This window comes from Panthera onca, chromosome B2 (genome assembly GCF_046562875.1).
Source record: "Panthera onca isolate mPanOnc1 chromosome B2, mPanOnc1 haplotype 2, whole genome shotgun sequence".
In the NCBI taxonomy this organism is placed as follows: domain Eukaryota; kingdom Metazoa; phylum Chordata; class Mammalia; order Carnivora; family Felidae; genus Panthera; species Panthera onca.
Window position 1 is genome coordinate 89,980,353 of NC_138343.1, and position 576,716 is coordinate 90,557,068.

General features: G+C 36.1%; 2 protein-coding genes, 1 long non-coding RNA gene and 2 other non-coding genes across 7 annotated transcripts; 1 reads left to right on the forward strand and 4 right to left on the reverse strand.

Moving 5' to 3' along the window:
- Positions 1-1,348: 1,348 nt before the first annotated feature.
- Positions 1,349-71,178, reverse strand: SIM1 (SIM bHLH transcription factor 1). Its single transcript, XM_078447167.2, has 11 exons — positions 70,578-71,178; positions 61,098-61,180; positions 57,564-57,653; positions 56,948-57,056; positions 56,718-56,803; positions 55,835-56,034; positions 55,532-55,638; positions 54,717-54,864; positions 31,537-31,705; positions 9,610-10,012; positions 1,349-7,142 (listed from the first exon to the last, which is right to left on the reverse strand). Exons 1-11 carry the CDS (start codon positions 70,750-70,752, stop codon positions 6,412-6,414), a joined length of 2,301 nt encoding a protein of 766 aa, XP_078303293.1. The 5' UTR covers positions 70,753-71,178; the 3' UTR covers positions 1,349-6,411.
- Positions 34,233-34,336, reverse strand: LOC132668078 (U6 spliceosomal RNA). Its single transcript, XR_009605448.1, has one exon. It is a non-coding gene; the product is annotated as a U6 spliceosomal RNA (small nuclear RNA).
- A 33,773-nt stretch (positions 71,179-104,951) lies between the features above and the next one.
- ASCC3 (activating signal cointegrator 1 complex subunit 3) lies at positions 104,952-461,958 on the reverse strand. Of its 3 annotated transcripts, none has more exons than XM_060616263.3 (43): positions 461,694-461,958; positions 442,488-442,612; positions 439,642-439,792; positions 423,871-424,430; positions 395,995-396,115; positions 391,615-391,819; positions 390,751-390,892; positions 389,820-389,945; positions 363,594-363,794; positions 363,000-363,140; positions 323,967-324,131; positions 313,236-313,412; positions 310,361-310,432; positions 272,171-272,305; positions 250,889-251,080; positions 250,363-250,587; positions 243,982-244,101; positions 240,923-241,087; positions 238,926-239,012; positions 237,888-238,064; positions 234,086-234,311; positions 232,674-232,828; positions 230,171-230,269; positions 228,175-228,343; positions 225,242-225,462; positions 223,675-223,760; positions 222,080-222,246; positions 221,826-221,971; positions 221,582-221,702; positions 218,762-218,904; positions 205,196-205,333; positions 204,998-205,118; positions 203,892-204,024; positions 200,821-200,946; positions 189,613-189,724; positions 189,282-189,416; positions 137,415-137,639; positions 116,787-116,938; positions 116,384-116,419; positions 114,948-115,095; positions 110,758-110,967; positions 108,621-108,796; positions 104,952-108,539 (listed from the first exon to the last, which is right to left on the reverse strand). In XM_060616263.3, exons 2-43 carry the CDS (start codon positions 442,575-442,577, stop codon positions 108,392-108,394), a joined length of 6,645 nt encoding a protein of 2,214 aa, XP_060472246.3. In that variant the 5' UTR covers positions 442,578-442,612; positions 461,694-461,958; the 3' UTR covers positions 104,952-108,391. The 3 variants fall into 3 exon arrangements, with proteins under 3 accessions (XP_060472246.3, XP_060472245.3, XP_060472247.3); XM_060616262.3 differs by having other exon boundaries at positions 442,488-442,618; XM_060616264.3 differs by lacking the exon at positions 116,384-116,419 and having other exon boundaries at positions 442,488-442,618.
- On the reverse strand, positions 137,095-137,202 carry LOC132668061 (U6 spliceosomal RNA). The gene has a single exon (XR_009605433.1). It is a non-coding gene; the product is annotated as a U6 spliceosomal RNA (small nuclear RNA).
- LOC132667427 (uncharacterized) lies at positions 427,502-460,101 on the forward strand. Its single transcript, XR_009605149.3, has 3 exons — positions 427,502-427,717; positions 431,460-431,505; positions 459,843-460,101. It is a non-coding gene; the product is annotated as an uncharacterized LOC132667427 (long non-coding RNA).
- Positions 461,959-576,716: the final 114,758 nt, after the last annotated feature.

Sequence of the window (576,716 nt, forward strand, 5' to 3'; positions counted from 1 at the left end):
TTTTCATCTCCATCACTTATTGCTTGTGCCACTGAGTTACTTAACCTCTCTGAGTCTCACTCTCCTCATTAATGAAGTGAAGCATATTGATATTTCCTTCAGTGATGGTCTCTCTTCAGACTTCAGTGATAATCTGAGCTTGGTTCAGTGTCTGTTACATGGTGATTCAATAAATGCTTGTCATTTTTATGATTATGTAAAGAATTTACAGTTTCAAAGCACAAAAGGAAAATCAAGAAGCCTCTATATGTGCTTTGCTATAATGCTGTACAATGAGGAAGATTCTTGGTGTCTATCCCATTTGAGGCATATACTAGTATCCCATAAATGTAGATTAAATTCAAATAAAGTAGGTAAAAACAATTTTACTTTTAGAAAAAAAAAACGTTAAAACAATTATTTACAAAATCATGTTGGAAAATATCTGATAAATGCTATAATATTAATGGTGATAATACTTGGGACAACTTTGTCAAAAAAAGTTTTTTGAAATACAAACATTTCTATTGAATTAATAATATATTGTGCAAGTTTGTCAAATTGGCTAAGGTTGACAATTTCTAGAATACACCAAAGTATATCAAAAATCCCTGAAAGAAAAAAAAAAACATGTCAGGTGCTGTGAACTACCTGGAAATTTATTTCTGTTTGACCTAAATTACTAATTATAGATTTAAAAAGTACTTTGGATTCCAAAATCAAATTATTCAAGATATGTTTTTTATATGTTTTTAAGTGACAGAAAACTAAAAAATCTATTTGGGTTTTCTTTTCCCTTGAACATTAAAAATGTAATCTGTACTTTTTGGGATGCCTGGGTGGCTCAGTAGGTTAAGCTCAGGTCATGATCTCTCGGTCCATGGGTTCAAGCCCCACATCAGGCTCTGTGCCTGTCCAGCTCAGAACCTGGAACCTGCTTCAGATTCTGTCTCTCCCTCACTCTCTCTGCCCCTCCCCTGCTCACACTCTGTCTCCTCTCTCAAAAATAGACATTAAAAAAATGTAATCTGTACTTTTAAATTTCTTGCTTTATTTTAACAAAGTGGAGACCAAAGAAGTCCTTCTTAAGATGTTCTAAATTGAGAAATCATTTTCTAGTATCTAGTGAAAATCAGACCCATTACTTGTTAGTGTGTATATATGTAAGCTTCTATTGCCAGGGTCCTAAAGTGTGTGTATGTGTGTGTTATCTGTTCCAACAGAATCTAGAGCTCAAATGGTTCTTATTTCTTTACAGTTCCATCTTCTAGTTGACAGTCTGTTTTATCCTATGGACTTATCATGCAATGAATAATCCAGACTCAAACTGCATATTGGTAACTATATTTTAAACCAAAAAAATTCCTCACATAATAAATACATTTTATGCACATTAACTTCGAATTTACTTCAGAAAGCTATTTACAATATAAATAATTATAAATGGGAACACTTTGCAAGATATCATTAACATAGCTAATATTTTCTACTTTACATTCCAAAGCAAAAGTTCAAATTACAGATTTATACTACGATGTCACTAAAAACTATACATTGCAAGATGGTACTTGAAATATCGGCAATCAGTATCTTCTTTCACAAATATAAGCCTTTTTATAGCATGTCAGTCAAAAAACAAACATAAAATATTTTATCTTTTTTTGAAGTGCCTACTCGTACATTTCATTTTTCTTTTTGAAATAATTCCCTTTGGAAAAAAACGGAAAAAAGTTACAGTACTTCTAAAACTTTTTCCACGCCAATTTCATTTCTTTTGAAATGTAAACACATCAGGGTTGTTGGGTGTAAATTCAACTGTGATTAAATGTGTTCCAGATCAGCAAACTAGGACAAACTCTCCACTATGTAGGTGTATGAAAGCAAAGTCCCATGCAGCAAAATTGCAATAAATAAAATTATAAGTGTTTGGTTTGAAATTATTAGGATTTCTCATGTGAACCATCAGTTTTTAAGGAGCACAGTAGAACAGAATCTTGTTACTTGCTTTACAATTGTGTGTGTATGTATGTGCGTGTGTACACACACATACATACACACATACATACTCACACGTATGGCCTTTCTGCATACAGTGCTAGAGAAGGAACTCTGAACAAATCCCCATTTGAATATGAGCACAGTATCACGTTTTAAGTTGAGCGCTACCCGTACAACTTTTATGCACAAGAAATGAGCACCACATGGAAATTTCCCCCAAGAGTATTTTCTATGTAACATACCCTTTACATGTGTCCATAGTTGTTCTGTTGTTCATTTAAAGTTTAGAACGATAATTTATCTGCAATGCATGTCCCAATGAGAACAAACCAATAGATTTGCTGTCTTAGAGTCAAATTCCTACTCACAAAAACACATTTACATTAAAATTGAATCACTTATTTGGAGAGCCATAGGATTCACATTCTTTGTTAAATCATTCAGAAAATAGAATGTATATCTATGCTCTATGCTTTGAGTTGAACTGGGGAACCAAATCTGGACATTCAAACTTTTTAAATCAAAGAAAGTATATTAAAGTGTAGCTATTCCACTGGGAAAACTAAGTGACCCCCCCAAATAGCCAAATCCTCAATTTTCCAAATATCAGCATTCACTCTGTCACATCCAAATACTACTAGTACTAATAGAATTGCACTGACTATCTTAGTAATGTCCTACTCTTGAAAGAGAGAGAGCTATAAAATAACATATCTGTATTCAGAATGTCTCTTCAGCTGTAGTGTCTTCTATCAAACTTATTTGGTCTAGGTCTTGGGGGGTAAAAAGCCTTTCATTTTATTTTAAAATAGCTATGCATATTTTCCAAATGACCTTTTATTGAATAGATCCTTATCCCTCATTTAAAAAAGAAAAGAAAATGGAGCATATTATCCTTTTCTGGACGATCCCATTAAAGCTCATTTTAAGTGGGATTCTCTGCCCAAAGGCAGCATGTGGCAGCAGGGTGTAGAGAGAATTAAGAATAGTACCCGATGGAAGTATTCTAGCCCTATAAAATATAATCAAGAGAGAATAAGTGGGTTTTCTGTATAAACACTGAAGGCAAGCAAATCATTTATTGCATCCTGTCTCATTTTGAATGTCACATCAGCACTGTGTCATATTATCCTGGATCAGACAATTACAGCTTAGAAAAGCTAGCCCATTATATTCAGCACAGTATGTCACAAGACTTGTGAAACTGAAGTATGCTGAATTGTCCGAACTGTAGTGATTATAACATTAATATCATGCATCTAAAAATAACACATCACATCTGTATATTCTCAAAGGTTTTAATGGAATTTTCTCAAGAAACATTGGGAAAATATTTATTTGTTTCTTTGGTCATCCAAATTTTCAAATTGGGTATGACAGGTACGTAAAATGGGCAATAAAGATATTCTTACTACTCCTAGAAAGCAAGAACTTTGTATCCTCTAATGGAATTGCTACATATGATACTAATAATTGGATATAGCACATTTTTATGAATCCCAAAGGTGGTATAAAAATCAGACTTCTCTGTTTCAATCTAGTATCATGATTCTCAACATTTAGCAAAGTTATGGAAATCAAGGATTGAAACTAAAGCCAATTTAACTTTAAGTTATTGGGAACATATGCATTTTACATCCCATATCTTAAGAAGACACAGATGCCATCTTCATTATGAGGAAATATGTTATTGGACAGAACAAGATAATGTAGATTATAAATAAATTTTAACACATTTTTGTGTATATTAAAAAGGTACTTTGTCATAAACTGTCTCATCTTATTTTGAGGTCATTTTGTAATAATTATGCCACATTGCAAAAAAGGTAAGCTATATAATATTATGGGCCTATAAGGCATTATATGTAATGTAATAAATCTGCTACTATAAAGTTATTGACCTGTAAACTAAATAAATGCTTTGTATTTAAAACTGGGCCAAATTTTTTAATTAAGATCTAATGTAGTTAATTTTGTCTTCACTTAAAAATATGGGTCATATCATTTTAAAGAGCGTTATTCCTTCTGATTACCCCCATTTGTAAAGTTCATAATTTATTTTTCATCACTTAACTATATCATTTTAAAATTTAAGTGAAATCTCTTTAATGACATTCTTTCACATCAGTTCATTTCCCTTGATTCTTAAGGTTCTATTTATTTTATAACATCTGTCTCTGACATTTTTGGTAGAATGTATATCCATCAATAAAACCCATGTGTATAGATTTCCTTTCCAAAATACACCATATTCTTCAGATACCTGTGTCTTTGAACCATTTACCCATCTACAGAATTCTCCAAACACGTTAGCATTCCTACTTCATGCTTCAAATTGAACAAAAATGTATTTTATGTAATCCAGGGTTTTTTCATAAATATTTGTCTCAAAATCACTGAACACTTTTGCTTCTATGGCCCAAAATGTCATTTTTATTGTTCTTTGAAGTTTTTTTTTTTTGACAGTATATATGATAACCACTAACTTTCTCACTTGTGAGAAACTTTTTCCATTTAGAAGACAAATGTTGCTATGTCATACCCAAGAAATACTTACTCAATTTCATGTAGACTCTTTTCTTCTATACAAACATCCTGGTCTTCTTCTCTCCAATTATCATCATTCAGATTGTCACCTACCCATAAACTGTCAAATAACTGTATTAAATGATGAACATAGAGTACTAATCCCTGAGTGGTCAATGTCATGTTCTGCCTTCAAAATTATAAGTCAGTTTCTTCCAATACATTCCCCTCCTTGCATATGGCAAGAGTTTGAGACATGGGACGCCCAGGAGATACTACCTATGAAATTTCTCTAATCACTTGTGTCACTTTGCTTTGATTCCTAGAGAACAGCGCATTAAATAAATCTTACTTTTTTTCTGCTCCCTCATCAGTTTCTACCGTCTACATTTTGGCTGAACCAGAAAGTTGATCACAGCTATACATGCTTAAAAGAGCCCCTGTACCTGCTGAAGTTACAAAGCACCTAGACCTCTGTATGAGGGCAGAAAAGCCAGAGTGATCAGTCTTGACAACTGACAGCACAGAGTTAACTGGTTAACAAGTATACTTCTGCTGCACCAACGATCCACAAAACCATGAAACATCAGAATAGCCATACAGACAAAGAAAGTAGGGCCCAGGCATCAATATTCCCCAAATGGGTTACAGGCAGTGTCAGAACTGGAACCCAGAGATCTTGCATTCCAGTCTGCTGGTCTTTCTACCGTATCACACGAACTTAACACCAAGCTTGTTGTTTTTGCCATTTACAAACAATAAGGAAAATGAGCGCTTTGCATGTTCTTTCAATCGAAGTATACTCGTGCACTTTTAACCACTTGTCTATCAGCCCATGCTTTTATCTGAGGCTCTTTCCTGAGGCTCTCCACATGTTGTCACATTTGCACATCTGTGCTTTGAAATGTTTTTCAAACACTTACACCGCTGCTATGTAGCACTTCACTGGCTTCCCTTACTTATTTTCTGTAGTGATCAACCTTTTTTTTCTTGGTGAATTGGTTTGAGGATTTTATTCGGTTGGTTTCATAAGCCTCAAATATGTTGATTACATATTCTGAGCCTTAAATTGTTGTGTTGAGATATCATTTCATTTCTTATGCCTCTGGCCTTTCCATCTTTAGTAAACTATTTCCAGTTAGGCACACTAGGTTTTTGAAGTGTGTCCCAACATCTCGGTGCTTTTACTTAGAAAACCCTCACTGCTATGTCAGTGTGATCCTGTTCCTTGTCTAACTCAAAAGTAAGGTGAAAAATCACCACTTCCTGATTGCTTATAATGGATACCAGGTGGAAACTCATTCTTGTACCATATCCAGAACCATTTCCCTAATTTATGCCTGAACCAAATGAGCTGGCTGGTCAAAACCACAATTAAGAAACCGGTTTACAAGATGTATCTCTCTCTTTCTCAGTTATTTTAGGAAGGAAAATTTCTTGAATACACTTAATGTGCTAAGGTTAAGAAAACTTACCCGTTTGGGTTGTATTTAAGGTGTATAGTCTATATTTCTGCATGCAAAGTGTGCACAGCAGTCTGTGGATCGTGATTGGTCTGTGTGTATGAGGTTTACTGGATCCTCACTATGCCATGCTGTCCTCCACCAGTCTTTCATGTGGTGTATATGCTCACTTAATCTACAAGAGTACTTTTCAATTCAAAATTTATGTATTCTGGCTCCCATATAATTAGAGGGGCAATTTATGTATTCACTTTAGCTCCATTATCTGTGTGTAACCCTGAACGCAAGTGCTCTTTTCTTTGATTTCACAGGAACACATGTCAAATACCCAGTAACTTAAATTATCCTCTCTAACCATCTGTGGCATAGTAAATGCTAGTAATGGGGTATTAAACTATAAATATGTTTCAGAGATCCTTAAAGAACAAAATATTTTAGAAAAACATCAGCTTCCATTGGTTATTATAACAGATGTTCCCTTGTGTCCTTGTGCTGGGTCTGGCTGCATCCTTAGATGGGAAGTTACATCAAAGTGTGAGCCATTACAGCCCAAGGAATAGTTTCTAATGGTTTCAGTGTCATATAAGTGCTCCAGGGCATATCCAGTTAATGTGTAAGCATGCTTATCGAAATACTGCCGGTGAGAACCAAAGCAGTTTGGAGAGACGGCGGGATGGTCTCCCGCGGTCTGATGTGGAGACATTTCCGAATGTAGATAGTCTTTAGCTAGGATCAAACTGGATTTTGAAATGCGATCCGAATTGGGACTACTTATTCGAGACAGTGCAGTGGGACTGTTGTCATAGTCATTTTCGTGGGGGCTCAGCATCTTTCCCTCTCTCTGCTGGATGTGGTCACATGGTGAAGTGTTGGCAAGAGCAGAGCCGTGGCAGACTTCCCCTGTTGGTGGGGGCTGTTGATAGTTTGCAAAACAGAGGGAGTGTTTTTTCCCAGCTCCATTAATGGAGGCCAGTTGGTCTGGGGGGGCTTTCCTTAGCTGCAATCTGTTCTCTTCTTCTTTAATCATTTGCTGGGTGGCTCTTATCAGAGTTTCAATTTTGCTAGGTTCATGTGGGCTACTTTGATACTGCTCAGTGCGATATCGGTCACCTGATTCGCTGGCAGATCCAGGGTCTGGAGAACTCACCACACTATCTTCATCCCAGTGACCTCGCCCTAGAAATTAGAAAAAGTAAAAAGTGGTCTCAAAATTCACCCCCCAAAATGCAAGGGCATTTTCTTTTTTCTATTAAAAGAATCCTTCATCTTTCATTTTAACTATATGCACCAATATTTGAAACAGACACAGGCTTTCATGACAAACAAAGCGTCAATCAATCGTCCTGGCATTCATAGTTTTCAGCGGCTTTTAAGTGGAGAGGAAGTTTATCACAAGTTTTTTTAGAAGGTGAACCTTGTTCATGGGTTGTGGATGTCAATTAGCAAAATGGTAGCGTGTTTATACTTCTCCATGTATGCATATCATTGGACCTGCCTGACTGTAAAAAATAAAATTAAAACGCATAGCATTTGGTTTATGTTATTTTCTAAAGAAATGTTATGTTAAACTGATACTTAGAAAACGCTTTCCATTGGATTTGAGGAAGACAATGATATAGACTGGACTACTTTCCCAATTCTAAATAAATCATCTAAAATGTTAAAATTATTAAGTGTATCATAAGTAGAGTTACAATAAAGCTCTAATGCTAGTTTTATAACTATTTGAGGGTTAAATACATATATTCATATGTGTATGTATGGAGATATATGTGTGTGTGTGTATATATATATATATATACACACACACACATATATCTTGTCCCAATCAAAAACATAAATATTTTTTTTCTCAAATCTAGAGGTATATATCTTAGCTTCACATATACTCATACAGTAACTCTGGTATCTTAGATTGTTTCTGAAATAAGGTGAAGAATAAATGCTAAGCAAAATAAGTCAGTCAGAGAAAGACAAGTATCATACGATTTCACTCATATGTGGAATTTAAGAAACAAAACAAAGCAGAGGAACATAGGGAAAGAGAAGAAAAAAAAGATAAAAACAGAGAGGGAGACAAACCATAAGGGACTCTTAATACAGAGAACAAACCGAGTGTTGCTGGCAGGGTGTTGGGTGGGGACATGGGCTAAATGGGTGACGGGCAACAAGAAGGGCACTTGTTGGGATGAGCACTGGGTGTTAGATGGAAGTGATGAATCACTGGGTTCTACTCCTGAAACTAATACTACACTGTCTGTTAACTAACTTGAATTTAAATAAATAAATCTTTTTTAAAAAATAAACAAACAAATAAATGTTTTAAATGTTAATAACAATCTGTTCTGAACCAAGGAGAGAGATCTAATACAGAGAAATAATGCATCCAAAATATATTCCATAAATTCCACTAGTCTCAAAGCATTCTGAAGTCAATATAAAAAGAGAGAAGAAAATCAGGAAGGGGCATACGAAAGCTGTAAACTGCTTAATGCAGCAGAGAAGCCCTGGATCACACTATTCATTGCTTTCCTTTTCCTTTTTCTTCTTATTTTATTTCTAATATTTTCTTCCAGACCATGTAGGTTAAGCCAGGATTTTCACTTCACTCCATTCTTTGGCAAGCAATTGCCCTTTGCCCTGGGTTTCCATTACCGGTCTACCATACTAGAGATACTCAAAGCAAGAGCAGAAAAATAAAAAAACAAAAACGGAAACAAATTAAGATCCTTCACAGAAGACAGTCAGTGCCTGGGTGGTATCTGACAGGAGACTATAGGTGAGTACAACATTGTCTAACACATTTCTCATCCTAAAGACCCAGCAAGAAGAGTAACATCATCGTGTCAGGTCAGTCTAAAGGACACTGACTTGTAATGAAATAGGGAGGGTGTAAGAGACCTGCTTGGACCCACACTTGGAATGGACAGAAAGGGCTTTTCTTCACCAGTGAACTTTGAAATGAACAAAGAAGAGCATTACTGCCACTGAAGACTTCAACCATAGTGTCCATTTCTGTGTGCTCGTAAAACTGTGTCATAATCCCAAGGGGAAATTTTCCATGGGTTCTCTCTATCACTTCATCCTCTACTCATAGGGACCAATGGGTTGTCCTAATAATGGGGGAAAGGGGTGGTTATCAGTATTTAATGCCCAGAGGGCCAGGAAGGGTAAATCACCTGTGAAGTGAGTGACAGGCCATGAAGCAAAGCCTGGCCTCCCCAACAGTGGTGTCCTTATTGAGAAGCACTACTACACAAGCCCCAAAACTACCGAGGTCCACATCTGAAGCATCAGAGTACAGAAGAAACTAACATGCAAGAAATTTAAGTGCATACCAATTTCAAGTTCAACAGACTTCCTTAAAAATTGGCCTTAATTTCTACACTTTCTATGATACTTAAAATGGGAATCATTTTTACTCACCTGTCAAAAATAAATGCATTTGGCAAACATTACCAAAAATTAATACACTTCAAATGAGTGGCTCTGGTTTGTAAAACCCCCCTAGTGTGAGTTGCTGGTGTGTAATTTCAAAGGAGAAGACCACTGGGTGAGTCACTCCAGTGTCAAACCTAGAATATTAGAAACCTGCCCAGGGGCTCAAAGCTGCCGGCTCAGGAGTCACTTCAACTACCCTTACCGTGGATCCTGTGCACTGAAGCGATGTGAGGCATGCTGTTTTCATAGGCTTCTCTGCTTTCTGGGGAGGACTTGGTCAGGGGCAAGGCTGCACGAGAGCCCCACCAGGGCTCCCTCCCGGCCTGCGGCGTTCCCAGGAAGTACCTGCCTGCCTCACACCGGCCTCCCTCGCAGGCTTGGGTGTGGAAATGCCTCTCCTCCACCAGCCTGGAATGGTCCAGTGCAAAGCCATAGCAGAGAGAGCTGCGGTCAGAGAATTGTCTGTAGGCGCACGACGCGTCATGCTGAGATCCTGGCCTCTCCCCGGGGTCCAGGAGCTGCGGAGAGGCTGTGTCTGTCAGGGGACTTCCACCCCACTGGCTGTCGTGATCAGATTCAGATCTTTCCGTGTGAAATCCCGAATACTGAAATAAAAAGAGTGAGGAAAGTACATTTCAAAAAAAAAAAAAAATAGCCTTTTTACTCTGCAAGCACCACTAAGGTCACATTGGGCTTAAGGCACCAGGTTAAGCTCTATAAACTCTAGCACCACACTGGGCACCTCTGACTTGGAATCAGTTAAAGAGCCATAGTGCCTCAAAAGAAAATCCTTTTGGCTGCTGAAAGGAGGAGATGAAAATAATAATAACAAACAGGGGGGAACTAAATACCACCCACTGCTGGAAGTACTTCCTGTGAGTGACTTCACCTCGTTTTTTTAATATTAACCCTTTCATGAAGATATTGGTAACCCATTGCATGAATAGAGAAACTAAGGCCCAAAGAGAAAATGATTTGTTCAGGCCCAGGTTAGTGGATGGCAGTCAAGATTGAAACCCAAGCTCTTCATCACTACTCAAATGGGAGTGCCAAAGGGAGAGTCCAAGAAAGCTCTATATTCTATTTCAATTTACTGTTCAGAATTTTTTTCTTAATTAAAAGACAAAATGAAAATAAGGTTTAAGTTCCAAAGTGCTGCACCCTCTTCACTCTTCATGCCAGACTTAGTGCTCTGAGGGCCATGCTTGATACACAATAGGATAGTTAATAAAGGCCTAACTAATTCAATGGCAAACATACTTTTAAAAAGCCTTGCCCATACAGACTGAGTCTATTCACTAGGATGTGTTTCTTGCTTCCTAAAGTAAACTTTCAAATATGCATAGGATCGTCAGGGCAAAACAGCCGCAGGCAACACTGTGCTGGGATCACACTGCTCACCTGTTGCCAGAGTGTGTGATCTGGTGTTGAAAGAAAACGTAAATGGTGTGACAGACCTCCCTGGGAGGTATGCTCAATTTGAAGTTCCTCATGAGCCACTAAAGAGTAATACGATTTCTACCAGTTTTTGCTTACTTATGCCAAACACAAATCTAGGTGCCGTGTAGAGATTACCTGCCAAGATCATAATAGATGCCATTTATTGAGAACGTACAGTGTGCCTGGCAATTGCTAACCATAGTACATACATTATATCATTGAATCCTCACAGCCTCCTGGACAGTAACATATCTCCATTTCCTTGATGGGGAAACTGCGTCACTGGGGAGTTTTAATAAGATGGTATGGCCACCCCACAGTCTATCTGGTCTCAAAGCCTGCACTCCAAACTACGATTTTACCCTTGAGAGAGGACACTGTCAAGGAGAGAAAAAAGGATCCAATGTTAGATTTCCAGAAAAGTGGCAGGAACCAAAATACAGTCTCAGGAACTAAAATATGAGTCCACTTACATGTTATTTCTTACCCCAGAAGAAAGAGGGATGGATGTGTGGTGCTGTGGGGGAGCCTAGGAGAAATTCAGGCAGCTCTGCTTGGGGCTCTTAGAGCCAGGGAGATGAGGTACAGAGGTTCCCCTGGGGGAAATCCAAAGTATGCTAATAACATAGCAAGTTCAGGAAAGAGTGCTACACAAATTCTAAGCTCAAGATTTTTCTATTACCATATCTAATTATTATTTTAATTATTTTCCAAAGGTACACGTGGACTATCAGCATATTCCACCAAGAAAAAAAAATGTAAATGCAACTTCTCTCCCTGTAGAACCATAAGATGAGCACAACAAGGGATCCTGAGCGCCATTTCCCTACATCACACCTCCACCTGCCATCAGTCTTTTCTCCCCATGAATGCCAGCCTCTCTTTTTCTAAGACACCACATTCACTTTCAGCAAGTGAGGGTTGGCACACATCTCCTTACCGAGGGGGGATGAGAGTGCTCGACATTTGCCCTTTGGTAACACCATTTGTGCACTTACCTAGGAAAATTTCAGATCATCAGTGCTCTTCCAAGCCAGGAATTGCCCAGACGCTGCTTGTTTTGATAAAAGTATAAACCAGGTCTATTTCTGAAGTACTCCAGTCAAGACTTTTGAGCCTTGTTGAGAGGGGAAAAAGCTTTCCCTGAGTGCATATGGGGAAGTGCTATTGGCGCAGCAGAGAAGAACATTCTGTCCTTCTCTCACAAAGAAAATTCAACACAAGGCAACCCCGGCATACATGAGGTATACATTTCACGAGCACCCAAAGACGAATGTGATGGATAAGCCTCTTGTCAATAGTGAGGAAACCATGACAGCAGGCGCACTGCCCTTGAAGCAGGCAAAAGTTGGGTGGTTGAGTTAGACCAAGATCTCACACTGCTTTAGAGGCACAGAGGAAAAGCCTAACTGCAAACCTTTGTTTCTCAAGACCTGTATACTTGCACCTGTGTGCACCATCAAATCTCTGAGCCACATTCATCCCATTAAAATGAACTGCGGTAGGTGTCAACTCTGTGGAGAACACTACAGACCCATAAATTGATCTGAAAAATTTCAGGTGTTCATCAAGTCTTAGGGGAAAGAGAGAGAGCAGAAAGGAAGGAAGGCAGCCAATACGTGTGGAGCATGCTGTACAATCAGTGAACGCTGCATAAGAAGGCGAGAAGCCTCTGGGTCTATCCTCACACCTACTTCTGCTGCTTACTACATGTACAATCTCAGGCAAGTGATTTAATTTCTTCTGTTGCAACAGGAAAAGGGTCATGGTGATACTTAACCTACCAAAGACCAAACCAGAATAGAGGCCATTTAATGGAAGAGGAAATAGGGACAGGGAGCCAGGAGAACCTGGTTCCCGGTCCACCCTGCTAGTAACTCTCAGAGTAACCTTAGGCAAATTGTCTTTCTTAACCTCACCTGAAGAATGATACATTGGATTAGATTAGATGCTAATTTTTCTTTCAGCTTTAAAATTCTATATGATATAATCATCATTTGGTATCCTTTCTAGTGTTAAAATGTAGGATTCCTATGCCCGTCCATATATTTCACTTATTTAAAGAATATAAATTATTTAGAACTATAATCCAAGTCCAAGAATTTTTATTGTCATGGTTATAAAAAGAAAGTTGTTATGTAAGTTTTATTTTACTATTATGTCAATTTTCCCCCAAGTATCCCCTTGTGGCACAAGTTTTATAGGGACCACATGATGCCTTTTGGTCAATAAATTATTATATTCTAGAGTCTTCTGAGTATGAATGAGCATATGTCAGCCATCTGAATATGTACCCCTTTGCCCATTCTACCCCCATACTTACATGGTCAACAAAGAGCACAAACTGAATCACCCATGACCCATCCTATTGGCATTACAAGGAGGCAGAGAATATGCTAAATGTCAAACTATTTATTAAAAAATAAGAATAAAAAGTCAAACAGCAGCTGCTATGAACCTGCAGGTGCAGAGAGTATGGTAAGGGCAGGTGTAAGAGACTCCAAGAAACACAGAGAAAGAGAGAGAGAAAGAGAAGGTTAGGACATTGGGAAAACAGACAAAAATCATCTGCAGAAAGAGAACAGTTACCACAAGTAAGTGCCAAAATAAGAACAGAAGTCAGTAGCTGGTAGTTCACAGCACTGGCCACAGGAAAGGGGCTCAAAATCAAGCAAAATCTAAGGTAGCAGCTCAAGACAAGTGTCGTTTTCATAGGAGAAGAATATAAATTGAGAATGGGTCATGTCCATAAAACAGATAGCAGTGAAAGGAAAGGAGGACACGGAGGAAATCATGGATCCAGAAGACAGGAAAGAAGAACAGTAACAGGTGAATCCCATCTTCCTCTGTACCCTCTCTACCAGCATCGTCATCCATTTACACAATTGTATTTGACAAAACTGACAAGACAGAGTGCTTTTTAATTAGTAACCCAACTCATGAAATGCTAAGGAGTAGGGGGAAAAAATTAAACTCCCTATAAAACTCCTGTAGGAAAAAAACATGAAATGGAAATAACCATCTCATCTGATAAAAATTCTCATCAAATAACCAACTATGCCATAAGGGAAAGTTGTAAGACAACACACCAAACTGAAATAAGTACGTCCAAAAGACACACGGATGTGCACACACCCAGAATCAGAAATTTTGAAACTAAGAAATGGGCCCCAAACTCCACCCAACAACAACAACATCAAAACGGGGGAAAATGCAATGAAAACTGACCAAATTCAAATAAATCGAATAAGTGAAGAATAAGTTACAAGCTGTGAAAAGGAGAATAGATTTGAATAAAACTTTAATGAGGGAGATTGAAGAAAAGCTGGAAAACATGCAAGGAAACAAAATTGGAAAGAGCAAATTAAAAGGTCAGAGAAAGTGACTGAAAGAAGACAGAAAAGTTTCAATAAATGCAGAGTGTTTATGTAAAAGGCAAAGGAACTAGAATTGTTAGAACAATTTGAAAAAGAAGAGTAAGGTGTGAGAGAGAATCTGTCTACCCAACTTTGAGACTCACCACATAGCTATAGTTATCATAACTGTGTGCTATTGTTGGAAAAATACATGCACGGATATATAAAACAGAATCCAGAATCCAGAAAGGAACCCCATACAAATATGCCCAACTGCATTTTTATGAATATGCAAAAACAATACAACAAAGCAAAGACAGATTTCTCAACAAACAGCACTGAAGTACTTGGACATCTACAGGCAAAAATAAAATGAACCTCAACCTAAGTCCCATACCTTATATAAAAATTAACTCAGATGAATCATAGACTTAAATATAAAAGGTAAAATTGTAAAACTATTAGAAAATGACAACAAAAAAAGAAAATAAGATCTGGGGTTAGGTAAAGATTTCTTAGACTTGATACCAAAAACACAAAGCATAGAAGAAAAAATTGACAAATTGGACTTGATCAAAATTAAAAACTTTCACTCTACAAAAGACTCTGTTAAGAGGATGAAAGGACAAGCTGTAAACTGGGTGAAAATATTTCAAAGCCACATATCCAACAAAGGACTAGAATACAGAATCTATAAAGAACTTCCAAAACTCAATAATAAAAAAACACATGGGCAGAGGACATGAAGAGACATTTCACCAAATAGATATGCAGGTGATGAATAATCACATGAAAAGATTTTCCATATCATTAGCTATTAGGGAGATACAAATTAAAACCACAATGAAATATCACCACATACCTATTAGACTGGCTAAAATTAAAAATAGTGACAACAGCAAATGCTGACAGGAAAACTGGGTCACCTATATATTGTGGGTGGGAAAACGGTACAGCTACTCTGGGAAACAGTCTGGCAGTTTCTAAAAAAAAAAAAAAATACTGAACGTACAACTACCATATGTAATCCTGCACATTTTTCCAGATAAATGAAAATTATATTCATACAAAGACCTATATACAAATGTCTAGAGCAGTATTTTTTTTCCACTTTCTGGTCCTTTTTAATTGTTATTGTGCTCTTCCTTTTTTTAAATTATTTTTAACTGTGGTAAAATGCACGTAAAATTTTCGATCTTACCAATTTTAAGTGTACATTTCAGTGTCACTGAGAACATTCACATTCCTGCGCAACCATTAACACCATCCGTCTCCAGAACTCTTTATTCTGCAAAACTGAAACTCTATGCCCATTAAACAATAACTCCCTATTCTCCCCTCCCTGGAGCCCCTGGACACCACCACTCTCACTTTCTTTCTGACACAGGAAAAACAAATGAACCCCAGGAGCCCCCAACATCGGCTAGCATTGGGTATTCCCAGAACCCAGCTATCTCAGAGACCTTTGTGAAACACTTATCTAATCACACCACTGTCTTGTTTAAAACCATTTTTTATGTCTTTCTGTCTACGCATCAATTAACACAGCAATACCACCTATATAAAGAAAAAACTATAGAAGATACAAGGAGAAATAGGAGACTAAGAAACCACTCTCAGTATAGGACAAGTAGATTTATAAAAAATTTTTTTTAATGTTTATTTATTTTTGAGACAGAGACAGATGGAGTGCAAGCAGGGGAGGGAGAGAGAGAGAGAGTGACACAGAATCTGAAACAGGCTCCAGGCTCTGAGCTGTCAGCACAGAGCCTGACGCGGGGCTCAAACTCACGAACTATGAGATCGTGACCTGAGCCAAAGTCGGACGCTCAACCGACTGAGCCACCCAGGCGTCCCTAGATTTTTTCTTAAAGACCACAGAAGACTTAAAAAGAATAATTAGTTAACTTTTAGGGCTATCTATTGAAACTTACACACTGATAATAAAGAATAAACCTTGGTGTACATGACTAATCATCAAAATTGATCAAATAGTAGTTCACAAAGAAAGTCTTGGTTAATTTCACAAAGTATAAATATTACAGACAACACTGAAAACGATGAATAAAAAATAAATTTTTTATAAAGCTCTTTCACCTAAAAAAAAATATTCAGTAACTCTTGGGGGAAATAGGCAAAAATACAAAAATAAATTACAGAATTTCTGGGAAAAAATAATGAAGATATTATATATCATATATATTCATATATATGATATATATCATATATATTATGTATAATAATATATATGATGTATTTATATATTATTATATATCATTATATATATTATTATATATCATATATTCATATATATTATATATCTTCATTTATGGGATACACAGCTTTAGACACCTAAATTCATAAAAATGAGAGAATCAAAACAAATTCAATTTCTCAATTCAAAAGCTAGAAAGAGAAAAAAGCACAATGAAAAATGATCAAAAGCTATGAATGGACTACTCATGAAAAATATAAAAATAACTCTTAGACATATGAAAAGATAGTTAACTTCTTTTTTTTTTATCTTTTTTTTTTTAACGTTTATTTATTTTTGAGACAGAGAGAGACAGAGCATGAACGGGGGAGGGTCAGAGAGAGGGAGACACAGAATCTGAAACAGGCTCCAGGCTCTGAGCTGTCAGCACAGAGCCCGACGCGGGGCTCGAACTCATGGACCATGAGATCATGACCTGAGCCGAAGTCGGCCGCTTAACCGACTGAGCCACCCAGGCGCCCCTATAGTTAACTTCTTAATAAAATAAATGCAAATTAAAACAGCACTGAAAGGGCACCTGGGTGGCTCAGTAAAACTCTTGGTTTCACCTCAGGTCGTGATCTCACGGTTTGTGGGACTGAGCCTGAGGTGAGGGTCACTGCTGTCAGTGCAGAACCTGCTTGGGATTTTCTCTTTCCCTCTCTCTCTCTGCCCATCTCTCTCTCTCTCTCTCTCTCTATCTCTCTCTCTCTCTCTCATAAACAAACAAACAAACATTTAAAAAAACAGCACTGAAATACCACTTCTCAGCCATCAGATTAGCAAAACTTCAGAAGCTTGACCATACGTTGCCTGGCAGAGTGCGGGGATGCAGGCATTCCACATATTGCTGGTAAGAATGGCAACTGTTACAACCTCTAAGGAGGGGAATTTGGCAATTCTAACAAAAACTGCAATTTCCTACTTCTAAAGAATCACTATACCAAGTAATACACATTGAAGTGTTAAGGTTTAAGTAAACAGGCATCATATATGGAACCTACTATGAAAGGATTCAGAGAAAACAAATGAGGGAAGATAGAGAAGAAAAGAGAGAATGAAAATAATAAAGCAAAAAAGCAAAATGTTAAGTACTGGTGAGCCTAGGTTTAGCACACAAAAATAATTCCTAGTCTTGCAACTTTTCCTTATGTATGAAATAATTTCAAAATAAATATTTTAAAATAAAAAAGCCCTATATAGCACATTGATGCCTCATTATAAAATAGACACAAAACCATTAAATGAAATTTTTTTCTGAAGAAAAGGAAACTTGACCCACAAAGCTGTAACTTAATTTTATAAACATCTTTGTTGTTATTGCTGACTATTAATATTTTATGCATTAAAACGTAATTTAAAATTATCAACTATGGAGTGCAGTAGAAACAACATTGGACTCAGATATGGAAGGACCCTGATCTACTATCATGTGACTATGTAGCAGTATACCTATGCACTACTGTGTGGCTTGTAGAAAAGATCACTTTCCTTGGGTCTTGATTGTCCCATCTGTAGAATAGCACAGACTATCTACATTATGGGATTGCAACAAGGATCAAATAATATATATCAAAGCACTCTTAAAATGCAAACATGTTATATATGTATCATGTAAATGTCTTTAATTAATAACTTTCATTTGGGTAAACAAGAATGTTTATCACATCACCATCTTATAAAAACGATTTTTCCCCCGAGACTGCATTATCTACAGGTCATATCTTTCAGTACCACCCTACAGTTATGTAAGAGATAAAATATATATGTTAAAGGATAAAGAAATCAACCTCCCAAATGCAAAAAGAAATCAGGCCACTGGCCAATCACCGAAACACTAGAGCCTTTTCTTCCAAATACTCTGATTTTCAAAGCTGAAGTACATTTTGGTACCACTGGTTTGTTTGTTTGTTTAAGTTTATTTATTTATGAGAGAGAGAGAGTACAAGTGGGGGCGGGGAGGGGCAATGAGAGGGAAGGAGAGAGAATCTCAAGCAGGCTCCATGCTGTCAGCGCAGAGTTCAATGCAGGGCTCGATCCCACGAAGTGTGAGATCATGACCTGAGCTGAAAGCAAGAGTCAGACATTTAACCAATTGAGCCACCCACCTGCCCCACAACTGGTTATTTTTTTTCTTTTCAGTTTACTTATTTGAGAGGGACAGAGCACAAGTGGGGGCGGGGCAGAGAGGGAGGGAGAGAGAGAATCCTAGCAGTCTCTGCACTGTCAGCACAGAGCCCAGTGTGGGGCTGGATCTCACAAAGATCGTGACCTCAGCCAAAACCAACAGTCGGAGGCTCAACCGCTCAACCGACTGGCCCACCCAGGCACCCCAGTACCACTGGTTCTTATTGCTCAAGCTTTGATTAAAAGCCCAAAGTTGTGCTTTAAGGGTGGAGAGATAATGGGATCATGATGGATGGGAATACATGCAAATCCTGTAGATGATTCTTCCAGCGATTGTTGGTACCTACACTATCTTCAAGTAAAACAAAATAATGTTTTAGGAGCTACAGAATATCTGCTATTCTTCCTTTGAAAAAGTAACGGCACTCTTTCCTATATTTAATGCTAAGAAGGTGACTGATTTAATTCCCTATTAAATCAGTCAAATGAAGAAAGTTTACTGAAAGTTAATTTTTGGTTAATTTTACTGAAATCTCTGTTTCTCTTTTTTAAGAAAATCTGTCATCATTCTGAATACTCTGCACCTTAATTTATCCCTATTTCTTATTTAAAATTTAATTTTCAAAACAGGCATTGATGTTGGCAAACTTAAAAATGAGTCAAATGAAAGATGCCCTTGTTCTCATGAAACATGAAGCCAAATGCCACCCACCAAAGGTGGGCTAAAGCTGGCAGGCAAAGAGCTTGGACGACTGCCAGAAATGGATGTCAAAGGACAGCCATATCCCCCAGCTCCCCTTTGGGATTCAGCTCATGAAAGAATCATCCCTTCCAGAAGAGACTGATACCTCATCTGGTTAAAGGTCTAAGCCATCAGCTGGGACTTAACGTGCATCCAATGGGAACTTCTTGCAATAATTCATCCTGTGATCCATTCTATATTTATTGAGTGCCTACTATTCGCAAAGCAGTATGCATGATGATATGAGAAATACAGCCCCACCCTTATACTAGTGAATAGAACATACATAGTGCACAGAACACAACTTTAATGCAAGTTAGATAATGACCCAGGCCTGAATGGAAAGAAAAATGATATAGCTTAAGAGTTCAGAGAGCCATTATGCTCTCTCTATTAATACTGTAATTGCTTAGGAAGGGGAAATGAACTGTGACTGATTAAGAGGCAATTGACTATGTGATTGGCATTTGCTAACTAATACCCATAACAATGATAGCTACTATTACTAAATACTTGCTATGTGCCAGTCACTATGCTGAGATCCCACAGACACTATCTTATTAAATGCTAACATCTTAAAAGTAGTATTAATCCAGGGGCGCCTGGGTGGTTCAGTCAGTTAAGCACCCAACTCTTGATTTCAGCTCAGGTCATGATCTCACGGTTCATGAATTTGCGTCTTGAATTGGCTTCTGTCAATGCAGAGCCTGCTTGGGTTTCTCGCTCTCCTTCTCTCTCTGCACCTACCTCATTCCCTCTCTCTGTCTCTTCTCTCTCTTCTCTCTCAAAATAAATAAATAAATAAACTTTAAAAAAGTAGTATTAATCCATTTACAGATGCAGCAAATGAAGCTAAAAAAAAAATTTGCCCAAGGTCACATGACTATGAAGTTTAAGAGGAGAGATGCAATTCCAGAGCCCTTGCTCCTTCCAGTTCCCCAGACTCATCGAGACGTGTGTATTTAGCTACCAAGACAACAGTGTCCTACCCTCTAAGCAGTAATGGATGCCCAGGTCCCCAAGCATGTTTTCACAAAGGAGGCTGTCTTCAAACTCTACAGTAAACTATCTCCACACACCCTTGGGTGATGTCTTCTGATCACAGAGACATTCTTCCACCACAATCACACCAACAGATAGTCTCCCTTTAATGTCATGAGATTCATTCCTGCCTCAACAGGATGTTCCAGACAGGTGCTCTGCATTCATCTGGATGTGGCAGCGATGACCCAACTCAGGAAAGATACCAGATGTTCCAATAATAGATGTTACAGTTATCTATTTTTATTCTGGCAGGTCATTGAGGTTTTTATCATTTTTAGCTGTAAAATATAGAGAGAGACCCTCTTATGGTAAAGTCCTGTTTTCTATGAAAAACTTTCACTCTATCAGGCATGAGCAGCTTTCCTCTTGATTTGTGTCCGAACCAGGACAAAAAACATCACAGATGCAGACTGCATTGTACTAAGAACATATGCATGCTTTTAAATCACTTTTATCTTACTTTTTACTAATGTAACCCTGAAACATAAAATATGTTCTTTTTTTCATTCACTGTTATGGGAAGAACAGATGGTAAAAGGGTTAGATTAAAGTAATACAGCATGTCCATTAAAAGAACCCCCACTGCTGGGGATGCTTCCCTCAAACAGGAGTTGTGTTTACTATAAAGAATGACTTTGGCTTACACAAATTGGAGATTGTCAGGGGTTTTCTCAAAGATAAACACAAGGGTAAGAGAAAAACTAACATCAAAATCAAATGCATTTTAAAACTACAATTATGCAGGTTATTTTGCTAATCTGAGAAGCTGACTGAAAACACGTGCCTGTAATAATGTAACAGAACAGCAGGGAAATAATAGAATCCGTTTTTAACTTGCAAAATTTTACCACCCAGAAGTCATAACTAACTGCAAACAGGATGTCAAGTAGGCATTACTTTCTACATTCCTGCATTCCTACAAGTGGTAGGTAGAAATTTCTTGTTCCACCTTTTCTAATCGATTGTCATATTAATCAACAGTAAGAATAATTTCTGTATTGACTACATATCAAGAAAGGCTAAGTATAACATAATTTGTACACAAGTAGCAAAATATTTAGCATTGGAAAAGAATCTTCATGATTTTTCCTTATGATATCCAGCTTAACTGCATATAGCTCTTAAAGAGTTAAGCTTTAAAAAACTTCCTTGAGAAAAATTAGAGAATGCATTAAAAAAATATATATCAATGGAGTCACATCCCAGAGTCAAGAATGGTCTTACTAGAAGAACCGAGCAATAAATATTTCTATTCATACCATAAACAATTAGAAAGCAAGCACTGACTCAAAATGCAATTTTAGCAATTTTAAATATTTTGGCCATTTCTTCCTTCATTTAGAAAATAATATAAATTGTCAGCTTCTCAAAATCAATGTTTTAAAAATGTGTTCACAAGATTTTCTCTCATTATTTTTATGATTTGTTCCACTTATAACTATTACTTATTGTGATATTACTTTTAACTTCAATCCACATTTTAGTTGTTTTTAGCTCAAAGAATATTCTGGTGAGAAATATTTCGTACCTGTAAATTCCCTTATATATTTCATTAAGTAGAAACATGGGAAGTTTTTAAATGTGTCTCAAGTATGGTTTGAAACGTCATAGGCCTTCTCTTAATCCACCCCCCACAGTTATAAAAATGTTTCTGGGATCTGGCTCACTCGTTTTTCTCACAGAAAAGTAACCATAGTTGACATCTCATTAGCTGTCAGGCTGATGTGCAGCTGGAAAGGAATCAGCACCCTGGACCGGAGGCCAGGTTTCCTCCAGTGTAATTCTATAAGGAATCTCCTATAGGGTTCCATATGGACAGAGCTGTTCCCAGACCATCAAATCCACAATCCACATCCTTTTGGAAATCCAAAGGTAAAGTCCTAAAATTTTGCAGGCATTTTCATTGCACTGAAGTTTTTTTTTAATGTTTATTTATTTTTGAGAGAGACAGAGACAGAGACAGAGAGCAGGGGAGGGGCAGAGTGAGGAAACACAGAATGTGAAGCCGACTCCAGGCTCCGAGCTGTCAAGCACAGAGACTGATGCAGGGCTCGAACTCATAAACCCCGAGATCATGACCTGAGCTGAATTCAGACGCTCAACCAACTGAGCCACCCAGGCACTCCTGCACTGAAGATTTTCAAGAGGTAATAAACATAGAAGAAACATTTGATTAAGCCCTTTATGTCATGGCATATGTAGCTGTAAATGATCAAGAATATCCCAATTTGCAGGGGCACCTGGGTGGCTCAGTTGGTTAAGTGTCCGACTTCAACTCAGGTCATGATTTCACGGTTCGTGGGTTTGAGCCCCGCATTGGGCTCTGTGCTGACAGCTCAGAGCCCGGAGCCTGTTTCAGATTCTGTGTCTCCCTCTTTCTCTGACCCTCCCCCACTCGCGCTCTGTCTCCCTCTGTCTCAAAACTAAATAAACATTATAAAAATTAAAAAAAAAAAAAGAATATCCCAACTTGCACAGACAATACAGAAATAGTTCTAGCCCAATGGGTAAATTCTGGGTTTCCAGGGCCAGTAACATTAGTTTTAATGGTGATATTCCTCCATGGTGGACTTCGGACATGAGCCAGAATGACTTCCATCCCCATGCTCTCCCTCACCCTCTGATTTTTCACCTAGAGCTGGCAGATTAGATGGGCATGAATTAGATGGGTCCAGGTGGTGCCACCTGCTCCAATCCCTTACTGCAGCACTGTTGGGTCTTCTGTGGGTTTGCTCTGGGTCTGGACAAAGGACTGGCTGCCCAAGCTATTCTTGGCAGTGTCACAGAACTGAGCCAACAGATTGGCAGCCATATTACCTACTTTCTGCTCCCTATAATAAAAAAATGCAAATTGATTATTAAAGGAAGAATGAGAGTGATGTAGGAAGTATCCACTGATCGTGGGGACTGAGCCCTAGAACTAGGGCTGACTCTGTAAAGAAAGGTCTCTGAGATGAGAGACATCCCAAAGGCATTCTATGTGCAGACACAATGTCAATGAAATTATTTTGTAAAACACACACACACACAAGCAAATATCAGCTGTCACATATCTTCATTGTTGCATTGAAGATGACAGTGGGGACATGGAGACTAGAAAGTCAGTTTGAAATGTGGATGGTTCTCTGCTCCTGGAGTGAGAGCCAGAAAATGCTTATTCAAAGTGTTAGTCTTGCAACGCATCTAATTTACTCTCCTACATCTAATTCTTCCTCAGCACCTAAGTGTCTGATTTGTGCTGCAGGATTTTGCATCTGTGAAACTATACTTAGGCTGTTTTCATGTGTATCTTTTTTCTCTTTACGTAGGTTATAAATTCCTTAGTAGCAGAATGTTTTCCCTCCTTGGAGTTTTTATACCTCTACAGGCAACCAACAAGGTAGCCCCACACTTTTTAATGTAATCATTCATTCATTCATTCATTCCATTAACATTTAGTGAGTAAATATGTGGAAGACACATACTAGAAGCTGGGGTGGGGGTGGAGTAGACATGAGAAGATACAATATATCTAGAAAGGCAGTAAAAGATAAATTATTCTAAAAAGAGATCCAGAGGAGAAATATAATCCAGTTAAATTTCATGAAAGAGGTAGCATTCAACCTAGGCCTTGGAAGATAGGAAGAATTTTGAAAAACAGAGGCAATGCAGGCAGAAATAAATACACAAGCACAAGCATGGAGGCAGGAAAGGACAAGGGGTCCAGCAAATAGTGAGCAGACTGATCTGGCTGCATCACAGGGTTCAGGTAATTTAGGACCCAATTACAGGTGACCTTAAGTAATAGCTAGGGCTTTGGCAGGTCTCCAAGCACTGACGTGATTGGTGGTCTTTTAAGGTCAATCTGGGAAGCAGGGCAGACTGTAGAGGAAAATGTCCCAAAGTCGGGGGTGGGTGTGGGAGTGGGAATTAAGATACCACTGTAATCCTCCAGAGAGAGGGAACTCCTAGGACACAGGCAACGCAAGAAGAAGGGTAAATGCATGAGAGGATAGAGAAGCACAGCTGGGAGATCAAGCATGGGTCTGGTCCTTGAGGGAGCACCCATGAGGTAAAAAAGGCTTTATTAACTGTCATCCCATAGCCCCACTGCAAACCTTGCAAACAAGGAAACATTTGCACCTGCTGATAACTCCTCATGACACATGAGGTCTCTAGGCCTAGAGGCCATTGGTTCTCTCACTGGCAGCCCCCAACACCCACCTCCAGTCCACTGCTGGAAAAGCAGGTCAGACCCCAGTGCACATCACATGCCATTTTATACTACACCAGGTTTAAAATACCTTTTTACATTTTTATCTCCCCCAATCAATCTGTAAGCCCTCTGGGGCAAGGACTGTATCCCCAGAACTTGATACATCTCATCACTGCCCTATTGTTTTCTCTACCTACTCTGTTACCATCATGGGCTCATCCACCCATTAATCATGGACACCACCGTGCTCTTGTCTCAACCATGTGCCAAGGGAATAAAAAGGCAGAAGCTGTGGCTGTAGGGTCCCATAGCTGACAATTCTTCTCTAAAATGTTGCCTTGCCTCCCCAGCAAGACCATGCACATGTTCCTTAAGGACCCACCTTTAGCATTTTAGTGTACATAATAGTTACTTAACTAAATGTAAGAGTTAGTAAAAACCAAAGAACAAATCTGTAACACAGAGGTCTCACCTTCCTGAGCAGAATTTTTTCTAAAATAATACTCAGAGTTTCATTTATGAAGAGGGTCTAAAAATACCAAAAAGGTCCACTCTAATACTCTCCTGATATTGCTATAAGAGAGGGAGACTAATCTCAAGTTTATACATGGCCAGAAAATGTAAATGAGAATTTCTAGGAAGATAACCTCATTTATTTGAAAGATGCATTGAAAGCTTTTTGCTGTTCATGGTCAAGGATAACATGTTTTCATGCTACCTATAAAACATGAAATGAAGGGATGTCTATCCTGGTAGTCATAAAAGTACTATACTTGAGAAACCTTTGGTCCTTCTTTTCTCTGGAACTGAAAAAAAAGTCAGGTTCTTGGCATAACAGTCACTGGTGCATTTTTGAAGCAAGAAAGAACCTTTGCAGAGAGAGAGTTTTTACCTTTACCAAAAGGAAGCCAGATTGCTGGCAGTGAAAATTAAGAGGATTCTGTGGGATTATTTAAGGTAACAGATGTGGAGTAAAACCTGCAAGTGTTACAGTGTATCTGTAGCAAGCCATTAAATACTTTCAGCTTTCAGAAGCACACGTAGACTTACGCATGCCCTGTTATTACAGAATTATATAGTGTATTGGTTATTACTGACTAGGGAAAAAGCAAGAGGAGGGCAGGATGATGCAATAAAACAAGAGGGCACACACTGTCTATAATAAACATAACAACTATAAACATGCCATAATGAGAAGTTTAAAAGGAAACTGGAATCAGGAGGTTGGATGGGGGATGCGGTGTAGGGACTAAGGAGACAATTTATTCATGATTGACATGATTAAACCATGGCAAGGGAACGTCCAACTATATTAGAGTAGCCATGACTCATTCCATAAAAACAGGTGAAAAATATTGTAGCAATCGCTAACAGATAAGGTCTGAAAAAAAAATTCCATAAACTCTACATTTCTAATTCAACAGAACCATAAAAACAAGTTGTTATTTTCATGAATATAAACCCAATACCAATAAAATACAACTGTCACAATGTATCCCCAGGACTTAACAGAGTTGTCGCTATACAGAAGCGCAGTAGCTCTGTGCAGAATCTTTGGAAATTAACTATAACATTGCCTACAACAATTTTTCCAAAACCATTCAAAACAATTCTGTTTTGACCTTTCTTGTCCTGAGTAATACATAGAGGTACAAAGGTGATTGAGTCATTCATTAAGCGACTATAATATAATCAGGTCTAAAATCATTCCCAAGAGCATCTCATACCGGGAGGGTACTGAAGGTTCATCTATTACTGCAAACTGGGTGGTGACAGTGAATCACAATTTATGCATGTCTCACATGTTCAAAGAAGGTGCCTGCATAATTCCAAAAAGCAGTGTTACTGATTGACGTTCATCAGACATCTTTGAGAAATTTCTAGATATGCCTAGTACATAAGAGAGCAAAGAGCCTAATAGAGAACATTGATAGAATCATTAAATCACCATTTACATAACTAATAAGAGGAGCAAGACATTACCCTGTGAGCTCAGCTTTCCTCTGGAAACTGCCTCTTGAAAATTCTAATGAGAATCTGCATGCTAAAAATATATGAACATGGAAATAACATTTTATTTTTGAGAAAAGGGGAAGAAGTATTTAAAATTAAACACAGAAGCTTGATCATTTAGGAACTGAAAATGCATTTATTACGGCTCTGTTAACCCATGAAGGAAAATTCAGTATAAGTGTGTCACTAACTGCAAGAAATAAGCTTTAAAACACAATTTCAAGATAAATCTTTAATGATCAAAATATCTCTACAAGGAGCAGAGGTACAAGCAGCCAAGGATACAAAGAATTTCATCCATTCTTCCTCTATAATGCCTTTTACTTCCATAGAGAACTTTAGTTCAGACCTTCACAGATGTGCGTCAGGATTATTTAAATGAGGAGTGTGCCTTGTTTCAGCCACCTTAATGCTCTCATTTCCTGTTCAAAAACCTTTACTTACCAAACTCAACACCCCAAAAAACAAATAATCCAGTGAAGAAATGGGCAGAAGACATGAATAGATACTTTTCCAAAGAAGACATCCAGATGGCCAACAGACACATGAAAAGAGCCTTAACATCACTCATCATCAAGGAAATATAAATCAAAACCACACTGAGATACCACCCCATTCCAGTCAGAGTGGCTAAAATGAACAACTCAGGAAACAACAGATGCTGGCAAGGATGTGGAGAAATGGGAACCCTCTTGTACTGTTGGTGGGAATGCAAACTGGTGCAGCACTCTTGAAAACAGTGCGGAGGTTCCTCAAAAATTTAAAAATAGAACTACCCTACGACCCAGTTATAGCACTTCTAGGAATCTATCCAAAAGATAAAGGAGTGCTGATACATAGGGGCAAATGTACCGCAATTTTTATAGCAGTGCTTTCAACAAGAGCCAAATTATGGAAAGAACCTAAATGTCCATCAACTGATGAATGGATAAAGATGTGGTTTATATGTACAATGGAATACTACTTAGCAATGAGAAATAATGAAATAATGCCATTTGCAGCAATGTGGATGGAACTGGAAGGTATTGCACTGAGTGAAATAAGTCAGTCAGAGAAAGACAGATACTGTATGTTTTCACCCATATGTGGATCTTGAGAAACTCAACAGAAGACCATGTGCGAAGGGAAGGGGGGGGGGGAATAGTTACAGAGAGGGAGGGAGGCAAACCATAAGAGACTTAAATACAGAGAACAAACTGAGGGTTGATGGGGGCATGGGGGAGAGGGGAAAATGGGTGATGGGCACTGAGGAGGGCACCTGTTGGGATGAGCACTGGGTGTTGTATGGAAACGACGAACCACAGGAATCTACCCCAAAAACCAAGCGCACACTTTACACTCTGTGTGTTAGCCAATTTGACAATAAATTATATTAAAAATTTTTTATTTCTGTCACTTAAAAAAATAAAGTGTGTATAAATTGGTTAAAATCAAAAAAAACCTTTACTGGTTCTCCCCAAAACAAACTAAATTCCTTGGTTTGGCAGATATTTGGCACCAATCAGTGCTTCCAAGCGTCCTCATCCACAGGGACAAATTCTTCCCCACTTCACCTCCAGTCCCAATCACAACACCTTTCTGTATTTCTTCATAATGTTGGTCTTTCTGAAGTGTCCTCTCCTTTCCCTTATTCCTGTCTACCTGAATCCTACTCTCAAAGCCAGGTCAGGCACAATGCATTCCCCCATCATCCAGGCTATAGTCCACGCAGCTGACATCATTCATAAAGCCCTTTGTGTACACCATCTCTTTCTTATACGCTACTTATTCTCATGTGTTATTTCTGCTGTACTGCAAAACATAACGACATTTCTTACACCACTTATTTATATTCTAGCACCTTTCACCCACCTGCTACCCTCGTTCACCACAATGGCCAGCATAGCATCCTTCAGTGCTCAGCTAACATCTACTGAGCCAAAGACACATATTAGCAATGATGCATGAAAATTAAAAGCTACGTATCCCTTTATTATATAAGAATAATTTGAAACAAATGAGACTTTTGAGTAGCTAATCTTTTTTCTTTAACATTCCTGAGGATTTGGAATCCAAGATGATACTACCAAGTTGCTTTCTTCCAGCAGAAACAGTGATGAGTTTGCCCTGGATTTCATGCTTTGCTGATGTGCCCCCGGGAGACCCTCTGCTCATCCCCATGACAATTCACTGCAAATGTCTGTTCCTTCATCTGTCTATAGAAGTGGCTCCTAGAGCATAAACTGTGAGTTCCATTTCTGATCTCTACATATTAGTAGCCCATACAGTAGGAACTCAGTCAGTGATTGACCTAGCACCATGACTATCTAAAGTAAACACAATTAAAGAATAACCTTTACTAGGCACATAAATGGTAAGTAAACTTAATTCATGACTGTGATTTCAAATGAGACATATGGCCAAAATTACAAGGACTACATATATGTAAGTATTAACCACAAAAATGAACACACAACATAAAGAGAAATCCTATACGGACATAATGTGTGTGCATTTGCATGATTTTTATACATCACATAATACTTCTAGAAGAAAGTGCATTTTTAGAGAGGGAAAATGAGGCAAGAGAAGTGTTTTTTCTATTTTCAACTCTCCTGTATTACTTTTAAACTAGGGAACATGTATAACTTTCTCATTTTTTGAAAGAGAGAGAGAGAGAGAGAGAGAGCAGGAGAAGGGCAGAGAGAGGGGGAGAAAGAATCTTAAGCAGGCTCCATGCCCAACGTCAAGCCTGATGCAGAGTCCAATGTGGGGCTCGATCTCATGACTGTGAGATTATGACCTAAGCTAAATTCGAGAGTCACTTGACTGAATCACCCAGGCACTTTCAAATTAATTCCTCCCTGACCACACATGCAAAGAGAAGTCTATTGACAGTTACAAGATTTAAAAAAAAAATGAGTAGTCTACCATTAGAGTAAACTAATAGATATTTTAGACGTTAGAGCTGTGCATGCAAGAAAACTGAATTCAGGGGCACCTGGGTGGCTCAGCTGGTTAAGTGTCTGACTTCAGCTTAGGTCATGATCTCACAGTTCATGAGTTTGAGCCCCGCATCAGACTCTGGGCTGACCGCTCAGAGCCTGGATCCTGCTTTGGATTCTCTGTCTCCCTCTCTCTCCACCCCTCCCTTGCTCATGCTCTCTCTTTCTTTCTCTCTCAAAAATAAAGTAAACATTAAAAAAAATTTTAAAAAGGAAAACAGAATTCATGAGTTTTTGGAAGTCCAATGGGGGGACTTTGTTTTTGCACCTTAATTACTGTGTAAAAATGGATAAATTCCTTCTTAACTTAGCATTTCCTAATTTAAATTTCTCTTTCCTCTGTGTGTTCAGCACTCCTGTATATTTAAGGATGGAATTACCCGAAGGCATAATCCATTCTTCCAAGTAGTAAAAAGAGACAGTGAAACTTTTTTCCCCAAGGTACAAGATTGTAATAAGAAAACCTTCTGAGATGTTTGATAAAAAGAAGCAACTCCTCCTCCACAGTGACTTTAACTAAAACGTACTTTTTACATAAAGTGCTCAGTCCTCATAATAGAGGGTGCACACTGAAAACTGTCTGGGCATCACATACCTACTTTCTCCCTTTTGTCAGAGTGAAGAGATCTGGCTTCTGTGAGAGATTTTAAACTGTGTGACATAAGTCTCTTGGGGCTCATGATCTTCTCATCTTTATATACCAAGCTGCTAAAATAATCTAGCAAATAGTAGCTTCTTAGTGAGCATTAGTTCAATGAATGACATTTTCTCAAATAGTATATGTATTTGTAGAAATCAACAGAATAATAGAGCTTTGATAAGTAAGGAAATAACAGTTTCTGTAACCACTAGTCATTTTTTGCTTAAAAAATACATTTAAAACATAAATGATAAAGACCACTTTGACAAAATGACTCAAAATCCAGTTTAGCTTTATATAAGCCCAGCAATTATCTCCTGAGTTACTCCAGCGATGTGGCACCACAAAGAAAAGGAAAGAGGTAAGTGGCGCCTGGGTGACTCAGTTGGTTAAACGTCTGACTTCACTCAGGTCATGATCTCATGGTTCATGAGTTTGAGTGCCATGTCAGGCTCTGAACTGACAGCACAGAGCCTGGAGCCTGCTTAAGATTCTCTGTTTCCCCTCTCACTGACCCTCCCCTGCTTGTTCTCTCTCTCTCTCTCTCTCTCTCTCTCTCTCTCAAAAATAAATAAATAAACATAAAAAAAAAAACACAAAAGGACAGAGGAGGTGAGATGGTCACAGGATCCTGGCAGTAGGGGATCCCCAGTTCTGTCCTACTTCTTTCAGGCCAGAAGAGAGTTGTGCATATATCTTGAGACTGTCTAGTTTCTATATCTCAGTGACTGATCAGAAAAATAATTTTTTCCTTCCAAGAATACAGACACATCTTTGTACCTTGCATTGTTTCTGGAATACCTCCTCTGGGTCTTATCTGCTCATCACCTTGTACAGATGAGAGGAGAGTTTCTTTTCCTATCCTTACCCCCATCTGGTAGACTATTTCCCAAAATAGTTCTCCTGTGCTCAAATCTCATGGTGAAATGCATCCTTGATTCTTTGCCTCCACCTCTTAATTTCCTTCTACTTCAGTCCCTGTCCTAAAAATTGATTTGACTATGTCAAGCTCTAGTTTTCCATATTTTGCTTGAGGGGAAATTTTTAGGATAAATCTCCTTGAAATAACAGTTATGGTTCCGACTACAACTGAGTCTCTCATGATCTTCATATAAAACCAGTTAATCACCAGATCATTTCAAATTTTTACTAGCATACCTATTTTAAAGGAAGAAGAGAAGGAAGAAGATAGTTTTAGAAAGTTTTCCAGATATATAAAGTTTTAAATTTATTACAACCAGATAATTAATTCCAAACCATTTTAATACTTCCCCAACTTCAAGACCAAACCAAGTTACAAAAAAAAGAAAGTTGCAAAATGGCAGTGCACCGACCTGAGGATATGGGGAAGTCCTGGATTTTGACTTTGAGCCGGAGAGCCTGGACTTGACCCCCTTCCTGTTGTCAGTCACGGTAGGAGTGGAGCTGCTGGTGTAGGAGAAGGCTGGTTTAGAGGCTGAGATCTGATCCAGGGAGAGCTGCAAACCTTTGTATTCCGTGTCCCTGCAGGGTGAGAGGACACAGCCCTTAATCTGCCACCACTGGAAATGGATACATGTGTTCTCTCACCAGGAATGGCAGTAATCCATATTTGAAAAGGGAAGCAAGCAAAAGTTAGCCATATAACTGGTTGCCACAAACACCTTGATTATTTTAGAAATGCCTAACATTTAACTAACGGGTAGGGATGTAGCTGCCCCACGTACCACAGCCAAGTGATACAATATGCTCATGAAATTGTCTTGATTTTAAAATACATTTTGGATTATGTTTATAAGTAGGAAATAAATCTGTAATTCAACTTCTCTGAGCTTTTGTGTCCTCATCGGTGAGGTACAGATTATAAACTCTACTCTCAACATTTTCTGTGTAGGGTGAACTCAGCAGATAACTGAGTTGTCTGGTAAACTGATCCTATCTGATTACTGGCAAGAAGAACATCAGCTGTTTCAAGATTAATCATTCTGGTAAACATTCCTAATATTTTTATAGCTAGCAAACCAGTGAGACCAGGCTTGTAAGTAGTTAAAAATCTCTTTTAAGCACCAGTTCTTTCCACTCCATCCTCAATATATATCTACGAAGCTCTTAATATATGCCAGGTTTTGTGCTATGTGGAAATGAAAGATAAATAAGATGCCTAGAGTCCCTGCCCTTCTGCAGATTACAAGCTATTTGGAAGAAGAAACATTAAACAAATATTAAACATAATAACTGAAGGCTGTGATATGAAGGGGATAAAGAGTATATCTTGGAGAGTTCATTATAAAGGTATTGCTTGAGGTAATTAGGGGCTGAAGATGACAGCTTGGCCCTGCCCAGCTACCATCTCAGCCTGCTTCCAGGCAGCAGAGAATGTTGTCTGACTCCTCCATTTTCATAAGAGGGTATCAACCCTTCCCACTGGCAGCCAAAAAGAAAAATGTTTCATAGTCTTCTTTATGAGGACTCGTGGGAGAATTTTCTCTCAGGTTCCAGAACTAGCTGGGCTGCTCCTGGGTAATTGATTTCTTTTTATCTCACAAACACCGTGAATCATCTAACTCACTATGTTTCCCTCTTTCCACTGCAAGTCAAAGAGCTCTGAGTCCCAAATCCGATTTGTAACCACCTCTAACAACTGTACCAGTCCTCGTGGCAGGTGTTCTGTGCAGCAAACACCACTGGCTTCCTTTATTTTTCTTATTTTATTTTTCCTTTTCTCTAATGGGTTCACCTTTTTAAAAAATTTACATGTATTTTTAATACCCTTTGGATTAAGATATGTATATTAAATGTAATAAACTAATAAAGTTAGATATGTTAAAGTGATTGGTAGATTTCCATAGATCAGCAACCATTCATTTATCTTCTCTTCCTTTTCCCTGTTTGTTCTTCTACAAAGAGATCAGGCAAAGGCAAAAGGATAATTCAGGCAAGGAGTCCCTCAAGTGACAGGGGATAGAAATCAGCTAAAACAGGTTCAATAATATCATGGCCACAAACTACAGTGTAGTGGTATATGTCAGCAAATTACAATGACTTCATATCAAATAGTCCATCAACTCAGTGCAAGTAAAAAAAAAAAAAACAAAACATTATCCTGCATAAGCAGCAAAAATTTAGAAGATGGGCATGTAATTTGCCTTCCAAGCTTGGGAAGTTGAATCATACTGATGGTCTACTTTCCTACTCTAATCACCCCCTAAGGAAAACACACAACACAGATTCTGGGCACTGCTTGGACAGAAATTCAATGCTCTCCAACATGTGCCTCCCACCTATTTTTCTGACAGTATCTGAAAATTTTCCTTCAATGGCCCTTCACTTCACTCAAAATAGTTCTCCCCAAACTGACCTTATACTTTCCTCCCCTGCTCTTTCAACACATACCTATAGAACTCCTCTTAAAAAGAACTATCTTAAATCCTACTCGCCTCTAACCTCATCCATTCCTTCAATACTGAGTGTCTCTGTGGAGGCCCTGGGGAGACATCAATGAACAGAAGGACTAAGTTGTTGTGCTCATGAAGAAGACACCAGGGCCACTTCCTGAGGGAAACAGGGAGGGGACCAGAAACTCTTTTTTTCTTCTTCCAACCTTATTTTTCAAGTGACAGTGTCTAGTCTTTCCTAGGGGTTCTAAGTTCCTAGAGGGCAAGAGTCAAGAGATATTCTGTTATATTCCAATGGCGATTTGCACAATATTTCACACATTTGGAAGAGGAAGAAGACAAAGACACAAATCAGAAAGGACTGTTTTCCTCAATGACTGCTAATAACCAGCAGCCTAGAAGTATTTCTCTGATGGCAAAGACCCCTTTAGGCCGTGAGTCCCCTGACCCACCTGCCCTGAAATCATGTGCATGTGACAGTGTGCAAGGTGGGCTCTAACAGCCTCCATCCTTGGGTATCTCCTGTGTCAAATGGGCACTTGGTAGCAGAATAGCCATTCAGCCCCTGCCCAACAGGACTTACTTAGACTTACTTTAGACAAAAACATTGCACCCCTGAAAATATGGCCAAATAATTTTTAAAACTCATTCTTTTTTTAAATATGGAATGCTTCACGAATTTGTGTGTCATCCTTGCACAGGGAACATGCTGATCTCTGTATCCTTCCTATTTTAGTATATGTGCTGCCGAAGCAAGCACTAAAACTCATTTTGAATGCAACATTTCAGCACAGGGACTTCATGTCAAGAAGCAGAGAGCAAACCAGGATTCCTCCATTTTTCTCTTGTATACCATCAGACTCCCAAAGTATGCATCTCAACTACTGAAGAAGCCTTTCCAAAATTCTTGCATAGTTCCCAATGATAGAAATACTCCAAAGAGGCTTAAATAAAGATTTAAAACCAACAAATGATTTGAATTTCTACATATTCACATGAAAATGCTAACAAATATAAAAAGAGTTATACTCTTGATAAAAAAATATTAATATTTTGATGCACATCTAAAAATATCACAAAGAATCCACCAGAACTTAGCAAAAGATCATGAGGTCAGGTAGATCACAATTTGAGCCACTTGCTGTGTAACAACCCATCGAGACCTCTTTTTCCTCTTTATAACTCCTGTGGATGTGCTAAGGTTCAGAAAAATATTATGTGAGAAATTCATAGCACAGTGCCTAGAACCTGGTAAATGTTCAATTAATACTAAGTATTATTTCTTCACCTCCACAGTTTGTGGCACTTTTTTGGCACCTGATTTCTCCAAGACAGTAGTTTCACTTTGGTAGCAACTGTAATACATTCCATTACAAACATTTCCTTATGTTGTATTTCTTTCCTTTCTACCTCTAACTCATTTTAATGCACTCTGTTGCTTCTTAGTCTCTAAACTCTAATGCAGTGTGGCCAAAATGCTTATTAAGATGAGCTCTTCATTGCTAAGTAAGCAAATAGAGACCTTGGAACAGTACAGACCCGACACTCTGAGAGGAGCTCAGCCTTGCTATTCCTCTAACAACTTGAAAGATGGGTTAAGATGAAAAGCACAATAAAAAAAAATACCCACTTAAAGACATTTCAAGTACAGTTGATGTGGTGCCAAGAGCAGCTATGAATGGCAGATTCACTAAGAACAAAGCATTTGTTTTACTTTTAGAATTCTATTATACTATTTCATTTGTATAGATTAAAGGTCTAGATGCTGATGGGAATCACATTATGAGTTCCATTTCCCTCCTCCAAACCCAGACATGCCCTCCCTTCCCCCGAAGTGAGGCACATTCTGGTATCACACACACACACCCATCCTCTAAAGTTAGGTATATGGCTAGTAAAGCTGTTTGATGTTTGCCTGTGGAGAGGGACAAAATGAAATACTTGGGTGCCCAGCACTTAGACTCTGAATGAGTACAGTGAGGAATTGGACTTAGCTGACTTTAGTAAAGGAGGGACAGGACACAGCCCTGCTCTACTTCTAAAGCTTTCCTGAAAAGTGCCACACAGACCACGTTCAGGACTCCACAGGTTACCCTCACTAGGGCAGCTCACTCTGTTCTCCCAGATACGACTGGCATATCAAAAAGAGGAACTGTGGCATATGCCCTTTGGCATATTTTTCAAAATGGCTATTGATATCAATTTACATTTGTTTGGATTTTTCCCCCCTTGAATGACTTGTACTAGAACTGCAGACATCCTCAGGTACCTCGGCTCTGAAAGCAATGTGAAATAGGTAATTTGCAATCACTAGGACTTGCAGCTTGTCAATCTCACTCGTATTTGCACAGACCAAAGTAATCCTCTTATTCCATTATGGACAGTCAGAAATCATTCAATTTGCAGAATTAACCATCTGAGTCTACTCTAAACTTTATAATAGTCATGTACATATTTGGAGTTACTCAAATTCCAATAGAATAAAAGGGGCCATTTTTGCACCATTGGCCTTCTCAGCCTTTCCTTCAGCAATATGCCATGATCACTCATGAGGTAAATGCCAACTTGCCATATGGGAAGCTCAGGGTGATGCCCTTGCAAAACAAATAAAAGGTATTTATATCACTAACAGGTGCTTTTAGCTTCAGAGAAATGCATTAATATGATTTCTATCATTTTGACTGGAAGACTGGTGTCCTCACGATGCCAACAGCAGCACAACCATACATACAACCTTCAGGTGAGTTGGAATAATTATACAGATAAACAATCAACAGTATTTTATCACTTGATGTTGAGTCAAGATTCTCTGCAAGAACTTTTCTTCTTCGACTCTGCCATATCCTATTGCACTTCTATTTTAGACAACTGAAGTTTTGCTTCTGTCATGTCAGTTTTTTAAACTGGTCATTCTGAAGTTTCTCTATTGGTTTTATGTTATGTGGCAATTCTTAAAAGATATTGCCAGATTTCCCAATTGAGGTTTAAAAAAAAAAAAAAAAACAGCTGTAGGTGATCAAATTACCAAAGAAAACGTGGAAACAAAGACATGCAATTGATTTGGCTCCAAAGGCGCTGACTGCAATAAGCAGAGGATTGCATTAAACTGTGATCGGATTAAGTAGGAACGACTGCGTCTTATACTAAACTTTTTAATTGGATTCTAGAATCACTGTCACACGAAGTGCATGACCTTCTTTATATTCTGGCAGAGTTACCACCAGGCCACTAGGTAAACCTCTGCAGCAGAGAGACCTAGTTTATGTTTCATTTTCAGGCTCCCATGGAGCCCAGCAGAGATAGCTGATAAGGAGGATTCCATACTGTGAGAGGCTCACAAACTAAGACATCTGCTGGGAAATTAGGCTAAGGCACCCTTGGAAATATAATAGTCTCATACTAATAAGTGGATTTGTGTTTGCTCCTTGTGGTTTTCTCCATTTGCTTTGGTGATTTTAGTAGTTCCCAAAAAGTCTTTGGTTTTACATAAACACTGCCTCTGCCTAGAAATATCTTTCTCCTCTATTTTGTAGGTCTCATCCAACATGCTATGGAGTGTATGGCACCACAAGGGTAAGGGATGGCTTAGGCACAAAGTTTACCATCACATTGTGATTTCAAGAAGCAAAGACGAAGGTCTAAACAATAGGCAAACAACCAAAAACAATAGGCAAACAATAACCAACCAAACAAAAAAAACGAATACAGTAAAAAACTGTAATATTTTGGTAAGATGCAGCAAAGTCAACCATCTGCACGATAGGGATTGTGAAATACCTGTCTACAAACCCATGACACATGTTGAAATATAGCTAAGTCCAGACCTGCCACAACATGCATCTGACTTTGCTTCTTTACCCACCCAGGCCACAGTGATTTCCTGCTCCCTCCTCTCGGTTCCTACACTGTCCACTGCCTCTAACATTCATGTAACACACCTAAGTTCCTGTCACACAGTGTGAATGGTGTATTTGACAACAATCTCCTAAATACTTTCTCTTTTGATAGTCTCTACTTACTGTCTAGCACCATATCTTATAGAGAATAGATTCTCACTTGCAAGTGATTAACAAAACAATTCTCACTGCAATAAATTTTTATTCATCTCAAATACAAATGACCAAAAATTCAAAAAACTAGCAAACCTTTCTACATAAATAAGAAAAAAATACCTACTAAGTATGCAAGTTTATGGGAGGGATTCTTAAATTCCCAGATTATAATTAATAATGATCATTCTGATATTCTGTGAGATCCTAAATTAAAGAAACAAATCATGTTATTGTTTTAGTGTTATATTAATATGTTATTGTTTTAGTGTTATGTATATTAATAAAATGCACTTATTTTTTGTAAAGTTACAATTCAGGCATGGCATATGTGATTCTTAAACAAACTGGAATACTAAATTAATTTTATCCTCAACCATTTATTTGAAACTGTTGCAACTGTATTGAAAGAGCGAGGAGGAATAGTGCTTTAAACCCCCAGAGAAAGAACTTCTACAAAGCGATAATAAATACAGTATCTCTGAAATAGAAAAATATAAAAAGGATGTAAACAATGCACAAATTGCTGAGAAACAATTTTTAAAGGTTTAGCCTCACTAGTAATAACCTATGCGAATTAAGGTTTCTATCAGATTCTTTTTGTCACTTTTGTCTTTCAAATCAACAAAGATTTTATTTTAATGACAAAAAAAATCTCAATGAAGACAAGTTGAAATAAATGGGCATTCTTACATACCAATGATAAGAGAGTAAACTAGCAGTGTTTATCAAGAGTCTTAAGAATGTTCATTCCTTAAATCCAGTAATTCCACTTCTAGGAATAGATCTAATGAAAATAATCAGAGATAAGTATCAAAAGTCTATACACAAGGGTACTTAGCATAATTTCTTACATTTAATTGTAAGTAAGCAAATAAAAACCAACAATAGAACCATTACTTAATTATGGTGTACCCATGTGATAAAATATTAGGTAATCATTAACTTTTTTTACTCTAGTGATGTGAAAAACACTATTGATAAAATGAAAATTATCTCTTTAAATTAATATGTACTGTATATGCATATACATGTAGTGGGAGGCAAAAAATTAAAATGTCAATAGTGAATATCTGGAAAATAGATTAAACATGTTCTTTATCGTCTCTTTATACCTCTGTATATTGTTAATTTTTTCTATAATAAACATGTATGACTTTTATAATCAGAAAAATATTTCTTGAAAAAGAAACTCTAATTGGAGCAAAATTCAGGTATTCTCACCTCCAACTGAAATGGCTCCCAGTTTCTCTGCCTTGTGTTTTCAGGGTGTCTTCTCTATGAATATTATTAAATTACAGAAGAGAGAACACCACTAAACTTCTTTTCCCATAGGTTCAACTTCTCATGAACACCATTTATAATTTTTAAATGTCCAAATGTCCATATGCTCTCTTGGTGCCTATACATTTCACTTACTTTCTAATCTATTTTCCACCCTTCCTACCTTACAGAATTATCTGTCTCTGAAGGCTTTCATGTGAACTATATGACTTTGTTTCCTTCTTTGAATAATATAACTTAAATTATTACTTACAATTGAAAAAAAAGAGTCTTGCCATGTAGTTTCTAACAACGGCTTAGTTTCCTGCGAGTTATAGATGACATATTTGTCACTGTTTAAATGGAGTAACCCTACTTTGGGGACTACATCTTTTGTTCTGAAAAACTTAACTTCTTATGCTCCAAAATTCATTCTATGTCTACAGCTACTAAATTTTAGGTGTATTTGTAAATCCCACAGATCTAGGGTCCAAATGCTACTGATCTTATAGCTTTTTTGTTTCTTATTTTCTTGAGGTTGGTGGGGTGGGGGGTGGTTAGGGAGGTGTCGGTCTTTAAAAGTTAGATCTGAACAAATCAATGCAGAATGTGCTGCCTCTTTCACCAAAGGCATAAATTTTTAAAATGCCAGTCTCCTTTTCCACAGTCAAGACTGCTAATTTAATGCACTTCTAGGGGGGAAAAAAGAGGCAAATAGAAAATAAAATTCATACATGCTATTCTGGCCCCTCTTTTCCTTCTCACCTCCCCACCCTCTGTGTCCATTCCCCTAATCTTCACTGTCATTTTATTAAACTGCTGTTTTTCAAATATATGTTCCCCTTAGAATTCTTTGAATACCTAAGGCAGATAAGTAATGGGGGAACCCATTATTTAACACCTTATATTTGGTTAAGGTTCTGTTCTCACAGGAATAGCTTTCTCACTCAGTTCTTTAGACCCATACAAAACTGATTCCTAAACCCTAAAACTAGCCACTGGCAGAGAAGGTAAGAAGAACACACCTCCTATTCTCAACTGCATACAAACTCCTGGAACAGAAAAAATACTTGTCATCACAAAGAAATAATCTCCCCACAACACTGGGAAATTTGCATTCTGTACTCAAGACCAAAGTGTCCCCAAACCTCTCCCACATACAGTGGGGAGACCCCACAAGGCCACACCTCATGGCACCTTTGAGAGCTCTGCCCTTTTCTACACAACACAAAGGCACTGGCATTCCTGCAAATAGAAAAGTAGAACCTCAGGCTTTGAACTCTCTAGGAAAAAACACAGCAAAAATGATGGCATGGCACGATGTTTTCAAAGGCACAAATCTCCATTTGTTTAACTTAAATATTTTAAAATACGTCCTATAGCATTTATTCTTGATTAAACCTCTTCTAGATAGTTAATCATTAACGGTTTCTTTACAGTTACTGTGCAAACAGTTCATTCATACCTATGACATATCAAATCTCACAGACGTGTTCTTTAATTGGATTCATTTATTTCTAATCTCCCTAAGCCCTTACTACTGTAATGCCTGACTAAATATACATTAAACTCCATTATTTAAATGGCTAAAATAAATTTGAGATGTATTTTATGAATAAAAATTCACAACTCAACAGATATTCTATTATTATTATTATTATTATTATTATTATTATTTGTTTTGCTATTGAGGCATTATTTAAAATTGTCTGGTAGATAAGTTGTGTTTCAACAACTTTAAACATTTTAAAATAAGTTGTGATTTATCATTAGAGATTTTGGATTGCCCACCAAAATGCCAAAATTTTAATTGCCTTCATATTTGGAGTCAGAGAGCTTGTATAATACTACACAGAATATATAGTTATCAGTAGAGTTCATTACCAAAGATACAATAGGCAGCTGCCTGAATTTATGACTTGTGGCTTGAGAGGTTTCCTTGGTCCCCACAAAGATGTCTCAAGAATAGTCTACTGGTTTATGCTTAAAATCTACTGTTAGATATTTATTTCTTAGGCTTTAGCCAGATGGCTCAGAAAAAGTTAACGGAGTAAACCTCATCCTTATTTTTCATTGATTCAGTTTTTTCAGCTCCTTTCCCTAGAGCATGGTTCTCAAACTTCAACGTGTCTCAGAAGCCCCTGAAGAGTTTGTTAAAATGCAGCTTGCTGGGCCCCACCCCTTAGAAGTTCTCATTTGTAGTTCTAGGGTACAGACCACAATCTGCATTTTTAACAAGCTCCTGGGGGTTGCTGCTGCTACCAGTCAAGGGGCCATACTTTGAAAACCAGATCAGTTGTCATTCTGGATAAGAAAAACTAAAAGTATCAGGTGAAAGGGTAACATGGACAAGATGGATTGCTATTGAAAAGGGAGGGGATGTTCCAAAGACAAACTTCACACTTTCCCCAGGGTACAGCCTTACTGCATATCTCACCAAACTACTCGCATGCTGATCCCTGTTCACTTCCTTTCAGCCTCTTTGGGGACACTGCCTGTTCCTGCAGATCCCATAACACTGGAGAGCTACAGGGCTTAGTCTACAGGCTGCATCTCAGTTATTGCTCACTCTCAAGGGATCTCATGCACTCTGCTGGCTTTAAATTCCATATTGATGACCCCCAATCTCCAGCCCAGACTTCCCCACTCCATGACACCCAGATTTAATTACCTGCCTGACATTTCCACTCAAATGAATGACAGGCATCTCAAACTAAATATCCCTCCACACAACCCTTGATTGTTGCTCCTGCCTATGAATCTGCTCCTTCCCACCATTCACCCAAATTACTCAGGCTAAAAACTCAGATGCTGTCCTTGACTCCTCATGTTTTCACAGCTCATATCCAATCCATCTGCAAACTCCAGCTGTCTACCCTCAAAACATCCTGAATCTGACCCTTCATCCCTACCTCTGTCTTTAAGCCATCATCTTCCCTCACCTAGGCTATTGTAATCATTTTCTAACTGGTCTCCCTGCCTCTACCCTCTACCCTTCCCAAAGCCTATTTTCCACCCCATCCAGATGACCATTTCATAGCTTAAAGCAGTTCATGCCATGCCTCTGCTCAAAACTCCAGTGACTTCCCAAAGCCTTCAAGACCCAGCATGGTCTGACCCTGCCTATTCTAGCATCAGCTTCTTGTGCTCTCCCTCACCCCTTCTCTCTGCTGCAGTGACAGTGACCTTCTTGTTCATCAACTTACTTACCAAGCTGGTTTCTACCTCGGGGCTTTTGCATTTGCTCCCCACTGCTGAGAATGCTCTTCTTGTAGGTCTCAGCATGGCTACCTCCCTTCCTTCATTCAGGAGACTTCAGAAAGGCCTTCCCTGACCACTCCCATCTCTTTGTCCTGCTTGATTTCTTCCTTTCAGTTCCTGACATTGTATGACATATTTATTTGTTTATAAGTAATGTCTATTTCCTCGCACTAAAATTTACCCTCCATGAGAGTAGGGACCTTGTCTGTCTTGGTAACACCATTAACCCTCCTATAGACCCTGGCACCCAGTAGGCACTGGGGAAATACTCGCTGGGTGAATGCAAAAACCATCCCATTTGCTGAAGAGAGGACTACACTCTACAACATCTCTTACTATCCTCTTAAGTATAGCAACAGAAATTAAGCTAATTCTAATGATAGAGATTTGTTTATAATGGAGGTCCTATTGAGTCCATTGCGAAGAGACACAAATAGAAAAGAGATTATAATGTAAAACACCATGTAGCGTATCTAAATATCCCCCCCCCCCGATTTTCAATTATCCCTCACAATAAAATGCTACCCTGCATTTTGTTATTTCTTTAACTACTCTAATTGGAGGAATGAAACGGACATGCACTCTGCCCTCTGCTTTGTGGGCTTCATCCTTCCAGCATTCCTGAGCTGGGACCCTGCAGGATTCCATTACCCAAATCCAGTACAACACATGCTTCACTTTGCCAGGCCTACAGTAAGATTTCAACAGCTAATAGAAATGCTATGACTTTCAACACTATTAGTCTCTTAACAGCTTATAAAAATTAAAATGAAAAACCCTGTGTTGCATTTGGTTAGTTTTTTTGGGGGAAAAAAAGCTGCTCTTTTCCCATCGTATATTTGGACACCAATGTCAATTAATGGGAGTGTTGAAAGAAGTACATCTCATGGGTTCTTACCTTCAGCCACCAGAACACATTATAGTCATCACAAGTGCAAAGAGTAAAATGAATGACTGAGGAGCAGCAGCAAGCCATAACCCCTAAAAATGCTCGGAACCAGGGATTCTATTTTCGTAATGGTTCTCAGTGGGAGGAGGCAAGAGACAGCACGTTCTCAGATTGCATTACCAGAGAATGTTGCTATTCTCAGAGAGATGTAAAAAAGTGGCAAGGGACTTGGGTTTAAAAGTACAAACATAGAGAGAATCCCACCTTAATGGGTACCATTATGACATCCAGTTCAATATAATGAGGCTATTTCCACGGTCTGGCCAGCAGCCCATGTTAGCACGGCTTTACTGATGTGGATACAACAAATTCTGTTTGAACAAGAAATCCCCAGGAAAAAGAGAGAGAGTGAGAGAGAGAGAGAGAGAGATCCTTTCACAAGCTCTAGCCATTTAGCAATCAATCAAAGGAGAAATACCCTTCCAGTAAAGACAGCAATGTCCATTTGAATCCTGGTAATATATTAGATGTTCCAAATAAAATAGTGTTCCATGGGTAATACTTACGGATTGCTGTTTTGCGAAAATATCATAACTGTTGATGCTGAAACTGGTGAGGGGGACACAGTGTTGGGCCCAAGGGTTAAGCATGTTGCATGGCAGCTGACTGGGTTCTGAGCACACCCAAACTGTGAAGCAATTGGGTCACTTTGTGGAGACTCCATATTGAAGTCTTGTAGTAAACTATCCATAGACTTTTGCAAAATCTCTTCAAAATGTCCCATTACTTCCCAAATATTAGGTGGAATCATAGGAAATCACCACTATCGAACTGCTTTAATGCACAGAAATGGCAATTACATACGACTCACCCTAGTACAATGTTACCAACTTACAGACAGCAGGCCAAAGAGGAAATCAGGTGGGCTCGGGAGTCCTGTCTCTGGTTTGGCATGACTACTCATTAGCTGTGCTATATTGGCTAAATGACTTGGCTTCTCTGAGCCTCTGGCACAAAATAGCAGTCTCTCAAATGTGAGTGAATCTTACTCCCTGACCTTTCTAAATATGGCAGCAAACAGAGCACCTTCCCACCCCACCCCCTTCACTTGCAGCTGACAGTCACCTCCCCATCTCTCCAGGGCAGGGCAAAAGCCGTGAGATTACCCTTTACAAGAGAAAAGTTTAAAATATTACAAAAACCTAAAAATCACTAGAAACATTTTTTTAAAGATAATAAATGTACAAAGACTATTTGACTCTAGTGTGATTCTTCCATTTAAAACTCACTAAGATTCCAAATCCTATTAGAAGTCAACCCCACAGGGGCGCCTGGGTGGCTTGGTCGGTTAAGCGTCTGACTTCAGCTCAGGTCATGATCTCACAGTCTGTGAGTTCGTGCCCCGAGTCGGGCTCTGTGCTGACAGCTCAGAGCCTGGAGCCTGTTTCAGATTCTGTGTCTCCCTCTCTCTCTGCTCCTCCCCTGTTCATGCCCTGTCTCTCTCTGTCTCAAAAATAAATAAACGTTAAAAAAAAAAAATTTAAAAAAAGAAGTCAACCCCACAAAATATTTAAAAACTCCATTCAAAGCAGAGCAAAACGCAGCTCAATATCATTCCAACAGGACAAAAATCACCTTGGCACACACAGCTGCTCTCTCTGGCTGACCTAATGGGATGCAGAGGCTCCACCCAGGGAAACAGCGATTTTGTAAGAGTTAAGATGGACTCCTTGGCCTGCAGCCAGTTTCTCTGCTGCCAGTCTGGATCCCCCTCACCACCCCCCCCCACCCGAGAGAGAGAGAGAGAGAGAGAGAGAGAGAGAGAGAGAGAGACATGCTCGCACAGCCCTCCCCAGCAGCTCTGCTCCTCTTACTGTCTCCACTCCCTCCCCACCATCTAACCACAGGGAATCTGAGCACACCTGCAAGCTTTTTCCCCAGGGTTGACCTGAACAGTGCCAAGGCACTCTGGGCCTGCTTCTTTCTAGTTGTGAATGGAAACACTCCCCTCCAGGAAGGAACCTGTCATCAGCAAGCCCATAGGGAGGTCAAGCCGGGGTAGAGGTTGTCCTTGCGCTTATTTCCTTTTCCTGCAGACGCTGTCTCATTCATTCTGATATCCCCAGAACCTGGCACAGTGCCTGACACCTAATAGGTGCTCAAGAAAACTTTTATGACTGCCTCAAGGCTTACTAGTCCTAATCATTGGAAGTAGGATCTAACAATCCTTTCCAGATGTACCAGAATGATTGCTGATTTCTCATTCTTGGGCATCCCTCTGCCTTCCTAAGACTCATGCTTTCCCTCCTTCAGCCTCACAGACATTTATTTTGTGTTTATTGGAAATTAAATAAGAAATTATTTTATCTAATTTCACTGCAATAATTTCACCCTAATAATTCACATTTACTTGGTGTTACTTTGTGTCAGGCACAGGGCCAAGAATCTATTTCATTTAATGCTTACAACAACTCTATGAAATAGATATTATTATTACACATTACACATTTTACAGATTAAAAAACAGTGAGGCAACAAAGTTAAGCAATTTATCCATAGCCACAGAGATAGCCAGTAGCAGCCCAGGAATCTGAATAGGCAATATACCCATAGCCCAGGTTCTTAACTAATATGCTATGATGCATAATAAAGTAGTGATATTTCATTTCATATCTCATTTTACAAGTACCTTGTAATGCATTCCTCTGGTTATCAGGGTTTGAAACATCTAGCTAAAAAGTCTAGGGATTAGACTGCATCATATTCTAAGAGCAGTAGGATAATGATATCAAACACAGCACTGAGGAGGCCTTCTGGCCCTGCAAACCTAGAACCTAAGAGCCAGGTTCTTTGCACCCCCATCTCCTCCAATCTGCTGATGTTCCTTATGTGTACCTTAAATTTGCTTTCTAAAAACCATTTTGAAATACAACCATTATACATGTGGCAACACTGTGTATTCATTTCAATAACATTCTACATTCCATTCAGAATACTGACATCCTCAAAACTTTAAAAACTGTGTTCTATGCTTAGATGCTAATATATGTGTATATGTACATGTATATATTATATATGTATATATTATATGTACATATATGTAATATATGTGTATATGTATATATTATATATGTATACAAGTGTGTATGTATATATAAATATATATAAACATACATATAGTCATATATATAAACATATATATAAACATATATATATAAACATATATATATATATCTAAAACTAAGGCTAGGTGAACACGTTCAAAATAAATATATACCAGTACTAATCTGAGAAAGGTAAGAGGCTTAGAGAAAATAGTTTCCAATCATGATGAAACACATTCAGTTCCAACAAAAAAGTTCAGGGTATAAAGGTAAAAGAAGGAAAGAAAACCCAGCTCATATGAGAACAGTGAGACAAGCACTGCTGAATCTAATTTGAAGAGGAAACTAATTGTGTTATGTTATTTTCTCATGAAGAAAACAATGAGACAAATGAGTATATGTCACGGTTCCATCTCAAAAGACCTTACTTCTGCTTCCAACCCTTAAATTCTCCCCCTTCCCTGGTAGCTCCACCATTCAAGCTTCTTTGAATTCTGTGCTCTCAACAAATAGCCCAAGTGCACCATATCAGTTTGAACTGAGCTAATCTGAGTTCTTAAATATTTAGTTCCAACTAAATTGTAAACAACTCGAGAGATGCCAAGACCTCTGCTTCATGTATTCATGCAATAAATAACTGCAGTTTGCCATACTCTCTGAAACACTGTTGATTCAGCCACACCTAGTGCACACAGAGTAAAGGGGAATATACTGCACACCATCAAAAATGTCAGTGTTGCATGTTTTATTCACTTTAAGTTATAATTACTGACATTGGTAAAGTTGACAAACCACTGGTTCCAACTAAATTAACTTTAGAAATTGGATAAAAGCTTGGTTTCTTAGAACTTTCTTTTTCCCTTGGGGCGCCTGGGTGGCTCAGTCGGTTAAGCGTCCGACTTCGGCTCAGGTCATGATCTCACGGTCCGTGAGTTCAAGCCCTGCGTCGGGCTCTGTGCTGACAGCTCAGAGCCTGGAGCCTGCTTCAGATTCTGTGTCTCCCTCTCTCTCTGACCCTCCCCCGTTCATGCTCTGTCTCTCTCTGTCTCAAAAATAAACATTAAAAAATTAAAAAAAAAAAAAAAAAGAACTTTCTTTTTCCCTGTAAAGCACCATGTACAGCACCTTCCATTTTGCCTGGGACAAATAAGGTACTCAATAAGTATTGGCTTCCCTTCCTCCAAGCACAAAGCACAGCTACCTGTAGGGTACACAGTGAGAGCAGTGAAAAACAGGGCGACTTAACCAAACTATAGAAACCGCCACCCACAAAGAGCACAATGCTTGGAGAAATGTGTGGAACTGGAGGGGGGAGAAGGTAAATACTTAAACTTGTGGATTTGAAGATTTAGCAATTCAAGTTAAAAATGGAACCACTCCTCTCTTTTCAAAGCATTTCGGGTGACATCACATAATTATCAAGAGCTAATAACAACAGTTATTTTGAGTATCTGCTGTCTGCCACGCTCTGTGCTATATATACATTATCTCATATAATCCTCCTCAGTCCTTAAAAGGTGGGTTCAAATATCTTGATTGCACAGATGGGAAAACAGAGGCTCACAGGAATACAGCTATGCTCAAAATCCCATAGCTATTACGCAATAAAACATATTCAGACCCAGAGTTCTCTAACGCCAAAGCCCATACCTTGCCCCTTCAGGTTGCTTCAAATGATACTGTGGGTTTTCATAAAAACAAAATCACAATCCTACTTCAATATAGCCTCTCAGAGTAAAAGTCACAGATGGTACACAGATGGCCCAGACTCAACCAGGCCCTATAAAAGTAAGTTCCCTTCTCATCCCCCTTAGCCCTGCCATCACCATAGACCACCTTTCTCACCCTTGCCAGCTCCCTGGACCTCAGAAGGCCTGAGGCAGGGGAAAGGAACTGGGGAAGTTATTCCTTCAGACAAGACAGAATGTGAAATTCCTCTGACAGGTACTCAGGCATTTCCAGGTGTCACCTAAACTCCAACCAATCCTTTTTGCCTGACAGCTTAGGCACAGACACAGCCCTTCAACCCAGATGAAATTTCTATCACTACCTGCTCATCTGGAGAGATGTCACAAGCCAGTGGGAACAGAGAACAGAGAAGGAAGCCCTGGATAAGTGCAGTCTTTTACTAAATTATCAAGATATGCATAATCCTCCCCATCCACACACATATCCACACCTTGAACCAAACCTAGCAGTGCTCACAATGCAAATAGATGAAGTCAGAAGATGAAAACATATTTTTCTGAAGTTCAAGTAAAGCTTCATTTGAATTTGTCCATTCACAGTAACATGTATATCCCCACCTCCAATGAGGTAATGATCACGTTTTTCTATGAAATGACTCAAAGATCAGAACTCTTTCCCTCGCAACAGCCAAAGAAGAGTGGTCAGGATCATCACTGAGCACATACCATGTGGTCTCCACCTAAGAACATTTTAAAAAAGAGGTTCTGTGACTCAGTTGCCCTCAGCACAACAACAAAGAAAGGTGCAGAGGCCAGAGAGGCCTGGGGAGATGGAAGCAGCCAGGTAGCAGGATTGTCAAAGGGCCAGAGGATGACACACCTGACCAGAGCATGCTGGGAGGCCCTTCATCCCTACCATCCCCCACCAACAGAATCCCCAGTGGACAACCTTTCCTGCCATTGTCCCTCAAACACAGAATACCATCTAGGAAATAGCCCACTGCCATGAGAGGTAATTTGTGGCCCAGCTGATAAAAAGGATGACCTAGCTTGCCAACCCATTGTAGGGTACACAATGAGAGCAGAAATTTGTTTTAACACATCTGTTCAACAAAAACATAAAATATTAAATCTGGTTGCAGAAATGAAATAATTAGTAATAGCAATAATGTATGTATGTAATCTAAAGGTAAGCAACTCAGGGAAAACTAAAATGTTTGCAGGCCACATTTTTTCTTACAAAATGAAAATGTTCTTAGTGAGACTTAAGGAAAAAAAAAGATATATTCTTAATTGAATGTTCTTGAGAAGACAGCGTTGCTAGTTTTAAACCACCAAATGGTCAATATCTGTTTTGTGAAGATATTTGTGAAGCAGCAACACAGAGGCAGCTTTTTAATCTTCCATAATGAGACCAGACGAAAGCCTATCCAGAAGTTGGGTGGGCTGAACACTACAGGCCTTACCCATTTAAATCCATTCCTCTTTCTCTGACTCACACCCCAATACAGAGGAACCTAGGATACAGTAGGAGTCAAGACCCCAGGCTTTAATCCTGGCTTCCCCACTTACTTAGCATATCTGATGTCAGTTTCCTCACCTGGAAAATCCCTGCCCGAACCCTGTACAGAGCTGTCAAAGGAGCAAACTATGTAATGAAAGTGACAGCACTTTGAAAAAAATATTTAGCATTTGTAATGATGCTGTATTTAGCATTTGTAATAGTAAAACAAAATTTGAACATAAACAATGAATTCAAAACTAAATACAGAATATCTTGATTAAAAAATTACAATAAGCAAAAAGGATATGAAATCCTTTTATATGTGTTACATAAGCAAGTACTAGTATTACTATGTACTACACAACAGACTAAATACCCCAGATCTTTCTTTTAATAAAGTGTTTTGGTAGTTGTAAAATCACTATTAATTACTATTAATAGTTTCAGTTTTTATAAATTGCCATTCATACAAATGTGTCTTCAATTCATCTCTATAATGATTCAGTTACTTAAAAGATCACTTGAAAAGGACAATTGGGGCTTCAACGTTCAATATTATTATAATAAAGATTAAACACAATTAAGGATCAAATCTAATTTACGGGTATACATTAGCACATGATTATTATTTTTAATGATCAAAAAATTAAATCTGTGCAACAAGTGCTACACAGATCCAAGGCATGAGAATAAAATCATTTTATATTTTGCCATAGCTTGCTAAGTCAAAAGGCACTTCATTTGACATCATTTATAATATGAAAGAATGCTTTTGCTAACCAGAAAAATAAAACCTATTTTTATAACTACACATATAATTGGTCAAGTTTTTAAAAAGCATTTTCTAAAATTTCCTGGTAGTACTAACAATAATATCACTGGGGCTTTAAATTAATAAAAAAAATACTTTTAAATTTAAATGTCAAATTAACTCAGCACTATTAATATACTTGAAAGAGCATGCTAATATGAGCATATTTTAATGTTTGCTGCTATGTGATAAGGGTACATCTGACTTTACATTCATAGAATATGTTAAGACTTAAAAACTCTTTTTAATTGCAGGAAATACAATGGTTTCATACAAAGAAAAACAAAAATTATAGGACCTGCAATAATTATAATACAAAGACCCCTTTATTTTCTTTCACACGAAGGAAGTATGTCTCCTTTGGCATTTGGCCCAAACTTTCAAATTCAAAGGATTATTTAGTAGATAGTAAGTGTTACATAAACCACTAATGTAAATTGTCTCTTTTTTGTTCTGCTCTTTGTAACACAGACATAGAAATTTTAATGTAGAGAATCCCTTCTATGTGTTCAGTGAATCACTCTCAAACAGCATGTGAGATTTTGCACCAAAAGAATGTTCCATCCTAAACTTGGGAAATAAGCAGAGAAGCCATCTTTACTAACAAAAAAATGGTTGAAGATATTAAATCTGTCTGATTCCAAAGTTACCAAATCACTCTCAAGATCTCTCTTTTACTTTCCAGAAAAAAATACCAGAATTTTATTAGCTTACAATTCTCATTAGAAGTCTAGGTTAAAATACGCTAACTTTTACAACTATATCCCACAGAAGTCCCCTCACAAATATCATCTATCAGTCAACCTAACTAAGGTCATATATCAGTGAGCTCTTGATGAATGTCGGTGACAGATTGTTTTTAATGGTATCAGTAAACTAGATCTCATGTATACTTTTGCAACCTTCTACACACAATAATTCTGAACCCTTTAAATGTGCCATCATAAATATGCAGTGGCTACATAGGAGAATGTTATTTAGGGTGAAGTATGATGATGTCTGTAGCTTACTCTGAAATAATTCAGTGGAGAAAAACATGCACATACAAATACATACCCTTTCTACATACCTACATACCTACATACATGTAGGTAGAAAGAGACAAAACAAATATGGCTTCTATTATAGATGATGTGTACACAGATATTCATTGTAGTATTCTTTCAGCCTTCTATATATTTGAAAAATTAATGTTTTTAAATATTTTAAAATGAGATGTTTATACTTCATTGGTTTATCCTTAAAAGTAGATTTTATAAGTTTTATTTATATAACATACTAAGTTTAAAAACATAAAAAGAATCAAGACTCTTTTCTAGAAATTACTTTTCGTAGTTTATTGGGTGTTCCACATTTTCAATTTTCCTCACGTTAAGTACTAATGTTTTCCATCTGAACTGGCTATGAATAATTAATACTACTAGTTAAACAAACTCAAGAAAATATGATTTCAAGACAATTACTCAGTTTTGACACAGTATTCCTTGTACTGTCCATACTTTTCTGGAATTTCCCCCAACATTCACTGTTACCAGACACTGCCTCCATCCATCTATACTCCTGAAAATAATCAGGGAGCAGGGCCTGCCGTACTTAACAAATATTTCGAAGCCTGTGGGCACTCAAGATTTGTAAGAATGTTTTTTTTTTGTTTTTTTTGTTTTTTTTTTTTTTTTTTTAATGTGGAACGTAAAGCTAACAGGTTATGTCTTACAGAAAATCATGAACTGGTTAGTCCTGGTATGAAAGGAGTTTTTTTTGTTTGTTTGGGTTTTGTTTTTATATTTTTGAGTTTTCATGAAAAGCTATATAAGCGTTGGGAACCTCAAGCACCCAGAGAAAAGGTAAGAGAATTTCGAAAATTTAATCATAGCCTCTTCTTCTCCTCTCTAGATTTTTTCGAATGCCAACATTTTGTATGATGGTCATACAAAGGCTGGTAAAAGAACCACCCGCCTCTAAATCCTTATATTTGCAGTGGTAGCTGCTTATTAGAATAAGGTTACCGAAGATTTATATTCATCATCGCTTTTGTCAGAAAATGATGACCAGTATTTCTAGGCATATTTTAACTTCAACAATAAATTTATCATCAGGAAATTTGAAAAATGATTCTTACAAATGTAGCTTCCATCAATATACCTTCATTTAACCAACGCTTATTTAAAATTCTCTCTGCTTCCATGATATGAAAATCTTTTCAAAATGTATGCTATTAAAATGTCTAAAGTTGGAAAACATCTGGCCTGTCAAATTATTTGGGGGGCTTGTGGTTTTAAGTACATTGTTTGAGGTGGCATATTTGGAAAGAATTCACTTATCATTCTCAGGCTTCATAGAGAACTAGCCTTGAAAACAAATGTATGTGGTAGTTCACTGCTACCATAGAGAATCAATAGCCATCTATTTAATTTGCTAAGACAATGTAAATTAGTAACTTCCAGCCAGATGTGTGATATACACATCAAACAAACTGCAACCTGTTCATTATGAAAATCCTGTCAACACACACAGAGCCACTTGATGGCATTTCATCTAAGGCAGTTTCCACATTTGCAGCTATAAAAATCGTCCTAAGAATTTTTATACAAAGAATTGGAGTTGAGACTCATAAAAGGGTAATCAATTTCAGCTTTTTGTCTTGTGTACTTCTGTTTGTTTATTTCTATTTTCATTCAGAGGTATAAAACATTTAGAAAAATATGAGCCATGCTATTTTTCCTTCTGTAAATCACTTATCCTCATTACATCTTTTTAATCTTATGTAAAGTTGGTAGCCTAATCCTGCAGCTCTAAAGAAGTGTGTGAAGTGAAGAAGGACATGGCCAACAGCAGAAGAAAAGTACACTTATCCACCGGAAAACAAAACAGAATATTCCAAAATGACTCCAAACATAAATTAAGCTTACCCATTGGGAGGTCTAACTTGCATTCTGATCATTTGTATGGGTCTGTGTGACTATATACCCTGCTGTTTGATAAAAAATGATTACTAACCACAGGCACCCACCAGAGAACAGAGTGTATGTATAATGCCTGTGATGTCTCAGACATACAAAGCGCCTTCTTAAAGAATGTCCGTTTCCTTTCCATGGTAAGCAGACATAATTTTTCACTCTTTAATACTTCTGCTTCACAGAGTGGCTTATTTTATGAATTATGTTTTGCCATTTTCTCTTACGTTTATTTTAATAATATAAAAAATTGCATTCATAAAATGGTTTTGTTTCATGATACCCAAAATACTTGTATCTTTTCTGCTCTGTATTAAAATCCACAGCTTTCTTGCTATTACAAAAACCTAATAGTGTTTATTTTAATACCATTTATTGAATGAAAGGAATAAAAAAGATTCTTCTTAATAACCAGCTATTATTCTTGAATATTGAATCCTCATCTAAACCAAATTCATTTTTCCAAGTCTATTGAATTAAATTTTCTTATTAAACAGGGCACAGAGTAAATAGTCTTATTGCCAAGCATAATATTTTCAAGCACTACATTTTTAATTTGGCAATTTAAAACAACGTGGAATGAATCTAGTCCTCATGGCCTGTAGGATAGTCTGATTCCAAATAGTACCCCCTTAACCAAGTTCCTAATGTGAAAATAGCATTTCTACTAAGTGCCGGGCGTGTCAATGCTTCCAAAGTAAATAACCCCTGAGGTCCCCTAAAATCACAAGAATTTCAGCGACTACCAAAAAAAAAAAAAAAAAAAAAGAAAAAAAAAAAAGGCAACCGTGCACACAAAAGAGTTCTTCATAAAGGCTTCAAACCAGGGCAATTCAAACATTATACAGAAGGCGCTTTCTTCACCAGCCGCACACCAGGCCACGTGATCAGCCTGCAGTGCCACACCGAGGGCCACTGACGATTATTGTTTCTAGAAATAAAGCTCAAACGCGGCCGCTGCGGCCGCCCGGTCGGCTGTAGGTGACACTGCCAGGCCGGCTCCTCCCTCGCGACGCGGTCACACAACGCGCAGGGCCTGGGCGCCGACGAAGCCTTGCAGCCTTGGGTCGGGTCCCTTGGCTTTCTGGAGGTTACAGTCAAACCCTCCTGGTCACTTAAACCCTCTTTGTGGTTCAGCGTAAGAACCACTCTCTCAGAACTCTTAACTTTGATTGGAGACTCTGGTTAAAATTAAGAACTTCAAACCCAGATTTGAAAAAGTGAAACAGATGTCCTTTTTGTTAACCATAAATGGCTCCGCACGTCCTACCCTTTCCTCTTTCTCTCTCTTTCTCTCTCTCTCTCTTTTCTTTCTGCCACATTAAGTTTTATTTAATGCAGAGTTCGCTTAAAAGGTTAAAAGAGAGAGCAGAAAGCAAATGTAGACTGTGGGTGGAAAAACTCCTAAATCTTTTCCTAGAATGTAACGAGGGAAGCCTCTTCATAAAGATGAAAGTGCTCAAGCTGCAGTCTCCCAGCACAGAGTGCACTGGGGGGGGGAGCAGAAGCGGTATCCCAGGGGGCCCCAGCCTCGCCTAACCAGCAGTGCCCACCGCCCGCGCCCTCTCGGAGACCAGGGTTGCCTAGTGTGGGCGAAGGTCCCAGACTTGCACTCACGTGAGGACATAGTTGACGCTGACGATACAGTGTGGCCTGGACGAGCGGCTGTTGTGGACGATGGTCGCATAGCTCTGCACCCATACCCAGCCACCGTGCTTTGCCAGGAACCTGTAGTACTTGGTGGTCACCTGCCCCTTCACCAGCACTGATGGAAAGACAGAAGGCAGCGGGTGGTGAAGGAGCCGGCTCCTGAGCCCGCCCAAACACAAACCCTGGCGGTGGGAGTGCAGGTCCCCCATGGGCCCTAATGACTGCCCCCAGGCAGGAGGGAGAGACGAACGGTAGGTTCCCAAATGGATTGTCTCTCCCCTGAATTTGCATCGAGTTCTCCAGCCCCTGGAGATTAGCAAAGGGGTGGGGGACACTTAAAATTGGATTCCTCCATTCAATTTTCTAAGGAAGGTACCGTCTGGGCAGCTGAACTCCGAGGCTCATATTCCCTGTTTCTGGAAATTAAGCTAAAAAAAAAAAAAAAAAAAAAAGCTGAAGCAGGTCTGTGCATATGAGCCAAATGGCTGGCCTAGCCTCAGTTTTTGTTCCCATGTTCGGTGAGGCTTGCAGAGGGTGGGAGGTGGGGAGCATAAAACCCCTCCTAGGGGAATTTCCCCAGAAACTCAGAAACTCTCCCTGCGGATATTAAGGAAACAAGGTGGGGCTCAGTGTTGGAGCAGCCACTGGGAAAGGCGTCACCTACCACCACCACCCGGCTACCAGGGCTCCTCCCCGACCGCTTACTGTGGACGTAAATCACGCCCTTTCCCCTCCCCAGGCCGCGCGGGGGACGTCCTGTGCCGGGAAGAGTGGCGCCTTACGCAGGTGGTGGGCGCAGCGCAGGTGGAAGGTGTCACAGCCGTGCACGTGGTGGTACAACGTCTTCTCAATTAGGTCCTGAGGTTCGTACCCCGTCAGCTCCGCCACTCTGGGGAGAGCAATCCTCGAGGGATGAGCGCAGGATGCGGGGATGCCCCCCACCCCACACGGTCCTCTCAGGCCTGGGTGCCCGCCCTCACTTCACCTCATCTGCAAAATGGTCTCAGAAGGTCGAGGAAGAGCTCTCGGTCACGGAGCAGAGCCATCCTCCTGCTAGGGTGATCCTTTCCCACCTGACCACCCACCTGGAGTCCAGGAAGATGAGCTTCATGTCCAGGCTGGCGCGGAACATGAACATGTTGCTGTGCAGCTTGATCTCCGTGACTGCACTGGGAGGCAGCGAGTGGCCCACAGCCACCAGGCCCACGTTCTGGTAGCAGCCATCGAAGGGGGACATGTCCAAGCTGTATTGGCGGATCTTCAGGTAGCCGCTGCAGTGAATGACCTGCAGAGGAGGATGAAGGGGTGAGACTCAGCCACCGCCAGGAAACATCCCAAAAAGGTGGGTAAGGGATTGAAACATTTTGTGACTCCCTTGAGCCACAAACCGCCATGCGGGCCACGCCCCTGCACTGAGTTGTCCAAAGTTATTGGTGTTCCAAAGTGTCTCAAGGAATGTCTATCCTGCCACACTGAACTCACCTGGGAGCTTGTAAAAATACAGAGGCATGGGCCTTGCCATCATTAACTCATCAAAATTGCCCATGGGGCCCTGGAACCTGAATTGGAGCTAAAGCTCTGGTTCTTAACCCCTCTTCCAACCCTGATGCCCCCCACCCCAAGATGGAATCTGATGCTGTGAGTAAACTCTAAGAATCTGCCAAAATTACCGACCATTTCAGACATTTTACACAGCCCTAAGGTCCATTATGAGCCCCAGATTAAGAGTCCCTGCAGCCCAGCAGTATCCCAGACAGTGAAACCAAGTCTTAAAACTTAGTAGTCCCCAAGTGTTCAGGAAGTTCAACAACTCTTGAGGTGCTCCCAGGCAGACAGAGCTTTGATGCCTGCGGAGGACGCCCTCGGGGCAGTCAGGGACTCAGAAATGTCCCTCCCACGCCCTCGAGTTCCTCTGGTTCTGCTACTTTCCCCCACACGCTGCTAGGATCATCCCTCTCAGCCACACACCTTGTAGCCACCGCAGGTGAGGCCCGCGTTCCTCTTGGCCAAGACGCACTTCATTCTGAGGAAGAAGGAGCGCTCGATCTCGTATTCTGGGAGAGAGGGGAGGAGGGAGGCGAAGGATGTGAGACAGCTGGTGTGACTACAGGTCCCACCTTGGCTAATTGGGGAAAAGCCAGAAGCAAATGGCGGTGGCAGGGAGGGACCCAAGTAGTGCAGGCGAGCAACTGCCTTACCCTGGACGAAGTGAGAGTGGTAGGGCTGATGAGCTGTAAGCACCGCGGTCATCTCGTCGTGGTCGGCTGGGTGGATGTATTCATAAATGCTGTTCCCAGTCAGCTCTACCTGTAAAGAGGGGGGTATCACCTTCTCCAACCCTTGTGGGGCTGGAAGATTGGACCAGGGTGTCTACAGGCCTGTGAGGACAGGAGCCAGAACTTTAGAGTCAGCCCTGAGTATTAATTCCAGTTCTGCTGCTGGCTACTTACTGCAGTCTAAGCTAGGTTTCCTCATCTATGAGAGGAAATAATAATATAATAGTAATTATAATGGTAGTAGGAACAGTCGTAGTTTCCTGGCAATGTTCTGGTGAAAACATCAGGCATTGGTATGTAACTACCATCCATGGTGTTTGACTTATGATAGACTCCAAAAGATAGCATTGTTTGGGCTCAGGGTGGAAGCCAAAGGATAAGGAAGTAGAGGAAAAGAGAGAAGCAGACCTGCCAGCTGAGATATTTCCAGTCCCAGAAATGCACATACAAAAGCTTTGGGGAAACACCACCCCCTTACCTCTGGCCTCCAGCTCTGGCTGTAAGCATTGAAGGCTGGAGGTGTGGACCACTCACCTACCTGAGAAAGACCCAGGTGGACTGAGGCTGTCTCTGAGATGTACATGATCTTCCCATCTGGGGCCACCACAAAGATGAAGCCATCCAGGGTCTGGGGAGATAGAAACAGAGTTGAATGGAGAGCCCTCTGTGGGGAGAAACTGGGGTAGGGGGCAGAAGTCAGAGATGTTCAGCCAGAAGAACAGAGACATGGAGTAGAGAGAAGCAGACAGGAAATAGGGCATAGAAAATATGCCACAAGAGCCCCTCTTTTGTTCATTCCAAATATGTAAGCATCTGGGACATGCAGCACACTGGGAGACACCCAGAGAAAGTGGTGGGCAAGGGTACTGCCCTCCAAGACTCATGACCCACTGAAATGGACAATACAGACATATATCTGTAGCATACACGCACAAATATAGGGGGCAGAGGATCACAGCCCATTATAAGAGGTAGGTTAAGTTCTTGGGGTGATGGTCACTGAAAAAAAGAATAGTTTCCTGAGTCAGTCTTGGAGGACTCCATAGTGGTGGCATCCTATAATGGAAAGAGTACCTGCAGGGTTTAGGAAAGGGGCACTGAGCCATATGGAAGTATTGGTAGTCTGAAAAGTTTGTAGACAGAAGGCAGCTGGCCAGTAGCTCCAGAAAGAATCTGGGAGAGGCAGGGTTAGGAAATGAAAATTTTCCAGGTAGCAAGTCCACAGAGTAGTTCCATAGTGTGTAGATGTGTGTGTTTCACTGATGCATCAAACTGACAGGCTTTCCATGAAAGAAAATCTTAGACTTTCACTGTCCCTTTATCTCTATGAATGAGGCTTCAGTCCAGGCAGTGGAGACATAAGGATGAGTCAGATCCTGCTCTCAAGTTGCTGGAAGTCCAGCGGCAGAGACTGGCTAAAGACAGATATAATGACCGCAGAGCTGAGTGGACAGTGCTGCGGGGGCCCAGAGGCCTGGGGGAGAATCAGAGAGGCCTCAGAGGACCAGTTTGAGCAGAACATTGAAGAGGAAGCTTGAACTGGAGATGGGAGGAAAGGAATCCTAGGCAGAAGGAATGCCGTGGCAAAGGCAGGGACTGGTGGGGGGTAGGGTACATCTGGTGTACTCAGGCTCAACGAATTTGGTGTGCCAAAGATAGGCTGAGAAAGTACACTGATGCTGGGTTTTTGGAGAGTTTGAGATGTCAATCAGAAGAATTCGGAGATGCTCCTATAGGCATCAGGGTTCCAGCAGTTTCTAAGCAAAGAAATATCATGTTTAAATGTGTGTGTGTCTGTGTGTGTGTGTTGTTTTTTGTTTTGTTTTGTTTTGTTTTGTTTTTCAGTGGTAGAATGTGAACAATGACCTACAGGAGGAAAAAGTGGGATGAAGAGATCAGAGATGGTTGAGCCTAAACTTGGGTGGTCACAGGGTGATGAGGAAGAGGGAGAGTTTAAGTCAAAGATGGTTCTAGCTGTGGAGTTTATGGTGGCAGAGAGAGAAGCTGAACTCGAGTGACTTCAAGGTCATTGAGTAGAGGGTAAGAGCATTAGCCAAGACTGAAAATTTACGGAAGCGTTGTGAGTTTTTGTAGGAGTGGAAGTCTGGAGGAGGGAGGTAATTAATTCTTGTCTTGGAGATGCTAAACTTCAGGTATATGCAGATTTCCAGTTGGCAGTAGGAAATAAGTCTGAAGCTTCAGAAGGGTGTCTAGACTGGAGAAACCAGCTGGAGTCATGCAAATGTAGGAAAGCAGTTGAGGTTGTGGTGTTGGCCCAGATCACCCATGAGGCCCTGAAGCTGTGAGAGGAGAAACAGAGGTGGAACCTTGGAGGAATACCAACATTTACAGCCAGACAGCAGTAGGCAAAACAGAGGAGCAAGTAGAGAAGGAGAAGAATCCAGGAAGCTGTGCTACTTTAGAAACTGAAGGAGAGAGGGTGAATGTCAAGTAAATAGTGCCACCCCTGTCAGGTATTTACCCAAATGTCACCTTCTCAGTGAAGTCCTCTGCAATGTCCCCATTTTAAGTGGCACTACTCAAACACAGTCCCCACCCTCCCCCTTCTTATTTGTCTCCATAGCACCTACACCACCTGTTATACTATGTAATGTACCTATGTGGGTTTGCAAGGCTGCTCTCCTTAGAATGTGAACTCCATGGGGGCAAGGCTTTCTGTCTGGCACACAGTTGGCCCTACTATATTTGTGCAATGAACAAAGTCAGGTAGAATAAGAGATGCACATCTTATGCTGGATATCAAAATGTGGTGGAGCCTGTGCAGAGCACAACAGTTAGGAGAGATGCCAGACAGCAGTGGTGTGGAAGTGAGGGCAGCAGGGTGAATGATGGAAATTGAGAGGGTAATGAAATTCTTCCAGAAGTTTGGGATGAAGAAGAGGAAGAAGACTGGGCAAGAGCTAGAAGGAGAGAAAGATTGTTTGGGTTTTGTTCTCTTGTTTATATGGATGAGGAAAGTCAGCTGGGAGTATGGAAAGATTGGGGGCAGGGAGAGCATTGCTGAGAGACAACTGATGAAAAGTGTCCCTGAGAAAGGAGAGTGATGATGCCTTTCTATTTGAATTCAGATGTATGAAGACCAGGCCTATGAGGGAATGCTTACACAGGCCTTTCTTTGCTCTGTGACACTAAAATCTCTTTGGCTTCAGGCACTGAGGGAGGGACAAGGTAGCCATGGGACAGGGAAGGCCACAGCACTTCTGCCATAGGATGCTGGTCCCGTCTGGCCCAGGAGGAAGAATTAACTCAGATTCCCCCGCCATGCTGCTTAGGTTTGAGGCTGCCACAAGAGGATCTTGGGGGGGGGGGGGGGGAGGGTGTCGGACAAGGATAATAATAAGGGGGTGGAGGGTGGGAGACAAGTGTCAAGCCTAAAAATGCCACCGGGAGTTGTGCTATTTTAAATATTTGCTATGCGACTTAAGCGGGCAACGGGCAATTTAAAACGGTGCGTACTGCAAACAACGCGGTAATGGGTGCCTCCGCACTGGGTAAACTCATTACCTGGGGAGGTGTTACGTGTGTACGCGAGGGTCTGTACACGCGCTGGGCTGGGCTGGCCTGGGGTGAGAGCTCATAGAGACAGGGGAGAGCCCGCGAACTACAGGGAGAAGATGAAAAGTGCTGCACACGCAGCTGGCTCTGGAATGTGTGCGCTTAAAGCACTGATGGGCATTTCTACTAGATTCCCGTTATTCCTGTGTAAATCCTTCATTTCTGGCTGTTTTGCAGCCGGGCCCGGCGCGCTTCGGTTCTCTCAACTGAATGGTGTCAAATGGCGCCCCCTCCCTCGAGACGGCCGTCCTGACTTGGGGCCTTGCCGGACTCTCCTCTAAAGCCAACGTGCCAATTCACCTTGCCTCCCTCTCCGCCTCGAGAGGCGCCATCTGCACCCAACGAGGTTAAGAGCTCAGCGTTTTAATTTCCAAGGGGCTGTAGGGGCTGCGAGAAGGCTACGTCTGGGCCTGATCCTATTTTCCTAAGAAACAAGAAGCCCAGCGCGGGGCCAGGCACCTGAGCCCTCGAAGCTTATGTGCCGCCGCGCGGGTACCTGGAGCAGATGGGAGCCCAGTTCTCTGCCTACGTTGTCCAGGGGGCTGGTGCGACTCGAGTGGCCCCACGCCTCGCCGAGCCCTGTGGAGACACAGAGACACCCTTTAGCGATGGGACTCCGACCTGGCTAGCAGTTTGAGACTAGTGCCCCGGTTATGGCACGCACGCAAGTTCGCGCGCACCACTGGATACCGTCGGAGTTCCGGGCACCACTACTGCCTAGGATGCGAGCCTGTGAATTTCGGCCCCTCCCTCTCTGCTTTTAAAAGGACTGCGTAGAGGTCAGACTCCCTCTCGGGGGGCGGGTGAGAGCTTCTCAGGGAGGGCAGAGCCCTGGCTGAGCACCCCTCTTGGCGGTACCTCAAGTGGCGGGGTTTGAGGACCGCCTGTGTGTGCCTTGCAAGGGCCGAATGCACCCGAACGGTAACTCTTGCGAAAGTTCACCACTGTGCTTAGAGGGGGGAGGGACTATTTCTCCCCCAAAGCTTCATTATCTGCCTTATCACGAGGCCGAGGATGTCCACGCCTCCAGCGAATGCCGCGGCGAATACCTGAGGCTGTGAACTGAGTCCAGCTGGTCCTTGGGCTTTCTTTCTCTTTGGCTGCGGGGCTCTCCAGCCAGTTACCTCCCCTAGGCCTCTGCCTTTAATCCCCTTCGGAGAAATCCGTTTGCTTGTGGATGGCTTCCAGCACCAACATCCCTGAGCAATGCTTATTCCCCTGCTTCCTCCCCACTACCCCTAGTCTTACACATCCTACCTAACCTCGCCCCTCAAAACAAGACAAAACGAAACAAAAACAAAACAGTGTAGGATTTTTTTTTTGAAGTTTACTTTCAGGTGCGAACACCATCTTAGCAATATTTTCGTTTCCTTTTGGATATAGAGAACCGTTCAGTTTCTCTACTCTCCACGTATCTTCTATTAACAAAAGTATCATCTATTAACAAAGACAGCCCCTTCCTCTCCTCGGTGTTACCACGTTAAGATCTTTCCAGGCTTTGCCAGAAATTTCTCCTAGTGATGCCTAAAAAAGAAAATTCTCTGGGAAAAAAAAAAAAAAACCTTTTAAAATAATATTCTCTGGACACCCGTAGCTGATTAAAAAAAAAAAAAAAAAAACCTAAAAGGGAGTCTGCTATACTACATGTTTGCAGAAAGAAAAAAAATAAGGCAGAAGAAACTTGAGGAAGAGGTTGTACTACCCATAACTACTTACAGGTAATATTTTTTAACAGTGTTGCTGCTGAAATTAATTTAACTAGGTAAACTCTTTTGCACCATTAAACAAGGTTTAACATGACAAAGGGGGTGTGATTTACTGATTTACTACTTTAAAGTACGAATCACTATGAAGTACACAAACACGCTCGCATTGTAATATGGGGGTGAGGGCGGATCTTTCAGAATAAAACATGGAGTTGGACTCTTAAAATGTGTTGGCCAGGAGCTGCTTCCAAAGCAAGCGATCAAAACCCTGGTAACGAGTAACCATGAGCGCCCCTTAAGCTCGAATCGGGTCTTTCTGGATGTTTGCACATCTAAATAAATCTAACGATTTCCCCACCGCTCTGCAAACACTGATGCTCCCCGCCCGCGGCTGCACTCCTCTCCCTCCCTCGCCTCTAGTCAATCCCCCCTGCCTCTTTTAGCCCGCCCTAGCCTCCCTCCCTGGAGTGACTCCACTGCCCTAATCGCTTTGGTCCTTCTGGATTGTTCGGGAGGGCCTCCGACACAGCCACCTGTACACACCCCTTCGCCTTGTCACCTTCCCTTCGCTCCTCGGGTCTCGGCCAAGCTATCCTCCTTCCGGGTTTCGGGCACCGCGCGGTCGGTCATTTTTTCATTGCAGCTCACACATACCCACCCAGAAGTGGCGGGGGTGGGGGGATTGGTTTGGTTGGGGAGAGCCAAACCGGGGAAGGGGAATAGGATCCTGCTGGGAGAGCTAGGGACGCGGGTGGCGCTGGCCCGTGGACACCCGGCCCGGCCAAGGCCTGAAAGGGCCAAGCTTTGCGGGGGCGGAGGGCCGGGGCTCTCCCGCCCGCTGGGAGCTGGCCGAGGCCTCCTTGCGTCTGGAATCTTGTCTTCCGGAAGGGTGCGAAGCCTGCGCTTGGGGCCAACAAATGCCCTTATTCTAAAATTATGAAGTCCTCCAAATCGGCTGGAAACAGCCCGGGAACGGCCTTCCGACCCGAATCATCTGAAAGTCCCCGAGCTGGGCTCGGGGTTAAGTACTGGTTCCGAACCCCCAGCGCCAGCCTCGGCTGTTTGTTGTCTCAGGTTGCGGCCTCATTAGTATGCGCCTACCGGGGAAAAATAAGACTTCCCAGCAGGTTAATAAACAGCCGGCCTGGCGCAGGTTACTAAGGGCCGCCCTCGCCCTCTCCTGCCCCCACCCCCACACCTTTTAAGGAACCTTTTGCTTTCACGGAGCATTGCCTTCTCTACGTTCTCGGTTGAAATCTCCGTCACACGGTTTCGTCTGGGTTAATGTTTTATAAGGCACTGGCTGCCTTCGTCTACCTGCCAGGCTTTCCTGACCTAATCCTAGGGCTGAGCTCGCCCTTCAGCCTGTCCAGGACACCTTCTGTAGCCCCGGTCAAGGGTTCCGCCTCCCGAAAATCCTGGAGTGGGCCAGAGACCCCTCTCCCCGGAACCGTCACCTCCGGCCTGCGGTGACGCGCTCCCGCGCCCAATTTCAGTTGGCGAGGGGGGTAAGCTGAGATTTCGTTTCTGCACTTGACCTACCGCAGAAAATTCACAAATCCTTTGATTGTCTGTTTAAAATGAGGAGGAAACCAGCTCCCTTTGCGGCAGGATTACAGTGGGAACAAGATCTAAAGATTCTCTTGTAATTCGGTGAGGCCGAGGGAACGGGGTTTTGCAAAGGAGAAAAGGAGCTCTGTGAGGGAGGCGATAACTAAATCGGGTTTTAGACAAAAGGATTTTCCCCAGCTAAAGTGGCCGAAGACAAAGGAAAACATAATCTATTTTGGAAGATTTCCAAGATATGCCACATTAACCTTAGCAGATAAATTTTGCTTCTCCCCGCCCCCCCTTCCCTTAAAGTCTGGTTTATCATATTTACATAAGTAGTATTAGAAGGGATGTATCTATTATGGATCTAAAGGGCTAGCTCACATTTCATGTGAAAACCCAGGCGAAGTTTCACTCTTACCCTCAGTGCGCGGTTGAGCCATTTCCATTTAAATACCCCCTGACCCAAGGATTACCTCAATGGACTGACTGCACGGGTTTTGTAATTTCCTGAAAATGAGATTTCGATTTATAAAACAAGAAACCAATTAGTAACCAAATGAGGCGAAGTAGATCCACTAAAATTGACCTAATCCCACAGGCACAATTTAGGCCCGTTCTTGGCGAATGAATGATGAGCCCCAGTCTAGCGTGAGCTCAAAGCATCATCCAGCTGTGTTATTACAAGCAGCAAAAATAAATTGATCGAGCATTTCCTTCGGAATGAGTTTCATACCCTTGACAAAATATAGATTACAGACCTGGCATCATCGCCTCTTTCAGTCAGACAGGAAGAGGAGGAAGAGAAGGGGTTGTTCCACTGTTCTTCCCCCCCCCCCTTTAATAAATAAACACTCTATCTCAATAGAAATGTGTCCCCCTTGTAGTAGTCCCCAGAAAGGTTCGTCCGACTGACAGATTGCAATATACCTTTTAGGCAATATGAGGGTGGGTGGGAATGGGGCTGGAAGAGCAGTCCCGGGATCTGACCACAACTTGGTGACTGAGGTGGGAAAAGCCCTCTTCGGGTCCCAGAGGGACTTGTTCAGTCGCTTGGGTTTTCCGCAAGGCCAGCGGGTCCTCGCTGAGGGCATGTTGTCCAAACCTCCCCCTGTCCAGCAACCGCACCTGTCCAGCAACCTAACAGCCTTCGTGTTAGGGGCCTGGCAGCCTCAGAGGCTCTGAGGAAGAGAGGGACGGAGATTGGTCGCCCTTAGACTAGACAGCGCGCCTGGACCGGTCCCTGAGTAGGAGGCTGCTTCTCGCGTCGACTGTGGGCGCTGTGGCCCTCCCCGCTCAAGGCCCTCTCCAGCCACCTAGCGGGTGCGGCGGCCCTCGTGACGGTGTCGATAGCTGCGCGGGACCTAGCTTTGTCCCGCGCAGCAGCCCAGACCCCTGCACTCCCGTGTGTCTGCACTCCACAGTGGCAGTGTGGGCTCTTCTCAACCCTGTGTGCCCCTGGCCGCACCCGGGAAATCCACTAATGTTAGTACTAAATCTGGGGTGGAGAATGATGGTCACAACACTGACTCTGCACCCTCGCTGTGCTTTGGCGCTGGAGCTAGGCTTCCAGGTCGGGAGCGAGCAGGCCAGCCAAGCTGTCGGCGTCTGGCCTGCAGCGAAAAGAACAGGAACAGCAGTAACGAGGAACAGGTGTGTTCCAGCCTGGTCCCAACTAAACCGTGGGACGAAAATGGACGCGGGTTTGACAGCAGTGCCTTGCATGACGCTGAAAAACGTCAAGCGGTGTCGCCCCAGGGATCCAGGTCTTCAAAAGTGGCCGGGAGGGGCAATGCCAGAGCCCAAAGGCAGGCGCAGGTGGATGGACGCGAATACCCCGCTGCGCAGGGATCTGCCGCCTGCGTTCTATTTGGCTGCGGGCTCGGGCAGGATCTCGGCTTCAGGTTTAAACAACGGCCGGTCCTTGGAGCAGTGGCCCAGGTAGCACTAATGACGGAGGGCACACGCCCGCACCGGCCCAGCTTCTGCTTGGGGTAGGCTCGCTGAGACGTCCTTGAACCTTGGGAGAGCAGAGACCTGGTCTGGACCATGCGGAGACCTCGAACTGGCGCACCCTCAGCTAAAGCCACCCGCGGCTGGGACAGAATGAGCCGCACCGCGCGGGCTTGGCCTGCGGGCAGCATGATAACGTGCTTCTCCCCGCTGCATGCTTTGGTGCGTACCAGAAGCGCGGTGGTCTTCTGTAAGGTTTCGGTCTCTGCTCCCGCGCGCACCACCGAGGTAGAGCGACTCCGCGCAGGACCCGCCTCCAGGATGGGACTACCCGAAGAAAGTTTGTCCCGCACTTCTCTAACACTGTTTTAGTACTAATTAGCAGGCCCATTGCTAAATCCTTGAGGGTTCCCTTCCCCCACGCAAAATTTAAAACTCCATAAATCCGAGACTGGCAATGGGTAGAGAGCTAAAAGCATAAGGTGTTAGTTGGGTCTAAACCTCATTCTCTTGAGAAATATCTGTGCCGATATAGAGAGGTGCGGCAATCATCCATGGGTTCGAATTGTGTCCACTTTTGTGTCAGCAAAAGCTCCAAGGTGCCAGGATTTCCCCAGGATTGAAAAATAACTCTTCTAGAAAATACGTTTGTCCTCTGGAAATTTAACCCGATTTTAACTTAAAGTATGTGATTGTACCCTGCTTAAAAGCATCCTGCTATAGCTTACGGGATTGTTTTGCTGTATTGTTTTTATTAGTGATCGTTCCCTTTAAAGAAAAAAAAAGTGTTTTTTCATTGATCTGATCTACAATTTCTAGCACATAAATCTGCCTTGCAAATGCTCTGTGCAGAGTTTAGTTCTGCACTCTACATTTTAAGTCAACATCAAAACTGGAATTAAACAGAGAAAACCAGCGTGGAGGGTAAACTGGGCTTAAAGGCTTTTAAATGAGAAAAACTTCTGTAGGAAAATAAACATGGAAACCTAATGCTCAATCATTTCCCCGAGCAGCAAGAAAAACAGCCTTAAATCACCCATCCACGTGGGAAATGGGGCCTCTTTTTCTCTTTCAGTTCCCGGCCTCAAAAAAATATAAGGCGATTAAGGATTTCAGTCTTGAGGTGAATATTATAGAAAGGGTCTGTGGAGGTTTGTTTAATCATCCTTGTCCTTCCAGCCTTTGTAGAGACTCTTTCTTGCACAGTTACTAATTTCAATTCTGTGATTATTTTTATTTTCCCAAGACATCTTGACAATGATATGGCAGTGTGATGTTACCAAGATTCTGAATGGTTATAGACTTGAAAACATGTCTGATCCTTTCAAAGGTTATTCAGCAAGCCACTACACCCTTAGCCAAAACTGTATTCTATCTGGATAGCAAATATATATTACTTTGTAGTTGAGTTTGTCCAATATTGCACATGAAGTCACACTGTCTTTTTTTTTTTTTTAATCCTGCCTGTCTGGCTTTGGTAACACCAAAGACTTACACATTTCTAGATGCCTCAAGTTTTTTCTTTGCAAGGCTATTTTAGAATAGGATATGTTGCCAATGGAAGATACACAGTTTTAACGATTTCACAGTAATCTTCCTTTTTTTTTTTTAGTATGAAGTCTCCAATCTAATGCTTTATTTTTAATTATTTCAGGTACCCATATTCCATTCCTCTGTTTTCCCCCCTCTTTCATCTTTCTTTCAACAGCTCAATTTTATCTACTCAGATAAGTAAAAACTGAAGTTTACCCAAAGAATCTACCAGAACCCGGGGGATAAACTATATGTAGTGATGGAGAATTAGCTATATTTTAAGAATATTTTGTAAATTTTTTCAAATATAAGTATGGAAAGATTTCTCTTTGTTGATTAAGCCTCTTGATATTAAAGGGTATTGTAGATGAAATGTAATCTGAGCTGAAACAGTGGGGTTTTATAGTCAATGTTGTGCCTATAACTAAGATGTCACCAGATTTATAATTATTTTAGATTATATACATTGCAAAAATCCATGTTACATGTGACAGAAAGCTTACCATGATGAAAGAGCTGTCTTTACTCCATCCTTAGGACAAAATTTAAGACCTACTATGTGCTGGAATGGCATCTAGATAGGTGTAACAATGGACTACATCTGCAAACAAATTCTTTCCATTTCTCATCACTAAAAAGATAACCTTTACATAAAATGCTCACTTTCCCCCCACTGCCATGGACCCAATCTTGTCTACTCTCCTCCTTCAGTCCACAGCTGAACCCAAATTTGGCACCCTCTGCAGGTTGTGCCTGGTTTTGCCATTTGTGATTATATCACTCCTTTGAAAGATGTTGGGTTGTGTGTGTGTGTGTGTGTGTGTGTTGTTGTTGTTGTTGTTGTTGTTGTTGTTTTATATTTTAAAGGGCTGTGTCTGGGTTTTGGATTTTTTAAGCTAATCTATCCTCACTAAAACCTCATCTCTAGGAGCCAGCTGTTCGGATGACCCTGTCTAACTCACCGGGTGGAGGCTGCCGGTGAGTTATGAGCTCAACAGTAGCTGGAGAAATAAATGATGTGGCCAGAGTTCACACATCGTCCATCCCCTCCTCCTCATAAACTCACACTAGCCTCTGAGGAAGGGAGAAGAGGGAGGGGCCTGGGGCTCGGGAGGAAGGTGAACGGGGGCTGCAGAAAGCACAGTCGCGGTTAAAGTAGCCACAGGGGATCAGCCCAGCCACCAAGGGGACTCCAGGGGGAGTCTTCGCCAGTGCTCTCTTTACAAATGAGAAGTTGGCTGAGTTTACTTTCTGTTCCTCTTATTTATCACGCGATTTATAATTTGTGGAGTTCGCACTCAAGTAAACAAGAAAGCTTGCTCTCTTAGAAAACAAAATCAAAACAACCAAAACCAGCCCAATACACTGCGGCCGCGCCTGCCCGGGTCTGCACGACAAAGACGGGCGCCCCTGGCCCGGCGACTCCCCGGGCGCTCCTATCCCTCTCCCGGCGCCCGCCCTGAACGCCGACCCGCTATTCTCCTCCTCCCGCGATTACTCGAAGCCCCACAAGCAACACCATATGCTTCTTCTGATCAAACAGCGAGCGACTTCGGCACCGATAATTGACGAGACCCGTTAGAAATCACGCAGAAAGGGAGCCCACTGAGACCGCAGGGGCTGACAAATCACTGCTAATAATCCTGTTAGGAACAGCGCGGCCAGCCGAGTTCGCAATAGCTTTATTTTTATAAAGTAGGCGCTGACAGTATAAAAGACAACGAGATCTCTCTCTTTTTTTTTTTTTTAAACAGAAGGCAGTGTGGCATAATAGTAGTTTTCCCACTAGCAATTCTCAGCACAGTTTGAATGGGAAATATGGTTTTTAGTATATAAATTCCCCCTCCTTTCTTTTTCTTTAACTTTTCAGGAACTTTAGGTTTTGATTCTTCTCCTCCTGTGGTTTCCACGGTCAACTGAGATTGTTCAACAACTATAACACTATTTGTAGTTTTGGGGTAAAACTGAACTATGATTTGAAAGTTTTCCTTTACTGCTCCTGACTAATTTGTCAGCATGATTTGCAAGATTTTGATTCAGATAATAACTTCTAGTCAAAATCAAACAAAGTGAAACTCCAAGCCCAATAATGACTATTTCCTTCCCCCTATTTCCTTAAAAGAAAACAACAAACCCCAAGGACCCCAAATCAACAATAACATAAACCTCTGTGGGTCAAATAAGACATTCCGATTTGTAAATAAACAGGGTTCTTTCTCTTGGAATTTTTTGTTTGTTTAGGATTCTCTCCTTTGTATTTCCCAATCTCTCTCCTCTGACAAAGACACATCTAAATTTTTGTTTAAATTTGTTCATATTATTTGAATGTGGGTAAAGGAAAGGATGGGGAAATGGAAGAGGGAAGTGTCCTTTTCCTCGTGAGTATAAATGGACAGTGTTCTTTGGAGGCTACTCTGTCCTCACACAGTGAATCTTTATAATCTAAATACTTGTTTTAAATCATGACCAGCTCAGCTGTTCTTCCTTCTGGGCCTTATAATACAGTTTTCCCAGGATCAGTTTTGCCAAGCTTCCACCTAGAAGATATTTTCTAAGTGGGCTAGTCTTCTTAATTCAACCTTATGTGTTTGGGTCCTAGCCTATTATCTCAGAGATAATATCAAGCTCAGAGTTGGAAATCACCAAGCCCCAGAGTTAGTTTCAGAATCTGCGAATATCTCAAAACCCAGACTAAATTTGCTATAAGCAATCAAGAGACTGGGTAAATTCAGGACATAGTTGTTCACAAATATGCCTGGTGCTCAAATGCATAATTGTAAACACATAGAGAAATTATTGTCTGGCTTAGCTCCATGTATGTGGGTCTATCTATATGTAGCAAAAATACAAGAATTTGGCAATGTTCCTGCTTTCTGCTAGATACAATTCTAACAAGAGGAATAAAAAAAGAAAGTCATGTTTGGATTAGTTGTACTTTCAATCGAGCTCAGTATCTGAAGTGTTGACAAAAGCACTGTTGGGCTGCTTCCCAACCAAACATATCCGATGGACTAGAGAGAAAGTATTAATGGGGAAGTAGAAAGAGCCACAAAAAGGGAACAGGAATTCTAAGTTCAGAGAGGTCCACAGTCAAGCAGCCATGCTAAACTTCCCTTTGCAGAGAGTATGTATGCATGTGTGACCGCACTTCTCTGTTCAGTGGTGTAGGCTCACTCACTGGAAAATCTCTACTCCTTCTGCCTTTGAAATTTCATCTGGGCAAAGTCACTTACCTTCTGGGAACACTACTCTCATTTTGAGATAGCTGGTCGTGAGTCTGATTATGGATGCTTTGTCCAGCTGCGAGGTGATAGCCGAGGGCAAAGGCAGTAATTTTGCCAGTTCATAAAATTCACTGTTTTCCTTCTCCCTCCTAGTCCGGGCAGCATTTTTGGACTTCTCTTTCATTGTGTCTCGTTCCCCCTTTCTTCTTACAACATGAGCTCCACAGATGCATCCAAAAGCAAAAATAAACTTTCAATTAGATATCATATTTGACAAAAATATAAGGCATGCTTTGAATGAAGAGGCTGAAATCTTTGCTTCAGGGTATTGATGGCAGTAAAAGACCAACGCAGCGAACAGAAAATAATTTTCTTTAAAAATACGGGACGAGAGTGTAGGAAAGTTGCTGATCCACGCAATCGGGGCAATCCTAGGAGTCTCTGGATATCAAATGCCGGCGGGACCCCTGAGGAGCCAAGCTTTTCTTCTGTTCCGCGCGACGGAGCCCGGGCCCCGGAAAATCGACATAATAATCCCCGACGTTTGCTCTTCAGTCCCGCGGCATTTGAGGCGGCTCCCAGCCCCTTTGGGAAGAACGGGAATGCCGGACAACTCTTTCAGGCCACTGTGAAGACAACAGCATCAGAGCGTAAGAGATCTGCAGCTCCGCAATCACTCATGCACTCGCCTGAATTCCGAAAAACGGCCGGGTAGGCGCCTGTCCAGGCTGGGTGTGTTTGTTTGTTTGCTTGTTTGTTTGTTTTATAAGAAATGGAGGAATCAATAGCGAGACTGAGCCTCCTGCGAATAATGCTCGCATCCTCTCATCCAAGCCAGCCACATTCTCCAGCCCCCCTGGGAAGTTACCCAAACAACAAAATGCATATTTCTGAAGACCCTGAGAAGACCCTCAGTCGCTGGTCCCCGTGCCCGCGCCCAGGCCAGGCGCACGTCCCAGGAAAGCAGGTTTCCGCAAATCAGAATTCCTCCACAGCGCTGGGGCCGCCTTTCAGTCCCCCCGCTTTGGCAGATCTGGAATTTGGCTACCTTTCTAACTTGGGTCTCGAGTCTCAAGGATTCCTCAAAAAGTGGCGCTTACACATCAAGTCCCTCGGGACTCCCAAGGCGACCCGGGGCTCTCCCTGCCCAGTGGGGGCGGCAACACGCCGGGCACGGCAGCGCCAGGTTAACAGGTGGCACATTCACGACAGCCCCTCGCAGGCACGGAGAGGGGGGCGGTGGGAGGCGTCCCGGCCTCTCCCCCACCGCCGTAGAGCTGCGGGTGCCTCTGGGCGGGCGCAAGGTGTCTTCCGCTTCACCTACCTTCAGTCCCCGCTGACTGCAAAGGGTGCAGAGGCGTCCACCTCTTAATTGTACTCATGCCTACCGTCCAACTCCGCCGGCCTCTCGGCTTCCCACCGGCAGAGAGGAGCAGAGCGCGCCCCGGCTCCCTTTTCTTTTCTCGGTCATGAATTGGGGGAGGGGTGCGTGAGAAAAGGAGGGGAATGCGGTCTTTGGGACGGGTGAGGTGGTTTTAGAATCCTCCTCCTCGGTAGTTGCTACGAAGCCAGTATTATTCCTAATTGGAAGCCGAAAACGCCCCCCTGTAACTTCTTTATAGCTCACGGGGTTTAGCTTCAACTTCACTCCCGGGCTCCCTCTCGCCCGCCCACCCTTAATGCCACTCACAAACTTCCTCGCCTCCGATTGGCTCGGCGTGCCGCGGGGCGACGCGCTCATTGGCCGGCCGGGCTGAGTGACGCGAGCACACCCCGCATCACCCCCTGCGCGCGGCTGCTCCCGGCTCGCCTCTCAGCTCCCCGCGTGGCTGCAGCGCTCCTGACAAGCCCGGCCGCCGCTGCTCCCGGCCTCCAGGGGCCTCGCGCGTGTTGCGCAGGACCCTCGCCCCCTGCTCTCCCAGGGGTGGCGTGGTTGCGCACTCAGCCCAGAGCGCGGGGCCCACTGTGACCCGCGCGTCCGAGAGCGGCGGGCTTCGGCCTGAGGCCGCAGAGGTCGGGCCAGGGGGCTGGGGCTCCCGGCGACAAGGCTGGAGTCGCCCAGACTGCGGGCGCGGGTGGCCCGGAGGCCGACCTGGCGGCCGCGCCGTTCCGTGGGCAAGTGGCAGGGCCCACTGCTTGCGCGGGGCCGGTGTTCACGTTTCTCTGAAACCACAGCGACCCCGAATTCGTCGCCAGAGAAGATAATATACACCTGTCTTTAATCCCAAAGAGTCTTTTCCGAAATGGCTCGGGTTTGGGGGCTGATTTGTTCACCGTGGAAAGCTTAGCCGTGGAGTTGTCCTATGGGACGCAGATAGGGGACTCTGGGGGGAAAGAGGTTACATTTCAGGCCAAGATAGGATCAGACAGAGTGGTTGATACAGAGATAGATATCTCAAATGAGAGCGAAGCCTTCTTTGTTGGGTTTTGTTTCAGGAAGCAAAATTGGATAAATGAATGTTCCTTGCATGAATAAATCTACAACATTCACAATTCCCCCAACAGGACCCGTTTAAACAAACGCTTGTAAGTATTACTGCTGACACATTATATTTAAGAGACCCTCTAATTTGAATCGCCCTTTTCTCTGTCATCTGAGGAAAGACAACACCTAGAAACGGGGGAAAGTTTATTTGCTCCCCCCTCCCCAAATAATGACTTCTGTTTGGAATCACTCCCTACACATGCGATTCCCCGCTTTTTTTTTTTTTTTTTTTGGTGCTGATGGTGACCACGGTTCTTCTCCCGTGGGTACACTTGGGGGCAGTTGTTTCATCGGTGACAAAAGACAGTAAGAACACCAATAATGTTGCATTCGTCCTCTCGTTTGTGGCAATAATTGCCGCCGAGAAAACACATACTCTGAAGAAGGGTAGGTGCCATTTTTTCTGATATTCGGAACAACTTTAAGAGTGTTTGTTCAGAAATGCAGACATCTGCCACCTCCTTGCCGCCCGATGGCAGTAAGCTCGCAGGACGACAACGGGAGCTTTCTGGAGATATTTACACATCTGGGAAACACCTGGCTAGAAGAGGTGAATGGATAGAAAGAATAGGGAAATACTAAACATACAGATTTTATAGGTGTTTCGAAACTGGAATCTAGTTAATGGGCTCTAATTTAGAAGGAGTTATTTCTTCGGAGGCTGTAGCCACTTAGAGACCTGGCCCTGCGAGGGTTCCCTCTACCTAGTGATAAGCTCGTAGCAAGAGAGGAGGAAGACTACAGAGAGAGGTACTGTGGCTCTCTTATACACGACATTCCAGAAAGACAAGATAAAATGAAGTTAACCACTGCATGTAAATAGAAAAGGTGCGTGTTTGCGGAGGATGAAAAAACCCCTTCCGCGACCCTTCTACCCCCCGACCCTCAATCTGGACAGATCTTACTGGTAAGATGGAGCGGCCAGGCGCAGCCATGGCACTTTAAGGGTAAGAAGCAGTTCCTATTCCGACTGTATTCTGGAGACAATTTCGGTTAAGTTACTGGTTCCTGTAAACCCTACCCGCCCTTCAAACAGTGTGCAGGTGTGTTAGTGCTTCATAAGGGTCTGAAACCCTTGCGCACGGCAGAGAAGCGCGGGGGAGTCAGGAGGTGCCGGCTTCCTATACACAGCGCGTTTCACCGGAAGAAAGGCAGTATTTTGCCTTTAGAAGCAAAATGGGTAAAATGAGTGTGCAAGTTTTCACACCAAACATAACATCCTGGGGGGCCAAGCGGGCTGTCTCAGGGTCCCAGAGAAGCTCAGAAGTCGATGAACCGAGTAATGTTTAATAAACGAAGTGAATGCACGGCCATGTGGTGCTGGCCCCCTCGCTAAGTCCTCCGCACACAACAGTCTGAGCCGCGTTTACCGAGTGAGTGAATTAGCATGGCGACGTAACACCTGTTTTTCTAATCTTTGAACCTAGGCTGAAGCCGGAATGCGGCTCCTGCTCGCCCTCCCCTGCCAGGGCGCAGGGACCCGGCCTCACACCCTCCCGGCGACCCCTCCCGCCGGCCCTGCAAGAGCCTCAGGCCAGCGAGGGGCGTGAACTGGAACTGCAGGTGCCTCCCACGTGTTCTTGAAAATTTGCGTTCGCTTCTAGCGTGAGAAATTTTAAATTAATTTCTTGAGTGTAAAAAGTTAGCCCTACCCACCTCTTTGCCAAGGTAAGGGGGAAAGCCCCAGAAAAGAAAGAGATGGGCTCATGCCCACCAACACCAAACAAATCTTAAGAGGTCTAGGCCTCTGCCTTCTTGTGCGGATATCTCAAATTGTAGCCCTATGGCCCTGGGGCACTGTCTAGCAACCCCGGAACATAATCCTAATACAGGAAGAAACCAGAGCAGATCTATAAACAAACATCATCCTCCTACCCTCGACCAAGGAAGGCAAACTACCTAGCGTAACCGCGACCTTGTACCCCTGGGAGTCTCTTCTGCCTCTGGGTCGACTCCGGATGCTGCCCGCTTGGAGCCCTCCCTTAGCCCGTTCCGACGCCAAGACAGGCACCGCCCAAGGCTCTAGACTAGGGGGCAAGGCGTGCCCGCGGTGGCTGATTTGAGAACCAACGCGCCTGTGCGTGCGGAGTCCCGAGCGCTGCGCGCTCCCGGAGCCACAAGGAGGGGGCCTCCGAGGGCCGCGGGACCCTCCCAACATCGGGCAAAGTCCAAACTAGAGAAACTGAACCTTTGGGTTGGAAAGAACCAGAAGGTCCAGCGGAATTCCGGTGCAAACTGTGGAGCTGGGTTTCAGTGTAGCGGCTCCCGCCCGGGCGCATTGTGACGCTGACCTTGCTCGGGCACAGACTTCTATCCTGCCTTTTGGTAACTCTTCTGGGAGCCCAGCTGCTCGAGTATCTTAGCAAAACTAGAGTGATTTCTGTCGCCCCTTCTTCATTTCCGTAACACACTTTTTTCTGTTTTGTTTTGTTTTTACAGACTGCTAGGAACGCATACATGCACTTTTACAGGCTTCCACAGGCTACCACATATACACAATGGTACAAAGCGCACAGGCACGGATTTTGCTCATTGGCCAAGGTCAAGATGAATGCTATACTTACAATCAAGATGCAAAATCTGAAGATGGTCACTTGAGTATCTCAGTATATTATATCCAGATGTTCACTCTCTATCACTGAGAAGGAGAATTTAGGGAAATACTAACATTTTATTCCATGTATGTAAGTAAACCCTGCTCTAGTTCCATTTTATTGTCACATTTAGGCATTTTGATGTTGAGGCACAAAAAAGGGCCCCTTATAACTTCGACTGGATGGGACAAGTGGGCTAGGAGACAAAGAATAGAAGGAACCTCAAAAAAAAAAAAAGCCATGTTTAATGTTTTTAAAATTTACAGTATAATTCACTTGTTTGATCAGGAAGTTTTGGAAAGTAGAAGATATTTTATGTAAAACAAAGCAGGCTTTTTCCTAGATACTGCTTCTCAGGCACTTAACTGAATTGACCATTGAAATGTTTAAAAAAATAGCTTCAATGGTTAAATATTTAAGAAGAAAGAAAGACAAGGAAAGGAAAAGAAAAGAAAAAAGGAAAGAAAAGGAAAGTAAAAAGAAAAAGTCACCAACCTGAAAAATGAAAGTGATGGATATTAGGTAGTTTCTCTAAGTATTCTGGATAATGTTTTCCACCCAGATTTTGAAACCACAGTCTAATAGCACCTTGAGTTGATCATTGCAAAACAAGAGTACTTCTTAAGCTGTGCACACTTTCTTATAAAAGATTTTATTTTTTTCAACTAATCTCTACACCCAACGTGGGGCTCCAGCTCACATCCTGGGGATGGACCTCCAGCTCCACCGACTGAGTCAGCCAGGTGCCCGATGCTGCACACTTGAAAAGAAACGAATTATTCAAACATTAACAGTAGCTGGAAAACTCTGATGCGCATTCTGAGGACAGGAGCCGGTGGCTGCCTGCAGTCAAGGAAGCGCGTTGTTTTTTCACTTCTTTTTTCCGGAAATTGAGCTGGGGGTGCTGTGTGTGTGTGTGTGTGTGTGTGTGTGTGTGTGTGTGTGTGTGTGTCTGTGTGTGTGTGTATTTCAGCACAGCTGGGCACAGGAGCGCTGCCAAAAATGTTCAAGAACTGAAGACGAACTTTGGTTTGTGACTTTGGGTTGAAAGACATTTTGATTCCTCAAAGTTTCTGGATTTCAGGACAAAACATGCTCTCTTGCACTTCAGGAGCTCAAGCCAGCCTGGGGCTGGAGACCTGGTGGCCAATGTGGGGGGCGGGGGGGGGGGGGGGAGAGGGGGTTTGGGTGGTGAGGCAGGACCGCTGAAAGAGAGCTGACGGGAGTCAGTGGCCTCGAAAAGGATGAGTGGCATCAGAATTGGGTGGATTCAGAGGGCATGTGTTCACCCTCCTCTGGCTTTGAGAGCCACCCGGATAGGCTTCTGCAGAGTTTCCCCTTCTCTGAGCCCCAACTTTGCGTTTATTCCCTGGCACCTATGAACCCCGGGACTATGCCTGGAGTGCTTGAAGAGGAACCCCTAGCCCTGCACTCTCTAGTGGGTAAGGCATTCTCGAGAGGGCGCTCCCGTTAATCCGTAACAAATGACCGGCTTCCAGACCTGGCCAAGCCTCAGGGCCACCTGGGGTGGGAGGTGGTGACGGAATGTGGCTTTAAAAATATGGACTTTCAGGCGCCACTCCGATTTAGAAATTGGAAATCCCTGTTGGACTCTGCAGTTGGCATTCTGTAAATTGTGGGAGGGGAGGGGTGGCCCAAGGAGGAGACAGCTCTGAGAGTTGCAGGAGCAGGGATGATGAGAATGTGCTCAGAGCGAGGAGCTGAGGCACCACCTCCCACAGAGACTTGAGGGTTGAAGGACCCGTTCGGAGATGCCTGGGCTTAACTTTGCCCAACAGAAATCACTGCAGCTCACCTCTGGGCCCCGGGGACCTCGAATCTGCCCTTGAAAATCTGGGCACTCTTGCTCCTAACTGGGAGGTTTTGGAACTTGAGCTTGCATGGGAATTGCCTGGAGGGCCTGTTAAAACACAGGTTGTTGGTCCTCAGTCAGAAGAGCTGGGCTGGGACCCAAAAATTTGGTTTTCTGAGAAGTTCCCAGGTGAGAACCATTGCTTTAGTCTGCTTTTTCTCAGCTTGTCTTTGGAGAAGACTGTCTGGGAGAGAAAGATTTGAAGTGATAAATTTCTGGGAGAGAAAGATTTGAAGTCTTGTGCCAAGTAGGACCTTGGACATATGGTATAAAATGATGTGACTGGTTGAGGGTACAGGGGTCAGGCTCACAGCTGTGATAGGGTGGGGTCGCTGAAGATAGGTTATTAGGACGCCTCCTTAGGGAAGAGAATGATGGCCTCAGGATGAAGGAAAAGAGGTCCGGGAACCCAGCCAGGCCACTCTTCAGTGGAGAATTTGTCCTCAGAAGGGCAGGGAAATGCTCAGGGCATCTCCAGATGGATCCAGGGTTTCAGGGTTCTAACTGGGCTACAGAGAAGTCCAAAGAGTTTGGGTCCATCAACCAGTTTGGACATATTGGAAAAAAAGCAGATAAGCTTTGGTTCTCCTTTTGGCCCAGAAACTTCTGCCCCCTAATTTTGCCAGAGTACTTAGACATTAAGGGCCCAAGATGTGTGCAGTGTTAGTGCAGAGCAACTGTCCCTGGAGGAAGAGGCCCTGCCTGTACCCATTGGGTCTATGTGGTCTAGGCCTCCCCTCAAGTAGCAAGTGCTCCGTCCGGTGCAGGGCCCCATTAGGACATTAAGACTTTGCCAGTCTTTGGTCCCATCTGTCATGTTTTTATGGGTCCTTTCCTCCACAAAAAATTGAAGATTATATTTTACAACTGTGTTGGTATAAAGATGAATGTCATTCAGGCTGAATTCACTATCCTGTATTCATTATTCTTATATCTATCTTTTTCTTCTGATTGTAAAAGAAATGAAAATTAAAACATTCCATGGGCCTCTGAAACTACCATGGGCCCTATGCGCTGTGCCCACTGTGAGAAATGGATATGCAGTGCGTGCCTTTTCCCTGCTATGGCTCTTACGCCTCTCTGGGAAACCTAGAGAGAGGTTTGGTACAAGGATATGTACCTGTGAGTCACAGCTCTACTCCTGGTATAAAACTGGTTGGCTCATCAGTATCTCCACTGCAGAGTCCCTCCACCCTGCTTTAGCTATGTCTGAGGTAGTACCCTAAAAAGGGGTGGAAGATCCAAACAGGTTATCAGCGCCATTTCTTAACATCTGGCCGGCTTCACTTTTGTGCTTACTTGGATGTCAGATTATGAGGTGAAATCCAATTTTAAAATGCTATGAAGACCAAGTGAATGCATCTTTGGGCTACCAGTTAGTGTCCACTGATGTACAACCATTTAATTTCTTATTATCTTCTAGAGTTGCTTATGCATTTTCAAGCAAAAATTAAGACTGGTATTTTATACGTTGTTCACCTTGATATTTTCACTTTCTATGACAGCTTCCTTATGTTCTCTTTCTTAAACATCTGTATAGCATTCCATTTTGAGAACATACGACTATAATTTATTTAACCTGTCACTCATTGAGGGTAGTTAGGTTGTTTCCCATCATTGCTATCGAAAACAATGAGTAATGGATAACACTGCACAGGTGCCATTTACCTGTGGACAACTGTAGCAACAGGACAGAGTCCCAAAAGCCCAGTTGCTAGGTCAAGGGTACATGAATTGGCACTCCTAATAGATATTAACTAATTGCCCTCCACAAGAGTTGTGCCAATTAACACTCTTGCCAGCAGTGTGTGAGGGTCATTGTTTCCCATAGCCTTGCAATGAAGCACATTATAACTTCTTCTTTCTTTCTTTTCTCCTTTTCTTTCCTTCCCTCCCTCCCTCCCTCCATCCCTCCCTCCCTCCCTCCCTCCCTCCCTCCCTCCTTCCTTCCTTCCTTCGTTCCTTCCTTCCTTCCTTCCTTCCCTCCTTCCTTCCAATCTGATAGGTGAAAAAAAATCAATCTATTTTTGTTTTTTTTTTTTCTAATTAGAGAGGTTGAACATCTTTTCATACCTTAAAGGGCCTTTTGAATTTCTCTCCTGTGAATTAACCTTCCAGAAACATTTGAAAGTGGGACCTTCTTGGCTCTGCAGTGAGTTAAGTTCCCTGGACAGGAAGAAAAGCTGGGACTTGGCTTTTAATGGAGATGAGGCTTTCTTGCACCCCTGGTGGAGAAATACAGGGTCAGGGTTATAGCATCATCTACCAACATTTTTTTCCTCATATGAAATATTTAATACTCTTTAATGAAAACATAGAAGATAAATATGCAAATATAATTTTAATGTGTCTTCATCTAACAGATCTCTCAACTAATTATAATCAATTATATTGTACATATGTTAAAAATAGTGGTTAATTTATGGATTCTGTATGTTTTGTAATTCAGCTGTCCCAAGTTGATATTTGATCAACCTGTTTTTGTGTTTTACCTACAAACACATGGGGACTTTACCACAAAAACAGCTCAAGCATTAACATATGGCAGCCAATCACTTCTCATGATTTAAACAAATAACTTGGAGGAAACGGGATAGATTCACCCTGGCAGTAGTTTCACAGGAGGAAAAGCTGTAATGGTCTGGTTAAAAATCTAAACGGAATGATACATAGGACAAAACAGAGGAAAACAAGTGCACTGCAAATGTGCAGCCTGTGGTGGTTTAGATCTACTTTGATATTTATTTTCACTCCTGGAGATTTGATAACTTGTTTGTGAAGATGAATGTCATATGACAAGCCATCATGTTTTCTCCCTGAATAATCAGAAACCACAGAAAAGAAACCATGATGGCAATGTGATTTTTCACTCTAAACCAGATAGCAGTATAAATGTGTGTTAAAGCTGATATTAAGTCTCCTTAAAATTTTTAATTTCTTATTCATTTTAGGGCGTGAGTGCATTAGAATTATAACACCTAGTTTTATATCAGATGGCTCTCTCTCCCTTTCTGTCTCCCTGTGCCCCTCTCCCTACCATAAGACATGATAATCAGAAACTATTCCAGCAGGAGGAGCTGGTTTAGAAACAAATGGATTCCATGGCAACTCCTGACTCCACATGACTTCTAATAACCGGCATTTCAGTTGGAAATTGTCTGTGTGATATTCTGTCCAACACTGGTGGTTTATGTGGGGTTTTCCCTAGTTTACATCTCAGAAACTGTCTTAACCTCCAGTTTCATGAATAAGCAGCAGCAGCAATGTCACCACCTGTAACCATGATGTGGCCAGTGATTTGACAAATGTTCCTGGTTTCAATTTTCAGACTATCTGACAGAGATGAACACTGAATGAGAACTGTCCAGAGCTGGTATCACATACTGTAGGAAATCTGGGAAGTGTGTCCCATGGCAAATTGGACACAGAGAGTCAAATGTTCTCATTCAACTCAAGAGAATGTGTGCCTCGGGCCCCCGACAGCAGGTCGGGAGCCCTGGGCTGTGAGTCACAGACCCCTGCACTGGAAGAGGAAGACTAAAGGGGGACAAAGATAGCCAGCATTCCCCGTTCCTCATTAAAGAAAACCAAAACAGTCTGAGCTTGTCCTAGAGGTGAGTGATCTGCTGGCCTCCCAAAGAGTATTGGCATCACTGTCATGGTGACAAAAACAAAAAAACAAAAAAAACCAAAAAAACAAAAAAACAAAAAAAAAAAAACAAGGAAGAAAGAAAGAGAAAAAGAAAGAAAGGAAGAAACTTGGAACAGGATGGGTTTGTAAAACCTCTTATCTATGTTTTATAATTTTTGCTGTGACCCAGGGAAAAATGTGTCACAAAAGCATAAAGAGACTGCTTTTAGAAACACTGAAAGTCAATGATGGAGTCAATGCAAAGGTGAAGACGAGCTGAGCTTATGTTCCTTATGTTCAAGAGCTCCTGGGTCCATCTAGGGAGGTTGTGCCATACCTAGGCAGGCCAACCCTGAAATCTAGCCATGACTCAGTCCTGTGTCCCACCCAGAGAGGGTACCTTTTTATAACTTTCACCAAATCGGGGCACCTGGGTGGCTCAGTTAAGCATCCAACTTCGGCTCAGGTTATGATCTCACGGTTCGTGAGTTTGAGCCCCAGGTTGGGCTCTGTGCTGACCCCTCAAAGCCTGGAGCCTGCTTCAGATCCTGTGTCTCCCACTCTCTGCCCCTCTCTCTCTCTCTCTCTCTCTCTCTCTCTCTCTCAAAATAAATAAACATTAAAAAATTAAAAAAAAAAAAAAACTTTCACCAAAGCACTATATGGTGTAGTGCTTGCCCTGCCAACTCTACCCTCCATATTGATTCTAGGCTTGTGTGACAAACGTCAAGGAATGTTTACCATGATGCATTGGAAATAATCATTTAGGGGCTTCAGTGGTTAATGAGTGACCAGCAAATCATGCTTTATTTCCGGGGACTGTAAGACTGGAAATGACACAGCAAATTTGCTTAGTGAGAGAGTGTTCTAGAGGAAGTGGGAGAGTGAAAAAAGAATGTTACTGTGATTAAAAAAACAAAAAACAAAAAACAAAGAGAGAGAGAGAGCATATGCAGATGGGAGGCATTGAAGGGAGAGTTTTACAAAAAAGTTGACATCAACATGCTCAAAGTAGTTTGAAAATCTATTGACCAAATTCACGGGAAAATACTGTAATATATTTATTTTAAAACTGTATTTACTAATCAATTAGTTTATACATTTTTTTAAAAGTAACTTTTGAAAAATCACACTTGCTTTGACTAATTGGAAATTTGAGGGAGACTGTAAACCCACTAGACCCATAATATCTAATAGTATTATTAGCTACCAGTGATCCGATGGCCAGTAATGTTGTAGCTGATAGAGGACCTTCACATCTTTCTAGAATGAGCTGAAACCTAACCAATGAGACAGGGTTGGAATCACCTGTGCTGTGAATAGAATGTAGAAGGCACTCAGTGGAGGGGAGGCTCACCCAATTGTCACTTGCTCTATGATTTCAGCATGGAAGGAGTTCATTGGAATTTCTGTGGATTTGGCATCCTCAGAATTCTTATGAGGAGGGAGACAGGTGACATTTCTCCACGTTTCCAAAGGGAAGGCTGAAGAACAGAGAGTTGAGTATCTTCCCCAGAATTGCATAGGGATAACGTTTACCCAATTGTTTCCAGACTTTCCCTTGAAGAAGTGATTCTTTTAGAAAAAGACCAATAAAAATGTGTATTGAAAATAAAAAGAAAATATGAAAGAATGTACCAAGGGGCAGACATCTCCATGAAATCAAGGAGGCAGAAACATCTCTGGGCTGAAAGAAGAGGTGCTTACTAGCAGGCCTGGATTTCTTCTTGAAACTTAACTGTTCATTTTGAAGTAATTGTGGACTTACAAGAAGTTGCAAAGAAATGCACAGGGAAGTGTGGTGCACTTGTCACACAGCCTGCTCTAATGTTAATATCTTGTATAATTGTCTTACAATGCCAGGAAATTAACAGTGGTACAATCCACAAAACTTAATGCAGCCTTCTCCAGTTGTACACACACATATGTGTGCACACATGTAACCATCACCATAATTAAGATACGGAGCTATAAATCACAGCAAGTCTTCCCTTACAGCCACACATGTCCCTTATTCCCTGCACCCTTCCCTAAATCCTGACAACTACTAACCTTTCTGTCTCTACAATTTTATTTCAAGATTATCTACATAGAATCATATAATATATAACCTTTGTGACTGGCACTTTTACTGTATAATATCCTTGAAGTTCATCCAAGTGTTTACATACCTCACCAGTTCATTCCTTTTTATTGTTGAGTAATATTGTAATATTCTGTAGTATGGAGGTAACATAGTTTATTTAGCCATTCACTACCCACTGAAGCGCATTTTGGTGGCTTCCAGTTTTTTGATATATGTATAAAGCCACCATGAACATTTGCATACAAATTTTTGTATAACTATGTGTTTTTATCTCTCAGGGATAGATGCTCAAGGGTACAACGGCTGAGTTCTGTGAGAAGTCCACTTTTAAGCTTTAAAAGCAACTGCCAAACTGTTTTCTAGAGTGAGTGTACCATTTACGTTCCCGCCAACAATGTTTGAGTGATACAGTTTCTCCATATCCTTGTCGGCATTGGGTGTTATCATTACGTTCTACTTTAGCCATTATAATAGGGCTGATGTCTTTATGCTGTTAATTCGCATCTCCCTAATGTTTAATGATGATGAACATCTTATTATGTGCTTATTTGCCATCTCTCTATCCTTTTGATGAAATATCTGTTCATGTCCTTTGTGCATTTCCCAACTGGATTCTGTTGTTGTTGTTGTTGTTGTTGTTGTTGTCATTGTTGTTATTGTTACTGTGGTGTTTTGAGAGTTTTTTTTTATGTATTCTATATATGAAAGTCCTTTGTTGGATATATTACTTTAAATATGTTTTCTTCCAAAGTTATCTTTTCATCTCCTTTCCAGGGTTTTTCTCGTAGTAAAGGTTTTAAAATTTGATGATGTCCAATTTTTCCATTTTTCCTATTTGAACCTTATTTTCAAAAAGCCATAAGGACAACGTCATCCACAAGGGAATGTTTCCATGGGAAAATCACAGTTCCGTGAAGATGTTTCATAATTGCAACAGGGTGAGGAATGGCAATTGCAATTCCACTGACATTTATTAAGCATCTATTGTGTACCAGATACTGCTCTGTGTACTCAGCAAAGGGGCAGTTCACATAGAGCACCTTCAGATGAGGAGAGATAATGAACGTAACAAAAAAGTTACATAGTAGGTAAGAGGGTTCTCAGGGCTGTGGGAAGAAAAAAAGGAGCAAAGGGTGCAGCGTGCTGGGGGGGTTGGGGAATGTGTGCAGTGTGAAGAGTCCCGGAGGCTTGGGGTGTCTGGATGGCTCAGTTGGTTAAGCATCTGACTCTTGGTTTCTGCTCAGGTCACGATCGAGCTCTGCATGGGCTGTATGCAGCAGGGAGCCTGCTTGGGATTCTTTCTCTCCCTGTCTCTCTGTCCCGCCCCCACTTGTGCTGTCTCTGTCTCTCTCAAAATAAATAAATAAACTTAAAAAAAAAAAAAAAAAAGAGTGCAGGAGGCTTTGCTGCAAAGGTGCAACTTAAGCCGACCTGACGGAGAAGGAGTTGATCAAGCGGATGTCTGGATGGAGGGGACTGAGGGAGCAAAAAGACCCTGAGGTGGGGGCACCTGGAGTGCTCATGGAATAGTAAGAAGGTTGGTGTTTGGAGCAGAGCAGAGTGGGAAGAGGGAGAAGAGGGGTGAGGGGCAGATCATGCAGGGCTTAGAGGCCATTGGGAGGACTTCACTCTGAGTGCAGAAGCTGTGGCGGGGTGTGGAGCAGTGGGGTGCAAAGACCTGACTTGATTTAACAGGATCTCTGCTTGCTGTGCTGAGAACAGTTGGAAGGAGGCAAGAGCAGAACCAGGGAGAAGTGTAGGAGGTGACCGCAGGGATCCAGGACAGAGCTGATGGTGGCTTCCAGCAGGTGACAGCAGGAGAGACAGTAAGAAGTGGTGGGGCTTTGGACATATTTGAAGGCAAATCCAATGGCACTTTCTGATGAATTGGATGTGAAAGAACGAGGGAGAAGGAAGGTTCTTCAAGGTTCAAGTTAGAATATCAGATAAATGTGACCCAGAATATAGGATGAGAACAGAAAGTTAATGAGAGAGAAAGAGAAAAGAAGACGGAAAGAGTCAACAAAAAATGTCAGGTCGGCCTTTGTGGTGGGGTGGGGGGTGAGGGAGCAATTTGATGCTGTTCATAAAAAATTTTAAATGTATAAATGCTTTGTTCCAAAGATTTTTCATTTTTAGGAATTTATCCTTCAGAGAAACTTGCTCATTCATGTGCACCATCATGGGTAAAGGGATTTCACCCCAGATCTGTAATAGTGAAAGGCTGAAACAACCCAAATACCTGCCTGTAGGGGAATGGATTATATACCACAGTCCATCCAAACTGTAACTTCTACAGTAAACCAAGGGACATACCTACATAAAGCTGTCCAAGGTCTATTGTTAAATGAAAAAAAAAAAAAAAGCAAGTGGCAGAATGATATATGAAGCGGAAAAAGAAAATGCTCTATATGCACACTTATATATCTGCATATATGTAAATACACAGGAATAGGTCTGGAATAGTATGTAGGAAACTTTTGAAAGGAGCAATGAGTGAGTTTGTTCTCTTTATATGTTTAATTAGACATTTAATATTCTAATTAAACACAGTTAAAAAGATTGAATTTTAGGGGCACCTGGGTGGCTCAGTCAGTTAAGTGTCCGACTTTAGCTCAGGTCATGATCTCATGGCTTGTGAGTTCGAGCCCCACATTGGGCTCTGTGCTGAGCCTGGAGCCTGCTTCAGATTCTGTGTCTCCTTCTCTTTCTGCCCTACCCTGCTCGTGTGCTCTCTCTCTCAAAAAATGAATAAACATTAAAAAAAATTTTTTTTAAAGATATTTAAAAAAAAGATTGAATTTTATACAATGATTTTTTTTTTTTTAAAGTAGAACAGAAGGATTTATTTCTTGTTAATAAATTAGATTCTTTACTATCTTCCTTGAAGGTCTCAGGAAACCCAGGCCCACAATCTGGGAAACACCTCTCTATCCTCTGTGGTTAGGGAATGAGTTGGGTTTAGCCAGAACAAGGGCCAGGCTCTGGGGCAGCTGAGATCACTCTATTGTAAAAGGCTCTAGAAGGGACCAGCTGTCGTTCATTTTGAGAGAGAAACCCAAACAGAATTAGTCTTATCCCCAAATCCTGGATCATTTTGTCACCTTCTGCCTTATGATGGGGGCAGCATAAAGTGGCAGAAAGAGAACAGACTTGGAATCCAAGGAGCTGGGCTCCAGTCTCAGCTACCACTTGCCCCGTGTCTCTGAGCTTGTTTCCTTGTCTGTGAAACCAGGGACAAGAGCTCTGGGTAAATGAGAGCTGTTGCTGGAAGTGTTTTGCGTGTAAAAGGCCACGAGGCTATCAGGGCTCTCAAGGGAGAAATGTGTGTCTGTTCCACTCCACGCTAGGGTGTGCTATGTTATTAGCAACTCTGGAAATATATTTTGAATACATGTAGTTGGTGCAATTCCATGAGGTGTTTTTTGCAGATGAATCCGACTGTTTTGTGAAATTATGTGGGTTTTTTAAATTGTAAGTTTATGTGAGAATGTTATTGCTGAATCCATTTAGGTTTCTTGTTTTCTTGCTATGAATTTCACTTCATCCCCAGTGACTTTTGTTTGCAAGGACGCTCAAGGACAGAATGCTAGCAGTATAAGTTTGCCACCTATAGGTGGACATTTTCATTACAAGTATTTTCCCGTGACATAGATAATGGTCTTAAAACAAAAACAAAAACAAAAAACCGTGATGCACAAAACACTTCCATGACTTCTACTTCATGTGTTCTCTCCGTATATTTGCTTTCATCATTCCCATAAGCATTGGTATTAATTAGAATCACCAGCAATGATTTTTGTGACTACAAACCAGTCTAACTTGTGCTTTATGAAAATTTGTCTTAGGGGCACCTGAGTGGCTCACTTGGTTAAGCATCGGACTATTGGTTCTGGCTCAGGTCATGATCTCACAGTTTGTGAGTTTGAGCCCCGTGCTGGACTCCATGCTGATGGTCTAGAGCCTGCTTGGGATTCTCTCTCTCTCTGCCCCTCCCCAGCTCTCTCTCTCTCTCAAAATAAATCCATAAACTTAAAATTTTTTTAAATAATAAAAAAAGAAAATTTGTCTTAAATATTTCATTGTATTTTTTCCCATCTGATCAACATAGTTTGGATTTTTTAATATAAATGTTGTGTTTCTTTAGACCATTAAAATGGATTTAGATCACTCTGCCCCACTGCTTGTAATACAGGTAAAAGCATGGGTCTTTACAGTTATAAACCATCATACACAGATGTGAACAATGCTGGGCAGTAAAGGAAAGAATACAGGCCTTGTTTTGTGATATCTGAGCTCCACCTGATCATGGCCTGATCTCTGATCGTCAATTTCTACATCAATGAATGAAGTGATTGGACCAGATTTTCTATGCAGCTTCTTCTAGTCTAATAAGCTAGATTTTATGAGCTAAATGTAGTCATAACAGCAATATTGAACATTTATGAAGGCCTATATGACCTGTCAGGCCCAGGGCTACAGCACTATCTCATTTGACCTGCGTGACAAACCTATGAAATAGATGCCACTATTACAAGTCAGAAAACAGATACTTGGAAAAATTAAATGACTTGCCCCAAAGTACAAGGAAGTTAGTGCTACTAACATGGACAACCTGACTTCCTAAGCCCACCGTGCCTTTAGCCACTGTAATATATACCCAATAAAGTGTCCCCTTCCATGGAGCCCCTTTGGAAGTCTACCCATACATTCCAATAATGCCACCACTACTGTGTTTGGAGTACTGTTTTAGAAATAACAAACTATTCCAACAAACTGGTTGGGCTAATTTGGATCAGACAAGAAAAGTTGGCCTTGTTGATGTTTGGCCACCTTCAAAACAAGCAAGTGATTGAATCAACATTTCTTAGATCCATCCCCATCTGACATATTTGGAGCATCTAATTCTCCATATGGGATGGAGACAAGAGACACAAGCCCTGTAAGACAGCATGTGCTGTGTGGTAGAGATGGGGGAACCATCAGCGGGGGAGAAAGTGAGCTATCAACCAAGTCAAAGCATTGGCAGAGGAGGAGTGGAGCATGGGCAAGACAGGGTGCAGAATGTGGGAAAGGAGAAAGAGCTGGGGAACTGCAGGCCAATTTAACCAGAGAGGCTGGTTTGTCTCTGGAGTCAGTGAGAAGGAATGTTGAAGTGTGTGGGGCCTAGTGGAGAAGGGCATTTTGTACAATAAGTAGGCAGGAGCTGCTCAGTGCAAGGCCTGAGCAGCTTGGAAGGCCTTGCCTGTCTCACCTTTGACCAGCAACCTCTCTAGTTGATACCTTTTGCTCCCAAGGCATCAGCTACTACCCCATTCCCATGGCTATCAACATTTCTTTCTGGACTTGAGACCTCCAGATACTCCAGATCTGTATCCACATTGTGTACAGACACATACACCTAGTGGTTGTTTACTTTAGGGGCCTCAGACTTGGCATGTGCCCACAAAATGTATCGGTCCCTCCTGGGTTTCCCACTTAAGTTCATGGCCTCAACATGTTTGAAGCCAACTGGGTCAACCTCTAAAGGACATAATCAGATCTCCCCTCTTCTTCCTTTGCTGGATACCACCAGTCACCTCTCACAGGTGCGTCTTCCCCAAGTAGAGTAAACAGGAGTTAGGGGTCAGAAACGCTTGAGTCCAAATCCTGACTCTATTATTATCAGCTGTGAGGCCTTGACCAAGACCCATAATCTAACTGATCCTCATTTTCAACATGTGTAAAATGGGTAAATGAGATAATGTATGTAAGAGAAACTCAGGGTCTGATGTGAATCAGAAGAATTACTAGGTTAATGTGCATCTTTGATGGTCAATAAATGTCCATTGGGTTGAAGGTTTCTGAACAATCTCATGGTAGCTGAATGCTTGGTTATTTTCTATTTGCAAATAGATCCCTCCCACAGATCCATTCTCTGACCTTTGAATTCTGCTCTGTGCCCAGGTACTGAATCTCTACAGAGTGCTCTAGGAGGAAGCTGGGCTCCCTCCAGTGTCTGGTTGAGTTCGACCAGCAGACAGTACTTGGGGAATGGAGAGAGAATGATTAGACTGTTTATGGTCTTTTCCTCATCCTGGCATGGCTTCTAAGTGGTCAGATTTCTCTATGCCCCCGCTCTGGGGGGGTGGGGGGGAGAGCAGCCCCTCTTCTAAATCTGTAGCTTTTATGAGATTAGAGACCATCTCTCTCTCTCCCTTTGCCCTTGCAGATCTGAAGGTGGTAAGGGCTTCTTATTCTTGTTAGTTGCAAAGTGCTTCATCATGTTTTGGTGGTCCCTATAACCCTGTTCTAATTCTGCACATTCCCTTCGTTAAATTCTTGTCAGCAAACCTGAGCGTGCCCATCTGTTTCTGTAAGAGTCTGCCTGAGTCAAGGTGTACATGGCCTTTTGGAACAAACAATCTGGCACTGGCCCTCAGGGTGGATAGAGAGATGGAATCCCTCCGAAGAGAAAATATAGTTGAGAAACTGGGCTGGAAGAGACAGTGAAGGAAAGGTGGGAAGGAATGGCAGGTGGAAATATACTCTCCTCTTCTGTGAGGAGTGCCTACCTGTTCTACTGGCTATATTGTGGAAATGACGTGTATGTTCATTGTCTGCTTCAGAAGCCAATGCCACTTTTAGAATTGGGGAATTGAAAATAAATCTGAGGAACTGAGCATCTAATGGGAAACCTAGAGCCAATGAAGCCCTAATCCTGTATTGTCTGCTCTGGCTCTGCCTCAGGTCTAGTTGCAGTTGATGCTGTATTTAATTGGGACTACATAAGTTTTCGTTTCTCTCCCAACAAAATCAAATACATACCCTCCATATTCCCATAGCAGTTCATAGACACCCAAATTTAGGACTGACTGTGTTGACTCTGAGGGCAGCTGAGTTTGGTTTTAATCCCCCAGTCTCCAATTCAGAGCCTGCTCACCCTGCCCTGTTGGGTGCCTGGGTTGGGGAGTTGCCTGTGATGGGTGTGGGTGAAAGTAAAGGATAATGAATTCTAAGCTGTGGCAGGGCTCCTGTCCCTGACCAGGGGCAGGGACCAGAGATGGCTTTGAAGTGAATGGTTTGTGGGGGTGGGGGAGGAGGAGCTATAGAAGGAAGTGGTAAATGGTGTAGCTGGGCGTGCACCTCCCAGTGCACCTGGGAGGAGGGCAAGACTAGCTTTCTTACCCAAACTGCTCTATGCTTCTTAGTCCTTCACATAATCCTGGTTCTGTAGGGGTAAACAATAAGTGTTACATTGGTAAATACAGGACATATTCATGCTATCGGATTGGCCAATATTTTCAAAGAGAGACATTGGAATATTTTATTCATCTAAACACAGATGTACAGTTTTGAGTTTTGTCTTCTTGTCTCTTTTAGGGATCGTTAAGGATAATTGACAGCATACACTTTGAGTTGGGCAGGATCTATGATGAGTTTCACACTGAGTTTCCATAGGGCCTAAAGCACAGTAGGTACAAAATTCTTGTGAAGTGGCTTGATCTGGGCAGCCTGGAAAATTAGACGAGTCTGTCAATGCCTAGAACTCTCCACGTCCCACCAAAGATGCCACCCTATACCAGTCACCTTTCCGATCACAAATTTGAGATTTGGTTTAAATGAGACTTTCCTAAGTGAAGCATGCTTTGCAGTCTGTTCCCTTTTCTCTGGCTTCACTTTGCCTTCATCCTCCCCTGCGTCACCATGGCAGGAGCAGAGCTGTCCCTGGAATACGTGCAGGCAGAGGGGGAGCTGCAGGTCTGGCCATGGATTTTCTCCTTTGTGTTTGCTCTGGCTCTCCACTCTGCATTTCAGGACTAGGAAATGCATTGTAAAGACTACCCTAATCGATTCCTGGATTAAAAAGGATGGCCTGAGAATGCTGTGATAATCACAAGAGGAGGGAAAGACCCTGCCCCAAGTAAAGGCTTTCCTTTTTGTTTTTCATGCTTGATCTTATGATCTTTGACTAGGCTCCTTTGAAAACAATGGCAGCCTCTTCAAAGGGGAGTATCAATCCCTTTGAATGGGCTAATTCTGCTCCAGGTTCCCGCCATCTATCCGCCCTTGACTAGCTCCAGGAGAAGTCAACAGGTGGTTGTCCAAATATAAATGAAAAGGCTTAACTCTAAAACATCACTGTCTGAGGGGATTTTTAAAAGACTTTACTCTGTGGTTTTGGCAGTGACCGTGGGTTTCTTTGCCAGTATACAGAGAAATTTGACCTGTGTCACTCAGGAGTTAGAGATTTTCATCACTACTGTCTCCACCTAAGATCTACTCACCCCTACTCTTCCCCAACAAACCAGCAAACTCAAATATAAAAAGTGAAGAGGATACAGGGAGACTGAGACAGAGAGAGACAGAGATAGAGAGACAGAGATAGACAGGGACAGAGGGGCTAAGAGAAGAAAGGAAAAGGAAGGACACAACAGTGCTTGGTAGGTCTATATTTTATTACCCGATTGAAGTCCCATTTCTATGTGTCAAAAACAAGGTATTTTGATGTGTGGGCGGAGTGGGAGGAGAGGTGTTTTACAAGCAGCTTTCTTTCAATAAAATTTGCTCTGTGCTGACAATACTGTGACAAATTATTAGAGTTATCTATACAAACAACGTCTATTTCAGCTAGTGCCAGCTTCTCAAGTGAGGATTGAGAAATAAAGCAACAGCGGGCAGAGGAGGGAAGGACCATAGGGTGTAACCTTCTAGTTTATCCTTGATTTTCCTTGGTACTTTCTCTTTCTTTACTTCTTAGGCAGCCAACCACCAGAGACAGGCCACATGATCCTGCAGGAAAATACTCCCAGCAAACCTGTTTTCCAAAGCAGATTCTGTGCGTTTCAGAATGGCAGCAAATTTGTCAGTAGAATGACCATACAGAAACATTATTTTGAACTTAGGAATTCAATTTAGAATGTAACTTTGTATCCTTCATCTTCCTGAGCAAATGATTCACTTGATACTAGTTAGAAGAATAAACTGTCTACACTTTCCATATTGATACACTATCCTGGGTGATGAGTAATTCCAAACAACCACTTAAAGGGGATAAATATGATGCCTTTTTCTAATCTAGAGGCACAAAACTTTGATCATATAAGTAAAAGAATATATACATCAGAGCTCACTTTACATATACGACATTAATAACTAAGTTATGAATCAAATAAAAATCCCCAGGTAAACATCAACAGCGAAGGTAAGTACTCACATTAATAGTAGACCAGTGTGGAGTGCTTCATCCTACTTCTTGTCCAGGGGAGAGAAAACCTGGACAACCCCGACCACATCCCAAAATATCAGGCTGGGTCAGTGAGTGGAACACCCACCATCAGGAGCTGCCATCTGAAAGACTCTTTGTGGGCCGTCTCTGTGCCTCTTAGAGTTTTCTAAGATGCCTGAGGCTCCTCCTCCAAGCACTTTCCTCCGATATGGCCCGAGGGAACACACACCCTGTTCCAGCCTGATGCCAACTTTAGATGGGCTTGTGACAGCTGACCTCTGTAGAGCAGGCACCCCGGTAGCCTGGGTGACTCCACTGTGTTCCCAAACACCAGGATCCCATCTCAGCCTGCTGTGGCTGGAGTCTGGGTGTTCTATGGAACAGGAAAGATGCCCACCTGCTTTCTTTTTTAGTTGGATGAAAGGGGCAGCGTGGACCACAGCGGGGGTACAGATGCCACACATGAATTTACGGAGGTCAATGTTTCTCTTCCCATAGGCACCAATGATTAGCTTTTTCCAGCATATGGACAAAGCGCCATAGGAACAGAGCAAAAGGCATTTACAAACACTGTGGTTGTAGAAAGATTTTGTTCCTCAGCGCTTGCGATGGGGTGGCACAGATTAGCACTCGATAACCTTGATGGGCGTGCACTTTTGAAACAGGTAAATGTCTCCCAATGAACTTTTACATTAGAGAGGAGAGAAGGCCTGGCTAGTTCCCACGTGCTACTGACATCAGAAACGTGGTAAAGCTGCAACTTAGCACTAAACCTTAACAGTCTATGAATGCCAGAAAACGTTGAGAATGAAAGAATAAGTCTATCGAGAAAATCCTCAGTGGCCTTTCTACTAGCTAATTAGTTGTGTGGGTTCTAAGAGGACAATTTTCTACATCAGAAATTAAAAAAAATGACTGATCGCTGGTGGAAGGGGAAATAGGATCCTCAAGTTGTAAATGTCTAATTAAAATGTGGGGTGAAAACCTATGATATCTGTCTTTCTCTATGTGGAACTTGAGAAACTTAACAGAAGACCATGGGGGAAGGGAAGGGGAAAAATAGTTTCAGAGAGGGAGGCAAACCATAGAGACTCTTAAATACAGAGAACAAACTGAGGGTTGATGGGAGTTGGAGGGAGAGGGGGAAATGGGTGATGAGCACTGAGGAGGGCACTTGTTGGATGAGCACTGGGTGTTGTATATAAGCGATGAATCATGGGAATCTACCCCCAAAGCCAAGAGCACACTGTATACACTGTATGTTAGCTAACTTGACAATAAATTATAATAAATAAATAAATAAATAAATAAATAAATAAATAAATAAATAAAATATGGGGTCGCTTGGATGGCTCAGTCTGTAGAGCATGCAACTCTTGATCTTGGGGTTGTGAGTTCGAGCCCCACAATGGGTGTAGAGATTCTTTAAACAATAAAGTCTTAAAAAGTATACTTTGTGAAAAGCAGCTAGCAAAAACTGAATACTGCAATTTAGGTTCGAAAAGGAAAAAGAATGACTTTCATATAGCTGAGTGAATATCCATCTTGGGAAGGCAAACTCCTATTCCAACAGGCTACTATCACGTAAAACAGCTTTCAAATGACTCTTTGGGAACTGGTTTCAAAGTCATTACTCTTGAATCATAATCTCATCTTTTTTTTTTTTTTTTTTTTTTTTGAACAAAGCTGTCTTTACCTAGACTGATTGGGTTAATTTTTGGTCATTTCCAAAAATCAAATTCTCTCTCAAAGAACAAATGTTTGCCACCACTGAGGAGAAAGTTACCTCATGTTCTGAAGGGAATTCTGAAAGGGTGTTTCAAAAACTTGTGGGCAATAATACTGCATTGTTGAAATAAGCACAGTCTACCGAGATGATTACTTTGAAGGAACTAATATCTATTCAAGTGCTATTTTGGGTATTAGCTAAACTTCAGATTGCTCTATACCCAGTCCTTGCAAATTTGAGTATTTATATAACCAAATTCATGAAAGACATTTTTAACCAAAGAAAGGTTGTTGAATTTTTTTTACAATTTCTTGTAAGATGTAAGAAGAGAAGACAAATTTTTTCTCTTCCCCTTTAAAACACACTGGTGTATTAAAGACTGTTTTTATGTTCTTAGTGTTTTTGAAAAGACCCTTACATCACCTGCCATCTCTGTAAATACTGGCTAAGAAAACCCATTCATGTTTTTCATTCTTTCTATTTCCCAATTATCCACAACCTATTGCAATCTTTGCTCTCTAAATTTTAGAGATTTTAACTGATTTTAATTTTCCTGAGATTCCTTTCTTTCTTGGGTGGTAGTTCTGAAGCAGCCAGGACACTGTGGCCCATTTAGGGCCAAAAAAAAAAAAAAAAAAAAAAAAAGATAACAAACCCTAAAGGAATTTAAGGCAAGTCTGAAGTCCTATGAGATTCTATTAATTCTATTTTCAAGATATCTTCTGCTAAAATTTCCCAGATACCTATTAGCTATAATAATATGAAAGCATAAGTGGCCTAAGCTCAAAATCATTCTTTCCTCTTCCTCTCCCTACACTTCCCCCCGTTGTCTTGTGTCTGAAAGTCACATTGACATCTCTGGAACCATTGGAAAATTTTCAAAGCCCCAAAGTTTTCCAAAGTGCTGACTTAGGAAGCTGGATTGCTTGGTGTGCATTTATAGAACTTTTCCACAGGTTTCCTATTCATGTGATGAAGCAATCAATATGGATAAAGTTATTGTATAAACTCTGATCCTTGCCTCATTATGAAATCGCCACCTCAGCTACACACAGATCAAGCACACCTGGGACCTCACAGGGTATTTGGAGGGGAGGAGGTGGGGTGGAATGGGAGGTGAGTGGTGGTGGTTTCATTGAAATAAAGAGCTTTCATCTCTCAAGGGCTTTACACAATCTCTTTAGAAGCCACTGGGGAAACAAAGCTATCCTCCTTGACAGGGCGGTGATTTGATAGGATTCGAGTCAGAGAGGAGATTTCTGCCCAGGGTCGTCTTGGTTGCCCTATCCTCTACCCCAGACTCACTCTCTGAGCCCCAAAGCACAGAAGACATGGACAGCCACTGTATTTAGTGCCAGCCAGCATTTTCCAGGGTCCACATTCCAAATGGGAGCTTGAAGCAGCCAATCTTCAAGGTCAGTGTGCTTGGGTGGATAGTATGGCTGAGTTGGATGCTTTGGGGTCAGAGGTTCAAATCTTGCCCTCACCATATATTGGTTGCTTCTGACAACTTAGCTTCTTTGGGTGTTTTAACTGGCAGAATGGGGAGGAATGTCAAGTTGCTGACACTACTCGAAACAGAAGGGAAATAACCTGTGTGAGCACTCGCTTTATATCAATACACCCCCTGACATTGAATCCTCATGACATCTCTGAAATCATCATGCAGCTGGGAACCAAGATTCATTTAAGCCACACAGGTATTAAACAAGTACTGAAGACGTGGTTCGCTACCAGGCCAAGTCCTGTGCCTTTTCTGCTACCCCACAGTACTCAGTAAATGTTAATTTCTCTTCAAGAAGATTCCTTAAAGCTAGAGGAAATGGCAGGGCAATGGGAGAGCAGGAGGCTGGGGGATGGAGACAGACTCAGTAATGGTCTTTGGAAGGCACTGGTGCTTTGTAGGGACGTGCTGGCAAAGGAAAGATGTGTTTTCAAACCCATGTCCTTAATACCAGCCAAGGTCAACCTGAGAACAATTTGCAGTGGAAAATTACACCCGGCAAATTCAGCAGCCTGATCCTAATTAGGAGCTAACCTCTCTTATTAGGTGAACTTTTTCTTTATTCCTTCACTGTGGAGAATGGACTGTAATTTGTTAATGAAATAGCATGCTAATGTATGTCATCTTATAATTTGTGGATGATCAAGAGAAAATGTTCTTTCATTAGAAAAATAAGGCTTTTATTTCCCACTTTTCTTTTTTTATTCCTTCAAAATCATTAGTCCTTTAAGCATGTTCTTTTGGTCTTATAATAAAGGATTGGGGGAATGAGACCACCTACTTCTTCCAGAAACTTCTTTCACATCTACCCATTTGTTCAGTCTCATGGTTTTACAATTTCAATTCAGCTATTGTTTATTCAGATCCCAGAGGACACTGAATGACACTGTCTGAAGTGGAGGTTACAGCCTCAAAGAAACTTACGACCAAATGCAACCAAGGCAGATGCCCATGTAGACAAATGAGAGATAATAGGAGTAAAATTACCCTGGACAGTGCAGATTTATAACCCAGGCCAGATGCCATTCCTGGGGTCCCATTTGTTGCTCTGGGTTCTTTTATCTCATGGGGCTCTGAGCAGGGCTGAATAAAAGTTACAGAAGTGCAGACCAGATGCCCTCCTTTCTCCTTCTCATGATGTCTCTCCTTGCTAGTCTACCACAGGCTGCTTATATTCTGGGTGTTGGCTCTTATTTTGGAGGTGGTTGGAATGATGCGCTTCTCCTGACAGTGTTCTACCAATTGTACTAAGAGGCTAGTCCAGCCCAGGAAAACTCATGGACTTGCGTCAGGCACAGTAGCAGACTCGGGAGTAAAAGATGAAGAGGACATGGTGTCTGCCCTGGAGGTAGTGATTCTCCACTGGGCTGGATGGATCCACAGACACTTTCAGCATCACGGGCAGGCACAGCAACAGAGTGGAGCAGGGTGTGGACGGGGAAACGGAGGGGAAGGGGCACCCCTTTGCCAGCTCAAGGGGATGCCTCCTGGCTGAGACATTAAGAAGGAGGGAGAGGGGCGCCTGGGTGGCGCAGTCGGTTAAGCGTCCGACTTCAGCCAGGTCACGATCTCGCGGTCCGTGAGTTCGAGCCCCGCGTCAGGCTCTGGGCTGATGGCTCGGAGCCTGGAGCCTGCTTCCGATTCTGTGTCTCCCTCTCTCTCTGCCCCTCCCCCGTTCATGCTCTGTCTCTCTCTGTCCCAAAAATAAATTAAAAACGTTGAAAAAAAAATTAAAAAAAATATATATATATATAAAAAAAAGAAGGAGGGAGAGGTCTTCCAGCATGGAGATCAGCTGAGCCAGGGTGTGGAGGTGAGGGCAGCATGAGGCAAAATGCAAGCATCGGATTTGAGGCAAGAGGCCACAGGCAATGAGATCTGGCAGTGGGTGCTGAGGGTCTGTAAACCCAGAGGGTACAGGGGAAGGTTTGTATAGTTTCCTAGGGCTGCCCTAACAAAGTACCAAGAGCTAGGTGATGTAGAGCAGAAGTCTCTTGCCTCACAGTTCCATTGGCTAGAAGTCTGGAATCCAGTTGTCCACAGGGCCATGCTCCCTCTGAAACCTATAGGGGAATGATCCTTTCTTGCTTCTCCCAGCTTCTGGAAGCCTCACATGTTCCTTGACTCCATTCTCTGCCTCCTTCTATGTATGGCATCCCTCCTGTGTCTCTTCATATTGTCTTCCCCCCGTATATGTCTATCTTTGTGTTCAAATTTCCATTTTAATGAGGACAACAGTCAAAATGATGTAGTTGATTTAACTTGATTACCTCTGTAAGGGCTCTATTTCCAAACATGGTTACATTCTAAGGTATTGAGGATTAGGACTTCAACATCTTTTGGGGGGAACACAATTCAGCCTATAATAGAAATGCAAGGAAAGAAATCACTTTGAGTTTTTTTTGAAGTACAAAAAGCACAAAAATAAAACCCCTACGCAGAAAATTCCTAAGTAAATCCCTAATTTCCAACCTAACTAAAATCCTGACTCTGCCCTTGTTCTAATCATCCATTAAGAAAGAATCATCCTTGGAGCGCCTGGGTGACTCAGTCAGTTAGGCGCCCGACTTAGGCTCGGGTCATGATCTAGCAATTCGTGAGTTTGAGTCTTGCATCGGGTTCTGTGCTGACAGCTCAGAGCCCAGAGCCTGCTTAGGATTCTGGGTCTCCCTCTCTCTCTGCCCCTCCCCCATTCATGCTCTGTCTCTTTGTTTCTCAAAAATAAATAAAAACATTAAAAAATATATTTAAAAAAAAGTAAGAATCATCCTTGTGATCATCCACTCAGGCTCATGGTTCTTTGTAGAAGAGTTGAGGGTCCCCGCTGTGCCATTTCTGCCTATTACAAATATTGCAGAGAACTGGTGCTGCCTTTTGAGGAGGGTTTCTTCACAGGCATGGATGGGAAATCACCCTGTTTCTCTCAAAGTTGTCCTTGACAGAGAGGTTTTTCCTTAACCCTCCATGAAACCCCTGTCTCCTCAGACACAAAGCTATTGAATCCGTTTGTAAAGGAAATACCAAGTGCAATCTTTGGGGTTTGTTTGTTTGAAGCAGGTTATAATTTTGAGTTCTCTTCCTTTATCAAACATTTTAAACCAACTATTTTCAATGGAAAAATACTGTGTAAGCACAAGGAAAAACAAAACAAAAAAACAATCAAATAGTATCAAGTACTAAACATTAAGCCACTCCTTCAGTCCCTTCCTCAGAAGTCACTACTCATAAATTCCTCGTGTAGCCTTCCAGAATTATTCTATGGAGAGCACTGAGTTTTTTTAGACAATACACATTTAGTCGGGGACATGTTGTTAAATAAACAACAGCCTAGGGTGGAGGCTGGGACATATTCTCTGGCAGGGTCTGTTAGATGTCAGGGACTTTTACCACTGAACCCACTGCCTGAAAAATACCTTTTATTTCCTAGATTTTGTTCTTACTTTGCTCTCTTTCAGATCATCTTTCCCACCACAGGAAGGCATTTGTCTGCCTAATGAACTGCAGGCAGGAAGCATATTCTGTAACCTCAATTTGTTCTGCTGACCTTCATTGGAGACGCCTCAACCGATCTCTTTAAGATGGTACAATGACCATACACAGATGGGTGCTCAAGAAGGCTCTATTAAGTTCACTTTCTTCTGTTAGTGTCATTGTCTATATCATATAGTTCTTTAATCTTTTTCTTTTTTTAATTTTTTTTTTTAACGTTTATTTATTTTTGAGACAGGGAGAGACAGCATGAATGGGGGAGGGTCAGAGAGAGAGGGAAACACAGAATCTGAAACAGGCTCCTGGCTCTGAGCTGTCAGCACAGAGCCTGACGCGGGGCTCGAACTCACGGACCACGAGATCATGACCTGAGCTGGAGTCAGATGCTTAACTGACTGAGCCACCCAGGCGCCCCAGTTCCTTAATCTTTTAATAAATTTTTAAAACATTTATTTATTCATTCTGAGAGAGAGCAGGGGAGAAGGGGCGGGGAGAGGGGTGGGGCAGAGAGAGAGATGGGGAGAGAGCAGGCTCCGTGCTGTGCTGCCAGCGCAGAACCTGACACAGGAGCCCAAACCCACAAACCATGAGATCATGACCTGAGCTGAAATTAAGAGTCAGACACTTAACCGACTGAACCACCCAGGTGCCCATACTGTATTATTTAAAGTTTGTATTTGTTCCACAGATATTTCTCAAGCACCTCTTATTATGAGGCTACCTGCTGTGCAGGTGAGGGTTCAAGGTGAACTAATGCCCCTGGAGAGAGGCTGATGAACTGGGGGTTAGGGAAACGAGGGAGGAGGCATCATTTAAGGCTGGATGGAAGAGACACAGGACTAGAACGCCACGAAAACCATCAGTGGCTGAGTTTTGTTGCCTCTTGTGTTCTGAAGCATCTGCATAGCTTGACTGTGGTTGAAGGTTTTGTTTAGCATGTCTTCTTCCGTTGATGCACACAAGATAAAATATATATATTCTGAGAGAGATACAGATTGCTTCTGAAATGACTCCAATAATGAAGGAATTTTATATGTGACCTTTTTTGAGTTTTTCTTGAATAAACCTTAAGTTGTGGTGAAACAGTAGCTCAAGCTTTTTGAAAAGTGTGGCATCCCTATATATAGATCACCCATTCAGTGTGCATTAAACAACAGCCACTCAAGGCAGTCCATCAGGGGGTGTTACTATATTTGCATCCCTCATCACATCTGGCTCTTCTCTACCTAGTGCTTTTAAGTCTTAATGGGGGAGTCTTAATACCTGCCCCCCCAACACAGTATGTTCCTATGGCTATAGCTAAAACTGGGAAGTAATAGTCTGCATGATTCTTTCATATCAGTATGTGATAAGAAATATAAATATGTTTAATACAAATAACCAAACCTGACTTAAAAAAGTGATACATTTGACCAAATATGCTGTAGGGGAGAAATAATTTTTAACGTCAGCTTTAAAAGTCTGAAAATCAAAAATAGAAGGGAATCTTTTAAGACTTTTGTCACACCATGAAGCATGCAGGCATGCTTGTTAATTCACGATGACATTTTAACCAGTCCTATTTTGGCAGGAGAGATAATGACAGGGCATATTCTCATTTCTTAGGAGGGTTACTACTTCAGCTTAACCCCTGAGGTGTAGGAAGAGTTACCTCTGGCCTGGCAGCTCCACCCAGAAGCCTCGGGTCAGAGCCCACTCTAACCAGGCTCAGCAGAGCAGTGAAAACGGGCTCCGCTTCATGAGTTTTTTCTTCAGGTGTCTCCTAGAGCATCCACCTGTGAAGAGGTCTCCCACTGAGGCACAAAAGAAGCATCCACTGGGAAATGCTGCAGTTACATCTAAGTGTAAAGAAAAGCAGAAAAGAAAAAAGCATGCTAACTTAGCTACTTTTGTACATAATCAGGAAATCATGAGATTCTGCTGTCCGTGTTCTTCAGTCTTGGCCTGGAATATGGTTTTGTGGCTGCCTTTGTTCCACAATTTCAACATTACCTACCTAGATATGTTTCTGTGGAGAAATCCATAGTTTCACCTTGGCAGATCAAATTTTGCCCTATGAATACACAAACGTGTCATGTTAGTCTAGGCAAATCATACATTCTTTGTGCCTAAGTTCTTTTGGTTCTTGAACTAAAATCTTTAATTTGAATATAATTTAGCTATGTGCATGTTTATGACACTAAAGATAATCCAATGAGAATTAGGAAAAATATTTGTTGCAGCAGTTATTTGCAGTAGCACATATTAAGAATATAAAATCCCATCAACTTAAAAATCAATCAGTAAACTGTGACATATTCATACTGTATAATAAACTATGTCAACCTGGATAACTCGCAAAAACAACATAGAGTCTTTTTATCACTTAATCTTGGTAGTGATATCCCATCACTTATGCCATAAGCTGTTCATCAGAAATTAATCTTCAAGTCTGGTCAACATTCAAGGGGAGGCAATTGCCCAGAGTGTGAATACCAGGAGGCAGGGATTATTGGGGGCCATCTTGGAGGCTCCCTACAACAGCTGCTATATATTTTTAGGTATATGTGAAAATCACGTAAAAGCATGAACAAAATTATGTGGTTATATCAGTAATAGTATAAAAACATGTACAGGAAAGGTAATAACTAACTCTGGGATATAAGGGAAAAATAGGCTTGGGAAAAGGTGTACCAGGACATCAACTATACCTTTAGTTTTATTTCTTTTAAAAGGCATGGAAAATGTTATAACTCAAAAAATTCAAGTAACAGTGCAAGGATATCCATTATGTTAGTTTCTACATTTTTGATATCTAGAAACAAAGATTTCCAGATCCAGCATTTAATAGGTGTTTCAAATTTATGTTCCGTAGAATAAATTGGTAAAATGATCTGATAAATTTTCTATTTAGAATGTTTACTTTTGGCAATACAGTATTCTGACTGCATAGTGCATTGTCCTGAGCTTTTAGTAAACATTTTAAGTGTCATTTGGTTTTGTTGTAATTCTTCATCTTTGCTCCAAAATATTTGACTTTGTAAAAATAATACCCTTTTTAAATTGTGGTAAAAAAACACAACACATAAATTTACCATCTTAACCATTTTTAAGCATACAGTTCAGGGGTATTAAATACATTCATACAGTTATGCAACCATCACCCCCATCCATCTCCTAAGTTTGTTTTATTTTATAAAACTGAAACTCTATACCTATTAACTCCTCACTACCCCGTTTCCCCAGCCCCTGGCTCTCACCCCTGTGCTTTCTGTCTCTATAAATTTGACTACTCTAGGTACCTCATATAAGTGGATTCATACAGTATTTGTGTTTTGTGACTGTCTTATTTAATTTTGTATTATGTCCTCAAAGTTCATCCCTGTTGTAACAGATGTCAGAATTTTCTCCCTTTTTAAGGCTGAATAATATTTTGTTATATGTACATAACACATTTTGCTTATCCATTCATCTGTTCATGGACATATGGGTTGCTCATGTTTTAGCTGTGAATGATGCTGCTGTGGACATGGGCGCACAAATATTTCTTGGAGACCCTACTTTCAATTCTTTTGGGTATACACCCAGAAGTGGAATTCCTGGATCAAATGGTAATTCTATTTTTTATTATTTTGAGGTGCTTCCATACCATTTTCCCACTATTTTACATTCCCACAAATACTGCATTAGGTCCCAATTTCTCCACATCCTCACCAACATTTGTTATTTTCTGTTATTTTCTTCTAATTGGTGTGAGGTGGTATCTCGTGGTTTTGATTTGCATTTCTCTAGTGATTAGTGATGTGGAGTATCTTTTCATGTGTTTATTGGCTACTTGTATATCTCTTTGGAGAAATGTTTGTTCCTTTGCCCACTTTTTGGATCAGGGTTTTGTTTTGTTTTGGTTGTTTTAGGAGTTCTCTACATTTTGTAGATATTGATCCCTTGCCAGATATATGGTTTGTAAATATTTTCTACCATCCTGTGGGTTGCCTTTTTATTCTGTTAATAGTGTCTTTTGATGCACAAGAATTTTTACTTTTCATGAAGTCCAATTTGTCTATTTTTTGTTTTGTTGCCTCTGCCTTTGGTGTCATATCCAAGAAATCATTGCCACATCCAATGCAAGACATTTGACTTTTAATTACAGTTGCCACTTCTCTTTCCCTCACTGTTCACCAGGGTGGAACAGATCTCATTTTTCTGTCTACTGAACTTATAAAACATGTATGTAATTACAGCTTGGGTGTACTTTCCATTTCCATTTTTCATTTTAACACCTCATCATTGTTACATTATCTTTATCTGATTTTATTAAAAACATTTCTGTTCTGAAGAATTTTCCCAGGTATTTTATTGCTGTAATTGGTATCATCTTCCTGAATCTCTTTTTAGCTGTTCTGTAGCATATTAAAGGGATGTATTTCTGTTCTGATTGCTGATTCATGGATTTGTTGGAATGCACAAGCAGATTGCATCTCTGTGAACAGTTAGTTATTTTAAATATGTCAGAATTGTCCCTAGAAGATTTCCTAAATAAAAGCTGATTCCAATCAATTTACTTAAATTCATTCTGAATTACCTCAGACTCTGTCTTTAACACATTCAATATTTATGCAATGCATCCTCATGAGTGTTTCAAATATATTGTTTGGGGATAGGATGAAGCATCCAAAAATAATTAACACAGTGGCAAAGATAACGAAATGACAAAACTGGAATAGAAGATGCAAATGTACAACCATTTTTAGCACGAAAAGCAACAATCGAGAGTAAATCTTTTTGGGCTGAAGAGCTGCATACAGCAGCAGGACCAATGCTTATGAGATGCAGCATTTTGTTAGATGGACAGGAGCCAGGATCATCACTGTGGTACATTATATGATCTGGGTACCGTTATGTTTCTATAATTGATTGGAATTGTCCACGGAGAATGTTCTTTGCTGCAATCCAAGGATTTCTTCAATGTTTCAGTTTCTCCAAAGGCCACTTGAAGGGTAATGTGTTTTTAGAGGAATGCATTTTTCTAAAGTATCAGAAAATAAGATTGAGGTTTTACTAAGATGTCCATATTATTCTGATGGCTCCTGCTACAAACAGCACTATTGGAAGCCAGTGGCATATTTTTTTCCTCTTATTTTTGGCTAGAATTAGGTTTCAGAAGTTGGATAAAATGGTGTAAAAACAGTTACTTCTGAAAGAAGAACCAAATATTTGCTTTTAAAGGGAAAGGGTTTAGGTTTTTACTGAATACACTCAAATTGATTTTCACGCTTTTACAAGCATGGGAGCAACACAACTCCCAGGGAAACTGGACAGAGTAGGTATTGCTTTGCAATGTTAGGAAAAGTACACAGATGCTATTAAGGGAGTTTTAAAACTTGCTTTAAAATGTCTTTCATTCTGGGTGCCACATACCTTGCACCCAAATACTTGGTGAAAGTGTGAGGAGCTCCCACACCATTGTTCTCAAAACCTGTTCTATTTCCAGAATAGTCCCTGTTTCTGCTGACTTGGACATCGGAAATGGCCCTTGGGAAGACTATGAAAGGGTGATGTTTATCCTCAGAAACCAGAAGGGGTAGAAATGAGGCAGTCGGACCTCTCTTCCATTCGGTGGGGCCTCCATGTACCATTCACTACCCCACCAAAGCACGTCCCCAGAAACTATTTTCAGAAAAGGCCCACTGTAGGAATCCTCATTCCCATGTACGCTGAGCTACAGCTGAAATTGCTCATGCATTTGTATTTGTGGAGGTGGAAATACTGTAGCACAAAGGAATGAAACACAAGTGAATCCCTCTCTGAGCACAAAGATTTTATTGTTTTTGGTGGGGTAATAGCAATGGTGGGGTGGGCTCTTAGTCATAAAATTTATCCTGAGGATGAGTTTGTTTACAATTTATCACCTTAGGCTTTCATTTACCTTTTATTTACTCTTGACAGCTGTTTATCATTTTCTAAGCATTTTCATGTAAAAGATTAAATGAAATTGACAAAACACTTGCTGTACCAGACACTGTGTATACAACAATGAATGAAGCTCACTGCCCTTATCACAATGGAGCCAAATACTATGAGAGGAAGTGCAGGCAGGTATCATCTCTGTTTTGTAGGTGACAAATGGAAACAGAAGAGTTGATGGAATACATTGTCCTAAATCTTCTAATATATGCTTGGATCACCAAACACAACACAGGGGCAAGGTAGTATTACAGAAACATAATTAAAACAACAACAACAACAACAACAACAACAACAAAAAACTCAAAACCAAAAACCAAAAAACCCAAACCACTTCTCTTGATACTGCAAGCCTAGCTTTTCTTTCCACTCCATACCTATTCCTTCTAGACCCTTGGTAAAACTGTGCTGTAATGGGAAATAGAGCCTATTTTCTGATAATAGCCAGCTGAAGTAACACATGTAAAGATGCACATTCCTGATAGACCACCTATTTGTTTTGGTATTGTAACTGACAAGCTTATTTAAAAGCTTAATTGAAGTCACTGGCTTTCTTCGTTAGAATGACTGTTAGACACCCTTTGTAGTATCAATTTCAGATTTTTGAAGAGGTATGCAATGATTTGTTTCCAGTGTGATCTGGAGTTTGGTGGAGAGACAACTATAATGTTGGAGTAGATAACGTTTGATTAATGAAGGTCTCTGACAGTAGCCTGCTTATTCATTATTTTATAATTGTGTTGTGAGAGTTTCCCCCCACCCCAATCCAAACTTCCTCTTCTGTACTTTACACCCATTTTATTTTTTTGCTGGTTCACCACGGTTAGTACTTTTTTTTTTTTTTTAATAACCCTTGCATCAATTTGACTAAAAAGCAGACACAAACCTAGACTTAGACATCCAAAAAAGATTTTTCCCTTTAGACCATTACTTTTAGAAAATATGCACCAATTCTGATGTGTTGCCATGAAGAACATTTTTGGAATCTCCCTTTTCTGATGGTCTTTGGTGTCGATTTACAAGCCATGAAAAAGGCAGTTTCATTTTTATGGCAGTCAGCATTACTCAGTGTTAGCCTTTTCATTTGCAGGAATTATGTGGTTATTTCAGAAGCTCCATTCCCTCCTGAAAAGTGGGCACTTTTGAGGCCATTTGGAAATATGGGCCTGATTGGCTGTAGGGAGTTGGAGAACTGGCTCCAGATCAGTCCTCCACATCCTGCAAAGTGCAGTCTTCTGATTCCAAGGTGGAAACCTCGAGAATAAAATTCATCTTAGATCAGTCCTGCAACCCTCAAAACATTAAAAACTGCTTCCAATATGACTTGGAATCAAAGGGTGCAGTCATTCAAAGTAACTGTATTTGTTTTCAATGGATAGGCATGGTATCTATGTAGTTTAAGAAGTCCAAATAAAAGATAACAAGTAAGTGAACAAGGATTTGGAGATTCAAATAATTTTTAATGAGAGGGAGGTGCTGTGATTCTGCTCAACCAAAGATGGATTACAGTCCATCATCTTTTCCAGGATGTCTCTGTAATGAACTGGTTAATATTAATTCACAGATACAGCGTTACTCATGAAACTTTAAAAATATTTTCTGAATTACAGGCCAAATGAAGAGTAACAAGAAAAATGTAAGCATCCATTCAGATGTGGCTGGCTGTGTGTGCTTGACCTTGGGTAAGACTGGAAGCAATCTGAATAGTACTCCAAGATCTCTCAAACTGACATGCAAAAGACTAGGGTAGAAGTTTCAAGCGAGGTAGAATCCTTGACATCTCATTAAAGGCCTCAAATTGGAAGAATTTTATTTTCCAGGAGTAGTATGGAATCCTTATGACGGAAAGTGAAAGGGCTGAGGCTGAAATTATGGGAGTAACTTTCTAGACCCTGCAACCATTCTCCATCACTTAAAATCGACAACCTGGAATCAATAATCATTCTTAGAATTTTGAGGACCTTAAAATGATCTAAGTAGAACTCATTAAACCAAAAATTTTTATCTCCTTGTTTTGCTTAGATTTAGAATTTAGATTTCTGAAAGCAGAAAAAGAAAGCTAATATAAGGGCTCAGTACATATCTTAGAAGCTAAGTTCTTTTATACTTAGTAATAATCAAAAAATTTAAAACTTTCTTCAGATTTTTCTTTTTAAAAAATTAAGGTCATGAAATAATTTTTACCTACTCATTTTGGATTATTTCTGAAAGAGAGAAGGCTCAGAGTTATTATCAGTTCATATTCTTCAAGCATATGGAGTTCCTGTTTAGGGCTACTTTCACTGTGAATAGTCAGCCGTACTGATGGAAGACAGACAGACACCTGGTAAGAGAAGACAATAAACCCTCAGGCTGAAAAGGCTTTATGATAATTTGAAGTTTTACAATAACTGTAGTACCCAAGATCCATGCTACATAACAATATTTCATTCTTCTTTTCCATAAATAATAAGTCATCATGATAATAAAACTACGTGGTCTCTCCATGTTATAACACAAGTTACACTGTACTTCTCACCTTGTATAAATAAATATCACAAAGAGTATGGAAGTAAAGTCTTGAAGCAGAGGTAATGAAAAGAAGAGTGGGGGGAACAAATGGGAAGGAAGCAGGTGAGATAATTGAGTCAGCTTGTCTTGAAGTGGCACTCTAAATATTTTATTTCCACCAGTTATAGTATCCACATTTTCTAAGATCAGTATATTTTGCTTTCCTTATCATCACTGGGCTCTGCAATATAATTTTACATCATATATTATTAACATTTTTGACTATAAGAAATTCTTGAAACTCCATGTGATCAAAGTATAAAATTTGCTAACAACCCATATTATATGTCTCCATACAGATTTGTCTTATGTATTTTATGCTGCAGGGCTAGAAATCTGTTACAACAAATCCTAACACTGTCATGTCTCAGTGTAGTTTTCCTTAGAAAATAAGAAACCAACATTCTTGTAAACATTACACCATGAGATGTAAGATTGATGGATAATTCCTAAATATCATCTCAATATACACAAAAGGTTTTCCTACACGTGTGTTCATTTTACATATCAAGAAACTCATGAAGACAACATTTTGAAAGGCAACATTTGTTAAAAGGCCACCGCAGCTGACTTTGTGTTGCTGGAGTCAATACTGCAGCCACCGTCAATTTCCTGGGTGTCTTGAGGTTAGAAGTTGATTCCACCAAGGCAAACATCAAGCAATTCGACTTTGTCTAGATGAACAGCCAGACTTCTTAACCAATTCTCTCAAATGGACTGTTTGGGTCAGGTTACTTCACTTTCAGGTCAATCAAGGCATCAGAGACCTCCTCATTGACCTGGGCAGAAATACTCGCTGGTGTGACATTGAGATGAATGTCATACTGCTGGTCCAGGCCAAGATAGCAGTCGCTCATGAGATACAGTGTGTAGATATACCTAAGTATAAAAACAGAATGAAGTGTAAAACAACAGTCATATTTAATTCTTTCAGAACTTGGGTGGTGAGACGCTGCTTACCTTCCAGGTAGTTCCGGAGTATAAAAAGAAATGGAAACAACGTGATGGTTTCGAACATATCCCACTCTTTTCAAAGCAATAAGTTCTCTCTTATCCACTTCTCCTAATATCAAAAACCATCCTTCATCTTTCAATTTGGGAAATCGGGGGGTAACTGCGTGGCTGTCTTGCTTTCCCTATAAACCAGAAAAAAAAAGAGATAAGACATTAATAATGTTTAGACTTTCTATGCCCTTCGGTTGTGGTTAAAAGGCTAGGTTGTTTTCCTTGAAGGCCATAAATCTACGCAGTTCAGTGTTATCTATCTGGGATGTTTTAAATTTTATTGTTTGGTATTTTTGATATGCTATCACCTGCCACTTTTCAGGATTCTCAAAGCACATTATAGACACTACTTTGTGGCTATAATCACCAGCATATTTGGCTCAGTTAGAATAGAAAGCCCTGAATCTTAATATCAAATTAGTAAATTCTCCCATCATTCTTATAAATGATATTAGTACCCTATTTGAAGATGGACGAATTGAGATACAATCATGTTAACCAAATCTTCCAAAGTCTTATTCACAAGAAACTGATACCTAGGGGAAAAAAGACAATCAAGACTAGACCTTGGACCTCAAGATAGTAAGCACTATATCATATAAATACCTTCCCTCAACCCAAGAATCAAACTCACATAAAAAAGCATATATTCTAATATGGCAATATTAAAAAATCCTTTCTTTGAGTAATGGGAAATTGTAAGCCAAGTGATTTGTAAAATGCATCAATCACCACAATCCAAGATCAGATATCGCCATAATGGCAGCACTTGAAGTCTTTACTTTAGATCGATTTTACCAAATACAAGATTTTAGTGATTCTTTAAGACACTGGCATTATGGCATAAAATGTACTGATAATGACATGCTTTCAATCAGACATCATTAAATATTCTAGAGGGAGATGTTGCACTTAAGACATTTTAAAAGAGAAGTCTGAGAGCAATGCATTTTTACAGCATTTAGAAACAAAGCTGAGGGTTTTTCTAGCATGATTAAGGCATGATTAAATTTTTAAGTAGTAATACTAAGGTAGAAAAATTGTAGTTTTCCCCCATGATTTTATCTGTATGATTACTACCATATTTTTTTGTAAGTTGGGATACATTAGGTCTTCTAAAAATGCTCATATTAGAGCCCCTACACTGCCAGAGGCCAATCGGTTTGAACTTACACTGACTGATTTTTAGCATTAGAAATTAAGTGAGATGGGACCTGAAAGCACAGCACTAAAAAGATGTAACAACAGAAAGCTACTTGCCATTCTGTGTTTGAAACAGAGTGGACCGTACTCACGAACAACCACTTCATTCCTGAGGGCTTATTTTAGATTTGGCACTGGGTGAAACAGAAGACAAATCCTTTCTTATTTCAATTATGGTACTAAAAACCAATCTGCCTACATGCTGTATGCTAATATTCTTAGAGGCCCCAATATTTAATATTTGTGTCATAGGTAACAGAAAAAAGCACAGTAATTGGAAATGAACACACTTTAAATTTTTGACCTGTATGAGCATTGACAACGCTCTCTCACAGGTATTATGGTGAAGGAAACAAGCAGATGTGGCATCTGAGGCGCAGAAAAGCTTAGTGTTTTACTCAAAGTCACAGAGCTAAGTGGTAAAACTTTGCTCCCATGCAGCCAAATGCGGTCCCTCCATATCAGAGTGCCCCAGGGCAGTGCTTCCCAAACCTTCAAGTCCTTAAAAATCATTTGGGGTGCTGGGTAAAGGTACAGATTTTGAGACCTCTCCCCCTGAGATTCTGATGCAGTCACTCTGATAAGTACGGCCAGGGAATCTGCACTCCAAAAGGCATTGCAGGGAATTCTGCCGGACTGAGTACATAGACCATATGAGAGCAGTATGTCACGCAATGTATTATGTAAGGTGGATATTCTGGGGCTGAAAAATGGCACATGGGGAGAAATGATTGATTTCAGAAGACTGACTCTTGCCGCTTAAGGCCAGTTGAGAAAGCAGGATTCATGAATGACACGGACACATTAGTAATATAAAAGATATGTGTGTGTGGTGGCGCATGCCGGTGTCTGGTGTGAAGCATTTGAGAATGGAAACCAAACACTATACCTTGTGGAACCCAAAGTGGACTCTCTGCAAGCTGACTTGAAGCACATACTCTTGATCAGCATGCAATTTGATCCACCTGTTGTCATTTCGTTTGTCTGAAGTCAGAGTTGTGATAGAGAGTTCACCATGTCCTTCCACTGAGTCATCCCACCAGCCTTTAACACTTAGGCCAACATCTATCACCGGCAAGTGGGATAAGAAATTCCACGCCTGAATAAAAAAAAGAGGAAAAGATAATAAAGGGATGGTTAATGTGAAATGCACTGATCAAGTAAGAAATAGTGTGCTTTGAAAAAAATCAACCTTTTTTTTTTTTTAAATGAAATTTATTGTCAAATTGGTTTCCATACGACACCCAGTGCTCATCCCAACAGGTGCCCTTAATGCTCACCACCCACTTTCCCCTCCCTCCCACCCCCCATCAACCCTCAGTTTATTCTCAGTTCTTAAGAGTCTCTTATGATTTGGCTCCCTCCCTCTCTAACTTTTTTTTTCCTTCCCCTCCCCCATGGTCTTCTGTTTTGACATTAATTCTAGATTCAATGCAGTTGTGAGAATTAACACAGAGAGATCCTGTGCACCAATTTGCCAGTTTCCTCCAATGGTAGCATTTTTCAAAACTAAAGTACAATATTAATACAGGATATTGACATGATATAATCCACAGCTCTTGTTCAGATTTCCCAGTTTTTCTTGAACTCATTTGTATGTGTGTCAAACTAGTGTGCTTTTGCTCTTTGTAGTTTAAAGTCTTTATTATTATTATTTTTTAACGTTTATTTATTTATTTGAGAGAGAGAAAGAGAGAGAGAGAGAGAACAAGCAGGGGTGTGGGGTAGAGAGAGAGAATTCCAAGTAGGCACCCTGGTGTCAGTGCAGAGCCTGATGCGGGGCTCTATCTCATGAAACATGAGACCATGACCTGAGCCGAAATCAAGAGTTGGACACTTAACCAACTGAGCCACCCAGGTGCCCCTAAAGTCTTTTTAAAGGCAACTAAAAAAGTATTAATCATTAGCTATACTGTGACTCCTTCACTGTAAATCCCTCCTAGATATTGAGTGGCTATGGTCTATACTAAACAATAAGTCTAAAAATGCTTGTTTTTAAACTTGTTTGTTTTAGAGAAGCATCGGATCTAATATTTACATGACTTCTAAGGCAGAGAGCATTACTTGGGGATATAAAGGCAACCTGGAAAAAAAAAAAAAAAACGTTGTGATGCAATTGTTGATGTCACTCAGCATCATTCATTGACTATTGTACAAAAATTTTTTTTGTCCATATTCCAAATTTATTCTGAAAGGAAAACATTCCTATGTGTCTGTATATCATAAAGAATCCTGTAAGTCTAGGGTCCTTCTGGAAATAACTATGTATTTTTGGCATTATATTGAGAATACCAATTAAAATGATGCATTTTAAAGGGATAGAAAATATCTTACTGATTTCATTCTTGCTCTTTAAATGGAAAGATATTTTGAGAAATCAGTATGCATATATCAAGTGACATCCTTATTGAATGAATGAATGAATTCCTAAGTCTACAGAAAGGATGTAACAAAATAAACTTAATGTTATCATGTTACTTATTGTCATATTTTTCTAATATTTATAACTATGTGGCAATATCACTATCAGTCAAGAAACTTCTCAATATATTGGTTGTTTTAATCAGTTACTAATCAGTTACCTTTTAAGTTAGTTTTTAAGAGTACTTTAATTTTGGTTTTTCTTTTATTTCTTAAATATATACCATAGATTTCCTTATAGGCTTTGATTTTCTGTTTGCTAAGACTTTTAGTGCTGCCGAGTACACCTAATTGAAATGAAGTAGCCCTCGTGAATCAAACTACCCCTTAGGAATTCAAAAAATGTAAATCCAATGCAAATTTTCAATCCAAATACAATCCTATAACTTGTCTTGTGAATCTGAAATGATGTCTGGAATAGATCTTGAAATAGTCAAGGTACAGAATGGTCTACACTGTGCTTCATTCAAGGTAACAGATGGCCCTATCCCCTCCTAGAGCCAACAGTCATTGAGTATAGAAGCTATACCACTTGATGTTCTAAGACTGGCCAGAGTGGAAAAGTGATCAAGGGGACACTTAATACACAATTTCTGTAAAGCATTTAACTTTGTGAGACAACACAAACAACAATTACTACAGGAAGCAAGACTTCATGTTTCTTTACTCGTACTATTAAATTAGTTACCAAGAGGTGTTTCCGGTTATTAGCAACTCATTGGGATTTTACTTTATAAAGCCCCCAAAAGTCAAATCTGGTTTTCATATATATGTAATCTTTCAGTAGCGCTTAAATATTTTTTTTTCATCGTTGGTGTGTACACACATACTTGTTGGGTGTGTGTATGTATACACACACATATATACAAAAAAACATAAGCTATTTTTAAAGAAATTGCTAAGACATTTCAATACCAGCCAAACATATTTATCTGAGGATTAATCTTCATCTATTGAATCAGGCAAGAGCATTGCCATGCATACAATTATTTAATTAGCAGCCAAATCCTCTGCCAGTCAGCAGCCGTTCCAGGCATACTGATGGGGTAGAAGATGCAAATCTCACAGTCGTACTGCTTTTTCTCATTACTACTGCAATTAGCACTTAAATTGATGCTTTAAACATACTAATTTCTGGAATAATTCAGGATTTGTATGTTACCTGGGATCGCCTCACTGCAGAGCCGACACCAGATTGCTCTGCAAATTGAAGCACTTTTGAGCCAAATAACCATCATCATATCAGACTGAGCCAATTTGCATTTGGTTTTAAAGATAACAGAATGGCAATTTATGCAAATAAATTAAGTAAGTTTACTTCTGAGTTCTCCCTGAACTAATTATAACAATGTTCTAATTTTTCATCACATCTAAAACTTGGCTTGAAATCAATGTATGTTAGGTTAGAAATCTGTTATTGCTAACAGAAGCCTTGTTTTGATTTCAATATATTGTTTTTATTCATAATTTTGATGGTAATTTAGTTAGAAAGGTAGGCACTTATTATGAAAATTTAGGTTGTTTTTTGGTGCCAATTTTGAGTTCAACAGAAATTGAACAATCAGACTTCACTGCCTGTTATACTTTTTCTAAGTCTTGCTCAAAACTAAGTTCCACTGGAAAAAAAGAATGACATGGTTTAGAAGTTTCTTTATCTTAATACTTACATTTTCAAGTCAGTATGCTAATTATGTTATAAATCCTGAATGTTTGACATGTTTAGGCTAAAACTGCTTAAGACTTAAAAGTCTATATATGCCAAATACTTCTGGCATCATTCATTCATATTTTTGGCCATTCCAAAGACTAGGTTTAGAGAGATGATCTATGTTGTCTTTTACAACACACATTTAGCTCTCTAAGTTATGTGGTACACAAAAAAGGGGTTTCTTAGAGAAATACTTTACAACCTAGGAACAATAAGCAATTAAAATAAAGGGGGAGGGCATAAAAAGGTAACTGAGGGAATTGCATGAAAATCTACTCAACTGAAATTTATACCCAAGTGGGTAATATAGCCTAGTGATGGACAAGCTACTGTAGTCCTTTCTAAACTGGTTTAATACATTAATCAGTATTAATACATTAATACATTAATACTTTAATACAGAATCAACTTTGAATAATGCCAATGCTACTAATTATTGTCACTATAAATATTTTTAATATTATTGAGCTCTATTCTATATTAGAAACTACATAACTACATTTTGTTTTTTAAATTTTTATTTTTGTTTTAGAGAGAGAGTGTGCACATGTGCTTGCGCATGTGTGAGCGGGGGAGGGGCAGAGGGAGGAGGAGAGAGAATCTCAGGCAGGCTCCATGCTCAGTGTGGAGCCCAGTGTGGGACTCGATCCCACAACCCTCTCAGATCGTGACCTGAGCTGAAATCAAGAGTTGGACATTCAACTGACTGAGCCATCCAGGCGCCCCATGGAACTACATAAAGCAATTTATATAATAACATCCTGCTTAATTTTCACAAAACTTCATGAGACAGGTATGATGTTTTCATGTTCATAATCATGGCATATGGTAGACAGAATTTAAACCCAGATGAATCAGACTCCAAAACCAATGCTTTAGGTTAGAAAACTCTAGGTACAATTTCCCAGACAGAATAAGGAAGATTTGAAACACAGAAACAATGATCTTACCTGCTTCATTTTTACAGCTGTTAGCTCATTTTCCATCATCGAGCTGAATACATGGTCCTTCCCTCCACAGGCATGGAGCAATTCAGGAAGGCACTCGATGAAGCCATGGCACCCAGTACGTCCGCCTTTTGTGCCTGTGCTCCATTTCCTGAAAAATAATATCAACACTAACTAATTCTTTCCTAGAATAAATGAGAATTCCTGACAATGATGGTTTACCTGATGACAACAGTTTTTTAAAATTAAGATTACTATACAACTTTTTAAAGGCTATTATCATTATGTTTCAAAATCAGCCAGCATTCTCTAAGATATCAATCCAAGGCAGTCTGGCTATTATGACATAAGATGTGTAAATCAAATGTGAGCTCAGTAACTACTTAGGGTTTACAGGTAGGGGGTGAATTTCTATAGGAAGGCACTAATGTATACCAGTGCTTCCTGTGGATAAAGCACTGAATTGGAGCCCTGATATTTTTTTTAAAGGATGCGGGCAAATGTCTCTAATATAATTACTTGAATAAAGTTTTCATCTTAAGTTTTTGGGAACCTACAATGAAAAGTACATTTGGGAATCTTTGAGATTTATGGCACAGAAACACAGTCCACCTAAATCTTACTATCTTGTTTATACAACAAGAAGAAAAATATGATTAAAATTATATTAATAGAGCTTTTTCAGGATGACAGCAAAGAGCTGGATGAAATCTCCTAGACCCCAAGCAGCTTTCCATAACAGCCCTGCGTGCTGTGTCACAGTAGTACTCTTATGTACCTACTTTACTGTTGAAACCCAACTCCTGTAACGCTTAGTACTGTCTTGGAAGGGTTCCTGAAACTGAGCTGCAGACATGAGGTATCTGCTTTTCTCCTCATGCCACCTGCTGCTGGTATGGCTCACTCTCTGAATATGCCTTTTAGTTTCCAGGACATCCCATGCTGGGGACTCAAGCACCATGGAAATAATTGCCTTGGCACCCAGTACACTTGAGGCCAACTGAGGGACTTTCCCTGGAGACCCCCATGTGTGTGTGAGGTTCTGGTTGGCCTCTGTGTCTAGATGCCTCAAATGAGTGCACACCATAGTCTAGCTGACAGGCAGCAAGTACATGATGGCAGCCTACAGCCAGACTGCTTTCTTCTGTTTTTCGGTCTACATGCCGTAAACCAACATTTTAGCTGCAAAGTATTTCTCAACTGATGTGAAATGCTAGTCTGAAAGAAACACTTTTATTTAAATACTGCCAATCTTGCTTACAAGAGGTACTGTTCTTTTTTTTTTTTTTTTTTTTTGCTAGAATTTTTGCAGCTATGTACACAGGACCTACAGGTTAAATAGTTGGATGATAATATAAACTCTTAAATATAGGTTATATCTTGAGCTGCTAGTATATACAACTACCCAGTTTTGGACATTTTGCGGATGTACGATTTACCTTTGACAATGGATTTCCAGATCCCTCAAGTCTATTCTGCAATTAGAGAAATTGGTAATTCATTTTGGTTTCGATTACACAGCACTTTCATAACATCTTTTAAAATGAAGGCTGATATTGTAAAGGAATAAATGCAGTTAAAATGGAAATGTAGGTAATGCTGTAAATAGAAAACAATGTAATAGAAGGTTAAAATGAATTGTGATTCAGCTTGTGGTAGATGACCAAATCCCAACTGAGAACCTTATATCACTAGCTCATGTCTCCCTCTGGGAGACAGGCATTTTCACTGTAAAGAACCAATATCTTCGGCATAACATAAAATTTAAGCGATCACACATGTAAAGAAAATATTATTTTTGAAATAAAAAAAACCAGTCACATTGAAAATTAAAACAATTACCTGAAAATGTGAAGATGGTGGTGTTCTATGTTTGGTACTGAAAGAAGAGAAGAGTCTTTTAACCACCGACCCTGGATCACCATCTGAACCAGATTGGTGATATTCAGGGCAGTCACCAGCCAGCCCTGGTTTGCAGCCACATCCAACATTGCCTGAACAGGGGGAAAAATGCACATATTACAAGAATACCATGGCCCCTGCCCTCTCCATTGGGGATCTAATGTTAACCTTAACAAAAGGCAAACGAACATAAAATGAGCATGATACCTCTAAATTACTATTAACCAAAATAGAAACCAGAAAGTAAACCACAGTTGGATTGGTAGGAACAACCCCCAAACTCTCATAGCACTTGTACACCACTTCCTGTAAAGTGCCAAATATTTAGCTGTTTGTAGGGTAGCACATAGAGCCAGGAAATACTGGTACCCAGCAATAAAACAGAGAAAAACTCAATCTACTTTAAGAACAAATACCTATATAATTCACTGTATCAAGAGCACTGGAAGCTGGATTTAAAGAGTGAATCTCTGGAAGTCTTTTCCAAAGTTAGTATCAGTAATAGTAAGGCAATAGTTTTTTTGCCAGAAATTTATTTTCTCCAAAAAGTGGACTAAAGACAGAGCCTCGGTTTTCAATGAAAATAATATACTACACACTTACAAATAGGGCTACTGCCAGTGGTACAAGTGGAAGGATGAGAAACTATTCATATTAGCCTATACATTTAATCTACTGTTTTATGGACAAACAAACGGCTGCATTTGCTTAAGGCAAAACTAAACAGTGAAATCTTATTTAAACAAAGGAGAAGTTTACACAGGCAAAGCTATTTCAATTAAATTAGATTCTGGAGAATGCTGACTTAAAGACACATAAGTTAATATCATGATCTGAGGCAGCTACTTTATACAGTTTTAGGAGCGTACTCTCTTGTTTTTGGGAAATGAAGACATAAAGCTAAGAGAAATGAGATGTAGTAAATGCTTAAAATGATAGTTTCATGGTAAAGAGCTCACCAACAATAAAATATTTATGAAAATGTTGTAAAAACCTATTAGAATATTTTTGGAGATAATTTTTTAAGGTTTATTTATTTTGAGAGAGAGAGAGAGAGAGAGAGAGAGAGAGAGAGAGAGAGAGAATATATATCCCAAGCAGGCTCTGTACAGAGCCTGACGCGTGGCTTGATCTAATGAATAGTGAGATCATGATCTGAGTAGAAATCAAGAGTTGGATGCCTAACTGACTGAGCCACTCAGGCACTCCTGGAAATAATTTTTAAGGCATATTATGCTACTAAAACTAATTTGCCATATTACTTAATACTACCGAGGCAGACACATTTTTCTTCTAAGTTTTGAATTTCCTATTCTGTGTTTTCTAGTTTAAGAAAGAGTACAATAGTTTAAAAAACATGTGGCTAAACCAGTCTGCTGTCTTTTTAAACACATTACAAGGAAATGGGTCAACATTTCTGGATATCATGGTTACTATGATGAAATGGTCAAACGGGGTTTTAGCACCCATGAGTCCTCTATATATGAAAAAGCCTCATACTAATGTAATACATACATTTATATGTATGTATATGTGTATATCAATGTGTATACTTGTATGAATGTACATGTTTATCAATCTAGGGAAAATTGGCTTCCATTCTTCCTGTTTCTCTGCACAGTTGATTAAAATACTCTGTTTTTCTTTGAAGCGTATGAGACAAAAAGATCATGAGGAACACTGTACTCAGACCAAAGGGGGGAAAAAAAAAACCCAGCATTAGTTCACAAGTCACAACTCTTGAGTTATGTAAGGGAATAGAAAAGAAAAAAGAAACGAATAATTATACCTAATGCAGATCATGATGGTGTTAGAAGTTGTAATGTGGGTAACTATGGCGATTTTACATTATAACCTGACTGGAAATAAATTCCAGACCAAAAGCTCACATACATGAAGAGCTCGATGGATGGACCATATGTTTTTAACTTTGAAGTTTTCATGATGAAGTTGAAAGATTTCATAAAATTTATGAGCATTCCCCACAATTTTTCATTGTATGGTCCAGATGTGAAAATGTAAAAAATCATGCAGAGTGATTGCTTACATGAAGTAAATGAAAAGCCATGTCATGAATTGAAAACTATTATTTCTCTTGTTTTAATTTAGAGAAAAGGCAGGTAGGGAGATCAAGAATCTGGGATAAAAAAAGGTTTTGCAACCACCCAAATGTGCTGAGCCAAGTGTTGCTCTCTGCTCAATCACTCTCGAGTTGGGCCTGTTTTCTCTGCACCCCTCACCCCCCACCTCTACCACTGCCTTAGTGTAGGCCTTCATCACCTCTTACCTGGAATATTAATAACTACCCCTTTATTCTCATCTCATATAATTTTTCTTCAATCCATGTTTTATATGGTTACCAAAGTAAATTATCACAGAGATGACACTGATTGTGTCATTTGTCTGCTTACATTTCTTTGATGGCTTCTCATGGTGTAGAGGACAATGCTAGCTAGCACTTCTCTGCATGATAGTTCTGGTCTGTGATCTAGCCCATCCTGGCTTATCATTCTGGCCCCTTTCTGTACTCCTAAAATAGCAATACTAAACTACTGCTATTTTCCCACTTTTGTCCTTGCTCTTAATGTTCTCTTTCTGCAAATCCTGCTCTACCTGTTTACTCAGGAAATTCTGATTCATCCTTCAAGATCAAGATACATCCTTCAAGTAGCTCAAATGCTACTTCTTTTTTTAATGTTTATTTATTTTTTTTTTTGAGAGAGAGAGGGAGGGAGGGAGGGAGGGAGGGAGGGAGGGAGGGAGGGAGAGAGAGAGAGAGAGAGAGAGAGAGAGAGAGAGAGAGAGAAAGCACAAGAGAGGGAGGCACAGAGAGAGAGGGAGACACAGAATCTGAAGCAGGCTCCAGGCTCCAAGCTGTGAGCACAGAGCCCGCCGACGACGCAGGGCTCAAATGCACAAACTGTGAGGTCATGACCTGAGCCAAAGTCGGACGCTTAACCGACTGAGCCTCCCAGGTGCCCCTCAAATGCTACTTCTTACTGTGAAGTCTCCCTGATTCTTCCAGATGGATTGTAGGTATTTCTTTTTCTATGCATCTGCTGCTCTGGACACATGCCACCATTACCCTATTGTGATTCTTTGTTTACATATCTGCCCTTTAAACTATAGATTTCTTGGCAGCAAGAATTTAGAAATGTTCTGTTAATTCTAGCCCAGTGCACTCAAAGAGTATTTTGTGTGTGTGTGTGTGTGTAAGAATATTGGTAAAAAACCCAATTACAATGATTATAACAACTTCTGCCTAAATTATTGCAAACTTGCTGCAGGCAGTTCAGTGTAGGAAAAATATTACAAGCTTCGGTGTCAGATAGACATAGATTTGAATCCTAATTTTGTTCCAATTTCAGGGTGTTATTACATGTCCTTATAGGGGAACTATATAGGTACAATGAGGTAATGTACTAAGTAAGGTATCTAATATACTGCCTGGAACACAGATCTCAACAAACAGGGGCCTATTTCTAAAGTTTTTCCATGATAAAATGAAAAGAACACTCTAAAATAGTCCATTTTTTCTAACAAGGATTTCCTTTGGGCCTTTTGGCGTGAATTTCTGCATCGAGAAGTATAGGGCCTTGAGGCCCAGAGCATGCAAGGTCAGGAGCAGATGCATGGAATGGGCAAAACAGTTCATCAGGGGAGGTGCCAATTATGAGATAGTCAGGGAACAAGGCTAATGACAGTCCCTGAGGCTCCGGCCAAACTGGTGGATGTGGGCTTGGTTCTCAGTTTGAGTGGGCAAGCCCTGGTTACTGTTCAGAGGTATACCCCTAAAGAAGCTAAGGCCAGGGGATGGTCCAGGTAAATGGACTTGAGGGTCCTAGTAACTTGTAGTGATGTATCTCCGCATGACTGAGCCTACGATGGATTCCCTGTGTCTCATGGTCCTTTGTAGCAGTCCTCCTGACAGATAAAACCTAGTAGGTATGCTCCTTCCCAGAGTGGGACTGAATTTGGTAACAGCTGGAGATCACGGCTCAGTTCCCCAACTCATCTCAAAGTCCCTTACAGAGATCTAATACCAAACAACAAAGGTGGTTTTAGTACATTGAGGAGATATAACTCTGTGGATATTTTTTTACCAGCTTAGCATTAATATTAGGCAAATACTTAATCCCCCTTTATCTCTCATCCACTTTCTACTTGGCATGTTACCTACTACAGGGCAAAACTAGGATAATTCTAAGTGTAGGGGAAAATGGATGGGGGTTGACTCTGTGTATGAGACTTTCTCCTACTAAGTTGGAATGAACTTCAATTGATTGTTGATCGAGAACTCTTTGTCATTTCCAGCTGTGACAAAATGGAAATATAATTTCTAGTACTGTATTCATTTATAAAATTATACTACTATTAAAATCTTGTCATAATTAATAGAAATAGTGGAGCTGTCATTTATTCATAGGAGACCAGGGGTTTTAACCGAGGTGCCACTATGGAGCCAGGTGAAAAGTCCAGGTAAAAACTAAAGAACTTCTGCAGTATGTGGCTTTATGCCAAGGTAAACCACCACCACCACAAACTACAAAAATCAATCCCACCCCTCACTCCCATAAACAATGACAAGTTTAGAAAATGGACACTCTCTGGAAGGAAATTTTTTAGACTCTTGGAGTCCTGGAGCCAAAGGCATGGTTTATGACTTGAATACAACTCATGTCCTGAACATTTATTTTGAATCAATTTCAAGAATTCCCTAAGCATATATCAGACTTGGTCTTAGCATTTAAATTCAACCACATTTTCACAGTGGTGTCACTACTTCTGCAAAGGACAGATTTGTCCAAATCTAGAGATACTTTTCATACCTTCTGCTATCATAGATTATATTTAACAATGCAAGCTTGACAACATGTCTCTCCATATTATATCAAATAAAATTTCATTCAATCATTAAAAGTCCTAAACAGTGAATTATATTATTCAAGTCAACCTGCATAGACTGTATGAGTATATGGTGTCGGGAAAATACTTGCATAATAGTGCAGAGATTATAAAACACTTTCGTAAATAGCTCACCTTTGATTGTTAATGATACCAAGTGTGAGGGAGGGATTAGTAATCATTCTCCTTTCACAGGGAAACTGAAGCTCGTGAGTTCAGTGACTATGCAATCACACCACTCAAAAGTGAAATTAAGACTTGATCTTGGTTTGCCAATCAATTACCTGGGTGCATTACACTATATTTTATTACCTTTGAATGATTTACATTTACCTTGGCTTTTTTTTTTTTTTTTAATTTTATTTTAAGTAGGCTTCACACCCAGCCTGAGACTTGAACTCATGACCCTGAGATTAAGAGTCTCATGCTCTATCGACTGTGCCAGCCAGGTGCCCCTGCCCTGTATTATTTCAAGAAGAATTTAAAGTGGTTTACATGTGTCCTTTTCCCCCCTACATAATGGAAAAATAGAAACTCCAGAAAAATTAGGAGTTTGATCAATTATTGTCTCTGAATGAATTTTATCAACACAATTTTTGAAAAAGTAATTTTCGAATACATTTGAATCCATAATTTGGTTATAAGTACATCTTAATATTTGACATACACGTATTATGTATCATTTGGAATCCAACTGAATTCTGGATTTAAATGGTTCAAGGGTAACATAGGAACTTTGAGTACTGTGACCGAATTAAGTCAACTTCATTGCAAGAAAATAGAATCACTGAACACTAAAGAAAAGCTATCATTCAATATACATCAAATGATATTAACAGGTGGATAATAAGATGCAGCTCTAAGGTCCATTATTTAACTTTTTCTAAATTTAGTTTGAAAAGTCTGTGAATTAGTGCTCACTGTCATCAAGAGTCTGTGGCTGTAGAGAGTACATATGGAGAGGACAGATGATGCCCCAGCTCTTCTACCCACAGTCCCCTTAGCATTCTGACTCGTACCCTCTCTTCTTCCTCCCTTTATCCTTTGCTCTCTTTAAGGAACTTTTTCTCTTTTCCTCACATCTCCTGCTAGTCACGCTTGGGTATCTAGTTGCAGTGTACAGATTGCAACAACCACGTGAAAATAACATCATGACAAAGGCTGAAATGGTTCGATAATGTTGCTATTTCTGTTCAAATTAGAGGACATAAAGATAATATATTGACAGAACTTAAGAGAAAGGTTTAGTCTAGAATGGGAGAAAAAGATTTTCATTAATTTACAGAAGTTACTATTTATGGAATGTCATGTGAATGCAAAATACTATGGAAAGATCATAAAAAATAAGTAAATAAAAGTCTGTGAAATTCACAGCCAAGAGGAACCTAAGGAGATATGACAACTAAATGTAATGTGGTACCTTTAATGGGGCCCTAGCAAAGAAAAAGGACATTAAGTACACTAAAGAATTCTAAGTATGACTTTAGTTAATAATAATGTATCAATATGGGTTCATTAATTGTGACAAATGTACCTTATTAATGTCAGATGTTACTAACAGAGGAAAACTGGGTGTGGGATATATAGGAACTCTCTGTACTCTCTTTGCAACTTTTCAATAAATCTAACACTGTTCTAAAATATAAAGTATTAAAAAAAAAAGACTATGGAAATTCATCCTAAGCAGCTTGTTAGAACATTAGTTGTTACACATCTGCTAGAAAATGCACTATTTAGTTCAAGAGCTCCCAGAAGTTTTACAATGATGGGAAAAACTGAAAGAAAAAAAAAAAAGCTTTTCTTGACAGAAAGGCATACTCTTTTAAAGGTTGAGGTCAGCTGCAAGTAATGATACAATATTTTGTCAATAATTAAAATGCTATAAGTACATTTATAAGAATCCTTTTCAATAGCAACAGTTGTTCACTGGAACTTTCTCCTGAACTTTTCCCCCCAGAAGGTTAGCATTCAGGAAGCTCAGCTGCTGTCTAACAAACTTAATTAATCAAAAAGTCATTTCCGAGCTGTAACTATGAGTAAAAGCGCTTCAAGTGTGCTAGCAAGCCTACAAGTTAATCAAAATGCTAATGCAGTACAAATTAAAGTTGTGATTAACATTTCACAGTAGCTGCTTAAGTGAGTTGATCACACAAATGGGTTAAGCATTACTCATTTCCTATAGCCCCAACCGGGAAAAGGATTGTGATGTGGGTATGAGGACAGGAGCTGGGGGTAGAAGGATCCTTCATAATAGCATCACATCATCAATAAACCGTCACCAAATTGTCATACAAAAGCTTACAGGTAGAGTCACCCAGGGGGAAATAGCCTTCCAAATTATATTATAGTGCTTGAAGGGAGATTGCCTGTAAATCCACAAGAATAAGTAAAGGTGTTTAACACCTCAAAATCCACACATTTGTGTTAGTTTTGGAAATGCTACATGCATTTAGCTCTGTGTTGCTTCTGGGGAAGGAAATGGTACCTTGTTTAAATGTTGTTTCCTGTGTTCTACTGAGGAATTAAAATGTAGCTCTCATACATGAAGAAATAACCACTAACTGGATGATGATTCTATTTTTTTTACTACATTTTTATTTTAATTCCAGTATAGTTAACATACAAGGTTTATATTAGTTTCAGATGTGAAACAGAGTGAGTCAACTGGATGATGATTTTGCACCATAGTATGGATCTTTGCATTTGGAAGATTAATCCTTCAGGATTAAATTCATTTAGCATTATTTGCTTTTAAATACTCATCCATTAAGAAAATTTCATCAGGCTTCCATGGCAAGATATGAGCTCCTGGCAGTCTTGCCAGGAAAGCAGCCTGAATTAGACTTCCCTGTTTCCATGAATTTGATAAGGTCACACTAATGTTTACAATAAACAGACTACATTTGTTGGTAGACAATTCAGATTTGGCAGATAATCTCAAAAACATTGTGAGAATCCACACATAATAAATCTCCCTTTTCAATCCTCTCCTAATAAATAACTTGAAAGGAAAAAGAGAAATATTTATTCATTCCATTCATCATAATATATTGAAATACACTACATGCCAAGAACTATATCCAAGTTACCTTAACAGTCAGTGATATTATAAATAGTTATTGATAAGGTTCCAGCCTACCTTGGATGATGCAAAATCCTCCAAATGTACGCTCATAGTATTAATATTCCTTAAAATATCCATAAAACAGATATATTTAAAACTCAGTAGTGTAATTTTCATTTTAGGATCCTTTAAAAATTTGAGTTGCAGCAATTAACTATTTAATTATTTACTTTTTTTTTAACTCTTCAGATTATAGATCTCTAAATATGTATAATCCAATTTTGGAAGTCTAAAAATTATTTATTTATAATCCACCCATCTTTTTCTTAAAATGATTTGAAGAAGCTTTCTGAAGTCTATTGTGCTGTACTACCCACTTAAAGATAATCTTTTCATTTCGTCTAATTGTAAGCATTTAAAAGTGTGAAAGGATTCTAAGAATATACAGAAGGTTTTATCTATCAATTACTATATCAAAACATTTCTTACAAGTATTGGATTAGCGATTTGACCAAGTACTTCTTTTGTTAAGCTTAGCAATACCTGGCCTATTTCTACTGCTAACTGTATTTGACTCTACAATTCTAAAACTTGTTCTCTTAATTGACACTGACATTCTTCAATACATTGACAACCCACTAAGCATGTGCTTAGTGCACCCATAGGTAAATACTCCTCAAAGGTTACGTTAGTCTTGCTTCATGGCAGTTCTATCTCCTGGCGTCATACAATATTTTCATGCTTTTTAATCTACACAAATGGAAATCATTTGTTAATGGAAATATAGAGCCAGCTATAGTCATAGTATTTCTCAGTTAAAAAATTAAATCACTCATATGTGGAATTTAAGAAACAAAACAGATGAACATAGAGGAAGGGAAGGAAAAATAAGATAAAAACAGGGAGGCAAATCATAAGAGACTCTTAAATACAGAGAACAAGCTGAGGGTTGTTGGAGGAGAGGTGGGTGGGGGGATGGGCTAAATGGGTAATGGGCATTAAGGGGGGCACTTGTTGGGATGAGCACCAAGTGTTGTATGTAAGGGATAAATCACTGGTTCAACCTTGAAACCAATACTATACTGTATGTTAACTAACTTGAATTTAAATAGATAATGTACTCTAAAAAAAATAAAGTCAATGAAAAATATTCATATCATTGTATCATCTTTTGTTTCCCTTATCTTATTCTTTCCTGTTTTCAGACTTGAATATGTACATACATACATATCTTAAACTTATCAATTAAAATCTTTTAAAAAATAGATTGAAAATTCAATGTGTTTTCAGAATAGCTGTGGGTTATAAAGAAGATAAAGTTGATATGAGATGTAATATACTTTAAGTTTATTGGAAATGGTTTATAGAGAGATAAAGACGTCAAATTATTGTTTGAAGTTTGGGTTAAAGAACAATTTCACCAATAAACTTTCAGGGATTTGTTTTTGCAAACTGAAGAAGGTTTTCTGAAAGGAGAAAAGTATATACGTCTATTCAATTCATAGATTTCCTCCCCTTTATTTATGGCTAGCACCATTCATGACAATTGATAAACCCTATTAAAGCATGTTAGATGGTAACTAGACTACAGTGGTGATCATTTTGCAATGTATACACATGTCAAATAACTGTGCTGTACACCTGAAACTAACATAATATTGCATGTCAGTTATCCCACAATTAAGGAAAAAATTTTCCCTGCTTTGATACTAATAAGACCCAAAAGAACAAAAAGCATGTTAACATTAATTTGTGTGGCAGATGAGCTACATATTACTTTCTGTGTGCAAGAGAAGAAAGGCTGGAAACAGTAGTTCAAAAAAACCTGGGCATTAAGGAAAATAATGTGAAATCACAGCTCTTTTATTAAAATTAGATGCAGGGGCACTGGGGTGACTCAGCTGGTTAAGTGTCCAACCCTTGATTTAGGCTCAGGTCATGATCTCACGGTTCGTGAGATCAAGTCCCGCATAGGGCTCTGCACTGACGGCATGGAGCCTGCTTGGGATTCACTCTCTGCCTCTATCTCTACCTCTCTCTCTCTCAAAATAAATAAATAAGCAAATATTTAAAAAAGGTCAGATGCAAGAATTTACACCTTACTTGCCAGAGCATACCTTTTAGGTACTGAATCCCTAGATTATTGCCAAAGCAGGCCCTCTTGTTTAACCTTTCCTACCTCCATGAGGGCAACAAAACATGAATTCGATCTATATAAACATGTGCCTTGCTTGGTATGCAGAATACAGAACTTTCCACTCTTCCTCGATAGTAAAGGGGAGATGTCTGCTATTTTGGGGGAATCGGTAGTTCTGTATCTTGAGGCAAGGAATCTCTGAGATTGCTTATTGCTACTAGAAGTTTGAAGCTTTTCAAAAAGAATCAGTGTGATGGACAAAGTCTGCCTTTAGGGGAGCTCCATTAGTTGTTAGTTTGATTAACCAGTGTAAGAAGCCAAGAACCTAACCTAAGCAGCACTGAAGAATGCAAGAGAAACATAAGATATGTGTATATGTGTTTTAATAGTACACTTATGCATTGCTTGTTCTAGTATGCATAAAACATGTTTAAAATATATGCATACTAATATATTATATGTACTTTTTGTCCATATGTATACATATGTAGATGTAATACATTGTATTTTATATATATATACATATATATGTATATATATACATACATACATATATATACATACATATATATGTATTTATTTATTTATTTTACTGGGTTATTTTGTAATTATGATGGCATTTCTCCTTCCCTTGATGGTTATATCAGCAATCTGTCTTTCCTCCATTGTTTCCAATTTTTGTGGTTTTCAGAGAGAATGTGGGGAAGTAAATGGTTAATTCACTGGTCTATCTAGAATGATATAAAAAACTTGAGAAAGAGCATAAGCAGTTGATATAAAAAAGGCAAACAGCATATCTACTGGAAACTGTGGAGTGATGTAATATAATACAGCAATTACAAATATCAACCATATTAAAAACTTGCTCTTAGAACTGGTTAAAGGAACTATAGACCACTGAAAGGGAACTAAGTAAATAAAAGAAGGTGATTTTAGTATAAAGGGAACAATTAATTAAAAATATTATTCATGATCTAGTGGAAATTCTTAGTTTAAAAACAGTAGAAATTGCTGTGAAATTCTCATATTTTAAAAGAAATTCTGACTAGATCATGAGTACAATTTTACATCCATCCTTACAGGACAAAGGGAAATGGTGAGATATACCTTTATTGCAAATAACCAAACTATGCTAAAAACTTTTTTTTTTTGATGTGATTTTGAGAAAATTACTTAGTTTTCATGTGTAAAATGAGGATAACTGTACTACTTCATTGGACTGTTGCGACAAATCCAATGCGAAGCAAGTAGGATAGAGCCTAGGACAAAGAAAAGTTATCACTTCATTGTTAAAGATGGTCTGCCTATGGGCCATCATTATACACTGGATTTTTTGGTGTGGGGTGCAGGGATAGTGTGCAATTCTCCAAATAATTCTGGTAGAATTTGGTATTTACATACATTAATTGCCATTTAAATATGGAAGCAAATGTCTCCATATACCTTTCTAATCAACCTACAGTCGTGTGTGTGTGTGTGTGTTCTTTCGTAACAGAATCTTACAGTCTTTAAAGGCACTGGTGTTAAAGTCCTTTAAAATAAATATTAAAATACACAGAGATTTTGGTCTCTTAAATTTATCCTGCAGCAGCCTTAGCTGACAGGTCAATCTGTCATCTACCACATCTTTTTTTTTTTTTTTTTTAAATATGAAATTTATTGTCAAATTGGTTTTCATACAACACCCAGTGCTCATCCCAACAGGTGCCCTCCTCAATTCCCCTCACCCACCCTCCCCTCCCTCCCACCACCAACATCTTAAACATTCCAAATAACCCAGCAAAGTGACAGCACAGTCACACTTTGAAACACATAGTCCTCTGGTTCTCAGCTCACTGAGTTGGCTCCTCTAGCCTGGGTTTCCCTTTTTCCATGAAACACCTGAAAATATTCAATTCCTAGGAAGTTTTGCTATAAATACCATCCAGGAGGTAGTGGGAGTGACTAAGATATAAACCTGTACTCTTATGCTATTTGGCTCAGTATTGTATTTAGTTTTCATTTAAGTGAAGATGACTTTAAATATTTTATTTTTAAGTAAAATTGAAGATGACTTTAATGTAAAGACTTATAGCACTTTTTAGAAAAGATCAGAGATATTTGATCAGGATTTAAAGTCCTGGAATTTCCACTGGTTTCAGCATGGACTGCCTTGACAAATCACCTGTAACATAGTTATTTAACTTCTATGAACATCAATTTCTTTGTGTCTTGATAAAAAACAAACCAAACAAAACAGGACAAAAACCCACACAACAGCAGAGAGCTAATCAAGACATCAGCAGTTCTGGCTTTGCTGTCAAATTTGGAAAATTTAGGCAAGTCAGTTTAATTTTTGATACTTCTTATTTGTAATATTTTCACAAAAGCTGAAAACATAAAGTTTTCCTTTGGTGTGCCCCGCACAGAAAGCATGTCATATCACTTACTGCATTTTAAATATATATTACAAGTACCATGATCAAGAAGAGAATTTCAAAGGTGAATAGTAGGAACAATCAATTCTGTAATTACTCAATTTACAAATTAGAACATTTTAAGAAGATTTTAAAAAGTGAGGTATGCACAGTAATTTTTACTTTTATTTTTATTCAGTGGGATAGAATGGAAATACTAGTAACAGTAACATATTAAAAGGAGCCATTACAAAAACACCGCCAAAGCAAAAGAATGGAACAAATGACCTTGATACATACTTTAAAATGGGTATAAGAAGGAAAGGCAGGCTGTATGGTACATTCTGACTTCAAGCAGGGAAATACAACTACGTAACTATGTTTCTGTCAAGACTACAGAGTTTTCATAATCTAAATGATGGCTCATATAAAAGGTATGTTTCTATAGGGGCACCCAGGTGGCTCAGTTGGTCAAGCATTTTACTATTGATTTCAGCTCAGATCATGAGTTTGAGCCTGCTTGGATTCTCTTTCTCCCCCCTCTGCTCCTCCCCTCCTTGTGTGTGCACGCTCTCGCTCTCAAAATAAAGAAATAAACTTAAAAAAAATATTTAGGGGCACCTGGGTAGTTCAGTCAGGTAAGCATTTGACTTTGGCTCAGTCACAATCTTACGGTTCACTGGTTTGAGCCCCACCTCAGGCTTGTGGTGGTGCACTGACAGTGCAGAGGCTGCTTGGGATTCTCACTCTCCCTCTCTGCCTCTCCCCCACTTGCACACCATCTCTCTCTCAAAATGAATAAACTTTAAAAAATATTAACTTTGGAGTTAAATGACTATGATAAAGCAAGGAAATAAAAGAGCTACTATGAATAAGGGTACTAAAATAAACCTACTTCCTTGAGTCCTTAAATTGTTTAATTTATAAACATTAACTAATGCCCTATTCTTGTGAGGTGTTATTCTTATTCAAAAACGAGGGGTTAAGTGACTTGCCTAACACCTTATACTAAAACCAGAGCAGAGCTGGATTTATGGTAAGAGCTGGTGGCATTGAGTCCCACGCATAGACCACAAGGTCATGCTGATGTCCCATGGGGGCAGGAGTATAATTTTCAATCAGCCAGCAGGGCTGCAGCTTGGAAAACTGTGTGAACCAATGCTTTCTAAGGCCAACAATATCCACGTAATCAAATGAGAAAAATAGGGTACAATAATAAAACTGTCAATCAGCCACCACATAAAATTTTACCAACTCTTGATTTTCACCCCCAAATTTCCATTGGCAACTGTAATATTCTTTCCTTTTCCTGACTTGTTTACTTCTATCACAATCTTATAAGAAATTGCAGGAATCAGAGGATTTAGGATGGCTGGTTGCCATCTCTTTACAACAAAGATTTTTTTTTACCATGTGGCTTCTGATTAGCCAACTCAACATTCAAGATGATCATAACTAATACTTGTAATTTTTAATAAAGAAAATTCCACCACAATGTCTGGCTATAAGGGACTCATTAAATAAAGTATGACCTTCATATGAAGGAATATAGTGCAGTCATTAGAAATTATGTTGGGTGGGGCGCCTGGGTGGCTTGGTCGGTTGGGTGTCCGACTTCGGCTCAGGTCATGATCTCACGGTCAGTGAGTTCGAGCCCCGCGTCCGGCTCTGTGCTGACAGCTCAGAGCCTGGAGCCTGTTTCAGATTCTGTGTCTCCCTCTCTCTCTGCCCCTCCCCTGTTCATGCTCTGTCTCTGTCTCAAAAATAAATAAACGTTAAGAAAAAATAAAAAAAAAAGAAATTATGTTGGGAAAAATATTTAGTGTTAAAAATATTTAATGTTATAAATTATTAAGTTAAGATAGTTTATAAAATAACATGATAAAATATGCAAAAGAAAAAAGTGAGAGGTGTACAAAGAAAAAGACCTTCTGAGCTTCCAGGGACAAAAAAGAACAATACACAACTATTGCACCCTAGCTAGTAAATTTGATTTTTGTAGGAAAAAGGGTTAGTAATCCTAAAATGACATTAGGAATATGGTAGAATTGAGGAATAGTAAATATGTTTTGATTAATGAGAACCAGGTTTCTCGCAGGGGGATGAAGGAGTTTAAAAAGAAGAGTAAAATGAGAAAAAACTGAGGGTTGATGGGGAGTGGGAGGGAGGAGAGGGTGGGTGATGGGCATTGAGGAGGGCACCTGTTGGGAGGAGCACTGGGTGTTGTATGGAAACCAATTTGACAATATATTTCATATAAAAAAAGAGTAAAATGAACCTTTTGGTATTAGATTGGAATTGTAGGTATTAGAATGAACTCATGGGTTTATAAATACAAATATTTTCACATACATATATACATATACACAGAGATAAGAAGATATACAAATGGATATGTCTGAGTATGCATACTCGTATCTCCTAGCTTTGCCCAAAGAGAGGGCCTAGAGGCAAAATACCCAGGTGGTGATGGAGTCAGCAAAGATCCAGATTTTAGTCTCTAAATTATTCTCTAATAAAAAGAACCAGGCTTTTTGGAAAATTTGCTAATTCCAAGGCTGAGACAGGGAAAGTAGAAGAGGGAAGGCTGCAAGTGATGTTAAAAACATAATGTGGGCATGTCAGAGAGATACCAGAGCCAAGTGTGAGATGCCCAGTGGTTGTTGCTGAGACGTATCTGTGTAGCAAAATAAATAATGAAAGCAATGGATTTTACCCAACAGAATAAAACAAACGCTCATGAGTTTATACTTATATAAATAAACAGATGGATAAAATAAATAAATAAGTGGAGAAGAAAAAGTTCTTCATTCCAGCAGAATTCTGGGAAAAATGGAAACAGAAAATCAGAATAGTAATAATTGCTTCAGGCAAAATTCACCAATAGATGCTAAAAATAATGTAGGAAAGTATGATAGGAAATTGGATATTGCATAATCTCAAATCTCAAAATATCTGCCCACAAAATACCTACTAATTATAAAAAAAAAAAAAAAAGAAGTAACTATCGTGGAGAAGCCTGGCAGATACCACCTCAATTGTACAAGTTAATTTCACTGGTAATGAGACCATCAATGTCATAAGCCTCCTGATATGATATAGTGAGGGTGCAAGACATCACTTTTGTGGTATTCTTGCTAAATACATACACAAATAAAAATAAACACACACACACATCTCTCTCTCTCTCTCTCTCTCTCTATATATATATATATATATATATATGTATACACACACACACACACACACACACACACACACATATTCTTCAAAGATGGCCAATATCATGAAATTCAAGGGGACTGAGGAGACATGATTATGAAATGCAATGTGGGTTTCTTCAACAAAGCAGGAAAGAATGTCCAATGGGAAAAAGACAGTATCTTCAACAAATGGTGCTAGGAAAAATGGAGGGCAATATGCAAAGGAATGAAACTGGACCACTTTCTTAAACCATACACAAAAATAAATTCAAAGTGAATTAAAGACCTAAATATGAGACGTGAAACCATAAAAGTCCTAGAGGAGAGCACAGGCAGTAACTTCTCTGACACTGGCCATAGTAATTTTTTCTACATTGGTTCCCCGAGGCAAGAAAAACAAAAGCAAAAAGATACTATTGGGACCAAATCAAAATAAAAAGCTTCTGCACAGTGAAGGAAACAATCAATAAAACTGAAAGGCAATCTATGGAATGGGAGAAGATATTTGCAAATGACATATCTGATAAAGGACTAGTATCCAAAATATATGAAGAACTTATGCAAATCAATACCGTCAAAAGAACTAATCCAATTAGAAATGGGCAGAAGACATGAACAGACATTTTTCCAAAGAAAACAGAGAGATGGCCAACAAACACATGAAAAGATGCTCATCATCACTTATCATTAGGGAAGTGCAAATTAAAACTACAATGTGTTATCGCCTTACACCTGTTAGAATGGCTAAAAGCAATAACACAAGAAACGTGTTGGCGAGGATGTGGAGAAAAAGAAACCCTCTAGCACTGTTGGTGGGAATGCAAACTGATGTAGCCACTGTGGTAAATGGTATGGAGGGTCCTCAGAAAGTTAAAAATAGAACTAACCTATGATCTAGCAATTGCACTTTTGAGTATTTACCCAAAGAATGAACACACACACACACACACACACACACACACGAACAGAATATTATTTAGCCATAAGAAGAATGAAATCTTGCCATTTGTAATGACATAGATGGAGTTACAGAATATAATGCTAAGCAAAATAAGTCAGAGAAAGACAAATACCATATGATTTCACTCATATTTATGTGGAATTTAAGAAACAATTGTCCAAAGGGGAAAAAAAGAGAAAGAGAGAAAGAGACAAAACAAGAAACAGATTCTTAACTACAGAGAACAAACTGATGGTTAACAGAGGGGAGGTAGGTGGGGGGAGGGTATATGGGTGGAGGTTGGGTGAAATAGGTGATGGGGATTAAGAAGTGCACTTGTCATGATGAACACCAGGTGACATATGGAATGTTGAATAACTGTATCGTACATCTAAAACTAATATAACGCTTCATGTTCACAAACTGGAATTAAAATAAAAACTTAAAAAAATGAAATGCAATGAGGGATCTCAGATTGGATCTTGGTCTAGAGAAAGGGCATTAGTGAGATAAAATTCAAATAGACAAAATCTGAATGAGGTCTGCAGACAAGCTAATAGACTAGATTAGAACTGAGGCAAGTTGTTAAATTAGGGGATGTTGGGCAAAAGATACACAGAAATTTCATTTTACTATTTTTATCAATTTTTTCTAAGCCTGAAATTGTTTCAAAATAAAAAATTTAAAATCCATTAACAATAAGAGCCTCATATTTGTGAGGATGAAGAAATATTTACTGTGAATGACTAATTTTAATGTTTTTCTAAATTTTTTACAATGAAGTGTATTGCTTTTGTAATTAAAAAGAAAACTATTTCTCTTTAGATCCTATTCAGAAGGATCAAACATATTCAATAAATATAAATATCATCCCAAGAAATGGTATGTAAAAATATCTAATAGAGAATAAAAGTATCTGATGTAATCCTTTTCCCTTATAGCAAATTTAGAAATAGACTTCTCTGGAAATTGCTAATTTCTATTACTATATAGTCTTTGGATCATAATGACTAAGTGGTGAAAAAGAAAGTATAAAAAATTAGTATAATCATGTAATTTTTACACATGACATAAAACGTACATCTATAAGTATACTTGCAAGCATCAAAATTTAATTCCTCTTATGACCTCTCTAACCCTTGCTAACCCCTGGATTCATTAACAGGTCAATATTTGAAGGGGGAAAAACCAGTTACAGGAAACACAAATGAGTATCCAGGGCCACTCACAAATGAGTATCTAAAGTTTAGAAACTTTAACTTTGTTTATAAAGTGTGACAGGGGTGCTTGCGTGGCTCAGTCAGTTAAGTGTCTGACTCTTGACTTCCACTCAGGTCATGATCTCGTGGTTTGTGGTTCGAGCCCTGTGTCAGGCTCTGTGCTGACAGTGCAGAGCCTGCTTGGGATTCTCTCTGTCTTCCTCTCCCTCTCTGTCCCTTTCCCACTTGCGTGCACTCTCTCTCTCTCTCTGTCTCTAAAAATAAGTAAATAAACTTAAAAAAAATAAAGTATGACAAATCGAGTGGCAAATCAGAGAGGCAAACCATGTGGTGGTTATAAAAGGATGTAAAAAAATGTTGTGTGTTAATTATACCTTTAGTTCCCTACTTCCTGAAAGTTTGTGCTTACTCTAATGAAATATTCCTATTCTTTTAAATAATAAAATTAATTTTTTTCTGATAATAACAATGTTAGAAGCTAAATTTAAAACATTCAAACAGTTTAGAAAAGCATAAAGAAGAAATTGAAAATCACCCACAATCCTGCTACAGAGATGGTTACTGTTAACCTTTTGGTGGACACTATTCTAGATCTTCTCTCCAGGCCTCTTGTCACACACAGATGCAGATATTTTACATACATGTAGAATTTACTAATGGAATTGTAATATTTTACAGCATTCCATAACCGGAAAGACTCTTAAGTAATTTCAAGTCTTTAATTTTGTAAGTAAACTCCATGTTCACAGACTCATTTACTCTATCTTAAAAACACCTTCAGTTTTTTGAAAATTAAAAAAAATTGTTTTTCATTACAGAAATGTGCAAAAAAGGTATAGTGAGGAAAACCAAATCTCTCATAGTCTCAATCGCTTAGGAGTGCTCCCCCCACCCTGCTCCTCTTCCAATTACTCCCAGTAAGTGGCAGCTCCATGCTTCCAGTTGCTCAGGAGAAAAGCCTTGGAATCATTTTTGGCTTCTCATTTTATGGAAAAAAAAAAACCTTTTCATTTTCTTAACTAAAAAAATATTTTATTTTACAGAGAGTGAGTGAGAGAGAGAGAGAGAGAGAGCGAGCACGAGTGGCGGAGAGGGGCAGAGAGAGAGAAGAATCTCAAGTAGGCTTCATGCTCAGTGTGCAGCCCAAGGGGGGCTCTAACTCAGGAACCGTGAGATCATGACCTGAGTGGAGATCAAGAGTCTGATACTCAACCAACTAAGCCACCCAGGTGCCCCCCAAAACCCTTTTCTAATTCATTAGCATATTCTGTTAGTTCTGGAAAAAAAAAATACAGGAACCAACATATTCTCACCAATCTCACACACACCAATCAGGTCCAGCCACCATCATTTCAGGCCTACCCTAAAAGCATTCAAGGTATGAAAAGTTCATTGATAGGGTTTCAGAATCTACACTGCAACTAACCTTCAAGAAATACCACAGGTCAAGTTTTCAGGTACTTTCAAAAAAGAATATTCACAATTACCTGAAAAGGCTATAGAAATACTCTTCCCTTTTTTGAACTATGTATCTCTGTCAGGCTGGCTTTTTCTTCATAGATTTCATGACTTTTTTTTTTTTTCATAGAACATCATATTTTAATAGACTGATTGCAAAAAGATATGTGAATCTAGCTGACTTCTATTAAGCTAGACATTAAAGATATTTGCAAAAATGTAATTAATTACACATTTCACTAATTTTCTTTATTGTCTTGAAAAATACTTTTCCTGAAAAATCATGTTACTTTTATGTTAACATATAATGGGGTTGTTATTGTTATTTTTAAATAACATAATATTTGAAAATTTTTCAGTTTTAATTACTATGGTAAGTATTCATAGATATAACTAACATAACCACTAGTAAACCACTGTTCTAGCAGCTTCCCTCTCAGAGGAAAGTCCAACATTCTTAATGGTTTACACACTCCCTGCCTTGACCTACCCCCATTTTCTCTATAATGTCCACATCTACTGTGTTTTGACTTTATTTTTGGTGCCCCCTTTCACCTTTTTTACAATGGTCTCTGTGACTTTTGTTTGACTATACCAAGTTCCTACATGAGAGAGTTGGCACTAGCTTTTTATAGTTTTTGGAATATACCCCTCAAATCCTCCTATGGCTCACTGTCTGCTTTTAATTCTTTCTTTAATGTCACCTTGTAAGCAAGAAAGTGCAAAATGGAACCTTCCATCTTTGTCTATATTTTCATTATATTTCATTACTTTTTAAAAAAAATAGCAGTTATCACCTCTTGACTTATATTTTTAATTGTCTTTTCCATCTCAAGTGAAAGCCCGTAATAGCAGGTAGTCTTCTGCTTGTTCATTCAGTACCGAGAAAAGTACCTGGCATTTAGTTTTTACTTTTTTTTTTTTCCCCAGTGTGGAACGCTTCACGAATTTGAATGTCATCCTTTGCGCAGGGGCCATGCTGATCTTCTCTGTGTTGTTCCAATTTTAGTATGTGTGCTGCTAAAGCAAGCACTAGTCCAACTTTTAATTTTCATCCAACGGATGACTGAAATTGTCATCTTATTGCATTTACACTTGCTTTTTCCTTTGAAAATTCTTGATTTACCTGGTTTTTCCCAACAATGCTATGATAAAATACTTTAAATGCAAGTATATTTTATCCTAAAACAGGAAAAAAAAAAAAAACAAATGATGGGAGAAAATATAGGTATTAGACTTTCATACCTGACATACTCTGAGTGCTTGGTCCAAGACTGTTTTGGTATCAGTGTCATAATCTGGGCAGGGCAGCATGGTTCTGCTGAGATGTGCCTGTAGTAGGAGATGTGCTTTGGTGTGAGGGCTATCATATGAATGAGGATTTGATTCAAAGGGAAGACATTTTGCCAGTTCGCTATTCATATGATCTTCATTGTGTCTTACTGGCAAATCTGTGTATTCTTCTGCATCCTGGAAAAAAAAAATACATACATATACATGTATATGTACATGTACATATACATATACATATGTATATACATATACATATATATATATATATATATATATAGAGAGAGAGAGAGAGAGAGAGAGAGAGAAATGTGTTGAACCAGAAGTATAATAATTAATGCACTTCTTAGCTTAACTATTGACATTTAAAACATGGTTTAGAAAAATGATAAGGTAACCAATCATGCCCCTTAGAATTTTGCTTTGTTTCATAACATTATTAACATGTAGGCACAAGTTAGTAATGTACAATATATCTGAAATGCAGGAAAGCTCTTCATATTTATGCAATCAACAAAAAGACCTGCTGGGCATCACACACTATGCTTGACAGTGGGGCCACAGGAGTAAACCAGAAGCTGAGAGTTCCTCAGGGAAAAAAAAACAAGTTCTACAAAGTATAATGAATGTTATGATATGGTAAGTACAGAGTGCTGAAGGGACATTGCTTGGGGATCTGATTATTTTAGAGAGTCAGGGAAAGTCTCTTGGAAGCAATGACATTTAAGTTAAGATCTATAGGATGAGTGGAAGAAATAAGTCAGGGCTGGGAAAGGGGGAATGGGATAAGATTGGTTAGGTAAGAAAAGGATGAAGAGCAGAACCATCAACTTATATTTATTATAATAAATTAGATTAGGAAACAATCAACAAAACTAAAAGGCAACTGGCAGAATGGGAAAAGATATTTGCAAATGACATATTGGATAAAGGGCTAGTATCGAAAATCTATAAACAACTCACCAAACTCCACACCTGAAAAACAAATAATCCAGTGAAGAAATGGGCAGAAAACATGAATGGACACTTCTCTAAAGAAGACATCCAGATGGCCAACCCGCACATGAAAAGATGCTCAACGTCGCTCCTCATCAGGGAAATATAAATCAAAACCACACTCAGATACCACCTCTCGCCAGTCAGAGTGGCTAAAATGGACACATCAGGAGACTATAGATGCTGGCGAGGATGTGGAGAAACGGGAACCCTCTTGCACTGTTGGTGGGAATGCAAATTGGTGCAGCTGCTCTGGAAAACAGTGTGGAGGTTCCTCAAAAAATTAAAAATAGATCTACCCTATGACCTGGCAATAGCACTGGTAGGAATTTATCCAAGGGATACAGGAGTGCTGATGTATAAGGGGCACTTGTACCCCGATGTTTATAGCAGCACTTTCAACAATAGCCAAATTATGGAAAGAACCTAAATGTCCATCAACTGATGAATGGATAAAGAAATTGTGGTTTATATACACAATGGAATACTACATGGCAAGAAAGAATGAAATCTGGCCTTTTGTAGCAACGTGGATGGAAAAGGAGAGTGTTATGCTAAGTGAAATAAGTCAGGCAGAGAAAGACAGATACCATATGTTTTCACTCATCTGTGGATCCTGAGAAACTTAACAGAAGCCCGGGGTGGGGGGGGAGGGCAAGGGGGAAAAAGAAAAAAAAAGTTACAGAGAGGGAAGGAAGCAAACCATAAGAGGGTTTTAAATACTGAGAACAAACTGAGGGTTGATGGGCGGTGGGGGAGAGGGGAAAGTGGGTGATGGGCATTGAGGAGGGCACCTGTTGGGATGAGCACTGGTGTTGTATGGAAACCAATTTGACAATAAATTATATAAAAAAAAAATAAAATTCTTAAAAAATAATAAATTAGTCTAAAATAAAATGATTTGAAATTAAGTTTCCAGTTTCACATGTAAGGAGCTTAAAAGCCACCATTTTGTCCTAAGAACAAGTAAAAAGTTGAACAGATTGAAAGATCAACAACTTTCCTTGGATCCATAAGACAGGGGAGGACATGGGACGAATTGTTGCCCCCAAAACTGGAGACACAGGAAAATTCAGGGAGTCATGGCTAACAGAAACATAGACTCACCAGTGGTGAAGTAAGAAAACCTGAGCTGTAATTGATGAATTATTGGAGGATCAGTGTGGACAACTCAGAGCTAAAAACTCTAGGAGGATCTAGTCTTATAGGGGTCCTCAAAAATATTGTGACATTTACCTCCAGGAGCTTGACCAGATACCCATGGTAAAGATGAGAGAAAAATCCACTTGAGTTTCCAGCAGGGGGAGGAGAAAGGAACCAGTTTGAACTATGCCAGATAACTCTGTTTTTCTTCTTTTTTAAAATTTTTATTATTAAGTGTTCATTTATTTTTGAGAGAGAGAAAGAGAAATTGTGTGCATGTGGGAAGGGCAGGGAGGAGATGGAGGACCCGAAGTGGGCTCCATGCTGACAGCAGAGAGCCTGATGTAGGGCTCGAACTCATAGAGCTGAGAGATCATGACCTGAGTGCAAGCTGAAAGCCTAACTGACTGAGCCACTCAGGCGCCCCAAGAACTCTGTTCTCCTTAAAAAGGCTTGTTCTCAGTAGAAACTAGTTAACCAGAGCCTAACCTGCTAGGGTACTATTAGAGCTTAACTGACCTGGGGTAAGGGAAGTACCCAACTTCAGTCCACTCTAGCCATCCTGTCCCACCTAAGAGGGAAGAAAAACTGAGAAACACTTGTGAAGTCACAGTCTAGAGGAATAGGCTCTCTAAAAGACTGAGACATAATCATAGAACTATAGTTCTATGTGAGTTCAACTCACCAGCATATTACTAAAGTCCTATTTATAGCAGATTTTTTTACAGAGTACATTATGTCTGGGTATCAAGAAAAAAATTACAAGGTATATCAAAAAGCAACAAAACAACAACAAAATAAAACAACAAAAACCCAAAAAACCCTCACAAAACCAAAAACCAAAAAACCTAACCAATTTGAACAGAAAGAGCCAGCATCAGAACTAGACTTGGCAGAGATGTGGGAATTACCAGACTGGGAATTTAGAACAACTGTAATTAGTTGCTAATCAACTAATGTATGTTAAGGGCTCTAATGGACAAAGTAGACAGCACATAAGAACAGATGGGCAATGAAAAAGGAGATGAAAATCCTAAGAAAGAACCAAAAAGAAACTCTAAAGACAAAAAATACTGTAACAGACAAGAAGAATGCCTTTGACAGGCTTATTAGTAGATAGGTCATTGCTAAGAAAAGAACTTCTGAGCTAGAGGACATATCAATGGAATCTTCAAAAACTTCAAAAAGCAGACTGGAAAAACCAGAACAGAATATCCAAGGACTATGAACAATTATAGAAGGTATACCATAAGCATAATGGGAATACCAGAACAAGAAGAAAGAAACAGAAGAAATATTTGAAATAATAATGACTGAGAATTTCCCCCAAATTAATTTCAGACACCAAACTACAGATCCAGAAAGTTCAGAGAACACCAAGCAGAATAAATTTCAAAAAAAATCTACACCTCGGCATATCATCTTCAAACTCTGATTACAGATAAAGTCCTCAAAGAAGCCAGAGGAAAAACACAACTTATTGAGGAACAAGGCTAAGAACTATATCTGACATCTCAAAAACCTTGCAAGCAAGAAGAGAGTGGAATGAAGTATTTCAAGTGTTGAAAGAAAAAACCCTACCAACTTAGAATGCACCATTTAAAATTATCCTTCAAAAGTAAAAGAGAAATAAAGACTTTCTCAAACAAAAATCGAGTTAATTTGTTGCCAGTAAAAATCCCTTACATGAAACATTATGAGATGTTCTTTAGGGAGAAGGAAAACAATATAGGTCAGAAACTTGCTTCTACATAAAGAAAGGAGAGCATGAAAGAAGGAATAAGTGAAGATAAAGTAAAGCTTTTATTTTTATTATTGTTAACTGACCTGATAATAATTTGTTCAAGATAATAGCAACCATGTATTTAATTAGGTATGTTTATGTACATATCATATATATATATATATATATATATATATATATATATATATATATATGCTTGTGTGTGTATGCATGTATATATATACATATGTATGCTTATATATAAAGTAAAATAACAACAATGATATAAGAAACAAGAGGGTGGAACTAGTATTATTTTGCTGTTATAAAGTACTGGCACTACCTGTGAAATAGTATGATGTTAACAGAAAGTGAAATGGGAGTAGGACTAAATGCATATTGTAAACTCGGGCAATCACCGAAAAAATAAAAAAAAAAGTATAACTGATATGCTAAGAAAGGAGAAAATGAAATCATATAAATTCTCAATTAAAACCACAAAAGGCAGAAAAAGAGTGGAAGACAAAAATGGGAACAAAGAATAAGGGCCACAAACAGGAAACATTAACAAATGTAGCTATGAATCCAACTGTATCAATAATCACTTTGAATGTCAATATCTAGATGACTAAAAGACAGACTGTCAGAGTGGATAAAAAATACAAATCAACTGTATGTTGTCTATAAGAAACTTTAAATATGAAGACACATATATAAGTAAAGTGGATGGACAAAAATATACCATGCTAACACTAATCAAAAGAAAGCAAGAGTAGCTATATTAATTTCAGACAGAGCGACCAAGGAAAAGTTACCAAACCAAGGAAAGTTATCAGTAAGATAAAGAAGGGAATTACATAATGATAAAGAAGTCAATTCTCCTGGAAGACATAAAAATTTTTAGTGTATGTGTTCCCAACAACAGAACATCTAACTATGTGAGCACAGTAAGTGACTGAATGTAAGATTGTTTTAATATTCAAAAATCAATTAATATAATTCACTTTATTAATAAACAAAAACAACACAATCACCTCAATTGATGCAGAAAAAACATCTGACAAAATGTAACATGCATCCCTAACTAAGACTCTCAGCAAATTAAAAAAAGAAGGGAACCTTTTCAACCTAGTAAATGGCATCTCTGAGAAACCTACAACTAATATATTTACCAGTATCTGACTGAATGCTTCCCCTCTAAGATCAGGAATAATACAAGGGTGTTTGCTCTAAGTATTTCTATTCAACATTGCACCAGAAGTTCCAGTCAGTGCAATCAGGCAAGAAATAAAAGAAACCCAATGAAAAGAAAGAAGTAAAACTGTCTTCATTTGTAGATGATATGATTAACCAGGTAGAAAATCCAATATGATCCAGAAAATAAACTACTAGAATAAGTGAGTTTTGCAAGGTTGCAGGATATAAGATTAATGTACAAAAATTAATTATATAGTTATGTTTCTGTATATCAGCAACCAAGAATCAGAAATGAAAAAAAAAATGATAGCATAATATATATGAAATACCTAGAGGTGAATTTGAAAAAAAAAAAACAAACCCAAAACCTGAAAACTACAAAACACTGCTAAAAAAATTACAGGACATAACTAAATGGAGAGATATACTTTTATTCTCTTAAAATTGATCTATAGGTTTAATACAATTTCAATCAAAACCACAGCAGGCTTTTTTCCCCTTAAATAGAAATTGACAAACTGGTTTTAAAATTCACATAGAAATGAAAAGGAGCCAGAATAGCTGGAAGAACTCTGAAAAGAAACAAAGTTGAAGAGTTATCAATACCTGACTGCAAGACTTATTATAAAGCTTATCTAATCAAACGTGTTGTATTGGACTAGAACAGAGTCCAGAAATAATTAACCTATACATATTTAGACAACAATTTTTGAAAGGTGCAACAGTGGAGAAATAGTCTTTTCAAGAAATGGTAGAATAATTGGGTATCTACATGCAACAAACAAACAAAAAACAAAAAACCAAAAAAAAAAAAAAACACCCAAAATAAAGCAAAATGGAATAATTCAATTGTAACCTTGCACTCAAAATTTACTGAAAGTATATGATAGGCCTAAATATAAGATCTAAAACTATAAAACTTCCAGAAGAAAAACCCTACCTAGGGTTAGGAAAAGATTTCTTGGATAGGATAACCTAAAATTTTATCAATAAAAAAACTGATAAATTGAGCTTCATCAAAATAAAAAAATTCTGAGAATTAAAATTTAGGACTCAGACTGAAAATAATTACAAAGCATATATCTAATATAGGACTTGTATCCAGAATATATACATTTTCAAAATTCACAGTGGGAATACAAACATCCCAGTGTAAAATAGGCAAAGATTTTAACAGATACTTTATGTGAAGATATGCAATCTCATTAGTTACTAGGAAAATAAAAATTAGAATGACTAAAATTTAAACGACTGATATACCAAATACTGGCAAGAATGTAGAAAAACTGGAACTTTTCCTATATAACTGGCAGGAATTTAAAATGTTATATTTGTTTAGGAAAACAGTTTTACATTTTCTTAAAATTTAAAACATATAACTACCATGTGATTCAGCTATTTCATTCCTAGTGATTTACCTAAAAGAGACATATGTCCACACAAAGATCATACACAATGGTTGATAATAGCTTTACTTTTAAACCAAAAAATTAGAAAAAAACCTAAATGTCTATCAACAGATGAAGGTAAAAACAAATTGCATTATATCCATACAATGGAATTCTAAGCAGTAATAAAAAGAATGAACTATTGGTACTCAACATAACACGGATGAATCTCAATAATTATGGTGAAAGAAGCCAGACCAAAAACAGAGTGCATACTCTAGAATTTGTAAACTAATCCACAGAGACAGAAAGCAGATGGGTAGTTGTCTATGGACGGGGTCAGAGTGACAGGGGAGAGAGTTAAAGTTCATGGAGGGGTCTGACATAACTTTTGATTTGCATTTGATAGGCATAGAATTCTTGCCTAGGAAATAAAACTGTGTGATGGAACTCCTTAAGATTTTCTTATTTGGAATTCAGTAGTATGAAATAATTAGAGTATTCTACTCTCCATGTATAACATGTCTTCATCTATGTTTGCGTGACTTACAATTTCAGAAACCTGTGCCTTTACTGTATTCTAAGAATATATGAGACTACTAAAAATATAGTTATATACTTATGATAAAAATTCAGACTATAATAATAGGGAAATTCTTGTTTCAAAAACTGGAATAAATTCATTTAAACAAATATTTGTTGACGATCTGCTTATGAGAAAGAATACATTATTCAACCAATCACATAAATAAATGCAAATTAGATAAGGTGAAAAATGCTATGAACAAGAAATATATGGAAGCATAAGAGAGTTTAGCCAAGAAATTAGTTAGGAAAGTCATAAAGACTTCGTGGAGGAAAAGGCAGATAAGCTAAGATACAGAGATCAGCAGATATTAACTAGATGAAGAGAGAAGTGAGGAGTGTTCTAGGAACAGTATATACAAAGGCTCTATAGTGGGAAGGAAAATTGTGAGTGCAAGAGACTAAAAAAATGTGTCTAAAAATAATGTCAGTTGATTTAAAACACATTTTAAGTGAATATCTGAAACATTCTGTTATGAACTAGATAAATATTTTAAAATCATGTTTCATCTTATTTTGTTTTGCATTAGTCAAAAATATCACAGCTACTCTACACTTATTTTCAACACTATCTTCATTCTTTTGGATTGCTTTGTGTAAAGAAGCATATGTTGGCATATTAACAATTAATAATTTTTTGCCCCTATCTGTCATGTTGGTTTTCCTTTCATATGTCATGTCAGCTCTTTCCTGACTATTCTGTCTGAAGTCATTTGCTGAAGAAGGACCAGTTATACATGACAATTATTTTTGATTTCAGGTGAATTTCAGTACTGAAGCATCATCACCTGATGGCTGACCCATTTCAACATAATATCTGGGCTCCATCCAAATCCCTGTCAGTAACTATCCACCTATTACAGACTTTCCAAGTGAATTTAAAAAGAAATGAACAGCAGATAAGAAAGAAGATGGTTCAGAAATCTAAAACATGACCTTTTCCTTCAAGGAAATTAAAATGATATTGGGGGAAAATTTATGTAAATAATTATTTTAAGTGTAGAATAAAATACTGTTGTTCAGAGAAGAGCACTGGAGTGAACTGGGTGTGTTGGAAAGTTTCCCAAAAGAGATAGTGTTTGTTCTAGGCTTATAACAATTTGTAGAAGAGGACGGAGGGAGAGAGATTCCTTGCATTCCATGCAGAGAAAATAATATGAGCAGATCTATAAAAACAGATAAGGAGGGGTCTGAGGTTTAAGCCTCAGGGATGAAGAGAATGATGATGCTATTAATAGCAGAGAAGTTGGGAACGCTTAGTGAGCAGAAGCTTGCTGTCAAGCACTTAAAGAGAGGGCAATAATACAGATAGTTGGGTGGAGGTAGAGGGAGAAGAAATCAGCCTTAAACCTGTTTCATGGTCTAACATTTTATTCATATTTAGATTTCTTTCTACTGTTCATTAAACATAACTTCTGATCTTTTATCAGAAGAAAATCAAATAGCTATTTTCATACTGCAAATTGAATTGGCTCTCCAGGTTTTGGGTATGTTGAAAACAGGACTAGGCTTACAAATGATATGAAAAGTCCAATTGAAGAAAAATTATATGGATAGTAAGATTTTGGCTAAAAGTACTAATTCATAGTATTATCTAAGTAATCCACTTCCCCAGTACAATCTTGTATAATATGATTACATACATTACCCACTTTCTTCCCTCCCCACCTACAGAGGGAGGGAAGGAGAGACAGAGGGACTGACTGATTGACAGCAATATAAACTGGGTATTTCCCAGTCTTAGTTTCCAAATACCTCTGAAAGTGTGAACATCTTTCTGTGTTGTGTGATTCTAGCATCCAAAGATGCACATGATACACATCTTCATAAAGCATGACTTCTAATGCAAGCCAACTCTTTCATTTGGTGTTAAAGAAACAATGATCTTCCCCAATACTAAAGGAAAAAATAGTGCCGCTGTCCTCACTGAGAAGCAGTATATCTGAACAGGACTGACTACTCACAATCATGCTTATTGTGCTTTGGAGTAAACTTGATCACCAATGCTTTTTGTTGTATTTGCCTACTTTAGACTCTAAACTCCATGTATGATGTGATTCCACTGTTCTCTAAACCATGCCAATTCTGCTTGAATTACCCGATTTATTGCTGTAATCCCCTGCTTCACCAGGATTGGGAATTTGCTCACTGCCAGCAGTATCAGTATCACATGAGTCTGCTAACAGCTGAGTACATTTTAGGTTGGAAAAAATGTTGTGTACGAGATAGATCCTTCTAAGTCTAATAAGGGGACTATGAGATCTTTACTGTAGATTACCCAAAGACAGTGACCTTACTAAAAAAAAATTAATTCAGTGATGTCTTTTCTCAATGCATAAAGCAATCTTCTAAACTAAGGATTAATTTCTCTGCAAAAAACTATAAACTTTAATAAAAAATAAAAATATTTTAATAACCACAATGGACATCTTAGTGTGCTGAGTCATTTGTTTACCCAATTTTTATTCAGCACACAGTATAGTTGGGTATACAATGGTGAACAAAACCAGAGACATGATCCCTACCCTCACAAAGCTTGACAGTCCAGTGGGAGGAGACAGACCTTAATCAACATTGACCACAAATAACATAAAATGAAAGTGGACAAGTAAGGATAAGAAAGGAGAGTTTAAATAACAGTGAGTCAGGTAAGGTGTCTTTGAGTAGTTTAAGACTGGACTGAAAGTAAAAAAAAAAAAAAAAAAATCATGATTTTTTAGATAAAGAAGGTAGGAGTGATTAAGTTAAGGTTCAAATTTGAATTACAAAAAGGGACATTTACTCTTATTAGATGAAAATACAATTTAGAATGCTTACACAGATTTTATATTTAATATACACTTTTGATAAGTAATGTATTTTTCATTATTAAATTTGACACATGCAATATTTTTGAGATCTTCAAAGGAATTGATACTTGATTTATACATATTAATATCAAACCAATAATAGTTTCTGTAGTTAAAAATTATCCATAATTAACTGAGTTCTCATCAAAAGTTATTACTTCCTTTGAGGATCTTCTCCTTTTATGCTTCCAGTGTTTGAATTAAAGGAGAGTCCAAAGAATGTAGTAAGTAATTAATCCCCTTACAAATGCTGTAGGTGATGAGGGTAGTATGGGATGGTGTGAGGTGCTAGGGAGAACACTGGATCTGGGAATTGATACAACAGGTGGATTTTCAGCTCTGCATTTACAAGCTATGCGACCATCTCAGGGTAACTAAGCTTCCCTAAACTCCAAATTCCTTACCTTAAATTGGGATTTGGTGTGAAGACTCAGTGTGATGCATTTACGAAACACTTAAAAACTGTAAGACTTGCTATAAATGTTAGGAATTATTATTATAATAATGATCCCCCCATCTGATACCACGCAAGATGTAAGGTGAAGTTCAAGATTCAATTATTTGAGTTTTAGTGTTCTACAGTTTTCAGTTGTAAATCTTTGTTTACAATTATGTAAATGTACTTCACTAACTAAAATGACATTTAATAACTTGCTTTTAAAAATATCATGATTCTTAAATATGACTCAAAGAAACAAGATTATTTTTTTTTACTGATGCTTTACTAGTAGTTGCACATTCCTTTTATACAAGTAATCATATAATTTTTATGTAACTGTATTACAGAAAACATTGGTTCTTTGAAAGACAATGTTCTCATAATACAAGAGACAAATTAAAGATAAAGTATTCAGGAATTGTATCCTCCTGAACCACAGATTTGATATTGCAGGCTTTAATCTCCAATCTCCAATTAGTTTTCTTTTAAATCCATATTCACAAAAGCACATCAGTGTGTGATAAGGAAATATGCTCTTTTCAGTACACCTCAGTGAACTACCTCAAAGTATTGTGGAAAGACGGGGAAGAAGATGTATATTACACACCTGATGCAACTTTTCCAAAGAAGTATTATAGTGACATTACTCTGAAACCCTACAGTATTTTCTAATTAAAATTTGAGTGCTATGAATCCCAAGAATAAAATGGGAAACACTGATTTTAGATTCATGAGAGTAAATAAAAAACGTTCTGGGTATTTAATTTTGTGTGTGTATGTGTGGTTTGATTATGGACTTGAGAAGCAATCTGAAATGAAGACTGGCTGAAGACAACTGCTATTTAATCCCCACTTGCTCTGCTAGATCCTCCCGTGAAAACCATGATCAGTTATTCCTGGAATTCTAGTTCACAATTTTTCTAAGCTCTTTAGAATGTGGCATGTTTGTTTCACTACTTTACTTATTAGCTCTTCTCTCCTTCGGTTATTTTATTTTGGATGTTTCAGAATACTTACAAAGGAGATTTCTTACTTAGTTTAGATTGATTAGAAAAGCAGCAATCTCAGGATCAGCAGAGAGAGCTAGTAAAATAATCAAAGTCCCTGCTTAAAAACAAACAAGCAAACAAAAACCTTTTCTAGCCACTTTTTCCTAGTAGGACACTCTATTTACCTCCAAATTACTTCTCTAATTTTAAACAACTTGTCTAGTTAATTTCCTGTGTGTGATCACTGACTATAAGTGAGGTTCATTTTCTTATCTACATCATGTAGGTAATTAAAGGAAATTGAAAGTGGGCAGTGAAGCTTTTATGCAACTGGGATTGAAGCTGAATGGAGGGCAGCGAGGTCAGTGGAGTCCATTATATTTTTATGTGTGAGGCTGGTTTGTCTGCCCTGTCCTTGTTTATTTAGTGTAGGCTGGACAGGCTACTAACTGCAAATCTATGTCTCTGATTTGCCCAGCTGTCCTTGAATAAAGACATCTTCCCCTGCAAATGTTAAATGACAGTGATTGACAACCTATGATGAACTGTGCTTGCAACCCCCTGCTACTGTGTTTAGATTGCAAAAGAAAAAAACAGAATAAAGAAACATCTTTCATAATCACATCACATGGACCCTGCTGTTCACTCAATAGTTTTCATTTTGTTTCCCTTTTCACCTCAAATCTCAATCTGTTCTACAAATGCCATAAACTCAGCTACTCCATGTAGAGTAAAACAAACAAACAAACAAAAAGCAAAACACACACGCACACAAACAAAAAAACATGTACGTAAAGCTACTACATTTTGCTTGTATATTTACACTGATTTAAGTTTATAGGGGATATACACTCTTACACAATGCTTTGTTTATACCATCTTATCACTAACTTACTTGTTTGTTCTTCTAAGAACAAGCTGGCATATCTATACTGCTGAGAAATGTCTTTCAGTTACTCGTCAGTACTTGGGTTTAGTTAGGGCTCTGGTAGCTTTACTCAATGTATAAGGCTTATGTATCCTTGTGGCCCTTAAATACATTGTACAGCTTACCTTTTAGATTTGTTAAAATAAGAGGCTTATTACAATCTACTTTGGCTTTTTCTTTAGTGAGTATGTGAATACGTGGATGTTGTCTGTGTATGTGTGCATGTGTATGTTTATAGATTTTTTTCTTCTGCTTTACCTAAGCAAATTGCAGAAGAAACAGCCAGGATGGGTTCATGTTTGGTCTCATATAAGCGTTGCCTAACACTAAACTAGTCTTTTTATGTCACTGCACACATCGCTGCCTACATACTGAACTCACTAAATAGCAGATAAGAGGGCCCTTGTACAGTGGGGATGGCAAGCTGATCGATGTGAAAGACTAAAGAAGCTTTATGCTATAACTTAATCTCTGTCATGGGAAAAGTAAAACTTATAAAGTTAATGAGTTCTAGACTTTAAGTAGCACTTGATTAATTTGTAACATTCTGAGGCGTTAAAACAAACCAAAATTAGTTTCTCACATTCCAGTGCTGTCTTTTGGCCACTGAAGCTGTAGAAAAAGCATTTCAGTAAATTTCCCGGATAGGAACCCATTTTAATTTCTATGCCTTTCTGAAGTATTAATTAATTGTATATTATGTATTTTATAACAATATTTGAAAAATAATCTAGCATTTACCAAGCCAGGTTCAGATATATTAAGGGATAAGAAAGTATGCTTCATATTTTTATCTTTATTACATCAAATTACCGATTATTCAATCATTAATACACTAAAAAACTAAGCATAACTTGTTTTTAAAAGTCAAATATATAGTTTCTAATACTTGTGATTTTTATTTTTATTAAAATTATTCAAACTGAATAAATCATTTACTACTATATTACATAAATCTCTAAAAGGCTACTATAAACTAGATTTATATGGAACTTACAGTGACCTCAAAATTCAGTAAAATGTATACTAGGAATTAACTTACTAATATTCCAGGTAAAGAAAAAAGTAAAAAAAAAATGCCTTGGTTATAAAAAAGTTATTGGAAAATGATAAAATTAAGATCTAGTTAATTAAGCAATAATAATATATTTATCCAATACATACACAATTTGCTTCACTAAGGTGAAGTATCAAATAATTTTATTGTATGCAGACAGCAAAATATAAATATTGATGGATATAATTGTAATTACTTGTAGAACTACATATGTTTCCTTGCAGGGCTTATGTGAGTGTGTGTGCCTGATTTGTATCAATGTCTTAAACTTATGGACCTATGTTTGGCCTTTAACCAATTAAGACAAGCACAGAATCACTTGCCAAAAATAAATATGAACAAGAAAACAATACCTTATTCTTTTCTTTGTAAGAATGACCACCTGGTTGACAGCTGGCTTTTAAGGGATCTTTCAATAGTGGGTACCAGTAACTTTGTTGTACTTAAAATAATTTCAGTGGTAAGGATTCTATCAGAAACTTCTATTTCCCAGGATTTATAGCTAAGTCCTTCAAAAATTGCTCTTTTATGAAACTTGAAAAAAATTCCTTAGTTTTTGAGGATGTAATAAAGATGTCTTATAGCTTAACAATGTTTAGATATTTTTCTTTTAAAAACTAAAAATCGTGAGGCTATCATGTTTGAATCCTGAAAGAGAATAACTGAGATTAGAAGCAAAATGTAATCATTGTGTGTACGGTTAAATGTCACACTTTGCAATCTATCTTTAAGAGCTAAAAAAAACCCCTTTATTACCTTGCTTCTGCCTTTAAAACTTCACATACTTATTAGAGTGACTTTCATTATAATTTGCCTTTCTATAGGCTATGAGATTATATCAGACATAAAACAAACAAATGAAAAAAACTGAAAAATATAACCCAAAGTAGAAACATTTAATTCTTCCATTTAATGTCTATTTAATGTCTACTGAATATTCTATTTAATGTCTACTGAATATTCCTCTTCCAGGAGTTAAGCAATACATATACAAAATGTTATAACAAATATACAAGTAAAATATCAAATTAGGCCAATGTAAAAGAAATAATCACAATACAGGAGTGATCAACAAATGAATGAAACAAACATTGTGTCATGAACTTAAGAAAATATAGTAATAACTACTAATTCTGAATTAGGGAATGTTTTAAGAGGGAGCTGAACCAAGATGGATGGATGGATGGATGTTAGACACATTGTCCAGGTGAGAATCATAAGCAAAGGTGTGAAATTGGGTACATACCCAGCATGTTTAAAGGTGAAAGTAAGAAGGTTCATCAGGAGAAAGGGGGAGGTGGATCTGTAATAGTCTAATGGAAGGTGTTGGTAAAGAAGAAGGCCTCGACAGCCAGGTTAAGGAAACAATGCTTTATTATGTACATAAGTTTAGATTTTTAAGGGCAGAAATGGTGCTTTAAAACAGATAATCTGGCAGCGATGAGTTGGGTACATTAAAGAGAGAGAAATTAGAGTAGGAAGATCACTTAGGAGACTGTTTAGGAACGGGGTGATAAGAACCCAGACAGGAAGGAGCTGGTTATGGGGATGCAACATCCAGTATGGCGACTCTAGTAAAAACACTATTAAATATTTGAAAGTTGCTAAAAGTAGATCTTAAAAGTCTTTGTCACAAGAAAAAAAATTTTTTTAACTATATATGGTGATAGATTTTGTAACTATATATTGTGGCAATCATTTCATATTATATACAAATACTGAATCATTATGTTGTACACCTGAGCTATTATGTCAATTATACCTCAAAGATGTTAAATTCTTTTTAAAATGGTAACTCTTGTTACCAATGATTATAGATTAAAAGAAGAAAATATTGAAAATATTCTGTCAATGTAGGTTCTTTTTTATTTCTATGCAAACTGTAAACTAAATGTTAAAGAAACAAGTATACTTTGATATACAATTTATGGTTGACATTAAGGAGGGCTATTTTATCTCTCACACACGTGGTTTGGAGAATAGCTAGAGGTAGGCACAGGAAGAGGAGCTAATGTCAAACCGTAAGAAAAAGAACTGGATGAGATATGAAGGTGCATTTTTAAAAATAGACTATTAAGAAGTAAGCGATGTTGTCAAATGCTGTAAAAATATCAAAGATATCAAAAATATCACAGCATTGAGTAATTAGGGCCTCTTGGTGCCTCTGAAGATTTTAAACAATAGTAATACGGATTATAGGAAGTTAAGAATGAATGAATGGAAAAGAAATTGAAATAGCAGGTTGAGATTTCAGTTTTTCATTTTGTCAGTGAATGGGAGAAAGGAAATAAGATAGTAATTTGAGGAGGATGGAACCCAATAAAGAAGTTTCTTCTCCCCAGACTATGGATAACCTATACATGTTCAGGAGTGCATTGTTTTCTTAAGCTAAAAAAGTTATTTTAAAATTTACAAGAAACAATATCAAGAGAATTACTGAGAAAATTCTATAACAAAAGAGGGGGGAGAAACCAGTGAGTAGTAGAGCTACCTTGGAAATCAACTGTTATCCATTCTATGGATATATTATATCTTATCTATTCATTGGTTAATGGATGTTTACTTGTTTCCACTTTTTGGCTATTATGAATAATACTGCTATGAACATTTGTGTACAGGTTTTTGTCTGGAAGCTTTTCAGCCCCTTGGGGCATATACCTAGGAGGGAAACTGTGGTGTGTTACATGGTAACTGTGCTTAACATTTTGCGGAACATCCGAACTGTTTTTCCAAAGTGGCCACACCATTTTATATTTCCACTAGCAGTGTATGAACATTATAAATTCTCCATATCCTCACCAACATTTACTATTGTCTGTCTTTTTTATTATAACCACCCTTGTGAGTATGAAGTGATATCTCATTGTGATTTTGATTTGTATTTTCCTAAAAACTAATGATATTGAGCATCTTTTATGTGTTTATTGGCCATTTGTATATCTTCTTTGGTGAAATGTCTATTCAGATCATTTGCCCGCTTTTTAATGAGCCACCTATCTATTACTGAGATAAAAAGTTCTTATATATTCTTGATGGGAGTGCTTTATCTGACAGATGATTTGCAAATACTTTCATTTAATGGGTTATCTTTTCACTTTCTTGATGGTATCATTTGCAGCACAAGAGCTTTATTGAGAAAGTCCAATTTGTCCACTTTTTCCTTTTGTTTTTTGTACTTCTCGTCTTTTACCTAAAAAGCCATCACCTAACCCAAGGTGAGGAAAATTTACACTTATGTTTTCTTTTAAGAGTATTACAGTTTTAGCTTTTACATTTAGGTCTATGATAAGTTTAGAGTCAATTTGTGTGTATGGTGTAAGGAAGGAGTCCAACTTTATTCTTTTTTTTTTTTTTTGTATATATACAATTATCTCAGTAGCATTTATGGAAAAGACTATTTTTTCCCCATCTTACTGTCTTGGCACACTGGTATCAATTGGCCATACATACAAGGGTTTATTTCTGGACTCATGGTTCTATTTCATTCATCTCTATCTTTTGGCCACTACTACACTAGTCTGATTACACTTGCTTTACAGTAAGTTTTGAAATCAAGAAATGTGAGTCCTCCAACTTTGCTCTTCTTTGTTTTGGCTCTTATGGGTATCAGCTTCTCAAGAATCTGTAGATGAATATGGAGAGTACTGCCATCTTAGCAATAATAAGTTTTCTAATTCACAAACATGGGATATCTCTTCACTTATTTAGCTCTTTACTTCCTTCAACAGCATATTGCAGTTTTTAGTGTACAAATCTTGTACTTCCTTGGTTAGATTCATTCCATATTGTTCATTTCTAGTGTATAACAATACGAACGATTTTTGTATATTGATCTTATATCCTGCAACCTTCCTAAACTTGTTTATTAACTTTAATAGTATTTTGGTGAATCCCTAGAGTCTTCTATATACAAGGTCATGTCATCAGCAATTAGAAATGGTTTTAATTTTTTTATTTTCCAAATTGGATGCCTTTAATATTTTTTCTTCTCTAGTTGCCCTAGTTTGAGTTTCCAGTACAATGTTGAATAGAAATGCTGAGAATGGACATCTTTGCCTTGTTCCTGACCCTGGGGAGGAAGTATCCAGTTTTTTATCATTTAACATGATGTTAGCTGTGGGTTTTTTGTAAAATGCCCTTTGTCAGACTGAGGAAGTTCTCTTCCATTTCTACTTTGGTGAGTGTTTTCATCATGAAAGGGTGTTGGATTTTGATGAATTTTTTTCCCGTGTCTTTTAAGGTGATCGTGCAGTTTTTGTCCTTTATTCTACTAATATGTGAATTACATTGTCTTTTGGATGTTAAATCAACCTTGCATTCCCAGGATGAATTCCACTTGGTTATGGTGTAGAATCCTCTTACTTGTTTTGCATAAATTTGGTTTGCATTTTGTTGAGGAATTTTGCACTTATTACTCACAAGTAACATTAGTCTATAGTTGTCTTGTGATATCCTTATCTAGTTTTGGTGTCAGGGTAATATTGGCCTTATAGAATCAGTTGGGAGGTGTTCCTGCTCTTACACTTTTGAAATAAATTATAGAAGATTGGAAATAACTCTTAAAACATTTGGTAGAATTCACCAATACAAATATCTGAGCCTGAGTTTTCTTAGTGGGAAAATGAAAAATTACTAATTCAAATTCTTTCCTTGTTATAGTGTGTGTGTGTGTGTGTGTGTGTGTGTGTGTGTGTATTCCCTCCTGAGTCAATTTAGACAAGTTGTGGCTTTTTAGGAATTTGTCCATTTCATCAATATTATATAATTTTTTGGCAAGTTATTTACAGTATTCCCTTATACATTTGTGGTCTTTAGTAGTGTCCTCTATTTATTACTGATTTTAGTGACTTGAATGTCCTATTTTTCTTGATTAGTTTAGCTAAAGATTCATCAATTTTGTTGATGTTTGCAAAGATCCAGCTTTTGGTTTCATTGTTTTTTCTACTACTGTCATATTCTCTTTTTCATTTCAATGATACTCTTTGTTCTATGTTTCCTTCTGCTTGCTTTTCTCTTTCTATCTTCTTAAAGTGGAACGTTAGGTACTGATTTGAGGTCTTTTTTAATACAGGCATTAACAATTATGAATTTCTAGGAACTGATGTAGCTGTTGGGGCACCTGGGTGGCTCTGTCAGTTAAGCGTCCGACTTCAGCTCAGGTCATGATGTCACAGTTTGTGAGTTGGAGCCCCGCGTCAGGCTCTGTGCTGACAGCTCAGAGCCTGGAGCCTGCTTCAGATTCTGTGTCTCCCTCTCTCTCTGCCCCTTCCCTGCTTGTGCTCTGTCTCTCTCTCAAAAATAAATATTAAAAAAAGTTAAAAAAAAAAAAAAAAGGACTGCTGTAGTTGCATCCCATAAATATTGGTACAGCGTGTTTTTTTTTTCATTCATCTGATTGTTTAATTTTTGTTGTGATTTTTCTTTGACTCACTGGTTATGTAGAAAGTGTGTTGTTTACTTTCTACATTTGTAAATTTCTTTTTGTTATTGACCTATACTTTAATTCCACTGCGGTTAGAGAACACACTGTTAATGATTTCAACTGTTTTAAATTTATTGAGGCTTGTTTTAAGGTCCATTATATGGTCTGTTTAGAAGAATATGCAAGTGCGCCAGAGAAGAATATGTATTTTCTTATCGCTGAGTGGAATATTCTATTAGGTTTAGTTGGTTTATGATGTTGTTCACGTCTCCTGTATCCTGGTTAATCTTCTAATTGTCCTATCCATTATTAAAAGCACAATTTTGAAGTCTCCAACTATTATTGTTGAACTATCTATTTCTCTCAATTTTGTCAGCTTTTGCTGTATTTGAGACATTGATTTTAAATATGGATATATTTATAATTGTTATGTCTTCCTGATGAATTGACTCTATTGAAATATAATTAAATACAGTGTTATATTGTTTTCAGGTGTACAAAATTCAGCAATTCTATACATTATTCCATGATCCTCATTATAAGTGTATTCTTAATCCCTTTTGTCTATTTCACCGTCTCCGTGTCCCCCTCCTGCTGCCATCCATCTCCCCTCTGGCACACACCAGTTTGTTTTCTGTATTTAAAAGGGTGTTTCTGTTTGTTTGTTCATTTTGTTAAATTCCATCTGATTGAAGTCATATGGTATTTGTCTTTTTCTGTCTGACTGATTTCACTTAACATTATACACTCTAAGGCCATTTACATTGTTGCAAATGGCAAGACCTCATTTTTTTTTTTTTTTTTTTTTTGTGGCCAATATTCCATTGTGTGTATGTGTGTGTGTATATATATATACCACAGCTTCTTTATCCATTCATCTATTGATGGACATTTGGGTTACTTCCATATCTTGGCTATAGTAAAGAATGCTGTGATAAATGTAGGGGCGCATATATATTTTCAAATTAGTGTTTTCATTTTCTTTGGGTAAATACCCAGTAATGGAATTATTGCATCACATAGTAAATCTATTTTTAATTTTTTGAGGAACATCTATACTGTTTTCCATAATGGCTACACCAGTTTGCATTCTCATTGACAGTGCATGAGGTTCCTTCTCTTTTCCCACATCCTGGCTAACACTTTTTATTTCTTGTCTTTTTGATTCTAGCTATTCCGACAGGTGTAAGGTTATATCTCATTGTGGTTTTGATTTGCATTTCTCTAGTGATTAGTGATGTTGAACATTTTTTCATGTTTCTGTTGGCCGTTTGTCTTCTTTGGAAGAATGTTTATTCAGGTTCCCTGCCCAGTCTTTAATTGGATTATTTGCTTTTGAGGTGTTAAGTTGTAAGTTCTTTATATGTTTGGATATTAACTCCTAAGTGGATATAACACTACCAAAATACCTTCTCCAATTTAGTAGGTGCCTTGTCATTTTGTTGATGGTTTCCTTGGCTATGCAAAAAGCTTTTTATTTCGGTGTAGTCCCATTAGTTTACTTTTGCTTTTGCTTCCCTTGCCTGAGAAAACAAAATATATCTAAAAAAATGTTTCTGTGGCCAATGTCAAAGCAATTACTATATATGATTTCTCCTAGGAATTTTATGGTTTTAGGTCTCATTAGGTCTTTGGTCCATTTTGAGTTTATTCTGTGTATGGTGTAAAGAAGTGGTCCAGTTTTCCCAGCACATTTGTTGAAAAGACTGTTTTTCCTCACTACATATTCTTGCCTCCTTTGTTCTAGATTAACCATATACGCATGGGTTTATTTCTGGGTTCCCTATTCTGTTCCATTGATCTATATGTCTACTGTTATGCTAGTACCATGCTGTTTTGATTAATACAGTGTTGTAATATACCTTGAAATCTGGGACTGTGATATCTCCAGTTTTCTACTTCTTCCTCAAGATTGCTTTGGCTATTTGGGATCTTTTGTGGTTTCAAACAAATTATTAGGATTATTTGTTCTGCTTCTCTGAAAAATGATGTTCGTACTTTGATAGGCATTGAAATAAATCTGTAGATTGCATGGACATTTTAATAATATTGGTTTTTCCAATCCATGACCATGGATTATCTTTACATTTGTGTCATCTTCAATTTCTTTCACCAGTGTTTTGTAGTTTTCAGAGTATAGGTCTTTCACATTCTTGATGAAGTTTATTCTTAGGTATTTTGTTATTTTTGGTGTAATTATAAATAAGATTTTCTTAATTTCTTCCTACTAATTCATTAGTGTACAGAAATGCAACAGAATTCTGTATATTAGTGTTGTATCCTTCAACTTAGTGAATTCATTTATCAGTTATAATAGTTTTTTGGTTGAGTCTTTACAGTTTTCAACATATAGTATCATGTCATCTGCAAATAGTGAGAGTTTTACTTCTTCCTTAGAATATGGATGCCTTTTATTTCTTTTTCTTGTCTGATTGCTGCAGCTAGATTTAATAGCACTACGCTGAAGTATAAAAAGTGACAGTGGGCATCTTTGTCTTGTTCCTGACCTTATAGGAAAAGCTCTCAGTTTTTCACCATTGAGTATGATGTTAGCTGTGGGTTTTTCATATATATGGCATTTAATATGTAAGTATGTTCCCTCTAAACCTACTTTGTTGAGAGTTTTTTTTTTATGAAGTTTATTGTCAAATTGGTTTCCATACAATAACCAGTGCTCATCCCAAAAGGTGCCCTCCTCAATACCCATCACCCACCCTCCCCTCCCTCCCACCCCCCCATCAACCTTCAGTTTGTTCTCAGTTTTTAACAGTCTCTTATGCTTTGGCTCTCTTCCACTCTAACCTCTTTTTTTTTTCCTTCCCCTCCCCCATGGGGTTCTGTTAAGTTTCTCAGGATCCACATAAGAGTGAAACCATATGGTATCTGTCTTTCTCTGTATGGCTTATTTCACTTAGCATAACACTCTCCAGTTCCATCCATGTTGCTACAAAGGGCCATATTTCATTCTTTCTCATTGCCACGTAGTACTCCATTGTGTATATAAACCACAATTTTTTTTATCCATTCATCAGTTGATGGACATTTAGGCTCTTTCCATAATTTGGCTATTGTTGAGAGTGCTGCTATAAACATTGGGATACAAGTGCCCCTATGCATCAGTACTCCTGTATCCCTTGGGTTGTTGAGAGTTTTTTTTATCATGAATGTTGTACTTTGTCAAATGCTTTTTCTGCATCTACTGACATGATCATATGATTTTTATTCCTTCTTTGGTTAATGTGATGTACCAACGGTGAATGATTTGAGAATATTGAACCATGCTTGCATCCCAGGAATAAATCCCACTTGATCGTGGTGAATGATATTTTAAATATACTGTTGGATTAGGTTTGCTAGTATTTTGTTGAGGATTTTTGCATCTGTGTTCACCAGAGATATTGGCCTATAGTTTTCTTTTTTATAGACTCTTTGGTTTTGTTACACTGGCTTCATAGAATGAATTTGGAAGTTTTGAAATGACTCTTTTATTATAAAATGATTATAAGAAATTATAATAAAATATATTATAAAATGCTCCAATTTGTCTTTATTGATTTTTTTTGTTTGTTTTAAAGTCTTTTTGGGGGGCACCTGGATGGCTCAGTTAAGCATCTGACTTCGGCTCAGGTTTCTTTTTATTTATGTCTCATGTCTTTCTTGTTCCTCTCTTCCTCTTTTACTGCCTTCTTTTACATTAAGTAAATATTTTCTAGTGTAGCATTTTAATTCCTTTAATGACTTTGTACACTTTCCTATGTTTTATTTTCCTAGTGGTTGCTCTAGAATTTAAAATATACACCTTAGTTATCAGAATCTGTTCCAGATTTGTACTAAATTGCAATGAGATACAGAGACATTATTCCTATATAGCTCTATTTCCTCCTCTCATTTTCTTGTGATTGTTATATATATTACGTTTATACAGGTTACAAACTAAAATCAATGTTGTAAGTTATTATTTTATAATTTCATTGTTATAGAAGTTGACAGAAGAAAAGAAGAGTAATAAAAGTTCATATAAGTTTGTTATATTAATGTTCTTAGGTGCAAACTTCTCTATTCCTTGTTCCAAATGCAGTGAGTCCCTTAACTAGAGCTATGGTCTAGTTAAGGTCTACCTCTTTTCCTTCGCAGAACTTATGTGCTACTTTAGACAAAAGAGCTGTGGGTGGGGTTAATGGCCCACTTCTTCAAGAGTGACATCTATGCTCTATAAATGGGGTTCTGAGCAATGAAAATAGGTCTCTGGTCTTCTCAGTTTGGCTCTCTCAGTATGGAACCTCCATCCTATATTCGAGTTGGACAGGAGTGATCAGTCTCCTATTCTTGGTTTGCAATGTCTGGAGTACAACTTCCACCCTGTAGGTATGCGCTGGGTGGGAAGAAAAAAAAACAGACTGGTGTTCTTGGCCAAAATTGCTTGGAAAAGAGTTTCTGCAATATACAGTTTGTGGGTGGGGAGGAGCTGAGAGATGCCAGATGCCTGCCCATTTCAGGGTGAAAATGTAGCGTAGAACAGAGAGGAAGCCCCATATTTTTGACTGCAAAAGCCTTGAATGGAGCTTCTGTCATATCTTGCACTGTGGCAGGGACATGAATAATTAAGCTCAAATCCATAGCGTTTCACTCTCTTTACTGAGATTTACCAGATTTTCTTGAATAGGTGTATCTCCATTTGCTATAAGTCCTTAGGCCAGCTTTTGGAGACTTTGTTAAATAAACAAACAAACAAACAAATAAATAAACAAATGACACTCTAGCAGTTAAATGGGTTTCCCTGTGGCAAGGGTCTGCTGTACTCCTTAGTCTGCTATCCAGTCTTCTGTACATCTTTACGTTACAACAATAAACCAAAATATAAATCACACTCCTAAAAGATGCCATTTTTGAAAAAAGGGATGGATTTATTTAGTTATTTGCTCCTATTTTGCTTACAGAGACAAGATATACTCGAAAGTACTCCAATTTTGGATCAGATCTAGGTTGAATCCTGATTCTGCCACTTACTCTTGTAGACTTTCTTAAAATTTGAGAGCCTCAATTTTCTCTACAAAACAGGATAATACTTACTCCACAGGGTTCTGTTATATTTTGAGAATAAAATGAGATAAGATATATATAGCATAGTACCTGGTAGATTGTAGGCATTTTTAAATTTTGAATGAAAATGGTGCTGCCTACTATCTGGAGTTTGGACTATTTCTGGGGACCTGGAGCAGATCATTTGATAATGGAAAGGGCCTACCTCTCAGTGCCTAGGATAGTTGTACATTGAGAAGACGATTCATAAAAATTTGCTAAATAAATATTTACAGAAAAGGCATACTTTTCCTTGTTAAAAATGAATTGAAGAATAAGGTTACTAATATTTAATAAAAAATTGCCAGTTCATTCCTTCTATACATCTAATCTATTTTTTTCTTAATCTTTCTAAAGGCAGAATGCTTCCCTTCAATGTGGCATAACAATATTAAAATGCAGGAATACAGGCATACCTCATTTTATTGTGCTTTGCTTTATTGTGCTTTGAAGAAAGTAAATTAGTGCCTTTTTCTCAACATCATTTGCTCACTTTGTGTCTCTGTGTCACATTTTGGTAATTCTCGCAATATTTCAACCCTTTTCAGTATTATTGTATTTGTTATGGTGATCTGTGATCAGTGATTTTCTTTGTTACTGTTGTAAATTTTTGGGGTGCCACAAACTGAGCCCATAGAAGATGGTGAACTTAATTGATATATGTTATGTATTCTGGACTGTTCTACTGACTAGCCATATCCCCATCTCCCTCCCTTTTCCCAGGTCTCCCGATTCCCAGAGACACAGCAATATTGAAATGAGACCAATTCATAACTCTACAATGGCATCTAAGTGTTCAAGTGAGAGGAAGGGTCACACATCTCTCACTTTAAGTCAAAAGCTAGAAACGATTAAGCTTAGTGAGGAAGGCATGTCAAAAGTTGAGACTTTTGCACAAGTTAGCTAAGTTGTGAATGCAAAGGAAAAACTCTTGAATGGAATGAAAGTGCTACTCCAGTGAATACATGAATGATAACTAAGAAACAGCCTTATTGCTGATATGGAGAAAGTTTTATTGGGTTTGATAGATCAAATAGCCACAACATTCCCTTAAGTGAAAGCATAATCCAAGGTCCTAACCCTTCAATGCTATGAAGGCTGAAAGAGGTGAGGAAGCTGTAGGAGAAAAGTTTGAAGCTAGCAGTGGCTGGTTCATAACGCTTAAGAAAAGAACACATTGCCATAACAGAAAAGTGAAAGCTGAAGCAGATGCTGTTGTGGAAGCTGAAGCAAGTAACCCAGAAGATCTAGCTAAGACAATTAACAAAGATGGCTCCACTGAACAACAGCTTTTCAATGTAGAAGAAAGAGCCTTATACTGGTAGAAGATGCCATCTCGGACTTTCATAGCTAGAGAGGAGAAGTCAATGCCTGGTTCCAAAGCTTCAAAGGACACACTGACCTTCTTGTTAGTGGCTAATGCAGCTGGTGACTTTAAATTGAAGCCAATGCTCATTTGCCATTCTGAAAATCCTAGCGCCTTTAAAAATTATGATAAATCTACTATGCCTATACTTAACAGGTAGAACAACAAAACCTAGATGACAGCACATCTGTTTATAATGTGGCATACTGAATATTTTAAGCCCACTGTTGAGACCTACGGCTCAGGAAAAGATTTCTTTCAAATTATTACTGCTCATTGACAATGCACCTGGTCACCCAAGAGCTCTGATGGAGATGTACACCATGGTTCATTTTGTTTTCATGCTTGCTCACACAATATTCATTCTGCAGGCCATGAATCAAGGAGTAATTTTAACTTTTAAGTATTATAGAAGAAATACATTTTGTAAGGTTGGAGATGCCATAGAGATGACTCTTTTGTGGATCTAGGCAAAATAAACCGAAAACCTGGAAAGGATTCATCATTCTAGATGCCATTAAGAACATTCATGATTTATGGAAGAGGCCAAAATATGAATTTCTTCAGGAAATTTGCAAGAAGCTGATTCCAACCCTCATAGATGACTTGGAGGGCTTTAAGATTTCAGTGGAGGAAGTAACTGCAGATGGGGTGGAAACAGCAAGAGAACTAGAATTAGAAGTGGAGCCTGAAGATGGGAATGAATTGCTGAACAGATGAAGAATTGCTTCTGATAGATGAACAAAGAAAGTGGTTTATTGAGATGGACTCTACTTCTGGTGAAGATGTGAAGATTGTTGAACTAGCAATAAAGGATTTAGAATATTACATGAACTTAGTTGATAAAGTGAGAGCAGAGTTTGACAGGATTGAGTCCAATTTTGAAAGAAGTTCTACTGTGAGTAAAGTGCTATCAAACAGCACCACATGCTACAGAAACATTGTTCATGAAAGGAAGAGTCAATCATTGTGGCAAACTTCACTGTTGTCTTATTTTATGAAACTGCCACAGCCACCTCAACCTTGAGCAATCACCACCATGACCAGTCAGCAACCACTGACATCCAGGCAAGACCCTCAACCAGCAAAAAGATTACTAATCACTTAAAGCTCAGATGCTACTGTACATGGTTTAGCGATAAAATATTTTAAAATTAATGTATGTACATTATTTTTAGACATAATGGAACTAAACATTTAATAAACTACAGTATAGTATAAACATAACTTTTATATGCACTGGGAAACCAAAACATTCATTTGACTTGCTTTCTTTTGGTGTTTGCTTTATTGCAGCGGTTGGGCACCAAATCTGCAGTATCTCTGAGATATGCCTATCATGCTTACCAGTTTGCCAAATGGTTTCATCAACATATTAGATATTAAAAACAACTCTGTGAAGCAAGATAGCTATCATCATTTCCTATTTTACAGGCTCAGAGAGAATAAAATGAGTTACTGTGATGTTGGGGGTGTTATTGCAATAAAACCATCTGAGCATTAATTATCTAACTCTCTACAGCTGCAAAGTTGTGTCAGAAAGCAAAAGTCATAACACAACTCCTCTTAAACATTTTAACAATTAAAAATGAATCTAGGGGCGCCTGGGTGGCTCAGTCGGTTAAGCGGCCGACTTTGGCTCAGGTCATGATCTCACGGTCCATGAGTTCGAGCCCCGCGTCGGGCTCTGTGCTGACAGCTCAGAGCCTGGAGCCTGTTTCAGATTCTGTGTCTCCCTCTCTCTGACCCTCCCCCGTTCATGCTCTGTCTCTCTCTCAAAAATAAATAAACGAAAAAAAAAAAAAAAAGAATCTAGCAGTCCTCCTGATTTAACACTATCATCTCCAGACAGTCTCTGACTGGTGATGGTTTGACTTACAATTTTCAGACCTTATGATGGTACGAAAATGATGCACGTTCAGTAGAAATCATACTTCAAATTTTGAATTTCAATCTTTTCCTGGGCTAGCAATATGCGATGTAACACTCTGGATGGTGGGCAGCAGCATTGAGCCACAGATCACAGCCAGTCACGAGACCATGAAGGTAAATAAATGATACACTAAGAATCACTCTGTTCCCCTGCAATGATTCTTTCACTTTCAATACAGTATTCAAAAAATTACGAGATATTTAATACCTTATTATCAAACAGGCTTTGTGTTAGATCATTTTGCCCAAACGTAGGCTAATGTAAGTGTTCTGAGCACGTTTAAGGTAGGCTGGGCTAAGCTATGATGTTTGGTAGGTTGGGTGTATTTAAAGCTTTTTTGACTTTGGATATTTTCAACTTAGGATGGTCTTATCAGGATGTAATCCTATTGTAAGATAAGATCTGTATCCCTAGTCATTAGTCAACAACTTTGCCAGTCTGACTAATTATATGAAATTAATTCAACAATATGATGTAAAACAATAGGAAAATGACTGTAAAGTCAAACTAAACATCATGGAAAAGATGCGTTAATTTATCAAATCAATGCAAATGTTGCTTCAATAACATGCAAATCCACTGGCAAATGAGAATCAGGCAGAATTAGGCCGATGAATAACTGAACAAGAAATATAAGAATGATGACACTATAACTGCTCAAAAGCGAATGATTTAAATATCAAAGGACTGAGATAGGTTATTGCAAAAACTGAGGTCCTCAAGTATATTTTTGAAAAAAATATTTTCTTTATAGTTATGCACTAAAAGTTAAACCCAAAGTGAAAGGTATTATACTCTGATACATATAATTATGTTAGAAAAATTGTGTTCCCTCAAAAAATCACAAATAAAATCAACGTGATTCAGCCTTTATAAGTTAGCAAATACCTGATAGAAGCTCAAATTTTGTTGAATATAAAGGTAAGTGAGTTTCTCCCTACATCTTTTATTTTTACTTTTAAGATAAAATCTTCAATAAAATTCTCTTATTCCTTCTCCCCACCTAATATAAAATATTAGACTCTCTTTTAAGTAGCATTTTTTGGGACTAGTATCCTCACTTCTTTCTTACTGTTTCTTTTTCGACTCTTCTAATCTTATTTAGTGTAATGACATAACAAATCTCCCAATTAATTAGGTTTTGAATGGGATACAGATTTTATACCTTAATCAAAATATGGTTATTTAAAAGCTCCTAATGTATAAGCAGGTGAGTAATTCTATACATCTGTATGAAAATGTTATGCTAAATCTATTTCAATGATCTGAAAGTCTTAACAGTTTTCTAAGAGGGAGAATATGACACCATTTGTAAAATTCTGAATTTCAAGCTACAATGGAATATATAAATCTGCATATTTGAATATATGATGGGTATATTTGTACGTATCTCAAAATTCTTTCTGGATAGCATTATCATTATTAATACAAACACAAACTTTAATTTTTATAAATGGTTGTTCCTCAGGATAGATTGCTGATATTAATAAATTGAAAACTATAAGAAACACACTTAATATAATACTAAAAAGTTTATAATGTTTATTTATTTTTGAGAGAGACAGAGACAGAGCACAAGTGGGGAAGGGGCAGAGAGAGGGAGACACAAAATCTGAAACAGGCTCCAGGCTCTGAGCTGTCAGCACAGAGCCCGATGTGGGGCTTGAACTCAAGAACCAGAAGATCATGACCTGAGTCCTGAAGTTGGACACCCAACCAACTGAGCCACCCAGGCACCCCTACAAAACTTATAAAACAGGTCAGTGGTCATACATAAAGCCTCATAAGTTTAAAAATTCTATTCCTAGAGATGTTAAATCAACAAACACATCTCTGAGGTCCAGAGTTCACAAAATGAGACACCAGTACCATAGTACCTAGAGAAACCAGCCATACTGAAAGTCAGCCAAATTGACTGGATGGCAATATGGAGAGACAGCTCAGGATATTTTCTAAAATGTATTAGACTTTATTGCTTTTATTCACTAAGTAGAAAGTTTCTTTGCTAAACTCTAAATATTCTAAGGGAACTTCTGGCTTATTTGAAATGCAAAAATCTAGGTTCTCGGGGGAAACTAGCAGAAATGGTAGCTTGCATAAGTGAGTGTATACATAAACTATTCTGTTATGAAGCAAAGTCTCCATTAGGAAGAAAAATACAGATATCCCTAAAATTTCTGAAAAATCTGAATATTCTAATTTTCTCTTTTGATTGGAAATCTGTTGCTTAAAATTAACAAATGATCCAACGAAAGATTTCTTTTTGCCTTTAAGACAATATTTCCTATAGAGAGTCAAATGCTGCTACAGAATTAATCACATGATTTGCAAGACCTATCTAAAAAAGACATTTGAGTAAGTTATGGTAGACACATAAAATTAAGAGACTGCATGCACCTTGATGTTTATAGCAGCATTATGTACAACAGCCAAATTATGGGAAGAGCCCAAGTGTCCACTAACTGATGAATGGATAAAGAAGATGTGGAAATATATATATATATATATATATATATATATATATATATATACACACACACACAATAGACTATAACTCAGTCATAAAGAATGAAATCTTACCATTTGCAATGACATGGATGGAGCTATTGAGTATTAGGCTAAGTGAAATAAGTCATCTGAGACAGACAAATACCGTATCATTTCACTCATGTGGAATTTAAGAAACAAAACAAGCAAAGGGACAAAAGAGAGAGAGAGAGAGAGAGAGAGAGAGAGAGAGAGACACCAAGAAACAGACTCTTAACTATAGAAAAAAATTGATAGCTACCAGAGGGAAGGTTGGTGAGGAGGTGGGTGAAATAGGTGATGGGGATTAAGGAGTACACTCGCTGTGATGAGCACTGGGTGATGTATGTATGTGCTGAATCAGTATATCACACACCCGAAACTAACATTACACTGTATGTTAACTAACTGGAATTTAAACAAAAACTTTAAAAAAATTAAAAGACTATACATTTGTGGCTTTTTTGATTTCTTGTTTAGGCTAGGTACAATACTTAAAGATATCTGAGTTTCTTTCTGAGGTAACTGACAGTAAGAGCTGGCTTATTTGGCACAGGTTTAGGGAACAATTACTTAAACGTATTAGAGTCATTACTAGTTCAAAATTATTTAACAAAGAGCTCTAGACTTCATCCTGACTCCTCAGTCAGTTCTCTAGTCCCTCTGAGACTTGTTGATGTTATTCCATATATATGCTCTAGCTATTTCCTCATAACTGGAAAGCCTTCCTTTCATGAATCTTCCATTTTGTAGGAGAATCATCTATGAAGTGTTAGTGTTTGATTTCTACTTAGTGATTTAAAAATGTTTATCTCATCTTGTACTACAAAATGCTCTTGGTAGAACAAGATTTAGACTCATTATTAATAAAAATCCAAAACCTAACCAAAAGAAAGATGTGTAAGGGGTAACTAAGGTCACAGGCGGGACTGATTTTCAATAAATGTCCCAGAACATATGTATGTCTTGCTATTCAAAATAAACACCATGAGAGGTTATAAGTTCATTTCAGTAGGGCTTGCATCACTCAAAACATTTTGAAGCTCTCTTTTGGTCTACAGTCTGACTTTAGGAACCACATATTATCTTGTATTATAACCAATTTTACAACCTCAAATCATATTGCCTGACTTGACAAACTTAGTCTTCTGACTTGGCTTCAAATAATCTCCTGCCGTTTTCTCAAAACAAAAGCAAACTGTCCAAACAAAAAAGTACCATTTTTGTAATGAACTTAGTAAACAGCTTTTAAAGATAATCCGAAGACAACAGTTACTAAATGTATTAGTTCTGTAATGTTTATTTTAAAAATCACTTAAGTTCAGTGTGAAGGCTAGATGAACTGCTCAAAAATGAACATACGGATAGATCACACAAGATACAGGAAACAGGTGTCACATAGATATCATAAATTGGGAGAATAAAAATAAACCATTAAAAAATATCCTGGATATACAGTAAAAAAAAAAAAAAAGAAAAAAGAAAAAAGAAAACCCTGCCAATCAGATAGCTAATGTTATATCTTTCTGGTAATATACTTAAGCGAGTACTTTAGGCATTTAAGTTTGAGCCTGTTTAGGCAGAAAGCTTTTCTATTGTTCATGTTGGTAAAAATGAAATGTTTTGTTATTAACTCATAAAATTAATTACTTCCTCATATTTAGAGTTACCGATATTTTGGCTCCAGGGCAAACTTTTAAGAAGTTATATTTAAAGACAACAAAGAAAAATAGAGATTTTCAGTACCAGATGTCTGGGAAGATCCCATTTGGATTTGAGCTACTTAAATTTGCAATCATGTATTTATACATCTAACAGAGCTTCTGTTTCCCCCAGAATCAGAAAATTAACTAGCTTTGTAGCATCTTCCTTGATCTGCCACCCGTGCCCTGAGGATTAGAGACTCCACCTGAGCTTGTTTTACAAGCATAACAGAAAAAATTAATCTCTGCTGGCAGCGCTCCCACTGGGATACTGATGAATAATGATATCCCTCTTTTGCTGCCCTCTCAGTCCACTAGAAAAGCCACTCTAACCCAGCAACGTGGAAACTGCTGAAACCATTCCAGCTGTGGATTAGCAGGCAGTCAAGCATCCATCTGCTCTGTGTGAATCAAGAGAAAGCAAACAAGCATTCTTATGGCTAAAGTCATATTCAAGTCCCATAATATCTTATAGGAATACAGATATATGCATGTATATCTATTTGTATCTGTGTCTCTATTTATCTACCTATCTCTTCAATAATATGCAGTCACATACTGTAAGCTAAATTGACCCAATTCCTTGATTTAGTTTGCATTTCCTGGTGCTTTAAACATTGGAAAACAAAGAACATGTTCAGAGGTTATAAAGTATAGCTCTTTTTCTTAATTGAAGTATAATTGACATACAATATCCTATTAGTCTCAGATGTACATCATAGTGATTTGATATTTTTATACATTATGAAATGATCTCCATGGTAAATCTAGCTACCATCTGTGACCATACAAAGTTATTACAATTTTATTGACTCTATTCCCAATGCTGTACATTACATCCACATGACTTCTTTATTTTATAACTGAAAGTTTGTACCACTTAATCCCCCTCACCTATTTCACCTGACCCCCTAGACCCTTCCCACCCTCTGTTAACCAACAGTTTGTTTTCTGTATCTATGAGTCTGTTTCTGCTTTGTCTATTTGTTTTTTAGATTCCACATATAAGTGAAATCATATGGTATTTGTCTTTCTGTCTGACTTATTTCACTTAGCATAATGCCCTCTAGGTCCACCCATGTTATCGCAAATGGCAAGAAAAGTATAGCTCTTAAAGTTGGTATTCATATGGGACAATTAACTTGAAATTAAACTTTTAGAGCACAGTATGACATTACATTAGGCATATATGCATTGCCAGGTTCTCAGATATAGCAACCAACTACTTGTTTCAAAAAGTAAGCCTGTTTAATCAGTTTCTAAGCAAGTGTTACATAAAGGATCTGTGGCCTTTAATTTCACTTAGTTTTATTTTACTGACACACTGATGTAAAAAGTATCTGTGGACTTTTGTCTTCTCCAAAAATGAAAGAGCCATTGCTTATGGTTTACCAATAGCAATTTTGAGTTTGACTGGATTCTAATTATTAATGAACTCCCTAGCACTTTAATATGTCCATAATGTATTGATGACTGATGTTTATAATGATAGCTTCAGGACTCTAAAATATCTTTATGGGTTTTCTCAATCGTCAAAGAAAAATTTTTTTTCAGCACAGTTCTAAGAATATTTAATAGTATTTACGTTCTTTTGAATTCTGAAATCGATATGGTATATATTTAGAAATTATATTTAGAAAGAGATTTTAAATAATCATCATATCATACTTCCAGTGAACAACAACAACCCAGTCTGCTTTTAAGTTCTAGTCTAGTATTACCCACATCACTTTCCCTCTGATCTTAGTTGTTTTCACTGGTTACTCCAATGTCTTACTGACTTTTTCCTCTCTCACTTCTTTCTCCTTCACTGATGAAAACAGTAAAAGAAGTCCAAGGTTACAACCCTTTCTGTGCTTTCTGCCCAGCAGAGCTATATGCTGCCAGCATAGTCACTGGTTCTGCAAGACTGTTTATTTGTTCATATGTCAGTACAAGACACCTGTTTGGTATTTGTCTTACAAATTTGTTAACACTGTTTAATAAATGACAGAAAACACCTACAAAGATGGTATTAAGGACCTAAATCTAATAACTTAAAGCAGTATATATGGAAAATTTTCCTTTGCCAATGGAAATACTTTAGAACTGAGGCTACAGTGCTTCTGCCAAACTGCATTATTCCTTTGAATTACATACGAAATAGTGAATAACAGAACAGAACATGTAGAATTTTATGTATGTGAGGAACATGACACTTGGAAATCTCTCTTACCTCCCAGTTTTTTGTTTTTGTGGTTTTTTTTTTTTAAGCAAAGTGAGTTCTAACTTTCTGACATAATCAAATTTCTAAGACATGCTTATATTCTACTGGACTGTCAGGGGGAAAAGATTGTAAAATGAGCAGAGTCCTTTTTTTTGGAGAATGTAATGTTAAAATAAAATGCAGATGGTATGAATACTACTACTGTAATAAAGACCATATTTATGCATTTTATTTGGTAGTAACAACAAAATTTTTCAGAATACATGTAAGCATGAGAAGAGTGGGGCACATCCATTTCTTTGGGTTGAGAAATCAAAAGATATTCAGCTTATAATGCATCACTGGAGAAAAAATTCTTCTAGGCTTCTGCCATATGTATAATGGCTCAGCATAAAAACATTCATTTTGGTCTTTCTCACAGTGGGTAGACTGCAGTTTGCTAAGAATTATTCATCACTAGATCTTTTTTCTTGGCAAGACTTTTTGAAAACTATTCAGCTAATTAGTAAATGATCTATTTTCTGACAAGGCAAGTGTAAATATCTCAATACTAGAATGCACACACAGGGGTATGTAAAAACAAATCAGAATAAAAAAACACTGTGCTAATTCTCTTTCAAAAACTTAAGTTTATGTTTAAGTGACTATAAATGATTTATTCTTAAAAGAGATACCTTTGGTCTTTTTAGAAAAGTTTTCCAGTTTTTTTTTTTTTTTTTTGTATTATAAATAACTCCATGATGAACATCTGTGTACATAGATATTGACAAAAAACTTATTTCTTCAGGGCAGATTCCTAGAGATAGAATCACAACAGCAGGGAGCAGAAAATTCTTAAAGGGATTTAAAAAAAAAACCAAACTGATAGACATTATCAAATTTCTTTCTAGAAAGGCTGAGTCAATGAAAACTCTGTTTATCAGTGTCAGGAAGGGCAAAACTGACAGCACTCTCACCATCAACGAATAATATCCCTTTTGAATTTCCAACAATAGGCTAAATGATTGCCATTTTCTGTTTTAATTCATATTTCCTTGATCACTGAGAGGGTTGAAGGGTGTTTTTAATATCTGTTAAAAATGAATTTCTTCTGGGGCGCCTGGGCTCAGTCGGTTAATCGTCCAACTTCAGCTCAGGTCATGATCTTGTGGTTCACGAGTTGGAGCCCTGCGTCAGGCTCTGTGTGGGCGGCTCAGAGCCTGGAGCCTGCTTGGGATTCTGTGTCTCCCTCTCTCTCTCTGCCCCTCCCCCACTCATACTGTCTCCCTCTCAAAAATAAACATTCAAAAAAAAAATAAAAACAAAATAAATTTCTTCCTCTATAAATTTAATTTAACGCTTTCTTTTCATTTTTATCATTGGAGTCATGGTTTTCTTTTCAATTATTTTATTAAAAAATTAAAATTTATTACTCTTGTCTATCGTAATTTTCACAAATACTAATACTTTTAAAATTTTACAGATATTCATATATTTTATACATTTAGGTAGGCAAATCCATCCATTTCCTTTCACAATTTCTTCAATTCCTTTATGCTTTTTGTGCTTGTTCCCCTGAATCTATTTGGTATTTTAACATTATTCTTGGCTTTAATCCTTAATCTGACTGAAATTTATTCTAATATACGCTATGAAATTAGAATCTAAGTTGAATATCATTCCAAATTGTTATACAATTTACCCAACAATACTTGTTGAATAAATCATCCCTTAACCAATGATTTTATGCTGTTTTCTTTTTATTTGGTTAGAGCTTCACACAAATAAGCAAGATGGGTGTTGGCCAATGCGTGAAAATTATCCTGGCTGCGGTGGGGAAGGAAGCATTGTTGGCACATGGAATAGCATGGGCTCCAAAGAGAAGCAAAAGGAGAAGAGCAGTTGAAGACTGGAGGCTATTCTCACTCCGACCTACACTGCGGCCAGACTCAGCAATCTTGCATGGCATAGGAATGAATCTGAATTTACCTTGTAAATTTTTTTTTGAATAGAAGAGGTTGATGGCATCTGTCATACGTAGATATGACTTTATATAAATTATAATATATCAACTACTAGTGCTTGTTATCAACATTAAAATATTAATGAAAACTAATAACAGAGGTGAGTGACTAAAGTTCCTGATTCAAAGAATTCAAATACCATATGGTAGGCAATGTACTGAGGCTTTACACACGTTATTTTATTTAATCTTCTCCTTTATTTTACAGAGAAGCATGAAGCTTGGACAGATTAAGTGATTAACCCAAGATCATATATTTAGACAATGGTGAAGTCATGTCTGTGTGACTCCAAAGCTCATGTTCTAAATAACTAGACTTCCATCATACTCTAGACATGCTAGTACAACTTATACTTTCTTTCTTTTTATGTATTTTGAGAGAGAGAGAGAGTCAGTGAATGTTGGGGAGAGGCAGAGAGAGAGGGAGAGAGAGAATCCCAAGCAGGCTCCACATGGTCACTGTGGAGCCCAGTGTGGGGCTCGAACTCACGAACTCTGTGATCAAGACCTGAGCCGGAGTCAGATGCTTGACCAACTGAGCCACTCATGCACGCCCACCTTATGCTTTCAAAGTAGGTAATATCAAAATATAATTATTTCTTAGATATAAGGCAGTTCCCTTCCTAAAGGCAGGGATCATATCTTAATTACTGCCTTCTTGTATCTAATATGGTAGGTGCTAAATAAATGCTGGAACTGTTGAAGATGTGTGTTTAAGAATATCTGTAGGATAGTAGTAGATATAGAACAAGCTTCCAATAAGAGAAAATAAAGGACAAGAGAAAGTATAATGAGTAAAGGAGGCAAAGAACAACTGTACAGGAAGAGTAAAGGAAGGGAGAGATTTAAAAAGTTCAGAGTAATAGAAAGAATGGACATTTATTTCCTCACCAGAAAATGAAATAAGGTAGTGCTTTGTCTATTTGTATATCAAAAGTGTTAGTTTTGAAAACCTATATTTTGGAAATACCTAGACTCTAAATATGGTTCTCCTTCCTCAAATATCAGATTAAATAATGTAATATTTGCCTTATTCAAGAAGAGAAACTATTAAAAATCACTGCCCATTTTAGAGTTGGCATCACTAATGAACTAGATTAAATTGACCAGAGCTTTAACTGCAAATGAATGAAGAGAATTGTTCCAGATGAATATATGCTTAGTAACATGACCGATTTGATTCGCCTGATTTTTCCTCAGCCAGGATCCCAGTGGCTTCCTGGCTGTTTTACAGCTTTCTGCTTAGTCCCAAAAGAAAGAACATTTTTCTTATTAATATAGCTTCCTCATAGATTTCAAGCCCAAGTTCCTAATTCAAAGAAGTGCTAATCCATTTGCAAAGCATCTTAGTGAAGGAGTAATCACCCGGCCATAATCACTATTACAAGTCATAATTACTTTATGAATTCTTTTAATTACTAAGTGATTTTTTTTTAACAACTATAAATAGATGAGCACTCTTAGCAGCACGGACATTGGTCTGGAAGCCAGGGTAATGTCTCATTAAAGAATCGTAGTGCTTTTTTATTTGGAGGTAGGATGATGTGGCAGTGGGGAATCATTACTTTTACAGACTTTGTCACTCCCCTGTGGTACACTAAAACCCAGAGCCATGGCCTCTAGTAAAATACTAACCTGGAGAGAAAGGAATAAGGAACAAGGGAGGTAGGAGAGTAGGGGCAAGAGAAAACTCAGAAAATGATGCTGTCATCAAGAAAACAAAGGTCTTGCAAATGAAGTTACCATATGTTCTTCTAAAAAAGCAAAGCTAAAATTCACTAACTACATAGTAGGGTAAGGGCAAAGTTGTACGTAAGATCATTAAGAGAAATAAGACTGTACTCTTCTTTATTGCTCCAAATATTAATAATGAAATAAAAAGTTTCCTAGTGAATCCCATAAGGCCAGCCCTTCTGATAGAGACCAAGTATTCTGAACCCTTAAAACATGTAAAGGTATCTATAGTATGACAGTTGTAAATACAAAACAAAAGCAAAACACAAATAAGAAACATAAAGTAAAACATAGCACCAAACAAAACATTCTACCTAGATCAAGGTCAGATATGTTTGGACATGTATCTTTTACCTTATTAGACCTTCACACTAATCCTGTAATGATAAGTAGGGCAGGTATGATTGAACATTTTTTAACGAGTAAGGAAACTGAGATTAAGAGATTAAATGACCTGTCATTTAACACAAAGAGGTTAAAATGGCCATGCTGAGATTTGAACCCATGTTTCCTAAATGCAAACACCATATTCACTCCACCACACTTTGGCCCCTTAGTCTATTAATGGCCTCTGCCCACATTTACAGGTCTTTCCCCACTTCCTCAGTTTCAACTGATGGCCTCAGCTTTTTAGTTTATAAAAAACTAAAGCAAACACAAGGGTAATTTCCTCATTATCCTACTACCCACCAACTTCCTTACATCTATACTCCAATACTCTGTCTTTTCTCCCATTACAATGGATTAATTTGCTCTACTACCTAAGTCCAATTTTTCCACTTATTCCATTGATTCTTATTTCCCTTTTGTTTTAAGGATTGAGCTCTTTCCGATAACATCATTTTTTACCTCGCTCTAGGATCATTTTTATCTGCATACAAATATGCTAGATCTTAAATTTAAAAAAGGAGGGGGGTGTCTGGGTGGCTCAGTCAGTTGAACATCTGACTCTTGATTTCAGCTCAGGTCATGATCCCAGGGTGGAGGGATGCAGCCCTGTGTTGGGCTCCACGCCTGCTTGAGATTCACTTTCTTTCTCTCCCTCTACCCCACTCACACGCTCTCTCTAAAATAAATTAAAGAGAAGAAAAAAAGAAATTGATTTTATATTCCTCCGCTCCCCAGCACCAAGTAAGAATGAACTATATTTGCTGTCCCTACTTTCTTAAAACTCAGTTCTCTCGAGTCCTTTGAAATAAAATAAGGTGTTTGCCTCCTATCATTCCGTTGAAATTACTCATTAAAGACATCTAGGATTATTTACTTATTTATTTACTTTTTAATTTACACCTAAGTTAGTTAGCATATAGTGCATCTAGGATCTTTATCTTATCAAGTTCAGGGAACAGACTCTTGTCCACACTGTATCAACAATCTTTTTTTAAATGTTTATTTATTTTTGAGAGAGAGAGAGAGAGAGAGAGAGAGAGAGAGAGAGAGAGAGAACGTGAATGGGGGAAGGGCAGAGAGAGAAGGAGACACAATCTGAAGCAGGCTCCAGGCTCTGATCTGTCAGCACAGAGCCCGATGTGGGGCTGGAACCCACAAACCATGAGATCATGACCTGAGCTGTAGTCGGACGCTCAACTGAGTCACCCAGGTGCCCCTCCGTATCAACCATCTTTAACTCAGTTAAACACCATCTCTTCTTGAGATCCTTTCCCCCCCTTGGCTTCCAGGACAGTGCACTCTCCTGAGGCCTTTCTTTCCACTTGTCATCCTGTGTTCTTAGTTGTCTTTGCTGACCCACCTTCTCCTCTTTCTCCTCAACCTCAACATGCCAAGTTCCCACAGTTCAATCCTCAGACCTCTTCTTCCTTTTACAAAAAAAACTTGAATTCTAGTATAGTTGACACACAGTGTTATATTAGCTTCAGGTGTAACATACAGTGATTCAACACTTCCATACATCCCCCGGTACTCATCACAGATGCACACCTTAATCTTCATCCCTTATGTCACCCATCCCCCACCCGCCTCCATCTAGTAACCATTAGCTTGTTCTCAATAGTTAAGAGTCTGTTTCTTGGTTTGTCTCCCCCTCCATTGTTCATTTGTTTTGTTTTTTAAATTTCACATGAGTGAGATCATATGGTATTTGTCCTTCTCTGTTTGACTTAATTCGCTTAGCATTATACTCTCTAGCTCACAGACTTTTTAATACTCATCCCACCCAGATTCAACCAACCCCATGGCTGAAATTCTGAATACCATCCATATGCCAGTTACCAGCAACCCTCCCCCCACCCCGCCCCCGCCAAATAAACACAGACACCACTTTTTACTCAGCCTTCTTCACCTCAGTAAATGGTATTCTCTTCACCGAGTTGTTCAGGCCAAAAACCTAGCATCATCTTTATTTCCTCTGTTTACTTATAATTAATCCATCAATTTCTGTTGGTTCTATTTTCAAAACATCGAGTCTAACCACTATTCATCATTTCAACTCTCACCATTCTATCCAAGCCATTTTCTCTCTTCTTGACTTTCTGTAAAAATCATTTCTCTCCTAAGTGGCCAGAGAGGTTTCAGAACAAAAAATATCATATCACTCTTTTGATCAAAACCCCTCAATGGCTTCTCTGAACATTACGACAAAATCCAAGCTCTCTAGCAAGACCACAGATGACCTAGCCCTTGGGTACCATGCTTCCCCAAAGCTTGCTCCACTTCATCCCCACTGGCTTCCCTGATGTTCTCTGAATGTGGCAGATGATTCCTGCTTCGTGACCTGTGCATATGCTATTCCTTCTGCCTAGAATTTCTTCCCCAAGGCTTTCTCATGAGTTGGTCCTTCATGTCACTCAGTTCTCTGTTCAGATATCTCCTCAGGAAAGCTTTCCTTAACTGTCCTATCTAGAGCAGCCTTCTCTAGTTACCTCTAGACACTTGCCTTAGTTTTAAAAAATCTTATTTAGATACACTTTGCTATATTACATGTTTATTTACTTGTTTACCAAGAAGCATGTTTACCACTACGAATATAAGGTCTATGAGTACTGGAACTTCATCAGCCTAGTCTACTGCTATATTCTCCATGCCTGGAGCATAATCTGTACATAACAAATATTATTACTAAATACAATAATAGCTTATGTTTACTGAGTACTGTGAACGAGCAAAGGACTGTTCTGTGCTTTACCTATATTAACTAATTTAATCTTCCAATAATTCCATGAGGTGCCTATAGTGGTGTTACTACAAAAGTCATAGTTATGAATCATTCTGTATTTGGACTATTGGCTGTTTCCTTTTAAACAGAAGGACTATACAAAGAATTACTTAGAGGGATTAATGGAAAAGAAACTGTCTTGTGAGAAAATAATCAGGAGATATAAATCTCCATATAGACTAAATAATGGCTAATATATGAGGGCTGGTGGTGGCCTGATAACAACCAATAAAGTGGGTAAACAATGTTATTTATTAAGTATAAAGAGGGGCGTCTGGGTGGCTCAGCAGGTTAAGCGTCTGACTTCGGCTCAGGTCACGATCTCGTGGTTTGTGAGTTGGAGCCCCACATCGAGCTCTGTGCTGACAGCTCGGAGCCTGGAGCTTGCTTTGGATTCTGTGTCTCCCTCTCCGTCTGCCCCTCCCTTGCTCATGCTCTGACTCTCTCTGTCTTTCAATAATAAGTAAACGTTAAAAAATTTTTTTATTAAGTATAAAGAAATATAGCCAGTAATAACAACAAATTAAGGAAGGGTAATTGTATTGTTTTCATTAAAAGCCCCCTAAACGTACTATTACTTGTAAAACAAGATAAACCAAGGAGATGGCTACATAAAATGACTTGTTTTTAAACATATATAAGATAAAAATAGAGAAGGAGGCAAACCATAAGAGACTCTTAAATACAGAGAACAAACTGAGGGTTGCTGGAGAGGGGGGTGGGAGTGGGGAGATGGGTTAAATGGGCAATGGGCCTTAAAGAGGGCACTTTTCAGAATGAACACTCAGCGTCATAGGTAGGAGACGAATCACTGGGTTCTACTCCTGAAGCCAAGATTGCACTTTACATTAACTAACTTGAATTTAAATATAAATAAACAAATAAATGAAAGAAAGAAAGAAAGAAAGAAAGAAAAGAAAGGTATACTTTAATACACTTTACAATAGAGAATTTATAAAAGCTTTATCCCAAATTGTGTCACAGCTTTTTAAAAATATGTATTTTTAATCACATAGTGATTCTGTTGTTGTTGTTGTTTTTTTACATTATTACATAATGAAAAAGCTTGGCATGTTAGTTAATCTAAAAGGTCCAAGGAATAAGTTTATGATTATTTTTTTTCCTTTTAAAATTCCCTGTTTTTAAAATAATGTAATATTGTAGACTCTGATTATACCAACTGGGGGCTGGAAAAGAAATTAGGATGTTTAGTTTTTCTTTTGTCCTGTTATACAGAAGTGATGCTGAAATACATTGAGTTGGCTTTAAGCATTGGAAATAATCACACTTATTTACCTACTTGGCAGTTCTGTGAGAATAAAAGGCAGTATAAATTTTTAGCTGAAACAATGTTTTGGCATTATTGGTACTGGGAAGATATTTAGGACAGGAACCATGAACCTTTTGGAATACTTCTGATCACTGTTATTAATTGAGGAAGGAGCTAGTATTGATTTCTGAGCTGTTTCACCTGCTAGGACAATAGGACCCTAACAAAAATTTTAGAGTACTAAAACTTTATTGGGATAAAATTAGAAACATTTTAAGCAGAAACTAATTTCTGGCATGTGAAAATTATATTTCAAAATATTTTATCCAATGTTAAAGTTTCCACTTATTTTCCACTTATTTTTAAAGTTTAAACAATGCTCTGTTTACTCACAGAATGAAGTGACAAATGGTTAGAATTTAGGGAAGAGATTTTATTCCAGGAAGCTCATAATTTTCAATGTTTTTTAAAAATTTCCTTAATGTGATAGTATGTGTATTGACAATTCTAAACAGTTACGATGTCTGATATCATTAAGTTAAGCAATTTTTGTTTACCAATGATAAACAAAATATTTTCAAAACAAAATTAATGATGATTTCCTTTGCCAAATGACTCATGGTAGGGTTCCCTGAAAAGCAAACTACCCTGGAGTTTTATAAATATAACTTAATTTATATGACACCATCCAAGAATATACTTGTAATTTAAAAATGTCTAAATGTAGATTCCCTTTGCAAATACTTACATATACCCCATGACTTACATACCTTCCAAACATAGAGCAGGCTAGTAACTCTGACTTTTGGGGAGAACAATGTCAGCAGTTCTGCTGCCCTGAATGTCATAAGTAGGACTAAATACTTCTCATGCACAGGCAAAGCCATATTAAGCAGCAACAGACAAAGAGACATGAATTCAGCATAAACCTATCCTTTTCTTTTTATTAGGCTCTATGGGCTCTAGAACAAGTCTTCTTAAAAGATAGGGGTCTGTCTTCTATTTCTTTGGTATTCCCCAAAGTACATTGAATACTGGATACAGTACTTAGCAAATCTTGACAAATGTTGACAAGTCAAAATATTTTTATAGATAGCTTAGGCTGAGAAGGTTAATGTGTATCTGTTCATGTAAGTACATTTGTACTCTGTAAGTTTAAATAAAAGGGGAAAATGAGATGCAAGCAGGGGAAAAAGAAAAGTATAAAACAGCAAAAGGGAAAAAAAGGCATTTAAAAGGTGGGTGGGAGATATGAATTCTAATATCAACTTAACCCTTTTCCTATTGGGAATTGGGTTTTTATATTGTTTTTCAATACTGATTGTATTCATCTTGTGCAAGACTGGGTCTTTGTTCTTCAAAAAATGAGAAAGTTAAACTAGTTGATAATGAAAGAAATATTAAAGGTATTCATATTTTGATATCTAAAATAATTTCTTATTAAAATTTTTTGAATGTTCATTTAATTTTAAGAGAGAGAGAGAGAGAGAGAGAGAGAGTATCAGAACACAAGTGGGGGAGAGGCAGAGAGAGAGGGAAACACAGAATCTGAAGCAGGCTCCAGGCTCTGAGCTGTCAGCACAGAGCCTGATGCGGGGCTTGAATCCATGAACTGTGAGATCATGACCTGAGCCGAAGTCAGATGCTTAACTGACTGAGCTACCTGGGTGCCCCTAAAAATAATTTCTTAATTAAAAACTCTACTTAATCATCAATGATTAGATTCCTAATACTTGCCAGCTGTCATTCTGTAGGGCATTTTAGGAAGCCAAAAATTAAAAAAAAAAAAAAATTTAAAACAGGACAAATTTCAGGTAATATCATAAATTCATTTTACACTCATCAGAACATAGTCAGCTTAAAAATCTTTAAGGTAACCTATTCAAGCACAGGAGATATATTTGAGACTGAGGTCTGTTCCCAGGAAAATGTTTCACTTTTCTCTGTGCTGAGGACAGCTTATACGTACAGAAAGCTAGGAAGAAACTGAGAAATAATGGAGAAGAGGGAAAGTCTCAAGGGAAAGAGAACAAGAGTAGAAAGATAACTTTTTTCAAGACATTTGCCATCTGTGCCTCTCTAAAAGATGCCAGGCAGCTCCCCAGCCTGAGGGTTAGGGAAGCTCTCCTCACAAACCCTGGAAGATATCCCATTAGGTTTCCCCACCAGGAAGATAAAGAGAAGCAGATGGGATTCTGCAATTGTCAGGAGGTTATTTGGAAATGGAAGGCCACGAGGTTGGTGGTGTTCACTGTTACTCAGTTAACCTCTCCTTCCTTTCATTCTTCCTTTAATGAACTCTTTAATTTTACATGCTGGGTCCCCTACTAATGCTATTCATATCTGGCTTGGCCTTTTCATTTATTTTGTCTTAAATTTCTCTCTTCTTTAAAAAAATATTTCTTATTCTTCCAATTACATGTTTGAGAAAGATACATCTGCAATTTTCTACTAAAAGATTTGTAGTTGTACCCAAACAGGACAAAATTCAAACATTAAAAATGCTATACTACTAAAAATATTCTATATATAGGCAAAGAATCTGTGTGCTTTTAAAGACAGCAGTACAGAGACCTGCGAAACCTGGAAATTTATTGATATATAAAAATCTTATTGCTCTGGTACTTTTCTAAATTTGGAATGGTTCTATTTTATATTAACACATGAAATCCACACTTTTAGTTAATATCCAAGGCTCTGTGAAAAAAAAAAAAAGAATTTCACAACTTTTCAGATTGGATATTTGATATATAATCTCATGTTTCTCTGTAGTCACAAGAACCATAACAACTGAGTGTATCTTTAAAAAAAATTTATTGAAAATTCTAGACACAGAATACATTTGGGGCATATTCTGCTTTCTTTCAAAGCTATTAATACTATGGCAAGCATATTCGTAAATCTGTTCAAATAAATTTTCCCTAACTTTGAAATCTTTTCATTTCTATTATGGTTTTAAAATAGGCTACCTCCTGAAAGTCCACTGAACATATCAAATCATGACCTTGTTTTTCTACTCTAGACTTGGGCTTTCGGTGCCAACATCATTAAGAGATTCTTTAAATTACTTTTTAAATGTCCTTTTCCCTCTGGATTTTCACTTATATCTAATTAGACTACTTACTTCATGCCATGTAATCCCTGTTGCCAAAACTGCTAAATGCTTCAATAAGTAGGAGGAGGGCATCAATGGAGCAAGACAGATGTAATGTCACTGGTTAACAATAGAAGTGTGAAGCAGCTGCCTTAATTATGAAGCTTATTAATTCATGGTGTTAAAAAAAACTTGGCAAGAGTGTTTACAAAATATCTAAACTTTCCAAACAGCATCATATCGTTTAAAACTTAAAATATGTGTTTCAATAAGGGATACTGAAATAATTATTTTGTCACAGTAATTAACATCTGCATTTAACATCTATAATTCTAAGTTAAAAGGCCACACATAATTTTAAAAGTAACTCTGCTTCTTAATTGACTTTAAAAGTATATACCCTTATACTTTAATGCTTCAAAATTTAATGCTTCAAAAATTTTTTACACTTGAAATTAAAAACACTGGATGAGGATAAACTATGTCTAGGAGAGGAAGTAAGGTATAGGGAAAGAGTTCTAAAGAGCTACTTTCTATAGAACCTGGAAAAACTTAACCTCATTAAATTTCAATTTCATTATCTGTAAGTTAACATTTACCACAAAGCACTGTTTGATGACTACAAATAATGTATATAAAATGCCTGGCATGTAGTAGGTGCTCAATAAAAGGCAATACTATTTTTTAATGGGTGTATTGGAAAGACAAAATTTAAATAAATGGTTTACTATTATAGAATAAGACTAGTGAAAAGAAATAGTCTCAGTACAATCTTTGGCCTTACACCTAGAATATTTAACTATCATTTAAAGATAATGACACCTAAAAATGTAAGCTTAGAAACATTTTAATTTCTTAGGAAGACAAGGAAGTGGAAACAGAAGTCTCAAAAGAGGTGTTATTAAGAAAAACAACAACAAAACAACATTAGTGGAAGTGTACTTGCCTCTTCAGTGTTGACTGAAACAAAGGTTTATATATAATGAAGTAATAACCAATAGGAATTAGTCTCTGAAAGTTTAGCACACTGCCATGTTTAAAAAAAACAAAACTCTTCATTATATTCTGAGCAAAAATATATTCCAAGTATCTAGTGGGCCAAGACAGAACTTCTAATTGAAAAAGTTACTGTGTTATTATTGATCTGAAGAGGGCTTCTGTTCATATAGTTCACGATTGTAATTTCAGTTACACGGATTCAAAGCCTTTGCCTTTCTAAACTGAAATGTCCTAATCACATTATCTTCCATCATTTGAGTACTCACTTGGGCCCAAACTTGCTCCATGATGTTTTTGTGATGTGGGACCAGGAAAAATATATATAGCAAATATACAGCATAGGAATGATTAACATGAAGGAATATACTCTATCCTGTTCTGTTTTTAGAGACTCTTGGACGATGAGCAACATTTTGCTCATTCTTAGAGCATCACACTGACCTGATGACCTCAGTGAGTAGCAACACCCAAGTATCTTTCATAGTTTATTACCATGGTCCATAGTTTATGTGTTAATATTCTCTCTCTCTCTCTCTCTCTCTCTCTCTCTCTCACACACACACACACACACACACACACACACACACACACACACACATTTGTCAGTAATGTTCTATCTCCTGCCCTTATAAAGAGCCTCACACATTCTAGGTACAAAATAAAAATTTTTTAAAGAATCAATATATGATCTGTGGATAGAAATATGACTGAGAGAATTTAATATGGACCAATGAGAGAGTAAGATGTTACAGATAAAATAAACAAATTATGCATGCTTCATTTTATGCTTAAGATATTTGTTAAGACAATTTCATTTAGCTTGGCTCTTTAATATCTGAAAGAGTTCAGTTTTCATCTTTAAACTCAGAAATTTCCTGTTTCCTCCATTCTTTGGTCAAAAGGGTGAAACTGTCAATATAATACCATTCTGAAAAATACAGGTCTGACCCCAACCATTATATGGATAGAAGAAAAGAACAACAACAACAACAACAAAATAGAATTTAGACGACAGGGTATAAATGAACTTTATGAGTTTGTTTTGTTTTGTTTTAATATGAAATTTATTGTCAAATTGGTTTCCAGTTTTGTTTTGTTCTTTATCAAACCTGACAATCTTCTATGGACACTGCAAGAGGGAAGTCTGTAGTGCCGAAAACACTATACGAGGCAGCAGGTCATGAAATGACCTGATTAAATGCTTTCTCTTTTACTTTTGAAAGAAAATACACTTTCTGGTAAATATTATTAAGGCAACAAAATTTATCTTGACTTAAAAAGAAATTCAAAAAAGTTGATAATGATATACACAATGACTAGATAAAGAGTAGGAATTGCAATTCACTTAAGGAAAAACAACTATGGCTAACTGTGAGATTCTAAATACATATCTTCTCTAAAGGAAAAAAGGACTAAAACAGTTATCAGTTATCAGTCATGAATACATAAGATCAAGAGATCATCATTTGAAACTATGTTTGATGTTAAGTGAAGAGAAATAATAGATTTATGTATCTTTAAATGCCTGGTGAAAATGAATCAGTGTCTTAACATTCTTTTTTCCTTCTATGGTTGGTTACCTTTCAGTGTTTTTTTTTTTTTTTTTTTTGTCTGTGCCAAGAATAACCAATCACATTGCAACATATTTAGAAAACCTCAAGGAAAATCTTAATGAACACAATTTCTGCACTACCATTAATACCAAAGGAAACAAAACAAAAATCAATACATTATGTAACCTACGATATAATGAGAAAACTTCATTCACTGACAAATTGATGAAGTATTAGAGTAAGTTCAAAGTAATACACAAGAGAATAGAAGCTTTTCAGTTATGATCACTGGACTACTAAAATTCTTTTTAACAATAATTAATAAATTAATTTTTAAAAGTTTAAAGATGACTTTAGAAATATCAATGGCTATCTTTATAAAAGGAGATGCTGGTAGTGAATATCTAATACTGCTTTTTTCAAAAATATAATGTAACATTATTAAGTATTTTAATAACAAAAACAACGATAATGAAAATAGGCTTTTGAAACACTAACAACACTCATATTGCTTTTCTTTGCCCTGTTGTGTTTATCATCCTGTTCTCTATAGCTCCTGTCTGGCTGCTTTTTTCTCCTGGTTTCAAAACCACAAGGAGATTAATATGCATTTGGGGAGGTGAGAGTAAAGATAATGAGGCTATGTGAGTCATTTAGGAATCTTTAGTGTGGTAACAAAAAAAAAACACCCCAAAACCCACTTTTCAGTGAAAGAACGAATTCTAGAAACTACACTGTAATTACTTCAAATACAATCTTGCTTTACTATTTAATGTTTCTTCGTTAGTTACACATATGCTCTCCAATGAATGGAGCGGAATACCTAGACAAGAAATTAACAAAACAGTGGTACCTGCAGATCTTGTCAATGTGAGTCCTACAGTTCTAATTCCTCAGTATCCTTATTCAAAAAGCAGTCTCACTGAGATACTACAAATTTAGATGCTATCTAGCACAGGCTGAGTTTGCTAGACTAAACACCACAGGATGAAGAGATTACATTACTGTTGCTGTGGAAATTAAGGGGTATACCAAGCAATATGTATATAAATATACTGTTGAGTTTGTCTTAAATATATTTGCAGATGATTTGTTTTGTTTAGTTATCACAAGAGTTGATTTTATTTTAATGAAAATAAACCAGGAGATCAGGGTAACAGATTTTAGGCAGTATAATAGTGGAAAGAAAGAAGCTGCTGAAATGGTGTGGACAGACCTCTTATTCTGATCAATGCCATTTCAGAGAAGACTGGAGAGGATAACAGTTTAATTCTTTTCTTACTAGGTATATTTTGGGGTCTCTTTTAGTGGGGTAGAGGGGGATACACAGTATAACAGGCATATGGTTTTCACAAACCTTTATAAACAATGTGCATCCAGTATTTTTTTTTAATTAATTAATTTATTTTGAAAGAGAGCGAGAGGGAACAACTGGGAGAGGGGCAGACAGAGAGAATCCCAAGCACAATCCAGGCTGAGTTTGCTGCAGGGCTTGATCTCTGGACCGTGAGATTGTGACCTGAGCTGAAATCAAGAGTCGGAGGCTTCAATGACTGAGCCACCCAGGTGCCCCCAGTCTTTTTCTTCATGGATTAGAACAAATATTGTTATAATGTCTATACTACCAAAAGCAATCTACATATTTAATGCAGTCCCTATCAGAATGCCACCAACATCTTTCACAGAGCTAGAACAAACAATCCTAAAGTATGTATGGAACCACAAGACCCTGAATGGCCAAAGCAATCTTGGAAAGGCAAAGCAAAGCTAGAAGCATCACAATTCTGGACCTTGAGCTATATTACAAAGTTGTGGTCACCAAGACAGCATGATGATAACACAAAAAACAGACACATAGATGGATGAAACAGAATAGAAAACCCAGAAATGGACCCACAACTCTATGGTCAACTAATCTTCAACAAATTAGGAAACAATATCCAATGGGAAAAAGTCTCTTCAAAAAATGGTGTTGGGAAAACTGGACAGCAACATGCAGAAGAATGAAACTGGACCACTTTCTTACACCATACACAAAAACAAATTCAGAATGACTGAAAGACCTAAAGGTGTGACAGAAAACCAGCAAAATTCTAGAGGAGAATATAGGCAGCAACCTCTTTGACCTCAGCTGCAGCAACTTTTTACTAGACATGTCTCCAGAGACCAGGTAAACAAAAGCAAAATGAACTATTGGGATTTCATCAAGATAAAAAGCTTCTGCAAATCAAAAGAAACAATCAACAGAACTAAAAGGCAGCCTATGGAATGGGAGAAGATATTTGCAAATGATATATCTGATAAAGGGTTACTATGCAAAATGTGCATCCAGAGTTAACATGCACTCCCCACCTCAGTGTCTTCCATATCAGTGTGTGTGTGTATGTGTGTGTGTGTGTGTGTGACATGAGAAGCAGCATAGGACAGTGGTTAAGAACCCACACTTGGTTGCTAGACTGCAAACTACTCACTTGCTGTGCAACCAATGGGATGTTATCAATCTCAAATTAGTGATTATTGTCAGGATTAAATGTGTTTATCAATGTAAAGTTCCTAGAGTGGTGCTTGGCACATGAAAAGTGCTCAAAGGTGTTAGCTGTTATTACATGTGTTCCCAAAGTAGACATGTACTTTTAAAATATTAGATTAGGTAAATATACCAAGGTAGGTAAATAGGAAAGGAAAATTATATTCTTAAATCTAACAGATACTAGTTTAAGATGCTTGCCCAAATTAATTAACCATTATTTTACTGTCTTCCACCCAGATAAATCCTATTTTTATGAGTCTCCAATTGGGAAATAATAAAAACCTCATTCTTAGGAATGTAAAAACAATTCTTATTTTTTTTATTTTTCCTTCAGAAATGAATTTTTAATTTTATAAACTTTTTAAAGTTTGTTTATTTATTTATTTATTTAGAGAAGAGGGAAGGAGGGAGCAGAGGAGGGGCAGAGAGAAGGAGGGAGAGAGAATCCTACGCAGGTTCCATGCTGTCAGTGCAGAGCCCAAAGAAGGGTGTGAACTCATGAACTGTGAGATCGTGACTTGCTCCAAGATCAAGAGTCAGATGCTCAACTGACTGAGCCACCTAGGTGTTCCTAAACTTTTTTTTTTGATAGCTGCCTTGTATACTTTAATTCTCTACTCTTTTCTATAGAGCAAACAACAGAAAACTGATGAATACAGGATCCATCCATTTAGTAACAAATTATTTCCTGACTCACTACAATGTATGTGGCCTTATGCTACACAAAAAATCCACACACTAGTTTCTCAAAGGAAAAGCACTGAAAAATTGGAAACTGTGAATGGGATATTGAGGCCTATTGAGAATGACAAGCAATAGGAAGAAAAAAGCTAATAAGTGAACTATCTCAGAATCAGTGAATGTGTAAGAGAAGGACCTTAGAGACATTATACAGTCGAATAGTTCTTAACTCTTTAAAACAACACCAATGTACTGGAGGGGTGAGATCACATGGTATTCTTTTGTAACATATATCTTTTTTTTTAAATGTTTATTTCTGAGAGAGAGAGAGAGAGAGAGAGAGAGAGAGAGGCAAAGAGAGAGGGAGACACAGAATCAGAAGCAGACTCCAGGCTCTGAGCTGTCAGCACTGAGCCTGACATGGGGCTCAAACCCACGAACCGCAAGATCATGACCTGAGCTGAAGAAGGATGCTTAACTGACTGAGCCACCCAGGCACCCCAATTTTGTAACATATATCTTGACTAATGTGCTAACAAAGTTTTGTGGGAAATTATTATATTTAAATTCAACAAAGACAAAAAATGCACATGTAGTATGCCAAAAGGAAGATGGAGAAAATACTCCTAATAGTAACTAAGTTCAATATTAAATTTAGTTTTCAGCTTCTTGGCCAAAAAGCAAAAATAAACACAGTATAGTTTGTTTGTTTGTTTGTTTGTTTTTTTTTTACTATGTGATAAATCTAGTTGTATTTTTTTTTTTTTTTTTTTTGCAAGGAGAAAGGGGAAGGAGTTGAACAGCTTTTCTGACATTAATTCTCACAGAACTTAATCATGTGTTTTTATGTAAAGAAACCTCAGAAATATCATGAATTCAAGAAGAATGACTCAATAAGCAATAAGAAAAGCTTTCAATTATAATTCAAAGAAGTTATTATATTGAAGGACAGGGTGATCACCTGACTGCTAGCCTAGCATATACCTATTATCCTGACTTACATATTAACAGTGACTCATTCCATTTTTAGAAGTATCCAAGTTTGGAAAATAAATTACATGGGAAACTTGGTCCAAATATGTTGCTCTGTAGCGATCTTGTCTGGTAGAAGAAAAGACTTCATAAATGATTTCTACCAAATTTCTAGAGGCCCTGGATGGCAACCATTTAAGACCCAAATTAAAAGAGAATGTATGAAATAATATATGATACAATCTCTTTGTATTAAAAAGCAATGTAATAATGTCATGAAACTTACACTCAGAATTGAAAGCAATTCTTCAGTACCACATTCAGGTTTCAAACGCTCTTTGAACATTTTAACTGTTTGGTGCTTCAAATAGTAGTAAGAGGCAATGCGGCCATATGTCAGAGGTTCAATGCTCCGATTATCCTATTTCAAAAAGAAAGATAAAATGACAAATAAAAAGTACAATAGAAACACATACATTCATAAAACTAATAGTTCTTACTGCAGGTTGCTATTGCAACAATTTTGTTAAAATGTTTAGTTACCATGAGAAGCAAAAGCCCTACTGTTAAAAAGCTGGGCAATCTTTTCATTTAGAATGTATATGACTCAGTCATACCTCTCCAATTTCAATACAGTAGGAAAGTTCCAATTCAACCAGAGACTTCTCAACCAGACTGGACAGAAATTTATTCACAGAATCATGGCTCACATCACTCAAATTGTAGTAGCTAGAAAACAAGCAAGGTCATTAGCACTTCAATTTTCCCTCATTCTCTTCTTTTCAGAATTTCAAAGAACAATTACATGCACAGCAAATCAAAGAAGTAAAACAACCGCAACAGCCAGTTTCATCTTACAGGTCAAAATTCCCACACTAAGATTTGTTGACTCCGATAAACAATGGTAATAACTATGGAAGATAAGCAGATAAAATTCAGCATTGCATTAAACAAACACTAACTTTCTAGAAACAGAAGCAAATCATATATAAATATATAACTTCCTTTTATATATAAAAACCCATCCTCAGTAACTTTATAAAACTCAAAGCACTATTGATTTGAGTAGTAGATGAATTCTTTTAGGAAATTTAGTCATTGATTGTTCTTCAAATGCCTAATGACTACATGTCACCCTAAATATGGGGAAAGACATCATCAAGCTAACAAGAAAGCATTTGAACTAAGCTTCTATAGACAAAAGCCACACAGGTTCAGCTCTGTATATCTTCTAAGTAAAAAGCCTAAGGACATGCAATTCATCTGAATGCTCTTCCCTCTAATTCCAAAGGTTCTTGGCAAATCCCTAAGATTACTAGGAATCTGTGCCTGGGAACAGATCCAAAGGGTGACAGAATGCCCCTACATCATAGCAGATCTCTAATTCTTGGTGGGTGAATCCTGCACCCCGGTCAGCGTGGAGAGTTATATCTCCTCTCTCCATCCAAATCAAGTAACAGGAGTGTAAAGCGGCCTCAGAACAGGCTTTCATCTGTACAGACTGAAGCCCAGAACAAGGGTTGTACACCTGCACAGGACTAGAAAGGGGATATTCATAGTCTGGAAAGAAAGTGTTAACAATCTCAAATGGGAGAGGCCTGACGGAAACCACAAGTGATCAATATGGTGATTTTTTTTTTTTCTTTCTTCAAAGGGAAAGATTTGAGGTCAGTATACTGCAAAAATTCATTTAAAAATACACAAAGCAGGACTTAAATGATGGCAGGATATACTTTCAGCAGAAAGAGAAGATTAAACAAAAAGCTAGGTACACCAATATGAGAGTCTCCACTAAGTAAGGATTAATAATAGACTCTTTATTTAGGAAACTCTGTAAATCATAATTACTTGCTGAAGATTTTAATTTTCACAAATGAGAAATAGTTACTTTCAATCTTAGTCTGCAGAGAAATTACTGCCTTTCCTGGAAAAGTTGATGCCATACCAAAATAAAGCAATATTTATCAATGAACAGGTAAGTATTGAAACCAGTGCTATTGTTAATTTAAACAAAATGTACAAAGCTTTTTTTAATGTTCAGTTACTCATTTTGAGAGAGACAGCAAGATCATGCTGTCTACATGAGTTTTTATGCAATTAAAATTACAGAAGGAAGGCTTTATGAAAACAGTATTACCATGAAAAACAAAAGTTAAAATACCATTTTTGCCTAAAAATTTCCTAGGCCATTTGAAAACGTAAAGTCTCATATTCCCCTACAAATATTAACTAATGACAACTTCACCATTTTTATGCTTTAACAAATTTAGTACGTTTACATATAGTATTTAAAATCATCTTTGAAAAAGACTTTCCTTCAAAAATTATAAATTCTTTTTAACAATATTTATTTTGGTCACTGTTTTATTTAGTTACAGGGTATATTTTGATGGGCTAATATCCTTTCTAATGTTTTCCTAAGTCTACTGGGAAATTTTTAAGACTGATTTGTAATGCTTTGGCCAAAGCATTAGAGACTGTTAAAAACTGAGAACAAACTGAGGGTTGATGGGGGGTGGGAGGGAGGGCAGGGTGGGTGATGGGTATGGAGGAGGGCACCTTTTGGGATGAGCACTGGGTGTTGTATGGAAACCAATTTGACAGTAAATTTCATATATTAAAAAAAAAAAAAAAAAAGACTGATTTGTAGCTTCTATCCAGATAAAGAACAGTCAGGGTAAACATTTCTTAAACATTTAAAATAAGTTGCAAAAAAGAAAAAAAAAACCTAAAATCATGTCTCTAACACTACAACAAATTATTTGATGATCATATTATTAACAATCTTATTTGATAAAAATTAACACAATTTTTAGAATAACTTTAAAAACTTCCATTGATATTTTCTCTTAATATGGTTGTTCTTTTCTAATGTGCTCACCAACATCTCATATTGACTTGCCTAAGAAATGCAAAACTTCAACTTAAGTAATTGAATTGACATTTAATTTACTCAATATCAACACTTTTATCCTTATGATTTCTTTTTTTTTTTTTTTTAAATTTTTTTTTAACGTTTATTTATTTTTGAGACAGAGAGAGAGCATGAACAGGGGAGGGGCAGAGAGAGAGGGAGACACAGAATCGGAAGCAGGCTCCAGGCTCTGAGCCATCGGCCCAGAGCCCGACGCGGGGCTCGAACTCACGTACCGTGAGATCGTGACCTGAGCTGAAGTCGGACGCTTAACCGACTGAGCCACCCAGGCGCCCCTTATCCTTATGATTTCTGAGGATAATCTGGAATTTAAAAAAAATCCTAAATTTTTTTTTTCAGGTATTCTGGCATATGTAAATGATAACTTTTTAAAATTTATTTTTAGAAAGTGATAACTACTTAAAAAATAGAAAGTGCTGGTTAAAATACTACACTCAAGAGTAGGAAATTCTCAATCATTAAAAAGTTGTCTTTTGGGGTGCCCGGGTGGCTCAGTTGGTTAAAAGTCCAACTTTGGCCCAGGTTACCATCTCACGGTTCGTGGGTTTGAGCCCCGCAGTGGCTCTGTGCTGACAGCTCAGAGCCTGGAGCCTGCTTCGGACTATGTGTCTCCCTCTCTTTCTGCCCTTCCCCTGCTTGTGTTCTCTTTCTCAAAAATAAATAAACATTTAAAAAAAAATTTAAAAGTTGTCTTCTAAACACCCAACACAAATACTAAAATGCATATTTTTGTTGTGATATAACTTTACTAATTAAACTATTATTCTTTGGTAACAATTGATCTAAGGTTACTTAAACCACTTAAAAATCCTTATAAAAGTAAGATTTGCTACATCTCAATTAGATATATAATTTAACAAGACACTGTAAAATGAACAAAATGTAAATGAAATTATTGTTTAGGTCACATAAAATTTTAGGAGATAATATATTCTGACACTTTCCTGGGAATAAAGAATGGAGTTTATATTTACATGATCTTCATTAGCATTATAGGGCCTTTGCTTCTATAGCATGAACTTTTTAGTCACTGGGTAATTTCTAGCCTAAATAATTATAAGTATTTAGTTTAAAACATTATATATCATTAATTTCAATAATCTCTTTACTAACTTGAAAATCAAGCAACAGCTAAGTTAAAGGTCTGTTTTCATGTTTCACTCTCCACAGTACAAAATTTATAATTTACTGGTTACTAAAACAGAAATATTACACAACTGTTTAATTATAGATAAAGGATACAATGTAGTTTCATGCTCTCTGCATTGGATCATGAAGTCATTATCTTCTCTCTGCCATAAACAGACAGCCTACCTTTTTGTCAGCATGCTATTTCATTTATTTCACAGAGAAACCCAGTTTCACAATAATTGACTTGTCAGAAGCTCTAATTTATGAGGCTGAGCTCTGTAAGATTTCTCTATATTGGACTCAACCTGCACACAAGCAGGGTTGAATATTTACAATGCTGTTAACAGGTGCTGAGTTGTTTAATGATTCTAATAGCCAGAAGCGTACTGAGAAAGCCAGCGGGATCACAATTACAGGCTGTTTGAACACAACAATTACTAGTCCCCTGGGAGGTGTGAAAGTCAAAGGCAGTTGGATACTGACAGCATCTAGCACATGGGCTAGACAAGCTAACTTCTATTAGCAGTCCATTGGGAAAAAGTCATAACAAACCTCTCCCTCTCATAAAAATTTACAAAGTTCATTAAATTTAAACAATCCCGAAGTAAAACAACTTAAAAAAATTAGCTTTAAGAGCTCTTGTCAAAGGACGAACAGGAATACCACACATGAAACCTCAAGTTCTGTTTTTCCAACCTCAGGAAGGATAAAATTTTGCCAGTTGAGAATGAAAGAGATTTTATTGTAATCTAAAACATAGATAAAGTTACACCAAACAGTCTGGATTTAATGTGAATAGTGGCAGCCATTTCCTGTTTAGTTATTGTAAACCTGGCCAGAGATCTTGCTGGGAAATTTTTCATCAGTATTGAAATGCTGCTGCTATAACTGTCAGTACTGGGAAGTCATTTGTTACGGCACCATGTTTTTTTATGTTCAGATTATGCAGCAGTAATAATGACACAAATAATGAAAGTGGTTGCAGGGACAGCTGAAACTACCACAACATTTTTTGCCCCAGAAATATTTAAAAGCTTCCTCAGGGGAAAACAGAGAGTGAAATTGAACATACAAATTGAATCCAGAACTCAATTTGGAATATATTATATTTCATGATGCACCAGTACATGTGTTTTTGTACATTTGAACTAACTAATGTAATTGTGTCTACGTATATATTTATATATGTAAATGTATCTTCATATGCATGTGCATGTGTTTGCATACATATGCATATCTCTCACACACACACACACACACACACACACACACACACACTATAAACATACAGAGAACAATCCAGGAACAGTGGCAGAATCTTTGTCAACATAAGTTCCACTTTTGGTGGTGGTGTGGTGGGGGTTCTTTATAGTTGTATGATTAAATGAAGGGGGTTGGGGAATTGGGTCGTATTTATTATCTATGTATGACTGTATTTTGAAAGCACTCTTTGTCTTGTCTATTTTAAATAAACCTTATTATCTTCTTTTAACATACACATGCATATATATATATATATATATATATATATATATATGCAGTCCTCTCCCACTAAACCAAAAGTAAAATCTCAATTTATGACAGTTAATATATTAAGATATATTAAAACTACATATAATATAAGCCCTTCCTTTGAGACAATGATTTTAGCCTTCTTAAAACTTTTAACAGATTGGGGCACTTGGGTGGCTCAGTTGGTTGAGTGTCTGACTCCTGGTTTCACCTCAGGTCATGATCTCAGTTTCGTGAGTATGAGCCCCATGTCAGGCTCTGCGCTGGCAGGAGGGAGCCTGCTTGGGATCCTTTCCTCTCCCTCCCCCTCCCCCTCCCCCTCCCCCTCCCCTCCCCTCTCCTCTCCCTCTCTCTCTCTCTCCATGCCTTTCCCCTACTTGCACTGTCTCTGTCTCTCTCAAAATAATAAACTTAAAAAAAAAAACTTTTAACATCTAAAAATAAGTACGAAAAATTTACCAATTTCCAGAACTCTTGTGCCTTTCTTTGCTTCCAGATTACAGAAAAGGGGAGTTTAACACAGACAATAATAAAAAGATACAATCAAGGGCCAATCAGAAAGAAAATTGTAGAACCTCACTATAGCAGACTAAATAAAATACATGTCATTAAAATTGATTTAGGCACATGTTTCCATTTTTTATCCAGATGTAAAGGTATAGATATTAAAACGGACAATTTTTTTTTTTGGTATCAAATGAACAAAAGAGTTATACATCCAAAATTTGTGTAGTATGGTTTCTATAAAGAACACATTTTCCAGCGTAACACTGGAAAGAGAAGTGGAGAAGGGGTATGCATATTTGAGTTCTGGACCTGCTAACGAGCCTGGTAATGGAGATTGTAGCCCCTGGAGCCAGAGTGCCTGAATTCCAGCGCTGCCTCTGCCACTCAGGAGCTGTGTACTTAGGGACAAGTTGCTCAATCTCCCTGTGCTTCAGCTTCTTCATCTATAAAATGGGGATCATGACTAAATGAGTTAGGCTCTCAAAACAACGTCTCAAATACAGTAGATAATAAATAATAATAGTGTATACTTGTGTTTGATTTTGATTTTTACTTTTATAAATTCCTTTCTCATATTTGTGTTTTATTAATGTTCATCTAGTTCCTAGAGATTGTAGAGGCTGCTTTTAGGTAACCAACTTGAACAATGGGAACCCGAGTAAGGTAGAAGGGCCCACATTGGCCTCAGCCTCCTGGCTGAATATAAACAGGCCCATTAGGCAACTCACCTCAGATTATCTTAAGCTATAGCTGACCAATGGGTTACTTACAGCAGGACACAGGTACCAAAAAAGGAAAATTCCATACATTTTCATACCTCCTCACCTTCTCCCTTTAACTATAGCCCCCTACCATTGCCTCATGGCAGTCTCTCCCTTGCTGTCCTGCCTACTCTTTCCTTAATGGTGTGCTCAATAAACTTCTATCTCCGTTGTTCTGACTTGGGTGAATTATTTCACCACCCGGGCTTCCAGCTCCTACCCAATCAAGTTGACCCACATTTGGTGGCCCCCATATGATTGGGAGGCACCACATTTGAAAGCCCACGTGGGCAGCTTTTATGCCCTGCCCCCCACAGAGATGAATGCTTAGTTTGTTTTCAAGCATTCATGCTATATTGTAGATACTCTAAAGATATGATATTCCTTGGTATTGTGCTTTGACTAAAATTCATTGACTTTGTTATATAATACTTTTATTTTTATATATCTCTAGTCTATAACTTTAAACAAACTTTTCACCTTTCACTAGAATAAGAGTAATTAAATCCCAAGCAGGTAGACTGTTTTTGCCATCCTTTTTCTTGTTTATTTCTAATATTATTGTATTATGTGCTGGGAATGTAGCCTTATGATCTGTTTTGAAATATACTGAGTTGTTCTTTGTGGTCTAGTACACAGTATATTTTTATAAATAAATTTTGATGAGTGTTTGTGAGTAGGCATATTCCTTTTGGGGGAAGAAATATAAATATAAATATAAATATAAATATAAATATAAATATAAATATAAATATAAATATAAATATAATTTATATTAGTGTGATTTTCAAGAGAGATGTGTTAGTCTCTCAACATGATTATAATTTAGTTAACATCTTGAACTTCTATCAGTTTTTGCTTTCTCTATTTTGATGCTATGTTTAGTTACCTAAAATTTTGTAAACTATTATAACTATTTAGTGATTGTGCTTGTTATCAATATGAACCATTCTTCTTTGTCCTTCTTTGCCTTGAATTTCATTTTGCCTGATTTTAATTCTACAACTGTTGCTTTCTCTTTGTTATCGTCCTTCATATCTTCTTTCCATCCTCAACTTTCAACTTTCTATATCATTTTGATTTCATGTTTCCTATAAATCATGTTTAGTTGGATTTAAAATAATTGAATCTGAGAATTTCTTTCAACAGGTAAGTTTAAATTATTTTTAACACTTATGATTATAATTGATTGGACTTATGATATGAATAGATCCTGTCAGTCCTCTCTACTCAAAACCCCACAATGGTTCTTACATCATCAATAATGAAATTCAAAGTCCTTACCACGGTCTCTAAGGTCTCACATGACTGGTATTGCTACCAACCCCCTACATCCCTTAGTTATATGAATTCTTTGTATATATTTTGGACATTAAACCCTTTTCAGATATATGATTTGCAAACATTTTCTCCTCTTTGGTACGTTGCCTTTTCATGTTGCTGATGATTTCCTTTGCTATGTAGAAGCATTTTAGTTTGATGTAGTCTTACATGTTTATTTTATTGCCTTTGCTTTTGGTGTTCAATCCAAAAATCATCACCAAGACCATTGTCAAGACTATGTCATCTAGTGGTTTTATAGTTTCAGGTCTTCCCTTCGAGTCTTTCAATAATTTTGAGTTGATTTTTGTGCATGGTGAAATATATGGGTTCAGTTTCATTTTGCATGTGAATATCCAGCATTCCCAGTATCATTTATTAAAGAGATTATTCTTTCTCCATCACATACTCTTAGCTCCTTTGTAGTAAATTAATTGACCATATTATTGGCCTCTGTGTTCTGTATCATTGATCTGTGTAGTAAATTAATTGACCATATTATTGGGCTCTGTGTTCTGTATCACTGATCTGTGTGTCTGTTTTTATACCAATGTCATACTGTTTTGATTACTACAGCTTTGTAATATAGTTTGAAATCAAAAATTGTGATGCCTTCAGCTTTGTTCTTTCTCAAGTTTGCTTTTGGTATTGGAGGTCTTTTGTGGTTTCATGTAAATTTTAGGATTGCTTGTTATATTTTAGTGAAAAATATCATAAGCCTTCAAAAAAAATTATTGCTGTACCAGTTTTGGACTGATTAATTCACGCAGCAACAGCTTGGGCACAGGTTTCTACTTCAGCATAATAATGATAGCTTTAGTCTTAACCTAGCCAGGTATCTCAAAATATGTTCAGGTGACTACTAAAAGAACTAGCAACTTTGATATGGATAGTCAAGAGTGTATAAACCACCACCTCCTGAAAATTAATTTAAGTGCATTTATCAATACATGCATCAACTTTTAAGACTGTTAGATCTTTTAAGACTGTTAGATGGCTATAAGGGCTAGAGAGCGTACTGCAGACAGGGAGAAGAGTGACAACAAAAGTATGAAAGTGAGAGGAACTTCTTACCTAGAGGTGGTATGGATTAATGTCTCCTTTCATGGTGTTGGTGGTGTAGGAGGGGATACCCAGCTCTTCTTGGGGGCATCAAAGGGGCAGGAAAAACAGCTGCCACAACAATCAAGTGCCCTAAGCCAATATGTCAAGATGATACATCTTTTGACTCCCAGTCCCAGAATTTCCCTCTAGCAAAGATGGCTGTCAGGTAAAGTAGGTCAGGCACTGTGAACTATGGAATACTCACTATTTACATGGACTATAATCATATGAGCAGGAGATATCCTAACTGTCAATACCTAAGAAGTCCCTGGGCTCAGAGGCTCAATATAATTTCTTTAAGTTATAACCAAAGTATATTCCCTCAAGATTTCATCTTTGTCCACTGTGCTAACCTCTCCCAAGCTTCTTGTTCTGTCCCTAATTAATACTGTTTATTATGGTTGCATGTGGATTTTTCTTACCACATTAATTATTACATAGAAGGTAGTTTGTAATGAGAGCAACAAGGAATGATGCCTATTCCAGTTTCCTCTAGGTAGGTCCTCTATTCTCACTGCTATCTCACTCATCCCTCTAAAAAGTAGAGTGGAGTCACAAAACTTATGTTGTTAAGTTCTACCTTTCTGACAAAGTAGTTCTGGGATCCAGAGCAAGTCACTTCAAGTTTCCAAAGTCCCCTTCTTTAATATCAAGCAAGAAGGTAGGACCAGAGTGCATATAAAGTGCATCCCAGTATACCCTTCTACAATTCTAATCCTGTGATCTAATGGCTACCGTAAAGCTGCAGTGCTTTACGAGGTAGCGACTACCTCGTTAATCTCACAATCATGTCCCAAATGATATTTTGTATCTAATCCAGAGTCCCTAACAGTTGAGGAAACAGAAAAATGCCACCATATTCTCAAACTCCTATCCGTGTGAGTGGAAATGGCTGAAACAAAAAACAAATTTCTCAAGGTACCAACAGGTAAGATTTAGTAATAATATTTCATCATGATGTCTCTGTTCAAGACCCTACAATGCTTTGATATTTCCTCTTATTCGTATCAGGAATGTCCCCATCTTTGGCCCTCCTTCCATTCCTTCTGCAACTGTTAAGGTCTTATTCACAGCTTAAACAGCTCCCTAACTGGTCTTCCTGCTCTGATTGTCTCTTCATTTCAGCCCATTCCCTACCATAGTTTCATACGTATTGAAAAAAACAAAAAAACTGAACCTAATTTGGGGATGTTAAACTGTGTTTAACAGTTCACCACAGGTGGGGTGCCTGAGTGGCTCAGTTGGTTAAGTGTCTGACTTTGGCTCAGGTCATGATCTCAATGGTACATGAGTTTGAGCCCTGCATTGGGCTCTGTGCTGACAGCTCAGAGCCCAGAGCCTGCTTCAGATTCTGTGTCTCCCGCTCTCTCTGCCCCTCCCCCATTCATGCTCTATTTCTATCTCTCAAAAATAAATAAACATAAAAAAAAAAAACCCTCACCACAGCCAATAGGCTAAATGCAAACACCTTATTATGACATACAGGCCATTTACTCTCTGGTGCTTGGCCCACTTTCTGGTCAAGACAATCTTTTGGTCTCCATATTCTTTAGCTCTGGCTACATCAAACTTCTTGGCACTCTACAAATGCCGTTTCAGCCATGAGAGCCTATGCCCATATAGTATTTTTGTGCCTCTGACCTTTTCTATTCCCATTTCAGATTCAAAATTTGGTTGAAGTATCATCTCTGTGGATTTTTTGCTCTCATGGGCTTAAATACAATTCTATTACAGAACTTATGATTTACATTGAAATCATTTATATGTCTTTCCCCCACATTTAAAGATCTGCCCGGGCACCTGGAGTAGCTCAGTCTAGGTGTCTAACTCTTGATTTTGCCTTAGGTCATGATCTCACAGTTGTGAAATTGAGCCCAGTGTTGGGGCTCTGCGCCGGGCATGGAGCCTGCTTGGGATTCTCTCTCTCCCTCTGCCCCTCCCCCTGTTGTGTTCTCTCTCAAAAAAAAAAAAAAGATTAGCTGTTGAAGATGGAGGATAATGTACACTAATTTTTATCCTCAATCTCTATTATAACATTTGACAAATAAGTGCTGAATGAAGATCTAACCTATACTGTCTGAAAGTAAAAGACATTCCACAACAACCCCCCACTTTTATTTCCTCTTGCAGAGTTCTTATCAATCATTACAAATGCCTTACAAATTCTTCCTTCTACAACTGCATAAGCCTCATTCTTCTCTGAATTCCAATTGCACCTAAGTCAGTAACTACCATCTAGCTTAATCATTTAATCATTTCTTAATGATTTCAGATGTCCGACTGTCTCCCTAACTAGAGAGCAAACTCCTCAAGGATATCCTAAGTTAATTAAAAGCAGCTAAGTAATAAGTGCATACAATTATTCGTTTTCAAATATATTATAATATATTGTGATCATACTAGAGACATCATGTGATTCTCTGGGCAAATTCGTATATCTAGAATGTCCAAAGCTCTGACTTTTTTGTTATGTACTAAAATTTAGGGATTGTTACTTTCAAAAATAATTTTCTTTTGGCGCGAACCAGAAAGATAAATAGTTGCCTTACACTTACCTGGGGTTCATGATAAGACGTCGGAAAAAGTAAGTCCAAGTGATATAATCCATTGCATCTTGCTTAGATGTAATTGTACCACCAGCAATCTCTGCATTTAAATGGTCAGAGAGCACTCCTAATAAGCTATACAGTGAACAAGATATGGGAAACATACATGAAGGTTAGGTTAAATGAAACACACTTTATCTCACATAGCAGACTGATGGAAGGGAGCTAGTAACTTTTAGGAAAGATAAGAGCCAAGAGGAGAAAGGTAGAGTGGGCAACAGCAGATGTAACTTGGAGAGTAGGGAAGAATGTACTTATGGGGTATGGGTGTAAGTATGAAATAATACTGAGGCAGATGAAAGGAGAGTTGGCAAGATAGGGGTGATAGTTATGAGTAATGATATTCCTTTCATTTACTCAGTGAGTGTTAAGTTCCTCGTCATATGAAACACAATTGTACTGGTGTTATAGAGTATACTAACATGATCAGATGTGCTGAAAGACTGGCATAACATAATGTTCATTTTAGTTTCTTATGTAAAATACTAAAAAAGGGAAGCAGTGTCCAACAACAGAAAAGGCTAAATAAATTATGATACATGGGACAATATGCAGGTATTAAAAATAGTTTTTGCAAAGGATGTTTTAAGGACATGAGAAATGGCAATAAATTGAAAGATTAAAAAAATGAGTTTCTATATTACTCTCAATTCATCAGCGGCAGAGTATAAATCTGTATACTCAATTGAGAGGGCAACTTGCCAATATCTATTTGAATAATCACTGTGACCCAGCAATTTCACTTTTCATTATTACCTGCTAGAGAAACATTTACAGACAAGGATGGGAAAGCAAATTACTTCGCTGCAATATTATATGTAAGAAGAAATAGGAAACTCTTGAAAGGCCCATTAATAGAGAAGTTAGTATAAAAACTATGAAATACTCTGTGATAGGTAAGTATTAATAATAGTTATATCGAAGTACAAAATTAAAATTTTTAGTTAATGATTACTGAATGTACATACAGAAAATTACATAAATCATACATGTACTCAAGTAATTTTCATAATGTGAACACACCTGTGTAACCAACACCAAGATCAAGCATCACCATTTCCCCAGAAGCCCTCCTTTTGTGCTGTTTAGTCACTACCCTGGCTCAAAGGATATTATGACTCTTATTCTGATCCTTACCTTATTGCAGTGGCTTGGGCTTCAAGCACAATGCTTACTGGACGTGGTGAGAAAAATACTCTTGTATCATTCCCTATCTCAAAGGGAAAGCTTTCAATATTTCATTATTGACTATGATGCTTGCAGTAAATTGACTCTTTATCAGATTAAGGACATTTCTTTATATTACTGTTTGCTAAGAGCTTTTATTATGAATGGGGGTGGAATTTTTTCAAATGCTTTTTTTTTTTTACATCTATGAAATAATCATATGATTTTTCTCATTTTTTTCCTGCTAACGTGGTAAATGATAGTAATTTATTTTCAAATAAGTCAACTTCACATTTATAAAATAATTTACACAAAATTAAATTTACTGATGTTGTTTAGACATCTGTATTTATGAGAGGCACAGGTTTGTTAACATTCTTTTTTGGTAAATTTCTTATCAGGTTTTGGTATCAAGGTTATTCTGATCTTACAAAATAAGTTGGCAAGTAGTCTTATCTTTTCTAGTATTAGGAAGAGTTCATGTAAGATTGATGTTATTTTGTCCTTAATGTTATGAAGAATTCACTAGTAAAGCATCTGAGTCAGAAGGTTTCTTTGTGGAAAGATTTTAAGTGTCAGATTCAATCACTTTCATAGAATAAGAGACTAGATTTTCTATTTCTTTTTGTGTCAGTTTCATAAGTTTTTAAATGAATTTTATCATTTTATCTAAATTTTTATTTGCATAATGTTTCATAATATTTTTAAATGCCTGTAATATCTTTTCATTACTAATATTATTCTGTTCATTCTTTCTCTCGCTCTCTTTTTTGATCAGAGTTAAAGGTTTATCAATTTCATTCTTCTTTTCAAAGAAACAACTTTTGGCTTTGTTGATTTTTTTCTAATGTATATTTGGTTTCAGTTCTTTGATTCTTGCTCTTATCTTCTTTCTTTGAGTTTAATTTGTTAATTTTTTCCCGAATTTTTGGATGGATGTTTTGATCATTATTCATGCTTTCTTCTAAAAAATATATATCTTATTATATATATTTTTATATAATATATATTATATACAGAGTCATAAATTTTCTCTTATCACAATGTTAACTGTATCCACGTTTTTATATTTTCTAAATAAAAAAATGAACATTAGCACTTAGAATAAAAATTCCAATAACTCTTTACACTATCAATGAGAAACATGTGTTGTCCTTTGCAGTTAGAATACAGTATATTTAAAAAGACTGATAAAAGAGAACTAGTAATAAATGTTGCAAGTAAAAAATACATAAACCTGAGGGAGAAAGGCTATTTTCAGCTGAGAAAATGAGAGAAGCCTTTATCAAAGGGGTAGTTACTGTGCTACAAAGAATTATGTGATAATTCTGAAATAAGCTAATAGTCCAAATTATTCATTACAAGTCCCTCTATTTTGGATATTTCTTTATCACCTAGAGAAGAAAAACACACATCAAACGAGAACTTTATTATTAAACGCTTACTATGTGATAGACCCTGCTACAAGCACTAACATTCGATCATTACAACTAACCTCTGAGATAGCCAGTGTTGCTAGCATCTCCATTTTACAGATAGGCGCATCAAGGCACTGAGGAATCAAATGACTTGCTAGATCAAGGAGGTAAGTAGTGGAGCTCAGATATGAACCCAGGTTGTCCGGCTCTAGAATCAATGTGATTCATTGAAGCAGTACTAACACTGCTTCTTTTAAAAGTTTTTTTTAAAAATGAAATTGTAATTGAATTCTATCTTACAGTGATAATTGTATTCAGTTTCATTTCAAATAATTCCATTGAACTAGAATTTTTGCTGATTTTTATAAATATCATGACACAAATATTAATTGCTATGACATGAATCCATTTAAATTAATTTACAGCAAAATTTACCTTGACTCTACTGGGAAAGGTTCATAAAGAAATTTTTTGTAAAAGTCTTTCTTTATGTCATGAACCAGAATTACAGCTTTGCCTTGGTCGTCAAACTGAGGCCTTCCAGCACGCCCCATCATCTGGAGTACATCTATAAAGAAGAGAACAAGAGGTATTCAATAATGTGGCAGCTAGCACAAGGTATATTTAGTGATTATAGCATGTTTCGACAACACGACAAAATAACGAAGGATACAGAATATTTTAAGAGTGTGCATATTATCTCTGAAGCCTGTTGAGTTCTATAATAATAAAATAATTAATGCATTAAGACAGAAAATTGGATCACCAAAAAGGGACTCTTTTACTATTTGTATAAGAAAGAAAGATAAAAGTTTCCTTTAGCTAAATACTTTAAAATGCTGTTTAAGAGTTATTACTATTTTAATTAAACAAGAAAAAGCAAAACATATATGGGTAAATCTCTTCAGCAGATTCATTTGATTATTTTTCCCCATGAATGGACCCCCTGGGTGCATTTAGGCCTCACCCTCTTCCCACTTACGGTACAAATGTTCTTTTTTTTTTTTATAGTGCAGGAATCTCTGAGGTAAGAAATGATTTAGAAATAATATAGGTTTTACATGTAATCATTGAGTGGAAATACACACAGATATTTCGCTCTTCAGAATTCAGTGACAATGCTTTTATCAAGTTTTAAAATATGCACGAATCACAAATCGCAGCATGCAGAAATCATAGCAACAAGCCTTTTGATTCTAGAAGCCCCATAGAAGTATTTCTAGTGAAACAGATTTAAAATTAAACAGTATAATGTTTAACTGTAATTTATTAAGTCATAATAGCTACTAATCAGTAATTGTTATCTATTTGTGAATTTGAAACCATTAGTTATGCTTTTGATGCTTATTAACACTTTAGGTAAGTAAATGAAACAGCAATACTTTGAATAGCATTTGCATCTCACTGGAAATAAAACTTTACAATCTTACTCAACATATGTTCAAATGTGGTCAATTCTCTACAATTTAATTCATGCAAATTCAGATTATTAAGGTTAAAATAGAAGCTTAATGTATCTGTAAATTAAAAAAAAAAATTACCTGTAATGGGAAAATCCACATAGCGCCTTGTTTTTCCATCATAATATTCTGTTCCCTTAATAATTACTAAGTGAGCTGGAAAGTTTACACCCCAGGCTAATGTACTTGTAGCAATAAGAACCTAGAAAATAAAATATATTTAACTAAAACATAATGTGTAAGTTATATTTAAATGTCTGTTTATGAAAAATAAAATACCTGAACTTTACAGTTTACAAATAGCTCCTCTACTGTTTTTCGGTCCCTCTCATGTAATCCAGCATGATGCATTCCTATTCCGAAAGCAAGTGTCAGCTTCAGGTTGGAATCTCTTAGCGTTCCAATGATGTTCTCCATCTGCGAATAAGAGCACAGTTACGAGGTATAGGTTCATTAGCTTTACAATTTCCATACTAAGATTATATTTGACCAATTTTGTGTTTTGATTCTTATACTATATAAACAAAAATACAGGCCTCATCTACAGTTACAAGTGAAGTTAATTGAAAAGAAAATCTAGTTATTGAGAATGTATATCCTAAATGAGTTAAAATTTAAATGTTATCCATCTTCTCCTCATGCATCAAGGAAAACAAAATCTGTGGATAAATGCAATATCCCCTTAATGAGTAACAACTATTAAAAAGGATGTAATGTTAACTAGAATATTTCAGGGTCTTGTTCATCTCTTATAAGAGAAAAACCTTCCATCTTTTTGGCTCAGTACTAAAAATTTAGAAAATATGGACAAAAAAATTAATGGAGAAAAATCAGTCCTAATCCCACCAAACAGACAGGAACAATTCAAATTTAGCCTTTCTCACTGAACTTAATGACCCAGGGCAAGTCATATAACCTTTGTGAGCCTCAGCTTCCTTATTTAAAAAATCATACTGGTGGGGCACCTGGGTGGCTCAGTTGGTTGGGTGTCCGACTTTGGCTGAGGTCATGATCTCACAGTTTGCGAGTTCAAGCCCCATGTCGGGCTCGATGCTGACAGCTCAGAGCCTGAAGCTGCTTCAGATTCTGTGTCTCCCTCTCTCTCTCTGCTCCTCCCCTGTTCACGCTCTGTCTCTCTCACTCTCTCAAAAATAAACAAACATTTAAAAAAATTAAAAAAAAATCAAACTGGTATATTTTTGTCTACTTCTCATTTCTTTAATCAACAGTACAGTTAAATACTTTTTATATTTACTAGCATTTTTTTGTAAACTATCTTTTCATTTTTTAAGTGGATATGACAGCTTTTTTTCTTAGTGGTTTGTAATGGCTCTTTATGTATTAGAGCTATTATTAAGCTATTTATGAAGTAAAGTTATTTCATTTCCAGCCACGGTTTAGCTAAGTTTTCATATGTCTAAAGAGTTTCTGAAACTTATATCTTATATAATTTCTGAATATTCTATCACTTTCCATTCCACATGGAAAATACTTAACGCAACACAGATTTTATGGCAACGGAAGCAAATCTTATCTTCTTATGAAACTTATTCTCTGAAAGGAACTAAACAGAAAACTCAATCTCTTTTTGCCTAATGATAGACCTTTATACTGGTCCTTAAAGCAGAGGATGACACAATATGCAGTGTGGTGAACTTCTTTTGGGACAACTCCATGAAGGGAGTAATGTAGAGATCAAGTGGTTTGAGAATGTATGAGCAATTAAAAGAATGACATATTTTACTGTATCTGTAGCTTCACTACCACATTTTCACAGTGAACAACAGTGGAGGATAAACTTGGAAATGGGTATATGTATGATTTTTATATGCCTGAAGACTGAGATAGTACAAATAACCAACACTGTCTTCAGACCTCATTTCTGTTTTTTTTTTTTTTTTTTCCCTTCTACTATTAATCACTTCTAACATACACAAGTATACATGCAACACATTCACTCTCCTGGATGTGAATAAACCAATAAGCAGCTCACAAAATCTCTATCTAGAGAAACTTCAGCTGGTTGCTACAGTTTAGTGGAGACATTCATACATGAAGCATGTCAACATCCTTCATTCTTGCTCATCTTATTTTCAATGGTCAGAAAAAATTTTCCAAGCTTTTTTATGTGGGAATAAATTGTTTTACACTAATAATTCAAAAAACAGGAAGATGAAGTTTGTCTTTATAATAGATCTTAATGTATAAAAGGCACTGCATAGACACAAAGTAACAGTTTAATGACATACACATCATGTTATTTATCAACTTTCCTGAACTGAATGCAATATATAAAGAGTTCATTCTGTTTCATAAACACAGTATGGTCACCTGATATTCTTGAATATTTACTTCATAAACTGTTAAGCAAGAATATGGAAATGTATTAACATTAATTAATGTTAACATTAACATCCACTTTCCCTTTCAAATTAGCAAAGGATAAGGAAGATGACTACAAATGCATGCTATAAAGAAAGGTGCTTGTCTTGTCTCATAAATTATATGTTAGCCATTCTCAAGTGACAGCCTATTATCCATTTTTTTTGTTCAATAGTTCACTGCATAAATATCTTCAATTTACATTATCAAGAATTAATTCACTGATATTCTTGCTCTGACAATTAATTTCAGGGATTATTTTTTCAATTTCATAACTTAGTAACAGTATAATTTTATAACTTGTATAATTAATAGTGTTCCATGGCAATGCCAATCATACCCCCCAAAATATACCATGTACCTCAGGAAAGCTAAAGAATCCTATGGCAGGAGGTTTGGTGAGGCATTAATATCCTGTCCTTTCACATCAGGGAAGGTTCTCATTCCCCCTGCCCCCACTTTCACATAAATCAATGCATTAAAAAGAACTATTTGCCTATCTGAACTGGCAAAGACCTAAAATCCTCATGAGGAAAATTACAAAAAACAACTTCATTTATTACATAGTTACTGTGGATGAATTCTGAATTATTTGAACATCATAAAAAAAGGAAAATTTATAGTAACGTCACTTAATCATTATGCGTAAGATACTACCCGGGACAGCCTGTTTAAATTTGAAAATATAAATTGTTGATTAAATTATACCATTGAAATGTTTCATCTTGCTCACAATATAATACAAACAAAATTTTTGAGAAACTTAGGATAATGAAAGCTTAAAACATGGTAATACATATTATTTGTTGAGTACTTATGTGTCAGGCAATGTGCTTGACACTTTACAAAGATTATCACATTTAATCCTTTACATAAAGTAATAATAGCTCTAATGTAACACTCAATTCATTTACACAATCCTGTGTATTTCAAGTTAAAGACCCAGTGATCTTGAATACTACAGAGTAGACTCTCTCAACACTGATTCCATGGGAGAATTAAACCCCACAAAAAATATTTGAGTTGCCATCTTTTTAATTTTTCCAAAGATAGATAGTATCATTCTAGATGGTTAGGAGAAAAGTTCACTTATTACAAGCAATGGATGTCTTAAGCCATTAAGGTTTAATTAAGAAAGGCTGCTACAGAACTTTAAAAATAATCATGATAATAAAACACTGATAGGGGAAGTTTTAATTCCACAGTTCATTTCTATTCAACCAGCATTTGTTGTAATGTATAGGCATCTTTCCAACAGTCTTTGAAATATGTCTGACTACCTGACAGTTAAACCAAAAAAAACAATTCAATATTATAAATAAAAGAAAAATGGATCGATCTATATCCTCTAAGTAGTGGTCTTTTTTTTTTTTTTTTTTAGGGTGATGGGGGAGGAGGCACATATGTAAACTGTTGAACCAATTACTTTAACTTAATAGAATTTTTTTTTTTATATTTTAAATTTATTATACTCAAAATCTTTTGTAGAAATATAGGATTCCATTTAAGTAGATACATTACTCCGTTCCTGAAATACATTCCAGTCAGAATATAATTCAGTGAGTTGATGACAATCCTGGCTCCAAAAGAAAGGAGGAGACCAGATTGGACAAGAATGAGCTAACAGATTGTACAGCCCAATTCTGTCCCTTTGAGTGTGATATATTGTTTCAAGATGCTAAAAACCCATACTTTCTCAAAGCATATCTGTTGTGCTGGTTTTCCCATTTTCACAGAATCCTCATTATCAGAAAACTCTGTACTCTTTTCAAAGCACGTCAGACTCAGACCATATGCCACTGAATAATGCTTATCAATTGTCTAAAATGCTCAATAAAAGATGCAGCATAAAGAAGAATAATGAAAGTTACGAAGACTTTTTTTTTAAAGAATAAAGATAATTAAATATATCACATCTGGTACAGATGTTAAAGTTAAAACATTTCCTTATAATTACCAAGTGTTAATTTCTTAAAATACATTTCTGTATGATAAACCCCACAGACTGAAGGTGAAAAAGTTAAAATGAAAGAAACACTTTAGAACATTCTGCCAATATACCAAGGGAAAAGAAATTTAAAAATAATATTAATTAAAGATAGTAAATTTCCAGTCTTTGCCAATACTCTCCTCATATTCCTTGCTATCCTCTCTAAAGCCCAAAACGACACCTCAAAATGATTCACCATACTGTTAATATGTAAATATATTTATATATGTGATTAAACACATGACTACTTGTGAATTAAGTATATAAATGAAATCTAAACAATAACATGTAAAACTTTGCTATGTCTGCTAAATAAACACAATGCCATTTTTCAATGTTTGCTTCTTAGCTTGCCCTAATTCTTAACAATAGCAATATCAAAACTGGGTCATAAGGTGAAATATTAAAGACTTTTTGCTTATTGATGTTTTTAACTTAATTCACTATGGTATTGGTAAGAAATCCAAGTGTCAGCACTTCATATTTATTCTGGAATATACATTTTATGCTTACTTCCATTTTTGGAGAGTTCAGATTCTGACACATGTTTGGAGAGCATTTCCATATATTGAAAAGCTTTTATTTATGTCTGTTATGTATGTATGTACCCTCCTTAATGCTTGCCACCCATTTAGCCCATCCCCCCATCCAATACGCCACCAGCAACCCTCAAGTTTGTTCTCTGTATTTAAGAGTCTCTTTATGGTCTGTCTCCCTCCCTGTTTTTATCTTATTTTTGCTTCCCTTTCCCTATGTTTATCTGTTTTGTTTCTTAAATTCCACATGAGAAAAGCTTTTAAAATGCAGATAAAGCTGATGAAAGGGAACTTACAAAATTAATTTGCTAAGGCAGTATAATTTTAAATGAACAAATGCTATATTAATATGAATTAAATTTGTGAAGGAACATAAGCAAAATATTATAAAAATAATAGCAAATTTTACCATAAAGATTTCAGCAAAAAGAACCTGTCTATACGTAAGGTATTCAATGCTGCTGTACTATAACAGCAATAACAGTTAACACTTATTGAACATTTACCTCTGTTCCAGGCCTGTTCTCAGTACATCAAATAAAGTAATGCATTTAATCCTTAACAACAATCTTGTAAGGATAGGATTATTATTATCCTTTTATAGATGAAGGGGTAAGGCTCAGAGGTTGAATACCCACCAAGGTCATATGGCTTGTAATAGGCAGTCAGTATTAAACCTAGGAGGCCTGGCTCCAGTCCATGCTCTCAACCACAATGTCACATTCTAATTACCACATGAATGTGATTTACTTAAAATAACTACCTAAAATAATGAAATCATTCATTTGGCTTATGGCTGGCCCTCACCATTTTAGACTGTGGGCAAAAAACAGGTAAGATTTGAAATAATGAATCATATACTAGACTCACACAACTGGGGAACTATGCCGATGATTAGCAAACCTATTTTTTAAAAAGTTTATTTATTTATTTTGAGAGAGAAAGAGCATGAGGTGGGGTGGGGCAGAGAGAGGGCGAGAGAGAGAATCCCAAGTATGCTCCATGCTGTCAGTATGGAGCCTGAGGCAGAACTGTGAGATCATGACCTGAGCCAAATCAAGAGGTGGATGCTTAACCGACTGATACTTACAAGAGCCCCAATTAGCAAACTATTTATTTTCCTTTAGTATTTGAGTATTTCCACTTCTGTGCCTAAAAATTAAGAATATTGAAAAGTATCTTCCTTTATAAACTAAAATACCAGCACTCATGATTGAGAATAGCACAGCTCTTGTTGGTTGCCTGTGTTTGATACTATAGCTACTGACTTTACTGTTTGTTTCCATCCCCTCAAATCACATATGGACACTGTGACTTTTCCATCTTCTCTAGTCATAACATTGTCAAGGATTTCAGTTACTGTATGGCAGAGTGAAAAAAACACGGCTCTGAGTTAGCTGTCCTGATTTTGAGTTTCTGAGTCCCATTTATTATGCTATCAGGCAAATTACTTAATTCTTCCAAGTTTCAGTTTTTACATCTATAAAACTGGGATAACAAGAACAACCCTTCAAGAATTCATGGTTAAACTATGAAATATAAGCTTCTAATGAAGTATAAAGTACACTATAAGCATATCAACTATTACTAAGCGTAAGATCTTTGCCTCTTTCTTCAATAAGACATGCATGATATCAACTATGGCAAAATATAAACAGCCTCATATCTTGTAGCTGCTCTTAATTACACAACTATTCCATGAGGACCAACTAAATTAAGATGTCCAATGCTCAATAAATCTGTGGATAATGTCTGTCTTGACACGTAATATTCTTAGCCTAGTAATTTCTCTACTGGTCAGTCACTAAGAGGCCTGAAGCCTGATCAAAATAGAAAGCACTTGGGGTGGGACTTTTGTATCACAAACTCAATCTATTTTGGTTTGATAATAAAACATATTTTCCAGTTGAAAATGTGGTCACTCTTATATTAAACTCAATTTAATCTCTGATTTTTAACAATCTCAAAGTCCATCTTCAAAGCCTGGTACTAACTTCTTACCTATAGGAAGAAGTCAGTATCTATGTTGAATGAAAAGCCAAATGAATCTGAAGAACTAAAATAAAATGTCATTAGTAGAAACTCCACCAAATCTGAATTCATGATGATTTTCAGTTGTCAGAGTTGCTGCTTGCCACTTTCATCCAGGATGTCTGAGTGCTAAATCCCATAGGTCTTTCTCTGCTCTTATCTCACTCAACTCCCATTAACATTTAAAGTAGTTAAGCCCTCCTTCCTTCACAAAACCCTCTCAACCACACACAGTGCTATGGGACTTTCCTTACTGGCATCACCTTCTCAGTGCCCTTTGCCAGCTCTTCATTTTCTACCCAAGCTCTACTGTGAGTCACTCCAAGCCTGCCCTCTGCTCCTGCACACTCTATATCAGGGTCTCATGTGCTTACCTGGGTGTAAAGGCTGCTTCTATGCTAACGTTCCCAATTCACATGTTCATTTCACATCCTCTGTGGGTTATACAGACTTCCTATATCTAATTGGCTTGAAAATCTTAGAAATACAAATTAACATCCAAAATATTAACTTTTTTGTTTAGAGTTACTAACTGGGGAGCCATTCTTGATTCTTTTCATTTTCTCAACCTCCATTTTTCACTACCAGCAAGTCCTACTGAACTAGGTCACCACCATCATTAATTCCATGCTTAACTTCCACTTCAATCCATTTTCCACTAAGCAGCAAAAGTGATCTTAAAATGAAATTGGAGTATGTTATCTTCCTAGCTTAAAATATTTTAATGCCTTGGAACACCCCTCCCTTAGATATCTGCTTGGTTTATTTCCTTGCTTCCTTTAGTTTTCTATTCAAAAATACCCTCACCACAGAGGTGTTCTTTACTTATATCAATGTAAAACATTCTACTACCACCCTTAGCACTCCCTATTCCCTTTAGACCCTGCTTATTTATTTTTCCATAGGAATTATCACGTTTTGACATATTTGCTTATTATCTATCTATCATCTCCACAAGAATGTTAATTCCGTAAGGGTAGAAAATTTACCCAATACACAGAGGGAGGTCAAGAGACATTTCTTTAATCAATGAATAAATGACTACTTTCCCATACTGTTTAAAATCAAAATCCAAACTCTGTACGCATGGGTCTAAGGTCTTACATGAGCTGGCTTTTGCCTATCTCTGAAACTTAACTTATACTACTCTCCTCCTAGCTTATTCTGTTCCAGCTGAGCTGATCTCACTTCCTTTAACATCCTGTTCCCTTTACCTGAAATGCTATTATCTTCTCTCTTAGTGTAGCTAACTTGTTCTTATGCTTTGGGTCTCAGCTTAAATGTTATCTCCTTAAAGAAGTCTTCTCTGACCATTCTTTTTAAAGCCCCACCTCCCCTTATCATATTTCATTTCTCATTTTATAGCAATTTTTATAACATTATTTGGTTTATCATATATATATTTAAAAATTTCTATCTAGTTGAGCTCCTTGAGAATTGGGATCAGTTGGCTAACCTAGTGCTTGGTAAGTTGTGGATATTCAATAAATATGTTACATAAATGAACACTTTACAAATTCTGGTAAGAGCTGCCTACTGACTTAAGTTAGAGGAATACTCTTATGGGTATTTTTGATGTGGGAGAGAAAAAATGCTTAACTATGTGATACTAGGTAATCTTGAAACTGAAGTTACTGATCATGAACTAATGCCATCTGATCTCTCTAGCTATACATGTTGGTGTGCCTGGTAGCAATCCATCATTGGTAGAAATAAAAGGATCCGATGGAAGAATATCATGAAAGGTAGTTCATGAACACTCCATGTGTATGCCTCTTACTTCTGTGCTATCCCTAACTTCAACCCACCAAAGCTCCCTGGAGTATTTCTCATGTCAAGCTGACTGAGGGGAAAAAATACATATATATACAAATCACAAAAGACTTTGCATAAGATAGCGCCACGATCTGAAGTACTGTGATTTGGTGTTATATAGCTCCTTTTGGGGATGACCCTAAAAACAGCTAAGTGTCAAGTATTTTCTCTGTCAATTTACTGCAAAGAAGAGATGATGTGAATTATGATCCATGCTTTGATCTGTAGCTACTGGATTAGTCAAAGGGTCAGAAGCATGGCAATAGCGCTATTGGAGGACAGGTGGCAAGAAAGGCACAAGTTTTACATGGAAGAAATTTTAGAATGGTCCCAGAACAGACTACCTATATCCCATGAAGATGTTTACCAAAAAGTTAACAGAAGTGTAGATTATGCTATTAATAGTCAAGTGGGCAAAATGACCACTTCTAAGGATATCAGGTGTTTTGTGCACAGATTCCAGTGTTGTGTGCAATGGGTTCATGTACTAAGTGGCGCCATGGTGGAAGAGATGAAAACTACACATGAGCTAAACATGGACTTCCATCTCCACAGATGGACCCAGCTACTGCCACTGTAGCTCTGTGCTATTATGCCACCAATGCAAACATCCGTAGGCCCATTATAAAGTACCCTGACCAGGGGACCAGATAGCTATCTGGCAGTAAGGAGATTATATTGAACTCTGTCACAGAGGGGCACCTATTTGGGATGATGTCTAGAATGGATTCTGTTCCAGCCTACCGAGTGCTGCCAATAGCCTCAACAGTAGGATTACTGAACACTTTACACATCATCTAGTATCTCATATGATAATGTTTCTGATGAAAGAACTCACTTTATAGACAAAGATTAATACAGTGGATGCCATGGGATTCACTGGTCTTACTGCATCCTTCATCACCCAGAAAGAGATGGCTTTATAGATTAATGACCCAGAATGGCAGCTGAGAGACACTGCTTTGTCAAGGTTGGGGTGCTGTCTTATAAAATGAGGTGTATGCTCTGAACTAGTAATCATTAAATACTATTTCTCTCATTGCCAGAATATACAGTTCCAGGAACCAAGCAGTCAATGTACAAATGTCTTTTGCAGTCAACAGCTAATAAACCACTTGGAGAATTTTTGTTTCCCTTCCCTATAATTCTAGCTCGGCTAGTTTGGAGGCTTAATATCCAAGGGATGTAACAATTTACTTAGAAGCTAAAATAGCCACATCTCTCATTCTATGGGGTGAACAATCAAAATGTGGTCATAGTGTAGTTTAGGTGACCAATCCTGATAAAGAAATTGGGCTGCTGCTAAGCAATAAGGAGAGGGAAAAATTTGGATGGACCCTAGAGAAATCTTCTCACATTACACTATCCACTTGAAAAATTAATCAAAAACTTTTAAAGCCTTATATAGTAAGCATATATAAAAATCCAATTTCCAGTGTTTCAGGAAGGTGGGTTTTGGTTACTCCACTGGACAAAAAAAGCTTAATTAGCTCAGGGGCTGGTTGAAGAAGCATATAGGTGATGGATGGTAGAGAAAATAAATCACAAATGTCTGTTTGGCTCCCCAATCAAATATGTTTGGTCCCGTGTTGCAGGAATAAATGCTGTGGCCTCTACTTTTGCTATCTCATATATTTTAATTAACATATTTTACATTATTTTAACCAATTTCATTTCTCTTTCCTCTCTACCCTCCACTTTGGAATATAGCATGTATGGGTTGTAGGTAACTTTATAATTTAGTCCGCTGGCTAGAGAATATTGAGATGAGATTGTAAAAGAACCAGAGAGTGACTGGATATAACCAAGAAATCTAGGACCGATAGAGTCATGAGGAAATTTTCAGTTGTCTGCCTTGGGGAAAGATAGTGGATTTTGGTTATATGAGGGAGAATTGGGTTAGCTGTTAGAAGGAAAATTTTTTATTTTTTTTTTTAAGTGTAGGTATGAAGAGAATGGTGTTTGATGAGTTTGGGCAGGTAAAGGACTATAAAAGACTACTGACAGCCAGCCAGCATTTGAATATCTTCCCCCCTGCATAAAGGCCAAAGAAGGGAAGATATTCCCATTCCTGCTGCATGCTTGAGGCTGAAGCTCGGGCATTCCAATGTTTCTGTCTTGGACTTGAAAGTTGAGAGAATGATGTAAAAGCCCAACAATCATTTGAGGTTAATGGTGGAAGTGGTGGTCATCAAACTGAGAATCCAAGGGACATGGTAGCATATGCCCACACACTTCTGAAATCACCGCAGAAAAGTCTTCCTGATGAGAACTTTGAAAGGGCATTACTTTGGGGGTTTCCTTATGCTGCAGTATGATTTTACATCAATGACACACTTGAAGGAGTATTTCTGCTTCCCAATACTTTACTTTGATAATTTACTGGGTGAAGAAGATGGATGGATTTTTTTTTTGACTTTGCTGACCTAACCTACCTGGTCCTGCCACAGAACACCAATCTGAAACTGTACAATAAGCAGCAACAGGAATTGTCACTAAGCTTCTAGTCCAGGATATTATGGCAAGTAACTCTCATAAAGATTACGGTGTTAAAAAGTCCTCCTATTTTAAGGTAATTAGGAATTCAACAACTGAAACACCTATGTTATAGGTTTTTGGTATAATCAGATTGAATCTGCATACCAATCAGTTGCAAACTCTTTGAAATCTTGATTTTAAAGGTGATGGCTTTTAGAAGAAAGACTAAAAGTCTGGACGGTCCTATTATTGTAGTGTGCTTGGTGAGATACAATGCCAAAGAATGGTATAATTTCTAGCTGTCTTATTTTAGCAGTGAAAATCTACAAAATAGCAGAAACAATGCAAACAAATTCTATGGTTTCTAATTAACCTTGGTGATAAATTTTTGTGCTGATAAAAAAAAAAAAAACAAAACAGAGAAGTAATTCTACACAATGGCTGAGCTATCCAGTTGCTTAGGTCTCACACGTTAAAATAAAAAACAAATAGTAAGTGCACTCTAGTTTGGAAGACCACATGAGGTTCACATTTGAGGTTAGTATGAGTCACATACGTTCTAAACACACAGCCTTTTATAACACATGCACACGCACAACACACACACAAATACACTTTGAGCAAACGTCCCAAAATGTGTTCAATAGGTATGTACTTTGTACCTTGACTTCAAAGAAAAGTCTCCATTTGGAACACTTTAAGAATAAGAGCCAAGAGAAAAAAGATTGAGCCCAGACAGATGCTGCATATGAACCATCAATATTCCCTACATCTACTTTTCACCATTTGCATCCTAAGTTCAAGATACCATTTAGACACAACAAGGTGACTATTTGGACATACTAAGTGAATAACACAGGACAGGAAATCTTTTGACAAAATTATTTTTATCTTAAGTTATTTATCTTAAATATTTCATATATACGCACAAGTAACATTAAGGAACTAACGTTAAGGAAGTAATGATGAAACTTGAGAGATAAAAGGGTAGCTGTTACTCTACTTAAAGGATTCATGTGATACCTTTTACATGAAGCTAATACTGGGGTCTGCTACTTATCAGTGAATAAAGTCACCTGCAGGCATTTCAAATTATTAGTTAATATGTGACTATAATATATATATACAGTATCATCTACCAGGTCCACTAATCCTAGATGAGTCATGAGAAGTAGAAGGGGAACATATGCCAGCTGCTGAGACTGGACACTGGTGGGTTAGAAACACCGTTTTGACTGTTCTTCAGGCTGCATGAGATCAGAAAGGGGTGATATGGTGGGAAGAGGCAGAAAATGCAACAATTTTATTACTGATTTTATCTGTTTTTCATCATAATTCCAACTAGAAAAAATATTTTTTAAAAACTAGGAAAGCACAAAAAGGAAAATCACTATATATAAATCCATGGAGAGAAACAGGAATATCTACATTTAGATGTAGTGGAAGGAAACACAAAGAACCATATTAACTGTACCACATAAAATGCAAAAACTACTTGTAAAAAGCTACTAAGACAAAAAGACATCCAAGGAATCAGCGAAATTAACTAATAAAAGCAGATGAAAGATTAATATGTGTGTCTACGTACGTAGTCATAAATATATATGGAAAAAAGTGGTATCATACTAAGTTTCAGGAGTGCATGTTTTAATTTGGTAAGGCTCTCATACAAATCTTTAAGAAAATGCTGTACTGCAAAAGATAAAACCTCAAAGGAATGAAGACACAAAAAAGAAAGAGACAACCAATAGCAAACAAATCAGAGAAAAGAAAGTCAATCAGACAAAAATCAAGGTGTACATTAAAATAATAATGAATGTTTTATCTATAATATATCAACAAATTACAACATATGAGGATGTAGTAAAACTGTTACTCTCATACACTACTGACAATACACATATCAATGGTGGGGACATTAACTGGGATGTGCGTTTTGGAAAATAATTAGCAGTGTATATGAAAAGCTATAAAAATATATACATTATTTGACCCATTGCATTTTAAGTTGGAACTCTACACTGAGGAAACAAGTCTAAATAAAAACCAACCATAATAATAAAGGTGCATGATTATCTAATGATAGAGGAAAAATACAATGAAATGGCCACATAATAGAATTGTATAGACATAAAAAATTTTAATTGCTTCAAATTTCACTACTTGGCTACAGGATAACAACAGGTTTTTAATTTTTATACATTTAGTGTTTTCTAAATTTTTGAAAATGGTCATATTACACATTTTATAGGAAGTTAATTTTGCAAAATTGATTATAAGTTGCATGAGGGCAGTGAACACTCCAATAGAAAGACAAATATGCATATTATAATATACATAGCTGATGATGTTGAAGGGAAAACATATGGAAGTAAATATGGAATAAAAATACTTATTTAGCAGGAAAATATTGGAAGAAAATACATAACAATATTAAAGGTGTTAAGGTGGCAGTATTATGCATTTCCTATATTTTTCCCCAAATTTCCGTAATGTTATACTAAAATTTTAGTATAGAGTAAAACTACACATCATTAAATATGTAATTTTCATTAATTATAATACAAACTAATTTGACATGTATAAGAAGTAGAAATAAAATATATTGCTTACCTCTCTTTCATCCATATTCAACCACTGCTTTGGATCTTCTTCAGTAGCCAGAAAAGCTATCAATTCCAAAGCAGTAAGACGAGTTTGACGTCTTGATGAGACAAATATCAAAACAGGTTTGGCTGGAGAATGGCTTCTAATTGCTATTGAAAAGTTGTGGAAAATGTGGACAATAAGAGTAAGCAAGCTACTTACAACCAAATATGAATGTCATTAGGATATGAAATGGATGATACATGAAAGCTAGTATCATTGATTTAAATAAATTCTTAATTTAGTCATGAAATTCAGCATTATCTGTGGTACTACTTGGATCTGACAACATATTGGAGAAATGACAGGAAAGGAAAGGTAGCTGAACCGACCTACGAGAGCACATTGCCTGAACAGGGGAAGCTGAACTGTGTCAGCTCCCAGTTCTACTCTGAGTTGCTGAGGAAGGTAACACAAAAGCTGAGACTCTTCAGTAAAAGCTGTATATGAATACTAAATCTAAGGTTGAGTTTTCTGAGTTGTGTTTCTGCTCACCTAAGCAACGATATTATAGAGTTAACTGGTCCTAGGGTTGGGGGAGAGAGTTAGGTCCTACCTAGTGATGAAAACTCTCTAAGAAAAGCTCCAAAATTTCCTTTAATTTTTGTCATTACTAGTGAATGGAATAACTAAGAGAGAGTTTGTGGGGCACCTGGGTGGCTTAGTGGGTTAAGCATCTGACTTCAGCTCAGGTCATGATCTCACTGCTCGTGAGTTCCAGCCCCGCATCATGCTCTGTGCTGACAGCTCAGAGCCTGGAGCCTGCTTCAGATTCTGTCTCTGTCTCTGTGCCCCTCCTCCACTCATGCGCTCGCTTTCTCTCTCTCCGTCAAATATAAATAAAAGCATTAAAATATTAAAAAAAAAGATTTTATATCTGGGGCTCCTGGGTGGCTCAGTCGGTTGAGCGTCCGACTTCAGCTCAGGTCACGATCTCATGGTTTGTGAGTTCGAGCCCCGCGTCAGGCTCTGGGCTGATGGCTCAGAGCCTGGAGCCTGCTTCCGATTCTGTGTCTCCCTCTCTCTCTGCCCCTCCCCCATTCATGCTCTGTCTCTCTCCGTCTCAAAAATAAATAAACATTAAAAAAAAATTAAAAAAAAAAGATTTTATATCAATAAACTAGTCAGAGATATGTCGAATGAAGGTTTTACTTTTCTCTAAAACATATGTGTAAGGTTTCAAATGGAAAGATAAGAGAATGTAGAAGAGAGCTGAAGAGAATATCATGTCTGAATCTCTGTCTGAGTGACAGAGATTCACATGGAAGGTAGACACACAGAAGATGCAATGAATAGTTTGAAACATGAGTAATTTGACTGAAAGAAAAAAAATTACCTAAAGAGCCACATAAATCATCTGACCTAACTGGAAACAGGGCTTCTTTACATTGGCTCCGAAATACTGATAAGATGGCACATATGAAATTAACACTTATGTGTACAAAGATCTCTTAACACAGAGATATTTAACAGTTTTACATAAAAAAATTTGACCTTCTGTAATTTCTTGTTTGAAATGTGAGCTGCAGAATTTCTTTCTATAGGCTTGTTTCTTAACAAGGATTATAATGAAAATGTTGACATGAACTTCACTATATTTATACTCGAAGAGTAAGAAAATAAAGCTATAAAATCCTATTTCTAAACTCAAAGAAATACAGTGATACACTACAGGTATAATAAATAGTTTATAAGGACAGCTTCTGTACTGATATTATATCTAGAGAAGTGTAAGTATTTCAGTTATTTACTATTGATTTATATAACACAAATGCTTCCTTTCAACCATTGGTATGCAATTGGCCATTCCTTACATAAACACAAGCAATCACAACAATACATACCGTGAAAAATAAACTATCTTATTTCTCACTCACAGTTTATCAGAATATTACAGAATATAAATGGTAGTGCTTTGATAAATCGTATTAGAAATACAATGTTTAAAATACACATATTAGTACAATATTGGTATCATTTGTACACATAATCATGAATGAATCTGTCTCTTTTTTTAAACCTCAACATTTAATGGATTTTTGCTGCTGCAAGAACAGGTGTGGCTGAACAGCTCACGGCAGATTTATTGTTCATTAGTGATTTTGTACAATGCTTCTGTGGAGGTGTAAATAATCTGAACTGCCAAGATTGGTCTCTAGTTCACAATCAATACTTTGCTTCTGTCATCAGGCTAATTACAGCAGCTAAAAAGTCACCTCACAACTGTCACCTCACAATCAACAGCAGTTCACACTAGAGAATTTATTTTGGAGGTTATTTTTAATTGATATAATAAATATTCCTTATGCAGCTAAACAAAACATGTTTCAATAAAATAGTGTTATTCTTAAATCTTTCCTGCTTGCCTAATCTGTTAGAAAAGGAAAACCAAAAAATGAAGCAGAACACTGTAAAAAAAAAAAAAAGTATTGAAATTTGTAAGTTTTAGGATTTCTGGTAAAAATTAAGATTATGTGATTTTTTTTTTACACTTATAGTTCCTATTTATCATTTGTTCAAGCTACTACCATAAGAAAATAACTTAATAGATTAAGAATGATTTACTTTTTAAGAATACATTTTTCTACTACCAACACAGTATCATCTACAAAATCTCTCCAATTTTCAATAGTTAATTCAACACACATTTTCTTTCCTTAACAGCTGAGGTAAATTGTTTTACACATTTGTGGAAGTTGGAACAGTACCGCCATTTCAAAGAAACCCAAATTATCTCGAATGCATTTAATGCTACCATACAAATTACTCCAAGGATCTGAAGCTTACCTTGAAATGTAGGCTTATTCATACTAGCCATACGAGGACAGTAATGTTGACCTGGGAAGCCTTGAATGTGAACTTCCAGTGGAACTGGACGTACTGATGGTCGGAAATTGAACAAGCCCATCTAGAGTAAAAACGAGAAAGAAATCATTTTCTGTTTTCCTATTTAAGTGTATGTAACAGTGTCTCATTAATATGGCCACCTAAGCCACACTATTAAATGCCTATTTATCAATCTTCCATATACCTGATGAATGTTGAGCCAATCAGCAAGGTCTCTGGCATTAGCTAATGCAGTAGATAGTCCAACTATTCTAACAGGCTTTTCTGTGTGTGATGAGATGAAATTTGTTCGAGATACAATGACTTCTAGAACAGGGCCTCTTTCCTCCCCTAGGAAATAGGAATAATACATGTTAATCATTTAACAAGTCCGATGCTGGCTGCTGCAAGTATGAGAGTCAAAATGTGTAAACTGGCATCAGATACAGTGGTACCTACCAAGCAGATGGATCTCATCTATGATGAGAATAGTGACTTGCTTCACATAGTTCCTATTTTGCCAGCTTCTACTGACTCCATCCCACTTCTCTGGTGTAGTGACGATAAGGTCAGCCTTAGCAATGGATTTCATATCAGGAGTCACATCCCCAGTTAGTTCAATAACTCTGGAAAGGAAGAAAATGATCTTTTTCTCAGAAAACACATGCCCTTGGAAAGGTGAAAATTTATCCTTCAGAATAAAATTTTATAATGCTTAATACTACTTTATCTCCCCTTGATTTTTGAAATTTTCTGAGTCCAAAATATGTTTCTTAAGAATTGTAACAGAACATATCAATTGAAATCACTGATAATCTAACTTTCATGCAGATATGCAAAGGTGTCAAACTTTGCTATGATTATGTTTACAAAGTCTCTGCTCTATGTGTTTTTATAGAGCTGAACTCATACTTCCTTCTCCATATGTTGGAATAAACACCTTTCTAATGACGGAAAGTGTTAATTTATTAAGACATGAAGAGGCATTCACTAAGAACATAATTACGTGTAAGCTTCATTTCTTTTTTTAGACTAAAAATTTCTATAGATAATATAGGTAAATCCAAACATACTAGGACATAAACAAGATATGCTGGGGCAAATATATGCTACCTCATTCTAAGAAGACCTCAGTTTTATAGTGAGAAAGAGGGAAATCTGAAGGCCAACTCTAAATTTTAGGTAATCACTAAATAATTTTTATATCTAACTTAATTCTAAAAAAACAAAAAAGGGTAAGACTAGTTCCCCCAAGTACAGTGTTCCCAAAGCTTTTGCTTATTTTTATTCATTTTTTATTTTTGTATTTTATTATTTTGAATATGTAATATATTCACGTGGTTCAAAGAATGTGTGGTGAGCAGTCTCTGTAGTATGTCTATCTTCCAATCACCTGGTCCTTATTCTAAAGCAACAACATATATTCTTTACCATTTTTTAAAAAAGTAAAAGACAGGATACTTTACTTAAAAACATTTTCTATAATATCTCTGGAGATCACTCCTTCAGTATATAAAAAGTTCATTCTTAATAGAATGATACAATATTTTGCATTGTGTAAATGTACTATAATTTATTTAGTCATGTTCTATTGGACACTCAGGTTACCTGCAACCTTGCTAGTAAAAACAATACCACAATGAATAAACTTGTGCAATACTAAAATATTCTTTAAAAAGTAATGTTCTTTAATGAATTTCTATTTTTTGGTAGATTATTTATAAGCAAAATGCCCTCAGTGTGATTTGTGGGACTTACTGTGAATGATATGAAAGGAAAATAATGAGATAAAACTTATTTTTCTTTAGTTTTAGAATTTAAAAATTTTGAGAGAATTATTTTGTCAAGTATTCATATTAAATAATTAAAGGACTTTCATTTTTCGATACTAAAACAATGGGAATAGTGATAACATTTTAACAGTAATTACAATACCCTTAAATAAAAGACTATGAAAATCACTGTAAAAGCATTCAACACTTTTGTGAAAATCTTTTATTTGTTCATCCTTTTAGGTTACTTAAAACACATCTTCTGATAAAGCAAGAACTTACTTTTTACCAAGTTTTTCTTCTATTCTAACTTTCCAATCATCCATTCTTTCACGTACAAGAGCTTTTAAGGGTGCAATATACACTGCCTGAAAGCAGAGAGGAGGGTAAAAAGATCTCATGAAAATAGTAACATCATTTTCAAATAAAGGTAAACCCTGTAAAATTCATCCACAGACGACAGTGTGGTTTAAAAATGTATCTTATATTACTGAAAATTTAAAATTTAAAATTAATGAGGAAAGTTACTAACTTGCTCAAATTACCCTCATCCAAAGTAAGACAGAAATATAAGACATCATACAATTCTGACATAGAAAATATTAAATATTTTTTAAAAGTCACTGAAGGTGTTTTAAGTATTTTATATTCTGATGAAAATAAGTTTTTCCTGTTATTATGATCAAGATTCTAACTCCTCCATGAAAAAAGTTACTACTTTTGAAATTCTAAAAAATAATCTGGTTGTTTAAATTTTAATGGAGATTTTATGGAAAATGCTAGTCATATATTCTACCTTTTCTTAATAACAACAATTGGTCTTTAATAATCCAAATCTATATACGGAATGTTCAGTGAAAAAAAATATTTCCCTTATAAAATGTTTCAAATTTATAGGAGAGCTCTACTATTGTATTAACAGGTCTCATAATGGATCAAAAACCACAAAATAGACTGAGAAGTAGGAAAACTTCAAGCTAAGCAGAGAAGAAAAGTCGCTAATTGAAAATCACTGAAAAAGGAAGTTAAAACATTTCTAAAATAATAAATGATGAGGAAAATACCACATAATTCCAATCACAATGTATGAATTAGCTTTCCTGAAAAATATGTACCTCTAAACTATGAGTATGCACTTCACATTTCAGGAAAGCATAAATTTAAGACTTATTTGACTTGCCACATTACTTTACATTAATAATATGGCATTTGCAGAAATGTGGAATAAAACTGCCTCTGTATTTCTTGTGTATAATTAAACTGTATTTGTTTAAAGATTAGGATTTCTTTTTAAAAAAAAATTTTTTTTTTTTACATTTATTTATTTTTGAGAAAGAGTGAGACAAAGCGTGAGCGGGGGAGGGGCAGAGAGAGAAGGAGACACAGAATCAGAAGCAGGCTCCAGGCTCTGAGCAAGCGGTCAGCACAGAGCCTGATGCGGGGCTTGAACCCAAAAACTGTGAGATCATGACCTGAGCCGAAGTCGGATGCTCAACCGACTGATCCACCCAGATGCCCAGATTAGGATTTCTTTTATAGCAAAAGGATGTGATTAAAAGTCATTATTTATCTTATAAATATGGCTATGAATCAGGTATCTTACAATGAGAAAAAGACGTGGAAATTGACATGTACATTAGAAATCTAACTAGAGAACTCCAAAGTTTAAGATAAGTTTTCTTCTGGCCAGTTATCTAATACTGATCTGGTCCCCTGCACCCCCACCTCCTGCTCAGAAAATTCACTGAGAGAGTGCTTGTGTCCTGATGTGTATTTAGAACTGGCTAGTTTACAGATTATGAACTGCATTTTCTAATTTAATGTAAGCATGTGATTCTTTCAAACAGACCTTTGAAGTAGGGTACTTGTTGAAGACTCTGAAAATGGCTAATTCAGCAGCAACAGTCTTTCCTGATCCAGTGGGTGCTCCAAGGAGGACATTACAGTCTGTGTGGTACAGGGTATGAAATATTTGTGTCTGCACAGGGTTAAAGTGGCTAAAGTTGTATAGTGCTTCATATGCTTCACATCCCAAAGCTGTGATTGGTAAAGGCTGAAGATCCAGTAATTCTGAAAAGATGAAACACGTACTGCCATTAAAAAAACTGGAAAAAATGCACAATACTGAATATTGTCTCTTAGGAATAAATTATAATAATCTTTAATTCCTTAGAGGGGGAAAAAAAAGACTTAACAAAAATTTTTATATACTGTTACATATCTTTTTTTCCCTGTTACTACATCTATAATATTGACAAACTGGACACTTTTCTGGGGGAGTTCCCATATACCGAATATAATGTCATACCTATATCTATCTATCTATCTACCCATCTACCTACCTACCTACCTACCTATATTGCTCCTCCCAATCAGGAAAGTAATTTGAATAACAGGTGAACAAAAATATGCATGGTATAGAAGAAAACTAAATCTACCCCTATCTGTAGAAAAAGGAAAACCACTTGCAAACTTCAGTGCTAGAATGGTTACCAATAAGAAATTTCCTTTGATCTGTTAGAAAATGGACCAAACCAGAATGGTTGAGTGAGCTATTGCTCTAGCCAATGTAAACTAAACTAAAAATAATTAAAGGAAGAAACTCAGGGGGGAGTTTCAAACCAGAGAATGACTGGGTAAAAAAGAACTGCACTGAGAAAACACATAACAGAAAGCCTGGAGAATTTTCTTCTCAAAAATTACACTTAAAAATAAAAAGCTATTTTTAAAATATTATCTTAGCTCCACAGCTCTACTCTATTACATAGGTACTTGAGAGCTAACCACATGTTTTCTATAGCAGATTATAATCTCCTAAATTTTCTGTACTACTGAAATCAAGAAGGGAAGAAGTCTTACCTTGCAATGCTAATCAAGGCATAGACATATTCTTAATAGGAACTAAAAAATAAACATTTTGGTATATATTGATCATCGATATATATTGTTGATATAAATTAAAATGATTGACTTCTATGAAAGTTGAAGAATTTTCTTGGCTGATTTAGGCTCAGTGAGGCACCATATGCACACATGCACCCACGCACACACCCGCATGCACGCACACACACACACACTCAGCCAAATAGAACTGGGAATCACTGAGGTTACATCATGCATTTATAGTATCAACTGAGATGTCACGGTGGTACATTTACTGCTTTTTAAAATGTAGTCAGAAGTCAACTAATTATATAAATAGGATGATATGTGCTTGGCCACTCAACAGAGAGGTGATAAAATGAGCATTAAAATATAATGTTAATGCACGTTAAAATCAAGTACTGAAGTCAGAGATCTACTAGTGATGATGGTAGCATGTATTTTTAAACTAAAGCACTAAACATCGTTATGTATTCTGAGATTCTAGATATCATATATAGGCATATTTGATGGAAGAAAAGCAGAAGGGTCCTCTTCAGTGAGTATATCAGTAGATACTACAATCTCATTATTTCTCTGTTGATGAACTTTTTTAGTTTTATCAACATATCCAAGTGGTTTTAAGCTGTAGTCTAAAGTATTTCCCTTTAAGATATGTTAAGATAATGAACAAGGTACCCATTTGACAAAAATGGCAAAGATGAAAGTCACATTAATGCCTTCTTTCATTTCCCAAAGGATTGTTAAAAATATGTTAGTAAGAACTAATAAAAATGTTCTTACTAACATTTTTATTTTGAAAAAACAAAGAGTTTGTCTTCAGAGGAATTATATGAAAAAAAAATTGACCTTCAATTTTCTATAAATTAAAGGCCTCCTGAAATCAATAATTATCAATTATGAATTCTCAGTAAGAAATAAACTTAATACAATAAATTAATAGCTCAATCTAAAGATTTTTTTTAAAGTAGGCTTCATGCAGAGCCCAACATGGGCTTGAACTCATGACCCTGAGATAAAGACCTGAGCTGAGATCAAGAGTCAGAAGCTTAACTGACTGAGCCACCCTGGTGCCCCTAAAGATATTTTTGAAATAGAATATAGGCCACTGGAAAGTATCAATATAAACATTCATGAAATTTTGCTTCTTTAATAAGTCACAATATAAACATACTTGCTCATGTTGCAAAAATCTAAAATGGATTTTTGTTAGTTGACAATGAAAAACTGTTACATGATATTGCAGATTAGTATATACCCTTTTATCATATTACTGTGGAGGAACAGAACTAATAAAAATGGTACTTGTTTGTTGGATGCAAAGTGACTTGAGGTATAGTGAATCTATTCTGTAGTGATAGCATTATCTAATTCCTTAATATTAGCATTTGTTTTTTTTTTTTGGTGTAGAAGCACACTGTATGGAGGGAAAAGAACCTATAATTCACTTTAATTAATTCATTTAACATACTAGAAATACGTTTAAGTAAACAGTAATAAACGCAAAGAAAAAGTATACCTCAAAAGTTTCACAGAGAACACAGATTAACACTTGCAATGGAAAAGGAAGAAAATACGGAGAAATTGTAATGATTATATGTAAAAATAGGGATAAAGGCAAAATAATACAGAAATAGTGAGTCTCATGCTTATTAGAACTATGAGATTGAATTAGACTTACTTTAATGTTTTGGAACTAAAACAAAATTAAGGCCCACCATGAAACTCTACCAAATGTATATATAGCGATCTATTTTAGAAAGTCTCTTTTCAAACTATATTGACAAATAAGTTGGATTCTGATTCAGATTCAGACAACTTTTAAGTATAGACAATTGCAACTTTAATTAACACAACACTTCTGCAAAATCAATGATTCAAGTTACTATTCAATGTTACCTGTATGAGGAGGATGTCTCTCTGGTAGAATCAGATGTTGAAAGTTGATAATGCATACAGCCTCAGCTCCTAACCATCTATCAGACACTGCTCGGATGTAGTATTGGGAAGGCAAAGGCTCAAAAATAGGGATTGTAAACACCAGTAGTTGAGCTTCTTTACTAATGACCTAATGTGAAATAAAGTCTCAGATGAATATGAATATGCTAACGATAAAGGCCTTCTTAGTCTATGGTTAAGACAATGAATGATATCTACAGCAAGAGGTACTAAAGATAAAGAATATATCTTAGATTCCTAAATAGTCGAGATTTTCAGGCACTTTAGAAATGTGTAGGTGGTTTCCTTCTGAGGATACCTGATACTGTTGAAAGTAAAATTTATACTCAATTTATATTATTTATATATGCATATCATCACGTATTAACAAGTTACCAATTTGACTCATTATCAGAATTTCCCAAACTTCATGCATTAAATTACTCAACTTCATAATTTTTACCAAATTATTTACTTAATATTTTTCTTTAAATTCTATTACTACATTAAGTGAAATAAGAGAAACTAGCATAAATAGAAGGTAATCATGAACACAAAACATTGCTGTGAAATTCTACTGCTGTCTACCCAAGGTTCCCAGCCTGAAGCTTGCTTTCTCTTCAATAAAAAGAGAAATCATGGATGAAGCATCACAGTTAAAGATATGCCAGCATCAAATTGAGTCTTTCTGCTATTATTTATGGAAAATTTTTTAAAAATGCCCTTTTTATAGACACTTCTCTAAAGAAGACATCCAGATGGCCAACAGGCACATGAAAAGATGCTCAACATCTCTCCTCATCAGGGAAATACAAATCAAAACCACACTCAGATATCACCTCACGCCAGTCAGAGTGGCCAAAATGAACAAATCAGGAGACTATAGATGCTGGAGAGGATGTGGAGAAACGGGAACCATCTTGCACTGTTGGTGGGAATGCAAATTGGTGTAGCCACTCTGGAAAACAGTGTGGAGGTTCCTCGAAAAATTAAAAATAGACCTACCCTATGACCCAGCAATAGCACTGCTAGGAATTTACCCAAGGGATACAGGAGTACTGATGCATAGGGGCACTTGTACCCCAATGTTTATAGCAGCACTTTCAACAATAGCCAAATTATGGAAAGAACCTAAATGTCCATCAACTGATGAACGGATAAAGAAATTGTGGTTTATATACACAATGGAGTACTATGTGGCAATGAGAAAGAATGAAATATGGCCCTTTGTAGCAACATGGATGGAACTGGAGAGTGTTATGCTAAGTGAAATAAGCCATACAGAGAAAGACAGATACCATATGGTTTCACTCTTATGTGGATCCTGAGAAACTTAACAGAAACCCGTGGGGGAGAGAGCCAAAGCATAAGAGACTGTTAAAAACTGAGAACAAACTGAGGGTTGATGGGAGGTGGGAGGGAGGGGAGGGTGGGTGATGGGTATTGAGGAGGGCACCTTTTGGGATGAGCACTGGGTGTTGTATGGAAATCAATTTGACAATAAACTTCATATACTGAAAAAAAAAATAAAATAAAATGCCCTTTTTACTCTGTGAGCCAATACTCTTTAGTATTTTGTTTTTGTAACACCTAAAGTTACTAGTTTTTATTTAATAAATAACCTAAAGTTAGTAATTTTTATTTATTTAATTTTATTTATCTATTACATTACTTATCCCATCCATTTGACATATTCCACTCCTCTGGAAGTCATGCCTTAAACCATGATAAAAATTACAATTCAATTTCTCAAACTAATATCACATTGAATATATGAATACAATAACATGCAATTCCTGTTTTCTTTAAAACCAAATAGAAACATAAAAAATAATAAATAAAGCTTTAATGGCATTATGAAATTGTAGAGAAATAGGTAAAAACAGAAATTATTTAGTTCATATTTTCTTCTTTCTATAATAGCAACATAATAATAGAGCAACACACCCATGTTTACCTGTTTTTTTAGAACTATAAAATACTCTGAATGATAAATATGGTCATTTGTAGGATCTTCTACCCAAATCCACCAAGGTTCTCCTACTGTCCCATGGACCTAGAAAAAAAAATAAGATGCTAATACTATGTATATTTTAACTCAAGTAAGGGATATTGTTGTCTGCACACCCAGCAGCCATTCTTCTCTAACAGCTTTATTGATTTATAATTTACATAACAAAGTTTACTCATTTAAAGTATATAGTTCAATGGTTTTAATATATTCACAAAGTTGTACAAAGTCTTCCATAATCTAATTTTAGAACTACCCCCAAAAAGTACCTTAAACCCATTTGCAGTCACTACGTATCTTCCCCTATTGGTCTCCAACCTTGACAACCCCAATCTGCTTTCTCTCTATAAAGATTTGCCTATATTGGACATTTCATATAAATAGAATCATATGTGGGCTTCTGTGATTCACTTCTTTCATTTACCATGTTTTCAAGGTTCATTCATGTTGTATCATGCATCAGTCTTCATTCTTTTTAATTGACAAATAATATTCCATTGGATAGCTAGATATACTATATTTCGTGTATTCATTCCTCTCCCTCTTTCTTTTTTTTCCCCCTAACAAAGCTCAATCTTGTTCAGTGTTCATCTTTCTCTAATGTGACTCAGGAGAAGGTGACCACATCTCTCAGGATGATTTTGTTTAGTACAAGCCAATCAGCTTACAGCATCCTCCTTACAACAAACAGCTTGTGGTAAGGGATAGGCACATGCCCAATACCAGCCCAGTTAGACTGAAGAAAAAGTCTTCTAGTCCATGCTCTGGGTTAATGAAGTAGGGGTGTGTTTACCTTTCTCTGTTAAGCATGAACAAGGAAGCATGAAAATATTTGCAAAGTAGCCAAGAGTGTCAGGACAGCAATATGATGGGCCCTAAATTATAGCATTAAATAAAAGACTCAGTCACCTTTGGAGCCTATTCTACCTTTGGAACTTTTATTGTGGAAGACAATATATTTTCCTGCATAAGTCAGTTTGAGACAGTTAGGTTTTCTATTCTTGTAGTCAACAGCCTTCTAACTGATAGAGTTTACAAAAAAAACAATTAAGTACACTATCATACTAATGAATTAAACCAAACTGTAAAAGATTTTCTATGGATACTGATAGAAGTAAACAGTGTGAAAAAAAATAAAGCTTTTATGCATTTTAAAAATACTCTATTAAATACAAAATGAAATATGAGTATATCGCTAATTTATATTTTATGTGAAACTTTGTTTATACAAATATTAAATATAATTTTCTATCATGTAGCTCTCACAGAAATTCTATGAAAAACTAATTATTATTATTATTATTACTTATGTTTACAGACAAGGAAACTGAAGAAATTACTGGTTAGGACAGTTTACGACCAGTGGTAGATTTGCATTAGGACTACGGTTGGGTAATTTTTGAGCACACCGACAAAATTAATTCATATTAAAGATGTACAAATAATGTCAGGTAATGTAGAAGATATTTACTGAAACTGAATTAGAACCTTACAATAACCATGTAAAGTAGGAATTGCCACTACAATTACTGATTTCCTTGCCTTCCTCCACTGGCTTCTTGAAAGAAAGGATTGAGACTTACTTTCTTTTGTATCTACAATCTCTACTGTACTCTTTGTACAGTAACTACTGAAAAGACAGACCTTTAAAAATTTTGACAGAATAAGAAGAGGATCAAGAGTAGATCTTCCTAAACACACACACACACACACACACACACACACACACACACACACACACACACAAACAGTAACACCTAAGATTTAGAAAGAAGAATCGAAGGTATACAAACAGAAAAAGGCATGTTATGGGTGCCAAGGAAGGGCATTCTCAAGAAGGACGAAGTATAGTGCTGAATGTTCAGAGAAGTAAAAAAGATCTGAGAAAAAGTCATTTATTATGGCAACCAGTCAGTTTTTAGTAATCACTGAGAAAGTAGTCTCAGCAGGAGAGAAACTGGTGACCAGGAAGAAAATACAGACTACTCTTTCTACAAGTCTAATGGTAAAGAAAAGAAGAGAATGATAGTTGGAGAAATATCAGGATTAAAGGGCTTGTTTAGCACGAAGAATCTTGACTTTTTTAATAGACTAAAATGACAGAGTAAGTAGGACTGGCAAAAATGAAGATACCAGAGAGAAAATTAAAGAAGACAGAGTTAATAAGCAAAGTCACTATGAAAGTGAATCACTAAACTGTTGTTCAATGCTAAATATTTAGGTCACCTAAGAGTTCTGGAAAGGTCTCATTGGTTGACATATTAATGTATTATACCATGTTTTTCTTGAGGATGATAGTAAATATTACTATACTGTTTAAAATAAATCTTCAGTGTGTCTTCTTTTTAGAGATTTTCTACATGCCTTAAGGACATATGGAAGGAGGTGTAATTGAACCTGCAGTATAGACATTTTGTTTATCATGGATATAGATATTTTCCACTTTTACCTGATCATTCCAAGTAAAATCAGGACAGATGCTGAGCGTCACTCGGAGGACAGTCCGTGTGATGGGCTGAATGGATGCTTCCATTGTAACAGAAGGAATCTGATGAACACATTGTTTGACCTTGAGCCCAATATTCACATGATGCAGCATGTGACCTGTAAGGAAAACATCACATAGAAGAAATGTGTTCAGACAGAAAAAAAGCAATATAATCTGACTTGTAAATGGGATTTCAGAGAAGGTGGTTTTATTGCTTGTTTTATGATTTGCTATGTAGAATAGCTGACATTCTTGACCTGGCATGTTTGAATATTTTGTAATAGTTAACTTGAATTAGCAATTCATAGCTCTGAAAACCAGTATCAAGGTTTCTTCAGCTATTAATAGGGTTCTTAAAATTACTGAAACTTGACAGTGTTTAAACTACTATAAACAGTTCCACTTCTCCTAGTTAGCTCATGACATAGTATAAAAATATTCAGTATTTTGTGAAAACAGCCATTAATTTACACAAAGTCTATTTCTCAACATTATAACCATGATAGGAAATGTTTTGGTAATAAAACACAAATCACCCATCCAAACTCATTTCCAGAAAAATGCTAAAATATAAAATATGGTCACATAGCACACAATTAACAAGTTATACATATTTTCATGAATGATTAGATTCTGAAATAGTTATGTCTGGGAATGCCAGGGTCGGGGGGGGGGGGGTGGGTCACAAACAGATGTGACTAACTAGACATTTTCCTACTTCAGTTCAAGCAATTAAGTGGAAACAGATTATATTTAATAGTATCAACATTTCTTGTCTATCTAGGTTCTTCGTAATATAATTTCTTAAAGCAAGATTATGAACAGATCAAAATGTTCTATGTTCACCAGAATCTGAACTAAAGTGATTTTCCTTATTTTGATACAACATTTACATGTTACTCCAGTGTGAGTGCTCTCAACTTCCTTCGTTAATATTCTCAAGTTCTCTCTATTTCATTGATACTTCCCTTCTACCATTCTATCTTGAAAGTGTTCTCACTATACAAGTCAAATAACTACCTCAACCTCTCTTTACATCTTTGGACCTTATCCCTCCCCGCTTATTCCTCCTCAGCCTGACTCCCTTCATGTGTAATGTCTATTCTGTTCTGAATGTGAAATATTAACTAGTCAATACATTATACATTTGTCCAATAAAATGTTCAGGTACATGAAAATGTATGGAGAAATAATTTTTCAACATCATATAAACACAGAAGAACAAATGTTATTTACATATTGATACCAACGTGATTTAAAATGGTAAAAATTTATCCTGAGTAATGTGAAAATGCACAATAGTTCTCTTTTATATCTAATAAACTTTTATTTGTACAGAATAATACATTAAAACACTTTTGCTTCCTTCTTACCTATTTCATCTTTCCTCATGTCTTTCAGCTTATCCACAGTAAGGTTTTTTTCTTCTAATCTTGTTAGAATGTGTGGTGGTAACACTGAAAACTGTCTCAAAGGGCTAGCCCAACCCCAAAGCCTCTTGTCAATGACTTTACTAAGATTCAGGAGCCTGTAGGTCATGGCAGGCCAACGTTTCCTCAGAGCAATTTCAAAAAGAGCACGAACAATTCTAGCTGCATTCTGAAGAATAAAAAGAGGGTCAGTAGTTAGGTACAGTGTACTTGTAAATTTGTCAAATTTGTCATTCACACCCAGTTTTAAAAGAAGTATGCCAAGTTGCACCCTTTAATTGTAGGCAACATCTATTCTCCTATAACCCTATTTATCTTGATTATTTCTACATAAGAATAATTACATCCTTCATATGTGGACGTTATCTTGTTTAATTCTCAGATGGCAGCCTCATTTCCAAGTTTTCAGGAAGCTCCACCCTACACCCCCTAACTAGGAATGAAGGAGATAAAATGTATATAAAGTACTTAGTATGCTGTTGAGGCCATTTAGAATATAAGAGACAGTCAAGGATATTCTTGGGTATATAGTGGAATGATTATAAGTCTACTTATGAAAATAAGGAGGACTTTGGGATCCAGTCAGATGGAAAAATTAGTAAGAGAAGAGTGATAAAGGAAGTACTGATGAGTGTAGCTATCTGTATTAGTGGCTCTCTAAAAACCAAGCAACATATTAACAGCATTATGTATCTAATTTAATCTGTCTATTATCTCATTTAATCTTTATAACAACTGCATTTGATTGATCTTGATATTATGATTTTACAGATGAAGATACTAGGGCTTGGTATGGTCAATAATTTGACCAAGATCACACAGATAGTTTGTGTCACAGTATCTATTCAAAGTCTGGTCTAAACAACTCCAATTTAACTCCAAAATTCTAAATTCGATGGTCAGGATAATTTCATTAATAGACATATAGAAAGCTACAATGTTTGAAGCCTATTAAGCATCTCCACAGTTAGTTTCTATTTGTTTTGCCCTCTTCCCTCTATCATTAACTTTGCATATTTTTACTGAAGGTTGTTTTTAAAGTCATGAACTTGGAGATACCTCATAGAATTTAATGACATCTATATCTGAAAATGAAGACTTTAAAAACTTCGATTTCTCTATCTAAAATCTTCACTCTTTTTCTTCTCTTTTTATGATTTTGACAAGGTCGAAGTTATGAGGTAAAAACGATCATAAGAGTTAAGGGATTTGATATTACATTTTATATAAAATATGTATTTGTCTCTTAACAAATTCAACTTTTTATCAGTATTAGAAATTTAAGAACAAAAATGGTACTTAGACGTATAAGGACAGTTTGGATACCTATTAAAAATTACAGGATGGGTTTTATTAGGCCAAGAGAATGATAAATGAAATGAACATTTTGATTATTATATCTACCAAAGAGATTTTCTTCTTGCATCATTCCTAGTTGCTCTTGTAAGAACATGCCAGGCTAATTTTCCCAACTGTATTTGAAAGTATGTTATTTTTCTATGTCACAACCTACAGTTGTTCCCTAAAAGCTAAAAGAAATGGAAGGAGGAATCCCATGTGAGATATAAGCAGGCATTTTAATCTGGAATGATATAAATTGAGTGAGCATGATTAAAGTCTCTAAAACGTGCAGTTTAGAGAAGCTAAATATAGGATTCTTTATAAAATCGTAGAATATTTCAGCTAAGGATTTATCTCGGGCCTGAGATAATCAAGTTTTAGAAATACAGAAGGGATGATTACTATTTTACAGAGCTGAGAGGGTGTTTGTGGAACTGTTGATGGCTTAAACTTAAAACATAAACTCAAAAGTAATTTATCCCACGCATTCAAGAATAATAAACCCACAATAGCCATTTAAGAAAAACCAGGATGCTTTGAGATATAACCTTAATTTTCTGAGACTGACTTTCTGAGCACCAATCATGAAGAAACCGTAAGTTTTACATTACAAAGCAATCCATCTGTCAGTCTTCATAATCTTGAATCAAGCATAAATGGGCCAGATTATTCATCTGGAACCCAGAAAAGCTTTAACTTTTAGAGAAGTCATTAACTGTTTCAATATAAAATCATTAGAAAACATAAAATGACAATATTATTTTTCAGAAAAACAGATACAAGAAGTTAGAAACAATGGTTCCTATAGAAGTCACAGAGTTTTGAGACTACATATAAATTTTTATGGCAGGAAACACATGTCTTCCAAAATGCAAAAAGAAAAGGAAGTTTTCACCACATCCACATTTGCTTTACAGAGTATATGAAATCACCTGGTTCCTTGGCTACTTTGATTAAATTACTGAATTCATTCAAATTGCTTGCCAATATGTCTTGGTTCATGTTTGCAAATATTTCATGTTTATATTTATCTTAAAGCACCCCTGAGTATTTATGGCTGTTAATACTAATTTATTTAACACAAACATACTTTTTCTATATAAAGTTTTTGAACAAAACTACCAACCTAAGATACATAGCAGAATCATTTCTATATTTATAATAAGATTAAGCTTTTATTTTTCCTTAACTTAGAGGAGGCATTACTCAATAAAAAATGATGAAAAAGGAATTTTTTAAAATTTTATTTTAATTATAGTATAGTTAGTATACAGTGTTATATTAGTTTCAGGTGTACAACATAGTGATTCAACAATTCCATACCTCATACTGGTCATCATGAGAAGTGTACTCCTGAATTCGCACCCTTATTTCACTCATCCCCCCACCTACCTCCCCTCTGGTAACCATCCATTTGTTCTCTATAATTAAGAGTCTGTTTCTTGGTTTGTTTCTCTTTCGAAAAAGGTATTCTTGGGGTGCCTGGGTGGCTCAGTTAAGCGTCTGACTCTTGGTTTTGGCTCAGGACATGATCTCACAGTTAGTGAGTTCGAGCCCCACATCAGGCTCTGCACTAACGTGCAGAGCCTGCTTGGGATTCTCTGTCTCCCTCTCTCTCTGCCCCTCCCCTGTGTGCACTCTCTCTCTCTTCCAATCTCTCTCTCAAAAATAAATAAACAGCTTTAAAAAATTAAAAGAAAAAGGTATTTTTGATTAAGAGTATTTTTTTAAATAAAGGTCTAGAAGAGAAAACTCATTTGAAAGGTAAATACTGCAAAAAATAACCTATTTTACTTCACGTGAAGTCTTGAATATAAATACTACAACATTTTACACTACAGTATTTTAAAAAATATATATTTAATGAGCTGTCATTTAGGGAATAATTTTCTTTCAGTTCTCTATTTTTAAGTATCACCAAAAGGGAAAAAAGATTATTTTTTTTTATATCAGACACTTATCATAGTGAACATGTGGTATGAAGTAGTTATTAAGCCTTATTTAATGGTAAAAAAATGTTTATATTTCTAACATTTGGGGTAAGCTACAAAGGTTCCACAATCTTTTACTTTGCTTGAAATATTCATGTATTTATTGCCTTTGTAAGTAAAAGAAATGTATCATGTAAAGCAGAAAAACACAAATGTTGATATTTTTAAACTGTACAATGAAAACAGTAGCAACATCAAAAGAGCCAAACCAACCACCAAATCCCACTTCCATTTCTGATCTAATAGCATAGGTGGCATAAAAGATGTGCAAATTAAATAGAACTAGTTCTGCAATAAAATGGTAATTGCTAGCATGTCACAATGCAATACATTCAGAGTATAGCATGAATTAATTTCTTGAGTCTCTAGAAGTAACCAAGAAAGGGCAAACAGGAAGGGAGTAATATTCTTACCTGTGCAACATACGCAGAATCTGATATAAGGGAGAAACTGTCCATCTCTCCTCGGCTGATATAAGTTTGAAGTAGGATGTTTATTTTCCCATAACTGTTCTCTACACCTCCAGGAGCCGAGAGTTCACAGAAATTGTTTAATAAGGCATCTAGCTCTTCTATTTCCTCTTCTCTGACCTGGAAGAATCAATGTTTCTGTAAGATTATTTGGGATGATTTATTGAAATTTTTCATATTGAAACTAAACCACATTACATATTTTTTTAAAGTTTCCATTTGATGTAATGCAACATTTTTCTTTTGTATACTAATATATAGTAATTTTTTCATAGGTAGCTAATAAAATACAGTAAGAAACTATCTTGAGTCTGATACAATTACATTTTATTATTCATCACCAATATTAAAGTTGCCATTGACATATAAAAATTTGATATGCCACAAAAATTAAATCTTCTGACCTCACCATCCTTCAGTTGATGAGATTTCATATTTTATTTGACCAGAGTAAAACCTCTGCCCAAATGGATTAGGGCAAACTTGAATTATCTTCAAATGCATTCATTACAGTCATATATTTTTATATGGTATAACACATTCATAGCTTAAAGCTGTGAAGTACTATGATTCACAGTATTAAAGTTTCCACTGTTAATAAGATTAAATTATAATACAGGTACAGAAATACTTATACCTAAGTTTGAATCATGCATGTCCTTTATATTTTCTTCAGTGAACCTTATATTGCAAATAAACCAAAATCTACAAACTATATTCTCTGCTAGTTTCATTACTGCAAAACCTACTTAAATTATATTTGATTTGCAGTAGAGAGCAAAGAATAATGTCAGAGATGACATAATATCATAATCTAGGATAGTGGACATTGTTGATAAATGGAAGAATACTGCTGGTACTCCAAGTGCGAAGTGCCATACAGCTTATACTGTATCAGGAATAACAATTAACTATAAGCTTTTATAAATAGATGAATGTATATATGCTATATGCATTGATTTAAGCTTCAAGTAATCTTACCTTGATTTGATCAAATTCTTCAGCTTTGGAGACTATAGCAAAAATATCACTTTCTGTTTTGTGAGCATCAAAGAGTTCATTGAAGGTCTACCAAGGTAAGTGTTATATTTGATTAAAATAGAATATCCAGTGAAATATTTTCAATTAAAAAGTGACTATACATCAAAACATTCTTAGAGAATATTTGAGTCCTAAACAATTCAGAGTTATTATGTCTGTGGCATACTATTCCTGAGCATTGTTTTAAACATCAAATTTATCAGAGACTAAAAAGTTTCCTAAAACATAATTAGCTGGAGAAGACTTTTAGAAGCAAAAAGATCAATCAAGTCAGTTATTAAAACCTACATTAGATATCTAAAGAAACGTTCAGCATAACAGTCCAGTATTGGCTCATTTTCAGCATTGGCATATGGAAATCTGCACTATTCACCAACTTTAAGCTGATCCTACATCACATAAAATTCAAAGAGGCATAACTAAAATTATGTAACCTGAAAATTCTGGCGAAGGTATCATAATATTACTAGTGAGGGAATGTAGAACTTCAGAAGACTGAGAAGAAAAAAAATCAGTTAATAAGACCATACAGAATATAGATAAAGCCGAAGAATGGCTGCAGTTCTTGAAAGAGCTACAGGCACAAGATGTAGTTGGACAGCAACATACTACCAAGTGGGAAAGTGAGAAAAGTTACTTAGCGGACAAAATGAGTGCACGTGAGCCCGTGATGGAAGCAGCAGAGAGCTAGGGAAAATGTTCTGGGTTAAGGAAGATCAGATCACAGTTGTGAGATGATACATGTTGAAAGAAGAAACCTAAAGTGCACTACAAATTCAAGATTTAATCGGGGAAAGATGAAGAAAAGCTAGTATGCACACAAAGGTGTTTTCTGAAAACTGTTATATGCCTAAGCACATTAAATGAGTACAAAATTTAGATTTCATACAGGCCTAGGTTTTCATATTTCTGAGGAAATTTCACTTTTGTGATTTATATTACTTTTCCATTAAAAAAATAAAATTAAGGGCACCTGAGTAGCTCAGGCGGCTAAGCGTCTGACTTTGGCTCAGGTCATGATCTCATGGTTTGTGAGTTCAAGGCCCACATCAGGCTCTGTGCTGACAGCTCAGAGCCTAGAACCTGCTTCAGATTCTGGGTTTCCCTCTCTCTCTGACCCTCCCCCACTCTCACTCTGTGTATGTCTCTCTCTGTCTCTCTCAAAAGTAAACATTAAAAAAAATAAATAAATAAATAAAATAAAAAATAAAATTAGGTACAAAAAAAAGAATATAAAAAATAATTCAAACTCTTTCTCTATAAAAAGGAGAGTAAAAATGTGCTTTAACCCATCTTGGTCTTTGAAATTAAGACTTTCCTCACAGATAATCTCTGGTTACATTTTTCCATGTATTAACATATGTAGGTGCATATACATGCCTACAAACACACATAAAAACATGCATATATTCCTTAAAATGTAAATATTATAGTGGCATCCTATCTTACACAAAATCATGTTAAAAGGCAACAAGCAAACTATCCATGAAACCTCTTAAATTGCCCAAATGGTATAGCTTGGCTGAACTGATAATTGCATTAGTTTTTCTAACTCTTCTTTAGCCAATGTTTCTCAATAACCTGCAAGTAATTTTTCAACTTTTTGTTCATTGATACCATGAAGCCATCACCTCCTCCCTAATTTCATTCAGGCATTCATTCAACTGGTTTCCCCCAAATGCTCAATGTTTTAGGCTTGGGTGTGTCTACTACTTAGGATATACTCACTGAACAGATGGCAAGAGGGTCCTTATTTTTTAAAGTCTTATTTTCTCTTGTGTTTACTGTATTATGTTATTGAATTCATATAAGTTAAGTGCATTTTGTTCTATTAGTTGCTTTAGTTACTTTACATTAATGCTATATTTTGAAGTCCAGAAACGTATATACATCTAAGAACAAACATATGATTGTATTTGTTCCACTGAGTATAATACCTCAATGGTGTTGTACTTAATATAGTAGTGGCTAGCAGTTCTACCCAAATCAGTTGAGGAAAAATATCCAGTTCGCTCTTCAAAACGAATCATCCGAGCTTTGTCTAGTTTTCGTCCAACTTCAATGACCAACTGTTCTCGATGCTTTGCTAATGTTGGGTCAATCTGTAGGAAAAAAAATATATATAAATACTTGGATATTTCTTTAGAGAGTCATCATTTGCAAATATATACCTATTTATGGAAATTAAAATTTTTTGTTGATGCTTTAGTTAGAATAAAAATTTTTATTACTGTTTTTAAAGAACTACATTTTTATAAATTTAGTACATAACTAGAACATATTTTAATCCATTAAATAAAGTAAGCCTTTATTAAGATTGGGGGGCCTGGGTGGCTCAGTTGTTTGGGCGTCCGACTTCGGCCCAGGTCATGATCTCATGGTTCGTGGGTTCGAACCCTGCATCAGGCTCTGTGCTGACAGCTCAGAGCCTGGAGCCTGCTTTGAATTGTGTCTCCCTCTCTCTCTGCCCCTTCCCTACTCACACTCTGTCTCTGTCTCTCAAAAATAAATAAACATCGAAAAAAATTTTTTTAATTCATTAAGATTAAAAAAGTGATCAATCTTTATATTATCTTTAGATGGATAGGAATATTTCAGAATCTAAAATTCATTGAGATGCAATCCTAAATAGATGCCACTATGGCAAGGATGGACAAAGCAGAGCAGAAAATCAGCTATATAGAAGACAAAATTATGGAGAATAATGAAGCAGAAAAAAAGGGAATCAAAGGCAAAAGATCATGATACAAGACTTAGAGAACTCCATGATTTATTAGAAAGGAATAACATCTGAATCATAGGAGGCCCAGAAGATGAAGAGAGAGAAAAAGGGGCAGAAGCTTTATGTGAGGAAATTATAGCAGAAAACTTTCCTAATGTGGGGAAGGACACAGACATTAAAATCCAAGAAGCACAGAGAACTCCCCAGTAGATTCAACAAAAACCAACCATCACCAAGGCATATCATAGTCAAATTCACCAAAATTCTTACTTGGTCTTAAGAACAGAAATCAGATATAAGTAAAACAATCTATCTTCTCCCTCCTACACTAAAATAACTAGGGATTTTAAAATATCATACTTCATCAGCTTTTGGAGAAATTATAGTGAGGATGATCTTCTCTATTAAAGATATAAACAAATAAATGCAAAATTATCCTTTCAAGAGTATGACTTCACAACTGCTGATGAAAAAACCCGTTTGCCTATAATAATAATAAAAGCAAAGAGTAAGATGAAGTTGACAAGAAATTTTTGAATAGTTTTGAAATTATTTTATAGCCTTTTCTAAGCAGAAAGGACATTTAACACAAGATATTAACAAAAATTCTTAAATATTGTGATGTATGTGTTTGTATAAGTATGTGTATGTATATACACATACACACAGGCATACACACCAAGTACTGAAGATCATGCTTTGGTCATGAACAATAAATATGACCTTTAAGTGGGACTGAGGGGAGTATAAAAATTCTTTGGAAATCAACTGATGAGTCAATACTGCTACTATTCATTAAAACCTAGATTTTGATGGCAGCATGTTCATATACCAAACATAGCTAAAACAAATTTAAAAATAAGAAAAATGAGGCAAAGGAAGTCAAATGTAGGGAAGATGGAATCAAAAGCCATTAACAAACATGAAGGTCTTAAAATTTGCTATAAATGATATACTGTATGTATCAGGTTCATCTTATAAAACCATTTTATTCATCACATGTTACTAAACCATTAAAAAATACGTTGGACAGCATGATTTGTGTCAGTTCACATGAGTTTGTGGCTACAAATTCTTACTGAGTAATAAAACAAACATATAAGTAAAAAGAAAATTAAAAAGAAAATTAAAAAGTCTCTGAACTGTGAAGATAGTAAAACTATGTACCTCAGAAAGAAAAAAAAATCACTTTCTTTACACTAGAAAATTATACAAAAATGACTTCTGATATTAATCTAGTACTTAAAAATATCAATGTGTTTATTTTGCCCCAAGATTTGCAATGGCTTAGCCCATGAAAATATGTGTTGTGTTTCATCTTCCTCTACCCTTTCAGAATATTTTCATAGAGCCATTGACTATTTTCACAAGCCCCTATTTGTAGCAAGGTCTTTTTTTTTCCTCCTAACCCTTAAGTTTCAATTTTTCCATGGTCAAGTCTACAGCACAGGAAAAGGAAAAATGACAAAAAAGATTGGCAACTGCTTTGATAAGACAATGGAATATATACAAAAGCTAAATTAACAGTGAATGGGGAAAACTATAATTTTAAGTTCAGTTCAACTTTGCTACTTTTGACTTAACACTAGTGAATATCCATATGATGATGGTGACAGAATGTTTTCATTAGACAACTGATTTTATCTGTAATTAGGAAGCATTTACAGTATATAAAACAGAGTTCTAAGAAAAGACAAGATCTCACAGAATCTGTAAGCCATGTGGACCACACAACTGTAAAGTTCACAGGAAGGGCTGCTACAACATAAATCTGGTTCTGTCACTGTGTTCAGTGGAACTGATTCAAGCCTTCACACTGTTAATAACTCATTAATGCTATCTTTTAATTTAGGAATAAAGGCTTAGAAGGGACTTGATAAGAGGAACATACTTCATAAAACATAAGCCTGTGATTAAAAGTGATCTATAATTCTCACGTCTGGTTTAATCTAATTACCTTTATTTATTATAGTTTTTTAAAAAATCACAGCAAAATATCAATATCAAATGGAAATGTACCTGAATAATAAACTGATAATATATAAAGACTCACTTTTTAGTACCATTGGGAAAAGATATAAAGTTAAATAATTACAAGTGGCAAATTTAATTTTCCTTCATATTTTCTAAAAAAGATTAAAGCTCTTTGTTTTTCTTCTATGTACCTAACTCTATTCAGATGAGGCAGAAGTAGCAAATATTTATCCTCATATCATAAAAAGATTACAAAACCAAAAAGAAGGCTTGTTTTTTTTCAATAAATGAGTTTTCTACCTGATAAGCCTTGTGACTGATGCCATATACTAATGGATTTGCTCTCATCCGTACATAAAGATAAGTGTAACTTATCCACTTCACTGCTTCTTCCACATTAGTAACTGTTCCCAGAGCAATCTGCAAATCAAAAATATAACAAAAATTAAACTAATGCATTAAAGTTGGATATAAACATTACATCAAAGGTCATTTTGTCAAAGGGTAAGTTAAAATACATCATTATGCTGTATTTAAAAGAAGGTAAGTACAATTACTGGACATGACACCTCTCCAATTAATTAAAAATCAGTCCTGCCTCATTTAATTGAGAACAGTACATTGGAAATGCTAGCTTCCAAAACCAAGTTTACTCAATATTATGGCATTTGATTATTTTACCTAAATGGGGTTTAATTCTATATATACAGCATTGAAAGGTTAATAATTTAAAAATACAATATAACATATAAGATTTGTGTAATAAAGAGAAATTATTAGAAAATGGTATTAAAACAAAATTGCAATGAAAAGTTTTCTTAAAAATACATTTCCTTAGCTACTAGATATACAGGTAATCACTTTACTTAGTGTTCCTTAATTTAAAAGTTCACGCAAAACTTGGAAACTTCATAGTTGCATAATTCTTCCTGAACCTATGGCTAAAAAAAAATTAAATTTCTTAATACCTCAATAAAAGGAAGAGAGATGCCTCCTACCTAAATTATTATTGTATTAGGAGAGAAAAAAAAAAGGAAAAAGAAAGTCTCTCATTTTAGCACTCAATATTAAAGAAAATAAAACTTTTATGTTTGTTTTATTCCTATAATTTTTAATTCTGTATAACTAATTTTGTGAAATAAATATGGATGCTTAGCTATCTTTAGTTAGTTGAAGATGAGATCTAGCAATCTATAAACATTACTATACTATACACCATGCTATTACTTATTAAAAAAAGAGAAATGACCAATGTAAAAATAACTAGGTGGATTCTATTTACTTTAAATTTACACTAACTTGAAACAAGTCAGACAGAGAAAGACAAATACTGTAGTGTTTCACTTACACGTGGACTCTAGAAACACCAAACTCATGGAAACAAAGAGCAGAATAGTGGTTGCCAGCAGTTGAGGGGTGGGGGAAATGGGGAGATGTTGGTCAAAAGGCATAAACTTTCAGTTGTAAGATGAGTAAGTTTCGGTTATCTAATGTACAGCATGGGAGCTATAGTTAGTAATACTATATTGTGTACTTGAAAGTTGATATGAGAGTAGCACTTTAGTGTTCTCATGATAACAACAACAAAATGATAGTTACATGAAGAATAGGTTTACTAACTTTACTGTGGTACGTATTTCACAATTATACACATATCAAACCATTGCACTGTAAACCTTAAACTTACACAATGTGTGATGTCAATTGTATCAGCATAGTTACATAAATTTAATGTATTTACAAATGACTAAGTCACCCACAATATAGGTAAATATATACATTTCCTAAAAAGTGAACTGTAAGACTTTCTACAAAATGAAGAGTAGCAAGACTAAAACATAACTAATAAAGGAATTGTGCCACACTCTCTAAATATTAAACATGAGACAGCTGGGGGCACCCGAGCACTCGGTTGGTTAAGTGTCTGACTCTTGATTTTTGTTCAGGTCATGATCTCACAGTAGTGAGATTAAGCCCCTCTTTGGGCTCTGTGCTGGCCGTGGAGCCAGCTTAAGATCCTCTCCCTCTCTCTTCCTCTGCCCCTCCTGCAGTCATATGCACACTTGCTGTCTTTCTCTCTCTCTTTCTCAAAAAAAAAAAAAAAAAAAAAAAAGAGTGAGAGAGAGACAGCTGAAACATTTTCTAGCCTGCTGAGGTAAAGGAAACTAGTTTAATTATATAGCTAAAAATCTGATAGTGTCCTCCATTTGTGATTTTATTATTTGATGGCCAAAACAGTGTGGATTCCCTTATGACCGATAGATATTTTAAAATAATATAACACAACTCCTGAGATAGAAAATTTTATAAAGGATAAGGATAAAATAATGCTATCATTTCCAAAATCAGACTCAGTAAATAAACATTAATAAGCACCTGTTGCTACTAAGGATAAGATTAAAGGAAAGAGGAAGAAGGTATCAAACTGGATTAAGTCATTCAAGTCATCTAAGTGTTCACCAAAAGAAAACAGACTACCCTGAAAAACTGATGTAAATTCATGATGGTACATCATATTTCTAGATTAATCTTTGAATGCCACCTAGTGACAAAGACAAAAATTTGCTTGTAAATATCTGCTGTCACCTAGTGGCTACTTAGCACAGGAGCCTTTTATGATAAAAGTATTTTTCAAATCTCTTTGCAATATATCCATTCATCTCAACAATCACATAGTAACTCAGTTACAAGTCTGTATTATATAAAGTACAATGGATATAGCAATAAATTGGAGCATGATCTCTGGTCTTAAGAAGTCCCCTGGTCATGTAGGTGAGACACGTGTAACTAAGATGACTGTACATGAAATCACCATCCCTGGTGCCTAGTACATAATACTTATCCAAAAATGATTTTAATTAAAAATGCCTAACGTGTAAAACTTATAAAAGTGCCATTAAATATACAACGTAATAGAGTTCTATGTTAAGAAGAAAAAATAAATCTACCCCAAATTTGGTAATTTAGAAGTTAGACTCAAAGTATCACTTTATATCTAATTCACCTATTTAAATTTAGCCTTTAAGATGATCTTAATTGTTTCCTTGTGTGTTTTCTTAAACTGGTTGAAATCCTATAAAAACAAAATAAATATAATCATCAGTATGTATGTGTATGCATGACTGTGTGTGTGTGTATCCTTTAGCAAATATATGAAAAAAAAATACTACCATTTATGTATTTATTCAGCTAGGATTTGAAAGCTGACAGTAAGTATAAATAGGCTGAGTATCAAGGGACTATCAGATAATGGTAAGTGATACAAATAGTTTACTAAATACCAGCTTAGCACAGGTGCTTCTTAATTTTTCACAACAATCTAGTGAGATTGTCTCTATTTTATAAATGGGAAAATTGGGACTTTATAAATGAAGTGAATAGACTGAGAATCTGTCTTGTGCAGAAGACATGTGTTGGAGAATAACCAGAATCAGCATTGGGAAGGTTGGTTACACTATGGAAGACTTAAATCTAAGGACAAGGTATTTATACTATGTCATGTAGAGACAAGAAAAATTCCATATAGGGGCGCCTGGGTGAGTCAGTTGGCTAAGCATCCAACTTCAGCTCAGGTCATGATCTTGTGGTTTGTGACTGTGAGCCTGGCAGTCAGGCTCTGCACTGAGGGCTCAGAGCTCAGAACCTGGAGCCTGCTTTGGATTCTGTGTCTCTGCCTCTCTCTCTGCCCCTCTTCAGCTTGTGCCCTCTCTGTCTCTCAAAAATAAATAAATAAACTTGAAAAAAAAAAAGAAAAGCTCCATATAGAATATATGTAGGGTTACAGATATATTCACATATTTTAAAGTATGTACTACAAGGGCCTAACACAGAGCAGGTACACAGTAATGTCTGCTGAATACATTTTAATAAGCCTCAAACATGCTTCAGTGTTTCTCTCAGTGCAAAAGTAAGTGGCTGTTGGGGCGCCTGGGTGGTTCAGTCAGTTAAGCATCTGGCTCTTGATTTTGGCTCAGGTCATGATCTCATGGTTTGTGTGTTCAAGCCCTGAGTTGGGCTCTGTGTTGACAGAGCAGAGCCTGCTTGGGATTCTCTCTCTCTCTCTCTCTCTCTCTCTCTCTCTCTCTGCCCCTCCCTCACTTGCATGTATGTGCAAGCTCTCTCTCTTTCAAAATAAATAAACTTAAAAAAAAAAAAAGGGACTTGTGACCTTTTGGCATTAGCATTAAGAGTCAGCTGTATTAGGTATCAGGTATCAATCAGCAAATTTGTCTCATAAAATATATTAAAATTATTACTTAACATATTACTTTCTTCAGCTCTTCTAAACTAATGGTCAGAATAGATATTCATGCTACAAAAGATATTAGTAGAGGCAATATTCCTAATCTAATATGACATTTATGTTGATCACTGCCACTGAATAGTCTTGCAAAGATCTGGGGAGTCTAAAGACTTGAAAATCCATTACCTTAAGAACACAGTACACATTCATTTTATAAACTAATTTCACACTTGATTTCCACAGATTACCAAATTTAATTTCATACTCAACCATAAGGGAATTTGTTTCCTTAAAAGAAAATTTACTTTAATTGGGAGCTATTCTAAGTAGACTAAAATATGAGAAAAAAGTTTTAGCAATGGCTGTACTTCAATATATTGGCAAAAAATTTCTAGATATATATTTCATTATTTGAATGCCTTTGATGGCATTAAATGGAATTATGGTTATAGTTAGTTGACATTTTAGAAAATGACCTACCTAATAAATACTTTATGAATATGAGTTAAATCTATTGACTACAATTTATTTTCTAAATTTTTCAGGGCTTGACCAAATAGTTTTTCATTGATAATATTTTACAGTCTATAAAAAAGAGTTCCTTGAGGACATAGCAGTATTTCACTTATCCCGTGTCTTCTGCACAATAACATCACCACCTTGAGTTTACTTTACCATTTATAAAAAGGATAGTAATTATATTTATGAATATAGTCTTCCTTGATATACTTTCCTGGAAAACTTGCAAAAAAAGAGCCTTTCTTTTTAAGTGAGAGAAATTATGACTACCATTTTGGAAAAATTAGTCCTGGTCTTAGAGAAGGCAAATGGTAAGTATCAATGTAGGGAAATGTATTCACCTTTAACTGACTACATTCTGTATAAGGCAACAACAATCTAGGTTATCATAAAGAAACTAGATTTGTAGTTAAATATACCTGAGTTTGAATACTAGTTCCAAAAATCAGTAGCTTTGGGTTAGTTATTTATCTCTCTGAGGCAATAATATCTACCTCGCAGGGCATTTAGGTTGTTCTCATGCCACTCCTACTATTACTATCATGGATTGTACAATAGACTATTCTATCAGAGATACTGTTGACCCACCAAAGACCTAATTATTTAAAGCATGCAATCATAACAGGTAATGGGGACTGAAACTGAGCTATAATAACATTGCCTTTAGGGTAAAAATTTATTTTCTAATCATTTTTATTTTCTTGTAATTATGTTACTAGAGACTAGCGTCTTTTATGACTTTTTCTAACTTCGAACCAGATCTTCCAAACCTTATCTAATCTTCTGATCTCAGATCAAGTTCTGCCATCATCAGGAACAAAGCTTTTCCTAATAGCCAGAGACCAAAAGTGTTTCCTCCTTCTGCTGACTCCATCTATAGAAAATATCACTTCCTATAGAAAATATCACTGTGTTTTTGTATCTTTTTTCCCCTTTTGGACTACATGTACTTTAACAGAGGGGACTGCATAGTGGATGTGCTTTTGATCCTCGAAAAAGAATTGTAATGAACGGAATGTAAGTGAAATTTTTATAAGCTGTTTAAGAAGTACCTGATAGCACTCATACATAATATTTGATTGCAAATATTTCATTTCATTTATTCATCTATTAACATTTCACTTATTCATCTATTTAACATTTATACTCCATCTATTTTAAAAAATTATGTGAATAAATTTTAAAGACAAGAAAGGATATAGAAGCAGGAAAATGTTGAATGCCAGGGCAATAATTAAAAAAATGTCATCAAAAGAGTGAAACTTTATTTAAATGTTTGACACACAGACTCTTAAATTAAGAATGTTTATCCTCTTTACCAGTTAATACATTACCTGGACTTCCAGAGTCTGCTATTTAAATCTTAACACAAAATGCACATACATACATGAAACAAATTATAATACTGTAGCTCAATTTAAGCAATTATATTCTGTATGAAAGGTCAATCAATGACCTAACATAAAGAAAAAAAACACCTTTATAAACCTTATAAAAAACTTTCTAAGAGTGTAATCCAAATATAGTGGTGGTTACTGCTATTTCTGTTTCTCTCATTGGTATAGCTTTGGTTAGATTTCTGGCCTATAACAAAACTTCACAGTTTAAAAGTACACTGTTTTAGCAATGAGTTCTTATCAGTTATCATATGCATCCTACACTGTTCTGAATTAACCAACAATATTGCCATTTAGTCCATTCAGTCTGTTGTGCCTTATGACTATAATTATATAGTCATATATTATTTATATATATATATATATATATATATATATATATATATATATATAGTCATATCTTATATAGGCATAAACTATATTCCTGAAGATTACAGAATAGCAACCAATTCCACCTGATATTTACTTGGCCATCCTTTCAGCTGATTATTCTATTCCTATCCTTTATTCACCAGATCTTACCTCTGCATTTAGGTTATCTGCAAGGCTTTCCAGAAACTGACTCTCAATTGGGTTTTGTTGAGTGAGCAAAGTGAGGTAATGGCTGAGTTTGTCATGTGTTGTTATGATGATTCCTTCTCCAAATCTGTCAAATTGTGGTCTTCCAGCTCGACCAAATATCTGCATGACATCTAAAATTCCAAGGTCAACAAAAGAGCCTCTTTTTGCAGCATATATTTGTGTTCCCTAGATGAAGAAAAGTTAATAAAAATTTACATAAACACACACAACTATAATCCTGATGAGCTGAATACTGAAATTAGGCAAATATGGCAAGATCTTAAAAGTGTACTTTAACTAATCCTTTCATCATCTGTGATAGAGTTAAATTTTCACAATATAAACTAGATTTTTTTTGGAGCGAATAATTCTTACCTTATATGAATAGCAGTAAAAGTCAATGAAACAGCCAAATCACAGTATTTTTCTAAATAAATCAATCCACAGGTTTAAGACACACACAAATCCATGTAAGGTAAGCTATTACCTTAATAATAACAGCATGAGCAGGAAGATTGACACCCCAGGCTAATGTAGCTGTACAGACTAGAACTTTGACATGCCCATTAGAAAACAAATTTTCAACCAAGTTTCTGTCCTGCCGAAGCATTCCTGCATGATGAATACTAAAACCATCTGGAAATAATTCTCGTACTTGTTTGTTTCTTGACTTCTGCACCTAAGGTAGATATCAACAAGACATAAAAGAGTATTATTTAACATTTACAAGTAATTGTTATTTAGCATTTTTGTTCAATGACTTCATCAAAGTAAGCATAAAATTATTCTTGTTTTGAGGCCTAAGTATATATTTTTCTGTATAAAGTTGTTAAAAATTATATTTTACCTATCTTAAAACATAGGTAATCTCCAACATGACACAAAATCCAAAAGGAATGAGGCTAAAAGTAAGCATCTCTTTCATACAGATTTGTAACCAAACATTATTTCTTGTTTCCTATCCTTCCAAAAATACTCTATTAAAAAAAAGCATAAATCTAAGAAAAAAACAAAACATAAATCTAAATTGCTTCCAACTTATTCAGGGCAAAGGCCACAGCCCTTACAATGCAGGACTCTACACTGGGTGTTATATGTAAGTGATGAATCACTAAATTCTACTCCTGAAACCATTATCACACTATATGTTAAGTAACTTGGATTTAAATAAAAAAGAAAAAAGAAAAAAAGTAGTTAGAAAAACAGGAGAAGACCCAGGAGAAAAAAAAGAACCAGGGCCTTGCCAATAGTATCAAATGCTACAGAGGCCCAGTAACTTGCTATATCTCCTTGTATTTCCTATAATAGAACACTTAACATGCTGTGTTCATCACACTTGTCTGAACCCTCCAGTGAAATGTAAATGCCACGAGGCCAGGAATTGTATCTATTTTGGTCCAACATTACGGATTAAAGGGCACAATATTATGCTTGACCCAGAGTGGCATTAAATAAATGTTTGTTCTGGGTGCTTGGGTGGCTCAATTGGTTAAGTGTCCAACTTTGACTAAGGTCATCATCTCACAGTTTGTGAGTTCAAGTCCCACACTGGGCTGTGCAGTGACAGTGTGGAGCCTCCTTTGGATCCTCTCTCTCTACCACTCTCTCTGCCCACCTCCCCTGCTTGCGCTTTCTCTTTCTCTCAAAACAAACAAGCAAAAAAACATTAAAAAAGTATTTGTTCAATTACAAAAAAAAAAAAAAAAAAAAAAAAAAGACTCTACAGAAATTATTCTCATTCCCTAACCTCACTTACCAATGCCAGCTACTAGGGTTGACTTTTTCTCTAAGTCCCTTTTTTGACAAAGCCACATCCACTTCACCAGGGTCTTTATATTTTCTGTACATAACCTACTTCCTGGAAGACATTTCCCTCTTCTTTCTGAGATCCCCATGCATGATTCCTTAGCGCATGCACTGTTTCTCATTGAAGTGACCCAATAAACACAACTGTGTTCACCTAGAGGTGTGTTCTTGATGATTTTGATGGGAGGGCACTGACCACCTTAGTTCCTCAACTTGACAATGCCCTGAATATACTAACTTCACTTCTGGTGTCTGTTTTTGACCTTGTCTGAACTCAGATGTGGGATTTGATCCACTTATCAGCAATCTATATAATTGCTACAGCAGAGTATCTTAAAAAAATTCACTGAGACTCACACTATACAATGGAGAAAATCTCCCTATAAAATTAAAGAATGTAGATTAACATAAAATAAGTATTTATGTAGTCAATAAATGGGGCGTCATGTCCTGCATTTGCTTGCTATTGCTCTAAAAATTTAATTATCAACATTTCAAGAGCATCTTTTGAAAGAGAAGCTTTCCATGGTTTTTATGCAAGGGGCATTACACTGACAGGAAGTGGAATTTCAGGGGTCTGTGATTCTAGTACAGACTTTGTGACATTGATTATGTCTAAAGTCACTTAAAATTTTAAACTTTCATTTTTAAAGCTTATTTATTTATTTTGAAGGGGGGAGCGAGTACACATGAGCATGCAAGTGGGGGAGGGGCAGAGAGAGGGAGAGAGAGAATCCCATGCAGGTTCCAGTGCTCTCAGCCCAGAGCCTGAGGTGGGGCTCGACCCCATGAACTGTAAGATCATGACCTGACCTGAAACCAACAGTCAGTCACTTAACAGACTTAGCCACCCAGGTACCCCCAAATTTTAAACTTCTAATAATAATTAACTAAGGAAATGACCTAAGAAAACAGCACTCCATGAAATCTGTTGCAAAAATAAAACAGAAATACATTAACAAACCACTCCATCTAGTGGCCATCCCAGTAAATAACAACTTACACACAGACCTAGAGTCCTGAACAAAATACACATATACCCAAAAAGACTTCCTTCTTCAACTTTCATGGGGAATATAGTCCTCTTTTATTTTTGTGCAGTGTGGTCAGCTTGTTAGAAATCATATCATGCACTGACCTTATAATTAACTACATTTGGGTCATATTGTCTAAACTTTCATCTTTTTAAATTTTTTCATCTTTTCAGACAAGAGTTATGATCTATTTTCTTAACACAGCTCTTATGAATATGAGATGACTTGGGATAAGGTCAATTGTGGAGTATTTTCTAGGATATAACAGAGTTCTTTCATGGGCCAAGGTAGGGAGAGGAGACACATTTCATCTAGTAAGTTTCTTCTCTAATATTCATAAGTAGACACTCAGAGCTAACAGAATAAATAAGAAAATATTTTTTGGAGGAGATACTCTGTACAAATTATACTGCTTGGATTGTTGTTTGTTTCAGTTGAATCTGCTGTCTGTAGACCCCTGCAATGGAATGTCCTGATGTGCTTGTAATAAATGCAGATTCCTTAGTCAAACTCCATTTGGAGCAGGACTTGGTTTGCAGCACCAATGACACAATAAGAGGCTGAAGGCAGGGAATAATGAACTGTAGGGAAGAATATTCCCATTACGTAGCAGAGTACTCACATAGCACCCCCCACCCCCACTCTGACCAATTGAGTTCAACCAGGTTCCGGGCAACCATCTGAGTAATCCCTCTGGTCTCAGTGAGGAATATAGAGTCACTAGGGATCATTTCTCTTTTGTCTCTATTCTTGCTAAAAATATCTTGTGCATTGCTTTTTAATTGGTTTAGTATAGACCTGAAGTGACAACAATCCTAAAATAAGTCTGGTTTGCTCATTCCTAATTGTCTTTGAAGCTAAATTTGCTACTTGTGGTCTGGTCTAGCTCAGAGTACAAGTAAACTAGAATCCTTGGGAATGAGGCAAAGAGATGTACATTTTAAAAATCTTGTTTTAAAAATCATACAGAAAAATTTTATTATTTTTTCACTTTTGGTGTACAGTCTATGAATTTGAATATGTTCAATTTCTGTAACAACTACCATAGTCAGGATATAAAACAGTTCTTTCACCCTAAAAAATTCCCTTGTTATTCCTTTATAGTTACACCCTCTCCACTTATAACCTCTGGCAACTAATGATCTGTTCTCCATCCTTATACTTTTGTGACTTCAAGACTGTTATAAAAATGGACTCAAACAGTATATGAGCCTTTGAGATTCATCCAAGTTGTATTGATAGTTCATTCCTTTTTCTTGCTGAGCAGAATTCCACAGCATGGATGGATATATTAGTTTGTTAATCCAATCATCCACTGAAGGATGTTTGAGTTGTTTCCACTTTGGGCAATTATGAGTAGAGCCTCATTGAATCCTCATGTGAAGTTTCTCTCTCGCTCACTCTGTGTGTGTGTGTGTGTGTGTGTGTGTGTGTGTGTGTGAGAGAGAGAGAGAGAGAGAGAGAGAGAGAGAGAGAGAGAACATGAATATATTTTAATTTCTCTCGATACCAGGAGTGTGGTTGCTGGGTCACATGGTAAACGTATGTTTAACTTTACAAAAACTGCCAAACCATTTTCAAAGTAGCTGTACCATATGCATTTTCACCACCAATATATTAGAATTCCAATTGTTTCCCATGCTTGTCCACACTTGAGACTGTCATTATTTTTTATTTTAGCCATTCTAAGAGGTGTGTAGTGGTATGCCATTGTGGCTTTAATCTGCCTTTTCCTAATGACTAATAATATGAAAAATCTTTTCATATTATTAGATATACATTTCTAATAATCTCTTCAAGTTATTCTGATGCACACTAAAGTTTAAGGACCATAGTTCCCTATAGGAAGATACCTAGAATGATTTTTTTTTAAAGTTTATTTACTTGTTTTGAGATGGGAGGAAGAGTGTGAGCAGGGGAGGGGCAGAGAGAGGGGGAGAGTGAGAGAATCCCAAACAAGCTCCACTCTGCCAGCCCAGAGCCCGATGCAGGGCTTGATCACCCAAACCCTGAGATCATGACCTGATCCCAAATCAAGAGTAGTACACTTAACTGACTAAGCCATCCAGGCACTCTCTAGAGTGATAATTTTTACTCATCTATGTACAATACAGCTGTATAATTTGACCACATGATTCTATTTAGTTCTACACAACTTCATATTCATTACTGTACTCAACTATTTATACTCCTAAGAAAAGTACCTTCCAACAAATTTGGAAAGAAAACATGACTGTGACTTAAAAAAAGGACACTGTAAAGGGCCAAAGAAAAGATAACTTAAATGATAAATAGACATTTAGCATGTACTGGATCCTAGAAATACAAAGAAATTTAAGACAAAATCTGAGCTTTGAATAATCTGCAGAATGGAAAGAGACCCATACACAAGTGATTTCTATAAAATATGATATATTTCTTTTTATTTTATTATTTTACTTTTTTAAGTGTTTATTTTTGAGAGAGAGAGAGAGAGAGAGAGAGAGAGAGAACACACATGAGCACGCGCGAGAGAGGGACAGAGAGAAAGACACAGAATATGAAGCAGGCTCCAGGCTCTGAACTGTCAGCACAGAGCTTGACGTGGGGCTCAAAACCACAAACCATGATATCATGACCTGAGAGGAAGTTGGACGCTTAACCAACTGAGCCACCAAGGTGCCTCATATGTTTCTAATAGAGGTATATGGACAAAGCTGAAATGAGGGGAAGAACAGCATTATGGCTTATTTGTGTTTGTTCTGCTAGCACCTGGCAGAGTACTTTCTGCATAGCTGGCACTAACTGCTCATTTCTGGAATGAATGAATCAATGATCTCATCGAAGAAGTCTTCACAGAAAATGTGAAATGTGGGTCTTGAAGGACAAGTGATATACTACTAAGTGGGGGGATAGTAGGTAGCAGGATAGACAAGCATAAAGGCTGGAACTAGCAAAGAATACAGTGTGTCTGAAGCACATTATTCAGGAGGCATTGGGTGAATGCAAGAAAATGATGCTAGAAGGGAAGATTAGGATCAGGCTTTACATGGTTCCAAGCATAGGAAGAAAAGGGCCAAGTAAAATTCTTAAGCAATTTCAGGTTTGTTGTTTAGAGAGGTAACTTCTTGCGTGAAACCAGAGGCTGGATGAGCAGCTCTGAGGCTATCAACAGTCCCAGTGAGAAGATGGAGGTAGGAAATAGAGATACCACATAAAGTCGAGGTGAAGGTAGGCTATATAGTAAGGAAGACTGGGTGACTGCCTGGGAAGGGAGGTATGAAGGAAAGAGAATTGTTGCTAGTTTATCTATGCCTTGGTGCACTGATTATATGATAGGGAAAATAGGATGAAGACGGCCAATGCTTGTGCCTTAGGCTAGGCACTTGGAAGGTGGGAACCAAGATTCAGTTTGGGACATGAGTTTGAGGACATCCATTATAACGATTTTGGCTTTTAGTCTGAATAAAGTAGAAAGCCACTCAAGGGTTTGAAGGAGAGAGATAGAGGAGACCATTTCGGTTTATTATTCTAGTACAGCATTCCAGGTGAGATGTGACGTTAGATTGAACTAGGTATAAAACATCTGAAAAAATAATAACTCTAACACACTAATGTCACTTTATATAGGTAGCTTTCTTACTCTGACTTTCTTAAACAAAGGAAAAATGAAAATTAAAATTGCCTAAGTCTAAAAACTAATGAAAACACCACACACCAAATTTACAGGACGGAGTAAATCATACTCTCAGAAAATATCAAAGCTGAATACTTAACTAAATAAAAATATGAATAAATTAACATCTAACTCAAGAGTTGGAAAAATTAAAGGATAATAAAACCAAAGAAAAACAGATACCCTAATAAAGTTAAAATAGAATCTGATCATTTAAAAATTGTGAGATTGATAAGTAAACACAAAAACTCTTATTTTAAAAGAAAAATTAAACAAAAAACACCAATGACTATTACTGGCAAGAACAGGAGTTGGCAAACTATGCCCCAACTGTCTGTTTTGTAAATAAAGTTTTATTGGAACACAGTCATATTAATTTGTTCACATATTGTCTATGGCTGCTTTTAAGTTATAGTTGAATAATTGTGATAGACACCATATGCCCACAGGCTTAAAATACTTACTGTCTAGCCCTTAAATAAAAAGAGATAGTTGTTTGTTTGTTTGTTTTTATTTTTTTAATGTCTTATTTATTCTTAAGAGAGAGAGAGAGAGACAGAGCAGGAGCAGGTTAGTGGCAGAGCAAGAGAGGGACACAGAATCTGAAGTGGGCTCCAGGCTCTGAGCTGTCAGCACAGAGCCTGACGCAGGGCTTGTACTCATAGACTGGAAGATCATGACCTGAGCTGAAGTCGGACACTTAACCGACTGAGCCACCCAGGTGCCCCAGTAAAAAGAGATAGTTGTACACAAGCACAACAGCATGAGCACAAAGACAAAAAATTACTAATGTTAAAAAAAAAAATGTTCAGAAATATATCACAGTTTAAAATAATCAGAAAAGGGTACTTTGTAAAATTCAATACACTGCATTTAAAAAACTGTTTGGGATGGATGGTTTTCTAGGAAAAAAATGTTATAACATTTATCCTAGAAGTGATAAGAAGTTGTAAAATAATAAAACAATGGAAGAAAATTTAAAAGCTATCTTACATTTGGGTTTTCCTATTTTTAAAGACAAATTAATTCTAATACTATTAAGAGGCCCAGACCACAGAAATAAAAGTCCCAGAATTAATCTTACAGAAGCAGTGAAATAGCATTGATATTAAAACCTGATAAAGAAGCAAAAAACAGAATATAACAGAGAAACTCTTTTATGAATATCAATCCAAATGGCAAAGAACTTTAGAAAACAGGATTCATCAATGCATTAAAATAATACACCAAAACTAAGTACAATTTAACCTCAGAATTCAATGATACTATACTTATAATTACATTTATATTAAGATATTGAAGAAATGAAATCACAAGCTTTGCTTTTGAGATAGGAAAACTTGACTTGGCAAAAATGCCAATTCTCACTAACTTAACATAATCAAGAAACTAACTCAACTAAAAAATGAACATGATTTCTTGGAGGTTATACTCAAGTTCACCCTGCAAAGTAAACCTGTATATTTATTCAGGAAAATATCTAAAATTGAAGAATAATCAGGATGCCTATTCTCAACCAAGTATTAAAAATATTATAGCAAGAGAGTAAGTAAAACAGTTTGATACCAGAGAAGAAATAGCAAAATCAATGAAACAAAAAAGAAAGTCCAGAAATTGACTCCAGCAAATATGAGAATTCTGTATGTTATATCAAAATTAAAATCAACAGAAGAAACAGGGAGTATTCAGAAAAAGATGATGAGTCCATACTATATGGAAAAAATTCCAGACAGATCAAAGATTTAATAAGAATAAATTAAATTTAAAAAGGGCTGGAGGAATATATGGATAAAGTAGGTATGGCCTTTATGAGCAAGACAAAGCCCAAAGACTATATATAAATTGGTAAATAATTTCCATAAGGTAAAAATATTCATAAATAAAAATCAAAAGTTAACTAGGAAAAAAATGTCTATAACACATGACAGCACATGCAATATACACACAATGGACCACAAATATGAATAAGAAAATTATAAAAAAAGGAATTTAAGTGGACAAATATGGAAAATGCTGAGCTTTACTCAAAATTCAAGAACTGTCAGTCAAAATGATATTAAAGTACCATTTTTTAAAACTTAAAAATGTTGACACTGCCCAGTGTTGGTAAAGTTATGTGGGAGGAAGTTACTGTTCAAGGAAATGTAAATTGGAACAATCTCCCTAGTGGGCAACTGGAGATCATTCACCAAAATTTTAAATGCATACACCGTGTTGATGGATAATACTCCATGGCTAGGGATTTCCCCAATGGATATCACTGCAGCTGCCAAGAGTATGAGCAAGAATGTTTACCATGCACTGTTTACAATCAAAAATAATTGGAAACAAAGGTGTCCATCAAGATAGGACTGGGTAAATGCATTAAGATAATGTGCACATTGTGCCATACTATGAAGTTGTTAAAACAAAGAATCCAGTCTTTCTCAGTTGAATTGGAAACATCTCCACTATGTATTATTACAAGAGACATAAACCATAACATGACCAAATCTGTTTACACTAAAACACACATGTAAATACATGCAATATTTGTGTGTATTTGTACAAAGTCCTCCCTTAAAAAAAAAAAAGCCTTTTGGGGCGCCTGGGTGGCTCAGTTGGTTAAGTGTCCAACTCTTGATTTCAGCTCAGGTTATGATCTCATAGTTCATGAGTTGAGCACCACATTGGGTGCTCCTGTATATGTATATATAGGAGCTTTTAAACAGGAATTTAATTTGGAGAAATGAATTGAGAAGAGATGGTTAAGACCATGAGTTATGGAGCTACACTTTTTGTTACAAGATGACTGCTGCTTTCTGATGTATCAAAATAACCACTGTTTTTCCATCTGGTTTCCCAGGGCAAGCATTACCTGGAGTCCAGGCTTTGCTAACCTCTGAACAGCTTCAGAGATATAATTCATCCTGTTCACATTCTCTGAACAGAGCATTGGATTCTCCAAGGAAGATATTTAAGATCCAATACTATATTAACTGGAGAAAGTGTTTCTACACATGGAAATACAACACAAAAGAACATGAGCTGTAAAAAAGTAAAGGAAGTCAGGTGCATAGTTTAAGAACTATTTAAGGGGTGCCTGGGTGGCTAAGTTGGTTAAGTGTCCGATTTCGGCTCAGGTCATGATCTTGTGGTTCGTGAGTTTGAGCCCCATGTCAGGCTCTGTGCAGACAACTCAGAGCTTGGAGCCTGCTTCAGATTCTGTGTCTCCCTCTTTCTCTGCCCCTTCCCCGCTCACGCTCTGTCTCTCTCTCAAAAAATAAACATTAAAAAAAAAACACTGTTTAAGCCTGGTTTCCTCAGATTTTATATTTCCACTTTTCACAAATGAACTTCCCATAAAGGGCTTTAGAGTCAGTAAAATTAGAATGGAATAGACAGCTGCTAAGATAATTCATTAGCACACATATTTTCCCTCAGTGAAAATATGCAGAGCTTCCTTCCATATCTTTTTCCTACCCATGAGATGGAAAGGCAGTGTGAGTACTTTTTAAAATGAGTAAGGTTAGGGGCACCTAGGGTGGCTCAGTTGGTTGAGCGCCTGACTTTGGCTCAGGTCATAATCTCACAGTTCGTGAATTCGAACCCTGCGTCAGGCTCTCTGCTGTCAGCCTCTGTGCTGTCAGCACAGAGCCCACTTTGGCTTCTCTGTCCCCATCTTTCTCTGACCCTCCCCTCTGCTCTCTCTCTCTCTCTCTCTCAAAAATAAATACACATTTAAATAAATAAATAAATAAAAATGAGTAAGGTTAAAATGTGATCACTTCCTGAGCTGACATCCACTAAAACAAATATAGGAATGAAAACCGTGATTAGAAAAGGAAAAAACAAAAACAAAAACAAAACAAAACAAAAACCCCAAAACTAACAAGCAATTGAGGATATTAAAGGAAAACAAAAATTTTTTTCCAGTAAGACAAAATATATACAGGAGCCACACAACAACTTCAGTTTTGATGCAAGCCCTTGGTGAAAAGCATGACAAAAATTGCCTAATTTACAGTGACCTTTGTAAGCCTTCTGAGGTAATTTATCTTGATAAGATATGCTTTAATGTGGATAATATCAAATCCATTAGGAAGAATAACTTAACTGCCATTATAAAAACTAAAATTTAACCAGGAGGCAAATATCTTCCTCCAAATGATGCCATTATTTCTCACAATCATTAGTGAGTATGAATTATTAATATTAGGAAAAATCCTCATCTTTGGTTAAGGGCTATTTTTATTATTCAATGTTTATAAAGATAATCAGCATGAGACAGTGGATCTGCTCACTTAGGAACATAAACCAATACCTGGCTTCTTTTTGGACAAAGGAGTTTAGAGATCTAAGGAATATACATGCAATCTTCCCCTATCTTTCTCTCTCTTTCAAAGCTCTTATTCCACTTTAAACATTATTCTCCAAGGCATCTAAAATTGGTTCTCTGACATCCATACCAAGTAATGTAATACTCCTTCCTCCATGAGGCTGTAGGAGGAAATCCATCGTCCCTCTCATCCCTGTTCTCAGGATAAGGTCCATTAGTCATCTGTTCACCTAGATCAACGGACTATGATCAGAATTTCTGGGGATCATGTTAAAAATTTTAGGGCCTTAATTTCAGATTCTGATTGACACCTGGCATAGGAATAGGTAATGGGGAATAAATCCTCTATTATACTAATGTCCCCACGATACTTGGTATTTCTTTGCTCTTGACTGAATTCCTTACCTTCTCTATTACTTCTCCACCTTAGGGTATGAAATTCTTCGCTCTACTCTCTGGAACTGCCACACAGTGATAGCAGACTATATCAAGCTCTTCTATCACCTCGGCTTAACTTGAAACTTGACTCTCCTTTACGGATTCTGTCTCCCATCCATCCCTGTTAAGTGGTGGGAGATGATATCTCTCTTCCCCATTACCATTTCCAGTCAATTATGTACTCAACTTTTGTAAAAATTCCTGCTCTTTTAAGTCCATCTGACTATGTCACCTGTTATTTAACCTTATCTAATGAAGACTTGATACCTATGGCTCCTAGTCTTTCTCTCCATCCCAATTCCTGTCATCATCCTAGGTGACAGTATTTTTCATGCGGACATCCAGAACACTCACCCTTCAGTTCCCTGACACCCTCATTTCCACTGACATCTCCTCTGTCCCACTTCAATCATATCAGGTATTATTTCTAGGCTTTGTCATCAATCTACAACTGTACCACTTTTAAAATCATTAGTACAAACACCTCAATTTCTGATCAAAGCTTCCTGTATTTCAAGCTTGCCCAGCTATTTTTTCAAAGTCCATTTTTTATCATTACTGACACTTGGAGATTACAATTCCTCTACTTTCTTTCTACTCATCAGCAGCACCTGCTCCCACCCCTCCACCCTAGTCCTTCTTTCTCCTGCTTAGAGAGCAGAGCTCAACATTTTAATCACACTCCTGCCAATTTCTTAAACTTATTTGCCCTTTTGTCATATCTGACTGGCAAAATGCCAAACTTGGATAATCCAAGGTGGCTAGTGCTTAAGAAAAATTACATACAGGGGCAACTTAAGACCACTCTAAATCCATTATCACAATCTCAACAAGCCCTTAACACTGGACAGCAATTCTGAAATGTCTTTACAGTCAATTTCTTTTCACATGTTTCACAAGATTTATATTAGGTTTCTTTTTTCCTCCACAAACTTCTAACCATCTTATTATCCTTGATTCTGAAAATGACCTTAATATATATTTCATAAAAAAATATAATACACCAGAGTAAAGCCCTCATCTTCTTGCCATATACCTAAAACCTATTTGCATCAGAACCCAGTTTTTAAATCTTCCCTCCTGTTATAATAGGAGTACCCTAACTCCTATATAAGGAAAATCTACTTGTTCTTTGGATTTCATTTCTCTCTACTTCTCAGGACTCATATTATCTGTAATCCCTTTTATTTTCTATATTAGTAATCAATCAATTTCAATCCCTTTTCATTCTCTCTTGAATAGTTGCCACAAAATACAAACATATCACTTCCACCTTGAAAATAATATGTCTACCCATCTGGGTACTACTTCATATTGCCTAGATTATCATCCCTTTTACTTATATAAATTCACTTCTCAAAATCAATGCCTGTACTTGGATTTTCTATTCTTACACTCATCAGCCAACTTAATCTATTTTTTTTGCTCTCCACTATGTGAACAGCAGCAACAACAAAAGCTCTAAATAATGTCACCAATATCTTCCATCTCGCTAAATACAATGATTATTTTGTAGCCCTCATATTACTTGACCACTCACAGCAGCACTCAGTATAGATGATCACTTCCTTCTCTTTGAAACACTCTTTCCTTGGCCTCTAGGACAGTATATTCCTCTGGATTAGGACAATGTCTTAGAGGGTTCCTTGTTGGCTCATTCTCCTCTATCTAATCATTAAATATTAGAATTCCTCGAAACTGATCCTGTATTCTTTTGTCACTCACATCCACTCCCATGGTTTTCCCACTCCAAAATGAACTGTGCTTCTGATATACCAGACTCATATCTATGCAATACTTATTCTACATCTCTAAGTATCTAGGCACTGAAAACTCAGCATATCCAAACAGAATTCAAGATCTGCACCCTTTCCTCCAAACTAACTTTCCTCCTTCTCCACTCTTCTTTTCCTTCACAAATGACCCAACTACCTACACCACAACGCAAGCCAGACATCTTTTAGAAGCCAGAAAACTTCTAGATCTCTTCCTCAATCATCCATATCTTATTAATCACAAATCCTAGCAATTTTGTTTCTCAAATATTCCCCAGTGAATCCACATCTTCAACTGGTCTTCCCAATACCCTCTTAGAGCCTTGCCTGCATGTATAATGATCTTATTAATAACACAAATCTGATGATCATACCCCCTTCCTTCCTCAACTCTGCTAATAATAATCCATTGTTTTTAAGATAAAACAGCAAATCTGTAACATGATTTACAAAGTCCTCATGATCTGGTCTTCGCCTATAACATAGATTCATCTTATGCCACAAACATGCCATTTGCCACTCTCCATCATCTTCTATATTTTATTCATTTTGACTTTTATTCACTTCCTTCAATGTGCTATTGCTTTTCTGCTGTCAGAACCTTTTCCTAGAACATTCTTCTGCTGTCCTTTGCTTTGTGACCTCCTAACCTTCGAACCTCAGCTTCAATGTCACTTTCTCAGCCAAGCCTTCTCTAACATCATAAGTCTAGATCAGATCCCCTAATTTTATTTTCCCATAGCAACTTTATCCCTTTTATTACACATGTAATTGAAATAAATTATTTAATTGGTTGACTAATCCCTCTGTCCTTCCAGAACATAAACTCCATAAGAGTAAAGGAGCAGGTACTTCTTTCTTCCTAAATAGTTTCCATTCTCAATTAAAGCAGAGAGTATTAATCAGCTCCTTCAATAAGCCTTCCTGTATTACACGGGCCAGAAGGTAAAACCTTTATTTTCCAGATTTCTTGCAGTCAGGGTTCTTGATGTAAAAAAATCAATTCTGCTAATTAGATGCCCGTGTGCAAGATCTGGATGATGGAGGTTAAGAGAAAACTATCTTTCTGCTATTGTCTTTTCCTGGTAAGCAAGATCTTGGAGAAATGAGGGCTGAAAATTATAATAGATGTATCATATGCTCAAAATTTGGCTTTCCAGTGTGTTCATGAACATTGAAAAGACATGCATAGCAGCAGTTGTGGCTTCTCAACTTCTAGATCACTATCACAGTAGCTGGTTCTTCAATTCAACAGTTTCAGTGGTAGCCCCCTGAATTCTACTTCTCCAATCTTACCAACACTGGTAAGTACCTAATTTCTTGCAAGATTCTGTTCTATTTAAAATGTACTGAGAGTGGTTTGTTTCCTTTACTGAATCCTGACTGATACAACATGTGTCTTCCTCAATACACTCTAAACAGGTTGACAGAAGAGTTTACTTAGCTTGATACCTATTGATCTACCACAGTCACTGGTGACTAGCTTACATTCACTAAATATTCACTGAGTGGCCATCACTAAAAACAGTTTGAGGCTCATGGGTATATAATCAATTCACAATGACACAGACTAATCTAATTCCCCATAACCAATTTTCATATGTCATTCTGGCTGTGCTAATTGTTCACTTTAACTTAGGAGAAAGGAAGTAAATGTGCTCTGTCCATGTTATATCCCTTGAAAGATGGTCTTGGTTCCCACAGAGGCTACCCTGATATTACTACAACCTAATTATATAGAAATAAGAGTATTCCAGAAATAGTACCTTAAATAGCAAAAGAGAAATCTCATCTAAAATTGCATTCTTTATATCCATTATACCCATTTGGCCATAAATGCTGAAATAACATCTAAAAAAAAAAAATCACACTGTGAAATGTAATTTTGATCCTTAAATTTTATCAATATAAATCTCTGTATATCTAGAGATTGAATAATCTTAGTTATTTAATCTACATGTCTTTAGAGTGCTTCCCCTACTAAAGTATTTTCAAATGAGAGAACAACAATATTCCAATTAACATAGTTTTCCAAAACAGCATGGTTACTTAACAACATATATAAATTTGTTGTAAGAAATTCATTCTATGCTTCTAAAATACATCTTCAAGTACATGAACAAAAATTACTGCAATCAGAATTTACTTAAAAGTAATAACAAAAGAAATCAGGAAAAAAAATCCAACGTTACTTTCTATGTCCCTTAAAAAGAGTCTTGTTTATTCAAAGTGAGCCATATATTAGACTACATTGATATGAACGCCTGGCCCACGGGATTTCCCCCTGCTTGAAGGAAAATGAGTCCTATTTTTCAGCACCCGAATTCTGGTCATATAACTTGTCTCTTCCACAATCTTCAAAAGCTTCTCAGTGCACATAAAGTCCAAACACTTAAGCATGTAATTTAAGGTCCTTCACATTCTGACCAAAATGTATGTGCCTGGCCCTTCATGCATCATACATAATAGTGAAAAGAGAACACTTTTCTATTTGTCCAAACAGATCCAGTGGTTTCCTTTGCTCACGTCCTCTTTCTTCTTTCCTTCAAATGCTCCTTACCCTTATTGCTGCATATTGAAATACAAGATCACTGTTTTGAATTAATCTACTTTTTTATGAATGGTTTGTTCTTCTCTTACATTACTGACCATATTTTGCTTTCCTTATATATTATTTGTAAACCCACTGTGACACTGTAACAACATCTGTGTCTTAACGATAGAGAAACTCCACCATGTTCAGCTACTTATTTTCAATGGCACAGGAAATTTGATCAATTAAAATTGACATGTTAACTTAGAATTGGACGTATCGTATACTCTAAAATAATTGTTCTCAATAGGTATATAAAATTTAATTGAACTGCTGTTCATACTTTAAAATTCCCCTACTGTTGGGTATTTATGTTGAATTTTTTCATTATAATGTATTGGAATAAAACTCTTGGTTTATATTACTTTTCCTTTTAATATGTCCTTGGAAAGATTCCCAGGTTTAGAATTTCAAGGTTAAAGGATCCAGAAGGAAGCGTGGCTCTTAACATACATTACCCAAAAAAAAAAAAAAAAAAAAAATTTCTTTTTAAAGGATTGAAAAGGTCACTGCCACAGAAAACCTAGGAATGTACCAAATCCTTGAATCATTTTTAGAAATGGGCATTCTCATTTTTAGCTTTTAAAGATTTATTTAGATTAAGAGTATACGGTCTGAATTTGCAAGATTTATCCAACAATTTTTTATTCCAATTTGCCTATTTTATTTCTTCTTTGCCCATTTACATACTGAAAATTTTATGTTTTAGTTATTAAACTTAATAAGCACACATATAAAGATGTAGATCCACATAAAAAGATGTAGTTACCAATATTTCCCCCAACCTGTTACTCCCTTTTACAATTCAAGGTATTATTTTTTGTTGTCCAAAAGCTAAAAATGTAAACGTTGTTACATCTGTCATTAGTTAAAGTTGTCATCTTCTCTTCCTTCAAAGTACATATGTAACCATTTACAGAGTGTCTACTGTGTATCAGGCAACGTATGTTACCTTACTTATTACAAAAACTTTAAGATCTAGGTATCATTGCCACTTTGTTCATGATGGAATTGTGGCTCAAGGAAATTGAAAAAGTTACAGTGCCTGAGTCCAGATTAATATTCAGGTCTGTGTGGATCCAAAGCCTTTATTGTACAAGAGGCTACTTCCCTTTGAAAACAGAATATTCGTGCTTTCCAAAATGCAATTAAACATTCAGTTCTATTTTTTAATTAATTTTCTTTGGTTTTATTTAAAAATATTAATACACTTTTGACATTCTTTCTATGTGGTTACAAGCAATTCTACAACAGTAGAATTACTATATTAACCTCCAAAAGGAAAGAGGTTGACATGGCTAAGGAAAGAATAAACTCTGAGAAAATAAATATTTTATGTATACTTAAAATTAAAAATAAGAGAAAGGGGGCTCTCAGGCACCTGCTACTGTCTTTAGCTAATAGATATCATCTATGCCAGGAGGAGAAAATTCTTATTTGGCTATACTAACTGTAAAACTGCTAAAGCAGAAATAAATAAAGCTATTAAGTATCAGATAACTTATATCAAAGTCAAATTCCTTTAATTTAGGCAAAGGTTAAAGTTGACCTATTGGAAAAAAAACAAGGAAATAGTTGGTAGCTTTGGATAATAATAAAGAAGTCAAAAAAATGACACTTGAAGTAGCTTGAGGGAACATATTGTTGGATTTTTCGTATTATTATTGGATTCATTATACTAAATATATTTAATAGATATTTCTAATAACTACATTCATGAGGCTTATTGTATGATAGACCATTTCTACATATAAGAAAAACTCTTAATATCCCTAATATATGTAAAAAAATCCAACCACATATCACTACCCATAAATCAGAGAAATACTGCACAGGGGTGAGTGGAAATACCCATCCCACTACTAGAATATTTAAAGCCTGTTAAAAACTTGTCCCTAAGGAAAGAATTTATTTGGCTTAGATTGCAAGTGAAACAGAATCTGAAGATTCTAACTGAAATATTCATTCAACTTGAAATTAAATCATAATTGAAAATAATAGCTTAATAATGAAAACATCTGCATCCCTAATGATATACTTCTATAAATGTAAGCTGCTACTATTCCTTTAAGGTATGCTGTACTTTACAGAAAATAGTGGTTTCTTAAGAAAGTGTCTTTGTGCAGGAGAGCAAAAAATATGCAGGGTAAATTAGGGAAAATTATTCATATTGTTTATTTTAAAATTTAGTTATTAATACATATTCTTAAAAGTAGATTGTTATAATATGACATGTAACATTTTATCATTGTTCAGTTTCCAAAATAATTTCATATAGCATTCCATTTGTTTCTCAATAACTACCAGAATAGGTGTTATTTACCCTATTATTATTCTATTTGATAGAATAGAAAGTAAGTTTCAGAAATATTTAGGTGTTTGGGGCACCTGGGTGGTCAGTCGGTTAAGCATCTGACTCTTGGTTTCTGGCTCAGGTCATGATTTCACAGTTCTGAGTTTTAGCCCTGCATTGGGCTCTGTGCTGACAGTGTAGAGCCTGCTTGGGATTCTCTCTCTGCCCCTTCTCTGCTTGTGCTGTTTCTGTCTGTCTCTCTCTCTAAATAAATAAATAAGGAGGAGGAGGAGGAGGAGGAGGAGGAGGAGGAGGAGGAGGAAGAGGAGGAAGAGGAGGACGACGAGGAGGAGGAGGAGGAGGAGGAGGAGGAGGAGGAGGAGGAGGAGGAAAAAATATTTATGTGTTTAAGGCCGCAGGGCTTCTAGAGGCCACATCAGAACCAGACCTTTTGTTAACGTGCCCTCTTGCTTTGGGCCTCATTAGGAATTCCTGATATACTACCTTCTCCATAGAGAGCCACAACCTCCATCTCCATAGCTTATGCTTAAGGTATACTTTCCTTTCCTTTCCCTATTTTCTTGTTTCAATGGACAATTTGGAAATATAGTTGGTTTTTCATAGGGGGTTAAATTTTATATTAAAGATGGGAAAGATATGAGGAGTCTAAAATATATTGTTACTTACTGGGAAGAAAAGAGTCATTTTTAGTTGTGGTTATGGCAAAAAATAGCCTTATTACAAACACACACACACACACACACACACACACACACACACACACAGAAAGAAAAGGAGAATACCTCCATGGAGTTTTACTTATTATTTATACAAATAAAGTTATACAGTGTTGAATAAAGCTGTAAAGAAATGCTTTTACAAACCATAATAGCTACGTCAGGAATTGAGACGGTTACATTTAAACACTTAGGGGTAAAGTACTAGTGTGGCACGGTAGGGATTTAGCTGTATTTCCATTAACAGGAGTCATGAGGCTAAATTTCTATGTACCACCATAGCAAATTTACCTTCTAATTTTATTTTAATGTTCTGAGTACTTAATTTCCCATTTTTCGAAGAACATGGGAAGGAATATCTCCGCCCATCATGACAATAGCTCCGCAGAATTGCTAGAATGTTAATACCATTAAGTTCAAAAGGAACTTAAAGAAATAAGAAGCATACAACTAGCACTAGAAAAACAATCTAAAATTCTGGAGCTTCGATAAAGCATTCAGAAAGATTACTTTATCTTTTGTTATAAAATCATATCCACTGAAGAAGGGCCAGCTTTTTGAATCTCTCCTTAGCAGAAATGGGGGATATGGTCGGACTGAAGAAATGTTCTTCCATTTTATTAAAAACAAAAACCAAACAAAAAGCCCTAAATGCTTTAGAAAGTCCCAGATCGGATTTGGTTTTGAATGCTTAGGATACAGAGTGGTAAAAAGGGCAGTCTTTGGAGTCAGACTGATTCCAGTCATGGCTCTACTACTTGTTACATGGTCGTCTCTGAGAAAATTATTTCCAGTTTCAGTTACCTTATCTATAAAGTGGGGATAAGAATCTCTAAGGGACAGAATAGTGGTGCAGATCAAATGAGAAAATCAAAGTGAGGCTGTCTCTTATAATGTTTGTCTCAGAAGAACAAAAACAACAACAAAAAAGTAATCTGGGGGTAACTACTATCAGCCAAACATTATATGAAAGGCTAGGAATATAATGATGAACAGGATAATGTTCCTTGAAAACATGTACTTTTTAATGAATGTTTGTGAATTTCATTTTTGTTTTAAAAAAATCCAATAACAATAGGTAGACTGGATGAAAATCAAATCAAAATATTTTTAAAAAGGTATAACAAAAATGATTTGAGATTTTCTAGTCTACTTAACTGTATTAAAACTTTTCATTTCTCCAGGTCTTTTTTTTTTTTTTTTTTTTTTTTTTTTTAAGCATAATGACCTTTGAAACTATTTGGTAACAATGCCTTAAATAAACATTATTTGAAACTGTGTCTATATAAATTATTTTATATGGTTTCAATATTTCATGTTATTTTGTAATTACTTACACATATATAATATCAAGGTATAATAAAAATACAGACTTACATCACAGGGTCTGTGAGGACTGAATGAGTTATCTATACAGCAATGAAAATGCCAGGCACAAGTAAACAGCTGATAAATATTAAGCACTATTACTATAGAAATTAAATAATAAACTGGCATTATTTACAATAGCAATAGCTCTCAGAACTGAGAGGTATGAATGAAGTAACCAGAAAGCCACAAGGTGGCTCTCAAGGCTTGGCTTTTAAACACAATCGAGTTGCTTTTTATTTCCAAAGAAATGAAAGAAGACTTATGAATGCCAACCTTTTTAAAGGCACTCATAAATTCATAATTAATAAATAACTGGAAGACTACAAAGCTGTTTAATAAGTGTTATATAATAGAAAATATTATTAAGCAGAAAAAAAAATGAAGAAAATGAACACATTTTATAGTTCTAAATTGAAAGAATCTGATGTTCAAAACAACTGACATCAGATTATCATATGCAGAATTTAAAATATCAACATAAAATGATGGCATTCATAGTGCAGTCATAACAATTAAGTACATCTTACTAACATGATAAATGTGAAAGTGTATACATAGTACAATATCTGGCAGCTAGCAGCTGTTTTGTAAATATCAGTTAAATCTTATGCATATAAAAAACTTTGAAGTTACTGTCATTTTATGTCCACTGAGTTTTTTATTTGAAAATTTATTTGAAAATTGTAATACTTTATTTGAAAATTTATTATCACAGCTTTAAATCTGGGCAAACGTTTTCTGTAAAGGGCCTTGTATTTAGGCTTATTAGTGGGCTACACAGTCCTTGCAGCAACAATTCAATTCTCCCCTCATAGTGCAAAAAAAGGCAGCCATTGACAACAAAAGGAGTCCAGCTATTTTCTAATAAAACTTTAATTAAAAAAAAAAAACAACAGGTGGCCAACTTTGGCCCTCAGGCTGTAGTCTATCCATTCTTGATATAAATCATTATCTCACATAATTAAATGAAATCTGTGAAAATCCTAGATACTATCAATACTCAAATTACCTAGAGAGGTGCTTGTCAAACTGTTATGCACATAAAATCACCTGAGGATTGAGGTGACATTCAGATTATGGTTTGGTGAATCTGGTATGGGGCCTGAGGTTCTCTGCATTTCTAGAGGACCCAGGCTTTTTAGGTCCTTTGACCAAACACTGTGCAGCAAGGCATTTGTTGTAAAAATTTCGGGTCTCAAACTTTCACATACTTTTTTTTTTTTAATCATATTTTTAAGTAATCACTCCACTCAATGTGGGACTTGAACTCACAACCTCGAGATCAAGAGTTGCATGCTCTACTGACTGAGTCAGCTAGGTGCCCCTAAACTTTCACATTCTCTTTTTAAGAGCTTTGGTTTGTGCAGTTTTCATGTGTTCATATTAACCTTAGAAATTAAAACTGAGAAATTAAAAAATAATAATGTTAGTTTTTAAAAATAATAATCCTATTAGATGTTAACATATTTTATGGAACTTAACAATATTTTCTGTTTTAACTATATTTTAAAGAGTAGGACTAAACACAATTCTAATCATAGAGATAGAGGTGATAATTGTACACATCATGCACCGGGATCCTTTGGAAGATCATTATATCAAGAGAAAAGTAAAGATTATAACATGATAAATATGTAAAATCAACTCCTTGGAAATTAAAGACCACAGATCTTTCATATATAAAATATCTGTAATATCTGGCACATTATATGCTTTAGTTCTTATATCTCGCCCTCATTTGTTTCCTACCTGTTTTTCTGCATGTCCATATTCAGTTCCTTGGGTAGGTAAAAAGCAGGAAATCTGACCACTATTTTTTGCTCTTTCTATTAGAGACATAGCTGTTCTTACAGTAGCATTTCGAGCATGCACAAACACCATCACCTAAAATAAAGGAAAACAGTTTATTTAATACTAAAATTCATTAAGAGACAGCTTAATACCAGTCTGAAAATCACTATATATAAACTATTAATTTTTCAAAATATAACCCCCAGTTTACGAATTCTCCAACATTTCCTTGTTTTAGAAGAAAGTGTATATAGGATAAAGGCAAGTTAAATAAAATTCAATAATAAGGCTTTACACATTGTTAATCTATACATTGGCATAAGTCAGAACTGAAATTAATGGATTATATAAAGCATGGAATTTAATTTGTGCTTTTCTCTTTTGAAGACATGATTCATGAGTACAATCATATATTATGGAGACAAGAGTATAAAAATATACAAAAGCCTTATTTCCCCACAGTCAGTGAAATTTCCAGTATCGTAAAGATGTTTAAGGAAACTGAAAACAATAAAAACACTCTTCCTTGGACAAAATCATGTCTAAAAACAACCACTCAAAATAGAGTTTAGGGAACTGCTGAAGATGAAAATGCTTCTAGAGAGGCATCTGGAATTTTCTGTTGTTTTTTGACCTTCCTGTGGAATTACTCAAAAAGTGACTGTGGAAATCTGAATTAGAGGGAAGTCACGTATCTGGGTGCTTTGTCAAGGAGAAGTGGAAAAAAGTACTTTCAGGAACAGTCACCAGGCAGAATGTCAATGCAACTGAAGAATATAAAATAAGAGAGTGATGAACACTCTGTATCTGCTGCCTAGCAGTGCCTGCCTTCTCTCTTTCCTATCTTTTTTTCTTTGGCCTTTGGCTTCCATTTACTCCCACATTCAGCTGGACGCAGCCTTCCCAAAGAGCCATTAGTATAACAAAAGTCGTTTTTATTCTTTCATATGGACAATTGATCTTTTTGAATTTTATATGATGAAAATGTCAGGTAATTCTGACATTTTAATTATAGTCCTAAACATACAACCTAAGGACAATCAGCAGTGTGGGTGCTTTGGGTGAATTAAGACAAATTCTAACCCCAGCTTCCAACCAAACTGAGACCTCTCAATCTCTCTGGAGTTACCATGGTATGCCCCGTAGGCCTCAACAACACGGAGGTCGTAATTCTTGCTTTTCCCTCAATATTTCTCCATATTTATCTCTTAATTATATTTTCCCAGAGGCTAGAACTTTGGTCTTATTTTCATGGTACACATTTAGAAAAATATGCAACTGATTGGTTTTAGTCAGGGAAAGGATAGACTCATGCTAGCTTCCCTAAATAAAAGAGAAGGTCATTTTGATAATGAGTAAAAGTGAAAAGGGGAGGGAAGCCTGGGATTTGGCCAGAAAGGAGACAGACTGACAAAGATCTAGAGCGCACAGTGTTTAATTTACCCATAATCATCTTACATCTACAACCCTGTCAAAGAAACTGTTCCATATATGGCACATCAATTAAAATTCAGAGTAGAGTAAAATCATAGTTAATAATCACCAAAGAAATTGGAATGCTTAAATTACTAATATTCTTTTGGAATGTGTTCAAAGTCAATGAGGGTAGATCATCTGGAGAAGACCCAAAGTTCCTCAATGAAAAACTCCTGAAGCGTTTAGAGACAATAAAACAAGTATCACAAGTCACCTAGAGAGATTTAACATTAGTTAATCACAGCCATTAAGGATGTAAAGCTTCAGCTTTTATACTATGTCAGAGTTCTAACTTATGTGCTGATACTAACGTGTTTTTTAAAAAAATGTGATAAGAATCTCTCTAAAGAGCATACTAATAAAATTTATTTCAGTAAGTTTCATGAATACTTGGAAAAGTCTTCTGTTTTCCTTATTTTCAACTACAAAAAACAAACAAACAAACAAAAAAGTCTGATTTTGATAGGTTTGCTAGCTTTCTGGGGAAATGTCTTTATTTCATAGGATGTCAAGAGACTGTCATTTAAGCTCAGTGTAACATTTTTCAGCATTATTGACATAAGTTGTTTAATACTAAGTTAGATATAAAATTCTGTTAACTATAATGCCCTGTTGAAGCTTCACCAGTTCAGAATCTCTCATCTTCTACCATTCTGTCTCTTGTAAAAAGTTTTTCAACTGCGAGTTTCTTTTTAAAAAGGCAGATTTTTTCCTCTTATATAAAATTAAGGTTTATCACGCACACAGCTTCACTAACCCCTAACATTAAATTTAAGAAAATATCATTTAAAATGAAATTATTTTTAATTAATTAATTCATTCATTCATTCAAATGTTTCTGAGAATTCTGAAAATTACTATCAAGCCCTGAGAAAACTGTAAAAAAGAGAGGCCAAAGTCCCTGCCCTCATAGAGATGACAATCTAGTATGATGTATTTAAGCACAAAATATTTTTATGAAGTATTTAGCAGCCATGTATCATACTGTTAAAAGAAGAAATATAAAAATGAACAAGACATGGTTCATACGTAAAAGGCATGTACAACTTAAAGAGGCAGAGAAAACAGTAACACATGGAGCATGGATAACACAGGAATGCTAAACATGGAGCTGGTGGGTCTCCTTTGTTCATCCATTGCACTGTATTTACATAGTACCTACTGAGTACCAAACAACGTACTGAGCACCAGGGATACGATACATATGTTCCAAGGCTCAGAATGGCTATACTACTGTTGATGAGAAAGAATCACTAGTAATCAGCCCTACCTGGCTACAAAAGCAGGGTACAGGATGGATGGAGTAGTATTTAAAATATTTATCCTTGGTAATTTTAGTGTGTTAGCTTGAAGAAGTATGTTCTCGTTCAAAAGTTTCTTACACTGAGTCCCAAGGACCTCTTCATCAGAATCACTGCTGGTGCTCATCAAAATAGATTTCTGGGTCCTCCCCTAAAACCAACTGAGTAAGAATATCTAGGGATGAGGTCTAAAAATTGAATTATTAACAACTTTTGAGATGACCACTGCACTACTGTGTGAAATTGGTTAATAATGACCACCAACTTAGTTTTCTTCTTCTGAGTTAAAACAAGTTTAAAAGGAAACATATATAAAACCACCACTACAGAGATGATTTTAAAAATTCCCTAATAACCTATGTTTATTTACCTATATAAATGAAATATTAGGAAATATGAAGGTATTTCATATAACCAGTATAGCCCCAAGATCATTTCCCAGATGGGTTTTTATAATGCAACCAGATTTCTATTCTCCATAATTCAAATACCACATTATGCAAATCCTGTTGATATGAAGAACATAAGGGAAAATAAAATATGACCCTAAATCTTCATTAATTATTTCATTCTGACTTGTCAACTTATCATTTTGCAAATTATTTTCTACTGCAGCCAAGAGAAATATTAGTTACAACTTAAAGTGGCAATTTCTTTTTATTAAATGATCCATCACTCCTTGTTCAGTAAAATAAACTCTTTTTATTATTAAGAATTTTCTGTTTAGAGGCTCCAACAGAAGCCATTACAAGGTTTAAGGTCCTATAACATACTTGATTTTATGGTTTGTTAATTTGGTTAATTAATTTAAATAGACTCATATGAAAATTATAACAGAGAGGACAGCACTGTTTCATTTGGCAGAAATAGCTCCAAATTAATCTTAAACACTACTGGTAACCAAACAGCAGTTAAATGGGCATATGCCATTAAAATAAGATTACAACAATAGATTCAAGCCAACAACACTGGTAAATTTTAATTGCTTTATAAAAAAGTTTACATTTTTACTTGACATTTGTTAGATTAATACATTTAAAAATATTATATTTGTTTTTAGTTTAAAAAGCCATTTATTTTAAATATACAAAATGAAATCAGTCCTGGACTAGGAAAGAAAGTGAATTTGAGTTCTGGCTCTGTTATTTGCTTTGCCAAAGATCTGTTCTTCACATGAGATGACGATTAAAAGTAATGAAAGAATGAAAGCTCAGATAAATCATCATTCAAAAAACTAGAATGCTTAGGTAACTCATATTGTTTTGGTGTATTCAAAGGAAAGAAGGACATGTTATTTGAAAAATTCCCAAAATTCTACTTAGAAGCATTATTAAAGAGCAATGTGATTTAGAAAAAAACAAAAAAATCTCTTTGATTCTTATTTCCTCCAGTCCACAGATAGTCACTAGTGTCACGGGATTATTATAAAAATAGAAGTATATAATGTCAGTGAAAACACTGCATTTAGTAAAGCAATAGCTCTCAAACTCTAGAATTTGTTCATTTTGGCCACTCTGACTGGCGTGAGGTGATATGTGAGTGTGGTTTTGATTTGTATTTCCCTGATAAGGAGCGACGTGGAACATCTTTTCATGTGCCTGTTGGCCATCCGGATGTCTTCTTTAGAGAAGTGTCTATTCATGTTTTCTGCCCATTTCTTCACTGGGTTATTTGTTTTTCGGGTGTGGAGTTTGATGAGCTCTTTATAGATTTTGGATACTAGCCCTTTGTCCGATATGTCATTTGCAAATATCTTTTCCCATTCCGTTGGTTGCCTTTTAGTTTTGTTGGCTGTTTCCTTTGCTGTGCAGAAGCTTTTTATCTTCATAAGGTCCCAGTAATTCATTTTTGCTTTTAATTCCCTTGCTTTAGAAATTGTGGTTTATATACACAATGGAATACTACGTGGCAATGAGAAAGAATGAAATATGGCCTTTTGTAGCAACGTGGATGGAACTGGAGAGTGTGATGCTAAGTGAAATAAGCCATACAGAGAAAGACAGATACCATATGGTTTCACTCTTATGTGGATCCTGAGAAACTTAACAGAAACCCATGGGGGAGGGGAAGGAAAAAAAAAAAAGGTTAGAGTGGGAGAGAGCCAAAGCATAAGAGACTGTTGAAAACTGAGAACAAACTGAGGGTTGATGGGGGGTGGGAGGGAGGGGAGGGTGGGTGATGGGTATTGAGGAGGGCACCTTTTGGGATGAGCACTGGGTGTTGTATAGAAACCAATTTGACAATAAATTTCATATATTGAAAAAAAAAATAAAAAAAATAAAAAAAAAAAAAACAAAAACAAAAACAAAAAAACCCTTCTCCTCCACCCATTTAGAACATTCCAATATCTTTGGGAGGATGGAGAGCACAGCCAAATCATTTTCTGTGTTTTGTAGTTCTAACGGGGAGTGCCACAACAGATGCGTTTCAGATATATTTATGTAACACAAGAGCATGTAGGCACAAAATAGTTTTGATTGGCATGGCCATGTTACCACATCTGTGTTATCAGGTAAATGCAATTTTAAAAGGTCTGGTTCTGCAGGCTGTGTACCCAAGAGACATCTGTGGAGGGATGCTACAAGTAATTACAGAGTTCTCATTTTAGGCCTGCCAGTGCTGGACAGCTGAACACACTCAGATCACCTGAAGATCTTTTCACATCAGCACACAGTTTCTTCGTGTACTTTTTACATCTGCATTGTAATGCTACTTAGAAATACCATAACTTAATTAACCAGTCCTTGTCTGATGGACATTTATGTTGATTCCAATCTTTGTTATTTAAAGCAATGTTGTCAAATAACTGTTCACAAGCCATTTCACAAATTTGTGAATATTATCTTTTGATAATTTTATAGAGTGAAATTGTTGGGTCAAATATATATGACTATTCACTTAACTATTTCCTTTTTCTGAGTATTATCTATTTTATTATTGGAGATGTTTTTCTTATCAATTTGCTAGGCATTCTTTGTAGATGGAAGAAGATAATATGCTTTGTCTTTTTCTATATTGCAAATATTTTGTCCTAGTCTACACTTTATCTGTTGACTTTGTTTATGGAATCTTGGTTAGAATGGAAACAGTTATTTTTCTTAAATCTATCAGCATTTTTCTCTGTGGCTTCTGAGAAAATCATAGACAAGGACGTAAAAACAGACATAAACATTTTTATTTATTTAGAAAGAGGGAGAGAGAGTGCATGCATGCAAGTGGGTGAGGGGCAGAGAGAGGGAGAGAGAGAATCCCAGGCAGGCTCTGCACTGTCAGTGCAGAGCCCGATGTGGGGCTCGAACTCACAAACTGTGAAATCATGACCTGAACCAAAGTTGGACACTTAACAGACTAAGCCACCCAGGTGCCCCAGTCATAAACTTTTGAAAAGGTGGTGAACTTCAGTAGCACTGTGTGGCTCTGGTAATCCAATAGTAGGCACAAACATCACTGGATTTTGCTGTCACAAATACAGACACACAGATCTGAAGGATGCCCATAATACAGTGCTAAGTGGAAAAGAAAAACACGTTGAAGAACAATTTTCATAGTATTATTCTAAGTATATATGTAAAGGATGTATGTGTGCTTAAAATTAGAGCTCTAGATGGACATCCACCAACTTAAATACCTCCCAAAATGAAAATGGGAGTGGGGAGGATAAAAAGATGTTTCCTTTGTATACTCTGTATTGTTTGTCTTACCCACTGAAATAAGCCCTAATAGTTTTACAATAGAAATTATATTGAACAGGAGAAATGATCAACGATGGCAATGAGATTATAAGAGTATATATATAGGGGTGCCTGGGTGGCTCAATTGGTTATGGATCTGATTCTTGGTTTCAGCTCAGGTCATGATCCCAGGGTTGCGGGACTGAGCTCCACTGAGCTGAGCGTGGAGCCTGCTTAAGATTCTCTCTCTGCACCTCTCTCTCTCTCAAAAATAAATACACATTTTAAAAAGAAGAGTACATGTATAATATACTACTGTACTAGTATATTTGATATGATTATTTTATTGCTAAGGGATTTATGGCGTCAAAGTAAAAACTTGAAGGAAACATATTTAACAATGTACTTACAAGGTCAGTGATGGTGGTACTTCTGATCTAAGTGACAAATTTATTTATTTATTTTTTTAGAGTACTTGGAAATGCTTTAAGAAAAACAGGTATTCTTGTAGAAGAAAATAAATAGCATTTCAAGGTAAAGTATACAGAGGTCAAAGGTACAGAGAATAAATCTAAAGGGTGGTAAATACAGATTTTTGGCAGAAACAGACATATGGACACAGGAGCAGGAATATCTGGAAAAGCAAAATACAACCTCATTATAAAATATATATTAAGATATAAAATTGATTCAAGACTCAGAAAAAAATGATAACACTAAAAGTGTGTACTTAATAAATTATTTTTGTGTTAGAGAAAGTTTTTAAACTGAATAGAGAGAAGGCTATCATTGTGCAAAATGTGGATTTTTATAAAGAAATATACATCATATATGATGATAAAGAAAATATGACTCAAGGAAGTATTTAAAAGACAACTGTAGACAAAAGATAGGAAAAGCCAGAGATGATTTTATCATTGTAAACTGATACGATAATGAACAGGAAAAAAATTTAAAGGGTGGGGTTAATTTGAAACAGGGGGGTGCTCTGTTTTTTATGAAGAGTCGAGATGAGCAAAAGAGTAGAGAGGTATTCCTAAGAATGAGTATGACAGTTGGAGACAGATCTTATAAAAGGGAACTTTGATTTAAACATTTTAAAATATAGCTTTGCAGCCAATGAACTGCTTGAAAAGTTAGTACAAGTTCATAAAATTTCTTTAAGAAAAATAAAAGAAGCCTTTTACCTAATGTGGGGAGATGGATGTTACTAATATGGTTAAATTAAAATAAAAATTTCCCTGATGCTTCCATATATAAGAGATATATTATTCTCTTGAGCATCTAACGAATTCATGTGCTCCTCCTCTTAAACATTTATCACTGACTACCTTTTATTTTTAGTTATTTTTATGCTTGACATAGCAACTTTGCAAGTCTGCCATTATCCAACAATTACATGACTGGCACTGGGGACATGACAGTGGGCAGCCCAGCACCGGTCCCTTTTGCTTTTGGAGCCTTTACTTAGTTACTATGATAAAAGAATGGAATCTGAGAAGATGGGGAACACAGAAGCTGCTATTAATTACACAAACAACTATGGGAAGAAACAGAAACAACAACAAAGAAAGGAAAGGAAAAAGAAAAGCATAATTAAAAAATTAATAGAGGTCCTTCCTTAAAGTCAACAAATTACTTGACTTAAAAGTCATGATATTTCAAGTTTCTTCATTACTGGTCTTCTGGTGTCATCTCTCTAAATTCTTTTTGCTGTTCAAAACCTCCATGCATTTGAACGGCCGTATATTTCCAGGCTGTTACTCATTTTTCTCTTTACTTACTGCCAAATTTATCTGTGGAAATTCTACACACCTTTAAACCTAGTTCTAATGATTCACCTCTATTCTCTCTAGGGAAATTAATCATTCCCACAGCACTTTGTTCATACTTGTGCCTTCTGTAAATCTCAATATATATATGTTTCTTCACTGTCGTGAACTACTAGGACTAATAATAAAATAATAATAAAATACATGATTAAATGCTTATGACATGCCCAGCCCAGTACTAGGTGTGATGCATAGTTCTCTATCTTACTACTAACAACACTATTAGTGTTTTATAGATGAGAAAAGCGAAGCTCAGAATTTTAATAACTTGCTACTCATTCAAGAACAGAATAGGGAATTAGCCTCATTGGAAAGCCTACTTTCTTTCCATCAAGTTATATTCCCTCCTTGGGTGCTCCCTAAGGGCAAGTTTACATCTTACTAATTTTGAGGTCTCCTTGTCATCCCCTGTACCACTCTCCCAACTATGATTCAATCAGTAGGTACTTAATAAATGATAGCTGAAATTCCAATGTTAGAAAATACCCATTTTCACAAAAAGCATTTATTTTTTTAAATATTTATGAGAAGTTTGAATGTAAAAGTTTATAAATTATAATAAGATATGGGCTGAGTTAATACTTTCACAGATACATTTATTACAATGGGGGGTATCAAGCTAACTTCCAATATTCCAACCAGATAATTGATTTTCCTGGATTGTTTTAAAAAATTTATTAGCAAACATTTCACTGATATTTAATAAACTAAAATTGGTACTGGTTAGTCATTTCATACTGTTGTAAAGCTACATGTGTATGTATTTTAATGCCATTGCAAAGTTCAAAATTTGTGATTTAAGAAACAACTTCTAAAATAAGCTAATTTGAGAGCATCTTAAAAATTTTTTTTGGTCTTTGAAGTCAAAGACAGTTCCTAAATCAAAGCTACCTACATTTATAATGAATCAAATTAATCATATTCATTAACAAAAAATATGTCCTACTAATGGACATGAATAAAGAAAGCATTCTTATATTTTATAATGGTAGAAAATTTGACACTACTATATCTGGATTACATCCAGAAAACTATTATTGCTAAAAGTAACAGTTCAGCCCTGAAAACAGGGCTAAAATAATAAATTTTAAAATTGTCTATTTTATTAATTATGTCTATAACAACTAGCATTTATTATCCGATATTCCTGACAAGCAACTAAACTACTAAAACATATTTTTTAGTTTAAAATGATGTGGTTAAATGTTTATCAGATGTACCATGAAAATACAAACTACCTCAAATAGGGTTAATTTACCTTGTCCTACCTATATAGAAAACTGTATAATTCACTGACTAGTCTTCATGCATCAAATTATGCAAATAAACCCAGAAAAGTAATCTGGAGTAGAGAGAGGTGGTTCCGCAGCTCCAAGCTGTGTAATTAGATCTACGCTCAGCAATTTAGAGCCACCTCTGGACTCTCACGCTGCGAATCTGCAGTTCTTCTCAAGAAACCTAAGCTTTTAAGTGATAAATAGATTCAGGTTATCATTACTGAATTATATTTAGGGCATTACCCTGAAAGTGAAATATATTCTTCATCAATTTCTTTAAAGGAATAATTTTTAATATTTATAATTTCTATGTTTGAGTTGTAGGGAGCTTTAAATGCTATATTTGGTTAAAAGAAATCCACGATACTTTACATTTTCTAAACCCTAAAAGATACCTGTTATCAAAATGTATAATAACAAAACAAAGTTGGAGAACTTAATGTACATTACACACTATGACAGCAAAAATAAATTATCATTTTTGTAGCTAAGTCCACTATAAAAAATATAATCTTACAATCAATTCGCCATACATCACGACACCGTACAATATACTTAGAAGCATAAGACAGTTCTATTTCAGCAGAGTCTAAAATATTAAGACAACAGTTTTTAAAATTTCAAAATAGTACTTTGAATGCACTTCCCTTTCCTATAAGCTTTTTCTTTAACTTAAAAATAATGCTTTCTTAGATATTAAGCATATGTATGTACTTTTTTTTAGACAAGGGATATCTATTTTTCCACTAGCATACATATCTTTTAAAGGTAATACAATTTATGTTATCCAACTGATGCTTGAATAAATTATCTATAAATTCTTTTTTTGTTTTTAAATTTTTTAACGTTTATTTATTTTTGAGACAGGGAGAGACAGAGCATGAACAGGGGAGGGTCAGAGAGAGGGAGACACAGAATATGAAGCAGGCTCCAGGCTCTGAGCTGTCAGCACAGAGCCTGACGCGGGGCTAGAACTCAAGGACCACGAGATCATGACCTGAGCCGAAGTTGGCCGCTTCACCGACTGAGCCACCCAGGCGCCCCTATAAATTCTTAATTCAAATCTTGTTCATAAGTGTACCATATACATTTATGCCTTGAATAATTTGAAATCTAAATTCATTTTTACAACTTATTCACTATATTTATAAACAAGTAACAATATTGTATATGCTATTAATGAAAGTGAATTTTATGCATTAAAATGGTCTTAAGCATGTTATAATTTTCTTCTAGTTTTTTTATACAATACAAAGCAAAACATCAAGAATATTAATATTACTTGTTCATTAAAAATCAAGAATATTAATAGTAATATTAATATTACTTAAGTTTAAGATATACTCAAACTAATGTTTTTGTTTAGGAAAAAATTCTTACCAATCTAGACAAAACTCTTACCTGATGTCAAACTATACAACATATAACATATAACATATATATATGTTATACAACATATATACAACATATAACATGTATGTACATACAACATATATACAACATATAACATATATGTTGTAACCTATACAACATATTTTAGTCTTATTTTGAATACCAACAGTGTTTTAGACCTTTGTTTGAATCATAACTCAGCATCTGTATAGCAGATAAGCTTTGGCAAATTTACCCATGCTTCAGTTTTTACCTGTAAAATGGAGAAAATATGGTACCTGCCTTACAAGGGTCATGTAGAGACAACAAACAGTAATTAGAAAGTATCTGGAAAATGTGGTCCATTCAGTAGGACCAGCATATAAAAAGTGGTCCATTCAGTAAGAAAAAAGTCTAGTTTTACAAAGGTTTTCCTTATATTCATCCCAAATCTGATCCCCACACATCCCACTCCCTGGGACCAAGGTCAGTATTGTTCTCTAAGGCAACAGGAAATAAATGCACTTGTTTTCACACATAACAATTCTTCAAACATTTGAAAAATTCTACCATACCTCCAGTATGACTGTGCTTTCTTCAGCTAAACATCACTAGTTCTCAATGCTGTTTCCACAAATGATAGTTATTATGATTTGATATAGTTTAATTTTTATTCTTTCTTTATTTATTTTTTTAATATAAAAAGAATGTACTAGGGGGCCTGGGTGGCTCAGTCGGTTGGGTGTCCAACTTCAGCTCAGGTCATGATCTCGCGGTTTGTGAATTTGAGACCTGTGTCAGGCTCTGTGCTGACAGCTCGGAACCTGGAGCCTGCTTCAGATTCTGTGTCTCCCTCTCTGCCCCTCCCCGACTCACACTCTGTCTCTCTCTGTCTCAAAAATAAATAAATGTTAAAAAATTTTTTTTTAAAAAGAATGTACTGAAGAGAATTTGTTGAAGAAATGACCGGAAATCATGGAAATGTGTATAGGCCTTGCGACTAAAGTGTTTTCACCTTGATTATATAGTTTAATATGACTTTACATTATATTTTCAAAGATGTATCAATTTGAACTGTAATTACTGAGAAACTTGAAATAATTGAAAAGGAATATGTTGGCATCTGTCTCTTGAAGATGTGAAAAAAGATTTTATAATAATTGAAAGATCATATACTTTCTGAAAAGAATGTTTTAAAAAATTTTATCACTGAAAGTCACTGGGTTGCCATAGATTTTTCATACATATTACTGATGATTTCCTGAGGCCAGATTTTTCCAGGTGGAATTTAAAAGCATATTCTCTGCATTCTCTTCTCTTGGCAGGGCAATAACAGGTTAAATGAAAATGTCAATTTTGCACTGAAAGGGTGGTAAAAAGGCCAGGTTTTGGTTGTAATTGCAAAGCTTATTAGATTTCTGACTTTGGGCACATTATTAGGTTTAGTTTTGTCACCTGTAATAAAAATGTGGACTAATGAACTTTCATAAATTCAATGATAAAATAAACATAATAATGAACTATTAAATGTCTTTAAAATACCTTCCATCTGGAATAAAATTATACGGTACCTGATCAGGAGATGATAAATATATGGTTTAATAAGTACAACCTATAATTTAAGGGGAAAAAATGAGTAATATCCATCTTAATTTTCAAGTAAATCCTTTCTACAGGATTTTTGGCAATGATTCAAATTATAATGATAGAATATTTATGTCGTGTTACGATTTAAAGATGATTATGAAGTATATTCTTTATATCATACATGATGTTAAGAAGTTTGTGACACACCTATAACTGCTATTTATGCAAAAACGATTTAAACTATAAAATTTATTTTGTTATGGTTTTTTATGTAAAAAGCATTTACACAAATTAACCAACCCGGGGGGGTGGGGGTGCTAAATTTCGGTCAGGAGAGTGAAGACAGCATGAACTGTGGAATTCTCTGTGCGGTGAGTTCACAGTTAGTGAGGATGACCCACAGCCCTGGAGAGAAAGGTACTCTGGAAAGGTGCACCCTCTACTTTCTGGCTCAATCTAGTTTCTAGAGGTGCTGCAGCATTTTTAGCTACAGGACTATCTTATCATATATGCAAATATATGCATATATATCATATATGCAAATATATGTGATGGAGGAGGCACAATTGCCTGATGAGTAAAAGATAACTACATTTGAAAACTTACAGGCTAGTGCTTTCAGCCAGGGTATCCAATTAGTATTCAAGTTGGTATTCAAGGCCCATAAGGGAAAACCACTGGTTTGCTAGGTCTAATGTATACATGAGAAAGTAGAAGACCAAATCCCACCCCTACAAGAAAAGCTAAATTGATATTCCATACATGAAATGGAATGGAATGGAATGGAATTGATATTCTATTCAGTCTACCTGGTATCGCCACAAGAACAGAAACTACTAATCCTTATTATGCAAATTATGAAAAACTAATGTGCAGAACAGTGGTTTAAAACTTTATTTTGGCTGTGGAATTCTTTCTTCCAACAAACTCTACTGTAGTAGCTCAACATATATATAAAAAGATGAAAGCTACTGAAGTGGACCTGAGAGATCCAAATCTCATTTCTCCCTCCCAAACAGCATACCTTTCCTGCTCCCAACTTCATGAGAGCAATTCCTGTGGCACCTCAGAGCACCCTGGAGGAGTCTGAAAATAACAGCTACAGAAGGAACTCTTCTAGTTGAAAGGAACTGTTCAGCATTGTATTTCCTTTTTTGTTAAAGGTTTGAAAACTCTAAAATCTCATCATCTCTTTCATTCTTCTGGATGATAAATGTTTGAAAAGCAATGAAAATGTTCATTTTAAAAACCACACTTTCACTGGTTTCTAAATACCATTCTCTACTAAAAAGGAACCAGGTTGCAGAAATGATTAATTCCAATGCTGGGACTGGGGAAGGTCAAAAGGGCTAAGAAGCCAGTTTGAAGGGGCTCCCAGTTGCCAAATTTGGGCTAATATGATTATCAAAGTAAGTAATACCATAATGGATTATAAACCCTTTGAGTAAAATAAGAATCCAAATGAATAGAAAAATAATAAATAGGAGAGAGGAGAAGCTTTTCCTTACATGCAGTGGAATGAAAGGAATGATGGAGTCCAAAACTCATTAATAGATGCTAAAATGAGTGGTTGAAAGTTAATTATGAAATCTGTGTATTTACACTTTATGCATAATCATTTGATTAACCTTTGTTTCCCTCGTCACATTATAAGCAACACTAATACAAAATGTCTCTTTCTGTTTTCTGTCTTCAGCACAGTCTGGAACATGCAAATATTCAATAAATACTTGGTGAATAATGGCATTAATATCTTAGTTTTAAAAATCATTCTTTTCAATACCTAGAATTAAGATTGATGACTCAGATATAGTTCACATGCTAAAATTAAGTGTAGCAGTTTCTCTACTGGGCATATTACCCATTGAGTTTTTACCTTACCAAGGCAAATAGACTATATAAAAAGAGACCCTAAATCATGAACCATTCTCAGTAATTTAAAGTTTGTAAGTCTAGAATCCTATTTCCATTTTTAAATTTCAGTCTGATTGTAAGTATGAAAAGGTTTTAAGTATCACTAATTTTTAAAAGTTCACATGGGGGCGCCTGGGTGGCTAAGTCGGTTGGGCATCCAACTTTGGCTCAGGTCATGATCTCGCGGTCCGTGAGTTGAAGCCCCGCGTTGGGCTCTGTGCTGACAGCTCAGAGCCAGGAGCCTGTTTCAGATTCTGTGTCTCCCTCTCTCTCTGACCTTCCCCCATTCATGCTCTGTCTCTCTCTGTCTCAAAAATGAATAACTGTTAAAAAATTTTTTTTTAAAGTTCACATAGATATATACACACATAAGTAAAAAAAATAAGGAACATATATTGAAGCCAACCTACTTGCAATGATTAAGTTAATGATAAAATAATTTAATGATGAAGTTCTATAAATCCAAGCACTCTGATTTTAGGCTGTGTCAAAGATGTTCTCAAATATGTCCAAAATCTGAAATCTATGGCCCAAACTCTACTGCTCCTAATTAGTCCCCGTAGTACAGATGTAGATCAACTTAATTAATTGCTAAACCTAGGTCAATCCAATAAAGGCTGCTAAGACAGAATAAAGAATCTTTCTTCAATACATTATAGTATTGCACACAGAAAAATATTTTACTGACCTCTATGACAATCCAAATTGCAATGACATTTATTATTGACAGACCCAAAATAGCCACATCTATTCTGTGGAGTAAATTAAGCAAGACTAGCTAGTCTATTACTATGCAAATAAAATTCATTAGTAAGCTAACAATTTCATTTCTATAGATGCCACTGGACTTCAAGACCTATTATTATTCACCATTATAAGATGTTCCGGACTGAATCTAATTTCAGTAAAATAACGACATAAAATGTATTTTTAAACCTTCTATCAGTATTTTTCATTTCTTTTCTTAGACAATAATCACTATTTATAATTCTTAAACACCCAACTGTGCATTTAACATTCTCAAATTACACACTTGAGGAGATCCTTCCTAAAAGAATATACTTTTAAAAATTTGGGCAGAAAAAAATCACACTAAGCCAATATACTCTCAATCAAATTTACTAGCTAGACTAATTAAAACTGTACTGCTATAAAGGAAAAATCACAAAATTGTAATTTGTCTTAGATTGGCTCTTAACTATCTCTATTTTTTTAGGCCGCTTTCATAAACACAAATGTAAAATACCTCAATTCTCCACAAATTTGACCATCCATTAAGCCATTTAAGCTTATCTGGCCTTTGCTTCATATGATCTCAAAAATATAGCCACAAGACAAAGTAAATCAGATACTATAGTCAGAAAACTGAGATGTTCATGGACAAGAGGACAAAAAGACTACTGGAGAGAAAGAATATGCAATTTGGGTAAGGTTTGAAAGCTTTTTTTCTTTTTTTAGATTCTTTTTTTTCCCCCTAAGTAGACAGCAATAGTAGACAGCAGACTATCTTATATGATGGTTTAGTAGAGTACATATCCTTTCCAGAAACCTAGGTCTTGTTAGAAAATATTCCTCCCTGAAGTTCTTGGTTTAGAAAAATGGTCACAGCCATCTAAAAGATGGAAAGAGAATGGCAGAGAATGTCTCCACTCCCCCAGAGCCATTTTCTCCCATTTAAGGGTAATAAAGGAAAGAAGCTCCTTTCTAATCTCTCAAGAAGACAACTGCTTATATCCCAGGGTAAAGGCTTTCTCTTCCTTTTTCAAGAGGACATTTGTTTATATTCAAGAGTAAAAGATAAGGTCCTTGGGTCAGTTGGTCTACAGTCTCTCCTCCTCCCTCACTTCTGTCCTTTTCCTCCCTTCTCCTTTCTCTCCCTCTTCTTCCTTCCTTTCTCCCTCTTTCTTCCTCTCTCTCCACTCCTACATCAGAGGGGAGGATAGACAGATGTGCCAGCAACAACTATCCATAAGCTGTAAGTTTTATAATTTTGTACCTCATCCCCTATGGTGCAACCCATATGCACTGAGGTAGCCAGCTCTCACTCATATTACCCAGTGGGAAGCTAGGAAGGGACAAACAAAGATGATGATTTTTGAATAAATATAAGGTCTATTCCAAGTGTCTCCAGTTTCTGTTTCTGAGCTTGTGTGTGTATGTGTATTTGTGTGTATAAAATACTTAATGAAGTTAGCTTAAACCCTCCTCTAGACTTAACAGCTCTTTGATCATATTCTAGGAGCAGCCACTAACTTGAATGTTTTACAGTCTGGACATGCCCACTTTATCTGCCAGAATATAGTCACAGCTGCATTTCCCATCTACTTATAAAACCAAGAAAAAAAATAAGATATGGGACGATTGTGTTTCTCCCTTAAAAAACAGAATCCTAATTTATAATATTAACCATAGAAACATAATTTCTTTCTCCCCACTCATTCTCACTTAAGTATGCTGTAAGACAATAACAACAACAAAACATAAAGTCCCCAGCTACAGACAAGACAGTAAAAAGCTGCAATGGTAAATTAAGTTTGAATATTTGCCTCCCTTGTATGCACTTTGAGTAAATACATGAATAGTATCAGATTTCCCTGGGACACAAAATCTTACACTCAGCTTTAATAAAAATATTGTTTTTTCAATTTTATCAAAAGATGGCTATACAAATGTAGTCAACAAATGCTTGTAGTGGTAACTAAAATTAGTAAACATATCTACCAAATGCTTGCAATTCCAAATATCAGCTGGAAACCAGTAAATAAAGAGATTCAATATATCACTTTCTAAAATGAAATAAATAGCTCTCAAATTAACTTCTGACAATTTAATGTGAAATATTCTGAATGGCTGTCTAGAGAATTTTCTATGGTGTTACTATAAAAAGAAAAATGATTACAAGCAGTCAAACACTGTTTTAGTATTTCTCAAGTCTACAGTATTAGTGTTATTTAAATAACAATATAAATAATTCAAATAATAGTATAAAATAAACATGTTTGTAAATTGGGTTTTACTTTAACAGAATAAAAATACTGAATATAAAAAATACTGAACTGAATACCATAACACAGACTAAATGCTTTTATACTATTTAAACTAAAAATTATGAACTTATTATAATTTAATACTATAATTACAAACATCACCTCAATAAATTACCAAAAAAATCTAATAAATTCACTTCCTAAATCTGGAATATTTTATTTCAAACGGCTATAGACCCATATGAAAATCTGAAATAATAAAATTTATAATAAATTGTATACATTTTAGCTAACTTCACTTCTTATGTAAAACAGATATATCAGGGGTGCCTAGGTGGCTCAGTCTGTTGAACATCTGACTTCGGCGCAGGTCATGATCTCATGGTTCGTGAGTTCCAGCCCTGCATCAGGCTCTGTGGTAACAGCTCAGAGTCTGGAGTCTGCTTCAGATTCTGTACCTCCCTCTCTCTCTGTCCCCTGCCCTCTCAAAAATAAGCATTAAAAAAATAAAAAACTAAAAAAACCCCACATAGTTATATCAGAAAATATGCATTTATATTTAGACTGGTTACATGCATAAATCATATGTGCAAAGCTGAAGAGTTACAGCTGTTTTAATGGAAGGCATTCCAGAGGCATGAAAGGGAACTGAGAGAAAATTACACAGTAATATGATTAAAAAAAAAACAAAAAAAAAAAAAACAAAAAAAAACCAACCCAGTAAGAGGGCAAAGAAATTTGTACTGCCTTCACATTTTGCTACTTTACACATGAAGAACAACAAAGACGATACAAGGAATGAGAAAATGGATAGAAAAGTTACTAACTTCTATAATGAAGTTATACTAATCAGACACTTAAAAACAGAGACCATATACAATTATATGATGGATGAAATATATGGAACATAAACTTCACCCTGCGGTTTTGACTTGTTATATATGTTCCCAGGTGTTCAGCAAAGTATCTAATATAAAGATAATGAGTTTCAGGAAAATAAAATTACTTGTTTTGCTTCTAAGGTTTTATAATATTACAGACAGCACTTTTTCTTTTGATCTTTTGGCTAAATATTTGTAGTCTGTACAAAGACAGATCTAAACTTAGTTTATACCTTCAAAATTTCTAAACATCATTCTGAGACAAATTGTTCCACTGTGCTCTGTGAATTTGTGCTGTAAATTCAGAAGCACTAACTGCCGATGTTAAAAAGTTCACATTCCGAAACATATGTACATACTTGTATTAGTCTGTATGTACCAGGAGAAAACAATACATTCCAGGGGTAGGAAGTACTGAAGGTAAAGTGAAGTGAGGGTAAAGTAGTTAATAAGACTTTTCTTTTTGCACCTTTGCCTTAATTTACTTGTTAGAAGAATATGAACATCCTCAAAGAATTCGGAAAAAACAATATTAATAGCAATGAAGGAAAAGGGCAATACCAATATTCTTCATTGAAAAATATTCCCTTTGTGAGAGGGGCTAAGATGCTGGAGTAGTAGGAGGACCCTAGGCTTGCCTGGTCACTCAAACTCAGCTAGATAAATATCAAATCATTCTGAATATATACGAAATCCATCTGAGGACTGACAGGACAAACTGTACAACTAGAGAGAGAGAAAAGGCCACACTGTGGGAAGTAGGAGGTGCAGAGACGTAATGTGGGGGAGAAATGGATGGAAGGTGCTGCAGAGAGGAGAGAGCCCCATAGAGAGAGGTGAGAAAGAGGAACGCACAAGGAAAACACTTCCTCAAAGACATGGATGGGGAAAATGAGAGGGGTTGATTTCCATGAGTTTACAACTATGGGGCTTGATGACTGGAGTTTTAGAGTTCTGCAGTAAGGCAGGTGTGGAACCCTGAGGGCACTGCAGGGCTCCTGTGGAGAAGGAGGGCAGATAGCCTGGGGGAGCAGATGGTGTGACCTGAGGATGGAGTGCAACACACTGGGAGGGACATCCTCCCTTCTTGGGGTACATCTGAGAGGTGACAATGCCTTTCCAGGGACAAAGGAGCCTGTGGGTGCCACTTCTCTCCCCTGCCTCTCAGCATAAACTAGCTTTAGTAAGCAACACGGCACCAACAGTGGTGTAAATTGCTTACACCAAGCCCCAGCCCCCTGCACCTACCAAGTGTGCCTGAGAACAGCACAGTGGGCTTCTCACCTAGAAGACCAGCACAACCCCTACCCCTGCCATGCACCACATCTACTGACCACAGATTTCTGAAAAGCTTCAGCTCTAGTGGAAATATCATGAGGTCTCTTTTAACAAGCAGACCATAGCGCACCTAGTTAAAACTCATCACACTCTGGGAAACCTTCAAACACTCCCCATCGCAGACAAGGAGAAACTCTACAGAGGACTGACCTGAGGGAAAGAGCAGCCAAAACACAGCAACAGAGTGCACACAGCATACACCAGAGACACTTCCTGAAGTGTCAGGCCCTGGACAGTATATGCCCTCTTCTTTATAAAGCCAGTACTCTCAGAGGCAGGAAACATAACAGATGTTTCTAACACAAAGAAGAAGACAGAGACCTGCATAAAATGTCAAGACAGAGGAATTCATCCCAAAACAAAGAACAAGAAAAGGGCAGAGTCAGAGAACTAGTCAAAAAGGATATAATATGCTTGATCCAGAATTTAAAGCAACAATCATAAGTATACTATCTGGGCTTGAGAAAAGTATAGATGACACCAGGAAGTCCCTTAACTCAGATAAAATACCTAAAAATTAGTCAGGACAAAATAAAAATGATATAACCTAGATGCAAAACCGACTAAATATAATGACTACCAGGACAGAAGAAGCAGAGGAATGGATAAGTGATACAGAAGATAAAATTATGGAAAAAAAAAAGAGAGAAAGAAAAATCTTGGATCACAAATGCAGATTTAGGGAACTTAGAGAGTCCATAAAGCATAAAAACATACATAGCATGGAAGTCCCAGAAGAAAGGGAAAAGGGGGCAGAAGGTTTATTTGAAGAAACCATAGCTGAAAACTTCTCTAATCTGGGTAAGCAGACGTCCAAAACCAGGAAGCACAGAAAACTCTCATCAAAATCAACAAAAATAGGAAACACCAAGAAATATCATAATTAAATTCACAAAATATAGAGGTAAGAAAAAATCCTAAAGGCAGTAAAAAAGAAACCCCTAACTTATGAGGGAAGACAAGTAAGGTTAGCAGCAGATCTCTCCAAAGAAACTTGGCAGGCCAGAAGGGCATGACATAGGCAATGTGCTGAATGGAAAAAAATATGCAGACAGCAATGCTCTAGCCAGCAAGGCTGTCATTCAGAATAGAAGAAGGGATAAAGAGTTTCTCAGACAAACAAAAATTAAAGGACTTTATGACCACTAAACCAGCCCTGCAAGAAATATTAGAGGGCACTCTGAATGGAAGAGAAAGACCAAAGCTGACAAAGACTGGAAAAGAACAGAGAAAAATCTCCAAAATGACTTAACAGATAATACAATGGCACTAAACTCATATCTGTCAATAATTACTCTCAATGTAAATGGACTATATGTTCCAATCAAAAGATATAGGGTATCAGAATGGATAGAAAAAAAGAAGACTAGTCTATATGCAGCCTACAAGGAACTGATTTTAGACCTAAAGACACTTGCAGATTGAAAGTGAGGGGATGGAGAACCATCTATCATGCTAATGGACATTGAAAGAAAGCTGGAGTAGCATTATTTATTTCACACAACCTAGATTTTAAACCAAAGACTGTAACAAGAGATGAAGAAGGGCACCATATCGTAACAAATGGATCTATCCAACAAGATCTAACAACTGTAAATGTTTATACCCCCAATGTGAAAGCATACAAATATATAAAACAATTAATAACAAACATAAAGGAACTCATTGATAATATAATAACAGATATCTTCAGAACATTTTATCCTAAAGCAGCAACATACACATTCTTTTCCAGTGCATGTGGGACATTCTCCTGCATAGATGACATACTGGGTCACAAATTAGGCCTCAACAAGTACAAAAAGGCTGAGATCATATCATGCCTGTTTTTTTTTTTTTTTTTACATTTTTTATAACATTTATTTATTTTTGAGAGACAGAGAGAGGAAGAGCATGAGCAGGGGAGGGGGAGAGACACACACACAGAATCTGAAGCCGGCTCCAGGCTCTGAGTTATTTGTTAGCATAGAGCCTGATGCAGGCTTGAACTCATGAACTATCATGCATAATTTCTAACCACAGTGCTGTGAAACTTGAAGTCAACCACAAGAAAAAATTTGGAAAGACAAAAAATACATGGAGGTTAAAGAACATCCTACTTAAAAATGAAAGAGTTAACCAGGCAATTAAAGAAGAAATAAAAAAAAAAAAAATACATGGAAACAAATGGTAATGAAAATGCTATGATCCAAAATCTAAAAGCAGTTGTAAAAGGGAATAAATAGCAGTGCAGGACTACTTGAAGAACCATGAAAAGTCTCAAATATACAACTTAACCTTACACCTAAAGGAGCTGGAAAAAGCAAGAAATGAAGCCTAAAGCCAGCAGAAGAAGGGAGATAATAAAGATTAGAGCAGAAATAAATTACATAGAAACAAACAAAAAACCCTGTACAACAGATCAATGTAACTAGGAGCTGGTTCTTGAAAGAATTAATAAAATTGATAAACCCCAAGCCACTTATGGAAAAGAAAAGAGAAAGGACCGAAATAAATAAAATCATGAGAGAGGAGAAATTACAACCAGCACCACAGTGATACAAACAATTTTAAGAGGATACTATGAAAAATTATATGTCAACATATTGAGCAATAGGGAAGAAATGGATAAATTCCTAGATACAGATGAAATACCACAACTCAAAAAGAAAGAAATAAAAAACATGAACAGTAAAGAAACTGAATCAGTAATCAAAAATCTCCCAAGAAACAAAAGCTCAGGGTCACTTGGCTTCCCAGGGGAATTCTACCAAACATTTAAAGAAGAGTTAATATTTATTTTTATCAAACTGTTCCAAAAAATAGAAATGGAAGGAAAACTTCCAAACTCATTCTATAAGGCCAGTATTACCTTGATCAAAACCAAAACCAGATGAAGACCCCACTAAAAAAAGAGAATTATAGAAGCTCTTGGGTGGCTCAGCTGGTTAAGCATCCAACTTCGGCTCAGGTTGTGATCTCATGGTTCGTGGGGTCTGTGATGATAGCTGAGAGCCTGGAGCTGGCTTCAGATTCTGTGTCTCCTCTCTCTGCCCCTCCCCACCTTGCATCTCTCTCTGTCTCTCAAAAATGAATAAATGTTAGAAAAAAAATTTTTAATTAAAAAAAAAAGAATTATAGGACATCCCTGATGAGCATGAATGAATGCAAAAATTCTCAACAAAATACTAGCAAATCAAATCTAACAGTACTTCAAAAGAATCATTCACCATGATCAAGTAGGATTTATTTCTGGGCTGTAAGCATGGTTCAATATTCATAAATCAATCAATGTGATATACCACATTAATTAAAGAAAGGACAAGAATAGATGCAAAAAAAGCATTTAATAAAGTACAGCACCCATAGTTGATAAAAGCTCTCAACAAAGGAGGTATAGAGGGAACATTTCTCATCATAAAGGCCATATATGAAAGACAGGCTAATATCTTCCTCAATGGGAAAAAAACTGAGAGGTTTTCCTTTACGGTCAGGAACAAGTCAGGGATGTCAATCTCACCACTGTCATTTAACATAGTACTAGAAGTCTTAGCTTCAGCAAACAGACAACATAAAGAAATAAAGGGCATCCAAATCAGCAATGAAAAAGTCATACTTTTACTATTCATAGATGAATGATACTCTATGTAGTAGCCCGAAAGATTCCATCAAAAAATTGCTAGAACTGATAAATGAATTCAGTAAAGTTGCAGGATACAAAATCAACATACAGAAATCTGTGGCATTTCTGAAACAGCAGAAAGAGAAATCAAGGAATCAATCTTATTTACAATTGCACCAAACCGTAAGATACCTAAGAATAAAACTAACGAAAGATGTAAAAGATCTGTACTCTGAAAACTATAGAACACTTACGAAAGATATTGAAGATAACACAAAGAAATAAAAAAACATCCCATACTGATGGATTGGAAGAACAAAAATTGTTAAAATGTTTATACTACTCAAAGCCATCTACATATTGAACGCAATCCCTATCAGAATACCACCAGTGTTTGTCACAGAGTTAGAACAAACAATCCTAAAATTTGTATGGAACCAAAAAAGACCCTGAATAGCTAAAGCAATGTTGAAAAAGAAAAGCAATGCTGAAGGCATCACAATTCAAGACTTCAAGTTACATTACAAAGCTGTAGTGATCGAGACAGTACGGTACTGGCACAAAAACAGGTGCACAGATCAATGGAATGGAACAGAAAACCCAGAAATGGTCAACTAATCTTGGACAAAGCAGGAAAGAATATGCAATGGGAAAAAGATAGTCTCTTCCAACAAATGGTGTTGGCAAAATTGAACAGAACATGCAAAAGAATGAAACACGACCACTTGCTTACACTATACACAAAAAATACACTCAAAAAGGATGAAAGACTTAAATGTGAAACAGGAAACCATCAAAATCCTAGAGAAGAACACAGGCAGCAACCTCTTTGCCATTGGCCATAGCAACTTCTTACTAGATGTGGCACCTGAGGCAAGGGAAACAAAAGCAAAAATAAATTATTGGGGCTTCATCAAGATAAAAACCTTCTGTACAGTAAAGGAAACAATAAAAAAACTAAAAGGCAACCTTTGGAATAAGAAAATATATTTGCAGATGACATATCTGATAAAGGGTTAGTATCAAATCTCTAAAGAACTCATCAAACTCAACACCCAGAAAACAAATAAATAATCCAGTTAAGAAATGGGAAGAAGAGGGGTGCCTGGGTGGCTCAGTTGGTTAAGTGGCTGACTTCAGCTCAGGTCATGATCTCACGGTTTGTGGGTTCAAGCCCGCATCCAGGTCTGTGCTGACAGCTCAGAGCCTGGATCCTGCTTCGGATTCTGTGTCTCCCTTTCTCTCTCTGCCCCTTCCCCTCTTGTACTCTCTCTCTCAAAATAATAAATACAGATTAAAAAACATTTAAAAAATAAGAAATGGGCAGAAGACACAAACAGACATTTTTCCAAAGAAGACATACAGATGGTTAACAGACACAAAAAGATGCTCAAGATCACTCATCATCAGGGAAATACAAATCAAAACCACAATGAGATATCACCTCACATTGTCAGAATGGCTAACATTAACAACGCAGTAAACAACACATGCTGTTGATGATGCAGAGAAAGGGGACCCCTTTTACACTCTTGGTTGAAATGCAGACTGGTGCAGCCAGTCTGGAAAACAGTGTGGAGGTTCCTCAAAAAGTTAAAAATAGAACTACTCTACAATCCAGCAACTGCACTAGTAGGTATTACCCAAAGGATGCAAAAATACTGATAACAATAGTCTAATTATGGAAAGAGTCCAAATGTCCATAGGCTGATGAATGGATAAAGAAGATGTATATATATACAATGAAATAATGGAATATTGCTCAGCCATAAAAAAGAATGAAATCTTGCCATTTGCAACAACATGGATGGAGCTAGAGTGTATTTATGCTAAGCAAAATAAGTCAGAGAAAGACAAATACCATATAACTTCACTCGTGGAAGTGAAGAAACAAAACAGATGAACTTGGGGTGGGGCATGGAGGGAAGAGATAGGCAAACCATAAAACAGATTCGTAACTATCTAGAACAACCTGAGGGTTGTTGGAGGGGTTGTTGGGAGGAGGGGTTAAATGGGTGATGGTTATTAAAGAGGCCACTTGTGATGAGCACTGGGTGTTGTATTTAAGTGATGAATCACAAAATTCTACTACTGAAACTAATGTTACACTATACGTTAACTAACAAATTTAAATAAAAACTTTAAAAAATAAAGTTAATTGGGATGCCCGGGTGGCTCAGTTGGTTAAGTGTCCAGCTTTGGCCCAGGTCATGATCTCACGGCTTGTGGGTTCGAGCCCCATGTCAGGTTCTGTGCTGACAGCTCAGAGCCTGGAGCCTGCTTTGGATTCTGTGTCTCCCTCTCTCTCTCTGCCCCTCCCCTGCTTGTTCTCTGTCTCTCTCTGTCTCAAAAATAAATAAGTGTTTAAAAAAAATTTTTTTAATAAATTTCTGACTTCCAAAAAAATTCCCTTGGCAAATGAAGAGAACATTACAAGGTTAATAAAGGAACTGTTACATATAAAATTTTAAGAATGTAATTGAGTACTCTTATGGTCAGCTGTATTTCAGAAAAATGGAATTTTTTCTGTTCTCTTCAAAATGTAAAATTTTAAAAGCATGCAAAAGTTACTTCTCTAGGGCTTAATGAATAGAAATAAAAAAAAGAATTTATTAACATCAAATAACTGGTGGCACAAATGATGTCTGTATCATGAAAAATAGCTAGTAAGGCAGATGGATATCTCAAATTAGGAGAAAATGAGATAATTTAATACTGCTAAAAGACTATAACTAGATGAAATAATATTAAGAATAAATTTATGTAATGAAACATTTTATTATTATTATTTTTTTTTTTCTAAAATTTTTTTTCAACGTTTTTTATTTATTTTTGGGACAGAGAGACAGAGCATGAACGGGGGAGGGGCAGAGAGAGAGGGAGACACAGAATCGGAAACAGGCTCCAGGCTCCGAGCCATCAGCCCAGAGCCTGACGCGGGGCTCAAACTCACGGACCGCGAGATCGTGACCTGGCTGAAGTCGGACGCTTAACCGACTGCGCCACCCAGGCGCCCCTGTAATGAAACATTTTAAAGGAGAATACCAACATTCTTCCACTGATCTTTACAGCTAATGGGGGAAATTTTTCCCCTAAGAAGGTAATCAAAGCAATCTTTGATGTCATTCAACATCATCAGGATGTTCCACCCTCAGCCTGGGCATTCAGCTTTCTGTAGAACTAATGACTATTTTCTTGATTTTCCTTGAAGTTAGTTGCCCTCAATTTCTTTAAGGATAACTTCCAACTTGTGAAGACTACCTCTCCCATTCACTTATTTACCAAACATCATCTCTGCACCAACTATGCTCCAGGTACTTGTGAGGCCATGACAATACAATGATGAGCAAGACCATGTTAGCCCCTTTATTGGATTAATGATCTAATAATAAAAAGTGGTATTAATCAAAACCAGACAGAAAAAATTGTAAAACTATGGCAAGAAATATGAAGAAGATGTGGGCTATGCTATTATACAGTTCATAATAGGGAGGTAAAAGAGTAAAGGAGGTATACAGAGCCTTCTCTAACAAAGATAAAATTTGAAGGATTTAGGATAACTAAGCAGAGAATAAGGAAAAAATTTGTGAGGTAGAGGGAACAAGATATGCACAAAGCTCAGAGATAAATAGAAGTAAGCAGCTCTATGATTAGGATGAAAGAAGGTCAGGAAGGCAGGAGGTGGAAAATGAGGCAAAGAGGTGATGAAGATGGAAGAATGTAAAGGCCAGACAATAGAGGGACCCTCTGAGCCCTTTATAGGAGCTTGAAGGATTCAAGTGTCACCCTGGAGTTGTATTTTGTAAAGATCTTTCTAGCAAGGTGCAGTGGAGAGAGCAGCTGGTGGAGGGCCAGAATGGATGTAGGTAGAGCAATTAAGAGGTGGCTAGAACAGTCCATGGATGACATGATAGTTACCTGCATTATTAGGTAGTAGAAGTGACGGTGGAGGGGGGCGGGGGGATGGAGAGAAATGGATGGATTTGAAACACACTTAGGTAAAATGAATAGGTGTTAATGAAGGATTAGAAATGGGAACAAGGGAGAGTTAGTTAACAAGGACAACATTTAGCTTTCTTTATTCCAAGTATTTCACTCATAGAATGTCTATACTAAATCACTGTTAGATTAATAAAGGAATGAATAAACTGATAAATGAATAATCCCAACTTTGTCTTCTTACCCTATAAAAGAAAATCGCTGTTAATGAAAGGAAAGAATATAAAAGAAAGTATCAACCCTTATTCTTATACAACACATTAATTGTACACAGATATACTAATGAGATTTTTACCTTATTATATACAGAGAAAATAAAAAATTCTAAGCAAACCCTAATAATACTGATTAAAAAGTAAAATAGAGAACTCAACAGTATCAAGAACTAGTTTTTGCCTGTGAAATGTAGAAGGATAGGAAATTTCAATTTGACAGAAAATGAATAAGAGCTTTTTATGGGGGTGGGGTGTACTTTTGAATAGAGGTTCCAGGGGCACCTGGGTAGCTCAGTCAGTTAAGCGTCTGACTCTTGATCTCAGCTCAGGTCATAATGTCACAGTTGGTGAGATCAAGCCCTGCGTGGGGCTCTGCACTGTTAGCTTGGGATTCTCTCTGCATTTCTCTCTGCCTCTCCCTCCCTCCCTCTCTCTCTCTCAAAATAAATAAATAAACAAAAAAAATCCGTAGAGGTTTCAGGAATGCTGCTTTTAGATTTTCTTGTAGTTAAAAAAACTCCTGAACTGTTTCTTTAATAGTACCATTTTTAGTGGTAAAGATGTAGGAGGAATATCTTCTTTAATTGTTGTACTCATAGATATTAAAATACCTTCTCAAGAATCTTGCTTTTATATTCGTTTGGGAATATGTCTCAATTTGGGAAGACAGAGCAAAAAAGGCAGCACTCAAATAATTCACAAATAAAACTCATGTTAAACAAATTAGGTATGACAGAACATGGGTTTAAGAATCAAGATGCTTGTATCTGGAGGAAGAAAACTTTTTTAGGCAAAGAGCCCAAAGGAAAGTTCCATCATTAAAGTTAGCATGGTAAAATCTGTGTCAGTTGTACATAATAATTTTTATATAAACTAAGAATCAATGTTAAGAAAAATAATTCCCTTCAGATAGTAAGAAATTAAGTTAATAGATATTTAGTACTTAATTTTTACGGGTGATTTCTTATTAGAAACAGAAACATCTATTAAGAACTTATAAACAATGAAGAAAGAGAAAACAAGGCACAAATCTGAATAAGGAAAAGCTGATATTAAGCATGAATCCGAGACTGAAAGTAACATTTTTTCCTCTTTAATACTGCAAAGCCATTTATTCTTGAAACTTAGTAGGTTTTGAGTAAGAAGTTATTAATTAAGGATGCTAACTTTTTTGATAATGTAAAAAAAAGAACAAGTTACTAATAAATATGCCATAATCTCTGAGGCAGTTCCTAATTTCTTTTTCTATCACTGTAACAAAGTTTGTATAACAAGAAAAATCTCAATAGGGTTAGGGCATCAATTATTTTCCCATTCTGCAAGTTACACAGGAGGAGGGGAATTATTAACAGGGATGATAAAGCTGTACTTGCATTTGGTAACACAAAGAGTAGCTTACAAATGAGACGTCTCATTAGTTTGAGCAGATGGATCAAAATTAAAGGCTGAATCGCCAACTTTTAATTTCCCAATTGCCAAGAAGACTTGAAGTCTTGCAGAGTATGACTGTTGAAAAGTCAACATGAAAAGATTTTCTCCATCTGTCATCAACACATGCTTGAGTGGAACACAACTGCCTCCTACTGTTTTTAATACTTTTAAGGCAATGTTGCACATAAAATCTATTAAGTAGGTACACTAGCACATAAGTTTAGATGATTGGTATACTGAAACCCATGGAATAGGATGACCAGAGGATATCAGCATGGTTTATGAACATGACATTCGTTCTATTCTAATGTAATCTAAATGGAGAGAAACAAAACAAATTCACTTGTGTATTTAAGAAGAAACTGTTAATTTTTAGCATGAAAACTATTCAGTTGCCTGAGAGTTATAGTTTTCCATTTTTCAATAGACATTTATTTCAGTCTTATTACTAATGGTCTGAAACGTAACAGCTCCGATTAAAGTATTTAGTGAAACCACAATTAGGGAGAAAAGCCAAAATACTAAACAACTTGAAGGCAGGAAAACCAGATCAAGGAGTAGTCGCAGGAAGGATTTTTTAACTGGGTGGCAGAGAAAGGGTAGCACAAGGTGGTAGCATGGTAAATTCAATTGATTTTCCAGGAGTAGAATAGACTTAAAATTTCTTACTACTATATATTAACTGCTAAGATGTATTTAAAAGGAAACAAAATAAAGCTAAAGTTTGTTAGCTACACAGCCCCACAATAACTTATGTTCCCTTAATAACAAAGAAAAGCACATTTACTGAATATGTAGCTGGCTGCTTAATAACAATGTGCTAATACAGTTAGTTATAACTATAACTGAATTCTAGAAGCAAAGGTCTCTCCCTCTCTATCTATACTAGATATGTATATACTATATATAGTATATAGTATATATAGTATATAGATATCTATATCTAGTATATATAGTATATAGATATCTATATCTAGTATAGAGAGGCAGAGACCTTTGCTTCTAGAATTCAGTTATAGTTATAACTAACTGTATTAGCACATTGTTATTAAGCAGTCAGCTATATATATATATGCACACAAACACATATATAATTTACTGTACTTATATGTACAACAAAACATTTAAATAGAAGAGTCTCTTAGAATGAAGCACACATGTATAGTTAGACCTTTCAGTCACCAGAGCTGGGCAGAATAATATAACTGAAGAGTTAATTTGGGTGTCAGTTTTTTAGATAATAAGGTAAAGAGATTGTTGAATTATACATTTTTCATTTTCTGATAGATGGATACAAATTCATTCATTAAAATTACTTGGAACCTTATATAAAGACAGACAGTGACTGGGATAACATTATAGTCAAACTCAATTATGTGGGGAAAAAAACACGACTCAGAGACTATCCTATTGGGAAGTTCTTTGTTAACTCTCTAATAAAAGCAGAGGACCACATCTTAGTGAAGGTATGTATTCAAGGAGCTAAAAAATGGGGGGGGGGGGGGAATAATTCAGTGAGAGGTTCTAAGTCCCTGAAAACAAATTTCCACATAATCCTCAGTGTGATGGATTACATCAACGACTCTTAGCCTTATTGAAATAGGTATCTACCTCAGCTTCCAACATCAAAATATGTAATAGTCTTCCTTTCCAAGCATCTCCTCTGCAATTTCAGCTCTGGACATATTATAAAGGCTATCAGTAGAAGCTGCCACACATTAAGCTAAATTAACTTATTGACCAAATAGTATGTGGCAGAGCAGCTTGCAAATAGAAGACTGAATGATCCCTTTGAAAATTCAGACTGAAACAGAAGATTTTAGTTTTGAGCAACTTTCCCCAAGTTGCAAACATAATAAAGGTCATAAAGAAATCAAAAAGATGGAGCTCTGTTTCCAAACTATGTTCATGAAAGAGTTCTTGAGATGATTACATTAATGTAAAATTTGCCTTAACAACTTAGTACTTATGGCTCTGGCATTGGCATTTGTAATACTAGCAAGATCAGAAGCAAATATCAACCAGTAAGTCATAATCCTGATGCATTTCATATTTCCTGTCATCTCCATCTCACTAAGGATGTTAAATTTTTGAAGATGAGGCAATTCATCACAATCAAATTGTATTTACTAGAGAGACCCCATGCACAAGACACTATAATAGGAATTTAAACAATAATATGTTCTTGTAATCCAGTCTAACTTCGTAGGACCTGTCCTACTAGAACACAAAACCTAAAAGGACAACACTGCACAGAACACACTGATTAAGTTTTAAGTATGCCATCTTTGATCTGTTTATTTAAAATACAGTGTTAGTTTCCATTTAAGGTTCTGTCATACTTTTGAATGGACAAAATATAATAGAGAAACTATAGGAGTAACAGAAAAAAAGATAGGAAATTAAGGGGAAGATGTCCATTTTAAAAAATGAAAGGACATACACCAACAAAAAAAATTATATTTGCTTTAATCCTTTTTTTCCCCTCAATATTTTATATTAATCATACTTAAACTACATTTTAAAAATGCAATTACAGAGGTCAAAGACCACAGGGTCACAGTTATGAAGCAAAAACACAGAGAAGAACAGGTTTTTCTAATTGAAAGTGAGTGCATGGGGCACCTGGGGGGCTCAGTCAATTACATATCTGACTCTTGATTTTGGGTCAGGTCATGATCTCATGGTTCCTAAATTCAATCCCTCCATCAATCCCTGCATGTGCTGCCAGCACATAATTCCTGCTTGGGATTCTTCTCTCTCCCCTACTCTCTCTCCCCTCCCTCCTTGCACTGTCTCTGTCTCTCTCAAAATAAATAAACTTTAAAAAAAAAGACAGAGAATGCAAACTCAAAGCAAAGCATGAACAACAAGCATACAAAATGTGTTTTTTGTAATCATGATCTAAAAATAAAGGCTGCCAAGGTCGCCTGGGTGGTCAGTCAGTTTAGCGTCCAACTCTTGATTTCATCTCAGGTCGTGATCTCACAATTCCTCAATTCAAGCCCCGTGTCAGGCTCTGCGCTGACAGGATGGAGCCTGCTTGGGATTCTCTCTCTCCCTCTCTCTCTGCCCCTCCCCTCCTCATGAGCTCCCTGTCTCTCAAAGTAAATAAATAACCATTTAAAAAAAGAAGTAATCGCTGGCTAATTAAGAAAAAAAGCTCACTGATATGTTACCACTCTATTATATGCCTTAAAAGTATAAAACAAATTCAAAATAGCAAACACAGCAGATCATAATCTTACCTCACATTATACTGATAAAACTTTTCAGGAAAATATGGCACCAAGTTTCTAAAATCCTACATAGGTCTGCTACGATCATGAAATATTATTACCCACCCAGAATGTATTATAGGATCATGTGGCAAGGCTGCAGAATGTGGCCATTTGTGCCATAATTCTATTTTAGGAAGTTTATCCCAAGAAATGTTTCAACAGAAAAAATAATAGGCAGAAAGATGATCACTACGGTAGCACTATCTTTAATAACAGAAAATTGCAAACATTAAAAACACTTACTAATATAGGAATAACCAGTAATAGAGGAACAGCCAATGTCAGCTTAATGACAAAGGAGCAGTATAAAGTTCTGAAAATGCTGTGGGTTTCATCTCCACAAAACTTGTGTTTCAATCCTCATGCAAACCTTTATTAGCTGTATGTACTAGCTGGGAAAGCTGCTTAACATGTTGTAGGTTCATTTTCTTTTTGAAGAAAAGGAGATCATAATGCTCATGTTGGGATGGGAAAATTAAAAGTCCAAAGACATTCATATGGTGTCTGAAACTTAGAAACTGAATAAAAACTCCCTTTCTCTCTTAGCGATATTAAAATTGTGAGGACCATGTAGAAACAATGAAAAATGTTCACTATTCATTAAAGAAAACAGTGAATATAAAACTGTAACTACAGTATAATTTAGTTATGGATTACAACTAATAATTAAGTTTGAATGAACAAAATTAAAAGCTACATGTGCAATTGGATAAAAAATGACTAGTGGATATGCATAAAAATTACAATAATAATGTTAAAATGGTAAATAGTAAGACTATAAAAATTTTCCTTAGTGTTATTTTATTTTTACAATTAAAAAAAGTAAAAGAGATATGTGGGTATTTCTACAGAACTTCAGAAAGTCCTACTATTATGGAAAATAAACATCATCACTAATCATTCAAAAATAGAAATTGTGAGACATGCAGCTTAAGCCTGACATTTTAAGGTACACAGTGTGAAGAGGGCCCTAGTTATCCTGTTATAATTCTAGTTTGGGAAGAGGAACATATCTGGACACAATCTCTGATCCCTAAGTGTTTCACTGAACTCTCAAATTGCAATCATAGTCTACACAATCACCCACAGTGCATTTTTAGCCAGACAGGCGTGCAGTGGAAGAAGAGAGCTTGGAGGTAATGCATCCTTAAAAGGTTGGCAATCATGGATGCCATGACATGCACACAAAGGTGAGAAGGGAATGCTTGTACCCAACTTCTGCCTCAGCTTTGCTCACCCTCCATTCCCATGTTCTTCCTGCCCTGGAGCAGCAGCCTCTGGTCACCTGAAGCCTCCCTCCCTTGGGGTATCCCATCCAAGTCTGTCCTTTCTAAATAGGAAACCAGTGCTATGAACCCAGCCCTCCATCCCAACTTGTCCTTTTAGAATTTATAACTGCAAATGCCTACCGTCTGGCAGCTTTCTTTTTGAAAAGCAACGTACTGAACAACTTCACAATAAGAATGAAAGGAATGGCAGCAAGATCCCATCTCTACTGACCAAACACCCCCCAGCCAGCATACTTCATAAATCGTGATTCCTAGGGGAACATGTGAGCCTCTGTAACAGTAAAAGAACCATGACAGAAGAGGAAGAGGAAACAATCTTCCTAGGATCCTTTAAATTACAACATTTTATTGTACTTTTACATACAGTAGAAGATACAACTACCACTCTTACCAACAATAAGGAATAAGAGAATGTAGGAGTGTGATTATTTTTTAAAGAAATATTTTATAATGTAAGATTCAATAATGAAAAACAGGCTGGAGTAATATAACAAATATACATAAAGGATAATTATAAACAGCATGATAAAGGCAAATAATGCTACAAAGATAAGTGATCTGTAGTTCCTAAGGCCTCAAAATAGCTGTAGTACTGGCAGTAATGGTATTATTAAGCCATTTACTTACATTAGTATTAACAACCATGTGTGTTTATGTATATGTTTATACATAGATATATGTATTTATCAATCTCACTAAGAAAGAATTCACAAGAACTTCTCTTTTTTAAAAATTCTAAAAAAAAAAAAAAAAGAGAAGATTTTTCTATCAGAAGCAATCCTGTGTTCTGAAGTAATGATGCAAATACCTATTTATCTTGTCATTAAATGCTAACTACAACAGAAGAAAAATGATTGTTTTAATTTCTTTTTAATTCTACTGGCAACACTAACATTCCTACCAGTAGTGTCTTAAATATTTTTATAACATTTGCAAGAATATTACAAAAGGAGTAATAAGTGGAGCACCTAGGCATGTCGGTGCTCTGCACTGAGTGTGGAGACTGCTTAAGATAGTCTCTTTCTCTTTCCCCTTCTCCCTCCGCCCCTCTCCCCTGCTAAAGTTTTCTCTCTTTTTCTCTCTCTCTCAAAAAAAAAAAAAAAAAAAAAAGGAATAGAGTTGATATTGACCTAGAGTAAAACTTTATCTATTTATATGTTCCATACATGGTAAAATATTTACAGTTTAATTCCCATTATTTTAAAAGACAAAAAAAAATTTAAGAGTTTGCATGTATAAAGAAATTTATCATAGATTACAAAAAGTTGTCCTGTGATAGAAGAAATCTTATCATGATTAAAAATTATGTTAAAAAGAATGTTAACTCACAGTTCAAACCTAAATGGAGACACAAAATAGCCAACACTATGTTGAAGAACAAAGTTGGAGGAAAGATACTACCTGACTTCAAAAATGACCATAAAGATATAGTAATCAAAACACTCTAGTATTCGCTAAAGAATAGCCAAACAAATGAAAAAGATAGGGAACCCAGAAATAAGCCATAAATACAGCCAACTGATCTTTGAGAAATGAGTACAGGTGATAAAGTGGAGCAAACACGGTCTTTTCAATAAATGGTGCTGGAACAACTAGACCTCCACATGCAAATAACAATAACAACAACAACAACAACAACAACAAGTAAATCTAGACATGGACCTCACACCCTTCCCAAAATTTAACTCAAAACCAATCATAGGCCCAAATATAAACACAAAGCTATAAAATTCCTAGAAGATAACATAGGTAAAAATCTAGGTGACTTTAGGCATGGTGATGCCTTTTTAGATACAACACCACAGGCATGGTCTGCAAGATATTTGATAATTAGATTCTATTAAAGTAAAAACTGTTTGTAAAAGACACTGCTGAAAAAATGAGAAGACAAGTCACAGACTGGGAGAAAATATTTGTAAAAGACACAACTGATAAATGACTTTTATCCAAAGAACTTTTATACAAAGAACTCTTAAAACTCAACAATAAGAAAATAAAGAACCTGATTTTAAAATGGCCTAAGACCTAAACAGATACTTCACCAAAGATACAGATGTAAAATATGTTCAACATCATTTGTCATTAAGGAAATGTAAAGTAAAACAATGAGATACTGCTACACACCTGTTAGAATGGCCAAAAAAGTGGTATCACTAAATGCTAGTGAGGCTATGGAGCAAAAGGAACTCTTATTCACTGCTGGTAGGAATGCAAAATGGTACACAATTTTGGAAGACAGTATAGAGCTTTCTTACAAAACTAAACATACTCTTACTATATGACCCAGTAATCATACTCTTTGGTGTTTACCCAAAGAAACTGTAAACTTAAGTCCACACAAAATATGTACACAGATGTTTATAGCAGCTTTATTCATAAGTGCCAAAACTTGGCAGCAATCAAGATATCATTCAGTATGTAAATAAATAAATACACAGTGGTATATCCAGAGAGTGGAGTATTATTCAGTGATTAGAAGAATAAGCTATCAAGTCACGAAAAGACATGGAGAAACCTCAAACAGATAACGTGACAAAAGCCAATCTGAAAAGGCTACAGACTGTATGATATTCTGGAAAAGGCAAAACAACAGAACGATTAAAAAGATTTAAAAGGTAGTGGTTTCAAGGGGTAAATGGGAAGGATTGATGAATAGGCTGAACACAGAAAGTTTTCAGGGCAGTGAGATTATCCTGTATGACACTACAATGGTGGATACATGCTATCATACATTTGTCCAAACCTACAGAACAAACTTCAAGAGTGAATCCCATTCAATTTTGCCTGTGAGCCCAAAACTGCTCTAAAAAAGAATGTTACTTTTTAAAAAATTGAAAAAACATATTTACTTAACATTTTTAATATAGCACATACAAATAGATTTTATGGATTTCATAGCTACATTCCTTAGCTAATAATATAGTTTAAATTTTTTGTGATATAAAAGTTAGAAATAAATGTCCGTGGCAGTAATATCTACCTAATTACACTGAATTTATCTTGTTCTTTTACAAAGAAGGTACAGACATTGGTGATTATACAGGATATTTCTTTCTTTCAGGATTTTCACTGAAATGCTATCAAATGTTTCTCTAGATAACATTTTAGGATCATCGGATGTTCACTACAAATAAATCTTATGAAGCAATCTAGAACAGAAGTTAGAAAACAAGCCAAATGCAGTTGCTGCTTGTTTTTGTAAATAAAATTTTATTGAAACACAGCCATGCCCAATTGTTAATATACTGTCCACGACTGCTTTCATGCTCCAACAGCAATGAGTAGCTACAATGAAGAAAAACATAAGGCCCACAAAACCTAAAATATTTACTACATGCCCCTTTACAAAAAAAAAAAAAAAAAAAAAAAAAAAAAAAAAAAAAAAGTTTCCTGGCTCGTAAGTAGTTGATATTTGGTAATACTTTTGATTAAAGAAAGAATATTGGTCTTTAACTTTTATTTGTACATAATAAATAATGCAACTCAAAGCAGTTTTCTAATGAAGATCAAAGAAATACACTGATATAAAATAAATGCACATAGTGATCATGACATGATGGTTAGTGAAGACGCTGCACTCACATGACTGGATATACAAGTGCACTACAAAAATGATGGAAACATGTTACTTTATTTTGTACAGCACCTCATTTTCTTCACATGTCAAATGATGATAATAGTACCTGTCTCACTGCCTGGTGAGAGGATTCAATGAAAATAAATGTAAGATAATTTTAGCAGTTTCAGACATTTAAGAATCATTAGGAAAGGTAAGTCACTAATATCATATAATTTAATCATGATTTCTTTTCCTTAAAAGTTATTCTTAAACCTAAGGACATTCTCTTGAGATTAGTTAGAAACCTGATTCTAAAGCTGTTTCTTAAAGGGGCAAAATGCATCAAAGATGCTCACTGGGCCGTGTTCCATGACTTCAAGTTTAATTCATCATTGATTTGTTTATATACTGAGGCTCGAAACAACATTTAGTCTGGAAAAAAAGGATTTCACTGCTCTTAAAACAAATTTAAAAACCAAAGGACCAGAAAGTATTTAATTTTATGTGTCATAAAGGCTAATAACATAGAAAAAAATTCCATAATAAAATAAAATGATCCAAAGAACCACATACAATCAAGCAATGATGAAGTTTCATGCAAGCAATTATTATCATCCCACTTTTTCTTTAATAATCTTGATTGGAGCATTTTGAACAATGGAGTTTAAAAGTAAAACTGCTTAATTTCCAAGCACAATAAAACAACATATATCATATATATTTGAATTGGTACTACTTCATGAAAACAGTAAGAATAACAGAACATTTAAAATTTTTACATTATGTAAAAAAGTACAAATTAAAAATTTTGAGGTATGAAGGAAGACTGCTTTTTTAAAAGATAAAAAAAAAAAAAACCCAGAAGTGTAGAGGATGAAATCCTTCTCTCTCTTATCTATTTAATGAAATAGCAAAATAATAAATAAATAAACAAATAAATAATAAAATGACCTAGCAATATTGGGATGATAATTTATGAATATTTTATGACTTATATGGCTAACCACTCAGCTAAAAAGTTAGTAAAAAATAAAACCTCACAGTCATTATCTCACAATTCAAGAAAAATTTTAAGAGCATAAAAATTAGTAATTTTAACCATTAAGTATTCTCAAAAACATGATAAAATAAAGCGTACCTGGTGTCCAGCCTTTACTTGCTTCAAAACACTTTCATAACATACTTCATCCATGTTATTCAATTGTTGTACCTTAAGGTTATTAAAACATGAATAATATCAAATGAAGCAATTATAAACTTTCTAACTAGCAACAAAACTGCTGATCATAAGGCATTTTTTTCCTTTCAGATTAACTAGAATGTAGAAACAACAAATGCAATATAAATACCTAGCATATTACAACCTATTAAGAAACACAACATAATTTTAAAGTACAAAGGGGCACCTGGGTGGCTCAGTCAGTTAAACATCCTACCTTGGCTCAGGTCATGATCTCATGGGTTGTGAGTTCGAGCCTCACATGGGACTCTCTGCTCTCAGCACAGAGCCCACTTCGGATCCTCTGTCTCCCTCTTTCTCCTCTTTCTCTGCCCCTTCCCTGCTCTCTCTTCCCCTCTCTCTCAAAAATAAATAAAAAAGATTTCAAAAAATTAAAAAAAATAAAAGTACAAATAAAATACCTCATACTAACTTTCTAAGTATGACAAGTTTTTTAAAGACAATTTTAAGGATAATATACCAGTTATAGATATTTTAGAATAATTTAAAAATTTTTGCTTTCCCCAGGAAGTCCACTTGTCAGGCTGTTTTTCTTCTGTTTCATTCTATAAACTATACAGCTTTCCTGTGTAATTCTCAAAATCACCACAACAGCACTAGTAGAATGCCATGGTATATACAGTTAGAATCAAGGGAAACATACTATTTCTGTAATACATATGGAGAGGGTTAGATATTTTTCTACAGAAACATTTTTCAGGTTAATTGGAAATTTAATATCCAATTCATGAGTTAAGAAAGGATCTCATTTTCCCTATTAATGATGAGGAAACTTCCAACCAAAAAGGTAAGATGGTTCATCCAAAGGAACAGGCATGTGATCCAACCTGCATCTCGCTACACAACATTTATTAAGAGTGTGGAAGTGATGAAAATGTCATACACATTTGGAATGACTATGATATAGATATTTTGTTTTAATAAAGTAAATGTTTTATCATTCTGTTACTCTTATGAATTGTAGTGACTAAGTAAAAGGAGATAATCACAAGATAATTTACTCCCCATTAATGATTCAAGAACAACCTCAGCTCGCAATAATTTTTTCAGTGTAGTTTGGGTTGAGTTCTGGGCAAAGCCATGATTTCAAATTAGAGGTGTCAGGCACACCATCTTCCTATATTCTTCCATAATAACTGAGTCACATCATGTGTTTTTGAATGAAACTCTGAGGAACCTACAAGGATTTCTTTTTATAAAACAACGACAAATGGAAAACTGGTTAGTAAATATATTAATCAACACCCTGGGGAAATGCTTAATGATTACCAATTGTATATTTCACTGAATGTAAAAATAATACATTATAATAAAACAAAAAAATCTATAACTAATACATATAAATAATTTACTATTAACCCTATGTAAGACACGTAACAGTGTTTTTCTAATTGTGCCAGACTTCTGTCACCTGACACCATTCTTTTTATGATTTAAGATTACAATGCTAACATATTAGGGTGAAAATATGTTGAATTTAATTAGCTTTAAGTGATTTACCAATTTATATAATGGATTAAAAAAAATAAGATTTAAATAGTTGAAAAGCACCTGAAAAATTTTTTCTTTTCTAAATCTTTCTGTGATAACCATCTTCTGTCATTTAAATTATAAAGCTGAAAGAATAAGCTAAAGCTATAAAGGAAACAGCTCTACAGCTGCCCTAAGGATACCTTAAAATATACTAAATAATCAAATATATATTAAGAAGTGACTGAGAAAAAAAAACAAGCAGCAATACTGAAAATCACTTGAATCAATTAATGACAAAATATGTGCAATATAACTATTATTATATCTGTCTGTATGTCTGAAATGGCTCATGACAACCCTGAAGACACCTTACATTATGCATTGTACCTGAAGCATATGTATACACTGTTGTAGTGGCAGTCACTTTTGGTATTTTTTAGCTGAATATTTTATTTGTAATAGTGTAAGGTAAAATGACCCTATGTTACTAATAAAACTCTTTTTAGACAAGTAATGCAATACATTAAAGACCAGGGCTGACATACTAACACAGGATTCCATCTCATTTTATTTTATAAAGAGGTCATAAGGCCCATGAATCTTCTCTCAAACCTATTTCTTTTACAGAAAACAAAAAGTATCATTTAACACAATATTAAATGCATAAATTTTGAGCAAAGTAAAATATTCCTTCATGATACTATGAAACAGAAGTTTAAAATAAGCACCCTAATAGTGTATATGGTACACAGTAATACTATAAAACTTTTAAAAGCATTATAAAGAATCTCAGAAATGCCACTTACATATATATAATTAATATGGTAATTATAAAACATAAGTGAAATAGAATACCTCACTAACAGTTGCTATTAGGAATTATTTTCCAATGGCATAAAATTTATTATTTTTTTTAGATAAGTAGCATATAAAAATTTATATTACTGGTTGAATGAGAGCCTTTTATTATTTTACACTAGCCTTCAATCATTTCAAAGTAACTTTTTGAAATTTATGACCATATATATATATATATATATATATATATATATATAACTTGTATTATTAGCCAAGAATACAAAATATACATTGATAATGTGATACAAACTGTAAGCAACTTTTTGAAGGAGTTATATTACTACTTATAGTTGAGGAAATGTGCTTGATTTTATCTAAGATGTTTAATTTGTAATCCTACTAAAAGGGTCTTTTGGGGAAATCCCAAATAAGCATTAAACAATACATCAACAAAAACATTTTAGGAACAGAAAACTCTATTATTATTAAAAAATATATTTACCTTATTTGCACTTTTAACTCCCAGAAATGTCTGTCCAAGAGGAACTGGTCGAAAACGGCCATCAAAGTAGAAAAGTCCAATACAGGGATTAACATGTAAAAATGTAGCAACATCAAGGTAGTTGGGTAAGGTCGCAGAGAGCCCAAGAATCCTTATCATACTCTGTGTGGATTCCACCTACATGGGTTACATTATTTAATGTATGAGTAGATTCAACCCATTTGGATTTTTCTGGGTTTGAAATAAGTTTTAATAAACAGAGAGTATGAGACATTTACAATAAAACAAGATTCCACCCCTCTTAAAAATATGTAAAAACAATACATAGTCTGAAACACAGATGTCTTTATCTGAAAGATAAACAATGAAAGAAAACTGGTCTAAGCCTGCCATCAAGGATAATATAAAATATATAATAAAACAAGATCCACCCCCAAATATATAATAACAACACAATTTAAAAGACAGATAACTGTCCTTATCTGAAAGATAAACAATTAAATAAACTGGTCTAAGCCTGGCATCAAGGATAATACAAAATAATTTAAAATGTAATTTTACATTTCCTGAAGAATCTTACTAATTTTTTTTTCCCTAAAAATGTAACAAAGTAAGTGACATACATGGATTAGGATTTAGTCTAAGTTTTATCAATTTATAATTTCAGGTGCTAAAAACACAAAAGTCTAAAATAATTAAGGTAAATATTTCTAGTATTTCACAAATTTAAATTTAAAATGAATGACAGAAATATTTGAAACTATGTGTATATATACATTCATTGAAAATTTCCATGGACCTTTTAAAAAATTACTGAAGGCTCATTTATTAAATCAGCATTTTCCTTCCCTTATTATAGATTGCTTAGTCTATAATTCTTTACCTATTATACAGTATTCCTTTTGCTGTATCATACTACCGTATCAGTAAAGCGTATCAGTAAAACATATCATATCAGTAAAAGTTGAGCATATCAGTAAAATATATGACTGAGAAACTAACACATTCTTTCATCAAAGAGGAAGTTTTCAAATTGGTTTACCAAATTATCATTACACACTTTATATTAAATCATTTCATAATCATAATAGAAGAGAGACTGCAGGAATAATAGCTAAAACTTGGGAAAAATAAAAACTACTGAAAACATGAAATAAGCCACATTTTTTGTGTTCACTGCTGTAGTGTAATAGTCTCATTTTGTTTCTGAGCACTATTGATAACTGATTTTAATAATTATCTATTAAGCTCTTAATGACAGGCACAGGGCCAACAGAACAGGAGCTTAGAGTCCATATGTAATAATGGCAAAAAACATCGTAATGTGTCCTATTAATAGTTGTAGTTTCCCAGAATGGTGAGAATAATGGGCAGGGATCACTAAATAAACTCTGGTACGTCAGGAAAGGCATACTGAGTGGGGGTAATGGTTGCTGCCAATCTAAACTGAGAGGACAGCAGGCAAGACAGAAGGAATCGGGAGTTTAGGGTACTACATCTAGCAAGACTAGTAGTATGAACTGGAGAAAGGAGGTGACAGAAGATGTGGTTAGAAATGTAGAAATAATCATGAAAGAGTTTACATGCCAAGAAGTATGTCCATTTAACTGCTCATAAGCACACAACAGCGTCCAGTTCTCTCTCAGTTATGTTTTCAGGTCTAATTCATAACTTACAACACAACATCCTCATATTTTACGTTTCTACACATTCAGTAAAAGGTCTTTATCATTTCTAGTTTTATTTATTCATTGGCTTTCTATTTGTGATTAGACTTGTTAGAGGTTGCTTTATTTAGTTTTTTTTTTTTTTTCCATTGGCTTTTAAAAATTTTGTTTTCCTATTTTAAAATTAACTTTATTTTTCAGCTTTATTTTTTCCACTCGATTTCATTAGAATATTTTGCACCAAACTAACATTTAACATTTAATAATTAACTTATTGATAGTGTCTCCATTCCTGTTTCATTTTAGATTATAAATCTTACTTTGAATAACAATTTTGGGTGCATTTGACAAGCTTCCATTATTTTTGAAAAAAAAAAAAAAAAAAAAAAAAGAGTGCTGACCCTCTCTCTTTCCTTCTCTTCCTTCCATGATCACTTACTGACCTCTAAGTGGCTGCGGATTAATCTTTCAGTTGGTTGGGTTTTAATCTTCATTTTATCAAATAAAAAGTGTAGAATGTATGCATGTATATACGTATGTATGTATGTGTATCTAACTATCTATACAGAATTTTATCATATAAAAGTTGTTTCTAAATGTCTACTGTATTCTGTAAAGACTATGATCTGTTCAATTTCTGCTTTGACAGAAAATGTCCCATAGAGACCTGAGATTTATCTATTCATAGGTTATACAATACTGTATGTTTGATCACTTCACCACATTAATTATATTATTCAAATTCTCTACATCAGCAATACAGGATGTTAGTATTTGCCAAAAGAAAGAATCATTTTAATCACATACGAACTTCCCATTTTAAACTAGGAGGCAAAATTGATTTTCCCCTCCTAAGAGGAATTAATTTCTATCATTAGCATGATACAGTCTAGGATCATCCACACCTTAGCCCTATGGGTTCTGCAGAAATATTAGGTGGCATTCTGCTGCCCCATGTCCCTATAATAGCCCTTCTCTCTGTGTTCTCATATCCCTTCTGCTTTCATATTTTGTATTCTTGGCTTCTAAAGTCTGATTTAGAAAATGATTTCTTACCTAAAAAAAAAAAAAAAATTGAAAACATCTAATGTGATTTTAAAAATTACACATGATTTAGAATGAATTTGGCAAGTTAGTCAACCTATGAGAGAAGGCATATAAAAAGATTTCTAACCTTAACGTTATATTATTATTTTTTTATCTAGAAATGTTTGCCATTCTCACTTTCTTGCTATCATCAGTAAAATAAGGGGGTTCATGAAGAGACACTGGGTAAGTATTTTAATCATTTCTTCAGTTTCCTATGTCCTTCTTATTTACAGCTAATTTTAGTCAAAACTTGCTTGCATCATACTGGTATCTTCAAGTTTACTGCCCCTAAGTGAGCAATTTTCAATGCCAGATTTCTCCTTGCACATTGCAATACAATGTACACACACTTGGAGAGTCCAAATGCCTGGATACATCCCCTGACACCAATGTTTCCGACAAGCATAAGAGAAAATGTGGTCCTGTAACTTCAAAATCCATTCTGTAAGTTTAGACAGAGGAGTTTAGAGGTTCTTTCTGGGCATATTTGAGGACTAAATAAAATACCTATAGAGATACCTATGAGATATATATGGCTCCTTAGACAGATGATTCTTACCACTTTGGTAAAAGAATAAGAACTACAACTTTCAAATTAAAGGTATTTAGTTGGATATAAAAACAACCTTCCCCCCAAAAAACTCCAGACTGAAATTATCATGAACTGAATCAATATAAACATTTGTATGGCAGAGTTACAGACTTAAGGGAACAGATCCATTTGCTTCATTAAATTTATAAATCAGTGGATTCCATAAAAATTATATAATAAGCCAAATTACAGAACAAATAAAAAATAAGAAAATGAATAACTGAATTTTCAAAATATGCTTTTGCATTTAATTCAAAAAGTTTTTACCTTTAGGTGATATTATCTAGAAGACAACTCAATAAGCCCTGGAACTCATATTTTGTTAAATTACCATCCATTCACTGATTGTTAGTAAGTATTTTATAAACCTGCTTTCACAAAGAAAAGGGGGACAAAGTATGTTCTAATTTGATATTCATTATTACTAGAAAGGATTCAAGAATAAAAGAAATCACAACAGATAGTCAGAAAAGGGAGTAAACAAAATATTCTTTTTTACAAAGGAGCAAGGGTGGCATTTTAAGTAAAGTCAGAGAGGATTTTGTCAATCATTTCATTCGTCAGTCAACAGATCGTGTATGTAATTGTATGGGGGGGGGGGCACCAGGAAATAGCAGTAAACAAAACTGTCTTTACAATCAGGAGCTGACATTTTAGTTGAGAAGAGACAACCATAAACTCATAAACAAATTAGGGAATTTCAGGTATCGGTATCAGTAAGTGCTATGAGTAGAGTAAAACAAGGTAATAGCATAGAAGGTAGCATGGGTGGGGCCACACTTCAGGTGGGATAATGAGGAAAAACCTCGCTAAAGAAGAAATATTGGAGAGATGATTAGGGGATAAAAATCTTCAAACAGAAGAAAAAGTAAGTACAAAGACTGTGGGATTGGAACAAGCTGAGCAGGAAGAAGATGAATGAGAGGACAAAGTGTGGATAGAGCAGAGTTTAGAGGTCTACTGAAAACCCTCTCATGTATGACTTTGCAGGCCATAATTCACAAGCTTGATTCAATACATACAAAGTACACTTTCTACCCACAGTACTTAAAAATGTACATTGGAATTTACATTAAATTGCTATAGGAACTTTTAAACAATTAAACACTTTTAACAGTTAAATGTATCGAGTCACAAAAAACAATTATACTTTTAAACAATTAAACATTTTTAACAATTAAATGTATTAAGTCACAAAAAACTCCGTTTCAAATCAAAAAAGAATATAGGCCGCTTTCTCTGATTACAATGTAACATATTTAGAAAGATAAAACCAAGAGATGGCCAAAAACTTCTATTCACTTTGTAATTAAAATATATCATTATGATCCCATGACTGATCAACTTCATCGCAGGTTTCTAAGGAGGCTTTTGATAAGTTTGCTTAGTCTAGAAGACTCAGTGGGCATAAGCAAAGTAGTCCAATGTGAGTAATAGGAATACTTCCATAATTAGACATCCATCAACAATGGCTTAAGACTTAAACTTTGTGCAATGTGGATACCACTGAATAAGACACAGATCCACACATACAGAGACTATTTGCAAAAGCATAAAGAGGGAGCATCAAAAAATGATAGAGATGGATAAAAATTAAAGTATAAATACATATACAATATCTTATCATGAATTTGCTTTCACTAAAAAAATCTTGTGGCTATCAGCAAAAACTAAAAACAAAGGAACCCTCTATCGGGGAAATAATCAACATCCCTATTAGTTAAGAAACCCCCTTTATATGTTGTGATGAGAATCCTTTACAGTGATTACAATGATTTTTTTTTTAAACAAAACTCTTTATTTATTTATTCATTTTGAGAGAGAGAGAAAGAGAAAGCATACGCAGCAGGGGCAGAGAAAGAATCCTAAGCAAGTTTCCCATGCTGTCAGTGCAGAGCCCAACACTGAGCTCAATCTCAGGAACCACAGCATCATGACCTGAGCTGAAATCAAGAGTCGAGGCTTAACTAAGCCACCCAGTCAACCCTAGAATGATGATTTTAATTACGCAATAGTTCTATGAGGTAGTGAAGGTGATTTGAAAGGATATGAAAGTGATCTTTTTGTTTTGAAACCATTATAACATAAAAGTTACTGAACATATTTTTAAGGTATTTCGATGTTAAATACATGATACTCTGCAAACACCATAGACCTTTTTCTGCTAAAATTCCATTTAAAATGACTCTATTTTTTAATCTAAAAGTATGATCCTATTATTCTAAATATATATAATAAGCCTGTATGTGAAATACTTTCTTTTAAATGAGAATAACTTGGAACTTTATGTCCTAAACCAAATCTCAAAGCTCTGTAAACCACACTATGAACTATAAATTCACCTAAAAATTATTGTGTCAAAAACTATAAAAGTTTTAATATTTTACAGATTATTTTTTATAATTAGCCCAAAAGCTAAGCAGTAAGTTTTTAGGATGTTTTCCTTTATATAAAATCCATGTTCAGACAGTTTAGAAGACAATTAATATTAGTTCAGTGTTGTTAAATACAACGGATGTGGCCTTACACTTTCTGTTTTCTAAATTCCTCTCAATCATGTATCTTGTGAATTTAGTCCCTAAAGCCACCACACAATTTCAGAATCCGAACACAATCTACACTGCATTAGAGCATCTTTTAATGTTGCTTCCCTTAGTTACAAATGTTGATGTGCTATGTAAAACACTGCCATCTACTGGGAACATCTGGTAATAAAAAAAAAAGGTACATAGAAAAATAGCAACTTTGCTTTTTAATAAAAGTAGTTATGAGCTTTGTGATAGTACATTAAAAAATACGAGAAGACTCACACAGACCCTTCTATAAAGGAGATTAAAATATAGTAAAGGATACAAATGAAGACAGAATTTCTCATAACCAATAAAACATTCTGCCTTCAGTGAGATGAGTTTCATCTCTGGAAGAGGGTCAATGGTATTAGAAAGGAAATGGGGAAAGGACACATAGTTTTGTGTGGCTGGAACCTATTGTAGCTAAGAAATATGTAGAAGTTAAAATTATACAAATAGATCACAGCTCCAATAGTCTTTAATGTCCAGATAAGGAATTTAAACATTTTTCTTTAGATACCAAACAGCAAGCCATCAAAAAGTTTATGAACATAGTAGTAATAAACCATACAATTGGAGTTTATTATATTATGGAGATATCATGTGTAGGATGAATATATTAAATATTTAGATGTTATATATCTATACTATACACAATATATATATTTCTATATCATATATAGATATTTCTATAACTGCGTTACATATACAATAAAAATCTATTTTATATATTTAGTTTATATAAATTTAACTTGATATAGTTTATAATATTTATGTATTATATGGAAATTTATACACTATAATATTCATAAACTTAGAATTGCTTCAAAATATATATAATGCATAGTATCATGTGTCTGTGTACATATATACAGAAAGCATTAGCAGGAGGCCTGCAATCCATTTGTTCCCTTAACTGGGGGTGCTCAGGAAAGAATGATGTCCTAGTCAAACACCCCTGTAAACATGCTAATGACAGACCTTCTGGTAAATGTACTAATGATATTTACTCGACCTCTAATGTTCTATAGTTACAGGCAAGTCCTTAACTTTATAATGCTTTTAGCTGATGGCCATGGTCCCTCTAGGTGGCTCAATGTAAATAAATCTAGAATGTATGGACTCATATGGCATGACTCCCCGAAAAACATCACTAAGCTATATAAGTACCATGGTATAAAATAAACACATTTCATGATTAAAATAGCTCTCTTCTGTAAATGATGCCCTTCATGCTTGAAAATCTGGGCCAGAGCCAATCCTATGTGGCAAGAAAGGACCTGGAAAGCTATGATGGCAGTTTCAGACTTCTCCATGCTTCACCTTTGTCTCACAACTACCTGTATCCTTGAAATTATCAAGTTGGATATTAGCTAAAACCCGATTTTTGTGTCTTTTTTATTATTCCATCCCTTTGTGTTTTATGCATATGTGTTTATGTGTGTGTGTATACACATATTTTTAATTTATATGGTAAAATGTGAACATGTCCCAAATAACCCTCTAGTTCCATTTCTATTATCAAATCACCTTTAAGTTTGTAGCATATCCTTGCATGTATATTCACCCTTGTCTACCCAAACCTAAAATATAAATGTAAGCAAGAACTCTGATTAACTACATCCATAGCACCTAGAACTATGTGGTTGGCAAATGTTCACTGAATGAATGAATGAATGAATGAGAATATAAATATATATTTTTTCTTCACATAAGTGGGATTATGCTATATGTAGAGGCCAGCTTCCTTTTTCAATAAGAATATATCTTTTAGATCCAGTTCATACAGCTCTACCTCATTTGTTTTAAAGGCTGCAAAGTAGCATTTTGTAGTATGACTATAATTTATTAATTATATATATACATGTTATATATATAACATATATATATGTTTGTGGGAACACCTGGGTGGCTCAGTTGATTGAGCATCCACTTCGACTCAGGTCATGATCTCATAGTTCATGAGTTTGAGCCCTGCTCTGGGCTCTCTGCTGCCAGTGAGGAGCCCACTTTGGAGCCTCTGTCCCCCTCTCTCTCTCTGCCTCTCTCCCGTGAGCACATGCTCGGGTGTGCTCTCTCAAAAATAAACATTAAAAAAATTTATGAAAAAATACAGGTATCTGTTCGTGCTATGATTTCCACACATTAGATCCCTAGAAGTAAAATCATAGGGTTGGTTTTAGGGGGTGCTTTCAAATTACATTCTTTTTCAATTTTGCCAATTTGATAAAAATCTCATGTCTTTTTAAGCATCTTTTCTCTAATGCTCAGTATTTTTATTTCTATCATGAAACGCTTTTTACAAATTTCTAAAAAACTCATATATCTTACTAATTTATAATAACTATTAAATATAAAATACATTATTTTACATGCTATTGTTACTCTGTCTCACATTTTAACTTTTTGGAGATGTCTTTGTTGGTCAGAAGTTTTTAATATTTAGACATCCACATGTGCCACATGTTCCCTTTATAACCTTTGGAGTTTTGCATTTTGCTTAGAGCTTCTCTACCCCCAAGGTTATTTAGATATGCTCTCTTATATTTTCTGTAATGTATTGAGAGTTTTGCTTGATATAGTTAAATTATTAATCCATCTAGAATTTTATGGTGGATTTACCAGATGGAAACACACTATTTTAAAACATTTTAAAATGCAGTATAACTTCCCATATACAGATCTAGATCAGAGCTAGTTAGCATATGAAATATAAAATAATTGATATCTAAGTAGTGATTGGGATGAGGAAGAGTGTTAAGGAAGAAGGAAAACTTGAGTGTGATTCCCAGTTTGGGGCTTGAGACTGTGAAGCCATATATAAATATGTAGGGAAGAGGGCAGAGTTTCTGACATGTTTAGTAAGAGATATCCATGGGATATTAGAATAGGAACATACAACTGCATCTGGATATGGCCAGAAGTCAGAGGGTAAGATTTGGACTACATAGATTTAAGTGACAAAGGCAAAGAAGTGTTATTTTCCCAGGGTAAATATTCAAAATGAAAAAAGAAGATGGCAACTGACTGAGACTTGGAGAATGTAAACATTTCAAGGTTGAGTAAAGGAGACAGCAAGGGAGACCGTTAAGAGCAGCTAAGTAGGTGGGGAAAAAAAAGTCAAGTGAAGAAAACCAGAGCAGGATTGCATCATGAAGCCAAAAGGAATGAAAATTTCAAGATTGAGAAAATGATAAGTTACATCAAATATAAAAAATGAGTAGTGTGAAAAGGTAAAAAAAAAAAAAAAAAAAAGGAATTGGTTTGAGGACTGCCTTTTCTATTTAATAAATGGCAATCCTGGTAAAAACATTTTATTACCTATGTTGCAACAATAAACAGATTACAATGGTTTGAAAGTCAAAAGAGAAACAGTGAATACAGATTAATATTTCCAGATGATAGGTGGCAAAAAGAGTTTTACTGAATAGGAGTTATTGGAGAAGGATAGGTTTGAGAAAGGTTTTTTGGTAAAAACGAGAAGGACTTTGCAGTTCTTTTAAGCTGAAGAGACAGTGTCCACTGAGAGTGAGAAGTTAAAGATAACACAGCAAAGAAAAGGGATAACATACAGAGTAAAAGGAATGGGTCCAAGGCAAGCAGAGAAGGGGTCGCTAAGGAACAAGGGATAGAATGATGAATATGGATATGAGGGGGAGGGCTGAGGTTTATTCTGGGTGGTGAAAGGAAAGGCAAAGGATGGAAACTGAGGGACTTTAAGCATGAAGGACTCTACTTCCGTTCAGTAAACACATTGCCCTAAGAATGAGGCACGACAGGGTAGGGAAAAATGTGGGAGAAGTCTGGTGAAGCTTGGAAATGCTCGCTTTAGGAAAACAGAAGAAAAGTGGCTCAGAAGTTCCAGGGTGATCCCAATGATGCAGGTAAATGCAGAGTCTATGAACGTAAAGCGACTCGTATACCACTATGTGATCTTCTTTGCTAGTGCTTAGCATCTGGCTAGAGGCATATATATGATTCAAATGATTCATGGATGGAATTATGCCAGATAGTCAGGGATAAGTTAAGTAAGTTAAGGTTACTGACAAAAGAAAAATTGGTCATGGTGTCCTGGCTATTTCAGAAAGAAAATAAAACCAGGAGAATATGGGTCAAAGACAATAATAAATGGAGAGTAAAGAATTAGAGTTCTTGATTATGTTGAAAAACTAGTATTCATCTATTTTCTACACATGTAAAATCTACCAACAAACATCATTTTAATACCCATGGACATTCTAAGACACTGTCTTTTCACTTAATGAAAAGAGAGGCTGACAGAAAATAATCACGAGACATTGGTAAACCAACTTTTGTTTGGACTATTTATGAATAGCCAGGAAGCTCTCAAACTAGAAATAGCGTGTACAGGTCTTTTAAAAAAAATGATGAAGATTATGCACATGAGGTGATTACATTTCATTTTATCTAGTATATAAGAAAAATTGTAAATTGTTCATATCTTTTCAGGGGGAAGAAGTGCAGACAGAAGAGAAGTGGATGAAATCACTAATATTTACCTGTGTTCAATTATATCTTAATACTGCTTAGTCAATATTAGACATAGCTTTGTGACAACAGTTTAGAAATTTTCCTGTCTTTATTTTGGTTAATTTAGAGAGACTTCAATAAAATAAGACTTGGAAGGAAGAAAGAGTACTTTTAATATGAAAACAAAATAGCTAAAGGTTTCTCCATATTAAATTATCTTTATTCTCATGAACAAAACATATTAATATTTTTTGAATGCTACATTTAAGCTTAAAAACTTACTCATTCCTCCAAAATAAGCTTAAAAATAACTTCCTCTTACCTGCCGTAAAGTACGTGCCACTATGCTTTCTAATACTGGTCCTCTATCTTCATGCAGCAAATGAACTTCATCAAGAATAAGGAGCTTTACAATTTGGGAAAGAGCTACGTCTCCAACACTCTTTCTTGTCACTACATCCCATTTTTCCGGTGTGGTAACAAGCATCTATAAGATAAAATAAATTTAAAAAGAGAAAGTATCACATGGATGATATAAATTTCACCTGTGCCATTCAAAAAGAAATATAATTAGCAGGCTTTATGCAGATCAAATAAAACGCGTTCAAAATATCCTGGAATGATATCTAATTCACCGTAAACAATGTCACTTCAAGAGTGATATTTCACTCCTCTTAAGTTGTGATATTAAGCAGTTATTTAAAACTCAATGAAGATAGTCTGTCAATAAATTGTTATGAAGTTATGTTATAAAATACATACCTTCTTTAAAAAGTATCTTATGATATAAAAAACAAATGAGTCTATATTTTAAACTATATACACTGATGATGGCCTTTATTTGAAAAGAGACAAAGAAGTGAAACAAGTGTTAAAAGGAAATGAAAAGGAAACCAAGAATCCATTCTAGGAACAATAACCTGTTTATACCTATCCAAATTTGAAGGAAGCTTCACTACTAACACAGTTTTTAAAAAATTGCTCTTTAATATCAACTAATATATACAGTACTTTTATACCAAAAAGTAATATATATAATACATATAACTGGCACATAATGGTAACCCAAAGAGTGAGTCACCGAAGATTCTAGGGCATGCAGAGCAGGAGATAAGCCTAAGGCATTCATGTGAACTTCACAGAAGCAGACCATTTAACATGAAACTGTAATTATAAATCTCTTTGCTTGTCACATACTAAATTGTTTGCGTACTCTAAACTTATCCTGTTGCGAGAAAAAGATGACAAGTTTAATATCTTCTACTATAGTAATACTACATTAGGAAAGAAGCCAATGTGTGGATAAATCAAAGAATACAAGATAACAAATCAAAATCAAAGCTTTTCTTAGCCAGTTGATCAAGATTAGAGAGACAGATGATAATCACAATTCATCTGTGCTTTGAGGGGGTTGACTAAGATAAGGGTCAGGTTATTCTGTCAACATTTTTGTTATGTTATTTCATGCCTGATTAAGTCAGCTCTAGGGACAATAACTTTTTTTTTGATTGGTGCAAATTATGTATAAATTCTTATCCACGATCTAAATTTATCAATATGACCTGTTGCATTATTAGTGATATCACTGCTTTCATTATGAAATGAACTATATCGACCACAAAGTTTAGCAGCTAAACAGAACATTAATTAACAAACTATAATGAAACAGATTAAGCAATTCATATCAAAGATATGAAATACTACAAATCCAAAGCTACTTAGTTAATTTGCTAACGCTAAATGGCAATGTTGAGATCACATCAAATTTTATAGAAAAGATGTGCTGCTGCAATTAGGTATAAAAAGATGTCTAATAAATTCTGAGATCTAAAATAGGTAAAAAACATTCACTATGCATTAAAATCTCTTTCAACAAATTTAAAATGAACTTCTACTTTGAATAATGATAAACTTAAAATAACCCAGGATATATTAATATAAATATACCCAGGGATCACTTACTAACAACCCTTTTCATTAAAAGTCCTGGAAAACATGCTTATTTGTTTTCAAAAACAACAATCTCCTACACTGTATATTTACTATCAAAGTATAAAATAAGTAAGCTTATTACTTGCAAGTGTTAGGAAAGATACAGGATACACTTTTCAAAATTTTATTTAAATCCAAGTTAGTTAACATACGGTGTAGTAATGGTTTCAAGAGTAGAACTTAGTGATTCATCACTTACATATAATAACACCCAGTGCTCATCCCAACTAGTGTCCTCCTTAATGCTCATCACGCATTTAGCCCATCCCTCCATCCAACACCCCTCCAGCAACTCTCCACATATATGTTTGTTCTCCATATGTAACAGTCTTTTATGGTTTGCCTCCCTCTCTGTTTTTATCTTATTTTTCCTTCCCTTCCCCTGTGTTCATCTGTTTTGTTAATATGAAGCCTGGCTACCTACCTCAACATGAACTTAGAATATTATGCTAATACTTTCTTATAATTAACTTTCAGAGATAACAATGCGGTAACAAACTGTAAAATCAAATTTTTCAGATATCAAAACGCTATACCAAGGAAATCTTAAAATCCACTTTAGCATTTTATTATACTTTACTTTCAGCATAATGAGAAGTGGCTTCATTTAAATTACTATTCATCACTTCAGTTCCCTGAACTTAAAACGGCTAGAACATAAAGTGTCACATTTGCTTAATGAATTGGAACTCATGCAAGACATTTCCATCTGCTCTTGTATCAGGGCATGGGTTAACTGTCAGCATTTTTACTGTCAACTTAAATTTCTCTAAATACATGTACTTATTCCCTCAGAAACATAAAAAATCATTACTTGAAACTGCTCCAATTTTATCCTGTCCACTGGGAAAATGGCATAGTTGTGATGCTATATACATATTACGATCATGCCAAAAATTCAGCGTATTGAGTTAAAATGCTCATCCATTTGACAAAAGAACCAAAGGAACTAAGACTTGCCAGAACCAATTAATCTAGTAACACACTTAAACATTAATATTATTTTACCTTTTAAAACACTGTGACCTAAGGGAAGTCGCTTTATCTCTTCATTTTTTTCCAGCTTTGAGATATTGAGATGTAATATATGTAAATTTAAGGTGCACAGGTGATGATTTGATACAGATACATAATTCAAAATGATTACCACAAAAAGGTTAATTAACCCTTCTATCCCCTCACACTATTACATGTGGGTGTGTTATGTGTGTGTGGTGATAACATTTAAGGTCCACTCTATAAATAAATTTCAAGTATATAACACAGTATTGCAAATTAAAACTGGCATGCTATACATTAGATTGTCAGAAGATATTCATTGTATAGCCATAAGTTTATACCCCTTGACCAATATCTACCCCACTCCCCTATCCTCCAGACCTTGGCAACCACCACTCCACTGTTTAAGTTCAGCTTTTTTATATTCCACATATAAGTGAGAACACACTTGTTTCTCTGTATTGGTTGCTCTGTCTCACTTATTTTATTTAGCATAACGTCCTCAAGTCCATCGTGTTGTTAAAAAGTCTGAGTTACCTTCCCTTGTATGGCCAAACAATATTCTATTGTACATATACACTGCATTTTCTTTATCCATTCATCCACTGAGGGGCACTTAGGTTGTTTCTATGTCTTGGCTATTGCTGATAATGCTGCAAAGAGCATGGGGGTATATGAGGATGAATTTTGTCAAATGATTTTTTTCTGCATCCATTAAGATGATCGTATGATTATCTTTCTCTTTCATTCTACTAATATGATCCTCTCTTCCATTCTATTAATATGAATATGATCCAATATTAATATTTAGATTTTCTATTTCTTAATGAGTCAGCAGGTTGTATGTTTCTAAGAATTTATACATTTCTTTTAGGTTATCCAATTTGCTGATGTTTAATTGTTCATGATATTCTCTCTTGTGATCCTATGTATTTCTACAGTGTCAGCTGTAATGTTTCATCTTTCATTTTTTATTTATTTCAGTCTTTTTTCCTTAGTCAGTATAGCTAAAAGTTTGTCAATTTTGTTTATCTTTTTTAGTAAACCAGCCCTTATTTTGTTGACATTTTCTATTTTTTTAATGTCTATTTATTTCTGCTCTGATCATTGTTATTTCCTTTTTGTACTAACTTTGGGTTTAGTTTGTTCTTTTTCTAGTTCCTTGAGGTATAGGTTAGGTTGTCAACTTTTTCTGCCTTAATGTAGGCGTATCATAATAAACTTCCCTCTTAAAACTGTTTTTGCTGCATCCCATACGCACTTAAACATTACTATTAAAAACTTTCCTTATATCTGTATATAGTAAAATTACAGTGTTTAGTTTTCTATGATTGTATCATGACTATTATGAATGAAATCGTATGGTATTTCTTTCTCTGACTTATTTCACTTAATATTATACTCTATAGCTCTATCCATGTTACTGTAAATGACAAGATTTCATCCTTTTTTTGAGTGAATATATTCCATTATATATATAAAGTACCACTTCTTTATCCATCTGTCAGTGGACACTTGGGCTATTTCCATAGTTTGGCTATTGTAAATAATGCTACAATAAACACAGGGTGCATGTGTCACTTGGAATTAGTGTTTTTGTATTTTGGGGACAAATATCCAGTAAGTGTGATTACTGGAACATAGGGTAGTCCTATTAATATTTTGAGGAATCTTCATACTGTTTCCCACAGTGGCTCCATTAACTTGCAATCTCACCAACAGTGCACAAAGGTTACTTTTTTGTCTGCATCCTCTCCAACGCTTGCTTTTTCTGTTTTTTTATTTTAGCCATTCTGACAAGTGTGAGGTGATCTCATCGTAGTTTTAATTCACATTTCCCTGATGAGTGATGTTGAGCATCTTTTCATGTGTCTGTTAGGCATCTGGATGTTTTCTTTGGAGAAATGTCTGTTCATGTCTTCTGCTCAGTTTTAATTGGATTATTTGTTTTTTGGGTGTTGAGTTGTATAAGTTATTTATTTTGGATACTAACCCTTTATAGGATATGTCATTTGCAAGTATGTTCTCTCATTCAGTGGGTTGCCTTTTAGTTTCATTGATTGTTTGCTTTGCTGTGCAGAAACCATTTATTTTGATGTAGTCCCAATAGTTTAGTTTTACTTTTATTTCCCTTCCTTAGCAGACAGATCTAGAAAAATGTTGTTACAGCCTCTTGAGGTAGGCCTGTATTACTATAAACTTCCCTGTTAGAACCACTTTTGCTGCATTTCAAAGATTTTGGACCACTGTGTTTTCCTTTCCATTTGTTTCTATGTAATTTTTGATTTCTTCTTTGCTTTCACAGTTGACCCATTCATTGTTTAGTATCATGTTATCTAACCTCCATGTATTTGTGCTCTTCCCAGATTTTCTCTAATGCTTGATTACTATTTTCATAGTTTTGAGGTCTGAAAAGATGCATGGTACAATTTTGATTTTTTTTTTTTTTTTACTTTTTTGAGACTTGTTTTGTGGCTTAATATGTGATCTGTTCTGGAGGATGTTCCACGTACACTTGAAAATGGGCATTCTGCTGTTTTAGGATGGAATGTTCTGAATATGTATGTTAAGTCCATCTGGTCCAGTGTGTCATTCAAAGCCACTGTGTCCTTGTTGATTTTCTGTATGGATGATCTGTCCATTGATTTAAGTGGGATGTTAAAGTCCCCTATTATTGTATTACTATTGATTATTTCCTTTATGTTTGGAAAGGAAACATATTTTATGTATCTGGGTGCTCCCATTTTGGATGCATAAATATTTACAATTGTTATATCCTCTTATTGGAATGTCCCCTTTATTATTATATAGTGCCCTTCTTTGTCTCTTGATAGTCTTTGTTTTAAAGTCTCTTTTGTCTGATAGAAGTATTGGTATGCCAGCTTTCTTTTGACATCCATTCACATGATAAATGTTTCTCCATCCCCCCACTTTCAATCTGCAAGTGTTTTTCAATTGAAATGGAGTCTCTTGGAGCAGCAATGGATGGGTCCTGTTTCTTTATTAACTTTGCAACCCTTTTGATTGGAGTGTTTAGTCCATTTACATTCAAAGTAATTACTGATATGTATTCATTGCCATTTTGTTACTTGGTTTATGGTTGTTTCTACTATCAAGTAAATTCTTAAAATGGGTCTTACAACTGATGAAATATGGTACATTTAGTTCAAAATGTTAGGGATCTATTAACTAAACTAAAGAGCAATATTCAAGAATGTTTGCTTAACACATCTTCTATAGTGACAACACTCAGACTGGAATTGTTACAAATCACATTCTAGTGTTATAGACTAGACCAGGCAACAGTTTGCAGGATTTTGGAACTCTATTTTCCTTTTTAAAATACATAATGACATACCCACTCAACCAAGAAGTTTATAAATTACATGAATGTTTTAATTTAAAGAATAAAGGTAAAGTGTCACAGGGTTTAGATTCAATAAACATACATATAATTACAGTTATACTAACCTCTGCTATACAAATGTCAGCTCTGATTGATGGCAACAGCCCCCATAATGGAATGTGACAGCTTGCAAATTATACCTGCCCCTGGGGACACTACAACAAATCAGTTAGTTCCAACTATTTCCTTTTCTACATTTTATGTTCTTTCCTCTCCCATCAATTAACATGTGTGAGTACATGCTCACACATGTAAAGCACAAAGTCTTCTGAAGTATCTAGTTTTATTTATGTCAAGGACCACAGCTTTCAATTATAAAATAAAAATATTAAGATTAATTGGAAAATCTTCAAGTACAGAAGTATTCTTACCTCATATTTTTTTTTTTTTTTGAAAGTACAGATATGGTCAAGCAAAAGCATAAAGAATGTAATCTAACATGTATCTTGGTGTTTTCATGTTAGCAAAAACACTGAAACTATTTTTGGTTAACATTTCATAGGTAACATTTACTAAATAAAGTATAATTCAATAAGAAATTCTGAAACCTTTGAAGGAATAGAACATAGAGTGCTGGGAAAGGGAGAAACATTTAAAATACTTTCTAGACTACATGTGTTTACAGCTGGAGTAGAATTCTCTTTGCAGCTCTTTTTGTTGATTGAAAGCACTTGCCAACAATCTCAGACCATACATACTTAAGTCTAGCCATCAGCATAAGCCTATAAAGAGTACAATGCTTGGTTACTCTAAAACTTAACTAATTATACTAACAGAAAAATACAGAAATTGTTATATTAGTGTGTATAAAAGCCATAAAGACCTTGCTCTCATCTCTAAATGTTTGTCCATAATACTCCAGTATTTCATTCCATTAAAATCTCATAGATGAAGGGTCTAAAACAATTTACAATGATTCCTCTTCTGCTGACTCATGAAGACAGATTTTTGACATGTGAATAATTTGTGGTAGAAACTTGTCCTGTGGTAAGTTCTATTCTGCATAACTGGGGTTATGACTCATAGGGAACAGGTTTCCTTGGTACTATAATGTTTTTTCTCTTTCCTGCCACATGTGCAAAGCTCAGTTTGAGGAGTTTCTTACAAAAACACTTTAAAATTTCATACTGCAATGCCAAACTACTAAAAGCTCAAAACTGATGAGCTAAAAAAAATGTATTTTGTAGTAATCAACAAAAATGATTCCAAATAATACCAATTTTATCTCTTCAAACTAATACCAGACATTCACTGTTGAGAGATTCTGCCAATTCAAGAACAATTAATCAAAAGTTTACTTGGGGTCTACTATTGGGCAGGAGAGACAGATGAAGGGAGGATTTTAAAATCTTAACAAATTACGGCAGGACATAAGCTGCTGAAAATTACTACAATTAAGAAAATCAGCTGTCCTTATTGAATACCTACTTCAATTATTTGATACCTTTCTATTTAGAAAAAGAACACAGGCAGGACATGTGTTCTATTTAATCACAAGTTATGGTTATCCAAAGGAGAGCTTCTCTACAGAAGTTTGTACATAACTGCATGTCTAGAGATAGGTGTCTGTGGTTAGGAATACAAACATAAAGGCAAGAAGTTTAGAAGCTTAAACGAGAAATGCAGCAAAGAAGAAATGTGGTCCAAACACTTCCTCACAATGATTTGGTCAACGATAGTGGGCAGCTGACCCCACTCAGTCAACTGCTGCTGCCTCTGCCCACCAGAGTATAAACTACATACATAGTGCCAATATGACTTCAGTGCAGATCCATGTGAAATTTTACATTTTCTGCATTTTTTTCTCCTATTCCTTCCATTTCTAAGAAACCTACAGCACCAAAAAAGAGATAAAAAAACAATTGTTTGTTATTGGCTTTGAAGTGACTTAACAGAAATTCACACACATACACTAAAATGGAGGCTTAGGAAAGTGATACAGGACAAAGGCAAATACGCCCCAAGCCAATACTGTATCTGTGAGGAAGCACAAAACCTGACTGTACACTTTCTTGACACCCAATTGAAAAAGAAAAACTGGGAGTGATCTCAGCAAAATAGTAGCATAGGAATATTGTGTTCATCCCCTCCCCCAGAAAAATCAATTTGAACAACTATCTGTGAATGAAAATAACTTCACTTCACAAGAGCTAAGGATTCCAGGTGAGGGATTACAGCACATGGGTGAAGTACAGAAATAAGAAAAGATGCACTGAGGAGAGTAGGAAAGATAGATTCATGTCACCACCCATCCCCAAGCATCCCTCCTTTAAGCCCAGGCAGCCCAGTGCAGAGAAATTATTTCCCTCATTGCAGAAGGAAATAAGTGTCCATTTTTATCACAGACCCCAGAGCTGGCCTACCCCAGTACCAGGCCAACTCCACAGGCTTTAGATGCTCCTTGGGGGCTCCCGCAAACCTAGGCTCCTGGCTCACCCTAGCACCCATTGGCCCAAGCAGCCCAAAGCAGCATCCACAGCCCCAGGAAGCATCCATGGCACAGGCCACCAGCAGGCTTCTGTGAACCCTGGTCTATGTACACGCAAAGGTGCTAATCACATCATTAATCACAGAAATGCAAATCAAATCCACAATGAGCTATCACCTAACACCTGTTAGGATGACTATTACTAAAAAGGATGCCAGTGTATGTAGAAGGAAAATGCTCCCCAAGTGATCTTGGTATTGCAACTTGAGTTAACAAAATTGGCTACATCTGTCAAATTTCTAGGACCTCAGGACTCCAATAGCCATTCTCTATTCAGTTAACTAAACTGTTTTGACCATACTATCCAGATTTCTTTCAAGCAAATCACTAGCCAAAATGATTTTACCACACTAGTGGCAATGGTTGGGAGGTGAAGTTATACTGTAGTTTAACCTGCATGGGGTATTTCCATTACCTTTACTAATTTATCATGGAGAAATAGCTTTGTATCTTAATTAGAATTTGTTTAATAATGCTTAATATATTATTTTTTGAAACTATGCATTTTCCCTTTGTAGGAAGAGTCAATGTTGTATTTAGTGTTCATATCATCAAACTGCAAAACCTCAATCATTAATAGATATATTAGCTATAAGGAGTGGAGCCATTTTGGAGGTAATTTGGCAATATCTCTCAAAATTTTAAATGCACAAACCCTAGGTCCAGCAACTCATTTCTAGAATTCTAACCTCAAAAAAAAAGGCCTACAAATCAAAGAGAATGAAATCTTGCCATTTGCAACTACGTGGATGGAACTGGAGGGTATTATGCTAAGTGAAATTAGTCAGAGAAAGACAAAAATCATATGACTTCACTCATATGAGGACTTTAAGAGACAAAACAGATGAACATAAGGGAAGGGAAACAAAAATAATATAAAAACAGGGAGGGGGACAAAACAGAAGAGACTCATAAATATGGAGAACAAACTGAGGGTTGCTGGAGGGGTTGTGGGAGGGGGGATGGGCTAAATGAGTAAGGGGCATTAAGGAATCTAGTCCTGAAATCATTGTTGCACTATATGCTAACTAATTTGGATGTAAATTTTAAAAAATATAAAAGAAAATTTAAAAAAAAAGGTCTACACACACAAATGGACATTCATGAAGCTTTTTAGAAGGAAATAATGTAGATGTATACATACTGATATTAAGTTAAAAAAATATGATGCATTTTACACAAAGACACACAAATATATGAAGTATGATTCTGTTTTTAATACGCTAAAAGAAAATACACACACACACACACATAGACACACACACACACACCTCTGCATTCTCCAGGTGTTAAGCTGAAATGTTTAGGAGGCTTTTCTTAAACCATAATACCCTACCAATAATTCCCTTCCATAGGTTTCTCTGGCATTTCTGTGCCCATATTTTCTATCTCAGCATAGTATTTATTATACTATATTGCTTGCTTAAATATCTGCTTCCCTCAATAGACCCAGGCACTGAAAAGACAAGGACAGTGACAGTCTTGACAGATACTCTATCCACAATGTCTTAAAGTGTTCTGGCATGTGGTACATATTCAAGAACTGTTGGTGAATCATATTTTTTGCAGGTAATTATTACTCATAATACTGGTGGTAACTCTTCTTGCCTAATAATAAAATAGAATATTTCTATACTTAATGGTAGGATTTATACAATTTATGTTCCATATAGATACTTGGTTTAAAAGTTATGTTCAATATACTGTCACATAATGGATTTTGTGAATTAGCCAGAGGAATGCTCACCTCTCTAATCTATTCATGTACATTTACCAAATGGAAAAATCTCAAAACATATTCAAAGAAAGAGGGTCATTTACTGAGTCCTGGACAAAGAAGATGCTGCTCACCCTGTGCCTTGTGGGATGACAGTCCCAGTATCTGGATGTTATTTCCCTTCAATGAATGTTGTTGAGAAAAGATGAGACTTTAATAGCTCTTCATGGATTAAGTTAAGTGGCTTGAATCTCTGTCTTATTGGGAAAAGCAGAATTGTATTTCAGAGTATCACTCAAAGAGGAGTGAATATAATTTGAACATTCTGTAATCAGGACTTAGAGATTTTTTATAATGCTCCTCTCCTGCCCTCCCACCCCTATTCCACCAAGCCAACCCCAGGCCTTTCCCAACAGAACAGGCCAGCATTTCTGATGTCCCACATGCAATAGCTGAGGTGTCCTAACTTAATTTCCTCCAACCAAGAAGAAAAGTGGGTAGTCCTATTAATATGGACTGAAACTTTATTTCTATAAACACAATTTATTAGTACTTCTATCTAAGTATTCTTATGGGCATGTGTCACTTATCAATACAGTATCTCTGATATATTGTGCTTAATGAGAACACATTATCTTTCAGCGATGCCTCTATTAAATATTTATTGTGTATCTATCTACTACCAAAAATCTTAGTTTCCCTCATAATAAAATGAAGAAATAACAGTACCTACATATCAGTGGATTATAATGAAAATGGAACACATTAATATACATAAAATATTTAGGATAATGCTTGACACGTAATAGGGATCAATTAGATTTTCTAACATCATCAGTTTCATCCTGTGTCTTCTCACTGTAATGTACCAGACACTAAGTTATGTACTATGCTATGGTGAGGAAAGATAAAGGCAGACAGATAAAGCTCTTGATATCATAAAGCTTACATTGTAATGCAGGTGGAGTGGTAGTAGGCATTATACAAAAAAAAAAAAAAAAAAAAAAAAAACCTGTGAAATGCAAGATTTTACTTGTGATAAGGTACTAAAGACAACTTAGATATTATTCATGATGCAACAAATTGTTAGGAAAATTTGACCTAACCAGAGAAACCAGAAAAGGCTTTATCAAGAAAGTGACATTTGAGGGGCACCTGGATGGCTCAGATGGTTAAACGTCCAACTCTTGATTTCAGCTCAGATCATGATTTCACAGGTTTGTGGGTTCAAGCCCTATGTTGGGTTCCGTGCTGACAGTTCAGAGCCTGTTAGCGATTCTCTCAATCCCTCTCTCTCTCTGTCCCTCCCCCACTTGCACATGCTCTGTCTCTCTCAGCAATAAACTTTAAAAAAGGAACCAATATTTGATTTAACATCTAAAAGATGAAAGGCAATTAATGAGGTGAAGGAGAAAAAGAGAGTTACAGGCAGAAGCAGAGCATGTACATAGAGCATGTGGGGGACAACATGGATGGAAGAGAGTAAAGACAGTAAGAGTAAAGGGCTGGGCACAGAGGCTGAGAGGACTGAAGTTTGGTGGGAAAGAGATGGGAAGGGTCAGATGATGCATAGCCTTTCAGCTACCTCTAGCTACTCTTCACACTGTAGAGCAGCCTGGAAAACTATTAGTGGCTTTCTTTTCCTTCCTTTCTCTTGTCTCGTCTTGTCTACTCCCTCCCTCCTTCCCTTCCTTCCTTCCTTCCTTCCTTCCTTCCTTCCTTCTTTCCTTCCTTCCTTCCTTCTATTCATTCACTCATTCATTCATTCATTCTGATTTTTCTTTAACATTTATTTATTTTTAAGAGACAGAGAGAGACAGAGCTTGAGCAGGGGAGGGGCAGAAAGAGAGGGAGACACAGGATCCAAAGCAGGCTCCAGGCTCTGAGTTGTCAGCACAGAACCCGACATGGGGCTCAAACCCATGAACCACAAGATCATCACCTGAGCCAAAGCCGGACACCTAACTGACTGAACCCAGGTGCCCCTCATTCGTTCATTTTGGATTGTTGTTTTTCATAGGAGAGGGTATGGGAGTGAAAAGGGAAGGATGAAACAGATGAGACTGCATTTCTGGCAACTTAAGGGGAAAGAATAGAAGGGAGCAAGTTGGATGCTGGTACCCCAGTTAGAATACTAGAGAAGGAATCAAGGTGAGAGATGATAGAGGCATTAGTGAAGGAAGCATTAGTGAAGATGGAGAGGATATGGATGAATGTGAGAAACACATAGGAGATAAAATAAAAAATTAATAAGAACTGGTGCTGGATTGACTGTATTCACCTTACATTTATTTTTTTTTAATTTTTTTTAACGTTTACTTATTTTTGAGACAGAGAGAGACAGAGCATGAACAGGGGAGGGTCAGAGAGAGAGGGAGACACAGAATCTGAAACAGGCTCCAGGCTCTGAGCTGTCAGCACAGAGCCCGACGCGGGGCTCGAACTCACGGACCGCGAGATCATGACCTGAGCCGAAGTCGGACGCTCAACCGACTGAGCCACCCAGGCGCCCCAACCTTACATTTAAATATAGAGTATATTTAAGCATTATCTTTCCCCAGAGAAAAGTAATGTAAAAATATATTCTGCTGAAAATTTCCCATGTGTCAGGTATTTTACATCTCTCTGCTCTCTTCCTGGTTCAGGATGAAATAATCACAAATGAAACATTAAGAAATAGTTAATATAGCTACAAGTTACCCTCTGAGAAAAATTTTCAAACTTGGTTTGAAAATATAACATAAGAAAATTAAAGTTGGTTAGCCTCTTCATCTTTTCTAGGCCCATTAGCTGCCATACTGTTACTTATGCAACAAACTACTTTTTACAGATTTACCTCAATAGCTGTAGGATAACAGTTGAGGTTAAAAAACAAACAAACAAACAAACAAACAAAAACAAGATATAAAGGAATACTAGAGGGGTGCCTGGGTGGCTCATTCGGTTAAGTGTCTGACTTTGGCTCAGGTCATGATCTCGCGGTCCGTGAGTTTGAGCCCCACGTTGGGCTCTGGGCTGACAGCTCAGAGCCTGGAGCCTGTTTCAGATTCTGTGTCTCCTCTCTCTGACCCTCCCCCATTTATGCTCTGTCTCTCCCTGTCTCAAAAATAAATAAACGTTAAAAAAAAAAAAAAAAGAATACTAGAAACTGAGGCCTGTTTTTATTAAAAATAATTAGTTATTCAAAAATTTTAAATGTAGGTTTCACTGGATAGCCTTTGAAAATTAAAGAAAAACACCCACTTTAAGGGACGCGCAATTACAAAAGACCATAGATAAAACATCCTTTAATATTCAGTACATCTCATATTTCTGAGGAAGATAAAAGTAATTTTTCACAATGATATTAATGTTTGTGGTTAGCGAGTTCCCATCTTACAGGTGGCAGGATTTTTCTGAAATTTAATGAGTAAAAGAAGACTTAGAATCAGCCTCATAAATATTGAACATTTATTTTTGCTTCCTTGTTTATAGGGAAAGTAGATTGTTTCTAAGCATGCTATGCAGTGTATTATTTTACAATAATATACATTGTTATATTTTACTTTAAGAGAAAGAAAACACGAAGCTTTTTATTGGTTTTTGCTCTGTATTTGGGTAAGTTAGCATGATAAACTTTGCAGTTAGTGCTCTTGAAGTAATTTAAAAATGTTTTCTAATACTTTGCTTTTTTTTACACAGTGTCCCATAAGAATATAAAACAATCAGGGGTGCCTGGGTGGCTCAGTCAGTTAAGCGTCCAACTTGGGCTCAGATCATGGTCTCAAGGTTCGAGGGTTCAAGCTCCGTGTCAGGGTCTGTGCTGTTGACTCAGAGCCTGGAGCCTGCGTCACATTCTCTCTTTCCCTCTCTGCCTCTCTCGCTCACAAATGAATAAACATTAAAAAAAAAAAAAGAATATAAAACAATCACATGATAGAAACAAAAAGTAACTAAATTGTGGTATTAAGCAGACAAAAAGAAAAAAAGAAACGATTAAGAATAGGACACCCCCCCCCCCCTTCACTCCTGTGATACAATGAAACAAGCTATTTTTCTGCAAAGTAACACTCATGGATTAGGCAAAATTGTTATTCCAAATTTTTTTTAGTAAAGGCAAAGATAATTAGATTCTCAAGTGCTTTTAAATTATACTCTAAGGGTCTCAAATAATACATATTTTGCATCCACAAAACAGATTTTTATGCCTCAAAAATTATAGTTCTTTCAGGACTCCCTTTCATCCAACTATATTAAGAACAAAACAGTTAAAAACAGTAGTTTATACACAGAAGTGGGCTTTTTTACTCAAAGCATTTTAATATATTTTATGAGTAGCTGTTAAACCTTGCAAAAGTAAAAATAATACCTAACACTAAGAATTCCAAGATGCTTCAGAGTAATTTATAGCTTACTTACTAATAAAAGTAATGAGACATTCTTCAAAATAGAGCTCTCATTACTTCTTAATGGCATGTGCTCAAATGCAGGAAATGGTTGGCCTGGCAAATAATATTGACATTTCATCATGGATTTTAAAAGTGGTAGCTTTTTAATTCCATTATGTTTAAGCACATGGTTAAACCTTTTTAAACTAATTATTCTTTTTAGAGATTGGCTGCTTTCAGATTTCAAGTTCTATTCCCCTTTTTTAAGATCTCTAAAAGGAAGCTTAAAATTTTCATTTTGGTTATTGTTTAATTACACAAAATTAGAAATGAAAATCAGGAAAAAAAGACTAGAAAAAGCAAAATGTTTGTTATTAAAGGATTGAAAAGTCATTACTGCCACCAAAAACACACTAATTGTGTTTGTGAAGTCACTTGAAAAATTAAGCTTAAATACAAGAATCACCTTTCAAAACCAGAAAAGAATACTGTTGCTGTCTACTATTCTTATTCTGAAATAAGTACTTTAAAAAACAAATCCCAAAACCAAACAAATGAAGGCAAGAAGGGAAATAAGCAACATTATAACAAATATAAATACCACAATAACTTCTAAACTAAATCCATATCTTAGAATGTTTAGATTCATCAGAGACTAGGTTTTTCAATTGGCTTGAAAATTGCATCTATGCAGAAGTAGCTCAATGAATAGTGACTTCAAATGATTAGCATTCTTTACTGATTTCATGAAATAGGCACACAGTATTTTAGTGAGCTGGATAAATGACTTTATCTTGATGTCAGTTATACATGGCAGAAGTTCAGATTTTTACAAAACCCAAAGTTGAAACAAACTTTCATGCTGATAAAGTCTACTCTGTGCATCATTTCATTTCCTCTTAGTTTTTTATTCCATATTTCACTAGCATGTAGTTTAAATGTATGCTATTTTCTCTTAGCTCTTCATACCAAATAGAGCCAGTGGATGAGACAGGGAGGTGGGGGAGAGGTAATGATTATTATAAGTAAGCTATAAAACTATGCTGGATTTTCCAGAGCAAAATATAATTAACAGCAATATGGCAATCTCAGTGCCTATATATGTAATATAAAGAGACAGGGACTGGGGGGCGCCTGTGTGGCTCAGTCGGTTAAACATCCAACTCTTGGTTTTGGCTCAGGTCATGATCTCAAGGTTCGTGGGTTCGAGCCCCACATCGGGCTCTCCGCTGACAGGACAGAGCCTGCTGGGGATTCATTCTCATTCTCTCTCTCTCTCTCTCTCTCCCTCCCTCCCTCCATCTCTCCCTTAATCTCTGTCCCTCCCCTGCTCACTTGGTCTCTCTCTCTCGCTCTCACTCTCAAAAAAAAATAAATAAACTTAAAAAAAGAGAGCGAGAGAGAGAGCGAGAGAGAGAGCGAGAGCGAGAGAGAGAGAGAGAGGGACTGGAAGTTAAGCTGGTTTCTAGTATGACTATAGTTAATGATAAAAAAGGATAACATCAAACTGATTTGGTAATGAGAAATTATGAAAAGACAAATCAATGCAAATGCCATTCCTAGTCACCAATATGAACATGTTAAAATGCTGGTCCTTACAGGGTTGTTTTGAAGTTTCAACATTATTAAGCATTTATGCCAATTTTTCAAAACTACTGAGCTATTTTATTTATATTATATGTTTTAATTTTTAGTACAGATTTCTAGCCAATCATGCACACTCTGATTTTTCTAATAGGAAAAGTTTAAAAACTGTAAATAAACATCCAAGCAAGAATTAAATAAACCATGTAATATACATACAATGTTGTATATTTCTGAGGAGAGAAGGCTCTCCAGGACCCTTGCAAACTGGAAACGGAGATTTCTCAACTGTACAACTGAAAATTGTATCAAAATTGCTTCAGTATCAAGGAAGCCTGACATCTGTAAACATGTCCTTAGAATGAAGCCCAGAAACTGTAAGCCTAAATTCTATGACAGGGGAGTAGCTTAATAGTGATTGGTTTCTTTCTTGACTGCAGCAGGATATTCTGTATACTGAAACTCCATGCCCCTTAACAAAAGAAAAAGCATATGTATGCACATACACTGCTTCAGCTTCTGTTCTCTGTATTTCTACAATGCTTCCTTTAAGCACTACATTGTCACTGTCCAATAGAACTTTCTGTGATGACAGTAATGTTCTGTACCTGCATTATCTAATTTGGTAACCACTGGTGATTACTGAGCAGCTGAAATGAGGCTAGTGAAAATGAGGGAAATAAGTTTTAATTTTCTAAAATTTTACTTAATTTTAATTTAAAAAGTCACATGTGGCCAGTGGCCAGTATACTGAACAACACTGCCCCATATTCTCAATTTAGTAAATGAGGACACAATACAAACACATGGTTTGTACTGAATATGGCAGGTTTGTGTATGTGGTCCTTTTCCAACAATCAGTAATCTACTTTGTATGATTATTTAATGTCATGCAAACTATTTGCAAAGACACATCACCAAAGAAGACATACAGATGCCAAAAGGCACATGAAAAGATGCCTAACATCATTAAATGTCATTACATTATTATAGATATATATCTACTGACATGAATCATTGTTTATGGTATATTGTCAAATAAAACAAATAAAGCAATTTACTTGTATGGTTTTATTAAAAGAAAGCTAATGCCTATTAAGAACTTATATACCAAGCACTGTTCTAAACAATTCACATGTATAAAATGAATTAACTCTCATGTACCACTATGCCATACTGCCTTTTATTAAATATATGAATATACCTTAGCACAAGAATGAAAAATGGAAAATATGTACTTGTAATAACTTGTGATTGGATATGTTATTTTTGGCTATTTTTAAATTTCTTGTAATGAAAGAATATGTGTTACAATGAGATAAAAACAATAAAAAATGTAAAGAAATTAAATACTTAGGATCTGTAATTCTAGGGTGTTGTGGGCAATTTTCCCCTACTTTTCTTTCTTTTTTTTTTTTTTAATTTTTTTTTTTCAACGTTTTTTATTTATTTTTGGGACAGAGAGAGACAGAGCATGAACGGGGGAGGGGCAGAGAGAGAGGGAGACACAGAATCGGAAGCAGGCTCCAGGCTCTGAGCCGTCAGCCCAGAGCCCGACGCGGGGCTCGAACTCGCGGACTGCGAGATCGTGACCTGGCTGAAGTCGGACGCCTAACCGACTGCGCCACCCAGGCGCCCCTCCCCTACTTTTCAAAAAATTTTGAATCTCTTTTCAGTCAGTGTTGCACTGCCATTATAATAGTGTTTTTCAGAGGCCTCAAGGTCTGCAAAATAATTCAAAATAAACAGCTGTTATCTCCCACTTACCACTTTTATAAACTGTTCTTTCTCTACTCTATGGATACTAGATAAAATTGCATAATAACAGGAAGAGTTAGCAAAAACTAAGCAAAACATATAGAATTTATTTGAAAATATACCCTGAAATAACCAAAACAACTCTGAAAGAGAACAAAGTAGGAGGACTCACAGGATTTCAAGACTTATTATATAGCTATAGTAGTCAAGACAGTGTGGTATTGGCATAAAGATAAACATACAAAATCAATAGAACAGAATTCAGAAATAGAGTCACACATATATGGTCAATTGGTTTCAATAATAAGTGCCAAAGCAATTCAATAGAGTAACTCTTACATACAATTTATGAAAATGTAAGCAAACCTGTAGTGACAGAAAGCATTTCAGTGGTTGCCTGGGGATGACAGTTGTGGAGGGAGAGTACAAAGGGGTGTGAAGAAACTTTTAGGGCTGATGAATATGTTCATCAATTTGATTGTGTTGATGGTTTCACTCGTATACACATATGTCAAAACTCATTAAATTGTATTCTTTAAATATGTACAGCTATTTTGTACACTACTTGTACCTCACTAAAGCTAAAACAAAATGTTTAAAGACCAAGTGGTATACATGTATTAAATTTAACATGGTAGTATCTACTGCTTTCCTTAGAATACAATTATTATTTTCTTTTCTAGTAAGAAATTTAGGAATGAATCTCAAATTTAGGAATGAATGAATAGCTTTCATCCTTTAATAAAAAGAGGGTCAAACTGAACATAAGAGCTTTTTTTAAGCCAAGCTTTTAAGAGGTTTTCTCCAAGGATCAATTCCACAGATTACTGTTCTGCCAAAGGGAAAAGTCAAAGGATATTCCACTTACAGCCAAACAAGCACCATTCACATTTACTATCCTGTCATTTCTAAAACTGGGGGGAAGGTCACCACATTTTTCTCTTCTCTTTGATTGTTAACAGCCAGGCAGAGTTTGAAGAGTCAATGTAACATAAATCAAGTCTCTGGGGTTATTACTCGTGAAGTATAGTGGGTAAGGAGCAGACTTAAGAACCCAATAAAGAAGAAGAAAAGAGCTAACATTTGTTGAAGGCCGACTACGTGCAAAACAGTATCTTCAAAATATTTTTATATATTATATTAAATAACAATAGGAAAACATTTTGAATATTTTAGTTCTCTATAACTTGAAGGAACAAAGCACTGTATAATGAAAATGTTTTTAAGGCAAATAGGAATGACTAGAGGGCACTGGTATTATTTTTTCAGACTCAGCTTTTGAAGTTGAGGCCTGCCTTAAACCCAGGTGAATCCTGAATACAAAGTACTTACAGTGTTTAAGGTGATTAATCTTTGTTTAAAATATATAAAAAAGAAATATTTACAGTATACAAATTGTACAGCAATGAGAATTAAAATAGCATAGAAAATCATTTTTGGTTACTTTATTTTTTAAATATAGCAGTTCCAAGATTAGACTGCACTTAGATTTGAAGAGTAGAGGAAACAAAAAAAGAATTATAATTGGAATACGAATAACTAGATAACTCAGCCCAACCTACAAGTCTAGGGGAGGATATTATATACAAGCCTATCACACAACAATAGAAAAGACAAAGGAGACTTTTAAGGAGACTAGATCAGTCAATCTCTGGACATAAAGAAATATGAAGTCCATGCTGATGGTTAAAAGTGAAGAAGGATAAATGTGAATGTAAAGGATACCTTAACCTGAAGTCCATGAAAAATCAACACAAAATAATAAGAGAAAGTTTTCTTCTCTACCGTATCAGCTAAGTTTCTTAGATATCCTAGTTTCCTCTTTCCCCTAAGTGTTCAGTCTGCCATAAGTTAGTGAGTAAATAAATGTTACTCTTAAGTAAAAGTCACCAGAAGTGTACAGTTAACTTAGTATATCCAAAAGGAGAATACTCTGTAGTTATCAAATGCCATGAAATATGAATTAATTGATATGCAAAAATATTTACTGGGAAAAATGTAACAAATAATATACAATCCACTTTCATTTTTTAAAGCTTTACATATTTGCCTAAAAAAAGATTAATATGCTAAACTTTGTAAATTTATGTATTTTTTAAACTTTCCTACAATGAGTATATTAACCTTTTGAAGGGAGAAAAAAATCCAAAGTATGAAAATTCTCAAACAAAATTAATATTTAATTCACACTGGTCTTAAAAAGCGCCACAGAGCTCCAGTTGTAAAACTGCGCAATAAAACATAAGGAAAATGACCTTTAGGATACGAAATGGCCTAAAATACACATCTAACATAACATATATCATACTATCTATAGTCATGCCTTCTAATGTTCTGGCAACCTTGATTATCCAATAACAACAAGCAATAAATATTTCTATGTAGTAATTTTAACCAAGGTTCAAATCAATGATGACTACAAGTACATTCAGTTTTCTTTTTAAAAATGATGTATGGTGGGGCGCGTGGGTGGTTTAGTTGGTTAAGCTTCCAACTTTGGCTCAGGTCGTGATCTCATGGTTTGTGAGTTTGAGCCCCACGTTGGGTCCTGTGCTGATAGCTCAGAGCCTGGAACCCGCTTCAGATTCTGTGTCTCCCTTTCTCTCTGCCCCTCCCCTGCTCACGCTCTGCCTCTGTCTCTCATAAATGAATGTTAATTTTTTTTAAATTATGTATGCCTATAATGGCACAAAGTTCTACAAAAGTATGATTTCATATATTCATTTTGATATACAAAAATAATTTTTACAGACATGTGCAAACTATAAATTCAAAGGATACTATTTAGATCATAAAAATTCCAGCAAGCATAGCTCTCTACAATTCCTAAAATTAACCAGATGCATATTCCATTTTAGGTTTACAGAAACTTCATGCTTCTGTTGCAGTGTTTCTGAAACAAAAGCCTTCTTGAAAATAACTGCCTGTAATATTGACTAAAATAACTGCTCCCAAACAAAAGAAAACTTGCTCTCAAATCAAGAACTACTTGAAACTAACAAATTGCCATAACCTACCAAGCTCTCAGGTCTCATAAGCCTAAATTTCTCAGACATCACACCATACCAAACTATGGAGAAAAATTTGGTATTGTTCAAGAAAGTGAAAGTATTCAGATTAACATAAAATGTTTTTATTCAGCAAATTGTTTCAAAGCAGAGATTTTTTTAAAAAGCTTAGAGGTAGGGTGCCTGAGTGGCTCCGTCGGTTAAGCTTCTTACTCAGACCCAGCTCAGGATATCATGGTTCATGAGTTTGAGTTTGAGTTTGAGTTTGAGTTTGAGCATGTGTCGGGCTCTGTACTGACCACTCAGAGCCTGGAGCCTGTTTCAGATTCTGTGTCTCTCTCTGCCCCTCCTCTACACATGCTCTGTCTCTCTCTTTCAAAAATAAATATTAAAAAGAAAACTTTTTAAATAAAATAAAAATATAAAAATAAAAAACTCAAAGGTAAGTGATAAGAACAAATCCACAACTTCAAAAAAATCAGAGATACAAATAAGGACATAGAATACTCACTTTCTGTGGATGCCTTGTGGAAGAAACCTGAAGATGTGTCTGAATTATGAAGTCCTTGCCCTAACAAGGCAACTCAGTTTTAGAGGAACTGACTATTCAAAAGTAAATTATGTCTGCCAAGACAATCTAGTTTTCTCAGAACTAACATATTTCTATGTGCCAATAATCTGTAAAAAATGCAAGCTGTATCATAAAACTCATGAAATATATTTATCCTAGAGTCTTCAAGAATCATTTTAGGGGCACCTGGGTGGCTCAGTCTGACTCTTGGTTTTGGCTCAGGTTCCTGAGTTCGAGTCCCACATCACGCTCTGTGCTGACAGCTGCAGAGCCTGCCTGGGATTCTCTGTCTCCCTCTCTCTGTCCCTCCCCTAATTGCTGTCTCTCTCTCAAAATAATAAACACTAAAAAAAATCGTTTTAATGTTTATAAAATAGGAATCTCACTAACTAACCAGATCTTTGTCTCTACAATTTCACACTTTGTACCAAATAAAGTTTAACGAAACTTTTTCAACTGCTTTGTGTCATAGCTAACAATATAATGGTATTATTGAGTGCCCAATAATATATACTTCACCATTCTTATATAAAACATTTGATCCTCAACACAGGAAAGCAACCAAGAAGTGCCAGCACATTGGAGTTAAAATCTGTAGTGTTCTACTAAACCCGAGGGCCAACTCAAGTGTACAGATTCCAATGGCTGATTTACCCAACAAAAATACTCCAACATTGTAATTTCCAAGTCATGGTATCTTCTCCTTTTGTAAGAATGGACACCTTGGGCTAGGGCTGCTTCACCTGAGAGGAGTGAACTATTATAATAAACTGTGCATAATATTTATTTATATAATATTTCTGTTTATATACTATTTGTGTTTATCTGAATCCCCAAACCAATTTCCCATGGACAGGGTCCATTGCTTTCATCAGATAGCTTCTGATCTAAACATGTCTGAGAACACATTCCCTCCTGCTCATGTCAAGAACACATGTCTTAGACCATTCCCTCCTGCTCACCTTTTATATAAATCCAGGTTTACCACATTAAATCTGCCTCAACATTGTTACATCCAATCACTCATTCATATGACCAATAAAAATACTACTGACCTCAGTTTTTCATTTAAATTACATAAAATGGGGCGCCTGGGTGGCTCAGTTTGTTGAGCGACTGACTTTGGCTCAGGTCATGATCTCACAGCTTGTGAGTTCGAGCCCCGCATTGTGCTCTGTGCTGACAGCTCAGAGTCTGGAGCCTGCTTCAGATTCTGTGTGTCTCTCTCTCTCTCTGCCCCCACCCCCCCACTCGTGCTCTGTCTCTCTCATTCTCAAAAATAAACATTAAAAATAAATAAATAAATTACATAAAATGAAACAAAGCAGAATGTTATTAAAAATTGTAATAAGATATGTTTAAAAAGTAAAAATCAGCTTTCATAGTAAAATGGACCTGTTTTATTACTATATTGTTTAGCATTAATTTAATTACAGAAAATAAAAGTTAAATGCCTCTAATCATAAGTTTGCTTCAAATCTTAGGATCTACCACAATTATTTTCTATTTTATCCTATGAGAGTTCCTTACCAAGGGTCCTAAATTTCTGACAAATAGGGGACAAAGTGAAGGTAACATATTAGAAAAGGAACCAGAGACCCCTTACCAATGCTTTCAAAACTAACCAGAGGCAGTGTTGTATTTCTGGCCTCCCAATTTGTTAATTTGAATGCAATTTCCCATTTATGGAAAGTATTTATACTTTCTAATTCAGGTCAGTAATTGTGTCTCTGATTCCTAGATCAACAAGAAAGAAAGAAAAGAAAAGAAAAGAAAAGAAAAGAAAAGAAAAGAAAAGAAAAGAAAAGAAAGGAAGGAAGGAAGGAAGGGGAAAAGACTCTGAAAGAGAAGCATTTATAAATTTTTCAGGGCAAACCTGACCTGATGTGTAAATTTACATGTGTAAATACTGAAGAGTTTTGCCGTAAAAACACTAATGTATTTGATTTTAAAGTGCTGCCCGTGACCCCACTGAGAACATTTTCCCATTATTAAGATCACACTGGATGGTGTGGGCTTACATGGCTACTTTCATAGTCCCACACATAACACAAAAAAAGCAGTGAGAACCCCAGCAAATACTGAAGTCATCAATACTGAACACTTGAACATGGAGACATACAGCATATTTGTAATTCCTTAAAAGAGAAGGAAACACAGAACATCCCTCCTCTTTATATATATATCCATAGATTCCTATGTGCCAGAGCTGTTTTTTAAGGTCCATAAAACCTATCTTTGCATCTACTGGACAGATGTTATTGAAGATTTGTTTCAATACAGTACTGATTTTTCTCTCTTTAAGGGCCCCGGGGAAATATTTTTGCCTCTTATCTTCAAGAATTACTTCTGGACAAATGGTCACTATGATTTATAAACCTGGTCAGGACTCCCTCAACTTTGTTATATCTGCATTATTATAGCAGTATTGTTTTTGGCTTCTCTCTTTTCAACCTGGCCTGTGTTTTCCTTTACCCTTCTACCCTTCTTACTTACCTTTAGTTTATACCATCCTGCTGTTTTCTGTTTTTTTTTAAATGTGCTCATGTAAAAGAGATTAAATCTTTTATAGAACAAGGAGGGTAAAGTTAATGAGATTCAGGAAATCTTAATCTATAGGTACAGAGCATTTAACACATTTCACTAGATATATTACGAATTGTATAATGAAAATCCAAGTTAAGTGACATTATATTTCTAATTCCAAGAATGTTTCTGGAGTCTTTTTGGACTATTTTGACTTTCTAATTCAGTTATGTTTACAACTCCAGCAATCTTTCCATGCTCAACATATTTAAAACCAAACCCGCTATCCTTAAAGAAGTTACTTTGTCCTCTGATGCACTCAGGTACAAAACTACCTGCTGAGAAAATGTTAACTTAGTATATTACATCTGTTTACCCTCTAATCTGTCAGAATTATGCCTAGAGTGTTAAGTGAACCAAATTCTATTTATATGAGCAAACTAAAATTTATAGCCTAAGTGACCACTATATAGAGTGTGACCAAATTATAAGACCTATGCAACAGACAATTCAATGTACTATATATAAATTCAGAATATGCTTAAGATTATAGTCCTTTTAAAATTATTACTGGCCCTTTCATAATCCAGAATACCAGTTTAAATGCAAAATTCTCAATGTGGAAAAATATAAAGTTGAGTATGAGCAAAATGACAGTAACTGATCTAATAGAAAATATATACTCATCTGGCTGTTTTTCTGCTTATTTCCCTTCTATGTAATAGGAGATACTTAAAAAATGAATGGGCCTACTTGGAGAAGAAAGTTGGGGAGCTCTCTCAAGCTTGGACCTGGGCTTTACCAATCAAGCATTTTGATCTAAGATTTTTGCTAATCCAACATCTTGAAGATTGTAGCTTAATAAACTTATACACTAATATTCATTAAGTCCCAAGTAACATGAACAAAATAAAGTTGGTAATGTTTAAATTTCCTGAGTTGAAACTCAAAATTAAGATATTAACTAATATCTTAAATTTGACAAATTTTGACCAAAAATCTCCGTACTTCATTGTTAAAATACTGGACAGAAACAAAACAAAACAAAACAATAAAAAACCGAAAACAACAGTAATTCCCCCCAATAAAAAGGCTATCAGCTATCTTAAAATATTGCCATTAAAATTAAAGTGATATGTTATGGAAGAAGGTTGTATTAAATGCCATCATAAAAGGGCATGGAAAAATGGACAAATTAAAAAATACCTTCTATCTAGAGGAGAAGGTTACAGTAATAGAAGTAATCAAACAATATCTCCATATTTGTAAAAAAGAACTCTGACCATCAACATAAAAGATACTATGTTAAAAGAGATAACTGTTTTTGAGACCTTGTTTTGGCACAGAGCAATACTGTATAGAAAAATATAATCTATAGGCCTAATGTTACATATCAAACATAAAAAAAACTTTGCACATAATGTATAGTTTCAAAATATTTGATATTAACTACTAATCTGTACATGGTTTGATATAGCAAGTTCTTAGTACTCCAGGACAAACTGAAGAGCTTACCATTAGTTTTAGACCATGATTAAATTCTGAATATTCAACTATTCAGTACAAACGTACAAATATTCACACTTTTTATATTTATTGTATTTGAGTGATTTGTTTTAAGAAAACAAATACTTTCCAAGCCATTACTAACAATTATATTGAATAAATTTTATCAAATAGATATGTCAATATTACAATATTTGAAAGGTGTAATCATCCATAAAATATTTTAAGAGATTTTTAACTGCTGAAAAGAAAGTTTGGTTTAAAATAAATGTACTTTTATGGGGCACCTGGGTGGCTCAGTTGGTTAAGCATTCAACTTTGGCTCAGGTCATGATCTCGCAGTTTGTGGGTTCAAGCCCCATGTCGGGATCTGTGCTGACAGCTCAGAGCCTGGAGCCTGCTTCAGATTCTGTGTCTCCCTCTATCTCTGCCCCTCCCCTGCTCTCAGTCTGCCTCTGTCGCTCAAAAATAAATAAACATTAAAATTTTTTTTTAAAGAAATGTACTTTTACACATTTGGTTTTGGTCAGAACCAAATACTTTAGACCATAGAACATTTATCTGGTGTTAATTTCTTAGCATCATTAAAACTAAGATTAATTCTTTTCACTGGAATGTGGCTTCACTAATTCAGTGAACATATTCCAGGGCAGTATTTCTCAAAGCAAGTTCTTTTTATTTAAAAAAAAATTTTTTAAGTTTATTTATTTTTGAGAGAGAGAGAAAGAGACAGAGAGAGACACAGAGAGAGAGAGAGAGAGAGAGAGAGAGAGAGAGAGACAGAGAATCAGTGGGGGAGGAACAGAGAGAGGAAGAGACACAGAATCTGAAGCAGGCTCCAGGCTCTGAACTGTCAGCACAGAGCCCAACATGGGGCTTGAACTCAAGAACTGCAAGATCATGACCTGAGCCGAAGTCGGATGCTTAATTGACTGAGCCACCCAGATGCCCCTCAAAGCAAGTTCTAATAATAATTGTTCTGTGAAAGATGAGATCTATGTTCAAATAAGTTTGGAAAATGCTCATAGTTAAATAAGTTTACTAGAAAACATCTTAGTTCTTATCACACTAATTATACTACGGATAATGAGTCACGCCCAGAGATCCAGACTATAAAACTCTTTCATTCACTCAGCAGAACCCAAAATACTGCTCTATCACCCATACAATGAGACAGTCTGGTCTTGAGTATTATAAATTTCAAATTATTTCTATCATTTTCATTTTTTTCTCCAAGTAAGAATAATAAAACAAAAAAAATCCCCAAATCACAACATTAAATAAGTCTTCAGTTTTAGATTTAACATAAAACCTTTATACTAACTACTGGACATCAGTAAAGCATGCAGTAAAATTTACCTTAGTCACATACAAAACTTCAGGGTGGCTCTCCTCACAACTGATGTCCATTCCCAGGCACTGAACACCTTCATGATACCTTTTACACAGTGGCAACCTATATGGAGCTCTTCTTTTTCATCTTTGACACAGACTAATCAGACTCATTTTAAATCAACCAGGACAAACCAATAAACCTATCCCTTCCAAACTGTTAATGAGGCAGAACAAATTAGCCCTCTAAAAAATGTAGGATTAAGACACTTTTAGAAATACAAGTTCATGATTCAGCAAATACCTACTCAATCCTGGCTTCTCATGTACTGCAAATGTGCCTCCTAAAACATCAGCCCTGTAACAACACAACTGTAGAAATCTTTTGCAAAACATTTTACATTTTCTACATACAAGCATCTTATCATATCTCTAGGTCTAGAGATAATTATATAAAATAGTCAGCTTAATTCAATCAGAGGAGTTGAATTTATTTTCATTATAAGTAGAACACATAGGAGTTTCTTACATGTGATGGAGAAGTTTGTAAAGGTAAGTATATATTGAGAAATATATAAAAACAAAATGATATTTGAAAAGTGTGACCAAACTATGTAAGAGTCAAAAAAAACTTTCTACTACACATTTCACAATATCACAATTCAAATTTACTCTGAAAAGACTTCTAAATTTTATAGAAGTAACAAAGAAACTCTTTTTCTATGAAAAAATCACACTTTGTGAATTATATATCTACATGGAAAAGAATACAAAATAAAATACTTTAGGGACATAGACATCATAAGAGATTTGAGATTCATATTTAAAGACTCTTTTTTATTTTTTTCTTTATTTGAGGAAGATATAAAAGCGAGGTCTGGAACTGCTATCAATCAAAGAACCACTAGCACTTTAAAACTTGCTTCCTTTAAATGGATGTTTATTTTCAATTAGCCAAACTTTTATTATGGTAAATTTTGCTTCCAAATAATAACAAAACCTTTTTTTTTTTTTTACATAAATATAAGACATAGGCTGAATAATTTCTGTACTTCTGAACTTTATACTACTTTCATATTTCTGTTTGTGGATTTTCTTCTCCTGACAGATAACATATATGGTTCTCTGTTTTCAACTTTTAATTTAATAATTCAGAAAAAGATTTGGACATTCCAGACCTTCAAAACAAAAATAAACTTTCTTAGCAATCCCTCACGTATACTTTAATAATTATTCTGTGATATTTTTAATTGTCTGTTGTCCATTAACAAGAGAATAGTGTATTTTGTAACTTCCACTCAAGAAAACAGGATAAGCTGATGTAAACTCTCCTCACCAGGTCAAAAATATAAAATACAAGAGGAAATGTTTCAAACAATGAAAGCACAAGCATGCGCGCGCGCACACACACACACACACACACACACACACACACACAGTAAGATAGAAAATCTAAAGATAAAAACATCGGCCTCTAAGGCTGGGCTACTTTCAAAGTTACTGAGACCGTGCCACTGTAATCTGCAGATTGTATCACCATCTATATAAAAAACCAACGATATTTATAGATAAGTTATCAGTATTAATAAGAGCCATTTAGCATTGTGGGATACAATGTATATACACAAAAATCAACATTCTTAACTCCAGTGATAATCATCGCATAATAGAAATTTTTAAAGATAGCAACTAATAATACAAGATCTTAAATGAGTCAATGAAAAGATATATAAAACCTATAATGAAAATTATAAAACATTTCTGAAGGGCAAAAATAGACCTAAAATTTGGAAAATATATAATGGTAATGGATGCAGAGAGAACATGATAAAAGGGTCGATTTTCCCCCCAAAGTATTCTATAAATTCAATGTAATTCTAATCAAAATCCCAGCAGATCCTTTAATGAAATGAAAGAGTGTGATTTCAAAATGAAAATACTCAAGTAAAGGTCCAAGAACAGCTAAGATTATTCTGGAAAATGAGAATAAAGTAAGGAAGTGGGATTTGCTTTACACTCAACAGTTATTCTAAAATAATAGTAATTAAATGTTTTTTAATGTTTATTTATTTTTGAGAAAGAGAGAGAGAGACAGAGTGTGAGCAAGGGAGGGGCAGAGAGAGAAGGAGACAGAGAATCTGAAGCAGGCTCCAGGTTCCGAATTGTCAACACAGAGCCAGACACAGGGCTTGAACCGTGAGATCATGACCTGAGCTGAAGTCGGACACTTAACTGACTGAGCCACTCAGGCATCCTTAAAATAATAGTAATTAAAACACTGTGGTCCTGAGGCCAGGCCAGACATATACATCAATGTAACAATAGGAAGCTTAGTAGAGCTATAAGAAAACAGTAGAATTTAGAATATCATGAAGGTGACATTTCATATTCACCAAGAAAAAGAGAAAAACATGATGACTTTTCTTAGATAAAACAATAAAATTAGAACCCTGCCCTCCTCAAAATAGCAATAAAAATTCAGGGAGATTCAAGACTTAAGTATAAAAAAACAAAACTTTAAATCTAACAGAAGAAAAATGGTAGGAAGAATAAAGTAGTATTTCCTAGAAAGTACAACTAATGAAAAAGGCACAAACCACAGATGAAGTTGATAAATTTGAATGCATTATAATTTAAGTCTATATGGCTAAGAAGACGGAGGAGACACATTTCATCTTATTATTAGTAAAAATTCCAAACAAAATATATAAAATAGACATCAGAAGACTCTAACAGTCAAAGAGGGACTTTATAGGGACTTCAGAATTCAAGGAATGACTTAGCAGTGAGTTCCTTAGGGTTTCTTTCTTTGATTCCAATACATCCTAGCTTGGTGTGGAAGAAGGTCACAACTCAGAAAGCTTAAGAATGCAGAACTCACCCTCAAACAAAACAAAGCAAAACAGTCAAAATACTAGAGGTTTTTCTAGCCAATGTACCGAAGGGAGAAACCCTGACAAACTAACACTTTTTGACAATACCAGCCAAACACCATTAAGGAAAAATGTGGTCCTCCCCAACCTCACCTTATGCTGATGAGACTGGCACTGAGGGGGTGGGGACATGTGTGAAAAGAGTCCTGGGTATCATTTGAGCAGTAACAGGTAACAAGATTTAAATAGAAACCAGTCTCATAACATAATACCCAAAAGGCCCAGCATACAACTGAAAACAAACAATAACCAGGAAAATCTCAACCCAAATGAGAAAAGACATAAACAGATGCCAAGACTGAAATTACCAACATGTTGGAATTATCTGATAAGATTTTAAAGCAACTATCATAAAAATCTTTCAAGGAGCAGTTTCAAACACACTTGAAATAAATTTAAAAAAAAAGTCTCAGCAAAGAAAAACTAAATAGGAAGTTTAGAAATGAAAATTGACAACACCCTAAATTAAAAGTCACTGGAAGCAAGCATGTAGTCAATAGATGAAAGAATCCATGAACTCAAAGATGGATCAAAAGAATTTATCAAATCTGAGCAACAGAGAGAAAAATAGATTGAAAAAAAAAAAAAGAACAGATCTCAGGGTACTGTGGGCCTATAACAAAAGATCTAACATTCTTGCCCATGGAGTCCCAGGATAGGAGAAAGAACAAGGGATTCAAGAAATACAAGTTCAAAGTTTCCCAAATGTGACAAACCTGCAGACTCAAGAAGGTCAAGAAACACTAAACAGAATAAACCCCAAACATCTACAACTAGACATGTCATAATCAAATTTCTGGAAACTAGAGACAAAGACAGAATATTAAAAGACTGAGAGAAACATTTTACCTATAGAGGAAGATCAATTTGAATCACAGTGGATATTTCTTCAGAAACCATGGAGACCAGAAAAAAGTGGGGCATTTTTCAAGTGTGAAAGGAAAGAACTGACAACCTACAAGTTTATATCCAGAAAAAATATCCTTCAAGAATGGAGATGAAATAAAGACACCCTCAGATTTTATACAGAAGGCAGCAATAAATTAAACATGTAACACACAAATATCCAGATAAAATGGAAACCTAGCATATGTAATTTCAAACCCATTTTTTCAACTCCCCTTTGTTCCCACCCTCTACTCCTACGTATATACATATTCTCAGTAAAATAAAAACCCTCCTCAGAGAAGAATAAATCAAGGCAGTGTGCATGATACGAGCACATGCATATGCATGCACACCACACACAGCCTCCCAACCAAGGTTACCGGAGCTCTAATAACAGAATATAACAGAAATTCAGGGTTCCCTTTGCTGTTGCCTACACCTAAAAGATTTTAACAGAGTCTCTCTCCATCCCCAGTCAAAAGAGAAACAAAAACAAAACCTAAAACAGCTCATCTTGACTCCAAAAGTTGCACAGATAAACTCACCCCAGCCTAAGGATGAGCAAACAAATATAAAAGAAATAGGAGAACAATTTCAGAATTCAGGGCACATGCCTTGCTTTAATATAGAGTTACTACCAGGACAGGAGAAATCTTTTCTGAAGTTTCTGACCAGATTTTCACTAAGTAAGATTCAAAGGAACACTGGTATTAGAGAGGGATGCAGAAAAGATAACCTGAGATGAGGAAGGACAGGGGTAAGGAAAAGTACAATTGCTCAATGGAACTATTAAAAACAACAGTGAACACTGTGCAACAGTAACTCTTCACAAATGATCCAGTTAGGGGGAGAAATCTGAAAGTAATCAAAATGAAGAACAATAGAAAATAAGGTTGGGAAATAAAAATGGGGTTTTCAATGATGACAAATTTACTGAGTTCTTTAAAGTTGTACAAAGTGGCTTTTCAGTTGAAGACCATCTGGTCTTCAACAACGTATTTGTTGTCTACGTAGGCTGTTTCTCATGACAATAAATCTTAGAATTATACAATCCTGTCTTGTAGAAAGAAATTTTACATTCAAACTTCAATAAAATCATAACTGCTACTAGACCTGACAGTCCCTAGTGAACCACAAAAGAAATCACATCTTGTATTATACTTAATTTATACAAGATTCTTAACAAGCTAGGTAGTTGGATTTAATTCAATAAGCAATAAAGAACCAATGAAAGTTTATGAACAAGGGAATAATATGTCAGAATAGTATGACAAAGAATTTACAAATGAGACTAATTTGCTTTCCCATATTATAAAAATAAAGACCAACAATACTGAAAATATTTTTTAAATGACAGGGGAATTTCAAGATTATATTTAATTATATTAATTATTGGGAAACTTATTTACCAAAAAAAAAAAAAAAAAAAAAAAAACTAGAAGGGGAATCATTAAAAGCTATGAAAAATGACAAAAGTGAAAAGGTGGGAAAGCAAAAAATTAAAACTTCAAAATTAAAAATTGAGTATGTCTGTACCCCTACATGCCCTGCAATATTCCCACTTTGCTCTCTCTGCAGCCCAATCTCAAAGGCATTGATAACAGCACTGTCTACTGATCTTTGAGAATCTGTGAGAATACATAGTAGGACAAGGTAAAGAGGTTAGTATACTAACCTCTAGGGTTAGAGTAAAGAAACTATACAGTTTCAGGTCTACAAAATTAGCATCACTAATAGTAGGGCTATATTTATCATGGAGGAAAATAAAGAGCAAACACAAGAGATTCAATTTATAGACTATTACTGAGGGCAAGCACATGGTCCCTGCCCTTACGGAATTAACAAATACTGACCAAAGACACAAAGCAGGTCTAGGGAAGTTCAGAAATAAGCAAATGGGGGGAGGGGGGTGTCATAAATCTTTTGAAACTATAATATATAAATCTAAGTAGATTTGAATTTTACTTTCTCTATCTGTAAAGTGGAGACACTAGTCAATAAGGTTCTTGTAATGACTAACCAAGGATACACATATATACTTAGCATAGTGACTGACTCATAATTTGAATGCAAATGTTAACTCCCTTGTCTTTCCATAAGTGTTCTTTCGTTGGCATTAGTAACACAGGTAGATACAGTGCAAGAGCAATTGCAATTTTGAGAGTGGGCCAGATTTCTAAGATCACACCAGATCCAAAACCATCGATTTTATGGAATAGATCTTATTTTATGAATATAAATGAATGGTGATATAGGATTCAGACAAGAGAAAATAAAGTACTCATGGGGTTTGAACTGGGCTTTGAAGAATGGATAAGATTTGGATAACTGTCAATGAATAAAAAAAGACATTATGAAAAAGAGAAAATGCATGAGGAAATAGAATTGTTTACTTGAGAAAATGTAGATTATAAAGAGAATCCACTATCTTATGTAAGTAGTAGTTCTCAAAATGATTTGGCTTTGGAACCTCTTTGTACTCTTAAAATTACTGAGGGCCCAAACAGCTTTTGTATTTATGGGCTTGCTTTCTTTCTTTCTTTCTTTCTTTCTTTCTTTCTTTCTTTCTGTCTTTCTGTCTTTCTGTCTTTCTGTCTTTCTGTCTTTCTGTCTTTCTGTCTTTCTATCTCAATTTCTTGTACTAGAAAGTGCTGGATGGGTGTTCAGTGAGGGAATGTACTAACTGGGTTATGGACATTAAGGACAGCACTTGTTGGGATGAGCAGTGGGTATAATATCTAAGTGATATATCACTAAATTCTACTCCTGAAACTATTACTACACTATATGTTAACTAGCTTGGATTTAAATAAAATTTTAAAAATTTTTAAAAATTTAAAAAAAGAATAGAAAGTATTCATTCCATAAGCCATCAATGATGACAACATCACACCTTATGCAGACTCTGGAAAACTCCACGATATATGTGAGAGAAGGAGAGTGAAAGAAAATAATATCATCATGTTATTCTAAAAACAGGTTTTAACTTTGCCAACCCCGGAAAGAATCTTAGGAAATATAACATCCCTGTACTGCATTTTGAGAGTTCCTGCTGTAGTATAATGAGAATGACCAAATCAATGCAGAGTTTAAAACCAAAAAAAAAAAAAAAAAAAAAAAAAGGCTGTTAATGGTGTGCAGAATTACACAGAGGAAGAGCCGTGGTTTTGGCACAACAGTGACTTGATTGCCAAAGCTGAACTTACCATTTGTAGAAAATTTCTTAAGGCTAGACTTGCAAGCAATAAAAGAGGAATAAACTGACCTGCTTTCTTCCCTAAAATTGTATCCATCGGGATACAAAACTCATTTCTTTAGGTAAGACACATCAGATGTATGGTCTCAGATACTCTAGAATGGTTCAAATTTCAGAAAATTTTAATGGAGGAAATTTTTTAAAAGTCAAATTTTGAGTTAATCTATATGCCTTACAAGACATTATGAAAGTAAAAATCACATACTAAAAAAATCAGTCTATGTGTCCTGATGTGTAGTTTTGAGATATGACCTCTGTAATTGTATGTTCAAGTAACTCTGGGAGCTAAACTTGGAATGTATCATATGCAACACACCTTCTATAAATACATGAGCATACTTTCAGAATCAAATGTGTCCATAAGTTTGAAGTCTGCATTGTGTTATACAAATCTGTCAACTTCTTTCCATTATATACACTTAAAAATTTAAGCATGATTTAGTTCATTATGTTAAAAGAACCAAAATTTGTTCAAGTGACTACAATTGACCCCTTAATGACATGGGTTTGAACTGTGCAAGTCCCCTTATATGAAGATTTATTTTGATAAATATAATATAGTACTATAAATGTATTTTCTCTTCCTTACAATTTTCTTAATAACATTATGTCTCCTCTAGCTTACTTTATTGTAAGAATAGATAGTATATAATACATATAACATATAAACATATGTGTTAATAGACTGTTTATGTTATTGGAAAGGCTTCTGGTCAACAATAGTTAAGTTTCTGGAAAGTCAAAACTATACATGGATTTTTAACTATGGTGGCGGGGGGGGGATAAGCACCTCTAAACCCCCACATTGTCCAAGGGTCAACTGTATATGTAAAAATATAATTGTTACTCCTGTTTTCAGGTAACGGTTCTCTAGATTCTTTAACAAAATAAAATTTAAAATGTTTCAAGGAGGGGCGCCTGGGTGGCTCAGTCAGTTAAGTATACAACTTCGGCTCAGGTCATGATCTCACCACTTGTGAGTTCAAGCCCTGCGTTGAGTTCTGTGCTAACAGCTCAGAGCCCGGAACCTGCTTCGGATTGTGTCTCCCTCTCTTTCTGCCCCTCCCCTGCTTATGCTCTCTCTCTCAAAAATAAAGTTAAAAAAAAAATTTTTTTTTAATGTTTCAAGGAAAAGGCGGGGTGGTATCTCAACACTCAAATTTCATAGAAAATGTTAAAAATTTACAGAAAAATCCTTTAATTAAAACCTCATTTTAAGGGGGTGCCTGGGTGGCTCAGTCAGTTAAGTGTCCAACTTCAGCCTAGCTAATGATCTCACTGTTCCCGAGTTCGAGCCCTGTGTGGGGCTCTGTGCTGACAGCTCAGAGCTGGGAGCCTGTTTCAGATTCTGTGTCTCCCTCTCTCTCTATTCCCCTTCCCCACTTGAGCGCTCTCTCTCTCTCTCTCTCAAAAATAAACATTAAAAAATTTTTAAAAATAAAAATAAAAATGCATTTTAAGAAATTATTAGAATGTCTCCACTCATGTGATGATTAAAATAATGACAATAAAAGGCATTTTGCATATAATATGTTGAATATATTTTTGAGAAAAATTCATTTGGAATAACAAGATTCTAAAAAATGTTATAAGGAAAAAAATGTATGGGTGTTGGATAAATTGTTTTTTTTTAATGTTTATTTTTGAGAGAGAGAGAGAGAGAGAGAGAGAGAGGGAGAGAGAGGGAGAGACAGAGACAGAGACAGAGTACAAGTGGGGGAAGGTCAGAGAGAGAATCACAGAATCCAAAGCAGGCTCCAGGCTCTGAGCTGTCAGCACAGAGCCCCACGCAGGGCTCCAACTCACAGACCAAGAGATCGTGACCTGAGCCAAAGTTGGATGCTCAACCGACTAAGCCTTGTGGTGCCAGGTGTCCCTTCGATAAACTTTTAAAAGAACAGTTAGATTTTTAAAATATGCTTCCCACCTTCACTGCTAGGAGAAGACAATTAGTATGTTTGAAATACTAATAAACTCAATAATAAAAATATTAGGAAATTGAAATCTATTACCAATAATGGCAGATGAACAAACAAGTGGCAGGAATTTCTGCAGATAATCATAAAATACTGTATACAATTAAAAAAAAAAACTGTTTAAGACACAGGGCAGCATCAGAAAGTGGTAAAAAACAGAGAAATGTAGTATCAATTGAAAGGGATTAAGAATTACCAGTTTGCAAATTACTGACCCAAGAGTATGATCACAGACCCACTGCTACAGCTGCAAAAAAAGGAGGTGGGAAAAACCACAGCCTCACTGGCTGAAGGTGCCAGATATCAGAGTTCAGAGGTGGGATTCAGAGTTGAGAGAGCAGCTTGAAAATCAGTGTGAAAAGCCCAATAACATGGGAACCTTCCAAATGCCGGAATAAAAGCTAGTAATACTTTTATGGGAGAAAACCCAGGAGTCCCATGTAAAAAAGCAGGCCAACACCAGAACAAAACCTACTCTAAAAAGACATAACTACCCAGAACAAAATCTGTAAGTTTGATGCTTTTCCTACATGAGTGAATTTCTTAACCATGCACGGCTCTAGTGGCTGAAAGCAATAACTAGAGTAGCTTAAAGTGTCCGTTGATAGAGTTCAGGACATGCTGATCCAAAGAATCACTATAGAAAAGAACACTATCATTAATAAAAGAGACTCATATCCCTTCAAGGCAATGGGATAAAACGTACGTCAAAAATTACCATATTGATTTTAGCCAGAGTAATTAATGAAGACCCCACATATTAGTCTGGTCTTTAAAACCTAACCATGTATCACAGTTATGCAATATAAGCTAAAACTTACAATGACAGAATAATAAAATTATTCGTTTGTTTACTATTCAGCTGTTACCACTGACAAAATATTTAAAGATAATGTATTTTTTATAATAAAAACACATAATTCTTTTACATTATTTTAGGATTAGAATTTACCCAACAAAAGACCTAAATTAACTGTCATAGAAGTACACTATACATTTTAAAATTAATTCTGAAGCTGAAATGTGAAAGAAAAGAAAGGTCAAGCTCCTAAGGTGCCATTACCTGAACTCATAAATATGTGATCAAAATTCAAATAATGTGTGCTTTACTGTCGACCATTTTCAGCAGTTAAAAATCTATTTATGTTAACAAAATAAGTAAATCTGAGATTGTAGTATAATGTAAAAGGGCAAAGAAAAAGTTTTATAGATTCTAAATATAAAAACTATGTTGTAGCTCCACTGACTTTTTCCTTCTGCCACCTCTTTTTGAAACACAAAACCATTTGTTAAATTAGAGATTTTTTAAAAACTGTGACAGATGCTAAACATTAATACACTCCCCTCTATTATTTCATAAAATAAAAAGGATATTAAAAATAATGAGTGCTAAATCCTGATTACTGCCTTTTATCTACTACAACTGAAATATGTGTCTGATCTCCACTAATTAAAAGTCTAAAAGTATTTTTTTCTTGGCTGTTTTAATAATGCTGTAATGAACACAGGATCTTTGAGATCCTAATTTCATTTCTGTTGGATATACACCCAGAAGCAGAATTGTTGGATCATAAGGTAGTTCTACCTTCAATTTTATGAAGAGCCTCCATGCTGTTTTCCAGGGCTGCACCAATTTACATTCCAACCAACAGTGCACATAAGTTCCCTTTTCTCCATATACTTGTTGGCACTTCTTATCTTGTCTTTTTGATAGTAGGCATTCTAACAAGTGTGAGATGATATCTCAGTTTTGATTTGCATTTCCTTGATGATTGGTGATGCTGAGCATCTCTGCATATACCTACTGTCCATCTGCATGTATCCTTTGGAAAAATGTCTATCTGCTTCCTCTAACCACTTTTGTTTGTTTTTTCTAGTTTCACTGAGAAATAATTAACATATACCACTGTATGAGTTTAAGGTATATAGCATGATGATTTGACCTACATATACTGTGAAATGATTATTATGGTAGGTTTAGTTAACATCCATCATACAATTAAAAAGTTACCAATAAAATGAAAAAGAAATAAAAAGAAAAAAAAATTCTCCTTATGATGAGAACTCTTAGGATATCCTCTCTTAAGAACTTTGGCTGTATAACATGTAGCAGGGTTAGCTATAGTCATCATGTTTTACATTGTATCCCTAGTACTTATCTCATAACTGGAAGTTTATACCTTTTGACCACCTTTCTCCAATCCCCATCCCCCAACCCCTGACTTTAAATTCTAATAGTATTAATTACATATCAGGTATAATGTTTAAAAAATACATATTTAACAACCAGTAAGGACAGGTAATTTGTCCTGAGACACTGGCAAGGATGCCAGGCTAATAGGCCAGTGTATTCCCTAGTTCCCACTCCAGATCATCCTTGAGGCTGAACTATCCCATTAATATTTGGTTATCCATTATTGGATTTTTCCAAAGCATTATGAACATTACCTTAGTTGATGTTGCATCAATTAATGATAATCTTGTTGTAGCTCTAATATAGTTTTTGCCTATTCAGTCATAGTATAGGATCCTTGAAAGCAGGAAGGGTATCTTCAATATCTTTGCTGTCATGCACTTCACCTAATATAGTGCTATACACAGTGCGTGATTTAGTAACTTTCTATCTGATGAAATAAAGAACGACTAAAAACTTTTATTTTTTGTTAAGCAATCCTTATACAATAGTTTAGAATACTAGTGGGGTCATTTAAGAATCTATATATTTTCCTGCTCTTAAAACTGAAGTCTGGTCTTATCCACATTCTCATTCTCTACTGTTTAAAAAAAACATTTAGTGTTAATGGACTTAAAATTTACACCAGACATCTAACAATAGTCAAGATACAGCAAGAATCATAGAGTTAGAAGGGATAAAATAGGACAGTGCACCAGCAAAAACCTCTTTTGTGGAGGTAAGATGTAATTACAGACAAAAGAAGTTCATTTCATTAGGTTTATACTTTATAGCTACTTAGGTATAGTTGTTTAACAATTTTCACTATTACCTGAAAAATAATGGTATTAAAAAAGTCTAAGTACACAACATACCTGAGTTCGTAAAATTTCATTTTTTGACAACTGCATATCCCCAGTCAATTCTTTCACAACGATGCCCAGTGGCTCTAGACGTTTGCTGAAGTAATTTGTCATTTCAGCTGCCAAGGCTTTCATTGGAGCAACATATACAATCTGTGCCAAGGAAAACACTACCTTGATAAATGAGCAAAACCTAGAAGGTCATTTGTTTCACAGCAGTCCATGTAAGTCACAATTTATTGTGAAATATAATTGTAGCCACTAGGAGTAAAAAATCTTAATAGTGATATCTGAAAACTACTTCTCCTTCTTGGATAAGTGTGCAGCTATTTAAAGGACAATGAAATTTTTGTATATAGTCTCATCCCTCTGAAAATTGGTTTTGCTTCAAAGCTAAATGTATTTTCACAGCTTTTCACAGGGGTAATAGGATTTTCCTAACACAAACTGGGAATGCTTTCACAGTAATAGAGAAATTCAAGCAGCAATCTTTACATGACATCATGAATATATCCTTTTATTCTAGATTTCATGTAACATGAACAACTACAAATGATTTTAATTTTACAATTTAAAAAGTTATGGTCTAACCTGTTAATTTCCTACCTTAAATTCATTCTTTTTGATAACACCTTGTTGAAAATGTTGGCGAATTTCATGCAGAACTGTAAGCATTGCAATGTTGGTCTTTCCAGCCCCAGTAGGGGCACAAATCAGCATGTTCTCATTGGTGTTGTAGGCAGTCTCAAACACAATTGACTGGATTCTATTGAGTCTCCTCATTCCTTTAAAAGCCAGCTGCCCAATCTAGAGAGAGAGAGAGAGAGAGAGAGAGAGAGAGGGAGAGGGAGAGAGGGAGAGAGGGAGAGAGGGAGAGAGAGAGAGAGAAGGAGAGAGGGAGGGAGAGAGGGAGGGAGAGAGAAACAAGGAAAGAAATAAATGACTCATAATAAATGATAGTAATGTGAAGGACTCATACAAAATATTAAATGTAAACATTTACTTCCTTTGATTAAAAAAATGATTAATTTCAATATGTCCTATATTTAAACCAAAGTATGTACATTTGAGAACTCACAACTACTGTATAATTCTAATGCATTTGGGAATTACATATTCACTGAATTTGAAAAATATGGTAATGACACTATACCTATATTCTTGTACACAATCTTAAGTACAAAACAAAAACAAAATGAAACGGGTATTTTTTTGAGTTGTGATGATATTCTAGTTTAGTTAGATTAAAGATGACTAACGAAAGTCCAAACAAGAAACTTCTTGGTTATATAAATCAATAGGAAATTCTGTTTTAATATGTTATGGATTTAAAAATACTTTTTTTAAACAGCAGCCATAAGAGTAGGAACAATAGCTGTAGATTACATTTATTCAGAACTTATACTGTGATATATATGTATTTGTGAGCATTTTGATACATTTACCCAATTCTCAAAACAATTTTATGGTATAGGTTCTTTTATTATGTGCCTTTAATAAAGAAGAAAATGAAGACAGAGTGGTTAAATAATTTTTCCTAAAGTCTCCCATATGAAAAGTCTTTAGAAATGAAAACTACAATGTCTGAAGGCAAACAAAAAACTGGATAGGATTAATGGCAGGAAACTGGAATGGCTATAGTAATATCACAAAAAATAAATTTCAAACCCAAGAATAATTACCAGGAATAAAGGCAGTCATTTCACAATGAAAAAGAGAACAATTAATTATAGTCATAAAGGCTAATATACCTAATAACAGATCTTCAAAATACAGCAAATGACTTCAGCATCCTTCCCAACAGCTGACAGGACAAGTAGGCATGAAAATCAACAAGGTTATCATGAACAGCACTATTAACCAATTTGACCTGACTGACAGGTCAGGTATTCATCTAACAATAGAATACAAAATCTTATCAAGTGTTCATAAAACATTAAAAAATACAGTATATTCTAGACCATAAAACATGTTTCAATAAAAGGAAAAGTAATAAAGACAAAACATGTCCTCTGATCACAATGGAATGAAATTAGAAACCTTTAACAGAAATATCCTTAGGAAATATCCAAATATTTGAAATTAAATAACACACTTCCTAAATAACCCATGGATGAAAGAAGAAATCAAAAGGAATTTGGTAAGTATTGTTAACCGAAGGAAAAAGAAAGCTTGACATATCAGAATTTGTGGATGCTGCTAAAAGTAATACTTGGGGAGAAATATATAGCACTAACCACCTATATGAAAAAAGAATGGTTTTAAATGAACAACTACATCTTCCAGAATAAAAGAGAAAATTAAGACCGAACTAAGCAGAATAAAGGAAATAGTTAGGATCAAAGTGGATATCAAAGAAATGGAAAACAAAAAAAGCACATTCTTTGAGAAGATCAATAAAACTGATTAATCTAGATTCATCAGGGGAAAAAAGAGAAGACAGACATTACTTATGCCAAGAATGAGATTGATGGCATCACTACAGATGCTACAGATATTTTAAGAATGGGGAAATTTTAATAAATAACTTTATGCCACTACACTTGACAACACAGATGAAATGGACAACTTTCTTAAATGACACAGGTAACCAAAGTTCACTCAAGAATAAATGTACAACTTTAATAACCCTGTATCTATTAAATAAATTAACAGGCTGAGATTAAAATCCTTCCCAAAAAGAAAACTCCTGGCCCAGTTAGCATCATTGATAAATTCTACCTAACATTTAAGGAGGAAATAATACCAATTCTACATGTGGTTTTAGACTATTCAGAATAACTGCAAAGGAGAAAATACTTCCCAAATCATTCTATGTGACAAACATTTTCCCGATATCAAAATAAGACAAAAAAAAAAAAATTACAGAACAATACTCTTCATGAACACAGAGAGAAAATATAAACGAAACTTACATAATTCTACAACATAATAATAATATTACCAAGTGGAGATTATCACAAAAATGCAGGGATAGTTTAACACTGAAAACTCAGTTTGATTCACCATAGAAATAAGCTATAACAGAAAAACCACATGATCATTTCAATAAATGAAGGGGAAAAATCTGACAAAATCCCATATTCATTCCTGATTAAAAACAAGTCAAATCAAATCAAGACAAAACACTTTCAGCAAACTAGAAATAGAAGGGAATTCTTCAATCTGATAAAGGGGATATACAAAAATGCTACAGTTCATACTATTCTTAATGGTGAAACACTAAATGCTTTCCCCTAAAATTAGGAACACAACAGGGATGTTGCACTCAGCAGTTAATATTATACTGGAGGTTCTGGTCAGTGCAATCCAGCATTTTTTTTTTTTTTTTTAGAAATAAAGGCATTTACACAGGAAAGAAGAAAAACTGTCTTCATTTAGAGATGACATGACTTTCTATGCAAAAAATATCTGATGGAATCTACAAAATATCATCTAACACTATATGTGATTTAAGAAGTTTGTGGGATATAAGTTCAACATTTTTTTAAAAAGTTATATTTCTATATACTAGCAGTGAAAATCTGAAAGTAAGGAAAAATTTAAAAATCAATTACAATAGTATCAAAATTATGAAAATCTTAAGGGATGAGAAACACATATATTGAAAACTACATAATTTTGCTAAGAGAAATAAAAGAAAATCCTTTAAAAGATGCCAATTCTTCCCAAGTTTATCTATAAATCCAGTGCAATTCCAATCAACATCTCAACTGATTTCAACTGGTTTCAAGGATTATTAAAAAAACTAGAGAAATCAAGTCAGCATTGTATTAGCATAAAGATAAATAGATCAAGAAACAAAACAAGGAATCCACAAATAAACCCTCATATATACCAACAACGGATATTTGACAAAGGCTCAAAGGCAATACAGATGATGAAGGATAGTATTATTCAATAAATGATGCTGGAACAAATGGATATGTATATATAAAAAACAAACAAACAAAAAAAAACAACAAAAAAAAAAACAAAAAAAACCCCCTTGAATCCATACCTCCCACCATACAAAAATTAATTTAAAAGTAGATCATAGATCTAAATGTAAAACTTAAAACTATAAAACTTGTAGAAAAAAATGGAAGAGAACATTTTTGTGGTCTTGAGTTTGACCAAAATGTCTTAAATATACCATAATCTGTAAACAAAGAATTGATAAACTGAACTTAAGCCAAATGAAAAACCTGTAATCTTCAAAATATTGTTAAGAAAATGAAAGAAGACAGCATGGAATAAAATCTTTGCAAAGTATACATCTGACAAAAGACTTATGTCCAGGATATATAAAGGATTCTCAGAACACAACAATAAGAAATCAAACAATCCAATTTTTTAAATGGGCACAATTAAACAGTCAATTCACCAAAGAAAGTATCTGGATGGCACTCAAAAAGATGCTCAATATTATTAGTCATTAGGGAAATGAAAGTTAAAATCACAGTGAGATAACACTACACATCTATTAAAATAGCTACAATTTTAAGAAGTGCCCACTGCAAGTGTTGATGAGGATGTGGAGGAACTGATACTCATAATTCTGCTGGTAGGTATCTAAAATAGTACAAAGACTTTGCAAACAATTTGACAATTTTTTAAAAGTCAAACATATAATTAAACATATGATCAGGCCATATCACTTCCAGGTTCTACTAAGAGAAAAAAAAAAAACATATGTACATACAAAAACTTGTACTTATACGCAATGGTCATAGAAGCTTTATTTGAATAGCCTAAATCCAGAAACAACTCAAATCTCCATCAACAGATGAATGAAGATAATGTGGCATATTTATACAGTGGGATACTACCCAACAATAAAATGGAAAAAATTACTGGGATGTAACAAAATAAATGAATCTCAAAATGACTGTTGAATGAAAGAAGCCAGGCAAAAAAAGAATATACACCGCATGGTTACATTTATATAAACATCTAGAAAATCTAATCTAATCTATAGTGACAGCAGATTAGTTGAGGCTGTGCCTCATCCTAAATGTGTAATTTAATCATATCAGATAATCTCAGACCCTCAGTTTCCCTACTTTTGCAAAGGAGATTAATATTTACTGCATGAAGTAGTTCTGAATATGAACGTGTTGGTATAATAAGCACCTGCACAAGGGATTTCTTGTATTTCAATGATACATAAATTATATACACAAATATCTTAAAAGTTTAAAGCAGAAGAAAAGTGTGGTTTTATCAAAACTCTACTCAAATTTAGAATTGTGTACTAATAATTTTCATTATTTTATTTATACTTCACATACTAATGTCTAATTAAATGGCTCTAACAACCACTGCTTCCAAATATTTGCTATTCTTCTAACTTAAAAGAAACATGTATTGATTTTATATATTAATGACGCATAAAGCTAAAACTGCAATTAAGCAGCATGTTAGTATTTGCTTTTAAACAGAAAACTGAGTGTCTCATGGCTCATTTATGATAAGGCTTTATGTTCAGTATTCTCCCTTTTAATTAACAAATAAGCAGTATTCTCCCTTTTAATTAGTAGAAGCATTTTCAAAACATATCATAATCAGCAGATCAAAAAATATTTTAAATATTACAAGCTTTGGGTCACCTGGGTGGCTCAGTCAGTTAAATGTCAGACTCTTGGCTTTGGCTCAGGTCATGATCTCATGGTTTGTGAGTTCGAGCCCCTGCACTGACAGTGCAGAGCATACTTGGGATCCTCTCTCTCCCCCCCTCTCTCTGAACCCTCTCTCCCCAACCCCAGTCCACTCTCTCTCATAAATAAACTTAAAAAAATATATTATAAGTCTTACCCTAAATCCACTTGTCTACATATTTTGGATTCATCAGACTACTAATCATTCAGGAAATGACATGACTCATTTATGCAATTCTTGGAAAATATATATGTTTCAAATATCCCTTATAAAACACTGACTACACAGGCTGCTGTCAACTACACACTTTACTCTAAAACATAATCTGGATAATACTATTTACCTGGGAGAACAAAAATGTACACTAAGTATACTACATTAACTGTTTATAATAATCAAATAAGGTACCTACATTGCCAGTCAATTAAAATGCATTAACTAGGTATTTAAGATGAAGCCAGGACCATGCTGCCCTCTCTAAGCTAGTGTATCATAAGATTATGCTTAAGATTATTCTAACAGTAAAGATTACAATTTCAGCATATATTTAGGAAAACTCATATAGATACCAAAGACACACACTATATAATTTTCATAGATTAAGTTTCATCTGGCTCTTGATAGCATGTGGCTTGGGCTTAACATTTCAGAATAGAGTCGACTGCCACTCAGTACTCTCTGTGCAAGCTTCATTTGCTGAATCCCACCCCTCAAATACACCTCACAAACCATGTTCCACAGCACAAGCCACTTACAAGTCACGGGGCTAAAAATAAAACAGTTTATATGAATAGCTTTGAATAGGAATTTAGTATTTTTGGGTACTCATTAGGTAATTAGATAATTTTAGATAATTAGGTTTTTTAATTTAAAAGGTCTTTACTCACTGCTTGTACGTGTATAAAACCCTTTTCAGTAATCATTCTAAAATAAAAGATTTTAGGCCTTCATAACAGGATATATTAAACAAAATTTCACCTTTCATTCATAGCTGGGGTCATCATGTGCTCATCTGGCAAATATTTATTGTGCTACAAACTGTTTAAGTGGTCAAAAAGGTAGTAACACAATTTGTAACGAAGGTAGGAAACAGAAAATACACATTCACTAATGAATAGATTATTTCAAACACTGATATGAATTAATTTTTAATAGATGGTATATATGTGAACCAGACTAATTGGCACTTTGGACAAATCTGCCATGATGAAGTTTCTGTGACCTGAAACCTTCCTAAGAATAGCCCCTTCCCCTCCCACATTCTTTTATTTAACCACATCCTTAAGTACACAATTAGGACATAACATCCTCAAAGTGCTCTGGAGATAAGACTATGAATACACACTTATTCTTAAACATTCTCCTCTTGGATGATCTCCCAGCATGTACTCGCAGTCTCTAGGGCTACAAAAGCAAGTCTTAAAAGATATGGGGTTAGGGGTCTATTTCTCTTGCAACCACCTAAGACACAGTTCTATCTGTAAGCCCCCTTAATAAACCATTTCTTGTCAAGCTGGACTTGTTGGGCCTTTTCATCAGCCTTTTTCTTTGGTCTTAGGGCTCCTACAGCCTTTGGAGGTAGTTTTGCATATACTTACCTTTCAAGGAACAGGGTAATACAGAGGAAGAGGGTGTTAACAGGAAAGGGAAATAGGAGTCATGGGGAAATTATAGGTCATGGTAACGAGTTATGAATTTTTATTCTTAATACAAGAGAAAGTCTTTTCATGATCTTAAGTGGAGGAATGACAACTATACTTTTTAAAGGTCTACTTAGCCACCATGAGAAGAACAGATTGGGACACGGGAAACGACGATGCTAGTAGTTAAGGTGAGGAATGATGCTGATTTATATTATGAGTGGAAACTGAGGTAGGATACAGACTATATTTCTAAGGTGCAGCTAATAGGATTCAATAATGATTTAAGTGTGAGAGACTGGGTAAAAAAAAAAAAAAAGAGTAGATGGATGGCAGTTCTATTGATGATATAAGAAAGATTCAGAGGACAGACTGAGAGAGGAAAAAGAAAAAAACACTACATTTGAAGAACTCATTATATGTCCAAGAAGAAATTTCAAACAGGCATTGCATCTGACTTTGGAGGTCAATAGAAAGGTCAAGATTTTTTTTAAAAACTCATTTTCAGAGAGTTATGGTGACTTTCTCAAGGTTATATATTAGCAGCAGACCTAAAATAAAATTTCACACTATACTTCAATAACAAACATTTAAAAAGGAAATATAATGCAAACCATATAAATTTTAATTTTCTAGCAGAAACATTAGAAAGTTTTTAAAAATTAAAATTTTATAAAAATTTTATATAACCCAATGTATCTAAAATATTACCTTTTTAATCCATAATAAAAATTATTTTTTTACATAAGAAGGTTGAGAAATAAGTGTATTTTACACTTAGAGCACATCTCAATCCAGACTAGCCATATTTCTCTTTTATTATTTAAATTTTTTTAATTGAAGTATAGTTCACATATTATATTACTTCCAGGTGTACAACATACTGATTGCATAATTCTATACATTACAACATGCTTACCATGATAAGTGTAGTCACTATCTGTCACGACACAAAACTGTTATAATCTACTAACTATGTTCCCTGTGTTATACTTTTTATCCCTCTGACTTATTTATTTTATAACTGGCAGTATGTACATCTTAATCCCTTTCACTTATTTTGCCCATTCTCTTACCTCTACCTCCCTCTGGACTGCTCAACAGCACATGTAGCTAGTAGCTACTGTTTTAAAAAGTGCAGCTCTAGAAAGCACCCAGCTAACTTACATAATGTTTTAAATTTGATAAATATATTGTCATAACATAGCTGACCGCATTGTGGGGAAAGCTCTTAGGGCAGCATCCAAAATCCTTATTAACATGGTCTCAATAATCTGAGGGTCATGCAATGCAGATAAACTCTATTATAAACTGTCAATCATTGAGGATGCTTTAGGGGACAGAAAGAACATTAATTTTATCTGACCTCTTATTCTTTTTAAAAAAAAAATTTAACATTTATTCATTTTTGAGAGACAGAGAAAGACGGAGTGCCAGTGGGTGAGGGGCAGAGAGGGTGAGACACAGAATCTGAAGCAAGCTTCAGGCTCTGAGCTGGCCTCACAGAGCCTGACGTGGGGCTTGAACCCACAAACTGCAAGATCATGACCTGAGCCAAAGTCAGACATTTAACCGACTGAGCCACCTAGGCACCCCTCTGACCTCTTATTCTTAATAAAGTCATCCTTAGTAACCAAGGGAAAAAATAACAAGTAATCATTTGTTGAATGTGTTAAAGAATGGAATTAATATTCTTTTTCCAACACTGCCCAAATAATTAATACTTCTTTCTATATTCCAACACAAAGTCTAAAACAGTTAGACTAACTAAAACAGTTAGGTCTAGTTATCCACCATATATGAAACTGGGCCAGATGAAGTCTCCTTATTCACCTTTACTGAGGAGTGACAAATACTTCACCTGATCAAACAAAAATTACTTACAGTCTCTAAAGTGCTAAATGATTAATATAAGGAGTTATTTCCCTTTAGAATATGAGAGCACTGAGGGTTGGGAATTATGTTTTTCATCTTTGTCTTCCTAATGCCTAGTACTAGGCACAAAGGAAATACTCAATGATGTTTTTTTCTATACATACTTCAGCTGAGTCATTCTAATTAAACCAATTATTATCTGTGAGCTGCATCACTGATGAATTTCATAAATAAAGTAATATTTAAGACACTCCACGTTAAGCACAATGACTAACTCCAGAACAGGAGCTGGGTATATGTTATTCTGCTAACATCATTTAAGTTTGATGTTTTCTATCAGATATCATAAATACATTAACATTAATAAATGTGCACCCACCTCCATAAATTTCTTCAAGTTAAACTAACTGAACAAGAATGCTAGGTAAATAAATAAGCACAAAGATGTTTGCAAAAACATCTTTTTTTTTGCATTTTTTTTACATAAAAACAAAAACAAAAACATTGAATTCCACAAATAGTGGAGTGGTATAAGTAATTCATATTATATTCTTCATGAATTATAGCAGTTAAATAGAAAACATACTGAGGAAGGATATACACATAGGAAAACGTATCCAAAAACGAAAAACAAAAAACAAAACACCATGCCACAGAACAGTAACATAACTAAGTATTTGTTGATTTAAAGAAAACATCATGGAAAGATATACAACAAACTGTTTCACTGGAATTGGGATTAGAAAGGAACTTTTGCTTTCTGTTTTATAAATATAAACATTACATTTTAGATATTACTGTTTTAGAGTGAACAGATTTTATAATCAGCTCCACAAACATGCTTTTATTAGGATAAAAATATTTATCTTACCAATAAACATATAAAAGAGGAAGATCTACTTTATACTTCTTAAAGTATTAAAAATAACATAATATGGGGTGCCTGGGTGGCTCAGTCGGTTGAGTATCTGACTTTGGCTCGGGTCATGATCTCACAGCTCATGGGTTCGAGCCCCGTGTTGGGCTCTATGCTGATGGCTCTGAGCCTGGAGCCTGCCTCGAATTCTGTGTCTCCAACTTGCACTCTTTCTCTCTCTCTCTCTCAAAACTTGAATAACATTTAAAAAATTTTTTTAAATTATAAAAATAACATAATTTGTGTCTTTACAGATACAAATATGTAATGTTTTTGTGTTAATACATAATAACTGATCACCCTTTTCCATTATCTCACACAGAAGCCAACATCTTTACCAAACACCTAATTTCCAATTTGTACTCCCACTTGAAAATGCACTGAAAAATTAGTGAATTCTGCTAATTAAGAGAAAAGAAAATAGTCCATGGACAGTTTCTCTTTACTAAAGAGTCATGCATTTTAATGGTTCATGGTAATAATTCATTGTGAACCAGACAGCTGGGTAGAGGAAATTAAATCTTAGCAACAAAAGGCCTCAGGAGACTAATCTACTATTAAATCTTTGAAGGAAGTAAGATTGTAAGATTTTGTAAAAATCAAGTTAGGTATTTTATAAAATGAAATGGATCCAAATTTTATTACATGTGACAAGAAGCCATAAGAAATCATAATGCATAATTCATAACCCTTTCATATTATTTAACTGAATGTATTTACACTATTCTAATAGTATCTGGAAATATTTAATATGCCCCTAAGGAGCAATTCCTAAAAATTTTCACACTGAAAATACTCCATCTAAGAAGCATAATGAAAAAATAAAAAAGAAACACCACTAAATAAATGAGACTTCTAAATATACTCTACTACATGACAACAAAATGATAAATAAGAAGCTATTAAGGTCCTAAAGAGAAAAAAAAAAAAAGAGAGAATAACAAACAATAGCAATACCACATTTAATGAGAACTTAAGGTATAATGGGAGTCAGAGAGGAACACTAATCTCTTTTTGGAAGAGGGTACCTTCCTTGTTCCTAAGTTGCAGCTAAGGTTTGAATGCTAAGGAAAACTGAAGAAAAAGTTCTTGAGAGGGAATTTTAAAAGATAAACAAAACTTTGTCTGCAGATAACAAACTCCACTGATAAACCCTTGAGATTGCACATCTGGATTTCTACTAGTGCACTCTTAACAACAACTTAGCAAGTCAGATGTCACTCAGAAGTGACACCCAAATGCTGTGCCAACAATATACAAGAGGATAGTAATAGTCATGGTTTAAGCTCAATTAGGGGTTTGATTTGGGTAGACGGAACTACCATAATAAGACAGGGCTGCTTTCAAAAAACCAGTATAATAATTACACAAACTTCAGAGGCTTAACGCAGAGGTAAAATTGAAGGTTAAGAGTCTGGTATTTTCTATTTAGTTAATATATTATTTTCACAAGGGAGATGAACTTCTACTGACATGTAGCCAAGTATACTTCCAGGATGTCACTATAAGTGTCACGGCTTAAAAATGTTAAGACACCATTATTTATTTGGTATTACAAACAGTCTTTTCGGTCCAAATTGTGGGACCTGCCTTCTGACAAACAGCTGCACTTCTAATCATGGCAATAAAATAGAAGCACAACAGTCTCTGTCAAATTCTGTTGAATCCTACAAAGAAAATGTCATTTTCAGCTTCTTGGCTGATATTTATGGTAATAACTGGTTTCAGCTCTGACTTTAACCTTTAAGGTACTTTCACTAGCTTCCTTTGAATATTCAGAAAAAATAAAGTATTTTGGCACTTAGATGGTCAAGCTCATAAAATGTAATAGATATTAAAATATGGGTAATTCTTAATTTAAATTTTCTTATAGTATACATGACTTTAAACTTTCCACAAAACTAATTAAATAAAGCAAGGATATCACTTTAAATATACATCTCCTTAAACAAGAAAATTTCATCAACAGAATCCTCAGATGAATTGTTCTAAGTAATAAGAGACTATTTCCACTTGCATTTAAACTCACAATATCGGAATAACAGTATGATTTTAAGTCAAGAATTCATTTAAGTAATAACTTAGCAAAATAATGTATTATATAAATAAAAGTATTAATGACTTAAAGTGGTCAGTTCAACATACAAGTGTGTGTGTGTGTGTGTGTGTGTGTGTGTGTGTGTGCGCATGTGTATTCCAATGCTTAAGAACATACTTGGTATTGACTTCCTAAAGATCACAAATTTTAAAATACCTATTTAAATTGGTACCTTTTAAAATGTCTAATATTTTAAATACACAATGTAACATCATGAACTCTCTCCTATAAAATGAAAGATCTGAGAATTACTGATATAATGGGGAAACGAGTAGTAAAGTGGACTTATAAATGATTTCCTTAAACTGAAATTTACTGCTTGTTCCCCCACATGAGATCTGAAGCTCACATAGAAGGGTTTCAAATACACTCAAACCACTGAAAGAGTAGGAAAAGTGTCGGGTCAAAGACTGCCGGATAGGAACTCAGCCGAGGGTGTGCTGAGGAGGCCAGTGCTTTGAGAGAGGATCCTCATTACTTGGGGTAGGGAGTGTACATGCTTTTAAAAATGACAGATTTCTAGACTCAACCCTTGAGGTTTTCATTCATTTATCTAGGGTGGGAATAGTAATTTGTACATTTCTTTATAGCATCCCAAGTGATTATCAAAGCCCAAGAATGAGGACTGTTACTCTAACTTTCTCTACCCACTCCCAACACAGTGACTATGTTTTCTTAGTCATCTGTTTTTTGTTGTTGTTGTTTGCCTTTTATTTTAATGTTTATTTTTGAGAGAGAGAGAGAGAGGGAGATTGAGAGAAAACATGAGCCTGGGAGGGCAGACAGTGAGGGAGATACAAAATCCAAAGTAGGCTCCAGGCTCTGAGCTATCATGCACAGAGCCCGACGTGGGGCTCGAATCCATGAACCGTGAGATCATGACCTGAGCCGAAGTTGGGTGTTTAATTGACTGAGCCACCCAGGTGCCCTGGTCGTCTGTTGTTGTTGTTGTTTAATAATTTAACACAACCTACTCTGGAAAGAACAAAGTGCATTTTACTCAGAAAAACTTGTTTAAAACATGTATCAAGTTAGAAGGCATACATTTAGTAAGGGGTCCCTAAAAGACAAATGTTTTGCTTCAACCTCTTGTATAGTATGTAAAAATTTGAAAGGAAAAGCAAAACATTTCAAGGAAGAAATCATAAAAATTATGTAATAAAACATGATATTATATAGATTGCTTAAGAATACATTGAGACGTCTTTATATAATGATTTCCCCCGATATATTTAAAATTACTCCAACATATAATTATTATTCTCATGAAGTTGATCAACAATGTAACAGCTTGTTGAGGATGTAAAAAGGTAAAATAGCCTATGTTTAGTCACTGTCATACTTGCACCACTGGATGAAATTTGAACTTGCCTTCTCTAAACTTGCTTTCAGGGTTATAAGAGGGAGTTACGCTTAAAAAATGAAATATAAGATACCTAATGAAATGCACAGTATTAACTAAAGAAATGAGTCATTTTACTTTATCTTTATTAATTTAGAACTATTTTCTATATTCCTTCAATATTCATCTTTGAGTAATTTTGAAAAGTTATTTATACCAAAATAATTCCAACCTTATCAATATATCTTAACAGAAAGACTCAAAGTGTACCCAGTTAGATAAAACAGCAAAAAGCTCAGTTATCAATGTGATAACAGTTTACATAATTATTACTCAGGCTAGGAATTTACTGATAATTTAAATTGTATCACAGACACCACTACACATTTTCTGTGTGTCGACTTATATAATCTTTAAAATAAATAGTCTGATGAGAAAAACTGAAATTTGGAGGTGCTATGTAACTCGATCCACATGACAAAATGTGCCAACGGTGAAAGGTGAAATTTAACCTCAGTTCTACTTACCTAACTGGATAAAGTCCCTTTAAAGGCAGGATCATAATTCTAAACTGCTTTGTGCCTATCATACCTCCCAAGCATAATGCCTTGTATCAATCAGGAGCTAAAGAAATAATTATTGATGAATGATAACCAATCCATGCATATTTCCAGAGAAAAATAATAAAAATCTATAAATAGCAACAATCATGCCAAACATTTCTGTTTATCATAAGAGGTCTGTGTAAACACAATGCATAGATATATTGGAAGATATGGACTAAGTCTATTTCTAAAGTAATTTGAAATTCTCACATTATAAGTTGAAGTCATCTACTTTTCAGACTTCTGAATTCATTTGAGTTCTAAAATTATCATCATGGGAAAGCACAATATGCTTGAGGCTTTTAATCTCTCTTCTAATTTCTTGCCATAAAATCAATAAAGTGTAGGTCATAAAGAAAGTTCTGTTGTTAGATTTCTCCTAGCTAGAGGTGCAGATGTTAGTTATAACTCTTTCTAGTTTAGTAGGTTTTTTTTTAAGTAGCTGATGCTCTGCACCTAGTTAGCTGTTTGCAAGTATTCCCAGAAGACTTTATCATACTACAATCCTGAAGAAGTTCAGGGCATACAGATAAAATTAATTCTTTATAAGGAAAAACATAGACATAATTTCCCTTCAAATGAGACCTAGCTGTTTCATATATTTGAACGATAGTACACTTTCAAAACAACTAAACCTTACTTTTTAAGCAAATAATTTAAATACTTGCTGGGAATCACAAATAAATAAAAGCATCTTATTTATAACTTTATAAGAAAGCTATCCAATAGAGCAAACTTTTACATAATGAACCTTTACTGACCTCCAAAACAAGAAAATATAGTATATCAAAAGCATGCTTTTCACACATAGCAGTCTGAACACAACAAAATCCCTAATTACTTTTAAGAGTAAGCTGAGAAATTTTTAACTTTTTCCTTACAGTTTCCATAGTAATACTTCACACAATAATTGTAAAATAGTGGCCCTCCTGACAGTGACCAAGTTTTTATAACAGAAATACCATTTTAAAGTTCTATGGAAAAAGTAATATGGACAAGACATAATCTCTAATATTTCATACCAGATCCACACAAAGTTTTCATTACAAAATCAAGAAATGCTTCTTCCTCTGTATAACCCACACCAGCTCTCTTACAAAAAACAATGCTAAATTCATTGTCAATGTTCAGATAAGGCTCAATTCCTCCAGATCACAGCAGTCAAGGAACAACTCAAGTCTCCTTTTCTTCAAGAAATTGTCAAAAGAGCTACAGCCTGCATTAATCCCTTTGCCGTCTATATAAAATGGATTAAATTTGCATCACTGACTTTGTGCTTACTGCATTCCACAGTATATTGTTTGTAAATATTCAGCACAGATGTCTTCTTATGTCCCCAGCTATAGTGCAAGTTCCTGGAGAGGGGGGAAATACTCTGTATTTCTTTCTTCATTTTTAACAATGTCTGTCAAGTTACAGGTGTATGAAAAATGTAAAGGGAAGGGGCAGAGAGACAGGGAGAGAACCCCAAGCTGACAGCACAGAGCCCCACGCAGAGCTCGATCCTACAAACCATGAGGTCATGCTTAAAAGAAGCCAGAGAGAAAACTTACTTCAAAAACAAACACACAAAAACAAAAAAACACCTAAATAAGATTGATTGCAGATGTCTCAAAAAAAAAAAAAAAAAAAAAGATCAATGGAACAGAATAGAGAACCCAGAAAAGGACCCACAAACGTATAGCCAACTAATCTTTGACAAAGCAGGAAAGAATATCCAATGGAATAAAGATAGTCTCTTTAGCAAGTGGTGCTGGGAAAACTGGACAGTGACATGTAGAAGAATGAACGTGGACCACTTTCTTACACCATACATAAAAATAAACTCAAAATGGATGAAAGACCTACATGTAAGACAGGAAGCCATCAAAATCCTAGAGGAGAAAGCAGGCAAAACCTCTTTGATCTTGGCCGCAGCAACTTCTTACGCAACATGTCTCCAGGGGCAAGGGAAACAAAGGCAAAAATTAACTACTGGGACCTCATCAAAATAAAAAGCTTCTGCACAACAAAGCAAACAATCAGCAAAGTAAAAGGCAACTGATGGAATGGGAGAAGGTATTTGCAAACAACATATCAGATAAAAGGTTAGTATCCAAAATCTATAAAGAACTGATCAAACTCAACACCCAAAAAACAAATAATCCAGTGAAGAAATGGGCAAAAGACATGAATAGACACTTCTCCAAAGAAGACACCCAGATGGCCAACCGATACATGAAAAAATGCTCAACATCACTCATCATCACTCATCATCAGGGAAATACAAATCAAAACCACAATGAGATACCACCTTAAACCTGTCAGAATGGCTAACATTAACAACTCAGGCAACAACAGATGTTGGTGACGATGTGGAGAAAGAGGATCTCTTTTGCATTGTTGGTGGCAATGCAAGCTGGTGCAGCCACTCTGGACAACAGTATGGAGGTTCCTCAAAAAGCTAAATATAGAACTACCTTACAACCCAGCAATTGCACTACTAGGCATTTATCCACGAAATACCGGTGTGCAACCCCATGTTTATAGCAGCACTATCAACAATAGCCAAAGTATGGAAAAAGCTCACATGTCCAATGATGGATGAATGAATAAAGAAGATGTGGTATATATATACAATGGAGTATTACTCAGCCATCAAAAAGAATGAAATCTTGCCATGTGCAACTATGTGGATGAAACTGGAGGATATTATGCGAAGTGAAATTAGTCAGTCAGAGAAAGTCAAAAATCATAGGACTTCACTCATATGAGGACCTTAAGAGACACAACAGATGAACATAAGAGAAGGGAAACAAAAATAATATAAAAACAGGGAGAGGGACAAAACAGAAGACTTATAAATATGGAGAACAAACTGAGGGTTGCTGGAGGGGTTGTGGGAAGGGGGATGGGCAAAATGGGTAAGGGGCACTAAGGAATGTATTTCTGAAATCATTGTTGCACTATATGCTAATTTGGATGTAAACTTAAAAAAATAAAAAATAAAATTAAAAAAATAAAAATAAATATCTGGTAGAATTCTCCCTGGGGGGGGGGGGGGGGGGAGAGGGGGGGAAAGAAAAGCAGATGATATAATAACATCTTTCATGTTTTAAGATATGATGTGGTAGAATAATATCTTTAGTGTGCTATGAGAAAATAGCTGTGGACTTAGAATTCTATTACCAGCAAAAATATCTTTCAAGAACACAGATAAAATAAATGCATTTTCGATTAACAAAAATTAAGAGATTTTGCCAGTTCAGGCACGGAAAAGTCACAGAACATGAACACACTGATGGAATTAAGAAACAGCAAAATATATAGGTAAATCCAAATAATTACTGACTGCAATTACAATAATAGCAGTAATAACAATATCTGGTATAAAACTAAAACAAGATAGAACTAAAATATGTGACAACAATATCAAAGAAGCTTAGGAAGGGAGTGATTACAAATTAAAAGTTTTTAATAATCCTATTTTGTAATATTTTTAGATCTATTCAATGCTTAGAAAATACTTAAAAAAAAAAAAAAAAAAAGGAACCAAGGTTCCAGGTATCAAACCCCAGAGGGTCTTAGATGGCTCTTTCTATTGGGGTCTCTAAATCTTGGCATCATTGACATTTTTGTAAATGTCCCCAAGACTGTCATGTGCACTGTGGAATGTTCAGCAGTATCCTGGCTTCTATTTACTAGATGCCAGTACCCTCTTAGTTGTGACAACCAAAAATGTCTCCAGATATTGCTAAATGTCTTTTAGGAAGGATGGTGGGGAGCTGAGGGGTGTCCAGTGCAAACCACTATTATAAGTAAGGAATGGGAAAAGAAGGGGTGGAATCAACTCCTTTTTCTTTTCTCATTTTACTTAAGACCTACTTCAGAGTACAGATCTCACTTTTCTAATAATTTATAACTGAAAACAGGACTTTTTCCTTCCTTTGATAACAACTTGGAATGCAATAAACTTTTGGCCTCTTCCAGAGAGAAAGGGGGAACATACCTTCTAACTTGCTATAATTCTTAATTTCCAGATTTATCTGCTGCTTTTGTTTCAAAAAGAAAAATAAAATCCATAGATAAACACTGAAGGTTCTGTTAAAACACAGGGATTTCATGAGCTTTGATGGAATAAAGCTTCACGGCCTACTTCATTCCCTTAAAGCTGAATTTCTCCATTTGGGAGATATTTTTATTGTAAAATATATATATAATCAGAAAGAGAGAATTGATAATTCCAGAAATCTCCAAAGAGCACAAGCGTATGAGAAAAGTGCCCAAGGTAGGGGAAAGAACCACTTAAATGGACTGGAGGAAGCAAACTCAAACTTCACCCCATAGGGTCTAGAACAGCTCCTGTTTTTACCAACCATAGTGGAAAACCTCTTATTTAACTGGGAATTATGTTCTCTGCTCAGAAGAGCTATGTCTTATTAGTGGGGCAAAACTAGCCTTTAAATGTTGCTTTGGCCCACCTAAGAAATTTTAGAAGACCTGAAAAGATCAAACTGATCTAAAGTAACTTAGCTATATCCCAAGAAAAAACTCAAGACTATAAGAATACAAAAATATCTGGTACTCAACAAGGTAAAATCATTATGTTTGGTATTCATAAAAAAAAAAAAAAATTACCATGCATGCTAAAAAGCAGAAAAACACATTATGATAAAAAAAAATTGATCAACTAAAACAAATCAAGAAATAATACAAATGACAGACTCTTCAAGGAACTAGAGCAAAGGTCAGCAAATTAACAGCTTGTGTGTCAAATCTGGCCAGACATCTGTTGTTTGCTTGTTTTATTTTGGTTTGGTTTTTATAGACTATAAGAATGGTCATTACATTCTGAAAAGGTATTTTAATAAAAAAGAAAACAATAATGAGTATTGAACAGACACCTTGTATGGTCCAAAAGTCTAAAATAATTACTATCCTTACAGAAAGTTTGCTGACCCCTACAGAAATGATTGTGCAAGTGGAAGCACAGAAGATAAAACAACAACAACAACAACAACAAACTCATTAGAGATAAAACTGTACATGCTACATGAAAAATACACTGAATGCAATGAACAGTATTTTAGACACTGCAGAAAAAAAGACCGAATTTTAAGACAAGGCAATAGAAATCACCCAAAATGAAACCTGAAGATAAAAAATTTCAAAAAATAAATAAATAAAACAAAGCAAAAGTTAATAGAACATCAGTAAGCTGTGTGACTGTTTCAGGAACCCTAATTTATCTGTGTAAGACTTCCTGAAAGGGAAGAAGGGGTAAAAAAATTAAAAAATAATGGTTAGAAATTTCCCACATGATGAAGACCAGAAACCCACAGATCCAAGATGCTTAACCAATGCTTCAACAAAACACTGGAAGAAAACCACATTGAGGCAGTGGTAGGCAGAATCCTAAACTGGCTCTCAAGATTTCCTCCTCAATCTCTGCCACCACTCCACAGCATAACTCCCTGCATAAATCCCAGAACTATGAATATGATGGACGTTATTTCCATGATTCCATTATGCTATATGAAACAGCTGACCTTTAGTAAGGAAGATTATCTGGGTGAATCTGACCTAATCACACAAATCTTTTAAAGTCAGAGTTTTTTCACATCCACATGAAGTCAAGGATTTAGAGCACATGGGAAATTGATACTCCCTTGTTGGCTGTGAAACTGGAGTGAGCCATATGCCAGAGAAGGTGAGTAGTCTTTAGGAGCTAAGAACAACACACAGAAAAGAATCAGGAACCTCAGTTCTACAACCCCTACAAAGTGGATATGGCCAACAGTCTGAATGACTTTGTAAGGGAATCCTTCCCCTTCAGCCTGGCCAACACAATAGTTTCACCCTTATAAAACCAAGAACAGAGATCCCAGTCAAGCCTACCCAAATCAGACTTTCAGAACTCTGAGATAACAAATGGATGTTTTAAATCACTAATTTTTGGTAATTTCTTGTATGACAACAGAAAGCTAATATAAAGTCATATCATAATCAAAATGCCTAAAACCAATAAAAAAGAAATCTTAAAAATCAACCAGAAAAAAAAACAAAGCACATGACATAGAGGATTAAGAATGAGAGCATACTTCTTATCAGAAACAACATAAGAAGACAATGCAGCTACATCTAGAAGGACCAAAAAAAAAGAAATTGTCAACCTGGAATTCTAAATTTTACTTTAAATTAAATTAAATTAAATTAAACTTTATTTTATATATATAGAGAGAGAGAGGGAGAGGGAGAAGGAGAGAGAGGGAGAAGGAGAGAGAGGGAGAGGGAGAGAGAGGGAGGGAGAGGGAGAGGGAGAGTGAGAGAGAGGGAGGAAGAGAGAGAGGGAGAGAGAGGGAGGAGGAGAGAGAGGGAGGAAGAGAGAGAGAGAGAGAGAGACAGACAGACAGACAGAAATAGAGAGAGGGAATCTTAAGCAGGCTCCACACTCAGTATGTAGTTGAAGTGGGGCTCAGTCCTGCAACCCTGGAATCATGATCTGAGCCGAATCAAGAGTCAGACAGAAATTCAACTGACTGAGCCACCCAGGTGCCTCAAACTGGAATCTATATCAAATGACATATCTTTCAAGAACAAGACAAAATGAAGATTTTTATTCAGACATACAAAGCTGAAAGAATTCATCAACAAACTTGCACTCTAAGAAGTGAATACTAGATGGAAATCTGGATCTAGACAAAAGCATAAAAGGTACCTGATAGGTGCACAAGTATAAAAAAAACTTTTTTTATTATTAGAAATCTTAATATCTTAAAAAGACTGTTAAAGCAAAAAGAATAACAATGTATTGTGGGGTTTATAAAGGTGCATAAGTAGTCTACATTTACATGTCTGTTTGTTCATTTGTTTGTTTTAATGATAATACGTGCTCAAAAATCTAGCAAACAAATATATTAGCATCAGGATTCACATGGCTCCAGTCTCCAGGTGAAGGTAGGCATGTATCAAGGGAAATTAGAATTTGACAAAATGAGTAGAAATTTAATTTGTGCTACATCATTTCTTTCCCCATGAAATTTAATGAAATATTCTTTGCTAAGATCGCTATCAGTGTAAAAAAGATTGTAAACTCACTTTTCAACTTTCAACTTTATATTTTGTTATTATTTCTTGATACCACCTCTTAAAAAGGCAAGGAGTGATTCAAGGCCATGCTTCTGATGAAACTGATGATATGCTTGACAGTGTAATAACCAGCCTTGTGAGCTGTTTCAGGAAAGGCTTTGGGAGCATGTCCAGGTTTTAGCAACATTTCATCCTTTTCAAAGTGGTCTCATGAAAAAGATCCACACTCTAAAGTGTTTTTCTGGGTGATTATTTAGCTTTCTTGCCTTTATAATCTGATTGAACCAAACCATGTCAACAAACTCTGACTTTAAGATCCCCAGCTCGGGTTCAGAAAACAAAATAAAACCAAAAGAAAAGTAATATATTTTTCTTAAAGTTTATTTCTTTCAAGGGAGCAAAAGTGGGTGAGGGGCAGACAGAGAGAGGGGGAGAGAGAGAATCCCAAGCAGCCTCTGCACTTGTGCAAAGACCAATGTGGGGCTCGAACTCATGAACCTTGAGATCATGCCCTAACCGAAATTAAGAGGTGGACACTTAACCGACCGGGCCACCCAAATGCCCCAGCAATACTTTTTATATTTATTCTATTTGACTTTTTTCAAAATGTCTGACTTGAATAACCACAGATGTCAATAATTATAATGACTGGTTTCTTTAACTGCTATCAATTAATTAGAAACCACTCTCGATGTCTTAATAGAATGACTATGAGTTTAGTTCTTCCTGATCCTGTATGATAGCATCCAATAATACTCTACATATGTTTGGAATGAAAGAATAGCTGAATAGCATAAATGAACACAGAAGTAATTTATTTAATAAATATAATTTCCAAAGTAACAATAAGTCTTTTCATTTTATCCATACACTTATCTGCCAATGTTAGTTTTCATCACTCCACTTTTCATTTTAAGCTAATATTTTAGCTAAAATGTATTAAATACGCAACACTCTTCAACATGTTTTACATATATTAATTCTCACCATTAAACTATAAGGGAGGTTCTATTATCCCAATTCTACAAATGAAAACTGGATTTCAGAGAGGACAGTAACTCGCCCAAAGTCTCACAACTAGAAAGTGGGGAGTCCAAGTCAAACTAGGTCAGCCTGGAATCAGAGGCTCTGCTCTTAACTAACATGGTGTATTGCCTCCTAAACTTAACATATACAAGCCTTTCCTTTTCTTCTATTCCTCAGCTTGGTAAATGGCACTATCACTCACCCTCCTCAACTTGGTAAATGGCACTATCACTCACCCATGAAGCCCCGGATATCATTCTAGACTCAAACAAAAACTTGGATGTCATTCTGGAGTCTTCTCTCTGCTTCATCTCCTCTCATTTAATCAGTCATCAGATCTTATATATACTGGTACCTAAATTATTCTCCATTATCCCATTTTTCATGTAGGATGCCACTTTCTTAACTCAGGTGCTCAGCATTTCTCTCTTCTGCAACAGTTCTACTTCAACCTTCAACTTTGCGTTGCACACAGGACACAATTATCTGATGTGACATTCAGTCAAGAAAGGATATAAAAGCATTTTATCTATAGTTCTGTAGGACTGTTAGGAATGGCATGCAATTATGATGTCAGTAAAAAGAGAAAGATACCATCTCCAAGAGTACTATTCCTGATATATATAGATTCTACCTTATATAAAAAAGATCCAAGCCAACAAAGGCATCCACTAAGCTAACATTCTGCTAACACCTATATTTTTTCCTGAGGTCTAAATTACTACTCATGCTAATGACATCTGGTGGGATCATTATGTAAAGCTACATGACATCAAACGATTTACTTATGTACTTATAATGACATTTGCATTTGAATGTATTATCTAATTATTATTACTGCTTATAAAAGTGCAAATTAAAACCACAATGAGAAATCTCTACACTCTATCAGAATGGTTAAAGTATACATATAAATATAAATAAAACATAAAAATATAAATTAAAATGGCTAAAATAAAAATAGTGATAAGACCAAATGCTGGTGAATACGTGGAGAAACTGAATCATACTGGATTGCTGGTGGGAATATAAAATGTTCCCCAGAAAACAGTGTGGTAGTTTTTCTTAAAAAAACTAACTATGCAGCTACAATAATGACCCAATAATTGCACTCTCAGGCATCTACTCCAAAGAAATGAAAACTTTTGTTCACACAAAAACCTGTATACCAATGTCTAGAGCAGCTTTATCCATCTTATGGATGGAATTAGGTTTCATCTTATAATTTAAGTACATAAATTAAAGCCTTAACTCCCAGTGTTACAGTGTTTGGAGACAGAGCCTTTAGGAAAGTAACAAAGTTAAATAAGGTCATCTGAGTGAAGTCCTAATCCAATAAAGCTGGTGTCCTTTAAGAGGAAGAGACACAATACAGAGAAGAGCCCACGTAAAGCCATGGGAGCACAGTGAGAAAGTGCCTGTCTGCAAGCCAGGAAGAGAGTCTTCATTGGAAACTAAATCTATCAGCACCTTTTTCTGGGATTTCTAACCTCCAAAACTGTGAAAAAATAAATGTTCATTGTTTAAGCTACCCCGGCTGTGGTTATGGCAGCCAAAGGAGATTTACACACTTTGTAATAGCCAAAAACTCTAAACACTGATATTCTTCAATGGAAGAAAAGTTAAACTCTCATGTGTGGTAGGCAGAATAATGATCCCCACTGATGTCCAGATCCTAATCCATGGAACCCATAAATATATTACATTACACAGCAAACAAACATTAAGGTTGTAGATGAAATTAACCCATTTAGGAAAACTCTTACTCTTATAACCTAAATTAAAATGAACAAAGTATTTATTTAGAAATGAATATGAAAGAAAAATAAGAAGCCTGATTCATTCATTATACAATGAATGTTAATTTTTTCACATTAAAAATGTTAATATTTAACATACAAAACAAAATATACTTCAATGATGATAATGCTTATAATGACTGGTAAGGTTTAAAAAGAATTATGTACAAAATTATGTCCTGCTGTATTTCAGAATCACCTACAGTGCTCCAAAAATCATCTTCAAAATACAGGTACCTGGACCCTTCTCAAGAGACTTTAATTTTATAGAAGCCAAGTCACTTGGATTTTGAAAAAGATCTACAGATAATTCTGATGCAGAAGATGAAACCCAGCAATATAAAATTACAATTTTAGTCTAATATATAAACTTACTGTAGAAGACAACTTAAAACTGTAACAAAAAGGAATCAGTTTAAAAGTAATAAAAGTATAAAATGGAATACCGTATGGTGATTATAAATGATGCTGCAGATATGTTTGCTGACATGGAAAGATGTATGTAGATAAATATACAAATAGACACAAACAGTATGTGTGATATAATGCCATTTTATAAAACAAAATAAAATGCACACATATGTGTAGAATGTAGTTAATTCTGGTTGGCTGTGGTTATTTTTTATGCTGTTCTTTTTGCTTGCCTCCATTATTTGATATTTCTGAATGACTACATATAAATTACACACTCATACACATATATAAATATATATAAAGGAACTTCATTTTGGTGACAGAAAAGGTTAGCTTTAAATAATATGTATACTTTAAATAATTGGTATAACTTAAACTAAATTAAGAATTCTTTTTTCAGTTTAGCACATGCTTATGTATATATTTGATTTCTCAGTGAGTTTAATACCCAGATGATAAGATCCCACAGTACACAGAAAATAAGCAACCTAGGATGCAGACAAGTGCCAAAAGTGCTGGATTATATACTTTAAGCCTCAATAACCAACATATTTGACTGAAACGGTTTGATAACCATTAATTGATATATATTTGATTGAAACTGTGTTCTTAACTCTAAGGTTGAAGAGATACTGATCAGAGGTTCTCACCCATTATCAACGCTGCCTACATGAAATACTCTACATGATCACACACTCACTCTCTACATGAATACTCTTCAGGTATCTTACATCTTTGCCATTTTTCTTCAAATAAAGTGCGTATTTTAGGTATGCATGGATGCATTTGGTGCAGGTGAGTATTGAGGAGCTGATAAAAAAAAAAAAAAACAAAACTATGGGGAGAACTGTCTCCTCTTATAAAAAGGGATAAGATGATATGCCCTCCTATACTCATGTTTGCTTTGATTGTAAACTTAGGAAGTTTGCTTCGGGGCACCTGAACGGCTCAGTCGGTTGAGCTTCCAACTATGGCTCAGGTCATGATCTCACAGTTTGTGGGTTCGAGCTCCGCATCAGACTCTGGGCTGATAGGTTGGAGCCTGGAGCCTGCTTCAGATTCTATCTCCCTCTCCCTGCCCCTTCCCCGCTCATGCATCCTCAAAAGTAAATAAACATTTAAAAAAAAGTAAAGAAAAAGAAGAAGTTAGCTTCAATATACTAATTCTTTTCCTATAGCCTCCTGTGCACTCTAAAACTTCATGAATTTGGACTTTCCCTATGATGCTGATCACCAAAAACTTCAATTTTACCTTCAATGTAATTTTCCCTTCAGTGTAAACTTCAATTACACTCCACAGATTTGCTAAGTAAATTATATGCAAAACTAAATTCTGACAAATATGTACCCTAATTAAGATGTTTTCAAATACATTTTAAAAGACTATCTGAACAATTTTCACTTCGATTTACATACAATCCAATAAATCTGATCCCAAGAACACCTGATTACAAAGTTAGTCATTAATCTGCATTACAATTTATCTAACAATGCCCTATTACTAGAAATCATTCAAATAACTTTAAATACTAAGTCAGACTAGCACTCTCAATATATTGATCTTCTCTAAAACCACTAGGACACAACACTCGATATAATTTATATTTCTGCATGTTCCTTCTAAGGGCCATACAAGTTTACTACAGCACTGTTTTAACTACAATGAGTATACTGAGTTTCCAGTATATCCTGGATTGGCACTACTTGATAAGTTTACTTAAGGGAATGATTACTTCTCTACATAGCTTTATAATGAAAAGTTCTCAAACCCTCACAAGTTAAGCAGAAGTAAAAATTATAAATAATTCCTTCCTAAAACTATGTTATTAAAACTAAAAATTCAGGAAAATAATAAATCACAAGTTGAACAATTTAAGCAAATCTAAAAGTAAATTAAGAAATATTTATTTTGAGATAAAGCAAATATGGCAAAATTTTGACAAATGGTAAATGAAGACAAAAGATATATGGATAATACTATTCATGCGACTTTTCCATATGTTTGAAATTACTCAAAATTTAAAAGCTGAGAAAAAAATAAATAGTTTAGAATTTGGTCCCCTCCCCAAATAGCATTCTATTATTTTATAGACTGACCATTTGATATATCAATACATGAATCCTTTAAAACAGTCTAAGTCCGCCTACATAGGTTAAACCAAATATTAGCTGAAATAGCCAAAATAAACATGAAATTACAGAAATATACACACAAAAATGTTTAATGTGTGAAGGAATGACTTTTTAAAGTTTAAACTCCCCTATTGTAAATTTTTAGTAACTAACTGCATATAGCTCTCTACTATATTAGCCAACTACTAACTTTTAAAAATAATTTTTTAAATAAAAATCTATTCAGAAAACATACCAAGCACCAAAAATAACAACTTTATAAAATGATCATCTCACCTCATCTAAGTCTTGGATATAAACTGGTTTTTCCTCAAAGCCAACTGGCATTGGTTCACTATAGGGAATCTTTACTTCTTCATACATCTTGTTATTCTCTCTTTGAATTCCTTCTGGTAAAATCATCTATAAACATCAGAAATTAAAATTAAATAATAATACAAACAATTGCTCTGGTAGAGATTATTTAATTAGAGAGAAAGAGAAAGAGAGAAAGAGAACACTAATGTCTTTAGACACAGCAGTGGTAAATAAATTTAGCTAGTTTAAAGAAAAACAAGGGTGCCTGGGTAGCTCAGTGGGTTAAGCGTCAGACTTTGGCCCAGGTCATGATCCTGCTGCGCTCTGTGCTAACAGTTCGGAGTCTGGAGCCTGGAGCCTGCTTCAGATTCTGCGTCTCCCTCTCTCTCTGCCCCTCCCCTGTTTGCACTCTGTCTCTCTGTCTCCCCCAAACATATTTTTTTTAAAGAAAAACAAGCTTAAGCAAAACAAAAACAAACCAAAAAACCACACACACACGAATTATTCATATACTGGATCTCTCATATAACACACAGACCATATTATGTTAATGAGTTTTAAGTATATATTGATTAGATGGTATCCTGAAGACAAATATACTTGTGTCACTAGGAAAACTGTGCCATATACATAGTGTAAAGAACATTAAAAAAGTGATGTAACCACTAAAACTCAAAAATACAAGTTCCATAAATAACAAAAGGGAAGAGAACAAATACATTTTGAGTACCTAATATGTGTCAAGAAGTTTCCATACACTGCATTATCTCATTTTCCCCAATATTTTGAAATTAAAGTTAGCATAGTATATCAACTAGTATAAGAGCCAGAAAAGACACAGGAAAAATCTATGTGTTATTTCCTCAGAATAGACCTATTATCCCAAAGTGGTCATATACCAGTGACATACCTTTGCACCAGCAATGAATGCTGATGTTCTCATGGCTTCAGCCTGGGAATCATAAACATGGGGATAACGTATTTTTTCAACGTCCATGTCTCTCTGCCTGCTCAGAATTGGAACACTTCTAGCATTCATAAGTGCCTGCTCTCTGTAAATATAAAAACAGTAGGATAAATACAAAATTTTTATCTAGCAAAAGGAAGCCAGTACAAAGTCACTATAATAACAATTTCAGGTAGCTTTCCATTATGAAGTGGAGGAAATTAAATTACACAAAGAAAGATATTAGTAATCCTCACATTTTCAGTGTAACTACATAGGAGTTAACACATTTTGTAGGTACTATTTTTAGATGACATCATTTGATAAGTTTAACTTAGTGTTCTTTATTTATAATTTTGTTTGTCACAATCCAAAGATGTTTAACAAGGTATAAGTTCCTTTATAAAAATAATATTCAAAATTTAAAGAACAAATATCATAATGCTTTTGTTTCTTTTTCTTCCTTTCTACTTCTAAATAACACAAGGAAAAGTATTCTTATTAAGCTAGAAAAAAACCCAAAAGTCTCAAAATAAATCTGTGTAGGCTTTACAAATTTTAACCTAGTGGTTTGTGCACAGCATCCAAAATAGCTTACTTCTATAATCTAAAATTCTCACCTACATAGATGTAACCAAGAATATTTTAATTAAGAAGATCATTGCTTTCTTATCCCAGAAAATTAGGTTTTCATACAACAAAAGTCTGTTCTTATAAGAAAACCTTACTAGAAGTACGAGTTATCTAAATTGTTAAGACTAACCAAAAAATAATGCATAAAGGTAGCAATTACAACAGAAGCATCTTTCAGCTTCTGGTTTTTATTACCTTTGTATCCGCAATTCCTTAGGATCAAAGCAAATAACTCCTTCTGCAATTTCTCCATCCTCTCCAGCCTTTTTTTCTCGTCTGGCAATTCTTTTTTCTTCACGACGATACTGTTTCATTAATTGCTTTTCTTGTTCAGACTGAATGGTAACTTGACAACCATAGTTAGGTTTAGCATTTTCTCCTAAAATTTTTTTGCAATTGTCTACAAAGCAAATTTAAGAAATACCATGTTCTATGAGTTTAAACTTTAGGAAAACCATTTTTCCCCTTCACCAAAATATAAAATAGCACAATGCTCTAATAATTCAGTTTTTTTTAAAACTGTCATATTCAATTGTATGTTTTATGGAGAGTTGTTTTTTTTTTTTTAATGTGATATCTAAGCGATATTAGACAGTGGCTAAGAAAAGTCAGTAGATATTTTCTTCATACGCACTACATAGTTTAGTGTCATAAATTCTTACACATAACATCAGGAACTTAAAAATTCAGTTTTATAATTTTGAAATTATTTGTTTACATAATTTCAATAAATATAATAATTATCAATGCTAATTAGCACTTACTGTTAACATAATGAAATAAATATATTCTTTACATATTAGATATAACTTTTCCCTGTGTAACAGCCTTACTGTGTTAAATTGAATATATGTTTTTACTCACTTATACATGAAATACAATTTATTAACATTAGCTCAGGATATATTTAGAAGATGACCAGGCAAATAAAGACTGTGATCCACCTTTCCGTGGAAATACAGTTAAAAACAAAACAAAACAAGGGAAGATGGCTACAGCCACTAACAATCAGGTCAATGAAAGTTCAATGTTTCATCTACAAGGTCCAATTTAAACCTGTGGTTTGGTCAACTCAATATTCAGGAAATTTTTTTCTTCCAACAGGATTAACCTTCCATGTTTAATTAAATCTTTTGAAGTAGTAGTATCCTGGCTCACTGTGGCCCTAAAGGAAATCACAGGAATGTTGCTGAAAGCAATCCAAATCAATACACATTTACTGTATTGGGGACCTACTAGTTCCAGGCACTGCTGCTAGGCTAGGAAGCAATAAAGAACTAAACTTGGTCCATACTCTGAAGGAGCACAGTACAAAGTTATTTTATTAAACTCCAAGATCCCACACCAAACAAGGAAGGAATTAAAAAAGCATCAAGATAGCGAAATAGCCTTCTAATTCATTTAAGTCAAATCTTCACAATTCTCAGTCATTTGTCACTACCTCAATACATAATTTTGAATAAATCATTTTAACTCTCAATCACATTAAGTAATCCCTCTGTATAATGGTTTTAGAAATCTCAAGAAGGAAACTGAGAAATAAAAAACTATGAAATGAGATATGATCTCCTTTATATTAGTACAGTTCTGAAAAAATGTTTTTTTCTAGGTCATATATATTTTACTTTTTGGTAAAGTCTTATACATCTATTATAATGATTAAGTTTGTAGCCAATTAACTTTCAATGGTAGAGAACAGACAGGTTTGACAAAGGGAGGTGGGTGGAGATGGGCTAGATGAGTGATGGGTACAAAGGAGGGAACTTGTGATAAGCACTGGGTGCTGTATTAAGTAGAATGTGAATAATACCATGTGAATAACACTATGTATTTATTATATAAATGAATGTTAAGGATTCTGTGTGTGAAACTAAATACCCTGGATGACACTCTAAGTGCTATGCTAATGTAATTAACATTTTAAACAAATGTAATAAGAAAACAGGTCTGCTTCATTAATAGCTTTTTTAAGCCTCAAAGAAAATATACTGGAATCCTGTAACACTGAACATAATAGGTAATTTTCAAAGTAAGTCATACAGCAGCAAAAGTTTAAATGTATAGTCTTCCTTGGTAGGTTCAGTTAACTTTAGAGCCTGAAAAGTAGAAATGAAATGAATAAGTTTACCAGTAATTCTATAAAATTTTACTGAAGAAGAATGTGGAAGCTTGTATCCTTTTAGAATGTAATCGTGACCAAAAAGATCTTGTGTAACTACTCAAAACACTGTCCTCAATAGCATAAGCTAACTTAATTTTTATTTTATGACACACCCTGGAGTAAACATTCTTCACATCAGCCCTAAAAATAGAATTTAATTTACAACTATCCTTACCTTAGCAGTCAATCCACTTTACCCACCCACTTCTCACCTACATTTCCTGGTTATAATAAAAACAGAAGAGATAAAATGGGTGATGCGCATCTGGATTAAAAAGTTTTAAAAAAATCATTATGAAAACTAGAAAATGATAAATAGTAAGAAGCAACTTCTAAGACCACGATTTTGGAGGAATAAAGAAAAGGATGGGATGTGATGGTCATATTAAAGTAGCTTAATAAAGAATGCAAATATAATTTGGTAGTTTTTAAAGAATTTTGAAGGATCCTCAACACAAAATTAGATCAGAAGATACAAATGGATGAGAACACTGATAAAGTAATAAGAGTCTGAAGAATCTTTTCTTCAAGAATATTTCCTTTCCATACCACCTCCCTCCCCGCAAATAAAGGAAAATATCTGTTTAAGGCATGTACACGAGAAACTCTACTGAAAAAAAAATCTGAAACATGCTGCTTGTCAGCTTCTTTACACTAGTCCTTAGACAAAGTTAAAGCCTACTAATACCCCACTTTTCTATAGTAAAATTACTACTCTTAAATAGTGGCAATAATAATGATCTAGCTTAGAATAAAAGAGTAAAAGCAGTATGAGAAAAGTAGATAATATTTCTGGGCAGATTGATGGTTCAAATATTTTTTTTTTTAATAATTCAAATCTAATATTTGTTTTTGGGTTCAAAACTATGTTGCTTCTAAAAAGTTATCCAAAGAGAATAAAATTTGTGTATAAATGTTATACAAAAATGAACATAATTAAACTGCAAGACAACACTAACTCATCACCTATAGTTCCAAAAAAAAAAAAAAAAAAAAAACCACCACAGGTGAAGCTGGAATCATTTTGAACTTTCTGTTAAGTAAATTAGCACTATTAACAGGTGAGATCAATATGTATCCCTATATCAACACTTAGGAGGCTGACAAAATAAACAATAAATTGTCAGAATTTACACTGCAAGACTAGATATTTACATTCATTCCTTTCTTTCTGGCGGACACCCATTTTAAATGCTCTTAAACTCTGGTGGTTTCCAACAATGTGTGATAAATATATTTAGCAGGTGGGAGAGCCTTCTTAGAGCAAGGCAGTTTGTAAGTGATAAAGTTAAAGAACAACGAAACCTGCATAAAGACAAAGTGGCTAAACTCAATTCTTCTAAGTTTCTAAAAATCTCAAGACAACTCCAGGAAACTACCAGTAATCAAAGTATAGGATAAGAAAGTCCCAAGAAATTTTGGATTTAAATCAAGGTTCTTTTCATAACTTCATTTTAGTGCCATACTCATATATGTGAGGAAAAGATAACATAACTTACATTAAAAAATGATAAATGCCAATTCATTTGAAGAAGGGAGGGATGTCTAATTTTTTATGCCCAGGCACTTTTTAAAAATTCCAAACTATATATAAGGCTGGCAAAGAACATTTGGGTAAAAGTACGAAATTCAGGTTTCCTGCTTATGACTTAAAATCTGAGTTCAGCATCAGTTGTATCATAGTAAGCAAAGCATTTTTTAAAATTATTTTGGCTTCCTCAACTACTCTAATTCTTCTGGGGCTTTTAAATACATGTGATACATGACAATATAAATATTCAATTTGCTGAGCATGATAACTGTATTGCAGTTTAGTAGGAGACTGCTATTGTTCTTAAATGTACGATGAAGATTTTACAGGTGAAATATTATGATGTCTGCAACTTCCAGGCCACTGTTCATCGAAAATGTTAAATGTAGGTGTTTGTTTATGTATATGTGAGTGAGTGCATGTGTAAAGAGGATAATAAGAGAAAGAAAGCAAAATGTTAACTGTCGAATCTACACAAAGGTATGCAAGTGTCCACTGTACTATCCTTGTACTATCTAGGTTTGAAAGTTTTCAAAATAAAAAAGTTGGGAAGAAATTATAACACTACTTGGCCCACAGTTAATATCAAATGCAGTTGCTTAAAAAAAAAAATGTATCTATTCAAACCTTCAGCAAAAAATAAAAAATTAAAAAAATAAAAAAAACTGCCATACCTAAACAGAATAGAATCTCTACCATAACAGCCTATTTAGGGCATTGTGGTATTTGTTTCATAATCTGCCATATCTAAAATCTACTTTAAAAAGTGTTATCGCTAAATTATATAATAGACCAAAAGATATTAATGTATAATTATATTAAAAAGATTTGCTAACCAATGAATCTTCCTTTAAATTGGAATTACCACTGAACACTTTCTTACCTTGAAGAGCCTGCAACTTATGATCATTTGAAGAATTAAGAAATCTATCCACAATTGTAATTCTGTTCTGGAGGAGTTTCTCAATAAGTTCAAGTCCATCAGGTCCCAGCAGTTCAAATAGCTTAAAAGAAGAATCAAAACAACTGTTACCTCAAATCACCTTTTTCAAGTTATTAATACCTTATTCAACAGAGGTATGAAGCCAAACTGCTAGAGCAAGAAGTAGCCAAACAATACCTTGGAAAAAAATAGGAACTTAGGAAAGAAAAGCAACTCTTCATATTGTTACATATCTTTCAGGTTTACAAAGTTAATATGCAATTACTAAAGCACATGATTCAATCTGTAAAAGTAATCATGATTATGATATATATGGTGTATAAATAATTATGACATATATATAACTAAATCACAGAATTATAAATCCTTACACTTGCCTTTCCTAGGTATAACCAAATGAAATTCCAAAATTAATTTGCTTTTTAATATTGTTCTGGTTTTGGCAAATAGAGTCCAGAGTATGAATTTTCTTCCAACTTACTACACATAACAGCTATCATTTTAGAGTTAAAGAACCATTAAAACGTTTTAATGATTCATGACACACCACATTTTTAATGCTTAATAACTGTTTTATTTTATTAAATTTATTTTATTGATGTTTAATTAATACTTTTTAAAATTTTATTTAATTTTGAGAGAGAGAGAGAGAGAGACAGAGCACGAGTTGGGGAGAGGCAGAGAGAGAGGGAGATACAGAATCTGAAGCAGGTTTCAGGCTCTGAGCTGTCAGCACAGAGCCCAACGCAGGGCTCAAACTCATGAACAGTGAGATCATGACCTGCGCCAAAGTTGGACGCTCAACCGACTGAGCCACCCAGGCACCCCTTAATTGATAATTTTTAATGCTTAATAAATCTGAAATCTAAAACACAGTTCCACAAAGTACTTTATGTAACTTTTTATAAAAAATTTCCATGTGTATCTCATGCAGAGCAGTTGCCAAAGATTAAGTTTATTCAAGTCAGAGAACCAGTTTTAGGATTAAGAAAGACTTTCAATCACATAATTATACAAAGTAACTGCTCCAGAAAGCCTTTCAATTTCTTCCAGTATGGTTCCAGGATGTTTTTTACTCCTGTCCAGAAATGTTATATCTAATTTTACATGTGAAGATTTTATATCAGCCAAATTCTAACTATTCTCAGAGATTCATTCCACACAAAATCATAATTAAAGTAGGAACTTATGTTAAGTATATGTGAAATGCTAACTATTTAATAAATATTTTCTTTTTGCTGTTCATTTAACTGACATTATCTACATATAAGGCCAAGGCCCTAGTCCTAGAACCTCTACTTTTGGCCTAAACATCATGGAGTATACCGGGGCCCAATCACTCTCACCCTGGCTCATAAGGCACTAATTCCACACCAGGAGAGGCAAGCCAAGAAGGACTTAGGCTACTGCCTACCCCTTCCATCAGCACTCAGCTCTTAGAGCAAGGGTGTCAGTCAGAGATAAACTGTCCCTTGTCCCCACTCCTAGCTCCAGAGTTTGCCTCAAAGATTTTGTCTGGGGGAAGAACTAGGCTATAAAACAGAAAGGTCCCAATCTCTTCCAAAGGTATGGGCCTCATGTGCAACTTGGCAGAAAGTCGAAGCCTTAGGGTCCTCTCAAAAACAGCACAGATTGTGGTTAACTATAAGTAGAAGAGTCACAAATTGAACAACCAGGTTACAAAAGAGAACTAAGGAAGGACAAGGGGGGGAAGAGCCGATTCCTTCAAAGTGGCCACAAGTTTATTAGTTTGTGGAGCAATTTATGCCCCACGACATTTCTGTGACCAGAGCAATTATCTGGTAATTAGTAAAGTTTAATAGCTGGCTAGGTCATGGAAAGAAAAGCAGAGCGTCCTGCCAAAACTACTTTCATCTAGGATGACTGTGGATATACCCGAAAGTGTGCCTCCTTGAGGAACAATATCAGAAGCTAAAACACCGTGGGGTAAGGCTTAGAGGAATTGTCTGCACTAAAATATCCAGCTAGTCACCAAGCCAATAAACAAGCAAATAACAATCATAAACCCTGGCAGTGGTAGATTAGATGAAATAAACAAATTCCTAGAAAGACAAACTAGCAAATAGCAGACAATCTGAATAGATCTATAACAAGTGAAACACTGAATTAAAACAACCCACAAAGAAGTCTAAATGACTTCACTGGTGAGTCCATTCAAAACACTTAATGCCAATTCTTCACAAATTCTTCCAAAAAACAGAACATCTCCCAGGTCTTACTCTAACTCCAAAACCAGACAAATATATTACAAGAAAACTACAGACCAATATCTCTTAGAAGTTGAGACACAAAAACCTCAATAAAATACTAGTAAACCACATCCAGCAATATAGAAAAGGAATTACACACCATGACAAAGTGATATTTACATCAGGAACATAAGACCAGTTCAACATAAGACAATCAATTGATGCATTACATTATATCAACACAATAAAAAACAAAAGTCACATGATCAGCTCAACAGATGCAGAAAAAGCATTTGAAAAATCCAATAGCCTTTCATGATAAAAACACTTAACAAAGTAGGAATATAGGTACTTTTACCACCCGATGAAGGGCATCTACGAAAAACCCATAGTGAACATCATACTTAATGGTGAAAACACTGGATACTTACCACTAAGAATAGAAACAAGACAACAAAGTTTGCACTTGTGACTTCTATTGAACACTGTGCTGGAGGTTCAAACCAGAGCAATTGGGCAAGAAAAAGAAATATAAGGTATTCAGATTAAAAGGAAAAAGTAAAACTTTCTATTCATAGATTGTCTATGTAGAAAATACTAAAGGATCTGCTAAAATACTATTCAAAGTAATAAACAAGTTTTCAAAAATCATAATAAAACCATTCAGTGAAGAAAGATGAGACTTTTCAATGAATGATGCTGAGACAACTGGCTAGTCATATGCAACAGAATGAAGTCAGACCCTTATACGATATACAAAAATTAACTCAAAGTGGATCAGTATTCTAAATGTAAGAGCTAAACATAAAATTCTTAGAGGAAAACAGAATAAGATCTTTATGGCCTCAGATTTGGTAAAGGATTCTTAAATATGACACCAAAAGCATGAGCAACAAAAGAAAACACAGATAATTTGGATTTTAGCAAAACAAAATTTGTCCCCTTCAAGGAAAAATGCAGAATGGGAGAAAATATTGGTAAACCATATATCTGGTAAGAAACCTGTACCCAGAGTATATAAAGAACTCTTACTACCAACAAAAATACAACCAATTAAAAACTGAGCAGAAGATCTGAATTTATCCTAGGAAAATACAAAAAGGACCAATAAGCAGATGAAAAGATACTCAAAATCATTATGCATCAGGGAAATGCAAACTAAAACCACAAGAACCATTAAAAAAAAAAAAAAACTGGAAAAGAACAAGTGTTGGCAAGGATGTGGAGAAAACTGGAAACCCATACATTGTGGGAATACAAAATTGTACAGCCACTATGGAAAACATTTTTCCGATTCCTAAGTTAAATATAGAATTACAACATGACCAATTGATTCCATTCCTAGGTATATACCCCCAAAGAACTGAAAACAAACAAAAGTTTTGTCGTAACAAAAACTTTTATACATACATGGCTATTCACATAGCCAAAAGGTAGAAACAACCCAAATGTCCACCGACCAAAGCATGGATATACAAAATGTGGTATATCCATACAACAGATATTACTAAGCCATAAAAAAGAACGAATTAGTGTACAACATGGATAAATCTTAAAAACATTTTGCTAAGTGAAAGAAGCCAATCACAAAAGACCACATACACATGATTCCATTTACATGAAATGTCCAGAAGAGAGAAATCTCTAGAGACAGAAAGTAGATTAGTGGTTCTTTAGAGCCTGAGAAGAAGGTGGGAGGGAGGAGGAGGAGAGAAGCTAAAGGCTTAGGATTTCTTTTTGAGATAAGGAAAATGCTCTAACATGACTGTGGTGATGGCTGAACATATCAATGAATATACTAAAAACCACTGATTTATATACTTTAAATGGATGAATTGCATGGTATGTGAATTATATATCAATGAAGATATTTCATTGAATTATAAACCAAAATGGCTTAAACTAAATACTAAAAGTAGCCAGAAAAAATTGCTTATGGTTGAAAGATAAAGACTGAATGCAATTTCCTTATTAAAATATTAAGTGAATGTTCTCAATTGCTGTTAGTTCAATTTAAGCCCCATGCTTAATGTTAAGAGTGATATTTTAATTTTTTTTTTTTCAACGTTTTTTATTTATTTTTTTGGGACAGAGAGAGACAGAGCATGAACGGGGGAGGGGCAGAGAGAGAGGGAGACACAGAATCGGAAACAGGCTCCAGGCTCCGAGCCATCAGCCCAGAGCCTGACGCGGGGCTCGAACTCACAGACCGCGAGATCGTGACCTGGCTGAAGTCGGACGCTTAACCGACTGCGCCACCCAGGCGCCCCAAGAGTGATATTTTAAAACCAACAAATTCAAATTAAAAGATACTTCCATACTCCAAACAAACTATAGTAAGAAATGCTCTCTATATACAGCATGAAATGTCTTTCATAGTCTATCAACTCTCAAAGAATGTGTTATTTTTTTAATGTTTTACTTATTTATTATTTATTTATTTATTTATTTTTAGAGAGAGCACAAACCAGGGAGGGCCAGAGAGAGAGGGAGGCCGAGAATCCCAAGCAGCCTCCACGCTGTCAGCGAAGAGCCCCATGCAGGGCTTGAACTCATGACCTGTGAGACCATGACCTGAGCTGAAATCAAAAGTCGGACACTTAACCGACTGAGCCTCCCAGGCACTCCAAGAATGTTAATTCTTAAATTGAGACCATTTCTTCCATAAGAAGATAAATTATCATGGTAGAGTTATCCTTACACATATTCTAAGCTACTTCAAGTTTACTTAATCTGAAATACAATATTCACACATGATAAATTAGAGATTCACAACTTTTTAGTTCACCATAATTTTAGGAAAACATCGGTATATTTGGAAGACAACTTGTAATGTAACATCTCAGGGGGAGGATCACCACAGCACAGAGCCATTTTCTCTTCTTTTCTTTTCTTTTCTTTTCTTTCTTTTTCTCTTTCTTTCTTTCTCTCTCTCTTTCAAGCCCATTATTTCTTAAAAATAACATACCTAAGACCTAGCAAAAGAGCTGTTTTGCTCTGAAGAGTAGGACTTCCATGACTTCCAAGATGAAGAATCCCCAGTAGAATTCTGAGATCAGCTGTTACCAAATTTAAAGTAATCCCCAAATTATGCTTTCCCTAACATTTGCCATTTTCATCCACAGTGAGAGCAGGTGCAGTTCTCATTCAAGATTTGCACTACAAACTAATTTGGCACTGAGCATGACTATTTGTAAAGGTACAGCTGTCTGGATCACTGCTCTATGCACTGACACAAGTTCCAGAAGCTATCAAATTGCAAAACAAAGAGGGAGGGAAAAGTTAGCCATGAGTACAGAAACAGACATCAACTACAAAGTTTAGAAAGAAACGAAAGAAAAGTAAAAAAAAAAGAAAAAAAGGAAAGAAAAGAAAGAAAGTTTCACTACCCTGGCTATAAATTAAAGATATGAAATTTAAAGGAGACCACAAGAGTAATAGAGGTTGTTAAAGCCCTGATAGAGGTTGTTAAAGCCATTATTGGGGTGCCTGGGTGGCTCAGTTGGTTACAAGTGTCCAACTCTTGATTTTGGCTCAGGTTGTGATCTCACAGTTCATGAGATGGAGCTCAGCATTGGGTTCTGTGCTGACAGCATAGAGCCTGCTTCAGATTCTCTCTCTCCCTCTCTCTCTGCCCCTCCCCTGCTCTCACACACATACACACTCTTTCTCCCTCTCTCTCGAAATAAACATTTTTAAAACACATTATAATCAATGTATTATTATTATAAGGTATTTTAATAGATAAAGTTTCTCTTAGAATTCTCATTGTTTTATAAATCCATTTTCATTAAATTAAATTATTAAATTGAAGTAGTTCTTTATCAAAATCAAATAGAATGGAAAAAGTTAAAAAATCAACCAAGAGTCTACATTCCTAAGTGTCAAAAAAAATTATTTCAGAGTATGTACACACTAACTTTAAAATGGTATTACTTCCTTGTTTCTTATAATACTTTTAACAGATAAATATAGCTTGTTAATCTCTCAGAAAAAGTAATTCCCACTTTATCCCATATTCTGAATATCATTTTTGTTCCAAAAGGAACAATGGTACAATGGATGTTATATTCTCAACACAGTATCAAGTGAATCACAAATGGTACATTATAAAGCAAAAGATAATGATAAATGTTTGAATAATATACCATGGAAAATTATACTATAAAACCTATGAAAATTGAGAGAGAATGAGCTTAAATTAGAACTATAAATTTGTTCTCAAACTGCTATATGCAAAGATTTGCTGAGTGTCTGTGAAACCACAGAATAAATATGATAAACATCCTTGGACTATCAGTTTACTCAAAAGATTTAGAGAAAAAAATATTATTTTCGTTTAAAATACAACTTTGGTCATGTCAATATCCTGTCTGAACTCTGCTTCTCAGGTAAATAAAAACAAAAACCAAAAAAGAACAATTATTTAGTTGCTAATTGCTTGAAAGCAAATAAAATTTTATTATTTATAAAAGGTTTGTCAGTTCCATTCTGTTTCTATATAGTCAATATTAAAGAATTCATCAAAAGTCAAAACTAAGTCTATTTGGAGTTCTAAAAGACCTTTCAAAAGAAAGATCAACCATTCTACATATCAAATAGTCAATGCACATTCTGAAAAATGATTCAGGGATACAGAGTAGACATGGTATCTTGATGTGAGCGAACTATCTTTTTGTATAACAACATGGTTAAGTAGATTATGGGATTAATCTCAATACCGAGTTAAGCCACTAACGTTTTTCTACAAGGATGGGCCATGTCTCTGTCCTTTTCAAAATTTTATCAATGATATATAAAGTGAAGACATTAAATCAAATTTGCTAACGTGTTAATAAGTTGCATGGTAGAATCAAGATTATAAATTTTCTAAATTGTCTGATATATCTGGCAGGACCTAAGGGGAAGTAACGGAGGTAAATATAAAACCCCACAATTAGGGTAAAAAACAAAACAACAACAACAAAAACTCATGTGAATTTCTGTAAGATGGGTAAACCTGGTCCTACAAATAAATTCCTAAGAAAAATCCTGAAAGGATGGGTGAGGGGGTGGTTACTTGTAAGGTCAGTATGAATAAAAAATGTAATGAAGGCTGGGAAAAATTTATGTATTAATAGTAATATTTCAAAAATCTCATTTAGTGGGGCTCCTGGCTGGCTCAGTTGGTTAAGCACGCAACTCTTGATCTCCAGCAGTTCATTAGTTTGAGCCTTACGTAGGGCCTAGACATTACTTTAAAAAATCCCATTTAGCAACTCAAAGGCTATTACATTGATTAAACCATTTTTAGAGTGCTGAGTTCAATTTGAGTCATACTTTTTAAGGTCACAATCAAAAAAATATTGTAGAACATGAAAAACAAATAAAAATAAGATATATCTATGCAAACTTTTTCAATAGCAAAATGAGTAGGGGAGGAGCAGAAAGAGGAGAGAAACAATCTCAAGCAGGCTCTGTGATGCCAGCACAGAGGCCAATGCAGGGCCCATACTCACAAACCTCGAATTCATGACCTTAACCAAAACACAGTCAGATGCTTAACTGACTGAACCACCCAGGCACCTCTATTTTCCATTCTGTTTGAAGAATACTAATTCATAGATTTGATGAAGAAAGTGAATTTTATTTTGACCCCATCTTCCTTATCATTCCACACTGCTAAATACTCCTTATACTTCTTTAAACACACTTTTCCTTTGATACCCTTGATACATCACTCTTTTGATGTGTCCTACCACTTAGAGCTACCTTCCTATCTCCATTTCAGGCCCACTTTGCCTATCAAATGTTGGAGTTTCTTAAGGCTTAATCCTAGGCTTTCTCTCACTTTCACTCCATATTCTCTCCTTAGCTGTTCACATCTAAGCCCTTACATTCCTTAGCAAACATATGCTAAAAACTCTTAATTTTATATATCCTTCCCAGAACTCTGTGCACAGACTACAGTTCTGGGAAGGATGTATAAAATTATATCTAATTGCCCAGTTATCATCTCCACTTGGAGGTCTCAAGACCTCTCACAATTCTACATGTCCAAAACTATGTTTGGTTTTCTACCCTCTTCACCCTTTTCTAAGTGTTCACTATTTCCATGAATGGTATTACTGCCATCCCTCCAGTTATATAAGTGAAAGGCTAAAATGCATCCATAACCACCTCTTTACCCCACAACACCCACACCACTTCTGTCATCCAATCCACTATCAAGTCCTCTTGATCTCAACCACTAAACAGATTTCAAGTCTTTATGCTTATCTATTTTTAAGCTCCCAAACCTTTACTGCCTGTACCACTCAAAAGACTTCCTAAATGGTTTTTGCACATCTATCCAAAACACTCCAATCCATTCTCCACATAGCAACCACAGTAAATTATATGAAATGTAGGTCTGACTAATACATGCTACCTCCCCTCTACCCCTTGCCAACAAACTCTCCAGTGGCTCTCCATTGTTCTAAAAATGGAGTACTGAATTGAAATGCACATAGAACCAGAATTTCAAAATGTCACAAGTGCTAAACTATGATAAAAAAAAATACTGATGCATACTCAATCATATTGCTCTGACTAGAATTTTAATACCATTAATAAAGTTAAATATAACTTCTAAAGCAGCATCCTTTTTAACTCTCCATTTCTATGTATGTTTTATGTTGAACATAAGGCAGAATAGTATATGTATATACTTTAAATTAAATAACTACATTTACATCAAGGATGCATTATTAAAAGTGATTATTAGAAGGTATGATCAAAAAAGTTTGGAGACCAGTGCTTTAAAGTATCATTCTGTTATGAAAGTTTTTCACAATGTAACAGTTTTCTAATCTAGGTATGTCTTAATTACTACCTATGTTTCATAATACTTTCTCTGAAAAGGTTATTAAATGAATGGTGTTTCTGAAAATTGCTGGTGTTTTATAGAACTCAAGGAATACAAAATATGTATAATCCACTGATACCATCACTGCTCATTTTTTACAACTTTTTTAAGTGCATTCTAAATTAGCAACCCCATCATTATTTCATATTATTCCTTGTCAGTCAGTTTAATTTAATAATCTAAAAATTTATGAATGCTAGTCTAACATAGCAGTTTAGCATAGGAGAAAGTCAGCCAGGCCTCAAATCTTTAGCCTAATGCTCAAGAGTTTTAGGACCTCAGACATCCTCTCTGAGCTTCCTATGTTCTCATTTGTATAGCAGGAATAAGAGTACACTCCCATCCTTTGCAGGGCTGTGATGTGAAAAAAATAATACATGTAAATGTTTTTGACACAATGCCTTCCATATAGTTAATGTTAGGTGTTTAATATTATTAAAATAAATGAATCATAAAGAGAGAAATAAAAGTATAAAAATAATTTGAATCACAATAATATTGATAACAATACCTAACACTTGTATACTATTTGTGTCCCAAGCAAGGTATGAAGTGCTTTACAAATAAAGCATATATTTTCAGGACGCCTGGGTGGCTCAGTCCGTTAAGCATCCAACTCTTGGTTTAAATTCAGGTCATGATCTCGCGGTTTGTGAGATCGAGCCCCGCATTGGGCTCTTCATTGGCATCTCAGAGCCTGTTTGGGATTCTCTCTCTCTCCCTCTCTGCCTCCCCTGCTTGTATTCTCTCTCTCTCTCTCTCTCTCTCTCTCTCTCTCAAAATAAATAAACATTAAAAAAAATTAAAGCATATATTTTCCCTGTATCTGAAGAAGTATTTAATAAATTTTTGCTAATTATATACAACACTGATGTATTTATCACTTAAAAACAATCATAATAGAAAATAATTAAATGAAAACACTACAAACATATCTAAAAATCAACTACTGTTAAGAAATAAATGAACACAACAAATATTAAAAACATCTGATATGCATATTTATGTCAACATGTTTTTAAGAAAGTATGCTCATGATTGTAATATGTGCATACACATATCCTAACTTTAATTTCTACTGTGAAACTGTTCTTGGTTCAATTGTGAAGTTAAACACAATATATTGTGGTGCTCTGTAAAAAACAGCATTAAGTTTGAAACAATGCTTCAATCAATAATTGGTCAGATCACAGCTTCCTTAATCTTCCTGCCAACGACCAGTAGGTCTCTACTTCAATCTGCTACATATTAGAGCCAGATCATTCTTCCTCATAGTCATCTTTTACATACACTTTTTCAAAAAACTACAATGTGGTCATCTACGCATTTGGAAGGGACATTAGAGGATAACTAAACAAAGCTCTCGTAAAAGCAATGATTAGTAATGGGAAGAAGAATAGGAGGACAGTTGAGAACATGGGCTTACATTCAGAGAGAACTAACTTTAGTTATCAGTTTTGTCAATTCCTAGCTATAGGACTACTGGCAACTTTCTTAAGCTCCTGAGCGTTAGCTTTCTCATCTGTTAAAAGAAATCAGCACGGTATTTGGCAATAAACGCTCAATACTAATTGCTGTTAACTGACAATTATTTCCTAGCTGATGAACATCCAGCATACATCTGCCAGCAACAAACTATCTTATAAGATAATTCATGCCACTGCTAGCAAACACACTATCAAAAAATCTTTTCTGGGGCGCCTGGGTGGCTCAGTCGGTTGAGCGTCCGACTTTGGCTCAGGTCATGATCTTGCGGTCTGTGAGTTCAAGCCCCGTGTCGGGCTCTGTGCTGATAGCTCAGAGCCTGGAGCCTGTTTCAGATTCTGTGTCTCCCTCTCTCTCTGACCCTCCCCCGTTCATGCTCTGTCTCTCTCTGTCTCAAAAATAAATAAAAACGTTAAAAAAAAAAATTAAAAAAAAAATCTTTTCTTATATTGAGCCCAATCAGCCTCTCTATTCTTTCATCTATCATTCTAGCTGTGTTCTCTGGGTTACAGAGAATGATCTTAGTAACATTCTATAAGACAGCCTTTCAAATATCTAAAGATAAAGCAAAGTACTAGTCACATTTTACCCACAGGTCCTTTCTTTCCCAGGTAAATATACATCAATTCCTTACTATTAGTCATATAACTTGGTTTCTACATAATTCTTTATCCACGTTCCTTTACAAACGTACCTTTTATTGAAACTTTAAAAAAAACAGCATCATAAACCAAAACTGAACATAATATTTCAAATATAATTTTATCAGGGCAGATCACAGAGATTACAAGAATTTTGAACTAGATGTTCAACTTTTCTGAACATAGCCGAAGTCAGTCACAACATCACACTATTAACTCAAACTGAATGTGTAGCCAAAACATTTGGTTTTAGGTTTTTACCACATGAATTCCTAGTAGTCCAAGCTTTCCATATCCTGTATTTTTTATAATTAGTAAAGGCAGAATTCAAATGGATTGCTTATAAAGTTCACTTTCTTCCTGCTTCTTCTTTTTAGTCTTTTGATAGCTTTGTAAATCCATATTTGGGCATCTGTCATATCAGTAAACACTACCCTGAACCTAAGTTCAATTAAAACTATGCCTTTATGCAAATTATCAATTAAAGTGCTGAGGATAGGGCAAATGTAAAAAGAATAAAGAATAAGAAAAAGAAATAAAGAACTGATCCCAAATTGTTAATGGACCAATATTTATGATAAAGGTTTTCAATAAACTATTAATGCCACCTAACTGTATTAATCACTGACATTTCTCTATCTTGTTTGTCTAGTTTAGATACTTCCCTAATATTGTAGCCACTAACCACATGATATCTTTTTTTTTTAATTTTTTAATGTTTATTTATTTTTGAGAGAGAGAGAGCAAGCATGAGTGGGTGAGGGGCAGAGAGAGAAGGAGATACAAAATCTGAAGCAGACTCCAGGCTCCGAGCTGCCAGCACAGAGCCTGATGCAGGGTTTGAACCCAATAACCATGAGATCATGACCTGAGCTGAAGTCCAATGCTTAGCCGACTGAATCACCCAGGCATCCCACATCGTATCTTTACATTCTAAATAATTATAAATTTAAAATACAATTTATCAGTCCTATTAGCCATACTTCAAGAGACTCAACAGCCACAAGTGACGAGTGGCTACCACGTTGGAGAGCAAACAGAATATTTCAATCATTGCAAAAAGAAAGCACTGGCTTAGAAGATATTTTGATTCTACTGTAAAATGGTCAGGTGAGTGCTAGATAGACTGTATTTACATACCATAATTTATGTCTAGTTGTATCATATTGACTACCAAATTAGATTTTTTAAAGTCCATGGTTTTACATCAGTTTATATTTGTGTTGTACATTTTACAAGTTTTAGCAAATGCATAATGACTATATGACATTTCTACCATTAATAGTTTCATACAGAATAGATCCACTTCCCCGTGCTCCACCAATTCATCTCTTTCTCCCTTCCCAACCCCTAGCAACCACTGATCTGGCTATCTTCAGAGTTTCCCTTTTTCCAGTATGTCATATAGTTACAATCATACAATATGTAGCCTTTTATGAAAGAGAACAGCAGCTAGTTACAAAAGAGAACAGCAGCTAACCCACAGAAATTAAAAATTTGTTTGAGCCTCTAAATGACCAGATTTATAAAATGGAGGAACTGGGTGAAATATTACTCTTTAAGTAAGCTTATTTCTTTGTGTATCAAGAGAAAAGGAACATTTTTCATAGAAAGCAATACCTATGATTGTTCATATACACATTTAATATTTGTATGAAAATTATTTATTACATTTCATATAGGCTGGTAATATGCAAACAATGTTTAGCCTCTTCCTTATTGGTACAGACAATAAAAATCACAACATTGATTAGGGGTCCTTTCTGTTTCAGGGATTTGCAAGGCACTAAATTCTCTACATAGAAGTTCAATCCCCAAGAATAGTATATCACACATAACTTTTTCTATGTATCAACTGATATACAAAATGCATAAGCAACAAAGATAAGAGAACCACTACTCATATAAAACTAGAGACAGGGCTAAAAGTAGTAAAATAGAGCAAATATTTACAATAATATAAGCAGTGTGTTCCTGGCTTGGGGTTTTTGTTTTTTCCCAGAATCATCATAATACTTATACAGGCTATATATATAGTTGTTATTCTTATTAAAACAACATAACAATGATGATCAATTTTCCTTTACCTTGAGCGAAATCAACATTTCAACTTTAACCCTAAATAGAAATAACAATTGAATAAGTTTTTATTGGTCACTGAATTTAGTTACTCTACTGTTTTCAATTTGTATATTGTTCTTAAATAGCTAAACCCTTAAATAGTTTGCCACAATAAAAAATATGATGATCCTATAAGGATAACAAGTTATTTCTCCTTTAAAAAAAAACAAAACAAAAAAAAAAAAAACAACAACAAAAACGCTACATACACTAAAATAGATTTTACTTTTAAACTTCTTCTTAAAATTACCTTGAAAAAAATCTCTTCTCCTTCATGCTTAAGATAGGAAGGAGACTACCTTCTGAAAGAACAAGTATTAGCAATTAAGATGAATAAGAAACAGTGACACAAAATTCATGCTTTAAAGCGCCTCTTCTGGTAAAACAGAAAAACAGAAAAGACACATTTCAAACTTAAAAGCAAGAAAAATATCTCCTTGGGCCAAACATTAAGCAAAAAAGGCAAAACATTAGGAAGAGATGACGTAACAAGCTGGGTTCCAGTTCTGGACAGCATGGCCAGGAGTTTGGCTCCCTGGGATAGTCTAAATGAGAAATGCCCCATGCAACATGGAAGCTAGGCTTAGCTGAAGCCAGCACAAGGGAATAGGGCTGTGCTGTTCATGAGAGGGGCTGAAAATAACTACTACCAAAACGGCACTCGGGGCCACAGCTACTGCAAAAATCTTAAGACAGGGAGTAGGGGGGATACAGGCAGAGAAATTATAAATTGGCATCAGCATAAGATTTAAAATTCCAAAACATATGAAGAAATTTTATCCTAAAAACAATAGGCAACAAAATCAACAAGGAACTTAAAGTCATTCCAGAAGACCTTAAATGTGACGAGGACTTTACAATAAGTAATACTATGAAGCTCCGAGATCAACAGAGCAGATGCTTCCATTAAAAAGAATTTATGAAACAAAAGAGGGTATATTGATGTTCTATTCTTTTTGCTTAATTTTTCTGTAAGCTTAAAACTTGGTCTTTAAAAAGTCCATTATTTTTTTTTAAAAGATGATATAGGATTCAAGGAAAAAAAAAGAATTATATGCCTATTATCAAAGTGACTATTCTCTTAATGTTGATAAATATTTGCAAAGTTGAATGATTATCCTACTTGTGGTTTAAACGAAAACTACCTTTTAAAAATGCCTTACATATATAAACGAATCTTTGTGAAGAAAACAAGTAATAAAAAGATCAATATGAGATCATTTTCTATCAGCATTAGTCATCAGGTTATAAAATACACATCTCTTTTGGAATTTTTCACTGGGATCTCTCACTGTTCAAATACAATAAAATGTCCTTGAGATCACCTTATATTTTTAGAATGTTTCAAATATTATCATGATTGTTACTGATAGCATAAGAAAACAAGTAGCTGTAAACAGATTATAAATTTTAAAGAAACCCATTTCCATTGTGAAACAAATACATCTGTTATAACTGGGTGTAACTAGAAAGTCACGGAGCTTGTCCCAACCCTCATGTATCTAAAGGTTGGAAAACTGACACCTCTTATTGTTTAAAACTAATACATGCTATATTGATAAAAGACAAAGCATATGTGGGGAGAAAAATAAAGAGAAGAACAACAAACCCAAGAGTGGTTCTCTGAAAACAAAACTAACATTCCCCTAATAATAAAGAGAAAATAGAGAAAAGGCAGATAGAAAGAAAGGGACAATACAACTAAAAACCAATGTAAACATCTTTTTTTTTTAAATGAAAGACATTATAAATAACTTTAGAGCTAAAAGCTTGAGTACTCACATAAAATGGCTAGTTCCATAAAATATATATATAATTTTTAAACTTGATTTAACTAATAAAAAATCTGAATAAGCCAACTACTGTAAAATGTGAATTGCTAATTAAAGTCTGCCCTCCAAAAAGACAACAGGCCAGAGAAAGAGATAATCATTTCTTATAGAAACTGTTTGCAAACAGAAAAAGAAAGCTCCAGAAGTTTATTTTATGAAGTAAGGTATTAAAACAGCATAATTTACAAATCCTCTAGTCAGACTGGGATTCTAAACATACCAGGAGGATGGGAAAAACCATATAATGCACCAGTGCCCATGTAATAAAGCCTCAAGAAAAAAAGGAGGCATTCACATTCTCATAAATGAAAGTAAATCCAGGTGTTTTCTTTCTTAATTATACTCTCATTTTAAAAATTAAGGATGTATCTGCATCTCCACTGTATGTACTAAACAGCATACATTATATATTATAGTAAGTACAGTATCTAAAGAAAAACTATATTTAATTTAGAGAACATCTTCTTTTGAGATAATAAGCTATTTTAGATTTGTATGTCAAATGAAAAAGGTGTGCATATTAAAAACTAAGAATAATGAAATATGATAAAACAAAATGTTAAAAGTGAAGCAACTGAAAAAAGCTTTGAATTAACAGTCCATGTGGAATTGAGTATTAGAATAATTACATAAAGCAGAGTGTGTTAATAACACTGTAAATTATTCTTAGTTTGTGGCATAAAAGATTATTAAATATTCATACACTCCAAAATAAAATCTTAAATACATAAAAAAGGCCATGAAAATTAGGACAGCATTTATTTAGAATTTATTTTTCTCTCAAGAAAAATGTATTACGCAAATTGTTGTTGCATTGCAGAGAATTAGATTAATTATGTTTTCAGAATAACTAATATTCATTATTTACAGGTACTTAATCTAACACAGAGCTAAAACCAAGGTCACTTATAACTTAATTAAAACTACTTGAAATGTGAACCTATTTATTCCTCACATGCTATAATTAATTAGATGTGTGTAAGGTTACAGTTAGGTACCACTGTATATTTAATAGCTTACTTTACATTTTCATGGCAAATTGATAGCCTGATCCTTAGAAAACACGCTGATTTTAATTTCCTTAAACAAATTTACAGCCATTATGTATGTGTATATATGTGTGCAAACGTGTATATATAAAGCTGAACAATTTAATGTATTAAATATTAAATATTCAAGTGAACACTCAGAGCAATTTCTAAATCTATAGTCATTTATGTTTATAAGCTGACAACTGAAATATCTAAAATGTTTTTATTAATCTCAAATATTATTAGAACAGAAATTTATCCTTTATTTTACTAATAAAATGCATTATCTTACTTATTTCCCATATCAATATATTATAGATATCTCTCAGTATATAAAATGTATGTGCTCTCCCAAATTAGTCATAATACTATTCACTATACCAAACATAATTTGCTTGTCTATTTCTGCTTTTTTAACGTTTACTTATTTTTGAGAGAGAGAAAGAGAGTGGGCGGGGAAAGGGCATACAGGGGAACACAGAATCCAAAGCAAGATCCAGGGTCTGAGCTGTCAGCACAGAGTCCAGTGCGGGGCTCAAACTCATGAACCATGAGATCATGACCTGAACCTGGACACTTAACCAACTGAGCCACCCAGGCACCTCATCCCTTTTTTTTTTTTTAATGTTTATTTATGTTTGAAAGAGAGAGAGCTTGCGAGCGAGCAGGGAGGGGCAAAAGCTAAGGAGACAGAGGATCTAAAGCAGGCTCTGTGCTGACAGCAGACAGCCAGATGTGGGCTCGATCTCACAAACCACGAGATCATGACCTGAGCCCAAAGTTGGATGTTTAACTGACCCAGCCGTCTGGGAGCTCCATTTCCCTTTTAAATACAAGGTAATGAGAGTGGGTTGATTAAACTTTGTTAGATTTCTTTTTGTCTCCTAAAACCTAAGAGTATTTGACACACATTAGACAATTAATGAATGAATGAATGCATACTCAAACAGTGCCAAACAGAAAATAAGAGAGCAAGTATGAAACTTGGCAAAATGTCTCACTTTGAGTAACCATTCCAATGAAGAGCAAAATGGTTTGAAATCTGTTACTGCCACAGATTAGAAACAGCAAGTATTTAAAAGTCTTCACTGTGAGTTTAACTACAAGTTGCTAACAAGTGGGGATAGAGTTTTGCCCAACAGGGGGACATTCATTCACCTACAATAGGTTTTTGTTTTGTGTTTTTAACTAAAACAAATGGATTTTTGACATCATTGTTTTCTTATTGGAGTAATATATACATTTAAAACCTAAACGTGGTCAAAAAATAAAGCAGGAAAGAGCCACTGGTTAAGAAAAAACAATTTTTTTTCTTTAAACAAATGCAGCTGCTAAACCGGATTTTCCTATCTGGAATTAACAGTATTCCTGGTTACGAGGATATAAATTTATATTTACCGATTTTATCATGTCACAGTCATTCTAACATCTAACATCATTCTAACAACTGTAGCCATACGTAGAGGAACAAAAGAAACACACAACCAAGATAATACAAAATATACCTAGTGCCTTCCCAGTATAGATTATGTAACTCAACAGACATAATAGGTGAAATACTTCACTTATCTTGAGCTTTCCTCAATTTTACATTCAGCTCAAAGTAGAACAAATGATTCTTGATTTTTCCTCATGAAAATTTCACCATTTATCAAGTGAACATAGGAAGGAAAAACCTAAAATAGTAAACAATGTGGAAATGACAAGAACCCTTGGGAGAAAATGGCTATATCATTTTAGAGTATGCAATATGGACATATTTAGATATGTGTCCGTAAATCAAATACAGAGAAAAGAGACATCTTATCCAAATAACATTCTATAAAAACCAGTGAGGCTAAAAATGAAAAAAAAAGTTCAAAAACATGGGAGGTTCAATCATGTCTTAGGGACTGCCTTTCTAAGCAGTCTAACACCAAAGGAAGATTCCTATGTAAAAAGATGAATAGATTTGCCTACCTGAACACTTAAAACATCTGTAAAAATGTTTTTAATCTCATTATAAATTTTCTTATAAATAAAAAAAATAGCTTCATCAAATTAAAACTTGGTAATTCTCACAAGAAAAGAGTAAGAGGCCTCCAAGTATATGAAAAAAAATGTAACCTCAGTTGTAATACAAAATGTAGTTAAATACTGAGATACCATTTTCTATTAAACAGGCAAGAATTTTAAGTATAATCACTACTATCTCTGAGAAATAATGAAGAAAAACACAAGTGCCAGAGAAAGGCAAAATTCCCTTATTTTAAAAAAGAAAACAAAAAAGATAAAAATGATGGATTGTGAAAACTACTTAACTGTAAGCTTAAAATTCACACATGGTAATGTAACAACAAAAAAGAACAGGATTCACTAAACAAAGTCATGACAAAATAGTCTTAATTCATTTTCCCGTGAGATTATTAGGTTAACCGTTTACAGACTGGCAAAGTAGCTGAAAGTAATATCCTTTAAGACAAGATGATGAAAGCATTCTACAAGTCAATACTGGTATATCTATGGAGCACTGAACAACTGTATGCAAAGTTGATAATGGATTAATGTCAACATAGAGGAAAACTGAAAGAGTTTTATATTTAAAAGAAAAAAAGGTAAGGAAGAGAAAATGTAACTGCTGTCATATGTCTAAAACAGTCATATAAAAGAGTAGACACCTACAATTTTGTTGCCTCACTGTACAAATTCAGGACGAAATGGCAGATACAACAGAAATGGAATGAGTTCAACAAAACAAGGAAATTATGAAAGAATTATTCAAGAAAAGGACAGGATGCCTTTTGAAAAATATAAAATCTTCATTAGAATAAGTAGACCTCATCATACTGGCACCATCATTTTGATGGAACACTAGATCCACAAATACTACATGGGGTGGAAAAATTCTATGACTCTAAAGATTCTCTATGTCTTAAAATAATAATTTCACCCAGTGACAGCTCTCTGTTCAAAGTTGGTTGGAGGAAGGGCTCTTCTGTTCACTGGTGGAAAGACTATAGAAAAAGTAACACATAGTTGGTCCTCATAACTGAAAAGACACTATTTCATTTCCAACCTGGTTGATATCAGTGTCCTTCTTACTGTTCAGCAGTGCTAAAGCTACCAAGAAGAATGTACAACATCAAATAGATGAAAAATCTTTTCATGAAGCATTAATGGTATCATTCAGCACAATAAAATTTTAAATCCTGTATTCTAGGTACCAAAACCATCAGTATATCCTCCTTGTTAAATTGTAGTATATACATTAAATCAGTGGTTCTCAAAGTGTGGTCTGAAATCTCTAAGATCCTTTTAAGAGGTCCATGGAGTCAAAATTATTATTAAAAATAAATAACATTATTATTTAATGTAATAAATTTAATATTAGTATAATAGTTTATTAAAATATTATTTTCCCTCCTTCATTCTCATCCTCCCATGAGTATAATAAAGTGAGTTGAGTTTTGCAGAGGCTACATAATGTACATCAGAACAGACTGAATACAGAAGCACATATGGGAATCTAGTTGTCCTCTATTAAGCTAGACATTGAAATAATTTGGTAAAATGTAACACAGTGCCATTCTTCAAACTTGTATGTTTTTATTTTAGAAAAGTTTTTTCATAAACATGTTACTTATATTAATACAACAGATTAAGTATTATTATTAATATAAGAGATTTTTCTTATATTAATAGATTTAGTATTAATTTATAATACTTAAGTCATTTAATGTATTAATAATACATTCTAATATATCAATAGAACATATTGATAAACAACATAAAGAAAAGTTCTAAGAGGTCCTCAGTAATTTTTAAGAGTGTAAAGGAGTTTTGAGAACAAAATGTTCCCAAGAACCACTGTATTAATCCATGCTAATTATTCTACACCAAAATTTCAAAGAATGTTGGAATCATTTATACTGCAAATACATATTAAAAAATATATATAATTTATATACATAATATAATATATAACTCATAATAATAACTCCTATTCCTTGGGATCAGGCACATGTCTGGAACAGGGTTAAATTCAGAAATGAACTTGCATGGGTCAAGTAACACCATCTGCAAAGAGTCAAGAGATAATGCTAACAGCAAATGTCAAATCACAAATGCTATAAAGACTAAGCCCCATATGCACAAAAGCAAACTATGATCATATCAATACAACTCAAAATTCACTTTTCCTAAGAACTGATTACACAATAACTCTATCAATATTTACATCAGCATTGATAACTCTGCAAATAGCATTTAATATTGAAAGAGTACCAAAAGATATGTATACTCTGATACATCTTTAATAGGTGTCCAATATTCTCAAGTGTTTTTCTATTAACATCTTTTCTATTTTATCCAGGACTGATAATCAGAACCCACTTCAAAAAATTAATTAAAAAGATTTTCTTTAGGATTAGTAAGACTTACAAAAGCAAAATAGAAAAAAAAGTTGTAAAAATAATTATCTGAATTAAGACCTAGCCTTTAAGCTATTTTATTACTTGAAACATCTCTACAAGGTATAGATAAAATTTTATATGCTGATCTATAGTGTGTACACTCTAATAAAACTTTGATATGCATAAATTTATGATGCTCATTAATATGAAAGACAAGAAACTAACATTTGAGAGCCTATAATCTGTGAAACATTACGCTAAGTACTTCATATATATTATCTCACAATTCCCCAAAGCAAAATTTCTAAGAAAATATTTTACAAATAGCTGACATTCATAAAGGCTTAGGAATCTGCCTATGGTCAACCACAAGTAAGCAAACAGGGACAGAATTTGACCCAGCTTTGTAAGAAAAGAAATTCATTCAAAGAGTCTGATCAGTCAGTGGCCTTCTCTTCAAAGAATCTGATGGCATACTAGATGGAACAGCAGGCCTAGGCTCAGAAAAAGTCCCCAAATTTCTACCAATATCTTGCTTTATGACTTTAGGAAACACATGGGCCTCAGTTTTGCTTTGTTTCGTTTTCCACCTTTACACAGAGGATTCTACCGCTACCATGCAGGACTATGAAGAAACTGGTTATGTCAAAAGAGACAGCCTGGTCCAGGTCCACACATAATTGGCACTGAAAACGTAGTAGACTTGCTGTTACTACTTTTTAAAGGTAAAGTCTCTGTTGAAAGTTCATTATATGATCCCACTAGGACTAAACCTATTGCTGCAATTCTGGTTATGGAACATCAACAACAGGAAGATATCTGTACCAATCAGGTTGAGTCCTCATGAAGAAAATAACATGGAACATTCAAGTCTTATTTACTTCTGATGGCTAAAATGCTAAAATGCTAATGGCTAAAATAAATATTTTAAAGGGACACTTGGGTGGCTTAGTCAGTTAAGCATCTGGCTCCTGACTTCAGCTCAGGTCATGATCTCACAGTTTTTGAGATCAAGCCCTTTATCAGGCTCTGCATTGATGGGGTGGAGCCTGTTTGGGAGTCTCTCTCTCCTTCTTCCTCTGCACCTCCTCCATTCAGGCATGTACACACGTGTGGGCTCTCTGTGTCTCTCAAAATAAATATATAAATATTTGAAAAGTGAACATTTTCTAAATAAATAAATATATAAAATAAGTATATCTCAAGAGCATAAAGAAGGCTAAAGACTCTCCAGCCCAATCAAATTCTAAGGCTTAATTATAACGAGTGTGGCCTTAACAGAGAGATTACTAGGAGTGAGAGGTTAAAAGAAGAAAAGCCCATAGAGATGCCGGGTACGGAATATAAAGAAGATGGTACTGGAAAATCTAAGAAGTAAGCTATTTTATTAGTACAACAGTCACAAATACATATAAGTACTTCAAATGTAACTAATTATCTGCAGAAATACTAAAACTCATCTTTAATAAGGTTTCATCCTTTTCTCTTACTTCAGCCAATTCCATATTTGGAACTCTCTAAAAGGGAAAAACATTGTTTCTAAAGAAATTGTGAATTAGAGTAAATGCCAAAGATTCCTCAATATCTTTAAAATGTTTTATGTTTCAAAGCACCAAATACAGAAAAATGTACAGATTTATTTCTTGGTGAAGAAAGTACACTACAGTGGAGATAGAATGTCTGAATTTAATCTTGGATTCACTATTTTGTAACCTTGGAGAAATTTCCTAACATTTCCATAAAATAGCTACATCCTCCTAATAAGCAATAACACATGAAGCCAACAAAATATTTCTTTCAAGTACCAACACCCCAATGTTTATAGAAGCATTATCAACAATAGCCATCTATGGAAAGAGCCCAAATGTCCATCAAATGATGAATGGATAAAGAAGTTGTGGTATATATATACAATGGAATATTACTCAGCCATTAAAAAAGAATTAAATCTTAACATTTGCAACAACATGGATGGGCTGGACTGTATTATGTTAAGCGAGATAAGTCAATCAGAGAAAGACAAATATCATATAATTTTACTCATATGTGAAACTTAAGAAACAAAAGAGATGAACATATGGGAATGGGGTGGCGGGGGAAATAGGAGGGAGGGAAATGAACCATAAGATACTCTCAATGATAGAGAACAAACTGAGGGTTGATGGAGGGAGACGGGTGGGAGATGGGCTAGATGGGTGATGGGGATTAAGGAGGGCATTTGTTGATGACCACTGGTTGTTGTATGTAAGTGATGAATCACTGAATTCTACCCCTGAAACCAATATTGGAGTGTATGTTAACAAACTGAAATTTACACACACACACACACACACACACACACACACACACACACAAAGTACCAGCAAAGCAGAGGTAACAATGAAAAAAAAACTTTTTTAAAGAATTTGATGTTTGAAAAAGCCATCACCTTAACTATAAATTAGTACAAAAGAAATTTTATTAGACTTTCTATATTCACTTTAGTATGATTTTTTTTTTCTGTTTAATCACTTATGGGCGGGGAAGTGAAGTGTCTCCAAGTGTAACTTTTTCAGTGCTTTAGACATGTTTCTAACAGTTTTTAATCCATCACTGCTGTTAAGGATTACATGAAATGATGCACATAAAGCATTTAACTTAATGCCTTATGTCAAACAGTAGGCACTCAAATGTCGCCATTATTGTTAATATTATTGTCATTAGCATTATTTCTCTCCACATGTTTCAGACTAGAACCTCTCTCTTGCATCTTTGTGCTAAATGTCATCATATGCACACACTTTTTATTTCCATCCTTCCAACACTAGTTCAACAATAACATAAAGGTCTTGGGAAAATAAACTTTAAATAGCCAATTCTTAAAAACTGCTTTACTGACCAGTCGTTAGGTCAATAAACTAAATTCAGAATTGGGAAATCCTATGTTAAGGAAGAAAAATGCCTTCAGCATAGACATAGTTTTTTACATACCCCTTTTACATTACATGTAAAAATATTTCCCCATGGTTCTGCTAAATTTCTAGAGCAACAGCACAGAGCATGGTTATTTAAATATTACTATTCCACAGAGTCAACTAAAACTTCAAAAAGAAATGGAAATTAACCATGCTATCACATAAACTGATTACTCTTTTAATTACATTCTTTCCAGGTTTAAAGAAGAGAAATTTAAAAGTCAATAGACAACACATAATGTATAGCACGCCTCAAAGTGAAAATAACACTGGTCAAGAGTGATTGTAATGAAACTATTTTTCTATTGAAGCATCACTTCAAAATTATAAGGAAAATTTGCTATAACAAAGTACAATTTCCCAGGAAGGAATCGAAATGTATAAACTATGAATAACTTATCCTATAAAATAAACCTTATCGTAATAATTGTTTATTTTCATTCACAGTTAAAAAAACCAAAACACCACATGAATCATTTAAAACTCCACTACTCAAGCCACTGGTACATGTCAAACTGTCCATTAAACACTGAAAAATCAATAAACCAGACCATACAAGGTGTATCTATTGGTTTGTAGAGTGGCTAACCGTACACCTCAACAAGGTGTACAAGGCCTTACTTTATTTGACTCTTACTCATCCACCGCCCCCCTCCCACCCCCGCTTGTCTCTCAACCACATTCCTCTTACATCTCCACCCTCACTACATAGATTACAGCTCTTTAAACACACCATGTTCTTGCTCACATTTCAAATATGTTCCCTACCTTTCTGGTCCACTTGAAGAAGTTAAATCTAGTATATTTTAAGACTTGCCTCAAGATTTGGATAAAGGATTAGTATCCAAAATCTATAAAGAACTTACCAAACTCAACATCTGAAAAACAAATAATCCAGTGAAGAAACGGGCAGAAGACATGAATAGATACTTTTCTAAAGAAGACATCCAGATGGCCAACAGACACATAAAAAGATGCTCAGCGTCACTCATTATCAGGGAAATACAAATCAAAACAACACTGAGATATCACCTCACACCGGTCAGAGTTGCTAAAATTAACAACTCAGGAAACAACAGATGCTGGTAAGGATGTGTAGAAACCCTCTTGTACTGTTGGCGGGAATGCAAACTGGTGTAGCAACTCTGGAAAACAGTGTGGAAGTTCCTCAAAAAATTAAAAATAGAACTACCCTATGACCCAGAAATAGCACTACTAGGAATTTATCCAAAGGATACAGGATTGCTGATTCATAGGGGCACATGTACCCCAATGTTTATAGCAGCACTTTCAACAATAGCCAAATTATGGAAGGAGCCTAAGTGTCCATCAACTGATGAATGGATAAATAAGATATGGTTTATATATAGAATGGAATACTACTGGGCAATGAGAAAGAATGAAATCGTGCCATTTGCAGCAACATGGATGGAACTGGAAGGTATTATGCTGAGTGAAGTAACTCAGTCAGAGAAAGGCAGATATCAAATGTTTTCATTCATGTGGATCTTGAGAAACTTGACAGAAAACCACGGGGAAGGGAAGGGGGAAAAATAGTTGCAAACAGAGAGGGAGGGAGACAAACCATAAGAGACTCTTAAATACAGAGAACAAATTGAGGGTTGATGGGGGGGTGGGGGAGAGGGGAAAATGGGTGATGGGCATTGAGAAGGGATGAACACTGGGTGTTGTATGTAAGCGATAAACCACAGGAATCTACCCTGAAAACCAAGAGCACACTTTACACACTGTTAGCCAAATTGACAATAAATTAAAAAATAAAAATAATTGAAAAAAAAAAAAAGACTTGGCTCAAGATTAACCTCCTCTATGAATACTTTGCCTACCATACTAAGCTCTCCACACAATCTATGACTGGTTCTTTTATCCCCCCATTTTCTCTCTATATACAGTTGACCTGTTAACAATACGGGTTTGAATTGTGTGGGTTCACTTATATGTGGGCTTTTTTCTCAATTAATACATTACTGTAAATGTATTTTCTCTTCCTTATGATTTTCCTAATAACATTCTCTTTTCTCTAGCTTACTTCATCACAAGAATATAGTATATAATACATATACAGAATATGTTATTAATTGACTTTTTGTGTTATCAGTAATGCTTCCAGTCAACAGTAGGCTATTAGTAGTTAAGTTTGCTGGGGGGAGGGGAAATCAAAAGTTACAGTGGACCTTTGTGCAGCGGGTCAGTGCCCCTAATACCTTGTGTTGCTCAAGGGTCAGCTGTAGTATCACAATACCTGTGGTATTTGAGTACACTTACTTAATAATATATCTCCTCCTACTGAACAATTTCCTGAGAAAAGGTGGCTATCTTAATTCATCATTTTATGTCCAATAACTAGCACTGTACTTCATATATGGTAAGCATACAAGTATATGAATGGATAGATGCATGAATTCAGTATGACCTTGTAATGAGGTAGACTATGAAAAAAAAAATCTTAAGAACTAAAAAACATTCTCCCTCCGACAATCAGGTTCAATTACTACTTAAAAACTGTGGCAAGGAAATAAGAAATAACAAACTTCACTGTCGATATTCAAAAGTGAAAAGAATAGTTTTTTTTTTTTCCTGCTAACTCAAAAATAAAATTAGTTATACATTTATAATCTTTGGTTTACTATAATTATAATAAGAAAACTTCTATGTATTCAATTATGATAAGCAAGTATCAATAGAATTTTCTTTATAAATCACAATTTTTAAAACAATACTATTATTTTCAGAATGTTAAAAAAATCCATTTATGAAGGTAGACCACCACAATATAAATTAAATTGTAAAAAAGTCAAGATAAATGAGACTGATCACAGAACTAACAATACAATAACAAAACAATACAATAACAATAACTTATTTCCAACCTAAAGTCATAATATCATTGCCATGGATTCAGTCCTCCAATATCTGTTAAGTAATTTTCTCTGTAAAAGAAAAAATAACTAGTATTTTTTTCTGTATTCCTGACTGATACTCCATGTGATTTAAGATAATAATAACAGGGGCACCTGGGTGGCTCAGTCCGTTAAGCGTCCAAGTTTGGCTCAGGCCATGATCTCGAGCCCCGCGTTGGGCTCTGTGCTGACAGCTCAGAGCCTGGAGCCTGCTTCAGATTCTGTGTCTCCCTCTCTCTCTGCCCCTCCCCTGCTAATGGTCTGTCTCTCTCTGTCTCTCAATAATAAATGTTAAAAAAATTTTTTTTTAAATAATAACAATAATCACAGCTACCACGTAGTAAGTATTTACTAAATGCTACTCACCATTTCACATATGATACTTCATTTAAGGTTTATAACAATTCTATTATCTTTGCATTCATAGCCCTGGGAGACAGCCCAACAATAAAACAGCCTCTGAAAATTCAATTACCTAAAGTCTTACTACCAATTTTAAAGGGGAAAGGAAGGACTGTCTGATTTCAAAGCCTGTGTCCTTTGTACAACAATATGCCACTTCTCTTAATTCATTAAAAATGTTACTCACAATTTATCCAGTATTAAAATTGTATTGACATTTTAAATTTATAAAAGGAAAGGAATATAATGCCAATATTGACAGCAAAACTCAACACCTTAAGATAAACTTTTATGTAGCTGCAATTCATCATTTTGAGTAACATAACTAAATCATGGCATAGAAAGTAATTAAAATAACATTTTCCTTTGTGTGATATAAAAAACTTATTAAGACAGTTCTTTACTCCATAATAGAAAACAGACCAATTATTTCTGGATCAGTCTGTTTTTCAAAGCTTATTCTTTCAAACATAGAAACTAGTGAAAAATATTTTTCTAAATCAGTAAGTCATTCAATATATTAAATGTCTAATATTTTGAAATTAAATTTTCATCAAAGAACTCTTAGAAATCTAAAACAATATACAAACATTAACCTTTTTTAGTAGAGTAGCCATACGACTTATTATTTAAACCTATATACTTTTTGAAGAAGGGGCCCTGCTGATTATTATAATGTGACAACAGATTTAACCAGGACTGTCCCAATAACCAGGACAAGAGGACATCTTAACACCTTGTCCTCGGAGTCTTCTGCTATTCATCACACTCACAGTCCTCCTATAACTACTAAGTGGAAAGACACGCATGCCTACTATATAAGCCATTTGGCTACGTATTTATAGCAGCACAATATTAAACCATCTTTGCTAACTATCCATGTTTTAAAAGGCTACTAAAGTAATTCACATTAATATAAAACTTCAATAACTTCAACTATACCTCATTCTGAAGTTCATCACCACTTTTAACAGAAGCAAGCATATCGTATAAGGTACAGCAAAGATCTTCTATTCTTGTTGCTTCAGCCATTTCATTTAAAGTTGCATTTAAGTACTTCTCAACTTCACACCACAAAAAGGAGTCGTTTGTTTTTTCCACAGGCTTGAGCTCTGGTGTAGACTGTTCCTGAAAATGTTCATTCAGAAACTTCTTATAATCAAGGCTTATAGTTTTCTGGGGTTCACCATTTATTGGCAGTTCGTCAAAGTGGTCCAAATCATACATGTCAAATGAAAATGCTAAATTTTTACCAAATAAAATTCTATCACCATATTCTTCTTCTGTCATCTGGATAAGAGCAGTAAGATTGTCTTGACGGAAATGAGAAATAATTCGATTAGTAGCATTACAAGCTGCAGTGGCAGATGATGATGGAAAAGGACCAAACATCTGTTTGATAGCCTTTGTCTCCTTGTGACCAACAGAGTCCTTCAAGTGAAATGTCTTGAAGAGAAATGCAGCCGCACTTTCAATTGCTTCTTTACCATTATCTATTCCAACTATTCGAAAATGAAAGAAACAGTATTAGCTCAAATGAATCACAGTTCAAGTTACTGTCTTCAAAAAAAACTACTACCAATATTCTTCTGGGTACTTCCAACAGTGAAAGTATACTGATAAAGATAAACAATTTAGGAGCAGAAAAATCCCTGTAAGTCTATTCCCAACTTCCCAAAGAAAAATATTAGGTCAATAAATCATTATCAGTAATCATTCTCTATCTAAAAAGGAGAAACCCGCTAGTAACAACTCTTTACCTCTTTCTGAAAACAACTTGGGTGTTACGTAAAAACTTACTTAAAAGTGATTTTTTAAAATTTTTTTTAATGTTTTATTATTTATTTTTGAGACAGAGAGAGACAGAGTATGAACAGGGGAGGGGCAGAGAGAGAGGGAGACACAGAATCCGAAGCAGGCTCCAGGCTCTGAGCTGTCAGCACAGAGCCCGACGCGGGGCTTGAACTCACAGGCCATGAGATCATGACCTGAGCTGAAGTCGGACGCTCAACCGACTGAGCCACCCAGGCGCCCCAAGCGTGATTTTTTTGAACAGTTTTCATGGGTTAAATAAACCCAAATAAGGTTTAAAATACATCTGAATTATAGACTTTTGGAGCTAGAACGTCAGGAGATCTATAACTTCCTTTCCAATTTGTACTGTGAATCTCAGATGGCCAGAAATAGATTTATATAGTTTTCACTCAAAAACATTTAATAATATCAAGGATGGACATAATAGAATCTTTTCAAATAACTTAGCCAATATTACAAAACATTTTTAAAAAATCCATTGTTTAAAGGCCAGAAGTAAATTCCTTACCAAAGTAAAAGTAAAGGAGCTGCCACTATTTTTTAAAGCATAAATTTCTCATCACTGATTTTCCCAAATAAAAGAAGGAAAGAACCTATATTTGTGTCATAGAATTCAAAGAATAGCCTGAGAGCAGAAAAAAAATAATTTTAATCTTCAGAAGACCTCAAAGTCAGTGTCTGAGCTTAAGGAATAAAGTTAGTAATGTAATACTAGTATCTTCCTGAAAACATTGCTACAATCATTATTGATCACAAATCTTAAGCAGTCTAGTACAGCTTGATATTCAATCCAAACTTCTACACTTTGTTTCCAAGTCACCCCAGGAGCTGACTCCATCCTTTTTTCCCATCCTCACTCGCCATTATTCATTTCCAACTTCAGAATTTCTTAACATCCAAAAACCAGGTCCTGTCCTATTCTATGCCTGTCTCCACACCTTTATGTAACCTTCCCCAAGGCCTCTAATTGTTGGAATTTTACCCATGTTTCAGAATCAGCTTAACTGCCTCTTTCAAGGTGAGCATGAATATTGAAACAGTGTTGTACTCTGTCACTGCTCATACCCCAAAACAGGTGTCTCAATACAAATTTGTTGAATTAACCTAAACCCAGGCCTCAGTGATATCAGGCTAGTGTTTTTACACTATACCACACTGCCTCAGTAATTTATCTGATGCTTACACAGGTGTGTGGAAGACTAATAATTTAGGAGTGAAAGTAATTTTATAATGGCTATTATTTCTAATAGCAATTTTACATGGCTATTATTTCTGATTTCTTCAAGTATAAAGTCTACTTGTATGATTATAAAGAATTTACAAAACAGTATGGGACATATAATTAATCTTTTATTATTTAGGAAAATACATGACTAAAAACTTCTATAAGTTAAATAATGCTTAAAATTAATTAATTGAATAACATTTATCTGCATTTTACTTAGTCTATACATGATGCTTAGAGAATTTGGGTTTTGAATCATTTAGGAATTGTGATAATTCTACAAATAATTCAACAGGGCTGGGACTACTGAGGTCTGAATAAAAATGAACTCTCATTTTCAAACTCACTTTATATCTAACATTGTAAACATGTATTCTTTTGTAAAAATATTTTGCACCTTGGGATTTTTCTTAAACTTACTAAGAACTTTTCCATTAAATTATCTCAATCTTTCCTAACAAAATTAGCTTCATCTTACAGATGCTAAAATGGAGACCCAGAGATAAATAATTTGGGACAGATCAAACAGGTATTTACTTATTAAACAAGATTCAGAGCAGTCTTGTAACTCCTAGACAAAGTTCTACTACACCACAATGACTCCCTATAAAGTCCCAGAAAGTAGATTTATCCCTAAGTCTCCTTTACTAAATAAATGATAAATCACTTTAGGAAATAAATAAATGAGAGAATAGTCTTAATTTCTTACCAAAAATGGAATTAATTTATATACCATTATTACATCTCTGGTTAAAGTATGCTACAGGCATATACTGCATTCGTTAAATATAATGCAGTGGATCCATACATCTTACTAGAAAATAATCTTCATGGTATCAGAGAAAAGATAAGTTATGAGTCCACATTTGAAGAAAAAGAAAATAACTACAGGCTCTTAGAAATAAAGATCGAAAACATTTGTTCAGGGTTTCAAATTTTTAAATGAGTATTGGTAATATCTATTTCCCCAAAACACACAGTCTTTAAAATATCTTTTTAATGTTTATTTATTTTTGAGAGAGAGTGCGAGCAGGGGAAGTGCAGAGAGAGAGAGGGAGACACAGAATCTAAAGCAAGCTCCATGCTCTCAGCTGTCAGCACATAGCCTGACACCAGGCTCGAACATGATCATGGACCAGGAGATCACAACCTGAGCAGAAGTCAGACGCCCAACTGAGCCACCCAGGCGCCCCTCTCTAAGTTAGATAATGTTGCTTCATAAACGTTAACACCCTTGCCTAACTATTCACTCTCCCGTACAACCTACTCCAGTGTATTTTTGAGTGACACATGTTCGCACCACCAAGTGGTTTCTAAAAAGTGAACCAGCACCGCGATATTCAGGAGTCTGGGAGTTTGTTTTGGAGAAACATTAGCAAACACCATTTATGGCTACTGTTGGCTTTCCAACGAAGAGAGTACTGCATTTTGAAAACGATGGACTTCTCTGGGGCACTAAAACACACAAGGCCAACTTTTCGCCCCGCTGCCTTGCAGCAACCGCACACGCGTTTTCCGTGCCCAGAGACGCGACACGAATTCCAGCGCATACAGTCTGCACGTGATGACGTAGTCATCATAGGACGCTGGCCGTTGGCCGACCACCCCGATGAGAAGGTAGCTCAGGATTGTGGAGGAGACAACTGTGGTCTCACGCTGGCAGCAACAAAGGGGCCACAACAGTTTACTAACACTTGCCCACCCATGAAGCCAGCACTCAGATCTTTTGGTGACTAAACTACATGAAAGGTATTTGAAAAACATGGAGAAAACATCTGAAGAAAGTGAATGCAGCTGGATGTCTGGCCTGTCACTGGTCTGGCAGGCCCCAACACCCCTCAATAGAAATGGCGTTAGAAGGGAAACGGACAGGAAACCTAAGCGCTTCTCCATCAACTAGCTGAACCAGTGCACAAATAACTGCGCCACATGAAGAGACCTCAGAAAACACGTGTGGTGCGCTTCTGGAGTGTAAACTTGTAAAAAGTAGTCCTTTTCTTACACCATACTGAAAATTAAATTTGTTCACAAATAACCTCTTTATTTTTACGTACAGTGTAGTACTCATATTTTATGTACAATGTAAAACTGATAAACTTTTAAATGATTTCGTAGGCTAAAACTCTTGAACAGTTAACATTAGCTCCCAAATCTTCAAGTCTTTTCTGTTTTACACTGCCCGTCCTAATCTTTCTAGGCGGATGTTAATAAGTTTAGTTGTGTCAAGATAAAATATCAGTAAAGAATAAGATATACACTAAATAATCAACTCTCAAAAGCTTTAATGAAACTTAGTATCTCCAGACCTTTAAGAAAGCTAGTCGAGATACTCAACCATTTGAGTATCAAATGTTCTATCATAAAACACTAAACAAGATAGACTGTAAATCAGAAAACTGGCTCTATCACCTGGCACTTCAACTGCAACACATTTAAAGAGATATGATGCTTAGAGGGTTATTAGAATACTCTATATTAGTAATAAATACTTGCCCTTCCTACTTCAGTTACATTGAGAGAAAATAAGATGTGAAATGTACAATAAACTGTAAAGATATAACTGGTAACTGATTAACAAATTTTTAAAATCAGAGTTGAGTGATGACTATAATCATAAGTCATTCTCAATACAAAATTTACTTCTAATACTAAATACTTTTAATACTGAGAATTACAGGGTTGTAAATTATAACTTTTAACAAATAACCTACACCACAGTAGCTGGGGAATTCCTAAAACGGAATAAGAAATTTTTAAATTGAAAATTGAATAAAAATATCCATCAACTGCTTGCATTTCCATTTACAAGTTAACAAATGAGTTCCTTGATCAGTTAAATCTTCAATGTTTAGCAGAAAATATTTTATAAATATCTTATGTGTTTATATTTTAATATTGAAATGTTCAAAACAGTCAAATTTACTTTTTCATGTTATACAAAACTTTAAGTGTTCATTTTACTGAACACTTGATCTGCAATTGCAAATACCATAATATTATAACCCAGCATCAGTGTTACCTTAAGTTCATTCCATTTGTTATTATCAGCAACATAGCCCAGCTACTATAAACATGTTATATTTGCATGGAGATTAGCTAACTGATTTTTTAACTGGTAATTATGATAATTTTTCACAAATATGTAAAATATTTGTGCTATAAACTTTCCTAGGATAGCATCACATATAAAAAGGTACAAAAATAAGGATTCAACTTAATCATATACTATTACATTCCCCAATCACATCTCTCCCTTTACATATTCCCTTCCAGTCTCTGTTGGTGTGCTTTTTAACAAGTACAGTATCTAAAATTGTCTAAAATGAATCTTGCAAGTATTTTCCTCATTTTACAGAGAAACTCAGATACATGAGATTAAATAACATACTAAGACTATAAGAGCAGGATCATTTGTTTTTGCATTATACCATCTTTCAAATTACCAAATTATCAAACAAACTTATAATAAATACAGATAACCATTTACCATGTGCTTTTGGGGGAATAAATGGAACAATTTATGTAAGACAAATTTAAAATTGCCTAAGTAATACAATTTAATATAATGGATTTCATTTAAGAGTGTAACTACATCAAAGCACCTACAACAAAACCTCACATTAAGTAGGCACAGTATTCAAGAAGTGTTCAATAACTTGAAGGACTTGCTTAAATGTTAAGATTAGTTTACACTTATATAGAAATCATTGCCTTCAGGGTGAGCAAATAAAGGAAAACAGAGAAACATACTTGGTAGAGAAAAAGAAGAGTACAAGAGACTAAAAATAGTCCAATGCACTTCTCCATGTTTTAAAGTCAGCCATTTAATTTTGTGTTATTAATTACAAAATGTGAATACTTATCTTACAGTGTAGACTTCAAGTCAGCATCCAGCCACTATATTATCATTTCTAGTACTACAAAATCCTGCATCAAATTACAACTTGACTTCCCAAGCAACCAGGTAACATCAAAACGTCAAGTTCATATAAAATTGTCAATTTCATTTATAATAGTGAAACCATTATTTTGAGCATCACTAAGGAAATAAACTGTACCTTTGAGCAAATCACATACCTCCCTGAGATCTGGCATTTTAAACTTTAACATCCAAGAGAAAAAATTAAAAAACAAAACAAACAAAAAAAAAAACAGGTGCTGTAAAGTTTTTCTTCAGTTCTGTATCCATTTATCAGATGCTTAGTAATATATTTGACAATACTATAAAGAAAATCAACTGTACCTTAAAAATGCCTCTACTAAGGAATGCAGTGTAAATTACTTACAAATAATTTGTAAATAAAGAATATACTGATAAACTTCATAAACTGTAAAAATTTGATCCTATTTCCAACTCTTGCCATTGCTACAATGTCCATTCAATTTATAGTTGTTTTGCCATATTCTCAAGTAATCTGAGCTTCCTGTTTATACAGTTGATACATTTGCAAAGTCATCTATGATGTCATTAAGTTATTCAGCTCTTCCATTTTGTAATTTCTATGGCGAAAGAGACATAAATATAACAACTCTGACCTGAACATCTACAACAAAATCTAAATCTGCCCCAACTGCCCTTCTCCATGAATCCCTTCCTGACTTACCCAAGCACTGTTCCTGCACTTTCTGTAACACCACATCACTGGGCACATACATCTGTCATAACATTTAACTACAAAGAACAACTATTTGTTTACCAATAGCTACTGGTACATGTAGGTTATAATAAAATTATTCACTGACAGATGTTTACCAAGCTTTACTTTAGACACTTTGCAGTCTTCCTTCACAACTACACAAAAATAAGAATTACCATCACTGTTACAGAGGAAATAGGATTAGTAGTATTAATTAGCCACTCACCAACAAAGGAAAGAACTGAATTTGTACATCTATTAACTCATAACTTCAAACCATCCTAAACTACAGGAAAATCATATTCTGAAAACAAAACAAAAAATACTGAAACAAAATAGTTGTAAATATTCTAAACAACAATTTTAACTGACTGGACCTATCCACATATCTAAAAAAAAAAAAAGAACTACAGGCAAGTAGTATTCAGAAATGCAAAGGTTGATCAATTATCAGAAAATCTAACAACATACTACTCTACTCTCAAAAAATTAAAGATGTCTAGTGCACAGATATGATGGCTAGATGTGGAGCACGTGGTGAACAAAAGGCAACAAACATGAAGAAAAGGCAAGCTATTAGCAGTCTTGGGCTCTACTATTACCAAGTTGCTGAATCCTACAGAGGGAGTTTGTGAGATAAAACATAAACCCACTTGGTCTGTTACCATAGTAGGCTTTGATATCTGAGCTGAATATATTCCTAATACATATTTATGAATGTATAAATATGTAATAAAAATAGGCATGAGAATGATAAATACAAATTTATTTATTATATTTGTGATACTGGTTACCAGAGGCTGAGCAGTATTCACAACGAGTTCTGACCACATCATTTTTATTTCTTAAAACAGAAAAACTGAAGACAGCCAAGTGTTAAGCTAAATCGTGAATACACAGGTATTTGTTATGTTTTTATTTTTATCAGTCTGAAATATTTCAAGAAAATGATAATATAAAAGCCATATTTTTATTGAATAAAACAAGAACATATACAGTACACATACAGCTCAAAGAATTATCACAAAATGAATGTACCTATGTAATTTGGAAAACTACTTCCAGAAAGAGATAATCAGCTCCCCAGAAACTTCGAAGTCCACCCCCAGTCATTACCTGCTTCCTCAAAAGTAGCCACTATCCTGACTTCTGAAACAGAGATTAATCGGGCCTAGTTTTCTCAACTTCGTATAAACACAATTATCATCCTGTCCTTTTGTGTTTGGCTGCTTCCACTCAACACTGTAAGATTCATTTACAATGTTACATGTACAATTCTAGTTCCTTATTGGTATAAGGTAGTCTACATATCATAATTTATCTATGTCCCACTATTTAACAGTGAACTGGGTTGTTTCTACTTTAAAGCTATTATAAATAATGTTGCCATAAATGCACTGGTCTTTTGTATATATGTGCAGGAACTGTTACTGGATATACTGGATATATGTATATTACTGGATGATATATATAGCAAAACTTAAAATTTCACTTGTCCAACAACAGCAGATATTGTTAGTTATTCAAAGCAGCCATACCAATTTAAATTCTACCCAGCAATGCATGCAAATTCTTATTTCACATTCTTGAACCTGACCAACAATTGGTATGTATGTTGTTCTTTTAAATTTTAACCATTCTGATCAGTGCACGTGTTAGTGGCATCTCTCTGATTACCAATAAGGTTGGACACCTTTTTATGTTTACTAGCCATTCAATTATCTTCTACATCTGCAAAGTGCTTGTTCAAGGCTCTTGCTCCTTTTTATATAGGATTACCTTTTCTTATTAATTTGTATAAGTTCATAATTAATGTAGATACAAACTCTCTTTGGGGTCATATATATTGAAGCTATATTCTCCTACTCTGTGACTTGCCTTTTTACTTTCAAAGAATAAAAAAATATGTTTTAATGTAATTCAATTTACCAGTCATTCCCTTTAGGAAGGCTTTCTGTTTACTACTTAATATAATTTTCCATAAAGATCATGAAGATATTCTTCTTTATCTTTAGAAGATTGTTTTGAGCCTCATGTTTTATTTTATAAGCTGCTTAGAATTATCTGTACAGGTATAATTTTTTCATATGCATATACAGTTGACCCAGCACCATGTACTGAAAAAACAACCATGCTTCACTACTTAATGGTGTTCATGGTAAAGAAAGAGCCCTATATCTGTGGGTCAGTTTCTGGACTCTATTCCATCCCACTGGTCTATTTGCCTATCCTTAGACCAACATCTGTCTAGTTTAATAATCTTTATAATAAGTCCATTCCCTCTATTTTTCAAGGTTGACTTGGCCGCTTTTTGCCTCTGAACTTCCATATAATTTTCAGATGATCTTGTCAATTTCCACATACATATGCACATCCTCAAACACAAACCTGCAGAGATTTTGATTAGGATTGCACTGAATCTGGAGGTAAAAATGGTATCTTTATAATAATGAGTATTCCAATCCTTTGTACATTATTCCATTTATTTAGGTCTTCTTTAATTTCTCTCAATATTTCAGTTTCCCATGAGGAAATCTTGCACATCTTTTGTTAAATTTACTTCTAGATATTTGATGACTTTTAATGTTTTTGTAAATGGCATTTTAAAAAATTTGCTGCTAGTAAGAAGAAATAAAATTGATTTTTATATTGACCTTGCTAATAAATTCATTTTCTAAAGATAGAATTATGTGAATAATGGCAGTTTTTATCAATCTTTATACTCTTTCTTGCCTTATTAGCAAGGACCTTCAGTACAATGAGAAAAACAAATGGTGATTGGCATTGTTATTTCATTTCCTGTTTTAAGGGAGAAGCTTTTTTAACAATGCATCATTGCATAAGATGTTTGATCTAGGCTTTTTAAATGTATATTATTTATCAAGTTAAGAAAGTTCTATTCCTAGTTGCTAAGAATTCTTATCATAATTGCATTTTAGATATTAAAAAAAGTTTTTCTTCATCTACTAAATAATGTGATTTTTAAACCTTTATTACATGAATCACACCACATGTCACTATTTATTAATCCATTAAGTAATATTTTGTGCACTCATGTGCATTCGTGTTCTCTCTCACACACACATTTCATATGTATTTTTTTTTATTGATCCATTTGCCAGTACATAGCAGTCTTCATGACATTTCACTATAAACATTGCAGTATGCATCTCCTGAGATTCAGGATATCCTGACTCACCTCAGGTCTAATCTCACCTAATGATATCCAGACTACATATTCAAATTTCTACAATGGTCCCCAAAATGTCTTTATTACTTTTTTCTGACTCAGGATTCAATCAATGACAGTACATTACATTTAATTATTATATGCCTGTAACCTTTTTTAATCTACAATAACCTCATGTCTCTTTAAATGACATTATATGACACTCTCCAGTCAAGCTATCAAGGCATACAAATTTCTTTATATGCAGGTTTTTAATTACAGATTCAATTTCTTTAAGTCAAATATTCAGATTTTCTATTTTCTCTTTTGGCCATTTTAATCATCTTTGTCATCTTAGTCCTTTAAATCTGTCAAAAGCTCTTCTCATCTTCTCATTCTCCTCTTCTCCATCCAGCTTCCTCTTCTGGAATGGACAGTCACCTCTAGGAAAAAGTGGCCCAAATGCCAGGATCACATTTTCTGAGTTTATGTCTGCTTCCAGATCTTGATCCCATTCTTCTTGCTTTGGTAGACTCTGATGTAGTTAAACAAATTTTATATTTTACAGTTTTTCTAATATTTTCAGCAGAGAGCTGTTCCCAATTATCCTGTTAGCCAATTTATGGGACATGGAACTCCAAACTTTTTTGAAATTTGCAATTTTCAAGATAGCTACTTTTCATAAATACTCCTGAAAAATCTCCTGCCACATCCAATACACAACAGCCCTTTATTATTCTAAATGCAAAGCCTTAGTTATATAGACAGAATATCTAGACATTGTTAACACCTAATGTCTGCTGAGACCCCCCCTTTCCAGTCACTGCCTTATAAACTGCTTTCTACTCTCAGTTTTGATTCCTCACTTCTTTATAGTAAAATCTTATTTCTTTTACAACTCAAAAAATGTAATGGATTACCAATTTCCCTAAACCACACTTTGCAAGTCGCTCCTGTCCAACATACATTTTGATTCATACTTTTCTTAAAGACAAAGTTATTAACAATAAAAACATCAAAACCCAAATAAAGCAGGGATTATAAATCAGAGAAGTCAAAACAAACAGGTCTGTCTATGGTGAAACAATGTGAATACTGAAAAAAACTAGTTCAGTTCTGGCTGAGTCCTAATTTGTATTCAGAACAGAATAAAAGCATTAGATCATTCTGTTCTTGCTCTGGGAGAGATTAAGTTACATAGCTGAGTAGGGAAGTGATGGGTCTTTCTAATTACCTTCCCTACATTCTTGACCCCCAATTCTAGTTTCTCTAACTACACTGTGGAAGGCTTATAAGCCTCCTGGAATGAGAATTTAAAACTCTAAGTAACAGATACACATGCCTAATACATGATGCATTTTATCGACTGACACTCTCAATCCTGACCTCTTTATTTTAAAAAATGTTTGTACTTAGAGCACATAAAATATATTGACAAAAGTGTCACCACCAACAGAACATAGGTTAATATGACTATGCTTATCCTTCAAAATCCATGGAGGAGATCGCTATGTCTACAATGAGTACTTAAATTAAGGTTAAGGGCCATAATTTATGTTTTCTCTCTAAAGCTAAGTTTATCATTAAAATAATATTGAAGGGAGAATCAAATTGTAAAATGGTATGGGAATATATTAAATGTAAATCTGAGAGAAAAAAAATACTTCAAAATAACCAAAAAAAAAAAAAAAGCTGCCACTGGTAAGACACTGTCCATCGTCAAGAGCAGAAGTACTAAAGACCACAAAGTACTATTAGCTGAATTCTCAATACCTCTCTTATTTATTGATCATCATCTGTATGTATCCATTCCACCATAGTAGGTGCTAGTATTCCATACTATAAAAAAGTATGGAATAGATGATAGTCTAATGGAACACTATCTACTAAGATTAGAAAGGATAACAGAGGACATGAATGAAACCTAAGCCATTTCGTAGGAGATGAGGAACATCTGACCAGGTGAACACAAGGGGAAAGTTATTTTAACATATAAAAGACAGAAAAAAACAGTAAGCACTGTTCAGGAACTTAAGTCAACATTGCATATGTTAGTAGTAAAGGTTACATTTGGTAGAAAGGCAAGGAAATGAATGAAAAGGCAAATTGTTTCAATTCATAAAGAAACTTTTATTATGTCCATTCAAATGAATTTGGTCTAAAGAGTAATATGAAAATAAAAAATGAGCATTGCTTTTTACAAAGATAAGTGTAGTAAGAGTAAAGAAGTTGAGTAAGAAAGGAAAGCTGAGGCAATAGGCTTCTGCAGTAAATTAGACAAGAGATGACAAAAGCCTAAACTAAAGCAATGATAAACAATGTAGAAAGAGTGCATTTAAGAATAGCTGAAGGAATCTACCCCTGAAATCATTGTTGCACTATATGCTAACTTGGATGTAAATTTTTAAAAATTTTTAAAAATTAAAATTAAAAAAACGTAAAATACCATATTAAAAAAAAAAAAGAATAGCTGAAAAGTTGGCTTGACAGAACATGACCTCTGACTACAAGAAAAGGAAAGAATCTAGTATTTCCATCATGTTTCTACTTCAGGGTCTAGTCTATCTTCACCATGACTCAATCATGGGATTCAGTTAACCTTCACAGGTGTCTAGCACTTTACATACAAAATAAAGAGACTGGACCAGATGTTCTCTGATGTTCCTTACCAGCTTAAAATACCCATTACAATGACTAGTTGATATCATAGTCTTAAACAAGTGCCTTATACTATTATGTTCAATTGAAATAGGAATGATTATTTTTTCTTTATTCTTTTGCTCTCTTGAATACAATTATACCAAATTACCTGTGTTAAAAAGCAATATAAAAAATCACAAAAACATTTTTCCCATGAGACTAATCTTTTCAAAGTTGCTAATGCTGGGGCGCCTGGGTGGCTCAGTCGGTTGAGCGTCCGACTTCAGCTCAGGTCATGATCTCACGGTCCCGTCCGTGAGTTCAAGCCCCGCGTCAGGCTCTGTGCTGACCGCTCAGAGCCTGGAGCCTGTTTCAGATTCTGTGTCTCCCTCTCTCTCTGACCCTCCCCCGTTCATGCTCTGTCTCTCTCTGTCTCAAAAATAAATAAATGTTAAAAAACAAATTAAGAAAAAAAAAGTTGCTAATGTTAATTAGGCTTCCAGTATCAGCAGTATTTTTATTCAGAAAGAGTGGCTGACTCCTAGTCAACTATTAGTTTCGCTAAAGCTAATACTTATTCAACTTAAACATAGCATTTAAAAGTAGACACAACAGAGCATTTGCCTAAATCCAACCCTAAGGTTTTCTCTGTCATGAAAATATTCTTTTGAGATACTATATCTCAAAATAATCAATTCCTTAAACACATCAACCAATAGATTAGTCCCTGAGTATGTATCAGAAAGTTTTGCCAACAGGTAAAACTCCTAGGATTACATTTAATGACTGATATGTAAAACAATGATTTTTGACTTGTCAGAGATACTCAGGGAAGAAATCTAAAGGGAAACCTATTTTTAAAAGATCTTAATTTCCAGGGTGCCGGGGTGGCTCAGTATGCTGATTTCGGTTTAGGTCAAGGTCATGGGATAGAGCCCCATATTGGGCTCTGTGCTGAGCATGGAACCTGCTTAAGATTCATTCATATTCATTCATTCATTCTCTCTCTCTCTCTCTCTCTCTCTCTCTCTCTCTCTCCCCCCCCTCCCTCCCTCCCTCCCTCTATCCCTCTCCCCTGCTCACACTCTCTAAAATAAATTAATTAATTAAATAAATCTTTAAAAAAATCTTACTTTCCACATTATTTAAATAAATAATTTAGCCATGGTACTGGATAAACTCAATATTTTAACTGTTTTTGCTGAGTGTTTTGAGTCATTTTTTCAAAAATGTTTTTGTAAGTTTTATTTATTTAGAGAGAAAGGGAGGGAGGGAGAGCATGCACAAGTGGAGGAGCGGCAGAGAGGAGAGACAGAATCCCAAGCAGACTCTGTGCTGATGGCCATCAACAGAGTCCAATGAAGGGCTCAAAGTCATAAACTGTGAGATCATGACCTGAGCCAAGATCAAGAGTTGGATGCTTAGCTGACTGTGGCACCCAGACACCCCAGTATTTTGAGTCATTTTTACAACTGAACCAAAGAAGGGGAAAGACACTCTTCTACAGTTTTTGAAAAGTTCTTTAGTCAGACCACCCCCTCTCCACAACGGCCCTAACATCTCAGAAATGAAAATATCCTAAAATAGGAAGTCCCAAAGGGTTAAGACCCTGGTCAAGTTGATCTAGGTATACTGAAGACTCTGCTTTTTGCCTCCATTTTCCAATGAATTTTAACTACCTCTTTATTTTTAAAATATAAAGTGTGAGTCTATGCCAAATGCTATCACAAATCTCATCAAAGTATGCTTTATTTCCCCTAGGCTTAAACAACAACAACAAAAAATCCTTTACTTATTAAAGCCCTTGAACTTCAGAACATAATCTACCTATAAAAATATACATGACATTCATTTTGTACATTCACAACTTAAAACAATGACGTTAAATTTTATGTTATATTACAAACCAATGACAAATAATACATCAAAGTGTGCTATCTATGAAGAACAAATTTTAAAATTTGATGATCATAAATAAGTCAAATATATGAGATCTAACAGAAACACCCTCCCCAAAGTTGGTGTAGGCCAGAAAACTGCCAACCAGCATATGATAAAGAATGTAAATTTTCCTCTACCAAAAAACCATCTATGAAAACCTCTTCATTTATTTATCAAGTGAATTTTAGGACCCTAAAACACACAAAGCATTATTCTAAGCACCAAGGATGAAGTGTTGAACAAGAAAAGTAAGATCCTATTCTTACGAAACTTACATCCTAGTAGCAAAACACAGGCAATAAACAAGGAACATCTCAGATAATGATAAATGTTATGGAGAAAATGTTACTGAGGTTATATGATAAAGAGTGACTGAGTAACAACTTGAGATTGGATGGTCAGCTAGGGCCTCATTAAAGACATAAGTTTTTAGTGGAGTTCAAAATAATAAGAAAAGATCTAACCACTCTAAGAGTAGGCTAAAAGAACATTCTCAACACAGGGAATAACACGTATAAAGACGGTAAAACAGGCACCAACTTGGACTGAAGAAGTGAGAAAAGGCCAGTGTCTAATGAAGCATAATTAGTGAGGACAAGGATGACTCAAGGTCAGAGAGAAAGGTGGAGGCCAGATCTCACAGGGCCAGAGTATCAGCATGAACTTTCTGGGTACAAACCTAAATTTAGAACTACAGTAGAGTTAACTATGCTTTTTAATTATCAGAGTCTAGAATGAGAGGATGAATTCCAATGAACAAACTCAGATGTTTTAACAAAGAATCATTTATTTTTTTTTTAACCTTGGAAAAGTAACCTATATTAATATATAGTATTAAAATCTCTAATTATAATTTCCTCCAAATACAATCAATTGATGAGAATATTAGTGTACAACAGGAATAGAAGCAAAGTTTAGCTTCAGTGCTGCCCCTCACTATGTGTTGATGGGCATCTATAAGAAATTGAGCTACATGGCTTTTAAGGTTCTTTCAAGCTACGTTAAAATTTTCATTTACCCTCTCCTTACCTGAAACATAATTGTGGTTTTCAAACTCTAAATTCCTATGAACTTGTCATGTTTGATTGTACACTAATTACTAATTTAATTCTGCTTCTACGACTCTATCCCAAGCTCTGAGATATATAAGAGTATCTTTCATAATTATAAATACTTGTCTGGAAACTTTAGCCTTTCGCCATATGGTATACAGTTTAAAAGGAACCTATTTTTGAACCTTACTGGTTCTATAAAACAAAATGAAACGAAACAAAACAAAACTATACCTATTTGTTTTGCAGCCTGCAATATATCTTTTAAGTCTTCATTTACACTTTGCATTTCACTCTTCTCCACTTTTTCATTCAAAAATTTTACTATCTTCTTCCATGTAACATCCAAGTCTACAATTTGTTCATGAAGTTTAGACCGCTTCACCTGAAACAGCATAATACAGAGACACTGGTCAAAGGTTTCCTCAAAGCCATCACTTATTGCATATATTTTGCACTGTATTATACAACCTGGCACTACCAAGAATTCAAAATTGCTTTTTAACTAAGCTCCGAGAAGGAGCTTTATTTAAATGTGATTTAAAAAAAAAAATCACATTTTAAAAGGTATGTTTTTTAAATATCACATTTTAAAAGATATGTTTAATAAAAACTTTATGTATTATAGTTTTAATCACATGAATATTCATTATGTAATTATTTTTATACAGCAAAGTAAACAAAGCAAAAAGCCCAACATCCAGGGGAACCTGGCTGCCTCAGTCAAAAGCGCCATCGACTCCTGATCTGAGAGTCATGAGTTCAAGCCCCACATTGGGCTTGGAGACTACTTTGGAGGGAAAAAAAAAAAAAAAAAAAAGATGAAAAAGTCCGATATTCAGATAATAACATTTGGTAATATCCCACACGCCTCTTTTCCATTTTTCTGCTTGTTTTTACCACAGCTTGGACCATACTGCACATAACTAGATTCCAAATGTGGGTTCACTATATTGAAATTAGTACTGTTTTCCTAAGTATGAGCCTAAAACAGTTGCGCATCCAGAAGATTCTTTTTTTTAATAAATTTTTTTTAAGTCTATTCATTTATTTATTTGGAGAGAGTGCATGTCAGTGGGGGAGGGGCAGAGAGAAAGGGAGAAAGAATTACAAGGAGGCTCCACACTGTCAGCATGGGGCCGGACATAGGGCCCAAACCCATGAACCACAAGATCATGACCTGAGCCAGAACCAAGAGCTGGACGCCCAACCGACTGACTCACCCAGGAACCCCACTGAGGAGATTCTTATCTATACATACTTTTATTCTTAAGACTATAAATCTTTCCATTCTTAAGAACTGCCATATAAAGCAATACAAATTTCACTTTACACCAGTGGCCTCGACCCAAGGATTAAACCTCATGAAGACCTCTGACCAAATGAAAAAGTAGTGGGTCAGACAGAAAACTGTAATTTTCATTTTGGTTGTACTAATGATATTGCTTAATTCGTTTTTACTTCCCTGCCTCAGTTTTCCAATTTAAAATGTTAATTTATGCTAATTAATCTGGGTTTAGGGGGAAGAAAATGGAGAAACATAGAAATAAGACTGGCCGCAAAGGTGCCTGGCTGTTTTAGCAAGAAGAGCATGCAATTCTGATCTTAGGGTCATGAGTTTGAGCCTGACCCTGGGTGTGGAGATTATGAAAATAAATAACTTAAAAAAAAAAAAAAAAAAGATTGGGCATAAATTGAATTAAGTTGTTTCAATGGGTCATAGGTATACAAAAGTTCATCTTATTTTTCCCTTTCTTTTGTATTATTGGATATATCCCAAGATAAAAAGTTATATTAAAATGAGTTTCATTAGATCTGTCACTTTTTTTCCTCAGGGAAAAAAGTGTTTAAAAGACTACAAGAATAAATGAATGACATGGAATTAGCATGTAGTCCTTATACATTTTCAGATTTTAAAATCTTGTTGTTATCTCTAATATAAAGTAACTTGTAAAAACAGCCTTGATTAGGTGAGGTGAGAAAACAATAAGTTTAAGACAGTAATATTAACTAATTGTATAGACTATAGCCTTATTTTAATTGCAACAGAAATGCAAAACAGCTCCCATTGTAAAGAAGGTCAACTGTTCTCTGTAGTAAAACTGTATCACTGCTAGAAGAAAAATCTACCTAAAGACGGTTAACAAATCTTCTCTTCCTAGTATCAATCTTTAAGTGAAGGTATTAATTGTAAAACTGTCAAAGGACCATAAGCAATAAAATTGCAACCTATTAGAAAACAATGTTAATATTCTATAATACAGTCAAACAGCAAAGTGACTGTTGTTTTTGTTTAAAAAACAAAAAAGAACAGGGGTGCCTGGGTGGTTCAGTCGGTTTAGCGTCCGACTTCGGCTCAGGTCATGATCTCAAGGTTTGTGAGTTCGAGCCCCGCATCAGGCTCTGTGCTGACAGGTCAGGGCCTGGAGCCTGCTTCGGATTCTGTGTCTCCCTCTCTCTCTGCTCCTCCCCTGTTTACACTCTAATAAATAAAGATTTAAAAAGAAAAAAAAACAAAAAACAAAAAAGAACAAACGTAGGGTCAGTTCCTTCATGTATATATTACATAGCTTACTTGTTCATATATACAGTTTATATACCTTCAGGACTATAAAGTCCACAACAAATTCAAGGACCAGACAGAAGTGAGTTATGAGAGCAGGTACTGATTTTAAGACATTAATATTCTTATTTCCCATGTTCTGGTAAAGACATTATTTGTCCACTTGATAAGAATTTTACCAGAGAGAGATCCACCATAAACTCATTCAGATTACCCAGAGGTAAATTACTGAATTAAATTGTTTAAAACCAAAACAACAAAAAAAAACCAACCTGGCAGAAATTTAGCAACAAAAATTAACATAAGAACTCAATATCATAGTTCTGATTATTCTCTCTGACAATAGTCATAGGTGTTTAAGTATTCTTATAGGAAACAGCAGTATACCCATTCCCCTTCTTGGTATAACACCAAATAAGATAAAACTCACCATTTTAAGCACACCGAATTGAGAAAAAGAATGTCAAATACCTGCTCACTTTCTACATTTATTATGTTTTCCATTTAAAAAGTTTACCTTTAAGTCAGCCACTTCTTCATTATAATTATCTTGCTTGGTGACATTTGAAAAGGAGCGCAAAGCTCCTGTGAGACGAGGTAAAGCCATCTATTATTCAATCAGTGATCCATACAAGGAGAAACCTGAAACTGAAACAAAACAAGATGATATTTATCTTTTGGGAGGAGGCTGGAGGGGTAATCAAATTCAGCAAATTGACCTGTACAAGAGAAAAGAAAAATCAATTAGTTAAAAATTGCCACCAATGTTGAAAAATTCTCATGACACTTTTTCTACTCACAAAGTTTTTTAATAACACATTCTCTATGGCTGAAGAAAGGAAAAAGAAATACAAAAACATTTGTTTGTGGGTATACTACAACATCCCTTCAAAATGAGCTCTACAGATTCCCAAGCACAGGCTTCCAATAGTGTATTACTATTGCCAGTCACACTGAGAGAGATGAAAGCACTTTCTCATCTTTTCTCCAATTGTGTTTTATGCTCACTGCTTTCATCTCCCATTATCTCTTGCTTTCAGAGTCTCACTGGCTTTTTCTCTTCTTGGAGTATCAAGCATGTTTCCATCTAACTGCATTTGCATTAATGGTTCCCTCTGTTTGAAATGCTTTTCTGATGTTCATATAGGTGACTCCTTGACACACACATCTTGGTTTAAGAGATACCTCCTGAGATGGGACTTTCTTCACCATTCAATCTAAGACAGAACAGCTACCCAGTTACTGTCTCTCAAAGCACAAAATTTCAATTACCCTTATAGCACTAATTAATATTTGATATTTTTTTGTTTATTTATGTGTGTCTCACCCCACAAAGAGTAAGCTTCATGACAAAAAACAAAAAAAAAAAAACACAAAAAAACAAAATAAATAAACAAACAAAAAAAAAACCACCTTTATTTCAGTGATCGGTCCTAGCAAATAGAACAGTCCTGGAATATTTTTGGCATTCGATAATTATTTGGTGAATAGTAAAAGAATAAAAAATGGAGGAAAGAAGATAATGGTAACAGGGAGACTGAATAACAAGCTGGGGAAGGGGAGACCTCCCAGGAAAAGAAAGGAGTCAGATGACCTGATCTAGTCTCCTTGTTGACATGCTGACAACTACACAACTAAACCATCTGGCAAACAGACTAATAATATTTACTATGAGGGGAATCTTTATCTATGAAATACTCTTGGAGGGTTATCCTGGTTTAAGACTGCTTATTATAATAAAACTACAATCTATAGTTTCCTAAGGCATGGCTCCTTACAGAATGTCACAAAAGCTATGTAAGTTCTCAAATAGGGATGATTTTGCCTCCCATGGGACATTTGGCAGTATCTGGTGACATTTTGAGTTCTCATAACTGGAGACTGTGGGGTACTACTGGCTTCTGGTAGGTAGAGGCCAGTGATACTGCTAAATATCCTATAATGCACAGGACAGTCTTTCCAAAACAAAGAATTATCTAGCCCAAAATGTAAAAACTACAGAGCTTATGAAATTCCATTCCAGAATCTGAAATACAGATGTTTTATAATCCAGATACTTTCCACAGTGTTGAAATGTCCCACAAACCTCAATTAAGAGACTTCATTATTTTGGGCCAAAGAACATGTGTCCAACGTGGGAAGGAAAGAACCAGGGGGGCCATATAGAATACTTCAGACCACACCCTGATTCTGCTTTTCTTCTTGATCGTTTATATCCTTGAAGTTATCACAAAGTTTAATGCTTGGAAGAAATCTGAGTCTTCTGTCAGAATATATATAAAATAACTGACATGTTTAACAAAATAAGAGAGAATTTATAAAACAATGAAGAATAATAAAATAAGAAATGATGAGGCAAATTTGAAAATACAACTTTTAGAAATAAAAATATATACTTGTTAATAAACAATCAATGGATGGGTTAAATAGATTAGATACAGCGAAAGAAAAAAGTACTGACTTGGAATAAGGATCTGAAGAAATAACCCAGTATGCTATCACAAAAAGGCAAAGTATAGATTAAGAAGGACAAAGAGGAATAAGTCCAAACATATCAGTACTCACAATAAGTATAAGTGAATTAAACTTAACACTCAAAAAATTGACAGAATTACTAAACAGCAGTCAAGTGAACATTAGAGCTACACCTGAAACACGGAACAGAGAAGGTTAGATGGAATAAGATCCTCCTATAAATAAGAAGCAAAACTAACTGGTGGCTTTACCAAAAATATCAAATCAGACAAAACATACTTTAAAACAAAAGGTATTATTAACGATTAAAAGAAAAAAAAAAAAAAAACCTCTCCACATAGTAATAAAAATTATATCTAAGAAGAAAAATTTTCAATTTGTATGCCCTGCTGAAAGAGCCTCAAAATAAATTAAAGCAAAGAGAACTCCAGGGGTGCCTGGGTGGCTCAGTCGGTTGAGCATCCAACTTCAGCTCGGGTCATAGTCTCGCAGTTCATGGATTCGAGCCCCGTGTTGGGCTCTGTGCTAACAAACAGCTCAGAGCCTGAAGCTTGCTGCAGATTCTGTATCTCTCTCTTTCTCTCTCTCTCCCCCTCTCCCCTGCTCATGCTCTGCCTCTCTCTGTCTCTCAAAAATAAATGTTAAAAAAAATTAAAAAACAAAAAAGCAAATAGAACTCCAGAAGAAAGTGAAAGTCCAACATCAAAGTGAAAGTGTAATAGTTGATTATTGATAGGTCAAACCAATGCCCCTCAAAATTCAGTAAAGTTATATAGGGGATGTGAGCAGTGAAATTAGTAAGTTTAATTTAATGAACATATACAGAAATCTGTACCTAATGATCAGAAAATACATATTTTTCACAAGTTCCTTTGTAAAAGTTTAAAACGGTCTGTGCATATTAGGCTATAAAGCAAATCTCAACAAATTTCAAAAAGTAAGTATCATATAGATTAGGGGTCAACAAATTTTTCCTGAAGAGAGAGTAAATATTTTAGATTTGGAAGGCCACATGCAGTCTTTGTCACATATTTTGGAGTTTGTTTTTGTTTTAAACACTCAAAAAGTACAAAACTATTACTGGGCTCAGGGTGACCAAATGAGTTTGCTGACAACTAATGTAGGTCATATTTTCTGAGTAAAATACAATTAGATTAGAAATCAGAAACAAAAAAGATAAAGTAAAAAAACACAAATGATTGCATTGCAAATCAATAAGGAAATGGTATGAAAATGGCTGGGAGAAAAAAATGGTTGGATGCCCTATATCACATTGAATAATTTTAATCACAAAAATGACCCAATTTGAGAATAAATACCCTAGCTAGCTGACTTTAAATTTCAACTACTCATTGGGAATGTATTTAGTTAGGAGAGATGATTCAGGGAATCACATCAGGATTTTTCTAACACTTGAGTAAGTATGTTCTGGAGTGTTTGGATGAAGAAATGAAAGCAAGCGTCAATAGACAGCATGGAACAGAGATTCTCAAACTTCAGTATGTTTCAAAGTCACCTAGTGCAGGTGACTTCTAAAACTGGGCCCCGTCACTCTACTTCTTACCTCCAATTTTCTGATTCAGTAGATCAGATATCACTGAGATGTGGCACAAGTATTTTACACTTTCCAACAAGTTCAGATCAAGGACCACACTTTGAGAACTGTCACAAGAATATTATCTCACATTCTTTTTTTTTTTTTTTTTTTTTTTTTTTTTTTTTACTGTTTATTTGTGAGAGAGAGTCAGAATGTGTGCACAGGAGGGGCAGAGAGAGGGAGACACAGAATCCAAAGCAGGCTCCAGGCTCTGAGCTGTCAGCACAGAACCAAACACAGGGCTCAAACTCATGAACAGTGAGATCATGACCCACTGAGCCACCCAAGCACCCTTTATCTTTTATTCTTAAATCACCATTCAATTTTGTCTCAAATCAATAGTGATCAAAGAGTCTCCACCTACTAAGAATTCAGTGACCTGCGTTTACGTGCACAATATGCCTCCTAAGGAAGGAGCCTTTCTCAACAGTAATCTGTGAGAGAATTAAGTCTTACCCAATGTGAATTGGGTGACTTTTTTCTCAACTCTCCCAGGGATGGAACATAGTTACTATTATCTATTCATGAGAAGTAAGGCATACAACATGACTTAGAGTACTGGGATTTAATTTCTCTATCTGGGTTAAGAGACTGTAATGACAGGCATTCTATTCATGATTGACATTAACCTTGAAGTCTTTAAAGAAAGGTGCTGATAGTAAACTGAATATATTCTGCTTCAGAACCTGCCTTTTACCACTCAAGTTAGTGTTTTCCAAATGCAACACCATAACAAAAGACATGTGATACATGTAATATTTTGCCTCTGTCATATTTTATGAATAAATGGGGTATTTGGGACTACTACTTCCATCATTTTGACATAACCAATGGTAATCTCCTGAATTCCCTGCCCCTCTCTAAAAACAGCAGGGCATAAAAATAAAAATGGATAAAGTCTAATTCATAAACCTAACAAATTCTAACAAACAAAATAATACACCCAATCTCTAAGAAGAGATCTAACAGTAGAGCCTGGTAATGAGGTCACACTGTTGTTACACACTACACTAACAGGAAACTTTACAGCTCCCTGAGCTCTCATCAAATTGATAAATATTAATTAAACTTGTCAAGAAAATGAAGCACTTGATTTTCTAATTTGGTTTTTATGGTTCTCCTTCGTCAGGTTGAATACTAACACTTTAAAAATGTAATAGCTCATTTGCTCATGATCACCTGTAAATCATTTATTCACAAATATTTGAGTTTCTCCTATTTACCAGGAACTATGTTAGACACTGGGTATAAATAAGATTTACAGAACTCTGTTCTTTAAAACTCACTGGACTCTGTACCAGTAAAACGACTACTAACACTTAAGGGTGTTGGAAATGTATAAAGGTCAGAATGAGAAAACAAATTTTACATCTTTGATTATTTAATCAGCAAATATCTATAGATCACTTACTATATACATTAGACACCTTGTAAGTCTCTAAAGATTAAAAAAAAAAACAAAAACATTTTGGGTTATGACTGCACTTGCCCTGGATAACACGTTTACAGTATGGTTAAGAAGGGTTACAATAATTATGCAGGTATAACTATAGGAAGACAGAGGTGGAACATCTAACAGAGTGGGAAAGAAGGTAGATAAAGATGGAAGTTGAGATTTATAGGACTTTAATGAGCTGGCCTGGTAGAGAAAAAAAAGGTAAAGGTATGAAGGAGAAAACTAAAATAATAGACTTAGACTTACTCTTTAAAAAAAAAAAAATCTATATAGGGTGCCTGGGTCAGTGGGTTAGGCATCCGACTCTTGATTTTGGCTCAGGTCATGATCTCAGAGTTCATGAGTTTGACCCCTGCATGGGGCTCTGAACTGACAGCATGGAGACTGCTTGGGATTCTCTCTCCCTCTCTCTCTGCCCCTCCCCCACTCAGGTGTGCACAGGCTTGCTCACTTTCAAAATAAATACACTTTAAAAAATAATAAAAATGTAAAAACCTATATAATGTACAATTGGTCACTCATGAAGAATAAAGATGTAAGCAGAGACCCAACACCATGTCTCAATTTAAGCATTTTTTAAATAAAGTTTATGACTTTGAGAAAGAAAGAGAGAATGCACAAGCGGGGGAGAGGCATGAGGAGAGAGGGAATCCCAACACAGGGCTTGAACGCACAAACCATGAGATCACGATCTGAGCCAAAATAAAAAACTGGACACTTAACTGACTGAGCCACCTAGGCGCCCTTCAATTTAAGCGCTTTTTATCTTGACAGAGTCATGGAAAAGAAATTTAACATATTGTAGAAAATTATTCAGATTTAAGTCTGGTGAACAGTTTAAAGGCAGAGTCAACTGGAGACAAGCAAACCAGTTAGAAAGTTATTTCTTACAATACACCAGGTGAAAGATAAAGAGGGTGGAATTGAGGCAAGGAAAAGCAGAAAAAGATGGACTTAAGATATACTTATATTTGAGAGACAGGGTGGGTGGGATAGGCTGTGAAGAGGAAGAGGAAAGGAGCAGAACACCTAAATTTCAGGTTTAGGAGAGAAAGAATAGTGGCACATGGATGTATAGATAGCATACAGGAAGAGGAAAGATGACTGATTCTGTTTTGGAAAGTTTTGATCATGGCCATCAAGCGGGATAAACAGTTTTGGATGCCCTACTAGAGGTGTGGGCTGGAAATAGAGAATTTAGTGTTGTCAAGTCAAGGCAGTTTAAACCGTAAGTGAACACATTCCTTTAAGTCCGACATAAATATGCCTGTGGACCCTCTCCCTGAGAAAAGAGACATACACACAATATAAATATTTTGTACTTCATTTCAGAAGCTGCATGAATGCCATGAAACCCATCCACGTGCACCTCTAAAAACCTGAGAGTAGACAGTAGAGGGCTAAGAACAGAGTCCTAAGAAAGAGATCAACAAAGAGCTGTCCTATGAAGAAAGTGTTATCACAAGAGAACAGAGTATTTCAAATGCTGTTACAGAGTTCACAGTACTTGGCCATTCTCAGGTTTTAGATGACTTTAGCACACATAGTTTCCAAAAAACTGGGGAGAATGCAAATTTCACTGGGTTGAAGGATAAATGAGAGGGAGAAAATGAGGAAATAAAATGGGTACAAGCTATTTTTTCAAGGAACCTGGCCCAGAAGAAAGGGCAAGAAATAGTAAAATACATGGGTCAAGATTTTGAAAATACAGGACAGAGCTGAGTAAAATCAAATAATCAGGGAAGAGAAAGTAGAGAGGGGGAAAGACTGAATAATCAAAAGAAAGGCTATGACTAAGGGAGTAGAGTCTCTGAGAAAATAGAGAATGAGAACAAAAGTATGGGTCTTGAGATAAGACACGCTAGAAGGAGGGAGATGCATGGAAGTGCAGATAGATTTGTAACATGGTGAAGCAGAAATGAATGGGGAGAGAAAAAGGTGGTGAAAGGAAGTTCTACTAAAAGTACTTATTTTCTTTGAGATCTGCTGAAACTATTCAAAAGATGATGAGAAAACAATTTTGAAGACAGGCAAAAGTCTGACCTCACACCAATGATAAGATAGGAAATTGATTAACCATAAAAAGATTTTTCAGGAAGCATTGAATATTCAGTTTATACTGAAAAAACACAAATTTAGGGTGGCAACAATCTGGCAAGGGAACAAAAGGTTGGTATAATCCAGGGTTAAAGTTTTATAACAAAAGGGCAATAAGAGGACAATGGTGCCTAAATGATGAGAATAATTATGTTCTGGATTTGAGGTCCAAACAAAAGGAAAAAACATTCAAGTTGGAGGTCTTAAAGATATATCATAATGTTTATGGTTAAAATTTCTGATTTATAAGACTACAGCAAATGCACATGAAGATAAACTGTCCTAGGTAGCAGTTGTTACCTCAGTAATTTTTATTCCACATTTAGTGTGACGTACTAAATGGCAAATGAATACATGAAAAATTCCTTTAATAATAAATATTAACACCTTAGCATATAAAGACTAAAACCCAAAAGATTTTTACGGCCAGAAGTACCCATATGTGATTATCTGAATCTTTACAATGTTAATTAGATATATGTACAGATAAAAAGAAAAGGTCTTGAAGTCAAGTTAACTGCCCTTTTAAACATTCAAAAGGTGGGGGGGGGAGGAACCTGACAGTAATATATTTCCCTTTGTGAAATGATACTGACCAATAACCACTGGACTAGAATTCTAGTACACATTATTCTGAAGTACCACAAAGAAAGTTTTACGATCCTTTATTTTAAATCTGTTTCTAAACTCTAAATGGGGTTTAAAATTACTGCTTGGCAGTAATTTTAGGAAAATATAGTTACTGTAGTTTTCATTATAAACAAATAACAAAATCTCCACCATAGCCAAACTATATTTCCTAATGAATGTAAAGTCCGCAATTAGTTGCTGGCAATCATAGATACTAGGGAATTATTAGAGGAGGAAAAAAAAAGAGTGATATAATGTAGGTAAGGGATAAAAACACTGGAATGATGGGTAGGTTGTGAATGGAATAAAAATGAGAATTTAAGATTTCAATACCTAAAATAGAATTATATGCCCACAGGCCAAATCTTGAAAAATAAACTGGAATATTTACATTTTACTTCTAAAAAGTGAGTTGTTAAAAAATTAACACAGTCAAGATCAGAATTCAGACATCAGCCTTCATAGATATATTACATATATACATAATCCTCTATTATGCCATTTAAAAAGGGGGTAATTTTTCACAGTACCCTCTAAAAAAAGATTTCTGCCTTTTCTTTAATTGTACATTATTGCCATCAATTAGTTAATAGAGTCCCATCATGGGCACATTTACTTATTTGAATCAACCATATAAAACAGGCCAAATAAAAGGTATAGACACACCAAAACAATAATACTGGAGATTCTGTCCACTATTTCACACACTGAATAGCTAGCTGCTCCAGAGTAAATGGAGGATGAGCAACAAAAACAGGAAGTTCCCTTCATCCATCCGTTTCAATCACCATATGCATCTCAAACCGTGAGCATCTTGCCGCATTGCATGACTCCAATATTTGAAAACCATGTTTTCTTCTTAAAAATATATATACAACATTGCCATTAAGCACAAACCAACTTTTTCACCTAGTTCATCGGAAGATACTGGTATGTTCCAAGTCTGGAGAAAAGACATGGTGGCACACAACACACTAAGACAGTGTGTTTTGATGACTTATGTCCAACTGAAGGATTTTCAAAAGCAATTTTAACTGTTCCTAATTTCTATCCAAGAAGTTCACTTTATATCCTAATTCATTCTTAAACAAGAAGCAACTGTTCTTCAATAGTTTCCAATCAAATCAGAAATCACACGTTGGGGGCGCCTGTGTGGCTCAGTCGGTTGAGTGTCTGACTTCGGCTCAGGTCATGACCTCGCAGTTCCTGAGTTCAAGCCCCGCGTCGGGCTCTGTGCTGACGGCTCAGAGTCTGGAGCCTGCTTTGGATTCTGTGTCTCTCTCTCACTCTGCCCCTTCCCTGCTCATGCTCTGTCTCTCTCTGTCTCTCAAAAATAAATGAACATTAAAAAAAAAAAAAAAAATCGCATGTGGAGCATGGAGAACAGAGAAAGCAAGGGGGAAATAAATATGTGTGTGTGTATACTTTTAATATAAATCAACATACATAATGGTTTGTTGAAATTTATGTAAGGTTCATACTCTAATTTACCTCCCCCAACTAACTACTTGTATTAACCCCAGGTTTTCCAACCTAGAAGGAATGGGCCTAATTAGGCTCATTAACTATAAACTAAATAGCCTTTATATTATAGGAGATCCCCATAATTACATTAATTTTACTTTTTAAGGATAAGGAAAGCTTTCCTTTAAAGGCCCTTGAAAAAACAAGTATCTTGATTAACATATCAGCACTGATTAAGAACAAGAGTAGTCAGGGGCACCTGGCTGGCTCAGTCGGTTAAGCATCCGACTTCGGCTCAGGTCATGGTCCCCGGTTTGTGGGTTCGAGACCGACGTCAGGCTGTGTGCTGACAGCTCAGAGCCTGGAGACTGCTTCAGATTCTGTGTCTCCTCCTCTCTCTGCCCCTCTCATGCTCATGTTCTGTCTCTCACTCTCTCTCAATAATAAATAAACATTGGAAAAAAAAAAAAAAGAACAAGAGTTCTTAGAAAGAACATCCCACAAATACCAAACAAGTACACATATTACTCTAGAGAACACATGGAACAGAAACCCAACAGTCAAAAGGTCCTGGTTCAGATTATCTGAGAAAGGCAGAATCTTCATTCCACCCTAATCTATGGGCTTCTGGAAGACAGACCCAAATAATTTGTCTGTCCCTTAATAAGACCTGAATTCACCAAACCACAACTCTTAGTGATGCTCTGGAACCAGCGTTAGCTATGTAGAGAGAATGGATTTTCCAGACCTTATACTTATTCCTCTGTATCACAATTATATGGAGCACCATTGCATTACTGAATACGAGCTCCTTTTGGAAATCTGACTCAAGTTTTATTATACCCAAACTACTAGGATTATCTACTCCAAATCCAAAACATATTTATCAAAGGGTACAATGACCTTAATCTTTACTTATTATTGTTCTGTGCATAGTAGAGGATATTCTTAAATAGCCCTAACATTGACATTATATAAAAGAAGTTGGCACACACTCAATACCCCTCTTTCTCAAGTAGAGAAAATACTAAAATGAGGACTCAAATGAATTTATATGGTAAACAAAAAATATAAAAACAGAAAAGCAAATCACTAACACACTGGGCATTATGAATTAGAACAAATACATAGAGAGCAAAAATTCTATAGTGTTACTACACTGCATCTAATATATATGCTTTATTTAACATTCGGTCTAAATTGTTTGTTTCAGTATTTATGAATAAAAACTTAAATACTAATGGAAAAAAACAAAAACAAAATAGGGCATCGTCTTCCACTTTCTGTTATATCAGTCAGAAACGTGCCCTAACAAATATAGTCTACAAGAATGTTTTCCTCTGTCCCTTATTTTGAGTTGAACCATCACTTCCCTATGAGACTTCATCCTCTGCTACTCACAGCTTCATAAACTGAAAAAGTGTTTGAAAGGGTTAGGCCCATTAGTTCTCATACTTTATATTCTAACTTCTAAACCACTTTCCTAACAATAAATTATACATACTACAATTGAGAGGAAAAACAGGTTTTCATAATGATACCCTTTACCTTTTTTAAATCTACTGAAACACCATGCTTCAAAAAGCATTAGAAACATGAAATTCACTCTGATGTTTTAAAAATTATAGCATGTGACCTTAAATTTTTAAATAGTAATGTAATCATTTCTCTAAAGATTGCTGGTTAACAATTTTTACAGTGAAGACACTAGAGAAATCATGATATCTGCTGACTTTTTAATAAAAATGACATCTGTATCAGTTGAACATGTTTTTCAATGTTTTATAAAAATTTCCACATAAGTATAGACCATAAAATAATTGATTACTGAGTACTGGATGTTGCTTTCTGATTGTAAATGTACTTTAAAAAAACAAAACAAAACAAAAACTATCTAGGGTTGCCTGGGCTGCTCAGTTGCTTAAGTGTCCGACTTCAGCTCACATCATGATCTCTCAGTTTGTGGGCTCGAGCCCTGTGCCAGGCTCTGTGCTGACAGCTTAGAGCCTGGAGCCTGCTTCTGATCTGTGTCTCCCTCTCTGTCTGAGCCTCCCCACCCCCATCCCTCTCGCCCTCTCTCTCTCTCTCAAAAAAAAAAAAAAAAAGACAAAAAAAAAATTTACAAAGAAAAAAACTATCTATATTTAAGTTATCAAATTTAAGCCTTCTTTTTCACACTATAGGTGACCATACCAGTCATTCTACTTTGTCTTCTCTTCACCAAGTTAATCAGTCCCATTTCTTTCCATCAACTCCCTCATTATGCCCTGGTTTATATCCTGTAAATAGCAGTATTTTTTTTTAATGTTTATTTTATTTATTTCTGAGAGAGAGACAGTGCAAGCAGGGGAAGGGCAGAGAGAGAGAGAGGGGCATAGAATCTGAAGCAGGATCAGCACTGTCAGCACAGAGCCCGACATGGGGCTCAAACCCACAAACTGTGAGATCATGACCTGAGCCAGAGGCGGCCACTTAACCAACTGAGACACCCAGGTACCCAATAGCAGTAATTTTTCAAAGAGAAAGATCTGAAGCAAATAAGGTAAAAATTAAAACTTGTTAAATCTGCATGGCAACTATATTAGCGTTTGGTACATTATTTTTTGAAATTGCAAGTATTCTTGAAATATTCCATAATTAAAAGTTTTAATTAAGTTTTAATAAACACAGAAGGCTACTAAGAGAGACAATAGTTGTAAAAGCATCAAACTGAATGCCAAATTGTAGGTTCTGAAAATACTATCTAAAAATTCTCAGGTTTATGAAAGATTAAACATGAACACTGAGCATCTGGATGCTTATTTAATATTCCCACCCACAATGTGCTTCAATGTCATTTAAGGTAATAGTTCATAAGAGGTCTCCAAATATTTGAAGTAAACTTTTTAAAAGTTTAAGGGGGACAAGATGAACACAATGTAAAAGATTATACAAGCCCACTGCAGCAGCACACCTTAATTGTAGCAGATCATTTGTAAAGGCAGCTGCAAAAACTTGGGAAACACCAGGCTCATCATGTGAAAAAGTAAAGTGGTAATCTAATTAAGGAAGACTGAAATCTAATCAATTTTCACAACCATCTGAACAACAACAACAAAAAAGGTGTTAACTAAAGTGTTCTTTATCCCACTTTTTATTCAACACTGATAAAAATATATAGCATCTGTTGAAAATACTTTTATCCATTCATTAGTTCAAGAAAAATTTATTCAGTGGACATACAGTGGTAAATTGCTGAAGTGAAATTGTCCCCTCTCTCATTAATACTTTCTTCTCTTTTGGATCATTTCTGAAGCCTAAAAATATGCTATGGGGGCTTCCATATTTAAAACCTAACCGACTCCACAGCCCTCTCGCATTAATACCCTACGTTTTTTTAGCTTATCTGCAATAAAAATGCCACTCCAATCAAACCAACCTCCACTGTTACACCAAAAGAGCTATTAACGTCACAATAACCTCAACACTGTCAAATTCAATGTTACTTCTCAGTCCTTATTTAATCCTTGTCAGTTTTTGACGCAGCCCTTCTAGATACAGTGGCTTCACTTGGTATTTAGGACACCAGTATCTCTTGTTTTTTCTCCAGCAATACTGGCACTTTTTTGTCCTGTTGGTTCCTCCTCATCCTCCTTTAAACATTGCTGTGCCTCAAGATCAGAGAGCTCAGACCCCATTCTCCAGCTATGCTGGAGATCCCATTCAGGGGATCCCATCCAGTCTCAAGACTTTAAGTATCATTTATATCCTAATTCCAAATTCTTATCTCCATTCTCTATATCTCACCTGTACTCCAGATTTGCATACCCACTACCTCTTCCACATCTCCACCTGGATGTCTAATAGGTTAACTCAAACTTAAAAATGTCAAAATTGATCTGCTGCAAATCTCCTCCTGTGGTCACATCACTTGAATAAATCACAACTCCATTCTGCCTGTTGCTCAGGCCAAAAAAACTTGTAGTTATACTTTACTCCATTCAATTCATCAGCAAATTCTCCCAACTCTTCCTTCAAAATATATTCAGAATCTGACCACTTCTCACCATTACCCTATAAGACTACCTATAGTCTACCCTACAGACTATTACAATTGCCTAGTCTCCCTGTTTTCATCCTTACTCTCTAACAATTTAATTTCCACACATAAACAAGAATCATTCTTCCCAAAAACAGGTAACATTTGTGGCTCCCCTCTGTTCAAAACCCTCCAAAGGTTTCACATATCTCTGCATAAACTTCAAAATGCTTAAAGAACTTGGCCTTCTCCTATGCTTTGATCCCCTATAACCCTCCTCCTTGCTCATGCTGGGGCATCCACACCGGCCTTCCTTCCAGTGATATAAACTGTAACAAGTAGATCCCCCTGCATAAGCACTCCTCTCCCACAGGCCACATAGGTAGCTCCTTCATTTCCTCAGGTCTTTGCTCAAATGTCTCTACCAGAGAAGCCTCCTCTGACCACCTTATAGCACCTCTTCCTTGATCCTTCTCTTGCATCCAACTCACTTTACTTCATGGTACCTAACACATAACAATGTTGACTGTGTTATTTGTTAACTTCACCCAATAGAATATGAGCCCCATGAGGGTGGGAACATTGTTTTGTTCACTGCAGTATCCACACCACCTAAAATAGTGTTTGGGGTACAGCAAGTTCTCAATAACTATTTGTTTAATGGATGAATGGATGAACTGACAGAAAAGATAAAGGGAGGTACAAAGCGACCACAAAAAAAGGGCAGTATTTACAGGTCTGGTATATATCTATGTGTGTATATACACACACACATATACATACATATATATATATATATACATATATATATATTAATGTTTACATCTTTATTTCAAGACCTCAAAAATATTTTTCATATAAATTATTTAATTAATTTTAGTCCTTAAGAAGAGACAAGATAGTTTACAAACTAGTAAGTTTTCTCACAAACAGAAGAAATAAAATCTAACATGATTTATTCAACTCATGATGCCATCCTTCTCAAAGAACTCAAGAACTTATACATGCAGAAATTTAATTCTGAAATTAGTATTTGGGTATTTTCTAAATCTCAAGCTAAAAAAGCACAAAACAAAAAGGAATGGTAAAAGTTGACAGTTGCTAGAAAACCTAGGGTAAGAACAGGCTCAGAAGGAAAACCTCAGAAGAATGTACAAACAGCTTTCACTCACCTGATATTTCTTAACTAGAATTTCTATTATATCCAGGTTGGATAGACTATGGTGAGCAAAATCAATCTGGTACCTATCCTTGTGAAGCTCACAGTCTAGTGAAGGCAGGCTGATTAAACAAGCTATCTCAATACAAAATAAGACTTCTATTTTAAAAAGGGGCAGTAAAGAGTTTACCAGAACACAGAGCAGGTACATCTAACCGAGCAAGAAAGGAAGCGGGGAAAGAGAAGCAGGTTTCTTATATTGATACTTCAAGGATGAAGAGTCAGCCAGGTAAACAGGGCAACATAGAGAGTAAGAATACTTCACGTTCCAGGAACAAAAAGATGACCCAGTGTAGTGGTCAAGGAATAATGTGACAAGAAATGGAGCTGGAGGAAGAGCAATCAGGTCATGAAGGGCCATTTAAGTCATGCTGTTTAGAAATCATTCTGACAGTAAAAGAAATCTCCAAGCGAGTTTTGACTCGAGCTGTGTTTAATAAGAGTTACTACAACTGCAGTAAAGGGAATAGACCACAAAAAGACCAGACCAGAAGCAGAAAGATACCAGGGACTGTGGCAGTAATGCAGAAAAAAGATGAAGGCTTGAAGGGTTCCTAAACTGAAATACTAGTAGTGATTCAGAGAAAAGTGGATAAATCCAAGTGTTTAAGTCAAATCTATTTGGCTTACTCTAATTATCTGTGTTTGTGGTGGGGGAAGAGGGGTGGATGGGAGGGGATGCAAAGTCCAAGACTGACTTCCACAATTATAGATCAGGTTCACAATACAATTAATACTGAACTAGGGAAAAGTTAATAGTAATTATAGTAATATCACAAGTTCAATCCCAACCAAGTTGAGTTTGAGATATCTGTATGACATTCAAGTAGAAATGGTCAGTAGGAATTGAATACTCAGGTGAAGAGTTCAGGACTGAGGTCTGCTTTCAGGATATAAAAATGAAAATTATCAGGAATACAATAGGAATAGTTAAAAATCACCTAAGGATCTGTGAAGAGTAAGAAGATGGCAGCGGTAGAAGAACAGAAGCCTTTAAAGAATAAATGGGTGGAAAAAGCTTGACAGAGGAAATTATGACTAGTAGAAGGCCAATAAAGGCCAAGGAAACACCAGAATATAGTGTTTCTGAAACAAAGCAGAGAGTTTTAAGAAAGAGGTATGGTCAACCATATCAAATGCGATCAAGAAACATGGCAAAATGTCCACTGGATTTAGAATTTCAATAATATTCTTCCAGTGTTCTGTTTCTAATAAATACAAAAAGAGCTCTGAAAAACTGGAGTTAAATCAGTCATTTTGCAAAGCTGTTGGGGAACAGCTATTTTTTCCCCAAACTAACACCAAAATCAGTGACTAGGGATAGCAACTTTTTCACTTTCTAAATCAGTGACAAAGCCTCTGCTTTACTTCAAGTTGACCAGGACAGCACTCACTGGTATTAGTATTTTTCCTCACCTCAAGTCAATTCACTCAACAGTCTCACAAAGCCAGCATCTTGACAGTTGTTTCCAAGACTGCAGTAGTGTATGTCTTGCTTTTCTCCAATATCTTGCATGGGTCTTAGCCTATACCAAGGAACTCTGAGAATATATACTCAGAGCATTAATTTGTGACTCTTTCTAGAAGTAATCTTTAGGTTATCTCTTGCGTCCCCATCTCCAGGGTACAGACAGCACTAATATTTTGCAAAGCTTCCTTCACTCTTAAAAGAATGCTTCTTAGCTACACAGAACTGAGTAACTTGGTAGTCACTGAATTATTTTCAAAATAACTAGCAACTGTTTAACAATACTGGGAAACATTAAAACTGCCTCTCTACTCCATAGTCCTGACACTAATTCCCTCCCTTCTTTTGAAGTTCTGCTTTAATAGGACAGAATAGAAAATTAAGAGGCTTTTGAATTCATATGGTTTAATGCAGAAGTTTCCAATATGAATTGGTTGTATTGGAATCACTGGGGAGTTACCTGAAAAGACATTTCTAGACACCATCCCCAGAAATTTTGATTCAGTAATGTTAAGAATCTTTGGTTTAGTTATTAAATAACTATGTGTGAACTTTATCTCCTTCAAATATAAATATTTCTCAGCAATTAGCTTATTAAAACATATTCTGAGAATGTTTACTGTTACCAAAAATTACTTTACTACGTTCTTATGTACCTGTTCTAAATTCCACCCTTATTTTCCACGTCAGCTTCAAACTTTTAATAACAAATGCACTTCCTAACAATTCTCTCTGAAGAGTGAATCACAGAAGTGGAGGTAGACAAGCCCCAAACTCCTAAACCAGAAAGATAAAATAGGACTCTATTTTAATTTACAAAGGTTTCCAAGAGTTAAGTCTGTTCAAGTTATAATGAGGAGAGGCAAAATGACATAGTAGGAACAAAGTAAAATAAAAATAATGAGAACTGAGTTCAGATGTCAATTTTTGTTTGATGATAAAAAATCAGCTCACTTCTCTGGGTATCAACTTTCTGATTAACGAAATAAAGAGGGGCTTCAAAGTGACTTTTTATGCCCCTTTCAGGTCGAATGACCTGATTAAATTGAAATATTCAAAGATGGATTGAACTGCATTAAATCTGAATAATAGAGTTTCATAAATAAAACAGCCTGTATAACTGATTATCATAACAGCAGTAAAATGAAACTGAACACCCATCAGGCACACTCAAACATGCTCCCTTGCTCATCTATATGCAAAGTGAGGACTTAAATGAGATGGTACATGTTGAATGAATAAACATTTATATAGGAACATCTACTATGAGCTGGGCATTATACAAGAAATAAGATCTAGTACCTACTTTAAAAAACTTTATAGAAGGAGATAGACACATAACACCTACCTTCTCACAATTACTAACTACGTAAGATACCTTTCCTCCTTGGTAATTATGCATTTTTTCTTTCCATAAATGTTTATGTTTGTTAAAATTTCAATTTCAGGTAGATATCTTCTCAAAGTTGAAAACTGTGCCGTATTTATATGAAGACATACATTGCACTGAAAGGGCTTACGCTAACTACCTCCCCAACGAAGGTACTATGGGACAAAAAATTTTCTTGTCAATAAGTACCATACATGTTTCTGATGAATATGCTTTGTGTGCAGAATTCTTATGAATTATGAGTCATTAACACATAGGAGATCCAATGTGGCCAATGTAAAAACTGGAAAAATAAAATCTTTCTTTTCAGGTAGAAACTGATTTCCAATTGTGAACTTTGTATTTAAGCCAACTCGGCAAAAAGAAAAAATCACTCTCTTAACTGGCAAAACATTGGTATGTATACTCTCATTTTGATCAAAGAAAAATCAGTCATGCCGTTCAAGGACAATAATCTGCCCCTCCTTAGATGCCAGTTACATGTAAACATTAACAATAACTTATTCTCATGAAAAGCTTTATTTTGGTCCACTAGAGATCCACGACATGAAAAGGAATCCTAGTTAAGATCCTCTATTAAACTTTCCATAGAAAGTTCCGAATTACAGACACTGTATCTCTCTTGATTTCCTAGGCCTAGCACAGTGCCTGGCATATATGAATGAATGAAATGATAAAAGAAAACTGTTCAGCAGGGATCAAGAAGGCTAAGTCATGAAAAATTCATTCAAATAAAATTATATAGCCTATGCTTAATTGGCATCTCTAAGAGCACTCTTCTTATGTGAGACTATTATTACAGCCGTCATTAAAAATAAAAGATGAACAGAAGTTCAATGCAGAGTAGAATAGCTGAATTCTTAACTTTTCCTAACACTCCAAAAATGAGAAAAAAAAAAAAATATTTCAATCCATGAAACATGAAATCTAGTGATGGAGATACTGGCTATTCAATCTAACCTTACTTGTAAAAAGAAAACATGATCACTAGTTGGAGTGAACACGTGATACCAATCACATCAAACTTTGTTACTGCTAAAATTATGCTTCTTTTAAAAAACCAAACAACAGCAGATTACACGAACACACTCCATTCAATGAATAAGTTAATTTATGATTAAAAGACTTATTTATTTTATTTATTTTTTTAATATGAAATTTATTGTCAAATTGGTTTCCATACAACACCCAGTGCTCATCCCAACAGGTGCCCTCAATACCCATCACCCCCTCCCATCCACCGCCCTATCAACCCTCAGATTGTTCTCAGTTTTTAAGAGACTTTTATGGTTTGGCTCCCTCCCTTTTTTTTTTTCTTCCCCTCCCCCATGGTCTTAAGTTTAAAAGACTTTTTAATACAACTTACAACTGCCCACGTACTCACAACACGTCCCTTACACGCGCACACACACACATTTACTTATTTCAAAATGAACATTCTAGACTCGTCGACTGCACCCTCAATTCACCATGGTCAACACCCTACCCAGACTATTTACTTTTCAGTGTGAGGGTAAAAAATACAAAGCAGATTTTTCTCTTAAAAAGCTCTATGAAGTAAACGAAAAAAGTTATCACGGCTTTGTACCGGAGGTGGGGGGGGGGGGGAACTAAAGGAAACAAATTACGCACAGGAAAGAAAAACCTCCCCATCTGGTCATCACCTAGTGGTCTAACACCTGTACAATATACCGCTAGGATGATTTTTTGATCACCACCCCCACCTAGAAACTCCAAAGTGGACGAGACTGTCGGAAACCAGGGATACGACTTCAGGCCCCGAGGGGGGATGACAGCTCGTGGCTTCCCTCCGAGACCCGAGGGGGCTGTCCCGTAGCGTCGTCCGCCCCCAAGTCCCTGCCTCCCGCCACCTGCCCTCCCCTTCCCACCTCCAGCTCCATCTCCTCACCTTTCGGCCCCAGCTCACGCGCTTCCCATCACTCGGTCAGCTCCTACCTCCGCGCCTACCTCCCTTTCGTTTTCATTTTTACTTCCCACGCCGGGTGGGGAGCGAAGAGAGCTGAAGATTCCGGTGGGCAACTGCACCGTTTTGCCTTCTTCCGCACCTCAACCTGGGCTCGCCGGGGTCGCTCCCACTAGAAGAGTACAGAGCCCCGACCACCAGACAGACCTACAAACCCGGCGAGGAGGAAGGGGGCGGAGCAGGCGCGGACCTACACGTCACCCGCCCGGCAGCGGCGCCAACGTCGGCACGTCAGCTCCCTCCTGCCCCACCCCGTCCGCGTGCGCGCCGCCGCCCCGCCTCCTGCCCGCAGAGCTGCGAGAAAGACCCAGCCGGCGCTGAGGGCGCGCCCCCAAACGGGCACGGGCGCGGGCGCGCGCGTTCCCAGGACTCCTTGGTCAGGTGGGTGTCCTTACAGGGCCGGACCTGCAGCCTCTCGCTCACCATCTCAGAGCCTTTCTTTGCAATTACTTGAGTTCGCTGCGTCTTTTCCCTGATTCTTCTCCCTAAGATGAAGACAAAGAAGTAATAATTCCTATTAAGATACAGGAGGGAAGAGCAATATGAGGAACCGGGTAATTGCCATCTTCTTCACCAGCCAGAGCTCCCGGCTACTGGACACTTTATATACGGTTCCCTGGACTCAGGTTCGCTTTCCTTAAACTTTCTTAGTCCTCACCTTAGTTCTCTTAAAAGTTATCTCTGCTAGCGGGTCCTTTGGTGGGACAGCCCACACCAAAAACACAATGTCTGAAGATTCCCTGGCTCATTTGCAAAGACAGGAAGATGATATCAAGAAAAATTAACTAACCTCAAGAACTGCCTGGTGTATGTGTATACAGTTCTAGACTAAACATCAGGGATATGAAGATGGCATGACTTAATGTGCTGTGGCTCTTTAACTTTCCCAACTTGCCGTTCTCATAACGAATGCGTCTTGATGCCTAGTGGAACTGTGTTTTATAGAGAGGCAGTCAACAGTGATCCAGTTAATTCCTCATTGGCCAAGCCATAACCGGAGTTCTACGTTCAGTCTAGATTGAGCATGTTAAAAAAAAGAAAAGAAAAGAAAGAAAGAAAAAGCAAAACCTCAGAAAAGTTGGAATTATTTCGGAGGAGAGCTGATGACAAAGAGAACCCCAAAACGTGACAAATAAAAAAGTACTGGTTGAAAAGTACTGGATAAAGACTCATCATGTGACATAATTTGTTTCATGTCTCAAGAAAAGCAGACTTGAGAGAAACATTTCAGATCTTGAAGATCCCCTTCTAGCACTAGTCAAAGAAGTTGTCTGCCTTAGGATGTGTGGATGCATCAACCACCAGATTTGACCTTACTTAGATTCCAAGGCTTATTTCAGAGGCACTAGGTGCAGCGGAGCCATACATCAAGAGCAGAATTAGTTCCTGGTTTTATTAAAGTTATTTTCAATCTTGAGATCGGATCAGCCCTTGGTCCCAGACTTCAAAGAATTTACAGGTTAGTTTATGAGACAAGATAAATGTATTAAAAGATAAATAATGACAGGGAACCACATAATAATGAGCGGTACTAACAATAAGTGCTAGGAATTCACATGATAGATTGTTCTCATCACAGTTTCAGAGACTTAAGGGAGAAGAAGGAAATTGAAAATGGACCCTGCCTAGAACTGCCCTAGAACTAACCAAATGCGGCCCTTTACCCTTTAAACGTGGTGGCATGCAGTAAGTGCAAAACATACACCAGATTTTGAAACTTAATACCAAAAAAAGGTAAAATATCTGAATTCTTATATTGAGTATATAAGATCCATGTCATGGATCTTCTATGTTGAAATATTAACATTTGGCATATATTGAGTCAATATATTAAAAGTAATTTTAACTTTATTTTTTTATGTGGCTAGTAAGAAGGTTTTTTAAGAGATTTTTTTTTAGTTTATTTGTTTATTTATTTTGAGAAATATGGAGACAGTGCGAGCAGAGAAGGGGCAGAGAGAGAAGGAAAAAGAGAACCCCAGCAGGTTCCGCACTGTCAGCACAGAGCCCGATGCAGGGCTCAAATTCACAAACCATGAGATCATGACCTGAGCCTAAACCAAGAGTTGGATGCTCAAATGACTGAGCCACCCAAGCACCCCTAGAAAGTTTTAAATTACATAGGTGGCTTGCATCATTTTTATTAGACAGCCCTGGCCTAGAGGGTAATATACTTCATTGAACTCTAAGAACCATCTTTATCCTCTGTGTAATCCCTGGAGGGTTTTCCAAAATGTTGGTGGAGGGACACCTGGGTGACTCAGTTGGTAAGCATCTGACTTTGGCTTAGGTCATGATCTTGAGGTTCATGAGTTCAAGCCCCGCATCAGGCTCTGTGCTTACAGCTCAGAACCTGGATCCTGCTTCAGAGACTGTGTCTGCCCCTCCTCCACTCATGCTCTGTTTCCCTCTCTCTCTCTCTCTCTCTTTCTCTCTCTCTCAAAAATAAACATTAGAAAAATTTTTTTTGAATGTTAGTGGAAAGGCAGTCTGATTGCAGGATTCCCAATGAAGAGAAAGAATATTGTCCAGGAAGTATGCCATGAGCAAAGACAAGGAAACAAGACTGCAGATATACTCTATGATAACAAGTAACCTGTTTGTCTATAATAGAAGGTTCTTATTGGAAGGTAGTGACAATAAAGTTAAAATTAGATAACTAATCTGTAAGAAGATTCAATTTTTAATTTAAGGAATTGAGTGAGTACTTTAGGCAATCAGGATTTTGGCAGTTAGAGAATGGGAATCTGTGATTCTCTTGGCAATATTGAGTAGGATGGGTTGAAATTAGTGGGTGGCTGGACAACCAACTAAAACTCGTACTTTAAAAGATATTCCAAAAACAAGAGGGGATTGATTTAAATAAATTATAGTAGCCCTGCCTCTTATCAAAGGTTTCCCTCTCTGCTGTTTTAGTTACCTGAGGTCAACCACTGCTTGGAAGCAGATGATCCTTCTTCTGAGATATCATCAGACGGTCAATAGTATCCTAATGCTATGTCACAATGCCTGTGTCATTCACTTCACTTCATCTCATCACCTAGGCATTTTATCATCTCACAACAAAAGAAAAAGGGTGAGTACAGTATAATAAGATATTTAGAGAGAGAGAGAGAGAGAGAGACTGCATCCACATAATTTCAGTTACAGTACATTGTAATTATTCTATTTTATTATTAGTCATTGTTAATCTCTTACTGTGCCTAATTATAAACTAAACTTTATCATAAGTATTAATGTATTGAAAAAAAACAGTGTATATGGGGTTTGATATTATCATTAGTTTCAGGCATCCACTTGGGCAGTCTTGGAAGTATCCCCCACAGGTAAGGGGGGATTACTATATAACACATCTCTAAAGTAGAATACTTTGTAGGCATCAAAAAAAGTATGACATGAATCTATATTGCTTGATATGGAAATATATCAAGGAGTACAACTGAGTAATTTGCAAAATAATACATATACAATATGAACCCATATATGTAAAATTATATACATGTGTGTATGTAACTAGATCATTTGAGTAATAGTGCCTTAATTTTCTCAAAATCATCTCAAAAACAGAAAATCTCAAGGTAGAAGTGTTTCCAGCATACTTTCAGTGGCTCAACAAAGTCATCCAAGGGTTGTCTTTTTTCATCAATATGTTCTAGCATCCTTAGCATGCTAAGCCTCTCATTCTCAGCCTTATCTCCTCAGGGATTGTCAGAATGGGTTGATATGCTCCAGACTCATTCATTTCTAGCCCTTTAATCTCTTAGTATTTCCTTCAGTATGCATGTCCACTAGGTCTGCTCAGCTCACCAGTGTCCCACAGCCTTGGTTTCTAGGCCTTTTGTGTTTCACATATTCTCAGACCACTGTTCACCCCTTCTTTTTGCCAACCCCAACTTACAACATTGTGTCTTAAAATTCTATCATTGCTGTACCCCAGTGCAGTTCCTTACCTGTACTTGGCACTTAACCTCTGGGGGATGCTGATTTTTAAAAAAAAAATTTTTGTAATGTCTATTTATTTTTGAAACAATGCAAGAGACAGAGTGCAAGCAGTGGAGGGGCATACAGAGGAAGACACAGAATCCGAAGTAGGCTCCAGGCTCTGAGCTGTCAGCCCAGAACCCGATGCGGGGCTTGAACTCACGAACTGTGAGATCATGACCTGAGCCGAAATTAGACGCTTAACCAACTGAGCCACTCAGGCGCCCCTGGGGGGTGCTGTTTAATGATAGACTCAATTCTAAAATGAACTTCTGTAGTCTTTTTAATAAATGATGATGGTAAGGGAAAAAAATTAGATCACTACCATGGCAGACACTATTAGTTGCCTACCCCATCACCATTTTTCTCCTCTTCTTTAATAAAATGAATTTTTTTAAGTTACCAAACAACTAAAGAAATGTAACTTCTTTCCATTACCCTGGAAGTAATTCTATTTCCCTTTGAATAAGAATTTTGTAGAGATGGTCATGAGACCAAGGGACAGTTGGCTAAGGGGATTCTGCAGTAAGTTGTATCCAAGTGGCAAAATACAGGCTTATAAAATATAGAGAGCTATTCTTGGCTTATTGTTCAAGATGGTGGACTTCGCAAACATTTTGCCTGATGTTCTTTCCTATACACTGCTAAAATAAAAATGTAGAAAGAGAAAAACTGAGGAATAAATAAAAGAGTAAATTTATGTGTGTTTGTATGCATGTACTTATGAGAAGAGAAGGATGATAGATGGAGAAGAGGAGAAAAGTAAATGAAACTTCAACAATTTCCCAGAAAACAAAAGTAATAGTAGAGGTTTGACTAGGAATAACACCCAAAACCATTGCCAAAAAATACAATGAAGGAGCTACAAAAGAGTTGGTTGAGGCATGGCAGAGAGCAGAAACGAGACCAAGAGCTAAAAATGGGGATAATGTTCTAAATGTGGTGCACTTGACTCAGGTACCCCACATATTTCTTTCTTTCATTCATACACAACTGAGAGCAGGCAAAGACACCTGACCAACACAGAAACCAAAAAAGACCCCAAAAGTCTTCTTGAAATGAGTTGTGTAAATAGTACAGAGGAAGTGAAAGCTTTTACGTAGACAGCACAGAATAATACCATTCTTGTTCTGTCATTCAGGGCCAGCATCTAGAGAGCTAGTCACTTGCCTACTCATCCTAAAGTAAAACCTGATATTTAGCATTCCTGGTCCTGTCCTACCCAACCCAGCCACTTATTCACAACTCCTAAACACGAGAGAGAACTAGAAGACATCCTACTTATTAAAAGCAAAGGAAAAACCACATCAATGACCAGTTTATGTATACTTTTAAATATATATTTTATATATTTTAAGTTTTAAATTAAATATTAAGCTGTCAAAACAATTCAGATGTACTACACCTAGGATTGAAAGAAGAAAGGGAGGTAGGAAAGGAGAAAGAAAGGGTGGCCAAAGAGGGAAGAAATAAGGAAAGATACATAAAATCATCTTTTTTTTTTTTAAGTCATCAACAAGGTTAATTCCTGCTCAAAGTCAAGGAGAATGGAGACTGAGTTAATGTCTTTGGAGATTTATGTAATTGATGAATTGGAAGCAATTTTAGTAGCCTGCTAGAGATGGAACCAGATGGCAAATGTAAGACAGTAAATGAGAAATGAGAAAATGAAAACAAGAATGAGAATCAGTTTTGTCTAATACATGCATGAAAAAAGCAGAACAACGGAGGAAATACTAGGATCCAGAGAAAGAGTTTTGTCTGTGTGTGTTAAGATAAAAAAACAAACATACAAGGTATTGATAGAAAGAAAGAACCTATGAGATGAGTTAAGTAAAGATACAATGAGGTGAAGTGAAGACATACAACAATGCACCCAAGACCATAGGTGAAGTTGTTCTTAACCTGGGTAGAGAGATACATTTCCTGTGAGACAGGGCAGGAGTAGACAATACTTGAAAATACAGGAAAACTTTAAAGAATTAAGGAAAGTATAGCTGTAAAAATTTCAAAGTTGACTATACAATTTGAAAAGTATTCTTCTTTTAGCAGCCTTGAAATTATGGCTTGTTCAGTGACTGAATGTTCTTAACTATTTCCTATAATATAAGATACACTAAATTTCTATAACTTATTATAAAATAAAGACAAAAAAACAATTTCAAGGATGCCGCCATAGGTTAGGTTTTAGAAAGCAATACCACCCATTCATTATAACCTACGAAGTGAAAACTGCAAGTCAGAGTTCTCATTGACTAATTTGACTTGATATCTCATTAGTTGCCCAAATGCCAGGTGACAACTTATTACACATGTGAGTATGTATATGAATGTAAGTTTTGAGTGCATAGATGTGATTTTGAAGAAAGAAGATTAGGGGTAGTTAGCTTGAAAACAAATCAGTTTTAGCTAGGCTTTTCATGTCAGAAGTTAGGTTTGCCTTTCTTATGCAAGCAAATCACCCACCCAAAGTTTGAGGCCGAAACGTATTTATTCCTTAAAGCACTGTGTGGGAATGGAAGAATCACACCCTGCCAACTGTTACCATTCTGTGATTCTCCAAATGGATAAGTTAGGGCGTTGTTTAGGCTGTATATGAGACCCAGAATAACAGTAGCATTAGAGTTTTCATCTCACAAAATAGGATAGGTGGGTAATTGTAGTTTTGCAAGCTCCTTGGGAGCATCCCAGGTATAATCTGAAACTGGTCCATATGTTTGGAGGGCAAGGAGAGACCAAAGAAAGAGGAAGTCCACTCTAGGCTGGTAAGTGGCAGTTTTAATAACCAAAGGGAACTTACATACAAGGCTTGTTTTAGGGTACAACAAAATATGTGGATCCCTATATCCCCTGCCAAATCTTAGAAGTTTATATAGAGGCTTTAACTAGGTTCAGTCATGTATCCTTTTTGAATCATCGGTTATCTCAAGGCTGTGTTTAGGGCAGCTTCTGGGAGCAGGAAGCCAAACAGAACTCACATTCCAAAGATAGGGGACAGGGAGAGGTGCCTTTTACTGCCTGGGGTTCAGCTCGTGGGTCAACCAGCAGTCTTGTCTTTTCAGTCACCTCTCCCAACAGTAATCCTGGAACAGTATAGTTATGTTTGTGATTTTGTCATCCAGAGCCCCAGGTACTTTCTTGTTACTGTACCATTTCTAGGGGATTATTGTCATCTAATAATTTGAGATGACTTGCAACCAAGACCATATTCCAAGTAGCAGTCTGAGCAAGAGGAGGAACAGAGGGACACTTCTTGGGGACTGTGAGCTGAAAGTCACATGACCACACTTAGTTCCAAGGGCAGCTGGCAAATGTAGGTTTTATTTTAGATAACTATATATTCAGTTAAAATTCAGGAGTTCTATTACCATGGGAGATAAAGACATATTTGGAGACAAATGTTTCACCCACAATCCTTTTCCTTCTCGATTAAAGGGAACATACTGGTATTAAACAGATAAGGATAGCCTCTCTTCACTTCTTATCAGAACTGAGCCATGGGGAACAGAACAGAATATCAAGACTAACTTTTATCTCTTTTAAGCACATAAAAATTGAGCTAGTAAAAAATAGCAATATATAATGCTCAATCTTAATTATTTGAAGAATTAATTTTTTCTGAAGTTTAAACTGTTCTTAAGCATTTTTAATATGGTCAAAATGAAGTTTTCATTCATTCTACCCATAAGTAATTGAGCATATGTCATATAACCCACACTTTGTTAAGCATCGTGAACTTTCCAAAGAAAAGTGTGATATAATCTTTATTCTCAGGGAACTTTGAAGAATTTATAGTTTGAAAAAGAGACAAATTTAACACTCACAAGACTATTCAAGAACTATTAAGTACTGAGTTGTGTGATACTTTATGAGTACAAAAGGAGTCTGAAATAAATACAGGCCACTGTTGGCCACAGAAGATTAAAAACCTTTGTGAGGGGCACCTGCACGTCTCAGTTGGCCAGCTCATGTCATGATCTCACAGTTTGTGGGTTCAAGCCCTGCATCGGGCTCTACACTGACAGTACGAAGCCTGCTTAAGATTCTCTCTCTCCCTCTATGCCCCTCCCCTGCCCTTGCTCTCTCTCTCAAAATAAATAAACATGAAAAAAAAAAAAAAAAAAAACTTTGTGTAAAAGATGAAAATTGAGCTGGGCATATAAGAATAGATAGAATGTGGGGTGCCTGGGTGGCTCCGTGGGTTAAGCGTCTGACTTCGGCTCAGGTCATGATCTCACGATTTTATGAGTTCGAGACCCATGTTAGGCTCTGTGCTGACAGCTCGGAGCCTGGAGCCTGCTTCAGATTCTTGTGTCTTCCCCTCTCTCTGCCCCTCCCCTGCTTGTGCTATGTCTCTCTCTGTCTCTCAAAATTGAATATATGTAAAAAAAGAAAAGAAAAGAAAAGAATAGATAGAATGTATTTTATAAAACCTTTCATATGCAATATCATGAAAGGTTTATTTGTAAGATTAGTTATAGAGAATAAAGGCATGTTGAATTTTAAGATTTCAAACTGTTACTAGCAGTAGCCTAAAAATGGCTGACTTAGTAGTCTATAAACAGGTTTATTTCTGTTTTTTGCTCTATGTCATATCTATAAATACTAGCTTGACACTTAGTAGACACCAAGTATTTGTCAAATAAATATACTTTCTTTTAATACTTAATGTTTCCTTGGGGCACCTGGATGGCTCAGTGGGTAAAGCATCCAACTCTTGATTTCAGCTCAGGTCATGATCTCACGGTGTGAGATCAAGCTCCTTGTGTGGCTCTGCACTGATATTGCACAGCATGGCCTATTTGGGATTCTCTCTCTCCCTCTCTCTCTGCCCCTCGCCCACTAGTATGCAGACACTGTCTTTCTCTCAAAATAAATAAATAAACATCCTAAAAAATACTTAGTGTTTCCTTTAGTATGTGACAAAGGACTTAAACTTTTAATGAAAGTGTAACTTTTTTTCAAAATTGAGGTGTGCTAAAGTATACTTGCTGCCCCATGTGACTTCTATCCAAATCAAGATACAGATTATTTCTGATACTCCTTAATCCTCCCTTATAACCCACCCAGTCAGCATTTAAATCCCACCACCTCAGCCCAGCCACGCCAAAGTAGCCACTATTTTGACTTCTATCAGTATAGATTACTGTTCTTGGTTTTGAAATCCACATAAATGAAATCATATAGTATGTCCCTTAACATTTTTTTCATGTTATTGCCACACTGGCCTTAATTTATGAGGCTTGTTGATACTTCAAAGAGATGTTTTCCATCCTCTATTTTAAAAGTCTTTTCTTATGGGAAAATCCCATAAAAGTATGAAAGGTGTTTATTATGTAGTAATATAATTAGAAGTGTCATTTATCTTTAAATTGCAAAGAGACGTTATGTCCACTTTAAAAGCAGGCCAGGTCAAGACAGCCTCCATCCTGCACCATTGTAGTACAGCTTGGTACTTCCAAAGTGATGGGCAAGTTAACTTGCTGTGACTTTTTTACTCTAACAAACCTGAAAATGCCCTGTGAGAAGTTTAGGCCAATTACAAAGTTAGAGGCACCGTCCACACACAAAACCACTGTCACTTCTGACACCAACTGCAATTATGCAGGAGGAAAAAGGGGGAAATGGGGGAGTTCTCCCAAATTCATCTTCAGTTGATTTTTATATAGAGTCACAAAACTCACTGAAAGCTATACTCATGGCCATGGCTTATTAAAAGGAAAAGATACAGATTAAGATTAAAAGAAGTCACATGTAAAACAGAGTCTAGGAGACTTTTGAATACAGAGATTCAGTTGTCTTCTAGCCATGAAGTCAGTAGACATTACTGTTCCATCATTGATACATAACAGTATACATGGAGTACCACCAATCAGGGAGGCTCCTCTGCGCTTGGTGCCCAGGATCCCCTAGGCATGATGGATTGATTGATTGCCCACTTGGTTAATCTCAGTTTCCAGGTTCACTGATACTATGTGACCTAAAGCCCCCACCCTATGTCATATTTTGGTCTTTGTCACTGGCCAGTCCCCAACCTAGGACAGTATGAGTGTTGCCAGTCCCCAACCTAAATCACATTGTTATACTTCTCAGTATGACCCAAGTCCCTCAGGTAAACTCCATCTTATAAGGCTGAAGGCAAAAGCCAGGCCTTCTCTTTGGGCAAACTCTAATTCTTTACTACACACCTCCTAAATCTTCACTTTTCTCATTGGAGAATTTGTCGTTTTCAAACCCTGCAATTAAATTGTTTTTCAAAAATTTTTTTTTCTCAACTACTGATTTTGTAAGTTCATATTTTACAACATTCTGAATGATTATGAAGCATCTCAACAGAGAATTAAGACTGGAGTAGGATTACTAACCTTTTCTTTTTCATCTAATTGTCCAATATGTATCAAAATGAAGATTCTACCAGGCTTACTGACTTGTAATGCACTCTTTTTAAAGTTGGACAACAGCTAGAAGATAAAATTAAATGTTTTTCAGTAGACTATAACGCGAAACTGATAATGACAGAAAAACGAAGTTGTTTAGTAACATTTCAGTGATTTTTGGGGCTTGGGGATTGGGTAAGGGTACAAGACTAGAGACTCTCCCTAGAGAGAATGTAAACTACCAAAGTTGTTAAAAATTGCCCCTATATTTTGAACATTCTTTCTTTACCTAATTGCAGAATTTACCTAATTTACCTAGTTACAGAATTCATCACTGAGGAAGTAATACCAGTATAATTTAAAGTAAAACTATAAGGGGTGCCTATGTGTCTCAGTTGGTTAAGTGTCTGATTCTTGATCTCTGCTCAAGTCATGATCTCGCTGTTGGTGAGATCAAGCCCCACATCAGGCTCCGCACTATCAGCAGAGCCTGCTTGAGATTCTCTCTACCTCTCTCTGCCCCTACTCCACTCACGCTTTCTCTCAAAATAAACTTAAAAAATAATAATAAATAAAATGAGATTATGAGATTTAAACGTTAAGGTGCCACTTATTAATGTCAAGCTTTTCTTTAAAATAATTTTTGATTGGGGTCACCTAGGTGGCTCAGTGGTTGGGCATCTGGCTTTGACTCAGGTCATGATCTCACAGCTTGTGAGTTTGAGCCCCACATAGGGTTCTGTGCTGATTGACAGCTCAGAGCCTGAAGCCTGCTTCAAACTCTGTGTCTACATCTCTCTCTGCCTTCCCCCTCTCTCTATCATACACATGTGTACTCTCTCTCTCAAAAATAAACATTAAAATTTTTAATAAAAAAATGAATTTTTAATTGTATTTTGATGGGTTTAGCTCTTTCCTAGTTTAGATATGAGTTGTAATTTTTTTGTTCGTTTTAAGATATGGTAGAGATATAGGATTTAGGTGACAAAGTAGGCTAGAGATTGAAATTCTACCTTAGCTTAAGCAGGAAGGACACTTGAAATCAATCAAATCACAGGTCAGGCAGACAGTCATTATACTCATTGGTCAGGAAGGGCAAGGTTCAAGTCAGGCATAAGATTCAGATTTCATTAAATTCTAGAGGCTCAGACTGAAAGCCACCTTTAGCTAATTCTGTAGGTTGATGTGAGGGTTCATTCATCCATTCACTTGTGAAACTGAATAAAGGAAACCTTATTTAAACTGGAGTCAGGAGGCCAGAATGGGGAGCTTTCATGCCCTACCACTCCCTGTCATTTGCAGACCCAAAAATGAAGAGAGGTATCTTGCATTCCTAACAGGAAGAGGCCTACCTTACTACTCTAGCAGGAGGAAAAAAGAATTTCTCCATGCCCAACAACAAGCTTAACCAGTGTGAAAATATTGCACCTCAGCCAATGGACTCTCACTTTCCTCCAATGGACTATCATTCACAGCAGCCCCCCACCCTCTGCCTTCTTCCTTTTCTTTACAAAGTAATGTTTCTCTCCTTTGATCTGTGGACTTGCCTATAATTTGCCATAGCTTGCATGTCCAAATTGCAATTCCTCTGCTATTATTGGATAAACATTTAGCTGGTAAAATAACTGGCTGTTTTCCTTTAAAGGTCAACACATTCAATTGATACATATTGAGCACCTACTATGAGTCAGCAGACACAGTAGCAAACAAGACAAACACTGTTGGCTTTTAACCAATGATAGCTAGCATTCACTGTTCACTTACTTGCTATTTGTAGGCATTGTGCTAAGCACTTCTAAATGGAACTCTAAAAGTGTTAATTATTCTCACTTTTATCATGTAGATTTCATAGGTAAGGAAATTGAGACTGTAGGAGGTTGACAATCTGTTTGGAAGAGAATGTCTAAAGGCCATTTGGCATACCCTCTAAGGCTGAACTTTCTTGCTATCAAGAGGCTCTTGTGAGTTGTAATGGACAGTTTCTCAGTATCTGAAAAGTGTATTTATCTTCTCTAGCACTTTCAGTTGCTATGCTGGATACAAGAGCGCCATCTTTTGTCAATATGTGGAATTTCATAAAGAAGGACAACCTGGGGACTGCTGACATATTAGTCAAGGGTTATCTTATTCTCTTCTTTATTAAAAGGTTTATTGTCTATGGTTAAAAGGTTATTGTCTAAACTAGGAGATAGGACTCTTTTTTTCTATTATGCAGAAGAAAGAAAAATGGCAGCAGATAATTAATTTTTATCATATGAGCACTTAAGATGTACATTCAAGGTTACTTACCAATAAATTCTTTAAAAATGTGATGTTGATTTCACTAATACCACATTTAAAAATTTTAAATATGGCCTTAATTAATAAACAAAGAGAAAAATTGTCCCAACTCAAACATAAAGTCTCAGATTTACACAACTCTGAACAGACCTAGTTACTTAACAACTACTAACATGATTTAAAAAAAAAAAAAATCCTGACATATGTGCTCTGTGGGAGAATTTTTCCTTTTAAGCTTTCACAAAGACACAGCAAGAAATTATAAATACATATATAAGCAAAACAAGATTAAGCAACACTTTTTCATTATGTGTGTAGCACTACTTATAGTGTTTCCTTTTATAAAAGCAGAAATAGTATAATATGTTCTCGTAGTTTGAGACAGTGGAAGTAGACGACTATAGCCCAGCAATAGCAAGTTTGTATGTTGAGACCACCTCCCACAGACGTGAACAGTAGTTACTACTGCCCACAGTTGATGTTGGTCCCAGAATTCTGTCTTTTTCTGTTTAGCCATCTTCCAACTTAAATGAGCCAACTCAACTGGCCAGGGTCTACAAACTCAAAGAATAGAATTTTGAGGAGCAATGTTTACTAAAAGTTTAATTTAATCTCTATATTGAGCAAGCATAGCTTTTGACATAACCAAAATGGTTTTTTCTCTCACCATTCCGTTATATTTTATTGGGGTGGAATAGCTGTTCCTGGATGAAAACTCTGGTGGAATCTATAACTTTATTGTTGTTGTTATTGACTTTTAAATAATATAACCGTCCATTGTCATTGTAGGTCACAAATACTATTATAATTCAGTAATTAGAGTATTTAATACTAGACTATTTGTTGCTATGTAATAATGAAAATTTGTAATTGGATTTAGTATTCATTCGTCTCCTTTGTACTAGTTTAAGGCTACTTAGATCTGAAAGCCTGAACTGAAGAAGTGGGGTGGATCTTCTCTCTTCTTTCTTCATTTCATGACATGATATCACTATCATTTCCAAAGCCACACGCATCCCTTAGGAAGTGAGGGAATGTCAGGAGGTCAGGAGATACAGGAAATTTCTTACTTCACTGCAAATCTTAGTGGTTTCCTTCTCTGGGTCTAAAGGCAGGGGCCTCGGGCCAGTGTTGGAAAATGATTAAAACAGATTCTTTCTCTTTGGAGACACCTTTGAGGATCCCTTGGAAGGTCCCAACTAGACCTTTCCACCTCCCGCAATTCATTAGCTGATGCATCTTTTCTTGCTCAGGTTCTGGAAGCCTGATGTGTATCTACACCTCCTTTTTGAGAGGAAATCCTTACTCCTTCAGATGGCTTTCTTGGACAGAATCCAGAACGAACCACTCTAGCTCCTTTTCCCTGGCTTACTTCCCTAGCCCTGGTAAGTTTTGGGAATAAAGGAAACCAACAGCTCCCTCCTGGCTCCACTACCAAGCAACCAGTCAACCTTGTAGCCTCTAAATTTCCTGGGGTGGAGGCAGTAGAGAAAGACCTCGGACTACAGTCCACTTAAGATTTTGGGGGCATCAGTCTGACACTAGTTCTTTGCATTTTACAACTCCAGAAAACACATTTCAAAGCTCTACTATGGTCCCCCGGCAGTACTCCTCACTAGACTTGAGGTTAGAATGTCATACTCACCTAATATGCCTTTTCCTTGCAGAGGGTAGGTACTATTAAACAACAAAAATTCAAATGAGTAACTTAAAAGATCAAATTGGTTTTATTGAGTGATTCATGGATCTGCATCCCATCAAGCAAATAGAAAAGTGCTCCATGGAGGGGCACCTGGGTGGTTCAGTTGGTTATGCAGCTAACTCTTGATTTCAGGTCAGGTCATGATCTCCCAGTTCGTGGGTTCAAGCCCTGTGTCAGGCTCTGCAGTCACAGAGTAAACCTGCTTGGGATTCTCTCTCTCTCTCTCTCTCCCTCTCTCTCTGCCCCTCCCCCATTCACTTGCTCTCTCTTTCTCAAAATAAATAAATAAACTTAAAAAAAAAAAAGAGCTCCATGGAGCTGTAGAAAAAGGAAGGTTTTTAAAGGAAGAAAGGAAGTGACAAAAGAAAATTATTGGCAATGAATGTATTGTTTTAGGCAAAGTTGCCCTCCTAAGGGGAACAGTGGGGTCTATCAGTAGATTTCCTAGTGCTGTCAGGGAAATTCCATATTGACTGATTAAAGGTTAATCAGTCCCCATTCCTAGCTGGGACTGAAACTGCATTTAAGTATGAAGTCTTGGTGTGGTGCCTTAACACGTATAACTCTGTTTAGGGCATGTGGATTTTTTTTTCTTTTCTTTTTTTTTGACAGTGCTCACAACAGAGTGGCAGCTCTTCAAAGAAGCTACTCTTTTACTTTCTCTGATACTTTCCTTTTCTTTTTTAATGTCCTTGATCTGGTTGAAGGCTAAAAGAATCACATAACAGTTTCTTGAATGCATTTCTTTTGTCAGCCTGTGTGTGGACGGGAAAATGATTCATCCTCAGTTGAGCATCCTGTCATCTGTTTGTGCTTCAACAGAAACTATGATGGGAATACTCCTACTCTAAGATCCTGTTAGAAATAGAGGCACAAAAAAGTGGGACATATCATAGAACCTAGGTGTGAATAGCATTAGCACATACCAGACCAGGGTCTGAATATTTCTTATAATTGTGTCATTTTTTCCATCTCTGTTACCACCATCTTCATTAAAACTTCATAACCTCTTACCAGTACTGCTCCAGTCATTTGTCTCTGGTTTTTATCCCAGCTAAGTGTGTTCTTCATAATACCACCAGATTGCTTGACCCAAAATGCAAATGTTACCTTGTCAGTTATTTGCTTTAAATCTTTCAAAATTTCCCAAAAGCATTGCCCTTGAGGCAAGCTCCTTAAATGTTAGAGTGCATAGAATTGACCCTGGAATCTTGTTAAAATTCAGATTCTATCTGAGTTGGGTTTGGAATGTGGCCCCCAAATCTGCACTTCTAAAAACCTCTGTGGTATTGTGACAGCTCTAGCTGCAGCTGGAAGAACGACTCTTTGAGTACCACAGGCCTAGAGAAGTTTTGGCTCCTTAGAGGTGCCATTCAAAGACATAACTAAACTTAACCTGTACCCTGATTTCATCTCTTACCTTTCCCTACAGCTACAGTTTAGAGTTCCCAGAAAACAATAATTTGTTTCATGTCTACTATCTGTTTTTCCTATTTGGTTTTTTATTTTGTTTTGTTTTTTGATATTTTATATATAGCAGTAGTAACTGAGATCTCCTCCCCTCAAAATTTCCTTCACTTCCAGAAAGCAATTCCCTACATTCACAAATTGGTTAAGAGTATTATATTCATTTCCTGTGGCTGCTATAACAAATCACCACAAACTTGGTGACTGGAAAAACATGTATTCTCTCACAGTTCTGGAGGCCTGTGCCCAAAATCAAGGTGTCAGTAGAGCTGTGCTCCCTCCCATGGTTTTAAGGAAGAATCTGTTGTTTGCCTCTTCCACTTCTGGTGGCTCCAGGAGTTCCTTGGCTTGTGGTTCTAATCTCTGTGGTCACATTGCCTCCTCCTCTTAGGTCTCAAAACTCTCTGCCTTATAGTTATAAGAATGGATATATTTTCATTAAGGTCTACCCAGATAATACAGGAAAAACTCTACCTCTCAAAATCTTACTCATATCTTTCAAATATAAGGTGATATGCACTCTTGCCATATAAGGCAATATTCACAGGTTCTGCAGATTAAGATGTGGACATATCTCTTTGTGGGGAGAAGGTCACCACTTAAACCACTACATGCCTCTTTATAGAGCATATGGCATCATAGGAAAAATAGCTACCATTCATTTTATTTATTGTTATTCTTTTAGGACATTTTCCCTGATTCCTAGCACTTATTCAAATGCCCCTGTGCTTATCTTTTATATATCAGATATCACACTCTATTATGTATGTTAGTTCTCTTTCATGTCTAATTTAACATGTGTACTTACATTTTATGTCATATATAATAGGTATACTATTATCTGTGACATAGTAGGTGCTCAACAAATATAATAAAGTTTTGTTTTTTGTTTTTTTTAAGTAGAGGGACTTTCTTATTGTCCACACTGGTATAGGTACTTGTATACACATACAGCACTGAACTTCTCCATTTTATCACTTACCATTTTGTAATTAGGTACTTCCTCCTGTATTTGTTTGGTGTCTGCTCTTCTAGGTTATAAATTCCATGAGGTCAGGGACCATGTCTTTTTTCCATTGTCCTTGCTTTCTTCCTGACATGGTGCCCAGCATAATTTGCTCAGTAAATAGTTGTTAAGTGAATGACCAGTTGAATGAATGGATCCCTGTAAGAGAGATTGATGAGAGGAATGGTGCTCTTAAAGTTTAGTTTAACATTAGGGGTTGCAAAAGGAGAGTGTTCTAGGAAAAGAGTAAGAATGTAAGAGGGTTTCTCGAAAACTAATTGGAATACTACTTAAGGATAGAGTGGGAAGGAGACAGCAGGAGTAAGAGGGAGCAAGGAAGAACAGGGCCCTAATAATAGCTACTATTTATTGGAGGGTTATTATATACCAACCTATTAACCATTTACTCATGCAGTAAAAGTGTGCCTATACCCTCTGAGCAGCCTCTTTTCTTGCACCCAGCACACTTTGAGAATAGACTCAGCACTTCTGGCATTCTCTGCAAATGAAAGTCCAAAAACACTGGTTTAGGAATGTAAATGTTATGAATTTTTTGGGGGGTGGAGGGAGGGAACCTATCTTGCACACAACAGGATAAGCTTCAAGCAAGCTTCTTCAGCAGGTATCTCGGTTCATCTGTTTCTTCATCTGTACAGGCTCTAGATCTCTCCATTTCTCCCTTTGCCTACGCTGATTCCCAAGACTCTATATTATAATGAGGCATTTTGTTACAGTATCTTCACAGTAACAGAAAATTAGTAAAGCAGTAAGCTTTAGTTTATTTCTTAAGACTTAAATTACCTCATTTATTTTAAACATCATAACAACCATAGGAGGTAAGATTTTGTAGAGATATAGAATGATTAAATAACTTATCCAATATCACACAAATAGAAGTACTGCTAGATTCAAATCCATATCTTCTAGTGCCAAAGTCTATGATTTACCATTATTCAAGTGTAGCACTTTGACTTTATATTGAAATATCCATCTGTGCTTGGCCCCTAGACAAATGTTTCCAAAGAGAGCTCTCTCACTGGGGATCATCTAAAAGAATTAATGAATCAGAACCTCTGGGAGTGGGGCCAGGTCCTACATTTTTAACAACCTCCCTGGCAATTCTTACGCACATTTAGCATTTAAGAGACCTCTGCACTAGACTACAACTACTTCAAGAATAAAGCCTGTGGTTTATTTATCTTTGTGGTTATTTATCTTGTCATCAGTGACTTGCACAGTGCCTAACTTAGAATAAGTATAAAAATAAATGTGTTGGGTTAAACCAAATTGATTTAGGGCTCCTCCTAATACTCTTCAGTGAAGACTACTTTCAGAATCTGAGATGGAAGTGAACTTTCAAGTGAAGATTAAGTGGCTTTAGCTGTAAGATTTAGAAGGAATCAGAACAGAAAACTTGCAGGTCATTAGACTACTTGGATGGAAATCTAGCAGTGTATTGTGCTCACATATTAAATCTAACCAAATCTTCAATCAACCTCAGAGCTTAGATCTGGGTGCTGTTTATACTATTGAATGACCCTGACTCCAAAAGATTTATCAGAAAGGTACTCAGTATCTTTTCTCATATCTTTTCCCATTAGCAAATTACCCCCAAAGGGATAGGTCTGCAGAAAAAAACCTCTGGTCACGTGTTCTGGATAAGGAAACAGCAGTTTTCAGTAATTACCACCCCCATAGGAAAAAAATCAGCAATAAACTGTGTGAGGCCTCCTAACTTGCAGGATATAAGTTATAATTCAAGAAACAACACATTTCATTGGAAAAGAACCTGAATAAACATAGCTGAGTGAAGCATCACAGGATTAAGCTGTCCCACCCCCACCACCCCCCTGTAGCAGAGCCTAAACTTGCCTGAAAGCCGGAATTGAATTATATTTCTCTGGCGTGCAGAATGAGTATGGGAAGACCCATCAGACCTTCCTAGACAGTGTTACACCATTTTGAGGTCTGTATCTTGATTCATTATTTCACTGCTGGAGTTTAATCTTTAAGTAAATTTTCTCTGAAAGGGTGAATGGATGGTGTATTTTCTGAATTTTTGCATTTCCAAGATATTTTCTTCAGTTGCCCTCACATGAAAGATAACTTTCCCAGGTTTTAAAGTCTTTAGTAAAAAATAAATAAATAAATAAATAAATAAATAAATAAATAGGTTTGTTTACTCAAAACTTAAAATGTGTCCACTCTCTACTGACATTTATTATTTAGTAGAGGAAACTGAAGTCTTTCAGGGAGGAAGAATTCCTGTCCTCTTCAAGGTCCATCTAGCTGAGCTAGGAATCAAATTGACATGAGGCAGATTAACGGGAGAAAATCAAATTTAATATCACATGTATGGGGGAACCCACACAGACATGGAAATTCCAAAGACAGCAAAAATGAGGTATGTAGGTCATTCTGAACTAAGGAGAAAGGGTAGGGATTCAGATCTTCAAAGAGAAGGAATGCAATCCTCAGGAAGAATGGAAAGGAGTGATGTTTGGTAAACAAATGTTTGCTGGGTGTCAGAAACAATGGGACAAAGATAAGACTTTGATCAAGCAGGCCTTGCGATGTTCCTCCCTATCTTGCATTCCTGGTTCTTACCATAGGGTAGCTATGTATGGTGATAGCTCTCTTCCTGGAGCAGGTCCTCTATCTAAACTTTTAGGCAGTTGTGGGGCAGATGAAGAGCTTTCCCTGAATCTGTCTATCTTTTCTTTAATATATTTCATTCTATAAGTCTATCTGCACATTTCTTTTGGATTTTTCCTAGAAAGGTCCTAGCATTTCTAATCTCCGTACTAACATCTTCTCTTTACTTAGGGATTCTTTCTTAGCTGTGTGTTTAATCATTCTTATAATTATTCTGATTTCTTATTGAAAAACACCTAAAATTCTTATATTGTGTTTTTATTCCTGTCTTCTGTATCTGTCAAAGTCTACCTTACAGTTTTTTTCTATATATTTATATGTCTATATGTACCTACATATACTGGAAGAGGTTAGACATTCAATAGTTTCTTTTCTGCATTGCACTGTACATGTTAATATTTATGTTATTTATTTTCTTGCATTCATTCTTTATTTTACACATTTTGTTTCATTCTCTGTTTCTTGTTTTAATGTCACCTTGTTTTTTCCTAATAATCTGCTCTTCTTTGATATAGGTCAGGGACTTGTCAAACCGAAGATGTCAAATGCTTTTCTAAAATTACTCAGTTTTCTTGATGGAAGTGCCAGGAAAATTCAGTGATAAAGAGTCTTTTTAGCAAATGGTGCTAGGACAATTGAATATTCACATGCAAAATGATGACATCGAACTCCTACCCCACACCATACCCAAATAATATCTTAAAATGAATCAGAAACATAAATGTAACAGCTAATACAACAAAATTTTCTGAAGAAAATATAGAGGGAGATCTTCATGATTTCTAAGATATGATAGCAAAATATAAGTGATAAAATAAAAAATGATAAGTTACCTAAAAGCTTTTGTGTTTCAAAAGATATCCTCAAGAAAATGGAAAAAAAAACCCACAGCATGCGAGCATGCAAGAACATATTTGCAAGTCATATTTCTAATAAGGGTTATATCTCGAATAGATAAAGAATTCTTCCAACTCAATAATAAAAGAGTAGATAATCCAATTAAAAATAGCCAAGGATCTGAATAGACATTTCTGCAAAGAAAATGCACAAATGGACAATAGGCACTTTAAAAAAATGAAAAAACAACAAAACAAACCCAACATTAGCTCTCAGAGAAATGTAAATCAAAATGACAGTGAGGTTCTCATGCACTAGAGTGGATATAATAAACAAGTTAGACAGGGGCGCCTGGGTGGCTCAGTCGGTTAAGTGTTGGACCTTAGCTCAGGTCATGATCTCTTGGTTTATGAGTTTGAGCCCCACATTGAGCTCTGTCCTGACAGCTCAGAGCCTGGAGCCTGCTTTGGATTCTATGTCTCCCTCTCTCTCTGCCTCTCCCCCACTTGTGCTATGTCTCTCAAAAATAAATAAACATAAAAAACATTTTTAAAAAGTCAGATAATAAGTGTTGGAAGATGTGAGGAAGTTGGAACCCTCATACACTGGTGTAAAATGGTACAGCTGCTTTGTAAAACAGTTTGGCAATTCCTGAAGACATTAAGCATTGAGTTAACATAGGACCGTACAGTTCTACCTTTTGGAATCTACGTAAAAGAAACAAAAAATGAAAATGTTCACATAAAGCTTTGTACATGAATGTTTATATTAGCATCATTCACAATAGCCAAAAACATTGAAGTAGTGCAAATGCACATCAACTGGATAAACAAAACACAATGTAATACTATTCAGAAAAAAGAAGCAATAAAAAGGAAAGAAGTACTAATACATGATACAACATGCTTGCCTAAGGCTGGGGGTAGGGAGATGGGGATGGAAAATAAGTGTATATGGGCATGTGATTTCTTTTAATAATGATATAACTGTTTTAAAATTAGATGTGGTGATGGTTGTACAACTCAGTAAATACAAAATATTTATTTCAATTTCAATCAATGAATTTTATGATATATGTTTTATCTGAATAAAACTATTAAAATCACCCAGATTTTTTTTGTGTATAATGAGTTTTTAGTGATACACCATTTGTTTAATTTAATGTTCTTTCTCTTTCCTGAAATCCCCCTTCATAAACATTATGTTGATTTTTTTTACCCTCATCTTCAAACAGGGAGAGTTCTAGTCAACAGGCAATATGTAAGACTTGCCATAACTCTATCTCTAGTTAGGTGCTGATAAATTCTCTTCTCAGTTTATGCCTAGATATCAGGTTAAAGTACACAACTTTTAATAAAACATTCAAGAGAAGATATATAATGAATATATTGGTGCCTTGATCAGAACTTATTTCTTGAGAAATTGATCAGAGGACCGAGAGAACAAACTGCACAACTAGAGGGTGAGGGGGGCCACATTGCGGAAGGTAGGAGGTGAGGAGACATGGTGTGTGGAAGAAATGGATTGCAGGTGCTACAGAGGGGAGGGAGCCCTGGTCATGGAGAGGTGGGGGGGGGGGAACACACAGGAGATTGTACAAGGAAAACCCTTCCTCAAAGCCATCAACTGGGAAAACAAGAGGGGCTGATCTTCATGAGTTTTTACCAGTGGGGCTCAAAGACTGGAGTGTTAGAGGTCCACAGTGTGGTAGTATAGAGCCCCAAGGGTGCTACAGTGTGCTCCTGTGGAGAAGGAAGGCAGGTTACCTGGGGGCAGATGGTGCCATCTGAGGATCTCCTGAGACAATGGGAAAGACAGGTTCCCCCTTCTTGGAGCACTTCTGAGAGAGGTGGCATTGCCTCTCCAGGGACAAAGGAGCCTGTGGGTGCTATTTCCCTCCTTTGCACCTCAGCTTAGGCATAGAGACATCTGCTGGGGGCAGCTAACCAGGACACTCTCTCCTTAGTGTGCTTTGCACCAAACCCTATATTCCTGCTCTCTGGTGCAACTGCCTTTCTGTGTCAAACCTGCATTAATCCCAGCACAACAAGACCCTCCCCCACAAGACCACTGCAGGTCCCCATTACACCAGGTCCCTAAAGTTTGCAGTTCTTAAAACTCAACTGGCCTGCCTGGGATGAACCCTAAAGTGCACTGTGCTGGTCCAGGCAGGCAAACAACCTGGACATAGACACTATGAAAACAGTAATCTGAAAAACACCTAAGACGCACAAGGGGAAATTATTCACTCTTCTGGGAGGGCTTCCCTGACAGCAGCAAGCAATAACTCTCCTCTACAGGGATGAAGGAGCTGGCTGACACCATTTCTCTGGCCCACCCTTCATTATAAACTAACTTCAGTAAACAGCACAGTGCCAACACCAGCTAAATAACCTACTTCACCAAGTCCCTCCCCCTGCACTCTGCTGGTACTGTTTTTCTAGGGCAAGCATGCTTAACGACAAGTACTGTGGGCCCCTCCCCCAGAAGATCAGCACAACCCCCCACATGCACCATATCTACTGACCATAGAGTGCTGCAGAGCTTCAGCTGTAGTGAAAATCACATCAGGTCTCTTTTAACAAGCAGGCCAGAGCACACCTAGTTAACTCTGGCAAAGGTCCATACACTGCAGGCAAGGAAAAACTCTGCAGAGGACTAACCTGAGAGAGCAGCCATAACACAGCAACAGAGTTCACATAGCATACCTCTGAGACACTTCCTGAAGTGCCAGGCCCTGGACATTATATGATCTCTTCATAAAGCTATTACTCTCAGAAGCAAGAAATATAACAGGCTTTCCTAGCACACAGAAGACAGAGACCTAGACAAAGTGCCAAGATGGAGGAATTCATCCCAAAAGAAAGAACAAGAACAGGTCACAGCCAGGGATCTAATCAAAACATATATAAGTGATATGCCTAATTCAGAATTTAAAGCAGCAATCATAAGAATACTAGCTAGGCTTGAGAAAAGCATAGAAAACATCAGGGTTACCATTACCGCAGAGATAAAAGAGCTTAAAACCAATCAGGCCAAAATGAAAAATCCAATAACAGATTTGAAACCAACTAGATGTAATGACCACAAGTATGGAAGAATCAGAGGAATGAATAAGTGATCTAAAAGAATTATGGAAAATAATGAAGCTGAACAAAACAGGTAAATAAAAACCTTAGATCGTGAAGTAGACTTAGGGAACTCGGTGATTTCATCAAGAGTAATAACATTCATATCATAGGAGTCCCAGAGAAAAGAAATAAAAGGGGGTAGAGGGTTTATCTGAGGAAATTATAGCTGAAAATTTCCCTAATCTGGGGAAGGAAATAGACTTCCAAATCCAAGAGGTACAGAGAATTTCCATCAAAATCTACAAAAGCAAGAAAACATCAAGATATTGTAGTTAAATTTGCAAAATATAAAGAAAAAAATCCTAAAAGCAGCAACACAAAAAAGTCCCTAACTTACAAGGAGAACCAATAAGGTTAGCAGCAAATCTCTCCACAGAAACTTAGGCCAGAAGGGAGTGGCATGATATATTCAACATGCTGAATATGAAAAATATGCAGCCAAGAGTACTGTATCCAACAAGGCTATCATTCAGAATAAAAAGAGAGATAAAGAATTTACCAGGCAAAAACTAAGCAGTTTGTGACCACTAAACCAGACCTGTAAGAAATATTAAAGGGGACTCTTTGAGTGGGAAAGAAAGACTAAAAATGACAAAAACTAGAAAGGAACAGAGAAAATTTCCAGAAAAAATGGCAAAGCAAATAATTAAATGTCACTAAATTCATATCTATCAATAATTTCTCTGAATGTAAATGGACTAAATGCTCCAATGAAGAGACATAGGGTGTCAGAATGGATTAAAAAACAAGATCCATCTATATGCTGCCTACAAGAGACTCATTTTAGACATAAGGACACCTGCAGATTGAAAGTGAGGGGGATGGACATCATGCAAATGAATATTAAAAGAAAGCCAGAGTAGCAATATTTATTCCAGACAAACTAGATTTTAAACCAAAGACTATAATAAGTGATGAAGAATATCCCTATATCATAATAAAGGGGGTCTCTCCAAGATCTAACTATTGTAAATATTTATGCCCCCAACATGAAAGCACCCAAATATATAAAACAATTAATAACAAATGTAAAGGAACACATTGATAATAATACAATAATAGTAAGGAACTTTAACACCCCACTTCCATCAATGGACAGATCAGAAAGTCAAACAAGGAAACAATGCCTTTGAAGAACACACTGGACCAAATGGACTTAACAGGTATCTTCAGAACATTTCATTCTAAAGCAGCAGAATGCACATTCTTTTCAAGTGCACATGGGACATTATCCAGAATAGATCACATACTAGGTCACAAATCAGGCCTTAACAGGTACAAAAAGATTGAGATCATACCATGCATATTTTCCGACCAGAAGCTATGAAGCTTGAGGCTAACCACAAGAAAAAACCACAAATACATGAAAGTTAAAGTACATCCGAGTACATAATGAATGGGTCATTTAGGAAATAAAGAAGAAATTTTAAAAATACACAGAAGCAAATGAAAATGAAAACATTTAGTCCAAAACCTTTGGAATCACACTGCAGCAAATGCGGTCATAGGAAATATATAGCGATACAAGCCTACCTCAAGAAACAAGAAAAATTTCAAATACACAACCTATCCCTACACCTAAAGGAGCTAGAAAAAGAACAACAAATGAAGCCTAAAGCCAGCAGAAGGGAAATAATATAGATTAGGCAGAAATAAATGATATAGAAACAAAAAATCCCTGTAGAACAGATCAATGAAACCAGGAGCTGGTTCTTTGAAAGAATTAATAACATTGATAAACCTCTAGCCAGACTTATCACGAAGAAAAAGCAAAGGACCAAAATAAATGAAATCGAATAAGAGAGAAGAGATCACAACCAGCAGCACAGAAATACAGTTATAAGAGAATATTATGAAAAATTATATGCTAACAAATTGGGTTATCTGGAAGAAATGGATAAATTCCTAGAAACATCTAAACTACCAAAACTTGAAAGAAATAGGAAACTTGAACAAACCAATAACCAGCAAAGAAATTGAATCAATAATCAAAAATTTCCCAATAAACAAAAATCCAGGACCAGATGGCTTCCCAGGGGATTTCTACCACACATTTAAAGAAGAGTTAATACCTGTTCTTCTCAAACTGTTCCAAAAAATATAAATGGAAGGAAAATTTCCAGATTCTTTCTAAAATGCCAGCATTACCTTGATTCCAAAACCAGACAAAGATGTACCGGCACAAAAAATAGACATGTAGATCAATGGCACAGAATAGAAAACCAAGAAATAGACCCACACTTATATGGTCAACAAATCTTCAACAAAGCAGGAAAGAATATCCAATGGGAAAAAGACAGTCTTTTCAACAAATGGCGTTGGGAAAACTGGACAGCAACATGGAAAAGAATGAAACTGGACCACTTCCTTACACCATATACAAAAATACATTCAAAATGGATGAAAGACCTAAATGTGAGATAAGAAGCCATCAAAATCCTAGAGGAGAACACAGGCAGTAACCTCTTTGACATCAGCCATAGCAACCTCTTACTAGATATACATCTCCTGAGAGAAGGGAAACAAAAGGAAAATAAACTATTGGAACTTCATCAAGATAAAAACTGCACAGTGAAGGAAACAATCAACAAAACTAAAAGGCAACCTTTGGAATAGGACAAGATATTTGCAACTGACATATCTCATAAAGGGTTAACATCCAAAATCTATAAAGGACTTATCAAAATCAACACCCCAAAATCAAATAATCTGCTTAAAAAATGGGCAGGAGACATGAATAGACATTTTCCTAAAGATATCCAAATGGCTAACAGACACATGAAAAGATGCTCAGCAACACTCATCGTCAGGGAAATACAAATCAAAACTACAATGAGATATCACCTTACACCTGTCAGAATGGCTAAAATGAACAACACAAGAAACAACAGATGTTGCCAAGGACGAGGAGAAAGATGAACCCTCTTACACTGTTGATGGGAATGCAAACTGGTGATGCCACTCTGAAAAACAGCATGGAGGTTCCTCCACAAGTTAAAAATAAAACTACCCTTTGATCTAACAATTGCACTACTAGGTATTTACACAAAGGATACAAAAATACTGATTCGAAGGATACATGCACCCCAATGTTCATAGAAGCATAATCAACAATAGCCAAATTATGGAAACAGCCCAATTCTCCATATACTGATGAATGGATAAAAAAGATATATACAGTGAAATATTAATCAGCCATTAAAAAGAATGAAATCTTGCCAATTGTCATGACGTGGATGGAGCTACAGAGTACTATGCTAAGCAAAAAAAGTCAGAGAAAGACAAATGCCATATAATTTCACTCATATATGGAATTTAAGAAACAGATGAACATGGTGGGGGAAAACATGAAGCAAACCAAAGAATAGATTCTTAACTATAGAGAACAAACTGAGGGTTGCTGGAGGGCAGATGGGCGAGGGAATGGGTTAAATGGGTGATGGGGTATTAAGGAGGGCATTTGTCTGATGAGCAATGGGTGTTGTATACAGTGTGACTCCCTAAATTCTATACCTGAAACTAATACTACACTGTATATTAACTAACTGGAATTTAAATTAAAACTTAAAACTTAAAAAAAAAGAAAAAATCTCTGCTTTGGATAGGTGTATCCACCCCCAGCTACTATTAGTTTTGGATGCTAAGAGCTGACAACTGCATCTTTACAAATTTTTTTTAAGGTTTTGTTTTGTTTTGAGAAACAGAGAGAGACAGAGCACATGCAGGGGAGGGGCAGAGAGAGAGGGAGACACAGAATCCAAAGCAGTCTCCAAGGCTCTGAGCTGTCAGCACAGAGCCCTATGCAGGGCTCAAACCCACGAATGTGAGATCATGACCTGAGCCAAGGTCAGACACTCAACCAACTGAGCCACTCATGCACCACTGACAACTATATCTTTAGAGAATTGCTTCCACTTAAGTGGAGTTGCCACACCTGGGAACTTACACCTATCCCTCTGCCCCCACACATACATTCACATACACACACCAGACATGGCCAGTGGCCACTTGTATACTAAAATATGACCTCTTTGCCTCAAGGTAGGACCCACTGTATGCTACAAGTCATATTCCAGAGCTCCCTATGGGACCAGGCTGATGTGAGTCTCTAGCCAATACCACATGCTTTGCTTCCATTTCCTCCTCTGTCCTGATTCCCTCCCTCCCTTTCTGAGAGCACTTCCTGAATAAATCACTTTCACAAGAATCTCTGTCACAGGTTCTACTTCTTAGGAATCCAACATAAGATTAGCAGTGTTTGTAACAGAACACCAGACCATAATCTCCTTCCTTAGTTTGTGTCTTTCTGGAAGAAAGGGTTAGAGACTATTCCCCAAGCAAAGGGATGATATTCAATATTTGATAACCTGGACACCAAGACATCTGAATGCACACAGACCTAATAAGAATGAATAATGGGTGTAAATAAAAGTAGAATATACTAAGCACACACTGGCTGACTATTGGCCCTGCTCCAGCATCTAGCAAAGCATGTAGAATCTTTGTCTCTCAATAAGTATTTATTTTATAAATGAATTAATGGATATGTGAGTGAATGAATGAATGAATATTTTTCATTTGGAACTAAAGCACATGTTCCTGTGATTTACATATACTAGTCTTAGTTTCTATAAACCATTTAGCATCTATGATTGATTAATTTTTCCAGCGATAGCCGCAATAATTTACCTCATACTATTCTAGAACCTAGCCACACCCACATCAAAAGGTGGCATCCATGTGTTTCTCCACTGAATCTGGGCAAGACTTTGTGATTGTTGTGTCTAGTATGACTAGTACAGTGTGGCCGAAGTGACACCATGTGACTTCTGAGGCTAGGTTGTAAAAGGTGTTATAGCTTCTGCTTGGCTGTCTCTCTTGATGTGCTTGTCCTTAGGATCCAGTCTCATCTGTGAAGAAGTTGTGGTCATACTGAGAAGCCCATATGGAGAGAAACCTCAGGCCTGGTTGAGCTCCCAGCTGACAGCCAGCACCAACTTGTCAGTCATGTGGGTGGGCCTTCTTGGTCAGGTCTCCCCGCTGACAGCACATGCAACAGAGATAAGCCTTCCCCACAGAACCCTGCCCAAATTGCAGATTGATGAGCAAAACAACTGATTGCCATCTTAAGCCACTGTGTGGGGGTGGTTTGGTATGTGCCAATAGATAATTAGAATAAGATTTTAAATGAGGGAAGGGATAGGAAGTAAATGATGGCTTTTTAAAAACAGGAGAAGCCATGAATCATTTTAGTTGTTGTTCTTTAAGTAAGCTCTAGGCCCAACATGAGGCTTGAACTCACAACCCTGAGGTCAAGAGTCACCTGCTCTACCAATTGAAGCAGCCAGGTGCCCCACAATGAGTAGTTCTTTTCTTTTAATTTTTAATTTAGAAGTTTATTGTATTTTATTAATTTGGTAATAACCATTTACTATCTAGCATTCTTTGGGCTTTAAGTTATAAACCTAGTTCAAACTATATCAGGACAATATGGGAATTATTGGCTCTTGTAATTAGTAGTCGTGTTAAATGACCAAATCATTCAAAAGACATAAATGAAAGGGCCTGAAGAACAGTGAGAACCAGGGAATTGAAAATTGTTCGAACTCTCGTATCTCTTTTTTTCTCTACTTCCACTTTGTTCTCACGTATTGTTGTTTCATTCACAGAGCTTGGAATATCACTTCTGATGTCTCTCGACCCTCACAGATTATAGTCTTTGACTCCCATCACCTAAGAGAGACTGACTTTCTTAGTTACAGTTGAAAAATACTGCAGAAAGACTTGGAGTGGCTGTCTTAGACAGCCACTTAGATGCCTTTTCCTGCATAAATTGTCTATTGCAGCTGGTTGAGGAGCAGGTCATTATATATGTGTGGGCATATGTACTATGTGTGTATATATCAACCAATCACCTATAAATCGATTATCTATATCTGCACTCACTACTTAGGGGAATCTCATGCCTCTATCAATAATATGTTGGTGATTCCCAAACATTCCAAGACCTGACCTGACCCCAATTCCAGGATCTTATATCCAAATGTTTACTTCTCATTTTCACTTGAATGTCTAGTGGTGACTTAGTCAAGATAGGCTAGGTAGTAATAAATCCCAAAATTTCAGTGAGTTAACATAACAAATGTTTATTAGGTTGTGCAAAGTCTGTTGCAGAAATGAACAGTTCTTCAGGATGACTGTTCTTCGTGTGACTACTCAGCAGTGCAGACTGATGGAGCCTCCACCATCCTGCAATTGCGCTATCTGAAATATAGCTCCTCCTTGATTAGTGAGATGGAGTATGAGAATGCTTCTCCTGGGATGTGATACTATTATTTCAGTTTATGACCTGTTAGCAGGAACTGCTCACATTGTTTCACATAGCTTTCAGGTGATGGGGAAGTATAATTCTCCAGTGTGTCCAGGAGAGGAAATGTGGGTGAGTACTAGAAGTCTCTTTCACAAGAGGCACTCTTGAGAGGTTTCTGTTCCTACCACCTGCCCCCAATCTTTGCAGCATTAGTTATCATAATAAATGAGATCCATTCAGTATCTGAAGCCAGATATCCTAGAGTCATCCTCACCTCCTTCAGAGTCCACGTCAAATCTATCTGTATAAATGTTCAGTCCTGTCAGTTGTCTCTATGTTGAAAATGCACCCACAAAAAAAGGAAGTTTGTTGAAATGTTTCATATTAAAGGAGCCTAAATAGACATTACAACTAAACGCAATACTGGATCCTGTACTTGAGGGGAACCAATACTATAAAGGACATTACTGGCTCAACTGACAAGATTGGAATACAAATGGTAAATTAGATAAAATTAGATATTGTATCAATGTTAAATTTACTGAAGTTGATACTAGCACTGTGATTATGTAAGGGATGATCCTATGCTTAGGAAATATACACTGAAGAATTTAGAAGTAAGGGGCCATGATATATGATGCATACTACACTTTACCACCCAATACAATACAACCTACATCAAGCTACCACTCTCATTACCCCGATTCTAGTCTTGCACATCCTGTAGCCTCACAGCAGCCAATTTGAGCCTTTGAAAACATAAATCCAATGTCACCATCCTGCTCATAACCCCACAATGGCTTCCCATTGCATATATAATGAAAGCTAAAGACCTCTATAGTCCTATATCTTGCCCCTTGATTATCTTTTTGGCTTTACCTTCTATACTCACCCCATCCCTCTCTCTCCTCCTCAATCATCCTTTCTCTTTGAATTTGCCAAGCATGCCTCTGCCTCAGAGTCAGCACTTCAAATTTACATTCATTAATACCAAGATTTTTTCTAGTATTGTCAATATAAAAACCTTTGATGTTATTTAAAATGTGCAGTATTTTGTATTTTGTCATAGGATTAAAAAATAAATAAATAAGGCATAAAAACAAATGAAAACTAGATCATAGCTAGAAGCCAAACAATATAGTAGCAATGAATCTGAAATTATAAACAGTGAAAAGTAAACATTTTCATATCACAATCTTATTTCGGTTTAAACTGCCACAAATTTTAATACTATTATAAAGATGCCTTTTATTTCATCTTTTTAGAACTGATGCTTAAGAAGTTCTTATGGGAAAAGTCTGTATACTTAATAAGCATTTATATTTCCTCATAATGAAAAAAGTCTATCCATGCATTCAATCTTACCCTATTGTGTTTTATTGAAGTTATTTGTTGGAAGAATAAGTGATTTCTCAAAGGAAACAAATTATATATTATGAATAGTAAAATAATCATATCTGAATGTTTCCATTGAATGTGTATTAATTTAATAAAATTGCACATGTAAGCAGCCCTTTATCAGTGTGCTACTATAAAGTCATAGGAAAGAAAACTACTTTTAAGGAATAAGAGGTAAGTGAATGCATAATCAGAATTTAATTTTGTGGAGGATTTAAGTGCATTCAAATTAGAAGCCAAAAATGGCATATCACAAAGCAGAAGGGCAAAAAGTTAGTCTTTTGGTGTTCTTGGCAGGAATACTGAAAATTAGAGACAAATTTTGAATCCCACATGAAATTGGTTCTTGCGGGAGGTTGAGGAAGGATAGAGTTGGGGACCAGAGGTGATTAGGAGGTCATAGACAGAGATTTCCCTGGAACTCACTCTATTCTAATCTAACCGTGTTGAGTGATGGCCTTCCTTTATCATGTCTGTCTTTGAAAGATTACCTTTTTGTTTTTGTTTTCTTTTAGATACATGAAGTTATAGCTTCATTTCTCAAAGACACTAGATTCTTTGAAATGCTTTATTTTAAAAGTATGACAGTGGAACAGCTAAACATTTTTAGGGTAATGGCTCTGTGAAACAGGCTATATTACGTGAGCTTGTGCGCTCATCTCAAGAAGTATAGGTGAAGGATATACATTTCATTTTAAGTAATATGATTAAATGCTCAAGTAACATAATACCAAAAAATAAAATAAAATTCTCCATTTGTCTCTCTGCCTCTCTGTGAACCATGGTTTTGTTGTTCTTGTTTTTCCATAGTCTCCTAACATGTAAAATTACAAAAATTTTACCTTGTTGTAGTCATGGGTTCCAGTTTTAATTTTTTTAAGTTTTTTTTTTAAATTTAAAGTGATTTTTAAATATAATTTTAATTAGTGAAAAATATGTCATCAAGTGAAGGCACAAAAATTAACCATATTTTCATTTGTGAAAATTTAGGAGGCATGTATACTTAGATTCTTTTGTAGTCTAGAAATTATTCATTTATTTTTTCTTATTTTTTAAATTTTTATTTATTTTTTGAAAAGGAGACAGAGTGCAAGTGGGAGAGAAGCAGAGAGAGAGGGAGACAGAATCTGAAGGCGGCTCCAGGATCCAAGCTGTCAGTACAGAGCCTGACGCAGGGCTTGAACTCATAAACCGTGAGGTCATGACCTGAGCCAAAGCAAATGCTTAACTGACTGAGCCACCCACATGCCCCTGTAGTGTAGAGATTTTTTAGAAACCTCTTAGAGATTTGTGCAGTTTGGATAAACTGCAGGGTTTAGTCCAGTGAAGAAAAAAATTGGTTAAACCAGTGTTAGGAATTCTACAGAGGGCTACTGACCCAAAGGAAAAAAAAAATCATTTGAATTTTTTTCATAGTAAAATATAAAATATTCAATTATCTTACATATTCAGAACAAGAAAAATAAACATTTAATACTTCAGAAAAATACTCCAAGCATTACTTTGGACACATAAAGCCTTCAAACAGTAAGGAGCAAGAAGAAAGGCAGGCAAGAGAGAGGGGAAGCTAGAGAGGCATATATAAGGAGATAGGCTCACTGGAAACAGTCTCTGTTTTCCTGTCTCTCCATTGCTAGACCTGTGTCCACATCACCTATAGATTTCAACCTGTATGACTGCTTGGAACATTTCTGCCTTTGGGAACAGTCTGGTCAGTTTCTGTCAGTTTCATTTTGCACCCGATTATTTGGCCATGGCATGTTGTTTTATTCCCCTGTACCTGAGTCTCAGCCTTGTTTCTAAAAAGGGTATGCAAGCTCCTGTGGAGCAGAGCCTCTCCTGTACTTTTTTCCTGATTCAGTCCTACTCCTATGAGTAGGTGTCTATTTTCATCTTCAGGTTCTTTTGGATGATGAGTGGATCTCCAGTTCTTTTGTTACTGTGTTCTGTACATCTACTGTGTTCTGTACAGGAGATTCCATCTGTTGTCGAATTTCCCATGATCATAACTGACATTAACCTTCTCTGACCATGTTTGGGCTGCTCAGGTCCACTCCCCCAACTGTCTTGCCTGTGGATGGATGTTTACTCAGTCATCTCAGACTAGTCCATCTTGCTGCCACTCAAAACCCAGGGACAACAAAAAAACTCGGTCTATAGTGGTGCTTAAAACTGTCTTCTTAGTTTTAAACATTTAAAAAATATTCAACAGGCAAACATTTTGAGCCCCTTTTAACAATGGTTTGCATAATTAACCATATTATTTAGTGGACAGTCAGCTGCAAAAGCCCTAGCACTGACTTGGAGAGTTCAATAACTCACTTAAAATTATATGCAAAGGGTTTTTGTATAAATGTTAAGAATCGAGGGAAGAGAAGGATAAGCCATGTATGAAGAAAGAACACAAGTATTAAAATTTGAATGACTGAGTTTGAGATGCATCTCAATTTCCTTATTCACTATGACATTGGGTCAGATACTTAACAACCCTGAGCCTCAGTTTCCTCATCAGCAAATTGGTGAAAATACCATCTAAAGGGCTGAGAGAGGATTAAATTGAATAATATAATGAGCTTTTTGGTAGTTTATTGTATCTAAGGTAAAATTTTTCCTATGTACAAGGTCTGTAAATAAGTCCCAAGAATACCTGGGCACATTTTGAGCATGCAGGCTACACCCTAGGGAGTCATTACTTTATGCACTAAATATTTTTTAGCCTTTCAAAAATATACTCCCATAATCAAGTGGCTCACCATCTCTTGAACCTGGGTTGGGGAAAAATACTTATAAGTAGGACAAACAGGCAAAGATGAACTATCCCCTGAATGATGTTACTTATAAATGTTTAAAGCATTGTTTTGGGTCAGATGACAAATTAGAATAAAAAAAAATTGATATTAGCTATATGGTCTTACTTGCTCTGGGCTTTAAATCGTGCAGAAATATGAGAAGGAAAGATGAAAGAAAGATCCAAGCTTCCAGGTATTGACTGTTTGGATTGTAAAGGGGAAAAAAAAAAAAAACCTACAGGGAGGAGCAATTTTTTGCACCTAATTTGAAAGCCTCAGAGGCCAAAGAGATACCCCGTCCTCACCTTATTCACTCAGCAATCATTTCTGAACCCTGCCCTCTCTGCTCTGTCTTACGTTAAGTTCCAGGAATTCAAAAGCAGAGCCTCAGACCTCCTGGTATGCTGTCTGACTGGGAGGCACAATACAGGGTGCCAATCAAGCTATGTACAAAGGCTGTGAAAGCACTGAAGCAAAGCAGTCAGTGTTATTTATTGGGGTCATGATGACTGTTCTAGGTCTTAAAAAATGATCTGAGATCACTAGGAATCTAAGAATTTTCCAGGAAAATGAGAATTAAAAACATAGGATGTAAAGAAATTACATGACATATATAGAACAGTGTAAGATATGGGAGAGAATGGTGGAAGGGATTGGAGTCAGAGAGAGAATTTGACAGCTTCGGTAGTCTAAGTGAATGGTCAGCAAACTCTGGCCCACAGGTGGCCCACTACTTGTTCTAGTAAATAAAGTTTTATTGGAACACAACCACACCCATTAGCTTAGGTATTATCTATAGCTGCTTTCAGGCTACAACATCAGAATTGAGTAGTTGGGAAAGAGACCATATAACCTTCAAGCACAAAAGTATTTACTATATGACCCTTAACAAGAATAGTTTGCTGAATCCTGGTCTAGGTAATAAATGACAGAGGACTATACTAAGGAAGTAGTAGCATGACATGAAGAGAGACAAATTTGTGAAGCATTTTAGACAGTTTTATTTTTCCAAAGAATATGTTTATTTGTATTGCTTTTTTTTGCTTTGTATTACATATCTCTATAAAAGTAATAGATATTTATTGTAAACAATTTAAATGATGCAGTGTATATAAAGTAGAGACTAAAAACAAAATTTCAGGGATGCTTGGGTGGCTTGGTCAGTTGACAGTTCAACTCTTGATTTTGGCTCAGATCATGATCTCAGTGCCATGGATGGGATCGAGCCCTGTGTTGGGGGTGCTGAGCATGGGGCTTGCTTAAGAATCTCTCTCTCTCTCTCTCTCTCTCTCTCTAAAAAATAAACAAATTTCAAATAACAGAATATGTAAAGAGAAAGTGAATGTCCTCAGAGGCAACTATTGTTAATCATTTGAGGTACATTTTTAAAAAACTTTTTCATGCATGCACATTTATTCATATTCATTTGCTTTCTTCTACAAACTAGGCTATTTTATATGGACTATTCTATAATCTGCTTTTATCACTAAATAGTATATTACAGACCTCTTTCCATGTCATGACATGTACATCTATCTAATGACTATCAACAGTTTTATATTAAATATTTCTTGTACAGAAATTTAATTATTCATTAATTCCATAAATATCTGTTGAGAAATGTAGTGTTTTTTCTGTGGAATTGTCTACCTAGTACCCCCCCTACACATATGTTCTATGAACGGCTCTGTCAATATCCATTTGTTTGCTATGCTGTTATCATACTAGTAGAATTTAATCCCCGCTCTTGGCTTCAATTATTTTGTACCAGTGTGGGTATTTAACATAAGTCAGTTATGGAAGAAATAGCTAATTGTCACTAAAGTTTGGGTTTCCAGTTCTGCAATATAGTTGGAGAAACTGGAGACACAGGTCAGATAGTGTCCAGATATCAAATATGTTTTCCAGAGAAAGCCAGCTGTCCACCAAAAGCTGTTCTCCCTTTCTTATCAGATATATGGATAGACTACATTTCCTAGACTGTCTTGGTTATGTGGTCAAAGGAACTAAATTCTCACCAATGAAAGTGAGTGGAAGTAATGCACTCCATTATATTAATTAACTCTTGCTGGGTAACCTAAAAAATAAACATTTTGTAAGGGAGAAACACACACTCTAGTGTGTTTCCTCTACTCCCAGTCTTCTACACTATTTCATTCTGACACACAGCTGAGTGTCCTATAATTTAACTCAATTCTGACACTATCTACTTGGAGATAATGTCACATCACATGGATTAAGGGTTTCATTCTGCAAGATTGCTCTTCCCTCCCCAATTCAGATTCAAGTCACAATTCCATGTTGTTACCTGTGTTTGTAACCAACCTGCTATATATTGGAAGTTCCCACAACCCCTCCTTTGGCTTGATTAATTTGCTAGGGCACTTCACAGAACTCATTATAATAATGTACCTACTAGGTTACTGGTTTGTTATAAAAGGATATAACTCAGAAACAGTGCAATGGAAGAAACGCATAGGGCAAGTATAAGGGAAGCAATGCAGAGCTTCCATTCCCTCTCTGTTCATGCCACTCTCCTAGTACCTTCAAGTATTCACCAATTTGGGAGCAATCCAAGCCCTGTCCTTCATGTTTTTATGGAGGCTTCATTACATAGGCATAATTGATTAGATTATTGGCCATTGGTGGTTGAACTTAATCTCCAGCCCCTCTCTCCTCCCTGAAGGTTGAAGAACTCTCAAATCCAACCCTCTATCTATGTGGTTGGTTACGTTGGCAACCAGTCTCCATCCTTAGATTATCTACAGGCTTTCCAAAAATCACCTCATTCACATAAGCTCATGTACAATTGAAGGGGGCTTGTTATATAAATAACAGACGGCACCCATTTCACTGATATTTGGATCTATTTCAGGAACTGAGGACATAGGACCAAATATCATAACAAAAGATGCCTTTATGCCTGTTTCATAGGAAATTAGAAGGATTTTAGTAGCTCTGTGCCATGAACAGTGGGTGAAGACCAAATATATATATTTATCATTATAAATCACAGTATCACACATTTCTTATTCCAAACAGTTTCTGAGGTTTGAATTCAGGATTTATTTCACAGTATAGTTCTACATCAGGGCCTTTCATGAGGTTGCATTGAGGATTGCAGTGGGAGCAATCAAGGGTTGAGATAGTCATCTGGGCTGGGCTGGGGGTTCCATTTCCAAGATGACTCACTCACATGGCCTTGGCAGGATACCTCAGCTCCTCACCACATGGAACTCCTCAAAAGACCATCTGAGTATCCCTATAACATGGCAGCTGGCTTTCCCCAAAGCAAATGACCCACGAGAGCAATGCAGAAGCTGCTTTATCTTCTGTGGCCTGGCATTAAAATCTTATGCCATCATTGCCACAATGTCATATTGGTTACACTGGTCAGCTTTATTCAGTGTGGGAGAGCACTACAACAGGGCATGGAAACTAGGAGATGGAACTCATTGGGAGTCATTTCAGAGGCTGGCTATGGCAGTCTTTTAAGAGAGAAGCTAGGCCTTTCCTATATTCTCTTCTTCTTCTGACTGGAAACTAGATATGGAGCTCCACTCTAGAATATAAAGATGGTGACAATGTCCTATGGATTCCAGAGCCACAAGATGGAATTATTATGTCCCCTGAATCAAATTCCTCTAATCAAATTAGAAGAGGAGGTCTGGACATCCTCTAGGTAACAGTGGTTTAATGATATTGCCTCTTGATACAATAACTGAATGGATTTGGGGATGGCCTCCCCCTGAAGACAGGATTTGAATATGAAATATTTGGTGTACACAGTTGTCTGTAAATATTTTTCATGTGTCTGCATGGTTCAGATCTTCAAACTAAGGGGGCATGTTTGAATAACAAAGACCTTGAAAGCCAGAGATTTAGAGACTTGACTTCTCTGGAGACATTTGTTTATAAGCATTCTTATAAGACAAGAATATATTCTAGGATAATAAAGATAATGAGCATCCCTCTCTTCTTTGGAGTAGATTTGTTTACATTTAAGGGTAAAAACTCCCTCTTTCTCTCCAGAGGGAAGAAGGGCCATATGTGCCAGCAATATCTCTATAAGCATTCGGTCTCATAATTTTGGGATTCCTCTCTTGTGATGCATCCCTGCCACATGTGCAGGTAATACCTCATTCTCATTCATGTTGCTACAAAGAGGCAGGGGCTGGGGGAACTGGTGCTAAAATGCTCTGGCTATTTTTCTGTAAGCAATAAATGGTTTCTCTTATCCTAAAAATCTTGTTTCTTTATCTAGACATCTATATCTGTATCTACATCTATAACTATATCTACATCTATATGTATCATCACTATGGCAGGCTAACTTGTTAGCTTGCAAGTAGGGTAAGATCTCTGACCTTTGACAGTTTTTGATTTAACAATTAAGAACAACATTATGCCAATAAATCAAAAAACTTAGGTGAAATGAACAAATTCCTGCAAACAAACCATCCAACTCAATAAGAAGAAATAAATAAATAGAATTAGATTTTTATCCTAAAAAAATTGAATTTGCAGTTAATAACCATCCTACAATGGAAACTCCAGTCTCAGATGGTTTCACTGAAATTTCCCCAAACATTGAAGGAAGCAATAATACCAAATCTCTGCAAACTCTTCCAGAAATCTAAAAAGGGGGGGACCTCTTCCTAATTCATTTTATGAGGCAAAAATTTCTCTGATACCAAGACATTACCAAAAAAAAAAAAAAAAAGAAAACTACAGATAACTATTCCTCTTAAATGTAGATGAAAAATTTTAAACAAAAGTTTTTGTGAATATAAGGAAAATATGTAAAAAGGATAATACATCATGATCAAGTGGAATTTATTCCAGAAATAAAAAAAAAATTGATTTAACATTTGAAAATCAATGTAATTCACCACATTAAAAAACTAAACAAGAACATCATATTATTTTCTCAATAGATGCAGAAAAGCATAGGAAAAGACTTTGGTTTACATGATACTTTCTTAAATATGACGCCAAAAACACCATCTATTAACAAATTGACAAACTGGACTTCATCAAAATTAACCCATTTTGCCCTGCAAGAGACATTGCTTAGAAAATGAAAAACCACCTATAAACTGGGTTGAAAATATTTGCAAATCACATACATTGGAAAAATGACGTGTAGACAGAATATAAAAGAACTTTCAAAAGTTAATAGTACAAAAACAATCCACAAAAATGAGCAAAGACATTTGAACAGACACTTCATTAAAGAAGATTTACAAATGGCAAATAGGCACATGAAAAATGTTCAACATCATTACGAATTAGGGAAATCCACATTAAAACCACTGCATACCTACTAGAATGGCTAAAATTAAAATGATTGAGGGGCGCCTGGGTGGCTCAGTCGGTTGGGCGTCTGAGTTCAGCTCAGGTCATGATCCTACAGCTTGCGAGTTTGAGCCCTGCTTTGGGCTCTGTGCTGACAGCTTGGATCCTGCTTTAGATTCTGTGTCTCCCTCTCTCTCTCTCTCTGCCCCTAACCCACTTGCATCCTGTCTCTGTCTTTCTCAAAAATAAATAAAAACATTAAAGAGAGAGAGAAGAAAAATAATAAAAAATAAATAAAATTAAAATGATTGATTTTGGAGAAAGTGGGAAATGGAACTCTTCATACACTGTTGATGGGAATATAAAATGGTACAACCACTTTTGACAACAGCTTGACAGTTTTTATGACGTTAAACCTAACCTTTCATACAATCCAGCCATTTCATGTGTAGGTATTTACCAAAAGAAATTAAAATAGGTGTCCACACAAAGACCTGTATGCAAGTGTTGACAACAATCTTGTTATATAACAAGATACTAAAACCTGGAAACTGCTCAAATGCTCAAAAGGTGAATGAATAAATAAATATGGAATGTATTATAGTAGAATGCTCCTCAGCAATACACTTAGAATTAAACTTGGTGATATCTGCTTTTCCAGCAGAGGAAAACATAGGAGCCATTAGAGTAGAAGACAATTAAAAACAAAACAAAACATAACAAAACACAACAAAACCTTTCGAGAACAGCTTATACTAACATAAGGTTGTTAGCAGTTGCAAGTGAGTGATTACTTCAGTGGAGAATGCCAGTGGAGGGCCACGTAACTGAGGCTGGGACGTGCTGTGTAACATACTTTCATACAAAATGATATGTGGCATTGAGGTGTGCTTATTTGGGAGCCTTTGGTTTATTGTGATATGTCTATTGAATATTATCTGTGTTATTTATTGGCTTACTTTTTCTTTTAATAATAATCTCATGGTTATATATTGTGTCCACTGAATTTAGATGTGAGGATTTGGTGGAGAGTTGAGATTTGTCAGTTTTTCAGGAAAGGACTCCAAAAGACTAAAATAATGCCCTTAAGGCTTCTGTAGAAGTGAGTTGGAAATATATATATATGTATATATATATGTGCATATTATATACTTATATATGTGCATATTATATACTTATATATATTTATATATAATATAAATAATAAATATAAATAAATAAATATAGTCAGTCTATTTATTTGAGCTATGGGATTTTAAATGGTTAAATATCATCTCTGCCCTTTGAAATTTTGATTACCTAATTAGCCACTATTAATCATGGTTCAACCATTCCAGTCTTTAAAAGTCAAAATTAAAACTCCATTTTGAATGGCATATGTTAGCATCAAATACCAGAAAACCCTTGTTTTCTAGATATAGGATGTTTCCACTCAAGTAATATAAAATCAAATGCAGACTTTGGCTAATGTGCCATAGTTTCCTTACCTTGATTTAGGGAATGACATTTATGAAATAAATTCCTTTATAGAACTGTTAACATTTTTGGTTTCTTCTTGTCAAACCGATTACATAAGTTTCTTCTAAATACAAAAGAAAAGAAATACTCCAGGTAGCTTGGACCTGACTCATATTGATTGTATTCAGTGACTGTTGCTATTAACTTTCTAATGGGTTAGGAAATAATGACAAGAAATTGGCTAATAACAGTATCCTATACTATTCCTGGCACTCCTTTGTCAAATTTTGTGTTTGTTTTTGACGTCTGGCTTTCTAACAGTCTGTATTACCAGAACTGTTGGTTGATGTAGCAATTTGATGTAATCCCTTGGATCTGGTATAGCTCTTCCTATGAAAACTTATATCGTGGTCATAATTTTATTTCAGAGACCTCCATTTTAGGTTATGAGGAAAACAAAGAAAGCAGAGAAAAAAATTATGGGCAAACATTTTGAAAATAAATGCCATTAATCACAGTATTTGGTGATGTTGCATATAATTTCATGTAAACTATTACCACTAGAGGAGAGCAAATAAAAATAATGCCCTACTGAGTTTGGATCTATTAACCTCTTCCTGAGAGGTAGTTCAAAGGCAACTCCAGGAACCTTCAGCAGAAAGACGATCTAAAAGAGAGAATCTATATATTACCACGTTTATGACTAAAACTTACATAATAAACTCAGATTATTCTTCATACAGTCAGTTGTAAAAAACGGTTAACAGCTGGTATCAGAGTTCTTTTGATTTTATTGAGGAAATGGTTTGATAGAATCATCTGACATGGAAATTAGATCCGACAAAGATGGATTATCAGTAGCCAAACAAACAAAAGAAAAAAAAATTAACTTCTATTTATTAAAAACAAGTGTTTGAGGGAAGGGAAAAGAGCACAACAGAGAGAAAAAGAAAAAAAAAAGTGTAAGTAAACATTTTTAAAACAGAGATGTTTCTAATGTTCATTATTCTGAAACAAAACTCCCAGTTCTGCCTCTCCAAATCCTCAGTAAAGATTTGAGAATCCTGTTTTACAAGTGGAGAGAAGGGACTTATTTCCAAAACTGGGTTTGTATTGCTTTCTTATTGCTGCTATGACAGATTATACATTTATTACAGTTCTGGAGGTCAGAAGTTCAAAAATGGGTCCTACAGGGTTATATGAAGGTATCAGGACTAGAGGCTTTAGGGGTAATCTGTTGGCTGTTTTTTCCAGGTTCTAGATGCTTCACTTCCAACTTAACAATGTGGCATCCTCAAATCTTTCTCTTTGCTCTCTCTGCTTCTGTCTTTTTTTTTCAACGTTTTTTAATTTATTTTTGGGACAGAGAGAGACATAGCATGAACGGGGGAGGGGCAGAGAGAGAGGGAGACACAGAATCGGAAACAGGCTCCAGGCTCCGAGCCATCAGCCCAGAGCCTGACACGGGGCTCGAACTCACGGACCGCGAGATGGTGACCTGGCTGAAGTCGGACGCTTAACCGACTGCGCCACCAAGGCGCCCCTCTGCTTCTGTCTTCAAGTCTCCTTCTCACACTGACTTTCGTGCTTCCCTCCTTCCCTTATAAGGACCCTTATGATCACATTGGGTCCACCTACAAAATCCAGGTTAATCTCTCCATCGTGACATCCTTATTGACAACTGCAGAGCAAGGTAACATTCACAGATTCTGGAGATTAGTATGTGGACATCTCTGGGGGTCTTTTACTCTGTTTACCACAAGGTCCCTGTGGGAAAGAAGGTTGTGCATGTGGAACAGTGTCATGATCTCTAAAATGTACCAATTCAGTGGAAGCAGGGAGCTTAAAGCCAGAGGGGATCATGAGCATGTGCCTTGCATAGTTTTTGAGCAGGACTATAGCATGATCATAGTATATGTGCTTTAGGGAGATAATTTTGTGATAATAGGAAAGAAGGATTTTGGCAGAAAGATAAATAACAAAATAGTTAATAGTTCAAAAGAACAATAGGTTTGTCACAAAGCAGTACATGATTAATCACCAAAAGTTTCTACAGACAATAATTGCTATTGGAATTTTTAAAATGTAAATTTGGATAATGATGATTAGTGAAGCTGTCCTAATGAGGCCAAGGACGTGCATTTGACTTCTTTGTGGGTCAGAATGTTCCATGGCTGAGTTAAACACAGCCCTGGGAGTGTGAGAGAGTCATAAAGAAAATCAAGTAAGAAAACAAGGTAGAGTGATAGTAAGTAACATTTCATCTCTACTGGAAATAAAAATCCCAGTTTTTATGTTCTTCTGATGATAGGCTGGTACTTTACATATTAAAGGTAATACTTTAGTCATATAATTAGACAAAATAGGTTTTTTAGATTCATACTTCTGTAAATATACATACATTTATTTTTCTGATCATAGACATGCTTCTAAAGATTTGTGTAAACAAAATTTGCATGAACTCTCTAATATTCCAAATATATTTCTTACATGAACTTTATGAAAAATCAGTATGCAGTTTTGCTCCCTGAAGAGAAAATTTATATAAGAATAATTGTAATTATTCTTTGTAATTGTAATACCAAGTTTGTATGATGAACACAAATTGAGATCAAGAAGAATTAATTAGGAGGGGCTAGTGATATAATATATAGAATAATGGCTTTGAAATGTAATAGTGGATCTGAGTCTTAACTCTGCTTTTGATTAATTGTGTGATTTTATATAATTTACCTCTCTGAGTCTTTGGTTCTGTTTTATAAAGTAGAGATAATAATGCCTACTATTAGGATGGTTTTGAGATTTAGAGAGGTTATTTGTGTATTGTAGGTGTATCTCAAATGATATTTTTGTTGCTATTATCCTGATTCAAATGTTCAACATCAGTAACCTAATACAGCCACCTCCATAACAGGGACACACTTGCTTTTAGGAACAGAGGGATTAAGTTTAAAATATTATTTTAAATAATCTTATAACTATTTTTTCTGTCATCATTAAAAAAATATTTTCCCTCCCCTTTCTATCTTCCATTGTTGTGGTTAACATGTCAGCTGTCTGTCTAATTGTCTTTACTTTGTTGGTACCTGTTTTTTCTCTCTGATTTGCAAGTGTAAATCACAAATGTTACATGGGTAGTGTGAACAGTTACATGTGTCGTAGTTTTAACATGGTGAAAATGAACCAGCTACTCATAAAAGTACATAAAATCTTGCTGATGCTAGAGAGATTTTTTTTTCTTTTGAGACTTTGTAGAAAAACACAAAACACATTTCTCAACATTTATTTTCCAACTACCTTAAAATAGCCCCTTGTTCTCCATCACTATATTCCCTTACTCATGTAGTTTTTTTCATAGGACTCACTACTTCTTGACACTGAATTTTATGTGTATTATATGTTGTCTGACCCCCAACCCCAAAAACACCCAGAATGTTACCTGCTCTATCACACCAACTACCTTTGGTGTTTGGTAGCTTTGTTCACAGTAAGATTTCAGAGCATATTAGTTTGCTAGGATTGTTGTAACAAAATACTACAGGCTGTGGAGCTTAAATATAAGTAATATATATTCTCAATGTTCTGGAGGCTAGAATTCCAAGATCAAGTTGTTGACAGGTTTGGTTTTTTTCCTGTGAGGCCTCTGTCCTTGGCTTGCAGATGGCCACCTTTTTGCTGTGTCCTCGCATTGCCTTTTTTCTGTGTATGTACGTGCATCCCTGGTGTATCTCTCTTGTATAAGGACACCAGTCATGTTGGATTAGGATCCCAGGCTTAAGGTCTCATTTTAACTTAATTGGCTCTCTAAAGACTCTATTTCCCAATATAATCACATTTGGAGGTACTGGGAGTTAGTGCTTCAATATATCAACCTGAGAGGGTCACAATTCAGTCCATAACACTGAGAAAGGGAGTCTGATTGGCTTAGTTTCAGGTGATGGTCTCAGAAGTCAGAATAGAAGGAAAAAGGAAACAATATTCAGAAGAAGATAGGAGAACAAAGTGCTAGTTATTTAGGAAAACAAAAAAACTGATAGTTGTCATGTGTTCCCCAAGGAGGACTTGAAAAGCAGCTTATTCTGTGTTGCTGCTTATGTCCCATGTTGGGAGGTGGAAGGAGGAAGGCGAAATAGAATGAAGTACAAAAAGAAGTACTAACTTTGTTTCATTTTATAGTCAGAAGTTAGGAGATGTCAATAAAGAATGAGATATCTCAGGAGATTACGTAAAAATTTCAAATAAACCTATCCAAAAAACAATGTAATAAAAATTGAATGGGGAGGGGCAGGTGTAGAGGGAGTGAGCTCATCTTTTCTGGTAGAGAGGACAGTTGATAAAAGAAATAGAGGTGTAAAGGCACAAGAACATTGTTATATGCTTAAATAGATAACCTCTAGAAGATAACCAAGAATTCAGATAATCACCTCTAGAAGTAAAGCCAGAAATGGTATAAAATAATTGTCTGTGGGGAGTAGAACCGGGAGTGTGAGGCAGGAAGAAAGACTGGTTTTTAGTTTTTGTTTCTGTGTGCATCTATTACTCTTACGATTAGAATAAAATAAAAAAGGACTTTTTATTTATAAGGAAATGTCTGCTATTCTGGAGAAAGACAAACATTATTTTCAGAATATTTTTTTGTGTTTCTGTATTCACATCCTTAAACAAAATATCTGATTATCTTCAGATTAGTCTATCTCCTGATCATGACAGAAGACTTATTGCTATTTAAAAAAAAAGGAAAGAAAAGAAAAAAAAGTGCTAGAATTAATCTGCACAATTGGTTTAGGACTTTATGGACATTTGTTCTTTTTGTCTTAATTTAAAAATTATCCATCTAATTGTCCTGGACTGTTAACGTGGGGACAGTTATGAAAGTTCAAAAATAAAATTTAATAGATCTTTGTATTTTGAACCATCCAATAATAGTAGTGAGGATTTATTTTCAAGTGCCTCCTGTTAGGATATTTACTTAAACCTTGGCGTCTTTTGCAATTTATCTTTTCTCATAGTACTGTTCAGTACATTTATTTCTTGTAACAGCACTCATCTAGACATACTTAAAACTAATTGCCTGAGTCTGGAGGTGAACAGTTTTTCTATTCTATTTGTCCTTGTTCCAGTGAATGAATGTTAGATTTTTTTTGTTTTTTAAGATAGTCCCTAGTCAGTAGGTGAATGTGCTTAGGATACTACTGATCCATGCATTTTCTTGAACTGATATTAAAGTAGAATGAATTTTTCAAAGACTATTTTGTCTTTAAAAGCTTAAGCAAGCTACATAAAGAAAGAAATAACACAGGGTTGTAAAAATCAAATAACTAATCATATGGATACTTAGTTACTTCTTCTCTAATCCTAGCTTCCATTCCTTCTTGTTTCCTGATAGTGTTTACAATGATTTATGTTCACTCTTGTATTTAGGGCAAAGGCATTTAAATTAATTCACCAAAGAAAGAGAATAAACATTTGAAGAAGACCATTGCCTTCATATCTCAAATCTCAAATTATCCTAGTCAAATAAGTCATATTCACTCAAACCTTTGAATATCAAAAGCCTACTTTGTGTACGCTATTGTGCAAAGCATTATAGAAAATGAAAAAGAAATACTAGTTCCTGTCTTTGGAATTTTAGCCATCTAGCTGTGGTGACAGACTTTAGATAAATGAAATAAATGTAAGATAAGAACTTGTAATATAATACCTATGCTCCATTGCTGCAAATATACATATTCTAAAAATGCAGAAATGGTGAATCTCAAAGTGAGCCAAGGTAGTAAAACTTTGTTATGAGAAAAGCAATGCAATCTCAGATTAAGGAATTGTAAGACTTGGATTAATTATCGAGAAGGAAATGGGCAACCAAGAGAGAATATGACTCTGGACATTTGGAAAAAGCCTGGTTTATCTGCTCACTAGACCTGTATATAGTGATGCAGGGGAAATAGAGTTGTGTGATAACAGGTCCTTTCCCTACCCCCATCCCTGCTTTTTTGTGGTGAAAACCCCCTTGTCCCACGTTTGTCTATTTACTCAATTGATGGATATTGTAGTTGTAGGTTCCCTTATAGTTCCTTTATGTTATCCCTTATCTTTCAGTAAAGACATGCTATAAATTTCAATTTCCCATGTAACTGGGGTTCATAGTGTACTATGGGGAATTAACAAGAAGTACCTGACCAATGTTTATAATAAAGTGGACAATGAATGAGTAGAGTTTTTTCTCTGAAGCCAGATGGTGGTGGTGGAGGTTGGCACTAGATAGAGACAGTTATGATCAATGGTAAAGCAATCTCAGGAGGGTCATCAGCATCAAAGTAGCAGTGCCAGCCTGACGAAGAAACTGCTGACAGGACACAAGATCACATGGGAGGTAGCACCTGGATGGTTGTCAGAAATTACTCAGGCACAGTTTGAAAGGGAGCTGGTTTCCAACAGTCAAGAAGAGGCTCATTCCAATGTATTTTGGGCCACATTAGTAGTGACCTTCATTTATTCTGCAGGTTGCCATTGCATTCCTATTTGTGTTTTGACTACAACAAATAGGAAAGCTATCTGGTGTCCCAAGTCTTAATGAAATTCAGAATAGTGATTTGTATTTTGAATCCAGGGATAGAGAATAGTAATGAGCTGGAATTCATAGGTTTATTTTTAAGTTTATTTATTTATTTTTGAGAGAGAGCAAGCAGGGGAGGGGCAGAGAGAGAGAGATAGAGAGAGAGGAAGAGAGAGAGAGAGAGAGAGAGTCCCAAGCAGGCTCTGCTGTCAGCACAGAGCTGATGCAGGGCTTGATCTGACAAACCGTGAGATCATGACCTGAGCCGAAACCAAGAGTCAGACATTTAACTGACTGAGCCACCCAGGCGCTCCTGGAATTAATAGATTTTTAAACATGGAGATAGTAGTAAGTTCTCGGATGCTCCATCTATAAAAGAAGATTGAGCAAAACAAAGTCTAATATCTTTTTCTGGTAAAAATCTATTTGTCAACCCATTACTGAGTTATACATGTTTTCCATTCATCCTCCAATGCCAAAGGAAACATCATTGATTTACTCTACCTGCCTGCCCTTGACTCCCAAACTCAACCTTAAAAATGTATTCATATAAAACTTTAGAAATTGAGGCACTTTACTTAATTTTCTTGAAGAATATGTTGACTGAGTTTACTATTCTTAATCTGTGTTTTGAAAACAGTAATATAAAACAGGATCTATATTTCAAACTCATTGTCTCCTGTGATGAACCAGTGCCTGAAAGCCACCAACTTGGATGATAGCCCTACTACTGAAAATAAATGAAACAGATGTATTTTTTCACATAAAGGAAACACATGTTTATTGTGGAAAGCACTATAAAGTATGAAGAAGACAAAAATCCATAATCTAAAAAAATTCTCCAGAATCCTATATTTTATAAATAACAAGAGGTAACATTTTCAATGTTTCATTTCTGATGGTTACTAATGCCAAGGTAGGGTGTATTAATACCCTTAAATACATATTTAAAAATATATATTTTTTTACTTAACATGAAAACTTTAAGTATTTTCTCATGTTAGAGAAAATTTGTGGCTGCCAAATTTATTGCATTTCTGTACTATATTATATATGTTTATTTCCATATTGCACCTTTAGTTTATTTCAATTCTCTATCTTAAAAAAAAGCTGTAAAGAGTATTGTCAACTATATTTCTTTGACTACATGTATAATTATTTCCTTGGTTTATCTATACAAAAATGAATATACGGGCCAAAATATGAGCACTAAAGTTCTAGAATGAATATCATTAAAATTTCTTTCCAGAAAAGTTTTACCAGTTTACATTACTATAAAAGTATGAGTACTTGTCTTCACATTTTCTTGCTATGGAACAAGTAACATGTCATATTGATAGATGAAAATATTATTTTATTATAATTATATTCTGTACTTGTTTGGATATATATATATATATATATATATATATATATATATATATATATTTGCCCATTGGAAAAGTAGGTTGTTTTTTTATTATTAAATTTTGAGAGCTCTTTATATATTCTGAATGCAAATCCTTTATCAAATATGTGATTTGCAAGTGTTTTCCCAGTGTGTAGCTTTTCTTTTCATTCTCTTAGCAGCATCTTTTGAAGAGTCTTATTAGGATACTAGTATTTGATGCCTTTGTATCACTTTACTTAAATTTTAAAAGGGGGAGAGAGGGAGATACAGAAAGGGATGAGGAGAGAGATGGGGGAGAAGGGATAACAGATGGAAGAGAGGAAAGCTGGTTGGTTTAGGTTGAGTTACGTGCTCATTTATAGACCAGGGAAAGATGGCACTTTGATATTTTCACAAAGACTGCACATAATGGATATTCATCAAAAAGTATAAGAAAAGTGTAATGGTATGTGATTTTATCTGATGAAAGCTACGAGCCCTTTGGGTAGAAAATGCACAAATGCAATACATGATGCATTTTACATACAAATACAGTCACAGAAATGGTCAGGATAAGAGCACTGGTTTGATAATTCTGAATATACAGCCTCATGATTTATAATTTGGTTTATTATGGTTGAGCAATCTGACACTATCCTAATTTTTATTCCCGTTAAAGTATTGTTTTTCTTTTGGAAAAGCTTTTGAAAGCATGGAAAATTCTTCCTGGATACTTAAGCCTTTCATTAAACTATATCTTAAAACGGCTGCTGGCTTTTTATTTTCACTTGGAGGCATTATAAGACTTACCAGGTTTCAGGCACATAAAAAACATTTTTAGGTAACTTGTTTGATTTTATCTTTGATTCTTATAATTCTAAGGTTGGATTATACTATCACATTCATAAATCACATTTGTACTCATTTTCTTTGTTAATTTATTCTATGTATATCCCTTAGGTTTATCACTTGTGTTAACTGACCAGATATTCCAGAACATCATTTCAATAATATGCTGCTTCTGCCCATTCAATAGGATTGAATGATTCCTATCATTTAAATAGTGATTTGAATCATCCTCCTGCAGAATTCAACCTCTTCTACTCTTATTTAGTAGTTGTGAATATCACTGAAACCCACTCTAAAACTATCTGTCTGGGTTTCTGGGTATTGCAAAGAAAAGCGTGACACAAACCAAGTTAGGGTATTTATTTACAGACCTTGAGCTGTATGTATTGGCTGCCAGTACTTGGTTACTGCATTGGCCACTTCCTCCATAGCTGGGACATGGCTCAAATGCATATCTGGTTTTTATTTCCATTTAATAGACCCCCCTTTTTTTTCTAAACAAGTCTTCTTCTAAATATAGATATATCCCCAGCCAAAGAAACTCCTCCTCCTTTCCCCCTCACACTGAATACACACTGATTTGAAGGACATCACGTGACTGTAAAACAGACTATTTCTTTTTAATAGTATGTGATACCTGTTATTACTCCTCTTACTTTCTGTTCTGTGTCCTCCCTATATTGTATAGTACTCCATCAAATCTTATCTTGCATGTGCCACACTTGAAATTTCCTCTTCGTTTTTGAGTCTTCATTCTACATCCCTACAATATATAACATGACAAAAAAAAAAAGTTCTCGAGAACAGATGCTGATCTTCATGTTCTTCTGAGACAGCTATTCCAAGGGTGAGATTGATTTCTTGCTTGTTCTGCTTTCTTCTTTTGTTTTGATTTATTTATTTTTAATTGAAAACTTTCTCAATAGGGTCATTTCATTATTATTTACAGATAATTTCCACATATTTTATTGGGATTAATTTGTTGGCCTGTGGAGACTTAATCTTAGGTGATTCTATTTGAAAATTCTTTAAAAAGCTGACTTTTGCTTGCAGACTGCATTCTATTTAGAGATAGACCTGATAAAAACGTTATTAAAGAACTGCTAGTTTGGAGAAATCTCCTTTATTTTCTTAAATATGGAGAATTGAGTTGGTTGGAATTTCCTTAAACACAATTTCCATTTATGTAAATCTTTCTTAATTGTGACCCATTCGAATTAGTCTAAAGAAAGTTCAGATTGCCTACTCCTGTAGAAGGCTTAAATAACCTTATTGTAATTATTTTATTTTATGTATTTTTAAAATTTTTTTTAAGGTTTATTCATTTCTCAGAGAGAGAGAGAGAGAGAGAGACACAGAGTATGAGTGGGGGAGGGGCAGAGAGAGAGAGAGAGGGAGACACAGAGTCTGAAGCAGGCTCCAGGCTCTGAGCTGTCAGCACAGAGCCTGATGTGGGGCTTGAACTCATGGACCATGAGATCATGACCTGAGCCGTAGTCAGACACTTGACTGACTGAGCCACCCAGGTGCCCCACTTTATTGTAATTATTTTAAAGTTTATTACAATTTTTTCTGATGCTTTTATAAATTAAAATTACACATTATATATATATATATATATAATGTATTATATATATTATAAATTAACTTTACACATTAAAATGCAAATAATGTTTTTGGGTACAGTTTAATATTTTAAAATTTTTATTTTATTTTATAGAAACCAAAGTCCTGTTTTGATATAATGTTGAAAGTGTTATTTTTGTTTGTTTGTGTTTAAACAGTATAAAAACTGTGTGAACATGACCCAGTTGACCTTGCTCCAGTTTACCTTGCCTGGTAAAGATAAGACTGTAAACTAGAAATAATTTTGGTGTTTGTTTCAGAATATGCCTGTAGATCAATTTCATCAGAGACAAGGGTCTACTTGCCTGGGGAAACAGTTTGCTTATTAATTAAGAATTTACTTATCAAGATTCATTTGGAGACCCTCATTTTGCTTTATTTACCATGTTGGAACTGTTATATCACAAACTTTCCTCAATCCTAACCAGTTTCCTGCCTCAAAAACCTTGCTTTAAACCACTCGATTCCAGTCACTTTCAACTTCTCTTTTCTGACACACTGCTAAGATTCTGTCAAGGGGGTATTCACTGTATTATAGTCAATTCAAATGAACTTATTTTTGCTTAATTATCAAGTCATTTGGTGATATTTTGGGAAGTTCAACAATCTGGAAAAGTGATGTCTTATAGAACTTCATGCAATGATAGAAATATCCAATATGGGGGGTGCCTGGGTGATTCAGTCAGTTGAGCAACTGACTCTTGATTTCAGCTCAAGTCATGATCTCAGGGTCATGGGATCTAGCCCCATGTCAGGTTCCACACGGAGTGTAGAGTCTGCTTTAGATTCTCTCTGTCTCTCTGCCCTCCCTCCTGCTCTCTTGCTCTCTCTCTCTAAAATAAATATAAAAAATAAATTAAAATAAAAATAGAAATAAATATCCAATATGGTAGTCACTAGCCACATGTGCACTTGAAATATGGCTAGTGTGACTAAGGAACTAATTTTTAATTCTATTTAATATCAGTTACCTTAAACTTAAATCTAAATGTCCCTATGTGGCTAGAGTCTACCTTATTAGATAAGATAGATCTTGGAGGTTTCACTGAGATTCAACTGAGACCCAACCTTACCACTGGGGCTAAGACCCTCAATCCAGGAACAGCACTCTCTGCTGATGTCCTTTAAACTCAGTGATCTCTGACTGTTATGGGGAAAGGGTAAATCTTGTTCCAATTTTTTTTTCATGTCATAAGAAATGCCAAGTTTATATTCTTTTCCAGGAAATAGACTTTTTAATGGATGTCTTTATTATCTGATAAGATTTGAAAGCTTTTATCTTTGCTGAAAATCTGTTTTGTTGCTAACAACTCTACTATTTGTCTTTGTGTGTGTGTGTGTGTGTGTGTGTGTGTGTGTGTGTGTGAAAGAGAGACAGACACACACACACACACATATGGAAGAAAGAGACACACACACCCACACACACAGAGTCGTAAGAGGAAAGAGAAAGAGCATAGATTCCAATAAACCTATTTCTCAAGCTGTTTCCAGCTTGAGACGGGCTAAGAACTGTAGAGATTTTCACTCAGGCTGGATTCATTTAGACAAATGTTACCTTATATGTTACTTATCAGTGAGAATCTTTTAAGACCAAGGCAAGTCTCATCTTATTTTTCCCATGAGAACATGATTATGGAAGATATCTCCTCTCCAGAACTTCTGTCTGCTTTCACAGATTTTCAGGTCTGTATAGTTGACTGACTCTGACGGAGAGGTTGTGTGATGTGGCAGGTGCATGCCAATCATTTGAGGACCCCAAGACACAAAGTTCATCAACATGCTTTAGATGGATTGTTGCTAGGCTTTCATGGTCTTATCTCACTCTGAAACTAAGTCTGTGCACCATCTGGGTTATATCTTCTGTCTCTAACATGTTTTTACACTTTAATTTAAGGGACTATCCTTCATAATTTCACCAATGATAATTTAGATTATAGTGCCACCGCAAGGAACTTTGACATGACATTGTTCATTTGAGAAGCATGCTGTAATGGAAGGGGACCAAAATCCCAGATATCCAACTTTCTGCACTGATTTTATTTTATTTTATTTTATTTTTTTTTTTTTATTTTTTTTATTTTTTAATATATGAAATTTACTGTCAAATTGGTTTCCATACAACACCCAGTGCTCATCCCAAAAAGTGCCCTCATCAATACCCATCACCCACCCTGCCCTCCCTCCCACCCTGCCCTCCCTCCCACCCCCCATCAACCCTCAGTTTGTTCTCAGTTTTTAACAGTCTCTAATGCTTTGGCTCTCTCCCACTCTAACCTCTTTTTTTTTTTTTTTTTTTTTTTTTTTCCTTCCCCTCCCCCATGGGTTTCTGTTATGTTTCTCAGGATCCACATAAGAGTGAAACCATATGGTATCTGTCTTTCTCTGTATGGCTTATTTCACTTAGCATCACACTCTCCAGTTCCATCCATGTTGCTACAAAAGGCCATATTTCATTTTTTCTCATTGCCACGTAGTATTCCATTGTGTATATAAACCACAATTTCTTTATCCATTCATCAGTTGATGGACATTTAGGCTCTTTCCATAATTTGGCTATTGTTGAGAGTGCCGCTATAAACATTGGGGTACAGGTGCCCCTATGCATCAGTACTCCTGTATCCCTTGGATAAATTCCTAGCAGTGCTATTGCTGGGTCATAGGGTAGGTCTATTTTTAATTTTCTGAGGAACCTCCACACTGCTTTCCAGAGCGGCTGCACCAATTTGCATTCCCACCAACAGTGCAAGAGGGTTCCTGTTTCTCCACATCCTCTCCAGCATCTAGAGTCTCCTGATTTCTTCATTTTGGCCACTCTGACTGGCGTGAGGTGGTATCTGAGTGTGGTTTTGATTTGTATTTCCCTGATAAGGAGCGACGTTGAACATCTTTTCATGTGCCTGTTGGCCATCCGGATGTCTTCTTTAGAGAAGTGTCTATTCATGTTTTCTGCCTATTTCTTCACTGGGTTATTTGTTTTTCGGGTGTGGAGTTTGATGAGCTCTTTATAGATTTTGGATACTAGCCCTTTGTCCGATGTGTCATTTGCAAATATCTTTTCCCATTCCGTTGGTTGCCTTTTAGTTTTGTTGGTTGTTTCCTTTGCTGTGCAGAAGCTTTTTATCTTCATAAGGTCCCAGTAATTCACTTTTGCTTTTAATTCCCTTGCCTTTGGGGATGTGCCGAGTAAGAGATTGCTACGGCTGAGGTCAGAGAGGTCTTTTCCTGCTTTCTCCTCTAAGGTTTTGATGGTTTCCTGTCTCACATTCAGGTCCTGTATCCATTTTGAGTTTATTTTTGTGAATGGTGTGAGAAAGTGGTCTAGTTTCAACCTTCTGCATGTTGCTGTCCAGTTCTCCCAGCACCATTTGTTAAAGAGACTGTCTTTTTTCCATTGGATGTTCTTTCCTGCTTTGTCAAAGATGAGTTGGCCATACGTTTGTGGGTCTAGTTCTGGGGTTTCTATTCTATTCCATTGGTCTATGTGTCTGTTTTTATGCCAATACCATGCTGTCTTGATGATGACAGCTTTGTAGTAGAGGCTAAAGTCTGGGATTGTGATGCCTCCTGCTTTGGTCTTCTTCTTCAAAATTACTTTGGCTATTCGGGGCCTTTTGTGGTTCCATATGAATTTTAGGATTGCTTGTTCTAGTTTCGAGAAGAATGCTGGTGCAATTTTGATTGGGATTGCATTGAATGTGTAGATAGCTTTGGGTAGTATTGACATTTTGACAATATTTATTCTTCCAATCCATGAGCAGGGAATGTCTTTCCATCTCTTTATATCTTCTTCAATTACCTGCATAAGCTTTCTATAGTTTTCAGCATACAGATCTTTTACATCTTTGGTTAGATTTATTCCTAGGTATTTTATGCTTCTTGGTGCAATTGTGAATGGGATCAGTTTCTTCATTTGTCTTTCTGTTGCTTCATTGTTAGTGTATAAGAATGCAACTGATTTCTGCACATTGATTTTGTATCCTGCAACTTTGCTGAATTCATGTATCAGTTCTAGCAGACTTTTGGTGGAGTCTATCGGATTTTCCATGTATAATATCATGTCATCTGCAAAAAGCGAAAGCTTGACTTCATCTTTGCCAATTTTGATGCCTTTGATTTCCTTTTGTTGTCTGATTGCTGATGCTAGAACTTCCAGCACTATATTAAACAGCAGCGGTGACAGTGGGCATCCCTGTCGTGTTCCTGATCTCAGGGAAAAAGCTCTCAGTTTTTCCCCGTTGAGGATGATGTTAGCTGTGGGCTTTTCATAAATGGCCTTTATGATCTTTAAGTATGTTCCTTCTATCCCGACTTTCTCAAGGGTTTTTATTAAGAAAGGGTGCTGGATTTTGTCAAAGGCCTTTTCTGCATCGATTGACAGGATCATATGGTTCTTCTCTTTTTTTTTGTTAATGTGATGTATCACGTTGATCGATTTGCGAATGTTGAACCAGCCCTGCATCCCAGGAATGAATCCCACTTGATCATGGTGAATAATTCTTTTTATATGCTGTTGAATTCGATTTGCTAGTATCTTATTAAGAATTTTTGCATCCATATTCATCAGGGATATTGGCCTGTAGTTCTCTTTTTTTACTGGGTCTCTGTCTGGTTTAGGAATCAAAGTAATACTGGCTTCATAGAATGAGTCTGGAAGTTTTCCTTCCCTTTCTATGTTTTGGAATAGCTTGAGAAGGATAGGTATTATCTCTGCTTTAAATGTCTGGTAGAACTCCCCTGGGAAGCCATCTGGTCCTGGACTCTTATTTGTTGGGAGATTTTTGATAACCGATTCAATTTCTTCGCTGGTTATGGGTCTGTTCAAGCTTTCTATTTCCTCCTGATTGAGTTTTGGAAGAGTGTGGGTGTTTAGAAATTTGTCCATTTCTTCCAGGTTGTCCAATTTGCTGGCATATAATTTTTCATAGTATTCCCTGATAATTGTTTGTATCTCTGAGGGATTGGTTGTAATAATTCCATTTTCACTCATGATTTTATCTATTTGGGTCATCTCCCTTTTCTTTTTGAGAAGCCTGGCTAGAGGTTTGTCAATTTTGTTTATTTTTTCAAAAAACCAACTCTTGGTTTCGTTGATCTGCTCTACAGTTTTTTTAGATTCTATATTGTTTATTTCTGCTCTGATCTTTATTATTTCTCTTCTTCTGCTGGGTTTAGGCTGCCTTTGCTGTTCTGCTTCTATTTCCTTTAGGTGTGCTGTTAGATTTTGTATTTGGGATTTTTCTTGTTTCTTGAGATAGGCCTGGATTGCAATGTATTTTCCTCTCAGGACTGCCTTCGCTGCATCCCAGAGCGTTTGGATTGTTGTATTTTCATTTTCGTTTGTTTCCATATATGTTTTAATTTCTTCTCTAATTGCCTGGTTGACCCACTCATTCGTTAGTAGGGTGTTCTTTAACCTCCATGCTTTTGGAGGTTTTCCAGACTTTTTCCTGTGGTTGATTTCAAGCTTCATAGCATTGTGGTCTGAAAGTATGCATGGTATAATTTCAATTCTTGTAAACTTATAAAGGGCTGTTTTGTGACCCAGTATATGATCTATCTTGGAGAATGTTCCATGTGCACTCGAGAAGAAAGTATATTCTGTTGCTTTGGGATGCAGAGTTCTAAATATATCTGTCAAGTCCATCTGATCCAATGTATCATTCAGGGCCCTTGTTTCTTTATTGACTGTGTGTCTAGATGATCTATCCATTTCTGTAAGTGGGGTGTTAAAGTCCCCTGCAATGACCACATTCTTATCAATAAGGTTGCTTATGTTTATGAGTAATTGTTTTATATATCTGGGGGCTCGGGTATTTGGCGCATAGACATTTATAATAGTTAGCTCTTCCTGGTGGATAGACCCTGTGATTATTATATAATGCCCTTCTTCATCTCTTGTTACAGCCTTTAATTTAAAGTCTAGTTTGTCTGATATAAGTATGGCTACTCCAGCTTTCTTTTGGCTTCCATTCGCATGATAAATAGTTCTCCATCCCCTCACTCTCAATCTAAAGGTGTCCTCAGATCTAAAATGAGTCTCTTGTAGACAGCAAATAGATGGGTCTTGTTTTTTTATCCATTCTGATACCCTATGTCTTTTAGTTGGCGCATTTAATCCATTTACATTCAGTGTTATTATAGAAAGATATGGGTTTAGAGTCATTGTGATGTCTGTAGGTTTTATGCTTGTAGTGATGTCTCTGGTACTTTGTCTCACAGGATCCCCCTTAGGATCTCTTGTAGGGCTGGTTTCGTGGTGACAAATTCCTTCAGTTTTTGTTTGTTTGGGAAGACCTTTATCTCTCCTTCTATTCTAAATGACAGACTTGCTGGATAAAGGATTCTCGGCTGCATATTTTTTCTGTTTAGCACACTGTAGATATCGTGCCAAGCCTTTCTGGCCTGCCAAGTTTCAAAGGAGAGATCAGTCACGAGTCTTATAGGTCTCCCTTTATATGTGAGGGCACGTTTATCCCTTGCTGCTTTCAGAATTTTCTCTTTATCCTTGTATTTTGCCAGTTTCACTATGATATGTCGTGCAGAAGATCGATTCAAGTTACGTCTGAAGGGAGTTCTCTGTGCCTCTTGGATTTCAATGCCTTTTTCCTTCCCCAGTTCAGGGAAGTTCTCAGCTATAATTTGTTCAAGTACCCCTTCAGCACCCTTCCCTCTCTCTTCCTCCTCTGGGATACCAATTATGCGTATATTATTTTTTTTTAGTGCATCACTTAGTTCTCTAATTTTCCCCTCATACTCCTGGATTTTTTTATCTCTCTTTCTTTCAGCTTCCTCTTTCTCCATAACTTTATCTTCTAGTTCACCTATTCTCTCCTCTGCCTCTTCAAGCCGAGCCATCGTGGATTCCATTTTGTTTTGCAATTCGTTTAAAGCGTTTTTCAACTCCTCGTGACTGTTCCTTAGTCCCTCGATCTTTGTGGCAAGAGATTCTCTGCTGTCCTGTATACTGTTTTCAAGCCCAGCGATTAATTTTATGACTATTATTCTAAATTCACTTTCTGTTATATTATTTAAATCCTTTTTGATCAGTTCATTAGCTGTTGTTATTTCCTGGAGATTCTTCTGAGGGGAATTCTTCCGTTTGGTCATTTTGGAGAGTCCCTGGCGTGGTGAGGACCTGCAGGGCACTTCCCCTGTGCTGTGGTGTATAACTGGAGTTAGTGGGCGGGGCCGCAGTCCGACCCGATGTCTTCCCCCAGCCCACTGCTGGGGCCACAGTCAGACTGGTGTGTGCCTTCTCTTCCCCTCTCCTAGGGGCGGGATTCACTGTGGGGTGGCGTGTCCCGTCTGGGCTACTTGCACACTGCCAGGCTTGTGTTGCTGGGGATCTGGCGTATTAGCTGGGGTGGGTAGGCAAGGTGCACGGGGGCTAGAGGGGCAGGCTTAGCTCGCTTCTCCTTAGGTGATCCACTTCAGGAGGAGCCCTGTGGCAGCGGGAGGGAGTCAGATCCGCTGCCGGAGGTTTGGCTCCGCAGAAGCACAGAGTTGGGTGTTTGCGCGGAGCGAGCAAGTTCCCTGGCAGGAACTGGTTCCCTTTGGGATTTTGGCTGGGGGATGGGCGGGGGAGATGGCGCTGGCGCCTTTGTTCCCCGCCAAGCTGAGCTCTGTCGTCCGGGGGCTCAGCAGCTCTCCCTCCCTTTGTCCTCCAGCCTTCCCGCTTTCCGAGCAGAGCTGTTAACTTATGACCTCCCAGATGCTAAGTCGCGCTTGCTGTGGGAACACAGTCTGTCCGGCCCCTCCGCTTTTGCCAGCCAGACTCGGGGGCTCTGCTTGGCCGGCGAGCCGCCCCTCCGCCCCGGCTCCCTCCCGCCAGTCCGTGGAGCGCGCACCGCCTCGCCGCCCTTCCTACCCTCTTCCGTGGGCCTCTCGTCTGCGCTTGACTCCGGAGACTCCCTTCTGCTAATCCTCTGGCGGTTTTCTGGGTTCTTTAGGCAGGTGTAGGTGGAATCTAAGTGATCGGCAGGACGCGCTGTGAGCCCCGCGTCCTCCTACGCCGCCATCTTCCGGCACTCTCCTGCACTGATTTTATAGTTAGGAGAAATTTCTAAAAGAAATTCCACTCTAAATTGCTTTTTAAAAAGATTTCTTTTTTTTAAACTTAAAGTTTTTTTAAATGTTTATTTATTTTTGAGAGAGAGAGAGACTGAGTGCAAGCAGGGGAGGAGCAGAGAGAAAGGGAGGCACAGAATCCGAAGCAGGCTCCAGTCTCTGAGCTGTCAGCACAGAGCCCGACGCAGGGCTTGAACTCACGAACAGTGAGATCATGACCTGAGTCGAAGTCAGATGCTCAACTGACTGAGCCACCCAGGCACCCCGAAAGATTTCTTTGCTAAGACAAAAAGAAATGTGAAAAACTTATAATTATCTTTTTTAAATATATTCCCAATCACAACTTAACCCTAATTGCTTTTATTTTATTATTCCTCTTGTTTATCTTTTGCTTCGCATTACTTTCTGTCTCTACTCCTCTTTCATTTCTTCTGGTTATCCAGAAACCCAGGAAGGTCACCTGTCTTGTAAAGCTAAATCCCCTTTTTAAAAAGGTAAGCTTTTTATGGTTGATTTTAAGCCCTAAGTCATATCAAGCAAGACTGGTCTAAAAAATTTAAGATAGTTCAGAGAACACAAAACTCGGGATCAATATCTGTTGGCTCATCTCTTAAGAGGAATTCTATATACAAAAACTGGATGAAAAAGGAAGATGGGTAAAACCATAAGGATTGCTTAAGAAGACTCTGAATTACATAAGAAACCAGAAGGTTTTAGAAAAGTTGTGGATTGCTAAATTAAAAGCTCTCCCAATGGTACTTTTCTTCCTAATTGAAAATCAGATCACAGCTTCCTACCTAAACTGAACTTTGGTTCTCTGATATATTTTTTGTCTAATCAAGCCCTGACTGAAGATTACCACATGGTAATAAGTTCTTTGTGGGCAAAAATTTCTTCTGATATTGGCAGAATTCTAAAATTTTTATAATGCTTTTATTTATTTTTGAGAGAGAGAGAGAGGGCAAGAAGGGGAGGGGCAGAGAGAGAGGGGGACACCAATCTGAGGTAGGCTCTGGGCTGTCAGCCTGACATGGGGATTGAATCTGCAAACATGAGGTCATGGCCTGAGCCAAAGTCAGATGCTTAACTGACTGAGCCACCCAGGAGCCCCTGGTATTGGCAGAATTCTGGGGGATGAACTCACTGAGGTTCAGACTGATCCTAAACTTTCATAATATCTAAAACCAGAAGCTAAGAAATACCTCAAGTCAACACAATAATCAAAAGCCAAATAGACAAGATTAATCATGCTTTATACTGGTCCCTGTGACTCTCCATCTCTCTGAGTCAAAAGAACAAAAAACAAAAAAACAAAAAAACAAAAACCAAAAAACAGTAAGGATACAGATTTGTTCAGGGCTATAAGCCCAAATAAATGAGTCATATTTGTACTCTTCTTCCCCAAGTTACTGAATCCCAATACTATTTTATCTTCAATACTAACATTATAACCATGTGTTCTGCTTTCTTTAGTGCTCCTTTAGATCAAGACCGGCCCCCACCCCACCCCAGGAAGTTCAACAATTTGGGCACTTCTGCCTTTGGGGTTTACTGAGGCACCCTCTTGGTTTCCACAGATTTTTAACTAGAACTTTCAGAACTCTGAATTTTTCTTATCCAATGTATAGATGACGTTTTACTGTGTTCTCAAGATGAGGTGAGCTTGAAGACTGACTCCTATATGTACTTACTATTTTAGTTTTAAAAGGTTATATCATTTCCAATGATAAAATACAATTTTCTCAGAACAGAGTGCATTATCTAGAACATAATTTCTATTTAAACATTTTTTAATTTTATTATTGTAAGTTTTTATTTAAACTCCACTTAGTTAACATATAGAATCATATTATTTTCAGATGTACAATATAGTGATTCAACACTTCCTTACACCTGGTGCTCATCACAACAAATGCCCTCCTTAATCTTCATCACCTATTTAAACCATCTCCCCTCTGGTAACCATCAGTTTGTTCTCTATAGTTACAAATCCATTTTTTGGTTTCTGTATCTCTTATTTTTCCCTTTTGCTGGTTTCTTTTGTTTCTTAAATTCCACATGAGTGAAATCATATCCTATTTGTCTTTCTCTGACTGAGTAATTTCACTTGACATAATATTCTCCAGCTCCATCCACGTTATTGCAAATGGCAGGATTTCATTCTTTTTTATGGCTGAATAATATTCAATTGTATTTATAATTCCAATATAGTCAATATACAGTGTTATAATAGTTTAAGGTGTACAATACAGTCATTCAACAATTCTATACATAACTCGGTGCTCATTGTGGTAAGTGTACTTTTAATCCCCTTCACCTATTTCACCCATTCTCCACCCACCTCCCCTTTGATAATCCTCAGGTGTTTCTCCCTAGTTAAGAGTCCTTTTTTTTTTGTCTCTCTTTTTCTTTGTTTTGTTTCTTAAATTCTGCATATGAGTGAAATCCTATGGTATTTGCCTTTCTCTGGCTGACTTATTTCATTTAGCATCATGCTCTCTGGATCCATGTTGTTGCATATGGCAAGATTTCATTCTTTTATATGGCTGAGTAGTATTCCATTACATATTCGCATCTTCTTTATCCATTCATTTATCAATGGACACTTGGGCTCCTTCCATTATTTAGCTATTGTAAATAATGCTGCAATAAATATAGGAGTGCATATATCTTTTCAGATTAGTGTTTTTATATTCTTTGGGTAAATACCCAATAGTGGAATTATTGGATCAATGGTAGTTCTATTTTTAATTTTTTGAAGTACCTTCATACTGTTTTCCACAGTGGCTGCACCAGTTTGTATTCTCAACAGCAGTGCACAAGGATTCCTTTTTTTCCACATTCTCACCAACACTTGTTGTTTCTTGTGTTTTTGATTTTAGCCATTCTGACAGGTGTGAGGTGATATCTCGTGTTTTTGATTTTCATTTCCCTTATGATTAGTGATATTGAGTATCTTTTCATGTGTCTGTTGGCCATCTGTATGACTTCCTTGGAGAAATGTCTGTCCATGTCTTATGCCCACTTTTAATTGGTTTGTTTGTGTTTTGTTTTGTTTTGTTTCTTTGGTGTTGATTGTATAAATTCTTTATATATTTTGGATACTAACCCATTATCGAATATGTCATTTGCAAATATCCTCTCTCATTCAGTAGGTTGTCTTTTAGTTTTGTTGATTGTTTCCTTTGCTGTGAAAAAGCGTTTTATTTTGATGTAAATCAACGGTTTATTTTTGCTTTGGTTTCCCTTGCCTCAGGAGACATATCTAGAAACATATTACTATTGCTGACTGCCTGTGCTGTTTTCTAAGATTTGTTTGGGTTCAGGTCTCACACTTAGGCCCTTAATACATTTTGAGTTTATTTTAGCATATGATGTAAGAAAGTGGTCTGGTTTCATTCTTTTGCATGTAGCTTTCCAGTTTTCCAAACACCATTTGTTGAAGAGACTGTCTTTTCCCATTGCATATTCTTGCCTCCATTGTCAAAGATTAATTGACCATATAATTGTGGGTTTATTTCTGAACTCTCTATTATGTAGAAAATAATTTATCTTAAAAGAAGTAAATTTTTTACCCATGATAGGTTACAAATCACTCAAAACTTTCCCAGACAAATTATTAAGAGATAACTAAGAGGGTTCTGTTTTTCACTGGTTACTGCAAGCAGTGGGTTCCCAACTCTTAAAATATAATCACATTTCTATATGACTTATTTAATCCTTGACAAATGAAACTCTTTCCTGAGAATGTAAATATTAACAGCTATTTTATGACTTAAAATGAACTCATCAAAAGCTCCATGAGTTGTGTCTTCCTAATCATAAAACTTTCTGCCTATTTATACATGAACACTCTGGATTATCCCTTAGTGTTCTTAGTTGGAATTATCACAGACCAATGCTTCTTTCAACCTTTCCCTAGACCAATAATCTCCTTGTCTAAGCCGCAGCACCCAAACAAGCGGAGGCTTTTACTGACTTGGTTTTATGATCTTTAACTTGATGGTATCTTATGCTGTGCAGTCTTTGTTACTTACTGAAAATACATGAAATTTTTCAGCAAGCAGGCTTAATTCCTATGAAATTTTATCACCTCCCCCTTCACACACTGTATCCATCATTGGATTATTTTAAATCCTACTAATCTTTCATTACTCAAAGAAAAGGAATCCCATGACTGTCTACCTTCTGTTCAAGAACTGACTATGCCTTGAATAGACTTACTATAAACATCCCTAGAAAATCCTCATTGAGTATCATTTATTGATTGTCCATCTCTTAATTCTGAAACTGGAAATTTTTAGGCAAGACATTCCAGACAGATTTCAATGAACTGTTAGAATATAACCTGTTATCAGAAGTAAATTCAGCCCAGATGGTAGAATTTCATGAACTTGCCAGAGCTTGCAAATTGTCAAGAGATAAAGGTTAATATATACACTCATAGCAGGTAAGCCATTGGGGTAATCCACAATTTTGAAATGCTTTAGAAAAACAGAAGATTAAAAAATACATATAGTTACACACACACACACACACACACACACACACACACACACACACACACTCGTGCATTTGGGCTGCTATAAAAAAAATACCATAGGCTGGATGGCTTAAACAGCATTTATTTCTCACAGTTCTAGAGTCTGGGAAGTCTCAGATTAAGGTGCCAGAAGATTCAGTGTGTAGTGAGGACCTGCTTCTTGGTTTATAGACTACTGCCTTCTCGCTATGTTTTCACAAGGCAGAAGAAACAAGGAGCTCTATGGTATCTCTTCTATAAGAGCACCAATATGTTTCTAAAGGCCCAACCTCATAATCCCATCACAGTAGAGGTTAAAATTTAAAAATTTAAATTTTAGGAGAGACACAAACATTCTACCTATAATAAATTTATTTTTTTAACCATTTTTAAATGTACAATGTAGTGGCACTAGTGCATGCACATTGTTGTGCACCATCATCATGATCTATTTCCAGAACTTTTTCATTATTCCATATGGAAACTATATCCTTGTGAAACAAGAACTTCTCATTGTCATCTCCCCCCATCTCTACTAACCTCTATTCTTTTTTCTGTCTCTATAAATTTTTAGGTACCTTATATAGGTGGAATCATACAATGGTTTTCTTTTAGTGTTTGGCTTATCTCACTGAACATCATATAACATATTAATGTAAACGTATTAATACTACATAAACTATTTTCTACAGTGGCTGTATCATTTTACATTCCTGCTACAAAGCACCAGGTTTCTAATTTCTTCACATCTTCACTAACATTTGTTATTTTTCATATTTTTGATAATAGCCATCCTAATGAGTATGGATTGGTAACAGTGTAGGTTTTTGACCCCAGACATTAACCCAGTAAAAATGGTTAACAGATTAAATGACTATTAAATGACTAACACAAATGTTGAAGTCATGCAAAAACAGGTAGCATGGAAACCAAAGGAAATGCCTAGATAATGAATATAGCAGGTAGGCCTTACGAAGGTCCTGGCCCTCTTAATAGTCCTAGAACTCAAGTCTTCTGAGAATTTGAAGGAGGTTATTATAGAATGCCAGTGATTGGCTCCAGCATATGAAAAGTTATTGGAAAAATTCCAGTTGTAAATTCCATGAAAATTATCTCTGATACTTCAGAGTGCATACTTGGTGACACTAGAGGATCTTAACTAGAATCTTGCCAAAACTTCCACATGAAAGCCTACACACAATAAGGACAAATTGACGACTACAGTCAGTCAGTATTGGTTGGGATATTTTTACTAAGTGACTAAGGTTATCTGTGGTACATGACTATATAAGGGACATGGACAAGAGCCTAAGCTTTAAAGTCCCTGTGAACATTTTTAAAGGAATTCATGTAATTGTCTCCTTCTATGTTTTTTTTCTTTTCAATTGAGATATAATTGACCTACAGCATTACATTAATTTCAGGTGTACAACATAACAATTCAATACTTGTATATATTTTTAAATGTTCACTACAATAAGTCTAGTTAGGATCCTTCATCGTATGGGGTTTGAATATGTCCTCCTGGTCATTGTTTGCTTATTCTTAGAATAGATCAAAGCATTTCCTTTCTTGGCAGCTATGTTTCTGACTATATAGCAAACACATTGCTTAATTTTATGTTTCCAATTCTCCAGTGGTAAAAGTACTCATTTTGTTGGGACTGTTCAACAATTTCAAAGCCTTGAGCTTAGAAACAAATTATCATTCTTTAAACTGTGTGCTTTTGTTATTTATTTTTCTAGCCATATAATTTCCTCTTCTCAGGTTAAAATTCTTAATTTTTAACAAACACGATTATTTTTAAGCTATATTACTTATGAGTTCTTTAAGGTCAATGTTGCTTTCTGTATTCTTATTCACTCCTAAGTGTAAGTCCAACACCTGAATGCAATTTGTTCATGATTTGGAGCTAGGTAAAACATAAAATCAAATGAACTACTAGGCTTGTAACCATTTTTTCCCAGTGTCAAATAAGTCCCTTTAGTTCTAATCCTTTATAATAAAACATATGGTTTAATCAGTCATCTGCCTCAGTTACTAACATGTAGTTTTTGGTTTTGTATTCACTGTTTATTTATTTATTTTTTTTGTGGAAGACATCATATCAGGCAGATAAGCAAAACCCAAAACACCCTATTATGTCATATCTGGGAGGGTAAGAAGGGAAGTTTCTGTAACACCCAGAAAGCACTTGTATGAGAATACCTCTTTATAACTGGACTTTCACAGAGGTAAGACTCAGAAAGTGAACCTGTGGAATTTATTTAATACCTATGTTATGTTACAGACTTTACAAACAAGGTTTACTATATAGGATATCTTTGTATTCCCTATAAGATATAACATTTCATCTACTTCATGGTGTCTTTACTCTATATTCTCCCACCTAGTGCTTAAAAATCCTCAAGTAGTGCAAAACTATACAGTAAGCCTAGGCATCCACATAGGGATATTTTGACTAAGAACTTGTCACTGGGCAGCCCCCTACCACAGGTATGAAACTTGTTTCAAGAAGGAGAAAAAAACAGGTCTCTGGAGTCTAAAACCTTAACTATTCAAGGGAAATTATGGATGTTTTTCTTCTGCTGTTAGCCTCTCTATATCACTCTTTACTAGAGGCATGGATGGTGGGAAATCTTAACAAGCCATGGTTCAGAGATTGAAAAGGGAGTTAGATAATGCCAGAAATCCATAGAACTCCTTCTCTGTTCATAAAGTAAGAAGGCCTAGGGGCACCTGGGTGGCTCAGTCAGTTAAGCGTCCGACTTCGGCTCAGGTCATGATCTCGCAGTCCGTGAGTTTGAGCCCCGCATTGGGCTCTGTGCTGACAGTTCAGAGCCTGGAGCCTGTTTCAGTTTCTGTGTCTCCCTCTCTCTCTGACCCTCCCCCGTTCATGCTGTCTCTCTCTGTCTCAAAAATAAATAAATGTTAAAAAAAATTGTTTTTAAAAAGTAAGAAGCCTTAGACATACCTGCACTTCACAGTTATTACATGTACCACTTTAGGAAAAAAATATTATATTTACAATCCTATAGATATTTCTGAGAACGTTATTATTACCAAGAAGGTCAAGGAAACAAAGGAAATTATAAGATTAGTTAATTTAGATAATATGTCCATACCTAGTCTGTAGGCATTTTTGTGGCTGCAGTCTGTTGTCCTGAGTTAATTAGACCAACCTTGGTTTTTGACTTAGATGTGGAATATGTAATCTGATCATAGTATTCTTAGTATTTGTGTTACAGTGTTCAAACATGTAACCTCTAGAATTTTAAATGCTTTTCATAAGCACTGTTCTATCAAATGATAGAGCAGCACACACAAAAAAAGGAAAACTTGATACATGTAATGGTTGAAATGAGCACCAAAACAACTCTGATATATAATGAGGACTCTACAAACATCTGTTGCATCGTTTCCCCTTATGATAACCATCTATAGGTCAGGCTGAAGAATGATCAAAAGGGAAGGCTGATTAATAAGATCATCTGTTTCAACAGGACTTGAGTAAGATTTTAGATCAACTATGCTAACCTGTATTAGTTGCTTGTTCCAAGAGAATTTTGCCTGGGAGAAATAATTCCATAAACCAATAAATAACTTCACCGATTACTTCAGACTTTTACTACAGATCAGTTTATTGGAGATAAAAACTCTACTCACCTGGGTAGACTGCTTACTCATCGAACAGGAATTTACTTTCCAAGACTTGCTTCATGACCCTTGCTTTACTATGTCTACCAATCCCAAATTATTATATCACACATTTTTATTGAATACTAGTCAGTTCCCTGCCTAGAAAGACCCATCTTTAATCAATTGAGCTCAAACTTCAGAGTCTTATTAATACGTATCTCACTCTGACATTCTTCTTCTGCGACACTGCTCAAACTCTGTCAAGGAGGTTCTCTCCCTCAATGCGGTGAGTCCTAATAAACTTGGTTTGGCTTTATTAATGGGCTATTGTGTGATATTTTGAAGAGCTCAGCAAGAAGTTATACACATACCTTTTAAAAAAGAGAATTTCTGCTTCTCAAAAGTTTTAGATTTCATGTTTTTTGTTAAAGGGATTACTTTAGCTAAGAGTTTAGGAAACCATTTTTTTTTAGAGACTGCAAAATAACATTATTGACTTGCAAAATTTTCTCTTTAAAATCTGTTCAAAAACTAAGTACGTTATGGAAGTCCAATAAACCAGAATTTTTGGTCTATAAGGGTTAATTAGTATTCTTTTTAGTAGATATGAAGCTATTTCCATACACTAAAAAAAAACATTTTGGGCGTGCCAGGGTCATGGGATTGAGCCCTGCATTGGACTCCACATTGAGTGTGGAGCCTATTTAAGATTCTCTCACTCCCCAACTCTGCTCCTCTCCCCCATGCACACTTTCTCTTTCTCTAAAATTAAAAAAAAAAAAAAAAAACATTTTGAAAGATGCAATTGAGGAAAAAAAAAATCAATTGGTACCTATTATTCAGTGGCATACGTTTCCCAATAAAAAATAAGAAAAAATAGACAAGCTATCATTGACAGTGTGAAGAGGAAGAGGTGCTGAGAGTGAAATGCAAAGGACTTTAGAACCCTAAGTAATATAGGCATTTAAATACAGATTACATTGGGAATAAGGTTTGATTGAGGTAAAGTTTGTTAAAATTAGTCCTGTGTCTATCAAATTGAGTACTGATTTTGTGTTTAATATACTGTGCTGACTGGAAGTGAAATGAAGAAACTTGGAGATTTGGAAACTAGAATGGGGACAAAAGAGGACCATTAAGTGACCCAAATTCAGTTAAAAATCACTGACTACCAGAAATGAAAGAACTTTAGATATCAAGAGGAAAAATAAGAAATTCAGCTGTTTGAAATAATATTATAACTTACTTCAAAGAAATGTGGATTAGTTGCTTTGTACTTTTTCCTTATTGGAAATAAGAGTTACGTAAAGTTACTCTTTTATTTTTACTTTGTCTATGTTATGCTATTTCAAATGTTTCGATTATGTTGGAAAAGAAAATGATTCAGAGAAACTGATTGATTAAAGAAGCTTTATGACTAGTATTCTGGGCATTTTAGGAACTAGAACACATTAGTGAAACTTGTTTATTGAAAAGAAATATAAATTTGGCCATTAACTGGCTTAGCACTGATTTTCATTTTAGTTTAATTATGCTTATATTCCTAAAACTTATTGTGCATCACAACATACTCCTTTTATAAACCCTGACTCTCAAAATATCCCTGTGAGATAGAGGGATAAAAATTATGTTTCACAGGGTTCCTGGGTGGCTCAGTTATTTAAGTTTTTGACTCTTGGTTTCGGCTCAGGTTATGATCTCACAGTTCATGAGTTTGAGCCTCTCATCGAGTTCTGAGCTCATAGCAATGGAACCTGCTTGGGATTCTCTCTCTCCCTCTGTTTCTGGCTCATTCATTCTCTCTCTCTCTCTCTCTCTCTCTCTCTCTCTTTCTCCCCCCCCTTCTCTCAAAATAAATAAACTTTTAAAAAATATATGTTTCACTATTAATGAAGTGATAATCATTGAAGTCAAGTAGATTGGACAATATTGTACACAGTGGAAAACATTTTTAAATCTCCCTATGTATTTTCTTCATTGTTATGTGTTACCAAAACAAACTCTTCTTTAGATGTCACATTTTAAGAATGTGAATAGAATCACAAATCAATGGTGTTACATTCTGACACTATGTCTTCAGTAGAAAGCATCTCTGTTTCTCATTTTGAAGAATCACACCTTTCATGTTTCATTACTCAAGAATACTCATGATAACAAGTGACTCAACTTTCATTATGACCAGTGTAAGAGAAAGCATCCCCTCCCACAACAAAATTAAGACTCCTTCCTTGAACCACAGAAAGCAGTGGACAGCATCTACTGATTGCCTTACCCCTGGATAATCTGGACCAGTGACTGAAAAGAAGGATGTATTTACCCTGATTACCTGTATTTATTACTGGAATTAGGGCCATTATCTTCTAACTCACATGGTAACAAGAATGGATGTTGGAAGGATAATCACAATATAATGCTTCCTTTTTCCAGCTTAATTTTATGCTCCTTCTCTGGAATTAAATGTGGACTCCTCACATCTTTCTGCTTATTGAAATAATTCTCATCCTGTAAGGATAAGGCAAGTACTTATCTTCATGCTACAAGATGCCTTCCTTGACTATTGTATCACCACTCTTTCCTTCCTCTATTAGACTTTTATTTTATACCACATATTGTATGGCTGGATTACATGCTTCTATTTAAAGTTAGCTGTATCTTTTTTCTTTTTTTTCCAAATGGGTTAGGGGGCAGAAGTAAGTAACAAAGCAAACCCTTGTTTGTTAGTGTGCACTTGTTTCGTGTAGGTCCCTTTCGTCTTCCAAACCAGATTGTATGCTCTTAGTGGCACAGATTTTGCCCTTTATTTTTCCTAGCCTTGCAGAATTAGTCTGAGTAAAAACTGCAGATTATTATTGTCTAATTCTTAATGATCCAAAACACAGCATTGCTTATTATTATTACATTCTTGGTCATTAGCATTTTTAAAACTTACTTTTAGAGATTATATTTGCTTTTATCTTAAGATGGTATTAATCTTAGTAAAAAAAACCCACAAAAGTCCCAAACCTTTAAAATGTCAATTCAGCCACACAACACTTTTTTCTTAGCTTCTTTTGTCTCATGTTCAGTAAATATATGTTATAGAGGAAGGACGGCTATATACAGAAATCATTTTAACCTGGAAAGAGATTCTCAGCCATGCAAGAACTGTACTCAAGCTCTCTTGAGTGCTTAATAAATATTTGGTCTTATTACTCTGTAGTTCATGTTTGCTTATTCATTGGAAAATTAAAATAAATCCCCTAATTTTCATAATGATTTTATCATACATAAATCTTCTTTGTAACTCTTCTGAGAAAGAGTGGTCAATGAGGCATTCTATAAAGGAAGGTTAAAGGTTTTATGACCTTAATCTGCATATGAAACTAATAATTCCAAATATTTATAGTTTTCTCAGGCTTGTTCTAATGGCTATATATATTTTTATTTACTCTGCCTAATGTAATTTCTAAATAAATTATGAGTTACCATAAGCCTTCTCTAAAATATTTAGTTCATAGCAAAACAATTGATATGCTGTAAATTATATAGTTCTTAAGAGTGTGAATCCTGTAATGTCTGTGTTTGCTTCCTAACTGAATGACCTTAAATGACCTAGCTGAATGACAGTGGACAAGTTATTTCTTGTTACTCAATTTTCTCATTTATTAAATGTTGGTTATAATAGTACCTATATCATAGGATCCTTATGAGAGTTTGGTTTAACTTCATTTCTAAATATGGATTGTATACAAAATGTCGTCATAGAATTACAGAATTAGAGACAGTAAAATCTATTTCTTCTTTATTGAAAAATGATTGTTCTTATATACCACTTAAGTCAGTATAATTAAAATGTCTAACTTATTATAAGCATGCAAGGGCCTCTTTTTAGAATCAAAAGGAATAAATTAGCTGTCAGTCACTCGGTCTGGAAGCAGAATCAAGAAAACAGCAGAAATCAAGGCTTTCTTTTCTTTTTTCTTTTTCTCTGTCTTACAGGCAGTGAGGTTTTTCTGCTAAGATACCTCTCTGTGTGCGTCTGCTTCATAATTTCTTTTTGCATATAGACTTCCTCCGCTCCATTTGTTTATAAGCCTAACATAGTTACCCCTACCTTGGTATTGCATATGTATTGGGTCAAATGCCCAACAGAGATTGACAAGAGTTTTTGAGTCCTTGCACTTATCTTGACAGGAATTAAAACTGGCCCAGCTCAGGTCAGGTAATTGCCCTCATCCAATCAACTAGGCCAAGGGTGTCAGACAGCCCCTTGCCCACTCAGTAGGGACTGTGGGGCGCACATTTCTTAAAACAAGCATGTGCTAAGAGGGAAATTGACTAGGAAGTACCTGACAGATACTTTTTAGAGATGGGCTTGAAAATTTAACAGAAACCATGTGAAAGCAAAGCAAAGAGTATCAATTAACAAATTTAGAAAGCTAAATTCTAATCAATTTAGTTTTAAGGTTTGGATGACATACATTTTCACTGATCACATTTTGTAATGACAAAAGTGGTTTTTTTTTCTTCAACCATTACAGAAATTTTGAACATAAATATAAGACTATGCTTTTGTCATCACAATTATGACCTTGTACTAATCTCGTTTTTCACTCTGGAGAGCTTTACAAAGTGATACACTTGAAAAATATTTTATCCAACTCTGGGTGAGTAAAAACACTGAAAAATGCCATAACAAATTGAGAACACATAGGTACCTTAATTAGATATGACCAATTACCTGAATGGGGTTTAGCCAACACTCTGAAAAGGAAATAAACTCAAGACAATGCCACAATTTACCCTACTTCTCAGTAGATGGACTTTCAGTGTTTCTTCTCAGTGGACCTGTCCATGTGTACCCTTAACCTTACTTTTGGCACATAACTTGGAGAATGATGGCAGTCCTGCCTGCCCCTAGCATTGTATGGCCAGAGCAAGAGTAAAAATGGAGGCCCACGTATCAAATGTCTAAATATTTAAGATTAAAAATGAAGCCAATAAAATATTATATGAAATGAGTTCCTTCCTCTTCCTTTAACAGATGGACTTTCATAATTATCTGAGAGGCCAAATTTGAAGTTATAAATTTCAGACTCTCTGAAGTTCTGCGCTCCAATGAGATGGTCCATCCCTTTCTCTTCCTACCTCTGTTTCTATGAAGGACTTACACACACACATGTGACTGACTTGCCCCAGTAAGTTATTAGCACACCTTCTACAATCAGCCACTCTTGGCCACTTTCCAGTCTATGGTGTGCACACCTGCAGGACAATCTACCCCTAGGAGAATGGAACTGAGGAGGAGACATTTGCAAAGTTCATATCAGTGGCCTCTCTTCTCTGTGCCTAAAGATAGTCGTGGCTGGTGAAAAGAAGGGTGTATATGTATGGATTATGATTCCACGTGTCAGTAAGCTTTCATGATTGAAGATAAAAAGGATATTTTTATAAAGTGGGAGGTTTATGCCATCAACCAAGAAAGGCAAGAAAACATTAATTCTAAACAAAGGAGCTTTTACTTTTTATTTAATAAATGTGAAATTTAGAAAAATATTCAAAAAGCTATTTCTGAAAGAAGTCTGAAGCACATGAAGTACAATTGTACTTATTGATATCAATATTTAAAAAAAGAATGAATAAGTGAGAAGATATAAGAAGTTGTCTGGTGTTGCATCTTTATATAACATGAGACTCATTCAGATTTTATATAGATGAAAATGCACTCAAGAATTTTGAAGAAGGGGGTGCCTGGGTGGCTCAGTCGGTTGAGTGGCCGACTTCAGCTTGGGTCATGGTCTCATGGTTCATGGGTTCAGGCCCCACGTTGGGCTCTGTGCTGACAGCTTGGAGGCTGGAGCCTCCTTTGAATTCTGTGTCTCCCTCTCTCTCTCTGCCCCTTCACTGCTTGTACACTATGTCTCAAAATAAATAAACATTAAAAAAATTTCTTAAAAAAAAAGAATTTTGAAGAGGAATGACAAGATTAAATGATAAATATTACTTGTTGATAGTAGGTGTCTTTTCAAAATTAAAGAAAAAATAAACATGTTATGGTTGTGTTTATGATTTGGTAGTAACAATAACTACAAATGCAATAAATGTAGTCCTCAATATTTTATAAGGCTTTGAACACTTAAAAATATGTTATAATCTATGTAACCACTTTGTTGAACCAGTATATTCAATGGAATATACATTGGAAATGGTTCTAGTTTTGTTTCCCCAATCACTATCATTATACTAGATTTCCCTTTTCTGATATTGTTAGCAGGTACCAAAGTTTTCTGGTCTACTGTAGTCCAAATAAAACTTCAATTTTTCACCCTTCAAAATGTCTCTCCTATTTCCATCTGACGCGTAATTGTTAGGTAGAAGATCTATGGTGCAGGGTGGGGAGGATGGTCTGTTCTTTCGCTCTTCTTCCTCCTCCTCCTCTTCTTACTCTTGCTCTTACAGCCAGTGAAGAGCAGAATTAGTAGAAAATCATCAACTTTCTACATCCCTGGGACTGTTGTAATCAGATTGTAGATGTCCTCTATGTGATAAGCCTTCAACTGTGGTATTTTCATATTGGTCATTTGTGTGTGGCCTGAAGGCACATTGCATTGTATCTGTTTGTGTCCCCCTCCCCCCAAAATCATGTTAAAATCCTAATACCCAATGTGATGGTATTAGGAGGTGAGGCCTTTGGGAGGTGATTATGTCATGAGAGTGGAACCCTCGTGAATGAGATTAATTATATATATATATATATATATATATATATATATATATATATATATTTTATATATTTTGTGTATATATAAAATATCCAGAGAGCTTCCTTGCTTCTTCTGCCATGTGAGGACACAGTGAGAAGATGTTCATGTATGAAGAAGAACGTGGGCTCACACCAGACAATGAATCATCTGGCACCTTGATTTTGGACTTCTAGCCTCCAGAACTATGAGAAGTAAATGCTTGTTGTTTATAAGCAACTCAGTCTATAATATTTTTATTATAGCATCCCAAGTGGACTAAGTATCTTTCCCTGAAGCTGAGGTGAATTCCCTTGTTGACCTTTTGTAAGCATTTCCTTGACCCTCAAGCTCTTGCTCTTGACAATACTCCACAGCATCTTAATGCTAGATACCACCTTGGAATGGTATAACTTAAATATTAGCTTAAGTCTGGTGACTTTGTGGTGTCCACTTTGTTTACAGGAAGCTCTCCATTGCAGCTTCTCTTCTTTCCTTGACATTATGGTGCTGTAGCCAGACTTTTGTATTCATAGTTCTCCGGGCAGGAAGTAAGCATCAGTCTCTATGTTTAAGAATGTCCTAGTCACTGAGAGGGCTATTGCCAAGTTCTTTCAACATCAGCCTGTGATGGTTAATTTTATGTGTCAGCTTGAGTGGGCCCCAGGTTCCCAGATTAAGCATTGTTTCTCTATGTGTCTGTGGTAGTGTTTCCACATGATAGTAGCACTTGAATTGGTGGGCTTTGTCGATTGCCCTCCCCAATATGAGTGGATAGCATCCAATCGATTGATGGCCTGTATAGACCAAAAGGCTCAGAAAGGAAGTATTTATCATTTTTTACCTGCTTCACTGATCGAGCTGGGACATCTCATCTTCTTCAGCCTTCAGACTAGAATTTACACTACCAGATTTCCTGGGTTTTCAACTTACGGATAGCGATTGTGGGACTTAGCCTTCATAATGGTGTGAGCCAATTCCTCATAGTTAATCATATACCTATACATACATATATGTGTGTGTATATATATATGTATACATATAATTATGGATATATTGTACATATATGCATACATGTAAATATGTATATCTATGTATAGATACACATACGGAAAGATTGATCTCCTATTGGTTCTGTTTCTATAGGGAAGCCTAATACACAGCCTCATTATTCTTCACTCTGATGGCAGCCCAGTAGTGGGCATATGGGCATCTGCAAGTTAGCAAATGTCCAGCCTAAGACTGAGATGCTAGAAACAGGAAAAATCACTTTCAACAACTTGTCCCTTCTGTTATCTACTTTGATTTTTCACAATGAGTATTGAGGTCTATTGGATTGGTATTATTTTCTCTACTTTACACATGAGTAAATGAATGCTCAGATGTTCAGTGACCAACTCCAATCAGTTACAGGTTCACTTTGGAGTAAAGCCTTCTTTCCATCTATTTCGAGATTTAAGACTCAACTCTTGGGGTGCCTGGGTGGCTCAGTCGGTTGAGCATCCAACTTCGACTCAGGTCATGATCTCACAGTTCGTGGGTTTGAACCCCACATCAGGCTCTGTGCTGACAGCTGGAGCCTGCTTTGGATTCTGTGTCTCCCTCTCTCTTTGCCCCTTCCCCACTCATGCTCTGTCTCTCTCTGTCTCTCAAAAATAAATAAAAATATTAAAAAAAAAAAGACTCAACTCTTTATACCCAATTACATACCTTGGATGTCTGTTCACCTCTGGAACCAATATATTTCTTAGATATGTAAGGCTTCAACAAATATAAGAAAAATAAATTCTGAATAACTGATTTAATTAGGGATTTTAAAAATTATTTTTGAAAGTCTTTAAAAATCTGCTAAGGAGAAAAAAAAAGACTTAATTCAACCCATTTCTATATGCTTCCTACTTAGTTTTCAGAGCTGTGACAGAGCTTTCTTCTTCATTTTGACATAAACACTCTCTCCACAGTCACTAAGAAATTAAGAAAACCTCATTTATTTTTCCAGGGTCCATTAACAAGTCCATATTTTATTTGTCTTCCATCTTCATTTTCAACTGTGCTTTGCTAATAAGAAAAAGCTAACATTTTTTCTAGCAATCAAAATCCATTCACAATACTGATTTCCAATTATTTAAAGAATGAATTGCATTTTGCGATTTTGGCTGGTTTAAAAAGTGGATTCAGTAAATATCTTGCCTGGAAACAGAGATAATAGGTTCATCATGGATATTGTCCCTTAAGTCGGAGTTACACAACAGTAGTTTGTTTAATCCTTTCCTTTCCCTTGCCCCTGGTAATGACATTTCATTAACATTTTAACTTCTTCAGGAAAAAAAAAATATTTCAGCTTAGAGCTTTAATAACCTACCTAGGGTATGCTTTACGTGAGCTTGCATTTTTAAAAAAGAAGCTTCTAACAGGTTCTAATATTAGTTTTAATTTTGAATTCTTAGCAGTGTCTATTGACCCAATGAAAATTTCAATACTGTGTTTCAGCCAGTACTGTGTTTTACCCTAACTGCACAGACTCAGGGTAAAAAACAGAAGATATGTGTACCAGGTTTTACTCTGCTTCCTCAGATATGATCTTGATCATGGGCATCCCTTAAATCACACTTACTTAGGGAATTTGCCATGTAATACTCCCATTTCCTCTCTGCTAGGTAGGAAGGATACATGCCTCTGTTCTGTACAGCCTTACTGGGCACCAGTCCCTTAGAATTTGGGAATTAAAAAATATATTTATAAACTAATGGCCTTTTAGAATTCTTTTGGAAGACTTACTAATTTTTAAAAATTAGCTTTAAAGTGAAATATTAACTGAATTTACTAAATAGCTAAATTAAACATCAATTATGCGGCACCTGGGTGGCTGGTTTAAAAAGTTAAGCGACCGACTTCAGCTGAGGTCATGATCTTGCAGTTCATGAGTTTGAGCCTCGCGTGGGGCTCTGTGCTGACAGCTCAGAGCCTGGAGCCCGTTTCGGATTCTGTGTCTCCCTCTCTCTCTGCCCCTGCCCCGCTCACACTCTGTCTCCCTTTCCTTCAAAAATAAATAAACCTTAAAAGAAATTAAAAAAAAAAAAATCAGTGATGTTACAGTGAACAACAAACGTGCATTTAACTTTGTCCCCAGGTGAGGAAGGCTGCCTTAGCATTTGACTTGCTGCCTTCATCACTCATCTTCTCTTTCCTGTTCCACATCTTTCTATGTAAAATGATTCAGTTTTTACTCAGTGCTCAATTATGTAATTGGGCTTTGCTTCCCTGGGTACAGATGGACACACGTTCATTTTCCCTTTCTCCTGAAAATGCTCTAGTTGTTGGCCTTTTCTTTCTGATCCAATTTTTCTCTCCTTTATTGTTTATACTAAGTGACTCACTGTTTCCCTATAATGCCCTGCAATAGCCACTGCTGCTGCTTCTCTCTGCTCACTCTTTCAGGGCCACTTTTATTAGTCTTACCTTATGCCAGGCAGGCTGCATAGAGATTCTCTGAGCTCTCTGGTTTCCCCTCTGTGCTGCTCAGAGGTCACATACTCTCAGGCCACCTGGCCCATAAGGATAGGGCTCATGTCATCTGTTTCATAAAGGGGGTATTCTTATTTAGACTATCCACCATTACTTCACCTTTCCTCTGTGGTTTAGGTAGGAGTATATAGCAGTCAGCAGGTGATCACATTACTTTAAACACTAGTCCAGTCATTATGCTATAGCTATTGAGCTATATTTTCTTCCCTTTTCTCTGAATGACAGACAAGAACTATTTTCTCCCTTTAAGAAACTAAAAATTCTGTAGAGAGGAATCTGGCTGGCAAGAAAGTGCCTCAAATAAAAAAAAAAATTATAATGCTTTCTGTTCTCCCTATGTGTCTTCATTGTAGCTAGTAAGCAGAATAATGGTGTTATCTTCCAGAACTTTAAAAATTTTAATTACATATTATCCACCTCATATAAGTTGCTTAAAATCTAGAATTATTGAGGACTTTCTGTAAGGTTAAGTGTGTGTGCAATTCAAACAAAATTTAAATGAAAGCATCAGTGACCCCTAATGCCATAATTAGCTTCATTCTTTCATCCAATAAATATTTATGAAGGATTTTTATGTATTATTTTAGATGCTGAGTATGAAGAAATAGACAAATACTGAATAAAATTGACAAACCTTTTGACTTCAGGTAGTTTAGCTACTAGTTAAGGAGGATAAGCAATAAACAACTTAGTATATAATGTAATGTCAAGTGGTGAAAATGTATAGGAAGAAGAAAAGTTACCTTAATCAAAACTAATAATTTGAGAAAAACTAATAATGTTGAGATAGGGATTTCTTTTTGCAACCTGACTGCCGAGGTACAACTTCTATGGGCTTTTCCTAAGACATGAACACTGTTTTGCCATGTGACTCGTAATGTAATTTTTAGAGCATAAACTTTATGCTAAAAAAATAACATACATATATAAAATATAACATTATGCCAAATCCTAAGTGTATATCCCAGAGAAATTTTCTCACTAGTGGTTACACTGCCACTCCTCAGATCAAGAAATGGAATATACCAGCAGCTCAGAATCCTCCCTCATGCCTTTCCCACCTCTTAAGATCCCTTCCCAAAGGCAGAAGATGTTGCCTACTATCTTGACTTCTTTGCCACTAATTAATTCTTCATGTTTTTGAGCTTTAAATAAGTTATATAGGCTGTATTCCTTTTTTGTTTGCTTTTCTTCCTTCATTGAGATTGTCAATATTGTTACTGTTTTTTGAAATAATATTTCATTCTTATTACTAGTTAATATTGCTTTGTATGAAGATATATTATAATTTATTAGTCCAGTCCACTGTTGAAAGACATTTGTATCATTTCCAGTTTGGTGGCATTACAAACAGTGTTGCAATGTACATTCTTATAAATGTCTTTTGATGAGCATACTTTTTAAAGTTTATTTATTTATTTTGAGAGAGAGAGTAGAGTGTGTGTGTATGAGTGGGGGGAAGGGCAGAGAGAAGAGAGAGAGAATCTCAAGCAGGGTCTGTGGCTGTCAGCACAGAGCCCGATGATAGGCTCCATCTCACAAATGTGAGATCATGACCCGAGCTGAAATCAAGAGTTGGATGCTTAACCAAATGAACCACCCAGGTGTCTAGAGCATTTTTTTTGATGAGCATGTTTTTGCATCTATGTAGTGTATATATATGGGAGTAGAAGTGCTCAATCATAAATTATGCATATATTTAACTTTAGCAGTATTACTAAACAGCGGTTGCACCAATTCCCGTTTTCACAACACTGTATAAAAGTTTGAGTTTTCCAAAACCTCATGAACACTTGGTGTTATCCTTCTTTAACTTTAGCCATGATTATATTATTGTAGTTTTACTTTGCATTTCCATGATGGGTGATGATTCTGAGCACATATTCATGTTTATTGTCCATTTGATACCATATTTTATAAAGTGCCTGTGCAAGTCTTTCGTTCATTTTTAAAATCGGGTTGTAGTGATTTGTAGGAGTTCTTTATATGTTCTAGCACAAGTTCTTTGTTGGATATATGAATTGAAAATGTTTTTTTTTTCTCACTCTATGGCTTACTTTTTTTATTCTCTTAAAGGTGTCCTTTGGGGAAAAAAATCTTAATTTTAATATAGCCCAATTGCTCAATCTTTTATGGTTAGTGATTTTGAGGTCCTATTCACAAAATTTTTGTCAACCTTAATATAATTTCCCATGATATCTTGTAGAAGCTTTCACTTTTGAACTTTACGTTTAAACCTAAAATATACTTGGAAGGGACTTGTTTTTGTTTTTGTTTTGATGGTGCAATGTAAAGGTCAGGATTCTTTTTTTTTTTTTCCCCCATGCAGGTGTGCCATAGCCCCAGCACCACTGATTAAAAACTGGCCTTTCCTCAATACAGATATTTTGTCTCTCAAGTCCTGGTTGCCTTGTCAGATCTGAACTCAAATTGTATTTCCCCAGAAACTTGAGACCACTGAATGCTCTACTCATCCACTAATTTCTGCTTCTTTTCCTCACCAGTCTCTTGTTTCTTGTGCCAAAATCCTTAAAGATTTAGGAAATGCCTCAAAGGGGAAAACTGGAACATAGGATGTCAAGCTCATTCCAATAAGTACTTTGTTTCTCTGGGTGCCAGGACTCCTTTGAAGGAGCAGCAGTGCTGGCTGCTTTGAAGCTTTCCAATACCTCGAAAATTATTTTTAAAAATTATCTGTCTTTTCTAGTTGCTTTTGGTGTTTTGATCTGCTAGTAACCGTTTTGTCATAGCTAAAGGTAGAAGTTGTAATGGCATTTTCTTCTATGGAAAGAATGATCTAATGACAAATGGTCTTTAATCTAATGGTTAAAACACACCAGGGTAACATTTTAAATAAATCTTAAACCAGAAAGAAGGATTGGGCAACCTAAGAAAGACTGAAATACTAAGTTAAGAAAAGAGTATGACAGGTCATAATTCTCAAAAATATGATGGACATGAAGATTACCATTATTCTACCAATACTAGAATATTAGGCTGCTTTCAAACCAAACCATTAATGAGAAGAAGCTATGTTGTTAATAACCCAATAAAATTTAACAGACATTTTTGAATGCCTTACAAGAAAGACTTTCACTTTCTTGTTCTTAAACATGAACAACCACTTATGGTCCTTGATTCTATTTCTCCTGTTTTCAATGAGAAAAACCACAGCTTTTTCCTGAAGCAAGTTTGCAGGAGAATGCTTGCTTAAACCTCTGCAAGAAAACCAAGAACTTCCCTACTGTGGAGTGTCCTGACACCAGTTTCAGCAACAAGCTTTTTCAGACCTGTGAAAGACAGATAAAAATAACATCACAATCTTAATGGAGGAAATGTAAGTTTGAGAGGAAATTGAGTAGGGACAGCTGTAATAGTTTCTATACAATGGAATATTAGAGGCTTACCTAATAGAAAACTAGAAAATAAAGTATAATGATGTACATCAGGACCCGCTTTCATTCTACCCGGATGATCTTACCCTCTTCCCTTTGTGGCTGCATGCCCTATAGGATTTGGGACTAAGAGGAACTATGCATTCCTAACAAGTTACCTAATTATGGTATTTCTCTATGTACTCTTTAAAAATATTTAAAAGCTGTTTTGTATAGCCAGAGACTGAGATGCAAAGACATCTAAACCTATTAGGAGGTCACCATCTAACAAACGTGTTAATGCAGAGGTTTTCTAGGTAGGTGACTCAAGGTGATGATAGTTCATGAAGGATGGAGGACTCAATCTGGGAGGATTAGGGAAGGAATTTTCAAGTGAATAGAAAATTAAGCATACTTTTCTAACCTATAATATCTTTTGAGTTTGTTACACAAGCATCTATTGAGCACTTGCTACGTACCAGATATTGCATTGGGTGCTGAATACAACAATTATGGCTGGTCTTGCCTTAAAGAAGGGTTTCTTAACCTCAACACTGCTGAAATTTTGGGCCAGATATTTCTTTCTAGTGGGAAGCTGTCCTGTGCACTGTAAAATGTTTAGCAGCATCATAGACCTATACTTACTACATGCCAGTAGCACTACTCTGCCAGCTGTGAGAGCTCAAAGTATCTCCAGATATTACCAAGTGTTCCCTGGCAGGCAAAATCACTCTCATTTTAAAATCATTGCCTTAAAGAAATTTAAATCTAGTGGGACACACTGATTAAATAGATAATTCAAATAATACTAGAAGTGTGGTGAATGAGTAACGCTTTGAGAGGAAAGAAGATGGATACTTAGCTAAGTTTTAGATCCAGAATGGGGTGCAGAGAGGGTTACTGGAGAAATCTGGATTGATTTTGAAGTACTGTTGACCCTTAAATAACACAGATTTGAACTGTGCAGATCCACTTATATGTGGATTTTTTTTTTCCTGCAGAAAGCTTTCTTGTTTGCATTTGGCCCAGGGCTTGGGAGAAGGTGCCAGGTGGTTAAAAAGCTGCTTAGTGGCTGCTGGGAGAGGGTTAGACAAAAGCCTTGACACCAGGGGGATGCCAAATGGGACTGCTGGGCTCTGGAGATGGCTAATACTGCTTACGGGTGAGAATTTTAAAGAGATACTCACCCAGCCCAGCCTGGGGGCCAGCTAGCTGGTGGAGATTAGTCAAGTAGTCACCATCCTCTTGATGAATGTCACCTCTTTATCTAGGAAGTAGGTCTCTAGAAAGTCACAGATATGGGGTTGTCACAGGCAGAACCCGGGGCATGCAGCTCCAAAAGGGCCTGGTTGAGGTCCTTCTCTTGGACCATGGTGAATTCCATGGCTTCTGGGGTTTTACCCACTTATCTTGGGACAACTTCTGTACATCCTGGAAGAGGGTGCAGTTGCCACTTTGATTTTCGTTGGTGCCTTCCTGCTTCTCCTCAGCCAACTCTGGAAGTGGCCAATGCCCTCCAGAGTCACATTGCCACTGTGGAAACAGAAGCAGAGAAAGGTAGGTGTAGGAAGCCTGCAGATGCATGCTGACCAGTGGTTAATGGTGGCCTGAATTCACCCCAGTGGAATAATTCTGAGGCATCTGAGAGCTCATGGTTGATCGGCAATAAGGAGCTAAGTTCAAAAAATGGTGTTGGCTGGTCCTGAGGCAGAGGATGGCTGAGAAGATGGTTCCAAAAGTTGCAAATGGGAAAGGTGTTGAATGATGGTAGGAGGCTGGAAGAAGGGATATCCCTAAGTCTATTCCATTTGAAAACTGTTGAAGCAAGAGGCAGATTCCTGGAACTACTGAGAGCACTGCCAATACACAGAGTTTTTATTAGTATAGTACTATAATTGTATTTTCTCTTCCTTATAATTTTCTTAATAACATTTTCTTTTCTTTACCTTATGTTATTGTAAGAACACAGTATATAATACATATAACATACAAAATGTATGTTAATTGACTTTATGTTATTCGTAAGTCTTCTGATCAACAATAGGCTATTAGTAGCTAAGTTTTTGGGAAGTCAAAAGTTATGCACAGAATTTTAGGGTCTGATGCCCTTAACCCTGGTGTTGTTCAAAGGTCAACTGTGTAAGTGGGATTTAGCTCCTTTACAAGTGAGAGTTAGTAAGTATGTGTAGCAAGAAGTGGCATGAGATCTGAAATCAGATTGTCTGGGTCCAAACCCCAGTTCTACCATTACTAGTGTGGTGAGTTTGGATAAGTTACTTTCCTCCCTAATATTCCCTCAGGGGAAACTTAGAGTACCTCTTTCAGAGGTTGTTGTACAAGTAGAATCAGGGAAATGTGACATGTTTAGATCAATGTCTGCATGTAATAAGCATTCAATAGATACTGTATACCAGAATTGTTGTTGATGTCTTTGTTGCTAATAATTTTGCAGTAATTTCCTCATTAGGTTTTTCCTGACCCCTGTTGTTGCATTGAAGTCAAAAGTATGCAGATATCAGTCCTCCAGTTCAAAGTTACATAGTCATATTTGGGGGTGTACCTGGGGGTGTGCTTAGGTTCTCAGCTGCATGAACTTTCCAACGAAAGCCACTTAGAAAGGAGCATTTTCCACAGCCTTGAATTGAGCATCCCGGCTCTGTGAAAGAATCCCGTGAAAGTAACTGAAGAGGTTTTAGATGCTCATTTTAAAGAAATGCTGTGTTATTTTTCCTGTGTACTCCTAAAATAGACAGGTTAAGGAAGCAGTCTAAGGAATCTGAAAATTGCTAAAGAATGCCTGAACATCAAATTGAAAGGAAACTTTCAGAGACTCAGCAAGCACATGTACTGATGAGAGAGACTTAACCATAGTCTTTAGGACCTCTATAATCCTTAGCCAGACGATATCCATATGGTACGCACTTACCCAAACAAGCCTTCTGAGTAATTCTGACTTTGTGGCTTTTAACTGAAATGTGGCCAATTACTGTTAGAGACCAAAGACCTATCTCCCTTTGGTGACTAAGATCTATAAATTTTCCCCACACGCAGTTTTATACCTGGGAGCTACCCCCTTTCATTGTCTATTTATAGTTATTAGACTACTATTTTACTACTGTCTATAGATAGTATACCATAGATAGTAGAAAATAGTATAAGTATACTATCTATAGACATAGTAAAGTAGGTGAATTTTTCCAATAAATGATGTGCCTTTATTAAATATAATCCATTATGGAAATGATCTTCATCAGTGTGCATATAATTCCCATTGATGAGTTCTGGTGGTCAGTGACTCTGAAAGATTGGACATTCTTGCAGTGGGTTGTTCCTGTTTATCTCATGGTCTAATGAAGTTTTTGGAAGAGCTACATTATTTTAATGAAAGGGGACAGACACGTTAATTAAATATTTTAGATATTAACAATATTATTCTATGATATAACAAACAGGATTGCCCAGAAATCACCCTGGAAGATAAAAAAGGGCTGAATCCAAACTCAGTTCCTATGATTACTTTCCCAAGGGAATTATGACTTTCTATCCCCAGTTGGAGGGGCTACAATTTCCTATGGGCTCAAGGTCCCCAGGAACTGGCTTTCCTAAACAACTCCTGTATATAGCTAACAACTCCAGACTTTTCAACTTTAGGTCTGTGCTGTTCAAAATAGTAGCCATTAGCTACACATGGCTGTAAAGCATTTGAAATGAGGCTAGTCTGAATTGAGATTGCTGAAAGTCTAAATATGCACTGTATTTCATAGAGTTTGTAAGAAAAAAATGTAAAATACCTCAATAATAATTTATTTTCTATTGGTTACATGCTGAAATAGTAGTATTTTGTTATCGATTTAAATAAAATCGACTATTACAATTAATTTTATCTGTTTTTTTGTCAATGTAGCCACTAGGCAATTTAAAATTATATATGTGGTATGCACTAAATTTTAATTGGATAGTGGTGCTCTAAGCAGTCTGTTAACTTTTTTTTTTTTTTTTTTTTTTTTACCAATAATATTGCTCTTACCTTGTCCTAGAGGACCCAGAGTACATCTTCAGCAGAGAGCGTTGGTGTTGGCACAGCTTTCTGATGAGATTTGTGTCTTTTCTTGTGGATCATCTTCATTCTTTCAAATTTCTCATCTCTTTTCTTCCCCTTTATTTCTTTTCATCTTTTTATTTATTTTTTTTTTCTTTTCATCTTTTTTTTTTTTTTTAATTTTTTTTAATGTTTATTTATTTTTGAGACAGAGAGAGACAGAGCATGAACGGGGGAGGGTCAGAGAGAGGGAGACACACAATCTGAAACAGGCTCCAGGCTCTGAGCTGTCAGCACAGAGCCCGACGCGGGGCTTGAACTCACTGACCGCGAGATCATGACCTGAGCCGAAGTCGGCCGCTCAACCAACTGAGCCACCCAGGCGCCCCTCTTTTCATCTTTTTAAAAGAAAGTAGATTGAAACTAGTCTTTATTCTAGAGCCAGTTTAGTTCTGTTGCTAAGTCATGACCCTTCTGGAATCTTACTGAATGCTCTGGATAATCAGAAGAGCTCCTTAACCATGACTGGTTGGAACTCGAATGTCTCCCAACCCTGCATGAGCTTTGGAATGGCTCAGCTGGTTCTTGATAGTTTTTGCCTGTTCTTGTCCACTCTTACCCTATCTATATACAGCTTGTTGTTTAGCAGCCCATTCAAGAGATCCTATGCAGATGTATGGATCTCTTTTTCTGCATATCTTACTTTTCTATGGTACTTTGTCCCACTACTGCCAGCAACCTCAGTTGCCTCAAACTCTGATTTCTAGTTCCTCAATTCAGTCAGACATCCATATTCTGTTTGGTTAAATCCTTCCATGTTGTAATCTTGAAAATGACTCCATATGGAAATCCAGGGATAGTAGTTCCTACTCATTTATTTTCCTTTTCTCAGGGATCACAGTGTAGTGCCGCTTTTTATTCTAATGCCTTAAAATCGTTATTTTATATAATTTGTCCAGTTTTCTAGCTCTTTAAAGTAGCAGGGAAAGTACTGTATGTATCTGAAGCAAAAGTTCAATTAAGAATTTTAATTCAGTTATTTTCTTGTCAATTCTTAACTATGTACTCTTTTATTTTTCTTTAGAATTGACACACATTTTACAACATGCATTCTTGATTTGTAAACTGTAGTATTATTGTTTTATCACTTCCTGGACAATGCAAGAAACTTGGAACATTTTATTTAACATCCCCTAGATTTTTGTGTTATTTTTGCCCTATCTTTATATATATGTTTATACATGTTTGTATATATAATCTCAAGACATAATTTTTGTTTAATTCTGTAAGTTTTTATTTAGATTTACCTCCACATTTATCCTTTCTATTAGTTCTCATTCCTTTTCTCATTTCCATGCTTCCATCCACTTATTTTTCTGCCTGAAAACCCTATTTGGTGTGTCTTTTAGTATAGGTCTAGTAGAGTGTAATTCCCTCAGCTTTTATTTATTTGATCACGTTTTTATTTCATCTTCATTTTTGAGTAAATATTTAGCTGGAAATAGAATTCTAGGTGGGCAGGGGTTTTCCCCCCCCCCCCACCCAACATTTTGTAGATATTTTTTAGTTTCTATTGTTTGTTTGTTTAGAATTCAGCTCTCAATCTTATTGTTGAATCTTTGGAAGTAATGTGTTCTGTTCTCTCTAGTTTTTAAGATCGACTTCATCTTTTGTTTTCTATATTTTGCTACAGTATGTCTAGATGTGGTTTTCTTTGCATTTATACTGCTCAGGAATTACAGTACATCTTATATCTGTAGCTTAATATTTTTCATTAGTTTTAGAAGATAATTGGTTAGGGGCACCTGTGTGGCTCAGTAGGTTAAGCGTCCAACTTTGGCTCAGGTCATGATCTTGTGGTCCATGAGTTAGAGCTCACATCAGGCTCTGTGCTGACAGCTCAGAGCCTGGAGCCTGCTTCAGATTCTATGTCTCCCTCTCTCTCTGCCCCTCCCCCACTTGCACTCTCTCTCAAATATAATAAATAAACATTAAAAATTTTTTAAAAAGGATTTTTGGCCATTAGCTATTGAATTATTGCTTTTGTTCCATTCCTCACTCCTTTCATGCTGAAACTTCAAGGTATGTTAGACATTTTTTCCAAGCCCCAAATGTTCCTTGGGCAGTGTTCTATATTTTCCATATTTTTTTCCTTTTTCTTCTTCAGTCCGTATTTTCTTCTTTAGCTACTTCCATTGTGAATTACAATTTGTGGAGGTAATTTGAGGCTTGAAATGGTGATCTATTCCTTCTGAGAAAATTTACTTTTGCTTCTGGTAGGAAGTTAGGGTAGGGTAGGTCACTCTAAACAAAGATTGAGCTGATTTGAAGCTGGGAGTTAGCCTTTCTTAACACTCACCCTAGATATAGGGTATAGACCTTTAGTTTTTCCAAATGAAGGCCTTCTGTATTTTGATGGTATCCCTTCTCTTTGGAGGGCTTGGACATAGTTTTTGTTCCCCAAACCTTGTGACACTGCTGAGTGCTCTGCTAAGCTTCCAAACTTTCAGCTGAATCTTTCGAATTGGCTAATGCCTCCAGGTTAAGAGGTTCTCAACATTTGTCTCACCTCTCTGAACTTCCTTCCCCCTTTCCCCCATTGGAGTTGTGTTCCTGTAGGGTTTGCTTTGATATCTCTCCAGTGCTTTCAAAGAGATGATGTTTATGTTTATTCCTGCTCTTTAGGTTATTCTTAGTGGTGTGTCAGTCCTGAACAATTAGTTCATCATTTGCTGGAAAAAGTGATTCCTCATGGTTTAGAATTAAAAGGGCAAAGTATAGAACATGTCTTCCTTACCAGCTAGAAATTATGTTTCATTAAGGCTGTCATTTACCCTTCAGTTCTCCTAGATTGTTATCAATTGTTCAGATTGGCCATAGATTTTCCTGCCTCAGAGGCATAGCATTTGCAGTTTCTTCTGCCTGGAATGTTCTTTATCTAAAAAACTCAAACCTGTATTACAAGTCTTAGCTTAAAAATCCTTTCACAAAAATACCTTCCCTCACCTCCCAGACTAGGTTAGATTCCCTGTATTTTTCTTACAGTAATTTGCCCACTCAGAATTACTAAATTAATTATAATTTAATGTCTGTCTTACAAAGACAGAAATTAAGTCTGTTTCCTAATTAAATCTGCACTGAGATGCCTTAAGCTAGATTAATATTTCCCAAAATGTATTTTATGAAAAGAGTGCCAAGTTCAAATAACTTATGGAAACATTTAATGTCAGGTGGGGGATTAGTATACTAAAAAATCTTAGAAATTTCACTGTAAATAAAACTGTTTGACTCTCTTTATTCCTGAGTTAAACAAAACAAGACAAAGAAATAAAAAACAACCAATCAACCAAACAAAAACGCTGACTATTCTGCAGAATGTACTTAAAAGACAATTTGGTCACATACTTTCTAGAAATGCAAACTCGAGAGTTTTTAGATTTTAGGAAAAAAATAAACTTTATCCCAGAATGAGTCAGTATATTGCAAATTCTGGGTGAGTGAAATCAAAACCAAAGAGACTGAAAGGGAAACCCCACATGACAGCAGTATTTACAGGACTGGAGTTCAGTTGACATAGACAAAAGATTTCCTGCCTGCAGGTAAATACAACCCATATGGTTCTACTAATGGCATGAAACAGAGAGGTTCAAGCACTCATCTCAAGGGACTGTCATCACAAACTAAAAGACTAAATACTGAACTGTTCCAGTGACACGTGATTCTTCTGCAGTGAGGCAGATGCAGCAAATATATTTGCCAGATTTTTCCTAATAGTCAACTAGTCCTTGCATCAAAAATGACTGATATAAAAAATCAAACCAGGGAAGCAGCATTTCAATTGGTAAATAAAACAGTTTTTTTTTTCAGAGAATTCCCAGTAGCTAATTGTAAATTGAAAATTATTTGTTTCATCATTAAGCAAGTAATAACTAATTTACATTTATTCCTATTGGCTTTCCCTCTTCCCTTGCTCTTCCTCTAACTCCTTCATTTAATGAATTTGGAAATAATCACTAGAAATATTCCCTGATTATACTCCATAACTGATTTATGTATAATTTATACTCCATTCCCTGATTATACTGCATAACTGTTTCTTCCCTAGCCCTTTGGCTATTTTTCTCCTACTTCAAAATATTTTGCCTCTTAAGATTCTATGCTAAATCTCCTCTTCTGCCTCCTGCTTCCCTCTTCACTTTCACTCCTCCCTTTTCTCTCTTAATCCTCATGATTCATTCCCTCTTCATCATAGATATCATTGAACTGTTTCCAGAAATGGTGATATCTTTAACGCAAAATGGAATTGTGGGGAAAGTAAAAATGATATGGGGCATAGTCAGGACAGCAAAATCAAGCTGAACACCAATAAAAAGTATAATGGAACTAACCTGAGCCGCATACTTTTTCTTTTTTTCCCCCCATACTTTTTCATTACCTCCTGTTTGCCATAGAATATACCCTTTAGAATTCCCAGCTATGTCTTGCTTCAGGATGTCAGATGTGCTTTTTCTTCACTATTACCCAATACTTTCTGGCTGTTGACCAGAATCCATTTCTATCAAGTATTTCCATGCAGAGTTTGAGATGCATAGATCCACACTATGCACCATTCATCACCTGTATAGATGACGCTCAAGTCTGTGTGTTTGCATCCATGACAACTGGACTTCAGTCTAAACTATCTTTTCTCATGATTATTCTAATAGTATCTCAAATTCATTATGTCCAAACCTTAACTGAAAATCTATGATATACTTATAAATATACTTAGTATTTGGCATATTATATCACTCAAAAAAATTCTAGTTTTCTTCTTGCATCAAACCTGCTTGTTCTCATGATTCCATTTTTTTGTGTGTGAAAGTTACTTAGTTAACTACACTTAAAAACCCAGTATCTTTCTTCTAGTTTAATTTTTTCTCCCCATTTTTCCTTTCAACAAATATTCAACTATCTCTTATGTTTTTAAGAACCTATTTTGAGTTACATTAATTAGGAGGACATAGTCATGCTGTCTATAAATTTGCAGTATAATGGAGACCCTTGCAGAGAAATAAGTAATGCAGTGACAAATAACAGAGTTAAATGTAGGTAGAATAGTGTAGAAGGGGACACTGACTGAGGTTTGGGGAGTAACAGAAGATTATCTGAAGGAGATGACAAGTATTCTGGGTTATGAAACACAAATACAAATTCTCCCTGAGAAAGTGAGGGATGTGAATTGTGTCAGGAAGAGCTTTCTAGGAATTGGAAGCAAGTATGACAAATGGATGCACTTTACCCTGCTTTAAGAGGGACAGAAGTTGGGGACACAAAGAGGGGAGTGCTCAGGGCAAGATGGTCCTTATATACCAAGTTTAAGGACATATCTCAAGGGCAGAGTACCAATGAATGGTTGGTGTTGGGCATGGCTGTGTGACTGGTTCTGGCCAACAGACTGTGAGGGGGGTGACAGTGAAAAGCTATTGATTATGCTGCTTTTCACTTTTTCTTTCCCTGCCATATCAGGTGAATAAGTGGGCAACCTTAGATGGTGCAGTAGCAGAAAAGTGGAGCCCCCTACCAACCTGTGTTGTTGAATCATTATACAAATATTATTTACCTTGGAGGGTTGTTCTGACCTGGAACAGAGAACCTGACTGAGATTTGGAGGTTGTCTGTTACTGAAAAACATCATTGGCTGTCTTGATTGATATTCAGTAATAGAAAATATTTCCTAATACCCAACCTAAAGTTTCCACTCCCTTCCCAACCATCATCACATAATAATTCATAGCAAGTATCACTATATAAAAAACTATCTTTCACTTGTTTATTATTTATTATCTATATTTCTTTTCTAGAATAGGAATTCTACAAAGTGATGACCTTTATCTGTTGTTCACCTTTGTATTCCAGAGTCTAGGTCAATGCCTGATACATAACATGAAAAGTACTATTTTGAACTGAAAACAGTTTTACAGAAAAAGTGAGCAAAAGGCCCAAGACTCACTCAGCCATTTGAACTGCCATTCTGAACTGCTTACAGAAAGAAAAATTGGGTTTTATTTCTTACATATTATTCACATTGGAAGGAGAGAGTGGAAGGTATTTATATAGATGATTTCAGTTACAGAAAGAGAGACCTGAGCACCTATTTGGGTGTGAAGATAACAATAAGGGAACTCAGAATTCAATTAACTTGAATCATTGCTGTTGTCATTACTGATATCACACCTTATGATAGTAATAACTTATGGTGGCAGACTTGGGGACTTCTGGTATTTTATGGTTTGTATGCGGATCTTTCAGAAGGCCCTTTTGTTATTTGTTTTGCACAAGTACATTTCATTCCTGATCTGTTACTGCTAGGACTTCTGCCCCTATTGCTCTTATTGATTTTTTCAAATTAAGACATAAAGTTACCATGACAGATAGCAATGCCTTATATCTGGAGACTAGATGATGCTAAATAATGAAATGTCCTAGTTTCTGACTCATGAACCATGAATTTTGAAGCAAATATGAGGTCACTAAGCAAAACAAATTAGTGGCATGCCAATGACCACTAAGAAGATATGATGAATGCTCATTGAAACAATAAGTCTATAGGAAATGTTAAAATTTAGCCATTAAGTTTAATAAACTTAGTGTTCTCATGATGGTATATTTTCAGGGATTACAAAGCATTTTGCTAGCTTTCCTTGCTGAACTTGAATTCTTACTGATGATACATTATTGAGACATTTAGAATTGGGTTTGAGTTTTGTCTCTTTCATTTGGCTGCAGGACCTTGGTCAAGTTTCTGAACTTTAGGTGTAAAATAGGGACTAATAAATTGTTACACTAGGTTGTGTTAAGAATTAAATGATTTGAACTAGTAAAGGGCTTACTTCAGGCCTGAACTAAATTATATTAGTAATTGCTTTGGGTACGATATATTTGAAATAGTACCCAATGTTTTTTTCTTTGGAAAGGTAAATGGGAGTGTCAATGTCACCTGTCTCTTCTTGTCAAGCAGAAAGAGGAAATAGAGAACTTTTGTGGTATTGGAAAGAGGAGGGTGGTTTATTAGATTATTGTTTGCATAATATTCACCTGCCTCCTCCTCATCTCAATGAACGGAGTATACATCACTATCTCATGCATATTGGATTTGACCATATTACTTGGTTTGGCCTTATAGTAGGTGGAAAGTACTTGGCTATTGGGAAGCTAACAGATGTGACATAAAAACAAGCTTGCCATGTGCGCTTGACCTCTTGTACTTCTCATGGTCATGAGAAGAATGTGGCCTAGCTAGTCCACTGGGCCCACGAGGATGAGAGACAGGAGAAGCTCGTTTGGATCTACACTTCAGCTCAGACCTAAGCCAACCAAGCCTGTCTAGGTTCACCAATCCCCAACTGCTAGCCTTCAGATGTATGAATAAATATATATTATGGTTGTTTTAAGTTGCTTAATTTTTGGGATGACTTATTACACGGCATTACTGTGGAAATAGATGACTGATAAAAAGAAGCAGAGAAAAAGTCCTAAGAAGATCAAGGAGTAAGAGGCAAGGTCTTGGCCACCTTTTTCTTTGGGAGAGAAACCCTGGAAATGGGAAGAGGCAGGTAAAAATACCAGATATATTTGTATGAATCCAAATTTTTTCAGACCAATGCTTAATTTTCTCATGTGTATCCTAGATTGCAATATACAGAGAGGCTATATATCTGGTACAGTGTAGCATCTCATGTGGTAGAAGCATCAGTTAAGTAGCATCAGTGGAAGGAGGTACTAATTAGATGATCTCAAGATTGCTCTTTGAGTTGCCCTCAGCTTGAATGGGACTTTCTGAGGATCTAAAATTCCCATATGTTTCAGAGTAGACAAGAAACTTTGAGAGAACTGGTGGATATGAAGAGGTCTAAGGCAAGATCAGAGAAACTGCAGAGTGATAGGAAACTATGACAGAGATCACAGTTTTCATCCACAGGCTTCAGTATAGTAACCACCAAGCCAGAAAGGGCCACCTACATATCAGTAAATGGCTACTGTGGACACCTGGTAACCAGACAGCATTGGGCACATCTTAGCATAGTCCAGTGAGAACTGGGAACACAGCACAAAAGGAGAAGCTCTTTAGCTTTGGTGCTCTGTGTATTCTTATGCTCAACTATATACTCAGATATCACCTTGAGAAAGGGAAAAAAGATGATAAATCCATTTGAAAGAAGTTAAAAGCCAACAGAATTTATACCAAAAAATATTTTTACTAAACCAGAAGAAACTGTTCTCCAATGCCATCATCAGGAATTTGAGCTCCAAAGCTCACAGAGAGAGTCATATTATAGTAAATAAAGTCTTCATTTTTTGAATTTATTTTTTTCTTTTTTTGAGAGAGCACACATGAGTGGGGGAGGGGCAGGCAGAGGGAAAGGGAGAGAGAATCTTAAGCAGGCTCCACACCCAGCTCAGAGCCTCACAGTGGGAGCTTGAACTCACCACTGTGAGATCATGACCTGAGCCGAAATTGAGAGTCAGATGCTCAACTGACTGAGCCATCCAAGCACTGCTCTTTTTTGCATCTCTTAACGATAGCGTATGTTTTGACTTCAGTATAGTATGGCTAATTATCATCATCATCATCATTTTTTAAAATATTTTTTAATTTTAATTTTTTTTTATTTTTTAGAGTGAGAAAAAGAGAGAGACCTCAAGTGAAGGAGAGGGGCTATGGGTGTGAGTCTTAAAGCAAGCCCTATGCTCAGCATGAAGTCTAATGTAGGGCTCCATCCCATGACCCTAGGATTATGATCTGAGGTGAAATCAAGAGTCAGATGCTCAACTGACTGAGCTATCCAGGCACCCCATCATCATTATTGTTTCTATTAGGAGGATCATCTGGCCAAACGCTTCTGGTAATGTTTGAATCAGAACATTTACTATCTCATTACATTACTGTATAGTTTCAAAAATACTAGAAAGGCTTTCCTTATATAGAGCTAAAATTTATCTTCCTGTAGCTCATAGCCATATAGTGTTATTTCTATCCCATGGAATCACATAGAAATTTCTGTTCCCTCTTCCACATAACAGCTAGATGTATCTCATAGATAGTAAAAGAGGAAAAAGAACTGACTGTACAATTTTTTATTTATACGTAGATTTAATCATGTTTTTCATACTTAATTACAGTTCACACATTTTAAAATGAAAGGATCAGAACTGAGAATTGCCCCAAATTGGAAGAGTGGGTTAAAAAACTGTGTATGAAATACAGGATTGGGGAACATTAGCTTGGCGGAAGTTTATATATAAACAAAAGGAAATTTAGTTGACTAAAAGAGGAATATGATATTGAAAGAGCAAATATCTTATGCTGCTTTAATGGAAAGATAGTATGCCACATGATGAAAAGTAATTGTTTCCGTGTTTTCTATGTTACTAGTATCATATATATAATCATCTTAATATCTAATTTTTATTCTTGACTCTTCAATCAAAAGAGTGGTATTCTTTAGTGTCTGAGGAAGATATGGCTGTATTGGACTTAATACATTATGAATTAAATGTTGGTCTCAAATGTAAGTCTGAATGGATTTATTTATTTATTTATTTATTTTTATTTATTTTTAATTTTAGTTTGAGAGAGAGAGAGTCAAGTCGGGGAGAGGGGCAGAGGGAGAGAATCTTAAGAATGTTCCACGCTCAGTGCTGAGCCCAACACAGGACTCCATCCCATGATCCTGGGATCATGACCTGAGCTGAAATCAAGAATCAGATGCTCAACTGACTGAGCCACCCAGGCACCCCATTGGTGGATTTTTTGACCGCTACTTGTGAGATAATAGCACTATTGTTGTTCTCTGCTATTTTTATTTTTATTTTTAAAGAGATAGAAAAATTATATTACCTTAACAGTTACCACAAAAATTCATCTCAGAGAGAGAATTATCTTAATTTGGAAAACGTTTTGATAAATGTTTGGGCCTAAAGATGAGTTCTTTGAGAACTAGATTAAAGCTGGAAGTAAAGATGAACAGGAGATGGAATCTGCTTTATATCGTATAATGAAAATAAAATTAGAATTGTTTTTGGGAGGATTGGCTGAAGAGCAGACATTATAGAGTTGATTTGTTGCTGCACAGCCTACACAGTATTGGCTACCATTCTAAAATCAGACGTAAACTATGAAGAGCATGAAGAAAAGAGGAAAGCTTTAGAGGAAAAATGAACATCTTGTAAAATAAACTTCTCCTTTCTCAAGTTATCAAACATATACAGCATAGCAACATCTGGAGCCATCAGGAAGCTGATAGGATTGATCAATAATTGTTTTTGTTTTTTGGTTTTATTTTTAAGTTTTATTTATTTTGAGAGGGAGAGGGAGAGAGGGAGAGAGAGAGAGAATAAGCAGGCGAGGGGCAGAGAGAGGGGGAGAAAGAGAATCCCAAGCAGGCTCCATGCTGTTAGCACAGATCCCGATGTGGGGCTCCAACCCACAAACTGTGAGATCATGACCTGAGCTGAAATCAAGAGTCGGACACTTAACTAACTGAGCCACCCAGGTGCTCCTGATCAATAATTGTTTTGATAATAAATGTCAAAGTTTTAAATTTTGGCTGCAAAAATTTTAATAATAAATTTATAATCATTATCTAAAATTTTATAACAATACCTTTTACATATATTATTATATCGAAGAAATGTAAACTATAATGATGATAATTGTTTTTGGCCAAATATGAACATTTTATTATTTGACATCTAACCAAAGTATTCAGGTTTCTTTGACCTTAGCAAATACCATGTCTCTCAACCTCAACTACCATCATATATATATATATATATATATATATATATATATATATATGGAGGAGATGAAACTTATGAATGGCTGTGAAGTATTTACTCTGTGTTAGATGCTGATGGAATGCTCTCTGTATAATGTACTCTTCACAAAAAAATCTGTGCAGTAAGTTTTATCTTTATTTTATAGTGGAATAAACTAAGGTTTATAGAAGTTAAGCCATGGTGGTCAATCATGTAGGCTTTGCACTTGAGTTGAATTTGGGATCCATAACTTTCTAGTGGTAGTATTTGGGGAAGTTATTTAACTTGTCTAATATTAAGTTTTATATGTATAAAGTGGAGGTTATAACCAAAACCATAAGATTCTTATGGAGGTTAAATGAGATAATCCCTGTAAAACAGTTAGTATGCTACTTAGCACTTAGTAAGATACTCTCTAAAAGTCTTTATTTTCTTCTCTTTCCCTTTTCTTCTCTTACTTTTGCCAAGTTCTCAGAGCTAGTGAAAGGGCTTACATTCCTACCTACTTTATGTTGAATCCAAATCTCAGTACTTTTTGTATTATGCACTTCTGCTGATTACTTGTGCTACCAGCCACACATAACAAGATGGAGACTCATTCTTTTTATCCTATCAGGTTGCTCTATAATCTTTTTATTGGTGTATGGTATGAATTTATTTATTTATTTACTTGTTTACATTTCTGCTCAGTGTGCTCCCTCAGCTTCTTAGAAGAAGAGCATCTCCACATTTTCTCCCCACCAATACATTTGATCTGGTGGGGCTCCAATTTCAGCATCTTGTCCCTATGGCACAGATACGAGCACAACATCTGTCACAAGATCGTATTCTTCTTTTAACATTTTAAATTTTATTTTTGAAAGAGACAGAGACAGAATGTGAGCTGGGGAGGGGCAGAGAGAGAGGGAGACACAGAATCCGAAGCAGGCTCCAGTCTCTGAGCTGTCAGCACAGACCCCAATGTGGGGCTTGAACCCACAAACTGTGAGACCATGACCTGAGCTTAAGTTGGCCGCTTAACCAACTGAGCCACGCAGGCGCCCAAGATCGTATTCTTCTTGATGCAATGATGATTCTGACATTTGAACAGGTGACTCAAATAGAGATATTATAATAGAGTCTGACTCCATCTTTTGGTGTTTGCTGACAAATATTTAAGCCTCACTCTCTCTTATCCCTCCTGCATCACATCTGGGCAAGCTAAGAAAGCCCAGTGCTTCTTCTTTAGTGCTTGTGGAAGATTCAAACCACATAAGCTTCTGCCCAGCACAGGAACTCTCACTCTGGCCCCACCTCCTAATCATAGTAAAGGCCTCAAGTCAGTATCCTTTCCTTGCTCTCTCAACCCATTTTTTTGACTGGCTTGGAAACTCTACCCTGGTCTACCCAGAAAGCCTTCTGTGTAAGTAATTAGACTTTTTCATACTTTCATGGTGTATAAGTGCAATGTCTTTGGCATCTGATCCAAACTTTGGGTAGGGATCCATCCTGCTTCTGAAGAATGACAATAACAGATATTAAGTGGATCTCTTGTTCCATTGAACTGTGAGTTCTAATGATATGACTCCTAGCTGCCAGATGCCATATCTCCTACAACATGGACAAGTCTGAGAGAAGAGCCAACATCCAGAGAGAAGCAGGTCAGTCGTTGAGAATCTTGATTGCACAGTTCTAACATCCACCTCCAACTTGCCAGTTATATGAGCCAGTAAATCCCGCTTTGTGGCTTAAGTTAATTTGTTGGTTTTAGTAACTTCCAACAAAAAGAATCCTGGCTTATGGGGGAGGGAACTCTAGAAAAATATCTTATTAGGATCTAGTGTTGAAAGGTGAAACTGAAGACCCTGAGAATTGAAGAAAATTTTAGAAAAAAAAGACTGAGTTGTTCTCTATGAAATGAGAAAATATATATGGAATGTCAAGTAAGGATCTTTGTTTGTTTTTTATATTAAATATAATTTATTGTCAAATTGGTTTCCATAAAACACCCAATGGTCATTTCAACAGGTGCCCTCCTCAATGCCCACCACCGACTTTCCCGTCTCCCCCATCCCCCATCAACCCTCAGTTTGTTCTTAGTGTTCTTAGTATTTAAGAGTCTCTTATGGTTTGCCTCCCTCCCTTCTCTGTAACTTTTTTTTTCCCTCTTCCCCTCCCCCATGGTCTTCTGTTAAGTTTCTCAGGATCCACATATGAGTGAAAACATATGGTATCTGTCTTTCTCTGCCTTACTTATTTCACTTAGCATAATACCCTCCAGTTCCATCCACATTGCTACAAATGGCCAGATTTCATTCTTTCTCATTGCCAAGTAATATTCCATTGAAAGTACTATGTGATTCCTTCTCAAGATCGCTGCTCTTTACTAAGGTGTTCTATTCTCTTTAACACTCTGTTGTAGCTTTTGTGGAAATAGGTGAAGGGGCTGTTGAATTTTCCATTTAGTTTACTGAGGAGCAAACAGACTCTACTACCTATGAGATAGCAGAGCATGTACAGTTATGTTCACAGAACACCTAAGGAGTGATTTGGGCTTACACAGGCTGTAGAATCTGGATGGGAAATGTGAGACATGGACCCCCACATTAAAGACAGAGTAGCCAGTTTCCACCCTGTGGGTCTCTCAAGAATGAATTTTGATAACCAGAAATAATACTAACATTGACCGAATGGGATATGAAATGTGAAATACAGTAATATTTACTGATCATTTTGGGGTACTTACTGAAAATATTGATTTTGGAGCCCTGCACCCAAGTCTTCTAAATACTATTCCCTAGAGGAAGGGGTCTTGGAATTTGTGTTTTTAATGTGTTCCAGATGATTTTTATCACTAAGAAAGTTTTGGAAACACTGCTTTACGCAAATACAAGCTTATGTGTGAATGCTATTTTTATTTCTCATTTTACACATGAGGTTACTGAGGTTGATTAACTTCCTCAAGGTCAAGGGCAGTGTCAGAAATAAGACTTAAACCTGGATTTGCTAAATCCTACAGCTTGAGCACTTAAACTTTTATTCTGCTTCTCCATAAGAATCTGTATTAACTGGAACTAATCATTGAGGGAATCCATGGAACTCCAGATGTTTAATATATGTTATATCATATATTATTATTATTATATTATTTTACACACATATATATTTATAAATGCTGTAATATTGGATGTTTAAATTTCCTATATCTGAAAAACAGGATATACCCATAAACAGACACACACAAAAAAGCATGTTATTTCAGGTCCAGACATCTTGCCCCCTTAATATGAAGAGAAATTTAATATATAAGTAACACATGCTCGTAGTTGCTATTTTGTAATGGATCTTAGAAGCTAAGAACAAATTGAGTTTAGTTTGGTGGTGCCTGGAAAGATGGGTGTGGCCATTTGCAAGAAAAATGCCCCATCATCTTCTGGGGTGGCCTTGGTGAAGTAGAGGTTAACAGACTAACTAGCTCAAGAGCCAATCAGTGATGATGCTGTTAAAAGCAGCATAAACACAAACAAACATCCTGAAGCAGGAATATAGCACCTTGGTAATGACAAGTAATCCCTGAGAGCAGAAATGTGAGTGAACAATATTTAGTGATAAAAAAACAAAAACCCTAAGGTGAGGAGAATTTGCCACACAGAAAGAAAAACCGAAAATTCTATTTCTAGCTAATTCTAAAGAAGAAGTTGTTGAACTCCTTAAAAAGGGTGTGGAAATTGCAATAAAAAGTCAGAGACTGCAGAGCACCTGAGTGGCTCAGTTGGTTCAGCATCTGACTCTTGATCTCATGGTTCATGAGTTCGAGCCCTGTATCGATTCCCATATTGGGCTCTGTGCTGACAGAGCAAAGCCTGCTTGGGATTATTTCTCTTTCCCTCTCTCTGTCCCTCCCACACTTGTGCTCTCTCTCAAAATAAATAAACATTAAAAAAAAAAGAAGTCAGTAACTGCTAGAGCTGCCAGAGAGCTGCAACCACTGCTCAGAGATCTTCCTAGTTTTCCAGTGGAATATGTAGGTACTCATAAGGGATGATATGTAGGTATTCATAAGGGATGATATGTAGGTACTCATACAAGGGATGAAGGGAGCCTTGAATGGTCAAAAGATGCTGGTTTGGAGAAAACATCAGATCAGAAAGCTAGCTATACCGTTAACTATACAATTAGAATACAGTGAGCAGCCCACACCAGCAGACAGTAGAGCAGCAAAACGACCACACCAACACACCAACCACTGTGTGGTCAAATCATCTCAGTGAAGGGCGATATTACAAAACACCACACCTGCCTACATGAGATTTGTTTTCCCTTTGGGAACTGTTATGGTCTGAATTGTTTGTCTCCAAAATTTGTATGTTGAAGTTCTAACTCCCCCCTCCCCGCCTCATACCCCAGAATGTGACTTATTTGGAAATGGGGTCATTGCAGTTGAGTAATCAGTTAAGGTCATACTGGAGTAGAGTGTACCTCTAATCCAATATAATTAGTGTCCTTACAAAAAGGAGAAATTTGGACACAGACACACACAGGAAGGAAACCGTATGAAGATGAAGGCAGAGATCTCTTTTTAAACACAGGCCTGGCCTCTAAGCCCAAGATCACAAACACCAAACTTGCCATCATCCTGGGTTGTCTGCCTACTGAAGAACATATAATATTTGTTGCATTAGCTTTTTCAGTTTTAAATATATGTGTATTTCTTTCTCTTTTAAAAAAAATTTTTTTTGTGTTTATTTTTGAGAGAGAGAAGGACAGAGTGCAAGCAGGGGAGGGACAGACAGAGAGGCAGACACAGAATCCAAAGCAGACTCCAGGCTCTGAGCTGTCAGCACAGAGCCCGATGTGGGGCTTGAACCCATGAACCATGAGATCATGACCTGAGCTGAACTCCGAAGCTTAACTGACTGAGCCACACAGGCAGCACCACCCCCCACCTCTTTTTTTAAGTGTGTTCATTTATTTTGTGTGAGAGAGAGAAAGCAAGAGTGGGGAGGGGTAGAGAGAGAGGGAGAGAGAGAATCCCAAGCAGTCGCACTGTCCCAATCTCCGCACTGTCAAAGTAGAACCCAATGTGGGGTTTGAACCCACAAAATATGAGATCATGATCTGAGCTGAAGTCGGATGCTTAACCAACTGAACCACTCAGGTGCATGCGCTCTCTCTCTCTGTCTCTACACACACACACACACACACACACACACAAGTTTATTATATTTAAAAAATTTTTGATTTTGTATTCTGACTTGGGCTTGCTTAGTGGGATTGTTTCCTTAGTTTCTGGATGGGAGCTTGAATCAGAAGTATGGCTCCTTCCTGATTTAGGTATCTCCAGAAAAATGATTAAATAAGGATTAATATGGCATTAAGTAACAGAGGTACTAGAATTATACCTAATGTATAAATATTAAGCTAAATGGGAAAATCATCCATCAGTTGTCTTTTACAGAAGACTTTTGCTGTCTCTCAAAATGCAATAAATTATGGGTTATCAGGCATCCCTCTATAATTTAATATTTGACATATGTTTATTTGTCATTCACTATAATAGCTAAGTATAATATTTTGGAGTTTGTACTTTGAACTAATTGCTGCTCTAAAGAAAAAAATACTGTTAAAATTAAAACAAAACAACTTTTACGCTTCATTTAAAGAGATAATTTTCTTATACATAACATTCATGGCTCTATTATATTAATGGTTTTTTAGTAGATTATACTCTCTTTAAAAGATCACTATCTCTTTGTAGAATCTATAATAAGGACTTATAAAAATTACATGCATAATAAGGTTTTTTGATAGTGTGGATCACTTATGCTAAGAATTTAATTGCAAGTATCTTAAAATATTGTATTCCTTTCACTGATTCTATAATTCTTGTTTTGAATATGTCAATATTTTACTGAGAAAATTGACAAAAACCCAGTTTTATTCTTATATTATGATTGTATATTAATACCAACATAGAATATGGGTTATCTTCTCTAGTTGTGGAGCATTATTTTCTCAGGAATATCAGGATCCTTTTAAGGAGGAGTTGCATAAGCTTACATGTTGGTTCTCTAATATTATGCAAAATTGTGTAAGATGTGAATTGGAAATTTATAACACTAAATTTGGAAGCAGTTTGGTGAAATTTATCCATGCTGAATTTCAGTGGTTCAGTTCTTAGCCTCAGTTAGCCTATAAAATCCACATGGGCAATTTAAACATTTTGCCTAACATTCTACTTTTAGGGAATGTGAATCAAGTCACTTGAGCTATGAATCACCATGTAGTAGTCTTTTCATTTTTGAAGACACTTTGTTTCCTTCAAATAAGCACCAACCTTCAAGAGGATAATCTCTCTGTAAATACTAGTAAGTGCATTTTAGTAGTTTTCTATCTTTTGCCTTTGTAAATAAATGATTACCCTTAAAATCCATCATGAATCTTGCATGAGTTAGGGTAGTGAGAACTGGCTGGTGAGTTTGGGGAAATAGGACCCAGAAGTCTGAGCACTCATCAAGTAGGAGTATATGGAATATGAGATACTTTTTGTCCTATTTTTCAAAAATGACTGACATTTAAGAAAAAGGTGGATAGAAAATAAATTATGATCTTGATACAGTTACTCTGGTAATCATTTTTTAAATTTTTAAATAGAAAATAATTCTATAGTTATTGTTTCATTTGGGAAATCAACACTTGATTAAAGAAGTTCTGTCTATGGCTCAATAAATGGCATATTGTATAAGAGGAAAAAAACCCTTGGGGTCTTCAAATACTTCATATCAAGTTGTACTTGGTGGCATATTTATGTGGGGCATTTTATAGTACCTCATGAATCTGTATCCTCCAGTCGTCTTAGTTTTAAGGACCTGAGTGAAAAATTCACTAATTTTTTTAGACATTGAATAGCAATTTCAGAAAATTTACTCACCACCTTTATGATGTTATTGCATAACGGTTCAGAACACTGGCTGTGGAGTTAGGCTGCCTGGACTTGGATCCGTCTTAGCATATTATTAGCTCTGCAATGTGATTAGCCCATATGCAAGTCACATAAGCTTTTCTGTAACCTTGTCTGTAAAATAAGGGTATCGCAAGTATCTATTTCCTAAAGTTTCTAAGAAGATTGAATGAGGATAAAGCATGTAAATCAAATTCTCACCATAGCACTTGGTATATAGTAAGTCTTCGCAAGTTTGTGTGATACTCCCTCTTTCAAACCTGGCAGGCAGTAGAATGATCGGCATGCACTGAGAGTAAGAGTGGTGCCCTCTGTGGTTTCTATTTCTATTTGCTTCTCTTTTGCTCATCACTACCTCAGAGAGTTGCTCAGGAAGCCACAGCACAGATTATCAGGGATGCCATATAAAACTGGAAATGAATTCAGAAAAATAAGAGTGCTGCTTTTGTGTGTAGTAACCACAAACACAGCACTATTGTCTGCATAGAAATAGGTAATGTCGGGGCGCCTGGGTGGCGCAGTCGGTTAAGCGTCCGACTTCAGCCAGGTCACGATCTCACGGTCCGTGAGTTCGAGCCCCGCGTCAGGCTCTGGGCTGATGGCTCGGAGCCTGGAGCCTGTTTCCGATTCTGTGTCTCCCTCTCTCTCTGCCCCTCCCCCATTCATGCTCTGTCTCTCTCTGTCCCAAAAATAAATAAAAAACGTTGAAAAAAAATTAAAAAAAAAAAAAAAAAAAAAAAAAAAAAAAAAAGAAATAGGTAATGTCACCTAGGCTCTTCAGTAGTTAAATTATAGTTAGCACTATTGAATGTACTTTTTACAAAATGGCGAAGAACTTCATATAAGATCTAGCAGAACTCAAATTTGAATACCCAGCTCTAGTAATGTGCTTCTAAATATAACTTGGATTCTTGCAATCTGCATGGTTCATCTTCCAGCATGAAGATTAGCATGTGCTTATAGCCATAAAATTGGCAGATATTTAATTTATAGTAACTAGGTTTTTTAATTTAAATGTTAGATTTAATAGGCTAGATAAAATGTAACAATTATGTATGAAAAAATTAATTGAGTCTGTTGTAATTCATTCAAATAATGCTCACAATACAGGATAAATGGGAAGTAAATCTTAAGAAAATATCTCACTTCACCTCCTTTAGTAGTTGTACAGCTCTTCAGAGCAATTTGTTTTATGGCATAGTTTTTATTTAACAGATGTACCTGTTTATGCACCCCATGTAGAAGATATCATAGAAAATAACAGAAGGCCTAGGTTATGATGGACGTTGAGATCTACTCTATTTGGTTTTTTATTTAAGTACCAGAAAAATATGACCAGTTAATTCCCTAAACTAAACTTAATGGATACTTCTTAATTCAGACCCATCTTGCTAGGCTTTGGCTTCTTCCTTACCTAGATTAGGGAAAAACAAATTCACTCTCTGAAATTGCTATCACAAATGCTTTTGGTGTCCCTTGTCACATCCCCTCAAACAATCTGTGATTTCAGTCTTGGGTGGGCAGAATTCTAACATGATCCCCAAGTTCCTGGTGCACACACCTTTTCTCAATTATTCAATTAAACTCTAATCTAGATACTGCTGTAAAGGGATTTTGGCATTGCAGTTAAAGTGCTAATCAGTGGACCTTAAAATAAGGATTTCATTTGACTACATCACATGAATCTTTTAAAAGTAGAGTTTTCTCCCCTGCTGGCAGAAAAGGAAGTCAGAGAGATGCACTCCTACTGGCCTGGAAGAAAGCACACATCCATCTTGTGAACTACCTAGGGTGGTTGGTTCACATGACAAGGAAATCTTGGGCGGGTTCTAGGAGCCAACTCTGTCTCTAGCTGACAGCTAGCAGGAAAACAGAGACTTTAGTTCTACAACCAGAAGGAAGTGGATTCTGATAATAACCAGGGAGCTTGGAATAGGATCCTGAGTCCAGATGAGAATCACAGTCCCAACCAAATTTGATTTCAGTACAGTGAGACCGTAAGCAGAAAATCTAGTTATGCCTGGACTTCTGACTTTTAGAAACTGCAGACTAATAAATGGATGTTGTTTTAAGCTGCTGGTTGTGGTTATTTAATATACAGTAACAGAAAACATAGTCTTAACTGCTGCACACTGTTCATGTGAGCCCAGATTCGCTTCATAGTGGCAGCATCCTATCCTAAGAGAACCCTGGTGTGTCCATCCTTTTTCTACCCCAGGATCTTTTCCAATGCAGTAGAAGTTTTTTTGTCTCTGTGTAATAACAGATTGGAAGTATGAGAGACTTAATGCTCTGGGGGAACCACTAACCCAGAGACGCTAGGGTCAGTAAATAGAAGTTTCAGTCTAGTGGCTCTTCAAGTGGGCAATTCCATATATTTCACAGAAGTCCTGGTAGAAGCAAGTCTTTGATGCCTATAACAGTGATCCCAACAACTCACTATTTTATTAACTTGTCGTTCTTCTCAGTCTTTCTCTTCACAATAAACTCACCCATATACAGATTCTCATGTCAGACTCTGTTTTCAGGGAAATCCAAACTAAGAGTTATAAGCCTTTAGCTGAGCTAGATCAGAAGATCAGAAACAAATAGATCTTACCTCCTCTGGTATAATGTCCTAAAAATATTATCAAGAGATGTAGTACTGAAGATAAAAAGAAAATGTTTCCTGAGCAAATTAAAAAAAGAGGATAATACATTTGGATTGAAAGAGTCAAAATCTGATGATTGTATGAAATATCCCAGAATCTGCATGTGTGATCATTTGTGTCAACTCCCCCAAAATCATTAGAATTCATTTCATGTGATGAATATGCCATATTTGTAAAGTACTTTCATGTATGTTATTTCTTTTAATTCCTATAACAATCTAGTTTTGGGTTTTTTGTGTGTGTGGTGTGTGTTTGTTTGTTTTTAGTATTCTAATGATCTTTTGCCATTCAATAGCTTGGATAGTATTCTTTTTGAGCAATAAATATCTTGCAGCTGTTAATTTAGGATTTTTTTTTATATCTTCTAAAGAACCTAATTTAAATGCTTCTTCATTTCAAAATTATTTCCTATTTCAATAAAGGTCAATTTTTGTTACTTAGTCTGCCAATTCTATGATTGTTAAAAAAATTTTTAATAGATAGAGGCAGCATAGTGGAATGTTATAACATTTCTATTGTTGGTAGTCTATTTCTTTAATATTTATCTCACAATTTAACTTACTAATATTTACTCGATCATTTTTAAGAAATTAGTTCCAAGAGATTTCTATTTGGGATATGAGATTCTTTAAGAACTGTGAATTTTAAGCAATTCCTGGACCTTAAATTCTCTGCATTCTGAAGCTTTGTCATTATTTCCAAGATGAATCCTGGCTGATTGTAGTTTGTGAAAGGGTCTAACAAAATCTATGAAATCTCTTTTGGAAAATTAGACATTCTCTGGAAGGTCATTTCTGTTTCTACATTATGTTCTCTGAACTTCTTTTGCTTAGTTCTTTGCTGGGAGATTTTATTTTCCTTAACTTTAGACAGCCATTTCCTGCTGCTTTTTCGAATCTCAAAGTGTAGTCCTCTGTTTGAGGTATCACAGCTGGTTGTTACAAAAAAGGTTTTTTATGTTACAATTGGAAGATTATGACTTTAGGCAGGTGAAAGTAGCAAAGGAAATAGAACTCAAACCTAAATCTTTAGTGGGGAAAAATACGAGAAAACATGTAGAATCCGTTCCAAGTTTTCAATTATGTTTCAATTATGTTTCCCTATGAGCTATCATCGTTCTTCAGAGACACAAAAATACATGATTTAGGATGAAATTTCTCATGATTTAGTTTTCACTAGTGTTAACAAAATAACTAAGTTTGAAGATGATGTTGTTTGTATTTTAGCATAAAAAAAGAATGGTCCATAGCTATAAGTACCCATCATTGTCCTAGACAATTTAAGGTTAAATTTTGGAGATTTTCATGGTTTGTCTAAGTGACAAATTCCTTTCCAAGTTACACGTTTATTTCATTGAACTCTGAAAAGTATATTGCTATGTCAGAATGGGGCTAAGTCATTAAGGAGACCTAATTGCTTAGAAAGCCTAGTTCAAAGGATAATAGTTAGAGGCCCTTCCCTTTGGAAGGTTAGATTTGGGTTGGGGGGAAATTTGGGAAGATCCCCCAACATTTAGTTATCATATGTAGTCTTCTCATTGTCACTCTTTTTCTCTAAAAAGGACATTATCCAACAAAATGGCTTAACACAAACCAATAACTTTCACAATGCTAGACCAGGCTACTTCAACATCTTGACATTTCTTTTAAAATTTGCTGCTGTAATTACCATTTTGTCAGCTAACAAATCAAGTAGGTGAAAGTTTAAGTACGAAGTTTTGTCTGGCATAAGAAGATGAATATGTGCTTTGCTAATAATAACATTTAGTGGGATGGATCTCTTCCATAGTTCTATTTGTCTATTGTGCAAATTCACAATTACATTTCCCAATTACCCCAGACACGGATGTTTTTTTTTTTTTCTTCTCTGGAGGGCTTAAGGTTTTAATTATTGGCATTAATTATACTGCAAATTACCTAATAAAAGAAATCTGAAAAAAATGCCAGCATTTTCTTATTTAAGAATAGCAGCAGAATTTGAAGTTTCAGTGAAGATCTCTTTCCTAGCCAAAACCAGCTCTCTTACTCTAAATTTTGAAAAAGCAACATATTTCCTCTATTTCTTCTTAAGGACATGCAATGTTAGTCACCATAATTCCACAAATATTTAGTGAGCATTTACTATACACCAGGTATAGTGCGAAGTTTCAGGATGCAAATGAACAAAACATAGTTTTTGTCCTCAGTTATTTCATAAGGCAGAAGGGAAAGGTAGACAACTAACTACAATGCACTATGATAAAGACATCGACAGGACGATTTTGAAGTTCTGAGGATTTCATTCATTTCAATATTTTTATTTAAACTTCATTAAGAAGATTAGATTTTAAATGGGCCTTGAAGGATGAGTATGATTTATCCATAATGGAAAAGTAGGAAAGGTTTTTCCAGGCAGAGACAAGAATATAGATAAAGTAAGTATGGTAGTTTTCAAAGAGAAGAGTGTGGTGAAGGGAGAACTGTATTAGAGGAGACCATTTCCAGCCCTGCTAAAATTCATCTGTCCGACAAGATAAATAGAGCAGGTGAATCGCTTTTGAAAGCACTATCAAGATAATTCTGAAATGAATTCCACCCCAGCTCATTCCATATATGGCTACTAAGCTGAGAACTGATTTTGCAATAGGAAGATCATGGACTTTGAAATCATGTAGATCTATCACTTGTTAGTTTTATAACCTTGACAAAATCTAATCTTTTTGTGCCACAATGTTCCAATCTATAAAATGGGGATAACTACAACTTTACAGTGTTATTGTTAAGGTATAATTAGGAGACACATAAAAATCTTGGGACATTGTAGACATTCTGTGCATGTTCCAATTTTCTTTTCTGTTCTCCAGCTTATGTGCAAAGCACAGAAATATGACAGTATACACTTGCTTGCAAAAGGTTGATTAGACTCTAAGGGCTAAAATGTAATATAGATAGGTTTAGAGATTAGAGTATAAAGCTGGAAATTTATATTAGGCTTTATGAAAGGTCCTACTGTCATGTAAGAAGTTCGGATTTTTAATATTATGCATGATGGGGAATTTAACATTTATTATTTGTTGTGTAACAAATAATCCCAAAACTTCATGGCTTAAAATAATAACCATTTATTAATATGAGCCAAAGGTTTTATTACTGGTAATACTGATCTGTACTAGGCTCCACTGAACTTGGCTAGACTTGCTAATAGTGGGATGGCCTTACTCCCATGTCTGGTGGTTAGCTGGCTGTTATGTGAAGTAACAGAGATTGTTGGGTCAAGTGTCTCTCATTATCTAGTAGGGCAACTTAGGCTTGTTCACAGATGGTAATATTGTTCCTAAGAGCTAGAGGAACTAGACTATACCCGTAGATAACAAGACCAGCAACATCACCATTACAAAGGCACCTGAGTGGAGAATTGTGGTCTTTTTTTTTTTTTTTAATTTACAGCAAAGATTATTGAAATATTTTATAGTGCTTAAAAAGATCGAATTTGTGTTTAGAGTAATTACTCTAATAGCAGTGGGAAACACAGTGAGCAGACAAAGAGTAAGAATAGCTGTAAAAGACTTTTGCAGTTGAACTGTGAAATATTATCTTTTAATATTCTGAGCCTTGTCTCTACCCCTTAACAGGGAAAGAAGATACCAGAAATATTTCTTTCTCTACCCATCATCTCTGCCATTTTGGGGCTGTCATGAAGAAGAGGGAAAGTCTAGGCCCAATTTCCAGAGCATTTTCTTGTTTGTTTTGGTAATTTGGAAGAGGGTAGTATGGTAGGAATTGTGATATGGGAAGTTGATGGTAGAAGAAATAAAGAGCTTTTATAAAAGTTGTAATGGGCTATATCTCATCTTCATGGTATTCCAGAAACATCAATGAAAAATGTAACGTGCTGGATATTTTCTATTTGCCCTTCCAAATTCATTCTTAATTCTTCTCTACCCTGCTCTCTTCTACATAAGTCTGATCTAATATGGATTATATCCACAGAAAACTTGTCCACTGGCTCTGGTTGGGCAACAGGGGCTTAGTAAGACATTACTGGTGAGGAGAGTGAGCTTGGAGTATTTATTTCCTCTCATCCAGGCAGCCATCCAACAAGCAAAGAAGGTAGACCATCATTATATACATTCTTGCTAGGAATTACTCTTATTTCCAATTCCATACTTTTTATTTCAGACAAATTGACTATTATTTGTACAGGTTTTAAAAATGTAAATTATCGGGGCGCCTGGGTGGCGCAGTCGGTTAAGCGTCCGACTTCAGCCAGGTCACGATCTCACAGTCCGTGGGTTCGAGCCCCGCGTCAGGCTCTGGGCTGATGGCTCGGAGCCTGGAGCCTGTTTCCGATTCTGTGTCTCCCTCTCTCTCTGCCCCTCCCCCGTTCATGCTCTGTCTCTCTCTGTCCCAAAAATAAATAAAAAAAAAAAAAAAAAAAAAAAATGTAAATTATCAGGGCACCTGGTTTTCAGTCAGTTGAGTGTCTGACTCTTGATTTTGGCTCAAGTTATGATGCCAGGGTCATGGGATTGAGCCCTGTGTCAGACTCCATGCTGAGTGTGGAACCTGCTTGTGATCGTCTCTCCGTCTCTTTCTCCCTCTGACCCTTCCCCCCCAGTCACATTCTCTCTCTCTAAAATTAAAAAAAAAGGTAAAAATGCAAATGATCAGATTTAACCCTACAGCAACTCTTATGAGGAAAGCAATATTATTTTTATTTTATAAATGTGGAAACAAAAAGTTCAGAGAGAGATTAGGTAATTTATCTACCATCCAAGGTTTTATTTTCCCCTAAAGCTTTCTAAACCCACTTTGGAATAGAATCAATGTTTGTATCTAAAATTAATTTAGAACCTTGTAAATTCTCAGTATGTGTGTGTGAGAGAGAGAGAGAGAGAGAGAGAGAGAAAGGTCAGTGTTGAATTTTATTTCAGTCTTTATTCAAAGGAATTAAGGTTCTTTTAATCTCTTACCCACCATTCCTAAAGAAAAATTAGGTGGGCAAATAAATATAGTAGCAAACTATCTCATTTTCTAAAACAAAACAAAACAAGTAATTTTGCATTTTTGTACTTGACTGCTTGTACATAGGAAGAGTTTAAGCATGAGAATCAAGCTCTTTTTTCTAAGTTTGTACAATAATAAACTTTCACTTGTTTTAAATAGTTTTTAATTTTTTAATGTTTTTTAAAATTTATTTTTGAGAGAAAGAGAGACAGAGTACTGGGGGGGGGGAGGGGCAGAAAGAGAGAGGGAGACACAGAATCTGAAGCTGTCTCTAGGCTCTGAGCTGTCAGCACAGATTCCAACGTGGAGCTCAAACCCACAAACCGTGATATCATGACCTGAGCCAAAGTCTGATGCTTAACTGACTGAGCCGCCCAGGAGCCCCAACTTTTACTTGTTTTAAAAAACTGTTCTTGTGACACCTAATTGTCAAAGAATTTCCTGAGTCTTTTGGAAATGCATATACAAATTCATATAAGAAGCATCTGAAACATATAAGAATTCTATTTAAACACCATAGTCCTATATGTAGTTTATGGCAAATTTCAAAACAGGAATGTCTTCCAAGTTCCTTTTTCATATATAAGGCCGTCTATTTGTTTTGATTTGTAACTTATAATGTCATTTATCTCTTTCCTAATAAACATTTAAATCTTCACTTAAAACTTTTTGCAATTCTGGACTAGTATATGCTATTAACATTTGGGAAGCTCAAGAGGTAAATTGAGAACAGCTGTGGGATGATTAATATTGATGCCTTGGGTGCAACATTCTGTCAGCCTTTTGAGTGGTAGTAAATCAGCAGAGAAGTGGAGCTGTATCTTTTCCCGTTTTGTTACATACATTATCACAGAATATTACTGAAGTGGACATCTCTCCCCCAACACTTTGGCTAACAACTGCCAAGACTTTAGGTATATAAAGTATATTTGAATATGTATATAGTTAGTTTGATATGAAACATATATTAATCTATCCATTTTGAAATTGCTTAGCATGGTAATTGGTTTGGAAATGGCTTAGAATTCTTTCATCAAAGTTGGAAGGTGAGTTGTTTGTTTTTCAAATTCAGGCATTGGATTTCATTTCAATTTGTTCTGTTTCTAAATGCAAGTGATAATCAAAATAGCACCTTACAAGTTTTCAAAACAAAATGTCTTCTTCAGACTAGTATCAGTGGCTAACTCTACCTGTATAAGTGAGAAGTAATGGGAAAGGAGGTCCGTTTTTCATGCAGGCAGGTTCAGTTATGAGTAGTGTAGAAAACTATTTTTAAAGGTTTTTCACCAAGCAAGCAATGAGTTTAAAATGATGTTTCACTTATATAGTAATTATCAGGCTCTTAATGCTAGTAACATCCAAATCACACCTTGTCTGTCTAACTCCAGATCTTTGGGATAATCCTCTATTTTAGTCTATTTATCTTAAACAGATTGTTACAAGCTGACAACTTCTTCTGGATAGTGGAAGAAAAATAAATAGAAGACAATTTTTCCAATCAGAAATTGGTGTTTAGCTTATTCAGTGCCCAATCAAATCTTCTGGCATTTTACACATGATCTGTTCCAGAAATCATGTATCTCTGTATCACCATATATTAGGACTATATTCTGGTGTATGTTGAAGCCTAAGTTGCCATAAACAGATTTTTAAAAAAATTTTTTCAATGTTTATTTATTTTTGAGACAGAGAGCATGAGTGGGAGAGGGGCAGAGAGAGCAAGACACAGAATGCAAATGAGCCTCCAGGCTCTGAGCTGTCAGCACAGATCCCGATGTGGGCTTGAATTCAGGGACCTTGAGATCATAACCTGAGCTGAAGTCGGACGCTCAACCAACTGAGCCACCCAGGTGCCCCACCATAAACAGATTTTTAAAGGCAATATTGGTAAGAGCTCAGAAAGAAAAGAGATCTGTAGAGAAATCTTCCATCTTCTTAGAGAGAATACCTAAGTACCCATGAGCAGAATGTTGGTAGAAATATGGACAGTAAAGGCCATTCTGATGAATCTGTGGATGGAAATGAGGAATATGTTATTGGAAACTGGACGAAAGGCAATCCTTTCATAAAGTGGCAAATAACTTGGCTGAATTGTGTTAAAATATAAGTGCTTTGTGGAATGTAGAACTTATAAATGGTGAAATTGAATATTTATCAAAAGAGACTCCTAAGAAATGTGATGAAGGAGGAGCTTGGTTCCTCTTCACTGTTTATTGTAAAATACAAGAGGAGAGAAATGAACTGAAGATGAAATTGTTAAGCAAAAAGGGACCAGATCCTTAAATTTTTTTTAATTCTCAGCCTGTCTATATTATAAAAAACAAAAACAAAAACAACCCGAGAAAGCTATTCATAAGAGAACACTAAGGGTGTGACAAACCAAGCATTGGGTAAGGAGATTGGTAGGGGTTTGAACCACGGACTTAATCAACCATCTCAACAAAAGCCAGAAGTAGAGATGTGATTATACCAGTGGAAACATTGCCAGCTGGGACTAAAGGAAGCAGAGAAAACAGAAGACTGTTGAGCTTCTTAGACCCTACAGGACTGGACCATAGAACTATTTGGCTGTGAACTTAGGCTGTTATTCAAGACAGGAAAAGAAGGATGCCAAAAGGTGATTCTGATGTTATTAGGGTTGCCACTTCTACCACAAGCCCAGGGTGCAGTGTGGGTGGAGAGGAAGCTGTTTCTACTTTGTTTCAAAGGGTGGGACTAATGCTCAGAAGATTCATGGGGGAAGGGTCAGCCAGAGGGGCCTGTTGGGGCAGAAACCCCATCCCAGCAGAAAAAAGCATGATATACATTTTTTAAATGTTTATTTATTTATTTTTGAGAGAGAGAGAGAGAGAGCCAGCAGGGGAGAGGCAGAGAGAGAGGGAGACAGAATCATAAGCAGGCTCTAAGCTATCAGCGCAGAGTCTGATGCAGGGCTCAAACCCACGAAGTGAACCATGAAATCATGACCTGAGCCAAACAGGTCAAAACCAAGCCAAAACCAAGAGCCAGTTGATTAACTGACTGAGCCACCCAAAAAACAGCATAATTTCTTGAGAATTGACAAGTGTTTACCTTTTAAACAGGAATTTACAATCACCTTTATCTTAGATGTTATCTCAATAATCCATTTCCAATTAAAGTTTTCAATAAGGATGATTTTCTGCAATAATTGACATTTTGATATATGGTAAATTGGTTGTAAAAGTGATCACAGTTGTTCATCTTTTTTGTACTTACACTCTTTGCAGTGTGAATTTGAGCCTCATATCAAGAGACAGAGTCTGTTTCCTCATCTCTTTAAACTGGGTAGGTCTTGTGCTTTGCTTCAGATTATGTGTGAAATTGTGTCAATTTCAGGCATAGACCTCAAGGGGTCTTAAGGCTAGCTTACTGGATAAGGTGAGACACATTATCATTGACACATAGTTGATGCTCATTAAAATGTGTTTATAAATAAATGAATTCTGGCATGCCACAGTGTTTTGTCCTTGTCCATTTCTGACCATTTATTGTCTCTCTGAAACGTGGTAGATTATAAACTTTCATCAATATCTGTTTCTCCCTTCCCTGGAGGAGGAATATACTATTCCTATTCATTAAAGTCAGGCATAGGCATGTGACTAGATTGACCAAAGAAATACAAGTAGAACTAGCAAGTGTTACTTTCAAGCTTTAAGAACCAGCTTTTGCTTTGCTACATTCTCTTTTTTCTCACCATTACAAAAGGCAAATGCTCCACATAAGGTCTGCTCCATCAGCCTGAATTCCAGAATAAAGATGGATTAGAGTTTCAACCAACTCTTGATGGACATGTTGCATGACCAAGAAGGAAACCATTGTTATTATAAATGCTGAGGTTTTGCAGTGTTTGTTGATGTAGGATACTCTAGTCTAATCTGACCAATATGCTGGGTGATCACATCCATGTTTCTACTGCCACTAACTGCTGATAATAATCAAATGTATATCTCTATCTTCATAAATTGCTGATGGGAATGTCACTTAAGAAGCAATTTGGCAGTTTCTTAAAAATTCAAATATATATATTATATAACCCGCAATTTTATTCCTACATATTTACCTAAGAGAAATGAAAACATATATTCACATAAAAATTTTTTGCAAATGTCCACAATAGCCAAACATATAGTCAATATCCATTAACTTGAGAATGGTAAATAAGATTAGTGTATATGTATATATGTTTATATTACATATTTATATATTATATATATTTATATAACATTATATATATTATATTTATATTATATACATTTTATATATTTATATTATATATATTTATTTATATATCCATAGAATCGAATACTACTATGTATATAAATATGTATTTTTATATATCCACAGAATGGAATACTACTCAGCAATGAAAAGGAATGAACTACTGATACAGACAATGACATAGATGAACCTCAAAATCATTACATTAAGTGAAAGAAATCAGACACTAAAGTATACATCTTGGATTACACCATTTTTATGACATTTCTAAAACATACAGACAGAATGTGGATCAAAGTTTGTTTGGGGTTGGGCATAAGAGTGTACTAAAAGTAGAATGTCACAATGTTGGCACAACT

Bases quoted from the DNA above. Each gene is read 5' to 3' on its own strand.
- SIM1 (XM_078447167.2), bottom strand. From the start codon at position 70,752: ATGAAAGAGAAGTCCAAAAATGCTGCCCGGACTAGGAGGGAGAAGGAA. The intron at 55,639-55,834 runs GTGGGTGGTCAG...TGCTCTCCCCAG, and splicing joins CTCATCTTCCTGGACTCCAG to AGTGGCGGAGCTGACGGGGT. The intron at 7,143-9,609 runs GTAAGGGTAGTT...TCTAATTTCTAG, and splicing joins TTCAGTGCACAGGATCCACG to GGCGAGGTCACTGGGATGAA.
- ASCC3 (XM_060616263.3), bottom strand. From the start codon at position 442,577: ATGGCTTTACCTCGTCTCACAGGAGCTTTGCGCTCCTTTTCAAATGTC. The intron at 324,132-362,999 runs GTATGTTGTGTA...TTTATCTTATAG, and splicing joins ATGAAATTTTACGAACTCAG to ATGCTTGTTACCACACCGGA. The intron at 221,703-221,825 runs GTATATGGAAGA...TTTTTACTCTAG, and splicing joins ATTGGCTCAACATTCATCAG to ATGGGCTTGTTCAATTTCCG.